This window comes from Caretta caretta, chromosome 1, assembly GCF_965140235.1.
Source record: "Caretta caretta isolate rCarCar2 chromosome 1, rCarCar1.hap1, whole genome shotgun sequence".
NCBI classification, from domain to species: domain Eukaryota; kingdom Metazoa; phylum Chordata; order Testudines; family Cheloniidae; genus Caretta; species Caretta caretta.
In genome coordinates this window covers 264,605,943-265,182,658 of record NC_134206.1, presented here as the reverse complement: position 1 = coordinate 265,182,658, position 576,716 = coordinate 264,605,943, and the positions used below count along the sequence as shown (strand labels likewise).

At 46.0% G+C, this 576,716-nt stretch overlaps 1 protein-coding gene and 1 long non-coding RNA gene across 7 annotated transcripts; one reads left to right on the top strand and one right to left on the bottom strand.

The window, feature by feature from the left end:
• Positions 1 to 143,325: 143,325 nt before the first annotated feature.
• GRIN2B (glutamate ionotropic receptor NMDA type subunit 2B) lies at positions 143,326 to 429,296 on the bottom strand. Of its 6 annotated transcripts, XM_075124250.1 has the most exons (15): positions 428,728 to 429,295; positions 427,501 to 427,911; positions 419,760 to 419,932; positions 377,840 to 378,268; positions 313,750 to 314,348; positions 260,177 to 260,291; positions 200,969 to 201,177; positions 200,475 to 200,646; positions 198,551 to 198,704; positions 196,701 to 196,826; positions 192,399 to 192,628; positions 167,372 to 167,532; positions 165,005 to 165,192; positions 160,656 to 160,894; positions 143,326 to 157,531 (listed from the first exon to the last, which is right to left on the bottom strand). In XM_075124250.1, exons 4-15 carry the CDS (start codon positions 378,248 to 378,250, stop codon positions 155,633 to 155,635), a joined length of 4,503 nt encoding a protein of 1,500 aa, XP_074980351.1. In that variant the 5' UTR covers positions 378,251 to 378,268; positions 419,760 to 419,932; positions 427,501 to 427,911; positions 428,728 to 429,295; the 3' UTR covers positions 143,326 to 155,632. The 6 variants fall into 6 exon arrangements, with proteins under 6 accessions (XP_074980351.1, XP_048691309.2, XP_048691311.2 ...); XM_048835352.2 differs by lacking the exon at positions 419,760 to 419,932; XM_048835354.2 differs by lacking the exons at positions 419,760 to 419,932; positions 428,728 to 429,295 and adding an exon at positions 428,284 to 428,343.
• Positions 429,297 to 481,198: 51,902 nt separating this feature from the next.
• Positions 481,199 to 487,451, top strand: LOC142070699 (uncharacterized). The gene is made up of 3 exons (XR_012666659.1): positions 481,199 to 481,229; positions 481,563 to 481,675; positions 487,177 to 487,451. It is a non-coding gene; the product is annotated as an uncharacterized LOC142070699 (long non-coding RNA).
• The last annotated feature ends 89,265 nt before the right edge of the window (positions 487,452 to 576,716 follow it).

The window sequence follows — 576,716 nt, the reverse complement described above, 5'->3', positions numbered from 1 at the left end:
TACATTTCCATCTCACTCTCACACCCCAAGGGACTCCTCCACCTATGTCTAAATCAGGGGTAGTCAATAGGCAGACCGTGGGCCAAATACAGACTGCCAGACACTTCTGAATGGACCCCGAAACCTTTTTATTTACTTCTTATTATCAGGGATGGTCTAAATAATACTTAGTCCTGCCATGAGTGCAGGGGACTGGACTAGAAGACCGCTCAAGGGCCCTTCCAGTCCTACGATTCTATGATTATTGTTATTTTTTTTATTATTTTCTCTGGAGTCTGGACCTTGACCAAGAAATTTGGACCTTGACAAAAAATATTGACTACCCTTGGTCTAAATCAGGGGTCCCCAACGCAGTGCCTGTGGGTGCCATGGCGCCCTCCAGAGCATTTTTGTGCGCCCGCAGGACACCCTGCCACCAAAATGCTGCCGTAGCACCTAGGTGCCCCAGCTATAGCGTTATGGACATTGTGCTAGGCACAGTACAAACATATAGCAAAAAGAAGTTCCTGTTCTTTTCTTTGGCTGATTAATCAAACCCAGGATGATTCTGAGTGCCTACACAGCTGGAACAGGAGAAAAAGGGGATTTTGTTCACTCTTGCTAAACTCCAAACCATGAAACTAATTTAGCTCATACTTGAATACAACAAGGGTGAGACCAAGCACATGAAGTTCTAGTGTATAATGGAAAACAGGGGCTTTCAAGGAAAGTGCCTCCTCCAAGCTGTAACCACATCATTTGTTATCAGTAAATGCTACAACTGAAGAGATGCTTTATTCAGTAGTGTACCTCTGGAATGAAATGCAATAGGTAACTGGAGTTCACAGTGACAGTAAACAATCATTTAGGTCAGGAAATGAAGAACAATGACATATCCAATAGGGGATTTAGGTCATCAGAATGTAAAACTCAAACTGGAATTTTGCCAAGGTTAAACTCCTTCCCGCTCTGCTTCTTGTGAAATGTGGTGCAAGATCTTTAATGACCACAGGCGGTCAGCACTTTGCTTTTACTTCTCTGAAAGATGGCATCTCCGTACAGTGCACTTTATTGGTGTTTTCCAGATGCTCATTCACCACAAGACTCAGTGGGAACAGCGCCACCCACTGACTCCATCAATTTTCCTCCATATACTGAGTTTTCCTTCGAGGTCTCCCAGCCAAGTACTGACCTAGCCCTATCCTACTTAGTTTTTGAGCGTTAATAAAACAGCCCAGAGGAATATGGCTTCAAGTTATCCACAGGATACTATAGATAACAGATAACAACAGATGACAGAGCATACACTGTGCCAGAGCAATCTTCATCTCCCCTTGAACACGCACCAAGATCTGCCAAAGTTCATGGCCATTAGAGTGAGAAGAAATTTCTATTTTCTTGACCTCTCTGATGGGACTATCAAAGATGGAGAGAAATTAGTGATGATTATTGGTGCCTGTTTTTATGGTGTGGGCACAGATCCCACAAGAGTGGAACAGACTAGGTTATAAGAACCGCTATGCCTGGTTTTTTTCCTGTTCCTATGTCAGACCCAAACATCTTTTGAGATCCTTTCCATCCCAATTTCTTACCTGTAGAAGCAAAATGCAGCTCAGTTTCTTACTCATCGGCTTGGAGGCCTGGTATCCTTTCACCTTCTCTAGTGCTGGGGTCTCTTTTATAGAGAATAATTGGGTGACCTACTTGCTTGTGCTAGTGGCCATTGCATTCAGGGAATGCCTTCTGTCCTGGCTTGGCATGAGGGTACCGAGTAACTCTTCTGCTGGATCCCATGGAGTTGCCCTTGTTTAAGTTTTAACAGCCCTCTGGATCTTACTCTTCAGATAATACTGCTAGAACTGCCCTCCTCTTTTCCTGTATCGTCACAATGGTAGAGGTTCTATCAGTGACTCGGAGACCCCGAATGTCTGTTAAAGTTTAATGGGCAGCTCAGTAGGATCAAGCAAAGAAATCACCCTGGTCACACTGAGTCACAGCAGGATGCTCACTGAAGAGGAGACCTTCATACTTGAAGGGAGTTAGCAAGCTGCCCTCAAAAGAGAACAAGAGATAATGGGAGCTAGGAGCCTTTTGATGGACAGGCATTGCTTCGGGAGGCATGTTAGGGGAATGGGTATTGTAAAGAGATGGGAAATTTTGTAGCAAAATAGGGACTGTCTCTATAAGTCAAGGTAATTTCAAAAAGCATTGGAACTTTGGACTACTTAATGGATCTGAACCTAAATATAGTCTGAGTTTCATCTATCACTGCTGTCCACTAAGAAGTAGACTGAGAGCACCAACTCAGGTTCCCACAAACCCCAATTAACTGCCACACGTTGGTTCCAGCAATGGGACAATTCAGTTCACAATTCAAATCACACAGCTAACCCAGGGATGCTTGGAAACCATGGCAAAGAATAACATTGCTGTGATATCACTGTTAATCATTTTCTCCTCTTAAGTGACAGGAAATACTTATGTCTCCCCTCGCCCCCAACCCGCAAAGATCACCTCCTCCCCTTCCCCATCTCATGGGGAGGACTAAGTAACCCTGTGTGAGCATGTCATATTGTATGGCTCAGCAAGCCTATTTGTAAGGGCATGTTTCCACTGTAGGAGGGTTTCTTGTTGATCTCTCTTTGGGGATTTTTTTTGGTAGGGGGCTTTGTGTCATGCTAAAAAAATTGCTTTCTTAATAAAACTAACATAAGAGCCAAGACCATCAGATGGCAGAGATGGGGGGGGAGTGCAAGGAGAAGGGACGGTTTGTGGGGGAGGAACAATTTTGTTTGTTTTTTTAAAATATAAAACGTTACATTTTGAGCATAAGAGATAGGGTGAATGCTGAAAAAGCCCAGTGGAGGCAAAAGGGAATAAAAACTCCTCCAAATCTTCAATGTACCATTAAAATAGACAAAGAAAGGGTTTGGTTTCCCTGGTAACAGGGTCTATGGTGCCTCAGCTTGAGAAATCTACCAAAGAAAAAGGCCTTTCCTGTTAGGGAAGCCAATGAATTGAGAGATAATTATACAGTCATCTGCCCCTCCTCCCCTCAATTGGATGCATTCATAAATACACCACACAATTTTTGTAAGTGCTCAGATTTTCTCTAGCCCTCAGAGAGGGGATTCTCCATAAAGGAAAGGGAGTGAGCTCCTGGGCATCTGTATGTGAATGTTTGGGGACAGGTTTGTACAGGTGTGGGCGAGTGATTGTGTGGAGGAAGTAGTCTCAATTTCCCTTTCACTCTACGACATAGAGGGAGGAAAGGCCAAAGATATCAACCAAAATATAAGATCTAAAACCTCTGGGCCCAAGGAATTTGGATCACAACAGTCCTGCTCTAGTCCCAGGATCATTTTGCTTCATTTCCACCTTTGACCTTCTCTTATTTCACACACACCCACACACTTACTTCATCCATGTCTGGGGTGCAGCTCAGGAGGCATTCTGCACCAGGAATACGCCATGACGCTGTTTAGAAGGGGAAGAGATGAATACTGTATCCATCTGAAACAGTAGGGGGAATATAGAGAGGCTGAAGGTACTCCCTCAAGATGGAGTTTGGACAGGACACCAGAGCAAACTCCTCTCCTCTTAAAAAGATTATCATGGGATCTTTAGTTGCTAAAAGTGATCAGGGGCATCAATCTTAAATCACTCCAGAACTACTTATTGTTTGTATTATGGTAATATCTAGAAGCCCCCAAGGGAGACTGAGGCCCCCCTGTGCTAGTCACTGTCCCAGGACAAGCAAGATAATCTCTGCCTCAAAGAACTAACAATTAAATAGGCAAGACAGACAAAGGGTGGGAGAAAGGAAATATCTGTATCCCCAGTTTGCATATGTGGAAGAGGTAAGAGTTTAAGTGTCTTGCCCAAGGTCACACAAGGCCACTTGTAACAGAGGAGGATTTGAACCCACTTTTTCAGAGCTCCAGCCCATGTGACCATCCTTCTTCTCTAAAAAAGCATCTCGAGTGGAAGAACACTCTCTAGTGGACTGCCTCCTTACGGACCCACTGATTCACCAACCGTTTTCTGAAGCCCCTTTCAAGTCTCCAGCTGAAGTACTGACCAAGCCCAACTCAGCTTAATTTATGAGATCTGACAAGATGACAGAGAGAGAATAAACACATGCCGCTGAACAATTTCATGGCCACATAGATCCATAAACCTGGAAATCCTGGGCGCCCCATCATCTCAGGCATTGGCACCCTGACAGCAGGATTGTCTGGCTATGTAGACTCCCTCCTCAGGCCCTACGCTACCAGCACTCCCAGCTACCTTCGAGACACCACTGACTTCCTGAGGAAACTTCAATCCATCGGTGATCTTCCTGATAACACCATCCTGGCTACTATGGATGTAGAAGCCCTCTACACCAACATTCCACACAAAGATGGACTACAGGCCGTCAGGAACACTATCCCCGATAATGTCACGGCTAACCTGGTGGCTGAACTTTGTGACTTTGTCCTTACCCATAACTATTTCACATTTGGGGACAATGTATACCTTCAGATCAGCGGCACTGCTATGGGTACCCGCATGGCCCCACAGTATGCCAACATTTTTATGGCTGATTTAGAACAACGCTTCCTCAGCTCTCGTCCCCTAAAGCCCCTACTCTACTTGCGCTATATTGATGACATCTTCATCATCTGGACCCATGGAAAAGAAGCCCTTGAGGAATTCCACCATGATTTCAACAATTTCCATCCCACCACCAACCTCAGCCTGGTCCAGTCCACACAAGAGATCCACTTCCTGGACACTACAGTGCTAATAAACAATGGCCACATAAACACCACCCTATACCGGAAACCTACTGACCGCTATTCCTACCTGCATGCCTCCAGCTTTCACCCTGACCACACCACACGATCCATCGTCTACAGCCAAGCTCTGCGATACAACCGCATTTGCTCCAACCCCTCAGACAGAGACAAACACCTACAAGATCTCTGTCAAGCTTTCTTACAACTACAATACCCACCTGCAGAAGTAAAGAAACAGATTGATAGAGCCAGAAGAGTTCCCAGAAGTTACCTACTACAGGACAGGCCTAACAAAGAAAATAACAGAACGCCACTAGCCGTCACCTTCAGCCCCCAACTAAAACCCCTCCAACGCATTATTAAGGATCTACAACCTATCCTAAAGGATGACCCAACACTCTCACAAGTCTTGGGAGACAGGCCAGTCCTTGCCTACAGACAGCCCCGCAACCTGAAGCAAATACTCACCAACAACCACATACCACACAACAGAACCACTAACCCAGGAACTTATCCTTGCAACAAAGCCCGTTGCCAATTGTGCCCACATATCTATTCAGGGGACACCATCACAGGGCCTAATAACATCAGCCACACTATCAGAGGCTCGTTCACCTGCACATCCACCAATGTGATATATGCCATCATGTGCCAGCAATGCCCCTCTGCCATGTACATTGGTCAAACTGGACAGTCTCTACATAAAAGAATAAATGGACACAAATCAGATGTCAAGAATTATAACATTCATAAACCAGTCGGAGAACACTTCAATCTCTCTGGTCATGCAATCACAGACATGAAGGTCGCTATCTTAAAACAAAAAAACTTCAAATCCAGACTCCAGCGAGAAACTGCTGAATTGGAATTCATTTGCAAATTGGATACTATTAATTTAGGCTTAAATAGAGACTGGGAGTGGCTAAGTCATTATGCAAGGTAGCCTGTTTCCTCTTGTTTTTTCCTACCCCCCCCCCCCCAGATATTCTGGTTTTACTTGGATTTAAACTTGGAGAGTGGTCAGTTTAGACCAGCAGGAGAGTGAGTTTGTGTGTGTATGGGGGTGGGGGGGAAGTGAGAAAACCTGGATCTATGCAGGAAATAGCCGGACTTGATTATGTAAAGAGTTGTCACTTTGGATGGGCTAGCACCAGCAGGAGAGTGAATTTGTGTGGGGGGGTGGAGGGTGAGAAAACCTGGATTTGTGCTGGAAATGGCCCACCTGCTGATCACTTTAGATAAGCTATTACCAGCAGGACAGTGGGGTGGGAGGAGGTATTGTTTCATATTCTCTGTGTGTATATAAAGTCTGCTGCAGTTTCCACGGTACACATCTGATGAAGTGAGCTGTGGCTCACGAAAGCTCATGCTCAAATAAATTGGTTAGTCTCTAAGGTGCCACAAGTACTCCTTTTCTTTTTGCGAATACAGACTAACACGGCTGTTCCTCTGAAACCTGTCATAGAATTTACAGTCCTCCATCAACTATTGTACATACTTGAATATCATAGTTTTCCACAAAGAACTTACGACCTTTTCTCCCAAACCACAAGCACTGTCACTTGAGCTAAAAGAGAGCAACACCATTGTCTTTATAAGAATGTGCCTCCTGTTCAGGAATAAGAAAAAAGAGAAATCACAGATAGCAGCTATTGTAATACTTACCAGCTAGATGGAAGATACCCCTACAACAGTCTGATGCAAAATGGCCACCTTAGGGCTGCTGCTGCATGTTTCTCCCATATTTAAAGGAACCGCTCCTGGAAGTGCATGCTGGGAAATATTTCTATCAGACGGAGCCCTGTGGTGTGCCTCCTCCTCCCAGCCATGTGATCTTTGGGAAAGGAACTGTGGGGAGGAACCAGCCAGAGAGTGAAGCTGGCCTAGCAGCTGTAGAAAGCAATTCAAGCAAGTACTGATGCACACAGTGAATGGAGTGTAAAATGGGGCCCAGCTGGGATCACCTCTCCCCCTCCACTATTGTACCCAGAATTGTCCAGGAGAGACCTCCTTCTGGAGGCACTAGGACCCCAGAGACACCCCGCTTTCTTTCCCTTGGGAAAGAAACTGAATGGAGGAGCCAGCCAGAAACTGATGGGCCCTGCCCTGCTGCAGAAAGCAGTACAAGCAGAGACTGCCAGATGCTGATGATGGCATCAGATTGCTTTCTGCAGCGTTCAGTCTGAACATTCCCTCCCCTGTGCTGACTGGCTATTGCTCTAACCCCTCCCACGCCCTTCCTCCCTTTCTCTTTTCAGCTAGCTAATCCTCCTAACATAACTCGAATGGAAGGATGTAAATAACAAAATAAAATCACAAAACTAACATTCGCAAAAAGAAAAGGAGTACTTGTGGCACCTTAGAGACTAACCAATTTATTTGAGCATAAGCTTTCGAAAGCTTATGCTCAAATAAATTGGTTAGTCTCTAAGGTGCCACAGGTACTCCTTTTCTTTTTGTGAATACAGACTAACACTGCTGCTACTCTGAAAACTAACATTGTATTTGCTGCTGTGGCATTGGTCGCTCTGCTTGTACATTCTGTCTTGTCTATTTAGACTGTAAGCTCTTCGGGATAGGGACTGTCTCTTATGCGGCTTGTACAGTGCATCTATGGCTGCACAACAGGACCCTGTTCTCCTCTGGCCCCTGCACACTGCTGTGGTAAACATGAAAACAAAATACATTTTAAAAATACAGTAGCCCCTAGGGAAGAGGTGGGTTGTTTGTTTTTTTCACCTTTCTCTCAGCCATCGGTGATTCTGGACAGACTGCTAGACATTGAAGGCCTGGTGCTTTTGATCAGGTTATATCCTTTTGTTTCCTAGTGGTATTCTCTTTTTTAATAAAGATGAGAATAAAAATCCAGATGTGTTTTAGACAGGCTTCTCTATAACCACTAGAAGGTGATAGGAGCACATGCACACATGAGCAGGTCTGACATTCCCCATGGTAGCAGGCGTGGCACACATAGGTCCGCAGCCAGTGCATTAGGGTGGAACTGCACTCAGGACATAGAGGGATCAAACAATAAGCTGGGACTGAATATTCGAAGAGCAATGATAGGTCCAAGACATAGAATGCCTTAAAGCTAGTATTAGACCTATTGCTTTAACAAAGTATCCGTGCATCATGGCCAGCAGCAGTTCTGCCTCTGAACTGGGAGTTCACGTCTTTGAGCTCCTCTCCAGGCAATGGAATGAGGATCAGCCAACAAAGAGCCAATGAATTACAGAGGTGATGCAGCAAACCATTCATACAGCTCCATTTGTAGGATAATTTACAGCATCCACTTCTCTGAGCTCAAATGAAAGCAAAGCTGCAGCCTCTAATTTGCTGCTCTGTGAAAACAGAACTATTCTCTCATTTCAGAGACTGAATGGCTTAGGGGGTTGTAGAACAGGCTGTAGTGCCTTTAACTTCTAGATCATTGGCACAAATCTAGCCCCAAGTTAGTAGTGACCAAAAAATCATTACCATCTGCTGACTGCTCAGCGGCCTATGTGAAATGTCTTAGGGGATCGCAGTCCAGTTACTAAAAGACAGATCTCCACATCACAAAAGAGCCTATAATTGGTCTCATTGCAAGCTCAGCAGAGGGCTAAAGGACTGAAACTGGGCTATGGAACCTGAATTCTGTTCTTATAATTGCTAGTGGTTCCTCCATAACCGTGTAAAAATGCACTGGGAGCACTAGGGGTCAGGTTTAAGTGGCATAGCAGAGTGCTGTAGATCCAGTCGCAGGACTAGAACAGGAGGAGTGCTGCAGGCTGCATTAACAGAACCAGGAAGAGTTGTTTCCTGTGTCATATTTACTGGGTAGTAAATTAAGCTTGTGCTCATACTTTCCATTGCTAGAGCACTGCTGGGGCATTTTTTTAAGAATATGGAAATCCTCAGCAAGCCTCACAGGTGTTGTTGGTTGGCTTGGGTTAGCGAGGGTTACCATATTTGAACATTAAAAAAAGAGGACATTCCAACGGGGGGGAGGGGGGAGGATTTTCTTGCGCCTCCCCACCCCAACTCCACCCCTTCCCTGCCACCATTCCAACCCCTTCCCCAAAGTCCCCGCCCCAACTCCACCCACTCCCTGCCCCATTGGACCCCTTCCCCAAATCCCCGCCCCAGCCCCACCTCCTCCTCTGAGCATGCCGCGGTCCCCCCCCCGCCGCACAAAACAGCTGTTTCGCGGCGCAAGCACTAGGAGCTGGGGGGAAAAGCAGGCACTCTTGCGAGTGATCAACATTCACTTTCTTTCTTGAATGATCAACTCTTCTTTGGGGAAAAATAATAATGGCAAAATCCCTGACGTTTTTAGATATTTAAAAATTCCTCCTGGACAGCGATTTAAGAACCAAAGAGCCGGACATGTCCAGGAAAATACGGACATAGGGTAACCCTAGGGTTAGCCCCACCCCTTCAGCTGAACTTGTTTGGGAGAGGCACAATTTAGTCTCTCCCTTTTGCAGGATGCATGTCAGTTTCCTACTGTTTCCATCAACTACCCCCTGGTGGCCTCATGTGATGAGTACATCCCCAACATCTGTCATGTGTCACCACTTCCAGTATCACAACTGCTGTCCTTCCGTCTGAGATGAGAGCCACTCCCTCTGCATGGCCTCATCCCCAGCCAGCTAGGGTATTGAGAGTCAGGGAGCAGGAATCAAATCCATATCTTTGCAAAGCCTTTAACCACTAGGCTACTGAATCCAGCCCCTTGTAGCATCCCTAACCAGCCCCGGGAGGAACAAGCAACCAAGACTGGGAATCAAACACTAGTCTCCTGCCTGGCTATGCAAAACACAAATCTGCTAAGTCACTGAGCCAGACTTCTCACAACACTTCCACCCCCTGTAGTAAGGGAACAAAAGACTTGAACCTGGGTTGAGGCACCTTTTAATAGGAGTCTGACAAGGGCTGGGATAATGGGGATGACCAAAAATGGGTGGGCTTGGGGACTGTTTCCCCAAGTGAGTCCTGACTCCAGTAAGTGAGGGATGGGACCAATCAGAGGGATGGTAGGTGGACCCCTGTACTTGTAGGGTAGTCTTCCTTGAGCTTCTGCTGTGACCCGTCTGTCCCAGTAGTCAGTCTCCACCTTTTCCCTGAAGCCCTCCTCCTGCCTGTCTCTAATGCTAGCCACACTTATGCAAAGCAGCTCATTAGTCCCATTACCACCATACTCTGTCTCTGATTGTTCATCAGTGATTCCCTTTGTCACCCTCCATCCTATGCTGTTGGGCCTCATTAGGGTCAGTAGGAAGCAGGGGATCTGTCAGGATGTTTATAGGAGGGGTGGAGTGTTCTTTACACACTATATTTTACAGCTAACTTCCATTGCACACCTGCTGCCTCCTGCCAGCCCTCCCCAAACACACACACACCACACACACACGTTATTTTCAGAGGCTATGTTGGTGCAGACTAGATGCAGACTCGTGTCCCTGAGTCAGGGAACGAACTTGAAACATAGGGGGAAGAGAAAGACAAGTGGGAGCACAAATCAGAGCTTCACTGGGCACCCTGGAGACTCTGAGTGCATGCCTGAGTGTGTGATCATGTGTCAGATTGCATGTCTGTCACTGTCAGTGAGTGACTATATCAGGGATGGGGAAGAATTCGCATGTATGCATGTGTGTGTCAGCACAGAAGCCTGTTGAGGTCAGGGCATGCATGTGAATGAATCATTAAGAGTATGTGTCTGTGTGTCAGGGTTTGCATGTCTTGCCTGCAAGTCCATGTCTGTATCAGGGTGTGTGTGTGAGTGTCTGTTGTCTGGCTGTACTTATTTATATGTGTGTGTTAGTGTGGGTCTGTATCATTTTCAGTGAATACATGGCTGCCTGTGTGTGTCTGCAGCATGACAGTCTTGTCAAGGTGTATGTGCACCTGTGCATCTGTAGACATGTGTAGAATTCTGCTCACAGTTTTTCTCAGAGATAGTGTTGGGGATGGCTCAGGGGGTTAGGAATGGGATACAGAGCATTTCGCCTCTAGGTCATTGCTTCTAATTTGGCCCCAAGCCATGGCAACAGAATGGCTTAGGTTAGGGGATTCAAATTCAGATTAGATTGCTAGACCCTTCTTGGCAGTGCACAGCATTAACCACTAGGCAAGGGAGCCCAGTCTCTGCAGTAGCCCCTGCTAGCCCTAGAGGGAAGGAACTTCTAGCTTACTTACAAGAACATTCATTCATGCCCTGTTTCACTATTGAAGCAACTAGATGGAGGTTAATCATTAATTCTAATTCTATGAATAAATTATAATAAGTCCTTTTGGAAGACAGCAAATATTTTGCTTCTCCTGTTGGCTAAGGATTTCTGTGGGTATGGGGAGGCAAGTGGGACCTTCAGGGCAAAGATGGGGGGAGTAAGGGAGGAATAAAATCCTAAATCAGTTATCTGGTAAATACATGTAATATGCATACTGTCAGCAACTTCTCCATAGCAGCACCATAAGGATACCTCTCCCCGATAAGAAACACAGCCCACTCTGATAATGCCAACAGTAAAACCAAGAGGAATTTTAATATTATCTTACAGTTCAATAATGCCTTTCCTGCAAAGGGTCCCAAAGAGTTTTTACAACAGTTTCATTGAGAGAATTAACTTCACTGAAATGCAGCCTCTCTTGGGGTGGGACGAGACAACTCTTTAACAGCAACACCATGTAAGAGTTTAGGACAGAAAATGAAGATAAATGTTCTCTCCAGCTGAAACCACAGGGGACTTTTAGGGCCGCAGAATGTAGTTACTGTTATATAGAAAGGAATCTGGCCAGAACACTGGGGCTAGCGCCCCACTAACACTAGGGTTAATACTTGGTACTGTAAGAAACGGCACTGATGATTCAGAATGTGGCAGTCTTCCCTCTGTGTCAGGAGTGAATCACTGCCCCAGCACGGTGTTCGGGGGCACCGTGCTGCTGGTGAGGTCATCTTTTGGAAGAGGCTTAAAACCAAGGTCCTGACCACTAGTGAGGATTCAAGATCTACTGGCACTCTTTGCAAAAGCAAGGGTGCTAATCCTAATGTCTTGGGCAAAATCCAACTCAGGGAGATTATTTTTTGTTAACCTTCCTCCCCCTTTGCGGTTTCGGCTGAATACAACATTCTTGATTTCCTGCCCCAAACTGGTGTTAAGCCTGGCTGTTAAAATACCTGCCTCTTTCAACCCCAGAGGGTTGAACATTCTTCTCCACTTCCTGTGTCAAACTGCTAGCATTTCAATGGCATTTCTCTGTGTATAATGCAGCAACTTCGAATGCTGCATCTAATCAATTCTAGAATTTCAGGAAATGTTCTCAACAGCAATGGGTGGAATCCTATTGAGTTTTCATGAAAACTGGAAAAGCCCAATTTCCATTAGCCATCCTATAGAGGGTGCTGCAAGCGGAGGAATTGGTCTGGTGCCCTCTGCTGCCGGGTACACATTTCATGGGCAGCAGGTTAGTATGCTGCTCTCTCTCCTTGAGTGTACAGCTCAGTCTACAGAAGCAACAAAGTGGTTTCTGTTGCAAATAGGGTGACCAGACAGCAAAATCGGGACAGGGGGTGGGGGGTAATACGAGGAGCCTATATAAGAAAGAGACCCCAAAGTCAGGACTGTCCCTATAAAATCAGGACATCTGGTCACCCTAGTTTCAAAGCACCAGAGATGTTGATACCAACAGTGCAGAATGGCACCAGGGAAGCTTTTGCTGGCACACAAGAAAATAGTCCCTACCCTAGGAAGCTTACAGTGCAGTCCAGACCCAGTCAGAACAGTTCAGACCCACAAAGCACACCAAGGGCTGGGTGCAGGGTGCTCACAAAGATCACCATGGGGAGGAGTGAGCTCTGGGGAGGGTTGTGAAGGAGGAAGCAGGAGGTCACATGACACACAAGAAGAGGGAGACACTGTCCCATGCAGGCAGGGGACAACCGGAAGGCAGTGGAAAGGTGGTGGGGAAAAGGATACAAGGGGATGCTTGGGCTGAGCCAGGTGGGAGTAGAAGGAAATGGAGGCAGGAGTAGAGCTGCGTAGGGACTCTCAGGTAAGAAGTCTGACCTTGATTCAGGAGGCATAGGGAGGGTGGTGCAGGGATCTGAAGAAGTGATTGACATGAGCAAAGTGGCAGGGGAGGAGGGAGGTTTTAGCAGCAGCACTTTGGCTGGGCTTAGGGGAAGGGAGGAGAGAGGCAGTAAGCCAAGAGAGGAGGCGGTTGCAGGAGCCCAGGAGAGAGATGACCAAGGTAGAGAGCAGGGTTTAGTGACGCCAGGGATGAGAATGGAGCACAGAGAGGATTCAATGGCAGCCTGGGTATATGGGGGATGGGGAGTGAGGGAGTAAAAGGCATCATGGAGGTTGCAAGCCTGGGTGATGGAGGGACGGAGGGGGAAGCAAGAGAGGATCGAGGCATCAGGAATTGATTGTAATGAATCTTATTTTCTTTTGTCTTCCTGTTGGCTTAGGGGGCAGGAAGGTAAATTCCCCTCAGGTCTGTAAAGTGCTTTGAGCTCTTCAGACAGGTGGTGCTTTAGGAGGGTAGAATATTTGGGTTCATGGGGAGAGACTACATTCCTGATCCTCCCACTCGAGTAACTCACATGGAACTTGGAGGGAAGAACACAGGTTAGAGGAGGGAACAGTGCAGGGGGGCACAAGGAAGTCAGTCTGTGTGCACATGACTGGAATGCTAGCTGCAGTTGCAGCATCTGTGTAAATAATTATGTTAGTAAAGAGACAATTTAGTTTTAGAAACATGGAGTCCTTTCCTATTATTACCCAGCATACACTACATGAAATACACAGGTCTCTCCTGCCCACTGCTGAGTGCCCTAACCACCAGGCTATGGGTATTCTGGGGTGGGTAATCTCTCAGTCTTTCCCATTAAAGCTGTTCCATTTTATATAAAATACAATAGTTATTAGGCCAGCAAGGAAAAGAGTGAGAATGCCTTTATAACCTTGTGTCTAGGTGCTAGGGCATTTACCTGGGAGGGAGGAGACCCACGTTCAAATCTCCGCTTTACATCAGGAGAATAGAGAGGAGAATAGAACCTAAGACTCCTGAATGCCACATGAGTGCCTTAGCCACTGGACTAAGGCTTACAAGAAAGGAAGCAACACTAACACTCACCTTCTCCTCCTCCAGTTGGTTTGTGAATCTACTCCCCCATCGCAAGGCTGAATCTATTTGACAAATTTGTGTCAAATTCACAAATAGTTTTGAGTTGACCAAAATGGCATTTTGCAGTGAATCAACTATTCATCTTGGAAATTTCACCCAGCTGTACTCATATGTAACCCCTCTAGGAGTTTGTCAGCTCCTGGACTGCCAGACTGAGCCTCTCAGGGATCCTACTCAAGGAACTACAATTGTAATAGTACCAGAGCCCTCTGACACCATTTCCCAGCATGCTTGGAGTCAGGGCTGGAGACAGAATGGACTAGAAACTCCTGCTGAGGGTGGCTTCTCCATAGAGGTGATACAGCGAAGCAGTTTATTGGGATGATGAGCCAGGGCTGCTCAGCCCCTCGATGGAAGGGGACAGCCTGACAAAAAGACTGGTTTTAGTTTAAGTTTTGGTTTTGGGAGCTGTAAGACAGAGAAGCAGAACAGCTCAGGGTGTCTCTGATTAATTCCCACTCCCAGTGGCGGATTAGCCACTGGGTCGGGGTTCCGGCCAACTGGAGGGGCCCGGAAAAAATCTGCCTCCCCAACCCTGCTCTGCGGCAGTTGGAAGACCCCATGCCCCTACCCCACTCTGCAGCAGCAGCGCCAGGTGGGTGGGGCGCCACAGGCGGAAGGGGTGGGCAGGGACCCCCACTTGCTCTGGCCCAGGGCCTCAGAAACCCTTGATCTGCCTCTGCTCACTCCCCAGAAAGGGAGTGTATGAGCTGCTGTGGTATCTTGTACAGGTCAGGTACCTCCATTCCTGCAGAGAGCAGCATCAGAAACATGAGAGATCTGACCCCTCACCAGCCACCAAGAGCCAGCTGAGCCCTCCACAGGACTCCAGACCATGGAACTACAAGAGGACATTGCCTATCCTAGGGTGAAGACGTTATAACTGTAAGAGAACCCTTTTTGTTTAAGTTAGTCAACAATGTTGACATCACTGCAGCACAGTCTCCGGCTCATTCTTAGCATTCACCATCAACCTGGGATTGGGAAGGTGCCACAGAGAGAACTGGGGACTGGGAAGAGTTTTGAGTTGAGAAATGGAGAAATGGTTGATTTGTTAATGTTAAGTACTTAGTGAACCCTAACCCTAACCCTTTCCTTCCCCAGCTCCTATTTTCCTGCTCCCAATAACATCTCCCTTTGTTATACTGTGATTTTGGGGTGTGTCATTCCTTTGCTAGGGCTTGTGTTGATGCACTTTATCATTTCTTGTGTACTGGGTGTTATAATCCTTGCCAGCCATGGTGGCATTACTCATTTTTCCGAGGGACATTCTCTCTCTTTTTCCATTGTGCCTTGGACACAGTGAGGAGTCACCTTCGGTGGAGGCACCAGGCATCACAAAAAGAACCCAGGACCCAACCCGTGGGAGGAGAGGGATGAAGCCACTCACAGTAATAAGCACCAGGGAAGATGTTTGAGGCACACCTGGGGGGGAAGGGGTCCATATGCTGTCCTTATTTTGCACCAACTTTGTGGTGGAGGTGTAATTTCCAACTTGAGGAGATGTATTTGCACTAGCTAGCATGCTAAAAATAGAGCACAGTCACAGCAGAAAGCGGAGCTTGGTGCCCTGAGTACATACCTAGCATCCTAGGATCCTACTTGGGGTGCTTAGCACCACCACGGCTACACTGTATTGTTAATTCACTAGGTCTATCAACACTATGGCAAGTATGTCCCCTCAAGCTGGGATCTACACACCTCAGCTCAGCATGCAGACATGTCTTTAGACACGGAGGGGCTGAAGCTGAGCTCAGTGCAGGGTCCATGGTGTGGTGGAGCAAAGATAGCTCTATGCCATCTTTGCCCCTTCCCTATCCCTGCGCCAGCTGGAGGCCACTTTGGCCCCTGGTGCAGGTCAGTGCAACCTGGATTTGCCCGAACTGTTGCCCATCAGCCTATGGTCTTGAGGGGGCCAGAGTGCAGCACTACTCCAGCCATGCCTCTGCAGTCCCAGAAATGTCCCTGATGTGAGCCCCTTTGGGGGCATAGCGAGCTCTACACCAGCTGGGGAAGCCCCCGGTACCAGGGGAATTTCCCAGTGGCTGCATTCACCAACTGCACAGCTCCTACTCATAGCACAGTCGGCAAACACAAGAGATGCAATGAGGAGGTGAGTTGGACACAGAGAGTTTAAGGAACTTGTTCAAAAGCCACACACCCACTCACTGCCAGGGCAGGGATAAGATCTCAGGACTTCCTGGATCCCAATCTTCTTCCCCCCTTTTTCTCTCTCTCTCTCTGACTTTTCCAAAGCATAAAATATGTGCAGTGAAATGTCAGCAATATGCATTAATTTTTTTTAGGATACTCTGGATACAAAACAACCCCCTCAATGTGGTGTATGGAGATAAGGGACAGCAGATGCCATTCTTTCTCCAGTGTGTTTCCCTTTAAATAGAGTGGAGCTTCCTTACCTGGTAGAGGGGCAGCTGCCATTTCATGTTTCAGTTCAGCTGTAGCCTATTACAGATTAAATCACTACTCTGTTTGCACAGTCTCTCATGGAAACTTTACATTTGTTCTTTCTGTGTTTGCTGTTTTCCTTACTCTGAATTAAAAGTAATCTAGTCTGAAAATGCTTTATACTTTGTCCATCCAAAAACATAGCACCACTCCCCAGGTACAGTGCTACAGCTCCTGATGCTCACAGTGCCTTTTTAAATATGTTTAGGCATTGAACCTTCTCCAACAATCTCTTCTTCCTTCCTTCCTTCCCTCATTCTCTCTCTTCTTTTTCATTCCCCTCCCAACCTGTTCATAACAGGCCCACAACCAAAACCGTCAGAAATACTGGGTACAGTGAGAACTAGGAACCAAGACAGCACAGGAAGCGAGCTGTGGAACATTCTTCTCTGTTCACCCCTGAGCCCTGGCCAAACTCTATCTTGGATAATTTCATTCTGCCTCCTTAAAATTCCCCCAGCAGTTTCCATCAGACATCATGTTCTTCACTTCCTGTGTGTGGTAGTGTAATTTAATAGCTGGCATGTTCCAACCTGGAGGTGGCTGCATTTCCATAGCAGGCAAAATGATTTCTGGGTGCATGATGCCCTGGACCTTCTGCATAAAGGACACTCTGTACCTGAAAGGCATTATTCTTATTTGATCCCACAGAGACTAGTATAAAAAGAGATTTAAGTGGTACATTCTCTGCTGCCCAACTTTGAAGCTATCTGAATTTTATATTTAACCCAGGGTCCAGCACACTCATCAGGTGATGTCGAGGTCTCTCTCTCTCCTAAACACACTTTGAAAGGTTTCCTGTCCAATGTCATGTTGACAAGGCTAAGACATGCTGAGGAAATGTCACAGCTGAATGGCCCCGGGGAGATGGTTTTGTCAAACACTAAGTATGTGTAGAAGGTTAGGGCAAAGGAAGCATTTGCTGAAGTTTAAGCCACCCAATTGCAGCCTGCTTGCAACAGAACTCTGCTGTATCAAGGTAGTGGCTTTGCTGCACTTCCAAGGGGAGCTCCCCTCCCTGCTCATGTCTTGTTACCACCCCGTTTTTCTCCATGCCCACAGTGAGTACAGGAGGAAGGGTGCTGTCACCTAGGGACCGACACACTCAGCCCTCTGGGAATATACTCCATACCACCTTTATCAAACAGATATCACCCTCCATCCTGAGAACAAGAGCCCATAGGCACAGGATACACATGGCATGCAGCCAGTGCGGACATTAGCAAAGGGGAATACAAACATACCTGATTACTTCTGTTATACCCCTCTCCAGCTGTCTTTGATGTGGCTGCTGCATTGATCAACTAAGGATCTGAGGGTAAAATCTGATTCAGGTAATTCCATATGAGTACATACCTGTGCACATACACACACCCGCACCAGTGAGATACACAACAGACAACAAACTACCACATGTGCCCATGACAGCAACCCACTTCCCAATGAGCTACACTCCACCACCCCCACGCCCAGTCACATGGACGCAGAGGTAACACAGCCGAAAAAGAGATACGTGCACATACAATCCCCTCCTCTGCTACACTCCATATGCACATGCACACAAAAGACGCCACACAGGTATATACCCAACACTCACACATCTATGCAAACGCAATATGCACCCCACATACATACACATACTGTACAACCTAAATACACAGTCAGACACCTCCACAAAACACTCAAGCTCAGACCCACAAGTGTCCACATTTATGAACATAACCACAGTCAGGCATACCCAAAACACACATAACCCAGATTCCCCTCACTGAGTAGGTACGAAGCACTATATTCATTCTCACATAAATAATCTCACACTCAAACACACAACACACATGTTTACACAACAGGGCTGAGTTTGAAATCAGGAGTGCAGTGAGTGTGTAGGACCAATGCGGTAGCTATTGTGCACTCAGATAGACAGTGTACGCACCCACACCACTTAGGACGCTGGAAACAGCGATGGTCTCAGCTAGGAGCAGGCAGTGAGAATGAATGGGGATCGCTCAGCTAGAGATATGTGTAGGCAGATTCTGTTTCTCTTTAGGACATGTAAGTACTGAAGGTGGAAGATTAAAGACACAGAAAGGAAAGATACTAATCACAGTCATTTCCAGCCTTCCTCAAAGGGTAAGTGCCGGCTCCAGCCAGGGCCGGCTCTAGGCACCAGCAGAACAAGCTAGTGCTTGGGGCGGGCCCCGCTCCCCTGAGCCCGCCGCCGCCACTCCGCTTCTCCCCCCTCCCGCCCAGGCTTGCTGCCCGAGAAACAGCTGTTTGGCGTGGCAAGCCTGGGGGGGAGGGAGGGAGGAGAAGCCAAGCAGCAGGGCGCTCAGGAGAGGCGGTGGTGCTGGAGCGACAGCGAGCTGGGGCGGGGAGCGGTTCCTCTATCCCCCCCCCCCATTACTTCCTGCGCTCCCCCACTCCCCTCTGCTCCGCCTGCTCCCCTGAAGGCGCTGCCTCTCCCTCACCTGAGAGGGAGGGGGGAGAAGCAGGGGGGCGGCGTGTTCAGGGGAGCAGGTGGAGCGGAGGTGAGCTAGGGTGGGAGGTTGCGGGGGGAGACGCAGGAAGCAATGGGCGGGGGGGAATGCGGCACTCCCGGGGGAGGAGGCAGGGCTGGGGATTTGGGGAAGGGGCAGAAATGGAGCGGAGCTGGGGGGGGGGCACGAAAAAAAGCGGGAGCAGACAAAAATTTTTTTGCTTGGGGTGGCAAAAATCCTAGAGCCAGCCCAAGCTCCAGCCAATTATCCAGGGCCTTTCCCACCTCTCATACCAGCTGGTGTGGAGGTCAAGGGGTTTTCTTCTACTCCAGTAGCCAAATCCTCAATTCCTGTCTGCATGTATGTAACAGGCAGTTCTGAATCTGACACTTCACAGGCAACTCGTCCATGAGTGAAAGGCAGAGAGTTATATGGAGAACTGTATATAGGGGCACTGGTTTCTTTTTCTCTGCTTATTTGTTAGTGTTCCTAATGCACCAGTGCCCAAGGACCTTAATCAGGGATCAAGACCTGTGAAACACACCACACAATAGTCTCTGCCCCACAGAGCTTACAGCTGTTCCCTACTTTCATGAGCGACACACATATATACATGGTGGGTAGGTGGAGAAAGAGAGACAGGGAAGGAGAGAAAACTTCCCAGGCATCTATTACATATGTGGAGGTGATATCTATGTGAAGAATTAATTTATTACACACCTTTGACCATTCATGCATCTCCCCCAGGACTCATAACAGGATTCAAAAAAGAACTAGATAAGTTCATGGAGGATAGGTCCATCAATGGCTATTAGCCAGGATGGGCAGGGATGGTGTCCCTAGCCTCTGCTTGCCAGAAGCTGGGAATGGGCAACAGGGGATGGATCCCTTGATGATTACCTGTTCTGTTCATTCCCTCTGGGGCACCTGGCATTGGCCACTGTGGGAAGACAGGATACTGGGCTAGATGGACCCTTGCTCTGACTGTATGGCCGTTCTTATGTTCATCCAAACTACTGAACAGCTTCAGGAAGATACCGATTTTTTTATTCTTATCTAAATAAGCTTGCCCAAGGAATGTTCCCTCCTTTCCCCTTCCCTCCCCCCAAAATACAGAAATTGCCCATCAAATTTGCACCTGTTCAAGGCCCTAGATGGGCAAGACTCAGTCCTGAGCCCATAACTGTTTTTCATGACATAAAACTTAATAATTCTGAAGTCCGATACACTGAGCCCCTACAGAGCTGGAATCAGGACCATTACACCACGAGGGAGGGGATATTTCCAGCTTCTCAATGGGACACTACATTCTTTCTATCCCTGCAAGATCCTGAGAGATGACACTTTGCATTAGTGACATTTTTAGCTTCAGAAAAGCTATTTCTGGCCATTCTTACAGGCTTTTGTGGCTCCTACTGAGCCAGGCACAGTTGGAGTCATGGGCTGGATCTTCAGCTGGCTTCAATGGAACTTTGCCAAATTACTCCAGCTGAAAATCTGTCCCCATGATAACTAAGGCACCTGGAATGAAATTCTAGCCCTGCTGAAGTAAATGACAAAACTTGCAGTGCCTTCAATGGGGCTAGAATTTCACTCCTGACTTTAGAAATAGGAGGATATAAAAAAACAGTGCTAATTAAAAATAAATAAATAACTTTATAAGGTATCTATATTTTTGTTGTCTGTCATGTAAAGATTACATAAGGGTGTGATATAATGAGTTCATTGGCCTGAATTTTGGATGGCCACATTATTCACAAGTGGAGTAGCCATAACTGAGTTTGGCTGGGCGTCCTAAGTGAATCTCAGTAAATCCTTTCCAGGAACATGAAATCAGATTTTGAAGTCATAACATAATTATATATGGAAAACCAATCGTCACTTGGCTAGGACTGAATATTGCCCATTCTGGGTCTCACACCAAGATTATTTGGGGAAAAAGTTCCATATTTGGGGAAAGAAAAAGGAAGCATTGTTTATAATATCTAGATATAGATATAATATTAAATGACAGCTATTTGAAGGTGCTCAGTGGTTTGGAAAGTTAGAGTAAATCCTGGCGGGGATGGATTAGTGAACAAAGGGGCAGATTAGACAGCCAAAGGTATATGATGAGTTCGTTTTTCGCAACGGCTCTGTAATTTATCACATGGTTCTGCCATTTGTCATCTGGATATCATCATTTCAGAGGGGGCCTACCGCTGCAGGGGGCTGATTGCCCTTGAATGGCTTAAATTGGGATGAAGCATGTCTAGCACTGCACAGGATCGCAGTCGTGGTAGGAACGTATCTGTATAGATACAAAAAGTGTTGTTAAAAACAGTTAATGTTGCTTAAGTGCCTTAATCATCAACAACCATAAGAAAAGGAAATCATTAGTTACGTCTTCACCCAATCCTTGCAACCTGCCACCATGATTCGATCTTCATAGGGGTCATGGATTTTAAGACCAGAAAGGACCATTAAAATCATCTAGTCTAATCTCTTGTACAACAATGTCCACAGAGCCTCACCGACCCAAGAATTATGGATCTCCACTGTGCAAATAGTTAACTGAGGGCCAGATTTACAAAGTGCTTTTGAAAATCTCACTAGGCACCTATCTACATCTTTAGGTGCCTAAATACCTTTGTAAATCTGGCCTGCGGGATTAAGTGACTTTGTCCAAGGTCACACAGCAATTCTTTAGCCCACCAGGAATGAGACCCAGATCCCCTGAGTCCCAATCCAGTGCCTTGGTCACAAGATCACAGTTCTGCTCTATATTACCTCACCCATATCCACCACTCACTGCACACATCCCTCCACACAGAACACACCACCTTTAACCCCAACCACATGGAGACATTACAAAGGAATGTTTCCTAATTGTTCACAACATTGAACTAGTGCTGAGCTGCAGTAAATGGCTAGTGTGTATGGCATAGATTTTTACTTGATGGTTATGTCTGAGTGTGTTGTGAGGATTGATTGTTAATAGAGGGGATTGTTTGTATTTTGGGTGGAAAGGAAGTGACCTTTTGTAACAGTGTTGTTTTGGTGATGCAATGAAGTCTCATGTTGTGCTTGGGTTTTCCTATAGCTGTTGTCTGTGGTGAGAGTTTACAGATTCTTAGATTCCAAACCCAGAAGGGATCATTGTAATTATCTAGTCAGACCTCCTGTATAAGCCAGAGAACTTCCCCATAATAATTCCTAGACCAGATCTTTTAGAAAAACAAACAATCTTGATTTAAAATTTGCCAGTGGTGGAAAATTCACCACAACCCTTGGTAAATTGTTCCAGTATCTAATTACACTGTTAAAAATTTACCTTATTTCTAGTCGTAATTTGTCTAGCTTCTATTTCCAGCCATTGGAATATGTTATACCTTTCTCTGATAGACTGAAGAGACTATTATTAAGTATTTGTTCGCCAGGCAAGTACTTATAGACTAATCAACTCATGCCTTAACCTTGTCTTTGTTAAGCTAAATAGATTGAGCTCCTTGAGTCTGTAACTAAGGCCTGGTCTACACTACCGGGTTAGCTTGAATTTAGCCACATTAGGTCGATTTAAAAATGACTGTGTCCACACAGCCAACCCCGTTCTATCGACCTAAAGGGCTCTTAAAATCGACTTCTGTACTGCTCCCCGACGAGGGGAGTAGCACTAAAACTGACCTTGCTGGGTCGAATTTTGGGTAGTGCGAACGCAAATCGATGGTATTGGCGTCCAGGAGCTATCCTAGAGTGTTCCATTGTGACTGGTCTGGACAGCACTTTGAACTCCGATGCACTAGCCAGGTACACAGGAAAAGCCCCAGGAACTTTTGAATTTCATTTCCTGTTTGGTCAACATGGCGAACTCAGCAGCACTCAGCAGCGCAGGTGACCATGCAGTCTCCCCAGAATCATAGAGCGTAGAATGTTTCCAAGCTCCCCCTATCATCTCTGTCCCTGAGGTTATCGCAGATTAGAAGGCGAAAAAAATGCACTCGCAATGACATGTTTTCCTAGTTCATGCAGTCCTCCCACACTGATAGGGCACAGCTTAATGCATGGAGGCATTCAGTGGCAGAGGCCAGGAAAAAATTGAGTGAGTGCGAAGAGCGGAGGCAGGATGCGAAGCTGAGGCTAATGGGGGAGCAAATGGACACGATGAAGTATCTTTTGCGGGGAACAAATGGACATGATGAAGCATCTGTTGGAGCTGCAGGAAAGCCAACAAGAGCAGAGACCCTCACTGCATCCATGGTATAACCGCCTACCCTCCTCCCCATGTTCCATAGCCTCCTCACCCAGACGCCCAAGAATGCGGGCGGGGGGGCTCCAGGCACCCAGCCACTCCACTCCAGAGGATGGCCCAAGCAACAGAAGGCTGTCATTCAAACAGTTTGATTTTTAGTGTGACTATAATAAGCAGCATGGCCTTGTCCTTCCCTCCTCCCTCACCTCACCCAGGCTACCTTGTCCATTATCTCTTTTTTTTTTAATCTATAGAGAAAGAATGCATGGTTTCAAAACAATAGTTACTTTATTTCGAAGGGGGGAGGGTGGTTGGCTTACAGGGAATTAAAATCAACAAAGGGGGCAGGTTTGCATCAAGGAGAAACACACACAACTATCACACCGAAGCCTGGCCAGTCATGAAACTGGTTTTCAAAGCCCCTCTGATGTGCAGCGCACCTTGCTGTGCTCTTCTAATCACCCTGGTGTCTGGCTGCTCAAAATCGGATGCCAGGTGATTTGCTTCAACCTCTCACCCCACCATAAACGTCTCCCCCTTACTCTCATAGATATTATGGAGCACACAGCAAGCAGCAATAACAATAGGAATGTTGGCTGTGCTGAGATCTGACCTAGTCAGCAAACAGCACCAGCGAGCTTTTAAACGTCCAAAGGCATATTCTACCACCATTCTGCACTTGCTCAGCTTATAGCTGAACTTCTCCTTACTACTGTCCAGGATTCATGAGCCATGGGAGCAAGGAGTAGGCTGGGGTGGGTGCGACCACACAGTGCTGCCAGCTGGGAGAGCAGCCTGAGGCAGAAGCCTCTAGCTCACATGATATTCCAGGCAGGACTGAATCTCCATGAGACGAAACTTAAAGAAGAGAATGACCTGGAGTCTCTGGCTCCCATTTGGTGCTCTAAGAGGAGAAGAGCCATGTCTGTCCAGGTGCCCTGATCGACCTCACCGAGGTCTGCCAGGAGCACCCAGGAGACATACGACGTCTATCAGTCCTACTGCACTGTCTGCCACGAAGGCAAGGAGCTGCTGCTGTGTAGTAATGCAGTAATGCGTCTGCCAGCAGCACCTAGGAGACGTACGCTGACCGTGAGCTGAGCAGGCTTCATGCTTGCCGTGGTATGTCATCTGCACGGGTAACCCAGGAAAAAAGGTGCGAAACAATTGTCTGCCTTTGCTTTCATGGAGGGAGGGAGGGAGGGGGGCCTGACGACATGTACCCAAAACCACCTGTGACAATGTTTTTGCCCCATCAGGCACTGGCAGCTTAACCCAAAATTCCAATGGGCAGCAGAGACTGCGGGAACTGTGGGATAGCTACCCACAGTGCACCGCTCTGTAAGTCGATGCTAGCCATAGTAGCGAGGACACACACTGCTGACTTAATGAGCTTAGTGTGGACATACGCAATCGACTGTATAAAATCAGTTTCTAAAAATCGACTTCTATAAAATCGACCTAATTTCGTAGTGTAGATATACCCTTAGGCATGTTTTCTAATCTTTTAATCATTCTCGTGGCTCTTTTCTGAACCCTCTCCAATTTTTCAGCATCCATCTTGAATTGTGGACACCTCAACTGGACACAATATTCTGGCAGTGGTCATAACACTGCCAAATACAGAGGCAAAATAACCTCTCTGCTCCTACTTGAGATTCCCCCATTTATGCCTCCGAGCACCATATTAGCTCTCTTGACCACAGCGTCACCAAATCTTTTTCAAAGTCACTGCTTCCCAGGACAGAGACCCCCATCCTGTAAGTATGGCCTACATTCTTGGTTCCCAGATATATACATCTACATTTAGCCATATTAAAGTGCATAGCATTTGGTTATACCCCATTAGGGTTGTACACTTTGTATGGAGCTGGAGGGAGGACATATGCTTGAAAATTTTGGCCCATAACTTTGTCATTGGAGGGGAGATTCCAGATTCTCTTGTGAAAAATACAACACTTGATTGCAGTCCTGAGTGGCCCCTGAAATACTAGATCTTAAAACTACTATGTTATTCTGTATGGAGACGGGTTTTTAGATACCTAAAAGATATTAGTTACAATTCTTTTCTCCCTGTAAGTCCTGTATAGTTGAACCCACATTATTAAAAGATCCTGGATTTACAGGTAGAGAGATGTAAAAAAAATAGTAAAAAACACACACACAGTATCACCCAAAAACATAAAAACTTTAAAACAATTTTAAAATAGTTTTTTTGTGACATATTGCCTAGGGACTCACAGGCATAACTCAGAAAAAGTGTAACAACTCATATGTAATGCTGTTTTCCCAGGCTTGTGCACTAAAACCTTCACACCAAATCAGACAATCACACATTCTCCTTCTTCCTCCAGCCACCAAAGCAAAAAACTTTGTTAAAATGGAGGGGCTACAGCTGTAAATGTAGTATGTGTATCAATAACCAAAGATGAGATCCTTTAGGATGTGATTTTAACAAAAATACAAACCTTGGGAGGTCAGGAAAGACACAGTTAAAATTAAACAAACTGGAAAATATAGAAATGAAGAACTAATGTACCCCAACAACCTTAACCCAGACCTCGTATCCTGGCCAGACAATGGATCCATGCAGATACAGTAGATATATGTATTTGACAAGTATCCCAGGATTGCAGCTAGCCATGAATACCTTGCCAGCAACCCAAGCAGCTAGGGACATTTTAAAAACTGTATCCTCTGTCATTTTGCCTGCAGCTGCAGGCATTTTAAATCATATCCACTGTGGTTTACAAAGCAGAATACACATAGCCTACCTGCAAAGACATACCACCTTTAAGATGTCCAAGGCTGCAGGGAGTCCAACCAGTTTCAGCCTGAAGTGAATTATAAATTATATGCTCTAAGCATCATGCAACTGCAGCAGCCTCTGGGGCAGGGGCCAGCAGTCAACCAGCTCACAGGGTGCTGCACAACCAGCATGGGGCAAGGACAGAAGCAAGGGAACAAGCCCCTCCTTATACAAAAAGAACTGTGGGTTCTTTAGCATCCACACACAGCAGGCAGGACTCCATTTTAAATGTCTTGCCTGAAAAATGCATCCACTAGCCTACACAAAACTCACTGTATCTAACCTGAGGATAAAAGCTGAGCCAGCCAGAGACCCCAGCAAGGCTCCTTTTTCCAACTGTATGTTTAGACTACAAAGTGAATCACCTTTTCACTTAGGCTAAAAGCTTGAATTTAAATATCCCAAGTTTTAGAAAAAACTTGACCACCATAAAAACACACAGAAATAAACACCACAGTTTTAGGTGCTGATTTTTAACCAGCTCTGTTTTTCCCTAGATATTCATCCAGCATCTAGCACAACAGGACCCTGGTTTCTCCTGTAAGACCCTGATACTGCAACTTTGAGGCACTGGCCCAATACCATAATAAATAACAAGAGTATCCAACTGAAACTTCAAAGGGAATTGTAGGTAAACAGGATGCAATGATATTCCATGGAAATGTCATTGAAATCAAACCATCTCTGATGAATGGAGAACATCAATGAAAAAATGTTTTGTCATAATTTTTCCAACCAGCTCAAAATGGGAGGCTTTCCATTGACTTCTACAGGCATCAGATCAGGCCTATAATGTATAAGTAGTCCTGCAGGTTTCAGTGGAGTGGAGCTACAGTATTTGTGGAGTACAGTCTATTGCTATTCAGTGTAAGAGTATCAGACTCTACCACATAGAAATTCATGAAAGAGAAGACCTTTTGGGTCATATAGTCAACCTTATCTTGGCTAGAGCTGAACTCTTCTCTAGTATGGTACAGAGAGTTTAGTCCAGTCCAGTTTGAAATGTCTCGAGCAATAGAACTTCCACTACTTCTCTGTACAAATGCCCCACTTTATAATAGCAGTGAGGCACTTCAGAAACAGCTGTAATGCTGGTTAATGGCCACCACACTCGCCCCTTCCACTGTGATGAGTACAGTATGAAATCCAAGATAGATTAAATTAGCTGAAGAATATGAGGCACAAATTAATTGGTGGTGTCATCAGGACTGGTACATCTTATTGCTTAATTAACCAGCAAGTCACCACATGCCACCGAGCTGTCCATTGTAATACTTGTAATAGATGGTGGGGAATTCGCCTGAGGGGCTGCTGTTGAGCGACAGCAAGTACTGCCACCACCTGTTTCGTCTCCTGCACAGCCAGGACAGAAAACTGTTCAGCAGGCCACAGAGCGAATGTATGGGGTCAGAAATCAAACCAAACCTGGTGGTGCACAGCCCTAACCTACGGACTATACAAGCAAAGAGACAACTACTGAGAATTAAACCTAGTGCACAGCAGTAACACCTATACCTTACAAAGATATGTGGACAGATCAGGCCTAGGAATCAAATCTAGGGCCTAATTTCATTGCTGGCATAAGCAGGTGCCACTCCATTATAACCAGTGGAGTTACATGCATGCCAGTGGTGAATTTGGCTCCAGGGCTGTATGCTAGTGCACAAAAAGCCAGACCACAGTAAGCCCTTGTGAGTAGCTATTGATAGCTTTCTTCAGTTGGCAGACTAGACAAGCCCCATTTAGGGGCTCTTGGCACCTAATTAATTAGTACTCAGGGCACAGATTTATGTAAATTTTATTTAAATCCCAATCAGCGCTCTTATTTCCGTACAGAGTTATTTTTACCATGGCATCAGCACTAAGGTGGGTAAGCAACAGAACCACCAGGGGAGCACAGACTGACGTGCACAGCCTGAGAAAGAGACCAGTCACACCAGGAGCATTGGCAAATCCACCAGGTGGAGTGGCAGCAGCTTCAGTCAAGCAGTACAAGGATACAAAGGGTAGTGAGGTATCAGCAGGGTCTGAATCCAGCTGGAAGGTTTCGAAGGGGTCTTTGTTACGGGGAGCGTTAGGTGTGGGTCTGGCTTGATTCTGGTGTGGATGGTAGGTGTCTGTGTTGTGGTGAGTATCAACTATGAATCTGGCAGGATGGTTTGGATAGTTTGTGTGCAATGTCCATCGGGGTTAAAAGTAGCCTCATGGTTACAGCTGTGCTCAGTGTTCACAGCAAACCTTGAAGTGAGCCTAGATTTGTGGTTCAATATATTTAGCAAACATGAGGAGAGGAAATTGTCACAGTAGGGAATTCCATGAACTTCTCAGCTGGTCTCACCTCCTCCTCCCCCAACAGGTGCCCCATCCAAGCCCCAGGAACCTGCTACTTACTGGAGGTGTCTTCAAAGGAGGTCCAGTAGTCTGCTACCTCTTCCTATGGACACCTGGGTAGCTCCACCTCAGGGTTTTTGGTAGGGCAATGGCTGGCACTCCTGCTCCTTCCAATGTTCTGTCTTCAGAGAAACTGCCAGGCATAACTATTGTCCCCTCTAAATCCCAAAGGTTATCAAGAAGCTAGCCAAACCTCCACCCCAGGAAGTGAGAGGGGAATCCTCCTCTCTCCTGCTGCAGGCTGTGCACTATACCAGGGGCAGCTGGAGCCCTCTGAGGCTTAGAGTGGTAGCTATGCAACCTTCAGGGGGTCCCCTAGCAATGACATGCTAGAAATTATGGGGCTTCACTTTCTAGTATGCAGGTGCTAGGGGACCCAAGAGAGATTCCTAGCTATTGTGCTAAGCCTTCTGGGATATCTGCCCTTCAGCACAGGGCAGAGTCATTTACACTGAGAGAAGGAGGGACTTCTCCTCTAACTGTGCTCTGTGGAGAGAGAAAGGCCTCTTCCTCCTTTCCCCCAAAAATCCTAGAATGGGGGCAGGGGTCCTGCCTACCTTCCCTCACCACAATGACAGAAAATAGTTGGACTGACCAGACACCAACCCTGAAGATGCCAGGACAGTAGCCAGACAAGGTGGGTGAGATAATATCCTTTATTGGACCAACTTCTGTTGTCTCTCTCACCAAGCTTTTGAGCTTACAAAGACCTGAAGAGGAGCTGTTTGTAAGTTCACAAGCTTCTCTCTCTCACCAACAGAAGTTAGTCCAGTGAAAGATATTACCTCATCCACTTTGTCTCTCCAATATCCCGGGCTACAACACTCATACAGGAATGTAGCCGGCCACATTGGAGGAGGACTCCAGAAGGACGTTCCAGGCCACTGGAGTCTGAGGAGTATGTTTCCTTGGCAGTTTGAGTTCATCTGATTCTCACCACTGCGTGAACCTGAAGGGTTTAGTTCACAGCCAAAACCTTGTGAACTTCACTGCAGGGCTCAGTGTTTGTTTGTAGGGAACAGGCTGCACCGATACAAACGCTGCAGGGGTCACCCAGCTCTAATGACATGTTTTAGAAATAACGAGGGACAGCGATTTTGAACTGCAGCCACATGGCTCTGAAGAGCTGTTCTGCCCACATAAATTAAAGGAGCAGTGCTATTAGTCCCCATTATGAGGCAGAGTGACCACCACTAGAGACGGACAAAACTCAGTTTAGAGGTTCAGTCCAGTCTGGTTCAGCTTAGTCAATAAGGTTCAGCTTAGTCAAATCTTGAGTCTGCCATCAGCCCTCTCCACATCATCTGTTACTGCTGCTTCCAGCAGGAGTAGACATGTGTGCTTGCAAGGGTGGGGTGGGGGGTATACCAGCAAAAGGAGGACACTCAGGCCTAAGAATAGTAAACTATGCTTTATTGAAAGAAGAAAGGAAGAACTTACGCTCCAACCTGCGTGGGGAGCCCTTAGGACGCACGGGGGGGCTGCACGGGACTCTGGCCATTTGGGACAGCTAACCAGGCAGGACTCCGCCGGGGGGGAGTCCTCTGCGGCACTATGTTCTCTGCACTTATCTCGGGGTTACATGGGGTCAACAGCTGGTTACATTCTCATATGTATGATTTATGCTCATTACATAAACTAACTTGTTTACAGGCAAAAATATGCTGAGCTATGCTACAATATCTTTTGACAGGGTCCGTCCGACAAAGTTCATTGAAACTGCCTGCATCCTCCACTTACATCCAGTCACGTACTCAGTCCACCACTTAGCTCCTCGCCAATCTTCCGCAACCTTGCCCCTACAACATGTCACAGGCAAAGCCTTTCTTGCATCATTTCAGCATGTTTAGATCCAGGCCTGGACCAAAGCAGGAGCTGCAGAAGCGGCTCATCAGTTCAAGGCAGCTGGACTCGCTTGACTATCAACACAGAACAATAGTCTTTCCCTGTTTCACATCTGTTGCCTTCTAGTAGCTGTCACTGACTTGTAAGTATGTCATGCTTTGGATCCTCATCTTGCTCAGGCAGCTCTAGTTAAGGTAGATTGCAAGGTAACAAAAGCCTGGACTGGACAGCAAGGCCCATTCAAGAATTAATTACTGGCTACACAGGAGACATGGGAAATCAGTAGCAATCTGGGACAGCGTAACACTACGATTTTTAACTGCACCTATTCTGAGAGACTCTCTCGTCACAGTTAGGAGATGATCTGAGTGAGTGCACACAGCCCGATTGCACATGAGCTGGCAATGAATGAATTAGTGTCAGTGACACCTACCTATTGAATAGAGCTGGTTGGGAATTTTTTGACTAAATGTTCTTTGCTCAGAAAAGGCCAATTCATCAAAACCAAAAATGTTCACAGAAACTGCTCAGTTTCAACTAAACTTTTGTTGGGAAGGTTTCTCAAGTCCATGACTGAGGAGGAGGGGGGGAGAGAGACCCCAGAACAGCCAATAGCAGTTAGGGCACTCACCCGGGAGTTGGGAGACTCAGGGTCAAGTACTTGTTATGAATCAGCAGGGGAGCTGAGGTCTCTGATTAGGGCACTCACTGGGCTAGGGGCTAATCTGGTGGGGGTGGGACACTTCCTGAAACAGCACCATGTTTCACAAAGAGAATTCTTGTTAACTCTCACAGCTGTAAATATATTACTCTTAGGAAAGCTTGATTTGCTAATCTTGATGTAAGGGAAAGTTATGCTGCCACTTGCTCAGGATTGCGCCAACTATATAAGGTTACAGAGTAGCAGCCGTGTTAGTCTGTATCCGCAAAAAGAAAAGGAGGACTTGTGGCACCTTAGAGACTAACAAATTTATTTGAGCATAAGCTTTTGTGAGCTACAGCTCACTTCATCGGATGCATTCAGTGTAAAATATGAGAGTGATCAAGTAAGGTGAGCTATTACCAGCAGGAGAGCGGGGGAACCTTTTGTAGTGATAATCAAGGTGGGCCATTTCCAGCAGTTGACAAGAACGTCTGAGGAACGTGGGGGGGGAGGGGCAAAATTAACATGGGGAAATAGTTTTACCTTGTGTAATGAACCATCTACTCCCAGCCTTTATTCAAGCCTAAATTAATTGTATCCAGTTTGCAAATTAATTCCAATTCAGCAATCTCTCGTTGGAGTCTATTTTTGAAGTCTTTTTGTTGTAATATTGTGACTTTTAGGTCTGTAATCGAGTGACCAGAGAGATTGAAGTGTTCTCCGACTGGTTTATAAATGTTATAATTCTTGACATCTGATTTGTGTCCATTTATTCTTTTACGTAGAGACTGTCCAGTTTGACCAATGTACATGGCAGAGGGGCATTGCTGGCACATGATGGCATATATCACATTGGTAGATGTGCAGGTGAACGAGCCTCTGACAGTGTGGCTGATGTGATTAGGCCCTGTGATGGTGTCCCCTGAATAGATATGTGGAAACAGTTGGCAACGGGCTTTGTTGCAAGGATAGGTTCCTGGGTTAGTGGTTCTGTTGTGTGGTATGTGGTTGCTGGTGAGTATTTGCTTCAGGTTGGGGGCTGTCTGTAAGCGAGGACTGGTCTGTCTCCCAAGATCTGTGAGAGTAATGGGTCATCCTTCAGGATAGGCTGTAGATCCTTGATGATGCGTTGGAGAGGTTTTAGTTGGGGGCTGAAGGTGTTGGCTAGTGGCGTTCTGTTATTTTCTTTGTTGGGCCTGTCCTGTAGTAGGTAATTTCTGGGTACTCTTCTGGTTCTGTCAATCTGTTTCTTCACTTCAGCAGGTGGGTATTGTAGTTGTAAGAATGCTTGATAGAGATCTTGTAGGTGTTTGTCTCTGTCTGAGGATTTGGAGCACATGCGGTTGTATTGTAGAGCTTGGCTGTAGACAATGGATCGTATGGATCATCCCACCATCAACCTCAGCCTGGACCAGTCCACACAAGAGATCCACTTCCTGGACACTACGGTGCTAATAAGCTATGGTCATATAAACACCACCCTATACTGGAAACCTACTGACCGCTATGCCTACCTACATGCCTCCAGCTTTCATCCAGACCACACCACACAATCCATTGTCTACGGCCAATAAAGACTGGGAGTGGATGGGTCATTACACAAAGTAAAACTATTTCCCCATGTTTATTCCCCCCTCCCTCTCCCCCGCTGTTCCTCAGACATTCTTGTCAACTGCTGGAAATGGCCCACATTGATTATCACTACAAAAGGTTTCCCGCCTCCCACCGCTCTCCTGCTGGTAATAGCTCACCTTACCTGATCACTCTCGTTACAGTGTGTATGGTACCACCCATTGTTTCATGTTTTCTGTGTATATAAATCTCCCCACTGTATTTTCCACTGAATGCATCCGATGAAGTGAGCTGTAGCTCACAAAAGCTTATGCTCAGATAAATTTGTTAGTCTCTAAGGTGCCAAAAGTCCTCCTTTTCTTTTTATATAAGGTTATACTTTCTACCCCTTGTTTGTTTTTGGTCCTCTCCCCCTCCCCACACAAACCTAAATAAACCCTCATCCCTCTGGTCTGCAGGGAGGGGTGTTTAAACCCTTGTCCTGACTGGTCTTTGCTTGACTCCTTGGGAGGAAGTGTGTTTTGTACTTGGGGTGGAGTTAACGTCCCCTAGCAGCAGAAAGCCTCTGGATGCTATTGGCAGGGAAGCCTCAGAGTGAAGGTACCACCCCACCAATCAAGGTCTCAGCTAAAGGAGATAATAACTGAATGTGCTACCAACTTCACATGCTACTAGACCTAGGTCAGCATCTGAGCTGAGGCCAGCCAATGGTTAAATAGTATTGGCAAAGTATTTGGGGGTCCTTGAGGTGAAGAAGGTGCTATATAAGAGGAAAATCCTTGTATTATTACCATTGTCTGTCAGTAGCTCTACCCAAAATTCTCAGTACCTGCAAGCCCAGTCTGTCCCAGCCCTTTGTGGTCATGCTCTACCCCAAACATGAAGAGATTCCAGGCAGTAGCTCCAAGGATATTGGAGGGGTTCCAAGGTGGTATTGTTGAGGGCTAATAGAGCTTAATAACCAATTAGCTTTATTAATTTTCCCTGCCACCCATGGTCTTTTGTGTGACAACAGACAGATGTTGCCCAGATGTTCCCCAGGCCAACTCAGCTAATGCCGCTCAGCTGTGAACCTGCAGATATATTTAAAGATTCTGACATGATGCCATTAATCCTGCAACTGAGGGCGTGAAGGGGTGGAGAAGAGAGGGAGGAAGAATGAATAAATAAATGTTGATAAAGGAAGGGAAAAAAAGACAAATCTGGGGGTGGGTTTCCCCTGGAACACACAGTCCATGCTCTGGCAGATAGCGCTTCCCATCTGTGCCAGTCTATGGGCAGGAGGGTGGTTCCTGCAGCCAGCCAAGTCATGCCAAAGCACCCTTCCTTCTCTGTTCCTGTTCCTTTGAAGTCCTGTGGCATACACCGCCATCTGGCAAGGAAGAATGTGTTTCATACACACAAACACACACCCCTTCAGATACCACGGTGATGAGGGCACTAAAGTTGCCTAGACAGAATAAGTATACCACAAATGTGTATCGACTAATATACAAAAAGGGCCCCTTTTGTATTAGCGCAGATCAGTCAATATGATTTCATGAGTAAAACATACGCTCCTTATACAGCATGTGTATATAATGAGACAGCATGATCTGCAGTGATACACACAGGGACCCAAGTCAGATAGTTTTTATTTCTAATCCAAAGTCTATTGTTGACTCATGACAAGGCCTCACAGGAATCATTTAAACTCTCTTTGCATATCTGTAAAATGGGGATAATACCAACGACGTTGTGAAGAACGTTTGAGCACACAATGTGGTGGGTGTGTGCCCCATGCTGCAGTTGACCATCACCTAGGGTGATCAGATGTCCCAATTTTATAGAGACAGTCCCAATATTTGGGCTTTGTCTGACATAGGCACTTATTACCCCTCACCCCATCCCGATTTTTCACACTTGCTATCTGGTCACCCTACCATCACCACTCTTCCTTTCTGAAGTATTGCAGAAAGTGGAGTATAAAGATAAGAAAAGAGAACTCCTCTATCTTTACCCCGAATTCTTATTCCTCTGAGGGGTTTGAAGTGGAGGAGGCTGGACAGGGCTGCAGCTTCTAAAAGAATTCTATGACTAAACTGTAAAGGGGTAGTTTTTCTCCACGGCATTTTTATGGCAGCATGTAACATACATAACACAGATCATGTTTTACAAATTAAACGGGTGAGATGTATTGATTTATTACAGATCCTGACTACAGTTCCCTTCAGATAAAGCAGTGGTTCCCAAACTTGTTCCGCCGCTTGTGCAGGGAAAGCCCCTGGCAGGCCGGGCCGGTTTGTTTACCTGCCGCATCCGCATGTTTGGCCGATCGCGGCTCCCAGTGGCTGTGGTTCACTGCTCCAGGCCAATGGGAGCTGCTGGAAGCGGCAGCCAGTACGTCCCTCGGCCCGCGCCGCTTCCAGCAGCTCCCATTGGCCTGGAGCAGCGAACCGCAGCCACTGGGAGCCGTGATCAGCTGAACCTGCGGACGTGGCAGGTAAACAAACCGGCCCAGCCCGCCAGGGACTTTCCCTGCACAAGCGGCGGAACAAGTTTGGGAACCACTGAGATAAATTATTACCATTCATGTACACACACTGTATCAAAGAGAGTGTCATCCCTCTGTGTGTGTGAGAGAGATGTCTCATTTCACCCTGTGTGCACCACATTAACATCTCCTCACACAGACACAGGCATTTTCAAACCATCTCTTCAGAGTAGTTGAAATCTTTACAGAAACTATAACTCCACCTTCCTTGTCCTGAAGAAGTCATTGCAAGCAGAACCAAGATGATGTCCCTCTCTCTCCCCCATATGCTCACACTTGGTGTTTTCCTTACACAAGAATGGAGGCTTGAACATTTTTCCTCGCTCCATGAAAAATGAAGTTGCCTTGGGTCATAACCATACACCTAAGGGTGGCCTAGAATTCCTCCTCACCTGTAAGGGGTTAAGAAGCTCAAATAACCTGGTTGGCACCTGACCAAAAGGACCAATGGGGAAAGATAAAACTTTCAAATCTTGTGGGGGGAAGGCTATATTTGTGTGTGTTCTCTTGGGAATCAGAGAAGCATCAGGTCAGAAAACTCCTTCTCCTGTAAACCATCCAAAAAGTCTCTCTTATTACAAAAATTGTAAGTAAAAGCCAGGCAAGGCGTGTTAGATTATCTTTTATTCTGCTTGTGAATTTTTCCTCTGCTGGAGGAAGGTTTATTCCTGTTTTTTGTAACTTTGAAACTAAACCTAGAGGAAATTCTGCTGTGTTTTTGAATCTTTTGTTATCCTGTAAAGTTATTTTCCATCCTGATTTTACAGAGGGGATTTTTACCTTTAAAAAAATAATCCTTCTTTTAAGAACCTGACTGATTTCTCTATTGTCCTAAGACCCAGGGGTTTGGGTCTATGCTCACTTTGTAACCAATTGGTTAGGATATTATTCTCAAGCCTCCCCAGGAAAGGGGGTGTAAGGGCTTGGGGGGATATTCTGGGGGAATAGGAACTCCAAGTGGTCCTTTCCCTGATTCTTTGTTAAATCACTTGGTGGTGGCCACGTACCCTCCAAGGGCAAAGAATTTGTGCCTCAGGGAAGTTTTAACCTAAGCTGGTAGAAATAAGCTTAGGGGGTCTTTCATGCGGGTCCCCACATCTGTACCTTAGAGTTCAGAGTGGGGAGGGAACCCTGACACCTTTTATATAAGCTACCACTATACTTCTACTTTCCACAGATTGTGGATTTGGTGTAGAGGGAGCAAGAGGGAGGATTATGGAGGGGTAGTTTAAGGTTGTATATGATTTATACATTGCTATATAGGAAATTACATTAGCTATATTCATAGATATTTAGGTCAGAAGGGACCATTATGATCATCTAGTCTGACCTCCTGCACAACGCAGGCCACAGAATTTCACCCACCACTCCTACAAAAAAAAAACCCTCACACCTATATCTGTGCTATTGAAGTCCTCAAATCGTAGTTTAAAGACTTCAAGGAGCAGAGAATCCTCCAGCAAGTGACCCGTGCCCCATGCTACAGAGGAAGGAGGAAAACCTCCAGGGCCTCTTCCAATCTGCCCTGGAGGAAAATTCCTTCCTGACCCCAAATATGGCGATCAGCTAAACCCTGAGCATATGGGCAAGATTCATCAGCCAGATACTACAGAAAATTCTTTCCTGGGTAACTCGGATCTCACCCCATCTAATAGCCCATCACAGGCCATTGGGCCTATTTATGAATATTTAATTACCAAAACCATGTTATCCCATCATACCATCTCCTCCATAAACTTATTGAGTTTAATCTTAAAGCCAGATAGATCTTTTGCCCCCACTGCTTCCCTTGGAAGGCTATTCCAAAACTTCACTCCTCTGATGGTTAAAAACCTTCGTCTAATTTCTAGTCTAAATTTCCTAGTGGCCAGTTTATATCCATTTGTTCTTGTGTCCACATTGGTACTGAGCTTAAATAATTCCTCTCCCTCTCTAGTATTTATCCCTCTGATATATTTATAGAGAGCAATCATATCTCCCCTCAACCTTCTTTTAGTTAGGCTAAACAAGCCAAGCTCCCTGAGTCTCCTTTCATAAGACAAGTTTTCCATTCCTCAGATCATCCTAGTAGCCCTTCTCTGTACCTGTTCCAGTTTGAATTCATCCTTCTTAAACATGGGAGACCAGAGCTGCACACAGTATTCCAGGTGAGGTCTCACCAGTGCCTTGTATAACGGTACTAAAACCTCCTTATCCCTACTGGAAATACCTCTCCTGATGCATCCCAAGACCGCATTAGCTTTTTTCACGGCCATATCACATTGGCGGCTCATAGTCATCCTATGATCAACCAATACTCCAAGGTCCTTTTCCTCCTCCGTTACTTCTAATTGATGTGTCCCTAGCTTATAACTAAAATTCTTGTTATTAATCCCTAAATGCATGACCTTACACTTCTCACTATCAAATTTCATCCTATTACTATTACTCCAGTTTACAAGGTCATCCAGATCCTCCTGTAGGGTATCCCTGTTCTTCTCTAAATTGGCAATACCTTCCAGCTTTGTATCATCCGCAAACTTTATTAGCACATTCCCACTTTTTGTGCCAAGGTCATTAATAAAAAGATTAAATAAGATTGGTCCCAAAACCAATCCTTGAGGAACTCCACTGGTAACCTCCCTCCAGCCTGACAGTTCACCTTTCAGTAGGACCTGTTGTAGTCTCCCCTTTAACCAATTCCTTATCGACCTTTCAATTTTCCTATTGATCATCTTATCCAATTTAACCAATAATTCCCCATGTGGCACGGTATCAAATGCCTTACTAAAATCTAGGTAAATTAGATCCACTGCATTTCCTTTGTCTAAAAAATCTGTTACTTTCTCAAAGAAGGAGATCAGGTTGGTTTGGCACGATCTACCTTTTCTAAAACCATGTTGTATTTTGTCCCATTTACCATTGACTTCAATGTCCTTAACTACCTTCTCCTTCAAAATTTTTTCCAAGACCTTGCATACTACAGATGTCAAACTAACAGGCCTATAATTACCCAGATCACGTTTTTCCCCTTTCTTAAAAATAGGAACTATGTTAGCAATTCTCCAATCATACGGTACAACCCCTGAGTTTACAGATTCATTAAAAATTCTTGCTAATGGGCTTGCAATTTCTTGTGCCAATTCCTTTAATATTCTTGGATGAAGATTATCTGGGCCCCCCGATTTAGTCCCATTAAGCTGTTTGAGTTTCACTTCTACCTCAAATATGGTGATGTCTACCTCCATATCCTCATTCCCATTTGCCATGCTACCATTATCCCTAAGATCCTCTTTAGTCTTATTAAAGACTGAGGCAAAGCATTTGTTTAGATATTGGGCCATGCCTAGATTATCCTTGACCTCCACTCCATCCTCAGTGTTTAGCGGTCCCACTTCTTCTTTCTTTGTTTTCTTCTTATTTATATGACTATAGAACCTTTTACTATTGGCTTTAATTCCCTTTGCAAGGTCCAACTCTACTTGACTTTTAGCCTGTCTCACTTTATCCCTACATGTTCTGACCTCAATAAGGTAGCTTTCCTTGCTAATCCCTCCCTTCTTCCACTCCCTATGTGCTTTCTGCTTTTTCTTAATCACCTCTCTGAGATGCTTGCTCATCCAGCTTGGTCTACAACTCCTGCCTATGATTTTTTTCCCCTTACTTGGGATGCAGGCTTCCGATAGCTTCTGCAGCTTTGATTTAAAATAATCCCAGGCCTCCTCTACCTTTAGATCCATAAATTCTTCAGTCCAATCCACTTCCCTAACTAATTTCCTTAATTTTTGAAAGTCAGCCCTTTTCAAATCAAAAACCCTAGCTGCAGATTTATTTTTATTAATCCTTCCGTTCAGTTTGAACTGAATTAGCTCATGATCACTTGAGCCAAGATTATCCCCTACAACCATTTCTTCTATGAGGTTCTCACTACTCACCAAAACCAAATCTAAAATGGCATCCCCTCTAGTCGGTTCAGCAACTACTTGCTGAAGGAATCCATCAGCTATCGCATCTAGGAAAATCTGAGCCCTATTATTATTACTAGCACTCGTCCTCCAGTCTATATCTGGGAAGTTAAAGTCTCCCATGATCACACAGTTTCCATTAGTATTTACTTTATTAAAAACATTAAAAAGGGCTCTATCCATATCCAAATTAGATCCCGGCGGTCTATAGCACACCCCAAGCACTATCCCAGGGGAGGCTCTAATAGTTTTCTTCCCCAATTTAAATTTTTGCTCAGACGGACTCAGTCATATCCATTTCATCGCTTCTTATTTCTTTACATTCTATCTCATCATTGATATAGAGTGCTACTCCACAACCTTTACCTTTATTTTGGTCTTTCCTAAACAGCACATACCCTTCAATACCTGTAGCCCAGTCATGACTACTATTTCACCATGTTTCTGTGATCCCTATAATATCTAGTTTCACTTCCTGCACCAGTAGCTCTAGTTCCTCCATTTTGTTACCTACGCTCCTCGCATTAGTGTACAAACATCTTAATTTTTGCTGTTTGGCCTCACTCACATTCTGTACCCTATTAGGCACGGTCATTTTACTACCAGCATAACCTATTAGACTTGTATCTACACTGCCCTTCCTCCTACCCACGGCTGTAATCACTTACTTCATTTTCTTTCCTCTCAATGCTAAATTCTGGCGTGGAGATTACCTGGACATCTCCCAACCATCTCCCCCTAATTCCTAGTTTAAAGCTCTCTTAATCAGTTGTGCCAGCCTCCATCCTAGAAGTCTATTTCCTTCCCTACTCAGATGAAGTCCATCCCGAGAGAACTGTCCTCTACCCATGAATGCCTCCCAGTGGCCATACGTTCCAAAGCCCTCCTTACAGCACCACTGCCTAAGCCATCTGTTGATAGTCATAATCTTGTCACACCTTTGTTGCCCTTCTCTAGGAACAGGCAGAATCCCACTAAAGATCACCTGAGCCTCAATTTCCTTAAGCGTTTTCCCCAACCTAGCATAGTCTCCCTTAATACTTTCCAGGGAGAATCTAGCCGTATCATTTGTTCTCACATGAAGGATAATTAGGGGATTCTTTCCCACTCCCTTTAGAATCCTTTTCAACCTCAGGTCTATATCCCATATCTTAGCACCTGGAAGACAGCACACCCTCCTATTCTTCGGATCAGCTCTGGTTACAGGGCTATCTATTCTTCTCAGTAAAGAGTCCCCAATCACATAGACCTGTCTTTTCCTAGTGACGGCGCTCCAGTCTATCCCCTGTTCCCTCTGGCTGTAAGTTCTTTCCATTCCTATTCTCCCTTGTAATCCTCTTTAACCCATCCTGTATGCTCCTGGGGCTCATATTTGGTGTAATCTCCATTAACTCTTCCCCTTTTCCTATAGGACTAGCTGCTCTTCTCTTCCTTGCCCTTCCACCTTCAGTGACTACCTGCTGAGCCCCTTCTTCATTTTCCAACTCTGCAAACCTGTTCTTGAGCTCTATTTCTTCACTAGCCCGTCTTTTCCTCTGCCTGGTTCTTTTAGTCACATGCTTCCACTGACCACTTTCCTCACCCAGTCCATCAGTCCTGCTTCCATCTGCAAGTCTGAGCTTTTCCCTTCAGATACCTCATGTCTTTGCTCCATAATCTGCTCAAACCGCTTCCTAAACTCAACCAGACTTTCCACCTGCATCTCCAAACCTCGGATCTTTTCCTCCATCAGCTCTATCAGACAGCATTTCATGCAGACAAAACTCTTACCAGGTACCCCCTCCAGGATCATGTACATACAACAGCTTCCACATCCAGTCATCTTCATTGTGTCTTCCACTATATGAGTCACTCCCACTGCTGCCTCTGTATCTGTCATAGCCTTCCCACCTAAATCCTGTTAATCTGGGAAACACAAACCACACCAAAACACCACCCCCCACAGCAAACACAAACCCCAAACAAGCACCACAAGACAAACTCCCCTTCCAAACTCCCACTCAAACTCCCCCGTTTACAGCTCTGTTTGCTGGCTCCTGTGCCGCTGCCTGACTGGCTGGCTGCCTTTTAGGACCCCTAGTCAGAGAAGCCCCGCCCCCTAATCAGGGCTCAGCTTCTCTCCCAGCACAAAGCCCCTACAAGCCTCTCCACATACAAATACTACCAATACAAAACCAAACACAAATACCTTCTCCTCCAACAGAGCTCCCACTCACACTCCCCTGTTCACAGCTCTGTTTGCTGGCTCCTGTGCCGCTGCAGCTGTCTGTGTGTGTATAAATATATATATATATATATATATATATATATATATATATATATACACACATATAGCTATTGCTATATAGGAAGTTACATTGTCAATAAAATTACTTTAGCTTGAATGTGTCTACATGCCTAATTTACTTTATACTAGAGCTGTGAGACGAGCTTTTATGAGTGGGATTTCTAGCCATTCAGGGCTCCCATCCCATGCAGGGTGCCTAGGTGAAAATTCCTGGCTCACAGCGCGAGGGAGAAAAGATTGTTTTTGACCCTAGCTTTCTCTGCCATGTTTTCGAAGGCTCCATTTGTCTGTTTTTTATCTTATCCCATCAGAAATCTGAGAATCAGGGCACACGGCTCTTAAGGCAGAAGATTATTGCAAATCAGAGGTAAAAGTGAGCGGGAGAAGAAACTTCTTCTTAGTGTGTGCACAACATGCCTCAGTAGGCACGTGATCAGGATTCATCACCAAATTTGGTCTGCTGGTTGGATCCTTAGCTTCCCCGGCCCGGGCAGGGTACTGATGGGGAGTGCGATGTGAACACTGATCCATGACCCCAGAAAGAAACTTGGATAGTAAGATACTCTATTTCGACGGGCCATGAATCCAAGCCCTGCCATCTCTAGCATTAATTAGCTCACAGCACCAACGCTAAATGGAAGAGAAAAATTAGGGGACTAGAAGATTATACAAAGGGGCAGGGCTGATTGGATGCCAATAAATCAGCAGCCCCACTCTTTCATTCTGGGGAATGTGGGGGGGGGGGGGAGGAGAGATACCTTTTCCTTGCATTCAGCCAATTCTGAGGCTTTACATTCATTAGGAGAGTAATTTTTATCTCAAAATGTGCATTGGGAATGTTTTGTTTTGAAAAACCTGCTCTGGTCACAGGAGGGGGCTGAGCTGGGTGGGACGGTGACATACAAACCTTCAGAGATATAGGGCAGCACAGTTGCTGTAAATTAAGGCTCTTGGTGCCAGCATTCCTCATGATATATTGTGTTGGATTGGCTTGTCTGGCACAGTGCAGAGGCTCCATTGCCTCGTGGCACAGTACACACTTATTTCCCTTTTATGCTACACCTGGCTCCTAGAAGGGGAGAACTGACCGTTCCTTTCTGGACTATGAAAGGCCTGGAGATAAAAATAGTGGTGTACACAGATTCAGAACATAATTACTCCTCTCCAAATGAGGGAATAAGCCCATGTTCTCTCTCCCACCCACTAGAAATGGGGGGACTGTCCACTTGATTATTAAAGTTACCTTCTCTCGATACAGCTCCATACATGAGTTACAGCTTCCCCTTCCTGAGGGAGTCAAATAGAGCAATCAGAGACATCCTCTGCTGTCATGAATTTATTATTAATGTATTATCTTGCAAGAAGTCCTGTACAGTTTAACAGGAAGAGCAAGCTCATGCTAGTTAGACTGACATTAAGCGTCTAGATGAAGATAGTTGAATCATACTCAAGACTTGAGAAGTGCACTTTACATTTTTTTTGTTTTATTTTTTTACCATGGGTTGTACTAGCTGATCAGCAGCAAGGGTAGAACGCAAATATTAGGGAAAGAGAACAATACACAGGAATGTGAGCATCTTGTTAACACCACGACTGAGAAAGGAAGTGCTGTTCTTTGTGATGAGTTCTAATCTTTGCAATTTCATCTGTAATCACATTGCAGAATGATTTAGGATGCAGTATTGAGTAGACAGCAACAGCTTCCTTAAGGCAGAGGGAAGTTCCAATAGATCTGGCTAAAGCTCAGGGCAACACCAGCTCTAGCAGACATAAGCAAATTTAAATACTTACATGGGGAACAAATATGTAATAATGGGCCCTTCAGTTTAGCAGAGAAATCTGTAATATGATCCAATGGCTAGAAGCTGAAGCTAAACAACTGCAGACTAGAAATAAGGTGTAACTTTTTAACGGTAAGTGTAATTAACCATTGAAACAACTTAACCAAGGGTTGTGGTGGATTCTCCATCCCTGACAATTTTTAAATCAAGGATTAGATGTTTTTCTAAAGATCTGCTCTCAGAATACCTTGGGGCAGTTCTCTGGCCTGCGTTATACAGAAGGTCAGAGTAGATGACCACAATTGTCTCTTTGGGCCTTGGAATCTGTGAATAATTGGGTGGCTGAGTTACAGAGGAGGCCCTTTGCCTCCAATCAGGCTGCCTAAAGCTACTCCCCATCTTTCTGCAAGGCTTTGGCATATTGACTTTGGTGTCTTTTTGGTGCAGATTAAGTGTCAGCCTTGGAGTACAGACTTTACTACTTCATGTTGTGTATTGTACAGAGTTTGTTAGTGGTAGGTACTGCAAGAGTTTCCTAGTGACAGCAATAGATTATGTGTGAGGCAAATCTACATAGATACACTGTTTAAAAAAAAAGATGTGAACAAGATGTTGGGAGGTTCTAGCCCATCCTCACCTGCCCAAAATCCCACCTCTCTTTACCTTCCCCTCTTCCCTGAGAAAAAGCAGCTTCCACTTCCTTTCCCAGGTTTGTTCGGCTTCTCCCTCTCCTCACCCCCAAGGAGCAGGTGGTAGCAAGTACTGTACAACGCTTCTGGCAACATATGTCTCTACCTCACTCCTTACTTGGACAGCTCTGACCCTGTGTTTTAGGCAAGTCAGGGAGGCATCATGTAACACATGCCATCATGAAGGTCCAAGATCTCACCCAAATAAGCAATTGAGGTGGTGTTATGGTAACACACATCTACTCAAACCCACAGGAGAAAGACTCAGTCTTTTCTCCAGCCTCCAATCACTACCATCACTCCTTGTAGATATAGGGAACCAGTGGTATCCCCTCAACAGCCGCCATTAGGATCATTTGTCATGAAGAATATCAAGGAAGCAGGTAAGGCCCTGCCCACCACTATTATCCTATAGGCAGAAGGAGCCTCTCCTTTCCCCAGTGCTGTATATTTTAATGTTTTAATAGACAGGAGACAAATTGGATTGTGGAAACTATTGAGGAATGGCCCTCTTTTCCATCTCTGGAAAGATTCTTGCCAGAATTCTCCTCAACTGGCTGCTCCCTTTGGCTGAAGAAGTCCTCCCAGAATCGCAATGAGGATTCAGGCCATCTTGAGGTACCATGAATATGATCTTCACTGCCCGCCAAGTTCCAGAACAGTGCTGTGTGAAACATTGACCTCTGTATATGGTCTTCATCAACCTCACAAAAGCATTCAACTCCATCAGTCATGAAGGTCTGTGGAGAATTCTCCTTCAATTTGGATGCCCACCACAATTTGTTGCTGTCCTCCAACTCCTCCACGACAACATGTCTGTGATGGTTGTCAGCAATGGATCCAAAACAAACCATTTCCTAGTCAAGACAGGAGTCAAGCAAGGCTATGTCATTGTGCCAACCCTTTTTCCATCTTCCTTGCTGTCATCCTCCTTCTCATTGCTGACAAGCTCCCCTCCAGACTTGACATCCAATATAGAATGAATGGCAAGCTTTTCAACCTCAATCACCTTCGATACAAGACAAAGACTATCACTAAATCGGTCACTGAACTCCAATATGCAGATGCCTGTGCCCTGTGTGCCCACTGGGAAGAAGATCTTAAAAATAACCGAACACTTTCTCTGAGGCTTACAACCAACTCGGCCTCACACTTAACACCAAGAAAATTAAAGTACTCCACCAACAGTCTCCGAATCATTAGGATCCTGCTCCTGTAATTCATAACAATAAAGAGACCCTGGAGAACATTGAGCACTTCTTTTACCTCCGCAGCTATCTGTTGCAGAAAGCTGACCATGACAAGGAAATTCAACACTGCTATCAATGCACGAGTGCAGCTTTCAGATGTTTTAAAAAACTTGTCTTTGAAGATCAGGAGATCAAGAATCAAACCAACCTTCTTGTATATAAGGCCATGGTTATTCCTGCTCTTTTGTATAGTGCTGAGACTCTGGGTTATGAACAGTAGACATTTCAATGATCTTGAAAGATGCCATCAACGGTGCTTCTGAAAGATCTTCCGAATCAAGTGGGACGACTGACACACCAACATCAGTGTTCTGTCCCAAGCCAAAACTTCCAGCATTGAATCTATGGTTATCCGTCACCAGCTCTGTTGGGCTGCTCATGTTCTTCAAATGCCAGAAAGTCAACTCCCAAAAGCAGGTCATGTTCTCACATCTGAGCCATGGCCAATGGTCAAGAGGCAGGCAAAAAAAGCACTTCACAGACACCCTCCAAGCCAACAGAAAGAAGTGCAATATTGACATAAACTCATGGGGAAACCCAAGCCCTCGATTGACCAAAATGGAGAAAAGGACTTTGTGGCAAGGATGCCAGTAATCTGAGATCCCCTGTAGACAACAGGAAATGGAGAAATGGGAAAGGAGGAAAGAACATGCCACACCCTGATTTAACAATCCAGATCCTCCCCTTCCATTGGGAAATGTTTTCCACAATTATGACAAGGTCTGTGGATCCCAAACAGGTCTCAGTCACCTGCAGATTCACCAGTGATAACTGGCTATCATTTTATTGGAAGACAATCATCCTCGAACTCTGAGGGATTGCCGATGATATTTTAATATCATACAGTACATTTAACAAGATCTTTGATCCCATAGGTCGGAGCCATCAATTTTCAAGTACCGTTCTCATTTTTACAGATATAGCTCCATTAATAAATTTTCAGTTCAACAACTCTGTCCCTTTTTTTGCTCCCCCCTTCAGGTAAATAACAAGTGCACTTATCTTAATAGAAGACATTTTCTCAATTATTTGCTCTAATTTAAAAGTGAATTTGTATCAGTCTTGCTGGTCCCTCTTCTGCATTTTTCCTGTGGAAAGCTGAGTAGTTATATTTTACTTGCACTCAGATTCCCAGAAAGCAAGTGTGAGGTTGCAGAGTGGCATTTTTTATGTTTGATAGGAAGACCACTTAACATCAGAGTTCACCAAACCCCTCACCAGGGCCGCTGCAGAGAGGTAATTCTACAAGCTATATCTGAAACACTCTTTGCAACTAGGGCTATATAAGCATATCATTACTTGTGAAACTGTGAGGAGAGAATTTTAAGTATGCAGCCAGCCATTAAGTCTTACAACAGCATAGTTTTTTCTAGAAATGTTGCCTTGGGCAAGGCCTGTTTAGCCCAAGAAGGAAAAGTTTTCTTAACTATGTTTCTGATACGTCTCCCTTAAGAATCCCAAAGGTTTCTCTAAACCTCATCCTGGATTATAACAGAAATGTCATGCAATTACTGTTGCTAAGGTAATAAATATTGAGAATCTAATACTTGCAAACTGTTGGTGATCAATCCTGTTAGGATATAGATATTCAGTCCTGTCTGCAAAGGCCTATATTCTAAGAATTTAGGCGTTTTCTTATCACTTAGCTAGTTATAGAGGTATAAAAGAAAGAATCAAAATCACTGTCTGCCGGTGTAAGGTCCTTCTTTTACTGTGACAGTCTGAGACCCTGTTCTGAGGCTAAGATCTTTGGCTAAGCAGCAGAGGCAGCCATAAGGTGGGAAGCAAATGGTCACATCCTCACATTCCAACCTAGTCACATGGAAATAAGGTGCTATTGGGCTGTTAGGAATACAATCCTGTCCTGATAATGCCTATCGCCTCCAGAGAAAGGGAAGTGCCTAGAAAATGTAAAAGGAAACTTAGTTTGATAGCATCCTGTCTGGCAAGAACTCACTTATCAATAGCTGGGATGTGAAATCCTCACTTCTGTATTGTTTTGTCATTATAGTTCCCACTTTGCTATTGTTTGTCTGTATAATCTCTATCTGGTTCTGTGATTGTTCCTGCCTGCTGTATAATTAATTTTGCTGTGTGTAAACTAATTAAGGTGGTGGGATATAATTGTTTAAATAATCATGTTACAATATGTTAGGACTGGTTAGTTAAATTTCAGTAAAATGATTGGTTAAGGTATAGCTAAGTAGAACTCAAGTTTTACTATATAGTTTGCAGTCAGTCAGGAAGTAGAGGGGAAATTGGAATCATGTTTTGCTAAGGGGTGGAACAGGAACAGGGACACAGGTAAGGCTCTGTGGTGTCAGAGATGGGAAGGGGGACACTAAGGAAGGAAACTGGAATCATGCTTGCTGGAAGTTCACCCCAATAAACATCGAATTGTTTGCACCTTTGGAATTCGGGTATTGTTGCTCTCTGTTCATGCGGGAAGGACCAGGGAAGTAAGCAGGTGAAGGAATAAGCCCCCTAACAAATCCTTAAGAGTAAAAACTTTGTACATTTTTCAGGTAAGTCCAGTCATGCCAGGGTCCTCTGAAAAATGAGGCTAAGTGAGTTTTCCTCCCACCATTCCCGCTCTGTGCTCACCTACCATTCATCAGGCACAAGCTGAAACTCAGCCTCTCTTTTGCAGACCATGCAGAGCTGAATGAAAACCATGTTGGTTTGAGGGCACTGCTGCTCAGATGATCTGTCTTAAAAGAGATATCTATAGCTAAATCCAGTCTCAGGAGGCTGAATGAGTGACAGATTGACTAGAGTGTCTGTGACTCACCTTGGATAATGACACTCAATAGGACTCACAGCTAGATTTGTTCTTAATATAGCTGGGTTGCTTGAAGGGGTTGGATTGGAGTACAGGTTTAGGCTGCAAACCAGGCAGTCTGCCATCATCTATCAAGGACAAGTAACTCAGTACTGTTACTCTTTTCTTTGGCTATGTACACACTACAGAGTACGTCGGTATAAATTATATCTCCCAGAGGCATGAATAAGCCCCCCCCTCCCCTCCCGAGTGATGTAAGTTACCTCGGCCTAAGCGCCGGTGTGGACAAGTGCTATGTCGGCAGGAGAGATTCTCCACCAACATAGCTATGTCCCCTCATGGGGGCTGGAGTAATTAAGTCATCGGGGAGAGCTCTCTCCCACTGGCGTCTGCTCTAGCGGCACTGCTGCATCCGTGCAGCTGTGAAGTCTGTAGTGTGGCCATCACCTTGAAAAGACAGGCCAACAGCTTTGATCAGTGTTGTACTGCCAAACATCTCCCAGGGCCCAGCAGTTGTTACCAAACTCACCTCTTGACATTTTACTATACCAGACAGTAGTGGTGACAGAAAGACAGAAGAGCACCCAGGAGAGACCACAGAGGATTGTCTCAGAAAGCTATTAGCTCGGCGCCTCTACCACCATTTTACAGAGTCACTCCTAACAAAATTCCAAAGATTAGAAAAATTTGCCTGGTCAACGACCAGGCAGAGATGCATAAACCCCAGTGTGACTCTCTGCCCTATTCTAATGGCTTTAATGCTATCCTGCCCAAGAGAGAGAAAAAATACTGTTCTGGTTGCCTTTAAACCTTGCCCCTTAAAGCCAGCTCACACCTGTCTTAGGTAATTAACATCCCCACCCCTTATTCTGCATGCAGGCAACAGCCAATCTTACCCATTCCCCAGGCTTCCAAGCAGAGTCTGAAAAAGAGAGAAACAATGAGGATTCCACTCGCCCGGGAATCAGTTCAGAGCTTGAGAAGCTCCTGAAGGGCTTTAAAGCAATAGCATGATTCAAGTGCCTTTCACTGGGAGGACAAATATCTTCTGTAGTTGCTGTTATGATACTAAAGAATCCCAGAAGGGTTTTTGTACGTTTTGTGGGTTGTGCAGTCAGTGTGGAAAAGTTAACAATATTAAATGTGATGGATAATTTGAGTATGAAATATTCTTAGTCATAGTCGTGAGAAGAGATGAGCAAAACATTTGCCGTGAAACAGGTTTTCAATAAAATTTGCCTGTTTGGGAATCTACAAAACTATAAAGTTTTGCATGAAGTAAGGGATGTTTATACATCCCTAAAGAGCAGAGATGGGTAGCGGGCTGATCACAAAGCTAGAAGGTAGGAGCTTCTGCGTTCTAGTCCCTAACAGTGATCAGCCTTGATAATATACTTTACTACTAGAGGAAGGTTGGTCCTATGGTTAGACTACCAGCTGGAGACCTGGGTTCAATTCCCAGATCTGCTAGGATATGTCTGCGTGGCAATTAAACACCCGCAGCTGGCTGTGCCAGCTGAGTCGGGCTTGGGCTGCAGGGCTGTAAAACTGCAGTAATACACATTCAGGCTTCGTTTGGAGCCTGGGCTCTGGGACCCCGAGCTTGGGGAGGGTCCCAGAGCCCAGGCTCCAGTCTGAGCCCAAATGGCTACACTGCAACTAAACAGCCCCACAGCCCAAGCCCATCAGCTGACACAGGCCAGCCATGGGTATTTAACTGCAGTGTAGACATGTCCCTATAGACTTCCTGTATTGTGTAAGTCACTTAGGCACCTATGTCCCAGTAATAGACACCACTGCAATTCACAAAACCCTCACTCAGCTGCTGCTGATCCTGTCGGTGCCTAAATTTATCTGTAAAAGTTCCCTAGGCACCTACACTTCTGTCTCTGGCCATGCACGCTGCTGCCTCATTCTAGGCATCCCGATGCCTATCTCTTGCCTGAGCCCTAGTGTGACCCATGCACCAAGGGAAAATAGGAGCTTCTCTGCCTATCTCACCTGCAGGAGCTGAGCTGGTAGGCATGCTTAGAAGCTGCCTACCAGATTAGGTCCCAATCAAAATCTGGCCTGCGGTGGTGCCCACCTTGTAACTTTTAGCCCAGTGGTTAGTGCACTCACCTGGGATGTCATATGGGAGCCCCAGGTTCAATCCCCCCCTCTGCCTGAGGGGGAGAAAGGATTTGAACAAGGGTGTCCCAGCTCACAGGAGAGTGCTCTAACCATTAGACTATGGGCTATTCTAACATGGGGCTCCCGCAGTCTCTCTTGTTGAAGCTGTTCCACTGTGGATAAATAATTAAAGAGTCACTGGTGTGGGGGATTGGACCCTGGTTCTCCTACCTAGGTGCCCTAACCCCCAGGCTAGAGAGTCACAATCATCTCTCGCCCAGTGACTCAGCATTTATCCAAGTGGAACAACTTAAACAAGAGAGATTGAGGGAGCCCCACTGCCCCTCTCGAATATCCCATAGCTCAGTGGTTAGGGAGCTCTCCTGAAAGATGGGAGACCCTGATCAAATCCTTTCTCCCCCAAGGCAGAGGGGGGAATTGAAGCTGAGCCTTCCCAACTCTGGGTGAATGGTCTAACCACTGGGCTAAAACTTATAAGACGGGCATCTCCTCCAGCCTTTTTGTATGGAGTGAGGCAGGCACCAAACACATTCTCGCAATGAATTTCTCAGGCACCTAAGCCACCTGACTGCAGGAGAGGGGCTCAGCTCATGGTTGTAGATCACAGAGTTAGGCACCCAACTCTGTGAGAGAGGCAGAGTTTAGGACACACTCCTCCCATCAGTATCTCCCATTGGCTAGGTTAGACAGCTCTCTGCCTCATGTGACGGCTTTTGGGGATAGCATTCTGAGGAGCCCATCTCTCCCCAGTCATTGTATAGGGCGCCTAACTCAGACTTTGTGGATCACGGTGTAGTTCCTTTGATTTTCTAGGTACCTAAAAGTTAGGTATTGCAACTCTCAGCATCATAATGCCTAAGTCCCTTTGTAGATCCAGGCCTTAATCACTGTGTATCGTACAGCCATGTATTTATTCCATTATACAGTGCACACCTTTAATAAGAATCACATCCATCCTGCATGATTTGATTCTTATAAGCGGTTGATTCTCACAAGCACCTTATAGGAATGATTTTGTCCCAGTGGTTTTGATCACTATCTTCAGTGTATTCTTATAAATGGAGTGCACTATATGGATTAAGAAATCATTCCAGAGAAGCAATAAAAGGGAAGGCAAAGGGAGTTACAATTTAAGGACCCAATCCAGTAAGACACTTACTCGCGGGCATATTGCCGTCTCCCAGGACTAGCCGAGAGCAGGGGATTACCCTTGGAGCTGACATTAGACCCAATAGTAAGTGGTTGTAAGGCTACATCTACACGAAGAGCTCCGGGTGGGATTCCCAGCTCATGTACACCTACTTCGTCTAGCTTGATGAGAGCTAGTGCAAATATAAATAGTGGTGTAGCTGTGATATCACAGGCAGCAGCAGCATATCTTAGATATGCCGAGTACATATCCATGGGGTTCACACAAGTTTGTACCCATGCCACTGTGGTGACACTGCTATTTGTACTCACACTAACTCTCAGAGTTATTACGCGTATGTGTATGTGAGCTGGGAATCACACTCCTAGCCCACAGTATAGGTACAGCCTAAGATCAGGCCCTATCTCCAAATTACATGCTATACGTAAGGCATGTAAAACATAATTTAGGAGCCTCATTCTTGCAGAGACTTACGCACATGCCTTACACATGTGAGTGGTCCCACTGCAGTCAGATTAGCTAAGTGTCCTGAAAAATCCAACAATACGCACTAGTGGAGAGGCAAGTCTCATATAAAGGGTACCAAGGGCAACTGTTGCTGCAGTTTGTCTTAGGTCATTTAGCAATCATATTAAACGTACCCAAAGGAATATCCTGTATGTAGTTTCCTGACAAAAAGGGGACCAGTTTTGTTTCTCTCTCTCTCTCTCTCTCTCTCCAGTTGATTTGCTTTTTCACAGTGCACAATCTACAAGGGTCCCTTTGTACTTGTCTAAGGTGATGTCCTCATTGCTATGCAAATGGAACAGCTTGAAGCAGAGGGATATCTTTCTTTGATTAATCAGGAACTTATTCTACAGATCACTATTTTCCTACCTGTGGCCAATACCAGGACATATGGACCAAGGCCCAGCTTCTCAGAGGTATTTAGGCACCTAATTCCCATTGAAATCAATGGGAGTTAGGTGCCTAAATACATTTGAAGCTCTAGCCCCAAAGTCCTTTCACTTGTTTGGCATCTCTAGCAAGACAGCACTGATACAATGCTTCTGTGCAATTCTATACCGTGTAAGAGAAAGGCATCCCAGCTCACCATGGGTGATACCATTTAAATTAACTCACACATATTGCAAAGAAGATGCTTGGTATGACCTATGTCTAAATGGTGGCTCTGCACACTTTCGCATCTACCCTGGTGTCTGCTTTCTACTGCAGGATGCTCTATGAGGTCTGCTTGGAGAGCTACCACATGTAGGAATCAGAACAAGCTGGTTTGCGATCAAATTGTTTAAAAATGTTGCTTCTTGTTTTATTGTACAAAACATAACTAAAGGGAATGACTCAGACCCTTGATTAGTTCTAGAAGGGCAACATCTGCTATAAAGATAATGGAGGGTCTGGTGAGCTAGGTACATTGGATCTAATTGCCCCCTATGTCTCTTCTACACCCATCACCTGGCAGTAGGTGAAACTTCAGAGAGAAGAGAATTTCCCTCTGGAAGTAATACCTGTACTTGACCAGGGAGTGGAAGGGCTCCCTTTCCCGTACCTTGAGAGCCCTGCTGTGGTCAGATGCGTCAGCAATTGATGTCATTTTCTGGAGTTGCTTGCCCAGAGCATGTTTAGTCCTACTGCCTGAGTCAATGGAGGGTTTTGTGTTACCGCTAAGTTGGAGCGGGTTATTTGTGGATACTGGTAGCCATTATTTCCCTTTTCTAGAATACACAAAATAGGGGAGCAGATCCCCCTCCAGGAACAAGAAGCTCAAGGAAAGAGAAAGCCAGATTGGAAAAACAAATTATCAGAGAAAGAAGCAGAGCAGATAACTACATACAGAAATCCTCCACTTTCCCCCTGTACAGACAGCAACAACAGCATTTTGTGAGGAGCGGGATGTGGGAAGAGTGATGTGACTAAAGCTTGCCATGGAGGGACCATCTGAGGGTCCCCCCCAGCAGTTCAGTCCCCCCCAGCAGTTCAGTCTCCATTGCCTCTTTAATCCTTGGCCCCACTTAAGATACTCCAACAAAGGAGTCAATCAGCCCCCATTGGGATGACGGGTTTTATTAGTGCTGTGCAGAAAACCAGGCCAGAAATCTAAGCCACGCTGAGCCTGAAAGTTCAGATTCTGAGTGAGCCAGATCTTCCTTTTTCCTGCCTTACCCACTCACGTCTACTGATTGAAAAATAAGACACGAATACCACATTTACCGTAATGATGTTCCCTGGTCTGGAGTCCTCTGCCTGTTACAGTTCAGGATAGTCTACCTCATCAGTCAAGACAAGGCTAAAGAATTACAGGGTTACTCTTGATTTTAACTCACTGTAAGCACTGGTAATGTTGTTACTGTTCGCTATAATATTTTGCGCTACACAGCATCATCTGTTTCAGGATCTAGGAAAGCTACATACATGCCAATGAGTTCAGGTTCCCAACAGCCGCTGTGAGGGAGATATGCTTTACTGTCCTCATTCAACAGCTGGGGAAACTGAGGCATAAAGAGTTTTCTGAAAGTGACTAAGTGTACACACAAGGGCTGTGGGAGAGCTGATGACAGAGCCTGCCTGCCCCACTTGTAAGCCCTGTGCTTTAAGCACAAGAGCATTCAGCCCACTTGAATGGAGCCCTGACAGTCTTTTGAAGGAGTATTTGTGGCACCTTAGAGACTAACCAATTTATTTGAGCATAAGCTTTTGTGAGCTACAGCTCACTTCATCGGATGCATACTGTGGAAAGTTTAGAAGATCTTATTATATACACACAAAGCATGAAAAAATACCTCCTCCCACCCCACTCTCCTGCTGGTAATCGCTTATCTAAAGTGACCACTCTCCTTACAATGTGTATGATAATCAAGGTGGGCCATTTCCAACACAAATCCAGGGTTTAACAAGAACGTCTGGGGGGAGGGGGTGTAGGAAAAAACAAGGGGAAATAGGCTACCTTGCATAATGACTAAGCCACTCCCAGTCTCTATTCAAGCCTAAGTTAATTGTATCCAATTTGCAAATGAATTCCAATTCAGCAGTTTCTCGCTGGAGTCTGGATTTGAAGTTTTTTTATTGTAAAATAGAGACTTTCATGTCTGTAATCGCATGACCAGAGAGATTGAAGTGTTCTCCGACTGGTTTATGAATGTTATAATTCTTGACATCTGATTTGTGTCCATTTACTCTTTTACATAGAGACTGTCCAGTTTGACCAATGTACATGGGAGAGGGGCATTGCTGGCACATGATGGCATATATCACATTGGTGGATGTGCAGGTGAAAGAGCCTCTGATAGTGTGGCTGATGTTATTAGGCCCTGTGATGGTGTCCCCTGAATAAATATGTGGGCACAGTTGGCAACGGGCTTTGTTGCAAGGATAGGTTCCTGGGTTAGTGGTTCTGTTGTGTGGTATGTGGTTGCTGGCGAGTATTTGCTTCAGGTTGGGGGGCTGTCTGTAGGCAAGGACTGGCCTGTCTCCCAAGATTTGTGAGAGTGTTGGGTCATCCTTCAGGATAGGTTGTAGATCCTTAATAATGCGTTGGAGGGGTTTTAGTTGGGGGCTGAAGGTGATGGCTAGTGGCGTTCTGTTATTTTCTTTGTTAGGCCTGTCCTGTAGTAGGTGACTTCTGGGAACTCTTCTGGCTCTATCAATCTGTTTCTTCACTTCCGCAGATGGGTATTGTAGTTGTAAGAATGCTTGATAGAGATCTTGTAGGTGTCTGAGGGGTTGGAGCAAATGCAGTTGTATCGCAGAGCTTGGCTGTAGACAATGGATCGTGTGGTGTGGTCAGGGTGAAAGCTGGAGGCATGTAGGTAGGAATAGCGGTCAGTAGGTTTCCAGTATAGGGTGGTGTTTATGTGACCACCGTTTATTAGCACTGTAGTGTCCAGGAAGTGGATCTCTTGTATGGACTGGACCAGGCTGAGGTTGATGGTGGGATGGAAATTGTTGAAATCATGGTGGAATTCCTCAAGGGCTTCTTTTCCATGGGTCCAGATGATGAAGATGTCATCAATATAGCGCAAGTAGAGTAGGGGCGTTAGGGGACGAGAGCTGAGGAAGCGTTGTTCTAAATCAGCCATAAAAATGTTGGCATACTGTGGGGCCATGCGGGTATCCATAGCAGTGCCGCTGATCTGAAGGTATACATTGTCCCCGAATGTAAAATAGTTATGGGTAAGGATTAAGTCACAAAGTTCAGCCACCAGGTTAGCCGTGACATTATCGGGGATAGTGTTCTTGATGGCTTGTAGTCCATCTTTGTGTGGAATGTTGGTGTAGAGGGCTTCTACATCCATAGTGGCCAGGATGGTGTTTTCAGGAAGATCACCGATGGATTGTAGTTTCCTCAGGAAGTCAGTGGTGTCTCAAAGGTAGCTGGGAGTGCTGGTAGCGTAGGGCCTGAGGAGGGAGTCTACATAGCCAGACAATCCTGCTGTCAGGGTGCCAATGCCTGAGATGATGGGGCGCCCAGGATTTGCAGGTTTATGGATCTTGGGTAGTAGATAGAATATCTCTATCAAGCATTCTTACAATTACAATACCCATCTGCGGAAGTGAAGAAACAGATTGGTAGAGCCAGAAGAGTTCCCAGAAGTCACCTACTACAGGACAGGCCTAACAAAGAAAATAACAGAACTCCACTAGCCGTCACCTTCAGCCCCCAACTAAAACCCCTCCAACGCATTATTAAGGATCTACAACCTATCCTGAAGGATGACCCAACACTCTCACAAATCTTGGGAGACAGGCCAGTCCTTGCCTACAGACAGCCCCCCAACCTGAAGCAAATACTCACCAGCAACCACATACCACACAACAGAACCACTAACTCAGGAACCTATCCTTGCAACAAAGCCTGTTGCCAACTGTGCCCACATATCTATTCAGGGGACACCATCACAGGGCCTAATAACATCAGCCACACTATCAGAGGCTCTTTCACCTGCACATCCACCAATGTGATATATGCCATCATGTGCCAGCAATGCCCCTCTCCCATGTACATTGGTCACACTGGACAGTCTCTACGTAAAAGAGTAAATGGACACAAATCAGATGTCAAGAATTATAACATTCATAAACCAGTCGGAGAACACTTCAATCTCTCTGGTCATGCGATTACAGACATGAAAGTCGCTATTTTACAACAAAAAAAACTTCAAATCCAGACTCCAGCGAGAAACTGCTGAATTGGAATTCATTTGCAAATTGGATACAGTTAACTTGGGCTTGAATAGAGACTGGGAGTGGCTTAGTCATTATGCAAGGTAGCCTATTTCCCCTTGTTTTTTCCTACCTCCCCCCCCCCCCCCCCCCCCGTTCTTGTTAAACCCTGGATTTGTGTTGGAAATGGCCCACCTTGATTATCATACACATTGTAAGGAGAGTGATCACTTTAGATAAGCTATTACCAGCAGGAGAGTAGGGTGGGAGTAGGTATTTTTTCATGCTTTGTGTGTATATAATAAGATCTTCTAAACTTTCCACAGTATGCATCCGATGAAGTGAGCTGTAGCTCATGAAAGCTTATGCTCAAATAAATTGGTTAGTCTCTAAGGTGCCACAAGTACTCCTTTTCTTTTTGTGAATACAGACTAACACGGCTGTTACTCTGAAACCAGTCTTTTGAAGGACACTATGTAAATGCAAGTCATAGCTGTTGATCTAGATCAGTGTAAATGGATAGCTCACATATAAAACAAATTCATTTTTAATGTGCAGGTGCCTTGTCCACCTGACAATGCTGGGAATCTGTTCTCTTGATGAATGCACTCACAACAGTCACTCTGAATGCCCCCAAAGGCAGAGACAGTCAGTGCTGCTCCGGTCCAGGAATCCCTGCATTCCAACTGCTCTCAGCCCCACTGCAGGGGAAAATCCTTTTCGATGCCACTCCTGTCTGTTCACCCACCAAAGCTGGTCTCAGGTCCACTGCAGGGTGAAGTCTTCCACCTGTCCATCCATCCAGATCCGTTTTCTCAGTCTTACTAGGGGAAGAATATCCTCAGTGCTGCTCCTTTCCGTCCATCCCCAAAAGGCCTTCATCTCATTGAGGGGCAAAGGCCTCTCCAGCGCTCCTCCCTTCATCCATCCAGTTTAGCCACTGTCCGTCCTATTATCCATTAATGAAGCTCAGCCATTCCCATACTTCCTTTAAGCTGAAGGATTCTTAGGCCTATCTACACTAGCAGTGAAAGAAGTGAACTAATATTACCATCACTAGCGTAGCCTCGGTAACACAGCCCAGATGCTACCAAATGCTGTTTTCAACACCGTAGTTCTGATCCAGAGCCCACTGAAGTCAATTAAAAGTTTCCACTGACTTCAATGGATGTTGGATCAGGCTCTTGTGTGTTAGACTTGTCCCCAGCAGGTGTAAATTACACAAGGGCTAAACTGAGAATCAGCAGCCAACAGTAGGGCTCCTCGCCTTGCTAACACTGGTTCAACTCAACCGGTGCTAGCAACAGTGGACATTTTTTCAACACCCCCACCCCCGGTATAGGCAAGGCCCTAAGCACTGTTCCTGCCCATCCATCCATGTGAGCAGCTCCCAGCATGATTCTGGGCAAAGGCCTCTTCAGTGTCACTCTTTTATACCCATCCCCTTCAGCCATTCTTCACCCTGCTGGAGAGCAAAGACCTCCTCAGTGCTGCGCTTCTCTATCTATCCATCTCAGCAATTCTCAGCCCACTGTGGGATGAAGGCGTCTCTGGATTGAATGCCTTACAAAAATAAATAAATACCACAGAATTGTACAGCAATTGTCCCAAACACTACGGCTTATGCAAGAGTGTTAATGCCGGATCTGGGGCCACCACAATAGAATACTGTACTCTGCAGTTTCATGGGGATGCAACTGGCTGCAGAACTGTTTCCCCAGAATTGAAGGGCTTGTCTAAATGGATATTTAGCTCATGGCAAGCTGGGGTGTGACTCTACCTCACACTAGCCAGCCATGCTCTGACCGGGCGTGCACCCTGCCAATGCACATTAACAGTTCTTTAATGTGCTTTGATCTAGTCCTGTTTCAAGACTAGATCAAAGCACATTAACAAACTGCTAGTGTACACCAGTACGGTGCACACAGACAGTCAGAGCATGGTGGCTAGTGTGGGGTAGAGTCACACCCCAGCTTGCCATGAGCTAAATATCCATTTAGACAAGCCCTAAGTTTTCATTATTATAAAAATCTTGTGTTTCCAGAACCTGGAAAATGTGAACTAAGCGTAACCCAGTGCTGTGATGTCTGCCAGCAACCTGAAATAAGAACCCAGAAAGGTATGCACTACTCATTTATCTCAATGGCAGGTTACCACTGAAGTCTATATGATACAAATTTCAACAGCCACATTTTTAACTATTTCTCTGCTGATCATTCTAGCACTCAACTAATGTGCTTATCCCACAAACCCAAACCACTACCAAGGGTCAAAACCCCCAGCTATCCTCTCCCCAACTATCAAAGCCTTCCTTTTCCCATTGACAACTTCCGTAATGCTGTGAAAAGAAAAGGAGGACTTGTGGCACCTTAGAGACTAACAAATTTATTTGAGTATAAGCTTTCGTGAGCTACAGCTCACTTCGAGGTTAAGGGGCCATTACAGTTGGTGAAGCAGCAATGGGAGGGGTTTACACCTTCTCCAGGAACTAACATTCTGGACTTTGTAACCAGCCTACAAAACACCCTCCAAACCTCTTTAGCCCTTGCTAAAGAAAACCAAAGGATGCTCAAAAAGAGCAAAAAGCCTGGTATGATAAACATGCCAGAGAGCATTCTTTCAAAGTAGGGGATCAGGTCATGGTCTTAAAGGGGCTCCAGGCCCATAAAATGGAAGCATTGTGGGAAGGGCCATTCACAGCTCAAGAGCACCTGGGAGCTGTTCATTATCTCATAGCATTCCACACCTCCAACCGAAAGCCTAAGGTATATCATATTAATTCTCTAAAGCCTTTTATTCCAGAGAATCAAAGGTTTGTCAGTTTACAGCCCAGGGAGGAGATGACGCTGAGTGGCCTGAAGGTGTCTACTACAAAGAGAAAAGTGATGGTGGTGTGGAAGGAGTGAACCTCTCCATGACCCTTGGGCATATGCAGCGACAGCAGATCCAGGAGCTGTGCACTAGCTACGCGCTGATGTTCTTAGCTACCCTAGGACTGACTGAACCGGCATACTACTCCATTGACACAGGTAATGCTCATCCAATTAGAGCCCAACCTTACCGGGTGTCTCCTCAAGCTAAAACTGCCATAGAACGGGAGATCCAGGATATGTTACAGATGGGTGTAATCCGCCCCTCTGGCGGCGCATCGGCTCCTCCAGTGGTTCTAGTTCCCAAACCAGATGGGAGATATGTTTTTGCATGGACTACCGTAAGCTAAATGCTGTAACTCGCCCAGACAACTATCCAATGCTATGCACAGATGAACTATTGGAGAAACTGGGACAGGCCCAGTTCATCTCTACCTTGGACTTAACCAAGGGGTACTGGCAGGTACTGCTAGATGAATCCGCCAAGGAAAGGTCAGCCTTCACCACATGTCGGGCTGTATGACTTTAATGTGCTCCCTTTCAGGCTGCGGAATGCACCCACCACCTTTCAAAGACTTGTAGATGGTCTCCTAGCAGGATTGGAAGAATATGCAGTTGCCTATGTAGCTCATGAAAGCTTATGATCAAATAAATTTGTTAGTCTCTAAGGTGCCACAAGTACTCCTGTTCTTTTTGCGGATACAGACTAACATGGCTGCTACTCTGAAACCTGTAATGCTGTGGCTCACGGTCAACACGGGATCCTGCAGTGCATTGAAAAAATAAAAATTTACGAGCAACATAAAACAAATTGAACTTAATAGTAGGACAGTAAATAACCCAAGGAATACTCTGACTGTCGCTCATGCCCATATTAAATTAAAACGTGGAGGAGGTTTTTAATGAATGTATCTGATGCTGCTGCAGAACCTCCAGCCCTGCTGCCCAGGAGTGCCACAGTGTGCAGAGATCTTGCTGCAGAAAAGGGGTCTTGGCTGTAGAGAGGCAGCATGGTGCAATGTAGAGGGTACTTCACTAGGACTGAGGAAACTGAGGTTGTCCACTCTGCCACTAAGCTGCTGGGTGACTATAACAGGGGACTCACCTCTTGAGCACCTCTGAGCAGCTGGACACTGAAGTCCTTTTCCTCACCCCTGTTACCCCATGCAGGCTGCCAGACAACTTTGACAGGTCTTGTTCCTCCAGCAAAACCACAAAGTCCAAATGAGCTTCTTCTAGGATGTTAAAGAGTCCAATAAACAAAGTCTATGTGCTCTTCTTAGGGTCCTCAGCCCCAGCTGTGGGCCCTTTAAATTCAGCCCTTGGTTCAGGCTTCCAAGTAAGCTCCATCCCCTTCTGGGATTTATGCCATTTTACCTGCAGTTGGTAAGGAAACTGCCCCTACCCACCACTCTGAGATTCAACCCAGGCACCTTCTAAACAGGAGCCCCACATACTGCCCAGTGCAATGCATTGCCACTTCTTCACTGGGCCTCTTCCTACCTGGCCCCTTTAGCTTTACCCTCATCTCAGGGTTAAGGGTCTTTGGTTCTTCTCGCTGCAATCCCAGCTATGCAAGTTCAGCCAGCCATAAACTCCATCAAACAGGTAGGCTTCTTTGGCCAGAGAGGAGCCCCATTCTTCACTCCTCTGGTCCCAGCCAGGAAACGACCTACTAAGGCCCTACAACTCCTTTTATCTGAGCCTACTGCGCTCTAATTGGCTCCTCCTATGAAGACTCTCTGGGCAGGCCTGGAGGACCCACCTTTGCTGCTCCTTTCCTGTCACTCTGCTGCTTCCTGGTGGCAGTGGTGGGGTAGTAGGATGGTAGGGCCTCCTGTAGGGAACTGCAAAGGTCAGCTACATCCCCATCATAGTGACCTTGGGCAAGTTACTGCCTCTCTCAGTACCTCTGTCCCTGCCCACCACACCCCTTTACCTGTCTTCTCTATGCAGCTGTCAAGCTCTTTGGGGCAGAGACTGTTTCTAACTCTGTGGATATACAGTACCAAGCACAATGGGGCCCTGATCTTACATGAGGCCTCTGGGTGCTGCTGTAATAAATATTCTAAATAACTGAATTTTTCGCAAATGGGCTCTGCATTGAGGAAGTGGGCCGATGTGCCGGAGCTCTGCCACAGTCAGGGTTTGGGGAGCTAGACCAGCTCTGTTTCTCTTGTTATTCAACGGCTATCCCCTTAGACTCGTAAAGGTGAACCTCTCAGACTAATAGGTTCGATATTTCAGCACAGATAATGGCAGCATTTTTGCAGCTCTAAGTAAAAGGTCACCTGGCTGGAGTGAAATCTCTCTCTCTCTCCGCTTCACTCCCTAACCCAGGGTAGCACACAAAGCCCATTCTTTGACGAGACACAAGGGATGGGGAGAGATAGGGTAAGGGGAGCATAAGCCTGTCAGAGAATACAGAACAAGCTCTCATGAAAGCCCTGGACAGCTAGGAAGAAGCCCTTTGCTGCATAAGCCAAATCAGGGCTCCTAGGGGCCACGCCAGTACAAGGGCGCCAGTGTGCTGTGGGGCTGTTTGTGAAATGGGCACTTGTTCACAAGATACTCGAGCGAGACTATTAATTCTTTTTGCCAAACAGGTGTAAGGTGATGCAGCTTTCAGGCCCTGACTCAGTAAACCACCTAAGCCTGTCTTAGCACTCACATGCATGCCTCTGGTGCTGTATGGATGATAATGCAAGAGCCCCCATCCTGGCTGAAACAGTGGGGGTTGAACGAGGGACCTCCATGCTCTGCAGCTGAGAGCTATGACAAAAGCCCATCCTGTCTGACGCAGGCACAGATAGGAACACATAACGCACACTGACCAATGGGAAACAACACTAAATCAGTCTAATAATCTTCATCAGTGATAATTAAAACAGGGGAACTCTCAGCTGGCCAGATAAACCAGTGGCACAAAGGGGCCATAGTGGGGGCCCTTCCCCCCCTGCACGCTCTCTCTCTCTCCTTTCTAGAGAATGGCAGTAGGAGCAGATTTTGGAGTGGAATGTGAAAGGAAGGCAGAGGATTGGAATTAGAATACATCCCCTTTCCGACATGCTCCCTCCAGCATTCTGTCTCATTTGCGTATGAATGGCCTGGTGTTCTTTATAAGCAAGAATTAAGAGAACAAAGGCAACAGGAAGCGAGGGGAAGAAGAAAAAGACAGAAACTGGAGGTGGTGACTGACACCTAGAAGCAAGGCTAGTGCTCCGAGCTATTCCCAGTTGTCTGGAGTCCCACTGACAGACTCCAGGGCTGTAATTTGGGAAAGAGATGCCTGCTCATGATTTCCCCCCTTCCTGCCTCTCTCCACAGAACAGAATCCCTGGTCCAACTCTATTCTAGTCTAGTTTCTGCTCCTTTCACACAGCACAGAGTCACAGACTGTCTTTTCACCGTAGATGTGGTTCAGTTTTTCCCCTCAAAAAGAAACTCCCCCTTACACCATGACTCTCCTCTCCCTGGGCTACATTCCCAATGGGCACTTAGGTGTTGCAAAGCTGAGCGTTGTAGCACCCAGCACCTACGTGCCCTGCTGCTCTGTGAAATTCACAGCCCCAGGTAGGGCAGCCAGGTTCCTCATACAGTGCACGGGAAGAGTTAGGCACCTAAGAAAGGGATCCACAGAAGCCAGCACCCTGAGTGGGGAGTCGCCTAATCTAGCCAGGAGCAAAATGCAGAGGAGAGGGGCAGGGCATAGGGCCCTAATCCACAAAGGGACGGAGGTGCCTAACTCCCTTTGGCATTTGACAGGCCAAAGGAAGGCTCCTATCTCCAATCAGTGTTTTCAACCATGACCGCTCTCTGGGAGTTAGGCACCTAAGCCAAGACAGCCTTTTCTCACGAAAAACCAGAGAGCAACATATCCCATCACAGCCAACAGTCCAGAGATCAGGACACTCATCCAGGCTGTGGGAAAGCAGGGTCCGAGTTCCTGCTCCAAATCAGGCAGAGCCTAAATTCAGACCTGGGTCTCCCAGATGAGTGCCCTAACCACTGGGCTCTTGGCTAGACTGGGACATGCCATCCGTTTGCCCCTAGCTGTCTTTTGTGTGGGGCCTGCACTGGTAGGCTTGCTGTAAAGCAGGGGAGGCCTGAACTGGTACACATGCTCTGAGCAGGCCGACTGGATTGGGCTGCTGGCTAGATGGGGGGGGAACGCCTCTTGCTGAGGCATAGGTGTGAGTGAGGGCTCCAAGAAGCTCAGAAGCATTAGGACTGAGGTGCCCATGCACATGCCCAGAGGTGGGAACCTAGGCAATTAAGACCCCTTAGCACCTCCAGAGTTAGCAAAGCAGCTGAGCAGTGGTCTTGTGAATGTCAGTGGTGCTGAAATGTTGGACTGAAGCACCTAAAGAGGCAGAGTCCCTGTGTGAATCTAGCCCCCTCTGACCATGCAACCCCTTTGCTTCCCACCTCATCTGGCCAGCTCCAGTTCTTCCTTGTGCACGATGCATCAGCAGAGCAGTGTGAGGCCTGGAACTGGAAGAGCAGGCTGTGGAGCTGACTTGTAAATATTCTTTCAAACTGTTTAACCACTTTGCTCCAACCGTGTCTGTGCCCCATTTCTGTTCATTTCCCACAAGCGTTCTAGGAAATGAGTTCAGGCTGGGTATGTTTGGGGAAGCATCCACATTTAAATGAATCTTGCAGAAGGTTTCAAATCATCATTGCGAGTACTTGCCCAGGAAATTCTATTTAGCAGTTACTTGCATCCAATCAGGGAACAGACACAAGCCAAGTGACCTACAAATCCAATCAAAACAGCTCAAATGTTGAAGGCTTACAAACTGTTTGGAATGAGCTACAGAGCAAGAATTATCTGTCGAAACTATCTGGCAAATCATTTTGAATAACAAATTCAAGAAAATCATATTCTGCTCATGGACAATTCACTTGCAGAAGAAAAGTCATGGCAATTATTCGCTACAATTAGATGCCCAGCTGTAGCCGGAAGTGCTGCCAGTCAGAAGTAGGGTATATTGGGGTCCATGGCTGGAATAGAAAGGCTGGAGGGATATATAGCTCTGCATGTTATTGGGCTGTACATTAGAGGTGCTTTACCTAGCTACCGGAAGGGTCTGGTGTAAGTATGAGGATTCCATGTGAACATCCCAACCTCGCCTGTCTTCTTCCCCTTGCCATCCAAGCAGATTCAGTTACCAGCCAGGCAGTGACAGGTTTTCCAGGAAAGTCATTCAGTCCCATAGCAGGCAACTACCAGTAAATAAAAGGGCCGCCCCCACTGCTGTCATAAACCATTGTGAAGAGTTTCCGTAATCCCTCCTTTGAACTCCGTCATTACTGCAATTTACAATGGGTTTATTAGACGCTTAATTGAATTGGTCCTGCTTGGAGGGGTGTTCCTCGCTCACACAGTGGCTGCTAATGAGGGGATCCAGAGGATTAGTGCATCACTTATCAGGTTTGGTTTGGGCTGTAGGGGCAGCCAGCAGCAGGCTCCTGTGAATTCAGCTGAGAAGTGTGATGTAGCGAGCTCAGTGGAGCTCATTCGCATCTTCTCAAAATGACACACATCAGCACATACCCACCTACAACACCTCCATGCACCAAAGACAGGACTGGGGCTAGCATCTTCCATCTAGTTGGAGGCAATGTAGTATAGAAAAGGAAATGCCCCACCCTCTTCTCTGTCTGCCCTGGGGAGTTTTGCAAAGGTGGAAGAACCTCCTGCTTGGCCTAAAGCCTTTTTAAGAGGACCATGCCCGGGGCAGGCGGAGAAGCAGAAAGGACATCAATTTACCCATCACAGTTCAAGGACTTTCCAGTGAAGGCCAGGGGTGTGACGATGCCCATTGCTGAGGGAAAGCAGAGCTCAGGGCGAAGGCCACCCCTGTGTATTCACTCACAGCACCGGAAGGAGGAGGGTAAAACCAGCCCAGTCCAGCCCAGAAACATTCATAGCCCACCGCTTCTGTGTGAGCTAAAGCATGTCTCCTTCCTCCTTGGCAAAGAAACAAACAATGCAGACTAGCGAAAGCAGGCTCAGCCTTACTCCCCACAGCAAGACACCTCTCGGACAAAAGGGCTGCTCTCAGGCATGTGATCTGTGGGGGTTCTGTGAGGCTGAGGGCAGATTTACTCCCACTGTGCAAAAAGAAAAGAAGTACTTGTGGCACCTTAGAGACTAACCAATTTATTTGAGCATGAGCTTTCGTGAGCTACAGCTCACTTCATCGGATGCATATCGTGGAAACTGCAGCAGACTTTATATACACACAGAGAATATGAAACAATACCTCCTCCCACCCCACTGTCCTGCTGGTAATAGCTTATCTAAAGTGATCATCAAGTTGGGCCATTTCCAGCACAAATCCAGGTTTTCTCATCCTCCACCATCCAACACACATTCACTCTGCTGCTGGTAATAGCCCATCGAAAGTGACAACTCTCTACACAATGTACATGATAATCAAGTTGGGCCATTTCCTGCACAAATCCAGATTCTCTCACCCCCTCACCCCCCTCCAAAAAACACACACACAAACTCACTATCCTGCTGGTAATAGCTCATCCAAAGTGACCACTCTCCCTACAATGTGCATGATAATCAAGGTGGGCCATTTCCAGCACAAATTCAGGTTTTCTCACCCCCCCACCCCCATACACACACAAACTCACTCTCCTGCTGGTAATAGCTATTATTATTATTATTAATAATAATAATAATATTTATTTATTATTGTATGGGGGTGGGGGGTGAGAAAACCTGAATTTGTGCTGGAAATGGCCCACCTTGATTATCATGCACATTGTAGGGAGAGTGGTCACTTTGGATGGGCTATTAGCAGCAGGAGAGTGAATTTGTGTGTTGGGGGGTGGAGGGTGAGAAAACCTGGATTTGTGCTGGAAATGGCCCAACTTGATGATCACTTTAGATAAGCTATTACCAGCAGGACAGTGGGGTGGGAGGAGGTATTGTTTCATATTCTCCGTGTGTATATAAAGTCTGCTGCAGTTTCCACGGTATGCATCCGATGAAGTGAGCTGTAGCTCACGAAAGCTCATGCTCAAATAAATTGGTTAGTCTCTAAGGTGCCACAAGTACTCCTTTTCTTTTTGCGAATACAGACTAACACGGCTGTTACTCTGAAACTCCCACTGTGGTAACCGAACGCTCGTAATACCATACCAGAAATCACAGATTCCCATGGGGTTACCCAGTCCGGAGCTTCACTAGTGGACTGATGGGCAGCCTGTCTCTTTAGAGCGCCAAGGCTGACATTACAAAGAGGGGTCTAAAGAGCAGAGAGTAGGGCAGTGGGAAGGGAGAAAAGGAAAGTGAAGGAGAACAAGGGAATGAGGAGGAGGATTGGGAGAATGAGCATAGGGAGAGCAGAGAGAGGGCAAGAGAAAGAAGAATGCAAGGAGGGAGAGGGTGATGTTATCTTTTTGATTATCCATCTTAGTACATGGCCCCATCCCTAAGTATCACAGTGTCTCCTATGCAGGAATGGATGTGTCCTCACCACAGCCCTGGGAGGTAGGGAAGTGCTATCCCACCAATCTACTAGCCCCGCGGGGTCTGCTCCTTTAAAGAGGGAAGGGGAAGAGCAGCCCTGCAGCAGCAAGAACACTTGTGCTGTCCGAGTGCCGGGGATGCAGTGAGCTGCCTGCGAGTAAATTGAGGACTTGCAGCTGCTGGGCTGCCAATCTGGCACCTTTCACCGGGGCTAAAAAAAAAAAAAATCACTTAAAAATAAAATCAAAGAGAGATTAGTTTGCTTTTTGCTGTCTCCCTTCCCGCTACTCATTTTTCTCCTGCGCCTCCAATAAGGGAGACCAGGCAACTTTAATTACGTTTTCTGTGTGAGATGAATATGAGCCAATTGCTTGTACACTGCAGACAGCAGCCGCTGCTGCCTTGTGGAGGGCATTTGTTTGTTGACGTTCGGCAGTAGAGGAGACAGCATAGTAACCCCATGGGCAGCATTCAGTGGTGCCTTATGCAGGTGGTCCCAGATCTCAGGAGGAGGCCCCACTTTCTCAACCCCATCTTCAGCTGGAGATTGCTGCAGTGGCTGGCCTGGAGAACCAGGTGGCTGATGCTCTATGCCGCCTCATGTGAGAGAATCCTGATCTGATTCTCAGGCCCTGGTCTCTTGCCCGTGGTACATGGGCAGCAGAGTCTTGCTGGGACCTCTACTGCTGGGAGTCTGGTTCCAATGATTAGTTCTCTGCAAAGCAATGCAGGAGACCCTGGATTGATTCCTGGTCTCACATTCCCTGGGCTGGGAACACTGTGGTGGCTCTGAATTGCTCTGGGAATGTGCCCTGGAATCTGATTCCTGAGCAACTCTGGTCTCTTTCTTCTCAGGGTTGGACTTACTGAGGTGACCAGGACGAGTGTCTTAGATGTTAGTGCTGTGCTCTGCCCTGCCCTATGCAAGAGACCTTGAATCTAATTCCTGATCTTGTATCTCTCTCTCCCTATGGGCCTTGGAATGCTGAAGAAGTCACGGCCCCTGGTCAGAAGGGTTAGTGACATATATTGTCCAGCCAAAAGATTATTCCCAAGCCTCAGTCCTCCCAGGTTGGAAGTGTGGCAGGAGCCAGGACAAGTGGCTCTGCACTGCCCCGTGTGATAGATCCTTGGTTTGACTGCTGGGCTTTGGCCGCTAAATCCCCAGGGCTGTGAATGCCGTGGAAGGTGGGTCCAGTGGAAGGAAACAGATACATAGTGAAGAAAAGGTTAGTAGTGATGTGGGTGGCAATGAGGGAGAAAGGAAGACAGCAGCAGTGTGGTGGGGAAAGAGCTGCAGAGAGAGCGTGCGAGGGGTGTCTCTGCAGAAGGACCGAGAGGAGCCGAGAAAGCCAAGGTCTTTTTCATGTTAAAAACATTTTCAATTTTTATTGTAATTAAAATGTTTTTAAAATGTTAATGGAATAAATTGAACTCTCCTTCCACGCTCTCTCCCTGTCCTGCAATTACAGCATGAGGCCCATCTTGAAAGGATGCCAAAGAGTGATAGATTAACTTAGAAATGAATCAAATTCCCCCTGCTCCAGAGTTAGTGAAATACAATCACTGGCCCATCCTGGCACCAGTGACTGCGGGGTGGCAGGGTCTGTGAAAGCTCAGTCTTAAAGGAGTAACAGTCAGAGAAATAAAGGATATTCATAAAGTGCTGCAAACCAAACTGCACCCACAGAGGGTGACCTCGGCTGCCATATTAGCCAGAAGGATCGTTATGACAAGGTTAATGAACTCTGGCCCAGTGACAAGCAAGGGGAAAGAACCCAAGGCTTGTGGGGCCCTGTGCAGAAGAGCCTCCAGCTGACTTCCCTATATGCCACAGCACTGTCTCAGGGAAGCTGGGGTGGGTTAGGGCAGGCACTTGTGAATTGACTCTTGGAGAGGGCAGTCTTTAGAAGAGTTTTGTCACTGGGAGGGGAACCAGTGCACTGGTCATTGGAGGGCCAGGAAGGGCCAAGTCCCCTAATTCATCTTCCCAAGTGCAAGGAGGGAGAGCAAAGTGGGGAGGGGGCTACAGCAATGTGCTGGAAGTATCAAGAAAGCAGGGCCTCCCAGAGTGTGGATGAATCCCTACGCACCCTCCCACTTGGCTCACAGTTAGGGCCAATGCTGAGTGGAGTCTCCTTATGGGGATTCATTGGGAACAAGGAGGAGAGGGGAATGGCATGGCACAAAGCTTTCTGTGCTGGCTTGGAATAGATCCTGGATGCAACACCTGGGAGGAGGAAAAGAACCTGCCCTGGATTTCAGTGAAGTCTGAGTGCAGCCATCAGGCAGATAAACAGAGCCTGTGTTGGAGTTATTGTGTGGACTCGGTGGTGTGGCATCTATGTGCACTGGATTCACCTGCCCACCTGGAATGGACAAGCTATGTGTACTCTATAAAATGTCCCCATCCAGACTGCCATACTCCAGCCCCTTTTGAATCCTCCCCTTCCCACACAAATCACTGTCCCAACCCCAAGTGGTCTATGCCCCCAAGTTACTGCTCCACTGACTAAACATTCCGCTTACTTTAACATCCTGGATAGGCAAGTGTCTAGCAGGGATGAGTGAAGTTCCAAGTCTCTTCCCCTTCTTATTTCCCTCTCTCCCCCTGTCTGAGAGCCAGAAACCCAGTAGGAAGGAGTAAGTGTGTGTGGCAGAAGTGCGGGGGGGATGCTAGAGCTAAATAAAGCCAAGGGGAGAGGCAGGGCAGGAGGGAAAGGAATAGGAGAAGAGTAAGGAGGGATCAAGTGAAAAGTGAAAGCTAACTGCCATCAGGACGAATAAGAAACTATCAACCATGGAGCAAAATTACACTAGGGAAAAGCAATCTTGCTGGGATAGCAGGAATGTGGGGTGGGCTGGGTGTTAGCTTTGCAGAGTGGCAAGGGTGGAGGGGTGCCTGTCAGGGAATTCTGGTGGGATGCCTACTGGGAGACCTGACAAACTGACAAATGCAGTTATTTCCATTTCAAATGGAAAGCTGAGATGAGATCAAACACATTTCACAGTAATGAATCGGAGTCTCTCCCTGCACGCTAAGCCACGCAAACACTCAGTGTAATTGAAGCCACATGCAGCCAAGACACAGACGAAGAAATCTGCTCAAGGGGGTTGAAAACCCCCCCAAAACAAATAAACCACCATAGCTAAATAAGGATTTGTTAGTGCATCCAGGAAAAATCCATACTCTAGAACCCAGGCCCATTCAGTCCTTGGCCTCCTGCTGAGACTGCCAACTGGTACCTTTTGCTTACTGGTATGATCTGTCCCACTAGGAACCAGACTGAGATCTACTAACTAGTTTCACTTGGACCATTGTACAGCTATCAGATGGGAGTGGCTTCCAGTCACTCACTACTGACCTGGGGCACTGGTGCCCAAAGATGTAGGGCTTTGTACACCATCCCCAGGCCCTATATCCTCAGCCCTGTCTATGCTACAAACAGTTACTGGCCAAGGTACATTCAAACAGGGCTTGAAAACAGTTTAAGGGATAGTGTAGACAGGACTAAGGCAAAACCACATTGCAGAAAGCATGACTTAGATCCAAATTTATTTAATGTAATTTATTTATTTATTCAACGGATTTAAATTTGGTTAAAATGCCTATCCCTGGCTATAAACAATTACACATTGCTTGTACTCAGCATCCATAAAATTATTTTGTATCAATATCCGCAACACTTCCCAACCCATCTCAAAGGAAAATCGCTTCCCGTTGTGCCTGCTGACACCCCAACTGACCTAATCCAGACTAAGCAGATAGGCCTTGCAGCTTGTCCTGGAGATCAACATATTCAGGATCTGTCACAAGGGAGAGGAATGAATTCCAGCAATGAGGGCCGTTCATGAAGAATGCCCTGCTGGCAACTCCCTCCATGTGAATCAGGGAGCTGCTAGCTTGAACGCTTCTGCTGATTTTAACTGCTGCAGAATTACAGAGAGCGAGAGAGGCGGTTTCTTAGGTAACCAAGACCCAAACCATTTCGGGCTTTGTAGGACAAAACCAACCCTTTGAACCAATTGGAAGGCAGTTCATATCCCGGCGCACAAATGCAATATGCACCCGGCAGGAAGTCCCATGTACTGATCAGGCAGCCACATTCTGCAACAGCTGAAATTTCAGAATGGTCTGAAGGTGTGGCACTGGTGTAGCCCTGTCCTGAGGCAACCAAGACATGAATCACTAAGGCAAAGGCCACATCTGAAAGAAAAGCATGCAACCTGCTCCCCAGTGCAGATGGGAAAAAATGTCCCTGCAAACTGGCAAGGTGAAGGCAGCCTTTCTGTAAATACCGGGAGGGTTTCTTCCCCTGGGATCCAGAAGCAGAGACAAAAGGTGGCTTATTACCACTGTTATCAGCATTATTCCCACAGCCACACACTGTGATACCTGTCCAGGAAGATTTTTCTTATTTGTACTGGTTTAAAAAAAGGGAACCCTTTGCAGCCATACCACCTTGGGTGATAGGCTGACCTTCATGACCTCATAACTCTGGGAGATATTCAGATACCATGGTGGAGGTGGCCATATTGGAACTCCCAAAGAACGAGCAATCACATCTCCCTCAAGCCTAGCATGATGGAGTCTGGCCAAAACCTGTCTGGGGATACGTCTAACCTGCAATTAAAAACCCACGGCTAGCCCATGCCAGCTGACTCAGGCTTGTGGGGCTTGAGCTAAGGGGCTGTTGAATTGTGGTGTAGGCGTTCAGGCTCGGGCTGCAGCCTGAGCTCTGGGACCCTCCCACCTTGCATGAGACCAGAGACCAGGCTCCAGCCTGAGCCTGAATGTCTATACAGCAATGAAACAGCCCCTTAGCCCAAGCCCCCCAAGACTGAGTCAGCTGGCATAGGCCAGCCATGGGTTTTTAATTGCAGTGTAGACATACCCTGAGAGACCTTCAGTTAAAACCAAGGGGCCTTAATTCTCTCACTGCATGATGTGAGCAATACGCAATAAAGCCAATGAGAGGTACAATCAAGTCCCAGAATGCTTCAGGAAGAGGGGAGCTGCCAGGGACTCAGATGGGGCATTCTTCCCTTTGAGTCACAACAAAACTATTGTTCGTAGAACGTCACCAGATGTGGGCAGTGCCAGCTGCTGTATCATCGAGGCTCTAACTCGGACTGGTCAGGCTGTGCAGATGGCCAAGTTAAGCCTCTGTTTAAAAACAGTGTTGAACACTAAGCTATGGCATCATCTCTTTGTTTGTACAGCACCTAGCACAATGGGGTTCCGCTCCATGGCTAGGGCTCCAAGGTGCTACGGTAACGCAGATAACAATCATGAATATACAATCTTAAAGTTGGAGTAATGAAGCAGTGAATGTGGCCCTAGGTATGACCCACGCTCTAACTCAAGATGAACACAGTCTGGCACCATCTACATTTAGGTGGGTCAAACTATTTTGTGAATCAGTTTTGCTGGAGCGGCGTTTGCTTTGTGTTTAAATATGGTTTTAGTCATGGTGTCATGGCAAAGGATTAGTCCACTCTTCTTTCTCTCAAAATCTCCACACAGTTTGGCCTAATTGGCTGTCAGCAACTCAAGCAAAACCCAGGATTGGAACAGCGGGTGATACTGCAGGTCAGGACTGAGGTGCATTGATAGGGCTGTGTGAAGACCCAGGACTGCAATACCAGCTAGTGCTGCAGGTGAATATTAAAGTGTACCAGCAGAACTGGAGGGAGCAGTCAGAGGAGGGCAACAGGGGATACCTTTGGCTAGGAGTTGCATTGATTGCCATTAAAATGTCAGTATTTGCCTTCAGTTACCACGTCTTTATCAAACAACCACTATCCAATTTTTAGAAGGGGAAATAAGGATAGAAACTGTGTAGTAAATATTGACTAAAATAAGAATAAATAATAGTAATAATTAATGGAGAGACAAAGTGGGGGACATAATATCTTTTATTGAACCAGCTTCTGTCGGTGAGAGAAAAGATGTGTATAGCTCGACAGATAAAAGGCAATTATCCAATAAAAGATATTACCTCCTTCACCTTGTCTTTAATATCCTGGGACCAACACAGCTACAACTACACTGCATACAATAATAATACTTAGCATTTATATGGTACTTCATATGTCCAAAATACCAATAAGTTAATGTGGATCTTTTAATGGTGAACACTGTGTGGAGGCTCTGAATTGGAAGAGTGTGATGTTGCAGGTCAGGAATGAGGCATAGCAGGAGAAGGGAGTTTCTTCACTATGGGATTACTATGGAACCAAGTAACTTCAAAGCCAACTTAGTGGGCTGGCCATGGATCCTCCTACTGTAGGGAAATCTCCCCTAACTGGCATAGGGCTGGGATAGCTGGCTGTATTCAACCTCCTTGCAGGCCTTGTAGAATGGAGGACATGGCCAGGAGGAAAGAGAATGATTAAGATCTCTAGCAACCCCTGACTACTGGGACAGACTTTTGGGGGCTGTTGTAGGTGAGTGCAAGCTAGCACAACCTCAGAGCTTTCGTAGCTTGTTCTGTGGGGTTGAACTGGGCTCCAGCCAGCCCCAGGATCAAGGGACATAAAGGTATCAGACCTTTCCTTAGCTCCTGGGCTGTCTGTCAGGCCTGACGGTTGAGCCCTATGCCTATGCTTTCCTCACATTTGTGAGCATTTACCCTCACCAAACTTACATTAAAATCCAGGGCTGGTTGTGCAGTGGGCAAGCCCACATCCAGCAGGGAATAGGACTCTGTGAGCAGAAGCTGACCCAGCAAGAGGAGCAGATGGGGGGAGGGTGTCAGTGTGCATAGGATGAGATGGGTGCATGTGCACTAGGTATCTCGATGCGTAGAGTGTGTACATGTGACAAGTGGTTGAGCAAAGGACGTGAGTCCAGTGATGGCCTTAGGGTTAAGGTGAACTACAGTAGGTGGATACACAGGGCACAGAGCTTTGAAAAGCCCCATATTGCATATCTAGGGTTGCCAACTTTCTAATCATAGAAAACCGAACACCCTTGCCCTGCTCCCTTCCCCACCCCTTCCATGAGGTTCGGCCCCCACTCAATCCATCCCCCTTCCTCCGTCGCTCGCTCTCCCACATCCCCACTCACTCGCTCATTTTCACTGGATTGGGGCAGGAGGTTGGAGTCTGGGGGGGGTGAGAGCTCTGGCTGGGGGTGCGGGCTCTGGGGTGGGGCTGGGGATGAGGGGTTTGGGGTGTAGGAGGGGGCTCTGGGCTGGGGAAGGGGGTTGGGGTGTGGAAGGGGGTGCAGGCTCCAGGTGGCACTTACCTCAGGCAGCTCCCAGGAAGCGGTCAGCATGTCCCTCTGGCTCCTAGGCACAGAGATGGCCGGGGGGGCACCGCGCGCTGCCCCCACCCCGAGCACCGCTCCCACCGCTCCCATTGGCCGTGGTTCCCAGCCAATGGGAGCTGCAGAACCAGTGGGGTGGGGGCATCACGCAGACCCCCTGTGGCCGCCCCTATGCCTAGGAGCCAGAGGAACATGCTGTCCACTTCTCGGGAGCCACGTGGAGCCAGGCACGGAGCCTACCAGCCCTGTGCCAACCGGACTTTTAACAACCTGGTCAGTGGTGCTGACTGGAGCTGCTAGAGTCCCTTTTTGAGCAGTTGTTCCGGCTGAAAACTGGATACCTGGCAACCCTATGCACATCTGACCTCCCATCACCTCACAACTCCCATCCGGGGCCCTTTTGGATGCCAGCACCAGGGGCGGCAGCAAAGATTTATTTCCCTAGCTTTCCTGGGTGGCAAGTCACACATTGCGTCCACTCCCTGTCGATTGTGTCTTTGCCCTCTACACAGTTTTAAGAAGATTAGAAAACCACCTGGACACAGCTGGGTTCCAAACAACCCTGTTCACTAACTGCATGCAAACAGACAAGGCCTGGCTACTTACATACACTGCTGCTCTTTTAGGGATAAGGTAGCTTTTGTCCTAGGACACAGGCCTATTGGGGGGGGGGGGGGGGGGGGAGATTCAAACTATTTAAAGGGATACTGTTCAATTCCTCTACACGACACTGTTCCTGAAAGGGACACCTGGAAGCTGAGCAGTCCCACAAAATGGTGAGGGGGGTGCCCCCACTTTGACCTGCCCGCTAACTGGCAATTGGAGACTCTTCTGATATTGCAGCCATGCTTTTCACCAGTCCCTGCCCTTGGAATGCCTCATCAGCCCCCAGAAGCTTGGAGCTAAAATTACACAACCGGATAATTATTCTGTGGCTTGGGAATGATCTCTTCCCCCCCCCCCCTTTTTGTTATATGTGTGTTTAATATCAAATTATTTATAACCCAGCCTCGCAGTCAGGCTTTTAATGAAAGAGCTGCCAGAGCCTTTTAAAAGCATTGTATTCACTTGACTGGCCATATTATGCTGAGTAAGGGCTGCAGGGGCTTTAGCGAAAAGACTATTGCTACTGAACCCCCTCCCCCAGTCCATGTGCGCACCCTTCCACCTCTTGTCCTCTTCATGTCGTTCACTTACTCTCTTTCTCCAGCTCTCTCTGCCGCTCCCAAATCTATTTGCTGTATTGACATGGCTGTAATACAGTTACTGCCACGGCTGAAGTATATAAATTAAATCATGATTAAACAGGGATTCTTCCACATTACATGGATTTTTCCTTCCACAGGAATATTTATATCCTGCGAGAGGTCAAATAAATTAAGGAATATTTCCCTCCTCCCACCCTCCCCCAGCCCTTTTCTCCCCTCCGCTTTATTTCCCCAGGTTTATCTGCTTCCATGCATGCCGATAACCTTTCTTTCTATAACTATGTAGACGTATACATATCTCCCCCCTCCCCTTTCGGTCTAAAATATTGATGAATTCTGCTCCAAAAGGAGGAGGAGGATGCAGCTGCAGTTCATCTCCAGAGCAGGCAGAATGTAAATTTGCTGAAATCCTGGGAAGAAGAATGGGACAGCGAAACACAGGGGCTGTGGTTGCTGCTGTCAGATCACATATGATTCTAAGCAGACATGGGCGTTTGCAGGGCCTGAGAGAGGGCCAAGCAGAGAGGACCTCCTCCCCTCCAAGGAAGAGCCATAAAGTCACCCCCAGGACTAGGAAGGGTGTCTGCTTGCACAAAAGAAATAGAGCAGGCATTACTTCAGTTATACAAGGCAGACTTTTCCTGTACACTGATGTAAATCTGGACTGACTCCATTAAAGTCAGAGTTACTCTGGATTTACCCCAGCACCACAGAGGACAGAATCTGGCCACATAGAATGTATTTATTTTAAAAACATTCTAGACAGGTCTTGACCACTTCCAATTTCTAGTCTTCTGTAATTGTCTGGTTACCATCATGGCTCTTTCTACCACCAGATGGCTAAATCCCATCCTCAGTACACATGTAGAACCCTGATTGGCTGCAGCAGGAGGAACATATGTATAACCAAGGGCATATACCAACCCCATGGTATCTGAGTACCTTTGGAGTAAAAAAAACACACACACAAACTATGATTTAGGTCCCCGATGGGGAGTCAGCTGATGTCTTTTTTCCCCATTATGCAACTACGTTATGAGTTGTTTAGGGGAAATTACAAGGTAAAAGGAGTGTTTTGTATTTGGACCTCAAAGAGGTGAGCTGTGTGGTCATTGGTTTGTACAGGAGTGAATTCAAGAGTCTCTGGTGAGCTAAAGCATGTCTCCTGCACGCACGCACACATCCCTTCCCTCAGGGAACAGAATCCCACTGGTCCTGAGGAGTGGAGCTGTACTACAGCCAAGGTCACAGAGGAAAAGGTGGCCTGTTATTTATCCTGGGCCCGTTAAGCTTCACCCAAGGCTCAGCAGGGAGCCAGTGGATAGCCCATGTGACTGAGGAGCCAAGCCAGGCCCTGACATGTAACCCTTCTGCCAGGTGGAGCCAGCAGCAGCAAGGGCCAGGTTCAGTATCTAGGGGTTCCTTTTCAACAATACAACACAAAACCGACTTGAGCCCCCACCCAGTGACCTGGGACAATTTCACAGCACTCCCTGGGTGCCTCTAAGAGTCAATACTTCTCCTCTTAAGAGCAGAGTCTGAGTGTAGCAAAACCTTTTAATAAAAGGAGGGAAGTAACTCAGCATTAATTTGGGAAAACACCGCAACTAGGTTTCTTAAACATAAACCATGAGCAAAAGACCCACTCCCAAGTAAGTTGGGCAGTGTCCTTTTCCTCTCAGGTTCTTAACTCCAGCAACCCCAAAGTCCTTTTAACATGCCCGTCCCTTCTCTGCACCCCACTCACAGTTGCTGTCCTTGGCTAGTGCAGCCCCAGAGTTCAGAGGTTCATCCACAGAGTGTTCACCTCCCACCCTGGTGGAAGAGTAAAGGAGGCACCTTACACGCTCCACTGCTCGAGCACTCGCTCGTCACCCCAACAGTCAATTGCTGTGCCTGGCCCTCTCCACCAGCCGCCCAGCTGACCACTCACCAAGATGTCTTCAGGCCCCCCCCCCAACTTAATACAGCTCTCAGAGATTTCAGCTGTCAGTGATTTCAGCTGTTAGTGGGGGAGCCTCACTGCTGGTGCACACTGGGCAGTCTCTTGCAATAGAGACACTGTCCCAAAGTAGGTCCAATACGTAGACCTAGGTGTCAGTGATTTCAGCTCTGCAGAGTGTAACCAGACTCTTGACTGGGCCAAAGCAGAATCAATAGCCTCAAGGTGAGTGCTAAGAATAATAGATATACTTAGCACTTCTAGTGTCAGACTCTGAGCTCCATTACCCTGGTGTAAAACTGAAGAAGCTCCCTTGAAGTCAGTGGAGTAGAGCAGTTGGGATCAGACTCTGTCCCATATAGCTGTTGTCACCTCTACTGACCTCAGAGTGACCTAGTAAAGAAATAAGTACCCTTAATCCCATTTTACAGATGAAGAAACTGAAGCACAGTGAGGTAAAGTGATTTCATATCCTCCATCCCCAGCCCTTTTGAGCAAGCCAGCCCCTGCACACAAGACTAGACTGGAACGTATGATGCAGGCTCTGTATCCCATTCCCATCCTCAATTGCCCTGAACTGTCCAGGCCCCCTCTGTTGCATAGCTGACAGACCTAAGACAGAGGAGCTGCCCATTCTCTCCTCCCCTCCAGAGCTCCCTGCTATACATTTTGAGTGAAAAGCATTATCTCTCCCTGGTACAGAAGCCAGCCCTGTGCTTCTCCCTGTGTGGCTTATCTTCTGCAATTAGCACTTCCCACCATATCTGATAGAAGAGAAGGGCTCAGCGGCTCCTGATTAATTGCAGAGTGTTTGCTTTCTTTTTCACTTCTGTGGCCCAGAATTAATTAGATTGTCCCTCTTATTCCTTTCATGGGCCAGAGAGTTCTTTCTGGTGCGATTATATATAATAGCAATGCTTGAAATCCTCTGGGGAATGGTTGAGAGATGCCCTCAATGGGGCAGAAAGAAAACTGAAAGCCTGGAGATTACTAAGAGGTCAAACTCCCAACTGCTTCCCTGGAGTCTTAAAATATATGCTATCATCTGACTGCAGCAGAAATCCATTCCCCTTTCCACCTGCAGTACTCACTTGTCCCAGACTTATTAGTGAGTAAATGGCCAAACAAAAGAAGACGCTTTTCAACCTAAACCCAGAGACTTAGTGTAGGCCCAAAGCAACACCCCATATCCAAACACCACCACACCTTCTGGAAAATTCAGAGCATGAGAATGAGGGGGGAAGAATGATCTCATAGTTAAGGTATTGGACCAAGACTTGGGACACCTGGGTTCTTTTTCCAGCTCTGCGTATCACTTAGTCTCTCTGTACCTAAGTTCTTCATCTCTAAAATGGGGCAATAATATTTCCTTACCTCACAGAAGTGCTGTGCAGAGAAATCCATAAATACTTGGAGGGCACTGAGATACTATGGGGACTGGGGCCATTTGTATGTACCTACATAGGGTGCTACAGTTCAGACTCATCTGCTGACATCTTCCCTCCCTCTGGCTGAGGACTACATGTACGGGCTCCTGTAAAGCCAGCCAGCACCATTCTGTTGATTGTGGAGGACTGGGGGTAGGTGGTTAGACAGCAAAGCAAAGTGTTTCCACCCCAAACCTAAAAACCCAGATAATAACAATTTGCAGTCAGAGTCATAGAATTTGAGGCCAGAAGGGACTACCCCACTATCTAGTCTGACCTCTGGTTTATCCCAGGCCACCAGCACTACCCAGCATGCACACGCTGAACCCAACCACTGAAGTTAGACCAAGTATTACAGCCCACAGGCAGAGAACAGGAGGGCCCAAATTGTACCAATTCCCTCGGCCCCTGTAATGGCAGGAAAATGATTTAGGGACATTGATCCATCCAGATGATCCTGGGAAGTGACCCGTAACCCACACTGCAGAGGAAGATGAAACCCCCACAAGGTCCCTGCCAATCTGAACTGGCAGAAAATTCCTTCCCCAACTCCATATATGGTGATCTGTTAGACCCTGAGCGTGTGAGCAAGAACCAGCCAGCCACGCACCTCCTCCCAGCCTGGTGGGTGCATTGGAACCAATGACACAGGGGCAGATTCTGATCTCGATGACAGTGATGTAACTAAGGAGTAATGTTTACATTACATACTAATGTAAAACCACTCTCAGCATGCTCAAAAATCAGACCCCTGATATGAAAAAAATCCTTCTCCAACTCTTGGTCTAATCAGTCCCCACAGGCAAGTGCTGGATTAGAACCACTAACCTAGGGAGGAAAGGTGCAGTAACCCAGGCCCAGTAACTGTTCCCGCCCACCACAAGAAAGAGAAGCAGCCCTGGGAGTTGGTGTGGGTAAGGATTCTTTGCATTTCCATAGCTAAGTTTACACAGGGTTTGTATATAGTTTTATTTGTTTAGATTTATAAACACACGGGGCATCTTACACTTTATGTCACACACACACACACACACATGCTATTTGATCTTTACAATCTAAAATCTTTTCACCACTTAACCCGCCCCACCCTTCCCAACTGGGAATGTGCAGGGGCCAGTGGGAGGGAGCTGAAGGCTACACAGCCAGACACCCTGCTCTCTGAAGGGACCCCTCGCTCCCATTTCACATCTCTACAATTGCCCCAGTCGTGCCGGCTTTATTCGGCCACCTTGAATATTAATGGTGTACAGGTGCCCGGAGACGTCTGTCATCATTCTGTATAAAAATAATAAATAAATAAATAAAATGAACCGTGCAGAAGGCAAAAGCTCCCTTTGGCTGGGGTGCAAATAAGCAGCCGCTGAGAACTGAATTCGCACACAGGAGTGGCAGCCCCTCCCCCCTGTCTCCTTGCTCTGCCCTCCTCCTCCTTCTCTCATGGCTTCCAGCTCTGTTTGTTTCGCATCATGGATTTCTCTGAACTTGTTATGCAGCCAGTGTGTGACCGGAGTGCAGCCATGCACCAGAAGTGTGTGTATGGATTGTGTGCGTGCTGCGGTGGAAGGGGTCAGGGTCTGGCCACATATAGAATAGACTCTGAAAAGTGAGTATATCAGATACCTCCTCTTCAGCTCTCTTCCCCCCTGCCACACACACACTTTATACTCCTTAAAAAAACCCGTTTAGATCCCTCTTGGCCCACACGGCAATATATTTTCATCTGGATCCAGGATGCTTTACCTGAATCATGGGCACTGAAGGAGGAAGGAAGCACAGGAGCCAGGTGAGAGAAACATTCACGGAATTACATATGTTCATCCAGAACATGTGCCAAGATGCGCTGCCCAGCAAGAGGAAAGCATTTCTTTGACTCTCGAACTCAGCGCCAGGGGTATTCCTGACTCAGCACAAGGGGAAGCCATTTCTCCAACCCTTCACCAAGATTAGAGGGCAGAATCATTGATTCAGCAAAGGCGCATTCCCCTCACCCATTTTCCTGGGAGATAGTGAGGGATTTTCCTGCCTAAACAGGATCATTTGCTTAATTTAGCACCAGGGAGGTGTTTCCCTGGCCGAGTATTGAGGAACGTGTGTCTGGAGGAGAACTGAAAGAGGGTGCAGAGCGTTACTGGTCTGGTACCAGGGGGAGGCCTCCCAGCAGAAGGGAGTGGCTTCTCTAAATTCAACCGTTGGTACTGTGCTACCCCCAGGGACGGGAGGAATGAAGAGAAGCTATAAGCTGTCGCCATTGAGCTGACTGGAGGGTGACAATTCTGCTTTGCGGCAAACTTCAAGGTTTCAAAATTTGTTTTTATGCCACAGAGAACAACAACAGAACCTTTCCACAGCAACAGAATTGTGTCAGAATGTCCATTTTTGGATCAAAACATGCACTTTCTAGTAAAGTGGTGGTCAGGGTCCTAGCCTGGCCTCTGGGAGCCCCATGTTCAAGTCTCTCATTTGGCACAGTGTTTTTCAGCTGTGACATGTTTCAGCCTCAACAAAATGTTCTGAATACCTCTAAGAACTAGTGATAGTGGAGGGAGGGTCCCATGGATGTAGCTTGGGGGGGAATCAGGGGCCACTGCTTCCCAAACTGCAATTCCCCCCCACACACGTGCTCCCTCCAAACATAGAAATAAAACTATCCATATGGAGCATCCCCTTTACCTCACAGAACAGTTTCCTTGTCTTCTTATGGCTGACGTGCATGAGTTCTGTACCCTGATGCAACATATTATCTGCTCCCTGTAGCACCTGCGTACCCAACAGTTGTAGATCACTGTACTAGGCCAGATCCTCAGCTGTGGTAAATCAGCAAAGCACCAGTGATTTTGATGGAGTCATGTTCACTTACACCCAATGAGGGGATGGCCCATTTTTCTTGTATAATTGGGGGGCAAGTTCATATGAGCAGCCCAGACATCAGGTGATAAGATTGTTAAATTGAGACGTCCTCTATCCGAGTGCCTAAAATAGGAACAACACAAACACACACACACACACATATATATATAAAAGGTCATCCAGGGGTTAACTTTGCAATAAGCCACAGATATACTAAAGGTGGCTTTCCAAGCGGTGACTTGAAATCTGAATAATACCAGAAGGGAAGACATATAACTTACTGGATTTGGATGAGATGTAAAGTCAGGGGTCTGCCCACACCTAATCATTCAAAGACAGATTTTCAGAATTTAAGACCTGAGATGCACCAGCTTTTGTATGCAATTGCAGAACTCCTTATGCAAATCAGGCATTTTGCACTTGCAAATAGGTATTCATTTAGCTTCATCTGTATGCACAACTGTAATCATTAGATGCATAAAGCAGGTGTGCAATTTTACACACACCAGAGCCAGGTGGACCTCAATCTTCAAATTCCTGAAAAATCAAACTTTAGATATTCTATGGTAGGTATTTTCCACCTAACTAAAATTCTCCCCAACAATTTCAATTAGAAGTGTTATTCTTCACTTCCTGTTTTATACAGCTGTACCATGTTTTCATGCATTTTTAGCCAGTGGTCATGACCTAACCCAGAGGTAGCTGCATTTTCAGCTGTGGTTGAATGATTGCTGTATACGCTGTCTGTGAAGCAGTTACAGATCCTTCAGGAAGACAGGTGGTAGAACTGTCAGTCATTTTTATTAACATAAATAAGATCTGTTTCATTTTAGTCACTTTAAAATCATTGAGTCATTTATTGATTTCTTGGTAATTTATGTGCTTTATGTCTTGGCTGGAAACCCATCAGCATGACTGTTTGCAGTAAGAAATGGGCATGGTACAGAGATAGATGGGTGCTACTATTATTGAGGCATCAATGTTTCTAGCTCTAATCACAGTGTAAAACAACAGTTCAGGGGCACAGGGGCATTAAAGCTACAAATTTTTCTAAAATTTTCAGTGCATGAACTGCATAGAATGTATTATCTTGTATTGCTAGTTACATGCTGTATGATCATAGGGCCAGACTGTGATGCCATGACTTGCACTAACTAGTACCTTACTCCACAAGCAGTTCTATCACCACCATACCTACACCTGCTTGTGGAGTAAGCATAAATAAGGGTATCAAAATATGGACCATAAAGCATGCACGTAACTGAGGAGGGTGACGGATAGGTGCAAAGGAGGCCCGGGCATGATCATAGAACGGACGATACAAACAGAACATGAAACTCACTGAGGCATGAGCTAGCAGCACCCCTTCAAATGGAAGGCCTCTTTGGGGTCAGTGGAAGAGACAGGGGCTTAGCATGGTATTTGCTATGCAAGGGGTATAGTATGAGTTTTAGAAAGTGGGGAACAGGCAGCTGCTGTGGGGAGGGAAAGGTTTTCTAATCCAACAGCACCTGGAGCTAAACTGACTCCTTCTGGTTTTTGTTGCACTGCTTGTCTGTGACACGCTCACACACGCATGCTGGTCCAAGTGTGGTCATGAATTTTTCATCAGTGAGGAGAAAGAGAGCAAGGAGCACACAGCACAGCACCAATGGAGCGTGCCCCCAAGCCTTCTGAGACCCCCACTGGCATTTTTCTTTCTTATAACCCTCATCTCCCTGGCAGCTCACCATCAGCAGTGAAGGACCCTTAAAGGGAGGATTTATAAAGAGCAGGAGAAAAAAAATCTAAAGCCAGAATGAGTCTTTCTTTGCCTCCCCCTTGTCCTCTTCACCACCCCCTATTCTTTCCTTCTCCTTTCTGTTTCTTTCTCCCATACTCTCCATCACTTCTCCCCTCTCTCTCTCTTTCTCTCCCTCCCACAATCTCTGGAACTCAGTTTCATCCAAACTCTCAGTCACCTCTTTCTTTCCCTTCCCCTCCCCCACATTTTTTAGCTTCTCCCTCCCAACTGCCTCTGCTCACATGCGGAGACTAGTCGCTTGTTGGACTAGGCAAGGATCTGGCTTCCTTACGTTCTGCTTCTAAACCGGCTGAGGTTTTAAGTGTCAGGTTTGAGGGATTTCAGCTCCATTGCTTTGCCATCCACTTTACATGTCACCAGAACCTCTTAAGGTGCAAAGGGGGAGCCAAGGAACAGCTCCCCACAACAGCACCAACATGGTGAGTCTGATTCTACTTTCTCACCAGTTTCATGCTAACGTAAGTCCACTGAGTTCAACAGTTACAGCTGGTTTACACCAGTCTTTGTGAGACCAGAATCAGGCCCTACATCTCCTAACATGGGAGAGATGGAGGGGAAAAAATCTGATTCGGCAATGAGATGACGACCACATGGGCCAGAACTGAATAGCCACGTTACCCTGCCGCGGTCCCTGTGTCACCAAAGGGAGTTAAAATAACAGCAGGGAAAATAAAATCTTGCACATTCTCTGTTATTTAAAAAAAATAAAATCAAGCTCTGCCAACTCTAGGCTACCATCCCTCACAGCCTCCAGCACAGGGAGCATACCAGGATTGTGGCTGGATCACCACTACTCTGCAGCTAGTCTCAGCTGCTGCAACAGTGTCTAGTGGCTGAGAGCAATCTGAATGCAAGTTAGAGCTGCCCTGAGGCTGATCTAACTTACACCAGGGGCTGACTAGGCCCCTGGACATCCACGGAATACGGAGAGGCACAAAGGAGGCATAAAGCCTCTTTTTGCACCTACTCTTGAGCTCAGTGTAACGTGGTTGAAATGACGCCTTTAGGCTGGAATTGTTGGCTGTCTGTTGCTGAAGTGGCAACCAGGGACATTAATGATCTCTGCTCAAGCCCTGCAGCATTCAAAGGTAAAATATCTTCATCTAGAACATTGTAACTTGGACTTTACTGACTAGAAGTATTAAAAATAAATCAAAGTTATTTTGACTGGCTCTTCATGTTTTATAAAAGGATTTTACAGGTACATACACAGGTAGATTCACGAATGTGTGCACAGACCAATTTGTATGTATGCAGAGAGGTGGGTATCCTGGTAAATGTTAAACAGGCAGGTTTTGGAAGACAGAAACCATCTGATATACTAACAATTGGTACAGGGTTCCTATTCAATTCAGGTAGGAAAAATGTTTTTGTACAATGTGATGATAAATTCCAAGACCACAAGGGATCATTGTGATGGGCAACAGAACTTCTCCAAAATTATTTCTAGAGCAGATCTTTCAGAAAAACATCCAATCTGGATTTAAATGTGGCTATATACATGAATATAACATCATCAGTTTACAGAGTTCCCGTATAAGGTGCTGCACTTCCTGTGGACATTTGCTTTATATTAACACAGGATATTTATGTGCTGTGTGAATAGCCTGTAACCAATTTCTTCTAGGTGTAAACTGGTGGCAGGGCGTCAGTATTGCAGTAAGGAAGCCATTTTACTAGGTACATCCAATCGTACTTGTGTTGCAAACAGTGTCTCTGACCAGCTTACAAATCACAGCTCTGCAGATACCAGGGCTGGATTAAAGTTATGAGGGGCCTAAGGCTAATGGGAGGGAAGGGCCTAAGTATGAATTATGTATTGCAAAAAACATTATGAAGTCATCAAACATTTATCTACATACATACAGTGAAACCCCGCTAGAACGCGATAATTGGGGTCCAAAAAATTCGATCGCGATAAGCCGGTCAGTTTAAGTCTTGTTAAAAAAAAAACAACGGTTATCCCAGCGTGTTTTAAACACAAAAGTAGTAATTTAATTACATGTACATGAAAGAAATATGTGAAATCGACTATACTAATCATTGCGCAGAGTGCAAAGTCAATCTGGTTGCATGACTCCATAATTTTAAGTTTCATCACTTCTTGAAAAAGCTATCTAGTGTGGTCTGCTTATTTGCCACAGAGTGTTGGCTTCTAGCAAAGTCAAGGCTTCTGAATTGGAGGATTTTGACGCTGTCCATGTCTTGAGTTTCCAGCCACCTCAAACTGGCTTCTAGGTGCTTTACTGCCTCAGACACTTTTGGTGGGGGAGTTGAGGTGCCATCATCGACATCGTCGTCATCATTAGCGCCACTGGTTTTGGGCTCTGGTGGTGCAGCTTCATTCTTCCTGCTGACATTTGCAACAATTTCATCATCTGAGATGTGTTCATATATGGGGCAGATGTCACCTGCTGAAAACCAGTTGAGGATATCATGATGACTGTGCTCATATTCTCGGAGAGCTTCTTCGGCTAAACGTATGTCATCTTCAATGAATCTTGTAAATTCAGGCTCGTCGTCATTACCATCATCATGTGTAGATGACGGAAAAGCTGGACCACGACCCTTTATCCAGCATCGTTCAATGCAACGTGCAGAGATAGCATCCCAGGCTTTCCCGCCGAGGTGACAGACCTCTTTCAAGTTGAGTGACGCCAGTGATGTGTCAATGGAGGAGTTGTGATCCGCTACCATCCGCTTGATCATTTTGAGACGATAGTTTTGCTTTAAGCAGATATGATGCCTTTAAGCAGATATGATGCCTTTAACCAATATGATGCCTTGGTCCAGTGGCTGGATTTCTGACATAGTGTTCTTTGGGAGATAAGAGGCTTTAATCTTGTTGTCACGACTGACAAGATTTTCCGCCCGGGGGTAGGCAGGGCAAATATCCAGCAGGAGGAGAGCTTTTTGCTCCTGTTTGAGTTTTCACAAATGAGCCCGAATGACTGGCACGAAAGTTTTATGGAACCAGACTTCAAATATGGAGCTATTCATCCATGCATTCTTGCTGTTGGTGTATTCAAAGGGAAGGGCCTTCATATTAACATGATGAAAACATCTGGGAGACTTGCTTTTCTGATCATCAAAGGTCTGACTTTGTGGATGCCAGACTTGTTGACGTAAAACAGGAGAGTGAGTCGGTTCTTCCTCTGCTTAAAGCTTTCTCATTTGTGACTATCAGTCCTGGTTGTGAGGGTTCGATCGGGTAACTTTTTAAAGCATAAACCAGTCTTGTCGCAGTTGTAAACTCGATCGACTGTGTAGCAACCTTCTGTTACCTCAATTTCCCTAGAAACCAACCCAGGGTTACACTTATATTGTTTTATTACGATGCCACTGTTGGGGAGATGGGGGGTCACACTCATACTCGCATACTCTCGCTCCCAGAACAGGCACAGCACTGGAGATGTCAGGATCCTTCAAGGTAAGTGTCCCACTGCGCAGCGATGGATGGTGCGATAAAGGTAAGTCTTCCCGAGGCACAATGGAATGCAACGCGGCGAACCACTGGTCAGGCGGTCCAGGCAAAGGGCCTTCACAGGAGGTACAAGCTTGTGAGTGCACTCCTGAGCACATGGCCACTTCCCCTTTTAAGGACCTGCTCCTCATGGCCTGCGACTAGAGATGACTTGGCCACGTCCGATTGGTCACACTCCACCTCAGGCAGTGTCCATGCAGTGTCCATGCACTGGGGGTGTGAGTGCTGCCTAATTAGAGTTCCAGAGACCTTGTCTACCTGGGAGCTCTTCTGATCTTCCAGCTGTTCAACCAGCCCATTCATCCCACAAGCATTCCAGGAGGGAGGGGGAGGGGGAAAGCCACTTCACAGGTATTCAAAGAGGGAGAGGAGACAAAGGCCGGGGGTGGGGAGGGGCTGGGAGTGTAACAGACCTTTTGAGCATACAGGTTATATAGAGCATAGTCATACAGAGCATACAGATCACTGCTGCTCCTACAACACCTTCCTCCAGCAACTTTTTAAGCTCAATTGGGTAGGAATCGGCAGCCTCTTTATCAGCTGAGGGGATTTCCCCAGATACAAGAACTTGGCTTATAGCGTGCCTTTTCTTGAATCTGTCCAGCCAGCTGTTACTCGCCTTACATTTGGATTCATTTCCATTGATAAGGTGATCAAATTTCTCTGCTTGACCTTTGAGAATAGGGCCAGAAATGGGAACTCCTTCTGAGCGAGCCTGGACAAACCATTGGTACAAGGCTGAATCTAGGCTTTCGTCATTAGCAAACTTGACCTTTTTATGTTGTAAACCAGTTTCCTCTTCAAGAATGCAAGGTAGACTACGGAGCTTTTCTTCTTTTTTCCACCCTGGCAGAGTGGATTTGCTAATTCCTTAATCTCTAGCAAGCTGAGTTTGTTGTTTGCCCTTCTTTAGTTGTTGCAGGGCGTACAATTCCTCTTGGGCAGAAAACGACTTGTGTTTGCGAACTGGCATATCCATAACAGTAAAATACTTTTTAAAATATAGGAAATTAATAATAAGTTCATAGGCAAACACCATACACATGTACAACCCGAGAACTAAGTGCAATGGGCCTGCAATGGCCATGAGTCACTTTATCCTATAAGACCGGAAGAACGCGGTTTATTTATAAATGTTGTAAAAAAAGTATTCCGGCAAAACGCAAACAGTATTACGGCGTTAAAGGGGAGCCAACTTATGATCGCATTATATCCGAATGTGTGTTATCGAGGAGTGTGTTATTGCGAGGTTTGACTGTACATACAAAGTCAGGAATGATGTAATCGTAATTCAAAGACCTGATGATTTCATTCTCAGTACATCCAAATAGATTTGCTTTCGTCATCTTTTCTCCATATACCTGAGAGTGATGTGAATTCAACAAACTGAAAAAATTCTTTAGTAAAATCTACTGGGAGATCATCTGGGTACTTCTGACACAGATGTCTGATACCTTCACTGACTTCGGAACTTGAAATGTTTGGTGAAAAATGTGTCAGTACTCTAAAGGTTTTGTCAATATTTTCGTAAGCCTCAATCCAATGTTCTAATGAACTCTTGAGTTTGTTGATGATTGTGATGAAGGTATTAACTCTGAAGGCCTCCTTGTCACTGAATGAGTGGGCATTGTTGCATGTCTTCTGTCTTTTGCAGCACTTGGCTGACTTATTCTCATGGTTAGCAGTCCTTACAGCCCCCTGAATTTCATACTCATCAAAACTATCCCGCATTTGTTGAAGAACAGTTCCAAGACTCCTCAATAGGTTTACAGCAGTGGAAAGGTCAATTTGAGCACTTTGCAAGCTTAGACTGCACCTGCTGAATGGCTGAAGTATATCATTCCAGACCTCACACAAAATACCAGTTTCCAAAGTGCACATTGCCTGACTCAGGATCTTTGCATCTTTTGTTGCTAATTTTTGAGATTCATCATCCTTGACGCTCTCTAGCACTTCAAGGATGTTGGGGTATTCCAGAACAACTGCATTCACAGCTTCAGTGTTGGCACTCCACCGTGTCCCTGAGAGTGATCTGGGCACTGGGCAGCCCTTTGGTAGTGAATCTCGAAGAATCATCCAACGACTGGTTGATGCAGAGAAAAATTGTACAATTCTTGGACAAATCCAAAAAAAGAATCTCCTTCAACACAACAATCCACGGCAGACTAGCCAACAAGGCTGAATGAGTGTGCAGCACATGGTATGTAGTCAACCAAAGCATTGAGCACTTTTTTCTTTGCCTGCATCCCTGAATATTTGCCATTCATATTACTTGCGTAGTGGTAGCTTTGGCCATGACAAAGGCTGATGTCAATGCTATTTTCAGTGAGGAAATCCAGTAGGTACTAGGCAAGTTTCTCCCCTGTGTGGGTAGTGATGTTTTCAAAGGTCATGAAATGCTCAACTGGTCCACTGGGTAGCATATAATGCAAGATGACAGTCAGCTGATCTACATGTGACACACTCGGTGTTGAGTCAGTGGACACTGAAAAATATCCCATAACTTTGATCTCATCTACGATGGCTGATAGCATCTTCTTTGCCAGCAGAGCAATGAATTCATCACAAATAATCTTTCATAGATATGATCTATGGCCTTTTCCATGATTTGCGTGTTCATTGATATGCTGAGCTAAGAAAGGGTCAAACTTAGCAATTAGCTCTAGAATGCTAAGGTAATTGTCATTGTGTTTTGATCCAACAGTCTCATCTGAGCCACGGAATGGCAGACCACACTCAGCAAGAAAAACGATGGTTTCAACTGCGCATCTGAGAACGTTCCTCCAATAAGCACACGCTTCCAAAAACTAGTTTTCCATTTGGGTATCAATTCTGCCACTAACTTTCTTTCGGGCATGGTAGCTGCTAACTGACAATGTATGCTGCTCACTCATTACATGACTGGTAATGTATGCAGTATTCTTCCAATCACTGAAACCTTCGCAGAACATTGGCCACTTTTTGGTGTCAGAAAACAGGTAGCAATAAAAACAGTACACTTTCTTCTTGGAAGGCAAATAAATGAGCCATTCTTGCTGGCCAATCTGTTTGCTAGGCATCACATAGTCAAACATTGATTTGGTCAGATAACGATTCTGATTGGTGTACTCTCGCTTTGGCAATGAAAAGTCAGCATCTAGATTCTGGTATTTCTGTGGGCCCTTCTCAGTCCAATATGCAGGGAAATCTTGAGAAGTCACGTCCCACGCACCTGGGTCGTTGGAGAAGGATATTTTTGTATTACTATCACTGGGGAAGTCTTCAGAGGGGTGGGGTGAGGCTGCGGCTAGAGAAGTCACAGGAGGCTGCTCCTTTTCATCAGGCACAGGCGCAGCAGGTTCACTTGGGCTGGTATTCGCCTGCACTTCCTCCCCACCAGACTGAGGAGGAGGAAAAACATTAGGAGCGAAGGAGAACCTTTCAGCACTACATCTTGTCTTTATCATCTCTCTTTGGCCTCCTTCAATTTCTGCCACCCTCCTTTCTTCAACATGGTTTCTATTGTCCAGTGTAGGCCTACTGTGTACAAACTTCAATATTGCTTGGGCCCACAAACACTTGCTTAGCCCACAAAGACAAAATCACAACCACCATAAATTGAATTCACAAGCTTGATGGATTCATTTGTACAAAGCAATATCTAATGAGACAAAAGAAATTCCGCTGGCCCCACTACCATTGCTCAGCTGTTACTTCAATATGAAATGGAGGGCCTATAGTAGGGCCTAAAAATAGGAGGGCCTAAAAATTAGGGCCTAAAGCAGGGCCTAAGGCTATAGCCTTATTAGCCTATGGGTGAATCTGGCCCTGGCAGATACCCATGCCAGTTAGTCACATCACGTGGCATCTGCAAGTGAATAGTTAAATTCATGATTATAAATGATATAACAGGCAGCTGCCGGACAAATTTTCCTTAGTAATTTAGATGCACAGTTGCAAGTGGAGCACATGCATGAAAATGCATTACTACATTGTTAATGAATGTATACACTACATATGGTCTGTAGATTTCTGTAACATAGCTTTGCTTGGTTGTTTTACACACACACACCTTCAAGACTTAGCTAAACAACTGTTCCTTGGTGAGCACTAGATAGGGGCCAAGTTGGAAGTTATAGATCTCAGCCATTTATCTCGGTATCTAAATACCAACTGACAAACATTTTCATACCTAAAACAGCAGTACTCTTCTTTTTAAAGCTGAAAATGTGCACCTCTGGCCTGACTATCAGAGTTATTAAGCATCCAGCATGTGCACTGACGACAACTGGGGTTGTGGGTGCTCAGCACCTCAGACTTTGTTTTTCACATTTCTCTAACGCAAAAGCTGCTGAACTGTTTCTGTCGAACTTTCCCAGAGATATTCATTGCCCTTTGGGCTGAGGCCAGGCAGGAGATAGGAATCCCTGTTGAGGTTACAGGGACAAACCATCCCGATGAGTCGAAAGAATAGTAAATATGGCAGGCGACCAGCTTGGCTTAATGGTGAAATCCTAGCGGATCTTAAACATAAAAAAGAAGCTTACAAGAAGTGGAAGGTTGGACATATGACCAGGGAAGAGTATAAAAATATTGCTCGGGCATGTAGGAATGATATCAGGAGGGCCAAATCGCACCTGGAGCTGCAGCTAGCAAGAGATGTCAAGAGTAACAAGAAGGGTTTCTTCAGGTATGTTGGCAACAAGAAGAAAGCCAAGGAAAGTGTGGGCCCCTTACTGAATGAGGGAGGCAACCTAGTGACAGAGGATGTGGAAAAAGCTAATGTACTCAATGCTTTTTTTGCCTCTGTCTTCACTAACAAGGTCAGCTCCCAGACTGCTGCGCTGGGCATCACAAAATGGGGAAAAGATGGCCAGCCCTCTGTGGAGATAGAGGTGGTTAGGGACTATTTAGAAAAGCTGGACGTGCACAAGTCCATGGGGCCGGACGAGTTGCATCCGAGAGTGCTGAAGGAATTGGCGGCTGTGATTGCAGAGCCATTGGCCATTATCTTTGAAAACTCGTGGCGAACGGGGGAAGTCCCGGATGACTGGAAAAAGGCTAATGTAGTGCCAATCTTTAAAAAAGGGAAGAAGGAGGATCCTGGGAACTACAGGCCAGTCAGCCTCACCTTAGTCCCTGGAAAAATCATGGAGCAGGTCCTCAAAGAATCAATCCTGAAGCACTTGCATGAGAGGAAAGTGATCAGGAACAGCCAGCATGGATTCACCAAGGGAAGGTCATGCCTGACTAATCTAATTGCCTTTTATGATGAGATTACTGGTTCTGTGGATGAAGGGAAAGCAGTGGATGTATTGTTTCTTGACTTTAGCAAAGCTTTTGACACGGTCTCCCACAGTATTCTTGTCAGCAAGTTAAGGAAGTATGGGCTGGATGAATGCACTATAAGGTGGGTAGAAAGCTGGCTAGATTGTCGGGCTCAACGGGTAGTGATCAATGGCTCCATGTCTAGTTGGCAGCCGGTATCAAGTGGAGTGCCCCAAGGGTCAGTCCTGGGGCCAGTTTTGTTCAATATCTTCATAAATGATCTGGAGGATGGTGTGGATTGCACTCTCAGCAAATTTGCGGCTGATACTAAACTGGGAGGAGTGGTAGATACGCTGGAGGGGAGGGATAGGATACAGAAAGACCTAGACAAATTGGAGGATTGGGCCAAAAGAAATCTGATGAGGTTCAATAAGGATAAGTGCAGGGTCCTGCACTTAGGATGGAAGAATCCAATGCACCGCTACAGACTAGGGACCGAATGGCTAGGCAGCAGTTCTGCGGAAAAGGACCTAGGGGTGACAGTGGACGAGAAGCTGGATATGAGTCAGCAGTGTGCCCTTGTTGCCAAGAAGGCCAATGGCATTTTGGGATGTATAAGTAGGGGCATAGCGAGCAGATCGAGGGACGTGATCGTTCCCCTCTATTCGACATTGGTGAGGCCTCATGTGGAGTACTGTGTCCAGTTTTGGGCCCCACACTACAAGAAGGATGTGGATAAATTGGAGAGAGTCCAGCGAAGGGCAACAAAAATGATTAGGGGTCTAGAACACATGACTTATGAGGAGAGGCTGAGGGAGCTGGGATTGTTTAGCCTGCAGAAGAGAAGAATGAGGGGGGATTTGATAGCTGCTTTCAACTACCTGAAAGGGGGTTCCAAAGAGGATGGCTCTAGACTGTTCTCAATGGTAGCAGATGACAGAACGAGGAGTAATGGTCTCAAGTTGCAGTGGGGGAGGTTTAGATTGGATATTAGTAAAAACTTTTTCACTAAGAGGGTGGTGAAACACTGGAATGCGTTACCTAGGGAGGTGGTAGAATCTCCTTCCTTAGAGGTTTTTAAGGTCAGGCTTGACAAAGCCCTGACTGGGATGATTTAACTGGGAATTGGTCCTGCTTCGAGAAGGGGGTTGGACTAGATGACCTTCAGGGGTCCCTTCCAACCCTGATATTCTATGATTCTATGATTCTATGATTTCAGCACAATAGGAAAATGTGTGTGAAAGTTCCAGAGACTGAAAAGAGGGGTTGAGAATGGAGAACCATCATCCTTAAAATTGCAGTACTGCTACCAGTAGAGTAACTGTAGAATCGTTTTCTCTAGAGATTTCATTTCTACAACACAGGGCTGTCAACAAGGTTCTCGACTCCGTGCCTCCCTCTTTGTAATTTTAAGGTACCACTGTTTTGAGGACCACCCTTTTTAGAGGACACTTAAGATGTTATTTTTAGCAGATGCTGTACATAATTTTCTACATTAAAATTCAAAAGCCCAAGGAGGCAGCTCAGGGCTAGATTCCAAGATGCAAAACCCATAAGTGTTCAGTGACACAAAAATGTGCAATGAACTATGAGAAAAATAAATAATTAAAATCCCCACCATAAACATGCATGCTGTGAAAAAACTGCCAGCCTCCAGGAAATTATTTAAAAAAAAAACAACTCACTAGACTCCCCCAGGAAAGCACAAGCCAAGGCTACGGAATCTGATGCCTCTGCCTGAGACTGGCCTTTCACATTGCTTGAATACAATGGAGCAGCCACCAATGGAGACACAGCTGTGATGTACGTCAAAGATTCTCAAACTGTGGTCCACGAGCTCTGTCCAGGTGGTCCGCGGATTGTTCCCTCTAAGGTGCACACCTGGGCAGCTGCACATGAGAGAATGAAGGGCCACCCACCGAATTAGTGGAGCCGCCCAGGCGTGGCTTCACTAATTTGGTGCCTGGACCCTGGAGAAGACGCACGTGTAACGTGAGGTGGTGGCCTTGGGGGAAATAGGGGGTAGGTGGGAAGGGGCAATGGGGCGAGAAGAGGGGGTGGGGGGAATTTGGGACGTGCAGGGCTCCGGCGGCCAGAGAAAGAGGCGACTTTCCCCAGCTCCAGGGCTGCGGCTGCCAGGGACAGACCCCCCCACTCCTTTCCAGCCCCAGCTTGGGGACTGCCGCGGTGGGGGAGAGAGGGCACATCCATCCCATTAGAAAGGTAAGACTACTGATATTAAAATATGAGGTGTGTGCTTTTATTTGTAGAACAAAAAATGTTAATTACTATTAAGTTTTTTTATATCTAGCGCTTTTATCCAAAGCGCTTTACAATAGTTAGCTAACGGTACAAGCAACTTTTGGAAAGATCATTAAGTGGTCCGCCAAGACCCGCAGCAATTTTCACGTGGTCCGTGGAAAAAAAAGTTTGAGAACCACCGATGTACATTATAGCTACACATCCAGGCTGCAGCAAAGGTAGAAGTGCTAACATATCCCTCCTGCTGCTCATAGCTACATTTGCACTGGTGTGGTTCAGACCGCGGGCGACCTGCGTTATCTATTGAGTCCATCCAGGGTGAGCATCCCTCTGAGTCTAATACCTCCGTGTGGCGCTACGAGGTGCTGTGCTGCAGGAAGTGCTGTCGGTGACTCCGGGAGGGGGGGTCCTTTTCTTTCTCAATCAGCACTAAACTACACCTCAGCCTGGTTCTCGGGGGCCCTGTGCTTCTGGAGTAGGGTGACTAGATGTCCAGCTTTTATAGGATGGTTCCTATATTCGGGGCTTTGTCTTAGGTAGGTGCCTATTCCCCCCTCCCCCAACTCCCTGTCCCAGTTTTTCACACTTGCTATCTGGTTACCCTGTTCTGGAGGTGCCCTCTTTCAGATGAGAGGTAAAACCAAGGTCCCGAATACATGGGCTCATTACAAATTGCATGGCATTTTTAACAAGGAAAGGGGGGGGTCAACCCCAGAGTCTTGGGGAGATTCCAGACTGGGTGATTACATTGGGCCAAGCTGAAGTTCTCTTACATTACAGCATTCTCATTTCTGTCATTGGCTGTTGTATTGCTATGCGCCATTCGAACAGCTATTGTGTTTCTGCCCCAGAGATGGCTACACTTCAGCAGCTGGTATGTATGGCTTCAGGTGCTCTGGGATCCTTTCGGATGAAGCACATGCAGGAGTGCTGGGACAATTTGTATAGTGGGGGTGTTGAGAGTCATTGAACCAAACTGTAAACCCTATATATGATGGAAACCACTTCAAGCCATGGGGTGCGGCAGCACCCGCAGCATCCCTAGTTCCATCACCTATGACCACATGAGACATTGTCACCTGTTAGCAAATGGTTAGCAGGGAGCCACAACAACAAAACACATGGCAGCTTTATTCCCGTGTGTCCAAGTTGTTCCATCCATCCCAGGTGTCTTGGGAAGAGGCAGCTTGATCTCCCACTGCCCATATTGAATCTCTCCCCTCCCCACACTCTTGAGGGGACTGGCAGGGAAGTGGGCTTATGTACTCCCCTCCCCAGCTTGGTCTGTTTCATTACCCATTCTGTTCTGGTCCATCAGCCTTGTTGAGAATTCATTCTGGCCCAGAGATTGTTCTCGCCTCACACAGGAAGGTCCCTGGGGGCCACTGCAGGGCTCATTGAGCATTCCACAGGCCTCTCTGCTGCCCACAACCTTGAGGCTGTCTCTTCTTCCTTTGCTAACTGCTCCTCTCCGCCCCCCCTGCCAAACACTCACATTCCCTCCGCAGTGCAGGCTGATTTCAAGGGATGGCCACCCCCATGCTGAAAAATAAAACCATGTGTCTCAGACAGTTGGGAAAGGCTCTGGTTTGGGCATAGGCTGTGATCACAGGAAGACAGGGGAGATGCCTGTCAGAGGTGCAGAGGGGAAAGTAAAGACCCCCAGAGCGAGTCCAAAATAATTTGTCCCTGACCGATCACCCTCCTAATTGTGCTCTGCACCACTCGGGAAGAAAGTACAGAGGGTGCGTTTTCAGGTGTAAGAGAGGTCTCTCCCTCAACCCAAGGGCAGACGGTCCCATCCACCCAGGGCAACCAGACAGCAAGTGTGAAAAATCAGGACAGGGAGTGGGGGGTAATAGGAACCAATAAGTAATATTTGTAATAAGACAAAGCCCCGAATATCAGGACTGTCCCTATAAAATCGGGACATCCGGTCATCCTACAACCCCACTTCCTCCCCCTGTGCATACCTGCTTATACCATTTGCTAACAGGCGACAGGGGATTTGCTGGGTACTGCCACTTGGCTTGTGCTATTTGCAACTCCCACTCTCCTTATAGGGCAGTTCTGTGTCTCTATTGGCCACGGCCCCCCACCCTCCATTTCCACGCTGTCAGTGCGTTTCGTAGGGAGCCACAGTGCATGTGCTGCCCCCTCCTTCCAGCCAAGGAAGGGTCTCTAGCCCAGTGGTGCTGTACTTTCTTCCCGAGTGGTGCAGAGCACAATTAGGAGGGTGATCGGTCAGGAACCGGCACTCTGACACCCATTAGTTCCCCTGAGAAAGCTAGTTGGGATAATTAAAGGTAATTAACTAAGCAGGGCACTGGCTGGTGGAGCTAATGAGCCAAGAGGCACAGGAAGGACGCTCTAGTGGGGAGAGGAACAGGGCTAGCTGAGCCCAGGGGCCTCAAGGAAGGGAGACCCCTGCTCCTAAGAAGAAGGGGGCTGAAAGCCCAGGGGATATTGCACTAGTAGTGTTGCATGTGGCTGTAAGGCTGCTGGTGGAGGGAACTCAAACAAATGGCATGGTGGCTATGCTACCGGTGGAGTTTGAGCCGGTTTCTGTGGTGCGAAAAGGCAGGAGCGGGGCATACTCTGTTACCCACTATTGTGAGACTGGTAGAGTGGCCATATTTCCCAAAGTGAAAACAGGACCCTGCCCGGGGCTGTCAGCCCCCCAACCTCGCCAAATGTTCCTCTGTGTCCCCTCGAAGAGGATGCCCAACTTTTTTTTGGCAAAACTGCACATTTGTCCCATTTGCTCTTGGAAAGGGGACAAATATCCAGTTTTGCCAAAAAAGTCAGGATGTCCGGGACAGGGCTTAAAAAGGGACTGTCCCGGCCAAAACAGGACATATGGTCACCCTAGAGTCATAGATTCATAGATATTTAGGTCAGAAGGGACCATTATGATCATCTAGTCTGACCTCCTGCACAACGCAGGCCACAGAATTTCACCCACCACTCCTACAAAAAAAAAAAAACCCTCACACCTATATCTGTGCTATTGAAGTCCTCAAATCGTAGTTTAAAGACTTCAAGGAGCAGAGAATCCTCCAGCAAGTGACCCGTGCCCCATGCTACAGAGGAAGGAGAAAAACCTTCAGGGCTTCTTCCAATCTGCCCTGGAGGAAAATTCCTTCCCGACCCCAAATATGGCGATCAGCTGAACCCTGAGCATATGGGCAAGATTCATCAGCCAGATACTACAGAAAATTCTTTCCTGGGTAACTCGGATCTCACCCCATCTAATAGCCCATCACAGGCCATTGGGCCTATTTATGAATATTTAATTACCAAAACCATGTTATCCCATCATACCATCTCCTCCATAAACTTATCGAGTTTAATCTTAAAGCCAGATAGATCTTTTACCCCCACTGCTTCCCTTGGAAGGCTATTCCAAATCTTCACTCCTCTGATGGTTAAAAACCTTCGTCTAATTTCTAGTCTAAATTTCCTAGTGGCCAGTTTATATCCATTTGTTCTTGTGTCCACATTGGTACTGAGCTTAAATAATTCCTCTCCCTCTAGTGAGTCTAGTGATATGTGACATTTTAAAGCCCCAGCTCCTGGAATCCTGGGATGATGTGAGAATCTCAGCTTTCATCTTTTTTAAACAGATAAGTTTCTAGCCGTCATGGTTATAGAGAACAGCTTGAAAACGTGAACCCCAAAGTCCCAACAACTGGATGCCAAATAAAGAACCTCATCACAGCATCCACTCACTGCTGGTAATCCTGGCCAGGCATTGCACCCTCCTCTAGTGGTGTCTCTGCCTCAGCCTGCTCTCTACTCCAGGTTCCAGTTCAGAGTCCTCTAGTCAGCAGCCAAGGTCTGTACTCCTATTCTTTGCTGCTTTTCCCTTGAGCCTTCTCCTTTCTTCCTCGCTCCCCCAGTCTGGATTCACCAGTCTTCCCCCTATCTCCTTTTAGGGAGTATTACCAGCCTGCCTTCCTGAACCCCCCCTTCTGCTTACAGCTCCTGGCCTTTATACAGTTGAGCCTCATTTGATTAACCCCTGCTCTCTGGCCCCTCCTCCAACTGCAGCCTGGGGAGTTAATTGCCTACCTGGCCACCTTAACCCCTTCAGGCCTCATGTGGGTGGACACAGGGCTGGCTCCAGGCACCAGCAAACCAAGCAGGTGCCTGGGGCAGCAAATGTAAAGGGGTGGCAGGACGTCGGGCTCTGGGGTGGCAATCTGCCCTCGGTGGCGGCGGAAATTCAGCGGCCGCACCATCACTCCGCCTCCATGTTCAGCAGGCAGGATTCCGCCTCCCCGTTCGGCGGGAAGGTTTTTTTTTTGCGCTGGGTGGACACCCCATCACAAACCCCAAATGTCTTTGTTTTTCTAAATCTCCCAATTGGTTGGGGCCTGCCATGATGATTGAGAATGGCAAAACCCCTGGACTTGTTCACCCCTGTTGCACAAAGAAAGCAAGATTTTGGGAGCCCACGGTGGGGCTGTTCTGACAGAGTCCAGCTCCTTGCAGGGGAAGAAACACTAGGGCTGTGGGAGATACTCCGGTCTTTAGGTGGATGTAGCTGCCCTACTGCTGTGCTGTGGCTGCTTCACAATCTGCCAAAGATAATTTCCTCTCCCCTGCCCCTTTCCTCCGGTGGCCCAGACTAACTACTCTGTCTGGGGGCTGGGCAGAGGAACCCAGCCTGTGCGTGCTATTTGGTAAGCACTTCCATTGATTCCATTTATTATGGCTTGGGCCCCTACTTCAATCCCTGTTGCCCTCTGTCTCTCTTTCCCTGCGTCTCAGTTCCTCTTTTATCCAGTGGGAACTTTACTTAAGATGGGTGAGGGTGGAGGACTGGGGGAAGGAAGCAGGAAACTCACAGGGGGAGCAGAGGCAGGTGGGAGTGACAGATGGCTGGGTGTGGACAGAGATAGCATGTGGGAGGGGCAAAGGCAGGCACAGATGGAGAAAGAGAAAAATGTTGAGGGGGAAAGAGATGGGGCAGAATAAACTGAATAAAAAAGAAGGCAGAAGTAGAGAGAAACACAGCCACCTGGATGGGCGTTGCGTGCCTCCCATTTAAAGTGGCAACCATTCTCTCCCTGGAATGGTTGGGCTGGTGCCTGGAAAGGGGAGAAAATGTGTGTATGTGATTTTTTCTTTGGTTAATAACAGCCATCTATTTATAGGCCCTAAATTATACACTGCGAATACTGCTTAGAGACAAGACATGTTATTTGGCTGCCAGCAGGGAATGGGGTGGTGGTGGGGAGAGAGCAGGGAATAAAAGCTTTTTAGCTTCCAACAACCCCTTCCTCTCATTTACACCAAAGTGCACATTGTGCGTTATAAGGACAACTCATCTGAGACAGGAGGTGAGAGAAGGGAAGGATGCAGTCAGGGTCAAACTGCAGAGCAGAAGCCCGGAATCTTTTTTTCTGCTAAGCAGGGAATTCAGTGTGGGTGGTTCTGAGCGGTACACTGAATTTTCTAAAGCTTTGCTATAGGTGGCAGAACTAAGGAACATACAAACTGCCACACCAGAGCAGACAAATAGTTCATGTCAGCCAGTATCCCACCATCTGCTGCATCGACACAAATAAATGGTCCATCTGGTTGGTTTTTCCTGTCTCCAGCAGCAGCCAATACTAAATTCTTTAGAGATAAGTTGAATCACTCCCCTACGCACACAGACACACACTTCCCACACCTACTGAAGACAATAGTTTTGCCATTGACTTCACTGTATGCAGCACTAAGCCCGTAAGATGTGATACTATACTATGGTGGAGTGGTGAAGATTTCTCTCTACCCCAGCTCTTGATCAATTTATCCCTGAAGTCTGAGGATCGATGGCCTTTGTCATAGAGAGACCTACTGCAGATGTATTTCTTATTCATAAAGGTGTTAATCTTTTGCTGAATCTTACTCAGCTATTTGTCCAGTCATGCCTCGGAGTTGTGAGAGCCACCAGTTCAGTGTTTGTTGCACAACAATCTTCCTGATTTCTCCTGGGCTAGAGTGTGTGAAGACCAGATGTTGTGATTTCCTAGCCCGACCAAAATATAAATAATGTGAGAGTGACCCAACACCAAACTTTTTTTAAAAAAAATGCTCAGTATAACCAACAAAAAAAAAAATTTCAGGTCAAATGAAACATTTCAGTTTCCTGGCTTTTTAAACTTAAAATAAATACATTTGAAGTAAATTTCAAAATGAAGTCTTCTCAAATTGAAAAATTGAAATGTTTCATTTCAAAAACGAAATATTTCAATTCCTTTTCCAACCAGAACAGTTCAGAAAATTCAGCATCAATTTTCTAATTTTTTCTGTCAACCTGAATTTACACTTCTTGGTAAAAAAAAGGTTTGACTTAAAAATGTTGCCCAACTCTACCCTGTACTTTATTATTCTTTTGTTGTGGGAGGACAAATAGGAGATCCTGACTGAACTTCCACATGCCATTTTAAATCCTGCTATCACACTGAATATTTTTCTTTTTAGAAACCTTATATCCAAAACACACATAAAACTTTAAGTGGGTGGCAGAATCCAAATCTGGATGTGAATGTCATACAACTGGTTGTTGCCTGACATCTTTACAGGTTGCATGTTGCAAGAGAGGGGGTAAAGGCTATTTAATTCAGTGATCCATAGGATAGGGCAAGAGATAAAATAAATTTGGATGTGTGTTTAGAGGGGCGAGGTGCAGGCAATGCTGAGCTGCATGTGCAGAGGGATCACACACAGATCACAAAGTGGTGCCATGTTCAGCTCTTGGCAATGGAAATTATTAAAGGACTGAAGGAACTGAGTGATGAGAAAAGACTGGAAAAAAAGAAAGATGCCTGGTTTAACTACCCAGCCTCAAAGAGAGAGAATTAATGGGTGGACATGATTCCTATCTCCAACGATCTGAAAGTGAGAACATCAAAGAACGAGGAGAATCGCTTTGGGTGGTGCAAGGGGTTATAACTTGGAGAAATGGGATAAAACTGATCAAAGGAGAAACAGGCTGAAATTCAGGAAATATTTCCTCCCTCAATGTGTTACTCCCGAAACTTAGCATATACCAGGCAGAGTGTTATGCCAAGCGTTGTAATACTGGAGCCTAAATCCTGTTTCTGGGGTTGAATATGGTAACAGAGTTCTGCTCCGCCTTGAGGAGGGAACAGTCAGACTGATGGATATACCTGGATAGCCCCTTGGCCATTCAGCTGCCTCTTGATAGGGAAAAAATATAGGCTGGTGATCCTGCCAGATGAGAGACTGAATCCTATTGGTCAAGTGAGAAGGGATGTTGGGTGTGAGGCTACTGTTATGCCTACCCACAGCATTTCCTGCAGATAACTAATATTGGCCCTAACCACTTCTACTGCTAAGTTCAGTGCTGTTGATTTCTTGGCCAATTCCCTAAATTTTCCGGAAGCGGCAGCAGAATCTCATATTAGCACCTCAGTCCTACTACTCCTGCACACTACAGTATAACAGGGAAATGCACTGCTTGTGCATTCACACAAGTCCCCCCCCCCTCCCCGCACCAGCTCCTGCCCTCTCTTCCATCCCCCATCTCTCCTAAAGCAGCTGGAGCCTCCTTGAAATGAGAGACCCGGGTAGCAGAGGCTCTTTGCAGAAGGCAAGCTGGTTTCTACGTGGGTGAGATTGTTGTTGCGAGGACTCAAGAGAGGGAGAAAATCTCCTGTTACTAAGCAGGGATCTGAGGGCCGTTGTTGGGGGAGAAGCAGAAGAATTCCATAAAAGGAAGAATTATTCTGCCTGCAGCCAAACCACCTCGGCTCAGATCCTGTCAGATCTCTCAACGGGAGCCTTGGCAGGTCTGGTCAGTATTTGGATGAGAGCTGCCCACGGTAAAACACAGGGTGCTGCGGGAAGTGGAGCAGCTGTGCCAAAGCACAGGGCACTCTACCCTCTGTATTAGCAATAAACACGTTTCCCCAGCATGTTTCTTAGGCCTCTATTTCTCAGCCAAAAGCAGAAAGCCCTTTGTGATCAGGAAGGCTTCCATTGGTAACCCTGGCATTCGAGTCTAATTCCAATGTGGGTAATTACACTGTGCCTACTTAAACTCCTTCCTCTATTTTCATTTGGCTACCGAGTTCTTCACTCCCTGTCCTAAGTTGCTCTGTGGCTGTCCACCACGGAAGTGGTGGTACATCTATACTGGGTGAGAGGGCCCTATGTTATAAAAATCATAAGGCACTTTGGGATCCTTTGGGAGTGAAAGGAACTGGTGCAACTGTAAATTATTAGCAGTATTCCTCTCTGCATTCTGAGCATGGAATAAGCACCTCAGAGGAGTGGGAGACATGAATATATTACATGATCTCCACCTGCCTGATCCAATGTGGAAGCCAAGAGTTTTCCCAGATTAAGAAATAAGTAAAAACTTCAGGGTCGAGGGAATATCAGAATAATCTTAATCAGCCAGTCACTGGGATATGGCAGCTGTGTAACTACACCCAGCAATGCTACAGAACAGCTTAAGAGAGGAGATGAACACTGTGTCTAGATTAAAACAGCTGGGGCAATTTTAGGAAGACAGTGAAATTGCGGAAATTGGAATTTGGCTAGAAAACCAAGACTAACCCCTCTGCTCTTGCAGTAAATGCTTAGAAATCTTAAAAGAGCATAAGTTTGAAGGACCCTCCATGTTTCTTTTCTTCTTTCTTCATGGTACCTCCAATAGAGCATGGTGCTAGGACACTGGGTCATTGCTGACTCAGAGGAAGCACACCAGCTCCAGAGTCAACAGCTCCCTGAGTTTATCCTTGGGAGTCTCCCACCCAAACACAGTCCAGGCCCAGGAGTGCTTCATTTTTGACTCTGACATCCAGAGTCAGTATAGCTGCAGACATGTCAAAATAACAAGATTGTTTCCTTGTACTCCCCCATCTATCAGTCTGGGTCCACCTGTTGCCCTTGTCTTATACACAGATTGGAAGCTCCTTAGGGCAGGCTCGGTCTTTTTTTTCTGTGTTTGTATGGTCCCTAGCACAATGGGATCCTCATCTATGACAGCTACTCCTAGGCACTACAGTAAAACAAATAATAGATAATAGAACGTGAGTTTCTACAACATGCTTGAACCTCCCCCGCCTCCCCAGGACAGAACAAACAATATATTTCACCAACAATGCACTTCACTTGGCCTAACTAGACCACTGTTGATTTTTCTCTATGTGCCGATCAGTTCAACTTGCTACAGGCAACTGGGCAGAAAAGACAGGGGGTGTGGAGAGAATAGCAAACTAAGGCCTTGCTGCTTTTTAGCTGGGGAAGCGATAACACAGGAGAGCGTGGAGTTTTTCTGCACTAAGAGGCCAGGAACCAAAGAGCAAATGAAGAGTGTATTGAAAGATAGCGCAAATCCTCAATAAAGCCTCTCCAAAATTTGATGAAAATTTCCAAATGTATCAGAAGGTGAAAGCCTGGGCATATTAAAGAATAAATCCACAAGGCAGGCAAAACTTGGAGGAGGAAGAGCCACGGGCAGCTGGTGTGTGGGTGCTCCTCCAATCAGGGGTGCTGTAGATAATGAGCTTTAACCCTTGGGAGACTGTCGATATACTTCTACAGCCATGCAATTAACCAGCGTGCATAGGTTCAAGGTATGTATTCTAGTCCATAAAGGGAGCACTCTGGTAGCACACTAGGACTACAGGGGGTGCTTAAGTGTAGCAGCAACTTAATGGAGGAGCCCCACATAGTCAGCAACTTCAGTTGCTGCAGCCCCTGGTTTTCTCCAGTGTAAGGGTAAACTAGACCTGACCCTGTTTAGATTGAGAGATCTGAGAGCATCATAGCCCCCTGCAAGGGGTAGAACTGCAGCCATCGGACCTCCAAAGATTTCTCCACCTTCCCTAGAAACGGTTTGTAATTAAGTCTGAAATTGTACTGGCGACTTTATCATCTCAGCAAACCCAGAATGTGCTGTTTGGAGACAGAAACTCTTTCAATCACAATTAATTCGGCATGGCGCCTGTCCCAGTCCCTCTGCTGGTGCAGGGAAGGTGGGAGCGCCCGCGGGAGGGGCACGCTCCGTCCCACAGATCGAGCCCAGCCCCATTTGTATGAAAATACCACAGTGGGGCTCTCCAGGGTACTGGTTCTTTTTCCAACTTTGTGGGTTTGTTATTTGTTTAGAAAAGAAAAGCAGCCTCCAGAGAGAGAAAGGACCAGCTGAGAGAAGCCGGGAGGAGCCCAGAAAGCGCACATTTATTTGTGTTACAATGAATAACAAATAGAAAAGGTTGAAGTCCCTGGGTACGTCCCCCTCCCGAAGGGGACAGGAGCCCGGATTTGTGTGGCTGATCCTTCCTCAGCTCAGTGAGACCCTGAAGGGGTTTGGTGAGGGATATGCAATCAGTCCACACCAGCTCCAGCCACGCAGCCCGGGCACCAGCTCTTTGGCCTTAAAAGTTTTTGCTCTTCAACGCTGAGCAGGCAGCAGCAAAGGGCGAGCCCACTGGGAGAGGGGAGCGCAAAGTCCAGAGGCCTTATTTGGAAAAACCCTGCACTGGGAGCAAAAGTGTGCTGCACTATATACACGGAAGGAAGTGTGCAAGCCGCCCCACCCGCGGAGCTTAATGTGCTCCACGGCAGCACGGGACAGATCCCAGCTAGGCACAGGAGCTGCAGTAGACAGAGTGGGGGGAGGGAAGCAAAGGGCTGTCACAAAAGTCAGGGTAGTAACAGCCAAGCAAAAACGTCTCTGGCCAGTCACAGAGAGTGCAATAAAGCAGGCAGCCAGGAGATGTGAAAATGTGGCTGTCCTGCAGTGACTCAAGAGTTCCAGCCTCAGGGCAGGCTGTTAAGAACCAGGGCACAAACCCCAGATTATGGATCTCACAAGTACTTAGCAAAAAGAAAAGGAGTACTTGTGGCACCTTAGAGACTAACCAATTTATTTGAGCATGAGCTTTCGTGAGCTACAGCTCACTTCATCAGATGTTTACCGTCTCACGAAAGCTCAGATGTTTACCACGGTAAACATCTGATGAAGTGAGCTGTAGCTCACGAAAGCTCATGCTCAAATAAATTGGTTAGTCTCTAAGGTGCCACAAGTACTCCTTTTCTTTTTGCGAATACAGACTAACACGGCTGTTCCTCTGAAACAAGTACTTAGGTATCACCAACAAATTATCAAGTGTGAATTCCTCAGCCACTGTAATAGCCTGAACATGGAGTCATAGACAGTCCCCTCGGGTAGGTAAGCCTGCCTTGGTCCCGTACACCACGAATCACAGCAATATTCAGGTTAATGGCAGTCCCAATGGACCAGTCTCCTACCCCAGGTCAATTACACCTTAGATCTCACACTAAACACAATGTTTGTAGCCAATCCTACAATAAACTATCTAGAGATTCATTATATAGGGAAAGGAAACGAGAAAGTTATTTACAAGGTTAAAGCAGATACACATATGTACACACAAATGAGTTCAAATCTTAAGTTTCAAAAAGTAATAGATGATTCCATAAAAAGCAAGCTCTATGTCCATTAGGGCTAACCCAGGCTAAGCAGCTGGGGGATCCCTTGCTTATCCTTAGAAAACCTTGCCCCTCCGGGTATGTCTACACAGCAACAAGACACCCATGGCTGGCCCATGCCAGCCGCCTTGTGCTCATAGGGCTCAGGCTGTGGGGCTGTTTTATTGCTGTGTACATTTCTAGGCTCGGGCTGGAGCCCAGGCTGTGGGAGGTGGAAAGGGCCCAGAATTCAGGCTCCAGCCCGAGCCCAGAAGTCTTCACAGGAATGAAACAGCCCCACAGCCTGAGCCCCACGAGCCCAAGTCACCTGGCATGGGCCAGCCAAAGGTTTTTCTTTGCTGTGTGGACATGCTCTCAGAGTCCAAGCAGCATAGAGATACAGTTCCTCCTTGTTAGGGGGTTTTATTCCCTTCCCCCTTTGTGCTTTGAGCTGCAAACTCAGCTGGTGGGAGGAATTCACTTGTATGACTCATCTTCACAGGGGAGAGTAAACAACAAAGACTTTTGTCCTCTTTAATGTTCCACACTAGCCCGTCTGGTGTTGATGGGCTTTCCTTGTGGGGGCAGGACATACCACCGTCTGCAGGCGATGAGGATTTCACACGAGTTAATGACTCTCTCCTGTCTGGTGATTTACAGTCACAGAGGCTTACAATGCAAATGCTCAGATATTACCTTATAATATGGGAGACAGAGGTTATGGGTGAGATTAGTGCAGGCAGCAACTCACAAGGATTTGATGAAGTCTAAACACATTTTTATAACTCGAATATCTATTTTAGAAATACTGACACACAAGTGAGCCAGACGCATTCCAGGTCTGTGATTGTCAGTGTTCGGTGAAGACATGAGGACCTTGGCATGAGCTGGCACCTGGTCTGCCAGTGTCACAGTGACAGTAAAGTGATGGGGAGCAGGCCCTTCTGGGAGTGAGACAGGCAGGGAAGCAGCAGGGAATGGGACGTCTTGATTATGACTAGTGACTAGAGTCAAACTGATGCTCCTGAGAAGACCATGCTAGGTTTAGCTGCTAGGCAGATGTGCCCCTGTCTCCCTGCTAATTGCTGAAATTTTCTTATGGGAGCCGTAGGGATTGCTGTGCAGTGTCTGCAGTGTCTGCTATAGCTCATGGCTCGGCCCACAGGCTGCGGCACAGCGATAACGAGCACCTGGAGCATCACCATGCTGGGGTGGAATCCCTGGCCAGTTTGCACGTGTCCCGGTAAGCCAGACACGCTGCCGGGCAAAGGACAATTGCAGTGCTGAGCTGGGAAAGTCATCTGGGATGCGCTGGGTTTGCCTACTGCCATTTGGGACCAACTGCACCCGACAACTGTAACACAACATCACAGATTTTGTTCACAGGATCACAAGCCACCCAAAATCCAGCCGCCTGTAGCTCCACTAGCATTTGTCCCTGATAGGAACACCTCCCCATCCCCATTGTGCTCCTTGCACTGTGGGGGTATGTTTTACAGCCGCCACTGTCTGATGAAGTGAGCTGTGGCTCACGAAAGCTCATGCTCAAATAAATTGGTTAGTCTCTAAGGTGCCACAAGTACTCCTTTTCTTTTTGCGAATACAGACTAACACGGCTGTTACTCTGAAACCTGTCTGGCTTCAGTTTACATTCCCTTTTCCATTGGTGGTGGGGGCATATTCCCAGAGGCAGAGGGCCAGGCTGTCCTTTCCCAAAGGTGACCACCTATGCTTTACTCTTTGCTAGGCCCCTTTTCTCTGTGTGTTTAATTCACCTCTGTGTGGAGGGCCAGCCCAAGGCCTATGTACCTCTTAAAACCTAGGGTGAAATCCTGGCCCCATTGAAGTCAATAGCAGAATTTTTGAGTTCAGCTGGTCCAGAATTTCACTCCTAAGGCTGAAGGATGCCTTAAGTAGTGCACAGGCCTGGTGCTTGGCCTCTGCACAGAGGTGAATTCTCTCTATCCCGCCACCCCCATGTTCTGTAGGAGCACACCCCTTGCCACACCTCTAGGTGACCATCAGGATCAAGGGACTGCTTGCAGCTTATCCCTTCTGGAGTTGAACTTGGGCTACGTGGCCCTATTTTACAAGTTTTACCTGCCAGACTACAAGGAAACAGGGGCCAATCTGGCCCCACATGGAGAGTCTGTGATCCTGGAGGAGGCATTCCGTAAATCAATCTAGATTCAGAGAGATTAATGCCAGAAGGAACCTTCATGATCATCTAATCTGACCTCCTGCATAAAACAGGACACAGAGAGCATCGTCCAGTTACTCCTGTACGGAGCCCAATGATGGGTGTAAAAATGTGTTTAAAATCACTATTTAAATATTTATTTGGTTTGATAAGCTGTTTGCTTAATAACAGTGCCGATACCTGCATTCCCAGTGACAAGTGCAGCTCCTGAGACATTTAATGGCACAGCCACAGGAAGATGGATTAGTGAGGGCTTGTCTACGCTTAAAATGCTTCAGTGAAGATGAAACTTACACCGACTGGAGGGGTTCTCCCATTGGCATAGGTAATCCACCTCCTTGTGAGGTGGTAGCTAGATCGACAGGAGAATTCTCCCACTGACCTAGTGCTGTCTATGCTGGGGCTTAGATTGGTATAACTACGTTGCTCAAGGGTGTGGATTTTTCACACCCCTGAGCGACACAGTTATACTGACCTAATTTCCTAGTGTAGACCAGGCCTTAATCTGGGAGGGTTGGGCTCTTCTGAATAATGTCAGGTCTCAGTGGGGAGACAGGTGGTTTCCAAGCAGTCTTCTTGCCGTACGTAGTGGAGCATGCTGGGGATGAAATCCTGGCAAAACTCCAATTGAATGAGGAAGAAAAAAGGAACAGTGAGAAGGAGAAGAAAGCCTTTGTTGCTGGATTTATTGGGAGGCGTGACGTGATGTAGGAGAGATTTAACCAGTGTTCTCAAGAACCAGCTGAGCCTGCCAAGTCCTTCAGAGCAGTTGAGCAGAGCCTGGCCGAGCACTGCAAATTCACACTGCTGCAGAAAGAGTTTATATGAGATAGGATCATTATGGGCCGAAGAGAGAAGAAGTTGTTAGGCTGCCTCCAACTCACCCCGAGACTGACACTGGTAAAAGCAAAACCATGAACAAAGCAAGACTCAGCAATAAGGAAAAAGCAGAAAGAATCACAGGGAAGTGGCTGGGCTGAGCCGCCAGCGGTAACCCTCATCAAGAGAAGAATCCTTGGGCCGGATTCACCAGTATGCGCCACTGACAAAAAGCAGCCGCAGAACTAGCTTCACCAGCTGGGTAAACTAAGTTTATGGCTGCCTTGCATCGCTGGAACAACATACAGTAGCCAGAGCATATCAGTGAGTTCATCCCACCCACCCCCTGTTTTCATCCCCTTAGCAAAGATACAGGATTCCAAATGAAAACGGGAGACCAAGAAAGGGCTTGCCTGACCAAGAGCCCAAATGAAGACTTGCCAAAGGAAAAGCTGCCGCTGATGGAAGAAATGATTGAATCTTGCCTGGCAGCAATGCCCAAGACACGAAAGTGATGATATGGTGGCATGTCAGTCAGCAAGAGCCAGGAGCATAATCTGGGAAGGCATAGAGACATTATGAGTGAATTCAGCATTGGAAAGCCCTTTTCCGCACACGTTCAAGATCCTGTACAAACATTAATGAATCCTCACAACGCACTTGCAAGCTAGGAGTGGTCGATAAATGCTATTAGATCCACTTTATAGATGGGAAATCAGAGACCGAGAGAGGTCAAAGACCCAGATCCTCAATGGTATTTAGATTCCTAACTTCTGGGCCAAAGTATTTTGCTCAGTGAGTCAATAGCAGAACTGGGATTAGAACTCAAGGCTGCCTCACTCCCAAACCCACGCTCAGTCCTCCAGAAAACACCTCTCTTGCACAGGATCTCAAAGCACATCCCAGACACTACTGAATTAAATCTCCCAGTCCCCCTGTGGCATAGGTAAATATGGGCATGTCTACACTATGAACTTAAGTCATATGTTACGTCATTTTACAGCCGCCACAATAATTACTGTGGTGGTTCATGTCCACACTACCCTTCTTTTGTCAGTGGGGTGCATCCTCACCACGAGTACTTCCACCAACTTAAGAAGGGCAGTGTGGGGAGCTGAGAGACAGGGCTCTCATCTCCATGCGCAACTCCCTGCCGGTAGTCCGGCTCCCTGCCAAGAACAGGGCAGCTGACTGGACACTGGCGTGGATCTCCCTGCTAGGAGCCCAGCAGCCCCCACCCCCCCAGGCTCTTGGTTCCCCTCTCCTCACTGGGAGCACAGCTGGAAGCTCTGGGCCCAGAGTCTGGTTGGCTGCCCTTCTCCCAGTGGGGAGCAGGAAGCTGAGAGCCCCAAGAGGGCAGCTGAGCTCCCAGCGGGGAGATCCATGCTGGTGTCCAGTTAACTGCCCCATTCCCAGCGGAGCCGTGAAATTGACAAGAATGACAGCCAATAGATGCAAGTAACACAGTGACTACACGGACACTGACTCGCCCTAACTACACCGACATAAACCCTACGCCTCCATGGAGGAGGAGTTATTTTGTCAGTGTAGTAGGGCACTTACATCGGCTGGAGCAGGAGAGTACACTGACTTAATTAGGCCGATGTAATCTGCCTTACGTCAACCTAATGCTGTAGTATAGACCAGGTCTTAGTATCCCTGTTTTACAGACAGGAAAATGGCCACAGAGAAGTTGAGGCTCAAATTTTCAGAAGTGGCCCTTGATTTTGGGTGCCACCTTGAGACACCTCAGGCTGTATTTGGAACTCAGATCTTGAAAAACTCAGGCTGTATCAGCTTAAATCCTTCCCTTCCCGATGAGCCATTCCCTCCACACAAAGTACCCCAAAGAAGACAAGTGTTGCACTTTCAACAAAAGAAAGGTGGGGACCCAGCTGGAGATGAGAGCAACAGCCATGGCAGGTCAGGAAAAAGAATGCATTGTTGGCTGGGCTGTGGAGACACAGTGGCCCGAGATGGATTTATAGGACTCCAGTAACCAACCTCTGCAGGGCCATTTCCAGTTTGCTGGGAAAGCATTAAGACACTAGGACAACTAATCAAGATAATAACACAAGGTCTGGCCTATTTGGGCTGCTGCCAGTGGCACAGGTACTGTGATAAGATGGGAAACCTCCAAGGAGTGAAAGAAGCTTTCTTTGACACCCACGAGTTTTAACAGGAACTGGGGAAATGGGCAGGCTGGCATTTCCTCTCTGCTTTGGTAGAGTTCATTTCTTCTCCACTCAGACAGTTCCCGAGCCAAGCGGGGCAGCTGCCTTCCCTCCCCTGCCAAACCCCATCTCTCTCAGTTCCATATTTCTCAGGGTCTGCTGGACTTGGCTCAAAAACACCTCAGCAGAATCTGTCTCTGGGGAAGAAGCAGCCCCTGAAAAAGGGCAATTAAAGGCAGCATTCATTTCCTCTGCTTAATTGGCAGCTGCATTCAGGCAGAGGCAGAGCTGTGCCACCATGCAGAGCCCACAAGATACTTCACAGCACAGCTGAAAAGATGCTCTTTAAAACGTATCCCTTTCTGGGCAGATATCGAGAGAGATCTTGATGCTGGTGAAAGGTGCCAATGGGACAGCCCTAAAGCCTGATTCCCTCTCCACAGCAAACAAATAATTCCTGTTGATTTCCAGGGGAGCGACCTGTGTCTGGCAGTGGGAGAATATAGGGCCCCTGGAGAACGAAGTCCTTTATTTATCCACAAAACAAGGATAGCACAGGCAATGTCAGTACCTGTTCCTCCCCCATTGCCCCACCAACATACCCGACCCATCTTCTGAAGGAATAACTTGGCCCATTCAGTCCAGGGCGTCTCATCAGAGACTGCCAAGAAGAATACAGTTAGTTCCAGTCACAGGGGGAGGGCTAGAAATAGTAACAGTTTTCAAGGCTGAAATGAAATAATTTTCTTCCCACATACATTTCCTCTCTCTGTAACGTGCAATGCTATTAGCCTGGGCTAGGGCCATGTCATATCTCCCTAGCAAAGGAGCGCAAGGCCTGGGGAGTACTTGGGAGGTCCCAAAAGAAAATTCTAGGTTGCTCCAGTTTGGTTCACCCAGGGTGTTGCAGAATGGGAATCATCAGCCCATCAAGGTACTGGGGGATATTGTGCTGCTGGATGTTCCAACTTTCCGAAGCAGGTGTACAACCAAGGCGTGTCCTTGTACCCTCATGGGCACTGAAGATCTGATGGGTCTTTTTGCAAGTGTAAGGGTGCTGCCAGCCAACCTCTGGCTTGGTTAGTTCCATGCTGCCTGTTTCAATTCCCCTGGCAGGCTAAGTGAATATGGTATGTTTTGTTTGCATGGGGAAGCGTGTGAGGAATCTATGTTGGGGGCTCACTGCATGCAGGGAGGAGTGTGTGCTGCCTATGGGGAGAGGTGAATATGTGGAGACCCATTTATGGGGAGAGGTGTGCAGGTTTGTGTGTGCTCTGCAGCTTTGCTTTGCACTGTCTCTAGTCTGATTGCATTGTCCCCAATACCTTCCTGCAACTATACTGTGCCCAGGTTTCCAGCCTTCCTCCTGCCTTCACCCCCACCCTGAACCAGAAGAAGCTACCCCCAGCTCAGCAGCTTCTGCTCCCCCCACTCCACTCCATCAATATGGAGCACAACAACTGCAGTGAGGTGGACTATAGAAATCCTCAGACCACTGCAGCCTTCCCCAAACCACCAGCTCCAGTTAGAGCTGAGAATGCAGAAGATAAATCAAGCCAGGGCCTTCCACTCTGGCTGTCCACCACCCACTCCAGCTTGCCCCAGAAGGCCAAGCTCAATAGTCTCCCCTCCCTCCTGGAAGAGGCCTGTCCAGCCTCCTGCCACACACCCAGCTCTGAAATTTGGGCTCTGGATTATTTCGCCCCCCCCCCCCCCGGCCCCCGCATCCTTTGTTGCAGCATCACCATTGGTTGTCCATCCCCCTTTGTCCTGCCCCTCTCCTGCCACTACAGCATTTCAAGTGCCCATCCCACCCTCCAGCCTGCTGTGCTCTTCCCCTGCTCCTCCTCCATATGGCTCTTAGCTAAGGCTGTAGAGCAGTCTTATCAATCTCTCTCTCTCTAAGTGGTCTCCGTGCCACTAGATGGGATAGAACACCACAGCCAGGAAGCGTGTGGGTTACACACCCACAATAGAACTAATAGCATCAATTGATTCCAGTGTCACAGGTCTGCTTCAGCAGCCACCGACAGGCTGCAGATGGCACTGGCTGCAACGTGGACGGTGACTCGTGTGACTTTATAGCCTTTTACCCTAGTTAACACAGATGCTTTCCTGCCACTTACGTCCCCCCCACAAGGTCCCATAGCTTTGGGTTCAGAGAAAAGGCATTAAAGAGGATTGTGCTGAAGCAAAGGAAAAGGACTCAGGACATGACTGCCTGAGGGATACCAAGTACATTCATCATCTCTGCAGATGAATGAAATGTTATCACTAAAGCCAGAGGATAATTGATCTTTTTGCTGCTCTCGCCATATCTCATGAAAAAAAAAATCTTCAGCCATTTTATCAATCAGCTTCAGTTTCCTTCTGTTCTCTGGGGCCCGAGGAAAAGGGATAAACAGAAGCCTGCACAGGATTGGGGCTCAGAATCCAGCAATGCTTGGGTGGGGAGGGAGAGATAGTGGCAGAATGAGGTATAGTGCATGGGGTGGGGAACATGAAGGTTTGCCAATGTCCCTTGAGAAGGCAGTTTCCAGAAACTGATCACTGCGGGAGGAAGGGGAATCTCAGTGCTTGCTGGGGCTTGTGGAAGGGGAGGTGAATCTTAAATGGACACTCCCCGACTCAGCGCTTCAGTATGTGGTGAGGAAAACCAGAGTCCTTACTACTGTGGGACTGGGATTCAGCCCTGCCAGGGCTCAAGCTTTCCCTCTTGTGCAAACAAGCTCACAGCGATGGAAATGCATCAGCCACTCCATAGAAAGCCCACATGCAGTTTGCCAGTGTTCAGACAGTTGTTCAGTGAAAAGCAAAGTGCCATTTAAAATGTATGCTCCTCAGGGCAGGGACCTTTTCTTTAGCTGTTTAGTATTGTTCATTTTTTTTTCCACTGGGGTCTTTTTAAACACTAGAAAATAATAAATACTACATGTGTAGGAGCCTGTTCATGGCAAATAAGAGTAAGGCCTGACGGGGGCACCCCATGCTGCCCTAGGGGGCCAGCCAATCCCCTTGCAGAGCCTCAGGGTGCCGCTGCCATGCTCTGGCATTCAAAACTTCACAGCTAGCGGAGCACCAATATCAGGCAGCGTTCTACAGACACCACCTCTTTCGCGACAAAGCCAGAGCTAAATCCCTGCACGTTGTCCGTGATCAGGAGCACTTCCCCTGCCCAAGGTAATTAGATGCCATGGGCATGTGAATTAAGGATTGGGCAGCAACGGCAAATGCTGAGGTGAAAAGTCCTTCCCCGGCTGGACCATGATGTGCAACTTAGACCAGCTCCAAGCAGGCTTCAACGGCACTACTTCTGCATGCCTGCACCATGCACTCTGCCTGGGGGAAGAAGCCATCTCCTGTGCAACTCGCCCCAGAGCCCCTGTGTGTATCAAATCCTTTCTCAGAACTCCCCACGTTCCACATCAGGGCAGGGTATACACATGACTCTGCTGCACAGGAGGTGCTGAGTCCTGGGCTACTCATTTGCCTCAGTTGCCACTAGCTACGCCACAATGTACACACTTCAGCATTGCTGTGCACTGCACAACAGTAGGGATCATCAGGCTCCTGGCTTCTCAGTCCACCGCTGCTGCTCATTCATCATGTGGCCTTGGCCAAGTCACTTAATATTAGTATGTCTCGGTTTGCCTTTCTGTAAAGTGGAGCTGATAAAAGGGGAAAACTTCACGGGGGTGCTGTGCAAGGCTTAATCCACTAATGTGTATGAAGTTCCTGGAGATCCTTACCGGGAAGGTGCTATAGAAATATGAGAAGCACCAAGAACAGCCCTTCTTTGCAGGGTCTGGCATAATCAAAGTCTGGGGCTTCCCTCATCCTAACCTGCCTGTTCAAATTTCAAAGACTCTTCCACTTGAACAAAATTGAAAAACAAACAAACACAAACCTCTTAAAAGTTTTATGGATCTAACAGAAGTTTCTTTTGGGCAGGGAAAGATATTGGGTTGGCTTAAAAAAATTAAAAACATGAATGTCTGTGAGGCGGAAAAGTGGGAAAACGTGTTCAGCAGGAATATTACAAGCTCAGTGGAAGTGCATCCCGGGGGCATTGTGGGGAAACCAAACCACCGGCCCTCTAATGCCACCTCCAACTGCCTGAGCTGCTTTTCCTCAAAAGAGCCTGATCTGTGCTCCGGAGTGAGTGTGTTACTGTGAGGGTGTGTGTGTGAGTCAGGGGCATCTGCAGGGGTGGTGGGTGGAAGGGTGTCTATGCATTAATGTGTGCATGGATGTTGGCTGAGCAGTCTAGTACTTTCCAGTGTCTGGGCTATGTTGGAGGATTAGGGTGGCAGCAGGGAGCGGTGTATGCAATGCTTGCTGTGACCATTCCAGGCCACTCTCAGTTTCCGTTTGCCTCAGACACACAGAGCGCTCAATGGTAGTTGCTATTTAAACAAGCCAGTTGTTAATAAATGGAGCCTTTTCACTCTAATTGGAGAAGAACCACTAGCCTGCAAACCTCCTGGAGCTCTTCAATTATAGATAGAGCCCCAGATCGGCAGGGAACGGCTGAGTGGTTTCCTGAGTAACCACAAAGCTGCTGCAGCCCATTGCTATGAACATAGCTTTACCATCACTCTAGAGTGCCAAGACCCTATGTAAGCAGGGGAATAGTCCCACTATTGTGGGGAACTTTCTTGGCTTCTGCACTACCCCGGTGAAGTGGGCTAGCGAAAGGATCTGAGTCCTCGCTCCCACTTCCTTTACCCAGCAGCCTCCCTGCCCTTGAGGACTCCCCTTCAACTCTCCTGTCTGGCAGAATCCTCGTAACCCCAACAAGGCTGGGCCCACAATTCCTGGGGGGCTCGACCCCCAACCTGCTGTGGTCACCTAGGACAGGGGCTAGGGTGTCCCCACTCCGGGGTACTCTCTCTGCACTGGGCACTTCTCTGACTCACTGACCATTACATACAAGTTAAAGCAAATGCAAGTTATTTAATCAACAATTAATTTTAAAAAGAATAAGGAAAAATGGGAAAGATTAAAGGGAACACATCACCCCGCTCTGTGGCAGGGAACACAAAACAAACAGTGTCTCTGGAATGTCCGGGCAGTTCACAGTCTGTCCTTGTAAGTCCCAGGCCTCCTTCTCAGGCCCTGGCTGTGCTGCAGGGATGCTGTGGGTTGGACACTTGCTCTGGTGGTGGCCACAGGCTCTAGGTGGCAGGGCCCTTCTTCCCAGCGTCGCCCCCCGCCCTGTCGGGGTTACTAATCCCCCTTTGAGTCTGGCCTGCAGAGCCTCCTGGCTGAGGCGTCTCCCTGTGCTGGGCCCACTGTCCAGGGTCCCCCTTGCTCTCCCCAGCTGCTCACCGCACCCAGCTCCGGACTGCTCCAGCCCCAGCTCCACCACTCTGTCTCTGCTGCTCTGCCTCCAGCTCCCTGGGCTGCTTCTCTGGCCCCTCTGGCTCTGGTTGCTGCAGCTCTGCTCCCAGGACAGGTCTGCTCTCTCTGGGCTGTGCCTCTGGCTTTGGGGCTGCAGCTCTGCTCCCAGGACAGGGTCTGCTCTCTCTGGATCTGGCCCAGCTCGGGCCCCTGCTTTCTCCTTAGCTCGGCCCCACTCTGTCTGACCCAGGCAATTCCAGCTCACACAGAGGACGGGACCTCCCTGGCCTCCTGACTCCCTGATTAGCCTGCCCACTGTGTCATTCAGGCTGACCTGGAGCATTGGCCTCTCCCCATTGTTCCTGGGGGGCAGTCAGTCTCAGGGTCCTGGTTTCCCATTGACCCTTCCCCCTTTGAGTACTGGGAGCTAGCAACTAAAACACCCCCACTGACTGTTAGTAAGGGGGCAACAGTCCCCTTACACCTAGATGACTGACAAGGGCTGGCATCTTATACGCTCCCCTCTCCTTTGCTATGCAGGAACTCCCAGGGCGAGGCAAAGGCTTTGGGCCTGTCATCCTCTCTAGCTTTAGCTTAGGGAGAAGGGACCATGGTACGTTTGCTGTCATCCATTTTGTCTCCATTCAGTTGCTAGCCACCTGCTGGTTTCTCCCTGCAGCATTACCACTTCAGCTTCTTCGGTGAACTACGGAGCAATCCACCTCTTGGGCTAGGTCCATCCTGGGCTCTGCTGTGTCACCGTGTAAACTGCCTTCCTTTCAGTAATCAGAAGCACCCAAGCTGAAACTGCACTTTCGTTCCCAGCCCCAGATGGTGCTCAGTCAGCGCCGCAGGCCACAAGGAGGACAATAAGAATACAAATATCACCACCGGAGAGGAACATGAAAGTGTTTGGACAATGGTCTCATTTCAAAGAGCCTTTCGCTTGCTCTGTCTTCCAGCCTCTCATTTCTAACATACTAGACACACAACATGTCCGCTGGCTCAGAAGATGTCTGACCAGACCTGGCATTCCCTCTCAGGGGAAAACTGAAATAAGGCAACAATGCGGGGGGGTGGAGGGAGGGATGTGTGGCCATGAGCAAAATAAGTCATATGAACACCAGGAGGGGACCATTTGAAGCTGGGCTCCTGCTGGTGAGTGGGTGAGGGAGCGAGGCAGAGCTGACTGGCAGGGATTAACTAGGTAAACAGCTTTGCTGATGCCTGGCCTCCCATTCATCTTAGACAGCCTCCTGTCTAACAAGGAGGGACAGGGATGAAAAATGGTTTGGGTAAGATAAGAACTTGAACTTTTTTTTTTTTTTTGGTAGTTTGAAAAAGTTAGGCCCACTCTTCTGAAATGATATTTCATTTCCCACAACAACTCACACTTGCTTACTGGCCAACTTTACAACATTTCCATTTATTCTTTTAAAAACATTGACACAATCCATACTAGGCAACGAGCAACCTCAGCCTCTTGTCTGGTGTCCCTCCTGAATACCTAAATACTTCTATGGCCCCCATCACCAGAGTACCTGAGTGCTTCACAAACACTAATAAATTTAACCCCCATTGCACCCCTATGGAAGGGAATTACCAGGCCCATTTTGCAGGTGGGGAACGGAGGCACAGGAAGGCTAAGTGACTTCCCACAGTCACACAGGAAGTCTGTGGCATAGCCTGGAACTGGATCTAGGTCTCCCAAGTCCCAGACACAGCACCTGATTCCCTGCTACCCAGCACCTTGTGAAGTCATTTACACTAATGCGAAGTAGAGTACTCATACGATTAAATGTTCTAAAATCGTGAGTCAGGCCCCAAGAAATTATGAGATACCTTTAAAAATCATAAGGGTTTTATTCAATAATACGTTGGGGTTCTTGTGTTGGTTTTTAAGCCTCCTGAATGCCCTCTAGTCACGTTTTCAAGTTTTTCTCCATAACCACAAGAGCTAGAACCATATATCTGTAAGTGAAGGCTGATTGTCACATGATCACTTGACTGCAGGACCCGGGGCTTTAAGAATACCAAATATCGCAAGAATTGGCAACAGTGGGGAACTGCAAACCACTCACTTTCTGATTTGGGAGCATTTTACACCTACATTGCCCTCAGTTTGCACGTCTTAAATTACTAGAGAAAGGGCACAACAGGGAACCTAGCCCAAATCCATCCTTCTCTCTTTGCCTGATGCCGTTGGCCTTTCATCTTGCCGTACCATATCTAGTCTAGACTGTGAGCTCTTCTGATCAGGAGCTGTATCATTACTGTCTCTATAAAGCACTATGCACTCCTAGGGTGGTAGATACAAATGTTAAATACCCAGCATCATTTATCTGGTTGCCTCTCAGCACGTCCTGGTTTGGGTGGGGAATAGAGGATCACTACTTCAATACTCAAAAAGAACAGGAATACTTGTGGCACCTTAGAGACTAACAAATTTATTTGAGCATAAGCTTTCGTGAGCTACAGCTCACTTCATAGGATGCATGCAGTGGCAAATACAGTGGGGAGATTTTATATACACAGAGAACATGAAACAATGGGTGTTACCAGACACACTGTAAGGAGCGTGATCAGGTAAGGTGAGCTATTACTTCAATACTGTCAGGGAAAAGACTGTTCTCGCTGGTATTTCCACTCCAACTGGAAGCCGAATGGACCAGCAATCCCACAAGCCGAAGCCCTTCCCTGCGTACAAGTAGTATTTCACCAGCAGTCACGGTGAAGGTGTGTGTGCAGGGAGGCCAGGGATAAAATGGCTAGAGATGCTGCAGCCAGCCAGCCAGCTCGCTCTCAGGTACACAGCGGAGCCCTATGTAGGGAAGAGGAGAAGTGAGGTAGGGTAAGGATTGAGTAGGACTGAGAGCTGTGTGGAGTCCTAAAGCTGGAATTACAGGCATGCTGCAGCTTGGGGCTCAGGAGCACTGGCAGAGCTGTGCAGGAGGGAAGAAGAGGTTTTACAGAGGCTGCCTGTACACAAATAGATGCAGTAATCTGAAAAAGAAAAGTGCTCCTTGATTCAGGGGATTCTGGGTATACAGAAGGGTGGTGTGGACTAAAGGCCATAAGGGCCAGGTTGGGACACAGCATTTAAAAAGGTTTGGGGGAAAATACTATAGTGATGAGGGCCATTTAAGTAGCTAGAGAGAAAATGTTATGCGTTATGTCAGTGCATAAAGTGGATTAGGAGGAATGGTGCCAGTAGGGGACTTGGTCTGGGGCAACAGGACAGCTTGCACAAACATAAGAAGACTGGGTCAGACCAGTGATCCATCTAGCCCAGTATCCTGTCTCTGACAGTGGCCAGTACCAGAGCTTTAGAGTGAGTGTACAGAACAAGGCAAATTTTGGAGAGGTCCACCCCATCTTACCCTTCTGGCTCCTGCCAGTCAGAGGTTTAGGGTCACGCCAAGCAAGGGTTTACATCCCTGACCATCTTGGCTAACAGCCATTGATGGACCTATCCTCCATGAACTTATCTAGTTCTTTTTTTAAACCAGTTATACTTTGGCCATCACAACATCCCATGACAATGAGTTCCACAGGTTAATTGTACATTGTGTGAAAAAATATTTTCTCTTTTTGTATTAAACCTGCTGCCTAGTCACTTCATCAGTTGACCCCCTATTTTTTGTACTGTGCAAAAGGGTAAATAACACTTCTCAATTCACTTTCTCCACACTGATCATGATTTTTTAGACCTCTATCATATCCCCCTCAGTTGGCTCTTTTCTAGGCTAAACAGCCCTAACCTTTTTAGTTTCTCCTCATATGGAAGCTGTTCCATACCCTTGATCATCTTTATTGTCCTTCTCTGAACCTTTTCCAGTTCCACTATATCTTTTTCAAGCTGGATGTCCAGATCTGCACACAGTATTCAAGGTGTGGGAGCACCATGCATTTATCTAGTGGCATTATGATATTTTCTAACAGTTTCCCAACAGTTCCTAACATTCTATTAGCCTTTCGAACCATTGCTGTGCATTGAGCGTCACTGCCTTTCCCTTACCAGTGACTTATCAATATGTCGCTGACCTCATTTCCCTTGCTTTACCCAGTCACAGTGCTGTCACCTGGGAAGAGTAAGGAAAGCAAGTCTTCAGTGGTACATGGAGCCAGAAGAGTCCATGGTCCAGTGGCTTAAACATAGGACTTGGCATTAGGAGGGCCATGTTCTTAATTTGTAATGAAAGAGGTGCTGGGGCTCAACCAATTTTTTTACTTTCACAAGTGACACAGCAAGGCCAGAGGTGCCGGGGCTCAGCTCTGGCAAGCCCCAGCACAAATTAAGCACTGGGAGGGCCAGAAGGCTAATGCCAGCTCTCACACTGGCTCCCTCCCAGCTTTGGGCAAGTCACGTCACCACTGACCTCTCTCACACAGCTGTTGACAGGATTAGATGCTGTAACGTTAGAAAAGAGCTCTGAGTATGAACTGGATTTCATACTAAGGATTATTGCGTTGTTACAGTATTACCTGGAATCACTCCTCCCCAGCCAGGCAGTTATTTTATATCCAGGCCTGTTTCCCCTGTCCCCAAGAAGAAAGGGTTTCCTGCCTTCTGAGGCAGGAATGCGCTTTCCCTTTAAGAAAAGGAGCTCACGAAAGCTTATGCTCAAATAAATTGGTTAGTCTCTAAGGTGCCACAAGTCCTCCTGTTCTTTTTGCGAATACAGACTAACACGGCTGTTCCTCTGAAACCTTTCCCTTTAAGCTGTCTCCGCAGTCACTCATTAAGATAGGAAGAGGAGGCTGGAGCTGAGAGCTGTTGCAGTTGGGTCTGGGGTGGGGGTTGGTTCTCTGCTAGCGGTCTGTCCTGCTCTTGGGAAAGACGAATGTCTCGCAAAGACCTTGACTGACCGTACCCGAAGGGACTCTAATGACTGGGGAACAGTGCAGGGGAGAGAGGAGAGCCACTTATTCATTGATGTATGTTTTAAACACAAAAGTGGGGGATGGATCAGTGTTCACATCACACTCTCTGTCAGTACTGTGCCCAGGGAAACTAATGATCCAACCAGCGGATCAAATTCAGTGATGAATCCCGGTCACGTGCCACCTGAGAACTAAGAAGAACACCACAAAAGGGAGCCAGGCTCTGTGTGTGAGCGAAGCTGCCTCTTTTATAGGGACCTGTGCACATAAACCACTTAACAGGCGGGGACATCTCCCACAGCATAGTGCTCTGGCGGGAGTCACCCTGGCAATGAATGTGGGGATCAGTTCACGCCAGAGGTTCCACTGGTTGGTGTGTGTGTGTGTGTGAGTGTGAGTGATTTATCTTGGAGGGGGGCTCGGAATCCTGTGCATGCCCTTTAGAAAGCAGGGAAAAGCCTTGGGGCCCCTCTGTTTGGTCTGTGGAGGGGAATGGGCCAAGTATCAGACACTGAGGTTTGGACTACCTTGTGGAAATGTGCTTGGGTGGACATGTGAACTGGAAGGATTGATGCCCTTGATCATAACCTAACCGCTCTCTGGCCCCATCATCCCCTAATCCCCCACTGACTCACTCCACTCCTCTGCTCTCCAGAAAACCTCCCTGGCCTCTTATCCAAGACAGGTTTCAGAGTAACAGCCGTGTTAGTCTGTATTCGCAAAAAGAAAAGGAGTACTTGTGGCACCTTAGAGACTAACCAATTTATTTGAGCATGAGTAGCTCACGAAAGCTCATGCTCAAATAAATTGGTTAGTCTCTAAGGTGCCACAAGTACTCCTTTTCTTTTTATCCAAGACACACACTCTCCAGCCCCTTGCTCATCAGTTCCCTCAGTCTCTACTGCTAACTCTTCAGAGTAGGGCCTTGCTCTTTCGTCTGTGCTGCCATCCCACATACAATAGCTGGTTCTCTTCCACCCTCCCTCTCACCTGCTGTGAACGTCCCTTTCCAGCTCACGAGCGACCCTCCCTCTCCGAGCCATGATGTGCAAGGCGCTGTAGAGGGCAGCTGCGTTAGAATAAAGAGGATTGCCTGAGGAATTGTGATTGAGAATAATACGCGGGGCCAGATTGCACAGCCTCTTGTGTATGCTCCACTTCCAGCAGTGATGCCGAGTTGAGCCCATGGCCTTTTCAGTCTATTCCAGCTGGGAGGAGCACACGATGGCATGCTGCTATTAGCACAGCGTGTGAACCTGTGAAGAGAATTCCACATAACTTACCTGTTGCCTCTGGATGTGCCACACGGCTATGCCTCTCATTTTATATATGGTTGGTGGAAATTCCTGGTGGAAGAGGCAAAGCTGTTTTCCTTCCCATCAGAAAGCTAAGCTGCATAACATTGTCCAACAGGCTGAACTTCTCCAGTTGTGCTTGGGAAACAACGGGTGCGCGTCAATGCACCTTCTGATGCAGATGAGAAGCCATAGAAAAAACCCTTTGCATCAAAGACTTGGCACTTAGTTTTAAAAAGATTTTAAGCCTCTTAAGACATTTTGAACCAGCAACGCCAGAGGCTCGTGTGCTGTAGCTGTCAGCCCTTGTGCTGTGACCTCATCAACTCACAGACTAACCAGGAGCTGCTGGGTCAGAATTTGGGTTGGAGACAGAGGAAAAAGACCTGAGGTACTGCAGGCAGTAGCGAGGTTGACTCAATGCAGGCTAGGGCTCAATTAAGGCAAGCTGGGGCCCTAAACCCTGTAAAAATGTGGGCCTGCCAAACCACACAGGGACCCCCTCAGCCCAGCACCGTTGTGACTCTCCCTACGCTCCCTGCTCCGAGGAGCAGGTAGGGGCAACAGCACCACAGACCCTATATGGTAGGTGGCATGGGGACAGCCCTACAGATTGGTCCATGGGTGGGGATGACAACAGCTCCAAGAGCCCAGTGCAGTGGGGAGGAGGGTGGTTGGCAGGCTACAGCCCTACTGAGCTTCCCATTCCAAGGAGGAGAGGTGTGGGAGGCAGCAACATAGCATAGTTAGTGCTCTGAGGTTTCTACCTCTACCATACAGTGGTAAAAATGCCTGAGCTCTGTCTAGGCTACAGACTCTACCATTGTTATTAACAGTTGAGCTGCTCCCTTGATTAATTATGGCTCTGAAGTACGCTAACTAGTTCTGCATCCTTGCTGTTCTTAAACATTATCTAAGGCCTTACCTCCATTAAGCCCTGCTTTCTTCTTCTCTGACTCTCTTTGCCAACCAGTGGGGCTGATGATGTATGAGAGACCTAGACCCCAGCTGTGAAGGGGATGGATATGTCCTAGTTGCCAAGTGAATAACTGAGCCTGGAAGTGGTTGCAAGGAGCAGGATGAAGTCGAGGTCAGGAGCAGGGAAACTAGCCAGCAATCAAATGAGCAGATTCAAAACTAGGGTGGGCGGATCACTTATTGGGAAGTTGCAAATTGATTGAGCAGCTGAGAAAGGCAGCTCTAGTGGTTGGTGTGGGGACTGTCCAATATTCTATAGCTGTGAGTCTATGTCTAGTATGGGGGTTGGCAGTGGGTTCTGCAGCTAAGAGAGAGGGGGATTTCTGTGCTTGTTTGGGGACCTGCAGATGCTTCCATGTGGAAGGGTGCTAGGTTGCAGTTCCCTTGCAATTGTGTGTGTGGGAGAAGGGATTGGGTTACAGGCGTATGCATCCATTTGCAGTGCGCTATGGGTTAAACAGCAACGCTTGGCTACTGATTGCTGAACTAGAAGGAGTGCAGGGTGGAAACTGATTTCCAGTCCCTTTTGTGTGCATGTTGGATTCAAGTGATCTGTATATTCATAAGAATGGCCATTCTGGGTGAGACCCAAAGGTACATCTAGCCCAATATCCTGTCTTCTGACAGTGGCCAGTGCCAGATGCTTGAAAGGGAAGGAACAGAAGAGGCCAATTTCAAGTAATCCATCCCATGTCATCCAGTCCCAGCTTCGTAATTGGAGGTTTATGGACACCTGGAGCATGGCATCGAGTCTGACCATCTTGGCTAATAGCCATTGATGGACCAATCCTCCATGAACTTTATCTAATTCTATTTTGAACCCAGTTATACTTTTTGGCCTTTATGACATCCCCTGGCAACGAGTTCCACAAGTTAATGGTGCACTGAGTGAAGAAATATTTCCTTTTGTTGATTTAAACCTGCTGATTATTAATTTCACCAGGTGACCCCTAGTTCTTGTTTTAAGTGAAAGGGTAAGTAACACATCCCTAATCACTTTCTCCACACCATTCATGACTTTATAGACTTTTATCATATCCTCCACATCAGCCATCTCTTTTCTAAGATGAACAGTAATAGTCTTTTTAATCTCTCCTCATATGGAAGCTTTTCCATACCCCTAATCATTTTTGTTGCCCTTCTCTGTACCTTACCCAATTCTAATAAATCTTTGAGACGGAGTGACCAGAACTACATGTTGTATTCACGGTGTGGACACACCCTGGATTTATAAAATGGTGTTATGATATTTTCAGTCTTATTAGCTAGCCCTTTCCTAATGGTTCCTAACATTGTTAGCTTTTTTGACTGCCACTGCACAATGAGTGGATGTTTTCAGAGAACTATCCACGATAACTCCAAGATCTCTTTATTAGGTGATAACAGCTACTTTATACCCCATAATTTTGTATGTGTAGTTGGGATTATGTTTTCCAAAGTGCATTACTTTGCACTTATCAACATTGAATTTCATCTACCATTTTGTTGCTCAGAGAGACAAGGTGGGTGAGGTAATATATTTTATTGGACCAACTTCTGTTGTTGGGAGAGACGTTTTAGAGCTTTTGTTGCTCTGTCACCCAGTTTTGTGAGATTCCTTTGTAATTCTTCACAGGCAGCTTTGGATTTAAGTATCCTGAGTAATTTTGTATCATCTGAAAATTTTGCCACCCCCTTTTCCAGATTATGCGTGAATATGCTGAACAGCACAGGTCTCAGTACAGATTCTTTGTGGGCCCCACTACTTACCTCTCTCCATTGTGAAAACTGATCATTTATTCTTTGTTTCTTATTTTTTAAGCAGTTACTGATCCATGAGAGGACCTTCCCTCTTCTCCCATGACTGCTTAGTTTGCCTAAGAGCCTTTGGTGAGGGACCTTGCCAAAAAATCTTTCTAAAAATCCAAGTACACTGTACCGAAAAGGTCACCCTTGTCCACATGCTTGTTGACACCCTCAAAGAATTCTAATCGATTGATGAAGCATGATTTCCCTTCACAAAAGCATTGTTAACTCTTCCACAGCATATTGTGTTCATCTGTATGTTTCATAATTCTGTTCTTTCCTATAATTTCAACCAATTTGACTGGTACTGAAGTTAGGCTTATCAGCGTGTACTTTTCAAGATCACTTCTGAAGCCTTTTTTAAAAATTGGTATTCCATTCTTAGACTTCAGAAAGCATGCGATATTCAAAACAATCACCACCCTGGGCAAAGGTTCAGTATGCCTCCCCCTCCTGCTGCCTAGAACACAGGTTCTCAACTGCAGGAGGCATGTTGGACTTTCGGGGGGAGGGGAGGGAGAGTACGGTTCAGTGATTATGATAGAAGTGGGAGGGCCAATCTCCAGATCACACCACTAGTCACTCAGGACTGGCTTGGCCACTCCTCTGTCAGAGTGGAGACCAGGCCAAATCTGAGTGTGTTGCATTGCGACCTGGTGTTGGAGGGGTTGGGGGGGGGGGGTGTCTCAGCACCACTCTTTTTTTTTCTTTCCTGGCGGTGAGGGGAATCCCTGAGATGGGGGCCTTGTGCAAATGCACCTAGTGCACATTGGTTACTTTGGGCCTGCCACCAATAGTTAAGGCTCTAATCCCATTCAAAATCTAAAAAACTCTCAGTTCTCAATAATTAACTATGTTTATTTAATCCTAGACACAAGGTGGGTGACATAATATCTTTTATTAGACCAACTTCTGCTGGTGAGAGAGACAAGCTTTTCACAGAGCTCTTCTTTGGGTCTGGGAAATGTACTCAGGGCATGTCTACACTACAAAATTAAGTCAACCAAAGTTATATCGATGTACAGCTGCCACAGTAATTAAATTGCTTTTGCATAACTACACTACGCGCCTGGTGCTGGCGGTATGTGTCCTCACTAACAGCACTTGCATCGATGCAGAGAGTAGTATACCGTAGTAGCCATCCCACCGTACAACTCGCCACCATCTGGTGCAGGGTGTTTTGGGAAAGGTTTGCAAAGCCTCATGGGGGCAAACGAGCCACGCAGGGGTGACTGGGAACATGGTTTCAACATCCCATGATGCAGTTTTCCCCATCCCATAATATTATCTGCATCCCACAATGTTTTGCACCTCTTTTTCAAAAGCCCCACAAACCTGTGTGTCCACTAGCTCTGTGAGAAACATGGATCCTGCACTGCTCTTCAGTACTGTGCTGACCGTGATGAACACAATGCACTGGTCCTTCAGTATTTTCAGAGCTGCCAGAGAAGCTGCGAGGGATATGTCGATGCCTTGCAGGCTGCCTTGCTGACAGACAGAGAGGGAAACAATTCAAGGTTGATGTTGGCATTCATGGAGCAGTTTCAGATGGTGGAGCGCCGGTTCTGGGCCCAAGAAACAGGCACTCCCTGGTGGGATCGCATTGTTATGCAGGTATGGGATGCCGAGCTGTGGCTGCAAAACTTTTGGATGCTCAAGGCCACATTCATGGTACTATGTGTGGAGTTCGCTCCAGCCCTCAGTGCAGCGACAACAAAATGAGAGCTGTGCTCCCGGTGGAGAAGCGAGTAGCGGCCACTGTGTGGAAGCTGGCCACGCCGGATTGCTACTGATCGGTCAGGAATCAATTTGGAGGTAGGAAATCCACCGGGGAGGGGTTGCTGTGAGGCAAGTAGGCAGGGCTATGAAGGACTGATTCTTTGCAACGAGCCAGGAGATTCCAAATGGTTTTGCAGCAATGGTGTTCCGAACTGGGGTGGGGCAATAGAAGGCACAGATATCCCTATTTTGGCACCAAATCACCTTGCCGAGCAGTATATCAACAGAAAGGACTACTTTTCTATGGCTTTATACTTTTCTCCCTCCTTTAGTGATGGGAAAGGGTGAATAGAAATGTCTCTTTGCCCTTCTCTTATTTCAAAGGCCTGTTTATTATCACCTCCCACACTTCTAATTTCCAAAGTTTTCTAATCGCTCCTTGCCTCAAATTCCTGGTCCTTCCCCTTTACCTCTAATAATTTTACTTGCCCTTCACTTGACTTCTGTGATTTTTTGCTATCCTTGTTAATTACGCCATTCCTGTTTTCCCCTGTTTACCCTTCTGTTTGTACCTGCACACCTCTGCTTGTTTTACAACCACCTAGAAACGCACAGTGACAGGGTGTTGAAACGGCTTAGCTGGTGAGAGCTAGATAGCCGTCAAAATGCCATGTTAGTTACACAGGTGCTGCTGACTGAGGAATTGGCTCGGACACCCAGTCACCTAGAACTACCCACGTTCCTTTACTGTACTGCCTCTGCTAACTGGGGCCCGAGAGCAAGGGAGCAGTGATTGGCTGAAGGAGATTACTTCCTTTCTGTGTGGATCTGAGCGAAGAGATGGAAACGTAGATTCATTGTGGCCTCTTTCTTAGAGTGAAATACCCAGAGCGGGGAAATAGTATTGGAAAATATATTTGGAAAAGGTGCTTAAAGGCATTTGTTCTCTGGATCAGCAGCTATATCATCTTGCAGGTATGAGCTCATCATCTCTCACAAGGTAAAGGCACTTCCCTCCAACTCTCACAAATAATCCAATGTGATAAGAGGAGTGGGGTTGCTGATTGGGTCCCTCTTCCCCTGAGTTGGTACTGAACAAATGCCCCTTGCGTGGCATTAGGGGGCTCATGTGCTTGTAAAATTAAGTGCATCCCCACCTGTGGTTACTAAAGATCTGTGAATCACTCCTCTGGTAACCACCCTTTTATCCTTGGAGGTGCCGTAAGCCTGCCAATCAGCACTGGTCAGCAGTGCGTGTGGTAACCCTTTGGTTGCCGGGCCAACATGGGGTACATAGATTCAAGCTCTGAAGGCAATTCTACAGAATCCTAAGGTGTTTAACAGTCTGTGTATGCAAATACCCGACCGTGAAATGCAGGCACCTCAGGGATGGCAGCTGTTTAACACCACTCAGCAATGGTGCCCCACGGTTAAGGAGTGGAATTCAGAGCAGGGTATAAAAACATAATGTAGTTATATTAGATGGAAGTGAAGGAGAATACCGAGTCTTAACATTTCTTAGAGTGTCACCCTCAGAATAGGCCACAAGGCTGTTTTCTGGATATTACGACATATTCTATTCAGTCTAAGTTTCCATTAAATAGAATACGCTTATCATTTTTGCTGAAGAAGATAACATTCTAAATTTAAACTGCTGCAGTAAATACGTAGCTGGAATATACGGCATGTTACTGCACAAACTTGCGGGGAGCAGGCGTTCCGCAACTGTACAGTTAAATGTATGTTATAATTATAAAATTGGCTGAAACAGACAATTTCCATGTAAATGTTTAACTATCAAATTCTTGAGGAAACCACAGTAGCTAACCTTCTGTCAATCCTTAACAAAAAATAATTGTGCAATCATTTTGCACAAAAGTGTTACACATATTTTGACTTTTGCACACTTTGGGCAGACTTTTTAAATAAATGTTAACTGAATATATACCAAATGTATGGCTACTTTTTCATCACATATTGTTTTATGGTTTGTAATTCCTGAATATCTATAATCATATCCAAATGCATATGCAGTACTGCATATCTTGCTGACTATAGAATATGTACTAAATTTTAAAATCTTTCTATTGCTATATTGGACAATATGCAACATTAAACACTCGGCACATTGGGGGTTGTACAGTTAATGGTATTTTCAAGACATGTGTAAATGACATTTTTATATGATTCTGAATGTGAAACTATTTAATTTATACTTTTACTCTGTATAGCACAATACCCTACTATGAATGAACAAATCAACTTGAATTACAGCTTTTGTTGCTGGAACAGTCCAAAGGGGAGAAAGAGGGCTCCATAAAGGGTTGTGGGATAAGGAGAGAAAAGGAAAAAAAAGTGCGTGGGTTGGGGTCACAGTTGGGAAAACGTGAAGAAACAGCTGTATCCATTTGAACAGCAGGTAGATAAACAGAAATTAATTATATGAGCTGGAATTTGCCTGGGACACTGGCCTTCTCCATACTACATAATGATTTCCTGTTGTGATCTACTGAGTTAGATGGCATGATGCTGACCACAGTTTAGCTGGCAGTGTAAATCAGGACAGCTTGTGTTCAGCACTCTGTCAGGTGAGTATGATTAAACCCACAGGTAAGGGACACAGGGCTAAGCACAATTTGTCTCGCTCCCCACTGCCCGCTAAATCATGATCAGGACTGTGTCATGAAACACGATGGGCTAGATCCTCAGCTGTAGTGCACTAGCATAGCTCCATGGACTTTAAGGCATCTCTGTCAGTTTACACCGGCAGAGCCCAGGGCCCAGCTACATGCTATAATGTGAACAAGCCCACAATGACTAATTAACACCACAGACAAATGCAAAGGGACTTATAGTGATCACAGGTGTGTAGTGCCTTTTTTGCATTTCCTATGGCAGACTCGTATGGCCTTTCATATTGCACATCTGCTAGCAGCCCAGTGCCTCGTAACCGCATTCTGCAAAGCCCTATTTCAGCACTGACTCAGAGCAAAGAGGGCCTCCTACACCAACACCACCCGACGGTATATCTACAACGTGTTTTGGAGTGAGCCTCACAGCCTGGAGCTTGGGCTCTGAAGCCTAGGAAACAGGGTGAGCTTCAGGGCCTGAGCCACAACTTCAAAGCACTGTCTACACAGCTATTTTTAGAGCACTGGGGCAAGTCCTGCTAGCTCGAGTCTATTGACCCAGGCTGGGAGGTTCGCTCCAAACTGCTGTGTGGACACACCCCACGTCTCCTGTCCCAGCAATGACTTTATCCCACGCAAGGCCCCATTCCAATCACTTATCTTCAGATTCATCTAAAAAACACTCCTTAATTTATTTGAGCATAAGCTTTCGTGAGCTACAGCTCACTTCACTGAATGCATCCGATGAAGTGGGCTGTAGCTCACGAAAGTTTGTGCTCAAATAAATTTGTTCGTCTCTAAGGTGCCACAAGTCCTCCTGTTCTTTTTGCGGATACAGACTAACACAGCTGCTACTCTGAAACTCCTTAATTTGTGACTAATGAAAGCAGAAGGGTTCACGTCCTGCAGGCCAGTAGAGAAGGAGCACAGCACAGCATGGTGGGGGAAGGTGGGGACACGAATACATTTTAATTGCTCTGTTAGCTCTCACTCATTCGCCGGGGACAGCACAGAGTCCCGGCTCTCAATTATTTCGGTTGAGGGCACACCAAGCATCCTGTGGCAGTCAAAGGAACGAATACCAAGTACGACCTTTCATAGAGCAAACTGCTTTCCATGTGCTTTTCACTTTTCTTTGGCAAAATTTGGAGTGACTCTAGTGCACATAAAAAGCAGAGAGCCCTGAGTGTAGCCATTGCAAGCATCGGTCATCCTGGGTAAACTTCCCATTCACAGCATGTGATGACTGAGGTCCATTTGCCAGAGCTTTCTGGGGGAAACCCACAAAAGGAAGAGCAGGAGATGGTGCAGAATGCGTAGGCAGAGGGGTGATGGTTCCCAGCACTGGAATAGTAGGACGGGCTACAGGTCAGAACTCGCTAGCACTGGCAGAACTGTATGTTGTTTCCAGAACTAGAGCAGTCGTGGGAGCTGCAAATGAGGTTCCTTTGTAAAGGTGTGTTGGGAGCCCCCTATTGTATTTACGAATGCAGAGATGGAAGCTGCTTCTATAATTACTTTTGGCCTCTGGCTACTTTTTTTCGCAGAATCTTTTCTGACTTGCTTTGACTGCGTATCGATGTGCCAGTGGGTGCATCTGCCAAGAGACGCCCAAAACAACAGCGCTCATTACATTCCCCTCTGCCTCCTAATTATGTCACTCTTCCCTATGCCTCTGATTGAGTCTAGTCGTGAAGATGTCAGCTCCTGCCTAGTGGAGAGAGCTTGTTTCTGAAGGAAACTCCAGTGCCATTCCTGCCCTTAGCTGTGCAGATGGCGGACAGCCTGGATGGTGTTCTTCTAAGGGCCAAGGCTGAGCTGGACAGACCACAGCAGCATCATGTCATGTTTTAAAAACGCTCTTTGAAATACTGCCCTTGGAGGTCAGAAATGAGGCTAACCAACCCTCCCCTCTGGTGAATTCCAACTGCCAACTCTTACCTCTGTGTTCTGTTCTCACCTGTTCATTTGTTGCTGGTTCCTCCCTTGTTGACTCCTCTGTGGTGATGCCCAAACCTGCCTGTCCAAGAAATCTTCAGCTCCTCTGACGCTATGCAAGGTTGATAGGTGTCCTTCGCGGTTTAGTAATGGAGTTCCCTCCCCTGACTAAAGTATCGGTTTACAGCAAAAAGAATTTACATGAGATGAAGTCCATGTTGGGACAGCGGACGCTTTGGGAAGCTTTATGTAGACCTCCAGCTCGAGTGGATGGGTTCAATAGCACTCCCGTTTCTTTAGATTAATTTGGTAGCATTGTCACAAACTTCTTGTGGTTTCCATGAGCACATCTACCAACCAGTGTCCAAACACTATAAAGTCAGACTTAACCCAGGGCCAGAGTACCTGCCCACTGGTCTGACTTACCATGTGTTTGCTCTTCCTGAACGTGACCATGGCTGACAAGTGAACTGGTTCCCCCCTCTGAGACTGCAGGAAGTGGCTGTCTCAGATGAGCCAAAAGTTGCATTCCCCCTCACACACACACGCACCATGAAAACAGAACAGGAACTTACATGCCAAGGCTGCAGAAAGGAAAATTCAGGCTAAGCATCAGGTGAAGGTTTCACAGTACAGATGACGGATGATGCTGCCAGGGGAGATGGTACATTCAGTGCACTCATGATCTCAGAAGAGACTGAGCACTGAGACTAGAGCCACTTAGTAGGGAATGCTGTGTGGAATAATAAAAGCTAGTCATGCAGCTAGAGAGGTCCCTTCCCATAGTAACGCATCAAGAATTTTGTATATCATGGAAAGGGGCAACACAAGAATCTGAGAACACACCTTTTCAGCCTTCTGAAGCCAGGCAGTTACACAGGGCCATGGAAGAAAAGTGAGAGCAATTTTACAGCTGGAAATTGGGATGAAGGCTTTTCCTTCTCAAATGTTCACTGGGATGTGGGTCAGCAAAAGCAAGATGACAATTACACATAAGGGAAGGATAGCTAGTTACCTCACATACCATCATATATTCTGCTTTCCATCTTCATCTGCTGGAGAATAGGAGGATAGATGTGAAGACCCCTTACTCATCCCTCCATTCTAAGGGATTTATGTATCAAAAAGTGAAATAGGGGAAATTAAAAGGAGCCCAAAATGCTCAGGAGCAGAATTAAACAATGGGGCCAATGGGGCCCAGGGACGAGTGAGCTAGAGATGAAAGAATTCTTCTCCTATTTTGGTTCTGGAGTGAAAGCTCTCCATGCCATCCCTCTGAGCCCTCCAGTCCAACCATCCAGAGTGGAGTCAATGACCTAAAGGAAAAAGTTTCCAAATTCCATTCCCTTATCCACTGTTACTAAGTAATACAGAGGCAGAAGGCCCAATATGACACTACAACCATGAGCCAGTCACTGGACCTTCATTTGAACTCCTCACAGTCTCCATGCTTTGAGGGGAACATCACAAATACATTACAAAAGCCACTCCCCAGGTCAAGTGCGAAAAGAACAAAGACAATCAAGAAAAAGTTCAGATTCTGGATTTGGTTTTGGTTTTGGTTTTGGTTTTTTTAACCCTGATATTTTGTGGTAGGATTCTTTATTTTTGAATATAAAGTGACAGAAATAATTTGCTGTTAGAAAAGAGAAAGCATCTTCGACTATTTACAGATTTTGTACATCACAAAGTTTTTCTTGTTTTGTGTTATTTTGTTGTTATTCATTTTTCTTTTCTTTTCTTTTTTTTCTTGTCTAAATTTTCTCTGCATCATTTGAACAATGCCAAACTGGAAATCTGTACATTTCACAAAAAACTCTCTGCCCAGAAAACAGCCTCCAATGAGAAACAAGACAAATCAAAGCGGGAAAAATCAACTCCTTTCTTTGTTTTCTGGGAAATCCATTTGCTTATATATATATATATTTATATGTATATATATTAGTTTTCAAGTTCAAACACCAAAATTCAAGAGAAAAAGAAAAAAATCCTAAAGCTGTCTTCCCCTCTCCCCCTCCAGTATCTGTCGATCCCTGCTTGTCTGAAATCAGAAATAGCTATGTACAGAAAAAAGAACCGGAGGGGGGGCTCAGTGGTGAGGAGGATTGGGAGAAAGAAGGGTGGTGATTGGTGGGGGGAGTGGGATTCGGGCCTCAGAGAGACGAGGCAAGCCTGAGTTCAAATGCGCTTTCCCTCAGGAAGACGCTGTGCTGGGAAAGTAACAACAATGTCTCCTTCCCCCCAAGTTAGTTGTGGGGGAATTGCCTTTATGGCTCTCTGCCTCGGCCCCACACTGAATGTATTTTCATGACTGCCCCCCCATCCTCTGCTTCTGTCATTGTTGCTGGCTATAACAGGGATTATGCCCACCGGGGGCACTGGGACTGCATTCAGAGTATATTGTTTCACCTCCCTACTCCCAACCAGAATAGGTAGCAGTCCCAATAAGCTTAAACACCACCTGCAGCTATTATACTGGGACCAGGGCCAAGATGGCCATTCAGTAACAACACTGTGATTGGTTTGTATCACAACACTGTGATAGGTTTCCCTTTCCTGACTCCCCCTTCCATCCCTCCAGCCCCCCATCCCATCCCATCCCCTGCCCTCAAGTAATTGTGCACACCAGACTAACTGGGACTGACTTAGAGCAGCCTAAGCCAAGAGCCAAAGAATGAAATTAGTTCTGCCTCCTCCCCTCAACCCCAACCCCAACCCCACCCATCCCCTGTATAACTTGATCCAGATTCACAGTTACAAGAATTCCACAGGCATCAGATGAGAAGCAAAGAAAACACTACAAGATACCATAAACAGCCATCAGTCATCTCTGTCCTTCCCTTTCTCTCTCCATCCTCTTGACCTCAGTCCCAACCCCATCTATTGAAAAATTTCTCTAAATTAGACAAGTCAGAAATCTCATTGCACAACAATGAAGCTTATAGGTGCCGATGTGAGATTGCGATTTACATGTAATTTTTGTGTATTATAATGCATTCATCAGGAAATGCTGTGTAAATGTGTGTAAATGCAAACCAAGATCTTAAAACAGTTTTACATAATACAAGTAAACAAACTAATCTCCCACTGCACTTGTGAATGCTAATATAAACTAGACATTAACCATTAAGTTTAGGTAATATTACTGGTTGGGAAAGCAGTGGCTTCCAAGGTTGTCCAAGTCATATGTGTCCTTGAAATGCAGTTGAGAAACATCCAAGACATGTGTTCATTAGACAATCAAATTGCTCCTTATTTTTGAAAGCTATGTAAATGTCATCTTTTTAGTCCGTGAATTCTTTTTAAAAAACAACCTAACCGCTATGGACTAATGTGCCAGAACTTAAATGTAAGAAACCTCTGAAGAGGGGCAGAGCCATAGTGGATCTGTAAATAACAGCATACAGAGTTGAAAGGACACCCTCAGGTCGTTTAGGACTAAAAATCAGATTTAGGCTACATCTACACTAGAGACCTTCCACAGGCACAGCTGTACCACGATCACCGTGCCGCTGTAAGGGCTCCCGTGTAGCTGCTCTATGCTGACAGGAGAGCGCGCTTCCGTCCGCATAATTAAACCACCCCCAATGAGCGGTGGTAGCTATATCAGCAGGAAAGCGTTTCCTGACGACATAGCACTGTCCATCTTGGTGCTGTTGTTGGTGAAACTGATGTCGGTAAGGGGGGTGGTTTTTTCACATTTCTGACCAACAAAAGTGCGAGTGTAGACATAACCTTAGTTTTGTTAAAAAGGGTTTGGGGCACTTAATAGCTCACAGAAATGTTTTCATGGTCCCTTTTTATAATTCAACACAATAGAGTTTTGTTTTGTTTTTTTGTGGAAGTGCAAGGAGTTTATTTGGGGTTTGTTTGTTTTTTGTTGTGGGGGGGATAAGTGTGGGGAGGGTGGTTTTGTTTAATTCAAAAGCATTCCTTGAAACTCAAGGTAGAGAAGCATTGGCCTAGTGTATGGAAACTAGAAAGTTAAACTGACTGTTGAAACAGACCAGCCTAGCTTCCATGGACCAAGCTGAGTGAAATGCCAGACTGATGAACAGCATCAGTGTTGTTAAGTAAATGAGAGATGTTCTTGATTAACTCTTTCCAAGATAATGCTCATAGGGTTACTATACATTAGTAACACAGACAAGGGAAATTATTTTAAATATAATACCTTGACAGCCTGCTTTTAAAAGCCAGATGTTTGTGACAGTTTGACAAAAAAGCAACAGACACACGCCTAGGGTGACCAGACAGCAAGGTGAAAAATTGGGACGGGGTAATATGAGCCTATATAAGAAAAAGACCCAAACATTGGGACTGTCCCTATAAAATTAGTCTCTAAGGTGCCACAAGTACTCCTTTTCTTTTTGCAAAGACAGACTAACACGGCTGTTACTCTGAAACCTATAAAATCAGGACATCTGGTCACCCTACGCACGCCGAAGAGCATTTGCAAATGGTAAAATAAAATCCTGTTGTGGGATTCTTCAGAGACCAGAACCACTCTGAATTTTCAGACTTAGTGTCGGCCTTCCTAACAGTCCTGATGCAACTCCCATTGAAGAAAACGGACAGAATCCCCTTGCGTTCAGTGGCACTTGGATCAGGTCCACAGAGAGGTGCTGCTGAGCATGCAGGCACCTAGCCCCTGCAGGGTTGTATCCCGTACACATTCACCTTCCTCCCCCCTCTGAAAGGAGAGCTAATTAACCACACGAGAAAAACATGGGCAGCCAGTGGAAAGTCTGTCAATGCAAGTTTGTGATGGGGTCAAAGGCTTTTTCCATTCCCTCAGATCTTAGGCTGGGGGAAGGAGGAATGAAAAGAAGCTGGGAAACCATCAGGCTACGTGACTGGTGTGATTTCTCTGTGACCACTCATGAAGCAGAGACTTGTAATTTTGAGCATGGCTTTGTGAATAATACCATTTCCCCTCAGTCACCCAGATCACAAGTACACACACACACACCACCGGCCAGTGAAGCAGTCTTTGAGAAACTTCCTTTTTAAGCTTTGCAGGCAAACAATACAAGCCAGTGACCAGGGAGAATTAAGACAGCACGTTGGGAGATTCCATTCAGAGGATGCACCCAAAAAAGTTTGGCTGCTGATCCAGAGATTATCTAAACCTCATGATGCTGGGCCTGCAAATCTCATGACAACACAGCTTCCTGGGTGAGATTTCCAGAGCTTACAAGATCTGGTTGAGTCAGAAACACCCGTGAGTCCAGGCTTTTCTCACAGTGATGTTGGTATTTCCACTTTTGTTCAGAGTCAGAAAGTGTGGGGGCAGCACGAGCCTGAGGAAATGACTAAAACTCCTAGTGTACAGCAATCATTTTCTTTGGGGCAGGTGTGGTTTAGATGAATGAGCGCAGGACCAGGAGTGAGGAGCACCTGAGTTCTGTCCCTGCCTCTGCTACTGGCTTCTGTACAAATCGTACAAGCTCTCTGCCTCAATTTTTCCACCTGTATAATGGGCATATTACTGCTTATGTAACTGCATCCCACTGTGTTGGGAGTCTTAGGGTGTGTCTACACTGCAGTGAAAAACCCACAGCTGGCCCATGCCAGCTGGCTCAGACTGCAAGGCTGTTTCACTGCAGTGTAGACTTCTGGGTTTGAGCTGGAGCCCGGGCTCTAGGACCCTGTGAGAAAGGAGGGTCCCACAATTCGAGCTCCAGCCCAAGCCCGGAAGTCTACACTGCAATTAAACAGCCCAGCAGCCTGAGCCCCGCAAACCTGTCAGCTGGCCCAAGCCAGCTGCTGGTGTCTAGTTGCAATGTAAATATACCCGTAGTCACACAAATTTTCCACAGTGCTTTGCAGATGTAAAGGGTCATATCAGTACTAATCATTGTCATTCATAGTAGTATTCTTTTCAAACCTCCAGACAAGTTCAGGCTGACCGTTCATGTTTCAGGTGACCATTAAAGCTGATTCCTAATTTATCTAAACCAGGTCTTCCCACTGTTCAAAACTAAACATCTGACTGAGAATCAATGCTGGGAGAGGTGATTTCTCACTACGTCTGGTTCTGCCCCAGACGCGATTCCGCCATCCGACACTGATTCCTGTCCTGCTGTCGCCAAAGTGTGGAGGCCATTGTTTGTGTTTTTTATTGGAAATGGTTGGATTTCCTGCCCCCTTCTGATTTACCCACAGATGACACCGCAAGTCACAAAAGTTCACCTACTTTACACTCTGTAAGGGAGCTGTGATTGCTTTCCTTATAATTTGTACATCTCATTTATCCGTAAGTACATGGTATGTAAATGTGTACAAAGTAAGATTTTAAAACATTTGCATAATGTATGTAAACTTATGGCATCTGTCAATTTACTTAACATAAATGCTAATATATGCATATTTATGCTTAACATCAAGATTGAGAGCTTTTTGAAGTAGGGACTTTGGATAATATTTTCAAAAGTGCCTAAGTCACTTTTGAAAATGGGAGTTAGGGTGCTTTTGAAAATTTTAGCCCTGTTTTTCACACCTGCTTAGAAAGCACCTAGCACACACCAGGCACATTCCTGATTAATAATTAAAAATGGTATTGATAATGACTTTATACCCATAAATAATTATAACAGCATGATTAGGAGGGATGGCAGCATTTTAAATAAAATAATATTTGATCTGAATCTTCAGCCACTGCTTGTCCAAAACATGAGCCTCAAATCTTTGCTGAAGTCTGATGACATTTGATTCCCCTGCTCCTCACTTCTTCCCATGCCTGAAGTTGCATCTATGTTTCCTCGTTTTGGCCAGTAATGGCAGGCCAACAATACTCTTGAGGGGTAGGCTGCTCTGTGAGTATTGCCAGCCTGATCAGAACAAGGGTATCCTGAAAATCTTCCAAGAAGGCTTGTTCTGTTGTGAGGTCCACGCCAACGTTGTAGTCTCTAGAGGGTTCAAATAGTTCAGATGATCTTGTTTGTCAAATGCCCAGCCACTGTGGTATCTAGGCACTTAATTAGCATTATAATACAAGTTATGGGAGACATTTTCTAAAAACTCTTAAGAGCCCATTGAAAGCCAATAGGTTTTTGTGCACCTAAATCCCACCAGTGCTTTTGAAAATCTCCTCCCCCCTACCTGTTCAAAACCCGGTGCAAACATTAAGTAATTGATCTTCACGACACTCCCCAGAAGCATGCTTTGGTTTCCTACCTGTAAAAGAGGACTAACAAGGCAAAGGAGTGAAATGACAGGAGCCAGATTAGACCCCAGACATGCCTGACTCTGAGTCCTAGGCATATTCTTCCAGCTCCTACTACCCTTGAGGCTGCAGCTACACTGAGCTTTCTTCTGAATATCTCCCACTGTCACCGAGCTACCAATGCAGCTCCCCTCATGCTAGCAACAGTGGGCTGGGGTAGACTGCTGGTAGCATTCTTACATGCCATTAACCCTGCCCAGAGATGGTCTAGGTGGTCAGAACACCACTGGCTCACCTGTACTAACCCTCCCATTGGTCTTAGCCTTGGGGAAGCTGCCTTGTTATTGCAGCAATGGGGGAAGATTTTTCAGAAAAAGCTCAGGCCTATTATGAGCATACAGATTTCTGGGTGCTGCTTAGCCAAACCTCTGCGGAGCCTTTGGAAGTCTGCCCGTCGTTAACACCTGCCACCGAACTGAGAGAGTAGTGACGTCCACAACACGGGTCCTTAAACTTGGGATTGGAACCATCGACACCTCCAAGCTGAGTGTGCCAGCCGAAGAGCTGCCTTGTGTTACCGCTGACAAGCAACTTCATTGTTCACACAGTGTGAGGAAAGTTTGCCTGAGTTTCAAGTGAGTGGCAGAAAACCTGGTCAAGAAATTTCTCTCTAAAAAAGCCCTGAAACAATTCAAAATTCCTCTGCATGCACACGCCCAGGCCGTGAGAGAGAGGCATTTGCCCAGAGAATGTTACTTAACATTCCAGAGCGTGTCCTCCTCTGCTAATTGAAAGACCGTGAGTTGCTGCTGAAGGGCAATCGCTTACCCAGTGCTTCACCTTGAGATGGCAGCTTTGGTAGCCAGGCCTGTCTCTCGCCTCTTCAGCAAGAACAACTAATCAGAGAGTAGCAGAGACAGTTTCCAAAAGCCTCTTGGTTTTTAATCTAACATCTTAGATAAGAAAGCAGCCCATGAAGCCCTTCCTTGTAGAATAGAAAGAAGGGGCGGGGGTGGGGGGGTGTGCGTACTTGACAGCCAAGATAGTGCATGGAAAGCCACAAGATGGCTGGAATGAGAGCATGGGTAATGAAGCTGAAAGGGTATTCCCCAAGCAGATGCTCTGATACGGTGGCTAGAAAGCAGAGAGAAGTGATCAGTCCACTATGGCAAGTACTCTTTGGTCCAGAATGGGATGCTGCTCTCTTTGTCTAGATATGACAAGGATGAGCTCAGGTAGCTGAAGAAGTCTTGAGCTTCTCTTATGAAATATCTTATACTCCGATCCATCTTCTGAAGGGAAATCAGACTACGTGGAAGAGTTCCAATAGTTCAAAAAAGAGCCCTCAGCCTTGGTAGTCCAAGGAGGAGTCCTGGAGCCATTCTCGGGGGGCAGGCAAGACTAAATTACAGAGCCCCAGCAGTCTAAGGAAGAATATCGTCTCACAGGCAGCTCTTCAGTAGCCACCTGTATATGTTTCTAATGCAAAGCCAAATTGAAAAGCCAGTCTCTGCTGGCTGAATCTCTGCTTTGTGATGGACTGCCCAGGTCATCCATTAGGAAAAATGAACCCATCAATAGTCTATATTAACAAATAAACAATAGATAGTCCACAAAGGATATCTAGGGGACAGGATGGTTCAAAACCCCATGACTCCTGGCTCCTCCATATGGGTATCCTGAAAAGGAATATGGCATCCCGCTAGCCTGGCTCAACTTCCTCCCTAAAAATTCTGGAGTCTGGACACTGGTGTGGGGAGACAAGGTGCATGAAAGGCTTTCTTAAGAAGTATGCTCCTCCCCGTCTAAGGTGAGAGCAAACGACTCCAGTTAATTGCTGCTGGCACAGCTGGTGCTTCTGTTAGCCAGCTCAACCAGTCTAGGGGAAGACTGGCCCAGTGGCTTGGAGGTTGTCTCAGCCCTGCGGGTGTCCTCTCCCATCCCCATGTTGCTATCCTTTCCAGTGATGCGAAAGCAAGAGGTGGCAGAGGCTGAACTCTGGACATGGCAAGTGTCTCTGTGTCAAACTTGCAGGCAGGCCTAGAGAATGGCCAAGGCCCCTCCCTCTGGGATCTGAAATGTCACCCGTGGAAGTCAAGATTTCAGCACCTTGCCCAAAGGGCTTCTCTAAGCTGATTCCCCTCTTTTTCCCCAGGGGCTGGATTCAAAATTCATTCCACGTAGACACAGGATTCCACTCAAGGTTTTACTCCTCCTGGCACCTAGTCACATTGGAGGTAGCTGTCCCTCCTTTGCACACACACTGGGCTACGTACTTGCCTGTGGAGAGAAGTGTTTCTCATTGCGCAGGATATGGACACATCAGTGAGAAACTTTACCACCTCCTCCTGGCAGCAGCCCTTTTGCTGGGAGGCCAACAGCCCCTGGGTATGAACCACAGAATGCCTTTTTGATACTGAAGAGCTCTCCGTGCACTTTCTTTATGCTCCTCTTCCTGCCTGTTCCTGCCATAGCCCTCTCTCTGGCCTCTCTCGACCCACAGGGCAGTCAGAGTCAACTGGCCCAAGGGGAAGAGGTGATCGCCTCTCAGACTCTATGGGATGGAAAGGTGGCAGGAGTCATAGAGCGCCAAGTCCTCATCTGCCATCAAGGGTGATCTGGGTAAGTGCTCCTCTCACCCTACACCATTCACTCTAACTGGGGACCACATGCAACATGCTTGCCCAGAATCCACCTAAAGTGGCATTAACATCTCGTTCTGATTCCCCTCTTGTTCCACAGCCCTGCCAAGGGAGGCCTATCAATGTATTAAGCTGGGAACCTTGTTAGAGTGCCAATCACAGGGAACCTTTGGTGGGAATTTTCCAAGCCAAGGATAATGTTTTGCATTTTTCCCCTCACCACCCTCAACTCCTAAGGTGTGGATGCAGCCCCTACATACACCCCAAGAACCAACCAGCATTTGTCACAAACATAGGATGCGAATCTCCTGGTAAGAAGGGGTGCAACCACACCAGGGGTTTTGGGGGCGTAGGGCCACATTCTGAAGCTCCAGGAAGGGCTAGTGAGGGTCGATCAGTATGAACTATTTTTATAAGCGTGTGAATGGTACCAGGTTCCCAGCATGAGAAGGCAGGAATAATCCCCTTCCCCTCACTCTCCTAGCAACAGTGAGACCCCAGAGGTACATCACTCCTCAGAGGGAGGCAGACCTGCCGGTAAAACTGACAGGGAGCAATTGGAGGTGAGGTACCAAGGGTAACTGTCCAGACACTTAAGAACGTAAAACATAAGAACAGCCGAAGTGCATGAGACCAATGGTCCAGCTAGCCCAGTAGCCTGTCTTCCCACAGTGGCCAATGCCAGATGCTTCAGCAGGAATGAACAGAACAGGCAACCATCAAGTGCTCCATCCCCTGTCGCCCAGTCCCAGCTTCTAGCAGTCAGACATTTAGGGAAACCCAGACAATGGGGTTGCGTCCCTGACCCTCTTGGCGAATAGCCATTGAAGGACTTGACCTCCGTGAACTTATTTAATTCTTTTTTGAACCCAGTTATACTCTTGGCCTTCACAACATCTTATAGCAACAAGTTCCACAGGTTAACTGTGCACTGTGTGGAGAAGACACATATTGGAGGAGCAGCCTCAAAGAAAAATGAATACTAGTAACTCGCTAAATGCCAACAACTGGAACTTCATCAGGAGAGAGTTTGACCCATGCTGTGTCTCTCTACAAGCAGCTGGGCCCAGATCCCAAGGATCCACTGTTATTCCAGCCAGGGGATCAGCTGCCTTTCAGAAGGTTTGTTGGGCAGGGAGGAGCCAGGCAGAGAATAGGACAGGTTGGTGGCAATGGAGGCTGGCTGACAGTTGGTGAGTCACTATTTCAGTGGGTGGAGTCTGGGAGCATGTATATGAGGATGGAAAGATGAAGTTAATAGGGCAGAAGGATACATTTATTCAGGCCCAAAAAAGTGAAAAATTGGGGTATATTTTCAATGTAGCAAGTGCTGTGCTTGCCCCCTAAGCCCAGTATCACCATTCCCCTGGGAGAAGGGGAGATGGCTACAGCTCTGCTGATGCACAATTAGCTTGGAAGGTAAGCTCAGGAGCAGCATCTGGAGTCTCTGATTTACACTCAGACTGCTGCAGGGGAACGAACATCATGTTCTTTGAGGAGATGATGGAAGGACGCAGCACCTCCTTTCCTCTCGAGATTCAAGGGGACACTATTCCCTTTTCTCATGAGGGTTCAGAGACTCAGCACCTCTTTCCCTTTAAGATGGCAGTGCTGTATTTGCTTTTGGGGTGCACATTTCTTCTGGGGAGGAGGGTCAGGAGTCTACAATTTCTGCATGATGTTTGGGGAATTATTGCCATATTTCCTAAAGGAGCTGAGGGCCCAACATCTAGTTTTCTCCAGGTTTTGGAGAGGAAGCATATTTCCTTTGGAAGGGAGGGAGAATTGGAAACAAATGTAAGGTTTCTTCAAAGGGGACCAGGGAGGCAGTCCCTATGTGTCCTCAGATGGATCTGTGCCCCATTTCTCAGTGGGTAGGGGTAGAAAAGAGGAGGTCAAGTTAATTACAGGGAGGCTCGTGCATCATATGACAAAATTAATGATGTATGTGTGAATACAATCCTCATACCCCAGCCTCCCTGCTCCCTACGTCCCTCACCAGGACTGCCAACTTCAGCTGCTCAAAAATCATAAATGTTGGGTATTTTATATTTCTTTTTTTGATTTCTGAGACTTTCTGGTCCATTCTTTTCTCTTCCACAAGGAAGGCTAAAAACTTACTATTTAAAAAAATGAAAGCAGAGATTCTCGCATAATCACAGGACTCCAGGAACTGGGGCTTTACGAAAAACATCAATATTGAAAAACGTGAGATAAAATCACAAGATTTGACAACACTGCCTCCCTCTCTCTTTCTCTCTCTCACTCTCTCTCTCTCTCACACACATGCACGACCCACTCCTCTCCTACCCCTTCATTTCCCTCCAAAACAACAACCACAAAAAACCTCTGCGCAACTTTTATTCTTGATCATTTTATTTTGGTGGTTTTCATGCTACATAAAAATTAGTTTTTATATCAAAAAAATTATTCACAATATTTCCAAAATAGGTCAAGATTTTTTTTTCTTTTTTCTTTTTTTCAATATTTTTAATGTGTTTTTTTTTTTTTTTTTACTGCAGCTAGGGTTACAAAACATCCCGTTTCCTCTCTGCCACCATCATCTTGCTGTCGGTTCCCTTTGCACAATTGCATATTTTAAAAAAACTTTTTTTTTTCATTTTCTTTTGAGAAATAAATAGTCATTTGGCACTCCTGCCTCTGTGGCTCTGGCTCTCATGAGTGGAGGGGCCGGGGGTTGAGCATGTGTTGTGAAAAAAAGGGAGGAGGAAGCGATATTTAGGTCCAGAAGTTCACGCAAGGAGGAGGGAAATGTTTGCTCTGAACGAAGGCCTGGTAGGTATCAGAGCCCACCCAGAGAAACCATCAGCTCAGGAGAAGTGAAGGAGGGACAGTGGGACAGTAGGGGAATTACACTGCAGGACAGTGGTTTTCACCCTTTTTTTCATTTGCGGACTCCTAAAAATTTTCAAATGGAGGTGCGGGCCCCTTTGGAAATTTAGACATGGGCTGCAGACCCCAGGTTGAAAACCACTGTTGTAGGTGAATATTTATTTCTCTTTTGATCTATAGACTGAGCTCATCAAACATTCTCTGGGCAAATGTACATTATTTAAAAGCAAAATACATAAGATGCTGACCAGTGTCAGCTCTAAATAATCTCCCTCCCCTAACCCCAGAAAAAAATAGAATTTTCCCCTTTACTACTCTCCTTCAGCCAAAAGCCTGGAAAGCATAAAGGAGCCTTACACCATCTCCTGAAAGTCAACACACTCGAGTTCCCACAAACCAATGAGGGCAGGATATCCCAAGCCAAGAACACCCCGCTGCTCCTGTGCCCCGGATGCTCACATCCACATGCTGCGATTTATCTCACATGTCACTATGGTGCATAGGGAGTGTGTTCGTCAGGCCCCATATTTCTCCCCAGTGGGCATTGCTAGATTCTGGTTGGCCCAGGAGGGGACTGTCTGAGTCAAAGGCCAGCCCTAGCCCCTCGTGAACAGCACAGAGCTGCAGGAGAAAGACAGAAGTGGGCATGGGAGTTATTAGTTCCCATTTCTGGATCTTATTCCTCAGAACCCAGGTCCAGTCCCTTTTGTTTCTATAAGTGGGGGGAGGGGGCAAGGGGGATTGTGCAAGGAAGGAGAGGAAGAATTACTGAAAAGATAGTTTAGGCTGTTCCAACCAGCCACTCTGGCTCACTCCACCTTGCTCAATCTCCCCTCATGTTTTCTAATATGCCCTCCACAGTTTAGTTAGTGTTGTTCCCACCCAAGAGCATGATCTAAAAGAATTATTGCTGCCAGCCCAAGAGAGAAACCTCCACCTCTTTTCCCTGCTACCCTTCCCCTCATCACCAAGGAGAAGTCACCCTTTTAGCATCCCTACAGTGAGATCAGTGGCGACGGAGGGCCGATCTGTGAGTAGAACCTCTATTGTATTGTTCCATTGTATTTCAACAGAGATTGCAACATACTTGTATCTGAGCTACAGAATCCCACGCACATGCCGGCCTCCCCTCCCCTACTGATCACCACCAACTCAGCTCTAACACACCATTTATTGCATATTGCCCAGGAAAACATCACAAAGACTCCTCCTGAAAGAGCCCCAGGAACGTCCATCGCTCCACGTCAGAGAGAACAGCAGGAGCGGTACCCCATGTAATCTGGATAGCTGGAACCTGGTCTGGTCTAGATCCTTACGATTCAGGGATTCCACGGAGAGGTCTGGTCTAAAAGTGTACACTGGCTGGGTGAGCTGTATCTAAATCATAGTCCGCACTTCCATTGCCAAGAATGAGTTATGCCCTGTGGGTGGGGACTGAGATAGCACGGAAACTAGTGAAAATATACAGTGGGGAGAGAGGGCTCTTACTACACAACACTGCAACCCACCCCGGGGTCATGACAGCATTTGGGGCCTCTGCTATAGAATTCTGTGGTAATACTTGTGCAACAATTAAACATTTCCCCTTCTGAGAATCCACGTAGAAGTTAGTTAGAAGTTACTGTCAGAGAGGCCTTTTCTCTGCAGCAGCCCCAATCTCCAAATTATAGATGGTGCTTCGCTCGCTGGCAAAGAGATGTCTCAAGATTGCCCTGGCACCAAAAGCATTTGCAAAGGAAAAAGCTCAAACACAGCTGACTGCATACACCGAACTGAGGTCTCAGAACGTCGTGGTATTGCTGAAGAAAGGCTCCCTCTCTCCCACCAAAATGACTTTACAAATTTCCCCCTCCCCCCTTAAAAATGTTGAAAACGGAGAGATAAAAAGAGCAGCTTGCTGTATTCTGAGCAGGCGTGAAAAGAGAGAGCCCACTCCAAGGATAAGAAAAGCCACCAGTGGCAACAGAACTCTAAAGCTAGCCACTTGCCCTTTGAATCCCTCTTACTGCCACATGTGTTGAGTGGCGAGGTCCGTTCCTACAGCATCTTGTGAGGATTCTGGCTGGTTTTAGGTACCCAGCCTTTCAAGAATTTAAAAAAAAAACCCACACAAACCTTTGCTCCTCCTTGAAAGCAAAACCTGGCAGTGCACAGGATAGTGCTGGAGAGGAACCAGTGAATGCATGCAGAAGGAAGCAGAGGATGTGGATGGGTATCCTTTGAAATAAGGAGTCATCTAAGGGCGATACATATACTCTCCATTGCCTCATAAATAGATAAAAATATATCGAAGTGGCCAAGAGACTGGAACACAATGGGTCAGTTTAATGGAAGCAGGTGGCATAAATGACAAGAGGCAACAGCCAGAGGGTGTTGTTCCTTCCTCAGCTGTCTGATTGCTGTGGCTGCTTATCAGGTCCTGGGGTTCTTTCCCAACTATTGGCAGAAGAGATCTTTGTGTTGTTCAACATAGCCAGTTAAAATGCAGAACTGGCTGGTACCAGAGGGCACTCCCAACTGATCCCCCTCTGCTGGGATGCCACCAGTTTATTGATATCTCCTTGGGATGGGAAGGAGAAGATGCAGAAAGGTCACCTGCTGCCGCCCCATAGAGCTCGCTGTCTCCTCTTCTCCCCCACAATGCTGCAGAGCTTGGGGAAGGTGAACTCAATTCCCAACTCAGGTCACCAGGTGCGCTGCTTTTCCAGGCCCTTCAATGAACATTTACACTTGCAAAACGAAGACAGGGAGACAGAAGACCTGAGATCAAATCTATCGCAGCTTAGCTCTCCCCTCCATATTCATCCAAGAATGAAAACAGGTTTAGTGCTTCTATGCTGAAAGTGCACTGAGGCAGCAAGAAAGCAAGGTTGCATCCCGCCCCAGTCATGGGACAAGTGCATCCCCCTTCCACTTTACCAGGCATCTCCTGAAACACTCTACTGTGCTGCGAGGGGATGTCTTCCTTCTCCATCTGCCAGTTAAGGCCTAAGGATGCAATGCATGTGGCACGCTGGTGTGGAAACATGGCATGTGGAATGGGTTTCTGTTGCTATATTCCAATCACCACAAAGAGAAATCTGCTTTCTAACCTGATCTGTGATGCAGAGCAGGTCCTCCAGGGTCCTCGCCAAGGAAGTCAGACCTGGGGCATAGCAGGACAGCAAGAGCAGCACCATGGCTGCCAGACATGGGTGAATTTACCAGGACACACATCAGCGCTAAAAGAAAAAGAGGAAAGGCTGCCAGCCTGCAGATACTTATCAAATGGCTTTGCTTTAGCACAGCTCCAACTGGACTCCCTCTGCTCAAGCACACGCGCACACACACACATCATCTACATACACAGACTGTACACGCACACACAATATATATATATACACACACACACACATAACAACAGGCATGCAACATACACATGGTACTCTGAGGCAGCAGGAGCCCCTAGAAGCTGACAGTGCTCAGAGGAAATGACAGCTCATGGGAGCTGAATCCCAGCAAAAGGCTCAGGAAGGGGAGAAGTCCACAGAAGCCAAGAGCCTGCCCAGCATTCAGAGGAAGAAAGTTCAACTGCAGAACTTCCATTACCTACCTCACTAATCTCATTTATTCTGAAGCACGTCTGAGTCTCACAAAGGTGACATGGGACTCATCTGCAAGCCCCTCTGGGCCCACACAGATGTCTCATTTGACAAGTGCCTTCTCACTAGACCGCCAGCTGGGTAAGTCACAATTGGGGCACACCGAGTAAGCAGAATGAGCAACAGGGGTGGACTGACTGGCACTGCACCTAAAGCTATATCCAGGGTGACTAGAATGTGAAATCTCACCAATATACTTGCACACAAACTGCCCAATGTTCACACGCACTTACTCCATGCTCACCTGCAGCCCGTGCTCGGATACGACGCTGACACAGCTTCACCACACACTGCATTGGCACACCAGCTCACACAAACACACACTTGGACATATGTCCACCCACACACTGACACACATTCCCATTTACAGATTGACACACTCTCACAGACTGCAACCACACTCAGTCACTCTATTCACTCACGGAAACCCCAGCACAGTCAACCAAAGTCATCCCTCCAGCCACTCCTTCTCATACTGACTTGCCAGGCCAAGGGGGAGCCAGTCCTCAGTGCCATTCTTTCCCATCTGCACAGCGTGGCAGATAATCATGCGATCAGTGAACAAATCGATGGGTCCCGCGAACTATGCAGGGTAGTAAATGCTGTTCAAACACAGCACCACCTCTCAAAAGTCCCTGCTCGGTTCACATCAAGTAAAGAGGTGTGGTAGAGAGACTCACGTTTGAAGTGGGTCAACCTGAAACGCATTATTTGGTATATCTCCACCCTCCTGTGCACTTAACAATCAGCTGTCAAAGAAGGGAATTTTACAGACTACCACGCACGACTTTCCAAGGAAAAAAATTGTTTCATCAGGTTTCTTGCACTGGCAAATTTACCAGACTGCTCATGTTTTCCTTCAGGGGTGTTCAAGGGCAGAACACAAGATTGGTGAAAGTGAAAAGCTGATATAGCTGCTAAATATCATCTTCTAAAAAAGAAGTGACTTGGCGAGGGCTAGAGAGTTTCAGGGAGACAGGGCAGCAATACAAGAGATAGAGTGGCCTGCTCAAGCACCGCCTCTCTCCAACTGTAGGATCACATGAAGACAACAGAGCAGTAAGATGGTAACCAGAGGAGCACAGGGAGCAAACAGTGAGGGTGAGTGGTTGTGAGGGAAGAAACACAGAGATAGGATTGGAGGAGTGGGATGAGTATTGGGAAATAGGTGGACATGAGGGCAGAAAGATGAGGCAGTGAAGCACTGGAAAGGTTTGAACACCTGGGTAGGAGGTGGATTTGGAGGTGGATAGAGAGATTCTATAGGGAATAATGTAAAGTAGCTAGGAACTGCACAAAGATAGCAGAGGACACAGAACGATGCAGTCCCTGGTCCTCTAGGGATTTGGGAGGACAATACAAAGAGAGGACTGTGGAGAAAGTGGGTAAGGAGGAAATGAAGGCCCAGAGAAAGATTCCAGCAGAGGCAAGGTCATAACAACAATGGATTCTACTAACACTCCAGAGGGACGACAACAACAGTGACCAGAGAAGAGAAAGCAACCAGATAAAAGCAGCAAGTCACCTAGAGGAGGAAACAGCCCTGTGCCTCAGACAAACAGTCCCTAACAATCAACAAATCTTCTAATACAAGAAACTATTAAACCCCTCTCCTACCCCTCCCCCAACCCCAAATCTCCCCTACCTTGGGTCCCTTTCTTAACACGTACATATAACATCCAGATAAACTTTCCGAACCAGCAAAAGCAGCCACTGAAACAACTTCAAACACCACATACCAAGAAAAAACACAATTTAGAAGTCAGCTTCCTCACCCCGCCCCCAGCCCATCATGCCATTGTTTAAGAAGGAAATACTGTACATATATAAAAATCGCCCTCTTCCCCAACCTGAATGTAGTTGCTTGAATTAGCTTCTGTATATATATACATATATACATATATTTATACACAATACTGCAGTCAAGGAAGCAGATGATATAAAAGTCACAAAATGAATACATTAAGTAAATAACTACCAGTAGAACATTAGGAAAGGTCACATTGTTCCTACTTTGAGAAGATGCATCTTGGGACAGAAAGAGTCACAAAGCATACTGCAGTGTACTGGCTCTTGTGTGTGCACACGCACCACTGCCTCCTGCTAATGTCAGATCTGCTCACATGCATATTATTTTGTGTGTGTGTGTGTGTCCCTGTCCCTATGGGATGGAATGTCAGACTTGCTCAAGTGTTAATCAGCATTAGCTGTTTCAACTTTGAATGGTGGGAAACCTGAAAATACAGATTAAAAGCCCCATAACTACTAATAGCTAATACAGATTCTTCTTTACCTCAGTGGGTAGAGAACTGTGCTCTTGGAGTTTAAGGTCATGAGGTCTGTTTCCCATGATACACAGTGATGGTTTCACTTTTCTATTTATTGGGCATTACTAATAAACCCAATTTTTTTCCGTGTTCACATTGCTGTCGGTAACCACCAAAAAGTGTGAGAATTCACCCAAACATTGTGGTTAAGAGAGGAAGTTGAGGATGCTGGAGAGATGGAGAGGGGACTCCAAGCCCATTAAAAAGTGATCTTGTTTTTCTGAGAGATGCCCCTGTTCGTCTGTGACTAGCCCTGATGAGTTCCAGACAGCCTGTGATGAAGATGACACAATAATTTTGGGGTTGCTGCTGAGCCAGTCATAATCCCAACCTTTCCTTGGGGGAGGGTTTCTTGTGTGTGAGTGAATGGGTGAGGTGGGGCTATATGGCTTGGAAGTCTATTTGGTTGCAAAGTGGAAATAAGCCCTTGTGGGGACACAGCTTGGGTCCCTCTAGTTACTTTCTTGATGTGCCCTGCAGCATTCAGCAGCATGGTATGTGTGGTCCACTTGGACATACCAGGTTTGATCAGCAGCAGGGAACCATTTATGGCAGATGGTGGGGGGAGGGCATGGCTTTGAGTCCTTCCCCATTTGCTGTCAGCAAGCCAGGAGCCTGACCATGCCATAAGTTTGATGCACAAAACTCCCAGGGACTTCAATATGAGTCATGCATGTGCCAAAAATCATCTAATCAGGTCCTACGCTTTTCCATGCCTCTAGCTTGGGTAGAGCAGGAAAGTTCATGTGTACATCCTTAGGCCAACAGTGTGGATGGTCAGCACAACGTTCCCTCATCAGCACTGTCCCCACGCTTTCCCCTCTTCTGGCAACGAAATATATGTGGGGAAATGTAAATCCCGCCCGATGGTTCCTTGACTGGAGTGAAGGGTGTGTGACAGGCCTCAGTCTGATCATTGGCCATGTTCTCAGGCTTGCTTACATCTATTAATAAACAATGCAGGTTGGAAGGCATGCCACATTTTATAGAAAGCTCTAAAGCAAAGACTTGCCTGCAAGATCCCTGAGGTACCATGTCAACCTGTCACCAGTATCACATCCTTACTCTCTCTTGCTAGTACCATCACTACAAGGAACAACCCTAGGATAACAGGGACTCTATTCAGAATGGGTGTGGGCATCTCCTTGCTATTAGGAGGTCAACTTTTGTGTGCATGCTGGACAGCTCTGAAGCAAAATGACCCATCCTGGCAACTATAACTTCACCATCAAACCCTATAATCTTTTAGGACATCATGGAAGAATCTTCCTCACTACATATAGGGAGAATCAAAATAACTCCCTAATGGAGTTTATACTAGAGAATTGCTGAGCAATCTGAAGCCACTTGGGGAGTCCAGTGCCAAAAATATGGGGGATATGTTTGTGTCAGAGATGGTGATACATTTGTTTGAGGTGGGTAGGATGTACCACATTGTCTTGACTGACAGTGAGTGCTGACTGAAGCTTGTCTTTATATTTTTGAATTGATGTGTTATGTTCTGATATCAGGATCATGGCGTGTTGTGTTATGCCAGAATGTAGAATGTGATGGACTATTGTTATATCAACATATATTATGTTATATTATTTTAGAAAACCAGTGTGACTGCTCCAACAGGGCATCATGCAAAGCTCCACAGCTTGGAAAGTCTGACTGCCAGATACCCTGAAATTTGTATGGGATAGTCCTGATATTTTAGGGACATTTGCTCCCCTCCCATTCTCCTTCAGTGCCATACATACATGCTGGCACTGCTCCAGAAGAAGAGGGATGATGAGAACATTAGAACATCTCAAAGGGAACCATGCCTGGGGTTCAAATGAAGAGGAATGTGGCAAATACATGGCCGGAGGTGCCAGATTCTTCCAGGTAGACTGAAAACATACAGTACAGCTCATTGTAACATCCATGATACAATGACTTCTGCCCTTCAACCCGAACCTCACTATTTTAGTAGCTAGAGCCTTTGAGGTGTGAAATGATCCCATAAAACGTCCCAGAAAATATTGTCTTTTACTAAGGGGAAGAAAAAGAGAGAGGGAGATGGCGGAAAGGGGAATGGAAAACATTTGTTGGGCTTTGGTATGAAAACCACTGCTTTTTTGGAAGGTAATAAGCATCACATGGGCTCTGTTCTAGCCGAAAGAGCACCTGATGCTAACATTACCTGTGTGCATCACTTGATTAATTACAATGAAATAACACTGAATCTAAAATCCTAAACTCACAACAGTGTTAATCACATCAGTTTCTTTGCTGGATTATGATCTCCCGCAAACAACCCTCACCCCACCTCCTGCCCCAAACACTCTCACCCATGGAACTCAAGTAAAAATAAGCAACCAGAAAAGGCCATTTGCAGGAGAAAGGGTTAACTAGATGGACTAATGGTCTGACCTGATATGGCAGAAGGCAAGATACCAGACTTCTGTAGGTTGACCAATAGTCCAACCTGGTGCTGCCAGTCCTACATTTCCAGTTGTCCTCAGAGGAGGTATTCATGTGGCTCATGGCACGATTAATGTTTGCAAAGTGCTTTGAACATGAGAAGCGCTATACAGTGTAAATGCTAAATCTAATTATCATGGCAAACCATTATCTGCCAATCACGGGAACTAGGGATGGAGCAAACTAGTTCTGAGAAAATGAGAACCATACCAAAACATTGCCCAAAACCCAAACCCTGAACCCTTTAGAGAGGTTTGAAATAGTCCTGTTGACTTCTTTTTGGTTTGTTTTCAGTTTAATTCCCTCCCAGCACCATCTTTGAGCTTCCTGGTTCCAGCTGCAAACAAGGTGAGGGGAAAGTACTGAAATAACAATCAGAGGCATGCTGTTCTTGCCAGCTGTCAAAAAACCCTTGGGAGGTGCCAGAAATTTTGCAAGCTTTCCCAGCGCCAAGATTTCTAAGCCAAAGCAGTATTGGAGAAGTCTCTATAGCATCGGGTGATGACCCAAACTGAACACCCAAATCAATGGCTCACCCCATCACTGGCAAAACAGCGCAATGTCTTGAGGCCCAAATTCCACAGACAGATGCGGAACAGAGTTTATAATCAAATGGGGAAGATGGGGTACTTCCACCATGGCATGAAAACTCTGCTGGCAAGGGATCGAGGTGACATGCCAGCATCTTCAATTCATGAAGATAAAAGCAAAAGGGGGGAATCATAGAATCATAGATTCTCTGGATTGGACGGGGCCTCAGGAGGTCATCTAGTCCAACCCCCCTGCTCAGAGCAGGACCAATCCCCAGCTAAATGGTACTGGGGGGGGAGGGAACATAGTGCACATGATTTTCTCTTGCTCTCCCATTTGCACGGCCTCGACCTGCGTAAACCGCTTCCACATACACAGCCTGAAAGTCATAGAAAACAAACAAAACAAACCAACCTCTCCCCACCCTCCCTCCCACCCTGGTCGCCCCACAACCTGAATTTTCACGAGAAGAAAAACATCAATTTATACAAAATGCAATAGAAAAAAAAATATTTACAAATGAAATGAATGCCTTCTTGGTGGCCACTGTCAGAGGGCTCTGACCAGTTGCCTCGTGTTCTGGATTGCAGATTGCTAGGTTAGTTCATTTGGCTTTTCTTTTAAAGGGAGGAGAGGGAAGGAATAAGCTGGTCCCTTCCCCTGATACCATGGGTGAAAATTCAAAGACCCTTCAACTCCTTCCCCTATAATTTCCTCAGTGAAATCTAAACAAACCTCCCACCCTGCCCACCCTCTCCTCACACCATGAGACTTTTCAGCCCCCCAGCCCCAGCTTAAAAAAAAACTGAGGTCTTCTGTTGGCTTAAAAAAGGAAAGGTAGTAAGATAAAATCACCCGGGGCGCATTGAGGAGTGTGAGGGAGGGAGGGGTCTCAGCTCCAGGAATTGTTGCTTGAAAAAAATGGCTACCTTCCTCTGTTTAGGGTCAATTCTATGCGCCACCCCAGTCAAATGTGGGATTTTTTTTAACCATCCCTCATGCGAATGAAGGCTGGCAGGACAATGGGACAGATCAATTTAAAAAGTCAGGGTCTGTACCACAAATTTCAGGGTGGGAGGTGCTGACCCGGGGTTCCACCTCAGTTCCTCCTGTTAAAGGGGAGGTGGACATCTCACGCCCACCATCACTCCCTTTAGTTTAGTTTAATTTGCATCTAAAATGATACAGTGGAAAGAAAACCACTTTTACCGATACCACGTGTGCTGGGAAAGCTGAGTACAGCGTGAGGCTACTCCAGCTTAGCACCTGTGCTAGTATTTCTCTCTCTCCCACGTGCACGCTCATACACACTCTTTCTCTCTCTCCCCCACCCTTCCACCTGTGGTCTTCAGACCTCCTCATAGCTGCCGGGAGTGTTGCCATTTATTTATGTCTTTCCCGCCTGCCCTCTGGAAGACAAGCCATGTGTTTCCACAGCACATTCAATAGCAAACGTAAGCTCGTATTCAGCAAGTGTGCACATACGTGCCGCACGTAGGCAGTTAAGCAGTCCCTGCTACTGCTACGCTCACACGTTTTCCTCACACCTCCTTTTCCCTCAAAGCCAGACTCAGAACACTGTACCACCATCAGGAGGGAGAGCCCTGTGCCATTTTGTGACATATTTCTCTCTGCCCGGCAGGGGGAGGGGAAGGAGGAGGGATCAGGTCCCTTCCTGACCTGCCCCTCTACTTTTACATTGGCCAAAACAAGGCTGATATCTCCTGAAGTGGCAGGATGACAGATCTCCACTTCTGTCTCTCCCATATGCTCACGCTCTCTGCCTTTTCCCCAGCTTCTCAACCTTTGTCCTGCTGGGTTTGTTAGCTGTACACCCACTCCGTTTGTGGTATTGTTTCATTTTCCCACAGACATTGCAAGTGTAGAATGATCGTGTATACCCACCTATAACCCAACTCACCTTATAAACTGCTCCAATGATTTAATTATGCCCAAAATTAACAATGAGTTAATTGCTAATGAACAAGCCAAGCCTTTCCTCCCACCCCCAAGCTTCTCTCATTTTAGTGAACGCAAGGTCATCTCCCAGGCTTCCTGACCTCTGTGTTGCTTCCCCACCCCAGACCCAATAGCCTCCCCCACCTCTCCTGCTAGTCTGGCACAGATGTGCTGGCTGCGTTACCATAATGGAACCACCAGCCAGTCCTGCGTACAAATCACCCTTCCCGCCTCCAGAACATGATTCCAAATTTCAGTGTAAATCTCTCAGTGTATATGCAAATACATATTTCAGCCCTAAACCCCCATAGTCTTCATGAAAAAAAAATTAAAGAGAACCTCAATATAACCAGTATGTAAGTGCATCAAGTCAATCCCATGTTATGTCTCCTTCATTTTATCCATGTATTCAATATTTTTTTTTCTAAACAGTTTTAGGAAGAATTGCCTGATAGAGCATTTTCCTGTGTGTCCATTCCACCTCTTCTGCTCTCTCCTCCTGTCGCGCATGCGCTTGCGTATCCCTTCGCTGTTTGGAGTTAAAAAAAACCCGAAACAATATGGTCACGGTTCCTGCCCACACACCTTCCCCTGCCTCAGCCCAAACACACACCTTCTTCTCCACCTGGGACACCCTAAGCGAGGATACCCAATTCCTACGTCAACGGAAGTGTGATGACCAGGAATGGAGGAGGAAGGAGGGAGTAGGAAAATGGAAAGCGATAAAGGGGGTGGGGAAAGAAAGAGGTGGCACTTGTCACCAGTGCTGCCCTAGAGAGAACTCAGAACTCCAGTGTTCCACAAAGAACCAAGAGAGTAGCAAATGGGCACCAGGTCTGACCCCATCCTGCCCTCCCACACTCCACATTCTCCGCTGCTCCCCACATGCTTCCCCTCACTCAGACATCAGACTCAATACTGGAGAGTTTCTCATAAACATGCCCGTTGCTGGAGCCGTTGAAAGCCCTGGGGGTTTTGTTGTTAGGCACACAGGGGTTGGACTGGTTCCCTATACAGATGTCCTTCTGGAAACGGGCTGGCACAGCCCCGTGAAGGGCTGAGACCACTGGCTTGTTGGTGGTGACAATGGCTCGGAAGTCCGGCCTGGCTTTGGGCCCACCTGCCACCACAGGCTGCCTGAAGAAATAGGATTTGCTGCCATGGAGCAAGCATTGGTCATCCCCAAAAGTGGGGATGAAAGGGTTTTGCGTGACCCGGTCAGGGTAGAGTGACTTGCTGAGCATGTAGCTGCTGCTGCCGGGGTTGTTGTGGTGGTGGTGGCTGGTGGCGGGCACTGAGGACTTGTTGTTGGCAAAAGCGGTCTCGCTGGATGACATGTCAAACATGTGGGCATAGGGGCTCCCCTCCAAAAAGCGGCCCTTGTCCTTCAGGCTCACGCTGCGGGGAGCCAGGGCTGACTCATCCTTCTGCAGGTCCACGAAGGTGTCATAGGAGTGCTGCCGGCGGAGCTTGTTGCGGTTCTTCTTCTGCACCTTGGAGGCAGAGTTAGATGGGCTCTGAGGATACTTGGAGGAGGTGGCGCTGGTCGTCACTGGCACCGGGGCAGATGGCTGGTCCAGCTCTTGGAGAGAGTTGTCCTCGCTGATGTCATAGAGGTTGCCTGCCTTCTTGCAGGCCTCACACCGGATACAGGGCTGGCGAGTGGAGTTTTGCCCCACCACTGCCGGGGTATAGTTGTGCAATTTAGAGGGGCAACTGCGGCAGAAATTAGCCCCTGGCCGGTCTTCCCAGTCTAGGTTGGTCAGGTTCTTCTCCCATGGTGCTGGCACTCCACTTACAACACCATGCTTGTGGTCATTGGCTCCTCCAAAGTCCGCTGACCCATGCTTGTGGTGGGCCCTGTTGGTGCAGGACCCTCCTCCCCCTACAGCATCGCGCTTGAACTCATCTCCCCGCTCTTTGTAGATATCCGTCAGGTCCACATGCTCCCAATGCGGTGAGTTCTCCTTGGTCCGGAACTGGTCCAGGTAGAAGTCCCGTAGCCCTTCCTTGTCCCTAAAATAGCGCTTGTGGTCTGGGGAGCGGGGTGGGCGCCTGCGGTAGGCCAGCTCGATCTCATCAAACTCCCGCCGCGATTTGGCTGAAGCCGGACGTTTCTTCAGGCTGTCCTTATACTGCTGTTTCCGCCGCTTGGCGGCATTGCCTTCGATGTTGCCATAGGTCACCGTATGGGTGGAAATGTCGGAGACATCTGAGCGGATCAAGTCGTCATGGCCCCCTCCGCCGCTGTAGCGATCATTCTTGAAGGAGAACTTGCCATAGAGGTCACCCAACTGACTGTGCTTGGAAGGTGGCAAACCAATGTCCAGTGGCTTCTTAGCAATGGACCTGGGCTGAGCGGAGAAGGGTGGGTTGTCACAGTCATACAGTCCATCGATGGAGCTGGCACTACCAATGCTGTGGGGCCGATGGTGGTGGTGGTAGTGGTCCTGATACACATTGCTGTCCTTCAGTTGCAGGTTGCCAAAGGTCCGTTCTACTTCGCTAATGTAGTCGCTGAAGAGGTTCTCCTCGCAGGGCGGGTTGTTATAAGATTTGCAGTCAGAGTGGGTGAAGCTGCGGCGGTGCTCAGAGATATCGTAGACTGAGGATTCGCGGCGGATGAAATCCAGGGCACTCTGCGGTGAGCCATTGACACCTGACAGGTTGGCCATGTTCTTTGCTGTGCGGAGCAGGCGCAAGATGTTGGAATGGGTGTTGTTCATGGTGGCTGTGGGGGAGTTCATCGCTGACTGGTGCTCCTCAATGGCTACTCCATGGATGCAGCTGTAGATACCCTGAAATGAAATGGAGGAGACAGAGGTGAGTGCTTCTGCAGGTGGGCAGAAAGGAGAAGACACAGGGCTGGGAGAACTGAGTCAGGGAAACAGAGAAAACAGTTTGTTCTAGCATGGGACCCTAGAGTTTGCCAGTCTTGCATCAGTATGAAATGAGGTCAAACCTGCATGTATCAACACTGAGTATTCTTTCTCTCTGTATCCTGCCCCCCACCTTTCTGTTTTTTCCTTCCTCTCCATCTCTCTTCCTCTGCTTTGCTCCCTCTCGTTTCCTCTCCCTCTCTTCTTTTCTCCCATTCACCTCCTTTCACCAGCAGAACAGTCAAGAGAGGAAGGACAGCCTTGTGTGAAGGTACTGAACAGGGACTCAAAAATCTGGGTTCTGTTTCCAGCTGTAGCACAGACTGCCTGTGGGACCATAGGCAAGTCACTTAGCCTCTCTCTGGCTCCAGCTGTCGAAGGGGAATAACAACACTTCCTTTGACTGTCTTTTCTAGTTAGATTACAGTATGAGCTCTTTGGGGGCAGGGACTGTCTCTGACTAAGTGTCTGGACAGTGCCTAGCACAATAAGGCTCTCATGTCAATTGGGACCTCTAGGGATTATCCTAGTATAAATAAATTAATTAAATATTAAATGAGAATAATGATCGTTTCCATTTGGGAAGACGTTCATTTATTTGGGGTAGAAGGAATCAATACCTCACAAGATAAGGGTCCTCTTCAAAAGCCATTAATTCCAAGGACAAAACTATCTCCCCTGCAGTATACAAGCAAAGCTCTCTGATGTCAGTGGGAGTTATTCGAACCCAGCAGCTGGCACTTTGGATTCCAAGATGGGCATCAGCACCACAGATAATGTCTGTGAGAACAGCCGCCTCAGAATTGGGCAAACACTAAATTTCTGCGTGGATGCAAGGAGTTCAGGATAGTCTTGTTTTGCCCTGAAATTCATTCTCAGACTTCATTGAATCAAGCTGGCCAGGGACTGGTTAAAAAGGAGAAAGCTTCTCTTGTCATCTACTTGGATACCTTAGTCATCTTCACAGATTAGAAAAGGAAATGAGGAGAAAGAGCAGGACCGATGAATGGGTATTTAGCTCTTTAGCGTTTAGCTGAGTATGGCACAACAGATTTTTTTAATTACTTTCAAGTTAAATCTAACATTGATAACATAAAACATAAGAACTGCCACACTGGGTCAGACCAAAGGTCCATCTAGCCCAGTATCCTGTCTTCTGACAGTGGCCAATGCCAGGTGCCTCAGAGGGAATGAACAGAACACGTAAATCATCAGGTGATCCATCCCCTGTCACCCATTCCCAACTTCTGGCAAACAGAGGCTAGGGACACCATCCCTGCCCGTCCTGGCTAATAGCCATTGATGGACCTATCCTCCATGAATTTATCTAGTTCTTTTTTAAACCCTATTATAGTCTTGGCCTTTACAACATCCTCTAGCAAAGAGTTCCACAGGTTGACTGTGTGTTGTGTGAAGAAATACTTCCTTTTGTTTGTTTTATACCCACTGCCTATTAATTTCATTTGGTGACCCCTAGTTCAGGAATCAGATTGACATCCTTGGAAAGTGAAATCCTCAATTCAACTGCAAAACAGACAGCAGCAGTACAAGATTTCTCCATGTTTCCCCAACCAGTGTATCTCAGCCATAACACAGAAGGGCCACTTTTGTGGGTAAGAGAGGTGTTCAGATTCCATGACTCATTCCTCATTTGCCTCCTTAGTGAGGCTACCAATCTGGGGTCCAATTAATGTCAAATGTGAAGTGAACACCAGTGTATTATAAAGTGGACTGACCACCAAGTCATTTCACATAGTGACATAGGTCACCCAACAACTAGCAGAAGGTTAATGACTTTCAGTCATCACCAACCAGGCCCAGATTTATACAGATAACCAAGAGATAAAAGGATCCGCATTCTGTTAATAATCTCCTGACATATGCAGTTCCCCCATCTGATCTCCAACCTGGGATAAGATTGGGACTGGTGATATAAGAAGGACTTTCTACCCCTATTGCCCATTCAACTAAGCCATCTAATTCCCCCAAACAGTGTAGCACTCTTCATACGACCACTTTATTGTCACAGGGATGGTGATATCAAAAACACAGACTTATAACCTCACTGCAGAATGGAGCAGAAGGAGATGCCAGAAGCAGGAAGAAGAGGAAGAAAGCTCTAAATGGAGCACAAATATTATGTACAAGAGAAGAAGAAGGATCACACAGAAATGACTAGCTGGAGAAGCTCATTTAGAGATAAAGGAGACTCTTGAAAGGGGAATGTTTTTGGTAGGTTTTGCACTGAGTGAGTGCTGAGGGCAAGTGGCTATCCTTTTTTCCAGGGGCTTGTGTGTTGGTCACAGTATGAATTTAGGTTAGGGACCTCCTGCTGCTCAAAACAATCACAAGACAGTGCTGATTTCTCACAGAATTATCTGCATCGCTCCAACACACAGGACAATTTAAGTTTGGTGTTCTAACTAAGGCCAGAGGAGAATTGGTTGATGGAGAAAACTGCCACAACCTTTCCTCCAAGAATTCAGTGTCCTTTCAAACAATTTTGGAGGGATATAAAAGTTACAAAAAGAAAAGGAGTACTTGTGGCACCTTAGAGACTAACCAATTTATTTGAGCATAAGCATCAAATGATCAAATAATGCATCCGATGAAGTGAGTTGTAGCTCACGAAAGCTTATGCTCAAATAAATTGGTTAGTCTCTAAGGTGCCACAAGTCCTCCTTTTCTTTTTGCGAATACAGACTAACATGGCTGCTACTCTGAAACCTGTCATAAAAGTTACATTAACTTTTCTATATAGTTTCCCATTTTCACGACTGCCTCACCATTACCCAATTTCAACAGAGAGCAGAAATTATGAAACACTGTGAGGAAAAGGCAGTTCTCCCAAGGAAAGTGGTGGCAACCCTTGTAACATTGAAAACCAGAGTGGTCAAAACGCTGGACAATATAGTGGAGGCAACAGCCTTTCGCTGGCTGTGTGTAAGAGGGATGGCCAAGAGAATCTAGTAGGACTATCCCATTTCTATGACTATATGACTTCACCTCCGCACTGTTCCTTCCATTTTCTGAAGACACTCACCCTGCTGATGGAGAAGACCATGCCAGGCTTGCCAGAGCAGACGCCTATGAAGCAGTGGCGGAATTGCCAGTAGAAGAGATGCTCACAGATGAAAGTGATAAGGCTGAGGGCCATGGCTGCCCCCAGCATATAGAAGACACCTGCCATGTTATCTATGTCCAGCTGGCTGCTCATTACCTCATTCTTTTCATTGTGACAAATTCCAGTAAGCCACAGAGCTTCCAGCTCCTCCATCTCCCCTGGAAAGAGACAGACAGATAGAAGGAGATAAAGTTGAGTCAATCCCGCATTGGCTGAAAGACTGGAGTAGAAGTGGACTGGGGTAGGAGAAGCTGACTGGATAGGTCTTTTCCAATGGCTGAGCCCTGTTTGCACACCAGCTGTCTGGTCATGGTGGAACTCTGTCCATATAACATTGTGACTAGCACTTTTGGTAGGATGCAGCATTTCAAAGCAGTAAAAAAACATTGCATCAGTCAGAGGAGAGTTAACAGGGCAACATTCTGCCATAACCAGACATTGGTGACAAAAAGCTGTATCACAGGACACCTGCCATGCGACCAAAAGTCCTCTATATTGAGGAAGTTCCACACCAGTTCACTCACTGAGATATCAAGTCATAGCAAGGTTTTCTGGCAAGACACTGTTCAAATTTGCACATGGCGCTTGGTTATGGACCTTTCAACCAGTGGTGAGCTGGAGCCGGTTCGCACCGGTTCACTGGAACCGGTTGTTAAATTTAGAAACCCTTTTAGAACCGGTTGTCGGGACAACAACTTCTAAAAGGGCTTCTAAATTTAACAACCAGCCAAAAGTGGCACCTTTGGCACCGACTCTGTGGGGGCTCCGGGGCTGGAGCATCCACGGGGAAAATTTGGTGGGTGCAGAGCACCCACTGGCAGCTCCCCGCCCGGTCCCAGCTCACCTCACCTCCGCTCCACCTCCGCCTCCTCCCCTGAATGTGCCACCCCGCTCTGCTTCTCCGCCCCCGCCCTCCCACCGGCTTCCCGCGAATCAGCTGTTCACGCGGGAAGCCTGGGAGGGCTGAGAAGCAAGCAGCGGCTTCGCGCTCAGGCCCAGGGAGGCGGAGGTGGAGCGGAGGTGAGCTGGGGAGGGGGGGAGCAAGGAGGCCCGCCCGCGCCGCAGCAGGTAACCCGGGGGGCACGCAGGGGAACCGCTCCCCACCCCACCTCACCTCCGCCTCCCTGGGCCTGAGCACAAAGCCACCTGCTTCTCAGCCCTCCCTGGCTTCCCGCATGAACAGCTGATTCGCGGGAAACCTGGGGTGCGGAGAAGCAGAGCGGGGCGGCGTGTTCAGAGGAGGAGGCGGAGTGGAGGTGAGGTGAGCTGGGGCTGGGGCTGGGCGTGGGTGGGGAGCTGCTGGTGGGTGCTCTGCACCCACCAAATTTTCCCCGTGGGTGCTCCAGCCCTGGAGCACCCAGGAAGTCGGTGCCTAAGGTGCCACTTTTGATGTGATCGGTGTGGGGAGCGGCCACTCCCCCTGCCCCCCCCCAGCTACACTCCCATGCCCCTAGAAGCCAGAGGGACCTGCCGAATGCTTCCTGGGAGCTGCCCCAGGTAAGCACCGCCGGGACTCCCCACCTCGCCCCCTGGCAGGTGGCTCCTAGGGGCGGAGCGCAGTGGGCACCCACTACGGTGGCCCACGAGACCCTCCTGCCTGGTTCTGGGGGAAGTCAGGGGACAGGGGTGGATGGGGCAGGGGTCCTGGGGGGGGGACGTCAAGGAACGCGGGGGGTTGGATGGGGCAGGAGTCCCGGGGGCGGGGGTGGGCCACGAGCCCCTCGTGGGGTGAGGAGGGAACTGGTTGTTAAGATTTTGGCAGCTCATCACTGCTTTCAACCCCCAGCACTGCACACACTGGGGGCTAGATGAACCAGATCACTTGATGGTTGATGGGGGAAGTTTTGACTGGTTGGATGAGCTGAGCCAGTTTCTCATTGACTGGGTGAACTAGGCAAGTTGCCAGCTCTGCAATATTTCCAGCCAGTAGGGTATATAGCAGATTAATAAACTACATTCCTTTAAGAGGTTTACTTATTCTCTAACTTTTGACATAGCATTTATTTAACCTTAGGAAGATTCAGTTTTTATTTTCTGTGAATTTTGAGGGATAACTTCAAGTGTTTAGTTCCAAACACTTTCCTGAAACTTTTAGCAATTTAAATTTTTGCACTAGCAGGAAATAAAGCCTGAGATACCAAATGCAAATACTTAAACATTTACTTATAGGAGAAGTAAAGATTCTTAACAGATTCAGAAATGAAATTATAATATATAAGATTTATAACATTTCATAATATTATGTTTTTGTTAACAGGCTGTAAAGCAGGATTGAGAGTAAAAGATGACACCAATTATCTCCAAGTCCAGTAATACATGGTTTTTAACTTTCCCTTTCAGTAAATTTCAATGAAATGGGGAAAAAAATATATGTTTTTGGGTAGGAGAGAGAAAACAGTTACTACTAGCACAGGTCAACAAATGAGCCAAAATGTTTATGAAAATCTTTTAGGCTGAAATTCAAAATGTTGATGAAATTTTCCATTGAAATTTCTTATTTTAAAATTTTTCAATCAACTCTATAACTGGTCAAAAATAGACTGACATTTTCACAAAAATGTTTTCAGTGTTTTTAATTTATTTTTTCCAATTTTGTCAAAATTTCAAATGTCTAACCAGCATAAATTATTGCCAATTTATGCCAAGTAACAATAAATATTTCCTGTCTTAGATTTATTGCACACTCAACCCTGGCCCAGGATTTTCAGGATCTATAAAGAGATTCAAAAACAGAGAGAGACTCTGTCTTGGGAATGCTTTTCATGCTTCTGGGGAAGATCACACTTTTCAGGATCAGACACAGACAGGGAGAAATTCCCCACATTTATATGGTGTCATATTGCAGTGTGAGGTATTATGGGATTTTTATGCCTTCCTCTGAAGTATTCAGTATTAGCCACTATTGGAGAAAGAATACTCTACCACAATGATGTGCAAACAGTCACGCCACTCCCCGCAACCAATTAATGGAATCTGTCTGCACCCAACCTCCATTACTTCACAGCCAAGACTTCCTCAGCAGCAGGCTGCTTCTGCCTTGCAGGCAGGCTGCACCACTAAGGCAGGACCAACACCTGCCCCTCTGCCCCGCCCCCCTTGGGTTTTCAGGGTGGGGCAAGGCACGTGCGACAGTCTCTGGGGGTGGAGCCAGCGCTGGGCGTGGAGGCTGCCAGGAGTGGAAACCAGTGCAGCACACTGACCCACAGGCTGGGTGGCCCACAGAGGTGAGTCAGAGGATGGAGGTGGCACTCCCTCCCCAGCCCCTGTGGGGGCTGGCCCATGCCCCACTATGCAGGGCTGGCACAAGCCGCCTGGTGTTGCCGCTCAGCCCCCTGAATGTTCCTCCACACACCCCCTGGGGGGGGGGGCGTGCCCCACAGTTTGCGAACCACTGCACTACCAGACTGATGGCCCACTGTTCTGTTAACCTACATCAATTCTTGTGTTCTTCCTGTATTTACTATACCAGACTTTTTTTTCTGATTTTAGACTTCCTATTCATTTACAAAATAAGATCAACATTTTTAATTTTCTAAAAAGAATATCCAGAAAGGAGTGAGGTGAAAGAGAGAGAAAAAGCACAAGAAGAGTCTAACAAAAAGGAAGCTCCAATCCCATCAACAATCCACCATATCTTTAAAGTGGCAGTATTTTATTCACTAAGGATTGGGGAAAACCAGCTTGTATACAGTAAACACTGATCAAATCTTTCACTACAAAATTTATCCCTGAATCCCCAACTTGCTTATTTTTTTATTTATTTATTTTTAGGTTTAAGAAAGTTTCGTATTCTCTTTCCTCCAGTCATGTTTAATTATTGATCACATGGGTGTTGCACAGCTTGGTACAGTCTGGAAAACACAGGCATGCCGGAAATAAGTACTGAAAGCTCCATTCTCACTTGGATTTCTGATTATGGCTAAAACCAATAACTACCAAAAATCTGACAAGGAAAAGCCTGTTCTCACATGATTTCCAGAGTGAAGACGTTCAGATAAACTTCAAATACACGTCTGAACTTTTGGGGGCTTAATTCTCATTAAACCTTTGTAAATTGTGATATTACCCCTGAAGATGTTATTAACTTGCATAAAGCATACCCAACTGTGTGTGTCTCGCCCCATCCCTCTCCCAACACGCTTTTTCACTACTCTTGCACCGTTTACCAAGTCTAAGATGTCAGGGTCAGGGAGGGAACCCCATTTCCATACAGCCAGGATCTGGAAATTTGAGAGGAAGCCCCATATCTCTTTGCACAGACCACTTACCATCACCAAAAAGCTGTAGAATGGCAAGATCTACCTGACGCTTCCAGCCCGAGTCCTTTTGGATGGCAATGCCATAGCCAGTAGAGGCAAAAACCTTCCCACTACCAATCGTTACCAGCTTGCACCCTTCGTCTCTGCCAGCCATGTAGTTTAGCACTGCTGCGTCATAAATGAATGCATCCAATTTCCTGCCGGGGTGCAAGAAAAAGGGAGAATACAGTAAAGAAAAGATCTGTGTGAGTTCAGATCATTGCACATAACTGAAAGGAACTGCTGATACCAAGAACAGTGTTAACTAAGTAAGGATGGGAGGAACTCGTCCAGATAGAATACTGTAAATTGACTCCTGAACCTTCAACAGGAACTGAAATCTGAGACGAGAATCTTTTTTGAATTTGAGTTAGATTAGATAAGGACTCATCTCTCTCTCCCTGACATCCAGCATGGTCTCCAAAGAGGCAGTGTGAAGGAACATTAGAACAGAAGTCTATTACAGGGTCAAGGCTGAATGAAGAGGAAGCTGAAGGGACGTTTATGTTCAAAATAATATCTTGAATTTATATAGTGCCTTTCACCCCAAAGGATCCTAAAGTACTTTACTGAATACATAAATACCGCACAACAAATTAGGACTTGAAGTAAGGAAGAAAGCCATTTCCACTGATGATGTGATTTAGCTAAGCAGAATGTAATTATTCAGATTATATTTGGTCAGGACCCTGAATTTAACTCCTATGTTACTGTGAAAAATCCCATAGGATCTTTAACTGTGACAAGTGGTTAGGAAAGCAGTCTTACGTCTCACCATGAAGACAGTAGCTTTAGCGTTACAGTGCCTTGCTAGCAGAACACGGCGAAAAACGAGTTCAGTACAGACTCAGAGGAATCACCAACGCTGACGCTATATAATGACATGCTAGGGTGGATACACTCGAGAGATGGCAGGTAGCAGAGCAGTCTGTTGGGAGCCCCTCTCTGCATCCCAGTAAAATAATCTTTCTTTTTTTCTTTTTTCTTTTTTTGTCATGTACAAGGGGGAGCAACTAGGGAAAATACCTGAACAGGAATTTGGATCTTCCAAATAATCAGATAGCTGAGGAGTAAATCCTACCACTAAATATGAACTGAACCACTTTTAACAGAGGACAAAAGACCTTCCATTTCCCACATACGTTCACAGCCACCTCATCGTTCTAATCCACTGTAAGTAGATTTCCAGGATGGCCAGTATCCCAGTACATGTGCCTATCTAGAGTGAAGTCTGTCTCAGGGCATTTATGTGTCAGGGATGACATCTCTTCTGAACGGAGTACATTTCTAGGATGACATCTATCTCAGGGCATATATATTTCCTGGATGATGCCTATCCTGACATGTATATTTCTAGGGATGGCATCCAGAAACAGTATAGTCATTTGTAATGGGCTACGCTCCCCTGAGCCTAGCAAATAGGTTAGAAATGTTCAGTCAATCTAAAAATTAAATTGGCTGAACATCCCTTAGTGCTTCAGAATAAACCTTATCAGTGGGTGCTGAGCCTTGCAAGCCAGAGTGAGGCTCAAGGATCTTTTTTGCACCGGGTGGGGCCCTGAAAACTAGAGGGAAGTTTAACAAGGCGGAGGGGCTTTATTCATACAGAGACCTGTAAACTAGATAGGGCTTCTACCTAGCTCTCGGAGGGGAGCATAGTGACTGGTACACCTAAACAAGTTGTTCAGAGCACATACTTTTTCCAATGAATGTTTCCCTCTCTGTTTTCCAAATTATCTATGAAGAGACTCTGATTTTCACAGATCTGTTCAGGATTCAAAAGATTTTGACAGGCACTTTATGCAAGATTTTCTACCCTATGGGTCATTCGCAAACTATTTGCTTCGACTATATGCCTTCCACTATACAATATTCATTACTGCCATACTGGCGTGTGACTTATCAATCAAGTCACATGGTATTGCTTCTGCTCCCTGGTTGACTTCATCTTTTATGAAACAGAGGAGGGAAATCAAAGAAATTTCAAGATGATTGTACAAACACTTCTGGAGCAAACTTTGGCCCCACCCTGCAAGCTGCTCTGCATAAGGCTCTGCTTGCATGGAGCAGCTTGAGGCTCTGGGTACTAACAAGTATTCACAAGATTTTCTCCTTCCGCAAATATTCTTACAAGCAAACAAAAATCACTTGTACAAATGTTAGAGGAAAACTGACAAAAACAGTTGCAAATAGCATCAAGGCCAAATCACTCTGGCAGTTGTCATGGTGGATGTCACCTTTGCAATAAATCATGGAGAATGATCCTCAAAGCACCAGACACACAGGAAAAGAAGCCAAGCTCATGGTATGGACAAGTTTGGAAGGAGAAGGCCTCACCCAGTCTTCAGCGAGAATAGGGCATCGTCCACCCCCCTCTGGTTGAACTTCACCATGTAGCTATGCATTTCAGGGTAGTTGTTGCGAATGTTCCTCTCTGTGCTGCCATTGGGAACCGTCCCAAAGCGGAAAGGGGGCGAGAAGTCGTTAGGTTTCTGGAACTAGAAAGGCACAGAAAGAAAATTCCTCAGAATCTTTCAGCTATAAGCAGTAGTTTGCATAAAAAAACCCACTTTACTGAGATAGAAAACATCCGTAGTGATGTCGAAGTTAGCCCCAATCTTCTTTTAAGGTTGAGTGGATATTTTTTTAAAAGAAATTAAATACTCCCCTACTTCCAAACATAACAGCGTCTGGCTGGTGCCTAAGTACCAGGAAGCAAAACTTATCCATCTAGTTTCACTTTCCAACCTGAAAGAAGTGCAAAAAATAACCGACCATCATGAAGGAAAAAGGTAAGTTAGATTTTTTTAAATCCTTTATTTAAAAAAAAAAAATACCCTAGTGCATGGGTTAGGAACAAAGGTCAGAAAGGATTTTCAGTAAATACAATATATCATTTTTATCCTGACTGTATCACTTCATTTCCAAAAATATATATATTTTTCAACTTCTGTGCTTCCTGGGGCAGGAAGAACTGCAATAATAATGAGGAAAGGCTCTTCTCACAACATTTCCACCTCCAGTTTGGCAAACTATGAGTTTGCTTTCTGCTTTTGGGCATGTCTCCCGACTCAACAGCCCACTTCTGCTGAAGGTATGCCCCTCACTAATAACAACTGATGGCTGAGACAGGGATGGTGGAAGTAAACCTCCAAACCTTTTACTGCTTACAAGAAATACACTCACCGTAAAACTCCCCCATGACTGCAAGGCAATAAGACTTTATATGCCACTTGCTTAACTCAAGTCACAATCAATGCTCTCTGGAGTTTTATGAGCAGTAAAATTTACCACTGCCAATTATCAAGACTCCTTAAAATCCATACAACAGGGAGACAGGAAGAAGCACAGAAAATTGCAAGCGAGGAACCTAATAAAAGTAGTAAAGAAAAAATAAATCATGCATTTATTAGTCAAGTCCTTGGTGCTGCAGAAAGGTATTTTGCATGGCACTCCCCGTTTAGTACCATCTTTTGATCGTCCATTTTGGGGGTCATGAGAGGCAAGTTCAGATCTTGGTGTAATGACCAAACCTGACCAGATATTGTTGAGAAAACAGACTGGCTGGTGTGTGAGTATACATGTGTGTGTGTACCACTGCCCTCTACTGCATGGAATATGTCAGATACAGGATGTGTGTGCAACACTGCACTCTACTGCACAGAATACATTCTATACACTGGTTGTGCTAGCAGAACTTTTCTTTTAGGTTGCAACCGGCCAGCATTTGTGTTTGTGTGCACCTGCATGTGCCATTCCCCTTAGTGGCAGGAATACATCACACCTATTTATACGTATGCATCGGACCCCTCTGCTGTCTAAGCTAGGGAATCTTTTCCCTTTAGTTATGATGAGATGGACTGGCTGCTGTGTGTGAGAGAGAGAGAAAGATAATGAATGCATCCACCATTGCTCCTCAGCGGATGGGAAATGTCAGATCTGGTTCCCAAAACACAGGCTGACACTTAAGAAAAAATGCATCTCAGAACCTGGAGTCCCTCCCAATGGGAGCAGACAAACTTGGAACGATCAAAAATTGTAATAAGAGCAAACCTTGGTAGGAAAAAAATCACTGCAGTGTGTTCAAGTTATTATTATTAAACCTCATCTTGGTTACAGTGGTGACCCAGGGCCAACCAAGCATGGGGCTCCATTGTGTTAAGTGCTGTACAAACACTGAGTAGCAGACAGTCCCTGTCCCAAAGAACTTACCATTTAAATAGACCAGACAGACACCGTGTAGGGGAGAAGGGGTCTAGCACACACAGGCTGAGAGAACAGTGTCATGGCAGCAGACAGGCTAGTGCCACCATTTATTTTTGTGGGGTGGAGTTAGTTAAGAGAGGATCAGCTAAATGAAAAGAGAAGAGAGGGGGAGGGGACATTGAAGGGAAGGGAGTGATGGTGGACAGGGCAAGGGAGAAGAAGGGCAGGTGTGGAGTGAAGAGGTTAGGAGGGAGAGGGAAAGGGTTGGAGCAAACAGCCAATCAAAACAGGGCAGAGAAAGTCCAGTCAAAACTGTAGCAAGTTCTCCAAATGTCTGAAGGTCCCTGGTCTGGCTGCTTCCACGGCTGTTCCTCCTACCAGCTGGAGTCTGGCTGGTTCCTCTCTGCAGTTTTCCCACAAGGCCACATAGCAGTAGGGAAGGGAGTCACCACCTGGGTCTTAGTGCCCCCCTAGAATGTGTGTGTGGGGGGGGGGTCTCCCTTGCACAGTTTTGTGTGCAGGGGGAGGAGTGCTGGGGGAAGGGGTAGCTCTGGCGGGGCCCCATTTTACCCACTCCCCAAAGTGCAGCAATCCTTGCGCCTGGGCTGTTTCTGCAGCTGCTCCTACCGGCTGGAGTTAAAAGGAATACAGTCAGATTTCATTACCATGTAAAGTGGTGTAGAATAAAAACATGATCCCTGAGCCACCTAGTGCTCCCCACCACTGATCAGGGACCAGATTAAGACCAGCCACCATACCTCATTCTCAATCTCCTAAGCCAAAAATGCTCCTAGTGAAGGAAACTATCTTTCCCTACAAATGGAAAAGATTGGCCCTAGAAACTGTAGCTGGTAAGAATGGCTGTTATGAAATCTATGCCCAGGTATTTCACTACCATCCCTTTAAAAAGAACAACAAACCCATTCTCATTGTTCAATGGAAGGCAAATATGCAGATGCACCTTAGAATATACACCCCCCACCACTATGCACACTGCAGCCCTGCGAAGAGTGAGATTAGAAATTATATGCAAGGATCCATAACAGTACCCAGACCCAGAGATCCTTGGCTCTAAAGCTTGACAGGAACACACATAAATATTCATCCCCAGACTCCTGGCTTTATGTTCATAACACTGACAAGAACCGATGCCCAGCTGCCACTCAACAGTCCATGGGCCCCAAGAGAGAAGGAAGAGGCTGGGGAAAGGAGAAAATTCCTTACCCTCTGAGAAATGGTCATATAGTTTCATTTTTCAAGGGAAGATAGCCCTGAAAGAACCCCATTTCTGTCCTTTTCACTAGGGATTGGAGAACACCCTGGCTCACTACGGGAGTACAATGCCCACTGTGCTTTAAGTTTGAAAGAGCCTGGAGCAGCAGGATCAAGCAGAGCATTTCTGCTTGCTTCTATTGCTCCCAAAATGCAACAATTAGTGGAAGAGCAGGATGACCACTTACTCCCCCAGAAAATGCCAGCACTGCGTATTGGGGGAAGGAATGTGCCTCCTGCTGGTCCATCAAAGATGCAGAACTGGGGATCTAGGCTGTCAGCCTTCACTGGGAGAGCCAAAAGAGGGACGCAGGATGCCAGCTGCTGCTACAGTTTTTAACAAGGGGAGCAGGCTTCCTAGCTGCCACTGAAAGAACCAAAGGTGGGGAGTGGGCTTCCCTCCCCAGCTGCCCAGAAGATGCCAACCCAGGGAAGGCAAAGCGGGCTACTGGGCCTCCCCAGGAGAAGACAAGAAAGGATGGGTACTGGCTGAGACTTGCTGGAGGAGCATTATGTGGAGAGGGTCACTGCTGGGGGTGAGGGGGGGTTACGGGAGAGGGGACGCTCATTAGATATGGATTCAGAAATTAAATGTGGATGCTTGTGTAAAGCATCAGGATCTAAATCCCACATCCCTAAGCTGCTCCCTCTTCACACATTTTAAATACCCCTTCTACAAACACCCAGGGGCACAGCTACTCTGCCCGGGCTCCCAGGCACCCACAAACAACGTCCACATGTGGGCTACAGAGTGACAGTAACTCCTCTCCCTTCCTTACAGGGAAGGGGATGAGGGACAGGTGGAGTAACAACACAAGTCGAGGAACAATTTCCCTATGTGGTGAGTTACAGGGGAGCGGACAAAGGGAATGCACATATGGAGTGTGTGTGTGTGGTGGAGGTGTCGGGGGGAGGCACTGTATTGGTCTATCTGGATAGAGTAGCATATGAGTGCTTTTGTCCAAAAGTGTTTCACTGTGGTTCTGGCTGAATCTGTGTGTGCATTTCTGTGGCAATGTACATTAGAAGCCGAACAGCCACTCCTCATTCATATTCCTCTTCCTCCCATTGAAAGTGAGAAGTAGTAAATCAAAACCTTGCCGTGACTTCGGGAAGGCATGATCCCCTCAGGGACTGAGATCTTATCAGTGCTCAGGGGGGTTAAACAAACACTATGCCCAGGGCTGGCAGTCAACCACAGCTGAGAGTCTCACTCCCTGCTCCCCCCACACTCCTCCATGAAAGCTTTCAGCAGCAGTGCATTAAGCAACGTGTCTGGCAGTGGAATCTTATGAGCAATTTGGAGCCATGCCACACAAAAGACTAGGCTATGCTGTTTTCAGCTGTTTGGATATCAGTTTGCATAATGAAACAGGTGATAGTTTCCCCCCCATTCAGACAGCTGGGATTGGCAGGGATAAGGGGGAAAGAGGGTAGCTAATTGGCCACAATTAACTTGAGATTAAAATATATATATATTGTCCATCGCCAAACGGTTCCCAGAGAAAAGTGCATCTGCACATGGTTGTCTGTACGTTACAGGCATTGTCTACACCAGAAATAGCTACACTGGCCAACACCCCTAATGGAGAGGCAGCGCAAACCAGAAACAGAGTTCTGTTGCTGGTACAGCTTAAATTTGTTCCCTGAATTGAATAAACTATGCCAGCAAAAAGACCTTTTTTTTGCTGCTGTAAGTGCATCTACTCTGGAGATTTTGCCAGCATAGCTATGTCAGTCAGAGGTGGTAAAAAAAAAATCACACCCACGACCAACCTCACTACGCCAACGAAACATTGAAGTGTACACCAGGCCACAGTGTGTCCAATGCCATGTGCTGTACGTGGGGATGTGTTATGGCACCTGTGAGAGAGACTGAGGCAAGGCATGTGTGTATGCGTGACAGAGAACAAAAGACTGTGTGAGATGCTGTGTGTGTGCGGCATGTGATGTGTATGTGCATGAACCTGTGCTCGGGTATGTATGTGTAAGAATGAGAAAGAGAGAGAGATTTCATTTTCCACATGTTGCCCAAGATAATTCATCTTAGAATCATAGAATAACAGAGTTGGAAGGGACCTCTGGAGGTCATCTAGTCCAACCCCTGCCCAGAGCAAGACCAATCCCAACTAAATCATCCCAGCCAGGGCTTTGTCAAGCCTGACCTTAAAAACTTCTAAGGAAGGGGATTCCACCACCTCCCTAGGTAACGCATTCTTCACCACCCTCCTAGTGAAAAAGTTTTTCCTAATATCCAACCTAAATCTACCCCACTGCAACTTGAGACCATTACTCCTTGTCCTGTCATCTGCTATCACTGAGAATAGTCTAGATCCATCCTCTTTGGATCCACCTTTCAGGTACTTAAAAGCAGCTATCAAATCCCTCCTCATTCTTCTCTTCTGTAGACTAAACAATCCCAGTTCCCTCAGCCTCTCCTCATAAGTCATGTGTTCCAGACCCCTAATCATTTTTGTTGCCCTTCACTGGACTCTCTCCAATTTCTCCACATCCTTCTTGTAGTGTGGGGCCCAAAACTGGACACAGTACTCCAGATGAGGCCTCACCAGTGTCGAATGGAGGGGAATGATCACGTCCCTCGACCTGCTGGCAATGCCCCTACTTATACACCCCAAAATGCCATTGGCCTTCTTGGCAACAAGGGCACACTGTTGACTCATATCCAGATTCTCGTCCACTGTCACCCCTAGGTCCTTCTCTGCAGAACTGCTGCCCAGCCATTCGGTCCCTAGTCTGTAGCGGTGCATTAGATTCTTCCGTCCTAAGTGCAGGACTCTGCACTTCTCCTTCTTGAACCTCATCAGATTTTTTTGGTCCAATCCTCCAATTTGTCTAGGTCCCTATGTATCCTATCCCTACCCTCCAGCATATCTACCACGCCTCCCAGTTTAGTATCATCCGCAAACTTGCTGAGGGTGCAATCCACACCATCCTCCAGATCATTAATGAAGATATTGAACAAAACCGACCCCAGGACCGACCCTTGGGGCACTCCGCTAGATACCGGCTAGACATAGATACTAGACATAGAGCCATTGATCACTACCCGTTGAGCCCGACAATCTAGCCAACTTTCTACCCACCTTGTAGTGCATCCATCCAGCCCATACTTCTTTAACTTGCTGACAAGAATACTGTGGGAGAACGTGTCAAAAGCTTTGCTACAGTCGAGGAATAACACGTCCACTGCTTTCCCTTCATCCACAGAACCAGTTATCTCATCATAGAAGGCAATTAGATTAGTCAGGCATGACTTTCCCTTGGTGAATCCATGCTGACTGTTCCTGATCACTTTCCTCTCCTCTAAGTGCTTCAGAATTGAGTCCTTGAGGACATGCTCCATGATTTTTCCGGGGACTGAGGTGTGGCTGACTGGTCTGTAGTTCCCAGGATCCTCCTTCTTCCCTTTTTTAAAGATGGGCACTACATTAGCCTTTTTCCAGTCTTCCGGGACGTCCCCCGATCGCCATGATTTTTCAAAGACAATGGCCAATGGCTCTGCAATCACATCCGCCAATTCCTTTAGCACTCTCGGATGCAATGCATCTGGCCCCAAGGACTTGTGCACGTCCAGTTTTTCTAAATAGTCCCGAACCACTTCTTCCTTCACAGAGGGCTGGCCACCTCCTTCCCATGCTGTGCTGCCCAGTGCAGTAGTCTGGGAGCTGACCTTGTTCGTGGAGACAGAGGCAAAAAAAGCATTGAGTACATTAGCTTTTTCCACATCCTCTGTCACGAGGTTGCCTCCCTCATTCAGTAAGGGGCCCACACTTTCTTTGGCTTTCTTCTTATTGCCAACATACCTGAAGAAACCCTTCTTGTTACTCTTAACATCCCTCGCTAGCTGCAACTCCAGGTGTGATTTAGCCTTCCTGATTTCATTCTTACATGCCTGAGCAATATTTATATACTCATCCCTGGTCATTTGTCCAATCTTCCCCTTCTTGTAAGCCGCTTTTTTGTGTTTAAGATCAGCAAGGATTTCACTGTTAAGCCAAGCTGGTCGCCTGCCATATTTACTATTCTTTCTACACATCGGGATGGTTTGTCCCTGTAACCTCAATAAGGATTCTTTAAAATACAGCCAGCTCTCCTGGACTCCTTTCCCCCTCATGTTATTCTCCCAGGGGATCTTACCCATCAGTTCCCTGAGGGAGTCAAAGTCTGCTTTTCTGAAGTCCAGGGTCCGTATTCTGCTGCTTTCCTTTCTTCCTTGTGTCAGGATCCTGAACTCGACCATCTCATGGTGACTGCCTCCCAGGTTCCCATCCACTTTTGCTTCCCCTACTAATTCTTCCCGGTTTCTGAGCAGCAGGTCAAGAAGAGCTCTGCCCCTAGTTGGTTCCTCCAGCACTTGCACCAGGAAATTGTCCCCTACAGTTTCCAAAAACTTCCTGGATTGTCTGTGCACCGCTGTATTGCTCTCCCAGCAGATATCAGGATGATTGAAGTCGCCCCTGAGAACCAGGGTGTGCGATCTAGTAGCTTCTGCGAGTTGCCGGAAGAAAGCCTCGTCCACCTCATCCCCCTGGTCCGGTGGTCTATAGCAGACTCCCACCATAACATCACCCTTGTTGCTCACGCTTCTAAACTTAATCCAGAGACTCTCAGGTTTTTCTGCAGTTTCATACTTGAGCTCTGAGCAGTCATACTGCTCCCTTACATACAGTGCAACTCCCCCACCTTTTCTGGCCTCCCTGTCCTTCCTGAACAGTTTATACCCATCCATGACAGTACTCCAGTCATGCGAGTTATCCCACCAAGTCTCTGTTATTCCAATCACATCATAATTCCCTGACTTTGCCAGGACCCCCAGTTCTCCCTGCTTGTTTCACAGGCTTTGTGCATTTGTATATAGGCACGTGAGATAACCCGCTGATCGCCCCTCGTTCTCAGTATGAGGCAGGAGCCCTCCCCTCTCACATGCTCCTGCTCGTGCTTCCTCCCGGTATCCCGCTTTCCCACTTACCTCAGGGCTTTGGTCTCCTTCCCCCGGTGAACCTAGTTTAAAGCCCTCCTCACTAGGTTAGCCAGCCTGCTCGCGAAGATGCTCTTCCCTCTCTTCGTTAAGTGGAGCCCGTCTCTGCCTAGCACTCCTTCTTGGAACACCATCCCATGGTCAAAGAATCCAAAGCCTTCTCTCCGACACCACCTGCGTAGCCATTCATTGACTTCCACGATTCGACGATCCCTACCCCGGCCTTTTCCTTCCACGGGGAGGATGGACGAGAACACCACTTGTGCCTCATACTCCTTTATCCTCCTTCCCAGAGCCACGTAGTCTGCAGTGATCCGCTCAAGGTCATTCTTGGCAGTATCATTGGTGCCCACGTGGAAAAGCAGGAAGGGGTAGTGGTCCGAGGGCTTGATGAGTCTCGGCAGACTCTCCATCACATCGCGAATCTTAGCCCCTGGCAAGCAACAGACTTCTCTGTTTTCCTGGTCAGGGCGGCAGATAGATGACTCAGTCCCCCTGAGGAGAGAGTCCCCGACCACCACCACCCGCCTCCTTCTCTTGGGAGTGGTGGTCATGGAACCCCCAACCTTAAGACAGTGCATCTCATGCCTTTCAACTGGTGGAGTCTCCTTCTGCTCCCTTCCCCCAGATGTATCATCTGGGCCACTCCCCGCAATGGTACCTGTGGAGAGAACATGAAAACGGTTACTTACCTGTATCTGCATTGCTGGTACATGGACGTTTCCCCTTCTTTTTCTGGAGGTCACATGTTGCCAAATTAAGTGTCTGAAGGTATCCAGCCACGTGCTCAGTGAACCAGAAGTTGCTGTGTGGCTTTTCCCCAGCATTGAGCTTCTCCTAGAAATTAGAGCTCGAAAAGACCCACTCGGTGATCTAGTCCATCCGCTGGCCTGGGCAGGGCTGTTCCTGACAGTACGTTTTCGAGTGCTTTGTCCAGTCTAGTTTTACATGTCCCACAGGACAGGACTTCCATCACTTATCTTGGAAAATGGCTTCACAGCTTAACAGAGCTCAGTCTTAGGAAATCGTTCCTAATAATCAGCCTACATTTTTCCTTTCTGAATCTCATCTCGTTACTCCTGCCTATATCACTGTTTCCCACGCGAGGTGAGCCCCCACGTGGCTTATGTTTGGTTGATTCACATGATGCACTAGGTCTCCGCATCATCCCCACCTGGGACCAATCTGACTGTGACCCCTTTTCAAAGGCGTCACATTAAAAAACAAACAAATCAAAACCAAAAGATACACCATTGTTTCTGTTGAGATGTATGCTTATAATCACCCTGGTCGCTTTGCTTCTGGACAGTATCCCTTTGCCCCCTCCTTCATCTTTGTCTTTTTTTAGATTCAGAGGAGAGACCGTGCCTTGATCCACAGCCGCCGACTTTCCAATGTGCCAGGGGGGTGGGTGCTGGACCCCCAGTTCTACCCCAGTCCCCACCCCCACTCCACCCCTTCCCCAAAGGCCCAACCCCCACCCCGCCTCTTCCGGCCCCGTTCTGGTCCCTCTCCCAAGCGCGCCGCACCCTTGCTCCTCCCCCCTGCCCCCCAGAGCCGCCTGCACGCGGCAAAAAGGCTGATCGCAGACGGTGAGAGGCGTGAGGAGGGAAGGGGAGGTGCTGATCAGCGGGGCCCACTGGCAGGTGGGAGGCGCTGGGCAGGGAGCTGAAAAGGGGGCTGCCAGTGGGTGCTCAGCACCCACCATTTTTTACCCCTGGTTGTTCAGTCCTGGAGCAGCCACGGAGTTGGAACCTATGCCTTGATCTGTAATTGGAAAGTGCCTAATACATTTTTAGTGCTACTGGAATCTATATCATCATTATCATCAGAGGCTGTGTCTGTATTCCTTTCCTTCTAATGGCTTGTCTACACACAAAACTTGTACCACCCCAGGGGGACACAGTTATATTTGTATAAAGGTGCCTCACACCTGCACAGCTCATTTCCATAAACTGTATTGGTATAAGGCACCTAAAGAGTTACATAGGCACAAAATCTGTGTGTAGAGCAGGCTTAAGAGACAGCGCTGCTCATTCCTTAGTTAATAAGAGTTCCCTCATACAGGCACTTCTGAAGCTTCAGTCCCAGCTTGTCCCCCTCACCCCCACTCAGACACCAGACTTTTCCATTTCAGACACTTTTTCTTCCCAAGACTGAACCCAGAGTCCCTTCCAGGTGGCTGCAAACATGTAGTTCCTCCCTTTCTCCCATCCCCACATTTCCTCTCCCACCACGGTATTCCCCCATCAGCCCTTCCATATACCCCATGACAGGATTCAAACCCAGGACTCCAGTGGTGAAGCATTGGTCCCTTGACTTCTCCTACCATTTACAATGAAAAAATACACTGCCTTGATTCTAAAGTGTGAGGGGACAATGCCATATCTAACATACAGGGTCGGGAGGTCCTGAAAATGCATTCAATTCCCTCAGGTCTTCCTCTTGTGATTTATCATATTCACAAATACCTTTTGGTGTTCCAAATCCCCGGGCCTTCTTGGGCACAGTGCCTTGCTCTGTGCACTGCTTAGATGAGTCTCAAGGGGGGTATCAGTGTTAATGCTGCTGACTGTGCTGCTGACTGTAACAACACTGGCAAAGAATTAGATTAAACTCCCCCACAAAGGTGCTGGGAGGAGGTCAGGTTCTACTTAGCAAATGCGCAAGATGCAAGAATGTCAGCGGGTGAAATAGTGACACCACTGGGTCAGGCAAAGGAACAGAGCAAACTGGGAACAATTCAGAGGTGAAAAAAAAAGAAAGGAAGTTCAAAAATAGCAAGTTTAAAAATAGTTGTCCTTGTAAAATGGCTGAGATGAAAGCAGCGATCCAATTGGTGGAAGCAGCTTCCGTCACATGTAATTATTGCCAAAGAAATGCTCACAGTGGGACTATACAGTCTCTTCAATGACTGGATCGCTATGCACATGTCAGGTCCGAGCAGTCTCTGTACTAAATGGATCGCTACCAACCTCAAGGCTGCATAGCCTCTTCTCTGACCAAACTGCATCTCAGGGTTATTTATCACCCACATCACCATGCCCTCGCTGGGGCTAGATATCCCCTTCTCTGACTCAGTCGCTACACACACATCACAGCTCTGCAGCCTCTTCATGACCAGGCCTTTGCACACACACTCACCACAAAAACACCATATACGCATCAGGACTAGATCACTATGTGTACAGTCCATGCAGCCTCTTCGCCACAGGGTTAACATGCTTCATCAGTGCACACCCATTGGACTATAAAGCCCCACCTCAGTCAGATCTCTAGATGCGCCACAAGCCTCTTCACCAAAAGAAATCCATGCTCCCACTGGGATCACTTAGCTTCTCAATCAAGCAGAACACAAAGGCCACTTCACACACTAACCCATGATACGATAAGCACAGACATAGGGCTTGTCCACATTTAAACTGCTTCAGTGGCACAGCTGTGCCCCTGTAGCACTATCTATGCCGATGGGAAGGATGCTCTTGTCAGCACAGGTGGTAGCGAGGTCAACAGAAGAATTCTTCCATCTACCTAGCGCTGTCTACACAGGGACTTAGGTCAGCTTAACAACACTGCTCAGGGATGTGGATGTTTCACACCCCTGAGCGACATAGTTATGCTGTCCTAATTTTCCTGTGTAGAACAGGCCATAGGTGTTACAGTTCAGTGGGTTACCAGATATGAGTTAAACTAGGGTATCCGTAGCTTTTATTTGTGCACATGCATGTGTAGAGGGTGTGGGTCATTCATTCTATGGGCCACTCCTCCCAACATGAAATCCTACCATACATTCTCTATTATGCAGTCAACCTCCCATTAAAATACAATGGGGGAAAAAGCCGTGTAATAAACTCCCAGGCAAACAGTGAGAAGGAAATAAAGTGAGATTCCACTTGGAAAAATGCACACGCATATGTTAGGGGAAATATAATCAGAAGCATAAATATTCAATGGAAGGGAGAAGCCTGGGGTTCAATAATAGTGAAAAAGATCCAGGGGTGACAGTGGACAGCACATTACACAGGAGTTTGAAAAACAATCTGACTGTAATGAATAGAGCTGATCAAAAATATTAAGTTTTCTGACACATCAAGGAGACACATTTTTTACCCATATTTTTGTAAAAAATGCAATTTCTGACCAGCTTTACTAAAGAAGGCCAATGAAGTTCTGGGATTTATATTCAAAGGTATGTGATGATGGAACAGCGTGCTAGTAGTGGCTAACCTGCCCCTGCTGCAAGCTGATCTGCACATGGGCATGGAGTACTGGACTCTGAGATGAAAGCCTGGCCCCATTGACTTCAGGGGAACCCAGATTTTACCCTGAGTAATTGTAAACAGTAGAATTCTCTTCAGAGTAACTTTAAAAATGACCATTACTTATACTGCAGTATCATCCAAAGGTCCCGGTAAGAATCAGGGCTACCTTTCACTAGGCTTTGTATAAATACATAGTAAAACAGAGTCCCTGCCCCATACAGCTTGCAATCTACATTATTGAAAAGATAAATGTAGCATCAGGTTGTGCCCATTGCTAACCCAAGCAACCCAATGGTCTCTTTTCATGTCACCCACGTCCTCTCTTTCTCGGATCATGGAGCTTCAGAGTTAAAAGCCCATTGAGATGCATGAAGCAGTTCACAGCTCACAGACTGTAAACTCTCCTAAGGCAGCAGAGCCATTGTCTTTCATTTGGCTGCAAAGTGCCATGCACATTTTATTGATTAGTTATGTTGTTCCAAAACGACATAACTAATCAATAAAAATAATCTTTGTTTCTTCCTCTGCTGGCTTATTTGGAAGCAGGAAACAGAACGAATCATCGTTCCTTTTTATTACAACTCTCAGAAGGCTGGCATTTCCCAGGCTGCCAGCCAAATGAACAGGTAGGTGGCCAAATAAAGCTGCAATCCCCAAAGGGTTAATACCGAATGAAGATTACAAGAGAAAAAGGGTCAGAAAATAGTTAGTGATGCCAGTGATGTGCCAAGTGCAGTAAGGGTAGATTCACAGATTCCAAGGCCAGATGGGACCACTGTGAACATCTAGTCTGCCATCCTACCTAACACAGAGGAAGTTAGGGACAGAGTGAATCCCGTCATTCTGCCATGAGCGCAGCAAAGCCCAAGAAGTTGCATCTCCCTTTGCTTGAAGGGATGAATCAAACCCAGAGACTTACTCAGCACATTTGCTCCTCCTGTGTCTCATCTGCTGAAATTCCTGACAGAACCACATTTGTACTGCCGTTAATTCTGAAGAGCCGCATTAGAAGTTTTTACTGCCATTAGCCCCTGCAGAGCCATGGAAGAGAGAGGATCCTGTGAGTCAAAGCTAAAGCACATCATAGCCTCACCATGTCCCAAACCATTCTTGTTTGAGCGGAGGTTTAAAAAAAGAGGGAAATGAAAGAAGAAAGGGGATAGGGAGAAAGAGAATGTTTCAAACCCTGCCGATTTTAAACATCCATAGCTTCAAAACCAATTTTCTTCAAGCACAGTGGCTTGTTTTGAGGATCTCACTGAAACCTGAAAATCAAGCCCAGCGTGAAGACTGTACAATTTGTGCTGTAACTCACTGTATGTATAAGGGGAAATAAGAATTTCCAGTTTGACGGTTATTATACATCTTAGTAACTGACAATTTATAATGATGTGCAGAGAGATCATCAGATGGCATAGAAGTCAAGAAATTCAGAGTTAAAAGTGAACCTTGACTCTAAATCTTGTGTTGTACAGTTCATACACATATACTATATTATGCAGTGATAGAAAGCTCTGCAGATGTGCATCTAATGTTAACTAGAAAGGCTACTTTTACACAGAACACAGCACACAATTCAACTTGTGTATGACAAACAGTCTTGCTGGAGAAGCAGTGGAGAAAGAAGTACAATCCTATTCCATTACAGAATTCTGGTTTCCAAATAGGATGTGGCATAAGCCAGGATTCTATGAGCATGTGAGATAAACCCTGCTTTACATGCAACACTATAGAGTTAAAGTTGCTGTGTGATCTTTAACTATGAATTGCCTGACTTTTGTCCAGCTAACTCATAACCTCAGCTGAGGTCGCTTGAACAGCACAATTGTGCTGCCACGGAACCAGCTGCACAATTTCTACCTGTTCAAGTTGCTGCACACAAGCCTCTTTTTGTCACATAAATCCACACAAATAGCACACAAAAAAAAGTGTGTTAGTGTTAAGTGCCCTCCTACAAGTTCCACTGCTACCTCCAAGCCACATGGCCAGAAGTTTCCCCTCCTGCAGGTCTTTTAAGGTGCAAAGAAGATGAGCCCTACTGCTGCGCTCCTTAGGAGATCTGTCAACATAGAAGGTTCCCACCTGGCATTCTTCCTAGCCTCCTCCCGAGCAGAGACCTGCTATATATGACCACACAGCCCAGCAATACACTTGGGCATGTGCTTAGCTTTAATCATGTGAGTTGCAGTCCATTGACTTTAATGTGGCTAGTCACATGCTCAAAGTTAAGCACATGCTTAAGTGCTTTGCATATCTGAGGGCCTGGTCGTATAATTCAGATTTAATGTGCTGCATAGCCCATGGGGCCTTCACCTTAACATTTCATTAACTTCTTAAAAAATTGTAAACACATGTGAAACCTAGACAAGCTACATTAATTTACCAGGAGCTAGATGGCCATTTCTGTGCACTTTATGTCAATTATGAGATGATCGTTTTGGTGCTTTGCTTTGCTAGGTTCTTAGGCATTTTCAACCAAAGTATAAACGCTATTTATTTTCTTGAATTTATTTTTAATTAATTTATCTCATCTCTACGGGCATTATTTGTATGCACTGCTGACCGTTCACATTTGCTTTTCTTCTATTACTACGGTATATGAATGGAAATGTGTTTGTAGCTAGCGGATTATTTCAAATATTATTTCATTTATGTTCCGATTTCTGTATTTATTGCCTTCAGAAACCTGAACTACGCAGCCACTTCTTTCTCCAAGCCCGTCTGAAACACTTATTACCAGAAACCAGGTTATGACCCCTGATTAAAGCCAGGAAAAACCCAGGCCCAGGAACTGGATGCAGAACTCTGAAGCAGGGACATTTGGCAAGAAGGCAAACAGCTACAAGAGGGGTAGACCCTATCGGGACACTAGGAACTGGAACGCATGGACTCCTGTGAGGTGATTTACCTCCCTGGAAGAGGAGAGCCCGCAGAGCGGTTAGGTTTCTATTGACCTCGCTAAAGCAGAAGCTTGGACTTTGAGCACTTCCTGGCAGTTCAAGCAGGCCACAATTGCTGAGTTGTCTGTCCAGACTAGGACTTCCTGGCCTGCATGAAAGAAAGCAGAGCCAGCTCTATGTTTTTTGCCGCCCCGAGCAGCAAAAAAACCCAAAACCCCTGCCGAATATGCCGCTGCCGGAGAGAACAGGAACATCGGAGGGAGCTGCCGCCAAATTGCCGCGGGGGCTGCTGCCAGAGTGCCTCCCCTTCAGCAGCGCCGCCCCAGGCACCAGCTTGCTTAGCTGGTGACTAGAGTCGGCCCTGAAAGAAAGACTCCGTGACGGCAAACAGGGCCTTCCCAGTGGCTCCTAAATTGAGAGCAATGATTGCCAGCCTTGAGTATGAATCAGAGGGCAAGATTCACTGCTGCTGTTCTGACCCCTTTGTGCTGCTCAGATCGTATCACAAAGGAGCCAGAATCTGACCATAGCTGCCAAGCTGAACATCCCCAGACAGAGGGGAATTTTCAGCTGGGATAAAGCCCTCAGAGTTGGCTCTGACACCAACTGCCCCAACAGTCAGAGGATGGAGGGGCATGGCAGGTGGGCATGCCGGATTATGTGGACAAATGGAGAAAGGTATAAGATGTGCTCCACAATGCCAATTTACAGCTGGAATATGGTCCCATAGGGACCAAATGCTGCCTCTCACCATGATAGCAGCAGCCCCTAGGCTTCATTCATTTACACTGCAGCCACCACCACTGGAGAATCCGGGAGCTGTAGCCAGATCCCAACTCCCCTGTGTAGCATCAAGCAGATCTTAGCTCAGGAGAGACTCTAGCTCAGTGCACCTGCCAGGTGTCCTGGTCTCACAGGCCGAGCTGGTCTTTTAAGAAGGTTGTGGACTCGGCGGCACCGGGGCCAATTTTGGCTTGCCTCCCTGGTGGCCAAGAGCCAGGACTGCTGTGGGGCACAAAAAGAGGAGTCCTGGGAGAGGAAAGAGGCTGGTTGCTGGAAGCTGCCTGTTCCTACTCCTGCAAGCAGGGCTGTAACAGGGAGGGATGGTGTTGCTGCTGAAGACACCCAAGAAGGGTGTGAGGTTGAAGAAGTGCTGTTGCTGAGGGAGTGCTGTGGCAAGGAGAGGAGACAATACCCTGGAAGGGATGGACTTTGGGGTTTGGCCAGAGGGCCCAGCCACCCTAGCAACCTGAGAGAAGACTGAGAGAACATAGTTCATGTGCAACCCGCAGCTGGAAGGCCAGTGGAGTGTAATACCCCAGGAACAGCCAGGAAGGAGGGTGCTGCAAGGAAAAGGTTGTTAATAAATTGTGCCCAGAGCCAAGGAGCTGATCATAACTCAGGAAAACATCCACTGAACTTTCTATGTGATGGTGAGAGTCTACTGTCTCACAGCTGGCCTCAGCCTCTCCTCAGTGAGCCCTGAAGAGTAAGCATTTATGGCTTGCACCGAGTTTTGTGCTACGATGCTCCTCTAGCGCGACTTCACGTCACCAGGAAGACAGCCTGGGTTCCACCGGCTGAATGAACCAGAAGGGCAGAGAATTTCCTCTCTAAGGGTATGAGCTAACTTGGACTCTTACTCGGATGTTGCCCTTAATTCCTTTCTCATCCACACACACAAAACAATCTCACCTGAGTTTAATGGTGCTGTCCACCCAAGCTAGCTGGTGCATCGGGGGCTGTAGGCTAGAATTAGAGTGGAGGCTTTCACTCAGGGAAAAATCCACCCACTTTGCAGTGAGGACACAGGCTAAATCACTTGCGTGATGACAGTTCTCCATTCCCTTCCCACAACTGCCCTCTAAGGGACAGAGACGTTCTCCTGCAATTGACACAATTGACTGGGGAAAAAACCTAGCCTGTCTCAGCACAAAGAACCATAGGATATACCCAATGACACATTAGGGCAAGTGCAGAAATAGTGAAGGTCCAGTAGTGTGGATCAGGCTTTACTGTGGGGATGTGCACACCTAGGCCAGGCTGACCCGGATGGTCAGACCAAGGTAACAATCACCTGGGTTAACGGCAATGTCGACAGTTCAGTGTAGTTCAGTGAGTCACTCACAGCCCTCTCTGAGTAGAGTGGGTGAATGGAAAGGGTTAAATGGCAATAGGAGACTTCTTGGGACCTTTTTAAAAGATCATCCACACATTTGCTTAGGGGATTCTCGGAGCCAACATTTCTTTCAATGGATAGTGGATTTCCCTCCCCCAAATTGGCTACAACTGAATCTACTTTAGGGACCACAACACAGAACATGATTTTATAAGCAGGAAGCCTTATCATCTGGAGGAATTAACAGATGAAGTACAGTGAGCAGCCCATGTCTTAATTTTTGGATAGCAGGCTACAAAAGAGTAGAACTGTCAAGCTTATTCACCTCAGAGACAGCAGGGAGCAAATCAGCATCAGGCAGAGGAGAAAGGGGGGTGAACTTTAGAAGTTTGGTAAGATCCTTGCATAGCACTAGCAGGGCCTCTGAAGAAAAACGTTAGGAGAGGTCCTGAAGAAGACAGTCTCTACAAGACTGGGTCATTTAGAATCATAGAATCATAGAATATCAGAGTTGGAAGGGACCTCTGGAGGTCATCTAGTCCAACCCCTGCCCAGAGCAGGACCAATCCCCAACTAAATCATCCCAGCCAGGGCTTTGTCAAGCCTAACCTTAAAAACTTCTAAGGAAGGGGATTCCACCACCTCCCTAGGTAACGCATTCCAGTGCTTCACCACCCTCTTAGTGAAAAAGTTTTTTCCTAATATCCAACCTAAATCTACCCCACTGCAACTTGAGACCATTACTCCTTGTCCTGTCACCTGCTATCACTGAGAATAGTCTAGATCCATCCTCTTTGGATCCACCTTTCAGGTACTTAAAAGCAGCTATCAAATCTCCCTTCATTCTTCTCTTCCATAGACTAAACAATCCCAGTTCCCTCAGCCTCTCCTCATAAGTCACGTGTTCCAGACCCCTAATCATTTTTGTTGCCCTTTGCTGGACTCTCTCCAATTTCTCCACATCCTTCTTGTAATGTGGGGCCCAAAACTGGACACAGTACTCCAGATGAGTCCTCACCAATGTCGAATAGAGGGGGACGATCACGTCCCTCGATCTGCTCGCTATGCCCCTACTTATACACCCCAAAATGCCATTGGCCTTCTTGGCAACAAGGGCACACTGTTGATTCATATCCAGCTTCTCATCCACTATCACCCCTAGGTCCTTCTCTGCAGAACTGCTGCCTAGCCATTCGGTCCCTAGTCTGTAGCAGTGCATTGGATTCTTCCGTCCTAAGTGCAGGACTCTGCACTTCTCCTTCTTGAACCTCATCAGATTTCTTTTGGTCCAATCCTCCAATTTGTCTAGGTCCCTCTGTATCCTATCCCTACCCTCCAGCATATCTACCACGCCTCCCAGTTTAGTGTCATCCGCAAACTTGCTGAGGGTGCAATCCACACCATCCTCCAGATCATTAATGAAGATATTGAACAAAACCGACCCCAGGACCGACCCTTGGGGCACTCCACTAGATACTGGCTAGACATAGATACTAGACATAGAGCCATTGATCACTACCCGTTGAGCCCGACAATCTAGCCAACTTTCTACCCACCTTGTAGTGCATCCATCCAGCCCATACTTCTTTAACTTGCTGACAAGAATACTGTGGGAGAACGTGTCAAAAGCTTTGCTACAGTCGAGGAATAACACGTCCACTGCTTTCCCTTCATCCACAGAACCAGTTATCTCATCATAGAAGGCAATTAGATTAGTCAGGCATGACTTTCCCTTGGTGAATCCATGCTGACTGTTCCTGATCACTTTCCTCTCCTCTAAGTGCTTCAGAATTGAGTCCTTGAGGACATGCTCCATGATTTTTCCGGGGACTGAGGTGAGGCTGACTGGTCTGTAGTTCCCAGGATCCTCCTTCTTCTCTTTTTTAAAGATGGGCACTACATTAGCCTTTTTCCAGTCTTCCGGGACTTCCCCCGATCGCTATGATTTTTCAAAGATAATGGCCAATGGCTCTGCAATCACATCCGCCAATTCCTTTAGCAGTCTCGGATGCAACGCATCCGGCCCCATAGACTTGTGCACGTCCAGCTTTTCTAAATAGTCCCGAATCACTTCTTTCTCCACAGAGGGCTGGCCACCTCCTTCCCATGCTGTGCTGCCCAGTGCAGTAGTCTGGGAGCTGACCTTGTTCGTGAAGACAGAGGCAAAAAAAGCATTGAGTACATTAGCTTTTTCCACATCCTCTGTCACTAGGTTGCCTCCCTCATTCAGTAAGGGGCCCACACTTTCCTTGGCTTTTTTCTTGTTGCCAGAAGAAACCCTTCTTGTTACTCTTAATATCTCTTGCTAGCTGCAACTCCAGGTGTGATTTAGCCTTCCTGATTTCATTCCTACATGCCCGAGCAATATTTTTATACTCATCCCTCGTCATTTGTCCAATCTTCCACTTCTTGTAAGCCTCTTTTTTGTGTTTAAGATCAGCAAGGATTTCACTGTTAAGCCAAGCTGGTCGCCTGCCATATTTACTATTCTTTCTACACATCGGGATAGTTTGTCCCTGTAACCACAATAAGGATTCTTTAAAATACAGCCAGCTCTCCTGGACTCCTTTCCCCCTCATGTTATTCTCCCAGGGGATCCTGCCCATCAGTTCCCAGAGGGAGTCAAAGTCTGCTTTTCTGAAGTCCAGGGTCCGTATTCTGCTGCTTTCCTTTCTTCCTTGTGTCAGGATCCTGAACTCGACCATCTCATGGTGACTGCCTCCCAGGTTCCCATCCACTTTTGCTTCCCCTACTAATTCTTCCCGGTTTCTGAGCAGCAGGTCAAGAAGAACTCCGCCCCTAGTTGGTTCCTCCAGCACTTGCACCAGGAAATTGTCCCCTACAGTTTCCAAAAACTTCCTGGATTGTCTGTGCACCGCTGTATTGCTCTCCAGCAGATATCAGGGTGATTGAAGTCTCCCATGAGAACCAGGGCGTGCGATCTAGTAGCTTCTGTGAGTTGCTGGAAGAGAGCCTCGTCCACCTCATCCCCCTGGTCCGGTGGTCTATAGCAGACTCCCACCATGACATCACCCTTGTTGCTCACGCTTCTAAACTTAATCCAGAGACTCTCAGGTTTTTCTGCAGTTTCATACTTGAGCTCTGAGCAGTCATACTGCTCCCTTACATACAGTGCAACGCCCCCACCTTTTCTGGCCTCCCTGTCCTTCCTGAACAGTTTATTTAAATTGATATTATTAGGGGCTGCTGGAGAGAGAGGTCTGGAGAAGACAAAACTGAGAGTATAGCATGGGGGTTGGCAAACTTTTTGGCCCAGGGACACATCTGGGAATAGAAATTGTATGGCGGGCCATGAATGCTCACAAAATTGGGGTTGGGGTGAGGGAGGAGGTGAGGGCTCTGGTTGGGGGTGCGGGCTCCAGGGTGGGGCCAGAAATGAGGAGTTCAGGGTCCAGGAGGGGGCTTCAGGCTGGGCGAATGGAAGGTGGAGGGGTGAGGGCTCTGGTTGTGGGTGCGAGCTCTGGGGTGGGGCTTGGGATGAGGAGTTTGGGGTGTAGGAGGGTGCTCTAGGCTGGAACTGAGGCAGAGCACCCTCCTACACCCCAAACTCCTCATCCCCAGCCCCACCCCAGAGCCCGCACCCCCAGCCAGAGCCTTCACCCACCATTCCCTCACCCCAGCCCGAAGCCCCCTCCTGCACGGGCAGGAGGGGGATCAGGGCTGGGGCAGAGGGTTGGGGTGTGGGGAGAGGCTCAGGGGTGCAGGCTCCAGGTGGCCCTTACCTCAAGCGGCTTCTGGAAGCAGCGGCATGTCCCTTCTCCAGCTTCTACACTGAGGGGCAGCCAGGCGGCTCTGCACGCTGCCCTGTCTGCAGGCACTGCCCCTACAGCTTCCATTGGAGCACTGGAGGGGGACATTGGAACGGGGCTATTGGAGCGCACAGGAGCCGGAGGGGGGCCATGCCGTGGCTTCCGGGAGCTGCATGGAGTGGCCCCCAACCCTGCTCACCGGCTGGACCACCAGAGCAGGGCCATGTGGCTGCTTCCGGGAGCCGTGTGGAGCGGACCCTGAGCTTGCTCCCCGGCTAGAGCGGGGTAAGCCCTAGACCCTGTTCCTCAGCAGGAGCTCAAGGGCCAGCTTAAAATGGCTGGCGATCCAGCCCATGGGCCGTAGTTTGCCCACCCCTGGTCTAGCACTTTTTCTAGAGCAGATCCTTACATCCAAGGAGACACTATCAGTGGAAATGTACTCAACAGTAGTTGCCTTGAACTTGACTGATGATAGAAAGCCACAGCTGGTGATAGTCTCTTTTTCCTTCTTATTACATCTGGCATGTTGGACTCCTCCACAGTTAAGGTGCTGGGATCCTCAACCTACGATCTTCATGCTATTAAAGGCTTTTGCTAGCAGGTTCAAGAAGTCTCCGAGAGGAAGGCCAATATCCCTTACAGTGACCAGACCCTCAGCATTAACTTGGGCTATTTTGTCCCCTGACCTATGTCTTGCTAGAGGCGCCTGTCCCTCTCCAGAAAATGTGACCGGCTGGGAGGTTTTTGCTGCCCCAGTGACTGCCAAGGGCAAGATTTCCATGATTTAGCATGTTGGGGAAAGAGACTCCCAGGAAGCCTAGGTGCCCTTGACTCCTTGCAAGGATTTACATTTGTTCTCTTCTTGGCTTTCTTTGGTTTGTCAGCTATTGTCTCCTCACAGTATCCCTTCTGCCTAACCAACTGGGACAATGCAGCATTCAAGTTCTATTTAAACCCTGTATTGAGAGTGTAAGTGGGTCATAAGTGATATATGAACTTTGTGGGGGGCCCTCTGCACAGGGGTGAATTTCAACCAGATAGACTAGGGCATTTAACAACTGCTCAAGGACATATGGATTGCTGCTTGAAAATTCTGTCATTGCTTCTTTGTGCCTCTTCAGGTGTGAAGTGAGTGAAAATCTATTAAGATGTAGTCCTAGCTTATTTACTTAGAGGGCTTTTGGCTGAAGTAGAGCTTTCCTGGCCTCCCCCTCACTTGGCATTGGCAGGGTACATTGCAGAGTAAAGCTTGGGCCTGAGATGATATGAAACCCCTGAATTGTTGCTAGGCCAGTTGCACCTGGTTCCAGATTTTGTTGCAAAACTTTGCAATTCTAACCCCAATGCACCATCGGCACTGAAAGCCATTTTTGTGTGACACACTGATTAGCTGAGCATGTTCTGTCTATCTTCTCTGTTCTGATAAACTTGGGTTGTTGTGTAGAAAATATCCAAAACAATTATAAATGTATAAACAAAGTGGGAGAAAGAGTACCCAGACCCACTTCATTCCAGCAACCCTACAATAACATCCTCAACAATATGGCCAAAGTCCAGTGCCCTCCATGAATCTGAAGCTGTGTAATTTGCCTCAGAATCAACTTCATATTTTATATACACCTCCTCATGGGTGTGAAGAATACCTTAAAAATACGCATAGAGTGCAAACAGATGAGTAGTTGTCTTCCTGAGTCTGCAGGCACCCTGAAACAAGACTTGGAGGTGCACTCAGTTCAATGGGTTGTTAATGGTGAAACCTAATAACAATACATTAATGGCAACACTTCACTGTTTTAGTGATGATCATTTTAGTAGAAACTTCCAGCTAGCATGTTTATCCCACAATCCCGTACAATGCCCAGCCTTTCTCTGGTGTCAAAAGCCCCAATTATCCCTTACCCAGCTGCCAAAACTTCCAGCTTTCTGCCTGACTGCTTCTAGCCTGCAGTAACATGTTGTCAATACAAAAAGCTGAAATGTGAGAATGTGGAGACAGCATGAAACAAAGTGAAAATATTATCAAAACAAACACCACAAGGGCTACTGTATGGATTGGGGTTATTCATCGACGTATTTCATTCCTTTAAAAATGCTATTTTAAAAAAATGTACATGAATCTGTCACAGAACTTCCAGGCTGCTGCACAGAAGTATTGCCTACACTAGGGGACCTGGCCCCAGAACTGAGTCTATCTTGTCATGGAATAGATGGGGCCTTGACAATAACAAACCAGGTTTGCAATAGCAAGCCAGTGTGTAGAGTCAAGTTCTCACTAGTCATCATATGATAACAAAAGGGTTTGCAGCCTCATGTTTAGAGGCCACCCTACAGCAATAAATCATAAGAACGGCCATACTGGGTCAGACCAAAGGTCCATCAAGCCCAGTATCCCGTCCTCTGACAGTGGCCAATGGCAGGTGCCCCAAAGGGAATGAACGGACAGGTTATCATCAAGTGATCCCTGCCCTGTCACCCAATCCCAGCTTCTGGCAAACAGGGGCTAGGGACAGCATTCCTGCCCATCCTAGCTAATAGCCATTGCTGGACCTATCATCTATGAATCTATCTAGCTCCCTTTTGAAACCTGTTATAATATTGGCCTTCACAATACTCGGGCAAGGAGTTTCAGAGGTTGACTGTCCGTTGCATGAAAAAATACTTTCTTGTGTTTGTTTTAAACCTGCTACCTATTAATTTCATTTGGTGGCCCCTTGTTCTTGTATTATGCGAAGGAATAAATAACACTTCCTTATTTACTTCTCTATACCATTCATGATTTTATTGACCTCTATCATATCCCCCCTTAGTTGCCTCTTTTCCAAGCTGAAATGTCCCAGTCTTATTAATCTCTCCTCATATGGAAGCCGTTCTATACCCCTAATCATTTTTTTTGCCCTTTTCTGAACCTTTTCCAATTCCAATATATCCTTTTTGAGATGGGGCAACCATATCTGCATGCAGTATTCAAGGTGTGGGCATACCATGGATTTATACAGAGGCAATATGATATTTTCTGTTTTATTATCTATCCCTTTCTTGATCATTCCCAACTTTCTGTTCACTTTTTTGACTGCCGCTGCACATTGAGGGGATGATTTCAGAGAACTATTCACAATGACTCCAAGATCTCTTTCTTGAGTGGTAACAGCTAATTTAGACCCCATCATTGTATATGTATAGTTAGGATTACGTTTTCCAATGTGCATTACTTTGTAGTTATCAACATTAACAGTTTGAGCAGCCCTTGGTTGAATAACAAACTCCAGGCTAACAAACAAGAACCTACAGCAGCATACTCATGAGTACCCATATAATAAAAATAAACCATGGTGCACGGCCTAGTGCTCATAAACAACCCTACCCTAACAAACCAGTGAGCGCTGTCCTGCACACATCAGAGCAAACCAACGTGTACCACCCAGCATAAGTGATTAGTCTGAGATAACAAAAACTAGTGTGTGTAAACAAGGGATAGAAAACTGTTCAGAAAAGCAAAGCATTTCTGTTTTGAGTTTTTAAGTGTCTATTCATAACAGTGAGCATTAAAATACAGGACCAGACCCTCCACTGGTGTAAATCAGTGTATGGACTAACGTCAATAGATCTCTACTCATTTATACAAGCAGAGGATCTGGCCCACAGATTTTATAACATGATATCCGGTACTGTTACCCCATCCTTCTTTGCACAGTGCTTTGAACATGTAAAGTGCAACTATGTTTCAGTGATCAGTCTTAGCACTGTTTATCCCAGACACTGCACCAATGCATTGGTTGCCAATTAGAATGGGTTAGAGAGGCTGAAAGATGCTTTCAAGTTTGGAATGGATCGGTTACCTTTTTGTCGCTCAGTCCAGACACTTGGTCCACGTACTCCTCTTGGATCATGAAGGCAGCCAGGTTGGCAGTATAACTGGCCAGGAAGATGACAGCAAAGAAGGCCCACACAGACACCATGATCTTGCTAGTGGTACCTTTGGGATTCTGCACTGGCACCGAGTTGTTAAACACCAGACCCCACAGCAACCAGATAGCTTTGCCAATGGTGAAAGAGGGTCCACCTGGCTCTGGAGTGACCAAGGAATAAAACACAGGCAGTGAAAACCTCAGGATAAACAATCTTCAGTTCTACTTACTCATGCAACTTGATCACTGGATTAATATTTCTGTCTGTTCCCACAGCTGTAATGCACTCACATGTGTCCCTGCAGTGGCACTAAAGTGCAGCCTTACTCTGAAAAGTGACTTTGTAATAAATGGCAACGTGGACTTCCATGTTTATCATGTCTCCAGGATTTTGTTGACAAATTAGTACAGTTTACAAGGAAAAAAGATGCTTTTTTCTAACTCCTAACTGGCCCTGGAATCTGAAAGTCAAACTGTTCCTTTCTGCTTTGGGCATCATCACTAGCAATAAAGATTCTGCCAGATGAATTCTGCCCTCTCTTACAGCTGTTCAACACCACTGCCCGCCAATTACTCCCTCAGGGATGCGCATGCAAACTAGCACCCTTAGTGGGTTGGCCCAGGCATAAGTAAGTGCCCAACCTGAAGACCACAGGGTTGCACAAGTAGCCCTACAAATGGATCTCCCTTTGCCATTATGTTGATGATGCAGAGCCCAGCTCTATCTCCCTGAGCTGTGTTGGCTCTGAGGGGCAGACAGTAGTAAAAAAACAGACAGATCTTACTTTTTCAGAAAGTCAGCAGCTCTGACTCTGAATCTGACATGCAAGGAACAGATCTGCCATGCAAGAAGGGGCTATTTTTACATAGTCACTTTTCAGAGTAGAACCTCACGCTAACTATAACAAACACATCTGGGAATGGAGCACTCAGCTTATCATTTTGAAAACTCAGAATATGAAAACTGTAAGGTTCTTATGGCAACCTTATCTCTTCCACACTGCATATACTAGACACAGTGCTAGAGATCTCTGAGAGACAGACTGGAGTTTGCCCCCATAAGGTTGGGAGAGAGATTATAATTGGAATTATTCCAAGAGTTCTTCTCAGGAAGCAACTGTCCAAGTGGGAGCTCCACTGCACATGTGACCCTCTGGTGTCAGCTCAGCTCAGCGAACTGGTACAGTAACAATATCTAGCTCCTATATAGCACTTTACAGGGAGGTCCAGATCATTATCCCCATTTTACAGATAGCTAAACTGAGGCACAAGGGGGGAACTGACTTGCCCAAGGTCACCTAGCAAAGTCCAGTGGCCAAGTCAGGAATAGCACCCAGGTCTCCTGAGTCCCAGCCCCGTGCACTATCCACCAGGCCCCACAGTGCGGTATTGAAAAGGTAGGGCCATACTCCCACCTGCCACATCGGTGGAGCGTCTAGTGCCAGCGGTGGTGCTACACTTAGATATAGTCTTTGTGCTGTTTATGGTGACTAGGGCTGACCTCTACAGAGGAGCACAAGGGAGGGAAGATTTCTTGCACCTTCTCTTCCACCCATGTCAGGCTAGCTACACCTTAGCCCTTCGAGATAACTAACTGTTTTATTTAAAATATAACTTTAAGTGCAAGTGGCCCACTTCTACCCTTGGAGGTGCACACACAACTCCAGCTGACTCCAGTGGGGATGTCTCAGCTGTCAAAATTGGATCCTCCATATGAAATGGAGACAAGTTAGCTATTGTGAGAAATATACTTTTTTGAACTTCCTGGCTTTCTGAGTGCTTATAACTGTAATGCTAATATGACATTAGCATGGTTTTGTGCATTGCATTAATTTATTATTAAGAAAAAAGAGGAGAGAGAGGCTAAGAATGGGATTTTCAAAATGCCCTCATAATTTAGGGGCGCAATTCCCACTGATTATCAGTGCCTAGGTCACTAAGGGTATAGCTACATTGTAATTAAACACCTGCCGCTGACTTGTGCCAGCTGACTCCAGCTAAGGGGCTTGAGCTAAGGGGCTGTTTAATTGCCGAGCAGACTTTTGGGCTTGGGCTGAAGCCCAAGCTCTGGGACCCTCCCACCTTGCAGCCCGAGTCCGAACGTCTACACTGCAATTAAACAGCCTCTAAGCCTGAGCCCCACAAGCTTGAATCAGCTGGCACAGGCAAGCTGCCTGTTTTTAATTGCAGTGTAGACATACCCGTAAGTGCATTTGAAAATTCCACCCTAAAACACTAATCTCTCAACTGATTTCACTGCATATTTTCACAACTGCATTGTCAACCACAGAACCACACAGTGATGGGAGTATCAAAGTAACCTTAACTAGAGCATTAGTGACCAAGCAATGCCCCTCTGCCATGTACATTGGCCAAACTGGACAGACTCTACGTAAAAGAATAAATGGACACAAGTCAGACGTCAAGAATTATAACATTCAAAAACCAGTCGGAGAACACTTCAATCTCTCTGGTCACTCGATTACAGACCTAAAAGTCTCAATTCTTTAACAAAAAAACTTCAAAAACAGACTCCAACGAGAGACTGCTGAATTGGAATTAATTTCCAAACTGGACACCATTACGTTAGGCCTGGAGTGGATGTGTCATTACACAAAGTAAAACTATCTCCCTCCCACCCCCCACTGTTCCTCATAGTTCTTGTCAACTGATGGAAATGGCTCACCTTGATTATCACTACAAAAGGTTTTTTTTCTCTCCTGCTGGTAATAGCTCACCTGACCTGATCACTCTTGTTACAGTGTGTATGGTAACACCCATTATTTCATGTTCTCTGTGTATATAAATCTCCCCACTGTATTTTCCACTGACTGCATCCGATGAAGGGAGCTGTAGCTCACAAAAGCTTATGCTCAAATAAATTGGTTAGTCTCTAAGGTGCCACAAGTCCTCCTTTTCTTTTTGCGAATACAGACTAACACGGCTGCTTCTCTGAAACCAAGCAAACACTGTAACATATGCACCTGCCATCCACATCTGCACTATTACACACATCTGTAGTAACAAAAACATCTGTCCGAACATGTAATATTTACAACTATTCAGACATACTATTAATTGCATCTGCCCATACAGCTAGTTTAATATCTGCATCTGGCTGCACAGCTGTATTAATATCAGCAGCTGATTGCACATCTGTATTAGTCTCTCCCTTTAACCTCAAAGCTATTTTCATCTGCTCATACATCTGTTTAGATATGTGCATCTGCCCATACATGCTGTCCACAGTTCAGTGTTATTAGAGAAGTCCCCACTGGCACAGTTATACTTAAGTCTCTGTAATGTTCCATTACACATTCTTTTTTTTTTTTGGTCAGTGCTGTCTAACTTGGTAGTATAAATCAGCTGGAGGCAATGGCTTGGCAGGCAAGTGAACATATTTTCAAACAAACATCTGAGTTCAGCTGTTGTTAAGTGACCAGTGTGCTGACAAAATAGAAGGCCTTAGGTTGAGGACCAATTCATAATGGAGTGAGATTAAGGAGAGAGTAGCAACCTTAACTGCTGAGCATTCCATCTCTGCTAATGCAAAAATCCCTCTCTGTCCTCTTCTCTGACTCATCTCTTCTTCTCCCAGGGAAGAAGGCTTTTGAGCATCACAGAGAGAGATCAGACTTGCCCCCTCCATTCTCCCATGCCCTGCAAAATAACTCCTCATTCAGCCCCAGGAAAACCAATGTCTCACTTTCCCAGTCCTCTCACAACGTTTGGTCAACAAAAGAGCTTTAAAACTAAATGGGGTGGGGACACGCCCAGGTAATGGATTTCAAGTCTGGGGCATAGAAGAATATAATAGGGGAGAGTTTCTCTCTCTGGGCTTTTAAGTTTTAAAGTGAAACGTAGCACTGACGAAAGGTGGACTGGCAGTGCAGGACCCTCTAATTATTCCAAAAAGGCTTTTACAGCAGGGGCAGTGCTAGATAACCGCATCCACTTCCCCTCCCCACCAGCTAGAAATAGTTTGGAGTTAGCACTCTATAGATGAAAGGCTCTACATAACAGTCTCCTGAGCCAACTTGATTATCCATTATCCATACCCATTATTACCTTAAGAGTCATCTTCCCACCTCCCTCCCTTCCCTTCTTAGACAGCACATGGAGATCCAAGCGGGCTGGATCCATGAGCATGTGTAGGGGGAAAAGGAACTCCCACTGACTAAGGAGCCGGGATGAGGAGGGCGAGAAACTTACAATCGAAAAGGGTCCTCTTACCTCTGCCATCAGCAAGGCACCGATTGTAACCCACAGGGCTGAAGTACTCAAAGACGAAGACAGCCACTGCAGAGATTATGAGCAGCATTACAAACATCATCACCCATACGTCAGCACTGAATGGTTCTGGGCAGGAGAGGAGAAAAACAGGGCACAGGGTGAAATGCCAGACACACCACAGGCAGCGTACTATCCCACTCAGAGGGCTCCATGTCGAGGTTGGGGATCGGGGGGGACTGGTTTGCACAGAACAGGAAATAGCTCCAAAACCTTCACTCCCCCACCTCAAATCAAGCCTCAAAGCTTCTGAGCCTGGAAAAAGTTAGTTCATTTTTTATTCCATTTTCATCGCAGGGCCAGATGTTATCAAATGCAATGATGAAATGCTCGTCCCATTAAGTCCTTCAGCTCATTTCTGGGGAACAAACAGGTTTGGATATGATTCAGCTACGCAGTTTAATTTTGGGGTGCCTGCCTGAACCAAACTGTATCCCTGAAGTTTTTGCAGTTCAGCCAGAATTATGGGAGTTCTACCAATGTTCCACCCTGCCGCTTGGCAATTGAGACCCGCAGGCTGCACTAGAAATGCTACAGTTCATGTCCTGTGAGTGTTTGACCGAAGCTGCCTTCTGCCCTGCTCCAAGCTTAAGGGGCAGTGATGGGGCTGAGTGAGTTCAGATCAAATATGACCCTGCTACAACCTTCAGTCAAAGTTTGAACCCAAACCTATTTGAAGTTCAAAAACATTGTGTTGATTTTGTTGCTGCTGCTGTTTTAAATTTCCTAGTGATATTTCAGGACCTGGCCAAAGCCAGAACACTGGAAAGCTTATAAGAAAAGCATTATCTCCTGAGATTCCCAGCCCAAAGAGGTTTAGATAATCTTCCTTAGGTACATGAGTAACTTCATATGGATAAGTGTTTGCAGAATCAGGGTCAGAGAGCAGACTGATCCTATAGCTCATCTTTTATTCTCTGTTATATCTCAACGTATTTTATAAAGCAAAGCGGTAAATATTAGGAATGTAGTAACTGCTTGAGGAAACACAGCAGCAACTCTGCACTCAGTGATCACTCTCAACCTTGGGACACTAAAACTGGGGAGTGGAATCTTGACCTACCACAGGGATTGTGCCCCATTCTTTTTCAGAAATGCTGGTAGATATTTATCTTCCACTGGATACTGTGCCAAAGAGAGCTTAGGTTAATGTGTCCTTGTAGGGTGACATGTCTAAAGCCATGTCTTACCACCCTCATTGGGTTATCACTAAGGACAAGCACACGTTCTGGTAGGAGGACCTGTACCACTTTTCTTCTGGCTCAAACTCACTGGGAGTGATACTAGCTGAGCCAACGACAGCAATGTAGACATACCCAAGCTAGCTTTGATCTAGCTAGCTCCCATAACAATAGAAATGAAACCACGGCAGCATGGGCTAGTCATTCAAGTAGGCACCCAGGGTGGGCTTAACCTCACTGCTATTGTTATTGGAGTTAGCTAAATTAAAGCTAGGTCAGGTATGCCCCACGTGTTGCAGTTAACCTCTGACAGCAGTGTAGACAGACCCACAGTGATACTGTGTACTGTAGGCTGAGAGCTGTAAGTGAGTCATCTCCTTGCTAATACTGTGCCTAAAGGTGACTGACAAATATTCTGGAGCTCCTGGACCTTGAGTATTTGAATTTGCCTGGATTTTGCTTGTTTGGGATTTTGAAATAAAACAACTTGAAGAAAAAAAATCCTTCCCTGAAACTCCTTCCTCGGGACTGTCCAGAGACTCACGAGGACTCTTTGGTTGCTTTTTCATTACACTAGTTCCCCCTCACCATCACCTCAGGAGAAGAGCTTACCTAGGAAGGCAGAAGGTGAGACAGTCCCGTTGCTACGTGATACCATGACACTAATTCCTGTCTCGATGAAGGGCACAGAGAAGTCCACCACCTCTGAACGCTCCTCATTTATGGTGAGGGATCCCACCGCCATGTAGGCCCGCTTGGTGACCACCTCAGGTAAGGAAAAAGACGGACAGTTACTGAGGCTGGTTCCACTCATGCCTCATAGTTAAGGACCCCACCCCCATCAGTATCTTCTCCCACTCCTATCTTTTCATACATTCCTTTAGGCCTGGAATTCTGTCCCTGTCCTTACTTCCATCGTTTCCTCTTTCTTATCTCTCTTCGAGACATACTTTTTCCAAGACACTTATAAATATTAATTTTCTACTCAAAGAATGTTGTGTGTATTAAAAAAATGATATTTAAAGTATACCTGTGCAGCTCTCAGGATAAACACATCATCTGTCTAGAAGGAAAGTTATCTTATTTCTGTTGTTCTTGTCTTCTCTTCCTTCTATGAATGTCTGTCATTATCCCTTATATGTCTTGCCTTAATTTAGATCATAAACTCTTTGGTGCAGGGACACGTGACAGTCAGCAACCTTATGTTCATCCTTTTTACAAGACCATGATCAATTTTGTACAAAGTGTGCCTTGTGAGGTATCATTTGAAAACTCATAATTTGCTGAACATTAGTGCCCTGGTAAAATATGTGTGGCAACATTGTATGTGAAATTATAAAATTCTACTGTATAAGATATGTTCCAAATTTAGAAAACCCAGCACAAACCTTAGAGACAAAAGGCAAACTGATGCTTAGGCCAGGTGTCAACATAATTAAACGGACTATCACCCGATTAAGCAGCCATTCTTTGGCAGTAAGAAGGGTGTGAGCAAGAGATTTACATCTTGGCAATGGAACAGCTGGAGGTTCCTATGCAAACAGATTGGCTGCCATCTGAACCCCAGCTGGAGATGATTCTCAAAGAGGAGGAAGAGATATAAAAAAGAGGAACAGAGTTCCCAAATCACCTCTCTCCCTTCATCTCTGCTCATGGCATCAAGCACACATGAAAGACAAAAGAAGCATCACCCACTGAACTGTGGGAGTGGTCCTGCCTGAAGGAAGCCAGCTAGACTGCTGTAAGCATGTGGTGTGAGAAATCTTTTTGCTTTAAATTCACTTAGCTTCCTAAATTAGGTATTAGTTTGGTTTTATCTTTTATTTCTTTGTAACCAATTCTGTTTTTATGACTTATTACTTGTAATCACTTAAAATCTTTCTGTCATTAATAAACTTGTTGTATTGTTTTATCTAAGCCAGTGTGTTTGGATTGAAGTGTTTGGGGGACGACATTTGAGGTAACAAGATGAGTGCATATCATTTTCTATTAATGAAACGATGGACTTTCTATGAGCGTGCATTGTCCAGGACGGTACTGGGCAGTACAAGACACACATTTCTGGGGGAAAGTCTGGGACTGGGAATTTGCTGGTGTTACTCTGAAGTATAATTCCAGGGTGGAAGGCCGTCTGTCTGAAGCACTCTTGCACTATAGCTTGGGGTAATTTACATGCTGAAGGCTGTGTGTGAGCAAGCCAGGAGTGGCTGCTCTCACAGTGAAGCAGTGTGAAAGGCTGGAGAACTGAGGGGACACAGCTGTCCAACAGTCCAGGTTGTACCTTGGGCGATATCACAGGACATCTCCTTTTATTTGAATGTAAAGTGCCAAACACATGTGGCACAGTAAAAAATAATAAATAATAACTGAGAGGGATTATAGCTATTGTTCAGCAGTGAGCATGCCACAATGGATTCATTTTTATGAGGTCTCATCTGCCCCTTCCCAGGAAGGGGAGCTAATCAGAACTTGGACTAGACTCTGACTCCAGAGCCCAGCCTCTGGGTAAAGTTCAGCCCCACCCTTCATTGCTTACCTCCCCAATCATTCCATTCCACGTCCCATTGATCTTCTTCCCATGCTTGCCATTGGTCACCAGGTAGAGGTCATAGGTGAATTTGACAGACTTGGAGATTTTCTTGAGGATGTCAATGCAGAACCCCTTGCAGCATTTCTTGACGTAATCAGGCTCCTCGTCCGTCTTGTTCCTGACCAGTCACAATAATAAGGGATTAAGTTTGAGGAGAACTCACTCTGCTAACCCCCCTCTATTCCCAGAACACCTACCCTCACTCCCTGAACACACTCCTCATGAAGACCCTAGCTTGTGGTACCACTGCTGAGGGGCAAAACAAGCCAAGCTTGCAGGGCTTGGCTGGCTGGCTGTACCAGTGACAAGAGGCAGCATGGGCCAGGTTGAGAGAGCCCAGATGGCTTAGCTGGAGCAGAGTATCAGGGCAAGCCCAGAAGGCTCCACCTGCTTTGTGGAGAACAGTGAGCCAGAAGGAGAAAGATCATGTGAGTGCCTACTCGGTCACGATGCGCTTTTGGCAGGGGACCGTATTCCTCATGCAGGTGCCACTTAGTGGGTCCACACTCTCCACAATAACGAACGGCGCCTCCTCTAGGGTCACAATACTCAGATGGTCATCCTCACGCTCCTCAGAATCAGGGTACAGCTCAAAGCGGGGCCACACATAATACTTCATCTGGAGGCTCTTGTCCTTCCATTTCCCCACCTGCGGAGACACAAACAAGACAGAAACACGTGACTGCCCAATCCCTCTCCAAGTTACCCTGTGGCGTATTGTCTGGAGACAAGAGGCCCCCAGAGTGCCTGAGCCCACTCACATGTGTAAGAACTTTCTTGAGAGGCAGACCCTGGGGAAATGGGTTCAACAATAGAGAAGATCACACAGGAAATGAGTTTGGAGAGTCCCTTTGGCATAATAATCAGACTCTGTTCTCAGATAGGCTAAAACTGAAATAAGAGGAGAGCTGCATGTCAGGATTGAGTTTCCCTGGGTGGAGGGGACCATTGCTGGAATAGCTGGGGATGCTATAAGTCAGGATTGACCATACATAAGCAGAGCTTTGAAGGAAAAGCTCATTTAACAGTTTCCAACATGATCCAGCTCAAATCTTTCCAGTGTTATCACTCCTGCACTTTCACAATCACTAAATGGCATAGCTGTACAGATTAGATGCAGATAAAGAATTGGTGCTCTGTCTTCCTGATACATGAGAAGATATTTCAGGGAGATTCTATTACTTTTATTTATGCTACTTTTGCTTAAGGAAATACTACAATCTTACCCCTTCAGCCACTACTCTCATTTCTTGGGTAAACATGGACTTCCTTGTTGCAGGGGGTTCCTTTGTTCAGCTGTTGCTATGTACACCCCACAGACAGGAGTTATTCTTTTGAAGCCATTGCAATCTCCCACCAGGTGATGTACTTAGAACACACACTACCCGGGGTAAGATATTCCTTACAGAAATTCCAGAAAAACCCACCTATGATGCTTTCAAACATCAAAGTCTCACCTCTGCTCACATTTTCGCCCATCCCATCACAATTGACACTAATAAGCATCTTGCTTGGCAGCTTCAGCTGAGTGGGACAGGTCTGAATGGGCCTTGAGAACAAACTCCCCACTCATTTCTAGAAGCAATGCCTCCAGGTCAGAGTTGAGGTACATTGATGGTGGGGGCGGCGTGTGTGTGTAGGAAGCATGACCTGCTGCTGCTCATGGTGTACCTGCTCTGTGGGTAAATAGAGGGCTGGAGTCTCCAGCAGCTGTCAACCTTTCACTGAATTTCATTTTAAAATTACAGGGGGAAAAGCACTTATTAGAGCCTTTTTAGGTGTCAAAGGTTATTCGATAAAAATCAAAGCTGTTCTGGTGTTTTGCATTTGATGGCATCTAGAACCAGCATAAAACATTTATTGCTTTTTAAAAACCTTCATCTGACTTAAAAAAGAGCAAATACCCAGAGTGGGTTTATTCAGTAAATTGTTCAAAGGAACAAAAAAGTCACTCCGGGGCAGCAGTGACCCCGTAACCCTCTCCCAGTGCCAACACAGTCCTGTAGTGGGGTGGCACCAGTGTGCTGTCAGAAGGTTGAGCAGCTGGTGGAGCTGGGTCAGCCCATGGGAACCTGAAGATCAGAAGCTGGCAGCAGATGCCAGGAGTGGGCTACATCTGACATTCTTGTGATCCTGGGGGATCGCCATATTCAAAACAGGAAACATATTCAGCCATTTTTTCCCTTCTTTTTTTTAAAGTACATTTTCATGCCAGATTAATACCCCAGGGGACTGATGGCCTCTGTTTATCCTCAGAACAGGTACAACATTGGCAACAAAAGAGAAAATTCTCTCCCCAATCTCATACTTCAGCCCTAATCAAGACGGCCCATTTCTGAGGGGCAGAGGACAGTTTTCTCTACGGTCCATTTGGTCTCTTTGGCCTCTCTGCGGAGAATGACAACACGGAGCCCAAAGAGAGCCATTTGTGCTGGTGGCTTCTGCCGTTTGGACTTATTCTCATGAGGAACTGGGCTCAGATCAGAAGGTCATTTCACTCAGGCCACCAAAAAAGCTGGCAGATAGGAACAACTTTCATTTAAATGACAGACTTGGGGCTGGATTGGCACTAGTGATCTACAGGCAAAAGGGCATCCCCAGCACACATCCATCCCAGACACACATTCAGGAACATTTGTTAACATTATCAATAAGTGGTCAGTGAAAGAGACATCTCTCCATAACATAGTAGCACATAGAAACCACAGCAATATATAAACCCCTAAAGCATAGACTAGACCAGATAGACAGAGGAGTCAGGCCTGACTCATAACTTCCCAAGGTTCCCAATGAAAGAGATGGGGAGCTCATAGAGTGGTAGGCCAGGAACATTTTTTCGTATTGTATTATATGGGGTAAATTTATGTGGCTTAAGATGGGAATGGCAACCCAGCAACACCACAGTGTGAGCGCTGAAGTACCCAAACTGCAAACACAGCAATACACAACCTGTTCACCTGCCCATCAGAGGGTAATGAAATAACAGCACAACTTAAAAACCACTCCATTCCAATAAGCTTTTATAAATTGCCCAAAGAGGAGGAAAAAGAGAGGTGGGCTGGCCTAAATTTTCAAGTGTACGATAAGTGCCTCAATAACATGTCCAAAGCCTACATTTCAGTGCTCAAATGAACACTTGGGCACATAAAACAGGCATTTCCATGTCTATAGGTAAGTACTTGATTTGAGAGTACAAAGGCAGGAGATGTATAGCCTGCTGACCTAGGAAAACCGGGGGGATGGGGCAATGTCTTTAAGTGTTTGTGATAGACAATGTGTATTTGGGAGAGTTAATGTGTACAAGTGTGAATATGGGAGAGTTAATGGGTATGAGTGTGTATTCAAGAAAGTGTGTGCATAAGGCAGTGTGAGTGTAAGGAGAAGAGCGAGAGAAATTGTGTGTGTGCGCACATCTGTGTAAAAGAGAGAGAGGGAGAGAGAAAATGCAAGCAAAGGAAGATCTGAGTGTATTTTTATATGGTATATATCTATGCGAGAGGGAAGGAGCAATGTGTTGTGAGGACAGAGGTTAGACTCAACAAAATAAAATGTCACAGATTTGTCTTGGCCAAGTCATTAAAGGTGATGCCTGCAGTTGAAGAATATAACCTGCCAGCCAGCGCAAAGCAGAGTGAGGCATTTCTGACAGCTCAGTGTGTTTCGGGGCAGCTTGTAAATTCTTATTATTCCAGTGTTTACTCAATTCCTGCATAAGCCAGAGATGCTCAGGGTTCTTGCACCACACATCCCATTTATTTACTCGTTATGCAGTTCTGAGAACCCACCCACTTGTAACACCAAAACCTTATCCAATCAGACATCAGCCACCAAAATTCCCCACAGAAAGTCTCAAGGAAAGGAGAATACATTCTCCTATCTCCCCTTACTTCTTTTTCTTAGTGTTACCAAGTCAGTAAGATATTTATAAAACAGAAAGGAGCCAATGGACTGATCTAATTAATATCTTGTACAGTACGCGGTCAAAAGCAGGAGGTTAACCAATCCCAAGCTAACAAAACCCAAATAAATATTATCCCTTTGTAAATAATATGGAACCGCAGATTGGATAGATATCATTGTCAATCACGTCACTCTTTTTCCCTACAGGCCACTCCCTTGAATAATTATTAAGGAGGAAATTTAATTATAAGGGAGGAAAAATAACAATTGGGACGCATAACCGGCACAGATCTTTGTCCCCAAATCTCACTCCCTGAAGACCACTCAAACCTTCTCTGAGACCTAAAAAAGCTTGAAAAAGCTTCCATAGTTTAGAAACCTCTCTGAGTAATTCTGCACCTACCATGTCTTGGAACTGTGATCAAAGAGTGCGCAAAGGTCAGCATGGCTGGCTCTAAACATGGTTTGTGCTCATACATCATTGCTCAAACTTGATTAGTAACAAAGGCTAACGAGCAGCATTCTGCTCCTGCCAAATGCTTGGACTGGCACACAGCTGTCTTCCTGTCACCCGCCAGGACACGCTGGTTTTTTGTTTGTTTTTTACAGGGTTGATATGATACACTAATCACGTTTGTGTAACTGATTTGGATGGTCTTGCTTATTCCCAGCTAGCCGGATGGTAGGACAGCCCAGAGCGCCACATGCTGAGTGCCACTTTGCACATGTCACCAGCGCACTTTGTTCTCGGTTGAGGCACTATAGGATACCTGCTCAGAGTTTCCAGAGTGCAATTAGGCAAACAAGGCGAGGCAGTATACCAGGTATGGACACACAAACACAGCTGCTGTGTGTGACACAAACTGAACTTTGTAACCTGTGACCAGTTAAGATGACCATTCCTCATCTAACCATTACAAAAACCCTGGTCAAAAGTGTCATGTGGACATAGCCAAAAATATGTCACTCCAGTGAGATTTCCAAGACTTTCTCCTTTCAGCTGGGTCAGAGAACTGCCATCCCTTGTGTTTTTCTTAATATTTCATTTTTATCTGGCCTGGAGAATACAAAGGCCACTTGGGGAACTCTTTAATTGAAAGTTAAAAGGATGTGACCATTCAAAGGTTTGGGTTTTACATTCTGGGCAAGGCTCCTTCCAGATACTGTTTTGGGTGAAGGGTCCAGAGGTGCAGGTTCAAGTTTGGGACAAAAAAATTCAGGAGGCTCAGCTCCTTGTTTGGGTGAAGATTAAAGGGGACTGGACAATGTTGTGGTTAACATTTTGCATGAAGCTTCAGGAAGCTCAAGTTTTAGCACAGCTTCTTTCTGGTTCTTATTTTATCCAGGCTTGATCGCCTCCTTGCATTGTCTTATACCACCTCTACCCCCATCCCTACAGTTCATAAGAGGTCGCAAATAGGAATGAAGGTATTTCAGTTGCATTTAAAAAGTGACCAAAAAGGTCACCCAAAACTCATTTGGGAATCCAAACCCTTCCCGAGGTTCAATAAAACTCAGATAATATTACCCCCCTATCATTTTTCATGTTCGCAGTTGCCTTTGTGCTTCCTAATTCCAGTGCTGAAATACCAAAAGGAAGGAGAAGAGGGGTGGTGCAGCCTAAGACTCAGGAGAACTGGATTTAATTCTCCGCTCTGCCACAAAACTTCCTAAGTGACCTGGACTAGGGACTTCCTTCAGTTCCCCATCTGTAAAATGGGGATAATAATACTTTCCTATCTCAATGGGGTATTGTGAGAATAAACACAAAATGCCTTAAGTGTGATACTGGCAGACCAGGTGCCAGCTCATGCCAAGGTCCCCATGTCTCATTTGAACAAAGACAAACACATAGTTGGAATCCATCTGGCTCACTGTGTGTTAGTATTGTTAAAATAAGTATTAAAATCACATGAATGTGTTTAGTATTTAGACTTTATGGAATGCTTGAAAGTTGCTGCATGCACTGATCTCACTTATAACATCTGTATCTCATACTGTAAGGAAGTGTTTGAGCTGTTGTATTGTGAGCATCTGTCCCTGTGGAAGTCACCAGACAGGACAGAGACATTAAGCAGTGTGAAGGGCTGATCTTCAACAGGTGTTACACCCTTCCCAAAAGGAAAGGTCAGGACTATTGTGGGAAATTGGGAGTGGAATTTTCCTATGTACCCTCAACAAGAGGACAAAGGACTTTTGTTGTCCTGGCTCACGAAAGCTCATGCTCAAATAAATTGGTTAGTCTCTAAGGTGCTGCAAGTACTCCTTTTCTTTTTGCGAATACAGACTAACACGGCTGTTACTCTGAAACCTCCCAGTGAAGATGAGTCATGCAAGTGGATTCCTCCAATCCACTGAGTTTGCAGCTGAGAATTCATGGCAAGAGGGGGATAAAAGCCCCAAACAAAAGGAACTTGACAGGTTTCAGAGTAGCAGCAGTGTTAGTCTGTATTCGCAAAAAGAAAAGGAGTACTTGTGGCACCTTAGAGACTAACAAATTTATCTGAGCATAAGCTTTCGTGAGCTACAGCTCACTTCATCGGATGCATTCAGTGGAAAATACAGCGGGGAGATTTATACACACAGAGAACATGAAACAATGGATGTTACCATACACACTGTAATGAGAGTGATCACTTAAGGTGAGCTATTAAGCAGGAGAGCGGGGTTGTGGGGGGGGAGGAAAACCTTTTGTAGTGATAATCAAGGTGGGCCATTTCCAGCAGTTGCATAAGAATGTCTGAGGAACAGTGCAGGGTGGGGGGGGGGGGGGGGGGGGAGGAACAAACATGGGGAAATAGTTTTACTTTGTGTAATGACACATCCACTCCCAGTCTTTATTCAAGCCTAAGTTAATTGTATCCAGTTTGCAAATTAATTCCAATTCAGCAGTCTCTCCTTGGAGTCTGTTTTTTTTGTTTTTTTAAGTGATCACTCTCGTTACAGTGTGTATGGTAACACCCATTGTTTCATGTTCTCTATGTATATAAATCTCCCCACTGTATTTTCCACTGAATGCATCCGATGAAGTGAGCTGTAGCTCATGAAAGCTTATGCTCAAATAAATTTGTTAGTCTCTAAGGTGCCACAAGTCCTCCTTTTCTTTTTAAAATGAACTTGGTATCTCTATGCTGCTTGGTCTCTGGGGGGGCAAAGTGTTTCTAGACATAAGCAAGAGATTCCCCAGCTGCTTAGACTGGGTTAGCCCTAAAGGACATATAGAGCTTGCTGATTATAGAAGCTTCTATTCTTTTGAAATTTAAAATTGGAACTCATTTGTGTATCTGTGTTTACCTGCCTTAACCTTGTGAATAACTCAGGTTTCCTTTTCCTATTTAATAAACCTTCAGATAGTTTAGAATAGGATTGGTTCAAGTGTTGTCTTTGGTGTGAGATCTAAAGTGCAATTGACCTGGGGTAAGTGACTGTCCTTTGGGACTGGAAGTAACTTGATTCTTGGGGTAAGGACCATCTATCACAGAGGTGAGCTCACCCGTGTGGTGACTTAGATTGAAGTCCCCAAGCAGGCTGCCTGTGACTCTATATTTAGGCTGTCATGGCACCTGAGAAGTTTACACTTGATAATTGGTTGGTGAAATCGAAGTGTAGAACTCGCAGCCTATCTGGGGTTTGTACCCTGGTTCATCAGTCTGCCCTGAGGGCGGTATTCATGCTCTTGATTCACTGCAGGCAGCATTACATTGAGGGGCTCAGATACTATGGCAACGGGGGCCATATAAGTGCATACGATAGAAAGACAAGGAAACATTTATGTTCCTAATTTAGAATTAGAAGTAGGAAGATGAAATCTTGTGAGACGAACCTGTTCTCGGGGGGAGGTTCAGTCTGGAGTTCTCCAGGCATTGGCTGGTAAGCATCATTAGTCTCATTGCACACGTGGGGGAACGATACCTAAGGCTAGGTCTACACAGCAAAGACAAACCTGTGGCTGGCCTGTGCCAGCTGACTCAGGTCCTCGGGGCTCAGGTTGCAGGGTTGTTTCATTGCTGTGTAGACTTTCTGGCTCAGGCTGGAGCCTGAGCTCTGGGACCCTCCCACCTTTTAAGGTCCTAGAGCCCAGGGCCCCTAGCTGAGCCCTGATGGCTACACTGCAATGAAAGAACCCTGCAGCCCGAGCCCCACAAGCCTGTGTCAGCTGAAGGTGTCTAGTGCTGTGTAGACATACCCTGAGGCAGACAGCTGTCAAGTGACTTGCTCTGCATCCCACAACTAATGGATGTTAAAGAAGAGACTATAACTCCGGTCTCCTGCCTCCCAGTCTTGTGCCTCAACCACTAGACAGACAGTGATGCCTCCCATGCAGCCACTTGAACAGACTTTCAGTCTTAACCTTTATTGAGGCTTGTCAGTCACTAGTTGTAAGCTTCCACGGGTGACATCACAGCTATTTCCCTCTGGAACACCTCTGATGTAACAAAAGCACATCACCAGAGGCGTTGGCATGCAACTGAACAAGCAGGGAGGGGAGAAATACCACTGAGAGCGAAAATCTCCTGTTTACAAACACTTGGGCTCATTAATTAGCCACATCAGCCAAAGAAAAAAAAGAATATTTGTGAATGTTCCATATGCAAATTTATTAACATGAAAACAATGTCCCTTCTCGAGCATCAAGTGTCTTCCACAACCACCTGGTGAAGTCTGATGCCCTTACTACATCTGCACAACAGGGAATTGTTTCTAATGGGCTTTCGCTTCAGCAAGAACGATCACGGCAGGGCTGGAGGGACTGCTCCTTCTTCTGTTTGTACAGCTCCTAGCACTCTGTGGGCACTACACAGCATAAAGTAACTGCTTTTGCTTTCCATCTCTCAATCCTATGGCTCTCCAAATAAAATAATTTCCCAGGAATGCAGTCCTCTGCTCACTTCAAATTGGCATTTACACTGCTCTTGCCATTCGTTGAGATGCCACCAATTGGTTGTTTCTTTACTGGTATCTTTGCTTGCTTTTTTGTCGGTGTTTAAGTCCTATCCTCTGCCCTAATTAGCCCAAGAATGTTAAAGAGGTGTACTCTAAAAGTGCCTCTGTTTTGTAAAGTCATGAAATACAGTGTTCTCTGGTATCACAGGGGGAGAGCTACATAAATGATGAGGTGACCACCTCTGTAAATTACTCCTTATGCCAGAACTGATGTGAGAACTGTGAAATGTTGCTGATGTCAGAACTCGTGGCTTACTGGAGTGGAAGGCCTGGCTTCTGGTAGTGAAGCTCACACTAGATGGTGATAGGGAGTCCTTTTTTTTTTTTTGGCACGGAAGGTTGTGGCTCATAGTACCAGTGGCAGAGGGCTTACATGGCTTCCGGTAGCTGAAGGCATGGTTAGTGTTGGTGACTGGTATGAATAGCTTCCAGATGTAGAGCTCATGGATTACAACAGCGGCAGCCATGGCTTATGGTAATGGAGGGTGCGATGAACATATCTTACGGAGGTGGAGGTCACAGCTTAATATGGTGGCAGAGGGTGTCATTTATGGTTGGGGAGGCCATGTTTTATTTAGTGTGCTGGAGATGTGGTCTACTGTGGTGAACAGTGTGTGGCTTATCCTGCAGCAAATAGTTCTCTGGATTTATACAAATGCAAAGGAACAGCTCTTCCATACGTGCTAGGCTCCCTTTACATAAAACTTAAACATAGCTCAGAAATAATACCCCACCATAACTAAAGTGCAGCCATACTGTTCAATATAACCATCTACAGCCAATCAGGCAACACAAACCCTAGGCTCAGCCTTCTTCTGCAACAATTCTGCACCCTGGCAAGCCCCCACCCCCTCTGAAATGCCTGGGGGAAGAAAGATGAGCATTTCACCATCTCTTAAGGGTCATCAGATTCAGCTTATTTTGGACTAAGGTCAGGACAAGCAAACTCCAAAGGCATGATGCCCCTACAGAGAATACCAAACCAGTAGGGCTTCATCTTGAGCTCCTCTGCTTTTCTCTACTGTGGTAGTGTGGCCCAGGGGGGAAAGGTGGCAGATTTTTTGAGGACAAGGTGGTCGGAGGCATGTTTCATGTGATGGAAGTGTCTATCTGTTCCAATGGTTTATTGTGGTGGAGATGTATTGTTTTTTAAATGGCCTTATAAAAAAATACTCCCTCTCGTTCGTACATGCGCACGTGTGTGTGTGTGTGTCCACATTGTGCAGGTGGGTGCCTGCACTCAGTACATGTCCATGCATGTAATGCCCTGACTAACGATTTTTTTCCCCTTGGTTTTTCTTGTTGAGCAATATTTTTTACTGAGCTTTCTTTTCTCTCAATTAATTTTTTTAACATATTACAGGGAAGGAGGAGCTCACCCATTTATGCCACAGCCTGAGAGACAGTTTAACCCTTTTACTGATTGGGGGAAGTAATGAATCTGGGCACTGGACTGGGGTGTACAAAACCCAATGAACGCTCAGGTAAGGCATTGGCAGTGACTGTTTTGCTCTGAGTGAATTTCTGTTCTGGGCTCCCCTGCAATCCAGCACTGATGGGAGGTTTAAAAATGCAGACCTAGAGGCGGTTGAAAGAGTCTCTTTGGATTAAGACAAGCAGGGTGTTGAAAGCAAGCCGGCCACAGTGAGGATGGGAGAGTAAGCAATGGAAAGGGAGGGGCTTGCTTGCATTTTTTATTGTTTGTCAGAAGTAGCAAGGCAGAGCGAAGAAGCCACTTTGTGAGGTGCCTCTGGGGAACGGGAGGAGATCGGAATATTGAACATGGGAATTTGACCTGCTGTGGTGCCCCCATTGCCAAATACCATCCTGCCTTCTGCAAGACAGGCAAAAAACAACAGCCCTGCCCTCCAGCACCACCCAAAACCCTTTGGTCCCCTAAGTCTATAGTTTTTTACATGGAACTGGCTGACCCACACACTGGGGCACCCTTAACAAGAGGCACCCACTCTCCATGAAATAGGCATGCATAGATACGCTCCTGCACAAAGATGCAAAGGGCCCGCCTCTTACCTCAGCAGTGAAAACGGGAGAACCACCATTAGACGTCAGTGGAATTACTGTGGATTTACACTAGTGTAGCTGAGATCAGACTCTAGGCCACAGACACATGCAGGCAGAGAAATTCACCCAGGCACTGACATACAGTGCACTCAGGCAGGAGCATAGCTACAGGTTATTCATGCAATGGCTGCTCAGAGGCAGGGGGCCCCAGCACATTCACTGACAGATTCAAGAGACCCACACAGCATGGCTCTGCCTTTGTGGATCTGGGGGATACATTCCCATAGATCCCTTGGATCAGTGGGGTTGGCGGACCTTGGCCCCTGACTCCATGGGCAGCTCTAGCCCCTTAAGGGGATGTTTTTCAGCAGATTGAGTTTTCCTGCCTCTCTGGCCATCTCGGGTTCCTCCAGGGCGGGTGAGGGATGTGGCCCGTAGTTATTAAATAACTCAGAGGGTTTTGAGCTTCAATAAGCCTATTGGCCTAGCCATCAGTTAGCTCCTCTGGAAGTAAGTCAGGTTGAATGTCCCACTTCTGGTCAGGAGGGTGTCACCTCTAAGTGCACTCACGCATGCAAGTGACCAAGGGCAGTCAAAGGTGACAGATTGGGCCACTGATTCAGACTGTAAATAGGTATTACTTCTATGTTGGAGAAGTGATTACAAGAGCAAGAGGAACAATGTCTAGGGGCCCCTACTCATCCCACGCCTACTCCCTTATACACTTGGCTTCATTTTAGAGTAAGCAGGGCTGGAGCACAATGTTACCATAACACTCCATAGCATTCAGTCAGGGCCAGCTGCGTCCGCCACTGGTGGCCACATGCCATAAACTAGATTTCACCATTGGGCATAGTCCACCAATCAGACAGCCAGACTTTCTACATGTTTGCACATTACTGTGGCTCAGACTTTAGCCAGAACCATTACTGTGGTCAGCAAGTAGTGATTCTGCCAGAGGAGATTAAAAGTATCCCCTTGGCCCGACCCACACTAAAACAGCACAAGTGTAGTGAGCTGGTCTTGTCTGGGACTCCCCTTCCTCTTGGCAGAACCAGTAGGGACCAAGCTGAACAGGGAGTGGCTGGAAACCACCCTTGGCATCTTTTGCTGCTTTCTCACCAACTGGAGAGCACTAGCAAACTGTGAGCACCTCAGGCACTGCTGCAGAGAGCGAAAAGTTTCAAAGCAAAGTTATGGAGGGGAGGAAGGGCTGTGTACTTGCCAACCCCAGCTGGAGAAAAGGAAGGGAAAAGCTGTGGACTGCTTTCCTGGGGGCCTGAGCTTTCTAGAGCCAAAGCCAGCTGACTCTCTCTCAGTATTGATGGATCTCTGGAGCTCACATCTTCCATAGACTCATCAGCTATTCAGAATCTCAACTGGGGAATGACGGGTCTGAAGCATGTCAGTGCAAAGCTCACATTATCTACGGCATGCTTAGCGTTGCAAGAGGTCTCAGCTGATGCCATGCAGTGGAAGGGCAAGAATAATAGGAAGGGTCCTGCCAACGTAAGATGAAGCTGAGGCTCTTGGAAGGTTGTGAGAGAGGGCCTGAGGGTCATGTGGCAAATAGAAATATATATGGGGAATTACTTTACACAGTCTAATTTATCTAGGTGACTTCGTACATGTGTTTAAATCTGTGTGTATGTTTATGTGTGTGTGAGGGGGGTGCCTGTGTGTACTGCATAGTTACTACGACTATGGGGGAGTTGGTAGTAAGCCCTATATTTAGGTTGCCTCACACTTTTCATTATATAAGATTCTCTCTCTGGACCTTTTTTTGAGAAAATCTAACACCTCCATTCTTTGCAGCAAGCCTTTGAAATTGAGCAGGGAAAAAACCCTCATACTAGAGAAGTGTTTTTTCTTTGGTCCATGAAATTCCATTCAGGTTCAGCTGTGTTATAGACAGTTAAATAATTGCCATTTCCCTTCTGGCAGTTGCATTGCTCAGGAAAATTTCTGGCAACCTGCCAAAATAATAACTGAACACAAATGCTCTAAAGAGCCAGGCCCACAGTGCCATCAATGCAGCAGCAGCACCAACACCACAAACCACACAAGGAACACACCTGGGAGCTGCCAGAGCAGTGGTAACAGCAGGGTGGGGGAGAAAGCCAGACCAAACGCCTTATATAATACCCTCCTGGACCCAGTACATGCCCCCAGCAGCCCAGCCCCTCTCTCTCATGACCCCATCATCGACAGGAGCCCCCTATCTCCCAGGTGGGGAAGAGAGAAAATCAAGCCAGGCTGGGCTCCCATGACTACCCCATGGACCTAGGACATGGTATCAATTGCCCACTACCCCTCTAGAATAGTATCTGCCTTCTGGTGCCAGCAGGAGAGGCTGCTGGTAGCTCGTCCTGTAAGTTAAGTGGTACAAGTCTGTGCTGGGATGCTGAAAGTTCCTGATTCAATCCCTGCTGATAATGCATTATGAGGGTTTGTTACAGTTGTACATAATAGGATTTGTGTTTACCTTTTTCCTTTTAAAAAGCCTAGGAGGTTACACATCAAAAACTATATTAAAATAACATTATTTAGGTTGCAAGGTTAAGCACTCAAAAGTTAAGAAATGCCAGGTTTATAGTTGCTCATGCAACCTTAATTCAGCCCCCTTGTGCATGTCCATTATGATAGGTCTTCAAAATACAGGACCACATACTTTTTTTCCCACAGCACCCCTCCTCATTCTATGGATAAGATGGATGCGCACAGAGGCAGAAATAAGGTAGCAGGGGCAACCACAAATATTTGACTTTGAAACCCAAATAACTTTCTTTTAACTTAGGTTTTTTTATGTAGTTACTAATATAATTCCACAAATGTGCATAAGCCTTTGCAAAACAAATAAGCAGAATGAGAAAGCAACATAGAAGTTGCTGAAGGAACTTTCAGTGAGGTAGTAGGAGAACCAGGAAACAGACTCACGGAGCTCAGGGAGAAGAGGGAGTAAAGAAAGAGTGACTGACGGAACAGATAAAGGCAGCAGACCAATCAAATAAGGGAAAGACAGAGGTTTGCTCCCATCTGATTTCAATCTTGGTGAGGGGTCTGCATGGTGCAAAGAGGACAGATTCCTAACTGGAAGGTGCAGTGTTAGTTGTGAATGTTCAGAGCAGCCCTAAGGGGCATAGAGCAAGGAGGTAACCATCTTCTTAAACAGAAATAAAGGCAGTCTTTCATTCACTCCAACCAAGGTGTGTTGGGTCCCTCTTATCACTAGAGAAGAGAGTTGGAGGAGAGGAAACCAATACAGTGGGATGAAGGTAGTACTATAATGACTCTTCGAGACAAAAAGGTAACAGGAAGACAGGGCAGTAATTAGGCAAATGGGGTTGACAGAAGGTTTTTCGGCACTGAAGATGCTCGAGCACGCTTGTAACAGACAGAAGGGAGCAAGTGGTTGCAGCAACGAGAGAGAAGAAAGATAATCTTGCAGCAAAGCCCTAGGAGTCAAGGGACCCAAGTTCTGGTTCTGTCACAGACTTCTGTGATCCAGAGCAGGTCATTTAACCTTGCTGAGGCTCCACTCCTTCTCTGTAAAATGGGAATAACTACACTTCCTCTTTTGCAGTTAGTTCATCTAAAGGGGATCCTAAAATGGGAAACAAATATGTCTGCATCATAATTAACTGCATCAACACCTCAACTGCACCTCAGCTAGACAGAGCAGCTGGTTTAAAACCAACGGCATAGCACATGGGTGCTCACTGACTAATCAGAAGACTTACCTTAGAGAAAAGAGAATTTATCATATACAAAGTCTACAACATTGGAGCTATGACAATGAAAATCGCATTAGTAAACAAAAATGAATAATATGACAGAATGCTATTCATTTGTAGCTATAGCTGTGGGAAAAGAAGGCATGATTTTATATTATATTAACTAAGAAGTAGTTTGGGAATGGGTAATTAATTAAAGCCTTGGGGCCTGATTCTCAGGTCTCCACCAGCTGCTCTGAACTGGAGTGGCACAAAGCAGTTGAAAAGCTGGCTTAACTGGCACCTTGAAGATTCCTCTCTTGTAAGGGGAATCCCTGCGTGCCACAGATCAGCTAGCACCTCTAGACCACTTCCCTCCTGGCCCTCAGCATAGGGAATAATCTTGTGGAAAAGAAGGGGCATGGCTGGGGCATCCGAACACACAATGATCCTCAGCTGACAAAACAGCCCCTGGGGCTGTGGGCAACAGTCCTGATGCCAGCCCCAGGCCTGCGGAAACGTAAAGATGGTTTGCAGCCACCTCTGCCCTCTGCCCAATTGTGCCAAGCATATCTAGACTGCAGCTGAAGATCTAGAGCTATGTTATTATTATTCATGAAGCAGAAGAGGGCAGAGTTAAGGTTGAATATTTGTCATTTCCTGGCTTTTGACTGTTTAACTATGCAAATTTAATGTTCTCTCAACATAGGTCTTTGTTGAAATAAATACATCTACTAAACACACACATGAATATAGATAGATAAACATCAATCTATCTAGTGGAGAATTCAGCTGTGTGAATAAGTTACATGTGACTAATTAATTAATTCAGCTAGTTGAGTTTACCCCTGTCTATTATTAAAATTCAAGCAAATCAACAACAGAAAATCATATTTACCTGTATACTGCCTACATAGAGATCATTAACATTGCGGTCACTGGTCAAATCCAAACTCTTAATTACTTTCCCAATGACATATGGCATGACCTTCAACACCTAATAGCATAAGAGGAATTTATGAACTGTTCATACAGTCAGAATGCCCAAACCACACCCACTGTGTGATATATGCAGCACAGCGTCCTAATCGTTTATTTGGCTGGCAGATCTGAAAAATGCCAGTGTCCTAAGGGTTAAAAGAAAACAAAGTCCATGACTGAACATAGCTGACTTTCTAATCACTTGGCTGACACAAACATTTCCTTCCCCTCATCTTCAGTTGCCAGTGTGTTCTGGTGTATGTGTGTGTGTGCACGGTTTCTTCTTTGTATGCTAATCTTATGCTTTAAGACAAGGAGTTTTTATTCCTTTACTTCCCCTTAGCAAGAGATAATATTGAGCCTTTTGGGGGGAAGAACTGCTCCCTCCCTTCCTCCCTCCCAACACAACTCTTTGCCTCCAGGAGCTGCTCCCTTGGGGAACGGTCTACATAAATAAATGTTTAAGTAGCCACTAAGCCACAAAAGATGCAAAAAGCCGGAGACGTGGCTGCAGAAGGCAGAGTGCAGGGGGAATGAATGATGGCATCTCAGAAGAGAAGAGAGAGAAAGAAAGAAATAAATCTTGATGCGTTCTGCTTCGGAAACTCAAACGTCCCCCCATCCATCCAGCACAGCAGACTGTTTTAAGTTAGCTGGGGCTAACTGATGGAAGAGGGGACAAGTCTACATGAGGAGCTGTACAAATCCCAAACCAAGAACATGTCTGACTGGTGAAAGACAAGAGCCTTTAACTAGGACACAAAATACACATTTAAAAACTGTACGTCCAATGACAAGTTTATTTACAGGCTACTCTGTCTTTTCACTGCTGTCCTTGTAGAATCTTCCTACCTGTCCCTCATTCACCACATATTTTTTCATGTTATCAATCTATACATTCAGTTTACTTACCACTTACATATATTGTTCTCTGCTAGATTATATTCATCCTCCTTAACTGGTATGTAGTGGGTATCTATCTGTAAGCTATTAGGGCTCCATAAAGCCCAGTGCACACAGTACAAGGCCTGCTGCTTAGGAGAACCTGTTGTAATCAAGAGCTGGATGTGTTCGTCCTGTTGGGATCCAGGAAGCCCGCCTACTGCTAAAGGACCTCCCCCCAGCTGAAGCGGGGGATCCACAGGTCCAGGATTCCAAATGATTGTGGGGGACAACTAAAGATACAACAGGAACGGGAGTGAGGTCACAGGGCTATACGAAGGGAACCTGATGGGACACTGAGCAGAGAACCCCAGACATTGCCCACTGCTCCTCAAAGGTGTCAAGGGAGCCAACGGAAGACGCCCAGAGGAACTCTGCCCGGATGCATAAACGGACTGAAGAGTGGAAATAGGCCCCACAGTCGCAGGAAACCCCATCAGCCAACCTCCTCTCCCTGGTTTTGTAGATGGCCATTTCAGCCAGGGCTAGGAGGAGGTTGACAAGGAGGCCCCGTGACTTTGTGGGACCACAGATAGGGAGTGCATAGATGAGAAGGTGAGGGGAAAAGTGCAACCAAAAATGTAATAATATATCTAGGAGGAGCCGGAATAGGGGCTGCAACCTGGCGCACTCCAGATGTACGTGGCCATGGTCTCCCTCATGCCGCAAAAGGGGCAGGTGTCTGGGAGGGGAGTGAACCGTGCCCAGTACACGCCCGTGCTCATGGCTCCATGAAGGAGCTGCCAGCTGATGTCCCTGGCGGGCCTCAGTACCAGAGTGGAATATAGGCTTACCCACCGGGGCTCCTCACCCTCCAGAGGTGGCAGGAGGTCCAGCCACTTCATGTCAGGGCGGGACGCAAGGGAAAGGACGTGAAGAGTGTGGAGCATGAACATGTACAGATGTTTTCTTGGTGCGGTCCAGAAACGAACCAGCTGCAATTTGTGAAGCTGGCTTGCAGTAAAGGGGTGGGATGGCCAGGTAGGTCCATGGGGCAGGAGCCTGATGAAAAGGTCCAGAAGGCCTGGGGTGTAGGGTGGGCGGGGCATGCCCCTGGATGTGTTCGGGGCACTGCAGTTTGGACTGAGTCAGCTCTGCTTCTGTTTGAGTTGGGGCTGGAATTGCTGTGGTTCCATTTGCTAGGTGTCATTGGTTTTGTAATTTGATCAGTTCTGCTAGGTTGGTCTAGGTTTTATAGAATGAGATCACACTGCTTTTATGCTGGTAGAAACTGAGTTTAATATCATCAAATTGGCTTGAGTTTAATGGACGAGGATTGCCCCAGTTTAACATGTATTAGCTTTGTTTCACTTTGGTTGCTATGCTTGTACCCAGTCAGAATGAGCTTGGTTCTTATTTATTTGGGTTCAGTTCCATGGACTGGGATTGCACTGTCTTAATGTGGCTTGGCTTGGCTTTGTTTTGATGGGATTGTGTGAAATTTCATTTAGTTCCTTGAGGTTGCCTTGGTTTACCTAAACCAGGATTGTCTTGGTTAGGCTTTGGTTCATTTTGATTGCATTGAGTTGGACTGCAGTGATTTTGATACAGACCGAGTAACAGTTACAAACAAAAAGAAAAGGAGTACTTGTGGCACCTTAGAGACTAACAAATTTATTTGATCATAAGTTTTCGTGAGCTACAGCCCACTTCATCAGATGCATGTAGTGGAAAATACAGTGGGGAGATTTATATACACAGAGAACATGAAACAATGGGTGTTACCATACCCACTGTAACGAGAGTGATCAGGTAAGGTGAGCTATTAGCAGCTGGAAAGCAGGGGGAGCGGGGGGGGGGAGGGGGAAACTTTTGTAGTGATAATCAAGGTGGGCCATTTCCAGCAGTTGACAAGAATGTGTGAGGAACCATGGGGGGGTGGGGGGGGGAATAAAGATGGGGAAATAGTTTTACTTTGTGTAATGACACATCTACTCTCAGTCTTTATTCAAGCCTAAGTTAATTGTATCCAGTTTTCAAATTAATTCCAATTCAGCAATCTCTCGTTGGAGTCGGTTTTTGAAGTCTTTTTGTTGTAATATTGCGACCTTAGGTCTGTAATTGAGTGACCAGAGAGACTGAAGTGTTCTCCGACTGGTTTATGAATGTTATAATTCTTGACATCTGATTTGTGTCCATTTATTCTTTTACGTAGAGACTGTCCAGTTTGACCAATGTACATGGCAGAGGGGCATTGCTGACATATATCACATTGGTGGATGTGCAGTGAACGAGCCTCTGATAGTGTGGCTGATGTGATTAGGCCCTATGATGGTGTCCCCTGAATAGATATGTGGACACAGTTGTCAACGGGCTTTGTTGCAAGGATAGGTTCCTGGGTTAGTGGTTCTGTTGTGTGGTTGCTGGTGAGTATTTGCTTCAGGCTGGGGGATTGTCTGAAGGCAAGGACTGGCCTGTGTCCCAAGATTTGTGAGAGTGATGGGTCATCCTTCAGGATAGGCTGTAGAATCACATCAGCCACACTATCAGAGGCTCGTTCACCTGCACATCTACCAATGTGATACCCCAGTGAGAGACTGCTGAATTGGAATTAATTTGCAAACTGGATACAAGCAAACTTAGGCTTGAATAAAGACTAGGAGTAGATGTGTCACAAAGTAAAACTATTTCCCCATCTTTATTCCCCCCCCACCCCCGTTCCTCACACATTCTTGTCAACTGCTGGAAATGTCCCACCTTGATTATCACTACAAAAGTTTTCCCCTTCCCCCCCCACTCTCCAGCTGGTAATAGCTCACCTTACCTGATCACTCTTGTTACAGTGTGTATGGTAACACCCATTGTTTCATGTTCTCTGTGTATATAAATCTCCCCACTGTGTTTTCCACTGAATGCATCTGATGAAGTGAGCTGTAGCTCACGAAAGCTTATGCTCAAATAAATTTGTTAGTCTCTAAGTGCCACAAGTACTCCTTTTCTTTTTGCGGATACAGACTAACACGGCTGCTACTCTGAAACCAGTTACAAACAAGTCGTTTACAGAATGGGGGGAGCAATCACAGTAGTGAACTGTCATGTGTTTCATGATTTTATCATCATGATTCATGCGTACGTGCACGTTTGTGAGGGATCACATGTCAAAATTCTTACTTGTGAAGCCACCATGCCAGGAAACTGACCCCACCTCCCATAAATGGTACCATCATCTTGAAGATCCCATACCTAGTCATGCTAGAACCATTGCATTTGAGGCTGAGTTGGGCCTCTTAACAAGCCCTGCTTCCAAAACCCTACAGACTTCCCATGAGTCTCTTTGGAGAGACCACAATAGATAGTTGTTGGAAAGGTAAGAATTAGCCAAGTCCATTCCATCCAAGACACACTGGTTTGAAAGTGTGTACCACAGCTCTCTAGAAAAATTCCACTATTGTATGGGGGATACATAATATTGACCCAATACTAATTCCATTAAAATGTCCTCCACACTAGGTGCATTTCATGGAGATGGTGGTTGGAAGGAACTCTCAGAGACAGGATGAACACAAGAGAAATCATTGTATGTTCTGCTCTACCAGTTGGTGTGTCACAACAATGGTAAATCTGGTATGGCAACTCCTATTTTCCAGTTTTATGGACGATTTATGAAACTGAAATACTTGTGCACTTCCTGATTGCATCAGGAAAATAAGCCTATAAAGCCCTCAGGAAAGCCAGTTTTGCACTACATTCTTTTGAAGAGGTTGCAATTCCAAGACATTTTTACAACGGTCCAACGGTCAATCTTTCTATGTGCATTGGCATGCAGCTCTCAAACAGTGAAGCCTTCAAAGAGATTTGAAGATCTTTCCTTCATGATGCTGTCCCAGACTTTTGTATGTTTCCCTGAGAGCTGAAAAGGTCAGTAAGGGTCCCCTTTCAGGTTCTCTAGTGTTATTGTCTATTCTAGGTACAAATATTCTGGCTGCTGTTTGTTGTCACATGAGGTGACGTCAACAGGAGCTTAAGGTCTGAATGAGGGCAGCCAGCCAAAGCCATCTTTTTCAATCTGTTTCAGCTGTTTTCTGCAGCTTTTCATCCACCTCAGCAGGGTGTTTTTGTCACCATTTCCCCATGCTTCACAACAACCCCCCCTTTTGTGGGTCACTTTGGGGAAAGAGTTTCTCACCAAAAATGAGGCAATAATGTGTCCATTCTGCAGATGGGCATGGGCTTGTTTGCTTATGCAAAATACCCACCATACATGTGGAAACAAGCAAGCACTAGGAAATATACAGAGAGGGAGGCTCCCTACCTGAGCTCTGTGAAGCAAGGAACATAAAGAAATGCACCTCCTTCCCCTGAGCAACATATAGGGAGTGGGTTAGAGGGAGAAACAGCCCTTTCCTAAGCAGCTTGAACAGTATGGAGAAAGAGTCCCCTTACTCAGCAGTGTGCACTGGGGGACATAAAAAGAGGCCCCTTCCTTAATAGGGTGGCCAGGTGTCCAATTTTCAACTGGAACACCCAGTCAAAAGGGGACCCTGGCGTCTCCTGTCAGCACCGCCAATCGGGCCGTTAAAAGTCCGGTCGGCAGTGCTGCAGAGCTAAGGAGGTTAGTCCCTATCTGTCCTGGGGCACCACGCTGCGCACCCCCCGGACACTACCAGCAGTTCCAGGTCATAGGCAGGGGGTCCACGGGGCTCCATGCACTGCCCCCGCCCCTGAGCACCCACTCTGCACTTCCATTGGCTGGCAACCAGCCAACGGGAGCTGGAGGGGGGGATTTGCCTGCGGGCGAGAGCAGCATGTGGACCCTTCTGGCCCTAGACCTGGTGGCTGCTTCAGGGGGGCGCGCAGCATGGTGCCAGGACAGGCAGGTAGCCTGCCTTTGTCCTGCTGCACCACTGACCGGGAGCTACCTGAGGTAAGCCTGCACCCCAATCTCGTGCCCCAACCCCCTGCCCCAGCCCTGAGCCCCCCCAAACCCAGAGCCCTTTCCTGCACCCCAAAACCCTCATCCCTGGCTCCACCCCAGAGCCTACACCCCCAGCCCAAAGCCCTCACCCCCTTGTACCCCAACCCCCTGCCCCAGCCCATAGCCCCCTCCTGCACCATGAACCCCTCATTTCTGGCCTCACCCTGGAGCCTGCACCCCCAGTTAGAGCCCTCACCTCCTGCCGCACCTCAACCCCCTGCCCCAGCCCAGAGAAAGTGAGTGAGGGTGGGAGAGAGTGAGTCACTGAGGGAGGGGGAATGTAGTGAGCGGGAGGTGGAACCTCGGAGAAAGGGCGGGGAAGGGGCATGGCCTCAGGGCAGGGCGGGGCTGGGGTGTTCGGTTTTGAGCAACTAGAAAGTTGTCAAGCCTACTCCCTGAGCAAGATGTCCTATGGAATATGAAGAACCAGCCCCTATCCCACCCCAGCCCCTGCCTCCAGGAGTGGCATGTATTGGGGGAAAGAGAATGAAATCAACATGTCCAGCTTTGAGAGTGTGATGGTATTTTAAGTTTCTGCAGAAGCCCCTGGGACTCCCACTCCATACAACTGTCAGCGGACAATTCCCCAAAGTGGCTGTTGAACCATCATGCTCCTTGCAGCCTGGTTTGTCCAGGTCTGTGGTGTCAACCTCATGTCATCCCTCTCCCTATCTGTCAGTGTGACCCACACACCTTCTGGGTATGGTGTTCTGTCCCATCTAGTGGCTCCGAGACCACTTAGAGAGAGAGATTAATGAGACTGCTCTACAGCCTTACTAAGAGCCAGTTGGCTTTTAGATCATGCAGTAGAGGCTCATGCACTAAGCTTCAGAGGTCCCCGGTTCGATCCTGCATGCCGATGACCGGGGTCTGTCAGTGTTACATCAGCTCTACAGCAAACGTTCCCTTCTAGCTTTACAGACCTCCCCACTTCCACATTCTCTCATTTTTAACATTTGTCCTTACGGGAATCTCCCCAGACTCCGGCTCCCTTTGCTATTCTTGAAGTTCTCAGCATTGACGTAAGAACCTTCTCTCAGCCTCTGCTGGAAACCATGATGCAGTTATCCTGCTACAACTGTGATAGCATAAACCTGTTGCCTTGGGTGTCTGTGATCTCATCAGCTCTCGCAAGCCAAGAAGTGGTCAGGTCTTGTCAGTATTAATGATAGGAAACCTCCAAAGGAGCTGCAGGAAGCCATGTTTAGCGATTCATGGAGTGCTCTTCCCTGAGGCTATATCTACCCTGCAGCTGGAAGCAAGCCTCCACGCCTGAGTAGACAGACTTGCACTAGCTGGGCTTGGGCTAGTGCACTAAAATATAGCAGTGTAGACGTTGCGGCTTGGGCTTTCAAGCCCACCCCACCCCTCGGGTCTGAACTCAGGTGGCTAGCCTGAGTCTCCACCCAAGCCACAACATCCACACTGCTGTTTTTAGCAGGCTAGCTTCGGGAAGCTAGCGTGCGTCTGTCTTCCTGGGCTGGGATGCCTGCTCCCAGCTGCAGTGTAGGCACAGCTTAAGAGGCCACACCCCAGCATGGGGTAGAGGGCCCTGTGCTGCTGGAACTTCTGTCTTTCAGAGAAGATATAAAACCAGGTTCCTGACCTGTCCTAGTCTCTAAAGATCCAGTATTGTTATTGGTATTATTTATATATTTGTATTACAGTAGCATGGAGAAGCCCCAACCAAGCTCAGGGCCCCATTGTGCCAGGACCTGCACAGACATAGAAACAGTCCCTACCTTGAAGAACTTGTTTATTTCAATTGTGAGGATAAGTGTAGGAAGGAGAACAGATGTGAAGTGACTCGCCCAAGGTCACACAGCAGGTCAGTGGCAGAGATGGGATTAGAACCCAGGTCTCCTGGTCTGGATAATTTATGTATTAAACCACACAAGCAGTGGCGCTTTTTGCAAGAACAGGGATGTTAGCCCTATTCCAACACAAGTACCAGTCATTAAATGCCTCTACCATGGAATGACCCCTCCACTTTCAGTTCATGTCTTAAATGGTGGTGTGGCACTCCTGTGCACTGATAAGCAGCGGCCACGTTTCGTTCCAAAGAGAGGTGGCTACATTTCAATGGAGAGCAAAGTGATGCTTGTGTACAGAGCTTGTCCAAAGAGCTTTGGGACCCTTTAGGATAAAATGAACACTAGAAATAGAAGGCTCGCAGTTGTCGTTGTCTGACATCACTGAAGGATTGGATTGGAGGAGCAGGGATAAATGAAAAGACAGCTCTTGGTTGAAGAAGCAGATATACTGTTAAATGGCAAAGGCGGATATTGGAGCAACGCAAGAAAGGAAAATGGATTTATGTTTGCCTTCACTTATATACCTCAAAGGCTTCTCCAGCATGAAACATGCTCTTTAAGACGCTAGCTGCTCACTCCATACATTTGACAGTCTCTGATTAAACTCCCCAATAATAACCTTGCAAGACAGAGCCAAACTCACAGAAGTACAGGGTGTTCTCATCATTGGCTCCCAAAAATAGTTCTTTGCCAATAACAGTCAATCGGTTGAGCCTCCGCCAACCTGCACTTGCACTGTCCCCACATTCAACAACTGATGACGCTGTTTGTCCACTATGCCACAGGACTGCAAGGCACGGAAAGAGACAACAGCTAAGGCTTGGATACACTTTGCTGAAAATACCCCTGAATTGCAACACTGGAGTAACCAGGCTTTCACATAGCCCAGCTCTTCCGTCACTCCATGTGACACCTGCTAATAAGAGAAGCCAGGACTGGAAGAGTGGTGAGCCAGCATTCCTGTACTGTTTCCTGCAGTGCCTTCTACTGGCAGAAGCTAGGACTGTATTAGTGTTGAGCTTCTCAAGGTCAGCTCTCCTAGCTTAGTCCCTACAATGCTTGCTGCTAAGAAAGGCTGGTACTGTAGTTGTTATGTGCTCAGCACAGCATGTGCTCCTAGGAAAAGTCTGGAACCCAGGGGAATGAGACTGCAAAGGGGTACCAGGACATGGGGTAAACTGAGCTTGGGGGAGTGGCAGGATAGCAGGGAAATGGAACTAAGGGGGCTGGGACATGGGGAAATGGAGTGGAGCTGGGATGGGAAGACATAGATATGGTGATGAAGAGGTGCCAGAATGCAAAGAAATGGAGGACATCAAACAATCAAGCTAAGCCAGTGGATGGGTCCTTTTAAGGACAGAAACTACTCCATTATTCTCTAGCTCTATTCATCTTGATAGCCAAGGTTTAAAGTTTACCAATGACGTAAAAGAATGAACCTATACTGAACTCAGTAGAGATGCATCCACTTATGAATTTGGCCCCAGAGGACTTTTTCAAGCGACGAGTTAGATGATGACTGCCCAAGCAAATGCAGCAGCCACAGTGTGATACTGGTGCCAAAACCAGGCCAGAACAGATGAGCCATCTGTCAAACTCAAGCATGGTACTCAACTAGCCCAGGAGGGTACAAAACGGGCAGAAAATAGCAGAAGGCACTGAAAATGCTCTCATTCGAACAGTGAAATACAATACAGTTGTGTTTTATACAGCATCTTTCGTCCCACACGGCTTTACAAAGTTAAATACATGACAGCAAATGCTATATGGAATAAAGAAGATCTGGTGCATAAGCCATTATGAGGCAATATAATTGGCTACATAATTTTCCCTGCTTGAAGCTGCTGCATAAAAGCTCATTAATCCACAAAAATGCTGTGTTACTGTTCTGTGCCTTCTTAGGAGCCGTCTCTGCTGCTCCCTTTATAACCAGCCACAGTGTACAGACCTTCTCAAAGGAGCCAAGAAGCAACACATCACTCCCCAACCCCAAACATTTCCTACACACCTTAGGGAAAGTGACTGCTCTATGGAGCTCATAAGTTTTGCCATACCAGGTCCTGACCACACAAATTCAGGGCCCTTGATGCATAATGTAGGTTAAATGTGCTACACGGTACACAGGGCCTTGAATATACATTACAGAAAAGAGTGGTGCAAACACATTGCATAGCAAACATATTGGAGACCAGTTTAGGACTAGACCATGAAACAAATGGGAGACAGTGATTCTGTGTGAGGAGGGGGACAACATATTTGCTTCTGGGCCCCCTTGAGAAGGCAGGCAGAAGACTTCTGCCTCTTTAGGGCCAGGACAAAAATCAATCTAGCCACCATCTTAGCCTCCTTGAAATGCCTCCTTAAAATCCACCTCTGCCATGACATCTGCAATACACTGTCAGCCCAGCTGACAATGTCTAGTCAGATCGCAAGCCATAACTAACACTCATTAAGCTAAGATATGTATATTAAACTGCTTCCTTGGCCTCCACTCCACATCCCCACACTTTGTTTCATCCACCATGTGTATTCTGCTGTATCCTTCACTCCGAGGCAGGGACTGTCTTCTTAATGTGTTTTTACAGTGCCTAGCACAATGGAACCTTATTACTACTAACCCTATAAGAAATGAAGAGCTGGGACTTGGAAGCCATAGGGAGTTACAATAGCCCAGATGACTGGACATGAAGGAACGATGGGAACGTCAGCAGAAGGGGAGCTGGGGCAGTGGGACAGGTGGACAATGATTTAATTGGTAATTTGGTGAGGGGCAGATGTAGAGACATAGGAGATGTGGGAGGAAGAAGAACTCAGGGTTAAGGAGGACACCAAGGCACACAGTGGAGGCCAAAGGGAGGTCTGAGTTAAAGGAGAAAATGGAAAACATGGCATATGGGGCAGCAGACTGGCCACTGTGAAGGGGGCTTTATGTCACATAGTTCTCATAGGGGGTGGGGAGCTCAGGGCTTCTGCTCTGCATCGGGGTGGTGGGGGTAGGGACTTCAGCCAGAGATGACTGTTGCCTGCTGAGAGTTGCGGGCACAATTTAAAGTTTCCACCCTCTCCAACAGCTTGAGTCGTCCCCCCCACCCCAGGCACACTCCCCTCTTACCCTCAGCAGCCTCTCCCTGCAGCTCCCAGCTGTTTGCCACTGCCTCTCCCCATGGCCCACAGCTCCCAGACAGCTCCAGCTGCGGCTGTGCAGGGAGGGAGTCCAGCTGCACCATGTGACCAAGCAGGGCCTGCAAACCCTGGCAAAAATCGGGGGGGGGGGGGGCGGAGGTGCCCCCCCATGTGTTGCCTCTAGCTTCTGCCCAGTGGGGAGGTCGGTCTCGAGGCTTCAGTGGGAGCAAGGCTGATGTCTGAAGCAGGTGCCTCCCACGGGGTTGAAGACCTGAAACCCCCATTCCCGCAGGGCTGAAGCCCCGAGACCTCGCAGGTGCCTCCTGAGGGGCTGAAGCCCCAAGCCCCATCAGATACCGAGCACATACAGTCCTTCCCAACCCCATCCCACCCACCCACACAAGGCTTTGTCCATGCATTTCAGTCTTGGCCTGAAGCATCCGTTGCTATTGCAGCCTCCCCCCTCTTCCCCTCACAGCTCTGTGCAGCCTTTGAGCCCCGTCTTGTAACACCTCCTGCAACTGCAATACAGGGCAGCCCCCTAGCTACGTCACCGCACCTCAGTATGGTCAGCAACACCCCTGCTGTTCTTACACTGGGCACTACTCAGACAAAATTGTGTGGTATTTTTTGCAAGGTGGGAAAGTGGCGGTGAGGGGGCAATCTGACACCCACTACACTCGTTTGACTTGTGATTAAAGGTAGGTTCTCCAGCAGTGCATGAGAGATGCTGCTTCTAGCACAAAGGAGAAATGGAAGCTGGCAGCGCAGGAGCTGAATTCCTATCTGCTGAGTGGGGCTAACACAGATGCACTGAGAGCAGACACCAGCCTCTAGGCGGGAAGAAGGAGCAATGCCAGCAAGTAGTCGAGCAACCAAGACCACTGAGGCAAACAAAAAACCACTGGGTTTCATGGAGAGAACAATTAAATGGTATCCTGGGGAAATAGCGTTGTTCCTGGGATGAGCTCTGATGAGCCAAATGGCATTTTCATGTTCTAAACACTGTGTGCGCTCGCTCACGCGGCGCAGGGCCTGGGTGCTCATCAATTATTGAGATTGTTTAAAAAGGCATTTAGGAAAGTGCGCAGGAGGCGGGTTTGCATCTCCACCTCAGTCCCAGCTGAACTGCTCTTAGAAAGGGAAGCAGAGCTCATAGCCAGTGAGAAGGTAAGAGAGAAAGAGAAGGGGGGAGATGGGGATGGGAAGAGAGAAAGAGGAAATACTGAGATTCCTCTACCCTCACAGGAAGAGGTTATGTAGAGCACAGGAAAGGACCTCATGGTGCTGATATGCCAGTGTGGTAACTGCATTCCGTGCCCCTCCTGCTTTCCAGACAGAGGGCAAAGTCCATCCTGACTTTCCCGGGTCTGATCCACATCCCTTGAGGCTAGCTCTATAGGCTATTAAACACTCTCTGCTCTGAATCAGGGTGAAATGCTGCATGAGGATACATGGAAGTTGCACGCAACACTTGTGCAGTGCAAACAGTTGTGTCACAGTGATTCTGCTGTCCAGGGAAATTATGTCAGCAAGCAGCAGGTCATTTTTAGGCAGTGCCTGTGCAGATTTTACTGACCCCTTTCTAAGCACTGCTGTATTTAGCTGGTTCAACAGGATTGTGAAGCATCTTAAGGGAGAAGCTATCACAGCATGAGAACAGAGGGTTGATCTGCCCCTTTTTGTCTCCCCTCAGTTAAGGGAAAGGAGATATATCCTCCCGCTCCCTGCCTCTAACTAGCTCCCTGATTCTTTCCAGTTCCCATATGCAGATAATTGTCTTCATATCAGCTCTCCCAGACAGAGCAATCACACCCCTCTCCTGCACTTCCAGTCTCCCCTAAACTCAGTCTCCTTGGAACTTGGTCATAGCTCAGTACTTTATCTTCATTACTGTTCTGGAGACTATGCTGAATACAGATCTCCAGAAAGCCACACATCCAGGTGCTGCTCTCTCTGGAGATCTGCACTCAATACACATTCCAAAACAGTAATGAAAACAAATCTCTAGGCATGCCAGAATGACATTTACAATTGCTTAGAACCTTTTAATTTGCTACCCAAATTTCTTCAAACATATCAGAGGGTCTTGTTCCCATTAAATAAGTCTAAAGTTTAAAAAACGATCCCACTGTGCAGTTATCTAAGCTCTAAAAAGCATCAGCTCCTCCCCCCCCCCCCCCAGGGGATGCATTTTTTGAAGGGATGCTCATATCACGTGAAAACTACTGAATAGATTTTGTTCAAACTGGTTGGGTTTCTTAAATCACTTCTGGGCCAAGAACATCTGAAAAGGAGAAACTTTGACCATCATGAGGGAGCAAAGTCAGGGGCCCTTGAACATAGGGCTCTTTCAACTATAAGACTATGGAAGATCTGATACCATTGTGGCAGAGAAACCAAGATGTCTGCAGATCAGATTACTCAGGATTCAGGGATGGTAATGAGTGACTCACCTTTGGAAACCAGAGCCTGCCTACTTCACCTTTAAGCAGCAGCTACAGATTTATTCTTCTTGGTTGTCTTCTTCTAGGATCTCATACACAAGTTTTGGGGATCTTGGAAATACTTGCCCACACAATGCATAATTATCCTGTGGAACTCACTGCCACAGTATATGACTGAAGGCCATAGCTTAGCATGATTCAGAAAAGGATTGTGCATTTATATAGGTAACAGGAATGTCCAGAATTACAATAGCCAGGATTAAAATCAAATAAAAAAATCTAGAGTTTTGGAAAAGACATAACCCTATTGTTTCAGGGTAGAAGTCAACCTCAAACTAATGGGGTCTAGGACAAAACATTCCTTGGAAGTAGGTCATTGCATAACAGCCTTCCGCAAGGTTTTGTGCACCTTTCTCTGAAGCATCTCGTACTGCCCAGCATCAGAGACAGGATACTGGACTAGACAGATCTGAGACATCATGGCAATTTTTACATTCCTGTGTACTTTGAAAGGCTGGTGTTTTCTGTGAAGCTACCTAGAATGCCTGCGGTTGCTGTAAAATAATAAAAAGAAAAGGAGTACTTGTGGCACCTTAGAGACTAACCAATTTATTTGAGCATGAGCTTTCGTGAGCTACAGCTCATGCTCAAATAAATTGGTTAGTCTCTAAGGTGCCACAAGTACTCCTTTTCTTTTTGCGAATACAGACTAACACGGCTGTTACTCTGAAACCTGTAAAATAATAATACACACTGAACCAGCCATATTCAGACACACAGGCACACGCTTTATAGGTTCTCTGACACTTTTACCCACCCCAGCATAAACACAAACACTCCTACTGCCTACTCTGACTATTCACAAAACACTGTTCATCTTTGTCTCTCTCATAATACATTATGTAAAGAGTTTTGCCTGTCCTCCTCCTACTTCATCTCAGCTTGTATCTCTTGGGAACCAAATGCCACACATCAGGGAGGCAGGCCCAGCTTCTCAGCAGGCTGCTGTCAAAGCATCTTTGTGGCTGCTCTGAGTGTCTGTTCGTTTCAAATTTGTTTTACAAGAGTGCAAACGGCAGGCAAGAATCACTGCCAGGCCACAACCAAGACTGCAGTGTAAGATATGTCATACAGGACATGGGATTTCAACTTCATACACATGCACCTGTTATTTGTCCATGAATGAGCCAGGAAGGAAACTCCAACACTAATGGAGGAGTTGTGAGGAAGGAGAGAATCATCACATATGAATAACGGAAAGGTGAAACTTAGAGATTCTGGTTGATCGGGGAAACTAGCCTGAGGAGCTAAATGTTCCACAAAAAGCAGCCAGTGAGCCAATCATCCAGAAGTGCAAAGCTCCCTTTCTCTTCTAGAGTGTCTAGATCCTCTTCCAAACAGGGGAGCAATCTGTCTGGAATTTCCAAGGGAAAAGTCCCACATCCTATGAGCCTAACCCACAGGACAAGTACATAACTCCAAGTGTATCTTCTTCAGTGCAGTCAGTGTTGGTGATCGCATGGGCAATGGAAGAACAAGTTTCCCCTGACATTTTCTATTATAACAACATTGCTTGTTTGATTTTTATTAGTGCTTGGCTACAAAGACCGCATTCTCCATCCCTTCATTATAAACACAACTGGGGCAAGCTTAAAACTTCTTTCCTTCCCTTTTTCGTGCTTCTGTATTCAGAGATGAGAACTGGAGTCATTCTTCAAGTGTTATTGAGGTAAAGCTATTGCAAAGAGATCACTCTGACGTCTGGTGGAAGGGAGTTCTAAATCTGGAGGTCCGCTGTCAAGAAAGCCCAGTCTCCTATTGCCACATCTTTTAGCTCCATTATCCCATTTGAACACTGCTGTCACAGCCAGTCCTGGTTGCAGAGGGAGAAGTAGCATTGGAGACAGCAAGTGTTTGGCCACTAAGGGCCTTGAAGATTTGGTTTAATGTTTTAAGCTAGGCATGGTATTTGACAGGGAAACACTGCAGCATGCGTAGCATCGGGGCCATGGGCTCTTCTCAACCTGTGCTACTCAGAAGACGGGCCAATGCATCTTCAGTCATCTGGGGTTTCTTCAAGTCAGGTACTGCCATAGTTAGGTAGAGTGCTTTAGAAACCTAGCCTGGAGGGGACACACTAATAGCATGGACACATCCATCCCCTACAGGGAGCATGGCCTTCTAAGCAACTGTAAATGAAAAGCTATTTCTGACCACTAATGCACTTTGAGCAGCAAACAGACCTGAAAGACCCCAAGACCATGTTTCACATTCAGAATTAGAGGGCAGATGTCCTAGACAGGGGACATGTTATGGCTCTGACCTGATTCTTCGAACTGTTTTCCTCATTCCACCAGCATCACTTCTATCTTGCCAGTGTTTAGTTTTAGCCAGCTGCTCTTCATCCCAGGCACGTCTCTCTCTCGCTCAGACAGCAGGAAAGCTGGTTTCTGTGTCTCGTATGAAGGAGATATAGGACTGAGTGTCATTTGTGCATGGCTGGCACTGAACTCCATGTCCTCTCACAGTTTGCCCCAGGAGTTTTATATGTATGCTGAAGAAAATGGAGGATAGAACTGAGTTCTTCAGGATTCCACAGGTGAGATCATGCATGGTAGAGAAGCAGCTGTGCACCAAAACCATCTGGGAGATAGTTCAATGGGATGTCACTCACTCCAGGTGTCTCAGGAGAAGCAACTTCACCTCATGACCAGCAGAGTCAAATACTGCTGATAGACCTAGCCATACAGGCATTGATACTTGCTCCTTGTCCTGGCTAGAAGGTTAGCCATCAGCACAACTCAAAATGGTCAACATTTTTCAATGAATTTTTCTCTGAAAATTTTCGAATTTTTTTCTGATAAAGCTTCACTGTCTTTCAACCAGCTGTAACTTAATGCTGTCTCAGGGCACAGCTACAGTAGAGAGTTTATAGCAGCACAGCTGCACCAGTGCAGCTGCGCCACTGTAAACTTTCTAATGTAGCCACTCTAAGCCGACAGGAGAGAGCTCCCTCATCAGCTTAACTCCTCCAGCCCCCACAAGCAGCAGTAGCTGTGGTGGCAGGAAGGTCTCTTCTGCCAACAGAGCGCTGTCCACACCAGTGCTTACGTCAGTGTAACTTCTGTCACTCGGGTAGCGGGTGATTTATTCACCCCACAAAGTGACATAAGTTATGCTGACACAAGCTGTACTGTAGACATAGCCTCAGTAGCATGCCCAAGCCTAAAGCCCCTCTGTGGGCATTTAAGATCTGAGTAAAGACAGGTGCTGTTAGAGATAGCTCAGTCACCTTTCTCAGGACAATGGGCTGAGAACTTTCACAGCAAATGATGGCTTTCTGAGTACACAGTGGCCTGCTATTTGCTTCAGGATGAGTGGAAGATTAGTGCTTCCTTTAATCAGGCCAGTGAGTTGTCAAAGGAGGGCCTCAGGCCCCCTCACAGAATTTCACGGACCACAAGGAGCCACAGACAGAGTTGCAGATGATTGTATGGACTCTCTTTCCTGTGCTCGGATATCATGTTGATGGTTACAATATAAGAACTAGAATAGAATAAAGTACCTACATGGGGAACAAATATTTAATAATGGGCTCTTCAGTCTAGCACAGAGATGTCAAAACAACTTGTGGCCAACAACATCAAATAGAACTAAAACACAGACCTTGAAGAATCAGCATTGACCCTGAGACCAAACTCTGCCCTCAATTACATCCTGGCAATTCCACTGAAACCAGGTGGGAGACAGGAGATGACATGTATAATAGAGGATGGTATTTGACTCCTGATCATTGTCTACTGTCAACAGGAGACCATCAGAACCTCTGTGCTAATCTCAGTCTTAAACCCAGACTGAAACAGGCCAAGGAATTGAGGATGACTCTGGATACTGCCAGAACTGCTTTTCACAAACTTCTCAACAATAATCTTCCCCAAAGAGGAAGCTTGATTGTAGACAGGATGATAAATGGTGAGATCATCCATCTAAAAAACATGGTTCATTGAGTTACAGGTCTAAGAGTCACTCATTTGTGAGAGGCTAGCAGCCTTACCTCCACAGCGTAGCGCACTAAATTTCTACCTATGAGGGTCTCAATTTGTCAATGTTTTATTAGCCAAAAAGGATATGGGTCCAAATTGCAATATCATAGAATCATAAAATATCAGGGTTGGAAGGGACCTCAGGAGGTCATCTAGTCCAACCCCCTGCTCAAAGCAGGACCAATCCCCAATTAAATCATCCCAGCCAGGGCTTTGTCAAGCCTGACCTTAAAAACTTCTAAGGAAGGAGATTCCACCACCTCCTTAGGTAACGCATTCCAGTGCTTCACCACCCTCCTAGTGAAAAAGTTTTTCCTAATATCCAACCTAACCTCCCCCACTGCAACTTGAGACCATTACTCCTTGTTCTGTCATCTGCTACCACTGAGAACAGTCTAGATCCATCCTCTTTGGAACCCCCTTTCAGATAGTTGAAAGCAGCTATCAAATCCCACCTCATTCTTCTCTTCTGCAGATTAAACAATCCCAGTTCCCTCAGCCTCTCCTCATAAATCATGTGTTCCAGTCCCCTAATCATTTTTGTTGCCCTCCGCCGGACGTTTTCCAATTTTTCCACATCCTTCTTGTAATGTGGGGCCCAAAACTGGACACAGTACTCCAGATGAGGCCTTACCAATGTCGAATAGAGGGAAACGATCATGTCCCTCGATCTGCTGGCAATGCCCCTACTTATACACCCCAAATGCCATTGGCCTTCTTGGCAACAAGGGCACACTGTTGACTCATATCCAGCTTCTCGTCCATTGTAACCCCTAGGTCCTTTTCTGCAGAACTGCTGCCTAGCCATTCGGTCCCTAGTCTGTAGCGGTGCATGGGATTCTTCCGTCCTAAGTGCAGGACTCTGCACTTGTCCTTGTTGAACCTCATCAGATTTCTTTTGGGCCAATCCTCTAATTTGTCTAGGTCCCTCTGTATCCTATCCCTACCCTCCAGCGTATCTACCTCTCCTCCCAGTTTAGTGTCATCTGCACTAAATATGCAGCTCACTGCTTCCAAAGCACCTCCAGAAATGTATGTGAATGACAATGGCCAAAACCCAGGCAAAGAGGATCATGTGTGTGTAGCCCGGACTCTCATAACACACATCTGCCATCATGGAAGCAACTAATCAATTTTCTGCACCACTGTCATTATATTTTATTTGTTTTAATCCTCATCCTTCCTTTGTCTAGCTTCATGTTCTAGTTTTGTTTGATTTAGGACCACATTCTGCCTGGCCTTAAACAGAGGTAAAATGGTGGGAGAGGACATAAAGAGTTCTCCACCTCGCACAGTTCACGCTAAGGGCAAGGCAAGAATTGCAACCCCTGCACTCAGCAGGGCATAAGGACTGCTCTATCACTAACCCCCAGTAGATCCCAATGAGAGTGGCAAAAGGTGACTAAGTAAATATGGAAGCGTTATTTACTCCTTCTCATAACACAAGGACTAGAGTCACCAAATGAAATTAATAGGCAGCAGGTTTAAAACAAACAAAAGGAAGTATTTCTTCACACAACACGTGGTCAATCTATGGAACTCCTTGCCAGAGGATGTTGTGAAGGCCAAGACTATAACAGGGTTCAAAAAAGAACTAGATGCATTCATGGAGGATAGGTCCATCACTGGCTATTAGCCAGGATGGGCAGGGATGATGTCCCTAGCCTCTGTTTGCCAGAAGCTGGGAATGAGCGACTGACGATGGATCACTTGATGATTACCTGTTCTATTCTTTCCCTCTGAAGCACCTGGCATTGACCACTGTCAGAAGACAGGACACTGGGCTAGATGGACCTTTGGTCTGACTCAGTATGGCCATTCTTACGGACCATGTATTATTTTCCTCTAATTACTGTAAAATATTGTGCAAAGATATGATACTATATAAATATCTATTATTATACTCTTCTACAACCATTTCTAGTACTTTTCAGTTCATTCAGCTGTCCCAGTGCTCACCATGCCCCACATCAGCCCTTCGGTTACACGCTTTGGGGAAAGAGATTGCAGCCTCAGTTTCATCCAAGACCTTGTGCCTGAGCCATTACCTGCGCTGATTTCCGTCTCCTCAGAGACCAAGGTTCAGTTAATCTCTCCAAGGCATCCATCAGCGCCTGCCCAGCTAGACATATGGCAGTGTAGAGTCTTCCAATGAGACCAAGATGGTAATTTCCTTTGAGGGAAGCTAGTTTGACCTTTAATACCAGAATCAGCTGACATGTTTCTTCCTTTTCTCAAACTTACAGAAATAGAATCATAGAATATCAGAGTTGGAAGGGACCTCTGGAGGTCATCTAGTCCAACCCCCTGCCCAGAGCAGGACCAATCCCCAACTAAATCATCCCAGCCAGGGCTTTGTGAAGCCTGATCTTAAAAACTTCTATGGAAGGGGATTCCACCACCTCCCTAGATAACGCATTCCAGTGTTTCACCACCCTCCTAGTGAAAAAGTTTTTCCTAATATCCAACCTAAATCACCCCCAATGCAACTTGAGACCATTACTCCTTGTCCCGTCATCTGCAAATACCTATGGACATACTATTAAGTAGAGCTGGTTGCAATTTTTTTTTTGTTTTTTCCTGCAAAATATTTTGATTTTTTTTCAAGAAATACAAAAACTTAAAAGTTGCTAGTGTTCAGCACTTTGCCTGCAAATGTTTCAACAGAAAATGTTTGACTAGCCCTATTATTAAGGAGCCATTTTCAGACAGATGCTCTCAGACATGTATATGTCCCCACATGTACGTGTTGTTGGTCTGCTCTTCAGTACATAGTAATGTGTCAGCATTAACAAGACTCCAGATATGCTCCCCAAGGCCAACCTTTGTGAACATAATAGAGAGGTGGTTCCTCCCCCATGTATTTCCCAGACACACTTTCTTAATATGAATATTTTAATTATACCTCTTCTAGTGCTTCTTTCCAGACAAAAACCATACTAAGGGCTCATCTAGGTGGAAATATTTACCAGAAGAACTATACTTGGATTATTATGCCACAATAGTTTTATCTCTATAATTCCCCACGTGGACACTCTAATTCCAGAATGAGTGCCTTTGTCCAGTTAACTTATGACACTTTGGAAGTGGTATAAAATAAATCAGAACAAGGCGCACTAATTCCAGAATAAGTGTGTCCCCAAGGGGAGTTAAACCAGTATAACTGTACCAGCATAATTGTACCAGCATTACAGCCACCCCGATTACCACTACAAAAGTGGTTTTTCATCCTGCTGATAATAGCCCACTTTAATTGAATTGTCTCGACCCCCCACTTGGTAAAGCAACTCCCATCTTCTCATGTACTGTTATATATATCTTCCTACTGTATTTTCAACTCCATGCATCTGATGAAGTGGGTTTTAGCCCACAAAAGCTTATGCCCAAATAAATTAGTTAGTCTAAGGTGCCACTAGTACTCCTCGTTGTTTTTGTTTTTGCTGATAAAGACTAACATGGCTACCACTCTGAAACCTGTACCAGAATGGTTCTGCTGGTAAATTTCCCCATGTAGACTAAGCCCTCGGTTTCTAATATTTTGCTATGCTGTATAGATCTTCTATAATACCTCTAACAAACCTTCATCACGTTTCTCTTCACCTTTGAATCGCAGTTTATCATTCTTGAGTTGAGGCAACCAAACTGAATTAAATATTACGGAACAGGAGTATCTGTTTAAAATATGAGGTTATATTAATGCAATCCAGGACCCTGAGTAAGGGCCTAATTTCTACAGGAGGCCCCTGCAGCCCCCACCCCTTCAAGCCCTATCTATAGTCATGGATCAGAAGAGCAGCAACCAGCCCCACAGAGCCCTCTGCTGTTGTGGCTCTAACTCACTCCAGTAACACACACTCCAAATCACCCCCTAACTTACTACCCTTTATTACTACACCCAGAAACTCCAAATGTTGAATCACCATCCAGTCTTTGAAGACTCCTCCCAACCTGAATTCTGACACCTCCAGGGCTTCTCCCTAACCCACACCTGGCCCTCTGAGGCTCACTCAATCTCCTATTCAGGACCCCTCCCAGGTCCCCTTTCCTGGCCAACCCCCATTTCCCCATTAGAGAACTTGTTTACTTTAAAGGGCGTTGCCTAGCAGGGGGCAAGGCTATTGCCCTCAGGGTGCTGATGCCTCACTTCAGGAGTCTCTGCCACCTGCTCATGCAGCAGAGACACAGCATAACCAGTACCTTCACTCTGCAGAGCCAGCCCAGCAACAGCACCATGTACAGCAGAGAGGAGATGCTGCGACTGGCCAAGCAAGGCTCTCTGGCTCCTATCTAAGGGCTGACTGTTGCAGGGGGATAGTTGCCAGGAGCACAGCCAATTCAGCTGCAGATGAGGCCTCATGCTAAATCAGGTCTTAAGCACAATAAAGTGGCCCTGGTGATGGTGTTTCCTGTGTTATTTTTCACTCCATTCTAGCACCTCAATTGCTTTTAAATGCTGTTCCAAACAGAGCAGACACCTTCAATAAGCTTGCTTCAAAACTGCCCCTCTTGCTTTTAGACCTCTCTGTGGAGTGGCTCGAGTCCACCCCTTCAGACTTACCTTGCTCCACTTCCCTCCTCACTCATTTCACACTGTCCTTCCCTCTCTCTTTACCCAGTCTTGTCAGGTCTAGTGCAAGAACCCTCTTCTCTGCAGCTCCTACTCTCAGGTTTACTGTGTCTCTGCTCCCCATCCACGTTCCATTTCATTTCATCTCTCAACAAAAACATGTTTTCTCTGCCTTACCTACACCTCTCATTTATTATTTGCCCTCTAACTGTATTATTTAGCTCCCTGAAGAATTTGAGGGTACAGTCTGTAAGAAAAACACTGTACAAAATTAAATTGTAGTGCTCTGTACCCAAGATTACCCCAAAGTTATTTTCTGACAGTGAAGCAATTTCAAATCCTTCCAGATATTTTAGATACTTTGTTTTGAATCCAGGTGTTGACCATGTCAGCGGTGCACTAAGAATGCATCTTCATGAGTTGCTTTTCTTAAATTTTTTAATGGCGGGGGGGGTGGGAAGAAGTCGCTGGAAAATTCCATTAGCATAAGCCGAGCATGGATAGCTGGATCTGAGGCCGGCTGTGCTCTTCAGCACTCAAACTTTCTTGTTATCTAGCTGTAAGAGGACACATACCAGGAGTCAAGTTTAAATAGAGAGCGAGAGAACTTTAAACACGGGCTCTGATGAGGAGCCGGAGAGGTGCACTGGCAGGAAGGGCATTACTGAAAGGAAAAGTTTTCTCCAGGGGTTGTCTACACATGGAGTTATTCAGGAACAGCAACTGCACTTTAAATTCACACCCTACGTTAATCTGAATTAACTTTCAAGAGTAGGCAAGCCCTGAGCACTCACACACAGAACAACAAAATAACAGAACTTATCCACTGAAAATACAAGTTAGATCATCCTTCCCCACACCCTCTCCCGACCTCTGCCCCACTGTGTTTGTCCAGTCACATTTTAAATTATTCAAATGATGGAACTTTCACCACTTTCCCTGGAAAATGATTTCATGTTCTAACAGAGCTCATTATTCGGAAATGTTTTCTGATATTCAGTCTTAATTTACCTCTGCTCTAATTTCATCCCATCCAATTACTCTTCATTATACTCACTTGGATCATCCTAAAGAAGGCCTTTCCTTCCTTGCTGTTTACAAATACTTGCAGACAATTATCATATTTCCCCTTAGTCCCTCTTCGACAATACTGTAGAGAGAGTGAAACGTCTCTTTGTCAACCAGTCTAGGGTGCAGTAAAACCCTGGTTTTGGCTACCGTTCAAATAAAATTGCACTGAAAACTTTCAGGACTATTTTAAAGCGGTTATTTGAGATGGGACTTTCTAATGGAGTTGGGCCTTCATACAGTTTTCATCACTGGGCTTTTTTAAATCTTTCCTCACTATTCCCAAGCTGGAGCAAGGTGCCCGGACAATGGACAGATCCCTGTGCCAGGAAAGTTCACACATGCACAGAAGTTATTCCAAAGCCAACACACAGAAGAAGAGGCAAGGGGTAGGTCAACTGTTCAAATATGGGTACGCACTCTGCACAGGACAACAGGCCGCAGTTCAGTCATCCGTGATGCCTTTGTCTGCAGCATCAATACACCCATAAGAAGAGGGACAGGGGTATGTGTAAGTACATAGATAAAGACCAGTCTAGCTCCAAGATCAATCACAAGGAAAGCAGCAGGCTACAGATTAACCTCAGTTCTAGGCAGAGGGCCTATAGACTTTAGACACGGCTATAATCCAAGCAGTCTTTACAGAGCAAACATAATTAAATGCAGTGTTACAAAGAAGCCCAGGCTTAGTGAAAATGAACAAGCATTTAAGCAGGAAAGCAAATATTTCCCACTTTAACAAAGAAGGAAATAAAACTTCAGTCTGAAGTAAGTGGCCAGGCCAGGCTTAGAAAGACATCTGACTCAGTAAAGCAACAGAGCTCAGGCTCAGGGCACACAGAATAAAGGTAAGTCAACTGTAGAATATTTCAGATAGCGGGCAACTGGAGAACTGAATCCACTGCTTGGCTTCCAGTTTACACCATTGTGTTCTATGATCTTGTCAGCTCTCACAAGCTAAGCAGCATCAGTTCTGGTCATCTCTTGGGTGGGAAATCTTCAAGGAAACCTCAGGTACTGCCAGAAGTAGTGCTGGTGATTCAATAAGTGGCAATCTTCCCTCTGTCAGCATCATTGCTGAAGCAATGCCCCAGCATGGTGCCAAAGGGTGTTCTGATGCTGCAGCTACTATCTATTGGATGAGAGATAAAGACAACCTCTTGACTGCTCATGGTCGTTAAAAAAAACCCATGTCACTTTCCCCACAAGCAAGGGTGTTACGAGACATCTGTGGGGAAAAGTGCAATTTAGCTAAATCTATGCTGTCTACTTAAAATTCTTCTCTCACATTCAACTAGATACTATATTCTTCTTTCCTTCTTGTCGTAGACTGTAGTGTTGTGTTGTTCTGTATCATTAAATGGCCAGCACATTTCACACCAAAGGTGGCTGAACGTTAGTAATGGTGAAATGATGCCTGGATGTAAATTTTCTAAAGCACTTAGGAGCCTTCTGGATGAAAGGCACAATAGAAATGTAAGTCATTATCATCTACAGTTGTGAGGAAATAAACCCAAAAGAAACAAGCATCAGAAACTCACACAAAATGCAGACCAAGCGGACAGCTAAACAAGAACAAGGAAAAAGCCTGTCAAACAATATGCCAGACTTAGTGTGGCAAGAGATGCCGCAGAATACAATCAGCCCACCAGAAGAAAATTAAGTAGACTGGACAAATTCCTGACTCAGCAAAAGACAGCACAGTCCCCTAGCATGTTTGAGTGAGAAACAGGTCAGTCAGCACCTGACACCTTCAAACAGAAGAGAGTCCAAAGAGCAGCTACAGACACTCCAGCAGAACTCTACAGCAATGAAAGAGTGAACCCCAGGGTCTAATGTTAGCAAAGGCAGGCTGAAAAAAATTACTTATTCAGGGAAAATACAATTCAGACAGAAGGAAAACAAACAGCACTGAACATATTGCACACTCAGACTGAGGAGGCCAAGTGCATGACAGAGTTCACAAGCAATAAGAGTAACTCAAGTACACAGGAGCTATGGTGACAACCAGTTTTAACACTGTGAAACCCACCCTGAGAAATGTTGGGTAGACAAACATGATGTGAGCATTGAAAAAAAAAAAAAATCACACCAAGAAACACCAGACAGGATGACAAGCGTTTCCAACATGGTGACAACCAGAGAGAGAAACACAGTCCCAGTCTGGTAAAAAATGACTGTCCAGAGACACACCAAGATAAAACTGTTTGACAATGGAACAGTCACCACCACCACAAACAGGGTGAATGGTGTAAAAACCAATCAGGAAACCCCCAGACAGTGTGACAGATGTAGCCCTAGTGCAGAGAAACAAAGTCAGCAGTGTGGTGACGAACATAGCTCATCTTTGCAAAAACAATTTAATTCAACCCATGCCAGCATGAGGGAAACTTATTTTAAATGCATCCGAAAGCAATCTTGGCCAAATATATTTAAACCCCAGTGAAAGCAAACGCTGGTCACCAAATTCAGGTTGTTAAAAAATAAGGAGGAGGAAAACAAATCCAGGGCCCTTTGAATATGAAAGTGAGAGCAACAGCATCCCCACCCCCTTCCCCAAATCCAAAGGACGAAACCACCACCCCCAGTTAATAAAACTCAGCAAATATAAAAATAGAAAAGGCAGAGAATTCATGGGCCAAGCAAAGACGTCGACATGAGATGCTGTCTCAAGCAAATGCAATAGAACAGATGAAAACACATCCTCGGGGTGTGGGAGCACTTTCATTCTCTGTGAGTCTTCTTAAGCAAAAGCTAAGCCCGCATTTTCAGCTGCTCTGGGCTCAGTTTGTTGGTTGTTTCCCCCCAACCCCGTCTTTCAAATGTTAAAGCAGGCAAAGTTCCCTTGTTTCTTCCCCCACTGCCTTTTGCATATTCTGCCCAACAAATGTCATTAGAAAATTAAAAAAATAACCACCTCCTCCAATGCAGCTGTTTTGAATTTGAAGTGAATTTGGCTTTGGGTTAATTTCTGGCCCTTCTAATGATTTCAAACGCAGGGCTATGTATTTGGGGCAAGGGGGGGGGAACATGAGTTTTGCTGTACAGTGTGCTAATCCTAGCTATGTTAGATTGTCATCTGTTTGCATTGTTCATATGTGGAGAGGGGCAGGGGAAGAGATCATGACATGCTGTGGCTGTTTGATGTTGGGTTGTGATGTCAACAACTTCCTGTTAGTGTGCAAAGACACCCTCACAGTGATGCAACTCCATCACTTGTGACTGCCATGGAGGTTTGATGTTGTCACCACATTTTGACATCTAGAATAAGATTGGCTCTCTATGTTCTCTGGCTCTCAGTAAAGATCATTAAAGTTGGGGCTGTTCCATCAATTTTAAGAAGCGTGGTGATCCTACAATAATAAATAATACTGATCACTGTGACACCTTTTATCAAAGGATGTTAAAGCAAACACGCAAGAGATAATAGTGTTTATAAATATTTGTTTACAGATTAGCCATAGATAATGGCGATGGCCCACAGTTTAAAGTATATAAGTGGTGAGGGAGATGGGCTTCTTATCAGAATATGTATTAAGACTATAGAGGACAAGTACAGGTTTGAGTCTAGACAGTACAATTTCAACAGTCCATCTAACACAATTCTGGGCTGATCACAGTGTCAGCCTGACCAAGGAGACAAGCAGGCAACTAAATTGTAATAGACATGTTAAGTGTGGACACTTGTTAATTAAGATCTTCAGATTTTCCAGTATCTGACTTGCAGTAACGGCAAGGTCCCTTCCAGAAAGTTGTCATTGTTTCAATGTAAGAATCCCTCTAGTAGCCAGGGAGTAAGCAGGGCCTAGCAAAGAGGAGCCATAATATTTTTCTACAGGCTCCTGAATCATAAAATATATGCTCCACAGTAGAAATGAATGAAACTGGAAGCCCCTTCTGCAAGATGCAAAGGAAAGAACAAACAGCTTACACCCGCACACTGCAGTGGTTATGAGGAGAAATCCAGCTTGTCCCCTCTCTGGTTAAAGAGAGGAACTGGCTCATTACAGTAGGATGGGAAAATCTAATCTAAAGATTTCAAGGGATTTTTTTCCATTCATCCACTGATGAAAAAAAGCCTTGAGTGTGTTTTTTGCTGACTGGTTACAGCTGGCCTCAAAGTAGTGCCTTGTCTGGAGAAGTGAGCATCGATGTAGAACTATGATCCTGTTTTCTGACTGAATCAGAATAATCAGCAGAGGCACCATATTTTAAATAGATCAAGTGTCTATGGGACCTTCACTTGTGTGTGAAGTACCCACAAAATGTGTATTCTGTGATGCAAGTCTACTGCCTGATGAGAAACAAGGGATTGAGTGAATTACCGTCTCTTAGGGTTTGTCTAAGCAGTTTTTAGTAACAAAAGCACTCCTACCAACAAAGCTGCATTCACACTGCCACTTGCCTCGGCAAAACTTTTGTCTTTCACGCAGGGGCAGGGTCTTTTTTAAGTACCCGTGAAAGACAACGTCGCAGTGTAGACAAGCCCTTAGATTAAGGTCCACAAAAGATACTCTGCAAAAATAAAATATATATAGGTCCAAATTCTGATCTCAGCTACACCTGTTTAAATCCAGAGTAATCCATCTGCTTTTAGTGAAGATACACCAGTGTAAATATTGATTTAAATCAGAAGAGAATCACTCACTATAGCCAAGAGGGTGTAAAACAAATACATGTGTCACATCTCCCCAGGGACAGCGAGTCATAAATCCCCATGTACACATGGAAATTAGCAAAACAAGGATGATTGGCAATGGCAATCCAATCTTTCATTGCCATAAAAGGACTGTATGTAGGTGTGATGCTGGCAGGGCAGGTGCCAGCTCTTGCCAAGGCTGCAGGCATTAGCTAAATACTGACAAATTCATAGCTGGATACCAGACTAGTTCACTTATGTATTAGTGTTGCTCAAAATAGGTATTAGTCTTATAAGAACATATTCAGTGTTTAGACTCTGTAGAATGTTTGTAAATTGCTGCACGCATTAATCTTATCTGTAATGTCTCTATTCCAGGCGGTAAGGAAATATGTACGTTTTGCTTAATAACTTTGAAAATGTTTGCTCTAAACTTGAGAACTCAGATGGGATGAGCCTGTCCAGAAGAACTATCAAAATCACATGGGCCATCAAAGAACATCACAATACAAATGACTGGTGAATGGCCCTGTCACATCTTGGAAATGCTACATGCAAGGAAGCTCATCCTAGGGTCTTGGAGGCTGAATGAAGGAAATAAAACAAAGTTGCATGAAAATTTTCCATCACTTTTCTGTTTGAACTCTCACAGGGCCAGAGACACCAAACTGAAGCCAGAGATCCCCAAGGGTTGCCTCTTGGGTCCACCCTGAAAGACATTTTGAATTCACAGATCACTACAACTCTGTCACTCTTAGAATTTAAATTGCAACACAGTTGTGTGTATATGTTTTCTTACTTTAATCTGTAAATAAATCTCTTATTTCTTTTTCCAAGTTAATAAAACTTTAAGTTAGTTTATTACAGGATTGGCTACAGGTGTTGTTCGGTGTGAGATTTCAGATACAAATTGATCTGGTGTAAGTGACTGCTCTCTTGGGACTGGCAGCAACCTGAATATTTGTGATATTTTGTGTAAGTGACCATTTATCACTAAGTCCAGCTTGCCTGGGTGGCAAGATAGACTGGGGAGTCTAAGGCAGGGGTTCTGACAGCAGTTTTTTTGGTGGCCTCAGAATACGGCCAACAACTCTTGCTGGCGGCTGCTCTGACAAACCTATCTCTCTGTCACTGCCTCCCATGGCCCTTCAGCAAAAGTCCGACCCGGAGACGGTGGGTTGGGAACTCACCGGCCACCTGCAGGGTTCCAGGCTCCCTGTGCCCCTGCTGGGTGGGAGCAGAGGAGCTGTCCAGGGAAGCGCCCCAACGTCTGAACGCCATAGCTGCCCCCACTGACAAGAGCCACCTCCTGTGCCGCGCATGCCAACCCCACGTGTCTCCAGAGGCGCTGCCCAGAGCCTCCAAGGAGGCTGAGCAGTGCAGGGATCCGATCTCTGCTGGCAGTACCAGTGCAAAACAACATGGCAGCACACCTCACTGCCCTTGGTAACAGCTATTTGGGAGCAACAGTTGGGTGTTGCAGGGGAGGGCGGCTGCTTTGCCCCACCCCCAATCTCCCCCCATGCTTTGGAGGCTGTCATGGCTGCAAAAAAACCCTCTGGTGGCTGCATGCCGACATGGCAGCCGCATTTGAGAAATGCTGGTCTAAGGAAACTGTCTGTGACTCCATGGTGAGATTGTTACAGTGATCCAGGCATTCAGGTTTGTCACCGGCTGGGTGAAATCTAATTATAGAACCTACTGCCAGTTTGGGGTGTCTGCCTTGTTTTTGACAGTCTGCCCTGAGACAGGCACTCATGGTCGTGAGCCACTCTAGACAGGGTGACATTCACCACTTGGGACGCAGAAACAGCTTGGCAAGAAGCAGCTCAGCATCCAAGACAGAGTTATCACTCTCCCCCCAGGGCCCACCCTAAGGAAGCCATTGGCTGAATTGTCTAAGCATACAGATGAGGTGTGTAAACAGATGAAGATTTTGACCAGTGATCTGATGCAAACTTGGCAGTGAAGGGAAAGCCCTGGGAGGAGGCTCTCTGTCCAGTTTGACAAGAAGGGCCAACCCATCTGCTGGCAGTGTGGGGAAGCTAGCCACATTGTGAGGAGGGGCTCACAAAAGGCAGTGCCTTAAAAGAGGGAGTCCTCAGGGCGTGGGCTCTAACCCTGAAGGGAGAACTACTAGATCCTATACCAGACTGGGAGTGGTCTAAATTCGCTGGCAAGTGCCCAGTCATTGTTGTCTTCAGTGATGTGCAGATGGATGCATTATTGGACACTGGATCCTTGGTGACTACTATCCAGAAGGGAAACTTTCTCCAGTACTGGTGGCCAGAGATCTTATCAAGCCCCCTCCCCCCAAAATTGGATATCGTTAGCTGCTGGGAATGAGCTCAGCATCCCCTCTGTGGGATACATACTTCCAAAATGCTTCACCAACAGGGGATCATTGTGAGTGATGCAAACAACTATGAGTTACCCTCTGTTGGTCTAGGCGTAAATCTGCTCCGGCACGGCTATGACAAACTGAGTAGCCCTGGGGGCTTGTGACCCTCCGCTGCCTCTGCAAGGTGCAGCAGAACACCACTAAACAAATACATGATTACCAGCACTTCACCAAGAAGTAGGGCAAAACTGGAAAGGCCAGGCTTGACACTGACAGACCGGATGCCAGCTCAGGCCAAGACCCCTGGGCCTCACTGACCATTGACAAATGCATAGCTGGAAACCAGTCTGACTCACCTGTGTGTTAAAATAGATATTAGAGTTATAAGAATATGTTCAGTGCTTGGACTTTATGAAATGCTTGTAGGATGCTGCATGTATTAATATTACGATAATATCTGTATCCCATGTCATAAAGGTAATAAGTGTTTGCTCTGTAACTATAAAAAATGTTTGCTAAAACAGTAAATCTCCTCAGGCAGGGGAGAAGCATTACCAAGTGTGAAAAACTAGTTTACCACAAGAGGTGTCATCGCCTGCCCAACAAAGGATGGTCTATAGACAGCTGACAAGCCATTGAGGAACATGAGTGCACAAAAAAAGACTTTGTTGATGGCTTCCCCCACACGCATGAAGAGGGGATGTGCGCAAGCCCTCATCCCATCACAGCTTGAACACTGGGGGGGGGGGGGGGAGTTTATAGAAATCCCTGTCAAAGAAGAATTGTTATCACTATGTTGCTTGAAATTTGGAGAGGACAATATCTCGAAGCATAAGCAAGGGATCCCCAAGCTGCTTGGCTGTGGTTCGTCCTAAAGAACATATAGAGCTTGCACATTATAGCAGGTACTATTATCTTTTGGACTCTAAGACAATCTCATTTATGTATGTATGTTTACCTGATCTAACCTTGTAAATCGTTCTCATTTCTTTTTCCTAGTTAATAAATCTTTAGTTAGTTTATTACAGGATTGGCTACAAATGTTGTCTTTGGTTTGAGATAAGTGACTCGTCCTTTGGGACTAGGAGTAACCTGACTATTGGTGTGATTTAGGTGTAAGGGGCCATTTATCACAAAGGCAGGTTTGCCTACGTGGCAAAATAGACCGGAGTGCCCAATGGGACTGTCTGTGACTCCATGTTAAGGCTGTTACAGCACTTTAGGAGTTCACACCTGTTACTTGGTTAGTGAAATCTAATTATAGAACATGCCACCAGCCCTGTTCCTTGATAGTCTGCCCTGAGGTTGGCTCCCATGATCATGAGCTACTCTGGACAGCCTGACACCAGGATTTGGGACATCCACCCTCTATAGACAGAACCGAACATAAAAACTCTCCTCCTAAGCAAGACAAAGACTGGCTTTGGGGCAAATATTATACCACCCAGCTGGACCTGTACCCTGGCACAGAGGCAAACTCAATTTTGATGACTCACAGTTTGCTCCCTGTCGGAAAAGGGAAGATGCCAACTGGGAGTCCTGCATCAAGTTGTTCCTCAGTCAAACCATTTTACAAGTCCTCTGACTAGACTGGGAGGATGCAGTGATGTCTGAGAGACCAGATGCTGGAATTTCCCCCATTGCCTTACAGACAGCATTAGCAAAAGCCCCAAGGAGGCCTGGCTACAAGAGACAGACATAGGTAATGCACAGATTATGAAAGAACAGAGAGAACTGATCTAGCTGATTCAGAAACACTCCGCTGCCATCTCCAAGCACCTGGCCAATTTTGGATGTGTAATTCACATATAGCACTGGATTGTTACAGACCACGCCCTGATCCAGGAGAGATTCCAACCTGTCCCGCCTGCCTTGTACCAATCAATGAAAGAGAAGGTTAATGAGGTGAAAGAAGCAGATGTGATCAGAGTAAGCTACACTCCCCAGGCAGCTCCCAGTCAAGGTTGACAGGAAACTATAATTCTGTCCGGGCTATTGGAAAAGTGCTTGCACCAAAGCTGTCTGGAGAGTTGTGCCAAGCAGCAGAGATGTATCATGAAATGTTAGCACAGATAGCACACAGAGCCATGGTCCCAAATACTCATATGGGGCCAGTCTCCATCAGGAGCTCTTAATGACCTGAAAATCAAAAAGGAATCCTACAAAAAATAGAAACAGACAAATTGCTAAGGGTGAATACAAAAGGATAGCACAAGCATGCAGGAACAAAATCAGAAAGGCTAAGGTACAAAATTAGTTACACTTAGCAAGGGACATAAAAGGCAGTAAGAAGAGGTTCCATAAAAAACGTTCAGAGCAAGAGAAAGAGGAAGAACAGTGTAGGTCCACTAATTTGTGGAGAAGGAGAGCAAACAATGGATGACATCAAGAAGTCTGAGGTGTTTAATGCCTTCACTAAAACGCTTAGTGGTGATCAGATATTTAACAATTAATATTAACAACAAGGGGGAAGGAATCCAAGCCAAAATAGGGAAAGAACAGGTTAAAGAATATTTAGATAAGTTAGATGTATTCAAATCAGCAGGGCCTGATTAAATTCATCCTAGGGTACTTAAGGAATTAGTGGAAGCAATCTCTAAATCATTAGCAATTATCTTTGAGAATTTATGGAGGACAGGTGAGGTCCCAGATAACCAGAGAAGAGGATATATCTAGTGGGTTCTGCAGCGGTCTGCCCTGGGTCTGGTACTATTTAATAATTTTCATTAATGACTTTAATAATGGAGTAGAGAGAATGCTTATAAAATGTGCAGATGACACCAAGCTGGGATGGGTTGCAAGCACTTTGGAGCACAGACTTAGAATTCAAAATGACCTTGAGAAATTGGAGAATTGGTCTGAAATCAACAAGATGAAATTAAATAAAGACAAGTGCGAAGTTCTTTTTAGGAAGAAAAAAAACGAAATGCACAACTACAAAATGGGGAATACCCAGCTAGGCAGTAGTACTGCTGAAAAAGGATTGGGGATTATAGTGAATCACAAACTGAATATGAGCCAACAATGCGATGCAGTTGTGAAGAAGGCTAATATTCTGGGATGTATGAACAGAAGTGTTGTGTGTAAGACAAGGGAGGTAGCTGTCCTTGTCTGCTTGGCACTGATGAGGCCTCACCTGGAGTATGGCGGCCAGTTCTGGGTACCACACTTTAGGAAAGATGTGGACAAATGGGAGAGGAGAAGTCCAGGGGAGAGCAACAAAAATTATAAAAGTTTTAGAAAACAAGACCTATGACGAAAGGTTAAAAAAATTGGGCATGTTTAGTCTTGAGAAAAGAAGACTGAAGGGGAGGAACTGATAACAGTCCTCAAATCTGTTAAGGGCTGTTATAAAGAGGATGGTGATTGACTGTTCTCCCTGCCCAGTGAAGGTAGGAAAAATAGTAATGGACTTAATGTGCAACAAGGGAGATTTAGAAACTTTTTCCAGTATCTAACCTAACTATAAGGGTAGTTAAGCTCTGGACTAGGCTTCTTGGGGAAGCTTTGGAAGCCCAGTCACTGGAAGTTTTTAAGAACAGGTTAGGCAAACTCTTGTCAGGGATGATCTAGGTTTACTTGGTCCTCACTCAGTGCAGGGGGCTGGATAAGATGACCTTATTCAGGTCCTTTCCATCCCTATATTTCTATGATTCTATGAAACAACAGCCAAGTTACGGATTAGGAGCTACTAATCCATATGATGTGCCACAAGCACTCACCTTGAACTTGATTGAAGAGGTGTGGACCCAACCATGCACCAGGAAGCGCCAGTCCTGATTCCACACTTGGCTGTGCTAGTCATGATGATGTTCTGGGCAGCATTGCCCCAGAACTGGTTTCAGAAGATCTAGGCCTCATTGCACTGGGAGATGCCAGCTTCGCCCTTGCCTCAAAAAGCCCAGGCCCAGATGTGCACCAGGAAGAATGGGTCTGTAATTTGTGCCAGGATGTGGCACCTCCATCCCCTATAAAAACTATATAATATTCTTCAGTAACTGCCCATGCTGCAGTTAGAATACTACAGTGCTCTTTTATAAGGAGCACCAGCTTTTGCCTGCTGGAGAATACACAAAGTGACTTCCAGCAGATACAACTCAGCTTAGAGTCTAATGGCTCAGCCCAGTACAGGACGTTCCTTTTTGGATTCACAATAGAGACCGTGGCCCCAGTTTACCTCACACTGGTGCACAGCCCTGCATAGGGACAGAGTGGTGGACTTGCTTCCCACCATTCTTGGTGCTCAACTATCCATTGTCAATATTGACCTTGCAGCAGCTGGCAACTAGCCAGGATATAGAAGCACCTGGAGTACTCTTTCTCTGGAATCCCCAGCCACCTATCCCCCAACATGCCCCGGAGCGCATCTTGTGCCAGACAAGGCCATTGAAGAACAAACAAGATGACTGTGAATTAGCCCCTCTCTTAGTAAACAATATAGGGTCCCGTTTGAGTCCTGGTTGTGGAGCACATGAACTTAAACACATACAGAGTGAGCCTGGCCAGTGCAGAGGGAGCTCTACTAATTGACTAATTAAGAAGTAGAGAGAGAGCACATGCCCCATTAGCGTGTGAACTTTTGCCCTTAACAAAAGCTGTGTACAAAGAAGTGAGTCAAATGAATGAATGCGGAACATTTACTTATAACAGTAAATACCGCCTGTGAGTACATCAGCTGAAGAACTCAGGGATACAGATCTGTTCCAGAAAATGGTTGCTATGGTTGTTCTGTCATGACTGCCAGCCCTCTGTAGCATCAGTCTGTCTAAAAGACACAGGAGGAGATTCATCAATGTGACAGCATTAGGGTCACAGGGGAGGGAACGTCTGCCTCTTCTATTCAGGCACTGCAAAATCCAGTTTGGCCCCCAGAACAAGCTAGCCTAAGGGCTGCCCCAAGTTGCACTCACCATTGACATAGCCCCTATAGAGCTTGCAACAGCAGGGAATTGACAGGGTGCAGGACCATTCTGGACATGACTCTTCCTCTCTCCACCCCTGCTCAGAACACCCCTAGAACTGGTGGGGGACAACTACTGGCGCACCACAAGGTTGTTTGTATTTTGTTGATGGGATCTATCCCTTTAAGAACAAGGTGGAGCACTGGACTATAGAATATGGCTGTATGTGACAGAGTTGTATGTCGGAAAAATCACCCTATATATTCAGGGAATGGAAGAGCCTGCCTCTGTAAGCTCTAAAAAGGTCACGATTTTATATAATACATTTATCTTTTCAGGAAGCAAGACTTATTCTTGAAGGCGTAACATTAGGATGTATTGCATACTGGATGCCTTAGGGTTAGATGTTTAAATCAGCAGGTCTGGATAATTTGAATCCAAGAGTTTAAAAAGAGCTGGCTGAGGAGATCACTGGATTGATAATGTTGATTTTCAATAAGTCTTGGAACAGCGGGGGAGTACCAGAAGACTGGAAGAAAGCTAATGTTGTGCCAAGGTAAACAGGATGACTCTTGTGATTACAGGCCCGACATTGATCCCAGGCCATTATAACCTGCAGGGCTGGAACCATGGGGGTTCTGGGCTGCTGACACCTCTGCATTTCAATAGGAAGCTTAGGCTAGATTCCATTGGGAGGACTCTTGAGGCTGGGCTTGGCGGGAAGTACCACCCAGCAGGACCCGAGTGGTGGACCATTGCAGCCCACTCGTTAGCCAGTGCCAATATTTAAACCAGAAAGCCACTAAGGGGAGCTATCTGAGCAACAACACAGAGTGCCTGCCCATCTGTGCGCCGCACCCTGCTTGCAATAGACCCTAGACTCCAGCTTCCAGACCTTGTTCGTCCTTGACTTCACTATTCGATCGCTGTCTATAACCTGGCACCCAACCCCATTCTTCTGATAACCTGATCCTACCTGACACCACTCTCTCAGTTCACCCTCTGGCCTGTCTCAGAATCTGACCTACCGATAACCTGACCCTGCCTTCCTCCTGACACCTGATTCTTGGTCTGCCCACTGGCTTGTTTTAGACTCTGACCTCAAGGTACCTGATTCGGCCTGATTCCCAATTCCTGCTCCAACCACTAGGTCTGACCGCCCAGGTCTCAGATATGACAGATTGCTCAGACCACCTTCACCCTCCCCCCCAACCCCAATCCATCCATCCCCTCCACTGATGATGGAAGAGACAGGCTGCCCTCCCACCAGCAGCTCCCTGAGAGCCCAGGATCTGCAGGACCAAGTCATCTCTCTGCAGAAGGAGAACCTCACACTACAGAGCCATGCTATGCAGTATGCACTCAAAGTAAAGACCCTGCACAAGCAACTAGTTTGGTCACAGATTCAGGTGGCACAGCTCACTGCTGAGGCACAGACCCTACGTGAGCAGCTTGCAGGCTCACAGGGAGAAGCAGCGACACTATGAGCCTGAACAGACCGCCCATTGCCTCAACCAGTCCTTGCGGTGTCACTGCCCAAACACTTCAATGGCAATCACGGGAAATTCTGGGGTTACCTGTATGCCGGCTGCTCTTCCTGCTCTGCCCCTGAGTGTACCCCCACAGACCAGACTAAGGTGGGGCTAGTAGTCAGCCTGCTGTCTGGTGAAGCACTTGACTGGGCATCCTCCCTGTTGGAGCAGAACAGCCCAGTGCTCTCTGACTGGGATGCTTTCCTGCAAGCCTTTGCAACCATCTTCAATAGCCTGTATCACATCCACTCTGCAGAAGCTCTGGAAGCTTCACCGGGGCAAAGGCCAGCCACCTCCTATGCCACCTATTTCTGACAGCTTGTGGCTGGTGCTGAACAGAATGAGGCAGCCCAACTTTACCAGCTTTGATGGGAGCACAATGATGAGGTAAAGAACGAGCTAGCTCGCACTGAAAACCCCACCCACCTAGACATCTTGATTGATCTTACCCTGTGCATGGACTCCTGACTGTGCAAATGGAAGGAGGAAGGGAGGGGTGGCCAACACCTCCATGCCCTCCCTCTACACCAAGGCCTGCAGAACCGAGTCCTGAACCAATCGAGTTGACCTGGGTCACCAACGTCTGACCCTGGAGGAGACAGAACCTCGACAACAGCTGAACCTGTTTTTAGTGTGAGAGAGCAGGACGTGCCCTTGCCTCCTGCCCAACTTGGAAGAACTTGGGAAACAGACCAGCCCAGACCCAGTAGGGGGATACAGTCTGGGCATCACCAGACCTCCTTGCTCTAGAACCACCCCACCGTCATCAAGTAGAATCTGACCTGCATGGGCGGCGGGTTGCCTAGGCTGGGGGAGGCTCTGCCTCCCCAAACTGCCAGGCGTGGCCCCGCCCCCTGCTGTGACCACTCCCTTCATGCGGCTCTAGTCCTCCAGCAGCTCCAGCCCCCAGAGCTCCAGCTGGGGCTGTGGAGGCTGGGGCCACGTGCCACCTGCCCTCCCGTGCTCCGGGGCTGGGGCCGCACACCCTCTGGGTGCTCCTTTGGGACTGGGGGGCTAGCCATGGGACTAGGCCAGTGGCCACGGTGGGAGGGGCTTTGGGCTCCAGAAAGTGGGGAAGGGGCGGGGCTGGAGGTTACCCCCAGCCAACAGTTCACGCATCACCCATGCTGACCTGGGAACCCCGCATTTCCAGTTGCTACTTCAGTTCCAGGTCTTGGGGCAGGTGCAGCAGATTCCTCAACAGTGAGCAATGATAAACCCCTAGGCTGCTGCGAACTTTATAGATGCTGAGGCAGCCAAAACCCTCCAGATCCCCCTCCAGCTGAAACATACACCAGACCTGCTGGAGCCAATTGATGGGTCATCCCATAATCTTAATGGTTGTGGAGTGCCTGACCAAAATGGCCCAATTCATGCCCTGCAATCAGCTTCCCTTTGCTGAGACTACTGCCCAACTCCTACTGAACAACGTGGTCCAGCTCCACAGACTCCCAGACCACATAGTTCCCCAGCAGAGGCTCACAGTTCACCTCTCACTTCTGGTGCAAAGCGTTCAGGCTGCTGGGTATCTGCATATCCACCCCCACTGCATACCAACCTCCCAGAGAGGGACAAACAGAATGGGTGAACGAAGTACTGGAGCAGTACATGAGATACATTGTAAATTATCATCAAGATAACTGGTCTATGCTCCTGCCATATGTCAAACATATGCCATATGTTTTCTTACAATAATGCTGACCATCCCTCTACGGGTCAGAGCCCCTGCTTCACTAATTACTAGTTCCACCCTGGTTTCCACCCGGTGTTACCAGCAGCCTCCCCAAACCCTGCTGCCAACATCTGCGTCCAACAGATGCATCTTATTCAGGAAGAACTCAAGAACCACTTAGAGGCAAAGGAGGCCTACAAGAAATATGCAGACCATCGGCGACTAGAAGCTCCAGTATTTACAGTTGGCCAGAAGGTATGGCTCACTGCCAGACACCTCCAGACCAGGCAACTCTCCCATAAATTGAGCCATCCATTCCTGGGACCCTTCCTGAATATGCCAGCGGATTAATCCGGTTATCTTCAAACTCCGTTTTCCCCAGTCTCTCAAAATACACCCAGTTTTCCATGTTTCCCTTCTGAATTCCTGTACTGAGAATTCCTTCCGACTGAACCACACTGCCACCTCCACCAGTCAAAATCCAGGATCACAAGGAATACAAAGTGTGTGCCAGCCTCAATTCCCAAGAGCTGCCTGTACTGCCTGGTGAACTGGGAAGACTATGACCCAAAAGAATGCACTTGTGAGCCTGCCTCCTACATCTACACCCCTGACCTGCTGGAAGAATTCCACCAGGCTCACCCAGACAAGGTTGGGCCAGCACCACCATGAAGGGAGGCCTGAAAGAGGGCATGATGTTACAGTCTGCAGGGCTGGAACCTGGGACCATGGGGATTCTGGGCTATTGATGCCGCTGCATCACCACAGGAGGCTTAGACTGGGCTCCCATGGGAAGACCTTGTCAGCAGGAAGTACTGCCCAGCAGGACCTGAGTGGCAGCCCCTTATATCCCACTGATTGGCTGGTGCCAGTACTTAAACCAGGAAGTCATAACGGGGTGTCTGAGGAATACCACAGCCTGCTTGTCTCTGCACTAGACCCTGCTTGCGATCGACCCTAGACTCCAACTTCCAACCCTGTTTTTTTTCTCAACTTTACTATTCGATTGCCATCTGTAACCTGGTACCCGACCCTGATCTTCTGGTAATCTAATCGTACCTGACGCCTGACTCTCAGTTCATCCTCTGGCCTGTCTTGGACTCTGTTCTCACAGTAACCTAATCCTCCCTGCCTCCTGATGGGTGACTCTTGTTCTGCCCACTAGCCCATCTCGGACTCTGACTTCCTGGTAGCTGACTCAGCCTGACTCCCAACTCCTGCTCTGACCATTAGGTCTCACCGCCCACGTCTTGCTCATGACATGGGAAAGATAATTGAGAAGCTGATACAGGATTCGATTAAAACTTAAAGGAGGGTGATGTAATTAATGCAAATCAATATGGGTTTATGGAAAATAGATCCTATCAAACTAACTCAATATCTATTTTTGATGAGATTACAAGTTTCGTTGATAAAGGTAATAGTGTTGATGTAATATACTTAGAATTCTATGAGGCATTTGACTTGGTACTGCATGACATTTTGATTAAAAAACTAGAAAGATACAAAATTAAGACAGCACACCTTAAATGGATTAAAAACTGGATAACTGATAGATCTCCAAATTTAATTGTAAATAGGGAATCATCATCAAAGAGGTGTGTTTCAAGAGGTGTCTGTGGGGATCAGTTCTTGGCCCTACACTATTTAACATTTGTATTAATGAACTGCAAGAAACCATAAAATCATCACTCAAAGTTTGCGGCTGACAGAAAAATCGAGGGTGTGATAAATAATAAAGAGGAGATGTCACTGAAACAGAGCAATCTAGACTGTTTGGTAAGCTGGGCACAAGCAAAAAATATGTATTTTAATAGGGCTAACTGTAAATGTACACATCTAGGAATAAAGAACGTAGGCCATTCTTTCAGGATGGGGGACTCTATCCTGGGAAACAGTAACTGAAAAAGATTTGGGGGGCATGGTGGATAATCAGCTGAACATGAGCTCCCAATGATACACTGTGGCCAAAACAGCTAATGCAATCCTTGGATGCATAAACAGGAGAATCTCCAGTAGGAGTAGAAAGGTTATTTTACTTCTGTATTTGGCACTGCTGCAACCCCTGCTGGAACAGTGTGTCCAGTTCTGGTGTCCACAATTCAAGAGAGTGTTGATAGTTTGGAGAGGGCTCAGAAAAGAGCAGTGAAGATGATTAAAGAATTAGAAAACATGCCTTAGACTCAAGGAGCTCAATCACTCTATCTATTTAGCTTAACAAAGAAAAGGTTAAGGAGCGACTTGATTACAGCCTATAAGTACCTACATGGGGAACAAATGTTTAATAATGGGCTCTTCAATCTAGCAGAGAAAGGTATATAACACAGTCCAGTGGCTGGAAGCTGAAGTTAGACAAATTCAGACTAGAAATAAGGCATACATTTTTAACAGTGAGCGAGTAACCGTTGGAACAATTTATCAGTTCTCCATCACTAGTAATATTTTAAATCAAGATTGGATTTTTTCTAAAAGACATGTTCTGGGAATTATTTTGTGGAAATTCTCTGACCTGTGTTATACAATGGTCCTTTCTGGCCTTCGAACCTATGAATCTAGGGTGCTGCTAATGAGTTACAAAGCTTTTCACGCGAGGGTCACCAGTCTGAATCCAGCTCCGCTCAGCCAGGGTTAAAAGGTATTCCAGCATAATAGATGTATAGTGGCCCCTATGTATCAGACTGTCCCACAAAGTCTCCCCATGGACTTCCTTATGGTACTGGTCAAGCTGACCACTTAGAAGCAGAAGAAGAAAGATCACTCATAAAAATGCCCTTTGTGACTGTGGTGCTATTTTCCTGGGCCTTGCACATGCACGCATCCAGTTTTAGATTCATCGATTCTAAGGTCAGAAGGGACCATTTTGATCATGTAATCTGACCTCTTGTACAACACAGGGTACAGAACTTCCCAGAAATAATTCCCATTTGAACTAAAGCAGATCTTTTAGAAAAACATCAATTCTTGATTTTTAAAATTGCCAGTGGTTAATTACCCTCGCTGTTAAAATGTACAGTGCTCCTCTGGGCAGCATCCACTGACTCCCCACTTCAAAGCTTCTTGCATCAGTGGACACTGTGTGTGGTTCTCTGCTCGGTGTGTCCCCAACTCCATTTTACTGCACCTTTTACCTCACTCCTGTTCCAAGCCCTCTTGAGTTGTCCCCCTGTTCTCAGCTGACCCCAGTTCCTTTTTTGATCCCTCCTTTACTTTAGGGTTAGATGCAAATTTTTTAGAAATATCATAGAATCATAGAAATGTAGGACTGGAAGGGATCCCGATAGGTCATCTAGTCCAGTCCCTTGCACTGAGGTAGGACTAATGATCTAGACCATCCCTGACAGGTGTTTGTTTCTAACCTGTTCTTAAGAATCTCCAGTGATGGAGATTCTGCAGCCTCACTTGGTAATTTATTCCAGTGCTTAATTATCCTGAAAGTTAGGAAGTTTTTCCTAATGGCTAACCTAAATCTCTCTTGCTTCAAGTTAAGACCACTACTTCTTGTCCTGTCCTCAGTGGTTAAGGGAAACAGTTTATCACCCTCCTCTTTATAACCACCTTTTATGTACTTTGAAGACTTATCATGTGCCCCCTCAGTCTTCTCTTCTCCAGATTAAACAAAATGCAATTTTTTCAATCTTTTCTTGTAGGTCATGTTTTCTAGATCTTTAATCATTTTTATTGCTTTCCTCTGAATCTTCTCTAATTTGTCCACACCTTTCCTAAAGTGTGGTGCCCAGAATTGGATACAATACTCCAGCTAAAAGAAAAGGAGGACTTGTGGCACCTTAGAGACTAACAAATTTATTTGAGCATAAGCTATCAGTGCTGAATAGAATGGAAGAATTACAACACTTCAGAATGACGTTCACTTTTTTTGCAACAGTATTACATTGTTGACTCTCATTTAGTTTGTGATCCACTATAAACCCCAGATCTTTTTCTGCAGTACTCCTTCCTAGGCAGTCATTTCCCATTTTGTATTTTACAATTGATTATTCCTTTCTAAGTGTAGTACTTTGCATTTGACTTTATTGAATTTCATCATATTTATTGCAGACCATTTCTCCAGTTTGTGCTGATCATTTTGAATTCTAATCCTGTCCTCCAAATCACTTGCAACCCTCCTCAGCCTGGTGTTGTCTGCAAATTTTAAAAATGTACTCTCTCTGCCATTTTCCAAATCATTTATGAAGATATTCAACAGAACCAGACCCAAGACAGACCCCTCTGGGTCCCTACTCGATATGCTCTTCCAGCTTGATTGTGAACCATTGATAACTACTCTCGGAGTATGTTTTTCCAACCAGTTATGCACTCACCTTATAGTAGGTTAATTTAAGCTATATTTCCCTAGTTTGTTTCTGATATAGTATCAAAAGCCTTATTAAAGTTGAAAATACATGATATCTATTGCTTCCCCATTATCAAAAATGCTTGTTACCCTATCAAAGTATATTATATTGGTTTGACATGACATGTTCTTGACAAACCCATGATGACTGTTACTTATCTATTATCTTCCAGGTGTTTACAAATTGATTGTTTGTTTGATTATTTGCTCCCTTATCTTTCCGGGTACTGAAGTTAGACTGACTGGTCTTTATTCCCCTTTCTATAAATAGGTACTGTATTTGCCCTTTTCCAGTCCTGTGGGATCTCGCCCATCCTCCACAACTTCTGAAAGAGAATGCCTAACGGCTCAGAGATCTCTTCAGACAATTCCTTAAGCATACTAGAATGTATTTCATCAGGCCCTGCTGACTTGAAGACCTCTAACTTGTTTAAGTAAGTCTTAACTTTTTCCTTCCCTAGATTAGCCTTGGATCCTACCCCATTTATACTGATGTTCGCTATTGTTAGTCGTCCAATCGGTGCTAACCTTTTTGGTGAAAAGTGAAACAAAAAAGACATTTAATACTGTGGCCATTGCTGCATTTTTGTTATATTCTCTCCTACTCAGAGAGTGATGGCCTATTCTGTATTTGTAGAATGTATTATTGTTACCCTTTATGTCCCTACCTAGTTTAATCTCATTTTGTGCCTTGGCCTTTCTAATTTTGTCCGTACATGTTAATGGGGATTTTTTATATTCATCCTTCATAATTTGACCTAGTTTTCACATTTTGTCTTACTCTTTTAGGAGTTCCAGTTTATTGAAGATCTCCTGGTTAAGCCAGGATGGTCTTTCACCAGACTTCCCATCTTTCCTATGCTTTGAGATCATTTGCTCTTATGCCTTTCATAATGTCTCTTTAAAAAACTGCCAACTCTCCTGAACATTTTTCCCTTAGACTTGCTACCCAGGGGACATTATCTACCTATTCTCTGAGTTTCTTAACGTCTGCATTTTTGAAGTCCATTCTCTTCATTCTGCTTTTTTCCTTCCAACTATTCCTTAGAATTATGAACTCGATCATTTCATGATTACTTTCACCCAAGCTGCCTTCTATCTTGAAATTCCATCTTCCAAGATGCAAATGAACTCATTAAATAATTTACCTAAAATGTCATACATGGAGCTGCACCTAACACCCCATCCCATTGAAAATTGTATGCGTCTCTCTCTAGTGGCTGAAGTCCTAAACCTTGATACAAAGGATAGCTAATGTTGTATCTCTTTTAGTTAGTAAAGGCCTGCGATTTTGATGCTGAAGTTCCCGAGTTCTAGTCCTCATGTCATATATAAGGCGAAGCTGGTAACTGCAGTGTCTACAGCCAGGGGTCCATTCGACTGACTGTCCCCATTCAAGGCTGTCCTTAAATCTGTCAGTGGTTCTGCTGTAGGGAGCTGAACTCTATTACGTAAAACAGGAAAGTGGATGCTGAAGGGAACCATGAGTGAATCTATGAACGTTTTATGCAAACTAATATGATAATGTATTGGTGGCCTACATTTGAGAAGAGATGGTGTCCTTGTATTATTGGAGACACCCAAATCCAGCTCCCACAGATCCTCAGAGGAAGTAAGGAGCTGGTCACCCTTTGGTACAAGGAAGTCCTGAAGAGAGAGGGGTTAATTTGATGAGCACCTTCACCACCCTCCTCCTTCCCAGTTTAGTCCAAGAGTCTCCAAACATATCCTACCCTCTCCCATTTCCTCTCCTTGGTTAGAAGGATGATCACCAGCTTGGGATGCATCTGGTAGCCGTCCTCACTGAAGGACAAATTCCTCCCTTCAAAGGTGACATTAATCAGGTACCTAGAAGAGAGAGAAAAGATAGAAGATTTTAAACACACAACAACCAGACCCAGAACAGAGACCTACCTCCCTGACCGCAGTTTAAATGAGGGTTGTAGTGACAGTGCAACGGACTTGGAACAGCAGGGAGGGAATCAGAGAGGGAATGGGGGAAGAAGCAGTGGCAGAGGGGTAACAGGAGAGCTGTTATGTAAGGAGTTGAGAGAGACAGACCAAGGCAATCTCCCATATGTCACTACTGGCCGCTGTGATAGGACGATCACTTTTCTCTCTGGCTCTTGCTGAATTGCTTTGTGAGTAGTACCCATCGCAACCACATTAGTGCAAGCATGCTCACAGTACTTAATTTCCCCTTCCATAAAGGGCATGAATATTCTGCATGTGCTCCAGACCCTCATCCTCACTCTCTCTCAGAGAGGCATCTCCTTCACATATCATTGAAAGATGGTCATGGGATGGGGATACAGAGGTGGAGATACTGCTCTCATCAGGTGACCAGCTAATGTGGCAGGGTGCTGCAGGGAGTGGAGTAAGGAAAGTGAGATGCGCCCTATTCAACTGCCATTGACATCAATGCACTTTTTGGCATTGACTTCAATGGCAGCAGAACAGGGCCCAAAGCAGCTCTTTGAGGCATAGGATTAATTCACAGATTAAAGGCTCTGGTAGCCAGTTAAAAGAGCCTTTTTGTAAGGATGGAATAGTTCATTGTATGTAGTGGGATCAAACAATAAAAGTCACAAAGATGAACAGCCAACCAAATCACTGGAGCACCTTCTCAAGATCTCATTTGGTCTATAGCGGGTGCCTCACTGCTGAGCAGCCCAGTCCAGTCTTGGGCCATCCCATAATAAAAATTAAAATGGTCTATTAAACAGACTGGGCCTCGTACTCATTTACAACAAGGCCACTTTGCACCACTCTGTCAGTGAAAAGGGCTTTCATGGAGACATAGTTTGCTGTTCTACTCACTTTAAGGCTCCTTGACACTGCCAAAGCATTTTAAAGAGGCCTGGCTGTACATGAGAATCAGGTCTATTGTTTTTAACTATCCAAATGACATGTTTTATTTTAAAATTACATTGTGGGCGTGAGGGAGAGGAAATAGATAGATAGATTCATAGATATTAAGGTCAGAAGGGACCATTATCATCATCTAGTCTGACCTCCTGCACAACGCAGGCCACAGAATTTCACCCACCCACTCGTGTGATAAGCCTCTCACCTATATCTGAGCTATTTAAGTCCTCAAATCATGGTTTAAAGACTTCAAGGAGCAGAGAGAGAATCCTTCAGCAAGTGAACCGTGCCCCATGCTACAGAGGAAGGTGAAAAATAGATGTTTCATAGTTCAATGGCTTATAAGAAACCTTTGGCAGTCTCCCCCGTTTGTATATTTCACTTCAACTCACTATCCTGTTCTCGCAAAACTAGAATTTTTCATTACACACCTGCTATATCACAAGTAGAGTCACATAATGGTAAGAGCTAGAGGTGACCATCTTATCAGCAGGGTTGGCCCCAATAACAATTTCTTCAGTGTTTTGTCCAGTCCCATTTAAAAACTACTCAAGCAGTGTTTCTACCACCTACATCAAAAGACTCTTCAACTCTACTACACCACTGTGACTCTGACAGACCAGATGCCAGCTCATGCCAAGCATCCCCGGCCTCAATGGAACACTGATAAATACACAGCTAAAATTGGCCTGGCTCACTTGTGTGTTAGTATGGTTTAAATAAGTATTAGAATTATAAACATGTGCTTAGAATTTAGACTTTATGGAATGCTTGCAATCTCACTTGTAACATCTGTATCCAATACTGTAAGATAATTTTTAAATGTTTGTATTATAAGCCTCTATGACTGCGTAAATCACGGATAAAGTACTGAGCTCCAAGCTCCAACTGACAGTGTTATATCCTGGCTAACAAGGAAGGCCCATCAACGCCAGATGAACTATTGTGGAACATTAAAAAGGACAAAAGACTTGGTTGATTGCTTTCCCTACCACCACCCCCATGAAGATGAGATATGCAAGTGAATTTCTCCCGTCAGCTGAGTTTGCAGCTGAAAGCACAAGGGAGGAAGAGAATAAAATACCCTAACAAGAAGGAACTGTATCTTATGCCTGATTGGACTCTGGGGGCAAGATTTCTAGGCATAAGCAAAGGATCCTAAGCTGCTTTGCCTGGGTTAGCCCTAAAAGATATAGAGCTTGCTGATTATAGAAACTTCTATTATCTTTTGAAACTTAACATTGGAACTCACTTGTGTATGTATGCTTGCCTGCTTTAACCTTACAAATTACTCTCTGGCTTCCTTTTCCTATTTAATAAATCTTTACATAGTTTATTATAGGATTGGCTACAAGCACCTCTGGTGTGAGATCTAAAGTGCAATTGACTTGGGGTAAATTACTGGTCTGTTGGGACTGGGAGTAACCTGAATATTGCTGTGATTCGCAGTAGAATGGACCATCTATCACAAAGGTCAGCTTGCCTGGCTGGCAAGTGCCCAAAGGGACTGTCTGTGACTCCATGTTAAGGCCGTTATAGTGCCTGAGGAGATTACACCTGATCATTGGTTGGCAAAATCTAAGTACAGAACTCACAACCAGCTTGGGGTTTGTGCCCTGTCTCTTAAAAGTCTGCCCTGAAGTGGGTACTCACTCTTGAGCTACTGCAGGACAGCTTAACAAACACATTTTGTTAGGAAATGTTTCCTCATACTCAAACTAAATTTCCCTTTAATTGCACTTGAACAATCCTAAAAAATCCCTCTTCCTTTGAGCTATTTAAACCCTCTGAACATTTGTGGATGATTACCATTACTAACCCCATCATAATTTAACCAAATGACTGTATACACAATCAGTCAAGTTTTTATAAAGCAACTAATAATTTTAGGTGCCTCCCTTTATGGGTGCCCAATCTGAGTCCAAAGGGTCTGATTTTCAGAGAGTGGGTGCTTATCACTTTCTAAAATTCAGGCCTCTTTTACAGAGAGTTCTGTTAGGCACCCAAAATCACTAGTCATTTTTTAAAATCTTGGCCATGTAATGTCTGGAACATTTCCTCAAGCTAGATAAGTCCTCCAGTCTGAGAACCACTTTTTTGCTTTTCCCTGAATTCCCTCCAATTATTTTGCATCATTCTTGTTCTGATGTGTCCGGAACAGCAAATGATATTCCAGGTGAAAGGCTCCCTCAGAGCACCAGAAAAATTGATAAGATCCCTTCAGCGTGAGGCCATCATGAGAACTATTTCAGTGTGGGTTAGGAGGCAGCTTTATTTCAGTGTTTAGAAAACAGCGGCAAAAAAGAAGAGATTAACTATGCATCAATATACAATATTTCTCACAACCTTCCAAGAGCAATAACATTGGGGGAATCTCCATCACCACAGCGTGGAGACAGCAAGAAAGTTCATAGAAATCAGCAAGAGCTATTTGACAACAGGGTTTCTTTTCTTTTTGTTTTTCATTGCAAAGATCAGAACCATAATAATAATTAGAGAGGAGTCAGGAGTTGCATTGAGATTTGCACCTAAAGCAGTACTAAAATCCCTCTGTTTCACACTTTAAGGACTGAATTTAGTCTCTAAAATTGGTACAAGAACTCTTCAGGGAGTTCTCTTTCTAGTTCTGTAGTAGCATATTTACCAACTTTTACAGTGGGAATACTTAAACATGCTCCCTTCTGAACGTTGCCCTGCTTTCCTTACATTTCTTAAGATACTTGTATCCAAACAACTACTACCAGCACCCATGATCTCCAGACCTTGGACACATAGACTTGCACACTCTAATGGTATCTCTGACATAGGCCACTTTTGAAATGTTAAAATTAAACCCATAGTCTTTCCCCTTCGTTGGGATAATGGACATGCACTACACCAAGATTAGCCAAATGGATTTGCTCAGATCTGTCAGCTACTTCCATTTTCCGTCACTGACGGTCTGTCTCCCTGACTCAAGAGCTCTGCTCAGCACAGAGATCCTCAGGACCCAGGGAAACAGGCTGGGCAGACGAGGGTATGGTAGGTGGACAGTGATGGAGAGATGGGCCTCTGGGTGTGGGTACTGGTTAACAAGGGATGGATTGGGGGAGGGGGGGGGGGATGAGAGGCTGAGCAGGGATGTGTGATGGACCTGAGGGAGAAGCAGCTTGTGTGAAAGGCAGATGGGGGCCTCCAGCGGTGTAGAGGGCCTGGGGTGATGGAAGCCCAGTGCTTCTGTGCCAATGTATTAGTGTTTGAAAGGCTCCCTGGCACAGCAAGCCAACAGTGTACAAGACAGCAACACCCACGCAGCTGACTGACTGTGCACACCACCCTTGGCACACTAAGGGCCCACACACGGCATTGCTGCCTTGGTACGTGTCCCAAACAGCCCTTATCTGCTCCAACCAGCTGCTCCCAAGTAAGACCTACATTCTGCCAGAACCCCCCATAACACCACCTCCCCCGAGCAAGGAGCTGAGTGGGAATGGGGGTGAGCAGGGAGACTGCTCAGCATCTCTGCACTGAGGCATTAGCTATGGAGGGAGGAGACATGTGTGCAGTGGGTGGTGGATGGGGGGGTGAGGTAATTCAGAGGAGATGAAATCATGGTTGTAGGTTGGGTGAGTAGTTAACTAGTGATATTCTGGGGTTTTTTATGCTTTAGCTGATGATACAGGCACTTGAGCAATCTTAATTGCCTTTTAACAAAGCTTTCTGTTTGCGGAATAATCATAATATAAGCATTTCTCTAGCACCTAATTTCAAACATTAAAGGGTCAAAAATCCTGCCTTCATTTACACTTTGTGCTGCCCCTTTGGGTTCAGTGGAGCTGCCAAGAGTGCAAAGGCAGAATCTGCCCTTAGAGAATTAAGATGCACACAATATTATCCTCATTTTACAGATGAGCAAACAGGAACAAAAAAGGTAAGTGACTTGACCCTAGTCACATAGAAAGTCAGTGGAAGACCCCATAATAGAACCCAGGAGACCTGACGCCCACTCCTGGGCTTGAACCACTAAGCTACATTCACTTTCCTAGATTTGAGATCCTCAGCACTTCTGGTTAGTGATGAGTAGTTCAAAAGCCACATGGAACAGGAAATAGAGCATTAAAATCATACAGAATGGCCATTTGGGACTCAATGGTTGCAGACAAGTTACTAGGACAACTTAAAAGGAAAGGAGTACTTGTGGCACCTTAGAGACTAACCAATTTATTTGAGCATGAGCTTTCATGAGCTACAGCTCACTTCATCGGATGCATACCGTGGAAACTGCAGCAGACTTTATATATACACAGAGAATATGAAACAATACCTCCTCCCACCCCACTGTCCTGCTGGTAATAGCTTATCTAAAGTGATCATCAGGTGGGCCATTTCCTGCACAAATACAGGTTTTCTCACATCCCCCCCACCCCCATACACACACAAATTCACTCTGCTGCTGGTGCTAGCCCATCCAAAGTGACAACTCTTTACATAATCAAGTCGGGCTATTTCCTGCACAAATCCAGGTTTTCTCACATCCCCCCCACCCCCATACACACACAAACTCACTCTCCTGCTGGTAATAGCTCATCCAAACTGACCACTCTCCAAGTTTAAATCCAAGTTAAACCAGAACATCGGGGGGGGGGGGTAGGAAAAAACAAGAGGAAACAGGCTACCTTGCTTAAATAGCTTCAGCTAGTGTTGGAGAAAACATGGGGAAATTAATGTTTTTAAAGAAAAAAGTTAACTGAACTTCTCTGAACCTCAGATACAGGTTTGAAGGGGATGAGTTTGAATACTGAGCTAACCAGTTCTGCCTCTTGTCTCCAGTTTCTTGACTGCGGATTCTTTATTCCTGGAGCTACAGGCAAGATGAGCTGAACTGGAAAATGACAGCCAGTAGAGGTCTCTCTCCAACACACCACATGCCCACACACACATGCACCCCTGTGTCCTGTCATTCTGTGTTACAGTCAGAAGCGACAAACAGCCAGTCTGAAAACAGCACTATCATCCCAATATCTGCTGCTTTCCCTAATTAGGCACCTCATAAAAATAAGACCACCACTCCGCTGGCAGCACCTTCTCTCTCTGGAGTGGCAGGGTATGAAAGAGAAATAAAGGAAGCAATGGGAGGACAGTTGGAGAGGGTGGGGAAGAGAAATGCAGAGAAATTTATCTCTTGGCGAGAATTTGCTCAGCATAACAGAGGAATAAGGCATTTGGTGGGGGGATGTGATAGGAGGGGACTGGAAACTAACATCAACCCCTCTGTGGTGACTTGCTGTCAAATGAGTTAATCAGCAGGGGCCAGCAGGACTGGGTGGCAAAGCGGAGGAAAGAGGCATCCATGTGCATGCTCTTTGCCTGCTGAGATCTGCATGCTAGAGGACTCAGTTTCTTCTGTGAGGAGAAATACCACAACCCCTGGCAGAAGATATCATAAGTTGGAAATTCAGTCAGTTGAATCACCCAGAGTTGATTCACCTCCCCACTATGTGAGTTACACCTGTGTAAAACAGAATGGGACCCAGGATTTCTAAAGCTCTGGCATCATTCCAGTTTTGCAATAATCTCTGCTAAACCAGTCCTGAGCTCCACATAGTTCTAACCAATGCCTTTCAATCCAGAGTTTGGCACTCCATACTATTCAGTCCTGGGCTGCCACATGCAACTTTGTCAACGCACCTCATTCCTAGTCTGCAGCACCTACTGCTACTCCATTCCTGGGCTTCTCCTGAAGAGACCACCAGTGTGTTTGGTGCATTTACAGGACAAACAAAAGGGACAATCACATTCATTTTCACATGTGAATTTTGGTCGTCAAAGGCAAGAGATGTAAGGATGATGGACTAACCCAACATTGCACCACTCAACAGTCCCACCTTTCTTCATTCAGCCCTTCCCTCATCCCTGGGACAGTTAGTCCTCAAATCCCCTTACAATGTCACCAGCATTTCCGTCCACACTCAAGATGAGAGTCAAATCATGTAGTTAACAAAAGAAAACAACCCACCTTCCCCCTCACTACCGAATCAAACCTGAATTCCCCAAACCTTTTTGAAGGTTCAAAGTCATTTTGAATAACGTCCTTTCCACACCACCTTTTTACTAACTTCTAACAACCACCTCTCTGATTCTGGATTTTGGTGAGGGCTCAACATGTTCAAATATTGCAAAAGTGTTCTCATATGCATCCCAGGCCCAGCTGGAGACACCTGAAATCTCTTGAGACAGGCTGTGATAATGAGACATCAAGTTCAATTACACCGACCGATGGTCTAGATAAGCCTCCGGAGCAGAGCTAGGCAGGGGATGGTTTTCCTGTCCTCCAAAAATATTTGAGATATCAACATTTTTAACATCTTAAATTGGGATGAAAAACAGAAGTCTCAAACATTTTCACAAGCCAAAAAATAAAAATAATAATTACAAATTGGTTTGCGTCACTCAAAATGTTTCATTTCAATTGCAGATGGGACACTGGATAGGATGGGCCAGGGCTCTGAGGTGACACTGAGCATTCTGTCTCTCAGGTGCCGGGCTGGCTGGTTCTTACTCACATCCTCAGGGTCTGACTGGTTACTATATGTGGGGTCAGGAAGAAATTTCCCCCCAGTTCAGATTGGCAGGGTCCTTGTGGGGGGTTCGCCTGCCTCTGCAGAAGTGTGGGCTGCTTGCCAGGATTATCTGGGTAGATCTCACTTAATCATTTCCCTGCCATTGCAGGGGCCCTGAGCACTGCTGTACCAGGTGCCCTCCTACTCTCTGCTTGTGGAATGTAATAGTCTAGTCTCATGTGGGCCTTACTACTTTGGTCTCATTTCCATTGTTGGTTTTAGTGGGTGGGTGTTGGTGGACTGTGTATCCAGGAGGCCAGACTATATGATCTAGTGATCCCTTCCGGCCTTAAACTCTGACTCAAACATTTTTTTTTTAAACAAAATAATTTTTTTGTCTAAATTCACTCAAATGTTGATGTGTTTTCAGTTGAACAACTGATTTGTTCCCAGTATTTCTTTTGAGTCAAGCGATTTGTCAAAAATTGCCTTGGTTCACAAAAAGTTTCAGTTTTGACAAATCAGCATTTTTTGGCAACAAAAAAACAAAAAAAGTTTATCAAAAAATTCCTGACCAGCTCTACTCCTGCACTTTTGGTGCTTAACACAACTGATCTGCCAGACCTTTTGGAAGTTCACCCATCTTTCATTCACCCCATGCTCCACCTGCATTCTGTGCCATATCGGCTGTTGCAATGCTGATGGCTTGTATTGTTGAGAAATGCAGATACGTCTGGCTGTTTTTATGGAGCATCTGGATGTTGTCAGGTGCAATTTATGGCAAAATAATTCCATGTAGAAAGCCCAATCAGTGCTTATTTAACATGGTACAGGGCCTGGACTCTGCTCCTTCTACTGCAAGAGGAAATGAAACAGCAGAAGCCATTTAATTATCAAATTAAAATTTAAAGGAACCGTCTTTCAGTCTGTCTCTCTTCCACTCCTTTCCATCTCTCTTTCAAATTTTCCACTGAATTTGATGAGATGTATTTTAAGGATAGAGAAAAACGAGGCAGCAAAGGGATTGGCTGAAGCATGGCATAGTGCAGGTATCCTGAGCAAAGGCAGCCAGAAAAGCTGTCCAAGTTACAGCCACTTGGTGACTAGTGAAACAAACCTTCACCACTAGTTTAAGTGAGCCATTCAGAGCTAAGGGCAACCTTGTACAATTCTCCTTGCCTATTCATGCAGTCATCTCTATTTATTTATTTTAATGGGTGAGTATAACATCATTTTTTCAATCTCATCAATCATCATGAAAAAGGGTAGATGGGCAGATTTTGTGCCTGGGCTGGTAAAGCTCTTAGGCTCCTTCAAGCTAAATGGCGATATAGAAATGTAAGACATTAGTTTAGTTTATATGTGCCATCAACTTCTATGTAAAATACATGGAGCTGGTGTAAATGGATGTAGCCCCTCCCCACTGTTTTCAATGGAGCTACACCAGTTTAGGCCAGCTGAGGATCTGGCCCATCGTTTTGATAAAGTCTGGTTTTCCTGATGCTTTATCCTGACTCGTAAAATGTTCATTTCTACCAGAAGGGACATTATCACTTATGTTTTATTGCTATTTCTCCATTACCTCCTGGAAGACATTTTTTTAAAATGTGTGCTAATACTTCCATACTCTTGCAACTGCTATGTGTACTTTCAGGGCAAATAGATTCAAGTATAAGCATTTTCCATCATTCCTGCAATAGAAATAAATGCAAAAATAGAAGTTAACATCACTGTATTGCATTTTTCTTCTATTTATTTATTTTCAGTGAATGTAGCACTTGGGAAAGATACTGAGATGACAGCACCTGGAGATGGTGTTCGTATTTATCCCCAGAATCCATACATAATGGACAATGGCAAGGCAAGTTCCCCCCCCCCCCCACACACACACACACACAGCGCAATCCTAACTAAAGGAGACTATCACTGGGAATGAAAGAGAAGTTCCGTTTCCATGGCCCATGCAGTCCTCTGCCCCTCCATTGAGAGCACGAACAAAAAGGCCTATCACTGGCAATTGTAATGGCCGTTTCTGCAACATGGACACCTGTCTATTAGGAACTGTACTGATACGGGACTCATTTTGCAAAGGCTGCTGAATGGCCATCAATTAATACCAGCTTTCAGGCACTACCAGCCTGGGGAAGGATTGATGCCAATGACCTGAAGATGAAAGGCCATATCATCCCACAATCCCCCTGAGCCATCCAGTCTCCTCAGTAACTTTCTTTCACCCACCAAAGAACATCCCAGGGCTGATTCTTCAGTGTCTGGCACCCTGTGCAGTCATTTACACCTAGGAAGGAACAGCTGAAAGACACTGCCTGCCATGCTGGCAGACCAGGTGCCAAAGTCTCCAGGCCAAAGTCCCCTGTCTCAGCTGAACACTGACAAACACAGAGCTGTAATCAGTCTGGCTCTCCTGCGTGTTAGCATTGCTAACGTAAGTATTAGAATTATAAGAATGTTTAGTGTTTATGGAATGCATGTAAGTTGCTGCCTGCATTAATCTCACTTATAACATCTGTCTCCCATACTGTAAGGGAATATTTGAGCATTTGCATGTAAGCCTCCAACCATGTAAATCACCAGACAGGAGAGAGACATTAACTAGTGTGAAATGCTGGTCTACAACAGTCAGTGTTATGGCCTGCCCAACAAGGAAGGCCCATCAACACCAGATGAACTAGTGTAGAACATTAAAGAGGAAAAAAGATTTTTTTGTTTACTCTCCCCCCCCCCCATGAATATGAGTCATGGAAGTGAATTCCTCCCATCAGCTGAGTTTGCAGGTCAAAGCACAAGGGAGGAAGGGAATAAAAACTCCTACCATGGAGGAACTGTATCGATATGCTCCGTGGACTCTGCAGAGCAAGGATTACTAGGTGTAAGCAAAATGCCTAGCCTGGGTTAGCCCTAACGGACATACAGAGCTTGCTGATTATATAAGCTTCTATTACCTTTTGAAACTTAATACTGGAACTCATTTGTGTGGGGGTGTACCCAGTGGTGAGCTGGAGCTGGTTCGCACCGGTTCACTGGAACCGGTTGTTAAACGGGACAACTGGTTCTAAAAGGGCTTCTAAATTTATAAACTGGCCAAAAGTTGCGCCTTAGGTGCCGACTCCGTGGGTGCTCTGGGGCTGAGAAGCAGAGCGGGGCGGCGGGTTCAGGGGAGGAGGCGGAGGCGACCTAGGGTCAGGTGCGGGGCAGGAAGCTGCCGGTGGGTGCTCTGCACCCACCAAATTTTCCCCATGGGTGCTCCAGCCCCAGAGCACCCACGGAGTTGGTGCCTAAAGCGCCACTTTTGATGTGATCAGTGGGGGGAGCAGCCGTTCCCCCTCCTCCCCCCCAGCTACCCTCCCCTGCCCCTAGGAGCCAGAGGGACCTGCCAGATGCTTCCTGTGAGCCGCCCCAGGTAAGCACCGCCGGGACTCCCCACCTCGCCCTCCAGCAGGTCCCTCTGGCTCTTAGGGGCCGGGCGGGGTGGGGTAGGCACCCACTACAGTGGCCCACAAGACCCTCCTGCCTAGTTCCAGGGGCAGTCAGGGGACAGGGGTGGATGGGGCAGGGGTGGGCCACGACCCCCTCGTGGGATGAGGAGGGAACCGGCTGTTAAGATTTTGGCAGTTCATCACTGGGTGTACTGGCTTTAACTTTGTAAATAACTCTCTGATTTCCTTTTCCCATGTAATAAATCTTTAGATAGTTTATTATAGGATTGGCTACAAGTGTTGTCTTTGGTGTGAGATCTAACGTACAATTAACCTGGGCTAAGTGATTAGCCCATTGGGACTGGGAGTAACCAGAATATTGCTGTGATTTGTTATGTAAAGGACCATCTAGCACAAAGATAGGCTTCCCTGGGTGGCAAGACAGGAGTCAGAGCACCCAAGGGGACTGTCTGTGACTCCATGTTCCTGCTTCGTTATAGTGCTCAAGGAGCTTACACCTGATCATTGGTTGGTGAAATCACTCACAACCAATTTGGGGTTTGAGCCCTGGTTCTTAACAGTTTACCCTGAGGTTAGTACTCGCTCTTGAGTCACTGCAGGACAGCTTGAAGCAGCCACCCTGATCTGGTGGTATTTTATACTCCTAAATGACAAGGGCCAAGCAGTGGAAAACGAGGCCCTTGGTAATAAAAGTAGGCACAGTTTGGGATGGGATGATCTGATCTGAAATAAACAGCAGGCTCAAATCTTCACTTCCCTCCTCATCCCACCAAAAATATTCCTGAAACCCAGACCAACCTCCCCCCACCCACCCCGCAAAAACACTTTGGTCTTTGCATTTGATTAACTTGTTTTTACAAATACTGTCCACACCAAAGCTGACCAAAAATTGTCTTTCAAAATTGTTCTCAGTGGAAAAACGGGGTTTGTACTCAAACAACCTTTTGTGAAAAGTGTCTGCTTTCCATGGAAAATGTCGGCTTTACATCAAAAAACCCGAACATCTGAAAATTGAAAAGATTTTGGCCAAAATACAGAAACTTTTAATTTGGAAATGCTACCACAGTGACATATAGAGGCTGTGGTTTGGGTGCCTCTTCCCCCCATTATCCTCTATGGGCCAGGTCACCAACCAGATTTCATGTCCATGATGCAGGGTGGCTGGCAGCAACCCCCATGACTCACTGCCACAGCTCAGCAACAGGGGCATTTAGCAACTAGGAGATTTAGTCCATCCAGGGAGCCCTAGCCAATGAGCAGCATGTGGGCATGAAGTACAAACTACAACTTCCATGAGGCACTGTGATGAGATTTCCAAATCCAACTCTTCAATTTTTACCCAAAAGTTTTCAGCTGAAAATTTTCAGTTTTCAATTTTTTGCTAAAACATTGAAATGTTCTGCAGGAAAAAAAAAATGTTTTTGACCAGCTCTAGAGCACCTTTCTGCACTTCCTGGGTCCTCTGGGACTGGAAGTGAAAATCCCACGAGAGGAAACCAGTTCTGACCATATTTCAGATCTGGCTGAAGCTGGAAAGTCCTATAAATCTCATGGGAAATAAGCCCATTCTCCTAAACTTGCCTAGCTCCAGAAGTTTAGACTAACTGAACATCCAACCCTTGAGGGTTCACCCCATTGCTCGTATGAAAGAGGAGCCTATAGACAAGGGGTGATGAAGCTGGTTAGATGAAATATGAACAAAACAAAACCTTCAGCCAAAGTATGGCTCAAGCCACACGCCTTTGAGGTTTAAAAAAAAAATCTGGCTAACTAATTTTTGGTTTTAAGTGTTATTTTTCATTTCCACAGCTGCCCCTCCTTGCTCAGTCAGTAGGAATAGATGTGCTAATACCTCACTGTTCTCCTGGGCATTTCTATCCAAACTGGAAGCTGGACCACTGGAAATCTATTTCTTTTAGGCTTCACAGGGCAGCAAGAGTATGGAAAATCACATTTGTCAGAAGGCCTGTCACAGTAGGCAATAATTACTCCTTGGCACTCACCTAACAGGTTCCTGACATAAGACAAATACAGAAAGGTCAAGAGATGCACTTCAGATCTATTTATCTATTTTAGGTCTTCTCTGCAATACACAGTTTTGTCAACAGAACAGCAGAGGTGTACACCCAATAACGCACCTCCCGACGATTTAACTCTCCTGCTACACCAACATCAGAAAACCACCTCGATGAGCGGCATAGAGTTTTTTGCAACAAAGTTACACACAGTGTCAGCATAGACACTGCTCTTGCTTATGTTGCCCTATGTGGCCTCCAGGAGGTGTCCCATAATGCCCATCATGACCAGTCTGGTAAGCAGTTTCCACTCTGCTGCCCTGCAGCCAGGAACACAGGCATGCTCCCCTCCCCATTTAAAGCCCAGAGAATTTTTTGAAATTCCACTTCCTGTTTGCTCGGCGTGGACAGCTCACATCACATCTTCCCAGCTGACCAGGCCGGCTTCTCACATGGCTTGTCAGAGCTGTTTTGTTTCTTTCCCCGTTGTAGGAAACTTCGCCGCACCAATCAACAACTACTTCTGCAGGAACCAAAGCAGCACACAGGCAACCAACATACGGACACGGTCTGAAACCGCATACATGCAGGAGCTGCATCCCTGCATCTTTGGTAACCCTCAGTCATGTGATTTCAGCTTCAATCACCACTGCCTGTGGAAAACGGTGCCAGTATTCAGAATAGTGTCCCTAGGTGCTTGAATTGATCCCCTTTTGAAACCATCCAGACTCTTTGGCCTGGGGTGGTGCAAGATGGGACAAACTCACCATGCTTAGTGTTGTGCCCATGCTTTGTGCTTGCCAAGGAAAAATGAGAAAGAGGTATAGGCAACTTTTATGATCCAAGACTGTGAATATAGTCACAATACTGACTCAGTGTATTGTTTCTTTTGTGTATGCAGATGTGCCCTTGAGGGCCAGCTCCTACACACTGGTGGATTGCCTCCGTCAGATAATGAGGTGAATGAGGAAGAGTAAGGAGGACATGTTTCATGAAGTGCTGCAATTGTCAAATCAGGCCGATAGCAAGCACAGAGCATGGAGAGAGCCAGTAATTGAAAAACTAGAAATGGGATAGCCAGGAGAGGAGACAGACAGTAAAGCTCATGGAAGACCAAACAGACATGCTGAGATCCCTGATTGTGGTGCAAGTGGAACACATGCATCCTCGACTCCCCCTGCAGACCATACAGAACTGCCTTCCTTGCCCCTCCCAAACTCCCCCCACATATTCCTCTCGTGTTCCCGTCCCATTACAGTACTCCTTGCACACCACCCTTAGGGACATTTTCCATAATGACAGCTGGACTTATATGCAGATGTGAGATCCTCACTTCAGCGAGTGCTACTCACTGTCGTGTCCCTTGTAAGAAATGTAAATCTGTGTATTGCTGTTTAATAACAATTTAGGCTTACAAAGACAGTGATTATTTGTGACCCATACATTACTGGGGCTCGTCAAAATGCAGATTCAAAGCCTCCCTGATTCGAATAGCGCCCTCCCCCCACCCAACCCCCGGTTCAGCCCCTCTAAAAGCCCAAGTGTCTGGCTGCTCAAAAATAGCTGCCAGGTGATCGGCCTCAATGCTCCACTCCTAAGAAAACTTTTCCCCCTAGACTTCGCAAATGTTATGCAGAGCACAGCAGGCTGCTATGACCATGGAAATATTTTCCTCACTGAGGTCTAATCTGCCACAAAGGCAGCACCAGTGACCCGTTAATGTGCCAAACGAACATTCTACGGTCATTCTACACCTGCTGAGCCTGTTGTTGAAGCACTCCTTGTTGTTATCAAGATTTCTGGTGTAAGGCTTCATAAGCCACGGGAGTAAGGGGTCGGCTGGGTCCCCCATGATCACTGTGGGCATTTCCGCATCCCCTATTGGCATCTTCTGGTCTGGAAAGAAAGTCCATGCTTGCAGCTTTCTATATAGGCCAGTTTTCCTGAAGATGCATGCATCATGCACCTTTCCTGACCATCCCGCATTGATGTCAGTGAAACAACCCCAGTGATCCACCAGCTCCTGCAATACCATCGAGAAGTAGCCCTTTCTGTTGATGTACTCCATTGCAAGATGGTCTGGGGCCAAAACTGGGATATGTTTGCCACCTATCACTTCACCACGGTTAGGGAATCCCATTGTCGCAAAGCCATCCACTATTTCCTGCACACTGCCCAGAGTCACAGTCCTTCGTAGCAGGAGGTGATTAATGGCCCTGCACACTTGTATCACCACAACCCCCACGGTAGATTTCCCCATTCCAAACTGATTCATGACTGACCAATAGCAGTCTGGAGTGCCAGCTTCCACACAGCTGTCGCCACTCACTTCTCCACCATTAGGGCAGCTCTCATTCTGGTGTCCTTGCACCACAGGGCAGGGATGAGCTCCACACAGAATTCAAGGAAGGTGGCTTCTCACATACAAAAGTTCTGCAGCCACTGCTCATCCTGCATCACAATCTGATCCCACCACTCAGTGCTTGTTTCCCGAGCCCAATAGCAATGGTCCACCATGTACAGCTGCTCCATGAATGCCAATATCAATCCTGAATTGTTTCTTTTCATGGCACACAGCAGGGCAGGCAGCATGGATTCCTGCTCAGATTTAGAGCTCATGAAATACTGCAGGATCAGCCGCATTGTGTTCATAACTCTTGTCACAAGTCTGGTGAGAAGCGCAGGGTCCATGCTTTCAGGCAGGGATGGCGGGCGGAAAGTTTGCAGGGGCAGTTGAAAAACGGCATGAAATGCAGTCAGAAGCCATTGGAATTATGGGATGGAGAAAACAGCATCATGGGGTGCTGATCCTGTCCCCATGATGTACTGCGATCAATTCCCAGAACTCCAAGTGGGAGAAGGTGGTGATTTGCACCATGGGATAGCTACCCACAGTACACTGCTCTCTCTGTCGGTGCTGGAGCACCAACTGAGGACACACTTTGCCCACACAAGGAGCATTGCGTGAACATGCACCAGTGATGTAATTACAGTGGTTTATATCGTCGACATAACTTAAGTCGACTTAACTCAGTAGTATAGACATGACCTTAGAGACCAATTATGCAAACACTACCAGGAATAACACCAAGAGAAGCCACTTTGAAGTCCCTGGGACTATTCATGGCAGTATTACATCTAGTAGTGTCTGCAGGATCAGGACCATTGGTATGTCCTAGGTGCCTACCACCGGGTATGTCGTTATGTTTATCTGGAACTCATTCCAACTTCTGAGCTGGAAACCAGTGCCAGAAATTTTGTGAGCAGAACAGATTTTCCTCCAGAGATTTCAGGTCCTTCTTCTTTCCAGTTGGGCTATTAAAATCTGCCAGAAGACATTTCCTTCCAGCATTTTGGTGCTGTCTGAAACTGAGCAATGCTGAGGTAGTTCAGGAAACTGAAATAAAACATTTATTTATTTTTTAAAAAATCAGCAAATTAAATGAACTTTTTCAACCCACCAAAAAACGTTTGGGGGCTTTGGGTTATTAATCATTTACCTAGCACCAAAAACATACACTGCACTTTAAAGGACATAGAATTTGGTGCAGTCACCACCCTAAAGGGGTCACCACCAAAGAAGTCTTGACTCAACATTACTTTGTCTGAAGTGGTGTATCCCCTTTCTATACACACAAGGTAGCATGGCAGTGGTTTAAATCCCTCCAACATTTTCATTGGGGAGTTGATTAGAAGGAACAGATAATCGCTTCTGTCAGTACTGTGTGGGGGTTAGAACTCTACTGTTCCTCTTTTGTCAGAGGACCAGTTCTCTCTACTCTCGCTCATCTCTCCCTCTGTGGGTTGACGTTTCTATGGAAACGTGTTCTTTAATGCCTCTGAAATTACACTGCAGTTAAAGCATTAACCCTTTCCTGGCTAAGGCAGGCTGCAAAGATTCCCCCCCCCCCCACCTCCCTTTTAAAACTTCCTTGAGATTGTTTTGTTAAAGCACTAGGAAAGCCTCATTCTTAGTCCTAAGAAGACAACACATCCAGTATTCACCTTACAGTGGATGTGGAGTGGTGTGTGCTGGGCGTGGGGGGGAGGAGGAGGTGTCTACAGAATGGTCTGATTTAAGATTTTAATTATACAACTCACTGATTTTATTTTTCTTTTTATGTAAAGCCACTATTGAAATGTCTCTCCACACCCAAACAGGAAAAATTCTTGTAGCAAAAGAAGCTGAGTGGGAGAGCTAGGAAGAAACAAAGCTGTGAGCCCTCACGCAGTGAGGGGACAGCTTGGGGAAATATCAGAGCCGAAACACTAAAATCAGTTGTAACAGTGAGCAGCAGCCTCTTCATTGCAAACTGTCATAGTCACAGCCATCTCCACTCTTTCTCCAGCCAGCCTCCTCTTCCTTCTCATAATCATGTCAGTAATTAGCCACTATCTTCTTCATTGCCACTCCAACTGCCATCGTTATGCTCAGGGCAATCAATGCTCTCATCACCACCCTCATCTCTGCTACTGCTCCTATTAACATTATCTTCACCACCAAATCTCTGCTATTGTCATCACTAGCATCCTTATTCTACCACTGTAATACCAGCTGTCACACTCACCATCAGCTCCAGCACAGCCACAACCCTCTACCCCTTGCCTTCATCACAGCCAGCCTCGTTGTGTCATCATTATAACCCTCTGCTCCTGCAGGCTCACGACTGCATAACCCTCTTTGGGGGTCTCTGGTGCTCTGTGGCCACCACATTTGGCCCTGAATCAGTCCCTGCTGGCATGCCAGGTGTACCATGGCTCAGCCAAGCACTTGAACTGCTAGGGCTCTAGCAGCTGGTGGGTCCCGTTATGTGTTTCTCCCACCACGAAATTCCTCCCAGGCCCCACACCCTCTCCGCCTGCCACAGAACCTTCCCCTCCTGGCAATTTATGTCCTTCCCCAACGGAGGGACAGGGGCAGCAGCAGATTCACCCTCAGCAGACTCATCACCGTGTTCTGCTGACCTCAGCAGATTTATCACAGCTGTAATCTCTATGGCAACTATACCCGCTGCCATCCTCCCCATGATCTCTACCACCACTGTAAACATTAGCAAAGTCTATAAGAAAGAGGATCAGCCGTGGAATCTGTGGCCTTAACTCCCCTTTCCAGACTTTCAATCCATTTCCTGATTTCACGTACTCCTTCTGCCTACCCACAAAGTCACCCGGCCTGACAACTCTCCCAGCCGCACCTTTCCAACTACATCACCCACATCCTCAACAGACCTCTCTCTTGCAGCATCAGTATCTCATCCCAGTTGTTTTTGTTTTGTTTTTCCCACACTAAGTGTCAAGTGCGGCTCCGTTGATGGCACTCACACCTCTAGATCAGCAGGTCAGAGTCTGAACTCTCTCACCAGGGATCAGGCTTGTATGCTGTGCTCCCAGCATAGCACTAGAATGAAAGCGAGGACTACTCTCAAGTGAAGAGCTATCCTTTGGATGATCAATTCAAGCAAAGTCTTTTTGCCTGCCTCTGGCAGACTCTCAAAATGAGAGTTAGAAGTAGTTAGAAATTTTTCCCATCAGAAAATGCTGATTCATCAAAACCAAAGCTTTTCAAGATAGAATTTCTGGTCAAACCACAGAGAGCAAATACCCCAGGGGTTAATGCACTCATCCGGGATGTGAGAGACCCAGGTCCCGCTACTTGCTCTCCTTGATTTGGAGCAGGGAATGGATCCTGGATCTCCCACATCCCAGGTGAGTGCTCTAGCCCCCCAGCTAGAGAGCCAGCCTCTCTCTCTGGCCCAATGACTATTTCATTCTTTATACAAAGTGGAACAGCTCCAACAGGAGAGACTGAGATGGACTCTACAGCCCAGTGAATGTGGGCTTCCTCTATCCCAGGTGAATTCCTAATCACTGGGCTATTTGCTGTACTGCGGTAGGGATGTCCGTTTCTCATTTTTTCATTAAAAATTTCAGATGGTCTCATTTCCCCCCAGTGCAGAATTATAACAAATTTAAAACCTTTTGTGAAACATAATTCTTATTTTTGGGACAATCTTAGTTATAGGTATACTTGGTCCATTTTGAAAAGAGCTGGGGACAACACCAATGTCCTACCCGGGGTTCATGTGTTTAAATCATTTATACCACTTCCTGGCAGCTGACTGGTATTATTAAACTCTGTAACATGTGTGGTGGTTTGTAGGAAAGACACTATGCTAAACAAAGTTGCCTTCCCTCTCTCAGTAAAAGAGACTCCAATGTCTGAGGCTGTGTGAGCTTCTGCTGAGTGCAGAATGGCTATCATTTGCCTACACAGTCATTGCACTCTCAGTTTTTCACTCATTGCTCTTTAGGACACATTGGGATCAATCCCTGGAGTATGAAAGGTGCTAGAGGAAAGAAAATATTCACTTCTAGGTGACCAGTTCAACTCCGGGCCCAGATTGGTAGTGACTTCAGTGTTTCTCTTATGGTTGATGTTCAGCAGCCTCTGTGAAACACATTGACTGTCTCTGTTTGACAGCTGTCCACAACAGCACCCTAACTAACTGGGCCTCTTTTTTGTCAGTGTCAGCAAAGAACCAAGAGCTGGTCCATTTCAGTGGTTCTCAAACTTTTGTACTGGTGACCCCTTTCACATAGCAAGCCCCTGAGTGCGACACACACCCCCCTTATAAATTAAAAACACTTGTTTAGATATTTAACATTATAAATGCTGGAGGCAAAGCAGGGTTTGGGGTGGAGGTTGAGCTGACAGCTCGTGACCCCCCATGTAATAACCTCACAACTCCCTGAAGGGTCCCGACCCCCAGTTTGAGAACCCATGTTGTACAGAGTCAAGGCACATTGACAGGCTAAGGGGGAAATGGGAGGGAGCCTGCACTCTTGCTACGTCATGCTTTACCTCATCTACAGATAAAGAACTTCAGTCTGCAGGGGCTGCCAGTCCATTACCTTTCACACGCAGTGAATTAATTCAGTAAAAAAAGAGGCAAGAGGGTGCAGCACTGTGATATTACGATTTTGTAGGAAAACATTTTTTAAAAATTCTAATATTACTAATGATTACTGTACACAAAAATCTTCTCCTGTATCCCCACTGCTTCATGAGGAAGAGACATACATGTCAGAGAAGTGGAGAGAGAAAGAGAGAGAGAGAGACAGAGAGCGCCAAATTCAGCCTCAAAATAAGGGGTGCAACTTCACTGAAACCACTGGGAGCGGTTCCCACTTATTCTTGGACTAAATTTGGCCCCAAATTACTTCTCTGCTCACTCCCTGGGAAGAAGTCAGTCCTAATAGGTCTGGACTATGATAGTGGATTCCTCATTAGAATCTCAAACTGTGGAGATTTGATTTAGGTAAACAGACAAAATTTGGAAAGATTTGCATGGATCTCTTCACTCTTCCCTCCCTGGTAGTAAGACTTGAAAACTGCCCCAGAATATATCTTTCCTCAGAAGATTTCCAGGCTTCCTGGGCCTGGCTGAGCAGGGAATGCCACAATTAAAGTCTTTCCACGGTATTTTGGTATTTCTGATTTCCAGCTCCCAAATCCGGAAGTGTGACCACATTACAGGTAGAAACAGGGGAAGAATGGGGAATATGAACTGAACATTCAGAGATTTAGAAATAGCACTAAGATTTGGTCTGAAACAGGCAAAGGTTTGAGACTAGTTCTGATTTGTCTCAGGACCAATATCTTGTTATATTTCATCCCTATAAAGCACACTTTAAACACCTATACTGCAGTAAATAATAATGAATAATCTGTACCAATTTCATTCTGCAACACTCAATTTAACATTTCATAAAAGCAGACACTGGGGTAGAATTTTCAGGAACACTTATGCAACTTTGGAGCCTAAATCCTATTGGCTTTCAATAAGACAGAATTCTAAATGCCAAAGACGCTTTTGAAAATGGGACTTTAATCTCCTAAATCACTTAGGTCCTTTTGAAAATTAACCTCACATCATGACTGAACATCCCTAATTCCTGAACTCCCCTACCCAGCCTCCCACTACTTTCTTTGAAGAGGGCTTTAGAGTCCAGGACAAAAAACCTTCCCGCACTCCAATGGGCAAGGCTTTAAAGAGGCAGATGGAACTTCCACCCCCTGCTCTGATGTTAAAAGAAAAAGCAAACTATGAACTAAAAGAAAAACATGTCTGGAATTTGTGGTGAATAATAAGTTTTCCATGGCAACGGGCATCAGAAAGGGAAGAAGGAAAGGGAAAGAAAGACAGACAGACAGAGAGAGAACTGAGAGATAGAGCACACTGTGCTGGGTAAAGTTCCTATGGCAACTCTATTACATATGCAGCCTACTGCCAAAGTAAGTCAAGATCCTAGTAAGGGTGTAGGAAGGAGTTGGGGGGTGGGAGGGGACGGGAACTGAGTACCAGTTATCTGGGTAAAAGAAGCCACCTTTGTGAGCATGCATCCCCCTTCTCCCATTCTATAGTGAAAGCATCTCATCCTTTGTGGATGCTAAGAAATCCACATAGACCTCCTTTCCGCAGCTCTAAAAAGACTGGTACAGTTACCTCTGCCAGACTGAGCCAAATTTGGTGGAGCTGTGGAGTGTGGGAGGAGGGAAGTAAGGACCTGAAAATGAAACAAACAAGAAAAAGAAAGATTGAATAATTTTCCCATAGCCGTCAGTTGCTTTCCACCTTTCTGGATCAATTTGGACCACGCAGATGTATTTGCTTTCACACCCCAGATGGTCGAGGAAAGATTATGTCATTTGTAATCTCTGAAATTGAGATGGAAATGTTACCTCTCTGTGAAGTTAGCTACAGAAACAAAGAAATAGGTTTTCATCTGATTCAGAGTTCCCTGAGCCATCCCAACTTTCATAGGACTCTCCCAATTTTGACTGTCTATCCCACAGAATACTGCAAATGTCCCAAAATATCACTGAGGTCTGATACAAATGTCACCACGTTGTGGAAAAGACAAGAATTAGAAGGCACTCAACAGATGGAATTGAAGCACATAATGAAAAGTGATTAATGCATCCTCTAACCCTGTCCTACAGTACAGGAAGGAAGGACAACGCTGTGAAATTTTCCTTTATGCAGTGTATTATCAATGCCTGCAATTTTCTGCCATAGTAAGTCATTGAGAAAAGAACTTAAAGGAGACGGAAAATTTTCATGTATAGTTGTGCCTACAAAGATAAAGACAATCAGCTCCATGCTTCAGGATGTAAGCAGGTTGCTACATAAGTCAGGACGGAATCCACTGCCACTCAACTGGCTAAGCGGATTGTGGAGGAAGGTTGTCTTCTCCTGCAGTATCTGTTAGCACCCACATCACTGCACTGTGAATCAGTGACATGAGGATATTTTGCCATGTAAAAGGAAAAATACAGAAAGGCAGCAACCCAGAGAGTCATACAATACTGACTGAGTACTTGATTATTCGGTTTGATGGCCAAACCAAAAAATCAGGGGGAAAATTCATCTCGGGTCTATACGACACAGACATTTTTTGGTTTTTCTCACCAAAATGGAAAACTAAAAAAAACTGTCTGACCCAAAAACAATATATTTTGGGGGATGGGATTTTTTACCTTTAAAAATAATTAAATCTAACAATTTCAAAATGAAAAGTCATTTTAAAACAAAAAAGATGAAATGTTTTGTTTAAAAAATGTTGAAATAAAATGTTTTTCAAAAGAAAAATTTTTCCATTTTTTTCTGCCAAATTCACAAATAGTTTTGGTCATCCTAAAACTGCATTTGTGGTGAATAAACTATTTGTCTGAAAAATCTGCCCTGCTCTATACCTCACTTCCCACTGTTCAGGATGCAAGAACTTCAGCTAGGAGCCACGCCCCTAATAAACCAATGTGAAGGGTCTAATTTTCATTCTTTTAGACAGTTCATAATGCTGCTATTGATTACATAGTACAGATGAAACAGATTGATTCTGAATGTAATACTATTATATTTCATTAGTGTCTTTCATTCAAGAGAATCCCAAAGTGGTTTTCATACTATGTATACTGGAATCATTCATCTGACTAAGTCACCTCCTGAGTTAAACAGGACAGCCATACTGCATTAGCTGCACTACACAACTATTTAATGGCAGCCAAGTCCTAATCCTTGTGCTCCAGGGACATGGAGTCTGACCACAGCTCCACTGCTCAGCGAATGCACACAGCTGCACTGCTCCACTGGAACCCTAGGGATGGAACTTCTGACTACCAAGCCCTGCCCCTCTTCCAAAGGAAGTCATTGACTCCACCCCCATCACCTTATAGGGCAGTGGCTGTACAAGAGGCTGACACTGGTAGAAATGGTGCTGGGTAAATTCTACCCCCAGCTGACTGATAGCTGGAGTGACAGGATACCTTGAGTGTTCATATACACACACACACACACCCCAAGAGATACTCGAGCTGCCAGCTGGGATCCAGTAAAGACAAGTGTCTCCTCCCAGGGGCTATCAGGGAAGGTGGAGTAGACCACCCGTCCAATCCTACCACATACACCAGCTAACTTTTGTTGGGTGGCTACCAGTTGCGTGGACTAAGGTTAGCACTGGGATTTGTTTAGCCTAGAGGTAAGGTTGTCAGTCTTGGACCAGGACAAGGATTGAAGCCAGTCTCAGGGTCCTGGCTCGGCAAAGGACTGGGTCTGGCTTTTAGGCTTGAGCTAACATTAACACTGTGTCTGGATGCAGGAATTGCTGGGAGAGGTTCTACAGCCTATGATCTGCAGAAGGCCAGACTAGACCAGTGATTCTCAAACTTTTGTACTGGTGACCCCTTTCACATAGCAAGCCTCTGAGTGTGACCCCCCCCCCTTATAAATTAAAAACACGTTTTTACATATTTAACACAATTATAAATGCTGGAGGCAAAGTGGGTTGGGGTGGAGGCTGACAGCTCGCAACTGCCCATGTAATAACCTCGCGACCCCCCAGTTTGAGAACCCCTGGACTAGATGATCATAATGGTCACTTCATAATGGTTCCTTCTGTGAATCTATGGAAGTGTCTGTTGCTATGTGGTAAAGTTAGCAGAGGACAAGATTTTATGCACAGGGTAAAGTTCAGGTTGGGGACAATCTGTGGGGCCCAACAAGGACTGGGGTCTGGCCCAACTTCCAGATTTGTACTAAAAAAGGGTTTGAATCCAGTTCAGTTGAAGTTAGGACCAGTTTTGGGGGCTACCTAATTTGTGTTGGGATCAGTTTTTGAGCCCAGTTTAATGGCTTCAAATATGGTTAAGGTTGGTGCCACTTTATAGGCCCAAATTCGGTTTGGCACTGGGCTAGTTTGTGGGCCCAGGCTAGGGTTACTGTGGACTGGATTTTGAGCTCAAAGTAAGGGTAACCTCGCTGTTGTTTCATGGGTTGGGATAAGCGTCTGAGCCCCAGTTAGGAGTGGGGCTGGGACCAGTTCCCTGACCTAGGCTCAAAATCCAGTACCAACTCTAAACCTAGCTCAGTCCCAGAAACTGGCTCGGAACTCTTCCCAACCCAAACTCTTCTTCAAAAGGGATAATCCCCTTCCCCAACCAAGAGTACTTGAAGAGAGTTTTGCATCCACAGACAAGATTGCTTCTTCAAGAGCTCTCTAATTCAAGTTCCAAACGGGCACCATTCTTGTTCTGCCAGGAAAATTCTCAGCTGGGAGCACTTCATTGAGCAGGGAGCAAACTAACAGGATAGCACCCAGCAAAGGAGACAGCCCTGAACTTTTGCCCCTCAGTCCCACAGTCATAATTACTTTTCAGGTGAACAATCTGCCAGACCTAGAGATGCTCCTCTGCTGGTTCAAACACTGACTCTGATTGTACTTCCCAGTCTGGGCGTGCAGGAAAGGGAAACTGGAAACACAAGAGCCTTCTTTTGGCTGGGAGTCTGGACTCAAACACCTTCCACCTCTGAACTCCTGAGTTTTTCCCCATGCCCTGGCTAGTCAGTACTAAATGCAGGGCTGCCAAGCTACCAGACTGAAGAACAACACATTCTAGGCTCTGATCATCAGCACTTGACACTAGGGTTTTATTGGTCATATGTAGTACCAAAGGGGAAAATCTCTCTGAAAGACCAATTCCTATTGGCTACTTCTGACTAAAGGATTTACAATTTACAACTCATGTTGAACGTTTTCATATGTGTATTTTTCTTCCCCCTACAGTACATCACAGAAATTGGGTAACTATCTAAATATGGACCTGTATTGCTTACAGGAACTCCACTGGCACATCCGTGGCATCACTCCCTGTCTCTAAGGCAGACATCCCCCCTTGCCCCATTCTCTGTTGACGAATTGGGTCTGTCAGCTTGTCAGCTCTCATTGGGCTCTGCCTGACATAAGTCCACATTGGGGCAGTGAAAATCTGTTTGCAGTCAGCTCTTCCAATAGCTCGAGATGAAGAAGGGAAGCTGACCCACTCCAAAAAATGCTGCCTTTGCTGGCTACAAAAAGTTCACAGATGATGCTGGTCTCAGAGAATGGTTTATGTGAGGGTCACATTTCTTTTTTATGCCTAGGAAAGGGACCTCCCAGTTGAGCCCCTGAAATTCTCTGAAGTGCAAAGCCAAATGTAATGTTGGAACTGCCATCAAGACCAAGAGTGAGGGAAGGAGGCTGAAGGAGGGGAGGTTATAAAGTAGTGGTTCGATGGGGTGTGGCTCAGTAATGTGTCCAGGGAATAATGTTGCAAGTATCCCTGGCCCCCTAAAGTTGGAAATGTCATCTGTCAAGCCCACGCTCACTCCATCCAGACCAGTTCTGACAAGGAATAGCAGGGAAGGGACATATGATGACTAGCTATCCTCAAGTGGCTCGAAGCGGTAAATTTTCAGGGTTCATCAAAAAGCCAATCATTTAAAATAGGATTCTTTGGCCCATTTTTTTAATGTGTCTTAAAAAATTAAATTGTCTGATATTACTAAAAATCCCTTTCAGAGTCTTCTCAGAAAACCAAACTTCAGGATATAGCAGCGTAACCAAACTTCAGGAAAATAGCTTTCAGTGGAGAAAAACGTGAGGGGATTAAGTCTACTATAGACTCAGACTGCCATAAGACTACCACCCCTCTCCCCAACAGATTATTCTGCCATGAAAAAACGTGATGTCACACCTGTGTTTCTGTGACAGCATTGAGATACTATGATGAAGGGGGACACGTGGGCAGCTGAGTAGATGGGAGAAAGACAAGACACAATTGAGTGCACCCCTTCGAAGGTGATCCTGAATTTTATTTTCATGCTCAGCTAGAAAGCAATATTTGTTCAGGCCCTGAGGGGAGTGTAGCGGAGCGGTCACCCGCTCCTGCCCTGAAGGGCTTGAAATCAGCCCTGGGAGAGGGCTGAGGCTGGAAGAGGGCTGCTGCTAGGGAAAGCCGCAAGCCTCGGCTGATTGAGGAAACAGCCATAGCTGTGGCCATGCCCCAATCAGGGCCCAGCTGGCCTTTATAAGAGGGCAGTGGGCCAGGAGGAAAAAGACTCTCTCTCTAGATGTTGAGAGGGAGGGGCCTGACTGCTGGGAGCTGAGCAGAGTACCGAAAGTGGAGCAGGGCTGGGGAAAGGCCAGAGGAGCTGGGGAGCTCCGGTCTGAGAAACCCTCAGGCTGCAGGCCTTGATGAAGGCCTAGGAAAAGGGTGCTGGGGTTGCAGAGGGCAGCCCAAAGGTAGGCAGAAGCAGCAGGTCAAGACCCTCCTTGCCAATGATGAGTGGCAAGTATACTGTAGTCTGCCCCAGGGAGTGGGGGATAGACGGTGACTGGCAGTAGCCAAAGACTGAGGCGAGGTGGGGATAGATGGTGGGGATTCCCTAGGGGGAGACCCTGATCTGTGGGGGTACTGCCAGGGGGCAGCACCCCAGCATGAAAGGGGCACCGGAGTCCAGTGGCAAGTGGAACACCAGCCTGCAGAGGCTGGAAATGTTAATTCCCTGGACGACCAGCAGGAGGCGCTGCAGGGGAGAGTCCCGCCCCATCACAGGGAGAAAAAAGTGGATTTCTGTGCCCAAGGGAAATGAATGCTGGGTACTGTTTGTTTCCACTAGAATGCCTGGCCGATGCCACATTGTAAGGTGAGTAGAAGGTCACCTCTCATGACTGATGTCACTAGAACATATGTGATGTTTCAGACCAACTTCCAAATCAGCCAACCAATAGGACTGCAATATGCAACTGAACTGACTTGTCATCAACTCTGATGATTGGCTCAGCTGTTTCACATGTCACAATCACCTCACCCATCCCTCCCCACAAAAAATGAGTTGTTTAGAACCATCCTGAAATCAAACCCATTGATGTGAACAGCTGCTATGAAGTTTTCAAATTACTCTGAAAAGCAGAATGTTAAAAATAAACCTAATAATAGCGATGAAAGGGGGGGGGGAAGGATAGGAGGGGGCTGGGACCAATAGAGGAAAGAAGTGGAGAGAGTGAGGGGGTCAGGGAAAGGGAGAAGGAACTACCAGGGCTAGGGGACTTTTGTATCTGGTTTTAATAAAATCAGAACAGTTACAAGAAGTACCTGAAATCTCACGAGAAAAGACTGATTCTGTGAGATTTCCAGCTCCACTTTACAAGTCCAACAGGAGTTAATACTTCAGCTAAGCATTCATATATTGGGTACTGAACTGAACTTCTGATCTTTTTGAGATCCACTCTGAAGAGTTGTCAGTTCCTCATTCCTGTCCCTCAGTGTAGAGCCCCACTGACCAGGACATCATTCTACCCTGGTTTGGGAGGTAGTGCAGAACAAGTCCACCATGAGCGGATAGCCACAGCACAGAGAGGAGGGTAAAGTCCAGTTTGAAAACAGCACAGCCACCAGGTGAGTTCTGGGATACAGCAGAAAAGCAGAGGGATGCATGACTCCTGCTCCCACAATCCCCCTGGACGCCTACAGATATCCTACAATGTGCCACAAAAAATTGATCAGAATGCTGTGAGCCTGGAGGCTGCACAAGGGACGCCGGGATACCTTCCCACCCCACAGTGCTCTGCAATGAGTGCAGTGTGGTGTTCTGTGGATGCAAGCCTTGAAATGCAATGTTGCTTGCACCAGTGGAAGTCCAACAGTGTGAGTGCACACAATTGAAATAGTTCTATCAATTTCACTAAATCACTAGAAGTTAAAGCAGTGCAGCTTTTGTGTGTACACAAGCTATGAGTAGGGTGACCAGATGTCCTGACTTTACAGGGACAGTCCCGATTTTGGGTTTTTTTTTCCTTATATAGGCACCTATTACCCCCACCCCGTGCCGATTTTTCACATTTGCTGTCTGGTCACTCTAGCCATGAGCATGTGTGCAGAATGAGTCAGTTAAAAAGACTGGCCTGTTATTAGTCTAGCTACTATTCTCTATTCCAAAAGGCTCCATCTCTCTTGCCGGGCAAAGCTTTTACACCCCTCTGCTGCTTCTCATTATTGATAACAGTCCATAGAGATTGCCACACTGGCACAGACCAGCGGTCCATCTAATATAGTATCTTGTCTCTGGCTGTGCCCAATGCCTGCAATTCCCTCTCACCATCCCCATCACCACCATCCTGTGCCTTATTTTGCAACACTGATGGTAATCAACTTGGTCTGAAGCATGGGGGCTGATAGCTCTTATCGTTTCTATCTAGCCTAGCGTAACTACTGAGGTTAGTCCTATTCAGAGAAACGGCTAATCCTTTTTGGAATCTTGCTAAGCTATTTGCTGCAATATCCTCTTACAGCAGCAATTTCCACAGTCTAATTAGACATTGAAAAAAAATGTAGTTTTTCCTTTTAACTGTTTTACATTTGCTGCCTTTTTACTCCACTGAGTACTTTTTGTTCTTGGGTTATTGAACAGGATGTGACGGGGCAGGGATGGAACATGCCAATAATTTACACGGACACGGGGAAAGCACATGCAACCTCCCCCAGAAAGAGGGATGGAATCAGCAGGGGAAATGGGAAACATTCATGAAGGAAGCTTGGCCCCGGTAGGAGATGGGGAAAGAGCACCCCTCCAGCGTGCATCAGAAATAACTAAATGTCAGAGAAGTGGTGATTACACAGGGATAGGTGTCACAGGAATAAGGTAGAGATAGATAATAATTAGCCAAGATTAGATGGATTTGGGGTCCGATATTCAGAGGTGCTGAGCACCCACAGCTACAACTGGAATTGTGGGTGTTTAGCATGTTGGAAAAATCAGGCCCATGGTTTTCCAAGGGAGAAGGCCCTGCAGTGAAAGACCCAGGATAGGCTAAAGGTTGAAAACAGCGCATCTGGAATCAGAGGCGATTGATGCTAGGCCCAGTAACAGTCCCATGCCCCTGGGACAGAGGGGAGATTTTGGAGGGAGAATGCCATGCAATGAGATGTAGACCAACCAATAATTAATAAATGGGGGGGATAGTATCAGCAACCGTCCATGTGTCCATAGCCTCCAATGAAGCTATTGCCGACAAGTCCTACCTGGGGTGCTCTTTCCACACCCACACACTCACCCTCAATCTGCCAAGGTCAAAGTGGAGCAGAGATCTAAAAGGTGGGAAAGGAAGAACCGAGCAGAGCATTGATGAGAGATGCTTAAAACAAGGTGGGATTCGTCCCGTTCACATGAATTACAATTTCCTCCCCCTCCAACTCTGGAGGCAGCTTTCCTGATGCCAACTATTTGCAGTCAAAGAATGAGAACACAGCAAGTCCGTGTGGAATAGAGAGGAATGGGGGTCCCAACAAGAGAGACAACTGGGAAACAGCACCCTCCCCTACCCCTATATTTCTGCCTCCTCTTCACAGCTTTCTAGCTACCGCCCCCCTCTCTCCCAGTGCTCAACAATCTCCCTGTAGAACAAATTTTCTCCTCAAAGCTCATGTCAATGCATCCTCCAGCCCCCACCCATTGGTAGTTTTTTTACTCCAACTCTCTGCACTTCTCCAGGGCAGTATGGCCCTTCCCCCATTCTCCTTTCCTCCTTGCTTTTCCCCTTCTCAAAGTGGCAATGCAATCTCTTTACAATACTGATCGGTCCGAGAGCAAAAGCACGGCTAACTAGGTTTAAAAGCAGAATCAGTGCTGTAACAAGAAAGTCCATTCTAGCTCAAAGTGACAGAGGGAAAGGGCTAACAGTGAGCGTGGCAGAGAGAGTGAGATGGACCGAGAGAGAGACGATGGCGCAATATTTATAGTTTGTATTACCCAGATGTAAATGGGTTCATTGCCCTGCCGCAACAGACAACTGCTGGAAGCTTCTCCAGAAAACCCTAGTGAGAATCAGGAGGCTGTAATATCCTGCATAGCTGAAGAGTTAATCCAGTTCCCAGGTACTGCTGTCTAGGAATCCCTGATGGATTTACAACATAAATCTAAGCATAAATTTCAGGGTCCATGTTCTTCACACCGTGACCAGGAGGAAAGGAGAGAACCCCCATACTGATACAGCCATATGTGCAACAATTTGCAAAAAGAAAAGGAGTACTTGTGGCACCTTAGAGACTAACCAATTTATCTGAGCATAAGCTTTTGTGAGCTACAGCTCACTTCATCGGATGCATACTGTGGAAAGTATAGAAGATCTTTTTATACACACAAAGCATGAAAAAATGGGTGTTTACCACTACAAAAGGTTCTCTCTCCCCCCACCCCACTCTCCTGCTGGTAATAGAGCTTATCTAAAGTGATCGCTCTCCTTACAATGTGTATGAGAGGGATCACTTTAGATAAGCTATTACCAGCAGGAGAGTGGGGTGTGGGGAGAGAAAACCTTTTGTAGTGGTAAACACCCATTTTTTCATGCTTTGTGTGTATAAAAAGATCTTCTATACTTTCCACAGTATGCATCCGATGAAGTGAGCTGTAGCTCACAAAAGCTTATGCTCAAATAAATTGGTTAGTCTCTAAGATGCCACAAGTACTCCTTTTCTTTTTGTGAATACAGACTAACACGGCTGTTACTCTGAAACCTGCAATAATTTGATAATTCTCTCGTGCATGTTTGCCCATCCACTCACACATACTGTCATACATGCCCATTCACCCACTGCCACATCACACACCCACCACTACCAAAATTCATTCACGCACCCACCCACAGACACCCAGTTTCATTCACACCCACTCACAATTCACACCTGCTCTCTCACCATTCACAAATCCGCTATTGCATGCTTAGCCCTGTTCCCATCAAAACACCTCCTCAGATTCACTCACATAAACTCCCTCAAGTCACTCATCAACTCACTCTTGCACACTCCTCCAAATATATGTCCTGGGCAAAATTCTCCACTGATTGTGATAGAGTTGTGCCAGCAGAGAATTTGGCTCCCTAAGTCACAAATATAGTTGAACACTCAGAAATTCTCATATTATTTACACATTGGGCAGCACCTAGGGCCAGAGTTTCAAAACAGCTTGACTTCGACTTATTCTGGTGCCTAAGTGGCCAGGTTTTCCAAAGAGAGGAATCTGATGGGTTCTGAACTCTTTTGAAAATCTGACCTCAAGTGTCATAATGGGAGGGGCAGGATGCTGAGCACTTCTGAAAATCTGACCCTTATTTAGGGGCTTTAATGGGAGCAGAGTTCTTTTGAAAATCTGCCCCTTAGAGGCTCAAGCAAATCAGGGCCCCATTGCACCAGACACCATACAAATAGATGGTGAATGGCAGCTCCTACCCAAAAAAGGTTAAAGACTACAGATGGACAAAAATGTTTGGTCTAATAGTAAATTCTCCAAAAAATGCCATTCTGGGGCAACAAAAACTATTTGCAAATTCAAGTCAAATTCAGCAAGTAGTTTCAGCTCAATAAAAAAAATTAGGAAAATTTTTGAAAAAACTGAAACTGTTCATTTTGACATTTTCTAAACAAACCATTTCGGCCACTGAACCGAAAAATCAATTATTTGCTCAGCTCTATCAAAGGCAAGACATAACAGATGGAGGAGACAAACAAGTGGAGGGAGGAAGGACGAAGGAACAACAGGATGTTTCAGTATAGACTAGCTACGTGCACAATTTGCAGCTGTAGCAAGCTCATGCTTCTCAACAGAGTTGGGCGGAGAAAAGTCATTCCACTTTGCAGAGAATTTTAATATCTTGAAATTTGGTTTTGTTCCAATCTGGAATGGAAACCAAACATTTTTAAATTCTGCACAAAAGGGAATGGCACCTGGGCTCCTGGTGGGCAGCCCTAGATTCACAGACTCTGGAAGCCCTGGGAGCTTTGACTCCTGAAGAGCTGTGGGCCAGGACTCCCAGGGCTTCTAGGCTCTCAGTACCCTATCAACCTGCCAAGAGTGCTGCCGAGGAGCTGGACAGGTGAGCTGGCAGAAAACCAGGCAGGTTTCTGATGGAACCTTGCTTGGGCTCTGTCGGACTACGTCAAAATCAAAACATCTCTGGGGAAGGTTTCGATTGCGAGGATTTGTCAAATTCCAACAAAAAAATGTTGCATCAGAATTTTTCCAACCAGCTTTAGTTGTCAATCAAGTGAGGAGCTTTCATTCTTTTCCACACCAGGACCAGCCTGCAACCTCCCCTCACATCTACTTGAGATCTAGCGTGGACCTCTTCCCATTTAGCAATACCAGAAGGGAAGGCTACTCACCACTCTCCCTTGACACCTGTTTGCTGCCCCCCAGGATGAGAACGCATCCAGTAAGCCAGTCAGTAGAACAAATCACAAGAAGCACATTCCTGCATTCAGCTAGCTCACCCGTTTCTCCTTCCACTGTTAGTGCCTCAGAACCAGATTTGTTATCTCAGTCACATAGGGGTAAATCTGGAATAACTCCACTTAACTCTATCTGTTTATGTACTTATGTGGCACTTATCTCTGTAGTGTCACAGGTGTTCTGGATTCATATCAATGTAAATTAAGTCAGAATTTAACTCTGTCTCCAGAGAAGGGTTTTCTGCGAAAGTGTACAAACAATAGTACCTCACAGAATTGTTAGCAAGCAAATAAATTCCATGTCACAAAGGGATCACACCAGAGAAAGGAACCATGCTTCCAGCTCATCTGATCGTTATAGCTAGGAGTTCATGCCACTTGATAGCCTGCATCTAAATTAATCGGGCCACCTCCAGTCATGAGATAGTAGTTCAGTATTATTGCCCGTTCAAGTCCTTGGCCTTTCTGATGACAGAGGACTATGGTGATCTTATTTCCCAAAGGGAAAATGGGACATGGCCTGGGGCAAGACCGAGCCCCCATCCCACCCCCAACCCTGGGCTGCCCAAACCTCTTGCCCGAGCCCTGCTCCCCACGTGGGGTTGGCCCAAGCCGTGCCTACTCCCCGCACAAGGTCAGGGCTGGCATCGCTGCTCGCCTGGGGCTGGCCTGCCCCCCTACATATTCCACTGCACCCCACTTTTTTGACAAAAGTGGGAATTTGTCCCATTTGGTCTTGCCAACTGATCAGTCCCTGGAAGTTGTGTGTTAAGAGTCTCATTGAGCGATCTGTGAATAAAGATTCTGACAAACATGCCTATGGGTGGCAGGAGTTGCCCTGTCCACATGGGGGTAGCATAACTCCTATCTGCCAAGAGCTGGCATAGAATAAAGTCCCATATTTTAATCTGTAGCCCTGACCTCAGGACATTAGCACACTAATGACCCTTTGGAAAGTTATACCACAGTCATCCTGCAGAGGACTTGGGAGTCCCTGCCTTGATCACCCTGAAGAAAAATACTGAAGCATTAGCCCTTTCTGTGCTCCCACCTCGACCAACTAACCGGGTTAGAGAGGATTCCACCTCAGCCCCTATGATCCATTCTGGGGCTGCAACCTTGCCATGCTGCTGAGCTCCTGGAATCTCTATACAGTAAGTGAAAAGAAAAATCCCATTGTTGTTTCTCTACAGATGAGAGAAACAACCATGTAAGGTGTTTGCCTCGGGCCAAATATTTCTTCAATATTTGAGCAAAAACAGTTGAGCAAGATGACTTTCCCTGAAATTGCAGCTCTGGTCTACCGTGGGATGGACCAGTGCCAGGTCTGGGTATGGGCACCAGAACTGACGACAAGACGACTCTCTCTCTCTCATGCTGTCAATGCCCCTCCCTGCACTTGGCCCAGGTAGCGTGAATGAGGAAGCTACCCGATTCAAATCCAGGGAGGGCAAGATCTGGACCTGGGAGGGGTTAGGAAATAAACTGGGATAAGGAGCCTTGGGAGAGCGGGAGACAGACTGGGACTGGAGGCGGGGGGTGGAGATGGAAACTGGGAGAGTGAGTTGCGGCAGTGGGAGACTGGAAATGGCTGGGCAAGCCAACTTGGACTGGGATGAGAAGCTTGAGGGATGGAGACTGGTGTAGTAGGAAGAGAGCCTGAGACATAAGCCTTGGTCCAGACTTATGTCTGGGGCTCTCTTCCTACTACAACTGGGACGGGCTAGGTAAGGAGAATGGGACTGGACGAGGAGCTAAGGTGGGGAAGAGACAGGACTGGGACAAGGACAGGTTGGAGAAGACGAGGTAGAAGAGCCTGTGCCTCCTAGGGCACACTCCCCTCCAGAGCCTGGAGTGGAATCTAAGATTCCCAATCTCATTGTTCCTCTGCTGTCAGCAAATACCTGTGAAACCCAAATGTGTCATCCTCCTCAAGTGCTGATCTACATAGAAGATGACAAGCTACTATTGCTATTAATTATTCCATTTGCTCAAGGAGCAGAGGTATGAGAAGTTGACCTAAAGGGTTCCAACCCTGCTGATGTACCATGTAGGTGTCAATATGATGGTACATGATGGAATTTCTGTTTTCTCAGTTTGCTTTTTTAAAACCATAGGAAATTACACACAAATTATGTTAAAAGAACATTATTAAAGTTGCAAAGTCAAGCACTCAGAAGTTAGGAAATGCCAGAATTAAATCTGCCTATGCAACCTTAATTTGCCCCTCTTGTACATATGCATTATGAGACAGGCTTTAATTACATGATCACACACTGTTTTTTCCCCCAAAGGATCTCTGCCTCAGTCAGTACACAAGTCCTGCTCTGGGGATGAGTCAGGGTTGTATAGTTACCTGTTGTTGCTGGTACCCCTGCTTCATTTGTTGCAAAAGCTGGAAGGCATGTAGTGAAAGAGGCAGGAGATTACAAAAGAGAAAGGGCCGTCTCATGGTTAAGGTTAAGTGTTATTGAATGCTCAGTACGGTGAAAAATCAGGTTCGAGGACTTTCAAACTGGACACCCAAAGTTAATGAACACTTTTCATCTCTCTGTGTCTCGGTTTCCCAGCTGTAAAATGGGAGTAACACCCCTTCGCCTTACAGGGGGGTTGTGAACATAAATTCAGTCATGTTTGTGAAGCCCTCAGATACTGTAGTGCTGAGCGCCATAGAAAAGCCCATGAGGACATTAATAATCTGGTCTTCAAAGCAGGTTGGACTAGTGTACAGTAAATAGGGCCAAGGCCACATACTAAACAACTAGGAGAAAACAAAATATTGAGCACTATCCACCCTGTGTACTGAATGAGGCGGGAGTCCCGTCAATAGAACAGTAGGCGATTGTGTGTGTGCGCAATTAAAGACAGTATCATAATGCATACAGACCTGTTTGGAAGCATAGTGAGAGTTCCTCTGCTCTCCCATCTTTCATCCACCCACCCCTACACTTTGTTCCCCAACACAGACCTTCCCTGCTATCTTATTAATTAATTATCATAATCTATTTGGGTGTCTATTTGGAGCCCCAGTCATGGACCAGGAGCCCACTGTGCTAGGTGCTGTATGAACCCAGAACAAAATACAGAAGTTCTCCCCATTTGCCCGTATCCTCCAGCTTAGACCTGCATTGCAGTCAATAAACCTTACCTTTCTTTGTCCTTCCAACTCTGGTCTGTGCTGCACCATTACTGGAGTTTCCCTGCCTCCCTAATCTGCTCCCAGCTCCCACCTGCTCTGCAGAATCACAGAGGCAGTAACTGGGGCCAGAAGCATTCCTTTGGCTCATCCCTTTGACTTCTCCACTTCTGTTTGCATTTTGCAACACGAATCCAATTAATATCTTTTGTAACCTGCTCTTCAGTTTCTGCAGGGATGGAATCTTGATCAACCTATATTACTAGGGACAGGGGCTGAGCTAACCTGAACCTTTCACCTGAAGCAGATAAAAGATCTGAATATGTAGATAATTTCTGACAGGAAAACATAGGTTAGTGTTTGCTTTTGATTTGTTTTTAACTCTTTTTTCACATTGCGGGCTTTGAGCCAGAAGCAAAAAATACCAAAACCCTGCAGTCACCACTCCTGGCCCAGGCTGGGCACAGGGCAGCTGTTTTAATTTTAGAAAGTATTTGCTTTTGAGGGTTATTGATTCAAGAGTGCTTGGTTGTTTCCATATTCAAAAGAGAATTAATAAAGTTGATATTCTTAGTTAAATAATTTTTTTTGACGATAGTGATATTGTGCAATAGAGGGAAATTGTTAAACGCTTACTGTTTCCAGTCCATTTTTACATTTTGTAAGCCAATCTATATTTTTTAAGACAGGTGTATGTGTGTTGGGGGGAGGAGGGAGGGACTTGGACCCATTCTGGGCACCACCAAAAATTATACAAACCTGATGCCCCTTTGAGGAGCAAAACTTATCATTCATAACAAAAGAAGTACAGAGAACAGCCCTGTGCTGTGCTTATCAACCCCTGCCCACCCTTGCAACCTATCAATGAAATGGGAAAAACCTTCTATGAGCAGGTACTTTTCCCAATCTGCTCTGTAAACACAGTGCATACAACTTTTGCGGATTTGGCTTTATTAATAAAGAAAATAACTAAGATAAACAGCTGCTCAAAACCTCCCTCACATTCCTGTCTCCAGAGTCCCCCTCTCAGGACTGCTCAGCCCACACCTTAGCTCCTCTCCCACCTCCCTTGTATCCACATGCTCAGTGAATCAGCAGAACCCCCTTTACTCTTTCCCAGCAGGGTTAACAACTACTAGCCGGCCAGGGCATTTCAGGTAACACTGCCATCATGTTATACCAATTACACAGAGCTGGTCACAAATGATCCAATAAAACATTTTTGGTCAGGAAATGTCAATTTGTCAAAACCTAAACGGTTGAAAGGAAAGGGTTGGTTTAGACTAAATGTCTCAATTCAAAAAGTTTGTGGAAAAAGGTTCAAAATTGCCTCAATGTCCTATCTCAACATTTTCTAAAGAAAAAGATTTTTGTTTTTCAATTCCAAACAACTCGTTTTGAAATTGTAGTTACATTTTTAAAAAGTATGGTCAAAATTGAAACAGTTTTGAAAAGTATTGACACAAAATATTTTGATTGACACAATCTGAAATTTGTTTCCAGATTATTGGTTCATGAAAGTTTTCAAGATTTCAACATTTTGTCTTATTTTGTGATGGGAAAAGATTTTGACATCTCTAGTACTCTCATGGGACAGGAAAATCTTTTCTCACCCAGCTCTACTGTTAAGTCATTGAATCCAGCCTCATCTCCATAGATTTTCTCTCATCACCCCCAGCAAATGCAAGATTTTCCCCTACATTATATCCTTTGTCCAGTTGTAAATTACGCTCCATCTATTCCCCCTCCCTCCTCCTCTACTCTCCCTGGCGAACAGCTCCAGCTGCAAGAAGCAACCCTGGGTTAGGAATTAACATATTAATTAAGAAAGTGCCTTGAAGAAGGGATGAGAGATAGAGAGAAACAGAGAAATGAGGCAGATGGGGGGAGAATAACAAAGGGAGATATAATGAAGAGGATGCAGAAGCAAAGCTCAAAGGGGAAAAATGCCTTTCTCAGGAATTTTTGCTACTTCAAACAGTTCAATGGGAAGGAGAGATGAAAGAGAAGAAAGACAGGAGGTGGGAGAAATGAGATGTTTCTTCTGTTTTAAAACAAGATTTATTTTCCTGTAAAGAAGAAATCACCTATGGAAAGAGAGAGGTGGGAGGCAGAGAGAGAGATGGAAGTAAGACAGACAGACAAGGTTGGTGGGGAACAGTCAGCAAGAAAGAGCACAATATCCAGTGGACACACTCTTGGATGCATAAGACCCGCCCCCAGAGCTGAAATGCCAGCATTTCAGTACACAATTCAGAGTCTTTGCTCTGTGAATATTCACTTGGGAACAAAAAGTCACATGTCTGCAGGTCTGTCTCCAGAATGTTCTCCTTGTTTTCACACAGGTGGTTAGTGAATTGCAGTGCTGGATTGACAGCTTTGGAGAAGCCCTGCAATTATCCACAAAACAGGGACAGCTGGGGCAGCAGTAACCCAAGCTTCCTCATCATATCAAGCCTTGGCAATCAATGGGCCTCAGCCCTCACCTGGAGAGACCACCTCTGAGAGCAAGACAAAAGTTCATTTTCCATGCTCCACCTCTCTTCTGAGACTATCAACAATCAGAGAGCCCATTAGCACCAAATGTGATGGAGGAAAGTTGCATCATTGCCAGTGACTCCACCCATCTCAGAATTAATTCTATTATTTAGCTCCCTAACCACTGATGAACTCAGTTATGTTTGTCCCAAAACCCTTTTTAAACTAAGTCCCTTCCACCCACTCACCTGCACAAATTAGCCAGCCCCCCATGTGCTTGGCAGCAGCATGGAAAAATTTGAGCACATGTTGCTTATCTTAAGTCCATAGGCACAGGAACTAGGAGTGTGGGGGTGCTGCAGAACCCCCAGCCAACTCCCAGGGTCCCAGATGCTGGCAGCAGTTCCTAGCCCCACACCCAGGCTCTGCTCTCGGCCCTGTCTGCCGGACCTAGCTCCCAGCCCTGTGCCCAGGGCTCTGCTCTCAGCCCTGGCTGCTGGCTCCGCGCCCGGGACTCCCCACCCAGACCCGGCTCCTTGGTCCCGACTGACAGCTCCACGCACACTCCGAGCTGTGGCCCCAGCCTCAGCCCTCTTACCCCTGTCCATGTCCCCCAATCCCGGAGCCAAGACTCTGAGGAACGGGGGACATGGACAGGGGTAAGGGGGGGGGGGAATGAAGTAAAAAAGTTTGGAGACCACTGCTTTGCAGTTTCCTTAGCTGGCTTTCAGCAGCCGCACTATAAAAAGTGTTCCAGCACCACTGCCTAAGTCCATGTGTTTTGCCCAGGTAGCCTTGAGGCGTGCATACTTACTGACAAACACCATTCCCCCACCCCACTCCACAGTGGGGCATTGGTTCACTTAAAAGCCGTAGCCCCACCTGCATACTGAGTCACCTCCTCCTCTTCCTGTAGCCTCTGGATTGCCCTCAGTGGTCTCCCATCCAAATATCACAGCCCAAAGCACTGTGACTGAAGGCTACGTGAATTTTATAGCTTTCCCAGTTGATTTTGGCTCCTAAACCAGTCACACATCCCAGTTCCTCTCAGATTTAGATAGTAACCTCTTTGGGGCAAGGACTGTTTCTCGATATAGGTTTGTACAGGGCACCAATACGGCCCAATTGGGGCTCTTAGGTGCTACTATAATACAAAAAATAACTAATAATAGCACTTCTCTTTGTAATGCTTTGTGAAGCATCCAGAAGGAGCTTCTATCAGAAACACGGTACATTTCCGCTGCTGAGTTTTCCCCTCTTCTCAGCTGGCAGTAACAAAAGGCTTTAGGAATTCTACAGTGGCACTCTACCCCCAGCACCCAATTTTATCATAATGTTTATAGGCCAGATCCTCAGCTTTACTGATCCCAATGAAGATACACCAATTTACACCAGCAGAAAAGCTGGGCTCTGAATTGAAGCCATCGTATTAGCACAACATCGTGGCACAAAGATGCAATGCTGTCCATAGCCATCACCATATAAGGAATGGGGCATCTGCAGAGACCCCTATTATCTCAGCATTCCCTTTGTGGGGCGTGCCATAAGCCTGCACCAATGGTGATTTAGTTCTTCTAAATGCTCCTCCTTCAGCAACTCATCCCCATTCTTCCTTTTTTACTTTCTCTTCTGTCAGGGCCTTTTCCCAGAGACACACTTCCGCTCTGCGGATTAAAGGGTGGGGCAACTGTTTCAGCAGCTGGTGCAGCTGAGTGTGGAGATGCAACATCCTTCCCTGAGCTCATGAGGCATGGAAGACTCAGAAGGAAAAAACACACACAATTAGACACATGAGTCATAGTGAAAACCATCTAGATTCAAAACGGATACCAGCACGTACTTCTGTCTTAGGCACTGAGATCACTTCCAAGTCAAAGCCCTGCACCCCGCCCTTGTGCTCCTTCACCACCTTTGCTCTAAAACCCCCCTCTTTAAAAAAAAAAAGAAAAAGAAAAAGAAAGAAAGAAAAGCAGCCTTCACAGCATTATCTTTATTACTAAACTCACAACTTAATGAGTTACACGGCACCTCCAGTGCCACCCACTGGTGACAACACAAATATGGCACTGCCAGCACGGCACCCTCTCCTCAGTCAGTTACCTAGCTCTGCCAAAACTTCGTTAATCAATTTCATGGCATTATCATAAACTTTCCCTAATCAGTTCCACAGCCTCACTACACTTACTCCTTAACCAATTCAAACTTGAGCTTTCAGTGAAAATCACTTACAGAAATAAATATAAATCTGTAAATAAACATTTCTCCCTAACCAATCAAAAATGTAGCATTTCTCGTAATTCGCCAACATCTTTTTAAAATACCAGGTAACATTCAACTCTGTTCTGTCGATATTACACTCACTCAGTCCAATAAACTTGCATGTCCAAAAGGCAAGAAGCCCCCTCACAGCAAGAATTACACCTTGATATATATATTTGCAAATACAGGCCCAAAATAATCTCATCCATTACACCACATGTAAGGGAAGGGATGCAATAAATTGAGTGGAGTGGTGTAAAGAGCACAAAAAGCCAGCACTCCTGTGCTTTCTTTAACTCAGTGGAAACAGGATGGGGTTGCATGTCCACAGAACTCAGTGAACACAGGGGTAATGGTCTCAGGCAAAGAGGGAATGGTCGGGGGAAACCCTAGCACCATATGCTCCCTCAACAGCGGATATCTGGAAAAGGTGCAAGCAGTGCATAATGCAGAGCAGCCTCTAGGTGTTCTGACCTATGCAAAGAACACCTTTGGCTGTGATCTCCTTGGCATCTATAGAGCCACTGCAGTGGCTCTGTGGTCCCCCAGAACAGCTGTATTGCTGGTGAGCATATTTATTCCTGGCCTAACCAGCAACTTGGTGATTCACCACCATGTGTTTGCCTGAGCTCTCCCCATCCCCTATCTCTCCTATTGGCTGCATCAGGGCACAGTGGTTATCCATGCGAATCACATGGAGGGCATTTCTTGTGGTTATACATGCCTCCGGTGCATGTTTGCCTCAAGTTTTTTACAGGACATTACCTTTGCATATGACATTTCTTGGAGGTGAGTGGACAGTGTTTGGTGATTGCATGTGTATCCCTAACACACACACATCCCTGGTGTTTGTGGGGTGCAGATAGAGCTGGTCCAAAAAAAAAAAAAAGGCAAAAAAGGGATCATTTTTAGCAAAAATTCTGTGAAAAACATGTTCCTTTTTTTACCTTTATCCTGTCATAGGATAGATATTGCACAAGTGTCATGAGTTTTGTTGCCTGCAAATAAACCCTTCCCCTGATACTCATGGCTGTAGTTATCTGTGGTCATATCCACTGATATACCTGTACTGTTCCATTGCAGTTCTCTCTCTCTCTCCCCATGTATCAGCTGCTTTTTCCGTACCTGCAGAACAACCACGCTTCCTATACATCTCCTCTTGCAGGTGCTACTGTGATATGCCACGGTGATTCAACCCCTGCACCTCCTTCATCAAAAGTCAGGTACTAATAAAACCAACTCCTTTTCTGTCCCTCACTTCACAGTACTTGGAAAACTATACCAGCTCCTCTCGGAGACCATTTCTAGAACTGCTTGTGGTCTGCTGTGTACAGTCATACCAGAAGTATGAGTGGCATAATTTCCTGCCACTAATCTCACGTGGTTGTTAAAGATCCCCGATGCCGTGGCCAAAGACCACCTCTGGCAATTACACTCTGCCAATCTAAATTCTCTCTGAACTTTCTATGGGATGTGGTATTTGTCTTTGCTTCCTTTGGTGTATTGTTAAACAGCTGCAATATTTCACCCCAACGGTGGCTGAATTTCAGTGGTAAATTAAGTCATCCCTTTGTAGTTTGTAAAGTGCTTTGGAATTACAGATAAAAGATGTAGAAATAAAATACTATTGTCTATCATAAATAAACGTAAGGCACTGATACTCCTGCAAGGGGCAACCATCTTTCATTTATGACATTAGCAATACCATGAAGAACCCAGGGACAGACACTAGAAACTTGTTTCTCTCTCATTTTAATACTGCTTTAGAAACCATACAGAAAACAGTAACATTTTAATATAAAATGAATATATTAAAACATTCGGCATTCATGTGTTTTTAATAATTGCTAATCCGCCATTAACACAGATAGGAAGTTGGGTTTCAGTCTGGCAGCGGTTTCCAGTCTTCACCCAGACCGCCTATCTCATCAATTATGAACCTCTTCAACTTGGCAGCCACCTTCCAGAGGCCCAGAAATGCCAACTGTAATTTACAAAAACTTTACCTTTCAAACATTTTCTATAGCATATTTCTGCAGAGATGAGCTTCCCTCACCTTGTGATCTTTGCTCAGTTGACCGAGACAGGTGCAGGGGCTTTTAAGTGTGATGCAACATGCTAAGGAATGTCTTAATAGGAGAAGAAAGGAGCTTTTTTGTAGGTGGTTGGCAGGAAGAGTTCTGCCTGAATGATTCTTTAATGCTGCTAGGGTTACATTTTAATATTCATTACATGTTAGGGCACCTGCAGCCTTGTCTAGGCACAGGTTTATTATTTAAATTCCAATAGATATTATACGATAGGTGAGAGGACGGTGGACTAAATGATTAAATGGAGCTCTCTTAATGCTCATTTTTATTTTACAATTTTATCCACATTGTAGAGAACAAATAATATCAGACTTCAATAGCATTGTTCAAGCAAATGTTTTTTAAAATGTACCACACAGTGCATGTATCGTGCAAAATTTAAAAACCTTATGGTAAGGCAAGGTACATTGTTTTCAAATGGTAATAGCTATTTCCAAAAGCAATTTTTGCCACCCTTAGCTTGAGCATTACATACACACTAAGGTTGAAGTTTGAAAGGGAAGCCATTTTTGAGTTATTTATGCTGAAATAATTATTTGAAAGCAGAACAAATGCATTTATTTCATGCTCTCATAACTCAAAATTGGGGAACTTTTTTGCTCAGATTTTCCAAAACATTCCCCTTTGGGCTGAGAATGTACATGAGAAGTTGCAGCCTGAAACAAAATGTATTGAGAAAGCTCTAGCTACTTGAAAATAGGCCAGTAGAGATGGATGTGAACTACAGACTCTGGACTGTGGAATTTCCCAAAGTTGAGGGGGCGTTTAAATCCATAGTTCAGTTCAGCCCATTAGAGAGAAAATTCAGCCATTACATTTGGATCTTGGTCCTTAAACTGGTCCACATACTTCCAAAGTTTGGGGATGTTTGGATCCCGGGTTTTGGTTCAAACCCACCCATAAAGCAGGGATTTGGAAGGGAATGGCCTTCAGAAGGTTATCTGCAGCTTCTACACTTTGTTGCTATAATCCTTGATTCAGCAAAGACCTTAAGCGCATGCTTAATTTTAAGCCTGTGCATAAGTGCTTTGTTGAACTGGGGCCATAAAGCAGAAATCGTTTCACACGCTCATATCCCACTGAATTGCAGCTGCCTCTGAAGAGGAATATGCCAGCTGTTTAACAGGGCCCAGCAACATTACACAACTGTGTAGGATAGGAACTGAAAAAGAATGATGTATCCCAACTGAAACTGCAGGGGGGAAATTTAGGATGGCATAATGTAATTAATCAAATGAAAATTTGGCCAGGACACTTCAGGGTTAACACCTCAATTCTTTGCAAGAAGTGCCACAGGATCTTTTAATGATCATGAATATCATCAGGGCCTCCCCTCAGGACTTAGCCACTAGGGGACGCACTGAGCTGGTGTCTTGTCAAACCACATTTTGAAGTGAAATTGCATCAAAGGGAAGGGAAAGCTGCTTCAGAGTTGCATGGGGAGCCATGGCAACCCGGCAGTTCCTATTTTTAAAACTTGAAAGATAGTAAGAACATTAAGTCTAGGGGAAAAATATTTCATTTAAAAAAACCAGAAAGTGCGTATGTTCTTTAATTAATCTAATTATGAGTCTGTAAATAGCTAATCATTTGTATGTAGGTACCTGATGCATAGAGCCCAGATATCGTAAGATAATAAGCAGACTGTCACTCAACTGAAGGAAAGGTGTTCCCCACCTCACCTCCAATGTTTTGCTATCTCCAAGCACTGACTTGTCATCACAATGCTTTAACACTCATTGGATTCCAAAGACATTTTGCCTGTGATCACTGGGGATTCCTCTGTTCCTTGTTTGTGTATTCTGCTCCCTCCAATTTCTCCCTGGACACTTTGGAGGAAAGGTTTAGGCTGACTTCACATTGCAAGAAAAAAGAACTGGAACTCATATATTAAAAGCATATTACCAGCAGCAAATTAAGTTCCAGGGTATTAGCGCTAAAAGGACTTGGTTCTGGAGCACTGGGTGGCTCAGGGGGCTGGATACGGAAATTTTACCAGTCTGACTACTGTTGGTAGAGACCAAAATTCATTCCTTCTTGGGTGGCTTATGGGAAATGACTTGAGTGGGTCTCAGTCTGGTTCCGAATGGAGAGATATCCACAGCACAAACCCCAATATCACAATTGATAGTATTTTCCTCTCTTTCAAGCAGTGTTAGCAGAAAGACCAAGAAACGAATGGTCCAGACACACTGAAGTCATCCTCTCTCCCCTAGCGATAATCCCTCCAGTGCAAAGTTAAGGCCCATTGCTAAAAAGTGGTAGATGGGCAGAAAGCTTGTACTGCTGCTGCCCAGGTTGTAAACTTCCTGAGCGTAAATAGAGGGCTTCAGCCCCCAGGGGCTGCCCTAACTCATTTTCATGTAAAAAATTCACATGGTGTCCCCAGACAGCATAACAGGAGAAAGGAAGGAGGGCAGCTTGTGCCAGATCATTCTACAGTGATGTTTTTAAGTCAGGTGGCTATGGTGGGAGAGGGAAGGGATGCTGTGGCTTTGCATGTGTGTTTGGTACTGTTATAAAGCATTCTTCAGCATCCTCCAAAACCTGAAAACGTAACCTAGCAACCATCCAAATGGAAGGCCTGAGAGAGGGGCAGGAAGGATATGCCTTAGCAATGGGATAGAGGGCTGAAGAAGCCGACTCCGCTCTGACCATCCATCGGAATGATTTTCTCCCATGCTGCACCTGCTCTGTGCATAAAAAAGGGACTTTAGGCCCCATGGCTGATAATCCAGCACCTTTGACCAGAAGTGAACTCCCTCTGAGAAATAAACAAATAAGGCAGGGGCAAAGGAAACCTGTACAGTTATGGACAGGGAAAATAAAATAAAAAAGGAAGGAAGCAAATCATTTCCTAAGGCTCTATAGAAACAGAAAGAGAGTGCAAGTAAGAAAGGACAGAGGGAGACAATGACAAAGAAAGGGAGAGAGCCCATGAGTGACATGGAAGGCACTGGGCAGCCCCCAGCCAGCTGCTGCGGCTGCTGCTGGAAACAGGACAGGAGTGAACAGATTTCAGCAGCACGGATCGCTAATCTGTCAGCAGCAGTCACTCCACGTGCAACCAGTCAGCATGGCACAGGAATCTGGTGCCAGCCTGAGGGCAGCCGGAGTTGCCAACAGCCAGGAACATAATGAATTGCTAACGAGATCCCAGCTCAGAGGCTCTGAAAGGTCAAGTGATAATCATGCTGCAGTACCCTCCCCTTCCCCCCAAAAAATCCATTTCCCTTTAATTTAAACATCACATCCTCCTTCATTCCAGCAGCTAAGGATGGAGTCCGAAGCTCGGTGCCTCCATGTGGCCCATCCTCAGTCACCCTCTCCCACATGGTGAGCAGTGCTGCTCTCTACGGACTTTACTGTGTAACCCTCCATGGCATTAGTGAGCAGTTATTCACGTGAGTAGCCCCACTGACTTGAATGGGACTATTTGTGTGAGTAAGCATGCACATTTGGGAACAAGGGGTCATAAGCTAGCCCTACAAAACAACAAGTCCCAGACACCACTTCTTCATCTCAACTCCTCCGCCAGCATCCACCCCAGACCCTTCTCTGAATTCCTGAAAGACATGGGGCCAAATTCAGCCCTGGGACAAGCTGTCATGACTCCCATTAAAGTTAAAGAAAGCGATTGTTCCTGGGTTGAATCTGGCACAGAGTATCTGTTCTAATTTTGGGAGGATGGGGTAAGAGAAGGGCTGGCAATCCAGCGTGTATAGTTACATAGGAGAGCACCACAGGGGCTGTATAAGAGAAGCCCAAAGTAGAGCCAACATGGTGATGTGTATAGGAAAGCACCACAGTCGGAGTGGGGAAGTGGGCAGATATCATTTGGTTTATCCAGGACTGGGTTAAAAAGAGAAGTGAAGCCGCCAGTAAGAACTGACTAAATGAGTGGTCTCTCCTAGCCGTGGGCATCCCTCTGACCATTTGAGAATGAATGGGCCAAATTCATCCCTAGTGTAAAACAACTGACTTCCTTGGATTTCCACCGAAGATTAATTTGGCCCAGTGTTTTTAGCCACGAAAGTCTAAGGGAAGAAATGGTATGAATGTGATGCCCTCCATTTCGCCACAAGTGGCATGATATACATGTCAGGAGCCCGTGGGTCTATCATAAACTGGGAGCAGCAGCTTTAAAAGGCAGTGCTGACGTGCTCCCTCGGAGACACAGCTAGGGTTTTATTTTATTTTACTTTATTTTATTTTTATTTATTGTGAAAAAGTCTCTGATCCCTTTCAATCCCCCCCCCCCGACACATTTTGAGCACTGTCAATACTCTCAAGAAACATCCAGCTGCTACTCTCCTGCCTACACTTAGCCACAATGCAGTCTCTAGCAATGAGAATGAATTCTAGTCAATTCAGGGCATCTGCCATAAATCCTGCTACCACAAGACCTCTCCAGGCCTGAATCAAACTGTCTGGTCCAGGAAGGTTATGGCCAGTTCTCTGCTTCCAGCCAACAGGGTTGAAACAAGATCCCAAAGGACACAGGTCACTAAGTCACATACCCTAAGGGAGAGACATCTGGATCTGACTATATTCTCATCCAGTGAAGAAATACATGATTATTTCAAGTATTCCCTCTGATCACTGATTCTTAAGATCTGTATCTAACCAACTATTCCCAACCTGTTCCTAATTGCCAACAGGGAAATATGACTCTGCAAGAATTGAGTTCTGTTCAGGTTGTTTCAGCCAGAATTTCCAAACTGTTTACTTAGGTTGCCAATAAATTTCTGAACTATTTGGCACGGGAGGTTCCAGAGACAAGAGTTAAAGTTACCCACAGAGTAGAGATATCAAAGGTACACCCCATACACACCAATCCAGTTTACCAACTGTTTTTAAAGAGTGAGAAATTGAATCTACCTTCCCCCTCTTTTTGCCCAGTCAGTGTAATCCCATGTTCGGGTTTCATTCCAAAGCAAATGCTTCAGTACTCTCTTTATTAAAATGGAAAGTTATATGCACAGACTGGTGCTAAATGAGAGACTATTAAAACCAGTCAATCTAGAACTCATTAGTAACCCTACAACAACAAACTAGTAGTAATGGACCAACATTCACAAGCAGCCTTGACAGCAACTAATCAGTAGAAACAGCCCAGGTTTCATGGAAGTCTCTATAATAAGAGTGTATACTGCCCAGTGATCATGAGCAACCATACAAAAAGAACAGGCTTCTGCTTGTGAAACCATGTGTCCCAGAAATAATATTTCTTTCCCATGACTCATCCCCAAGCTTCAGTCTCAAGAATGCCTGTGTTATTTATTTATTTCTTCACATTTCCAAAATCTAACTATAGGCATCCTTCCTGGGCAACTCTCTCATACGTTAAAGACACAAGAAACAAAGTCCACTCCCCCCCCAGCAGCCTTAGAGAAGGGAGAGAATAGGCAAGCTTTGCAGCATGCCTGGAAGGTTAACAAATCTGGCTCTGGCAGACAAAATGGGGAGTGAGTTCCAAAACTGAGGCCTTTCACAGAATATGCCCTTCAGGAAGCTCCCTCTCCTCACTTGTGGTGATCTTAGCTGGCGTAGTATGGCATGGGGACAGAGGTGATCTCTCAGATAACTTGATCCCATCCCATTTAGGGCCTTATGTCGTCAGATGTAACCTTGCTAGACTGACAGCTCTGGATCTCCAGACCCATGCCCAGATACCCTCTCCATGATGCTAAGAGAGAAACTGAACGGGCCCTTGGCACTAATAGGAATGAATGGGGGAAGAGGTTGATATTTGGATTTGGAGGTCCTAATGTTCAGTTTATATTTGGACCCTGAATCTAAATATCACATAATCCAAATATCAACCAGTTCATTGGGCCCAGTCCCTTCAAGCAAAACCTAGAATGTGTACATGTTGGTGGTACAGTTGGCTACTTCACCAGGTGGACTGATGTTCCCACTACATAATTCACTTGCACCACCCATACAAGACACGTTCGTGCATTTTGGTGTACTAGACTCATTTGCTGATAGAAGAGCTCATTTCACTAGTGTGGCATTCCAGCAGGAAGCGAAGCACCTGATGCTATCTCGAGAACAACCTCTCAGAGAGGAACAAAAAGATCCATAGGAGCAAAATCTCCCCACATGTAGAAAATGACCACTATAATACATGGGACGAGTATGTCTCAGAGTCCCATTTCCCTGTTTAACTAGTAGAGCTATTTCACCAGTAGACTTATTTTTAGGAAGAAATCTGCAAGATCCACTAATCAGGATCAAAGACCCACATCCCTAACCTACCTCAAAGAAGCATCAGTTTCAAGGTAGACAGGAAACTACAGTTTCTACACGAGACTACTACTACTATTAGCACCATACAAGGTGAAAGAAAGAGTCCGGATGAGAGCCCATTCTTTTTATAATGCCCTCTGCATATGGACATTCATTCACACAAAATTTTGCTTGCACAAATGTGTGCAACAATGAATTTAAAGGGGATGAGAGAACATGAACCACCAAAATACTGTTTCTAATTTTCTAAACTGCTCAGATAACTTTTCCCCATTATTTGCCCCATTCTGCTGACCACTGATGGAGCCAACAGAAACAGAGATTATTTAATTTTGGCTGCATCCTGAGCTACATGTACTGCCCACAAATAGATTGGCTAGCAGCGGTCAGGATTCAAACACAGACCATGGGAAATCACTAATTCACAGCCTTAATTCATAATGTGCTTAAGATAAACTAAATTAAACTTTTCTTTAGCTTGACGCGTCATTCTTTCTAGGATAGAATGGAAAAATTCCTGCACCTTGTTATCTCCCACCTATGGATTTGAAGCAATTGAGACCTACTTTGGATTAGACAGCAGTTTCTGAAATACTAACTACATGGCTATCAGTTGATCCCTGGTGTATTAGCAGATCATGCACAGTTTGTAGATAACCCCCACCCATCATGCTCATGTATATATATTTCTCCACTCTGCGTAGGCGTATTGGGGGGTAACTGCAAGCTGTAAATGGCTTCATATAGTACTGCAGGGGTCCACTGACACCCTGCAGTTAGTGTTCTAGAAACTGCAGTCCAATTCCAAGCATTTCTGACCTTTTAAATCCACTCATATATTACTCCTATATATTGCATTGTATATAGTGTACAACTAATATACACTATGTACAACTTTGAGATGAAAGCAACTAGAAAATATACATTTTTATTTACTATCTGGTACCCATGAAAAATGAACCGGTTGGTAGACTTTAGGGACCCAGTTAAACAAAGCTATTAAGTATGTGCTTAAAGTTTTGTGCCCGGTAAGTCGGGTTGAAGGCAGTGAAACTTTAAAGGCCTGAACCAAAGCCCATTGAAGTAATGGGAAGACTTCCACTGACTTCAATGTACTTTGGATCAAGCCCCAAGTGTGTAAGAATTGGGGGGCATAAGAGGTCTCAAGCCTCCTTTTTTCACACGTTCACATCATTTTTGAGTTGAGGCAACAAAGGCACATGGTACCTTCAGATATTTATAGTCAAGATTTTAAAAAGTGACTTCAAGGTCTTAGGTTCCTTAACTTAAGACACCGTAGAGGGGCCCAATTTGAAGGAAAGGCTGAGCATGCACCCTCCCTCTGAAAATCAGGCCTTTCTACAGTTTCTCAAAGAGGGCACCAAAATATTGAAGCATAAAACAGAGTCTGAAGATGATTGTGGGAGAAATGGAAGAATGGGACATCAAGATTAGCAGAGTATGTGTCAGCTATAAGAGAACACTAGACAAAAACAGCGACAGCTAAAATCACTAATCACACTGAAGGCCAGAAGAAGAGGTCTGCATTTTCATCTGTGACTAGTGATTTTAGCTGCTGCCGTTTTTGGGTGTCCAACTTGATACATATTAAAGATCATTGATTTTCCAAAGACTGGGGCTCAGCAATTTCTGAAAATCAGGCCTCTTTAAGGTGAATCCAGTCGGGAACCCAAAATCACTAGAAAATGTAGACCAAGAAGCTTTACCTTAATGCTGTGGCTGATAACTTTGTATGCATTAGATTTAAAACTTTCCCTACTGCATCACTCAGAAGAAGAATAGAGAAGAAATACAGAAGAATGGGGAAGACTGAGCTAGGGAGGAGGAGGCTGCTAATGAGGTAGTTTTCAGGGGAGCAGAGAGGAAGAAGCCAGACTGGAAGAGATTAAGAAGAGGAAGTCTAGCCAATGTGAACTGGCAGCATGGTCAAGGAGTGTACAGACAAAGAGAAATTAGGAAATGGAATAATAGTTTAAAAAAATGGGGGGATAGAGAGAAGGCTTTTTTCCTTAAGATCCCATTACTTGGCAATAGAAAAGTGCACTGGGCAAGGAGTGAAGGAAACAAATCTATGTTGACACAAAGGATGGCTGAAGGGGTGGTCAGCATATGATGGGAGATCTTTTCTCTCTTGATTTTTTTTTTTATGATTCAATGATACTGTCCAGTAAGGAAACTTCCTCACTTATCCTTCTACCTAAACTAACTGGAAAAGACCCTCCACTCCTACTTACACATGAACAAGGGGCCTCCAGTCCTATTTGCATTTGATCCCATTATGATCCAAATGCAGGGGCTTAAGGGATGTCAGTAAGTGGTTCTTTACCAGTGTGAACTAGGAATTGTGGCACAACCCAAAGGCTTTGGGTAAGTGGCATGCAATTTGATCAACAATTACAATGAAGTACCTGCCATAGTCATTAAGGGCCAGATTTTTCAGAAGCATACACTACAGCTGAAGTCAATGGGATCTGCAAGTGTTCATCACCTCGGAAAAATCAAGCCCTGATTAAACACTACACTACAGACCTGCTCTATACAGACTTTGACATCTGGTACAAATTGTACCTGATGAATCAGAGCGTGCAGACCACCCAAGGACATCACTTGATTGACCTACCATATTTGCACTGTGCCATGATATTTATATCAAGGCAAATGACAAAAATGCATGTGCTGTGTGGAGTCCCCCTTTGGAGAGTGTAAGATGGATTTTCCCCCCACCCTTGTCCACCAGTAGTAATAGGATCAACCTACCCAAGGATGTCTATATGCACAGACTGAGTAGCAAGTCACTAGAGCATGACAACCCAACCCCACAGGACCCATTAAGCCAGATGAGGATTTTGTATCCCTTCCCAATTCAGGTCTCCTTCCCTGGATTGGTATAACATACTGATGCTCTGGGGGGCAGAGATGGGAAGAGGAAAAAAATCCAGTGCTTAGGGTACTAGCCTGGGGATTCAGGAAACTGAGATTCAACTCCCTGCTCCACCACAGACATCCTGAGTGACCTGGGGCAAGTCACATAGCCCCTCTCTGTGCCCTTCCCATTTGTAAATGGGGATAATAGATTCATAGATACAAAGGTCAGAAGGGACCATTATGATCATCTAGTCTGACCTCCTGCACAACGCAGGCCACAGAATTTCACCTACCCGCTCCTGCGAAAGACCTCTCACCTATGTCTGAGCTATTGAAGTCCTCAAATCGTGGTTTAAAGACTTCAAGGAGCAGAGAATCCTCCAGCAAGTGACCCGTGCCCATGCTACAGAGGAAGGCGAAAAACCTCCAGGGCCTCTTCCAATCTGCCCTGGAGGAAAATTCCTTCCCGACCCCAAATATGGCGATCAGCTAAACCCTGAGCATATGGGCAAGATTCACCAGCCAGATACTACAGAAAATTCTTTCCTGGGTAACTCAGATCCCACCCCATCTAACATCCCATCACAGGCCATTAGGCCTATTTACCATGAATATTTAAAGATCAATTAATTACCAAAATCATGTTATCCCATCATACCATCTCTTCCATAAACTTATCGAGTTTAATCTTAAAATACTTCCCTACCTCACAGGGGTATGGTTAGGATTAATACATTCAAGATTGTGAGGCGCTCAGAAACTACAGTAATGGGGGCCATATAAATACCTAATAAAAATATTCCTGTTACCCACAAACCAGACCACTGTGTGCATTGTTGGCAGTGGGGAGAGGGGGTGTCAAACCCAGGACCTTCTGGGTCTAAATACATGAGCCTCCAGAGGTTGGCCTAGAAGACCCAAGTCTGTTAGGCAAGGTTTTATCAGCCTTTATGCATGCCACGGCCATTATTAGAAGGGGACAGAGCAGCACCCTGCGTGGGTGTGAGATATATACTCTTTTATGCAAAGACACGCTGTTAAGAACCATAGGATCCATTCTTGTCACACACACATGAAATCGTTCCTCCTTGGAAATGTGCACACAGACTTTTGCACTATGCAGTCACTGTTCATCCCCCTCCTGGGTAGGGTGACCAGATGCTAAATCCAAAATATCGGGACCGCCACAGGGGGAGCGCCTTTTCAATTGTTACACTCACCTGGCACGTTCGGCGCCAGGAAATAAATCTTCCCAACGAAGAGAGAAGTACGTGCCGACGACGACCCGCATGTGCCGGGTGAGTGTAACAATTGAAAAGGCGCTCCCCCCACCTGTCACCGCCGCCTAAGTGACAAAAAAGGCTGCCGCGCCTGAAACAAAATATCGGGACAAATGGCCTCCTGACCGTACTTCTGTCGGGATGCGGGACAAACTGCTCAATATTGGGACAGTCCCAATTTTATCGGGATGTCTGGTCACCCTACTCCTGGGTGCTCTGGCTCCTATTCTTTCATACCAGCACCACCGAGAGCTGTTGAAGTGGCAGCATAAAAGGACATGGACCACCTCAGAACTGGCCTGACCATTAAAAGCCTTCCATTTGCTCAGCCTCCAATTAGTACAAGCTTGGGTTGCTCTCCCTACTGGTCCCCTAAATGCCACAAACTTCAGAAGGTTTTTCAGATGCTGCTTGTGACCCCCCACCTCCCATCCATTCGCCTTACCTGTTCAGCATGTTGGACTGGTAGATCCGTTTCTCCTGGGTGTTGTAACAGCTGCTCTTGGGCTCCGGGATGAAGCTGTGCTCAGACAACATGTCAGAAGCAGCTGTGGTGATTATGGCTATCCCATCCCTCACCCTGGCAGGAAGGCCATAGTCCCATTCATCATAAGACACAGAGATGAGGCCAGTGGGGAACTCAGATGGCACTGTGTCTGTATCCCCTGCCACCAGGCTGGGCACGATCCATGTGTAAGCATAGCCTGTCAGACCCACAGAGTTGGCCACCTCAAAGATGTAGGTGGCCTCTTCCTTGGTGCAGTAGAGGAGTATGACAGGGCTCTGGAGCTTCTTGAGCTGGTTCTGGATCTTTGAGTCTCCATCATCTAGGGACATGTCCAGCAAGAGGACCTCCTCCAGCTCCCAGCCTACAAAGCTGTTCTCGATGGTGCTGCGGATCTTGTTGACAAAGTCCTGGTAGCCAGGGAAGTAGGTAGTGACAATGGAGAATATGTACCAGTCATATTCTTCCATGATGTTGAGCATGACAGAGGCTTGCTGTTCTATTGATGGGCCAAACTGGAAGAACATGGATGACTCATCCTAGAACAGAATGAAAGAGAGAGAGAAAAAAAACAAGAAGGGGTCAAAGGAAATGAAAAAAACAAGTTCATGGCCAACTCTAATGAGTGGGGGAAGAGGGGAGATAGGCTTCACCTCTTTTCTTTGTGTTTTGGGCAGATGTGACAGTTCTCAGGACACCAAGGACTGTGAGCCACCTTGTTATCTCCTGCCTCCAGCAAGAGGGAGGCTTTCTTGTGGAAGCTGGATGTCAGCTCTCTGGCATCACCTGCCTTTCAGCCACCCAAGCACCCTTTCCTCTGGGTTATGCCAGCCCTAACTTTGCCTTGCAGGGTAACAACAGATGCACTCAAATCCCCAGTCCTTGTACATTATTCCCCTGTGATATCCAGTCCCTGAAAATGGCTGCCCAAAGAAATTTCAGGTCACCCCAATTTACCAGTTTTAACTTAAAGCACCACTCCTGTAACCACACAGCACTTGTGAGCGCTTACAATAAAATGAAAGTAATTTTATTTAAGAAAAAGTAAATACTTAACTGGAAGAGAGAGAAAGTGATGGAAGCAAATGGTTACAACACCAAACAATTCAAAAAATGTGAACCTGGGTCGACACTTATCAACAGTTACCTTTCCCCACAAAGTTCAGTCTGTTGCAGAGCCAGAATCCAAATGTTCATGAAAACCCCCTGGCTTCTTAAGGGGTTTCCTCAGTGAATTAATACAGATGGCATTTCCCTGCACTCTGTTATCCTGAAACAATCTTTTGTATTTATTCATAGCCAGGGCAATCTCCTGCCTGCGATAATGATCCATTTCACCTCCGAGTGGTTTTGGTCATTTGAAATAGTCTTTGATGATTTCTGGGATGTCGCAAGGGTATACAAGTGTCCCTTGCATTACCTTGCCAGCTGACTAAGGAGGGGTAATGTCCTCATGCTTGAATGGGTCATCACATTACACGTGGTGACTAATTTTTACTCTGAGTTCATAAAGTATACTTTCAATATAAATAAATTATTCCTTAAATACTACCTGTACATACATCTCACAATGATTATGAATATCAACAAGTTACAAGCTTTCTGTAGATACATTACATGTTACTCTTTATGGATAAATATCCTGTAAAGACATGTGTTTGGTGTAGTGAGTTTGTCAGGTTCAGGGTGAGAGATTTTGCTAAGAACAGGGTACCCTTTGCCAAAGAACCTCTGTGTTACAGTAAGGTTCAAGGATTATTAATTATTATTATTATTATTATCATCAACAGAGCTGAGCAAATACCAAGGGTGGGAAACATTTTATGGTGGTTGTTCTTGTTTTCTTTTTGATGGTGGCTATTTGAAGCTGCTTAGGGGTCTGGAATATTAGAAGTAATCCTGGAAGAGAAGGATGAATGGATTCAGTGTAGATGAGGTCACAAGGACAGAATAAATGCTATTTCTATTGGTGGTGTTTTTCTTATCCCTCCACCTGTATCAGATTGCCTTTCATGCAAAAGGCTGAGCATGATAAGAAAGAAAAATTAAAAGGAATCAATTTTAAAACCTCAAAAAGTGATCTTTAGAAAGAGCTTTTCTACAAATCCCTGTTAGCCCACGGCACAGTGAAAGTGTTTCCCATTCGGGTAGTTCACAATAGAATAATAGAATTAGAATCATAGAATATTAGGGTTGGAAGAGACCTCAGAAGGTCTCAGAAGAAGCAGACTTAGAATTTGTCAACAGTCCAGTGTAATTTTACATCCCTGCTTTTCCCCAATCCATGTTGGAAAGGAATGAAGGGAACATTTCCACGTGATTTTCATTTATGGACTGATCTTATGCCCTTTAAAAATCAAGGTAAAACTCCCATTGACTTCAATGGCATAGGATTGAGCCCCTAAAAAATATGGTAGAATTAAATTTTGGAGTTCAGCAGAGATTCATATGACAATAAGGTGGACCATCCACAGCCAGTTTTAGGAATGAAATACTGGCCTTGCCTCTTCCCAGCAAGCCTGAAGAATTGAAACAGAGGTCCTAAAGGAGACAAACAGGTGTTTTAGGTCAGAGGAAATCCATTGCACACAGTAAGCCGATAAGTGCCCTAAAACTGTACCTCAGGACATACACAAATTTAGAATAGAGTGAAGAGCAGATCTCCACCGAAACCATCCTCCTACTGTCGGCAGGCAAAGCTGCTTTTCAGCAGAGGTCCCAGCTAAATTGTCCATCCATCCTTTCCTTAAGGATGTTTTTGATTATCTGCTTCCACTGTCTCTCCTTTAGCAGAATATTTCATAGCTGAGCAACTCTGGAAAGAAAAAGCCTATCCCAGTAGTCAGCCATAACCCGCTGACTCACTGTCTAGCGAGATCTAATCTTGTGTTGTCCCTAAACCCTCTGTAAGCTATGGCAGTGGTTCTCAACTAGGGGTTTGCATACCCCTGGGGGTATGCAGAGGTCTTCCAGGGTATGGTACATCAACTCATCTAGATATTTGCCTAGTTTTACAACAAGCTACATAAAAAGCACTAGTGAAGCCAGTATAAATTAAAATTTTACACAGACAATGACTTGTTTATACCCCTCTATAAACTATACACTGAGCTGTAAGTACAATATTTATATTCCAATTGATTTATTTTATAATTATATGGTAAAAATGAGAAAGTCAGCAAATTTTCAGTAATAGTGTGGCTGTAAGCAAGTAGTTTTTAGGTGAAACTTGGGGGTATGCAAGACAAAAATCAGACTCCTGAAAGAGGTACAGTAGTCTGGAAATTAGTTGAGAGCCACTGAGCTATGGCATTTAAACAACAATGAGGTGAGTTGTCACCAAATTCTCTCTCCATTTTTAAAACTAGTGTTAACACCACTCCTAGAACACTGCATACAGCTCTGAGAATCTCAAAAAAGCAGAAAAATAATAGCAACTTGAAAGCAAGTCAGAGAACAACCAAAAATAATCAAAGTCCTTATTTGTGTCCCATGTATTCTGTGGCTGGAACTAGTCATAGAATTCACTCTTTGCCATAAAAATCTCATCCTTCTTTAAAAGATATATTTCTAGCCTTGATGGTTATGGGGGAAAAAACATGAAAATGTGACCCAAAAGTAAACTAATGCAGTGACATCTGAGTTTGAAGACAGCCTGAACAAATAGCTGAGACATTTCATTGTAATGGACTGTTAACTCTGAAACCTGAAGATGACAATGTATTGCATACTGAACACTGAAACTGGAGAGAGATCTTAAAATAAATTTAATATAAAACCAACACAGGGAACTCTTTTGATCATATTATTCATCTTCATATTAAATTCAATAAAATCCTCCTTTTCATAAATTTATCTAAAGCTTCTACAGAATTTCCATAATTGCTACCAAAGACTCACAGAACTGAGGGACTTAGCCATAGATAGGGCCCTTCCAAATTCATGGCCGTCAAAAACGTGTCACGGACCATGAAATCTGATCTGCCTCATGAAATCTGGCTATTTAAGGGGAGACCAGATTTCACAGAGTTGTGTGGCCGGAAAGTGGCGGCTGCTGGCCGGGAGCCCAGTTTTGAATGCAGCATCGCCACCAGCTACAGCACAGAAGTGAGGGTGGCATGGTATAGGGGGTCATCAATATTTGGGGGGGCAGAGCTGGCCTTACAAGTGGCAAGTGGGTGACCACCCAGGGCCCCATGTCACCTCCCCCACTCACCCACACAGCCAGCCCAAAGCCCCTTTAACTCCCAAGCATTGGGTCTGGAGCCAGGGAGGGACAGGGCTGAGGGCGTCCCAACCAGGAGCTCCTATTGTGAGTGGGGCTCCAGCTGCTAGTCCCAGATGGGTTGGGGTGGGTCAGGACTTCTTCTTCCTCTGCATGGGCTGCTCCTGAGGCCAGGTCAGACCCATCTCTGGGAATCTCCCCCAGCTTCAGGAAGCTCCATGGCTGCTGGCTGGGAGTCCAGTTCTGAAGGCAGAGTTGCTGTCAGCAGCAACGCAGAAGTGAGGGTGGCACAGTATGGTATTTCCATCCTTACTTCTGCACTGCTGCTGGCAATGGTGCTGCCTTCAGAGCTGGGCACTCGGCTGGCAGCTGCTCTCTGGCTGCCAAGCTGTAAAGAAGGCAGCAGCACAGAAGTATGGGTGGCAATACCATGACCCCCCTACTCATAATGTTGTGACCCCTCCCCATGACCCCATTTTGGGTCGAGACCCCTACAGCTACAATACTGTGAAATTTCAGATTTAAATATCTGAAACCATGAATTTTATGATTTTTAAAATCCTATGACTATGAAATTGACCAAAACGGACTGTGAATTTGGTAGGGCCCTCGCCATAGAGTACACTGACCCTCACCCTCACTTGAGAAAATATTGAAAGAGCTAAAAAAATGTATCTCTTGGCTAAATGACTCCTAAGAGATGGAAGATAATAAATCTGCTAGCATTCAAAGGGTGTGCATATCAAGGAGGAAAAGGACTTGTTCAGGTATGTCACCCCTCCCATGTGTCAACACAATCCTAAACAAGTCCTTGCCATCCTAACCTTAATGATTTGAAACATATTCAGATATTACAATTAGAGGATGTGGGTCAGACATCTTGAACTACAGGACTATACAGCCAAACGTCCCCCAGGTTGTTCTACCCCAATGTCTTAGATAGGAAATTTCCATTTCCACTGGGGTGAAGCTACGACATACACACCATCCAAAGCATTAGTGCATTATGTAAATATGAACAGACTAAAATAAGATTGGTTTTAAAAAGTCTCAATCTCAGTTTCAATCTCAATTAACAATGCCTCCACACACACACACACACACACACACACCCTCAAATCAAACAGCAGAGGCTAGTTGTCTGTGCAGGTAAAATAATTACCCTTGAGCAATTTCATGCATTTTTATTATTCAGCAGTAGGAGGAGGGGGCAACCTCTCCTCAAAACGAGAGGGCTACAATTGTTCAAGCCAGTCCAGCTTTCTGCCTGGCACAATGCTCCTTAGTGCTTAATCAACCCAGCATTTCAATTGGCCAAATGCTCGAGTGCTTCACCAGCTCAGCACTCAGAGAAGAGGGGGGATGGTGGAGGAAGGAGAGGACAATAACATATAGAGGGACATTTTCTCCTACGATAAATCTGATTTGAGTTGCTGCTAGAGGTGGATGGAAAATTTCACTGAAAACGTATCTGACAAAAAACAAAAGGAATATTTTCAAAGTGTCATGATTTTTCTCCTTCTCCCCCTTTCCTGACCACCTGTAGCTGCTGATCAGGGAGAGAGAGGAGACTGTAAAAAAGCAAGAGGGTTATGGTTCCGGAAAAGGGAGGGGGCTAGTTATCACCCCTATAAGTAAGTTTCCGGGCAAGGTGACAGAAAAACAATGGTTCTGCTGTGAGGACACCACACTGCTCAGAAAGATTAAAAATACAAACTTGAAATTGCCATATTCCTTTCTAAAGTGCCCAAGAATAAAGCATTTTCCCATCTAGAGTTCAAAAGTTTCCACAGAGGAACACAGCCACCAAGATTCCCAGCAGTATTTGGCTTACACTGCCCCCACCTAAAATTTTAAATTAGAGCCACTGGTGACTAGAGATATGGCTAGAGAGCAAGCATTGGTATTAGCACCAGGGGGCTAATTAAGGGATTGGGTTACAGATGAAGACGTCATCATTGCAATCTCTGACTTCAAGCCCGTCCTTGCAGTTGCTTCTCATCCATCTCTCCCAGCTGTGGGCCAAATGTTACCCATTGCTAAATGCTGTATAAGAAATGAAAATGTGGCACAAAATCCCCTCAAACAAGGGGATCCCCATTGTAGCTCTACAGGGTCAGGGATCTGCAGTTTTGTAGAACTGAGCTGAGGGTGGAGCGGCTGAGTGGACACAGCAGGCTCTCCGACTGACAGATGGCTTCCCACAGAAAATCTGCTCTGAAGTCATTGCTGCTGGAACAAGCAGTAGTGTCATAATGTTAACCCCCTCAAATGGGATGTTGTATCACAAGTGCGTATGTTGCAAGCAGAGGTAATTGCCAATTGCATCCTAACTCCTTTAGGAGCCATGCTTTGGGGTTGAGGGAGGTCTGAAGTGTCTCGGTGGAGGGAGAGCCTTATACAGAGATGGCTCAAGATCCAAAGTGAGTTACCATGTATCCACTTCCCTCAAAGGCAGCGTCACTTATCCCCTTTGTGATCCCCTAAACACCTTCCCTCTCAGGGGAGAGCCAGGCAGAAATTGCATTAGGTTAAGCTGGGAGTTTTCCTCTTCCTCCTGGGAGGGATCCCTGGGAACGTAGCATGTCTCTCTTTTTGTGGAGAGGTGCTCCAGCAGCTCAGGCCTCAGCGGCTGGATCAATTGGAGCTGATCACTATAGTTTAACAAGCCATTTGCCTCAAACATGGTAGGAAAGGCCCTGGGGATTGGGGGGGGATATTCACAAGCTCAATTCTCTCAGCTTCTCTGGATTCCCTAAGCAGGCGGAAGCGATGGCTCCCTCACAGACAACAGCATCTCAGTGCCGTAGCCTGGAGTTGACACCGCTTCAATTTCAGGCTCTTTGTGTGGTGGAGACTGGGGATCAACCCTAAAACAGACAGAAAAGCTTCAAGGGAGCCAGGAATTAATGCAGTTGCAGCAGATCAATTGTCTTCCCGGCCTACAGAACCCCATAGTAAGCAATATAGCCTCTGACTTAGTGAAGGGAGGAGATCAATTTTCTGTTTGGGGGTTTTCTTTATGTAACACTCACTCACTTACACAGCATGGCTGCCTGTCCCCCTCTAGTGGTGGGAACTCACTGATGTTTATGATTTTGCTACTGGCTTCAAGCTAAGAGATAGGACTTTTAGTTCAGGCAGTAGAGGCCCATACTTTTAGCTGTCATAGTCAACCCCTGTTGCAGGCATCCTGGCTGGGGGTGTCATTAATATAATTCACACAAGGAGCATGTAGATTTCACATATTCACTTTACAGGCAAGGAGGCATTAGTCAAACTTCTGGAAGACACTTAGGGCCAGAGTCATCCCTGCACTGGTGCAGGTGCCAGCCCAGGGAGAGTGGAAAGGTGGCTTGTGCCACTCCTATTCTGGGGCTGCTGGAGGCCAGTTTGACTCTCTACATTGGCTAGGGCAGCCCTCAGCCCTCTTTCAATGGCCCCACCATAGCCATGCCTCCTCCTGCATCAGGAGCTCTTACAGTGGCCATGTAGAGTTGGCTCTTTGCACAGCATACAGGCCCCTTTCTTCAGGAGGAGGCTTACACCTGCCCTACAGTCACTTTGCCGCAGCCTGAATAGCCATAGGGCAGTGATGAATCAGGCTCCCACTCTTAATCTCGCTCCCATTTCCAGTACCACCCATTTTCCTCACCTCGGCTGTTGGGCTTAATGCGTGGTTGTTGAGGGTATTGGTGGCCTGTAATATCCAGGAGGTCAGATTAGATTCGATTCTAACCTTAACTCTGTGACTCCTAGAGAATAAAGTAGGTATTGTAGTTTAAGTACAGTAGTGGGAGTTAGGAGCCTAGGCTCCTTTTATATCTGGCCCCACCACAAAACTCCTGTGTGACCTGGGGCAAGTCTCTCAGGGCTATATTTTTAGGCAAGCCTCAGCCCAAATTACCACAGATGCTGTGGGTGCACAAAAGCACCATCAAAAGAGAGGCCACCGCGCCTTTTCGGTCTTTAAAAAGGAGACCTCGCCATGTACCTATTCATCACAGTCATGGTAGGATGTTTATTGTTCCTGATGGAAAATTGCCATAGAAATTCAAAGTCTTATCATTAATTTTTCTATATTTCTCAGGCCTGTTTGCTACAGCAGAGCTGTTTGTTTAAGTGTTCATTTACTCCTGCTTATCCCTACCACAAACTTATCAAGGCCTCAGGCTATCCTGGAGACAAAGGCTTCCGCTTGTTTTTCCTCTCTGCATTTAATTATTATATTTAGTTTTGAAATATACAATAATTCCTGTACATAGAACTATATGCTGTATCACAGAATTGTGAACCCTTTACTTGGGACATCCTGTTGGTTGCTATGTGGTATGACAGACAAGAGTATTGTGACTCCTTACAGGGAATAAGATGTGGGACAGAGGCTTTCTTACTCAATCTCTGTCTCACACAACAAGGTGGGTGAGGTAATAGCTTTTATTGGATCAATTTCTGTTGGTGAGAGAGACAAGCTTTCGAGCTTACTCAGAGCTCTTCTTCAGACACGCACAAAGGAATGTTGGGATGCCTGGACTTGTGGCATTTCCTAATGACACTTTTCCCCGTTGATCTTAGCAGCGATTCCAACTTCTTCCCAACGCATTTGATGACAGAACAGTTCCCAATAGAAAGCCTCAAACTGTAGGGTTTGGAATCTTTAGTGAATGAGATGTTCTGAGTGGCTGAATGTTCTTATTATTGTCATAGCAAAGCTAGAGTCCAGAATGCTCAGTAATCAGGAGGTTCTGATAGGTTGTATACTGTCATGTATTGAGCAGTACCACATCAGCGTGGGGCAGGGTGATGAATTTGCTGCTGCTCTTCTGGTCCCTGGAGGTGATAGGATAGCCAGGAAGGGATGGTCTGTGACAATTGGGAGGATATCAGCAATGGTGGCAGCTGTACTTGCTGGCTGTTCAGAGTGACTGAGCTGGGGAACCAGAGTTGCCTTTGTGCACAGTTGTCTCTCTCTCAGTTTAAGAGCAATAGGACTCACATGCATCATGTTGATTTGAATACGCACATGGTATAAAACAGATTACACCAGACCTGACTCCATGACATCAATTTCTCTGCAACAACAGAAACTGACCTGCTGCAAGACCCCAAAAATCAACCACTGCCCAGCTGATTGGGATCACTATAAGCACTTGTACACCAAGGAGTCCCTCTGGAGCTCGACCAAAGCAGGTTCATATTGAAGCCAATGCAGGAGACTGAAAATTGTAAGTAATTTTCAATTCCTGTTTTAAGGGGTTTGCAAGGAATCACTCCAGACATACTGCAACAGAGGAGACACAAGACACCCTATAATCCCCAATACCTGTCTTGGGGTAGGATAATGATATTTTCTCCCTTGCAGGTATGCCTTGCTCCATAGAACACACAGTATTAAACCTTAGGGAAATGAATAATCCTTTGATTAGTCACAGAGTTTAAGAGTAGAAGGGACCACCAGATCATCTAGTCTGACCTCCGGTATATCACAGGCCACCAGTATTATCCAGCATGTACATGCTGAACCCAGCAATTGAAATTAGACCAAAGTATTACAGCCCTCAGGAGTCTATGATACGATATGCCACAGGCAGAGAATAGGAGGGACCCAGGTGCACCAGTGCCCAAGACCCTGGCAATGGCAGGGAAATGATTAAGTGAGAGCTACCCAGATGATCCTGGCAAGTGGTCTGCACCCACACACCATAGAGGAAGGCAAAACACCACAAGGTTCCTGCCAATCTGAGCTGAGGAAAATTCCTTCCCAACCCAAATATGGTTATCAGTTAAACCCTGAGCATGTGAACAAGAACCAGCCAGCCACGTACCTAATAGACAGAATGCTCAGTGCCACCTGAGATCACTGATATACCCCATCCAGTGTCCCATCTCCAGCTGTGGGCATCTCTCATGCTTCAGAGGAAGGAGAACAGAAAAAAAATAGAATACATAGCTAGAGCTATAATTCATCAGAAGTGGCTACTGTCCAGTCTATAAAGTTTGGACCAAATCACAAGGGTTGTTATGCTACAGGTGTAAATATATACGTGACTACCTGGATTAGACCTCTGGTCCATTTAGTCAGGTATCCTGTCTACACCATATCATACTACCAGTCCAGAATCCTACCTCCTTGTCACAGGGCATGGCTCCTCTCTTGCCTTCTTCCTGCAAACATTGCACTGACTCCCATGGTTGTGCCGTCACCATGTCCTTTTATTATGTGTTTCCTCCACCCCTCCAATACAACAATCCTTGTGCAACAGTCTATTTGCAATGTTAAGGTAGCTTTTGGCCCTCTCACCACTTCCTGAGGGGAACAGAGGTCTCTCTGCTCTGAGCCTCTGTGTAGCTAGGGTTAGCTAGGCCTAGGGGGGTTTCTCCCCCACTTCCTTCCTGTACCTCTTCTTATCTGCCCTGGGCTGATAGGATAATTGGCTTAGACAGCCATCCTGATTGACTAATTAGCCTCATCTGATTTCTCAAAGGGAATTAATTAATATCAGAATGATCAGAGTGCAGGTTCACCTGTTTGCACCTTGCACTCTGTCATACTCCTACCATACCAGATCAGACCAGTAGTCCATTCTGTCAAGTATCCTGACACGACCAGTCTCCAATGGTTTAAAGAAAGGCAAAAATGCCCCATAATCTACTCAGCAAGTTATATTATGCTGTTTGTGTGGGGGATTTTTTTTCTGGCCCTCAGAGGTGACCAGCTTGTACCCTGAAACATGAAATCTGACTACATACTGATTGGTATGTCAGCTGGCAAAGCAACCTCTTATCGTTAGTGGTTATAACATTATCCAGCACTTAAAAATCCAGTCCCAGTACTTGGCAGGAGGGCATAGAGGAAATTCCACAAATCAACTACATCCTGTGTGAAGTTGTATTTCTTTTTATCATTTCTAAATTAACTGCTCTTTCATTTCATCAAGAGGGCCCTTGCTCTCTTCTGAGCAGTGGGGAGGAAACCTCAAAAAAGTACAGTGATTCCATTTAGATAAGCATTCAGTGTTCATCAACTTCTCCAAATCCATCTGAACCTCTTTGGAGTGGGAAATCTTCTCTCACAAAATTTCCACTGCTGCCCAGATGTGAACAGGTTCCCAGATATTCATAAGAGCAGCCCATCCATTCGTTATTTTGGTATTTCTAGTTTTGGGCTACTACAGGGAAGCAGTAGGGCAGTACAGGGTAAAGAAAGGGGGAACAAAGAGAAGTTAAAAAGGCTCTGGGCACACATGGGGTTTTACGAGAGTGTTCAGGCCAGCACTGCATCCACACTTGAGGAAGGATGATCTTCTGGTATTGGCACTGGATTTGGACTAAGGAGATGTGGGGTCAAGTGTTAGCTCTGCTACTGACTCCCTGGGGGACCCTGAGTAGAGGCTTCTCTACATGAACACTTAGCTTGCAGCAAGCTGAGAAGTACACCGATCCCCCACGAGCAGGCTGCACATGAAGGCCGTGTCTACATTTGGAGCTAGAGGTGCAATTCCCAGGTGTCATAGACACTCTCACACTAGCCGTCTTTGGGCTAGCATGCTAAAAATAGTAGCATGGGCTGGGGCAAGTGGCAGCGTGGACTTCCCATTCCCAGGAGAAATCAGCCCTGAGCCCAGGGTGGTTAGCCCATGCTACCATTCACCGTTGCCCACGCTACTGCGGCTACACTGGTTTGATGAAAGCTAGTGCAAGCACATGTATATGAGCAGGGAACTCACACCTCAAGCTAGTAGCGTAAACATAGCCTCAGGCTACATCTACACCTGGAGCTAGGGGTGTTTCCCAGTTCACACAAGCTTTCATTGAATTCATCTTCTAAAACCAGCAGCATAGGTAGTGCCAGCAGAAGTGTGGCTGAGCTGTGCCAAAGACAAACCCACCTCAGACGGGTAGGTACGTACACAGCACAGCTCAGCCATGCCTCTGCTGCCCCCCGGGTGCAACCACAGCTACACTGCTATTTACACTCTCACTACCTCTCCTCAAGCTAGCACAAGCAGATGGACGTGAGCTGGGAATCACCCCCCTAGCCTGTAGCACAGATGCAGCCTAAATGTCTGTGTGGACCCTACTGTTGTGCATTAAAAGTTCTCTCGCGTACTTTAATCTACTCCCATTTCAAAGCAAGGTGGATCAAAGTGCATTAGGGAACTTTTAGTGAGCAGCAGCAGGGCCCACACGACAGCTGGTGTGTGGTAGGCTAGTGGGGATAGATTGACACCCCATCTTGCTGCAAAGTGTTTGTTTAGACAAGCCTAAGTCACTTAATCTGCCTGTGCCTCTGTTCCCCATCCATCAAACATTCTTTTCACCCTCTGTCATGTCGATTTTCACTGTAAGCTTTTGGGGCAGGGGCAGTCTCTTACCATGTGTCTGTCCCATGCCTAGCACAATGGGGCCTGAATCTTGCTTGCGGCCTCTAGGTGCTACTTTAATACAAACGATGACAAGCTTCAGCCTTGTTGAGGCTGGCCTAGCAACAAGATCACTGTGTTCGCTGACACAGCATGAGGGTGTTTTCTAGAGGTGGGATAAAACCAGCACATCAGATCCAATCACCCACTTCTGCCTGACACTTCCTGTCCATCTAGATGGCATGGGGTTCCCGGCCATCGCTGTAGGATCCGTGCACATCTCTGAGAGGACTGGATTTAAGGCTCCAAATACAAAATGGTCCCTGCAGTTTTGGTTCCAGTTCCGAACATGTGGTTTCCTTAGCAACCACTCACAAGTAATGTGTCTGCGGCCACCAGCTCATTAGAGTCAGTATTGGCAGCAGCAGGCAACAGTTCTGCATTGCTCCTTGCAGTTCCTACCACCATCCAATGCCCATTCTGGACCAAGGATGACAGTGGCTTTGATTTTCCACCCTCACCACAACAGGTGAAAGGGGATGGAGTGGCTAGCTGGCATCTCCTCTAGCCAGTGGAGCCTTAAGGGGGACCTGTCCTGCAGAAAAAGAGGAGAGGAACTGACTGAGAGGCCACCTGTCAGAGCCACTTGTGTAGAGGGGCTAGGAGGACTGCAGATGGGTGGCTGCTTGTGAGTGGATTGGGTAGGGGGAAAGCAGGCATTTTGGATGGTGGAAGTCCCAGGGTCTATCAGGCAATCTCGGGAGGCTCTTTCTCAGATTCCCAGGGTATGAAGGGCCCCTGAGCTCTGGGGAGAAATGCCAATAATGCTCCCGGCCCAGCTCTTAGAAGATTTCAGCAGAAGGAGCGGCTGGGGCACCCCTTCAGTGTGAATGGGAGTCAGTCATCAGGCTTCCTCACACTCCCATAAGACAGAGGGAAGTGGACGGAGTGTGAGGGTTATGGGGACCATGGGCATTGTGTGGAGAAGGCAAGATACTGAATCCAAAAACAGAATCAAAAAGCACAAGCCAAGATTCTCCATTGTCCTTTGGCAAACCCAATCCCCCAGGGGCACCTGCACCAAATGACCCTGTCCCTGCGGCTTTCGGGCTGTCGCTTTTTTGCATTTGTTTAGCAGGATGAAATAGTTATGCAGCACTGTTTGTTTCTTCATGTCAGTGCCATGACATCGCATCCTCACAAAAAGAAAAGGAGGCCTTGTGGCACCTTAGAGACTAACCAATTTATTTGAGCATGAGCTTTCGTGAGCTACAGCTCACTTCATCGGATGCATATCGTGTGAGGCAGCGCCACATACAGTGAAACCTCTACCTGAGACTAGCCTAAACAGCCAGCTCTGAATCCACTACCTCTAAAAATATGGGGCCAGATCCTCAGTTGTTCCTTCCCTACATTTAGGACAGTAGGAAGCTTTAAGCTACCTTTGCAGTCCCTTTTTCGAGCGGCAGCCAGGAGCTTACCCAGGCCCCACTGTAAGTCAGAGATGCCTCAGAAACATGCCAACTGTGGGAAGCAGAGAACAGCCATAGTGCAGTTTACTCTGGCCACACCTCCTTCCTGCCCTGAACATCCCCACCTCCCGCCTATTCCAACACAGGCTTTACAGCAGGGGCTGGGAACAGGGCTGGCACAGAGCCATTACATCAGCTCTGTGCCAGCCAGGGAGGCCACCAACACATGAGGTATTCTCCTAGGCCTTTCCTACACCATTTATGCTGCCAGGAGGAGCCTTAGTGTAAATGAGAGTCCATCCTGTGGAGTACAATTCTGCTCCACCTTTTTAGAACACACCTCTATCCAGTGACTGACTCATCAGTCCTTTGAGTGGTCACTTGAGAGTTCACTGTACTGAAACATTATGAGAAGGACCAGAGTGCATGTGTGGGCATGAGCGCTGGATTCAACCCCTGCTTTAAAGCAGATATATTTTTGCTGGCTGTAGCAAGAATTATTGGTCGGACTTGGTAAGGGTGTTCCATCATGCAGCTTCAATCATCATGCTTCAAGAAATCCATTTCCTCACCAGAGCAGCCACTGGTAATTATCTCTAACGTTCCAAGATGGTTGAACTCATAGAAACTCCACCCTCCCTCCCGTCTAGCTCTCCTTTTGAGTAAATCCGCAAACTCTGGCTCTGTCCAAAAGCTGCTATCACACCTGCATTGCACAGCTAATTGATCTGCAAAGTTTTAAATGATTATTGATTCTCTTCCTCCCCACTGAGGAGAGTGTGAGGCCAATAAAGGACATGGAGTTATTTACAAGGATATTAGAGAAGACAAGAAGCTTCCTTACTCTCCCTTCTCTGCTTCCACCTATTAAATGTTTCACATACTCAATGGAAGGCTTCCTGCAGCCTCGAAGACAGAAAATACTCGCAGATGCACAAACTCTCCTACATGTACACACACACATCTAGGCACTTAAGAGGAGCTATGCCAAGTTACGACTGCTGAGGCTCTGGTCCAATTATTTTAATCTTAACAATCTCTCTCTAATTCCTTCTCCATGCCCTGGTGATTGTTAGCCTTTCCACACCCCCTCATTGTACTAGAGAGGCATTAGTGGCAGATCTGCTATTCTCCCTTACGGCAAAAGAGGTTGTTGAACCGTAAGGAGATGAAAGGTGTTCTGTGTAGGTCAAGGATGGCGTGTGCTATGGGCTTCTGCTGTGGGAGGATCTTAAATGGGCTCTCAGAAGCTTGTGTTCCCCCTGGCCTCCTACTATCTTCTCAAGGGTCCCAACCTCCAAAAATACATGAGCCATCCTATGAATTGGAGCTACAGTGATTTACATCATCAAGAATCTGGCCCATTAGACTCATATTGAAAATGTACACACATTGACAAATACCACGCAATTTATTGGAAAAAAAAATTTTAATCCAATTAACTGTTCCCCCTGGGTGCTATCTGTTGCGGTTTTCCACTTCTTTTGGCTTGGATAATGAAAGCACACTAGTCTTTTGCTAGTCAGTTTTGCTTTCTACCCCAGCCCACTGCAGTTAGTTGTGTTCACCTATTTAGATATGTTAAAGAAGGTGCTTATCATGTGCTTTAAGTGCCCATCACATGACTTAATACAACCTAAATGCAGCAGTATAGTTTATCTTAAGTCATCTCCCACTAAACAAACTGAAATAATTCCATACCCCAACCTCATTTTCAAACGCCTGGTGAAAAATATGAGCTTTGTCAGGTTTCTCATGCTGCATGGAAAGCCAACTTTTTCATTTTAATTCAAATATTTCTACCTACATTAGGTACTGTCATTTAAAAAAAAAAACAAAAAACAAACCCTAAGTTGAGCTGAAACTGCAGCATTCTTTGCAAGATCACACAAGCACACGAGCCAACAAGATTTATGTTCAAGCTGGACATGGCAGAGAAAGGGACTGGTGGAGCAGCAGGTGGATTTGCCTTTGTCTGCCCGTTGAAGGAGTAATAATAATAATAATAAAAGGACCTGCAAGAATAAAAGCCAGGGAGAGACATGTAAGGCGTTGAAACAGTTCTTTGACAGACTCAAACAGAAGCCAGTGCGTCTTGTTTTTCTCCATCTCCCGTTGTCTGTCCTCTTCCTTAACCACGCACTCTGGCACAATGAGGAAGTAGGGCGTAGATGGAAGCAGCAGCGGGAGATACAGCAAGTAAGGGAGAAAGGAGCTATTCAGTCAAGATGCCTGCCCAGTTAGAGCGCTCGACAAAGGAAGAACAAATAAGGATATGAAAGGGGAAGGGAAACAAAAAGCTGTGTCCAGCATTTCACCTGCTCCAAGGGAGGAGATGTTGGCTTTGATATGTTTTCTCTTCCCTTTCATTACATCTCATTCTCCACTCGTTAGCAGCCTCTAGCCTCGTGCATCTCTTTGTGTGTGCTTAAACAATTGTATATGCAGCCTGGATCAAGGGATACAAATCTTCTCACCTCTAGGTCGCCAGTTTCAATCCAATTCAAGCTGGCAGTGGCTGAAATTTATTAACATCTGACAACTATTCAGGGGCCTATATGGGATGAAGGGATTAATTCAGTCCATCTGCCTAGAAAGTTAGCACTCACATAGCCACACACACACACACCCCCACCCACCCCCTTGGAACTAACTGGGCCTCTGGTTAGCACCTCAGAGAAGAACCAAAGGTTAAATAGGCTTTATCGCTGTACAATCCTGTAAAAGGGGTTGCTCATCCTACAAACGAGAGGGGCCTGGGGAGAATACAGATGTATCTTACATAAACAAGACCTTTTCCCCTTTAGGGCAGTGGTTTTCAACCTGTAATCTGCAGGCCATTGAGGATCCACAGACTATATCTAAGATTTCCAAAGGGGCCTGCACCTCCATTCGACATTTTTTAGGGGTCCGCAAATGAAAAAAAAGGTGGAAAACCACTGCTTTAAGGAAAGAAACTATTCATTAAGGCTCCCTCTCTGGGAAAAAATGTAGCTTGTGTATTATCATCTAGCGCAGGGGCCAAATAATCACAGTCATTTTCTTAAGCCACGGCAAAAAAGAAACAATCTTTGTGGATGGGGAAATAACTATAGAAGGTTCCCTTCTTAGCAGGGTTTGGTTAAGCCATTCAAATTGTCCCTTGCAGCTGGGAGAGTGATGAGAGAATAGTAGTCCTGCCCGGTTGGATTCAGAGCACATGTTCCTTGCCACACAAGGTGGGAGGAAGCCCTTTTCTACCTTTCTGCTCAATAGTCCCTCAATCTCCTTACAGATGTCTCTTAAGCCCAAGCTGAAGGCCCATCCTTTCAATCCTGGTAGCTAATGCAGCTCCAATGGCCAGGAAGGATCTCTTCTCCAGGGGAAGGGATTTAATCCCTTCATTATCCAGGTTAATGTGGGAGTATAGACATCCCTGTCACATACCTCCCCATTGGAGTATGGTTTGGGGGCACACTCAGCAGAAGCCATGTTCCCTTCTTCTTGGAAGTGGGCATCAACCCTGAGTGATCCTTCCCTGCTCACTGCTGAAGCTGAAAGGAATAGGGTTTCAGAACTAGGTACTACTGTATCACTCTGGCACCAGTATCCTTCAAAATATGTAGTCTTTGATCGGACGCACGCTCCGTGAACAGAGCATTAAAAGTTATCCAGGGAGTAGTAATGTTGTGTCTCTACAGGTCATTTAATGGCAAAGGACTCTTAACATTACCACGAAGTTTCCAAGGAAAGAGTTTGAGCCTCATTCTCCTCCTACTTTCATCAGTTTTGCACCATTGTAACTATTGATTTCGAAACAGTCTGATTAACCCATATGTAACAAAGCAGCATCACAGCCTTTATGTCTTTCTGTGAGTAGAGTACTGAATTGTCCTCTCTATTCACCAAGGGGAAACATGGCCCCTAAACCCATCACTCAGTCTGTGTGCCCCATGGCTCAAGCTTCAAGTTCAAGATCCCTAGTATACTCCTGGTCCTCTGGCCACCTTCCTGGGAGAGGGAAAGTTATGAAGAGTCCTTAAAAGCCCATTAAATTAATCCTGACCACAGCCCAAAAATCACAACATAGGAGAAACCTCAGCTACTCCAATCTATAAAATTCTTCAACAGTCAGGATACAACTTGAATTCCCCATAGGCCCATTCTGTATGCTCAGGCTCATGGGGCTAGGCCATGGGTAACATTTTCAAGAATGCCTAAGTGACAGAGTCTAAATTCCATTTTCAAAAGTGACTTGGGAGTCTTCCATTGGGACTAGGACTCCTAAATCACTTGGGCACGTGTGAAAAATTTCACCCATGGTCTAGTTCCGCAAAGTGATGTTAAACCAGAGAGTTTGTCTACTCCTGGATTCCAGCAGGGCTTGGGCCACAATCCCTTCTCAGTACAGGGATGGTTATATTTATCAGGGGCGCAAGCAACAGTTTGGTTGTCTACCCTACAGGATCGTGTTTTGCCGTATTACATATACAGCAAGCAACACTGATTATGTCTCCAATAACTGCATTAGATGTAGATGCAGAGATAACTCTTTAGGAGTAGTTGACGTTACTCCATATTTCCTAGCATTTATGTTTCAGCAGGGATTACTGATACAGCCCCCTCCTCCCACAGCCTTGGCCTCAACCCTTTTCTGGGGTCCACTAGACAAGGCAGTTTACTTCCTTATCTAGGGTCAATGATCTGTCTTTAACTTTTGCCGAGGAAGTCCTCTGCCCCCTAGACATTTGATAGCAGCAGTTTAACAGTGCACAGCAACCCTAAACAACATTTTACAATATAAATGGAAGATGGAATAGCGTATCCAATTGAAGCTGCAGGATGAATTTAGGCAGGCTAGACATAATTACCCATGTTGGAAACTGGGCAGAACACCAGGTCTAGCCCCCATTCTCTCATGAGCAGAGCTAAGCAAATAACTGATTTTTTGGTTCAGTAGCAGTTCCACAAAAATTAAAAAAAAAAAATACAAAATTCAGTTCAGGTCAAACCAAGTTTTTCAGTGAATTGAAAAGGTCTATTTTCAGGTCTGTTCCAGAGCAGAGATTCAAACCTGCCTCTCCCATCTCCACGCTCTAACTGCTGGGCTAAAAGTTATAGGGAAGGTCAGGAGGAGAAGCAGCATCACCACAATCTCCTCCTGCTCTGGCTGTTTTATAAATAGTTGAAAAATTTTGTTTCAAATTCATGACTAGTTGCAGTTGACCAAAACTGCATTTTTCAATCAAATAAACTATTTGTGCAAAAATTTTCACACAGCCCTACTTGTGAGCACCGTCAGGGACTTTTTAGTGACCACAAGTGATCAGAACCTCAGTTCTACATCACACTGACAAAATGCACCCCCAAGTTTAACACTATGCTGGGGCCTTAGTACCATACTAACTCTGAAAGAAGAGTATCCTCTACTGAATTGCCAACAGGCTTTACTCCAGCATCTGGGTTTTCCTTGGCATTCTACCCTCCACCTATGAACAGGCCTGACCTTAGCTTTGCAAACTCTCTCCTACACAGATCTAAGCAATACAGAGGGTACAAATTAGGTATGATTTCTTCACTCAGCCAAGTCTGTTTAAGACTGCCCAGATTAAAACAAAGGGATTCTGGAAGAGACCTATCCAACTCCCCAGCAGCTGACCCTACACACACTTCTAAAGGCACTAAAATTCTAGCTGCTAATTTCATCAGGTGACCCCTCTGCCTCTCCTCATCTAGAATGAAAAAGATCAACACACCTCCCAATCCTGTTTTAACCAGTCTAGTCAACCAACCCATCCTGCTCTTATTTGGATGCCTTTCTGGATTAGGCCCAATCCAACATACTTCATTTCCTATGACACCCTCTCTGACTAACCCTCCCACCCTGGTCACAATTAGACCTTCCCTGGCTAGCCAATCCCATTTAAGACATCACTGGCCCTCTTTGTACTCCACCTCATCCCCTGGGATCATTCTCTGCTCCAGGGAACATCTAGACCTCTTTCTGTCCTGCACTGTTTGGACCCCTTTCCTTTCCTCTAATCCCCATTTGGATCCCTGTCCTCGCACAATGTCCTGAAACTTCTCTCTCTATCCACTGGGCTTTGTTCAGTAATTTACCCAGGGTGGAGCATAGAAAGGAGGATGGCAGAATGTGTGTGAATGTGCCTCCTGATTAAGGACCCGGCTTTGTTACTATGACAACAGTGATGCAGCAACCGCAGCAGCCCTTTCCAGTGCAGCTGTGAAGGCCTCTCTATGCATCCTTAAATCCTTTAACCGCTATCAGCCATTGTCAAGATGCACCGGCAGTGACCCATTATGTGTGCATCCCTCGACTAATTCCACTCATGTGCTTTCCAAAGCCCAGGAGATTAGGACACACAGATTTTCCATTTGTGAAGTGGCATCCGGCAATATAAAATAAATATATACTGAATAATAATAGTAACACCACTAATAATGCCAAAAATGTAAATCTCTTATAACTGCATTACAAAGAAATACATTTTCTTTCCTGGAAGTTGTAATAATTGAGTAAGCAGTTGAGATCAGCACTGGGGATAATTTTTTTTTTTTTTTTTTTTTTAAACACAGGTTAGGAAGAGTGCAAGCAGCTGCTCAATACACAGTCAACCAGCTAATGCTTCCCTTTACCCAAGCCCATGCCAAACAGGGGCTGCAACCAGAGACAATTCCCTACACTACATGTTTCACTACATGTTGTTCTCATCTACTCCTCCTCCCACCGGCTGTACTAATGTCCTTTCTAGATATAGGGATTTAGTGTTAAATTCTTCCACTCTGTGCTCAGCACTAGTTAGGTAGCACATAAAAGGAAAATAAAGGAGCCCAGTCTGGATTTCACCCCCAACCTGTGTGGATTTCTCTGTGTCCATCAAAGAAACAGTGGGAAGGAAATTAGGCATGATTTTGGAAATATTTATGCATATGCTTAACTCTAAGCACATGAATAATCCTGCTGAAATGAGACTACTCACCCATTTAGAGTTAAGAATGTAAATGTTTGCAGTTACATCTTTTTTAAAAAGACAGTTAACCCATTTTGGAGGCACCCCAAAAAAAAATCAGTGGCCATTTTTGAAATTTTGAGCCCAACTGCCCTATACTGCTTAATATAGGTTTTTCATCTCATTTCTGATACCCATATGGGGTTTGGGAGGAAGGTTAGAAAAGGATTATTAAAGGAAATGGGGCCAGTCAGATTTCCTCTGTCAAACAAATGCTATACTGGTTTCATGATGTGAGCATTCTGATAGTTTGGGAGTCATATGACTATGGCTGGTAAATTTAGAACAAGCAAAAAGAAATTCTTCTTCAAACAGCATGTAGTCAACCTGTGGAATGTACCACTATAGGAGACCACCTAGTCAAATAGTAGTGCAGGGTAAATACAGCATAAACAATTTGGTCCTGACTCTCCACTGCATTACTCCATGCATCTTATACAAGCCAGATACACATATGTAAAACTGGGGTAAAATGGTGAATCAAGCTCTTTGAGAATATTCATTCACATTTTTCCATGAATTCACTTTGACCATTTTTTCATCCTTTCTAAGTTCTCTGTCCACAAAGTTTTGTGCATTTGAGTTTTACCAGCAAGTTCATTCATGGAAATGCACAAGGTACTTGTAGAAATTCATTTTATTATTTGTACATGGAAGTATTCAAGCCAGAAGTACTTGTGTGCTCATCCAATAAGGGAATAGACACCATACCATGTGTCTTAACTGACCAACCATAACCAAGCAATTCAGATTGAATTCCAGATCTTGACAATTATAAAAAAAAAATCAGAGATATTCATTAAATACATTCAAACAAATTATGATCTCCACAATAGATATTCCATATACAGAGAGGCTACATTCGTTTAACAAATTTGTTGTAAATTATTCCCTCAGCTCTAATCAACTACTGTGGCTGGATTTTTAAAAAGGTTGGATAATTTACAATCGGTAACAATATTTGTAGTTCTGGATGCTAAGATAATAATACTTAGCTCTTACATAGCACTGCTCAACGAACTTTACAAAGGAAGGGAATCATCTTTATCTCCATTTTAGAGACAGGAAAGCTAAGGCATAGAAGGTGAAACAATTCACCCAAGGTCACACAGCAAGCCAGTGGGAGAAAGGGGATTAGAGGCCAGGTCCCCTAATTCACAGTCTACTGCTTGGTGCCATGGACCATGCTGCCTGCTGGCCATAGGCAGGCAGGAAGAGCTTCCCAGCTTTATACAATTGGCCAGACAGATTATGTGTGGTTTCACATTCCTCTGAAGCAACAGGTGGTAGTAACTGCTGAAAGCAGCATACCATACTTGATGGACCATTGATCTGTTCCTAAAGGGCAAATCCTAAATTCCTTTGGGGAAATGCACTGTTTACAGCCTCTTCCATAGTTTCACTTAACTGTATGGTTCAACTCATTGTATCCCAGTCTAAGGGAAGAATGAATTGCTTGAGGGTTGGAAATGGGATACCGACCCTGTGAAATGAGTTGCTGGATCTCAGTCCTCTTCCTTACCAACATGTGTCCATATCACAAAAAACATCACAGTTGACTCTACTTAGCCATGCTGTTGACAGTGTCATCTGAGGCAAAGAACTGAAAGGGTCTGAATACTACTCTGATCTCAGAGGTGTCCCTTCCTGGGGCAGGGTTCAGAGACATTGTCCTGTGGAGAGATGGAGCAAGGGGGCGGGTTATGGGGATTTTTCACCGCCTCTGTCCATGCTGTACCTGTTTTGAGGATTAATAGGAGATTTCAGTCTCTGAGGTCTGTCAATCTGGCACCTTTCACCAGTCCCAAATCCATTTATGTTTAGACAAAGCAGCACACAAGGCAATTTCTTACTGATTACAGATCAGAGGGCACCAGAAGACAGCTGTGAATATGTACCTCTCCAGGTCCTCATGTAGACCCCAGATTTGGGTCTTGCCCATCACTTCCTCCTCCAGGGGCTGCTGCAGCCGCCACATACGAGATTAACAAGGGGGTCATATTTACACTTCCAAGAGGAGCTGCTGTATGATTATGGGTCTATTTAAAATCCTCCAGGCAGCTGCAGTACATAATAACAAATCAGCAGGAGGGAGAGAGGGAAGGGAAGGAGGAGAGAGTCAGGAACTTCATGGGATTGTCACTGAAAAATTGACTGCCAAAAAGGGCAGGGGTGCAGTCAAGTTAAAGATGCCGCCTGCAGAGACAGACACACACAGAGTGAGAGACAGAGAGTGAGAGAGATCCAGACACTGGAGGAACACACTGAAGAGGGGGATTTAAGAGCTTGAAAAGGAAAACTGCCAGACCCAAAACCTCTCTGCCTATGGGGACAACATCAAACCCTCAAACCCACTCATTCCAGAGGGCTCAGTCACATGCCATTGCACACCTGTCCTAACTTCATGAAATCATAGACATTACAATTAGACAATATCTATTATTAGAGCTTCCAGTCCAATCTGCGTATGTGCGCGCATGCCCACACACACACACACCCCACAACCACACACACACACAAAGATTACTCCCTACAATATACACCCCCAGGTCTTGTTCAGTCCAGTTTTGAAGGCGACATAAGCAATGGGGCCACCACGACTTTCCTAGGGAGACCGTTCCACCTAGGAAATTTGAAACACGAAGAAATCCTTCCTCATGCAGTGTAAAGTCAAACTTTGGGTCTCCCCACTCAATAAAAATCACAGAGCACCAGTTCCCTCATCACCTTTCCCAGGCTTTTTCTTGAGGTGCCTCCAGCACCAGAAAAAGGGTGTCACCACATGCAGGTGACAAGGGGAACATCTTTCTAGTTACAGTCCCTGCCTGGGCTCCCTGGACCTTCACAGCCTTGGCAGGCTGGTAAAAGGAGCTGTACCATCAGATCGCCTCAGCTGGTGACTGCTAAGCAACATTGGGTCTGGCCACGGCTTTAGGTGGGTGACCTCTAAAGAAACAACAGTTGATGCAGGCAGCAGTCGTGCCCAAGATTCAATAGATTGAATTCTTCCCTCTGAATCTGTGCTAGATTCAAGTCCCAGAATGGTAGTGGGGGCTCCTGCACTGCTGGAGGTGTCATCTTTCAGATGAGTGAGAAACCAAGATCCTGGCCATCTGTTGTCATTAAAGATTGCAGGTCAACTTTTAATACCAGGATCAGGAACATTCATTCTCCTTTGTGTTCCAGACAAATTCCAGTTTGGGCAATAACACTCTCCCTACCTAATCGTCCTTCAGTTTGAACTAGCTATCTTATTTGTCTTGCTGCAATTCTGGACACACCAAGAAGCGTTTCCTTGTCCTTTCATCAGCTGCTGCATTCCAGACAAAGTGATTGCATTTCACTGGTGGCTGGGGTCATTCCTGTACACGCTTCTAAAATGCTCTAGGATCCTTCCAGGTGAAAGGTGCTAAGGCAATGTCAGTCATAGCAGTCCACATTCCTTCTCCAAGATCATCCTGTGTGACCCCTTCTTGTCCCTATTCTCCCTTCCGAACAATCACCGTGCTCCCTTTTCCAATACCAGAAACGGAGTGTAACCAGGCAGGGAAGGAGTTTCTCACTAGGATGAGAATCACCTCAATTTCCATCAGTGAACGAGAGAGGGAAAAAAAATGTCCAAATTAAGCTGCTTGATTACTGAAATTAATCTTGTCACTTAGTCTCCCTGTTCCACGGAACGGGGCCTTTGATTAGCCTCCTTGTTTCAGAATATTACAAGCAGACATTTATTAAGCAGAAGGCAATTCCTCCAGACAAGGAAGGGAGGGGGGAAAGGGACAGGGACAGCTGATTCCTGAGGAAAGACTGCTCATTAAAGACAGGACCCCAGCTTTGCCTCCATCACAGGGAGATGGGCAGGGGAGGAAGGCTGTTCTGAGAAGACAGCCAGATGCCCCTGAGGATTTTCCCAGTTTTCTCCTCACATTTCCCCTCTCCCCCACTCCCTCAAGGTATAACCAAGTCCCATCCTGCTATTAGGGACATGGGCTTCATGTTTATAAGGTGGCAATTCTTACAGTTGGTTATCACTATTACTACTACAAACATCAAATACTAGGTGCATGGTCCTTTCTCCATGGCCTCAGTTGAGCTCCAACCTGTAGGTAAGGCTAAGACTGGAGAGGGGAGCAAGACCAGTAAAGAAAACCACAGCCTTAACGGGGGAGCCGCTAGTTACAGCAGAGGACTGGGGGTAGGTACATTGCTGTGCCTAGAAAACAATCCTCAAAAGGACTGGGGGGAAAGGGAACCAAGTGGTGTTCAGGCAGAGTTAATTTGTAGTCAGGCCAGGTTTGCCTTCATCCCCAAATCTGACCCCAGGCTCTAAAACCCTAGGCTACGTTCTAGCTCATGGCATGACTTCAGAGAGGCAGGTAGTGGGGATTGAGTCAATGTATTCATGTCTTAGACAAAAGTAAGCTAAGAGAGAAGGTGCAAAATGCAGGAACCCTCACCAGTGGAACACAGTGCTCTATCTCAGCTGAATCTCCCTTGGGAAGTTCATCACTATAACTAGAGAATCATGAAGGCACAAGAAAGTGTGAGTGGCACTATTGGGGGAATCCTGTACTATCTATTGAGGGTTGGACACAGAGGAGGTAGGGAGCTGGAATCAGCTGCTGGAGAGGGAGCGTGGAGTGGAGGGGCCTCAGGGGTAGGTCTGGGAGAGAGAAGCAAGGTGGGCAGAGAAGAGGAAGGATGAATAAGACCCCCCAATATTCAGATAAGTTTATCTGAACTGAACTCCTGGTCCTTTTGAGGTTCTCCCCTCACTAATTTCAGGTCACTCACCATTTTTATAAAGCTGTCTGCATTGTAGCACCTTCTGTCACACGCTCCAGCTCCCAGACGCTTCTCCCAGTCCCTCCACCTGAGGCTTGAATTGAACGTGGCACAAAAGAGGGCAGCCAGGAACATACAGGCTTTCATACACCAAGCAGAGAGTAGGAAAAAGATTACTATGAGGACACAGGACTGAAGTATGTCATGTTTCCAGGGATGCAAGGAAACTGGGTACAACAAAACTGTTGGAGAAGGTAACAGGCTCAGATATGCTGTCACTAAGGCTCTGGGCAAGCAGGAGGCAACAGACTCTCTTAAGCACCCGCTCTAGGAACCTGATCCAGCACCTGTTGAAGTCAGTGGAAAGACTCCCACTGCCTTCAGTGGGCTTTGGATCAGGCCCTAAGGGCAGCCATATGCAATGTCTCAGAATTGTCTCTCTGTTCCTTACTGCCTGTTAAAATACCTTGACTGAACAGTGTCAGAGAGGAATCGCCAAGCTCCCTAACAGGCCACATGCTGCTATATAATGTCATCTTCTCCCAGCTTCTATCCCTGTATAATTATAACAAAGCTCTCATTAAAACCACCTCCTGTTTCTCAGCCTTACAATGGCCTTCCCCTAGACTGACATTATACAGTTGGCACAATAGTTGTAAGCTAGCCCAAGTGTGTTGAGTGTATGTGTATCACTGACCCCTTCTGGATTACAATGGACCTGCTAAAATATCATAATTCTTTCTTCTAGCTGAGATCAGAGTTCAAAATTTAGAGTCGCTGCTTCAAAATCTTTATGAGGACAGTACTTGAGAAGTATGGGGGCATGAGTAGCCTGACTGAAAATTCACAACAAATCATTTGTCATAAGACTTTCTGCTTACAGACATTCCATGAGCAGATCACCAATTCCCCGGGTTTGAAAAGCATTTTTTAGGAACTTTCATGCCAGTAAAACTTGTTTGCAGATGTTTGCAGAAAGGGAATGCACAGTGTTTATAAGCATGACACAATGAATTCATCTGGAAGCTGGAGTTTCTTGCCACATTCACCCACTTCTAATTCTGACAGTGAACTGTAATGATTTCCAATAGATGGAGAACAAGACAGCCAGGTAAGCACAATACCATGGCTGTTAAGTAAGCCAAATCTAGAGTGATCACTGTGTCTGTCTCTCTCTCACCCTCCCCACACCTCACTATAATTTATCTTCAGCCCCTTTACAGAATAAACACTAAATCCAGTGCCTCTTATCTTCACTTCTGTACTGTGTCACTTATGATCTCGTATGTTTATGTGCATGAGTGTTCATATATGTTTATGTGCCTTCAGATTAAATGTCCTGCACAAACTGGAGATTAAACATAGGCACCGAACCAAAAGGTCACACTGACAAGTCCGCCCCACTCACCAGGGCAGGTAAAGGGAGATCTCCAAGGAGTAGATGGGAGACACTCAGGATGTAGACAGGTCCTAGGGGATTTTAGAGTTTACTTTGTTTTAAGTAAATGTGAAAGGTGCCTGACTGGCAGGTCTGTAGTCCAATGTCTTCTCTTTATCCCCAGGACTGGTACAGCATGAAAAGCAGTAGGGCAAGTGGGTATGGGAGGTCATTTCCCCGTGACCCATTCAATCCATGGCCTCCCCTGTCAGAATGCCAGCAAGAAGGTGATTAGACACTGTTGTGATGTGCTTTTTATGATGAGGACACTTTCTCACTATACTCTTAACTAGACCATCAACTAATTTCACACAGGCCAACTAACTCCCCAGTGGTTATGGTGTTGACTAGACTGGGACAAATGAGCTACAGCTGAAAGGACTTTGTGTCTGTTATGGAACCTTGACCCATTTTCCTCCTCCTCCCTGCAATAGGGATTTTAGCAAGTCTGCCCTGTATTCTGCAGCCCCAGTGCTCGCAGCACAGTTAGAGACATGCATTTGTTTTGGTCCCTGCAATACAATGTTATTGCTTCACAGTCCCACTGTTTCGTCCTGCAAGAGAAATACAGATAAGAGAAAGTCAAGTGTTAGGCTTGGGCCATCATACAGTACAAATGTTCACAAGCTTTTATCTAAACTCATCCATACCTACCCAGTCTATAACACTTTGCATTTTATGGCACTTATCAGAGGGCCTCAAAGCACTTTCCAAACATTACTGAATTAAGCTTTATAGTGGGCCCAGTCCTGCAAGATCTCGATCATGCTTACAAATAAAGTCAGGCATGCTCAGCACCTCAGAGAGACATTCAACACCTTGAAGGATTAGGCTTTGCATTCTTGGACAGGAGGGATCTTATTATCATCACCATTGTACAGGTGAGGAGACTAATGGCTGGAGAACTCAAGAGTTTGCACAGGGTCCCACAGAAAGACAGTGGCAGAACTGGAAAGAGAAGAACCCAGGTCTCCTCATTCCCAATGCCTTGCTTTACCCACTAGGCCTCATTTCCTACCCAGCTAGCACACAGAGATGCTTTTCTTGTGAGATTTCCATTGCTTCCTGGTCACAGCAATGATAATGCAATGATTTCAGCACTTCAGCTTCTGAATCCAGACTGAACTCTGCAGCATGGATACAACAAAAAACTAGACTCCGGAGCCACCCACATTTTCTTGAACCTCCAAAATTATTCAGAGGGGCCCAGCTGGGTTTTTGCCCCCTAGTTTGGGGTAAATTGCAACTGTATCAGAACTTCTTTGCCACTGATGTCCCTACTCAAGAGACAAACAGAGTGACTGCGGGAAATGGGTGGAATGAGGCAGTCTGTTCTGATGAGGAGTCAACAGGATTGGATTTTTTCTTCTTTGTACCAAAGCTGTATGAAGCATTGAAATTCCATTCTGAGAAGCAGCAAGCAGCAGAACCTGGTTTCCATAGCACTGCCATGGAAACGGCTCTCTGTGAATCTGTGCCTTCAGGCCCCTTTGCAACTGAAGCATCTCTCTCTCTCCCCCCCAACTCCCACCTCCACATCACGTCCCCCCCTCCTTCAAACGATTAAAGGGTACAATACACTGGAAAAGTGGGGGCCTATTTGGTTCATTCCTGGATACTAGTACACAACAGTGTCTTCAAAAGACAGGAAAAGAATTAGCATGATTGATTTTTCCCTAATATTAAAGAAAAATCTAAGGTTAAAAATCCCTTCTTGAAAGTGCACAAATGAAATCTTGCCTAGTAATATATTAAGGCGCAAACCCAGTAATCTCATGCACTGGGTTCTTTTTATCTTCCTTTGTCTGCCTGGAACACTAGTTTCCGAAAGTGAAGGATTTAATTAACTGTTAGAATGCAGAACAGGCTCCCCCTTAATCTTCTCTTTTGTTTTTGGTTTCCATCCCATGGCTCAGGTTAAAAAAAAAAATCTTGACATGAATCTCCATGAAATGGATGGAAAAGTCACATAAGAGTGGTGTGCACTGTTGCTGCAAGATTCACCCCATTTCCTCCATATGCCCCCTCTGACCACTTTGGGGAGTTAATTAACACACCAGATGTACAGGGGACAGGCATTCTAGCACTACTAAAGATACACCCACTGCTGATGAACTTGTCAGCTCCACTGGTCAGTGAGCCAGAGACTGCCCAGCAATTTCATAGGCAGTCCATAATGGCCTCTGTCTTGCCATGGACTTTTACTTGTGGCTCTCAAATTCCATGTCTTCCACCTAGCAGTGTGGTGCACTGATTGCAGGACCACCAGACAATCCCGTTGCACACTTTTTTCCGTTCCTAATGCCCTGACTTTTGCACTTAGTATCATAAAAGCTACCACTAAACCTGCTACCTCAACACCTTATCTCTTGGTAAGAACTACCATCTTTATGCAGGCAACTCACAGATTTATCTGAGTGCTCCAGACCTGTCTCCTTCTGTCCATACGAAAATCTCCGCTTGTCTCTCTGACATCTTGTAGATGTTAGCCGTTAGCTTAAGCTCAATATAGCTGAAACAGAGCTCTTAGTTTTCCCTTCAAAGCCCTTCCAACACCACCATCTCACCAATCACTCACGCCCATAACTTGGCCATCATCTTCCACTCGGACCTCTCTCTAGGTCCTCACATGCAGGCTAAGTCTAAATCTTACAGACAATTTCTGCATAACATCTCTAAGACGCAGCTTTTCCTATCTATCCACATGGCTAAAACTCTCATCCAGGCTCCCATCATCTCGCATCTTGATTACTGCAACATCCTTCTTTTGGCCTTGACAAATGCAATCTTGCCCCACTCACAGTCATTCCGAATGCAGCTGCAAAGATAATTTTCCTAGCCCATCACTTTGAACATGTTACTTCTCTTTTTCCAGCACTCTAACACCCCCTTCTTTATAGCATTAAACATAAGCTGTTTGTCTTCACTTCTAAGAATTTGAAGGACTATCCCCACCTGACCTATTATAGCGTATTGAAAACTGTGACAATTACAAGCTGTCACTTTAAATCCTGGCCCAGCTTGCAGAGCTGGGGGTTCGGTAGGGAAGTGTGCAGGCCTAGCAGCAATCAGTTTGCAGACAGCCATCGAGTGTAAGGTGGGGTATGCTGCACCTCTGTTTTAGGGAGCAGCCTGTTTTGTTCTCTCTGTTTTGGGGTTCTTGTGTGTTCTGAATTCTAAGACCTAAAGTAATGTTACAACTTTCTCGCAAGAATTTTATGTTTTTATCTAATTTCGCTGATTGTTTGCTGTGAAACCTAACACCTATTATCTCTCATTCAGTAACAAGAGCTTGACTCCTGCCTCTGATCGGCCCATGGCGCCAGCCTCCATTGCCCACTTGTTACATTTTCAAACAAGCCTTCGTGCTTTCAGCCAGGCTGCCTCTCACGCATCAACTTCCTCAAAACTAACTCATTATCCTCTTTAGAGCTCTCCTTTGCTGTGATGCCTGCAAAAAGCCTGACAATGGTTAGGCTGCTGGTGAGCTGAAACCACTGCCTGGCAGTGATACACTCTCATTGTTTCCTTGTACTCCCCCGTCTATCTGTATCCGGCTGTTGTCTCCAGTCTTATACTTAGATTAGAAACTCTTTGAGTCAAGGACCATCATTCTATTCTGTTTTTGTACAGCTCCTACCACCACGGGGTCCTGGCCCATAACTAGAGCACCTACGTGTTATAAAATAATGAAATACACAAACGCAGCATCATCACTAATCCAGTCCACTTTGTGGACATAAATCCAGTTCCCCACACACATCCTTGCTGTGACCATCACAAGTCTCTCCTCTTTAAGAGGCTTTGGTGCTGGTGAGAGACAATGGATTGACAGCCTGGCTGACAGAAGTCCTCTACTTGTCCTCTGAAAAGGTACAGCACAGACAGTAGCAGTGCAGATTTCCTGCACACACACACCACTATCTGCCTATGTACCTCAGCTCAGTTCTGGAGGGACCATGTCTAGAGGTAAAGAGCAGTTCAGTTTCCCCAGAGCCCACTTGCTGAGGCAGGCAAAAAGGGGATGTTACTCCACCAGCAGAACGTGTTCCTAATCTCTGGAGATTCAGCCCCCAGGAGATCTCCTCTCTGTAAAGCAGTGGTCCCCAACCTTTCTTGTGGGAATAGCATATTGCTATTCCCAGAAGACTGTGGCGGGCGCCAGACACCCCGCCACCGAAATGCCGCCATCGACAAGCAGCAGCGGCAAGAAGCGTCACTGCCGAAATGCTGCCGAGAAATGGCAACGCTTCTCAACGGCATTTCAGCAGTGGGATGTCCTGCGGGTGCACAAAAATGCCCCGGCAGGCACCATGGTGCCCACGGGCACCGCTTTGGGGACCCCTGCTGTAAAGGAGTCTTCAGTAGAATAGACACATTGTAACAGCTCATACACCACCAACCACTCCCTGCAGCTGGCATGGCGGAGGGCCCAACTGGGAAGGAGGAGGCCTTACCCAGGCTCCTGTATCCTCCAGCTATCCCCTGCTGCCCTAACAGCTCCCTGGGGCTGCTGTTAGATGGCACAGTTTAGAGCAGTCTTTGGGCTGCTCTGAATAGTTCAGTGGACTAGTCCAGCATAAAGTGGCCATAGGATCAAGGAAGTGCAAAGGACCCTTTGTGTCCCCCAACTGCACCAAATGATACTTGATTCTTCGGCTCTGGGACAACGCATAGGAGTGACCTCTTCAGGGCCACATTCTCAATACCAGCATGCTGCAACGTTCCAGGTCTACAGCCACGTCAGTAGATGTCAGCAACTAATGGCCTTGTTGAGGAGCTAACTCCAGATACACCTAGAAGGTTGGATGCCGATAGTATATGGTTCCACATTGCTGTCAGACACACTGAGGCCAGATATGACTAACACTAAAAAAGTCTTATGTGGCAAACTTCACAAGATATCTGCAGGATCTTGATCATTTCAAGGTTGTGGGGAATTCCCCAAAGCAGAAGATTACCTTTGGCAACTGGAGATTAGTCCTACATTCCTTACAGGATGATCAATTGGAAAGGATACCAACACCTCATGCAATACCAGGAACAATCCCAGTGTCAGTATGATAACCTAGCATAGGACTTGCAGGACGACAAGATGCTAAACAAATTCCCACAACGTTATCCACTAGACCTTGGGAAAGAGTAGCAGTAGGCCATTGTGAGGAAAAGAAACACCTATACAGTTGTCATTGACAATTTTTCTAGATTTCTATACATTCTACTTCTCACTAGACTTACAAGCATATAGGTCACAGCTAAGCTACAAGGCATCTTTTCTCACTTGGGCATTCCAGAAGAAACAGTCACTGACAACAGAACACAGTGGGTGAAATCCTGCCCCTAATGGAATTGAGGCAAGGCACCCATTCACTGCAGTGGGGACAAGATTTCACCCAGGGAGTCGGCACTGAGTTCCAACATAGCCCCTCTCTGACACATGTTGTTCCTCAGAATGGAGATCCTTCCCCCTTCACCTCTCCTCCCCGCCCCCCCATTACCTACCACCATCAACCTTCTCCAGACCCTTTGAGCGCTCAAACCCCTCTTCTCACCCATCCTCATCAAGCAAAGTACGAACTTCCATACAACCCCACCACACACACAGCCACGTCACCTGCTATAGTTATTATAGCCCACAACACCCCAATGTCTCCCTGCTGCCAAATGACTCCCCCAGAAATGTCCTACTTGCCCATTGTCCCTTACCTCCCTATGCTCCTGGTCCTACATATGCTCTCATGGTAGAGAGAGAAGATGTGTGCACTAGGTGGTGTGCATGTGTGAGAATGCGGAGAAGATGAAAATCATAGCTGTATTTGGGTGAGGACTTAATCCTAAAATAAATTGTGAGTTATGTTGCTGATACAGTTAAACAACTGTAACTGATATTTAACAAAGACTTTTGTTTTAGAGGACATACACACAAATGTGTGTGCGCGCACACGCGCAAACACTTCATAGAAGTGGCCAGGAAATGGCATTTCTGTCACATTAAAAATGTCATGTCCTGAATTGGGACAGAAAGTCAAACAAAAAAAATTTTAAAAATTCCATTTCAGGGGAACCAACATGGAATTTTTCCGCTTGCTGGCTGCCCACCTGGACAGCCTGGGGAACAGCTAGCTGGCTGGTGGGCAGGAAACCAGGCAGGTAGGTATGTTGGCTTGCCTGCTTTCTACCAAAAGTTTTAACAGAATTGATGCCAAATCAACATTTTCCAGTGGAAAACTGTTCCATCAGAAAATCTGTCACCAGCTCTAGTACATCTAAACACATTTCACCAACATCCATAAGTTTAGTGTAGCTTCAGGGTCATACTCAGCTTCACATTCTATAGCCCCTAGATAGCTTACACATCTGTCCCTAGTTTATTTGCAGGTAAGCCACAAAGCCATATCTGTAGCTACACATCGTTAAAATATTGAGCAAATGAAATACAGCAAATGTTCGCAGTTATGCCCTTTTGATTTCTAACAGAATGGGATCCTATAAGGAGAATTGTAATTTTTACTCCTGCAATTCTTCTCCCTCAGACGATTCTGATTAACTTTTCTCCTTGATTTCAGTTAACAGTATTTGGCTGATTTGGGCTTTGATCTTACAGTAGATAGCACACCAGTCGACTGCTGTCCCTGAGCAGAGCCCCACTGAAATCCACAAGACTCTGACTGGGAGCAGCAGTCCACCCACATGCTATCAGATGAAGGATGGAATCCCTGTATGTTTTACTCCATATAAAATATTGTGCACTTTGCAGGATGTAGAATTGCTGCTTCAACATTTTTTCTTGGAAAGCTCTCCTCATCCCCACTATCTCACTCCTGTGGGACTATGTGGCTGGGCTTTGAGCTGGGAAAATTAAAATTTTCTTTCCTTCAAATGTTAAGTCTCTCTTTTTCCTGAGGGCTGCCAAGATTCTGTGTCTCTGATCTGAAATTGTAGCAATAATTGTATTTCCTATTCTGTTCACCATAGTTGACTGTTTGGCAGGAATCCTAGAGTATTAATTCACATAAAGATTCATCCTGCATTTCAAAATCTAATTTAAAGTGAATCATTTTCATCAGGAAAGCTATGGGATGAGCATTTCCCCTTCCCACTGGAACTCCAAATATTTGGATAGTTTTTTAAAGGATTTCATTTTCTATCATTGTATTCACCTACTTTATCCTGCACTATATTTTACAAATGCTGATTTAAATTCTTACCACTCAGTGGTAAGACCTGACTGTTTCTTCCTGTTACTTTCTGCTTTGTCCAGCCACCACTTCTCACAGCCAGCCAGAGAATGTACAGTGGTTGCAGCTTTTCAGTGGTAATACTCAATGCACTTTGGTTTCCTATTTTGCTCTTATTTGTTATAGAGCTTTGTGTTTACTTTAGGCTGGGTAAACGGTGAAGACATTAACTTTGGTTATGTTATCAGCTCATGCTTTTGATTTCATTTGCTCGGGTTGCCCTAAAGCAGTTTTCCTTCTAACTATTTTTGTTGACATGGCCAGAAGTTTTCAAGGATAGGTACCTAAACATTTCAATATATCATCAATAAAAACTTTTCAAAATCCCTTTGAATCTCCGAGGCCAAAATCCACCCACAACAAATTCCTCTCAACACTTTCTTCCCCGCCCTCTCCCCCACAGAGGTTTCCCCACCCCCCATTCTTTCTCTATTCCCCTCCTATCCATTCTCAGCCTAATTGTTCTCTTACATGTGAATTAAGGAGAGGTAGACTGCACAATGAAGTAGCTAGGGCAGAAAGCAGCTTGGGAAGGGGCTGATTCACTTTGGAAAAAGAAAAAAAGACTGGAAATTCAAACTTGACTTCTTATGCAATTTCTTTTTGTGGCTGTGTCTGGATTCCAGCTGGAACAGAAAGCAGAAGGGACAATATATCAGAAAGAAAAACCATTTTCAGGATACCTCAAGTCCAGCTAGAAGAAAAAAGCACTGGAAGTCTTGCAGCGAATGTCTGTTTGGGTGATATCCTGCCCTAGTCTCCAGCTCAGAAAGGTTTGGGTAAGCATCTTTTGGATTAATGACCAAATCTTTGAAGATTTGCCTATCACCTGAACAAGCAGTTGAAGCATTCTGGATGTTGTTTGCTTTTTTTTTTTTTTTTGGGGGGGGGGGTAATTCTTTGTTTTGCTGAGGTTGGGGATTGGTTGTGGGTTTTTTTGATTGGTTGGTTTTAGTTTTCAGCAGAGGAGGGTTAGTCGGCTCATCTCTTTTCTTTTCATGCTACTCTGCACAGGGAGATCAGGAAGCGACTGGGGCAGCAGTTGATTCTCAGGCTTTCTTCTGTGACACAGCTGCTCCTCCTGCAGATTAATGAAGTGTGCTCCAAGCAATGTCATGTGCCTTCCCCACCCCCCAGCAGGGAGTCAGTGTAAGTGGTCCAGTGCAGCTGAGTGAGCACCATTGGCGTGCCATCGGGAAGAGGGCCATTAAAGAAAGACACTGGTGACGTCAAGATACAGCTAAGTCAGGAAGTCCATGAATATACCTGGGATAGGACCCCTTTCCCCTCCTGGAGAAACAGAAGTACAAGCAAATGAGGCCAGTGTTGCAGGTCAGATATTGCTAAGCTCCAACCTGCTTAGTGACACCGTCCAAAAGTTTATTTGTGTAATATGTCTGAAGGGTGTCTAAGTGCACTAATTCTTTAGCGGCTGAAGAGAGACCGAGCCAAGCAATCCAAGAATTTGAAGGAGAGGAAGCAGCAAAAAGAGGAAAACCTCTAAGGAATCAATTGTGGCTGTACGCCTCAGATATGGCTTTTGGGAGCTCAGAGGAAGCACAACCACCTAAACAGCTTTGAATAGGGTACAGCATGTGCTCTCTCCATATGGGACCAGCTCCATTAGCCAGTACAGATGGGAGTAGTGGGTTATGGGCCTTCCCTCCTTCCTCTAGCGAGTCTGGCACTAAAAATGTTGCTAGGCTTACTTATGGCTTGTCCATACACAGCGCTGGCCTTAGGGAGTAGCAAGTAGGGTAATTGCCCAGGGCCCCGTGAAGCTAAGTTACATGATCGGTCTTCAGCTCCTCAGTTTCTGCCCTGGGCCCCAGTGAGTCTAACACCAGCCCTGCCCATACACACACTTGCAACACTTTAATTAAACTGGTGCAAACCTCTGTGTGAACACATTTATATCAGTTTAAAACTGGGTTTACGAGCCAGGTTTAAATCAATTTACAAGAGTCCACACACAGAGTTGCACTACCTTAGGTTAAAATCACCCCTTTCTTTTAAAAGATGCAATTTTTAGGCCTTAGTTCTTGCACTTTCCTGAGCACAGGGGGCCTAATTTATCACTGTGTCATGCCAGTTTGACATCAGTGCAGCTCCACTGAAGTCAGCGGAGTAGTGCAATGGAGAATCAGGCTCATGGACTTCAGTCAGGCCCTTCAGATACTTTTCACTTCTACACACACAGCAATGAGCTTTTTACGAGGGATGGGGAGAACCCGTTTGGCAAAAATAAAAATAAGCCCAATGATCTCCTCAGCCAAACCCCACAACTTTACCTCAGCTCCAAAAAAAAAAAAAATCTTTGATTCCTTCTTTTAAGTTTCCCCAGGTTTCCTGCTTTCAGCCAGAAGTCAAAGTACCAAAATACTGCGAGAGAAAGGCCATTCCTGTGGTTATTTCTACCCTGACCAGAATAGAAACGGGCTGTGACCTATTAGCTACACCTTTTATCTATAAGCTGACAGATAAAAATAATCCCACTGCAATACCATGCTGCTGCCTCACAGCATGTCATCCCATGACCCCACACTCCAACACAATGGCATTTCTCTGGAGCACTAGCCCAGCTTTGTGCTACTGCAGGGGTGTCAAACTGCTGGCCACCTGAGCTTACCCCCAGCCTAGGACAATTCTCATTGCCCTAGAACTGTAGCAGCACCTATGTCACCACCCTCCCAGGCCCCCAACTCCCTTTGTAGAACTTGTAACAGAGGTAAAAGGGCTGGAGCACTCCTATGTCTGGCTAGTTCGCAGCTGCCAAAATGGCCCCTCAGGGGCATCAGAAGCCAGTACAAATTCAGGGGTCCTTGAATCAGTGACCAACTAGAACCAAAGCCCAGACAAGTAAGGGAACACATAGACACAGAGCTGGCTTAAAAATCGTTTCACCACCCAGACCTGTACTGTGCACAGCTCAGCTGATTCAGAGAATCTGGCCCAATGTCAAAAGGCCCTAGACAAGTTAAAAATTCTTATTGTCCTGCAGGTGAAGGCTTACAGAATGGAAGACTAGACCCTCGAAAATCAGGGCCATCTTACAAATTTCAAGTAGGGTGACACTGCTACACTCTCACCCACCGCCCCAAATCTCCTCCACTAGCTTCCCTTCAGGATGATTTTCAGTTCTAGGTGCAGGAGCTAGAAGTGGAAGACACATTTGAACCTGAGCTCCTATCACCTAAGCCCCCACTTCCACAATGCTATGGTAGTATCCTACAAGTTGCGGTAATCAGTTTATAAAGAAAGGCCTGGGCATGACACAGGCACTCTCTGCTCCAATACCACCACTGCCATTTCTTCCCCTTTCCCCCACCTGCCCTAGCTAGTGGCTCTGAGTTTACGGCACTTCCATGTGGGAGCATGAAGTTCACCCTCCCAAGGCTGGAACAGCTACCCTCCGTTGGCACACCCTTCATAGGAATCAATCTGGACTGGTAAAGTATGATCCCTTTCAGAGAGGGAGAAAGAGGGAGGCAGCGTTCAGCGCTTCAGAGGTCAAGAAAGAAAGAGAGATGAGAGGAGAGGAGAGAGAAAACCACATAGAAAAGGCAGTGGGAAAGTGTCCTAATTTGGAAAGACAGGCCTCATTGCCATGGCAACCCTGAATCGTCCCACAGTGGGCGGACCTGACTTTATATGTAGCGTTAAACAGTTCAACCATTAAAAAGAAAGGGGGAAAAACGCAGGAAAGGTATTTGGTGACAAGGTGCTTGTCTTCTGGGGGGCACTCTGGTAGGTGACACGAACACTCTGGTAGGTCTTGAGTTGTGTTCCCCCACCCACCTCTGTAAATACAGACACACATTTGTACACTTGGCTCCCTTCTGAAGAGTAAGTCATTCCCTTCCTGCTGACTGGCCTCCTCCCCCAAGCCTGTAGGGCATGAGCAGTGGGGCTAAATCACATCTCTTGACACTCTTGTGAAGGGAAAAAACAGGAGTAATAGGGAAAGAGAAAGAGGAATTAACCCCTTCTTTCTCTTTATATGCACTACCATAAAAATCACACACACCACATGACCAGGGCAAGAGGGAAACCAATAACCAATGAAGCAGCAGGTAGGGACAGTAGAGAATAGCCATGTGTATAAAATAGGAGACTTTACCATTGTGTGACTGTGCCCTCTTCTACACAAACACTACTAATCTCTAACATCATGGACTCCTCCAGTCGCACACCAGACAAATATGAGTGCTGAAAGCAAGCAGAGTGGGTGTTAAGATCAGTCAGGGAGGGAGACAGTGAGTGGGGGAGAGGTATTGGGAGAGTGACACAGGGAGGAACAGTTCACTAAAACTCATGCAATACATATTTTACTTGCTCTGAGAGAAAGTCATCCCTCTGGTTATTAATTAATTAATTAATTAATTATTCAAATCTTGCCTAAAACCTTTGTTTGCTTTAGCTGATGAACGACTCTAAACACTACTCACCTTCATATGACTGCCTCCTTCCATTCTAACGCTCGTCCACTCAATTCGCTCCTCCCCCGTTACTTCTGCCTTCCATTCCTCCTTCAGTGTAACGCTCATCCCCACGCAGCATTCTCCCCAGCCCCGTTACTATCTCTGGGCACAATCCCTAAGCCCTTCCTCACACTAGGTTGCACTTTTTCCCATAAGAAGCCCCACTGACTCGGGAGGCACTACCTGTCTAAGTCCCACTTAAGGGTTGCAGAACCAGGCCTACTCCCTAGAGGTGGATCCCTGGGGTCAGAGCAGAGTGAGACCAGGACCACGACCATGATCCTCAAAGGTACTTAGGCATCTGTCTATATACCTTTAAAGATCTAGGCCCAGGTGAGCAGACAAGTAGGGAACTCAGAAGGGAGTAAATAACTTCCTTACAGGTACCGACCTGCGGCATCCAAAACGAACTGAAAATCATGTGTTCCCAGAAGGCCGGGGAGTATCCTTCCCTACAGATTTCTAGGTACAAACTGGTAAAAGGATTGTCACACCCAGGTCCCTAGCAGGGAGTACTCACTCACAGCAGATTAGTTCTCTTCCAGGCCCATCACCTCCTCTTGCAGTCTCTCAACCCATGGCCTTCGCTCTTGGTCTGCAGCCCCTCTTTCATTCCAGGGACTGTAACTTCCTTTTTGTAACTCAGCCCCCCGGCCAAGTCACAGTGTGGTTTCCCCTTCCAGGGTATAGAGTCTGACTGGACCTTCTGTCCAGGCAATGCCACTCTTGTCACTGACTGGTAAAGGAACCCAGACCCACCCACTACTCCAGCCTCCGGGCACAAGCGCAGAGACCCTGCAACAGGCAGCCAAGGTCTGCTCACTCCCCAACCTTGCTGCTCTTTTTCTATCCACCTCCCAGGCTTTCTGGGTACACCCTTCCCTCAGGGCTACTCTTTCCCTAGGCTCCCTCCTTTCTGCTCTAATGCACAGAGTGTAGCTGCAGGCTTCATCACTAGCACCTTCTATTGCCAGCTTCCTGGCTTTGTACTAGCCCAGCCCTCAATTGCTCAGCTGAGCTCTGTCTTCCATTTGGGGGTTGCTTCTCCAGCCTAAGCCCCTCATGTATGGCCTATATCACTAACTGGCCCTTTCTCAGTTTCCTTAACCTTTTCAGGGCTGGTGTGGAGTGAACACCCCCTCACAGTCCCCTTCACCTTGCTGTCGTGTAGTCTAGTTATATTTGCATTTACATTTTGTTTTCAAACTAAAACACCAGCTCACTTCTCCATTCAATTTATTTATCAAATGGAAGCAGACCTGTGGGTCATTTGAAGAGTCCATGATTAGAGCTGTGTGGTGGGGGAGAGAATACACCCACACAATGGTACAGCTACACAGTGCCGCCCAGAGGATTCAGGGGGCCTGGGGCAAAGCAATTTCGGGGGCCCCTTCCATAAAAAAAAGTTGCAATACTTTAGTATTCTGTGGGGCCCAGGGGCCTGGGGAAAACTGCCCCAATTGCCCCCCTCTTCCCCTCGGGTGGCCCTGCAGCTACACATCTTCCACATACTGTTACCCTTCACTGTACACACCCACTTCTACATTGGTTATGGGAAAAAAAAGATCTCGTAAGGCAAGAGAACCTTCCCCCATTACCATGGTCTAGAACTGAAGAGAAAACAGAATAACTAACTAAAGCTCACTCCACTGCTAGTTAATAAAAGAAGCCAATGTATAATTCAAGAGACTTCTATATTTTATGGCTGCTGCATGGAGGGAGCTGCCGGCTTGCTTCTGGCATTCTGGTAGCGCAAGGTATATTGCAACAGCCTGTTTCCTCCCTCTATTGTTATCACAGACATCCATACAGATGGGCAAATACGGACATAACTGGACACACGCGGACAATAGACACTGCTCTCTGACAAACCTGTAGCCCAAACCAGAGGAGGAGAAAAAAAATGGCTAGCAATCTTCAGAACTTTTCCCAATAGGCAGCATCTGTGAGGAGGTCCCAGCACCTATTCTGTCTCCCACCAGTGCTTATGCCAGCTCATTTTGCCTGTGGCTAGAATGCTGCCAGCCAAAACTTCAGTTTATAACAATTTAGAAGATCAAACTTAAAATTAGCATATATTCACCAATCCTTCCCAGGGGAATAGGGCAAGGGCTGCAGGATCAGAGGGAGGGATCTCCTGTTTTAATAGCTCAGTAAAGAGGATTTGCGCAGTGGATTCATTCCAAGATATCAAGAGCTGATCATCATGGCTCATCAATGATGAGGTGGACCCAGGGTCATGGTGAGTGGCACCAGCCATTCTTTGACTGAAGCAGTTCCACAGTCCGCAGTCGAGCACTTGGTATTAAGCACTCTGCACAAAGGCTTAATTAATGGACCATAAAGTCACGTATTAAATCTAAATTAAGACACCAATTGACTATTGAAAATTCACATTTCTCGCTGGGTAATGACTGTGTCAGAGATCTGAATCTATTCAAAGACCAGCAAAGCTCACCCATCAGACATTTAATAATCAATTGGTTATTCAATTAACCACAGACATTTTTTTCTTGAGAGAGAGGGAAAGGGTTGAGGCTGTCATCAAATTACAGAAACCAGAGATAAGGAAGACTTGATGGATCAGGCTTTGTCCATCTCCATTTCCACTCCTGTGCAAGACTGTTTCCCGCAGCATTGCACATACTCCCAAACTTTGTCAAGTCCAGTTATAAATTACTCAAGTGATGAAACTTCTACCACTTCCCTTGGGAGGCTAATCTGTGGAGTCTAATAGATCTTACTGTTAGGAAATGTTTCCAATAGCCATCCTAAGTTCCCCTTCGCTCAACTTTCTCTCATTACACCCCTCAGATCATCTTGAACAATCCCCCTCCCTCCCTGGGCATTAGGCCTTTCAAAAGTTTACAGACAAATGTTTGCCTCACTTGCCGAGTTACACATATTTTCCTCTTTTAAGCTTTATGTCATTCCACCTTGGGTTTTTTAATTATTTTTGGTTCCCTCCCTGAATTATTTCTGGTTCCTTCATAGGGAACCAAAGAGGCACAGCTCACGACAGTATTTTAACGTTGCCACCAGAGCAGCCTGGACTGGACCAAATGGGAATCCCTGTCTCACCTGAACAGCTGCATGAGCAATGACAAGAGACTGAGGAGAGGAAATTGGAGCAGAAAATAACACACCTGCTCTTTAATTATTAAGGCCTCTTAGGTGTATTGAATTTAAGTAATTTTTAAAAAATCTGCATTGAAAATATAATTAAAGGACCCCAACCACCCCATTCCATGGAGACGAAAAATGGAATAATTCAGCTACTGCTGCGGTCACTAACACAAATTCTTTTCTAAAGGGGCTGCTTTACTGGGAGAAACTTTCAAATTCATCTAGTGCAGTACTATGTGGTCCGTCATAATTGCTCCTAACACATTTGCTGATTTCCAAAGCGAATGGCTGGAAGCATGAGCCACTGGGCATATGTCTGTGTGGGACTGTGTTTCACCTGCTCTTACTGCATGTGTGTCGTTGTGTGTGTGTCGGTAGTCATGATGTATGTCAGTGTGAGTCACAGTGCGCGTGTGTGTTAGAGAGCCAATGTGAATCACTAGGTTTGATTGTGAGAGCCAGTGTGAATCACAGCATATGATTGTGAGTGTCAGTCTGAGTCACAGCTGATGACTGCCTGTGTGAGTCCATGAGTCACTGTGTCTGTGTGAGTGTTAATGTAAGTCACAGTGTATGAGTGTGTGTCAGTGCATTAGTATGAGTGTGTTTGTGCAGAAATCATGGTTCGTGAGCGTTTGAGAAACTCACAAGTTCAATGTTTCGTGTCACCAGTAGAGCTGGGCAAAATTTTTCAGACTATTAGACAAAAAGTGTAGTTTCAGATGACCTGAAACTATGGCACATTTGACACAAACAGTTCTGGCCCTTCACAAAACAGCTAGGGGAGGAGGTTATAGTTCTTCTGCTGCTGCCACTATCGCCTTAATCCTTGTGATCCGTGCCCTCGCAGAAGCCGAAAACTGACTCCTTCAATTTACCAAACATTCCGATTCAGTGTGATCCCGACCAATCTCTTTGAGACCTGCCACCAAACCATAACATCCGATATTCACCCAGCTCGAGGCTCTTGATCCCCTTCTGCTCACATTTTTCTGTTCTCTCTACAGCCTCTCCTTTCTCTCGCCAGGCTATTTCAGTCTCAGGTCACACATGAAATGTAGCCAGACCCTCTATTACGCATTCCAGCTAGGGGGAAAAGGGTCATTATCATCAAGATTTTCAGAGTGAATAATGATTGGGAGGGCCAATTTAAGCTACAGTTTAAAAGGGGACTGATTTTCAGTTGATGGATGCCAAGCATTTTTTTTAAAATCCAGGCCCCCCTAAGATGTCTCAAGTTGGCATCCAAAATGGAGGTACCTACAATCTATAGTCCCTTTGGAAAATCTTGGCCTGTTTCCCTGAATTGCATCACTTCCTGTGATGGTGGGTGGGGCATGTTCAGTTGCCTGGTACAAGATGTCTGGCAGCTTCGCATGTAGTGCCAGGTGCTAACGGATCTCCACTCCATCAGCCCTAATGCCATGTGCTTTCTACCCACCTCACCTTGACACAGAGAAGAGCTTGCGAATCTTGCAGAGAGCCCAGCTTGTGAAGGAGTCCAAAGTGAACCAACCCTTCAGGTTCACTTTGAGACCTGAATCAGTGAACTTCCAAGAGCTGCCCCATCCCCCCTCTTTATCCAACACAGGTTCCTCACTACTTCCTAAGCAGCTGCCTCCACCCTTAAGAATCTTCTGCTGCCCACTTCTTACATTCAGTGTCCTCACAAGACAGGTTTCAGAGTAACAGCCGTGTTAGTCTGTATTTGCAAAAAGAAAAGGAGTACTTGTGGCACCTTAGAGACTAACCAATTTATTTGAGCATAAGCTTTCGTGAGCTACGCTCAAATAAATTGGTTAGTCTCTAAGGTGCCACAAGTACTCCTTTTCTGTCCTCACAAGAGGAGCACTTATCCTGGCCACCTTTCCTTCCTTTTCTCCTGAGCCCTACTGGCCCCTTCTGCTACATCCCATAGGTGTCTGGGTGACAACAGGCATTGGCTACTGCCTCCTCAAACCCCTGAAGTGTCTTTCTCCACCCCCACCCCCAATAGTTCAACAACACTGAGGAAATCCTCTGCTGCCAATGCCAGCTGGCTGCACTGAGCTGGATGAGAGAAACCCCATAATTCTAGCACAGGATCATTTAGAAGTGGAAGGAGGGTCTATAGACAATCCATTAGGAGAGATGTGTTTGCCATTACTTGGGAACCCCCAAGGTCCTCCTGTCTCTGCCATGGTGCACAATGCCTACACTAGTCAACGATGAGAGGATCATCAGCCAGCCAAGCCTGTGATGTGAAGAACTGTGTTAACTGAGTAATTAAATCATCTCTGTAATTACTGTCATGCACTTATAAATAATTTAGACCTGCACATTCTTTCTGTAAGTGGCACACAAGAGTGAATACATAGAAAAGAAGGCAGAGGAAAGAGAAAAGCAGGGGGAAATAAATAATAATAAAAGCATTTATTTATATGGCACTTTACATTTTTAAAGCACTGTACAAACAATAATTAAGAAAAAGACAGAGTGGCAAACAAAAAGAGGATGAGATAGAGAGAGACAAAAGAGACTGGAGGCCGAAAGTGGGCAGGGAGCGGTATCTGAATACACACGCACGCAGTGGCCACCTGGTGCAGCTAAAACTGTGCTTTGCTGTCTGCAAAGGTACTATAGCACGGCTCTCTAACTCTAATTTCACTGCCACTGCTGAATGCCTGTGAGTTTGGAAGTGCAGTAGGGGAGCCAGTTACACAGAAAGTGAGCGCCAAAATAAAGTTGGGGGACATGACGGAAAACTGAGCTGAGGGTAACAAACATACACCTGGAGGGGCCAACACCTCCATTTCAGAACCTCGGTGCTATTTTCTTCAATCCTCTCTGGCTCAGAAGCTTGGCACTGATTGTACTGCCAGCTTCCTGGAATCTGACCAATTAGCCCGGCATGGGGACTGGATGAGTCTAACCTGCTTGTGGCTGCAATTCTCTCTTCTCTGCCTATCCCGTCCTAAAACCCATGAAATGAGCATTGGACCCGGGTGGTGCAGCACCACGGACAGCCAACGATAATTGCTGACGTTTTCAAAAGTGACTGGTGATTCTGGGTCCCTTGATTTTTGAGAGCCTAACTTGAAATACCCTAAAGCAGCCTGATTTTCAGAAAGAGCTGGGCACTCACCCTCTGATAATCAGCCCTCTTTACAAAGACCTAAAATTGCTAGTCTTTTGAAAAGGTTGGGTGATGGTAATAAGTTATTAATAAAATAAAATAAATAATAATAAAAACACTTTTAGTAAATAGATTTCTCTCCCTCTCCATTCCTTTCTTCCCTGTGGGTATAGCGATATATCACACACACACAACACTAGGAGAACACACTTCAGCACCCCCTTCAGGGTCACAGGTGGTACAGCAGCCACTCCTTAACAGACTGCGAAGTCTGGCCATCTGCTTGCAGCTGAGTAGCTTGTGCTGTAAGCTTGGCATCAGTCTCTAAACAGTCCATTAGCAAAACAGCAACTCAGGATTCAGCTGTCTGTGCCTTCAGACAGAGAGAGAGAAAAACCCTTCAAAAATGTAAGTGCTCAATTGCAGTGCTTAGGGCCAGGCCTTGGTCTGGGTTAGCCCTGGGTTGCTCCTCTTCTGTCCCAGTATCGCCCAGCTCTACCCCTGAGCAAACCCAGCAGGCCAGTTAAGAAGGCTTGCCTGTTCCTGACTGGTCAGTATTTCCTCCTGGCCCTTCTAGGCCTCTGGAAAACTATCGTGTTGGTGGCCCAGTCCAAGTGGATTTTCCTTGGGTGGGGAACATCAGGGTGCTGATGCCTCCAGCAGGGAGCGGAGAAAACCAGATAGACCCTGTCACACACCTCCAGCCACAGAATGGTCCCAGGGACCCAATTTCTCCCCCTCCACAATAATGCCACTATCCCAGAGAAAGAAGTCTGTATTCTGGTGCTGTGAATCAGACCAGTGTCATACATGACAGCGTAGGGTTGCCACGCCAGATAGCACTAACGACTAGTGTCCTTCAGTGCCTGTCACCATTTAAGGGGTGCATAGTCTGTTACTAAATCGAAGCGAGCCCCCAAAAGATAGTAGTGTAATGCCCCATAGCACAGTTGACGGCCAGGCACTCTTTCCCAATGGTGGAGTATCAGGTCTCTTGTGCTGCAGCTTCTTGATTAAGTATAGTATTGGCTGTTCCACCCCCTGTAGTTTTTGCAACAGCACTGCTCCTAATCCATCTGTGGAGGCTTCAGTATGTAATTTAAATAAGAACGAGACGTCCAGGTGTTGATCAAGGATATCCTTTATTTTGCTAAAGGCCTTGTTATATTCAGTTGTCCGTTGGCCTGGTTGGTGTGCATCGACCTTCACAACGTGCTGCAACTGTCACACAGTGGGGCACAAACCTTTGGTAGCTGCTGGCTAGACCCAGGAAAGCCACATCTGTTTCTTGGTGGCAGGAACCAAGATCTTCCTTGGGGCCTCTGTTTTATCTTGCAGGGGTTAAACCCAGCCATTCCCTACCAGATGCCGAGTCTGGCCCTTTCAGTAATTGCAACACAGAGGCCACATGTACCTGATGTGACTGACAAGTTGTACTAAAAATACCTCCACTGTAACTACCAAATAGGCTGCTACAAACTGGGTATGGTGGCACAGGACTTGGTCCATAAGCCTCTGGAATGTGGCTGCAGCCCCATGCTGTCCAAAGGGCATGGTCACAATTGACAAAGCCCAAGATATGTGGCAAATGCTGTCTTTTTTTTTTTTGGAATCTGAGGCCAGAGGTATTTGCCAGTACCCTTTTGTTAAATCAAGTGTGGTTATGTATTTAGCCTTCCCAAGGCAGTTGAGGAGTTTGTCAAAACATAGCATCAGGTAGGCATCAGACTGTGATACTGAATTAAACCTCGAGAAGTCCATGCAAAAAAAATGGTGTGGTCCAGTTGGGTTTGGGAACCAGAACCACCGGGCTATTCTTGGACTCCTCAGTGACACCAAGGTCTAACAGGGCCTGTACCTCCTGTTCCATGGTTTTGCAGAGCTACTCAGGAATATAATAAGTCACATGCTCCTGCTTTGCCTCTGGGCTGGTTTGGATTCAGCATTCCATAAGACATGTACACTCTGGCTGGGTGGAGAACTGTGTGTCATAGTAGGTCAATAATTTCCTGTCTTGCCAACGTAAGTGAGGAGGAAGAATTTCTGCTATTGGCACATCTTCAGCACTTCTTGGCTCTTGTATCTGGTGGCCCAGATCCCAAGAAGATCCCCGGGATCTATGAACAAGCTTTCTTTAGCCCACCAGGATTTTAACATATTTAGGTGGAAGTTCTGGTGTTGCTTCTTTTTGCCCAGACAGAGAATTTCATAATAAACTTTTCCAATTCACTGGACAACTTTATAGGGCCCTTGCCATTTGACCAGAAGCTTGCTCTCCAAGCTGGAAAGGAGCAGCGGCACACAGTCCCCTGACTGAAAAATATTCTCCTGAGTCCTTTTATTATAGTATTGGGCTTGGATTCACTGAGCCCACAGGAGATTCTCCTTCACAAACTGTCCTAATCATTTGAGACACTCATGCACCTCCAGGACTTGCTGTAACATGTTTTGAGAATATAGTGGCTGCTCTTCCCAGACCTCTTTAAGGAGGTCCAGGATCCTCAAGGCTGTCAGCAATATAACCGTTCAAATGGCAAGAAGCCTTCTGAGGTCTGAGATACCTCTCATATGGCAAACAGGAGATAGAGAAGTAGCTGATACCAATCCTTGGGAGGGCGCGGTCATCATAAAATTTATTCAGCTTTTACTTAAGAGTCTGGTTAAACCCTTCTACCAGGCCTTTGGCCTGGGGATGGGGAACAGAAGTGCAGAGGGGGTCTAACCTTAACAGCTGGCATTCTTCTTGCATTAGGCAGGAGATGAAGTTACTCCCTTGATCTGTGAGGACTTTGGTAGACAAGCCTACTCAGGCAAAAAGCAGGATTAACACCCTGCCTATGGTCTTGGCAGTTATGGAGCAGAAGGAACTGTCTCCAAGAAATGGATTGCATAATCCACTTCTACCAAGATATACTGGTGCCGCCTTGCAGTTTGTTCTAATGCCCTCACTATGTCCATCCCTACCCACTCAAAGAGGATGCTTATGAGCAGTAAGGGGCCCGAGGGAGCCTGCAGATGTCCCTTAGGTGCTACTTTTTGGCATTCTGGGCAGGTTGCACAAAAGTTTGCCACCTTCTTGTAGACCCCTGGCCAAAAGAATCTGGCAAGCACCCTTTCTAGGATTTCATCTCTGCCCAGGTGACCAGCGAAGGGGATGAAGCATGCTAGTCATAATACTTCCTTTTGAATGCTTCGGGGCACCAGGAGCTAGTGACCTATCTCATCAAAAGTAAATCATTCTGTCATTCAAAGGAGAAAATTGGGAAGCGTGAGCATCCTACACAACGCTTCCATTAACCACCATGAGCTGAGTATACACTTCTCTAAGGGTGTCATCTCTTCATTGTTCCTGAACCAAAGCAAATGTCCTAGACAGTACCATTTGGTCAACATCGAAAAGAGTTGTCCCGAGGTGATTCTGATCACTCTCCCATTGAGCTGCCAGCTGGCTCATCAGCTGCCAAAGCAGTTTGCAACCAGGACTTCCTGGCTAATTATTGCTGTTTCTGAGTCTTCTTGGGTCATGATGGGCCATCAGAAAGGTCAGATATAGCAGTTGGAAAGATGTCAGACGATAGGACCAGAACAGCATCTGGGGGTCTCCACGTGAGGCGGTGGAAGGAGGAGTGTTGCCAGTCCCTTTCAATGATCACTTCTCATGACAAGCTGGGGGTTATACCCACTCAAAGTATTCTGGCTGGTTCCCTATATTCAAATGCACCCAAACCATGGGTTGGGAATGAATGTTTCCATGGACAGAGGTCACATGCACCAGCTCATTTTCTTGCCACCCTTCCAGATCCAGTAGGGTCTCCCAGACCAAGGACTGGGAGCACCTGGAGTCTATTAGTCCAGTCACCATTCAGTCCCTGAGTACTACTAGAGTTACAAGTGCCTGGCAACAGCTTTCATCTGTTTGGCCAGAGACACCCCACCATTCTACAAAGACCTACTCCATAAGGGAGCAAGTGCAGCTGACATGCCCCGGCTTCCCACTGCAGAAACAAATGATTGGCTGACTAGCGGAGGCTCCATGGCTTGCCCCCAGGTGAGCCTCTGTGTACTTCCCACTGATGGTTCTTGAAGTGGGGTTGTGGGGCATCTTCTGGGTTCCACTGGGAGTCCACAGCCCTCTGGCCCTTTTCTGGTACCCCAGGTTGACTCCTCAGGAAGTTGGGGCCAACCTTCACCAGACCTGGGCCGTTCACTCTGGCCAGACCAAACCTGCTTCCATAAAGTCCCCAGTGAGTTGGACGGCAACTCTCAGTGTGCTGGGATTGTATCTGCATACCCAGGTTTGGATGGTAGTTGGCAAGGTACCACCGACTCCAGAATCTTGGCCGGAGAGCAGCATGCCAACTGGAGTTAGCAGATGGCCCAGTCCTTTAGCCACTAAGGGTATGTCTACGCTTACCAGGGATTGACGCTGCAGTGATCAATGCACCGGGGGTCGAAGACCTGCTAAATCGACTGCCGATCACCCTCCCATTGACATGGTACTCCACCGGAATGAGAAGCATAAGGTAAGTTGACTGGAGAGTTTCTCACATCGAGCCAGTGCGGAGTAGACAGTGCAGTAAGTCAACCTAAGCTATGTCGATTGCAGCTCCGTTATTCATGTAACTGGAGTTGCATAACTTAGCTTGACTTACCCCCGTAGTGTAGACCAGGTCTGAGTGACAGCCCAGGGTTGTGCCCGCAGTGGGAGTGGTTCTGTGGAATCAGTGCTGGTGCATCTCAGGCAATGCTCTTAGTTGGTCTAGAACAGCAGCTTTCAGGGTATCATAATCCTCACAGCTTCATCATCTTGGGCCCAGTAGGCCTCCTGGGCTTCCCCGGGCAGAAAGGGGCCTAGTTTAGGGTGACCAGATGTCCCGATTTTATAGGGACAGTCCCAATTTGGGGGGCTCTTTCTTATATAGGCACCTATTACCCCCCACCCCCGTCCTGATTTTTTACACTTGCTGTCTGGTCACCCGAGGCTAGTTACACAGTCCATCCACATGGTCTTCTCCAGTTGAGAGCATGGACTACCCACTCAAATATAACAAGATATGCCTCAGTGTCATCAGCGGATTCCCAATTTGAAAAGGGCAATTCCAGTGAGCCATTCCAGTATCACCTTCTGAAACTGCCGCTCTAGTTAAAGGAGCACAGCCTCCTGCTGCCCTTCCAGGAAAAGCCACTGGGTCTCTGCCTGGTCCTGCTGGTGCTGAGCTAGGATCTCCTCCATAGTTCCCCTTTATGGAAAAGGAGGAGTCAATCCCACTTCTGTTACCAAGCTATGACAGGTACTGCTGCTCTGCAACGCCCCCTTCAGGGCACGTGTGATATTGCATCTGGACTCCACCTTTCACAGAGGGAGGGAGGGTTGACTGACAACATTTACCCATAACCACCCGCGACAAATTTTTGGCCCCATCAGGCATTGGAAGCTCAGCCCAGAATTCCAATGGGCAGCGGGGACTGTGGGATAGCTACCCACAGTGCACCGCTTGGAATGTCAATGCTTGCCACGGTAGTGGGAACGCACACCCCTGAATTAATGTGCTTAGTGTGGACACATGCACTCGACTTTATATAATCTGTTCCCCAAAATCAACTTCTGTAAAATCAGAGTACTTTCGTAGTGTAGACATGGCCTTAGTCTGCAAAATGTGGCCACCCGTTTGGGGCAGGGTAGCTTATGCCATAAGCTTGGCATCAGTCTCTAAACAGTCAAGTGGCAAAATAGCAACTCAGGATTCAGCTGTCTGTCTTTAAACAAAAAAGAAAAAAACCCTTCAAAATCCAAGTGCTTTAGTTGCAGTGCTTAGGGCAGGGCAGAGCACGGCAGGGCACGACCAGCCCTGGCCCTAAGGTGCTTCTCCTCACCCAGCCTTTCCCCTGAGCAAAAGGCGGCAAGCCTTCTTAACTGGCCTGCTGGTTCCTGATTGGTCAGTATTTCTAACTGGCCCATCTAGATGACAGTTTTGTTGGCCATGGGGTATGAGTGAATTTTTCTTGGGCGGAAGTGTCGGGGGCTGATCCCTCCAGCAAGGGACAGAGAAGGCCTAATAGAGCCTGTCACACCCTGCCTCATTCTGTGCACACAATGAGCAGCTATTCATTATTGTGTTTTCTCCTCATTGGTCAGTGTGTGGCCCTAGGCCTTAGTTCCTGCGCACTACTCAAACCCTGCTCTGCAGCATTATTATTTTCCTCGTTGTTTTTCTATGACGCTTTTCACAACAGACAGTTGGTCTGATGCTTAGGGCACTGGTCTGGAAGCTGGGAGACCTGGGTGTGCTTCCCATGGGGCCTTGGGTAGGTCATGTGGCCTCTCTGTGCCTCAGTTCTCCACCTCTATAATGGGGATAAGAGCACTTCCTTACCTCAGTGGGGTGTTGTGAGGATAAACATACTAAAAATGATGTGACACTCAGTACTTAAGTACTTAAGACGATATTTGAGTGCTTCACAATCATTAATGATTTTTATCTTCACAACACACCTGTGAGAGGAGGAGTTACTGTTATCCCCATTTTACAGATGAGACACTGAGGCACAAAGATTAAGGTCAAAAGTATCCACTCACTTTGGGTGCCCCATTTGAGACACGCAGGACCGCATTTTTCAGTGAACTGCACATTATATAGCATTTCATATGTTCAAAGCAGAGCTCCCATTGACTTCAGCTGTAGCTGGGAGCACTCAGCACTTCTGAAAAACGGGCCCCAGGGTATCAAGCCAGGCACCCGGACAACATGGAACACACAATGAGTGACCATGTGTGAAAAGTCTGGTTTCAGTGACCTGCCCAGCAATACACAGGAGCTCTGTGGCAGAGGCAGGGATAGAATCCCATTCTCCAGAGCAGCATTCACTTGCCTTAACCATGTGACCATCCTTTCTCTTCCCACACCCCCCTGCCTCTTTCACTACACACCTTCCAACTTCTCCGACAAATGAGGAAGGGATCCTACAAACAACAGCCTCCTTTACTAGACAACCCTGATTCTCCCCCAGAACAACTCCATCCACCCGGTGCACTGAATGAGGCAGGGGTCCTGTGGAAAAAATGGTATGTCATCATGCAATGAAAGTCTGTCTCATCATGCATATGCATAAGGGGAGCAAATTAAGGTTGCTCGAGTCAACCTTACCTCTGGCATTTCCCAACTTCTGAGTGCGTGACTTTGCAACTTTAATAACATTCTTTTAGTATCATTTGTTGTGGGTAGTTTCCTAATTTTTTTAAAAAGCAAACTGAACAAACAGAAGTTCCATCCTGTGGCAATAGAGTGACCCCCACATGGGCCATCAGCAGTGTTGGAACTTCTAGATCCAGAGTCAAACCTTTGCCATTTCAGCTAATGCGGGAACTGATAGACAACGACAACCTACTCTATGTGGACTGGCACTGGAGGGGGATGAAACACTTGGCCAGTGGGTTACGTAGATATTTGCTGACAGCAGAGGAATGGTGAGACTCGAGAATCCTGGGTTCCATTCCAGGTTCTGGTGGCGAGTATGTTATAGTGGGCACAGACTCTGCTGCCCATATCCCCAAGCATGACCCCTTTGTCCCATCCCCTCCAACCTGCCCCAGTCCTATCTCTTCTCTACCCTGCCTCCTCATCCCAGTCCCATTCTTCTCACCTAGCCTCTCCTCAGACTTCTCATCCCAATCCCTAGGTCTCACTCCCCAAGGCTCAAGCCCCCGGGACCCTTGCCCACCCATTCCCAGCTCTTTCCATCCTGCCTCCTTGCCCAGCCAGTCCCAGTTCCCCCACACCCAGCTCTTCATCTGTTGTGTGTGTGTGCGCGTCTCTTTCTCTTCCCCACTCCCCACACATTCTCCTTTCCCACTGATTCCCAGCCCCAATCTCTTTACCCAGGCTTCTCATCCAATCTCAGTGTCCATCCTCCCCAGCCCCAGCATCTTTACCCAGCCCAGACCAGTTGTCCCCCTGTACCCTGGCACCCCATCAATCTCCCCTCCCCGCTCACCAGTTCTCAGCCCCCATCTTCCTGCCTGGCCAGTCCTAGTCTCTCCCCCGCCCCCAACTCCTCATCTGATCTCAGTCTCACAACCACCACCTACTTGCCTCCCAGTTCCCCAGCCTATTTCCCTCCCTGAATCCTAGGCCCTAGCTTCTTGCCCAGACAATCCCAATCTCCCAAGCCATATTCCCAGTCTCCGTTTCTCTCCTCCCCCAACTAGCCATCAGTCCTAGTTCCTGCTTTGGACTTCCTGGAAGTTGGGGTAGCTGGGGCTGCACCTTCCCGAAGCAGAATTCAGATCATGCCCATCCTATGAGTGCAGAAAACTCCCACCCTCCTGGGGTCGGTAATAGCAGAAGCTTTAACCTTGGTGCTGTTATCACAGTCTGTCATGGCTGGTTGTCTCCTCTTGACTGGGAAGATGAAGAGGGGTTTCATTTTTAGGGACACCATCCCCATTCCCAGGGACTCTTCTGCTGGTGCAGGGGGGTCAAGTACCAGGGACAACACTGACAAAGTCATCTATCTTGGCTTTAAACAGAGTTTAAACAGTCACAGGAAACCGCATGTGCTTCGGCAAATAGGCCTTGCCACCTCCTGCAAGAAGTCCATTCTTGCTTATGGATGCAAAAACATCCTTGCACTGAAACAAAGTCCAGAATCTATCAAACCTGTACTGTACCTGTATTACTGTATGGGTCAGAAACCTAGAGCCTCTTACAGGGCAGACCTGGAGCAGTTAGAAGCATTCCATAGGCACTGTCAGCACCACATCCTGAGCATAAAGTGGTTTGACTTTGTGTGAAATGTCAATTTCGCAGAGATCTGGCCTTCCTTCGCTCACTCATTATATTCAAAAGCAGCACTGTATGCTCTTTGGCCAGGTGGCCCGGATGGACAAAAACACCCTTGCACACCGTGCTCTCAAGCGCTCCATCAGTGTGTGAAGGGGTGCATGCCCTCACCCTAGCTGGTGCCGTCCACAGTGCCACTCCAGAGATTTGTGGATTTGCAGGATTGAGGCAGATCTGGGAACTTCACTACACTACATCAACCGTGGTCACTCTGGCTGGCACAATGGTCGTCAGTAGACTGCATGTTTGATCACAATGCTGATGGGCGATGACCAGGAGAGGTCCTGGAAGACTGGAGAAAGGCTAATGTAGTGTCCATCTTTAAAAAGGGGGGAAAGGAGGAGTCGGGGATCTATCGACAGGTCAGCTTGACTTCGATACCTGGGAAGCTACTAGAGTAATGTACAAAACATTCAATTTGCAAATACCTGGACACGGAAGATGTGAGCACTAGCAGCCAGCATGGATTTACCAAGAACAAATTGTGCCAACCAGCTTGATTTCCTTCTTTGACAGGGTAACTGATTTTCTGGATGGGGGAATGCAGTGGACATAATATACCTGGACGTCAGCAAGGCTTTTGACACAGTCCCACATGGCATTCTGATAAGTGAGCTGGAGAAATGTGGGCTTGGCAGAACTACCATTAAATGGATACATAATTGGTTAAACAACCACAAACAAAGAGTAACTATTAATGGAATGATGTCGGATTGGAGGAAGAACTCAAGTGGGGTTCCACAGGGATCTGTTCTGGGTCCAGTGTTGTTTAATATCTTTATTAATGACCTGGATGTAGGAGTAAAGAGCATCCTGATCATGTCTGCAGATGACACAAAGATGGGGGATTGCCAATACTTTGGAGGATAGAGCTAAAATTCAGAGGGATCTTGATACATTGGAGAACTGAGCTATACACAACAAAATGAAATTCAAAGACCAATGTAAGGTGCTACACTTAGGGAAGAAAAACCAAACGTACAGATACAGAATGGGGGGAAACTGGCCTGGCAGCAGCACTGCTCAGAAGGATGTGGGAGTTGTAGTGGATCACAACCTCAACATGAATCAGCAATGCGATGCTGTTGCAAAAAAAGCAAATGCAATTTTAGATTGCATTAACAGAGGCATAGTATGCAAGCCACAGGAGGTGATAGTACCACTCTCCTCGGCACTGGTTAGGCCTCAGATGGAGTATTGTGTCCAATTTTGGTCAACAATGTAAAGAAAGGATGTAGAGAAACTGCAAAGGACCCAGAGGCGAGTAACAAAGATTATCCAAGGGATGGAATGCAAGCCATATGAGCAAAGACTGAATGAACTGGGTATGTTTAGTTTGGAAAAGAGGAGATTAAGAGACATGATAGCAGTCTTCAAATACTTGAAAGGCTGTCATAAAAAAAGTTGGAGAAAAGTTGTTCTCTCTTGCCAGAGAGGGCAGGACAAGAGGCAATGCGTTCAAACTACAGCATCGCAGATTTAGATTAAATCTCAGGGAAAACTTCCTAACTTTAAGAACAGTAGCACAATGGAACAGATGGCCTAGGGAGGTTGTGGAAGTTCCTTCACTGGAGATTTTCAGACAGTCATTTGTTTTGGATGGCTAAGAAACAACAAATCCTGCATCTTGGCAGGGCATCAGACTAGATAACCCTTGTGGTCCCTTCTAAACCTATGATTCTATGACCAGCCCCTCCTATAATAATCTTTCGTGCACACCAGAGATATTCAACTACCCATTATTAGAGGCTACAGCTTCTTCTCCTGAATTTTAGAATTTTATATAAAGCATCACATTGACTGCAACTAGAATAATTCATTAATCAATACATAGCAGTTAGAGCTTTGCCTTTGTAGATCCCAAAGCAGTTTTAAAAAGTACCATTATCTCCATTTTGTGAATGGAGAAACAGCAGTAGAGACTTACCCAATGTCATATAGCAAGCCATTTATAGAGTATAACTCTGGTCTCTGGACTCTCAGACCTGTGCCCTATGCACTGGCCACAATGCCTCCTTGGGATGAATATGACTGGTTTTACAATGCCTTCCTTTTCTCTCCTAACTTTACATTCTCCACCCAACTCCGCTGCCCTTATTTCTTCCCTCCTGCTTTCTTCTGGAACTTTATGTTTCTAATTAGCATAAGGAACCTTGCAGATACCTTGCACTGCAGCACCGAAAGGAAAATAATCATTTCAGGGTTTGTTTGTTTTTATTGTCTCACAGGTTGTATTTTAATGAAACTTGTTTTCTTTGATCATGTGAGGTTCAGGAGAAGGACCACCCCCCCCCCCTTTGTAGCTCTCCCTCCCCCATTTGTGTCTCTCTGGCCTGCTCTTCTCTCTCAGCTTGTTCATTTTTTCTTCACACTCATCCTAGCTAAGGCAGGATTTTTCCCTTGCAGTGCATTTTCCAGAGTTTTATCCACTCCAAATCTGAAATAGTTTAAGTGATGGGGTTTCCATCTTTCCCTGAGGAGATTACTCCACATCTAATAGAGATTGCCATTTGGAAAATTCTCTTGATATTCTGTTTAATGATCCCTTTGCTCAATTTCTTCCCATTGCTCCTAGTTACACCGCGTTTAGACCAACCTAAACTGTTTCTCTCTCTCCTTGGTATATATCTAGGCACAACACATTAGTTACATTTACCTGTAGTCATTATTTAGTCAAGCTACAATATACATATTTAGCTCTTTTAATCTATCCTCATGTATCAATTCCTTAAGGCCCTTAAAAGAGTTATATACTACAATCTTATCTCTTCCTGTACCCTCTGTTTTTTCAGGCTGTGTGTATTTAATTCCCTTAACTTCCCTCATAGTCCTTTCCCTCTAAATGTGGTTAATGAAGCAAAGAAAAGGCAAACAGAATAAGAGATTCCCTGGAAAGAGTTGTTTCTCTATGTCCCGTGGTTACTGAGGAATGACATGAGGATCTAAGGCAGCAGCGCTGGTCAATTTCACACTCCAGGTTTTCAATTTCATTTTGAGGCCTGTTTGGGGCAGGGAGAAATTTGAGTGTAATTAATTCAAATTTTGTGAGACAAGTATCTGCTCTGGATTGTAATAAAGGTCTTGCGTGCTCCAGAACCAAGAAACTAATCTTCTCATCTGGCTGGGGATGGCACAAATTGATTTAATACTTCTGGGGGGCTTTATGAGTAATAGCAACTATTACAATAAAAATAGTTTTTCATTGTTAATTACTAGAGCTGGTCAGAAAAACTTTGATGGAACAATTTTCCATCAGAGAACATAGTTCCAGCATAACTGAAACACTTTGCAAAATCATGTCAATTACACTGAAATTTCATTGGGGGGGGGGGGGGGAGAGGAAAGTAGTTCTGAGAATGTTGAAACATGCCATTTCAATATTTTCTGAATGAAATGGTTTGATTTTTCCTTTCAAAATGATTTTTCATTTCTTTTCTTTTTTATTTTGTATTATATTATTTATAATATTATATTGGAATTAAGTGTGTTAGCATCAGGAAAAGCAAACAACAAAACAGTGTGCAAGAAACTATATATGTCACACACACACACACACACACACACCACTCACACAAAATGGACAAAATGCAGAGAAATCCAGTAAAAATAAATATTACATACAAAATCGAAATTAATGCAATATTAATTATGTGAATTTGAACAAAAGCAGTCAGGTAATACAAAAGTTAAGGTTCCAACAGAATAATTAATTCTGCCATGTTACATTTAGTGTTTATCATATATGCAGGAGTGCAAGTAGGGCAGTACCCTCCAGTACACAGTACTGGCAAGAGATTTTTAGCAGGTACAAAAAGAAAAGGAGTACTTGTGGCACCTTAGAGACTAACCAATTTATTTGAGCATGAGCTTTCGTGAGCTACAGCTCACTTCATCGGATGCATACCATGGAAACTGCAGTAGACATTATATACACACAGAGACCATGAAACAATACGCCCTCCCACCCCACTGTCCTGCTGGTAATAGCTTATCTAAAGTGATCGTCAAGTTGGGCCATTTCCAGCACAAATCCAGGTTTTCTCACCCTCCGCCCCCCCCCCCCCACACACACAAACTCACTCTCCTGCTGGTAATAGCTCATCCAAAGTGACCACTCTCCCTACAATGTGCATGGTAATCAAGGTGGGTCATTTCCAGCACAGATCCAGGCTTTCTCACCCCCCCCCCCCACCCCCCGGGAACATACACACACACATAAACTCTTGTGTGTGTGTGTATGTTCCCGGGGGGCGGGGGGGTGAGAAAGCCTGGATCTGTGCTGGAAATGACCCACCTTGATTACCATGCACATTGTAGGGAGAGTGGTCACTTTGGATGAGCTATTACCAGCAGGAGAGTGAGTTTGTGTGTGTATGGGGGTGGGGGGGTGAGAAAACCTGGATTTATGCTGGAAATGGCCCACCTTGATTATCATGCACATTGTAGGGAGAGTGGTCACTTTGGATAAGCTATTACCAGCAGGAGATTGAGTTTGTGTGTGTGGTTTTTGGAGGGGGATGAGGGGGTGAGAGAATCTGGATTTGTGCAGGAAATGGCCCACCTTGATTATCATACACATTGTGAAGAGAGTGGTCACTTTGGATGGGCTATTACCAGCAGGAGAGTGAGTTTGGGGGGGGGGGGGGAGAGCGAGGGTGAGAGAACCTGGATTTGTGCTGGAAATGGCCCAACTTGATGATCACTTTAGATAAGCTATTACCAGCAGGACAGTGGGGTGGGAGGGGGTATTGTTTCATGGTCTCTGTGTGTATATAATGTCTACTGCAGTTTCCACGGTATGCATCCGATGAAGTGAGCTGTAGCTCACGAAAGCTCATGCTCAAATAAATTGGTTAGTCTCTAAGGTGCCACAAGTACTCCTTTTCTTTTTGCAAAGACAGACTAACATGGCTGTTACTCTGAAACCTTAGCAGATACAGAGTACCCGAAAGACTTGGGGCTAGCCGCCCCCCACCCCCACCCCCGGGGCCGGGGCGGGGGGGCGGGGGCTGCGCTCTGCTCCTCAAAGGAGCAGAACACAGCTAGGGAGGGGCATTCATTCTTTAAATGACTTTAACAGCACAATACATATGCTAACAAATTTAAACAAAGACTTTGTTTAAGTTTGTTAGCATATGTATGGTGCTCTTTGCTCAGGAGTCCTCAAGAGGGGAGGGGTGGGAGGATGGAAGGTGTTTAAATAGTGTTTCTGATTCTGTTTCTCCCCATTGGTCTGAATTATCCATGACATCCATACTGCATCACATCAAGTCCAAATCATTAGAGGAATGCCTCTGCTTGCACTGACCAGAGGATGTTTGGATTCTGATGTCAGCCCAGTTCTGCAGCCTGACGGGAATCAGGTGTTGTCCCCAGCATACATAGAATTCTTCCTTTTGCAGCCAAACTAGACTAATATGCATTTTGTTAACTGGAATTGGAGCAGCAAAATAAAGAAAACAAATGCCTCATTTTCCATCTTTGTGGGTGAGAGAACTATAAGTGAAGATTATAATGCTGGACACTGACAGCCTTAAACCAGCTGCCTCAGGAATCTGCCAAGAACTTTGCTGAAAATAAGTTCCTCATCTTAGCAACGGAGCTAAGACTTATCACACATCTATCCGCCTTTATTCGAAAGAAGCTCCTTCTGATCTGACAGCTCAGGCATTGTCAATTTCATCCAGAACAATTTACAAACTTGGAACCTAATCCTGTAAACCGTTAATCATTTGATCAATCCCATTGAAGACAATGGGACTATTTGCATGAGTATAGACCACTTTTGTGAACTGGTAAGAGTCTCAGGAGTCTGTTCTGTTCGTATAAATGAAGTTGAATCTCTCATTGAAATGCAATGTTTGGGTACAATACCATAAAGCAGTTTAGGATACAGTTCTCCTTAAAATTTTTTTTTTAATAAGTCATACATATGTTGAAATGGCTCCTCACCCAACTCCCATATTAAGAGACTGAATACTACATATTTGAGGGAAAATGACTAGTTAAGCATGTTGATGTTTGTATATACAAAGGGGGGTGTCGGAGGGGATGGGGAAAGCATGGGGGCCCCGAATTGGGGGCGGGGAGGAGTCATATGGAGGGTCACGTGCAGAGGTCACGTGCCCCCCTTTGTGTCCATCCCATGAGTGCAGTACCAGCAAGAAATGATTTCTACTTGCACCACTGCATATACGTATCAGTCTAACCTGTAATAGATATAGGTATAGATATGCACAATGTAGCAGAGCCACTCTTATGTTTGGAAACTTATTTTTTTATTTCCTGCCTTTTTGGGTTCAAATTTTCCAATTTAATGTTGCACTAACATAGGTTTTTGTACTTGGACACAGATTTGCTCTCCGAGAGGCGACACAGCAGGGGGGCATGCAGGTTTACCCCAGCAGCCGGCCTGAGCGGGAAGTGGAAGGGATGGGGACATAGCTTCTTCTGGCCGCGCTGGGACACTGCCTGGTGCAACACAACAGCTGCCTGGGAGAGCGCCTGCTGCAGCAGCAGGGGGGCTGCCTACTGCCCAGGATCAACTTCAGGGGACAGCAGCCAAGTGAGCCAGAGTCCCCGCCTCTGGCATGCTCAGCCCCTGTCCCCAGAAGCCGAGCCTGAGCAGGGACAGGGCTGCCGCCCCCCACCCGCAGCCAGGCTCTCTCCCAGGAAGGTGGCTACTCTGCACAGAGCAGTGACTGGAACTGGCTCCATCCCATTCCCTGCCTGGGCCTGGCTGCCAGGGACAGAAGCCAAACATGCCAGAGGGGAGCCGGTGCAGCAGGAGGACAGAGCCTGCCTCCATGCCCCCCCCACCACACACACACAGGTAATGTGGGGCCGGGAGAGTGTGGGGGCCCCAGGCTGGGGATGGAATGGGGAGGAGACATGTGGGGAGGTCACGTGTCCTCCCCTTTAGCTTGTACTCCCCCCGCAGTATGGGGAGGCACCAGTTGTCTAGTCTCGATTGAAGTGAATCAAAAGTTAACAGGCACAGCATGCAACAGGGTTAGATTTGGCCAAGTGTTTTTTAAAAAAATAGAATCTTGCCTGTCACACTAAGGAATTGCACAACTCTGTTTTGTGCAGTTCCATAGGTTTTGATCCGTACCACTCCACAGATAGATACGAAACCAAGCACAGGATTATGGAGTTGAAATAAGGGTCTGAAGCTGCAAAATGGTGAACAACCTCAGCCAGAACTGACTCTTGTCAAAGATAAGGATGCTCAGCACTTCACAGGTAGTACACAGCACCTTGCAGGATCAAACCATAATTATACAACTCATTTCCAGTACTGAGACTAAAAACCAACCCGTATTTATTGAGGCTGTGTGGAAATGGATCATTAAGCACTTACCAGTATAACTTCATTATTGTAAAGAAATATAACAGATATTTCATATATAACATATTTTATTCAATTTGCCAAATAAATATTATCCATTAGCCACATGAGAAGTCAGAAGCTTTAATGGTCAGCCATTTTAAATAGTGTGTAAAGAAAATGTTTATACAATTTTTCTAAAACTGGAATCTCTTTATTTGATTTGCTTACCCTGTTCAAAAGCTGCACATGGGAAGCTTGGTAAAAGCGATTTTTATATTCACTGGGCCCCATCTTCATGCCCCCTCATGGTCCTACCAGAATTTCCCATAGAAGTCAATGGGCAACATACAATAATAGGACTAATGTTACTCTGCCAAGGAAAGACCTATGGAAGGGTAAAAGCTCTTCAAACAACTCCATGGTCCAAATTCTGCTCTAAGTTACACCAGTGTAAATCTGATCTGATTGCACCACGACCAGTGGAGTTACTCTGGATTTCTACTGGTATAATCTTAAATTGGAATTTGCCCCTTCAAGTTTAAACTCACAATTTTTCAATGCTTTGGGCCTGGTGGTGTCATTTGTACTTATGCAAAGTGACTGTATAATGCCACCCTTCCACTCTGTTAATGTTTTACACCCGTTCTGCACAGGTGTAGATGACTTCACGAGGTGCAAGGCAGTGGATAATCAAGGCCACAGAATTGTTGCCTGAATTACATAGAGCTGGGCAAAAAGGGGGGGGGGGGATTATTTGAGAGTCATTTATTCAGCGATTATTTTGTATTAACTCAATTACTTCCTGAATATCACTTATCCATTTTTTCATAGAATATCAGGGTTGGAAGGGACCTCAGGAGGTCATCTAGTCCAACCTCCTACTCAAAACAGGGCCAATCTCCAATTTTGCCCCAGATCCCTAAATGGCCCCCTCAAGGACTGAACTCACAACCCTGGGTTTAGCAGGCCAATGCTCAAACCACTGAGCTATCCCTATTTCTAAAGCTGATTAAAGACTGAGAAATATATTTGTGATTAATTTAGTCCCAAAAATGAAAAAAAAATGGAAAAAAATTATTCACAACAAAAAATTCAGCCCACCCAAATTCCACAGTCTAATAGAACTCACTCCAAGGAAATGTTTCCTTACTATCCAATTTAAGTCCCACCCCCCCACCACATTCAATTACATCAGATTATGTCTTGCTGTCTCTCAGATCCCCTGAAAGGTGACCTGCAAAGGAATAAAATGGCTTGTATTCTTGTTTGCTTTGTGATGTATAAAAGAAGACCAGAAAAGATTTTGCCAAAGAAGAGTTGTTGGCCCAGATTCTTCCCTGCACCCAAGATGTAGGCCCAGCTACACTGACTTTATACCAGGTAGAAGATCGCTCAAGCTGGGGGAATTCTCAGCTGAGCAGAACAGGCTGGTGAGAGCAGAGTCAAACCTGAGGCAGGGAATAGCAGAGGAGTTTGTAGTCAAGTTGCAGGATGGGGTCAATATCAAGGATCGGAGCCCAAGTCAGGTTTCAGGATCCAGATCAGGAGGCAAGATCCAAATCAGCCAAGGTCAAAACCAGGAGTTCCAGAACAGGAGTGGTTGTGGAAGCCACAGGAGACCCATACTATTGCCTGGACCATTCCTAGAATGCCTCTTGGGTGGATAAGGGGCAGGGAGTCAATCAGGAGCCATGATTCTGCCATCTGTCAGACCCCATGAGGTGGGACTTCCCCTGGTCTGTTGCCAGAGCAGATCATGAGTGGCAGCATGGAGGTGTCCCCTACCTAGCAACTCTACAGGGACAAGTTTGAGACCTGCCTTGCAGTTCAAAGGAAATCAGGCCTGCTGTTTTTTCACATTCAAAATTCAGGACTTGTCTGCACTGGTATACTATGGTGACTGAAGAATTAGCGAAATTATGACAATACAATACAAGAGAATGAAAGATGCACAGTTGAAATTAGAAAGGGTTGTTAGCCAAACTGGTTGGGTTTTTGGATGTTTTTTTTTGGAAGGGGGAGAGGGGTTGGTTTTGTGTTTTGACACTTTGGTTAACACCTATTTAACCCAATAACTAATTTAATATGTGAGAGTTCACAGTAAGCATCCTGAGACCCCCAAGTGATTCTCCAGCTAAACCAGTGAAGGCAAAAAGTAAAAAATACAGTGGTTATAAATGGTCACAAAACATCATAAAAAAGAATAAAATATTTAAATCCTTTGCAGATCCCTTTTAGCAACTCCCTTCTCTCCTTGATCTTTGTATGCTTCATATAATTCCTGAAGAATGAGCTGAAGAAGAGCTATGTGGGGTTCAAGAGCTTGTCTCTTTCACCAACAGAAGTTGCTCCAATTAACAAATATTATCTCACCCAGCTTGTCTCTCTCATATAATTCTACACAGTTCGCATCTTTTCTATAGATGTAATTCAGCCACACTATACACACCTAGCTTTTTTTTAATCTCTCCTTGAAAGTGACTCTCTCCAAGCACATAATCATTTGGCCAAGTGAGATTCCATCTGCAGACCACTGGTTATGTTATTTCTCAGGATATCAAACCCCACTTTCCTGATCTATAACGGAAGAAAGCCAATGTCTACCTTGTCTGCCATGATCATGGAGGAGCCTCCGTGGATGCCAAGGATGGGCGTGAGAGTCTGGGCAGAAATGAAGTCCAGGATCTGAGCAATGGCTTCCTGGTCTGTGTCATCAGCAAACACCACACCTTGAACCTTCCGGTCTGACATGAGGTCGCAGATGCGGGTGATGATGCTCTTGGGATCTGTCTCATTCATGGCCACCAGTTCCACTCGGGGCACCACTGAGAGGTGGTGGAAGTCATCTTTCTCGTGGGCGTCCTTGATGGCCACTTCGTCTGAGGTCCCCACCAGGATGACAGCAACGCCGATACTGGGGTGGGTCTTCTGGGCACGGGCCCCACCACCCGTCGTTGCTAGGACTGCCAGCACCAGCCAAAACTTTGGAGAATAACACTCCGCCCTGGGCCTCATCTTCAGCTCTTACACTCCCTGAGAAGAAAAGAGAGAGAGAGAGAGAGAGAGAGAGAAAAGGAAGAGATTAAATGAGAAGTCAGTATAGCACTCAGCCTCTAATGTATGTCATTGGTGCATCTAATCCATTAAACCAGTCTTTCTCATTGGGGCTACACAGAGGTCTTCCAGGGGGTACCATCAACTCATCTAGATATTTGCCTAATTTTACAACAGGCTACACAAAAAGCACTAGCAAAGTCAGTATAAACTAAAATTTCATACAGACAATAACGTGTTTATACTGCTTTGTATACTATACACTGAAATGTAAGTACAAAATTTATATTCCAATTGATTTATTTTATAATTATATGGTAAAAAATGAGAAAGTTAGCAATTTTTCAGTAATGGTGTGCTGTGACACTTTTGTATTTTTTATCTGGTTTTGTAAGCAACTAGTTTTTAAATGAGGTGAAACTTGGGGTACACAAGACAAATCAGACTCCTGAAAGGGGTACAGTAGTCTGGAAAGGTTGACAAGCATTGCATTAGATCACCTCCTGTTGGATCAAACCGTTGGTCCATCTTGTCTGATATCCACTCCCTGAGCCTGATCCAAAGCCCAATCAACAGGAGTCTCTCCATTAACTTCAGTTGGTTTTGAATCAGGCCATCTGAGAGCAACCTTTACTTGACAATTAAGAGGAGGGGAGGAAGTGGCGGGGAGGGAATTGGATGGCTTAAGGGACTGGCCAGAAAATACAAAGCACATTATCTCTAAGCCTGCATTTCATCTCAGGCCCAAGTCAACAGTGATTGAAAGTTGTTATCCTCTAATTGACGTCCAGTTACCTACATGAAATGAGCTGGAGATGTCAGTCCTATGTCTCAATGTGTGTCCCCAGCACAAAAGCAATTATCACATAATTGGCACCAGTTTGCCCACATTTAGGTACTATAAGCAAAGAGTCAAAGCCTACTTAGGTCATGGATTCAGAACTCCTTTCTCAGCTCTCAGTATAATCCTTCCAGGTCAAGGCTGGGATGTATTGGCAGGGGCTGCCATGGCCCATAATCCACTTACCTTGGGGATAAATACAGGACTTCAATCTGTGAGACTGTCATTTGGGCCCCTTTCACCAATGCTAAATTCACTTATTTAAAAAAAAGGGGTTGAAGTGGGGCCAAATGTTGATAGTGCGCATGGCCAATTACAGATTGTTATAGTATGGGGGAGATTTTCCTTTCTACACCAGATGGTGACCCTCTTTGCTCTGAAGCACAAGAATAAATAAATCTCATACATTTTCATTTCTAGTGTATCCACAGATGTTACTATGATTCATAACCTGCAAATGTCTATTCTTTTTTTAAAAACCATGGAAGTTAGAAATGGAAGAGTCCTATTCCATCATCAGTCCATCCCTATGCAGGACCGTTCCCTACAGTATAGTTTATAGGTTATATCCAGTCTCTTTGTAATAATCCTTAGCATTTATTTAGCACGTTACAAACCTTAACTAATTAATCCTCCCAGCACCTCTCTGAGGTAAATAGTATTATCATCACTTTACAGATCTGCAAACCACCACAGAGAGCTTTGTTCCAGACTAGCCGGTGGCCATAGAGGAAGTCAGGAGCAGCCAGAATTAGAATACAGGAGTTCCTGGTTCTCCGTTCCACGCTCAGACCAAACACCCACATCACTTTCTCAAGCAGTTGTATGTATTTCAGGTTATGGAAGACTGTTCTTCAACCCTATCAAGCTCATTAAGCTATTCACCTCAAGATTCCATTCTGCAATGGTTAAACAAACATGGCGTACACCAGGATGTCTTCTAAACTGCACCAGCTGCTCTCTTGCCCTGGTATTGTGAGAGCGTAAATAGGAGGATCCAACTGGACCTGTCTATACCATTCATTATTTTGCTTACCTCTATCAAAATCTCCTCCCCTCGCCAGTTACACAGATAGATATTCATAACAGCTGTAATGAGACTGGTAGGACCTTAGAGAACAACCCGCCCTCCTTTATATGTTCTGTTGTCCTAAACAGAGCCAGAGGCTAACAGGACAATATTGCTTGCATGGTCACCTAAAGGCTAGTTTTCTGCCCTGATATGGAGGAGACCTAAATTCAGTTTTCTGGTCTCTCTTGCCCAGGGCAGGCAGAGAGTGCACACACTGCATTAATATTACTAAATTAATAAACAGATAATAAATATTCACAGAGGGAACCAAATCCACTTAGAGGCTGAACAGACCAGGGGGAGGGATAGCTCAGTGGTTTGAGCATTGGCCTGCTTAAACCCAGGGTTGTGAGTTCAATCCTTGAGTGGGGCTATTTAGGGATCTGGGGCAAAAATTGGGGATTGGCCCTGCTTTGAGCAGGCAGTTGAACTAGATGACCTCCTGAGATCCTGTGCATGTGAAACATCAATCAGCTCCAGCCTTTTTACTGGATTCTCCTTCTGAGAACAAGCTCACAAGAAGGAGTGAGACACTTCAAGAGTTCAGCAAAATGAATAGCTAACTTCATTCCAGCAGGACTGTTATCCTCCAATTACAAGTTGCTAAATTAGATTCCTTCACAGTGAAACGTGGTCCTCACAACTACAATGCTTTATTAACTTTAATGCACTCTATTCTCGCTCACTCGCCTTAATGTTATATTTGTTCTCTTTAAAATACGTCTCCTGTGATTTCTCTACTTATTTTCACACATTATAATGCACTTGGTTATGCAATGGCTAGTTGTGATGCCCAGAGAATAGAATCTGGTTTTACAGCACACCCCTTTCATACTGATTATTTTGAAATGCTTTACAAAGCACTGAGATGGAGACTAGCAATGCAGGAGGTAGGCAGACAAACATGGCAGCTGTTCTGTATTTGCACTCAGACTTGTTTTCTTGAAGGAGGAAATGTTGGGCAACACACCACAGTTACCTCCATTTTTCTTCCCATCAAAGCCATGGAATCTTTAATTTCTTCCTGGATCGGATGGGCAGAAAGGAACTCAGCAATTTACAGGTTACTCCAGAGAGGTTTTAGGACTGATAATGCCTCAAAATGCCATGGGATCTTCACTTTACACTGTTTTTTTATACAGATTACATCTGAGACAAATATTAATAGAAAATTATATGGAGGTGTGGACAAAGTACAGCTCAGTGATTGCAGATACTTCTATACAATATTTCGAAATACGTCAAGTACACAAAACAGCTTATCCTTCAACTAACAAATGTAACTATGAATAGGCTGTCATTAGAACAGTACACAAGGTAACTAGCTAAGGCTGGAAAACAGTTACCCAGACGGAACTGAGGACAGAGTGAGGCCTGCTAACTGGAATTCCGTTAGCCATTCTTGTTGGTAACGTAGGGGGAGCTATACAATCCAGCTCATTTCCCCATAGCTGTGTCAGCTGCTGAGGCAGCAACAGGCAGAAGGGGAACTCCAATGAGCTCTACCCACCCCCCAGCCAGAGGCAGCAGCAGGAAGGGAAGTCCCAACATCCCCTTGCTTCATCCAGAGAGAGACACAGGAGGAAAAACCGTGGAGACCTCTCTCCGGGCTAGGAGGAAGATTCTTACTGGTGCAGGAAGCCTCCCCTGCTCTGCACACATAGCTGAGTGCACAGTGCTTGCTATCAGGATACCATCTTAGGGGGAACCTTGCTAGGAAATTAGTTCATTGCTGACTCAGGAAGAAGCACATCACCTATTCAACTGCCAACATCACTTCCTACAGCACCTCAGAAGTATTGCATCCAAATGCTTTCTAGGCCCTTCCCTGCTTAGCCTGTGAGATGGGGTGGGATCTGAGTTACCCAGGAAAGAATTTTCTGTAGTATCTGGCAGGTGAATCTTGCCCATATGCTCAGGGTTTAGCTGATCGCCATATTTGGGGTCAGGAAGGAATTTTCCTCCAGGGCAGATTGGAAGAGGCCCTGGAGGTTTTTCGCCTTCTACTGTAGCATGGGGCACGGATCACTTGCTGGAGGATTCTCTGCTCCTTGAAGTCTTTAAACCACGATTTGAGGACTTCAATAGCTCAGACATAAGTGAGAGGTTTTTCGCAGGAGTGGGTGGGTGAAATTCTATGGCCTACGTTGTGCAGGAGGTCAGACTAGATGATCATAATGGTCCCTTCTGACCTTAGTATCTATGAATCTATGATTGAGGTCACAGTCCCAGGTAGCATGTCTTCAAATTCCATATTCCTAATCATAACCCTAATTCCATTGCTAACCTCACTTCTGAATCAAATCTAGCCCTGACCCATCCCTAATCATAAGCCTGATTTTGGTGCTAACCATAACCTAATGCCCCACTACAGTGTTTTCCAAACTTGGGATGCCACTTGTTCAGGGAAAGCCCCTGGTGGGCCGGGCTGGTTTATTTACCTGCTGCGTCCGCAGGTTCAGCTGATCGCGGCTCCCACTGGCCGCGGTTCACCGCTGCAGGCCAATGGGGGCTGCGGGAAGTGGCGGCCGGTACGTCCCTCAGCCCGTGCCACTTCCTGCAGCCCCATTGGCCTACAGCGGTGAACCGCGGCCAGTGGGAGCCGCAATCGGCCGAACCTGCAGACACGGCAGGTAAACAAACCGGCCCGGCCTGCCAGGGGCTTTCCAAGCCAACAAGCGGCGTCCCAAGTTTGGGAAACACTGCCCTACTACAACACTAACTATAGTCACCCTCCTGAGCACTATGCTAAGCATAAACTTAACTCTAATATTAACCCTTTGCTAATCCTGAATATAACCTTAACTGAACCATGCTTAACTTCTTAACTTAGTCTGTACTATGGCAGACAATGAATACAAAGACAACACTCATGCTTCAGGGCATAAGCAGATCACCAGTGGGATCAGGAAGAAATTCACCTCACCACTGGTATAGTACAGTACAGTTAGATGCATTATAGGTGTTTACACCCGCCTTTGAAGTATCTGGCATTACATATAACAGGTGAGAGGATGCTGGATTAGCTGGGCCATTGGTTTGTTCAAATAGGGTAAAAGGTGGGATACCATACTAGACAAGCCACTGAGCTGTTTTGGAAAGGGAACTCCTATATTCTTACACCAAAGAAGAGTTTTATTTCTATGTTTACATGGTGGAGAAAAATACTTCAGTATATTTAATCTTTTACACTAGCTGTTCCCTAAATGAACTGTGAGAGTGGAGGAGAACTCTGGGAAGGAAGGGGTGGGACTAATGGGAGCCTTATCTCAACACACTAACTTGTCAGTTCTGAGAACTGAAGTTCAGATCTGGTTTAAGTCATATGTCATGTTAGGTGGCTTTAAGCAGACACCCAGGATTGAAATAGTAGGGGGATGCAAGTCAGGATTGTGATCCATTCGCAAAGTTGTGTGACAGTCCTGTGACCAAAGAATCCCTTAATACCAACTGACAATGGGGTTACAGGAATGTCTTGATTCTGGTATGTACATTCTGGTTCAATAAAGAATGTCATGTGAGGACTTAAATGAAAGCCAGGGTAACACTTGTTACTAATATTGTTGTGAAATGTATGTAGAGATACAATGTAATACTCCGGGGGAGACTCTGCACATGCAGAATTCATGTCCCCTGCAGATTTTTTTTCCCTGCAGAAAATACATTATGCTGGATGCAGTTACATCTTTTGCCCACAAGGGGATGGTTTGGCACCAGAAGAGAGGGCAGCCAGTTCAGGGGCTGGAGCAGCCAGCTGTGGATAGGGAGGGGGCAGAGACTGCATTCCTCACAGCACCCTATCCACAGGGCCAGGTGAGGAGGCAGAGGATGGTGGGGGGACAGAGCAGGGCACATGGGGCTGCTGGGGGCTCACACAGATGGGTTCGAAGGGCTAGTGGGGGGGACAGACTGGGATGGGGGCACAGGAGCCAGTGGGATAACAGCATTGAGCCAGGGGCTGAATGGGAGGGGAGTGCAGGCCACATGAGGACAGGGGCAGATGGGCCTGACTGAATGGGAGCGGCTAGAGGTCAGTCACGATCTGCATGGGGGAGGCTCCCCAACTCCCTAAAAATCCCTCCCCCACAAAAAAACTGTTCCATACTTCTCCCACCCACACCCAACAAACGTCCTGGTTCACTCCCAGGCTCCTTCTCAGCTATTACGTTCCTCTCCCTCAGCTGCTCCATTACCCCCAACTCCCCCAAGACTTTCCACTGCTTCTGAGGGGTGCAGGAAATACAGTTCTGTATTGTAATTTAAATGAATTATTACTCACAGTTCTGTGTTAATATGCCTAATAAGGAATCTATTTGTCAGAAACATTTCCTGAATCTTTTTTGTTATCTGTATTGTTACAGACATACTTGCTGAGAGGTATTTTGAAATAAATTACCAACATAATGGAAAATGGCAAGATTATATTGTGTTATTTTTGACAATAAAATATGCAGTATTTTGCAGAATTCTAAAATGTTGTGTAGCAAATATTTAATTTTTTGGTGCAAAATTTTTAATTTTTTGGCACAAAATTCCCCCAGAAGTAATGTAAGGAGTTATGTGTGTATGATGAAAATGCATTCTCAGATTCTGTATCAAGGTATGAATGACCTGCTGAGGGGGAAAAACGAGTCCTGTCAGACCAGATGTTAATTCACCTATCTCTGTCAAGATGTAAATTAATCATTGTAAGGTAACACAGTGGACACAATTTACATACAAAGCCAAAGAAGAGATGTGAAGTCAACAGTGAAGTAGCACACAGGAAAAATAAGCCACAGGTGGTTACCCTGTATCTGAGAACAGACAAGGAACTTTTGGGGAGAGTATAAATAGAAGGCAACCCCCCCCCCCTCCCCATCCTGCATCTAGGAAGTAAATAGGCAGTGTATTTACATTCATGAAAACGGGATCTCAACCAACCTTGGTTGAAATTGTTGCACAAGAAACTTCTTTAGACAGGAAGTTAACCTGTTAATTAACATTCGTCTCTAGAAAGTATGTTATGATTTTGTTTTATATGGAGCCTTTTGTTTCCAATATCCTGACTTACTATCACTTGAACCTTTGGTAATATATAGAGAAAACAAAAATAAGTTTATTGAAATGCTATTATATTAAGCAAAGTGCTGGATCAGAGCTGAATCTTACAAGCTGCTGTGTATATTGTTCCTTTCGGGACAGAACAGCATACCTGATATTTCATAGAGTAGCCAGTGACAGGGGCTGGACATTACAGGGGGACACTTGAAAGGGGATTGTGGATCAGGGTGCACCTGTTGTTAACCTGCAAGGCACAGTAAGGGCTAGCATAGCCCAGAGAAGAGTACTTGGGTGGCTAGAAGACTGGCGGTGTCAGGGAGCTGGCACCTAGCTAAGCACAGGCAAGACTCCCTCATGCTGGAGGAAGGAGGTGACAAGATAATTTTCAGCCTGAAGTACCCTGACAACTGTCACAGGCCCAAACCCAGAGTAGCAGGAGGTGTAGGTCAGGATTAGCAGGACAGCGTGGGTTCCAGTTCTGGCCATGCTGTGGGTAAGGACTGAAATAGCAGGGTTACTATCAGGAGATCTCTGCTCAGATGCTTTCTCCCCCTCTGTCAGAAAGGGCGGGGGGCGGGGGGGAGGGATTGATGCTGGGTCTCCTACATTTCAGATGAGCGCTGTAACCACTGAACTAAGAGATATAAAGTGGGCAACACCTCCTCCTCCTTCTCCTCCAGCTGCTTTGTGTGTAGCAAGGCAGACACCTAACTGATTCTTAGAAGAAAAGCCATAGGCCCCTAAGCTGCCAGATTCCAGGAGAGGGGTTCCCAGCAATGGACTGCTAGCCCAGACTTAGGTACCTCTCTCTGCGAGAGAGGCAGGGCTTAGGACACACCCCTCTCGTCTGCATCGCCCTTTGGCTAGTTAAGATGGTTCTCTGCCTAACATGTTGATTTTGTGGATGACGTTTGTAGGCACTTCCCTTCCACATTCATTGTGTAGGGAGCCTGGGCCTCTAAATTGGCTTTGTGGATCGCAGTGTTGTTCCAGTGATTTTCTAGGTGCCTAGAAGTTTGGGACGGTGATGCTGAGCATTGCAATATCTAAGTCTCTCCATAGAGCTGGGCTTCTGTGCTTTTTGTCAGGCTGGCCCCGCTGCCTGGAACATCCTTCCATACCCCTGTACCACACATCTCTCTTCACACCTCCTTTAAATCTCTCCTCTGCTCTCTTTATTCACCCAGCCCCTGCTTTGCAGACCTCCACCCCAGACTTCACTCTCGGCACTGCCCTGGAAATTTGTAAGTATTAAAAACCTGCACGCTGTATGTAACAAAAAGCACATCCCGTGCATTTTCACAGCTCAAGCCCTTGTCCTCCCCTATCCTGGCCCCAACTCCTTTGTTCACTGTCATCCCTTATGGTGTTATTATTAATTATTTTTATTACAGTAGTGCCCAGTAGCCTCAATCGGAATTAGAACCCCATTGTGCTGGGCACTTTCCAAGCAAGGATGAAGAGACAGTCCCAGCCCCAGAAAGTGCTGTGTTTCATTTAGATAATAAGCTATTCAGAGCAAGCCCTGGACATTTATTATTTGTTTGTACACTTTGGATGTTGATAAATGAAATTAATAATGATAAAGAGTAATATTAATACATTCAGAAAGTGAAGGCCCAGAGGCTACTGATATCTGAGGGTGAATAAACAAACCTGCCACCCCGTGATTTGTGCAAGATCCATTCAGGACAGGAACGAAAATAATTCACTCTGGAAAGTCCGAAGGGAGAAAATTGCTGCAATTTAGATTATTTTAACCATATTTGAAACCCAGTTACATTCTGACCGTGTTACACAAATTTCTCTCTGCAATAATAATAAAACATTTCTACATGTCCTATGAGTTTAGTTCTTCTCTTCCCCTCCATCACTCTTTCTTTCTCAGTCTTTTTCCCACCAATTAATTTTTCTAACATTCAACTTTTCTGAATTTCCCCTCTCTATTTCTCTCCCCCAAGTCTGGCTTTCTCTTTAGCTTTCAGTTTTGTTTCCCTTAGTATTTTCTCTTTTACTGTGGAATGTATTATGGACCTGAGCCAAAGCCCACTGAGGTCAACTGGAGTCTTTTCACTAACTTAAATTATTTTTGATTTGGGCCCTATAGTCACTTTTTTGTTCCTTTTCTTTCAGCCATTTCCTTCCCCATTAAGTTACATACAGCCTTGAGCCACAACGTTTGGATCCAGATCCAAATGTCCTCATAGTCTGAAGGAGGTCCAGAGCCATCTGTAGTAAACAGCGTTCCCTTCTCCCCCATCTTTAAAGGCCATACTGCCTGTGACCTTTGGACAGGTGTGTAGTGTGGGGGTGGGAAGAGTGCCAGGAGCATTTTCATGCCCTGCTGAGAAGATCTCCCATGGTGAACCCCATGTGGGGACTTCTGTTTCACACACAGTCTCATATTGATAGTAGACCATTGTAACAGCCAAATCTACCTCTCCTCTCCCCAAATATATATATTTTGTGCATAGGTAAATGGATGCTATCTGATCTGGCTATAGTATCTATGGTTCTGGAGAGACCAGCACTGTATACTTCATCGCAATTAGAAATGAAAATTCTCTATTTAATGATCCTGACCTCCTTCTGGCCCTTTCAGAATTGTTCTATGCCAAATATTCTTCAGCAAGCTGTACAGTTTGGAATGACTCAAGCAATGGGGTTTCCACCATTTGGAGACAGTTCCACAGTCTAGCAGAGATCACTCTTAGGAAATGTTTCCTGACATTCAGCCTTTGCTCAGTGTTATCCAGTGACTTTAATTATACCCCTGTGGTCCAGCCTAAATAATTCCTCCCTCTGCTCCTTGCTGTTTCCACCCTTACAGTATTTGTAGGTGGTTAATCAGATCACCTCCTTAGTCATCATCTGGTCACAGTATGTGCTTAGTTCTTTGAATCGTTCCTTTGGCCCGTCGCAGGACAAACCAGAGACAGTCAAGGTAAGAACCAAACTACTGAGAGTGGGGGTATTGGTGACTTTGTTCTATGAGCTGGCACATGTAAGCTGAGCTGCCAGAGTGAGCTTAACACACACATATGCCATTACGTGAGACAGCAGGTCAGTATGGCACTGGCCAGTGCCAACATGTAAATGCCAAGACACAGAGGCTTGGCAGAGTCTTCAGTTCTGACCTGCAGAGCCAGACTGGAGCCCTCACTATGTGCCAGGATCTATCCTGTTGGACAGATTTGCAGCTATGAGACAGCTCCTCATTGCCAAAGAGATTGAATGATCCTCCCCACCTGGAGGGCTCAGTTACAGCAGCTGTCACTCCATGTATGTGCCATTTGAAACAAGGTGTTCAGAGCTCGCAAGATGGAAATGGGTTTTCATACACTGATTCCTGGATCTCCCAAACCGCAGAAGTCAGACCCTCATCCTCCACCAATCTCAGAGTGGAAATCAGATTTAGGGCTAGATGCTCTGAGCCAACTGAGCAATTGTGTGCATGTGTGAACACTCTCGATAGGCTTGAACCTGGGTTACGTCAATTTAGATTAATGAAGAGGAAAAACAATGTAAGCCAGGTTTAACACAATGCAAGAGTGTCAGCACGCATAATTACACCAGTCTGCTAACCAGTGTAACATCACACCTTTACTTAAACTGGTGCAATTTCTGTGTGGAGTCCAGGCCTCACTCTTTCAGTTTTCATTCCACACAGATAAATAATGTGTCAGCTGAAGAACATTTATATAAAGAAACTCATCTTCTTAAAAAAAAGTATTTACATTCTGGTTTTAGCCCTAATCAAAGACACAATTTGAACCAAACTGAAAGTTAATCTGAAATTTTCAAAGTGACCTTTGGGATTTAGACACACCATTTCAATTAATAGCAATGGGGGCTGTGCATCTAAATCCCTTAGGTGGCATTGAATACCTCTGACCAAGTGTTTCTCTTTGTATTTTCCATCCACGTTTGTTTTCCTGTATTGAGTGAAGTTTTTTGATGTAGTCTTTGCCCATTCTGCTCTTTCTGTGCTTTGGTAGATTGTTGTAAGTTTATGAAAAAATAAACTAAATGTCCTTATAAAAAAAAGTTAGAGATTGGAAGGAATGTCCCCAGTCACTGAATCTCTCCCACTCTGTACCTAGTACTTCTTCATTCCCTGCACAATGCCCCTGAGGGGGAATATAGAGAAGTCAATCTTCAGGTAGCATTATTTTCTCTAGTCACTTGGAGAACCAGCTGTCATCAGTCACCACAGTGCTGAAATCCCAAGGGCTGATGTAGAAAAAGCCACATAAAGGGACACTGCCAAGCTATATAGACCCAAAATATACATCTTGTAAAAGAAAAAGAAAAAAGGGTTCATAGAATATAATATGAACAGGAAAGTTTTTGTAATTTTTCTTGTAATGGAAACAGTCAGAATGTTGCCCCCCATGCAGCGTTGTGAACCCAGAAAGGAACCAACCCCTGGGAAGGGTCCTCGGGGAAGAGGTTATTTGCCTATACCCCCTTCAACGACAGCAGGCAATGGAAAAGTCTCTGCACTAAGGCTGCTGCCTGTGACCCCAGTTCAGAAAAGCACTTAAGCACACACTTAACCTTAAGCATTTACTTCAGTGGGTCTTAGCCATGTGCTTCAAGGTTGTGGAATCTCTGTTACCAGAGGGTTTTAAGAACAGGTTAGACAAACACTTGTCAGAGATGATCTAGGTATATTTATGATTCTAAGATAAGCACATGCTTAGGTGCTTTGATGAATAACGGATGGACCACTGAATCCCAGCCTGCATGAACAGTCCTTGCCCAGTGTGTGTGTCAGAGATATCAAGGAAGGATGTTACAGATGGCAGGCACTGTAAAGGAGAAGGTTCTTGTGCCAGCAGTGCCAAGACTGTGGGGAAGCACAAAGAAACAGCAAAGTAGCAGAAGTGGGAAGGGAAATACCGAGAGGTCAAGTCCATGAGATAGGCCAGGGCAGAGCCATTGACTTCTGTACAAACAAGGGGACAAGATTAAAGTAGGGGCAAAATATTCAAGAGTGCCCATGTGACCTGGGAATCTACATCCCACTGAAAGTCACTGGGACTTAGGCACCTAAGGGTATGTCTACAGTGCAATTAAAAACCCATGGCTCGCCCATGCCAGCTATTTCAGGCTCCCATGGCTTGGGCTGTCAGGCTGTGTAGTTGCAGTGTAGACTTCCTGATTTGGTTCTGCAGCCTGAGCTCTGGATCTCAAACTGATTTCTATAGACAAGGCAGCAGACAGCAGCATTTTACACATACTGGAGTCCAAAGCAATGTGGCTCAGACGGATCATTTGGGAAGGATGGATGACTATTCAGCAGAGGCTTGCCGTCAGTACCCTACTTTAAAATTGCCTGCCCTTGTCAACAACGGCCCTTTTTCCTTTCTTTGTCCCTGTTTCACTTCACTCTGATCTCTCGTAAAGTACGCCTTTGAATTATTACTGTCATTGCTTTAAGAACAAAAAACAAGCTGCCCAATAGTGACTAGTGATTGGGGGAGGCCAATCTGAGATGCCTTACAGGGGGCTGATTGAAGATGCCTCAAGTTGGGCACCCTAAGAACAGAAGCATCCAAATCCCTCATCCCTTTGGAAAACCTTGGCTCTTCTGATAAATATCAAAGCCATGGGGGATACTAATGCAGAAGGGGGTGGGGGGGTTGTAAATAAAAAAATCATAAAATAAAATAAAAAAAATTCCCAGATACTATACACTAGAGTCCCACTCCATCTCCCACTAAAGTTAATAGAGTCTTCCCTTGACTACCCTGGGATTTGGATCAGCCCTAGATTGGAAGGAATTAGGAAAAGGAAGCTCAGAGAACAGGGGCTTCTAGCTTCAGGAGCATCACTTATCCCTTCTCTCCCTCGCCCCTCTTCTCTCTGCTATTGTCTCTCTGTTTCTTCCTCTCCATCTCCCTTTCCCCCATTTGTCTCTCCCTCTGTCTCTCTTCCCTCCTTCTTTTGGTTCACTCTTGCCCACTGGCTTTTTCTTCTCCCTCTTGCAACTCTCCCCTTCCCTCTCTGCCCCCCTCCCCCCAACCCAGTTTCTCTTTCAGTTTAATGACCAGTAAGGAGTCAGTCATCAAGCCATTGGATTCAATATGTTTTCACAGTACATTAGTGCTGTGCACCAGACCATGCTGTGCCTGTGATTGTAGGACAAGTCAGGGCCAATTCATCTTACTGAGACTTTCCATCGGTGACGGCCAGAAAGCTTTGCCAGCTTTAGGAACAAGGCACGGCATCTCCTGACCTCTCACATGGCTCAGCACTAGATCATATTCATTAGCAGTAGAGATGGAGACTTAAGACACGCACAGCCAGTTGTGACCAGCTTTAGTCATTGGCTACAAACGCTTCAAAGGCAACAATGGAAGGAGCCAACCTGGCTCAAAATGATGGGCCAGATTTGGCTGCGCTTAATGCCACCTTCATCCGTTTTCACCAGACTTTCTCACACTCTCCTTTCCCCACAGCAAAACTGAGGTGCCTGACAAACTCAGTCACCGCCTCCACTTCAATCATCTTCCCCAGCAATTTACCGAGCAGCTCCTTCCCTTCCAACACATACGAAGATGTGCAACCACATCAGCTCTCTCCCTCAGGCTCTGCCCCTGGCGTCCCCACTCAATACAGTTCAAACTTCTTGGGCCTGATTCCCATTTACACCATGGCCGCTTTACTTTGTGTTAGCAGCATAAGAGCCTTAAAAGTAAGAGTAAAAGAGAACAAATAAAAGTAAAAATAAATACTATTTACTCCCATTTTAAGGGGCTTTTACACTGCCAGAACAGTGTAAAGGGAACCTTAGTGTAGATGAGAATCATGAGCCTTGTTTTCAAAGCCCTCCAGAACGTGCCTCAGCCTGCCACATGGCCTTCTCTCTCCTTGGTGACCAGGTGTCCAGCTTTTGACCGGAACACCTGATCGAAAAGGGATCCTGGCGGCTCCAGTCAGCACTGTTGACCGGGCCATTGACTTTCCAGTTGATGACGGTGCCGCACAGTGGGGCTGGCAGGCTCACCATGCAGCTCCCGGGAAGCAGTTGGCATGTCCATCTCCTAGACTTAGGGCCAGGTGACAAGAGGGGTCCACGTGCCGCCCCAGCCTCCACCCACAGGTGCAGCTCCCATTGGCCAGGCAGAGCAGGGGACGAACTAGTGGCTGTTGGGGGTTGTGGCATGCACTTCTCCCGCTGCTGCTGGCCCTCTTCTCCTCCTCATGCTCTTCCTGTGGCTGGGCTTGTGCGGCAGCACATGTCCTGTGGTGGACCGCAGTCTGTTGCCCCATCACCGTCACCCAGGAATTTGAGATATGTATCCTCGTCTCTGAGTGCTGGGAATGGGGCTGCAACCCCATACCCCTCACTGCATCCCTCCCTGTCCCAACCCCCCCATACCTCCAACCCCCTCACTGCATCCCTCCCCGTCCCATCCCGCCCTGTCTCCCACACCTACCCATCCCAGTCCTGTACCACTTACAGTGCTCTCCCACTCATCCTCTCCACCTCCCAGACCCACCAGCCCCCTGTCCCTCACCCCCCACAGCCCTGCACCCCATTCACCTCCATGCACTGCTGCACTCCCATTATGTCCCTATACACCCCTGTGCCCCCCACATCCTCATGCACCTATAGCCTTCTGCTTCCTCCTGCATCCCCATCCACCCCACATACCCCCCCACCTTCTCTCTCCTTCACTGCCCCCTTCCACCCCGACCCTGCTCTTGTCCTCTTTCCCTCCCAGTCCTCTCTTGTCCACGCCCCCTCCCCCCCAATCTATTTCCCTCCAGCCCACTCTCCTCCCTTCCTGGCTGGGTGTCTCTGTATAGGCAAGTGTGTGCATGCATGCATTGTATGCGTGTAAGAGACTGTGTCTTTGTGTAGGGAGGTGCATGTGTGTATACCTGTGTGAATAAAATTTGCAGCCTAACTCTGATTTTTATTCCTTTTGCTGGCTTGCGCACAAAAAAATTGACGACATCAAATATATGTGTATTCATTTCATAACAAGTTTTTAAAAGAGACGGGAACTCTAAAAGAAACGTATTATTTCTTAAAAAGTGAATGTTGTTGATTAGTAATTGCAGAAGAGCCAAAGTATCAGACATTTCTCCCCACCTTTGTCTAGCTTTATTATAAACTTTGTTGCAGACTCTTTTTATGTTTATGTCCAGTACCTGCCACTCTGGAGCTCTGACCTTAGTTGGGGTCTCTAGGCACAAAACAACAATTATAATCATAAATAATGTGGAAGTATGTGTGTTAATGCATGCTAGATGTGTACACATGAATACATGTGTGTATCTGCATGTAGGTGTGGGAATCAGATGGATTTGTATTTGGGCTTCAGGAGTGTGCCTTTAATGGACCCATTGCAGCTGTGATAATGTGTGGCCCTAATTCTTCACATAAAATTACAATAACTTTAGTGAACAAAAAACATGGAGCTGGTTACAAAAAATGGGAAGAGGGGAGGGAAAGAATCATGAAAACCTTTGTGAAATTTCTTTTATTTTTTTTATTACCCTTTTTGACTATTTTGCTGCCAGCTCTAGCATCCTGTAACAATTAAAACTGAAATTAGCATAATACATCTGTCAAAACAATAAATATGCCTGTTTGGGCCTTGCATTGAAAATAAGCACGTGAGCAAGGGTGGGGGAGAGCAAGCAATGGAGGGAGGGGGGATGGAGTGAGCGGGGGACAGGACCTCAGGAAGGGGCGGGGCAAGGGTGTTTGGGTTTCTGGAATTAGAAAGTTGGCAACCCTAATCTCTCCCTTCTCCACTACCCACAGCCACCACTTAGCTAACCTTGGCATCCTTTTTGTCTGTCCATTCTCTGCCTCAGAGACTCCTCATCCCATTTGAAATCTCGGCTGAATTACGAATTTTCCTTCCTACTTTCATTGTGTTGGCTTTGTGGTTTTGTTTTTAGTTTTGTTTTTTTAAATGCTTGAAAGCATTTTGAGTACAGTTTGGCTAGAAGGGACCATATCAAATGTAACCCCAACTTCAGCACCCAGAATTAGTGGATACTATTTGAAAGCCAAAGTGGTGCCCCTTCTGAGCATTTTCCAAATCTGTAAAAAAGAGATAAAACTGCACTGCTTCATAGATTTGGGAGGCTTAATCATTTATTGTTAGTGAAGCATTTTTTTGATCATCAGATTATAAAAGCTGTAGAAGTTCATGGTATATTATCTATTGTCTTCCATTGCACTTTCCCCAAGCCAATAATATTCTTCCTGTGAGATAACACCCAGTATTACACACAGTATCCTAGATAGGATCAAACAAGATCTTTTTTATATATAAAGTCTCCAGAGCAGTAAATCCTAGTTTAATTGGGGGTAGGGAGAAAGGTGTTGATTTAATTCCACAAATGGTTATTGGTTTCAAAGGAAAATCCCCTCATAACCAATACTGACACAGCCATACCTGTTTGGACTGTGATACGGTCATACCTCACAGGCTAAACAGTGTGATGACTGGTCTGTACTTGAATGGGAGACCGCCAAAGAAACCCAAGGTGCTTCAAGGAGTGATGGCAATAGAGTAGTTAGTATTGAATCACTGCTCTGATGTGGTGTTAAGAGTTGCTCTGCTTCAAGGATTCCACGTTCTGATACCCTGGCCATAAAAGTCAGAGATCCAATTACAATTATTGTCAAGAAAAAGGTAATTTCCTCCCAGATTTCCCTTGCAGTTTCAATTAGAGATTATATTCACTTCCTGGACCAAATTATCATATAGCGTGTGTGTGTCCTGTTAAAAAGCTGGTATGTTCCCGTCCAGAAGTAGACACATTTTATACATACTCACACACACCCCTCCAGAAGCAAATGCATTTCACTGGTAGATGCATTTTATACATACACACACTTCGGACCAGATCAGCAGCTGGTGTGGATGAACATAGCTCCATCTACTTCCATGAAGCTTTGTTGATTTACATAAGCTGAGGATCTGGCCCATGATATTTCAAGTGCTTTAGGACCCTGTGGAACAAAAAGTTCTATAGAAATTAAATTAATAGCATTGTTGTTGAACGTAAGGAATTTCTGTCAAGGCTGATCGGTCCCCACCCAAGGCAAACCGCACAATTTTCTGGTTTAAAACGTTTCCTGGCTAAAGAAAGATGCTTCAACCCTTTCAAAATGAGGGTTGAAGTGGAGCTACCACTACCATACTGTGAGTCTCCAAGAGTTTGGCGGTTCCATTTAGATAAGCAACCAAACCCTCTTGAGATTGCAAACCTGAAATCACGTGAGAATAGGATTTCCCTGTGATGTTTCCAGTGCTTCCCGCTTCCAATGGGACCACAAATGCAATGGTTTCCTGGCAGTGTGTCAGGCCTCCTAGGCCTAATGAACTGAAAAGCACAGCGGTAGACATTGTATAAACACATGGGAGGAAGGGAAATGAAATGTTTGACGCCTCAACCAAATATGAGTGCTTGAAGTTTGGAGAGAATGCTCAGGACTCTTTCTATTTCTGTCCAAATTGGATTGCTCCATTCTTATCTAGAAATCCAACTCTGCAGCCAGACACCAACCTTCCTCCCATGCCAGCATAGAGCCCAGTGTGCTGGGTTGTTGCTCCTGCTCGCCAGGGTTATTGTTGAGGTGAAGGGAGCAACAACATCCAGCCGGAAGCTAAATTTTAACTAAGGGTGGTGCCAAAGTGGTTCCCCATCCATTGCATTGTCAGTTCTGTTCTTGTGAAGGGATAGGTGAGCACTGAGATACTAGTCCTGTCTTCTGAAATACTTTCATAATGTCCTCCTGTTAAAGTGGGAGTCCAGCTGGTGACAGGCTGCACTCTGCGGGCAGCTCCTGTCCTTATTTTCACATGGCAGTTCCTATCTTAGTGTTCTGAATAGCGAAAGATTACATTGCTATAAAATATCTTCAGGGCCCTATAATGGAGTAGGGATGAGTGGGTGAAACAAGGCAGTTCAGATATATTAACCAGCCCTCCAACCTTTGCTCCCAAACATACGCCTGAACCACCCACTGACCCTTCAACATTTCCAGAGGCTCAGAACATTCAGTTTGCTTTTGTTTCATGGTATTTTTCATTTTCACAGCGGCTTCCCCTCTTCCCACTTCCAGCCTAGGGGCCTGATCCAAAGCCCAGTGAAGTCAATGGAAACACTCTCACTGACTTCAGTGGAATATGGATCAGGCCCCAAATGCACTGAAATTATCACAATAATTATTATCATCATCAATTATTGCATGCTTTTCCAGCTCAACTGTAAGCAGGGAATTTTGAAGATCAACCAAAGTTACAGTTAGGTACAGACAGTCCTCTGCCCTCTACCTTACTCACACTACACCCCCTTTCTGGCCCAATGTCCTGAACACCTTCTCCATTGCTCTGAAGCACAAATTATGGGTCCCATTTTCAAGGGCATAGTTTTACACCCACAAGGAACTGCATAGAAAGAAACAGAGAACTATGTTTTTAAAATGTCCGTAAGAAGCCTGACTCCCCAATGCCCTACACTCTGTGTAATCAATTACACCAGTGAAAAATGGGTGTAAAACATCACCCTGCTGATCTGGCAGCATTTCACCCCTACTTTGCATGGGTGTAAATGGCTGCACAAGGTGCAGGGCAATAAGAAATCAGGCTCAGTGTCTATAAATATGGTACATATTTTGCTCTCTCACTCCTCATATGTAATCGGTCTAGGGAGGTGGGGGGTAGGGAGAAGCTAGAACAACAAGCCATGTGCCTGTCATTACCCTGATTCCTTTGCTTGTGTGTTGTATTCTGATCCCTCTCCTTTTGTCTGTATTTTACCTTCTTAGCTTGTAAGCTCTTTGAGGCAGAGACCCTCTTCCTATGTGTCTGAAGTACAATAGGGCCATAGTCTTAACAGAGGCCTGTGGGCACTGATCCTGTACAAAAGAAACAGAATAATTACTGATATAATGAATTGATTCCTTCTCCCCTTCTTGAAAAGATCAAGGACTGAATCAGACAGCGGCTGACCTCCCTTCTGATCCTAGCAGCCGGGATGACACACGCTGGTAGCCTGTGTGTTGGGAAGCTCGCACCCATGCCTGCCCTGTGGAGAAAGAACTTCTCCAGGGCTGTCAGTCCTGTGGCTTCACCCCTGCTAAAATTCACTTTAAAAAAAATGGAAAAGGAGCAATAGCCTAAAGGTAGAAATGAAAAATTTCAGGTGGCAAGACATTACGGGGGAAAATGAGCAATTAGGCAGTGGCACAGACTCCCCAAGGGAGGTGCTTTAGAGCTAGTAACTGTAGGTAAAACATCTGCAGGGAAATAATCTGCCTGATGCAGGGGAATGGACTAGATGGGCCCAGAGGTCTTTTCCAGCCATATAAACCATGAAAAATGAACCAAACAACTTCACCCTTCACTAGTTATTACTCTTTACAAAACTCACTGCTGTTTGTCACTCCTCTCCTGGATCGTATCCGAGCTAGCTGTACCTTCTGGCTGCTGAGTTGCGTCTCTATTCTGATTGAATTCTTATGATTGCTCTGCTCAGCCCGGCCCCTGACCCCAGCCAAGGGGTTCAATGGCATCTGCCACAGAGTGAACAGAACAGCCTCCTCCAGTCTCTCTGGCAAGATGGTTCTGGTCTCCTCTCATTCCTCTGCTGTGAACTGCAGTGCCCTGCTCTTCATAAGAGGAAAGCAATCTACACACATTTCTCTGAGCTAGATCATTCCCTTCTATATGAGGTGGGGGAAGGTGTGCACCCCCTCCCATCAGTGATAACAATGTGGAGTTACTGTCGCCCTTGTGCATCCCCAAGAGCCACCCTCAGGTGCAGTAGCAGCTGTGGTGATGATGAATGGCAATCACCATACCAATAAAAGTACAGAGTGATAATAACGATGCATCACCAGATAGCTTGACAGTGCAGGGAGATGGCCACAGCAGCAAGATATGTCCTCCTACGCAACCAATCTAGGCATTGCTCAAGATAGAACAGACAGTGGAGGGATTGCGGGAGCAGCCAGGGCCAGGATGAAGGAGAAGGATGTGGGGCAATGGCCACTTAGAGCAACACAACAGCCGGGGTGAATGTGAGCAACTAGCACCATGTGTTTGCCCATGTGGAGTTATTAAGAGTACAAGCAAACCTTTTAACATGAAGACATGTCCACAGAGGAACACATCATAGGTAGCTGGCATGGGAAAGGATGCACATCCCAAGTGAAGTGTGTAGATGACACATTGCCTCTCTCCTGGAGATCAATGAACTGGCTGAGCTCGCCGGCCAAAGCAGCACAAAAATACTGAAAGCCACAGACAAAAGGAGACCAGGCTGGGACAAAGCCCAAAAGAGGCACACCAGCAATGATGGGTGCATAACACCAGCCATGAATAAAGCCTACAAACTCAAAGTACGTGGCATCCCAAACACAGCCATAGAATCTGAAAAAGGCAGCCTCTGCTTGTTGTGAATGTATCCGTGCTCCACTTTTCCCATGCGGGCCACTTTTCCATTCTACGTTTGAAGAATGCTCTTCTACAGTGTACTGGGGGCTGGGGGAGGAGAGGAAGAGGGATGAGCAGCACTGGTTATTTTCCCCTTTGCCATGCACGTTTTTTCCCCCAAGTGACACTCCCTTTCTAGCTGCCGCACATTCCGTGCATGGAGCACTCGCATGGAGATGCCCCCTTTTTTGTGTACATTGTGCTTTCTTTTCCTGTCCCAATTTAAAGCTGCGCCTTTTCATGTTCCTGATCATGCCAATCAATTGCATAGATACTACTCACATTAAAGTTCATGGGAGCTGTGAACCCACGGCTAATGGGGTACTGGGCTGAGTAGTGTCATTCTCTCTCTCTCCTTAAGAAGGTTTTAACCTTAAAGGGACCGACCTTTCGCTGCCCCCTCCATCACAGCAGAGCAGCTGGCATATCATGTGAAGAACAAGCTGAGCAGTGCCCAGGTAGAGGGGATGTGTGATGGAGAGAGAGAGGAATGAAAGGAGTTCAAGAGTTTTCTTGCCCTCTCCTCAGTGTGCATTGCCTGGACTGAGGGCTGCCCGCATGAAAAGCAAAGTGTCAGCATAGACATACAGTGCTTGTTTCTGGTTGTTTGTCCCCAGGAAGGCTGGAGTACTCATTAAGATGGAGCCAGTGCTGCCACTCCTCCATCACATGTTGACATCTACTCCAGGTGCAATTTACACAAACACACACTGGTGAATAATAATCAAGCTACACTGCTTGCCACTCACATGAAAAAGAGAGAGGGGAGAGGAGGAAGCAAAAGAAGAGCGAGATGGAATGAAAATGGGACAGACTAAAGGTGAAAGACAGAAAGGGACAAAGGAAAGGGGGGGGAAGGGACAGATACAATGAAAAGATTTCAGCAAACATCTGGAAAGTAAATCTCCCAACATTTAAAGCAAATGATGCATGAAACACACTGTCAGGAATATGGTGCCCAGAATCTATCACTGATAAATATTTAATCTGATTGGCAGGGAGCTGTTAGAGGCTGCTGGAGAGCTTCAGGTAAACTAAATATGTCAGCACACAGTGATAGACCCTGGCACCCAATCATCCCATCCAGTTCACAGCACCCACCTGAAAAAGATATGCAAGGGTACCAAAAAGTAAGGGAAAACAGTATAGGAAATCCCACACACATGCTCCCCTGCTCCCACTATGAACTGGTAAAGGGCAGATCAGCTTGTGTGGGATGTGCTGTTGGAAAAGTCTCATGAAAAGCATCCTGCCCTTCACAAGCATTGCAGACACATACAAAGTGTGTAAATTAAGGCAGTCTCCAAGAGCTTTAATTTGATCATATTTCCCTGCATGAAACTGTTCACAAACCAGAGGCCAGTCTCTAGGTAGGCCAGGGGCACCCTCCCCTAAGATTAGCTAACAGTCTGCCATGGATTTAGCAAGTTATGTCTCCATACACGTTTGCCTTCTAATGCAAAGGAGTGGGAGCACTGCATGGCCATAGAAGAACTGACAGATGTGCACACATTGTATTAGTAGCCCCTTGGAATGGGAATTGCATATTAGCCAACAAAGTGAGCGGAGGACAGGAGGACCTGCTAGCAGCTGGTCATGTAGATGTGTACATTTGCCTATCAGCTGAGACTCCCACTTCACTGCCTGCATCCATAGATTGGCTGAGGTCAGTGTTTGTTCTTGTGTCCTGGCATCTGGGAGGTGACAATATTTATGAGCAGTCCTTAGCATACACACTAATTATTAGAACTGGGCAAAGGACAGAAATTCTATTTCATGAAGCATTTTGAGATTTCAAAATTTAGCTTTGTTCCAAATCTGAACAAAACCTGATCATTCTGAAATTCTCCCCAAAGTTGCAAAAAAATTGTTTTGGGTCAGTCAAAATGACTTGTTTTGATTTTGGCTTTTTTGTTTGTTTGTATGTTTTGTATTATATTATTTAAAAAACTTCAAAACAAAGTCATTTAAAAACAAAAAAAATTGAAATCTTTTATTCTGACAGTATTGAAATGCCCCATTTCAACATTATGGGAGCCTCCCCCCACACCCATTTTCTTCTAAACCAAAATTCCAACTAAACAGATCCAATTTGCAAAGCATTCCTATTTCAGCGGGATGCATTCTCTGATGGAATGTGGTTCTGTCAAAGTTTCTCCAACCAGCTCAACTATCTTCTCCACCAGCACTGAAGCCTAGATTGCTTGTTGTAGCAGCTTTTCTCTCTGATGCAGACCATTGTTGTTCCTGAACAATGCTGCCAGTTCTGGGCAACTGAACTATTCTCACGCTTAGCAACACAGGGGAGAAATGCTGCCTGCAACCAAACAGCAGTGCATTTTCTGGCAGCCTCATCATTTTGTCTCCTTATTTGGTCACAGTGTGCTTTTGAACATCACTGCCATATGCCCTAGTTGGCAGAGAGCAGGGGGTGGCAGAACACCAGGGTATTCTTAGTCCTCCAGTTCTACTGCATATTTTTCCTTTGTGCATGTTTGTGCTCAATAAGACAATGGGGCAGTAGTGTGCGGGAATGGGAAGAGGCTGCCAGTGTCTGAACTGAGGGTTCATTGGAGTCCCTTTGAAGTTCTGCTGCTGATTTCACTGTCCACTCCCCAGGTCAGAAGAGAATGGGAGCACTTAGGCTGCTGGGCCAGAACCCTAGCGGTCATTCCTCTCCTTTGCCATGAAGGGGCCCATGTTCAATTCCTAACTATTGGCTGATTATGGCAAAGACCAGGGGCCTAATCCTGCAAGTATTCCATGCACACAGAGGTCTCTCTGTGCAAAACTCTTGCAGGATTGGGGCCCTGAAGTGATGTCTGATAGTATAAGTCACCTACCGTATGCCCTCTTCTTCATTTCTGGCTGCTTCCCTGGCCTGCTGCAGCTCTTCAGTGAGTTGATCTCATCTGAACGTAGTTAGTAAAGTGTTTTTCTGCTCTGTACGATGCTCTTTTTAATATTTAACTTTTTAATAAGTGCCATGCTGGTGAAGGCAGTGGAATTACAGCTCTGGAAGTCAAAATCCTTTATCCAGAGAAGAGATAAAGAGCTTTTGTTTTTATTTTTTTCCATTTCTATAGCACCTTCAGTCCAAGAATCTCAAAGCACTTTTGTCACTTTGGCCCCCGTAAGAGGAAGTGGGGTCCAGTGCACCTGTGACTGATTGCCTTCTGCCCAATTGGGCTTAAGGGAGAGAACCTGGACTTCATAATGGAGGCCCTTGACAGGAAACAAGGAGGCAAAAAGAAAGCTAGTAAATCTGGTAAAAGGGCATCCAAAATCCTGGGCTAGAGAAGAAGCTTGCCTCCAGGGAGCAAGCCCTGAGAAGACATCCATCTGGGGAAAGGTGGCAGGATACATAATATGCATACAACTAAACTTCCTCTCCAGAGGGAGAGCCTGGACAGATATCACCTGCTGAGAAGGCAGCAAGGTGTTCAATTATTGAGCACTGTGGTTTAAGAGGAAGAGAAGCCCAAGAAAAGATGCACTAGAAGAACAGTAAGGAGAAAGAGAGACTGTTATTGTCTCTGGACATTAGGGTTTAGAATAAGGTGAAGTCTCCTGTTTGTGGGAAAAAGAAAGTGGCATTGTGCCAATAAAGAATCCCTGCCTGGGCATAAACACAGGAAATCCTGGCATAATACTTACATGGAAGCCCTAAAATCTGGGGAAACTGAGGCAATCAGGGCCCTGCATAGCCATGCTTGGCCAAGTTGGGGCACAACAGGAAAAACAAACCCTTTGACAACTTTACAAATATTAATGTTTAGCTTCATAACACATCTGTGCAGTAGGGGTATAGCATCCCTATTTACAGATGAGATATCTGAAGCACAGATAAGTTAGGCAACTAGCTTAAGATCACAGACTGAGTCAGTGGCAAAGCCAGGTATAGAGCCCCGATCTCGATACCCAGTCCCATGTCTTTATTATAAGGCCCAGCTTTTTCCCTATAGCATAGGAAATGGCAACACAATTTTCCCCATGTACATTGCCCCTCACCAAGATGCCTCTGCTCTGATTGTAAAACAATTACTTCTTGGATAAAAGTGAAGTTCAGTCTCCTTGGTCTTGGACTCCCTCATAAAACTACTAAGGAACTAATAGTTGTTGTGCCACTGTGATAGTGAACCTGTGATACACAGACACCTGCTCACCAGAAACTGGGCTAAAGCCACTAGTTTGTCACACCGACCTCTAAACAATTATCAGATGACAACAATTTTTGGTTACTATTTATATGGGTCTATTACCTATACAGTTCCAATCAGCTGAGATGCTCTAGAGACAAAAAGTTTTATTCTTTATCCTTATCTCCCCATTTCACTTTCAGTTACCCCCCACCTTAATAGTTTCAGGAAGTTAATGCAAATATACCCCAGGACCATGCAGTCTTAGTCTCTGAGAATGGGCTTTCCTTGAGAGATTGCCAGGACTTCCTGAACTTGACTCAGTCAGAAATTCTCCAGGGACAGCTTTTCTTTATGGCACTTCCCCTGTCCTCGTCAAACTCAGGACATTAAGTGGCACACAGGGATTTTTTTTTTTTAAAACGTTAATTGAACCATTTCATATCTCAAAAAAGAATCAAGTTCAGGGTTAAAAGTCCAAGCTCATTCTTGCTCCATGGGAACTGGTTCACCCTTGCATTTCTTATAACAAGGGCAAATTAAATCTAAAGGAGCCATTTGCACAGATTCACAGTCCGGGGTGGGGGTGGGGGGAGATATCCCCAGTATATATTAAAACAGAAGCCTTAACAAACATGTCCTAAAAAAATAACCTTCACTCAGAAAGCATCGAGTACCGCATGATCTGCAAGTTCAAGAGCCATTACAAAGACAATGAAAGCATATGGGTCAGGGTGGGAAGGGACCTCTGTGTGGAGCAACTGATTCATTTCTTCATTGTGACAGGACTGATTTCTATATCCCAAAATCATGCCTGATACGTGGGTGTCTAATCTCAACCATGAGTATCTCCAACCATTGCAATTCCTCCACAGCCTCTTACTGGCTTCTTCAGTCACCCAACACTTAGAAGGTTTTCCCTCATACTGAACCTGACTTTCCCTGCCTCAGCTAAGGGCCCATTTACTTCCTGATCTGTCCTTAGTGAGTAAAGAGAATAATTAGCCCCTGTCCTCTTTCTATAATAACCCTTTACACATTTGTACAGTTAAGTCTCCACCCACAGTTGTCTTTTCTCTTGACTGAACACAGCTGCCTCTCTTAACCTTTCTTTAGAGGACTTACTGCGTAAAACCTTCAGTGGTTTTCATTGCTCACTCCTCCCAACTCCCTCTAGTCTACAACTGTCTTTTTAAAATGTGGCACTTCTGAGATGAACCTCATCCTCTGCATGAGGCTTAACCAGGACCAAGGAGAGTAAATAATCCATAGGGTCACAAAAATCAGTGCGGAGGGGGGAATAGAGAAGGGGGGAAATCCTAGCAAGACATCTTGTCCTCTCCCTCTCCTCTATTCCTGTACTGGCCAACATGGGTAGAGCCCTGCAAATCTGCCGATATCCACGGACAATGTTTGTGGACGGCGGATTGGCTGCAGATACAAATTGTATATCCACACAGAGCTCTAAACCTGGGATTGTTCTCTATATAGCACGTGCTCCAGTGTTTTGTTGATGGAGCTTCCACCACTTCCCTTAGAAATTCTCCTACAGCTTAATACACCTCACCATTAGGAATTGTTTTCTGGAATTCAGACAACATTCTCTCGTTGTTCTATTTCACTTCATTGCTTTGTGATAGCCAGTTTCCGTTCAATTCTATTTAGATTCTTATACCACTCCCATTCCAATGGTATCTGGGCATCTAACCAACAACTGCCTGAACCACACTCAAGGATTCCTCTCGTTGTGGTGTTTACATTCTTAAACACACAGTTTTAGGCAGTTATCATGTCTCCCTTTTAATTGTGATTTGGCCAAGCTAAATGTAATTAGTTATTTTAATCTTTCCCCTTAGATCAATCCCTCCAGCCTCTTAATCCTTTTTATTGCTCCACTGAATTCATTCTAATTTGCTGCCATTTGTGTGGCACTGAGTTGTCCAGAAATGAAAGCAATGGTCTAGGCACAGTCTTACCAGTGATATGTAGAAAATTAGACTGTCTACCTGCGCTGTGATAGTCCTGTTTATGCAACTCAAAATTGCATTGCTTTCTTTGTTACCATTTTGTATTGCAAGCTCATATCTCATTTACTGTTCATAATCACGCTGTTTTTTTTTTTCCATTACTGCTTTTTTCCCTGACATTACTGCTTTCTACCTCCCATGGAATATCTGTGTTTACTTTCTACATGACTGCCTCCTGTTTTTAAATGCCTGTTATTCACTTTATTATCTACTCTCTCAATCTCCAAATCCTGTCCTAGGTAGGGCTGTTCAGCGAGTTCTCACTCTCGCTCAAATCTTTGATTTCAAGGGGAATATTATCATAAAGCAAAAAAAAAGCACAGGTTTGGCTTCAAAGTCAGACCAGGGCACAGCTCCACATTCACAAGACCATACGTATTTTTCCACAGGCCCGGCCCAAGAGCTGACAACCCCTCACTGAGACCCGGACGTTTATCTGAAATGCTAGAGATTTGTAATGTTCATACCCTTTACATTCACCTCAAACAAACAGGGCCATGTCATAGGGTGTTTCTGAAGCAAAGGCTTTTTTTACCACAGGTCTTTTCCTGAAATTTCCCATCCGTGCGAGGTGGGGACCAGACGAACCTGCGGTCTGCCCCCCCCCCCCCCCGGGAAAGGCGGCGCGGGGCAGTCACGGCAGCGGGACAGGCGAGCGACCCCGCGTTTTAGCTTAAGGGAAACCTCCCTGCCCCAGCTTTTCTCCTCTGCGGGGGTGACGTGTCCCGGTGGCTCTGCCTGGGGAAGGCGCGTGGCCCTGCTAGAGCAGGGTCAGCCTGAGCCAGAGCCCGGGCTCATCGCGCGGGGTGCCCGGCTGGTAACCGCGCGGGGTGCAGGCATGGCCCCTGCTGCAGCGGGGCTGGCCCGCGAGCGGAGCCCGGAGCGGCTGCGGCCCGCCTGCACGGCGGGGCTCGGTGGGAGCAAGGCCGGGCCGCGGGCCGCGTCCCCCACGGTTACCCGCCGCCCCAGCCTTCGCGCCGCCCAGCCGGAGCTCAGCGGAGAGGAGCGGCCGGGACAGCGCAAACACGCCCCCCACCCCCGGCTGAGGAGGAGCGGGGCCAGCGCCAGGTCCCTTCCCAGGCTCCCGGCGAGCTGCGGAGGGTCCCCCGGGGGCGGGAAGGGGCCGCGGCGGCCCCCGGGAGCGTTTCACTCCCTCTGCGGCGGGAGGGGCCCGTTCCCGCCCGGGAGCGCTGAGGCGACCACAGCCCGCGGCGGGGTGCGGGTGGGGGATTCCCCCGCCAGCCAGGGGCCGCCGCCCCGCCGCTGAGCCCCGAGCGGCGGCGGGAAACCCGGGGCCCCAAGAAACTCCGTTCCGCGGCTCCTACAAACGCGGCCCGCGTGGGAGAGAGAGGCTGCCGGTGTGACGGCACAGCCGCCCCGCCCCAGGGCTGGCAGGCGGGAGGGCTCCGGGCTCGCAGGCCGCACTGGCAGCCGTGGGGAGTCTCCGCAGGTGCTGGCTCGAGGGTGGGATTTACAAAATAGGGTTTTACCTGCGGTGCCCAAGACAGTCGCGCTAGGCTCATTGATAGATATCAAGGTCAGAAGGGACCATTATGATCATCTAGTCTGACCTCCTGCACAAGGCAGGCCACAGAATCTCTCTCACCCACCCACTCCTGCCATTCTGCCCAGCCTAAATCCTCTCTGCCGTGTCAGCTGGATACGCTGTCCAGCATTTATCCTCCTAAACACTGCTCTGTAGCGTTGCTGCACCTGTTAATCTGCACTGTGTGCTACCCCGGAAGGAGCTGCATTTCAGTGGTGAGATGATTCCACTGTGTGCATAGGGTCTGATTGTGCAATCCTTACTCCTGTGGAGTATTTCCTTATGCCAAAAATAGTCCAGGTGATTTCAGGGGGACTACTTACAGAGTAAGGTGTTACTTCACATGAGGGAGTGGCTCAATCTGGCCCTGGCTTGTAGATCACCTTGGGATAAGATGGAAATATAATATATTGTTATAGTGTGGAGCATTGTGTGTCTATTCCCTTCCACCCCTTGTACTTGCTCCCAGGGGCACAATGGGGCTTGGGTCATATGTGAAAATGTAGACAGATGGTATAACTATACAGTTGTTCTCTCTCATGCAGCCCCTTTAGTGGAAGTCTAACTGCTGCACTACAATGAAACAGTGGCTGATTTCTGCCTCTTCTGATTGCTAAATTATAGCTGCTGAGCTGTCTTCTAAATTAAGTGGTAAGAGAGCTGCCACCCACTGGTACCTCTGTTTCAATTTTGAATGAAAATAAAATGGCTGGATGGGCTTTCCTCTCCAGTCTACATTCCCATGTTGTATCACTACAGGGAGTGGGAATGCAGGGGAGACTTCTATGAAGATGCAGCAGACTCCATCATAATTCTTCCCTACCTCCCCAGCAGGCAATTATGTTGACTTCCTTGTCCCCTCATCCCATGCAGCTCTGCTGCTTGTGTTTGACGACTTATGGGCCAGTTTCCTCACTCCATCATGATCTAGGATTCCCCAGGATATCAGTGGAATTTACAGCCTGTGAGCATCCCCTGAGCTGTGTAAATCTTCACCACCTATTCTAGTGACCCATGTCAGCCCATTTCCCCTCAACCAGCAGCAAGAGAAGGTCAACTGCTTTAAATTTCCCATTCTTGCGTGCAAAAAAAAAAACAAAACAAGAAAAGCATTTATGTGACCCCAGTTAAGAAGCTGAATGTGGGCTTGCTCACTGAACAAGGAATTGTTTACAGAAATCTCAAAGGGCTGAACTAAAGTAAAGTGATCGGTTTGAGCAAAGAAAAAAGTGTAAGGAGGACTGGATGAATCACAGAAGAATACAATTTAAGGAGCATCCCTACATTGGCCAGAGGCAAAGAGAATGGGGGAAGGGAACAGGTGTATACAAATACATCTTTTCCATCTCTAACATCTGTGCTTCCTGGAAAATCATGGGTCTTCCATGAAGCAACAGACCAGAACCTTTATAGATGCTTGTAAAGTCTGAAAAGAATCACTTCCCACTGATACCACATATATGCACCCCCCAGGGGATATTAATTCCAGTCAACTAACTGATCACATCTACTGGCTCAGCCCACAGATAGGCTACTCTTTGCCAAAAGCAGATCAGCATAGACCTGCCCACTCAACCAGAGTGAGACAACTTCCAGCAGAGACACATCAGCCTGGCTTTTATGGTTCAGTCAAGAGGAAGTTGATTCCCAGCTGAGAAAAAAAAATAAGGATGAGGCAACTCCCAGTTCTGCATCTTTTCTAAATCCTCAGGTTCTGCAGCAGGAAACTTGGTTCCATTCACTACTTTCTTCTATAACTGCTGAATTGTTGTCCAGTGTAAAATTCCTGCTCCTCAGCAAACTCTCCCACTGGATCTTGAAGTCTGGTTATATGAAAAGCACGAATCATTTTGGTGCTTCCAAGTCAGTTCTCTCTTCTTTCTCTAAACTGCTATCCTGGTTTTATTGAATGGGTTTTATCTACTAGTTTCTTCCCAACTTGGACACTTCTCTAGTTGCTTCAAAATCTGCCACTTTTGTAGGCTAGTGTTAAGTCTTCTGTATTTTGCAACAAGCAGTCTCTAAGCTCCAGATTTCGAACACCACAGATGAATTTATCACACAAACACTTCATGTAGGCATGGCCACAAACATGTTCCTGCCATTGTCTTTAGATTACTGGGTAATTGGAATGCATTTCCTCTCCTAGTTGATTTCACAAAGTTTAGTTTGTGATATCCAACAATACAATGGTTCTGGGAACACAGAATGTATCTCCCTAAAATCCCATTATCTCGATTAAGTCTTTAATTTTTTCCCCCACTAGGTTTCTGGAGTGAAGTTAAGTGCTTTGGTTTTCTCCCCTTAATTTAAAATATTATTTTATTTTCTTCTCGTGAAGTAATTTTATTAGTAAAGAGATACCACTCAAAGCACTTGGCACATGATTCAAAACTCTCCATTTCCAGTACAGTGCATATCCTCTGCTGTACCATATACAGCCATTTTAAACTATTCCTACTAGATACTCATTTTGTCTCCTACAGGCACAACCCATGAAGAGCCCTTTGGTAAAGAAGCCAGAACCTTAATGTGGCCCAAACCTAATCCTGACTAGATCCCATTCTCATCACCAAATATTCCTTACTTTTTCCTGAAGAAGAGCATGTACTTGGCAATCCTTAACAAATAGTTAATATAAACCAAAAGCGTATTTCCAAGGAATTGATGCAGTAGGTGCCATTAAAATCTTGACATTTACTGCTTCAGATATAGCAAAAGCAGTAAAGACAAAGGTAAAAACCACTGTGCTCAGTGATCATCAAAATGTAAGTAGCACTCACTATAGCAATCAAAACAGCAGGCTAACCAGTTTCCAGACAACTCTTCAAACTGATCTCTAGAAGACAAAACCTGATTATTTCGTAGAGGACGCTTCCAAATGAAACAGATTTCAACCTTCGTACTGAGCACTTGTAGCTGCTAAGAGTAAAGCAAGCATTTGGGGTTTGATCCAACACCTAGTGAAATCAACAGAAGGGCTCACACTGACTTCAGAGAGCATTTGATCAGGTGCAAGGCCAGCCGCTTAACTCATGTACATACATGTCAGAATTCATTAATCCTTTAGCTGCTGAGTTACAATATTGTGCAAGCACATATCTAACACCCTTCTCTCTCATTCTTCTTGTGTGCTCTGAATTTCAAAAGCCATTCCTTTCTGGTGGTGAAATCCTTCCTCAATTGAATTCAATAGGAGTTTTGCCACTGACTTCAGTGAGGCCAGGATTTCACTTTTGGAGTTCAAGGGGTTTCTAATAGTTCATAATTGGATCACAAGAGACCTTCTCCTCCCCAGTTAAACATGCATCACTCCCACTGAACTAGTAGGCGTTACTAATACCCTGCAGGGGGATTTTGGCCCCAAATGGCTAAACCCTTGGCCTGCCAGGGGCATTCTCTCACAGTTCAGAAGTAGTAGAGATACCACCTTTCTCACTGTTCAGAAGTAATAGACACACCAAATAGCATATCATCCCATCTTTTCTACAGACTTGTGTCTCTCTCAAAACACTCAGCAAGAGCCCAGTGAGATACTCAAATCGGCATTGGGTCAGCCTGAATGAGCTGTGACTCCTCAAGAGCAACCACCTCATTCACTGAGCATCAGGTATACAGTAGATAAATGACTTTTAGGGATTCAGTCATACACAGCAGTGCACTGCTCTACAAGAGGAGACTCGTGTATTTGAGGCTGTACAAAAATTTTACATTATTCTGTGTTATTTCAGAAATGATACATGTATACTTGTATCATAATGCATACATCCCAAATGACACATTTCAACTCATATGGGCAACCTATTCTTCAGTTTCCTAACTTTCAAATGTTTAATCAGGAAAGCTTAACATTCTTAGAGTGTAACTATTTTCATGGAATACAGCAACATGTAAATTCATACACGCATTGTTATAGTTATAGGTATGTATATTATTCTGCACCAACTCCCTTTTGGAACATGAGTTACCAGAGATACAGAAAGAGCAATCTCCGTAATCTTCCCAAACCATTCTGAAGGACAGGTTCTCCATGGAGCGCCTGAGACAGGCACTGAAATATCTGTTTATATCAAGGGGATTCATGCTGCCAAATTGCCACCCATTAGCTTGAAATGTTGGAGTCCAGAGAATGGGAATGTGCTATTTGGACTAGAGCTTTGTAAACTCTTCCAAATGGCATTCAAAATAGGTTTGAGAATCCTTTTACGCCACAACCGGATCACAAAGTCCACAAACTGAGAGGTTCAGAGGAATCTGGCTGTAAGGAAGCCAGTTTTGTCATGGGAGAAGAATGATCTTTTCGTTGAGGCACAGCCCTAGGAGTCAGGAGATCTGGGTTCTCTTCCTGGCTCTGACACACACTCATCCCCATGTTCAGAGCTGAGTCTAAGTAAACCAAGAAGGTGTCTAATTTAATTTAATTTAACTCCTGCCTTTTCGAGCCCTCATCCTAACATATAATTAATGTTCATGCTACTAGAATCTAAGGTGAATTTTGAACACTTTTGTGGCTGAAGTCAAACATATCTCACACTTCTCATATAAGCAAGCCTATGATCAACAATGATATATGGGCACAAACAGATTAAGACTTCAGTTGCTCCAGCTAGTATCAGTGTTGTTTTCAGGTGGCTTGGGGGGAGGGGGCAGAGAGGAGTTTAAGATAATTTTAGGGAGCCACTTGCATATCATAGAAAAGCATTCCATTTAAGCAGCAGTTCCATTTTGCTGTTGCAGATTCTATCTAACTTCTATCCCTCATTCTTTGAATAAGAACATATGCTTTAAGATAGTTTCTGTTCTCTGGGAATTCACTTCTTCCTGTGGCTTATTATCCCACCTGGAATGAGGACCCTCTGTTGGTTACATGACAATCCTCCATAACAATCTTTATTATCAAACAGAGGATTCTGATCTTTATAGAGAACAATCAACAGGAGGACGTGAACTCCCAAGGGACCAGAGTCCCAACTGCATATTACTTGTCCCTGATAGTGGTGAATGTGGAAAGACAGAGAAGTTAGAACTGAACTATTGTTGATTCATGGCAGTTTTGTCAGTTATGTTTTTAAGCCAGCTTCTTCCCCAGTGTAGCTTCCCTAACTTCAGGTTTATAGAGCTTCCTCTCACAGACATCCAGTTTCTAGGATTACCTCCTCCTTATGGTTCAGAGTCTTTCACCACAGTCCTTCTACTCCTCAGTAGCATGATTACAACTTGAGGCTTGGTAACCATGGTATTTATAACCATTACAATTTGCAGCTTCTCCAACTTGAGGGTTCAAAGAGCCTTCTCTCATAGCCACCACATTCTTCAGGGCAACCATACCCTATTAGGGGTCAGGGAGAGCTTTCTTTCACAGCCACATGTTAACTGTTTGGTTTCGGTCTTCACCATCCCCTTGCAGCAAAACTAAGCATCAGTAAATCTGCCTCAGTGTCCTTCCTCTGATTGACCCCCTTACTGTCTAGCCCACTTAGTGGTCCTTGTCCTAACCTCAAACCTCCATCTGGGTACTAAAGAGTTCAGTGATTCCGGAGGCCAGTTACCCCAGCTGAGGGGCTTACCAATCCTGTTCTCTTTCAGTGAGACCCACTTGCTCAAGGCCATAACAAAGTTCTCTTCTGGAGTTTAGTGGGGGAACCCAAGCCCATCCAATCTGTGGGTTCCAGACTATGGCTCCGTACAAGACAGCTAGTGCCAATCTCTCCCCAACTCCTTAGTGTTTCTCTGGCCTGCTTCTGCTATGCTCACCTTGTGGAATGTTCCTGTGGTTCAGTCCCATAGTCTTCTCCCTTGGGGTCCTGGTTCCATGAGCAGCTTCTCAGTCTGTTACTGAGAGCACCTGCTCTTGGGGGCTCATCAACTTCTCTGGCACACACCAGACTCTATTCCAAACTATCTTTATGGTTTCCCTCCTTGAGGGAAAAGTTCACAGCCCTCCTCGTGGAGCTGAGGATGTGGTTCAAGCTTGCAGTATCCCTTCAGGTCTCCCTTGTGGAGCTAGAGCTGTGATTCAGATAGTTACTTTGTTCCTCAGAACAAGAGTTTCCCACACAACTGTCCTCTACGGAGTTGTGGTTCAGGCCAGCTGCAGTGCTTTAGCCAGCTTTACCTTCAGCTGGACCCTTTTCCCCAATTAGTCCTCCAGCTCAGAAAGACCAGCAAACTACCCCTCTACTCAGTGATGAGCTGCCAAAATCTTAACAACCGGTTCCGTATAAAAAGTTCTGATTTAAGGGATGTGCCCCAGTACGTATTTTTTGTACCAAGAGGGTTACCATACGTCCATATTGTCCCAATTTAAGAACCAAAAAGCCTGACCTGTCTGGGAAAATATGGATGTATGTTAACCCTGCCTAAAGTTCTTTTTTAAAAAGATGGGCCTGAACTAGAAATGAGCTCCGTTTCACATGTGTGGGTCCCCGCCACTCCCTGGGGGTGTACTAGGGTGACCAGATGTCCCGATTTTATAGGGACAGTCCCAATTTTGGGGTCTTTTTCTTATATAGGCTCCTATTACCCTCCACCCCCTGTCCTGATTTTTCACACTTGCTGTCTGGTCACCCTAGGGTGTGCACATGTGTGGGTCCCAGCTGTTCCCTGCCCCCCTCATTGAAGCAGGCGTGCAGGATTACTGCCCTGGGAACGGCAGGGCACCAGTGGACATGGGGCCAGCTGCAGACAGGGGCGTGGGGCAGGGCTAGCTGGAGGCAAGGGGATGCGGCGCTGGCTGCGGGCAGGGCAGGGGTGCGGGGGTGGCTGGAGACAGGGGCTGGCTGCTGATGGAGACAGGGTGGCTGGCTGGAGACAGGGGCTGTCTGGAGGCAGGGCAAGGGGTGGCTGGAGACGGGGGCTGGCTGCGGGCAGGGGGCTGGCTGGAGGGCGAGGGGCTGGCTGCAGGTAGTGGGTGCGGAAGTGGCTGGAGGCAGGGCAGGGGGTGGCTGGAGACGGGGGCTGGCTGGAGGGCAGGGGATGCGGCAGGGGCTGGCTGCAGGTAGTGGGTGCAGGGGTGGCTGGAGGCAGGGCAGGGGGTGGCTGGAGGCAGGGGCTGGCTGCAGGCAGGGGTGGCTGGAGGCAGGGAAGGGGGTGGCTGCAGGCAGGGGGTGCGGGGCTGGCTGGAGGCAGGGGCTGGCTGCGGGCAGGGTGGTGGGTGCTCACGGGGAGAGCAGCAGGACGCAGCCCAGGCCCAGCAGAGCAGCCGGGGACCCACCAGGCACCAGCGGGAGCCCCAGGGCCAAGGGAGCAACATCAGCAACAGGGCTTGGGCTCAGGGCCAGGCGGCAGCCCACATGGCTCCCACAGCACCCCCAGCAGCCAGAGGAAGAATTACATCAGATGGCACTTCCAGGCCAGAGCCCATCTAAGCCTCAGCTCCCCCTGCAGGGAAGCAGATTAACAACCGGTTCTAAAACTGCTTCAAAACCAGCTCCAGCTCACCACTGCCTCTACTGATACCTACCTTACTGTGAGAGAATGGAGGCAGTATATAAACTGGTCCCCTCCCCAAGCTCATCCCAATTGGCTGGAACAGGGGAGCCTTGCCCCACCCACTCTGCTCCTGAGCCCAGGTCCTTAAAGATACAGTCACAAGACTTATTCAGGGGACCATTTCCTCTCTCTCCACCTTTATACATCAGACCACCCCAACTCTTAAAGGGGCCATGTCATCTGACAAGGATGAAATGATTAGTAGGCACCACTGTCCATAAAGGGGCAAGTCACCTGTTACACTGCCCAATCTGTATTTTCTCCAACTTGGGTACAGGACCTCCAATCCTATAATTAAATGTTATGTCCCTTCTGATAGTCATGGAAAACTCCAAATTTATATTTCACACACAGCTTTTGTCACTGTTGAGTTTGCTACCCCACTATTTCTAAATGTAGACTGCAAACATTTCTTCTGTGGCTGTGTAGTGCCTGATCTCTGCACTGTACTGACCTGCTTTTTACATTGGATTTCAGAATTTCAGGACTCTACATTTGCATTTTTTGCAATCATGAGTTAGAGATTAATTTCAACTTCAAGTTGTACAAAAATGTGAACAAGTGAAGAGAGAGACCGAGAAAACAGATATGTCATTCTGTCGCTCTCATTAGACTCTCCCTAGGGGATTGTCATCCTCAGATGTTTCATCTTGATACTGCTGAAACACATCTGACACTGGGGAATCTCCCCTGAGATTCTTAGCCCATTGAATACAGTAGCCAGTGATACTAGGCAATTAGCGACCGAGCTAGATACAGACACACACAGGGATGCATGGATACCTCCTGTGTGCGTATGTGTAAGTAATAGTGTGCATTACTGTGTGTTTCCTCTGCCACAGTGCATTTCAAAGGCATTTCTCAGAGGAGTTCATTGACAGAAACCCCACAGGAATCCAGTCATGTGCAGTTAATTAACCCACTGTATTACCAAGCAGAAAGAGACTCATGGCAGAAAAGCAGCAATCCCTTCTGTATCCTTCTCTAGAAACAGTTCACAAGTTGGAAGTTCCTTAGTAGACAGAGTTTCTACCCGGTTTCATACAGTACCTTCTGAGCCAGACTGGCCCTGAAGCAGCTGTGAGTTCCCCCACAGCTAGTACAGCTACAGCACCTCCTGCTGGGATCAGCTCAGATGGCAGTGTCTGACCTGGCTCAGAACCAATCCCCAGGATATTTTTCTCATAGTGCCTCCTTGTTTGGAGAGGCTCAGATTGCGGTAGCTGGGGGTTCCTGTACTGCCCAGTTCTCCCACACCATTCAATACAGTGCCTCCTTCTGGAGACAGAGGTGATGTGGCTGTAAGCGCCAAACATCCAGTACACCTGTAAGACCTTCTTCCCTGCTGGGATTGGCTACTAAATTCACAGCAATGAAAAACGCATCACAGACTATGAAATCTGGTCACCCCTGTGAAATCTGGTCTTTTGTGTGCTTTTACCCTATACTATACAGATTTCACGGGGGAGACCGGCGTTTCTCAAATTGGGGGTTCTGGCCTAAAAGGGAGTTGCAGGGGGGTCACAGGGTTATTTTAGGAGGTCACGGTATTGCCACCTTTACTTCTGCGCTGCTTTCAAAGCTGGGAGACCGCAAAGCGGCAGCTGTTGGCTGGGTGCCCAGCTCTGAAGGCAGCAGCACAGAAGTCAGGGTGGCAATATCATACCATGCTACCCTTACTTCTGCTCTGCTGCCTTCAGAGCTGGGTGGCCGGAGAGGAGAGGCTGCTGACTGAGGGCCCAGCTCTGCAGACAGCAGCGCAGAAACAAAGATGGCATTACCATACCATGCCATCCTTACTTCTGCACTGCTGGTGGTGGCAGGTCTGCCTTCAGAGCTGGGGACCAGCCAGCAGCCGCTGCTCTCCAGCTGCCCAGCTCCGAAGGCAGCACTGCCGCCAGCAGCAGTGCAGAAGTAAGGGTAGCAGTACCACAACCCCTCACCCCCCAAAACAATAACCAATAGCCCCACCCTCATACAACTCCTTTTTGGGTCAGGATCCCTACAATTACAACAACGTGAAATTTCAGATTTAAATAGCTGAAATCATGCAATTTACAATTTTTAAAATCCTATGACTGTGAAATTGACCAAAATGGACCATAAATTTGGTAGGGCCCTAGCTATTGTGTATGGGAGTTTCCCTCAACCTTTTTGATACCATGATCCCCTTTTACAACAACCACAAAAAAGACTTTGGGACACCCTTCCATCTAGCCATTAAACAGAGGATGGCCATGTCCCTGCAGAGCTTGTTCAAGACCAACAGGTTGAGAATCCATGCTATAACAGATTCCTCTTGCTTTCTTCCAATCCCATAACGCAGCCTAATCAAGTAAATGGCTAGGACAGAAAACAAGAATTCCAGTTTGTGGAAAAATGTCAAGGTTTTGACCTTTCTTTTCATTTAGCATCAGGACGAAAATGAAACCTAATTTTTTTGTGAAAAAAATGAGAGACACCCAGAATTGCCAGGTGGTTAACATCTCCCACATCCCAAACAACGTAGTCTCCCCATCAGGCTGTAGAGTCAGTCTCCCAAGCTCTCCTGTTGAAGCTGTTTCACTTTGCATAAATCTTTGACTATTCATTGGACCAGAGAGAGATTGATTCTAAACCCCAATGGTTAGGGTATTCACCCGGGTCTTCCTGATCCCAGGCAAGTGTGTAACGCCAACAGACCACGGTCGATGGTGGGCAGGATCAAATCTGGGACCTCTGGAGCTTAAAGCATAAGCCTCTACTGCATGAGCTAAAAGCCAACTGGCTGTTAGCTAAGGCTGTAGAGCAGACTCATTTAACTAAGTGGTCTCGGTGCCACTAGATGGGACAAAACACCACACCCAGAAGGCGTGTGGGTTACAAGTGCACGAACTACAGGGCTATTCTGGGAGGTGTCTTTCTGGTTTCAGCCAGAAAGCTTCCTCCAAATTGAAAATTTTTCCCCAAAGAGTTTTGGTTTGGACAAATTGACATTTTTTGACAAAGAAAACCTTTTGTCAAATAATTCCGTACTTACAGGTGTTTACAGCTAGACTTGAACAATTAAGAGACAAAAAATACAGCCCATGTCTACCTATGGAACCACCCCTGTCCTCAGGTAATATCAGAGTTGTAAAGCCAGTTACCAGAAAGCAAATCCTCCATGTATTAGGCTGCAGAATGGGATGAGGGACATGGTATTTGCACTGGTATATTCACTGCAAGTTCAGGACACGAAATCATATCCTTTTCACCTGGTTCCCAGTAACCCTCTCCCGTTTTGAGCTACCCAAGCTTTGAAACAGTAATTTTGCAAGTCTATAATTTATTTTATCTTAAAGAATCCCAAACCTCTTTACAGACCACCGTGCCCATAAGAAGCACTTCAACCACTGTTGAAATGCGTGCACGCCTAGAATGAATATGACAGCTCTTTACCAATGAACAGCAACATTACAAAACAGCTTAGGGGAGAAGGTGAAAGGAAAATACCATATTCACATGAAATTACAGAGTGAATTTTAGGAACTCATAACATTTCCACGATGCAATTAGATCAGGACACCAGTACTAAAACCCCATATTCTTGTGAAAAATGCCAGAGTTCCAGACTCCATTTTATATCTATCACCTAAATGATGGTGTAACGCCCTGCTGAGTGTGTGTAACAGGTCCCCGCTCTGGGCAAGTTCACAGAGAATACAAGTTGTCACTACACCCTGCTCTAGCAGCTTGGCTCTTGAGCTCAAGCTGTAGCAATTCATGCTTTTAGCTCTGGAGATTCTTGGTTCACTCCCTGGTGTTTCATCCAAGAGAGTGGCTATCACAGTAGCACCTCTAGCTGCACAGCACTCTCCACCACCACGTTGGGGCACTGTGATCAGTACTGACGCAAGAGTGTCTCTACTGAACCAGGTTTCAGAGTAGCAGCCGTGTTAGCCTGTATCCGCAAAAAGAACAGGAGTACTTGTGGCACCTTAGAGACTAACAAATTTATTAGAGCATAAGCTTTCATGAGCTACAGCTCACTTCATCAGATGCATTCAGTGAACCATTAACCCCCACTTGATGCAAGTTTTCCTTGGATGCCTCCCATCTGACCAAGCCCAAACCTACATGGCTTGTGAGATCTGATGAGAACACCGTTCCTCCAAATTAATCAGACCAGAGACTGAAGCTACTATCGAGGGTGGCAGGAAGACGACTTAGAAACTGCTGTGTTGCCTGTCCCCTCAAATCTTATTTTAATTATGATACTGCTGGTGGGAGGGACAAAGGGAAGGAAAGAGGAGGAGGCTTTAACCTAGGATATATCTAACTTTTTTGCTTGTCTTGCCTGAGAAAACAACCATACCGTGACATGGCAAAACATGTGTTTTCATACTGTGACATTGAGTTAATGTGTGGCTACATACACTAATGTCACATCACCTTGCACCATCAATTCTGGATGTTCAGATAGGATGATGATGGGAGCCAGTTCAAAACCTTAAGATAAAAGGAGATAGAGAGAAACATACTGAGGACAAGGGGCAATGGTCATGAGGTAGTGAGGCCAAAAATACATTCATGATTATTTAACTTCCCTGCCAATGCTAATGATGTAAGACAGACTTGTGAAAACTGAGATTCTCCTGTAAACATTTAGACTAATGTTCACCAAGGTAGGTAATTCTATCACAAAACATTAGATAACATTTAGCAGTTCACCAAGGTAGATAATTATATCACAAAATCCCAGAGGTTTTGAAAATATAAAGACCTTTGAGAAGCCCCTGACTCACCTTCTGGGGGGAGTTCAAACTATAGCGGCATTCAGCAACACCATGTTCGCTTCTACATACATAACATGATGTTGAGTGTCATATGTTCAGTGTCAGAGCTCTAGACTCGTTTTGGTGGGAAGAGACCTCACAAATTAGACATATAGTCCTCAGCGTAGTGACAAGACTGATCTTGTTGTTTCCTTCCTAAAGTTGCTTTATTTGCACCTTGAAACCAAGGTGAATGGCTCACTGAAGAAAGATTAGATTAGATATAATCTTGATAGTTAAGCATCTAGGTTTTAGATTTTAATATCTCTAAATATAGCAATTCCACCACCTCTATCAGCATCTTCTGTCACCCAGACTGTTCTTGCAATAAACTTTTAATTTGATGTTTAATCAAAAATTTTGCTGCTGCTTCTTCAACTCATTTACTTCCTGATCTGTCCTTGGTGACTAATGAGGATAATTGGCCCCTGTCTTCTTTCAGAAACAGTCCTTTACACATTTGCAGACAGTTATGTCTCCACCCACTGTAGTCTTTTCTCTCAACCTTTCTTTAATGTTGACAATAGTAGGTATTGTTTTCTAAGAACTTTGATCATTTTCGTTGCTCAGTCCTGCAAACTCTCTCCAATCTTTCTCTGTCTTTTAAATATATAGTGTCCAAACTGGAACATCATGCTTTAGAAGAGACTTAACCAAGGCTGCAAAGAGAATAATTACTTTCCTATTTTACGCAAACCAGTATCCTGTATAAAGCTACCTTGCTTGTGTGTTGGCTGTGTCAGAGGACTAACACTAATCTATCCAGTCATTTATATCTTGCTGATTCAAATCCAGCCTAGGTCAATAAAGACTGCAAATGGTTTCCATCTGATGGCTGTTTAGTGGCTATAGATAAAATTTTCAAAAGTGCCTCAGTGATTTAGGAGCCTGAGTCCTAATTTCAAAAATTACTTAGGCACTTAGGAGCCTAAGTCTCATCAAAAGTCAATAGGACTGAAGTTCCTAAGTGCCTACGCCACTTTTGAAAATAGGAATAAGGTCCTAAATCATCGAGGCACCTTTGAAAAATTTACCTTGTGTCAAGTGAGCTGATGGTCTCCCTCCAGTTCCTGACAGGCAAACAGTCATATTCCAATTGGCATAGACACCAAGGACTGAACACACCATGAAGACTTGATTCTCTTTTTCTCCACGTAAACAGTATGGCACAGCAGTACACAACAAGGTTAAGGAAGCTGTACCTGTGCTGGGGATAGAGGAAGTAAATCTTCAGTTCTCAAGGCTGTCAGTCTAACACATTTAACAGCAACATCCACTGACTCCTTTGATATTTCCACAGAGTGGTGAGCCTTGTCCATGGTTCTCTGTGTGCTGTTCCCATTCCGTTCACTCATTTTATAGCTTTGACCCTCATTCCATTCCTGTTTTTTCATTTGTTATCCCCCATATTCACTGGATTTCTGAGCTCTATGGCCTCTCCTTCATTTGGTCCAGGCGATTTAGGCCATCCCTCTCCAGAATTCAACCAGAGACATTCACTGACTCCCTTGACACTTTCTTAAATGGAGGGAGGGGTGTTGTCCAGGGGTCTCAGTTTGACGTGTCCCTCTGCATCCTTCATGCTGAACCTGTCACCACACTCCTGTCCCTATTTCTCATCATTTGCTCCCAGCTGATTAACTGTTGTTTGTTTTTTGTAAATCCTTTTTGTACAAGGGAGGCCATTGTTGTTTTTGTGGGAGGAGATCCCTTTTAGGGAGCCCCCCAACTTACAAAGATAAAATCAGCTGACACCTTTTAGCAGCACTAAATTCATTCAGTGTATGTTTAAAACAAAAATCCTCTCCATCTGCCCAGGACTAGTACCTAAGGCACTCCTGCCTCACCGGGTACCAAAGAACTACATGAAAAAGCAATTTTAGCTCAGAGGCAAATTACCTATGGTTTGGGTTTGCTTACTTACAGTGTACTGTGTCTACTACCGAGTCACACACCTTTTCTTCTCCACATAGAAACCTCAATGGCATGAAAATTAGCTTGCATCCACTGAGCCCTCTTCCTGCCTCTGACAGGGTGTGCACACTGTTTATTGTGGACTTGCTCATAAGCACAGAGCTGCACACATTCATTTGATATTGTAGGGTTGTTCACTGGCTCAGGGTTTACATACACTGATTTATTTTTGCATGGTTGTTCATGAGTGCTGGGCTACTCAACAGCTGTTTGTTATTATCAGGCGGTTGTGAGTGGTGGGGCTGCTGTGCTGGCCTAGATTGTGTTTTTCAGAAGACAAAAATTAAGCTTTAATATTTAATCTTATTGAGCCAAACCCTCTGCTGGTGTAAATCAGCATAGTTCCATTCATTTCCGTAGCACTACACCAATTGACTACAGTTGAGGATCTGGCCTAATAACTGCAAACAGATAAAAGAAAAATAAAAGTAGGTCAAAGAGGAACTGGAGTCACTTTCATGACCAGTAGGAATTACACTCATGACCAGTAATGGCATCCCTTTAATTTCTGCAATGAAATACTTGTAAAATTTAGCAAATAATGGGTTCAGGCTAGAGGGCATTAGGCAATTGGTAGGAGGACATCATGCTTTAATTTTAATCTTATCACTCCTGGACCCCGCTTCTACAAATCCCAAAACTGCAATTTTCAAATGGCCATTTCCTCTTAGTCCCTGAGGCACCCAGGTCAGTTGCAGGTATATTTTGCTGCATTGAAGCAATTAAATTAATCAGCTGATTCATTGTGGGTGAGAGGATTCTTGTGGATGGGTGGGTGAAGGAGGGATCATTGTAATGGAAGATTTATCAGTCATGTTTCTCCCAGTCACTCACTGCTTTTCTTTTAAGTGTAAACATTTCCACCAGATGGGAGGCACAGAAGATTCAGGCAATTTTGGAACCTCATCATAGGGTGCTCAGATGCTACAGGAACCATACAGTAGTTCTGATAGATACATAAAACTTTTCCATTTGTATCTATTAAATCATCCAGTCTGTCTCTCTGATTAACCAGTCTATTTCCTCATGTATATGTTAGGACATACAAATTCTCTCCCCCCCCCCATTTCCTCCTGCTACTGAGGCTGTGTCCCTGCTGACCACCACATCCCCTACATTCCAGGTGCCAAGAGGTTTAGATGAAGCGACTTGAAGCAGCAGACTCACAGTGCTACCCACATTTCTCTCACGGTAGTGTAGACCATTAACAACCAAGGGATCAGCCCCAGGTTTTGCTTACTCCTAAACTCTTCAAGCCTCAGAAGTAAAAGACCAGAACATGGAATCAAACCTGTTGCAGAGACACTAATCCCTAGAGCTCTGTGTAGGCTGTGCAACAAGCCCATCCTGTGCCAGCTTGAGGGGAGCGGTGAGAGAACAGAACTGGGTCTGGGAGTCAAACCCAGGCATCCCACGTGGCACTGCAGAGACACTAAACCTTAGATCTCTGAGCTCTGATACCAACCCAAGCACTGAGAGTCCAGGACTTGGAACCAAAATACAATTCCATAGGGCAGCACAGAATACTAACTACTGGACTCCAGAGTCAGCTGGCCTCTTTTGCAACAAAACACAGGAGAAACAGGTTTGGTTTAACTCCAACTGGTATTTAAAATGCATAAATAAATAAAACCACCTTTTCCCCTACAGACAAGATTTTTAAGGGCTGTTAATATTCCAACATTAGGATAAAACGAACCAAACAATAAATGATTAAAAAGGCTGTCGAGGGAAAGAGAGATCTTGGTGAATTTTTTTTCTCCTGCTGTCTCTTAATGTTCTTTCATGGATGTATGGATATGTGCGAGAGGGTGATGTAGCAAAAGTTACGATCAGCGCAGGTGTCCTGAGATAATTGCACTGATCAGAGAGTCCTTCACCAGCCACTTAGATCTTTATTGCATCCAACTTATTGTATAACCAGCTTACCACATATGTATCTATGTGTAGCACACTGTCTACTGTGCTTCTGTATGCAGGCGCACACACAGAGGCTTGACATCGGTGTAACGCTATTTACCTCAGTGGTGCACCTCCTGTTCTACCCCTGGTGTGCAATAAGAATGAGACCCACAAAGCAGGCTCGTGTGTGTGGATGGGGGGAGGCGGGGCAGCAGAGGTGGCGGATGGCGGGGACAGAATTAACACAGCTGACAGTTCAATTTTTTCTCCTTTTAGGTCCCTGCTTTGCACCTTCTCCCTGTGCTGCTGTTCCCTGAGGGAAAGATGGTTTGAAAGTTGAAGCAGTTCCAAAGTAAGTTCGTGTTTTCCCGAGCCATAAATTCTGCCTTTGGTTATGAAGCCCCTGCATACTCTTTCCTTTGGCTTCTCCCAAACGTGGAGAAACTCACCCCTGTCCCTGGATGCAGCGAGGAGAACCTACGCTATAGGGAGAGCGGGAAGAAGAGGGTAGGAAGGCAGAGACGGGATACAATCAAAAGATTGGGTGACCATTTAACACACCCCCTAAAGAGCAAGTATTCCCCAACCCTGGATCCTCAGCTGCTCCCAGGAATGTTTTTCCCAGACTCCTGACCGGGTGAAGGTTCGATCCCCCAGAAATTGGGGCGGGGTGTGGCCGCCAAGCCAGCCCCTCTGCCCCCACAGATGTGGTGTTCCTTCTCCGGCCAGCGAGAAGGATCGGACTGCAGATCCCTGGGCCGTCACTGCTCCAACCGCGCGCCAGCCCCAGCTCCTCTGCTTTCATTCCCAGAGCGACGGCCTGGGCCAGTGGCCAGCTCTCTCCCTGCGCTCAAATCGGCCGGCGGCTGGCTGGCTCCCTCCTTATATCGGCTATAAACAAAGTTAGCTGCAACCCAGGGGCGTAGGTCGGAGCTATATCTCTCCCTCATTTCACAGCAGCAGGCACAAGAGACAAGGGTCGGGGCTGGTCAATTTCACAGCACCCAGAGCAGGGGCCCTCCCTTCTGTGTGCGGACCGGCCTGGTGGTGCCCTGTGCGATCAGACCGGTCAGGGAGTGCGCTTGAGATTAAAATCAGTCTCCAGAGGGAGAGCGCAGAGATGGAAGGGATGGAGGAAGAAGAAGGAGAGGGAACGGAGGGAAGCGGAGACAGGGAGACTAGAAGAGAGGAGGGTGGGGAAAGGAAGAGAGAGAACTGAGTGGAAGAAGGAGGGACAGCGAGGGATAGAAACAGAGACTGGGAGGGTGAGATGCCGAGGGGCGACAGGGCTGGAGGGAGTGGGAGGAAGAGGCTTGTAAAGAGAGAAGGAGAGAGCGCAGGAGACACAGACACAAAGGGAGAAGGAAACTGAGCGGGGGGCGAGGGAGGAAAGAGGGGAGCAGGGAGAGCAGGCGGGGAGAGGTGGCAGCAGGTCCGTGAGGATCGCGGGAGGGGCTGGGAATGGGCAAGGAAACCGAGGCGGGGAACCGAGGTGGGAGTGGTGGCCCCGGAATAACGTGTAGGGAGAGGCACCGGGTCCTGCAGCCCCTGGGCTGAGAATGGGCAGAGCTTCGCCTCTGTCTCCAGCCGCAGAGCCCAGGCCGCGGGTGCCAGAAGCGTCAGGTGTGGGGTGAGGTGATTCCCCGCCCCTACCCCCCCGCACCGGGGGCCCGCCCCATGCTCCCAGCCCCCCTCAGCACCTGGGTCTGAACCCTCCCGGGCGCGGCCCCTCCTTCCACGCCGCGCGTCCCGCGCCGCTCGCTCCTTCTGGAGAGCAAGAAACCCCCGAGTTTCTCCTCGAATGAAAGGGCCTCTGGACCCGCTCGCCCGGGGGCAGAGCGGTACGTTACAATGGGTCTGAAGTCTGCTCTCTGCCAGCCCCACAGCTAACCCCCGGGGGCGCGTCCACGTGGGCTTGGGATTGTGTGTCCGGGGCCTTGTGCTGCAGCAGCGCGGAGGCCCCGATCACCGCCCGCCGTCAGCCCCCCGCTGCCTCCCCTCTCGCGCCGCTCCCCTGCCCCTCCGGGCGGCCAGTGCGGATCCCGAGCCCCCTCCCGGGGAGCTGCCGCTGCCTGTGGCTCCAGCCTCCGGCGCTTTCCGCTGCGGGCTCCGGGAGCGCGCACAAGAGAAGTGACCCCCCGAGCCCCCCTGCGCTGGTCTCCGGGTGCGGGGGGGGGGTTGCAGAGCCAGCCTGCTCCTCCCAGCCTCCCCGGGGCCCCAGGCAGTCACCCTTGCCAAGCTCTGCGTCCTCCAGGGGGTTATGCGGTCGGTGGGGACAGCCGGAGGGAGCGCAGCGCAGGAGGGGGGCGCGGGGCTGTGGACAGAGGGGGCGGGGGCTGGCCCCGCTGTGCTGGCAACGCTTGGTACGCGGTGCTGGCGAATACCGAGCTATCACCCCCAGCCGGAGAGATCTGCAGCCAGGGCCGAGCATCAGCTGCAGAGACCCTCCCGAGAGAGCCCTGCCCGGCCTCAGCAGAGCAAGGCGGAGGCTGGTGCCGGGCCGGTGTGACCGTGAGGAGCGGGTCCCCGCCGGGCTGTGTGAGCGGCGCAGCCTGTGCCTCTGCACACACACGCCCCCACCCGCCCCCACGCTGCGTCTGCCCGCAGGCACCCGGGGGCCAGCAGCCTTCCAGGGCCGCGCTACAGCTGCGGGCGCACACCCAGCTGCTTGGTCGGTATCCGGGCGGGGCATGTATTGCGTGGGCCCCGGGAGCTGGGGTGGTGTCTCCCGCCGGTGCCCTGCGGAGCGGGCAGAGCACACCGTTGGCTTTTCACAAACACTAAATAAAATAAAGCACAAGGATGAATAGTAGGACCGGCTAAAGGACCTGGGCCCCGGTCCCTCGGCCAGATCTCCTGCTCCCCGGCCAGCCCCAGCTCCGTGGGGAGAAGAGAACGGCTGAGAATGTATCCCCCAGCCCCCCTCCTTGCACACAGTGTGGGGAGGGTGGGGTGCCCGCACGGAGCCCTTCGGGCACTGCCTCTGGGCCATGGTGCCGTTACAAAGGGATCGGGAAGGCGCAGCCCGAGGCTCAGTCCCAGCCTGGAGCCGCCCGCGCTGGGGTCTCTGACATGCCTTGGGGAAAGGGTGACCCCTCCGGGCGAGCTCCCCACGCACCCCCGCCAGCACACCCACTCCGTGCGCAGGTAAACTTTCGGCTCCCGCCTGCTGAGAGAGGCGGCCGGAGTCAGCTGGCTGTTTCTAGAGCCTGGGAGAACGTGGCTACAAACAGCTGCCCCTCGCCAGGACGGGTCGCCTTTGGTTTTAGCAACACAAGAGTCAGACACATTAACGAGGGGAAAGACCCGTTAGCAATATTAGGAGAGACTCGGGGGGGAGAGGACCTTGGACGCGCGCCCCCTCTCACCCCTGCAGAATCCTTCCCCTCCGCATCCCGGGGCTTTATCCGATTTTAAATGACTCAAACGAGGGGACTTCTGCCACTTCTGCTGGGGTTTCCACCCAAGACACTCGCCGTCCCACCTCTCTCCCTTGTATTGTCCCGCATCATGGGCAGCAGACGTGCAGTACGGTGAAGCTAAGGGGGTGTGGTAGGAATAAATCCCACACCAGCCTAGCTCCTCTGCACGTTGATTTCCTTCCAGCCTCCTTCCTTCTGCGGGCTACTGCTCTACAGTGTCTCCCAGCCTTCGGAGACCCCTTCGGGTCTAGAGTCGCAGGGAGCGAGGGGCCGTTTTCTTATCACGCTCCTTGACTAGCATCTAACAAGCTCCAGAGGTTACCCTGGATTTCAGTCCTCTCTGACATTAGCCATGGGCCAAGGAGAGCCTGGTAGAGTGACAGCACTTTCGTGTGTGTGTGTGTGTCCCTCCGACCAGGGATCCGATCAGCACAGCAGGTTGGAGAATGGATGTTGGTTAAAAAAACCCAGCACTTGCTAGTTTTCCGTATAGAGCAAACCCGAGACACGTATAAATGAACACGCCCCCAAGAGCACGTCTCCCTTTGTCTTGCCACCATCTTACAGAAAGACTCACATGGCAAATTACAGCCGTGCATGTACCGGTATCTCTCGCCTCGGCACAGTCAAACGGCAAGATAGCCATTTTGCATGAGTGCAAGTAGCGGCGTGCGGAGGAGGGCGTGTGTGAGCGGAGACGGAGAAAGGGACTGTGTGGCTGCGGGGGGTGGGGTAAGAAAGGGGAAGGGAGGGAAGAGCACTGCTGAACACAGCCGCCACGCCAGCACCCGGGGGGAGGGGGGGAGAGAATAAATTAAAACTATGGACTTGTCTGAATCAAGCGACCAGTAGGTTTATTTTAAAGTCCCTTGACGTGCTTGGACTTAAAATAGCCCCTCACCTGCACTCAAGCACACACAGCAGCCTGGCTCGTTTCAGCCGCTGTTCCTGGGACAGCCTCGGTCCCCGTTTACATCAGTTTCACTGCATTAGGCCTCCAATGATGCCCAGGCCCCTGGTTCTAGGTTATGCACCATCCTTTTAGGCAACATGCAGGTTTGCATTTATCCTTCTTAATAATAGACTGCGGGGAGGGAATCGAAGCATAGAATGAATGAGGGAACCCAGGGGGCAGTGAAGGGAGAGGGAGTCGATTTGCCCTGGGTTGGGTTTTAATTGTCTTAATTCCCCTTCCCTTATAGCCCCCTCCACCCCCCAAAACCCAGGGAACTTTCCCCTCCATTCACTGAAATAGTAACTCAAACATTCCTATTCCCCTCTCTGCCCATCCTATCTGATGAGACAAGGGGAAGAGGAATCAACATGTCTGAGGACTATTTCTTCCTTTAGCGAGATCTACTCCTAAAACAGCATCACTGGATTCTCCGTTCTATCGCCTGTGGTTTCCCTTTACAAATGGGCGAGCAACGATGAGCTGTCAGCCTTGAGAGAAAAACAAAAAGAGGAATTTCCCTACCTTGGTTTGTAGAAGCAGAACCTCTAGACGGACAGATTAGAGGAGCGAGCATGTTGGGACTATCCAGACTTCTCTTCTTGCTTGCATATCCACATAAGAAGAATAGGGGTCGGGGGAGCAAACGGGGGAAATGATTTTAAAAAATCCGATTTGGCTATAAAAATATGGTGTGTGTCAATCTTGGGTCCTGAAGCGGTGCAAATTCAAAGAGACGAGATTCACTTCAGAGAGTGCGGGGAAGATGGTAAAGCGCAAAATCCAAAGCAATCATTCTTTTTTGCTTTTTCACGAGTACGATTCTTATAATTATTGTTTTTTCCTGGAGCCCTAGCGGATGAGGTTGTGTTTAGAGCAACTGGAGATCGGTGCTGTTCTTCTGTGAAGCATGATTATTCCCACAGCGTTCCCCACCTGAAGGGGGGGAAAGGATCGATATTTGTATTAGTGGGGTTTGAGGGAGATGAAAAATGCTCCCCAATAAAGACATGGATTTATCTCGAAGAAAGAGAGGAAAAACGCATTTCCCAATAGTGCATGCAGCCAGGAGGAATCGAAAACAGCTGGCACGAGTCTATAAATAATTCAGATACGGTCTGGTTGTACCATTCCTGGGATAGGCATGGATACGAGATCGGAAAACAAGCGAGCTGTGAACCGTGGAGAGAAAGAAAGACCTCTACTCCCTCCACCACTCTGCCCCCTCCTCCCCACACACACACCCAACACACACACGTACAAAATAAAACACACCGCTTGGAACAAACACTTAGCAAATGCAGTTACCATCCCCATCTGCATTGCTGCTGACACGTCTGTCCGTCTCTTCCCACCCCATCTCTTCCCACCCCGCTCTGGGATTGAACAGGAACTTGATTGTGCACTGAGTGTACATTTTGTATTTCTGGAGAGGTGGGGACACACACACACACGCGCAGGCAGGGAAGCTGGTGTGCTGATGTGCATCACAGGGCTGTTGGTTTCACCTGCAACGTGTCTCGTTCAGAGTAATTGCAACGCCCGGCCACACAGTCACCCTCCGAACACATCCATTTGCTCTCTGGGATTTGTTTGTTTAACTCTCTAATATATTTATAAAGGCAGGGGGGTTATATTTATACCGACGTTTCTTTAGTGAACTCATGGGTATTATTTCCCCTCCCATCACTGCTCTCGCGCAAAAACAATTAAACCTCAAAGCGATGGTAAAATATAGACACATGTACCTACCAGCAAATCCTGTTTCAACAATTTTGAATTCTCTGGGGTGGCTATTTTCCCTTTTTTCCCCCCTGCAAAGCAGTATTAACAATCCATCTCAGGCATTGTGAACTTCTTCAGGTTCACTCAAGATCTTCTTTGACACAGCCAAGGTGGGAGGCGAGCGCGAACTGTTCAGAGCAAATTTAAAAAAAAAATCCTCTGCAATATAAAATCCCAGAGAAGATTTCCTGGGGGGCGGGGAAGCAAAGGACGGTGAATCAAAAAGCACCCGGCTAAAATAGCGAGCAAGTGAGAGCAGAAGGAAAAGCAAAGAACCCAGATCCCAATTGGTGGTTATGGGGTGCGGGGGGGTGGGGGGAGCTTTGCAAGTCAACAGGACGGAAAACGGGGGAAGAGGAGGAGGGAGCGCAAGGAAAATGGGTATTAATCACCCAGTAGTGCGGGTGGGGAGATGCAGGTTGTCCAGCTCTGGAAAAGGGTTTGAATCTCACACACGCGCAGACGCACAGAGACACACACATACAGAACGGGCTCTGGGTACAAAAAAGAGAGAAATTTCTTCTCCTGCTGTCTCCCTGGATCTTTTCCCCCTAGTGCAGAGACACTGGCTGAGGCAGCTTCCAGCGTCACGGAACCAGAGGGGAGAAATGCAGGCTTATCCCGGACCCATGGTGCCTCCTTCTGGTGAAAGAATAGAACAGCATCTAGCCCTGGCTCCTGGCAAGAAGGAACCCGGAGAGGGAAGGAATCAAAGGGGGGAGGATTTTTTTTTAACCTTCCCTTACCTCCACCTTAAATCCCTAGTACATTTCTGGGGAGTTGCATCTCAGGGACCCTGTCTGCACAGTTAAGGAGATTCACGTTTGCCCGGAAAGACTCGCTGACGGCTGGCAGGCACCGAGCCGGAGCTCCGCACAGGGAGGGGACTATAATTCTTATTCTATGAAGCAATAGGAAGACAACATAAAAGGAAATTGGATCTGAACTAAACGAAAGGGGTCAGAGCAGAGATAACATTAATAATCCAATTGGATACTCCATAATTAAGCCCAGTGGTTTAATTGCCGTGCTCAAATCCCCCTGGAAGCTGAGTAACGTGAAATCAACCCGAACAGAAAGGAAAACACAATTTCACTTGGCAGCCGGTTTGCAGCGTCCCCATCCCCCGGGTCGCTCTGTGAGCACACGCCCATTTCCCGGGGCAGTCCACAGCTTGAGGGGCTCCCCAGCTGATTAACATTAAAGTTTAAACAGTCCGGTATTTAACCCCCCACTTGGGCAGCTTTTTAGCTGAGACTCTTGGGACAAGCTGTCCGGATGGCGGAGAGAGATGTCGGGCCTGGGGGCCTGGCTGGGGACAGGCCTATGCAGCAGGTCTAGTCTGGCAGCTCCCCAGCCCAAGGCGAAGGAGAGCAGGGAGAGGCAAGGCAGGCTGGATCCTATGTGGCACCCCTAGATCTGGAGCATGTCCTTGCCCCCTCCGAAAGCCCGGGCCTGCTTCTAACCCACACCCCCACCTGTGGGGGGAACAGGAAGCCTGCCCTGCCCTGGCAAGTGTTTGGAACTAGACTGCCTGGCGTCTTTGGGACAACTGGACTCTGCTGCTTGGAGCACCCGGGACCACCCCACCAGAGCCCCGTGCCTCCTCCTGCTCACCAGCCCCTGAGGCTGGGCCGTGTCAATGCCTCTGGCTAAGGAACAGATGTGGATTCAGTGAGGCCCTGCTGGGACTAGACACATGTAACGTTATTGTCTTGGGTGCTTCTCTGGGGGCTCACGGGCCAGTGGCCCAGCCCCCGCGTTCTTTCCCAGGGCTATTGGCCCTGGGGCGGTAAAGTGGGTATTGTCTACATGTGCAATTCTTTACAAACCAAACCCCTGGCCCCGGCAACCACGCTCCCTGCTGAGCCGGGGTGGGGCGAGAGCGGGAAGCCGTCCACCAGGCCCCACTAGCCAGGCACAGGAGCACAGTGCCCAATGTGACAGAGGGAGTTGGATTTCAACTGAGCCATTTGGGGTGGCACTCACCTCCCACAAGGATCCTCTCTGAATCCATGCTGTGAAAGAGCCCAAGGCCTTGTTTGCACTACACAAAAGGCAGCTTTTGCCACTAAACAGTGCAGGTATACACACTACAATGCTCCTGATGTTTCTCGGTGATAAAGGACCTATGAAAACATTGTATCTGAGCCACATGCAAAAATCTCCAGGAGCTTCAGTATTGCTCTAGAGCTGTGATTTTTGTCTAATTGTTTGTGTAGGTGTGGGTGGGTGGGTGGCATTTTGTAATGCACACATCACAGTAGCAGCAGGCACACACTGCAGAGCCATTTGGGGCCTGAGTTTTTTTTAGTATCCTACATGCCTTGTGTGTGCAATTGTATGTCCAATTTATATGTACAGTTACCACTACTGTGTACGTGTAGTGGAGTGTAGGTGAAGATGCAAATCTACAAGACTAGTGTGCTGTTGTCCCTTCATTATGGTTCAAAAACATGGACTACATATGCTAGGCACATCAGGAGACTGAATAGTTTCCATATGAGATGCCTGCATAAGATTCTGTGCTGGAGCTGGAGCGCATTGAAACACTTTTAGAAACCACTGTCAAGAAGAGGAGATTGCAATGGCTCGGTCATGTCAGAGAATGGGAGGAGACCATCTCCCCAAAAATATTTTATATAGCGAGATTCAGGATGGCACTAGGAAGAGGGATCGCCCTTTATGACAGTATCAAAACATGCAAAAATGACATGAAGTCATTCAACATCAACGTAGAAAGCTGGGAGAATCCCGTCCAATTTGGAGGGAATATGTAGCACTGGGTGCAACTCAACATGAAGTGGCTTTGATCCAGAGGATGGAAGCAAAGTGAGAAAGAAGAAAAGCAGCATGTTGTAATCTTGGATTCTAACTCAGACAACACATGGATCTGTGAAATTTGTAACAAGCTGCATTGCTCTCTAATTGGGCTTGTCAACCATAAGCAGATTCATCAGGCAGCTGTTTAGACTTCATACGCATATACCATGAGCCCGTTTGGATCAACGGTTGTCAATGAACCTTTATCTAATATCTTTGTGCATGATGGATCACTAGGCATTCAAGTTTGACCCTCAGGAGCTTTAAAAACAAACTTACATGTGTGGAAGTTGGTGATAGGAGCGGGTGTCGGTTTCCTAGCATTTCTGTGTGTACAAAGAAAAGAAAGATATCATGCCAGTTCACTTTTAAGTCTAATTCCAGTAAAAGGAGGTCATTCTAGGCTTGGCCAGTGTCTGAAGGCACCTCAGGAGAGGTCCAGAGCAAGTCAATGAAAATGATTGGAGGAAAGAAAGGGGTTATTAGATAGATTAGGGTACAAATCCTGCTCATTTTATTCATGCAAATAATCCATCCAATTCACTGGGATTAGTAGCATGAGATACGCAGGGAGGATTTGGCCCTGGAATAATACAGTATGGAAAGGAAAATAAGAGGCAATAGTGAAATAAAAGAATAAGAGCAGTTGGCTGCTCTTTATTTATTCTTTTACAAAAGAAGGCATGCAGTGAAATTGAACGGCAAAGGGCTACAATGAAATGCTTTTTATGCAACATATAATTTGCCCATGTAACCAGGGACACAGAATGGTTGGTTAAGGAAAATAGTTTTGTAAATGTCCCAGAAAAGGGTTATATGGATCAGAATAACATCAGCAATGATACTAGGCAGGATAAAGTTATCAGTCCTCAGGATTCAAGGCATAAGTAGCTCACTAGCTCAGGTCAGTGGTGTTCTCCCCATAGTTTAATACTGCATGATTAGATGCAGTATGGGATCCTCTGGCAATGGCCACTCTTAGAGATAGGAATAGACCACTGGTCTACTGCCTATCTCACAGTTTTTGTCCTTACATTTCAGCATAGTTTGATCCCCATCATCCCTGCACTTTGTTTCCCAGTGATCTTGGAGTTGACAAATAATCCCATTGCTACTTAGTCACAAGCTAAACCCATCAATTTTCTACAGTACAAATCCCATGTCAAAAATGAGATACCCTCCTTTTAGGTCATCCCAAAGTGCACTAAAGCTCCCTGAGATACAGATGACTTTTCCATTTCCTCTGTGTTGGTACTATGATAAGAATTCTATGAGTATTAACTCATGTGTGGGGTTAATTAGCCCAGCAGAAGAAAATTGGAAATTCCATTTTGTTGTAATTTCTAATATCACCCCCTGCCCCCCTTTTCAAAAAAAATTCTCTCTGTTACTTAACTAAATCATTAAGGCCAAGAGATATCACTCGTTGATATCAAAACAACTAGTGATTTTGGGTGGCTAGTTTGAGCCATCTTAAAGAGGCCTGCTTTTCAGAGGGCAGGTACTCAGCACTTTCTGAAAAATCAGGGCCTCTAAGGTGACTCAAGTTGGGCACCCACAAATTGAGGCACCCGGAAGCACTTGCGATGTTTGAAAAGCTTGACCTGTAATTTTAAAAAAAATAATGAACTTATATGAAAACCCAACCACAGAAGCATTGTGCCAGGGCATGAGAAATAAAGTGACATTGACCACTTTTGTTTCATTGGCCAAGATGAATGAACTGTATAAAAATAAAAGTTATCAATGATGAAAAATAAAATAATTATTTTAAAAGTTTCTTTTGTTCAAAAGCATTCAAAGGGATTATTCATAACACAGGAAGGTGGTTTTTGGGTTTTTTTTTAGGAATCCATATTTAGAACAGAATTTAGGGCCATATCAATCCTGTCCTGCCTATGGTAACATGTGCAAAAGTTAATCACATCCCTAGCTTTCTGGCTTCAGAGGCCAGTTCCACTATAACATCCTCCTGGAGACAATGGGCCTGTAGCAATGGGGAAAGGGTCATGCTTTAATCCTCATAAACCTTAATGGAAAAATATATTAGAAATCCTGGGGAGTTCAGAACCTACTTGGATAACAAAATTGCTTCTGCCCAGAGCCTCCTTGTGCATCCTCTCTCCCATCCCCAGTGACACCAAGGCTGAATACATAGTCATGATGCCATTAGCTCACCACACCACCAAGACCATGTGGTTCACAGAAATGTACCAAACTGAGTGAGATGTCTGGGCTGCTGAAAGCTGCCTTGGAGAAACTGAATTATTAGGTGAGAAATTAACTTTACCTGGTCTCTTGCAGTGGATGGGACTTTATATAAGGTGACCATACTTTGAAAATTAAACACCAGAACCTTTTGTGGCAACATTTTTTAGGGTTGTGAAATAGATATGCAGAGGATACCTCCTATCTTAGTCACTGTGGACAACACCACCATCCTCCTTTTCACTCAGGCTCATAAACAGGGCCCCACCTTCAACTCAGACCTCTCTCTAGGTCCTCACATCCAGTCTATGTCTAAATCTTGCCAATTCTTTCTACATAACATCTCCAAGACAGCTTTCCCTACCTATCCACACAGCTAAAACTCCTCCAGGCTCTCATCTTCTCCAGTCTCAATTACTGCAACATCCTTTTCTCCAATCTTGACAAATGCCATCTTGTCCCCATTCATATCCATTCAGAATGCTGTAGCAATGATCATTTTCCTAGGCCATCACTTGGACCAATGCACCCTTCTCTTTGCACCCCCCCACCCCAGCTCCCTCTTCTTTATTACATCAAACATACACTACTTGTCTTCATTCTTATGGCCCTTCATGGCCTATCCCCACCCAAACTATCATCCCTCCTTCCCTGTCAGAATGTCAACTCCCACTGCTGACTGGCCCATGATACCAGCCTCTGTCGCTCACTTGTTAAATTTTCAAACAAGCCACTTCATGCCACTTTTTCCCCATGCTGCCCCTCACACTTAGGAGGTGCTCCCCATAAACAGCCACAAAGTTAACTCATTAGCCTCCTTCAAAACCCTCTTTGACACTCTCCTTTTCAGTGATGTCTACAAAAAAACTTAACAGTTAGGCTGGTAAGGAGCTAAATCCACGACCCATCATGCTGATCAATATTGTTTCATGTACTTCCTGGTCCGTATGTATCCATCTTGTTTTACACTTAGACCTGGTCTTCACAAGTTTTACTGCTAAAACTTGCCTACTATCAATACAGAGGCTGCATGAGTCTACACTCAATTTTGAGTTGAGCCCACAAAACCCTGAGCTTCTGCCGGTCAGGTTATACCACCTCCCCAAGTGACATAAGCACTCTACCAGCCCTTTTCCACTAGTACAATATCTGTATGGGTGCTGCATTACCTGTATTGTACAAACAGTCCTCCAGCAACAATCCCACAATGCCACTGTCTCTGTGGCAGTGACCACTCTGGTCAAATTTTTGAACTGTTCTGCCTGGGGTCACTGTGGCTTGAAGTCCTTTAAAATCCACAGCATGTTTTGGAAATGCTTGTCTTCCTGCTAGCCCATCTTTGTGGGCCACAGCTATGGCTTCACGTAAAAGTATGTCTAGAACTTAGGGTGACCAGGTGTCTGTTTTTCGACCGGAACACCTGGTTCAAAAGGGTCCCTGGCGGCTCCGGTCAGCACCACTGACGGGGCCATTAAAAGCCTGGTCGGCAGTGCTGTGGGGCTAAGGAAGGCTAGTCCCTACCTGTCCTAGCTCCATACTGAACCCTGGAAGCAGCTAGCAGGTCCAGCTCCTAGGCAGGGGGAGGGCCACAGGGCTCCATGCGCTGCCCCCGCCCCAAGCACTGGCTCTGCACTCCCATTGGCTGGGATCCACAGCCAATGGGAGCTGCAGGGCCAGTCCCTGAGGGCGAGAGCAGCATACAGAGCCGCCTGCTGCACCTCCACCCAGGAGCCAGATCTGCTGGCCGCTTCTGGGGTGCAGCGCAGAGTCAGCACAGGTAGGAAGCCTGCCTAAGACCCCCACTGCGCTGCTGACTGGGAGCTGCCAGAGGTAAGCCTGTGCCCCAACCCCGAGCCCCAACCTCCTGTCCCACCCTGAGCCCCCCCAAGCCCAGAGACCCCTCCTGCACTGTAAACCCCTCATCCCCAGCCCCACCCCAGAGCCTGCACCCCCAGACAGAGCCCTCACCCCCCAGCATCCCAATCCCCTGCCCCAGCCCAGAGCACCTTCCCACACGCTGAATCCCTCTGCCCCACCTCCCAGGCTGGAGCCCCCTCCTGCACCTTAAACCCCTCATCCCCAGCCCCACCCCAGAGCCTGCACCCCCAGATGGAGCCCTCAGCCCCCCTGAACCCCAATCCCCTGCCCCAGCCCAGTGAAAGTGAGTGAGGGTGGGGGAGAGTGAGCCACCCAGAGAGGGGGAATGTAGTGAGCAGGGGGCAGGGCCTCACAGAAGGGGCGGGGAAAGGGGCAGGGTCTCAAGGAAGGGGCGGGGCTAGGGTGTTTGGTTTTGTGCAATTAGGAAGTTGGCAACCCTACTAAAAATCTCACTAAACCAAGCACTGCTCCCTGGTCCAGGAAAGAAGTCCTGGATTTCGTCAGGCTGTGGCAGGAAGGAGAAGTGCAACCCCAGCTGTGGAAACCTCAGAGGACTAAAGATGTTTATTTGGATGTTTCAAAGGAGACATGGAAACTGGGGTGTGACAGGGATGAGTTCCAATGCCCTGGCAGGAGGAGCTGCAGCAGGCATACCAGAAGACGAAAAGGGCCAATAACATATCCTGCAAGTGACAGACAACACCTCGTAACACCCAGAGGAGGGGCTCCCAGAACTGCACACTGACAACAAGCTCAGAGAAGGGTGATGTGGAGGACAAGAGCCCACGGATAGCCAGGAGCTTTTCCAGATCCAGCCAAACCCAGAGACAGAACCCGCTGAGCAACGGGAAGGGAACTCAGGCGGATGTAATTTACTTCCCCCATTAATTTATGCCTTCTTGTAATTTTCTTCACAGCTCCTGACACTGCACATCTCCTCCCCTTCTCAAAATGGCAGCCGACCATGTGACGGCAAGGAACAAAGAAATTCTGTTTTAAAGTGGCCGGTTTAAGAGTATGCACTGACAGTACTTGGCAAAAAATAACAGCTAGAATACTTTAAACAACCAAAAAGCATTCCCAAATACATACTTTAGCAGGAGCCTTTGATGCAGTCAAGGGAAAAATGTTTGTTGGCAGAAAAAAAAAACCTAGTAAAATAAAAACAATACCACTGTAATTCTGTGCATTCAAAACTACAAACCAATACCTGAGCACTGACATTCAAATGAAATACATCCAAAAATGCTCGCAAACAATCCAGCAACTGGGCATTCAGACTATATGCTTTTGCAGATAAACCACTGTAAACCTACTGGGTGCAGATTTTCTGGTCCAACACACAATATTTTGATTCTGAAGTCTGAAGGTCCAAGTACAAAACACATCATCTGCATTCTAGGCTTCTATTCAGAAAAAAGACAGAAACTGTTACTGGCTTGGGGGACGGGGCTTGGACTGGTTCACAGAACTAGCCAGCAACAACAACTCTTCTTTGCTTGAAGAGTTTCTGGTTCTTCTTGGCCCAGACATCCTTTTTGCCCTCTGGCACAATTTTGCTGAATTTTTCAAAGCAAGTACCGTTTGATTATTGCCTGTACATATCCAGGAAGAGAAGCCTTGTTTCTCCCACTGGAATTAATTTACTTCCCATACCACTCTGCACTGAGCTCCAGGGGCACCACTGTTGTGAAGAGGACACCAGCATATGGGCCTGGATGACTGCAAACCACCTCAAGCTGCTGCCTTCTCTGGGCCTTTGGCATGCTCATGATGAGCGATATGTGCACTAAGATCACCACCAAGGGCATCTGCTCCTTAGGAAATACTTGCCTCTCCCAGATTTTTCAGAGGTCTATATCAGTGGTCCCCAAACTTTTCAGGTTCTTGCCCCCCCCTTTACCCTGTCTGTGTGCCAGCCCTTGCTCCCCCGCCCTCCCCCTCCCCCGAGCCAGGGCCAGCAGTGGGGCCACAGCTCCCAGGAGGGGAACATGGACGGGGTAAGGGAGACGAGGCGGGAGCCACAGCTGGGGGTGGGTCTGGGAATGAATGCGATAGCACCCCCAGGCTTGAAGTGGTTTCCATCACATTCAGGGTTTACAGTTTGGTTCAATGACTCTCAGCACCTCCACTACATAAATTGTCCCAGCCCCCCTGGAATGGTGCTGTGGGCAGGGACGGGGCTGGGGCCAGGGACGGGCGTGGAGCCACACCCGCACTCCAGTCAGGGGCTGAGGCTGGGGGCAGGGCCAGAGCAGAGCTGGGGGCGGAGCAGGGCTGGGTGGCGCTCCCTCCCTGCCTCCATGTGGGCTGGAGGCCCAGGCCCTGCCATGCCCCCCAGAACATTCTTCTGCGCCCCCCTAGAGGGGCACACCCTCTGGTCCATATGCTCCATTATGTCTTCCATTTTTCCTTCCCTTCATTCCCTCCTCCAAAAAAAAGACTTTGCGGGATATAATACAACCACATATAATGTACTAAATAATGGCACAACTTTAACCCCCCCCTCCTGAATTTTTTCTGAAATGACACCCCTGATCACCACTGTCTGTCAAGTGTAACAGTTTTAGTACAGTATCCCTTCACCTTCCAAGGAGCCCCACACCCAGTCCCCAAACTCGTGACTAGAGGGTTTGAAAAGTACCCCCATCTACTCACCATGGTGTGTGCTGTTGTGAGTGTGACCCTTATCTTTTGATGTCCACTAATGCCTACGCTCAGACAACCAGACAGAGAGCCATTGTTAATCACTGACCTCCGCGGGGGTGTCCGTGAGGGCTATCCTGCCACACCTAGTTAAGGCTGATCATGATAATGAGGAACAAGGATGCACAGAATTCTGAGTCTCGGGCCTGTGAGCCCAGGGAATGAAGGGAACACATGCTGGAGGAAAGGCAGAAGGATTGATAGGAGCACTGCGATGTGCCCCAAGACACCAGGCAGCTCCTCTGACAACAAGCACACCCGCATGCCTTGCAACATCCCTTCTGCTTAATCCCAGTGGACAATAATGAGAACTACTCTGAGTACATGTACACTGACACAGCCCAGAGCAGCCAGCACCTTGCCATTGCCTTTTTAGTACTGCAGTGTGTTGTTTATTACAGCACAACAAAATTCTATTTTGTGAAAAACATGATTTATTTTCTTGATCTTACAATACACAGAGGTAAACCCCCTTAATCAATTACCCCTCTGTGGCAAGGTCTATCAGGCCATCCGACCCTTTTCACAAGGCTCTGACACCCTCTGCTTAAGGAAAACCCACTTGGCTGGGCTACCAGAGGGATTTCATCTTCTGAAGGCCAAGAAGGCCCAGGAACTGACACGCACCAACAGAGAGCCAGCAGACCAGTTAAGAAGCTCTTCTGAGGGTAGTGCTGGGTGAAACTGGGACAGAGGAGGAGCTCCTCAGTGCTAACCCAGAACCCCAGGGCCCGGTCATGTCCCAGCCTTAAAGTGCTGCAACCAACCGCTTGCCTTTTACATTGGCCTGTTTGTTTCAAGGTGTGGACAGCCAGATTCCGAGCTGGTTATTATTTAACCATTTAAAGACTGTCCACCAACCTTATGTCATGGGCCACCCTGCTCCGGGCTAGCTGCCACACCTTGTAGATTGAGGCGGGGAATGCAAGAAGGTGCAACAGCAGTAAATGGAACCACTTACACCCTTTTAAGAGTCATTAAAGTTCATAACATTTCATAGCCTGGTCATGTACTCTATATTCACACAAACTAACACAAATCAGTACACTATTAGGCTACGGGAAACTGCTGAAGTGCGCTCGTATGACATCCCTCGGCCATACAGTGCCTTGATGAGCTCTAGCAATTGCCCTGTGTCAGGATGCTCAGTCAGCAGACAGTCTTTTCACTTTCCCTCTCCACCCTGCTGGAAACATTTCCCTCTTGGCCTTGCAAATATGATGTAAAATGCAACATGCAGCAATAACAGAAATATTTGGCTTACTGAGATCCTGCCCAGTCACAGGATCTCTCCAGGGTCCTTTTAATATGTCAGATGCATACTCCATGGTCATTTTGTATCCGCTCAGGCAATAGTTACATCTCTCCTTGCTGCTGTCCAGATGCCAGGTGTATGGCTTCATGAGCCAGGAAAGCAAAGCATAAGTTGGGTCCCAGTGACTCACAGTTGGCATCACAACCTCCCCATCTCCCTAATATGAATATGTCTGTCTGGGGAAAATGTCCTTGATGACAGCTTTTCAAAAAGTCCTGTATTCCTAAAGGTGAGAGAATTGTGAATCTTCCCTAACCAGCCAAAGTAAATGTCAGTGACATGTCCCTAGGGGCTGACCATCACTTGCATAACCATGCAAAAGTAGATTATGTACTCAGAAGCAAGGTGAGGGGAACAGAATGAGGTTATATGACCCATCTATTGTCCCACGACAGTTAGAGAAGCCCACTAGCCTGTAGTGCCTAATACAATGGTGTCCTAGTCCATGAGTAGGGCATCAAGGCACTACAGTAATACAAATTATTAATTATTATTAATAATAATAAACAAAAGCTTTTTTTAGCTGTGTGCTGTTGTCACTACTACCAGACTCTGACTCAACAGTGACACATACTTATTTCTTAGGGTGGAGGATTTTTTCTAGTAATGTAATGTTCTGAATGAGTTTCTCATGAAAGAATGATTAAGTGTAGTTAAAATTCACTTTGAGAGAAAGAACAACATTGATAGGGTCTATATTCCTTTGACTTTTCTCTTTGCTCGAGACCGTGAGCATCACACTAAATTCTTGTCCCATGACACTGTATGTTCCTGGTAAACACAAAGCAAATCCTTTTCAGTGTAACAATACAGCCTGGTCTACACTTAAAAGTTAGGTTGACATAGCATCAGCATGCAGGGGTGTGAAAAATTGAAGTCTCTGAACACCATTGTTAAGCCAACCTAACCCCTAGTGTAAACAGAATTCTTTCGTCAACCTAGTTATTGCCAATCAGGATGGTGGATTATCTACGTCGATGGAAAACCCCCTTCCATCGCTGTAGGAAGCATCTATGCTACAATGTAGATTTAACCTACTATGTCCTGATCAAAAATGCTGGAGCTATTTACAAAAATTTTTGATTGATGAAATGAAAAACCATGAGTCCCAAAAGAGGATCCTGGACATTAGGACATAATATGAAGAACCATGATTGTTAGGTAAAACTGAGGCATATGGTTGTGATGCTGGCAGACTAGGCACCAGCTCATGCCAAGGTCCCCATGTCTCAGTTGAACACTGACAGAGCACATGGCAGGAGGGGGATAAAACCCCCAAACAAAAGGAATAAGGAATCTCTAGGCTACTTGGATTGGGGGTGGGGAGGTTGCAAGGTATTTCTAGGCATAAATCCCAAGAGAGCCCCAACTGTTTAGCCTGGGTTATCCCTAAAGAACAAATAAAGCTTGCTGATTATAGAAGCATATATTACCTTTTGAAACATAAGATTGTAACTCATTCATGTGACTACATTTGCTTGTATTAACCTTGTAAATAACTTTCTATTTTTCTTTTCCTATTTAATTAGTCTTAATACAGTTTACTATAGGATTGGTTACCAGCATTGTCTTTGTTGCAAGACCTAAAGCACAATTGACCTGGGCTAAGTGATTGGTCCTTTGGGATCAAGCGTAACCTGAATGTTGCTGTGATTCTTGGTGTAAGGGGCCATCTATCACAGAGATGCGCTCACGTGCATGGCAAGACAGGCTGCAGTACCCAACGGGACTGTCTGTGACTCTGTGTTAAGGCTGTTAACTGGCCTGAGGAGTTTGCACTTGGCACAGTTGGTTGGTGGAATCTAAGTTTAGAACTCGCAACCAACTAGGCGTTTGTGCCATGTTTTTAACAGTCTGCCCTGATGTTGGTACTCATGCTCTCCATTGGGAGCATTACAATGATCTTTTCTTTTCATAGTGGTACCTCCTAAGAGGATACCAACAGCTTAAAAATTAAAACTTCTCTGTGATTTAGTTAACCAAAAATTGTCATAACTAAAACCTAAGGTTTCTATGGTCGAAACAGATTGCCTTACTCAGCTCCAAAAGAGAAGCATCTCTTCTCTCAGTAGAGGTTGCAAAGATCACCCTAGAGGAGTGTGATTTTGTCCCAGTCCTGGAAGGCACCACTTTAATCTTAACAAGGTAAACTTCCTCAATGCACTCCTTCAACTGGCAGGAAACTAACCCTGCAGGCAGACAGTAATTCCCTTTTTGTTCCGCTCTAACAGGACAAACAAATGATCTAATTTTCTAAAACCAAGTTTCCGTTTGATGAAAACCTTATCAGCTCTCTCCATATCTAGGCTATGGCACCCTTTCTTCTCCTCACTTGGGGGGTGGGTGGGACATCTTGACAAGGTGGGATGATTTCATGGTTTAAATTAAAGTGCTTTCAGTAAGAAGTGAGATACAGCTTTGATGACCACTGTATCCTGATGGAAGGCTAAACAGGAGTCTCCTCATAAAAGTGCCTGTATGTCACCTATTCTCCTCGCAGGATATACAGCAACCAGGAATGCTGCCCTTAGGTCAGAAAACTGACTGAAATATTCCAACAGAGGATCCATTTGAGCGTTCAAAACTAAATTAGAATCCCAGGGAGGAACAGGGGAGTTAATTCTAGGATTAGGCTTTGAAGTTGCTCTGAGGAAATACATTATTATTGGATGAGAACCAACACACCAATTAGCTAGTTTATTGCTCATGCTACTGAAGTCTGCGGCACACACCCCAAGGGACCTGATACCATGGCTCTTACCTAGCCAGTCTTATTTAAAAAAAAAACAAAAAAACCCACCAAATTTCTGCTACTTGCATTCCAAAAGCCTTTAGTTTCCCCATTGCAAACTGTTAAAGAAAAACTGCCCAGAACCTAAAAGAAGATACTGAGGCTGGCTTGTTTTGAGATCGCAGAAGGACCAAAGTCACCTTATCTTGGAATCCCTGGCTTTTTAGTTACTAGTTTTTTATTATAGACAAACAGAATAGTTAGTAGCACACCATTGTTTTGTTCTATGTTTATACAGGACCTAGCACAGGGGGGTCCTGGTCGATTACTGGGGCTCCTAGGTGCTATGGCAATACAAATAATAACATTACGTAAGCATAGTGGGTAGGAATTCTTTTACCCTTATGCAGAAGGCCAGAAAAAGGCCTATGCACCATTCAAGCCAATTAAGTCCCATTCAAGCCCAGGAACTTTTTCAGGACACCCAGAGTGTCCTGCTCTTTCATTTCATCTATCAAACCACTAGTTGTTTTTATTTAAAAGTTTGTTCAAGAGGTATTGTTAACACTTAAATGAGTGAGTTTAGCATGAAATACTGATTAAGAAAAAGCAGAAAGCCTACAAGGCATGGTAGATGGGAGGAATCAGCAAGGAAAACTACCTCTTGGAGGTCAGAAAGTGCAGGGGAAAAGTGAGAAAGGCCAAAAGCCAAGCAGAGCTGGACCTTGCAAAGGGAATTAAAATGAAAAGTAAAAGGTTCTATAGCCATATAAATAAGAAGAAAACAAGGAAAGAAGAAGTGGCACCTCTAAGCACTGAAGTTGGGGTGGAAATTAAAGATAATGTAGGCATGGCCCAACACCTAAACAATACTTTTCCGAAGTTTTTCATGAGGCCAATGAAGAGTTTAGGGGTAGTGGCAGGGTGGCAAATGGCAATGAGGAAATGGAAATACAAATTACCATATCCAACGTGGAAACCAAACTCGAAAAGTTTAATGGGACTAAATGTGGGGGCTCAGATAATCTCCATCCAAGAATATTAAAGGAACTGGCACATGAAATTGCAAGCTCAATAGCAAGGATTTTAACAAATCTGTAATCTCAGGCATCATACCCTCTGACTGGAGAATTGCTAATATAGTTCATATTTCTAAGAAAGGGAAAAAAGTGATCCAGGAACCTACAGGCCTATTAGTCTAACCTCAACTGTATGCAAGGTCTTGGCGCAAACTTTGAAAGAGAAAGTAGTTAAGGACACAGACGTGAACAGTAATTGGGATAAAATATAACATGGTTTTATAAAAGGTAGATTATGCCAGATCAACCTGATCTCCTTCTTTAAGAAGATAACTGAATTTTTAGACAAAGGAAATGCAGTAGATCTAATCTACTTGGATTTCAGTAAGGCATTTGATACAGTTCCACATGGAAAGTTATTAGCTAAATTGGAGAAGATGGGGATTAATATGATAATTGAAAAGTGGATAAGGAACTGGTTAAAAGGTCGACTACAACAGGTCATACTGAAAGGTGACTGTCAGGCTGGAGAGAGGTTACTAGTGGAGTTCCTCAGGGATCAGTCTTGGGACCAATCTTATTTAACATTTTTATTACTGACTTGGCACAAAAAGTGGGAGCATGTTAATAAAATTTGCAGATGACACAAAGTTGGGAGGTATTGCCAATACAGAGAAGGACTGGAAAGTCACACAAGAAGACCTGGATGAGCTTGTAAACTGGAGTAATAGAAATGGGATGAAATTTAATAGTGCAAAGTGCAAGGTCATGCATTTAGGGACTAACAAAAAGAATTTTTGCTATAAGCTGGGAACGAATCAATTGGAAGTGACAGAGGAGGTGAAAGACCTGGGTGCACTGGTTGATCACAGGATGACTATGAGCCCTCAATGCGATGCGGCCATGAAAAAGGCTAGTGCAATCCTAGGATGTATCAGGAAAGGTATTTCCAGTAGAGACAGGGAATAGAGACAGTACTATTATACAAGGCACTGGTGAGACTTCATCTGGAATACTGTGTGCAATTCTGGTCTCCCATGTTTAAGAAAGACAAATTCAAACTGGAACAAGTATAGAGAAGGTCTACTAGGATGATTCAAGGAATGGAAAACCTACCTTATGAGAGATGACTCAAGGAGCTTGGGTTTTTTAGCCTAACCAAAAGAAGGCTGAGAATTGCTCTCTATAAATACATCAGAGGGATAAGCACCAGGGAGGGAAAGGAGTTATTTAAGATAAGCATCAATGTGGACACAAGAACAAATTGATATAAATTGGCCATTAACAAGTTTAGGCTCAAAATTAGGCAAAGTTTCCTAGCCATCAGAGCAGTGAAGTTCTGGAACAGCCTTCGAAGTGGAGCACTGGGGGCAAAAAACCTAACTAGCTTCAAGACTGAGGCCTGGTGTACACTACGGGGTTAGGTCGAATTTAGCCGCGTTAGGTCAATTTAAAAATGACTGCATCCATACAACCAACCCCATTCCATCAACCTAAAGGGCTCTTAAAATCGACTTCTGTACTCCTCCTCGATGAGGAGAGTAGTGCTAAAGTCGACCTTGCGGGGTCAAATTCGGGGTAGTGTGGATGCAGATCAATGGTATTGGCCTGCATGAGCTATTCCAGAGTGCTCCATTGTGGCCACTCTGAACAGCACTTTGAACTCCGATGCACTAGCCAGGTACACAGGAAAAGCCCCGGGAACTTTTGAATTTCATTTCCTGTTTGGTCAGCATAGCAAACTCAGCAGCATTCAGCAGCACAGGTGACCATGCAGTCCCCCCAGAATCGTAAAGCATAGAATGTTTCTACGCTCCCCCTATCATCTCCGTCCCTGAGGTTATCACAGATTAGAAGGCGAAAAAAACCGCACTCACGATGGCATGTTTTCTGAGCTCATGCAGTCCTCCTGCACTGATAGGGCACAGCTTAATGCATGGAGGCATTCAGTGGCAGAGGCCAGGAAAGAATTAAGCGAGCGCAAAGAGCGGAGACAGGGGATGCTGAGGCTAATGGGGGAGCAAACAGACATGATGAGGCATCTGTTGGAGCTGCAGGAAAGCCAACAAAAGCACAGACTCCCTGCTGCATCCACTGTATAACCACCTACCCTCCTCACCACGTTCCATAGCCTCCTCACCCAGACTCCCAAGAAAGCAGGGGGAGGTTCCGGGCACCCAGCCACTCCACTCCAGAGAATGGCCCACGCAACAGAAGGCTGTCATTCAAACAGTTTGATTTTTAGTGTGGCTACAATAAGCAATGTGGCCTCGTCCTTCTCTCCTCCCCCGCCCCACCCGGGCTACCTTGTCCGCTATCTCTCTTTTTTTTTTAATTAATTAATAAAGAAAGAATACATGGTTTCAAAACAATAGTTACTTTATTTCAAAGGGCGGAAATAAATAGTTACTTTATTTCGAAAGGTGATTGGCTTACAGGGAATTAAAATCAACAAAGGGGGTGGGTTTGCATCAAGGAGAAACACACACAACTATCACACCGAAGCCTGGCCAGTCATGAAACTGGTTTTCAAAGACTCTCTGATGTGCAGCACCCCTTGCTGTGCTCTTGTAATCGCCATGATGTCTGGCTGCCCAAAATTGGACGCCAGGTGATTTGCCTCAACCTCCCACCCCGCCATAAATGTCTCCCCCTTACTCTCACAGATATTATGGAGCACACAGCAAGCAGCAATAACAATGAGAATGTTGGCTGTGCTGAGATCTGACCTAGTCAGCAAACAGTGCCAGCGAGCTTTTAAACGTCCAAAGGCATATTCTACCACCATTCTGCACTTGCTCAGCCTATAGTTGAACTGCTCCTTACTACTATCCAGGCTTCATGAGCTATGGGAGCAAGGGGTAGGCTGGGGTAGGTGGGACCATGTGGTGCCACCGGCTGGGAGAGCAGCATGAGGCAGAAGCCTCCAGCTCGCATGATATTCCAGGCAGGACTGAATCTCCATGAGAAGAAACTTAAAGAAAAGAATGACCTGGAGTCTCTGGCTCCCATTTGGTGCTCTAAGAGGAGGATAGCCATGTCTGTCCAGGCGCCCCTGATCGACCTCACTGAGGTCTGCCAGGAGCACCCAGGAGACGTACGACGACTATCAGCCCTACTGCACTGTCTGCAGCGAAGGCAAGGAGCTGCTGCTGTGTAGCAATGCACTACAGCGTCTGCCAGCAGCACCCAGGAGACGTATGGTGACGGTGAGCTGAGCGGGCTCCATGCTTGCCGTGGTATGGCATCTGCACGGGTAACCCAGGAAAAAAGGCGCAAAACGATTGTCTGCCGTTGCTTTCATGGAGGGAGGGGGGCCTGAAGACATGTTCCCAAAACCACCTGTGACAATGTTTCTGCCCCATCAAGCATTGGGAGCTTAACCCAGAATTCCAATGGGCAGCGGAGACTGCGGGAACTGTGGGATAGCTACCCCCAGTGCACCGCTCTGTAAGTCGATGCTAGCCACGGTAATGAGGATGCACTCCGCCCACTTAATGCGCTTAGTGTGGACATACGCAATCGGCTGTATAAAATCAGTTTCTAAAAATTGACTTCTATAAAATCGACCTAATTTTGCAGTGTAGACAAGGCCTGAGCTTGATAAGTTTATGGAGGGGATGGTGTGATGAGACTGTCTACAATGGCATATGGCCCTTTGGCAACTGCCAGCAGCAAAAATCCCCAACGGCTGGAGACTGGACACTAGATGGGGGGAGCTTTGAGTTACTACAGAGAGCATTCTTTCCCAGATATCTGCCTGGCAGGTCTTGCCCACATGCTCAGGGTCTAACTGATCACTGTATTTGGGGTCAGGAAGGAATTTTCCCCTGGGTCAGATTGGCTGAGACCCTGGAGTTCTTTTGTCTTCCTCTGCAGAATGGGGCACAGGTCACTTGCAGGTTTAAACTAGTGAAAATGGATTCTCTGTAACTTGGAGTCTTTAAACCATGATTTGAGGACTTCAGTAACTCAGCCAGAGGTTATGGGTCTATTACAGGGGTGGGTGAGGTTCTGTGGCCTGCAACGTGCAGGAGATCAGATAATCACAATGGTTCCTTCTGACACTAAGTTACTGGTGTGGGGGAAATCCTCCACTCTGAGAAATGGGGTTTCAAAAGTTGGCAGTAGTTGTCTAGTAGTAATTTAGATGGAATAAATGGGCTAAAGGTGTTAATATAACCCAGTCACTGTCCTACATTAAACAATGTTAAACAAGGTTTCGGGTGTGGTATACAGACACCTCAGCTTGCTTTGTACCATGGCAAACACACCATTACAAATCCTTTTAACCTTTCCTAAAGATAAGGAAAAACAGTTAAAGCATTTGCAATGTAAAGTATTAAACACAGCTTTCATTTTAACAGCATCCTTTGTTCCCTTTCCCTTTAGTTGGAGAAAGTTTTTAGAAGGAAAAAACCTTTGTCTGACAGGCTCTTAGATGGCATCAAAGATGGTAATAACTCTCCTTTAGGGGGAAGAAGTGTTGTAGTTAAAGTCCAATCTGGTTTCATCCCAGGTGATGTTTGGAGCCAGCGGAGATGACAATGTCAGCTGGCTCCCTCTCTCTGGCCTGGTCTGGTCAGGATCTCTCTCAGACTCAGGATGAAGGCTGCCCAGGGCTCCACCAGAAGATGGTGGGGGTGGGAGCCATAATGGTGAATCTCACTCCTATAGACAATTTTTCTCTCCAAAGTATCTTTCTTTAAAGACCCACAAAGGGAGTGGTGGGTAGAATAGCTTATCCCCTCTTTATTTTGTCCACCAATTAGGCCTAATTTCTAACACACCAATTTTGGTTCACTGATTTCTGGTTCCCTCTTTTCTTGCCTATCAAACATGACCTTAACACAGTAGTTATACCAGCAGGCCTTTTTGTTTGGACTAACTGTCTCCCTTTCATACCTCCCCTATTCCATCAACTTTTGTTGATATAGGTTATTGTGTCATCTTATGAACTTACACTTACTTTTTACAGAAGAACTCACAATGAGGGTACATTTATAGGCCCAGTATCACAACAGTGACATTGGCATAGAATTTTTTAAAGTGTATTTTTGCCTTTTGTAGAAATATTTTGTGACCCTAAGAAATATCTCCACAAAAGTTTCTTTTTTTATTTCAAAATATGGTCACTTTATGCATAGACCTTGTGCAGGACCTCTGTATAGGTGTGGCTTTCACCCTAAAGACAAGTGAAATTCACTTCTAGTGTGGAGCGCCAGTACAATACTTATAGCACAAGTTAACACTCCCCTTCCTTCCTGAGATTGTACCCAGAGTCAATGCTGAAGCAGACATGCAGGGGTGTCTGCATGCCCCCTACATGGTGAATGAACGGTCCTCACCCCAGCTCTGCAGAAAAATCCACAAAGAATTTAGGACCATTAGATCTGCATCAGCACCAAGGGGCTGGCCACATGATGGATTAGCAGTTGCAAAGGACCTGCACACAGTTCTATGATCTAGTGTTGAGTTGGAGGAAAATGAATTTCACCTCACCAACCACTCTTCTAGCAGAGAGCCCAGTTGCTTATGCTTTACGCCAATGCTGTTGATTTCATCTTAAGAGAATATGGCAGAGTTGAGGCACAGGTTAATGATTATATCTTCTACTGTAATAGAAGTTATACCAATGATTGTTTTTAATCATTACATCCTACTTGGTCCAACTTTCCACAGAAAGTTCAGCTGTTATATATATAAGCAGTATAGTTTTCTATACTCCTAATCCCTTTATTCTTGTGAACCACATTTCTATTGTAACTCTTTTAGGGTGAGTGGGCAACAACTGTAGTGGTTAGATGCATTTATTATGTGCAATGACAAGGATTCTAAACAAGTGTATGTATTTGGTTAATTTCAGTAAAATCAGGGCCATTTTCCTAACTCCTATTAATACCAATTTGAATACATCCTTGTGTAATGAGGTGGTGTGTCTCCCCACCACCTTGGAGAGGGACGAGCCCATCCGGGTGCTGGAGTGGGCGGAGCCAGGGAGCTCTGAGCCTGCCCCTCAGAGGGTCAGGCAGCGACCCGGAAGTATAAAGTCTCACCCTCCGAGCTCATTGAGGGCCCAGCTGCTGGGAAGACCAGATGCCTCCAGCCTGGCATGCTAGTGGGAAGCCCCCGCCGCCTAAGGTGCATGCCAGGAGTTGCCAGACCTGCCCTGCGGCCGCTACGCAGAGGAGTTGCCAGACCTGCCACTTGCCCGCTACCCTGAGGAACCCATGGTGCTGGATGCCCTGGAGGACACCACCTGGACCCAGGTACCCCAAGAGGGGGGATTAGGAAGTAACCCGGGGGCAGCCGACCCTAGTCTGGCTGTAACACCGCCAGAGCCTATGTCAGTGTGTTGCGGCCAGGATCCCCACTTGACACAGCAGAGGGCCTCCTGCCACTGCTAGGGCCCTGGGCTGGGATGCAGTAGAGTGGGAGGGGCTGTGTCCCTCCTGCCACCCAACTCATGGGTGGTAGTCTCCCCCTCTCCCTGGCCCTTTAGAGGCCTGGGCCTGCTAACATTAAACTATTTGCTCAGCCTCTGCCTGAGGGCCTGAGCTACTGACTTGGTTGCCCTGCCCTGACCCTGGCCTATTTCTATATACTGTTTGCTACTGCTCAGCCCCTGCCAGATGGCCTGAGCACCTGACTTATTGTTGCCCCGCCCTGACCTAGGGCCCGGGCTTACGGTGCTTGTTTCAGTTGCCGCAAGGGCCACTGAGGGAGACTCCTGCGGCCGGACTAATTTCCCCAAATACTATCTGTGTGTCGTGAGCCGGTGTGGCTCCCTGCCACCCCGGAGAGGGTCGAGCCCCGGCTAGCCGCATTACACTTAAAATAATTCTTGTCAGTTCTAATATCAGACCAGAAGTTTCTCAGTCTGGGACGTTCCTAGAAGGTATGGAGATATGGTGCTCCCTCCAGTATTCTATTATGCACTTTGTACTGACTCTGTACTTCATAAAATGTTTCCTCTCAATAGTTGTGCTGCTAAGCCCTGGTCTACACTAGGACTTTAGGTCGAATTTAGCAGCATTAAATCGATGTAAACCTGCACCCGTCCACACAATGAAGCCCATTATTTCGACTTAAAGGGCTCTTAAAATCGATTTCCTTACTCCCTTGTGATCCACCAGAGCTTGCAGCACTATCGAAAAGTACCCCTTGCGGTTTATGTACTTGGCGGCTTGGTGCTCCGGTGCCAAGATAGGGATATGGGTTCCGTCTATGGCCCCACCACAGTTAGGGAATCCTATTGCAGCAAAGCCATCCACTATGACCTGCACATTTCCCAGGGTCACTACCCTTGATATCAGCAGATCTTTGATTGCGTGGGCTACTTGCATCACAGCAGCCCCCACAGTAGATTTGCCCACTCCAAATTGATTCCCAACTGACCGGTAGCTGTCTGGCGTTGCAAGCTTCCACAGGGCTATCGCCACTCGCTTCTCAACTGTGAGGGCTGCTCTCATCTTGGTATTCATGCGCCTCAGGGCAGGGGAAAGCAAGTCACAAAGTTCCATGAAAGTGCCCTTACGCATGCGAAAGTTTCGCAGCCACTGGGAATCGTCCCAGACCTGCAACACTATGCGGTCCCACCAGTCTGTGCTTGTTTCCCGAGCCCAGAATCGGCGTTCCACAGCATGAACCTGCCCCATTAGCACCATGATGCATGCATTGGCAGGGCCCATGCTTTGAGAGAAATCTGTGTCCATGTCCTGATCACTCACGTGACCGCACTGATGTCGCCTCCTCGCCCGGTATCGCTTTGCCAGGTTCTGGTGCTGCATATACTGCTGGATAATGCGTGTGGTGTTTAATGTGCTCCTAATTGCCAAAGTGAGCTGAGCGGCCTCCATGCTTGCCTTGGTATGGCGTCCGCATAGAAAAAAGGCGCGGAATGATTGTCTGCCATTGCTCTGACGGAGGGAGGGGCGACTGACGACACGGCTTACAGGGTTGGCTTCAGGGAGCTAAAATCAACAAAGGGGGTGTCTTTACATCAAGGAGTATTTCAGGCAGGACTTCACGGAGGGTTCCAATAAGAAATGGTGCACCTAAGTTATTGTTCTTATTGGAACAAGGAGGTTAGCCTGGCCTCTGATTGATACATGGCTAGATTTACCTCGCTGCACCTTCTCTGTGAGTGACTGCAGTGTGACCTAGAAGAATGAGTCCCCTAGATGGGGGAGGGGGGGAAGCAAATGAATACAGAACAAATCTGGTCTATTTCTTGTTTTGATCCACTCCATCTATCTTTTACATCTTTGGCTGGCAGCAGACGGTGCAGAAGGACTGCATGCCATCCACATCTCATGGCTGCTCGGCAGAAGATGGTACAGTACGACTGCTAGCCATCCTCATCTCTTGCCTGCACAGCAGATGATGGTACAGTACGACTGCTGGCAATCCGTATCACCTGCCTGCTCACCATAAGACGGTTCAATAAGACTGACTGCAGGACTAAAAAGAATGACTTGGTCAAGTCACTCCAAATTTATTCCCTGCGCCCATGTCTGTCCAGGCGCTCCCAGCCGACGTGGCCAGGAGCACCTCGGACATGACTATGACGGCTACCAGTCGTACTGTACCGTCTGCTGCCACAAGGCAAGGGGTTGCTGCTACTGTGTAGCAAAGCCGTACCGCGTCTGCCAGCACCCAGGAGACATAGGGTGACGGTTACCTGAGCAGGCTCCATGCTTGCCGTGGTATGGCGTCTGCACAGGTAACTCAGGAAAAAAGGCGCAAAACGATTGTCTGCCCTTGCTTTCACGGAGGGAGGGAGGGAACGGGGGCCTGACGATATGTACCCAGAACCACCCGCGACAATGTTTTAGCCCCATCAGGCATTGGGATCTCAACCCAGAATTCCAATGGGCAGCGGAGACTGCGGGAACTGTGGGATAGCTATCCACAGTGCAACGCTCCGGAAGTCGACTCCAGCCTCGGTACTGTGGAAGCGCTCCGCCGAGTTAATGCACTTAATGCACTTAGAGCATTTTCTGTGGGGACACACACACTCGAATATATAAAACCAATTTCTAAAAAAACGACTTCTATAAATTCAACTTTATTCCGTAGTGTAGACATACCCTAAGAAAGGAATTATTTGGGTCATCAGGCAGCCCTGGTTACTGACACAAAAGGGTCCTCTTCAGAGGGGAATGAAATAGAGAAATCAATATTCCTAGGACTAGCTCTGGAAACCAAGGTCACCGTGGCCAATTGGGAACCATTATTATCAGGGTTACCTGCTCCTGAGCTAATTTTTCTCCAACCTCTTCTCGTTAAAGGAACACAAGGAAAAGAATACACCAAAACTGAATGCCCACCAAAGGGGAATGCATATCTGGTCCCAGCAACTGAGGTTACTGTGCAGCCTGGTTGCCATCAGTCTTCCTGCAGATAGCCGACTCTTGGCTAATTCCTTGAAAGAAATGGATTTCCCTTGTATGATCAGTTTCCACATACAACCAGTTGACTCTACAATTCTCCCCTCTGGCTGTATGAAACATTGAGATTTCTATTGTATTACACTCCACCATAAAGAGATCTCCCCACCTCCCCTGCCATTCCCTGGCTGGGAATACCTACCTAGTTGCCTAAGTACACAATGGCAGAAGTGTTGTCTGTGTGGATTTGAACAGCTTTTCTTACTACCAACCTTCTGAAATGGAGGCAAGCTAGCCAAACTGCTTTGGTTTCTAGGAGTCTAACTGAAAGTTTATTTTCCTGGGCACTCCATAACCTTGGGCTGCTTGGCTTCCCAGATAAGCCCCACTGTCTGCCTGTCTCCATCCACAAAATGCAGACCCCCATGCAAACAGCTTCTGAAGATTGCTGGTTTTTGTAATCTGAGTCCTGTGGGGAAAGAGTAAAAGACCCTCCCCTGGTCCAGAAGCCACAACTCCAAAGACTTCTCTCTGAAGAAAGAATTAGCTGGACCATATACACATGTGATTACAGGGACCACTGTTTGAAAGGACTGCATAGGGAATAGAGCTCATGGCATTAGACCAAACAAGCTGGCAAGGTCAGCAAGAGCTGGAGGCAGGACAGGCTGTGTCTGTCACTGCCCATTGTGAGTACTATACCTGAATCTGCCACTTCAGCACTCTGAGATGACAGGAGCACTTTCCCCAGGTTGTTTTTTGAAACAGGCCCACAGATATACTAGTGATGGATACTATTGCCTGGTGGCTGGAGACCAACTGACTCCATTATAATGCACTAAGTGACCTATATAAACTGTTATGCTGGGTGATGTTAATGGCTGCCTTTGTGTGCCTTTAATCTATAGGCAATCAGAAACCACGTGGGCATGCTGCCACCCTTCACCTAGGCTAAATAGAAGCAATAAAACTCCTTTATGGAGCAAGATAGCTAGAGACAATGGAAGACACTACCTGAGCCACTAAGCCATGTGAAAGGCCAATCGGAAGCTCAAGCTAAGCCAGGCAGGGCAGGGGTTTCCTTGGGAACAGATTGTAAATATAGGGACTGGGGCACTGATTGGCTGCAACTGTGTGTGCCAGATGCAAACAGCAGCCAGAAAGCCAAGAGCAAGCACCCAGAAAGTGAGTAGAAAGCCAGAAGACAGTGAGACGTGAGGGAGCAGAGAGCTCCTTGGGGCACAGGAACAGCTGGAAAGGTAGGCTTGGAAATGTGAGCAAGGAAACTGCTTACTACTGTTTGTTCTTACTGCATTCAGGGTAAGAAGACTTTGTATACATTCTTTACAAATAAACAGGATTGTACCAAAGATATATCCAACTGTGACAGGGTGGACTCACCACTTCAGCACCCCCTGCTGGATATCCCAGGGATCAGCTCTACAAACCAATGCACCCTCTTCCAGTGGCATCTCACCACCATCACTTCTGCTCCAGGACCCATGACTAGGGCCCTACCAATTTCACAGCAATTTCTGCAGCTGGAGAAGGCTTGTGGATGTGGGTCCGATCTTCCCAGTGCTGCTGGGAGGGACCCAGCAAAGGAGGCTCCTAGCTGCTAGTCCGGGCAGGGCTGGGGCAGGACAGGACTTGCTCTTTCCCTGCAAGGCTGCTCTTTGGTATCTCTCCCGGCTGCAGATATCTCCGCACCCCCTCCTCCCCACTCTGTCCAGCTCAGAAGGCAGCACAGAAGTGAGGGTGGCAATCCTATGATCCCCCTACAACAGGTTTGCAAACCCCCCTCCCCACCACCAGCATTAAATTTCAGATTTAAACATCTGAAAACATGAAATTTACCAATTTTCAAATCCTACAGCTGTGAAATTCTCCATAATGGACTGTGAATTGGGTAGGGTCCCTACCAATGTCATTCCCAGGACTGCAACATCCTCTGAATGACACAGCCCTCTGGCTGTGCACATGCTGTGCTCCTCCCTTCCAGGGGATGGTATCGCAGTCCCTCAGTCCAGCCACTTCCTCAGTGGCAAGTAGGGGCAGGGACCCAGACCCACCCACTACTCTGGGTCCTGACCCAGGGACTCTGTAGAAGGCCGCTGCTTGTGGCACCCCCTCTGACTCCTCAGTAGATTCCCCTAGACCCCTTCCCCATCACTTCAGCACCCTTTTTGCCCTTGCCTCAGACTGCCAGGAGCTGCCTTTAGCTCCCTGAGTCTCTGCCTGCAGCACTGCTGAGTCCAGGGTGCTTGCTGCCTTCAGTCTGCAAGGCAGCCAGCCATCCTCCCTCCTTTAGCTCCAGGGCATGACTGAAGCTGCAACCCTTCTTATGTGGGGCAGCCCGTCCCTGATTGGCTGCTCCTCACAGCCCCTCACTGATTGGCTGCCTCCTGCACAGCCTCCTAAGGGCTCTATTAACCTCTTAGTGTCCAGTGTGGGGCAGGCCCCCCACCACATACCCTTCCCCCTTAAGACCAACTGCCCTGGGGGAGGAAGGGCCACTTTCCTTGCTTCCCCCACAGCTGTGCTCACACGGTGTCCCTCTCCTGTCTCAGGCTCTCCACTAAGAGGAGCAACCTGTCATTCTCCTTCCTGGTGTCTCTGAGTTTCCCTGTCTGCCTCTGCACCATCTTGTGCTATTAGCAAGGCCCACTCAGTAGGTTTCAGCCTCTCCCATAGTCCTGGTCCTTGCTCTGCCAACTCTCCCAGTACTCTTTCTCCACGGGAGTGAGTTCCCAGTTCCCTTCGATTTGTCTCCATGTAAGTCCCCACGTCCTTCTGCTGGATGTCTAAGGGACTCTTCCTTCTCTCCTGCTTCTCCTTTCTCTCTTGCTTGGCCCCTTTGGCCTTCTCCACCATCTTGGTGCACCCTGTCTGGGTCTCTGGCACCTCCTTCGGTTCCTTCCTGTCTCCCTTACCCTTCTCCTGGCTCTGGTCCCCTTTTTCATCCCCAGTTGAGACACTGCCCTTCCCTGGGCTCCTGTTCTATCTGTGAGGGCACTGCCTAGTCACATGCCCTGGTTCCCCATGCTCTGACCAGGGTGTTTGCTATCTTCAGCCTGCAAGGCAGCCAATCCTCCTCAAACTCCAGGGGGTGAATAACTAAAGCAGCTCTGCTCTGCAGCCCTTCTTATATGGGCCTACCAGGCCCTGATTGGCTGCTCCTCGCAGCCCCTCACTGATTGGTTGCCTCCTGCACTGCCTCCCAAGGGCTCTATTAACCCCTTAGAACCCAGTGTGTGCCCCATCACACTGACTCATATAATCAATTTCTCCTCCTAAAAGAAAAGGCTGGCAAGGCTCCCAAAACTGGCTGACTGTTTGGGCCAAGGGGCAACCGTACTGTCACAGGTCCTGATGTGCAGCTGTGGCCAGGAACAGTGTTGCCTTGGTCTACATGCATGAAGCTGTAGCTAGGCTGAATGGCAATGGCAGAAATAATTAATCACATGATCTCAGCAGCTGCTCATAGAATAGGCTTATTACTATAAGCATCTTCCATATGTATGGATGATAAATACTCCCTGGCTTTACCACTTCAATTACTGATTTCAGAGTCTACATCTGAAAGGACAATAGATATATTAGAAAGCTGTTCATTTCCTTGGGTCCAACAAAGGTCAAATCTCAGGTCTCTTAGCACAATGCAATGAAAAGAGTACACTCTCTGCCTCACCCCTATAGGATGGACAGGAATGACTGTTTCCACTGCAATTAAAAATCTGAATGCTTCCCTTTTAAAAAGAATGAGAAAATAAAAATCATGTGTTTTTCATGTTCTTCAATGCAGAGACTGTCCCTTGCTATGTGATACTGTTTACACAGTGCCTCAAACCATGGAGCTGGATTTTGACTGGGGCCTTTAGGTGTTACTCTAATACAAATACAAGTCGAACTTCTGTAGTCCGGCACGCTCGGGACCTCACCGGTGCTGAACCAGAGAATTTGCCGAACCACGAGAGGTCAATATTGTAGCGAGGGGGGGGGTCTCTTTTTTTTTTATTTTATTTTTATCTTGCCGAAGCGAATAAACGGAACGCTTGCAACCCCGCCTAGCCAAGGCTTACCGGCTCTCTTCATAACAAAGTGTTCATGTTGTTATACAAATTTACTGTATTGGCACAAGGAAATAAGTAGATAAAGCATAAAAAACATAAAATAAAATCATGCCGGTGCCAATTAGCAGTGCTGGGGGGATAAATGTCCCCCTCCTCCCACAATTTTTGCACTTGCTCAAAGTTCCATCATCCATGAAGCTGGGGTGACCATAACCTGACACTTTTAAGAAGTGGCCCCATACTAAATCAGTGTGGCTGCTGTCAGAGCATGGCTGCAGGGTTGCAACACCAATTAAGTTTGAGCTAGCTGCCTCACTCTTTGGATGGAGGGGTGGCTGGGCCAAAGGCACTGGGAGCAGATTCCCTGGCCTCTGCTCAGCCAGAGGTAGGGGCATTGCCCGCGCCTCCCCTGCTAAGGTGTCTTCAAGCTGTTTATTGTTTCTTTAGCTTTTGAAAATATGCCCTTGAGGAACACCTCCTACACACCAGCAGAGCACCTCCATCAGATAACAAGGCGAACCAGGAGGAATAAGCAGGACATGTTTAAATGAGTTCTGCAGTAATCTGATGCTGCAGATAGTGAACACAGAGCATGGAGGGAGACAATAAATGGAAAAACTCCGAATGGGCAGCCAGGAGAGAAGTCAGGGGCAGCAGCGGATGTTAGAGGGGCAAGAGTGGATGATTAAACTCATGGAGGACCAAACAAAGATGCTGAGGTCCCTTATTGTGCTGGAGGCTGAACACATCTGTGCTCAACTTCTCCTGCAGCCCATACACAACACTGTTCCATGCCCTCGCCAAACTCCCCACACACAGTACTCGCATGTTCCTGGCCCATCACAGTACCCCTTCCACTCCACCCTCGGGACTTGTTTCATAATGACAGCTAGATTTACACACAGCTGTGAGAGCCTTGTTTGAGAAAGTGTTCCCCAGTGTCCTGTCCCTACCAGGAAGTGGAAATCTGTATATCGCTCTTTAATAAAAATGTTGTCTTAGAAATAAAATGAATCTTTGTGTCCTACATGGGGTGGTTGCTGCAGAAATTCATACACCGTAGCAAGTGACACATTTGCAGACCACAGTTAACACTCAGGCAGCAATCATTACAAGGGTCATTCAAGGCAGCAAGGAAACAATGCCTGGCTGAATGCATTACAGAGAGACACATTACTGGGGCTCATTGTCAAAATGCTGCTTCAGAGCCTCTCTGATTCAAATAGCCCTCCATTGAGCCCCTTTAATAGCCCTGGTATCTGGCTGCTCAAAGTCAGCCACCAGGTGATCAAGCTCAATATTCCACCCCGGGGAAACTTTCCACCCTTAGCTTCACAGATGTTATGCAGAGCACAGCAGGCTGCTATGGCCATGGGAATATTTTCCTCATTGAGGTCTAACCTGCCAAAAAGGCAGCACCAGCAATCCTTTAATCTGCCAACCACACATTCATTGGTCATTCTGCACCTGCTGAGCCTGTTGTTGAAGCACTCCTTGCTGTTGTCAAAGTTTCCCATGTAAGGCTTCATGAGACATTGGAGTAAGGGGTAGGCTGGGTCCCCCATGACCACTATGGGCATTTCCACATCCCCTACTGGAATCTTCTGGTCTGGAAAGAAAGCTCTGGCTTTCTGTACAGGCCAGTGTTCCTGAAGATGCATGCATTATGCACCTTCAGTGACTCTCCCATGCTGATGTCAGTAACATGACCCAGGTCATCCACCAGTGCCTGCAATACTATAGAAAAGTAGCCCTTTCTGTTGATGTACTACATTGCAAGATGGTCTCAGGCCAAAATTGGGATATGTGAGCTATATATCGCCCCGCCACAGTTAGTGAATCCCATTGTCACAAAGCGACCCGCTATTCCCCCCCTCATGCATTGCCCAGAGCCACAGTCCTTCATAGCAAGAGGCAGTTAACGACCCTGCACACTTGCATCACCACACCACACCACACACACACACACCCCCGGTGGACTTCCCAACTCCAAACTGATTCATGACTGAGCGGTAGCAATCTGGAGTTGCCAGCTTCCGCAACAGCGATCGCCACTCATTTCTCCTCCATTAGGGCAGCTCTCATTTTGGTGTCCTTGTGCAGGAAGGCAGGGGCAAGCTCTGCACACAGTTCCAAGAAGGTGGCTTTGCACATCCAAAAGTTCTGCTGTCACTGCTCATCATCCCATACCTGCAAAATGATGGGATCCCACCACTCAGTGCTTGTTTCCTGAGTGCCGTAGTGACAGTCCACCATGTGTAGCTGCTCCATGAATGCCAAAATCAACCTTGAATTGTTTCTTTCCATGGCACACAGCAGGGCAGCCACCCACAGATTCCTGTTCAGATTTGCAGCTCATGAAATACTGCAGGATCAGCAATGTTGTGTTCATAATGCTTATCACAAGACTGGTGAGCAGTACAGGATCCATGCTTTCAGGCAGAGAGAGCAGGCACACTGTTTACAGGAGCTGTTGAAAAATGGCATGAAACATTGTCGGAAGCCCATGAAATAATGTGGGACGCTGAGCCCGCCCCCATGATGCACTGTGATCCATTCCTAGAATTCCTAGTGGCAGAAGGTGGTGAGTTGCACAGTGGGATAGTTACCTATGGTGCACTGCTCTCTATCTCAGTGCCAGAGCACCAACTGTGGATGCACTCCGCCAACACAAGGAGCATTGTGTGAACATGCACAAGCGATGTAATTACACCGGTTTGTTATCATCAATGTAACCTAAGACTTTATAGTGTAGAAATGGCCTTATATTGATTTGATTTAAATGGAGTTGGTTTAAGGAACTCAGCCTAAATTGGTAAAAAGGTATGGTCAAAGTGATTCACTCCCAAAAGAGAGTTGCACAGATCTGATTTAATTTAATTGGTTTCTGAACCAATTTAGTCAAATCCGTGCAACTCTTGAGTGTAGACACTTTTTAAAGAAAATGTAAGTTTTGATAGACATAACCACATGATTTTATAAACTAGAGCCCTAGGCCCAGGTTCATAGGGCCTATATCTTTATCTCGGACCGACTAAGGTACATGAAACAACTTCATAAATTCCAGATTGTGCCTTGTCAGAAGCTTATTTAGGGCAGCTTATATGACTGTCTTGAGCCTCATAGGATTCAAGGAGGCAGTAGCTCCTTCCACAAGAATAGTTTTCTGGGAACTCCATCAAGCCAACCATTACCTCAGGGAGATGACAGCAGCACTAAGGTGTTACCATTACAGGGTAGGTGTAAGGTCTGGAAACCATAGCTGTACCAGGATTGTCCTGTTCCAGAACCTCCTGGGTAGCACCATGCACAAAGAGCACTGCATTATCCAGTTTTTAACTCTAGTTATTTTTTCTCCCCTTCTTGAGTCAATTTCTATTTTAAATCACCCCTATCAAGAGAGCCGTTTAATACTGATACATTCTCTTTCTTTAAAAGACAGAGGAGCCAGACTCCTCATCTGATTTATTGCCCCCATCCCTGCCACAGAATCAGTAGATCTTGCAGAAGAAAGATCTAAGGGGTCTGTAGTCAGCTAGCTAGACTCCTGATCACTAAGCTGTCCCCGTCTTGTATTTGCTCTGTGCCATTAAGGTGCTGGTAGCTCAGAAGATTTCTCTCTACAGAAGAGCACAGGTCTCAGCCAAAAAAGGCTCGGAGGCAGAATTCAGCATAACAATGAGACTTTGGGCCCCACGCCATAGGAGGACAGAAGGGTGGGGTGGTTCTATGCTCTACCTACAGCGCCTTTCTCCAGGGCCTTTCCAGTCCTGTCAGAGACAGTTTGAGATGAGCATTTTCTAATGACTTCTGGAAGCTAAAATGCCTAGAGCTAAAATACCCTCTAGGGGGGTCCGAGCTCTCTGAAGAACAGGTGGGGCAGAAGGACCCTGACATTGTCTCTCTGCCCCCTGTCTCTTCTGGCAGAAAAGTAAAACCCCAGGCACAGGTTGTGGCCTCCCAACTCTTGCAACAAGATCTATCACCTTCAGTTAATTAACAGGCAGCTAAAGGGAAAACCCCACACAGCCCAGCCCTCCTCTCCGGCCTCAGGCAAAAGGCGCATTACAGAAAAAGAGCTGGCAGCCCCGTCTGGCATGGAATCTGGGCCCTTTGTGCACATAGAGGTAGGAGCAGTGGGAGGTCACCCAGCCCAGAGTGAGAGAAGCTGCTGACTAATGAGCCAGCTGCTCCGCTGGGAGTTAAGGGGTTGAAAGCAGATTAACCCCCCCTTTCTTTGCTAGAGCCCTCACTGGGAACAAAAACAAAAGAAAAAACAAGTTCAGGCAAGAAACCCAACTGCATCAGAGAGCCCTGGCCTGGCTGCCCTGACAATGGGCCCCCAGGAGGTTCCCCACTGCAGGTGCTGAGCCTTCTACTGGAGAGCACCAGGGCGTGTCATTACAAAGGGGCCCCCCATGGGGAGACCCCCTGGCTCTGTTCACTGAGTGGAGCTTAGGAAGTGGCCATGGGTCTCTCTCCAAAGGGGGTTGACATTTCCATTCTCCACACAGATGAGAGCCAGGCACAGAGAATTCATCCAGTACAGGAAATTCTGCCGTTAGTCCCCAAAGGCATAATTGGACAAAAAACTTTTTGCAGTATTCATCCATCTTTAACCTACAACCCTCACCCCACAGGCACAGGCCCTTGGCCTGCACATGTGAGTAACTTTCCTCACCTGTGTGCTTGTAGGATTGGGACCTTGGGCTCCACACCGGCAATATGCCAGTCTGGAGTCTCATTGACTGTCATGGGGTCTGCTGGTGCTCAGCACATTTAAAAATGAGGTCACTTATTTAGATGCCTAAGGAGGGACTAGGAGCATTGATATAGGATATTAAAAAAATCTTAGTCTACAAATATTTCTCTCTGTGTGATCTTGTCACTGTGCAGATTCAGTACTAGGGACAGTTTCATTACCCCTGAGAGAATCACCTGGCTTTTAGTCAAACAGAGGGACATTTCATTCTCTTTGCTTAGACCAGTGGTTTTCAACCTTTTTTCATTTGCGGATCCGTACAAAATTTCAAATGGAGGTGCGAACCCCTTTGGAAATCTTATACACAGTCTGCGGACCCTCAGGGGTCCACAGACCACACGTTGAAAACCACTGGCTTAGAACAATCCTAAATATCATGGATAATTACATTGGCTTCCACCCACTGCTTACCCAAAGTGATATGTCTTAAACAATTTATATAAATGCAGACAAAATTATTCAGAAGCAGTTTGCTTTCAATCCTTCTCACAGTGTTCCTCTAATATTCAGCTCCACTTTGGGGTTTGGGAGTGAATCAGATTTTTAAAAAACACATTGTAAACCTGAGGGGAAAGGAAATTCTGGACTATTGTTTTCTGTCTTATCATCACAGTGGGTCATATCAGTCAGGTCACATTATGACAAGAGAATTATGATAATAAATAAAATAGGGTAAATCATACAAAGATTTCACAACAATGTGCTGCTCAAAAAATCATAGCTGTTAAAAGATAAAATAATAAGAAGGGGGAAGTTTCCTCCTTCACTTTCTGTAAACTTAAACCAAAGAATTTTTAAATGCATGTTTGCTTCTACCAAAGCCTTTTTGGCAGGAAACTAATTGCTAAGGTTTGAAAATATCGACCAGGCCTTGGGGTGAGGGAAGAGAACAAGACAGGTGCTAAAATGTTCCTAGGTACCTATATTTCCAGGTAACTGCTAAGCGGATGCTCACTGAGGAGAAAATCAGCAGCAATAAGCTGGCACGGATACAGATCCAAATAGCTGGAACTGCCATAGAGATGAGATTCCATCAAGAGAGACATATTTTTCATTTACATTTTCTTTCAATAAAAGCTATTGAGACATTAAAAATATCTAACATTTCAAACACTGCACTAAACCCAGAAATGACCAAATACGTAATAAAAAGGACAGAAGCTCAGTTTTAATCATGTAAAAATTTGAACACACAGTTGCTAGCTTCAAAAAGCCGGCTTGTCACAAGCCTTGACTTATCTTACATTGATACCAACTCACTCTCCTATACTATGCCTAGACCGTACGGCAGAGCAAAGCTAAAGTCTTGCCAGGGGCCAAATCCTGTTCTCATCTACATCTACATAACCCTAATAAAGTCAGTGAGGTTTGCACAGGTGTAAATGAGGACAGAATTTGGTCCTAGCTCTTTAATCAGTGTGATAGGTGAAACTGCTCCATCCTTAATGTTCTTCTGTTCCCCTCTTTTGGCCACAGCATCATGAAGTAGCCTCTGAAGAGGACTGTTCAGTAACTGGGTGGTTAATTGCAGAACCAAAATGAAATAGGCAAATTTAAAAAACTTGGTTTTGCCTCTCATCAGCCCCAAGGCAGTCCAGCAACATACCCTACCAGACTGAGCTGCCTCCCACTCAGGCCTTTGTTCCTCCTCTCCAAGTTAGTAGGTTTGTAAAGAATACAGGCTTTTTGTACCCTTACTAAAGCTGAAAACAGAAGGAAGAACAGAGGACTACGATGCCCCCGACATCACAGACCCTGACAGAGTGTGTGGGAGGCTGAGTGTGGGATTTGCCCACATGATGCAAAACAGTGATTGTCACTCAGTGATCCAGAGGAAGGTGAAACTTCTCTAATCTCCAGCAGCCCAAGTCCCTTCCAATACGTACTGTTGAGGAAAACTGTCACACTACCCACATCTGTGATCAGTTAAACCTTACACTTGACAAGAATCACCCTGGATACTGCAAAGCATCCCATAATTTCAGCTCATAATAATGTGAAGGTTTCTTTAGCCTTCATTTTCTTTGGCCACTTCCCTGCCTCACGTTACACATACATATCCAAAGTGCTTTGTGGTCTGCACTGCTACATAAGGGGTCGTCAGTCATTTCCCTGAGTCCTGCCTCTTGTTTTCCCCTGGGGCTCTCAGCCACAAGGAGAGTGGGAGATCCTTGTACCACTTTGCAGTGGTTTGAGAGCAACAGCCAAAGACTAACTCCATCTAGTTCTTGTCATACAGAGTGAAGGTTGCCATAGTGTCAGATCTTGAGGGAGAAGTATAAACAGAAGAAATTAGGGGAGACCCTCAACAGTGCCAAAAGAGGAACAGAAGGCCCTCAAACTACCTGCAGATGTATCATCTTAGTCTGTGACCTCCTAACACAACTCAGCTACCTATTCCTTGCAGCCACAACAGCCTGACATATGAACACAAGCTAGGCAAGGTTAGAGTTGCTCAGCACTTAGATAGGAGACCTCTAAGGAAAACCTCAGTAGTGCAGGAAGAGAGATTTGTGAGGTAGTAACTGGTATAAGGCCAGTGGTTCTCCAATCCTGCCCCAGGGAGCACAAATCAATGGACACACAGTATTGCCTCTTGTTTGTAGTTATTCTTCTACATGTCCAGGTTCATTATGACACAAAAGAGCTTGGTGACCTTGGAGTAGGACACAAACTAAGTGCCTTTATTAGCAGTTGCTACTGAAAGGAGCATAGGAGTTGCCCTCAGGAATTGGAGCTACCAGTCAAGTAGAGAATTATCCCAGTCTCTTTACCTAGAGCATTTCTTCCTATCTAGATATTCTGCATAATTACACCACCTTCCACCTATTGTCTAACCAGAGTGGTGTTGCTTGTCTAAACTCAGAGGAAACTATATAAAAGTACTTTGCTTTCAATCTTCTGGGAGAGGAATGTCCAAGGAAGGAGAGAGTGAGGTAACAAGGTCAAACATACAGGAGCAGGGGGAGGAGAGGACCACAGGTACCAGGTAGAGTGTCCAGGGGAGAAGGGTACCAAGCAGAAGATAATTATGCAGAGTAGAGAGGAAGACCAGTCAACAGGGAGGCATGGTCAGGGAAGGAGACAGAGCAAGGCGAACATAACAAATGTGAAGGAGAGATGAAATGAAGAGCAAAAGGAGCCACTGAGATAAACTATTTTTTTTAAATAAAACTTCTTTCATTAAAGACAATTAAACATGCATGGAAAAGCAATGTTACAAAAATGTTTAATGTAGGTGTTTATTGTAGTTGCCACAGAGATGTTATGTGATCACTAAAGGGAGGGAAGGTGATCTGTACAATCACGAATGGAAGAGGAGGTGGGATTTTTGCCCATGTGCACATATTTGTGTTTTTAAAGAAATGTATGGGGTGAGGGGTCCCTTCTTCCTCTGTGAATTTTGGCTAGGACGAGTTCCCTTCCTCTTCCCCTTCTGTGACTGCCATCAATTGCCATCAACTTTAAATGCATGCTCCTGTCTGAGAAGTAAACGCTGATTTTGTTACAAGTAGTATCTAAGATGACTATAATTGAATTAGAGAAAAATTGTATATTATAGTCTATTTTTTTAGTTGTGTTTCCTTTGTGCATTTGACAGCACTCTGTGTGCGGTAAGTTTCCCTGTTTCCCTGAGACAATGAGTCAGCTCCCTTTGTTGTTTAGGTCAGTCTTTCATATAACGGGGGAGAGTGGGGGACAAAGGAAAATGTGACTGTAAAAAACATTGGCAGGGGTATTTTGGGACTGGTGTACTCAAAGCTACTTTGATATTTTAAACTGACTAAGTTTCAAGTTAGCAAAGTCCCTTTAATACTTTAGCCTCCCTGTGAAAACAAAGATTCATATTGCAGGGGACACTGGATGAGAAAAAGGTTTGGTGGTGGGTTATATAGTCTTTCACCTTTAAGTCAAGAGTTTCAATCCAATCTCAGGTCAGTAGTGACCGAAAGTCACTGCCATGTCCTAGCTCAGTGAGGTATGAGTTCATAATAATATTTTGCCTTTCTACAGAGTCTTTCATCCATGGAGCTCAAAGCACTTTTACAACAAGTAAGTATTAATTAAGCCTCTTAATTAACAACACACTTCTGAGAGATAACAAGTAAGCATTATTATAACTATGTGACAGACAAGTAAACTGAGGCATACTAGGTCAGTGAGAGAAATGACAAATGATTCCCTGTGAGCTGCTCTAACCATCAGACCATACTGCCTCAGCTGATGTTTCTCTCCATTCAGATCCTCAGAGTGTAGCTGCCCACATCAAAATTTCCACCACACTGGCAGTAATTGGCAGGAGAGGGACTGAGGAAGGAAGAGATACCTGGAATCTGAGCTCCTCCCACCCGGTCTCCAGAGGATGTTGTCTCTCCGAGGTTCAAGCTTAAGGTACATTGGTGCGTACAGCATGAATGAAGCTTGCACCACTCCTACCTATGCTGTACCTGCTCTGGGGCTAAACAGAGAACTCAGTTCTCCAGAGTTTCATTCCAGCACTTTTCACCAATGCTAAATTCACTCTTTACAAAACAAAACAAAAGAGAGAGAGAGAGATAACATTATCTCCAGGGAAACAGACTCCATACTACCTCATCCTTTGCTCTCAAAGAGTCAGCCAGTTTTCCTCTCTGCCTGCAAGATGGTCACATCATAATGAGGTGGGTTGGATTCTCAAGGATAATGAATGCAAAAGTAAGCAGTGATGGAAATGCCAAGCCAGGCTCCATCAGTCATTCCTGAGCTCTGGAATCCATTAAGTGGGGCATCAAGGGACTAGAGACAGAGTCAGCATGCAAATATCTGTTTGTGGATGCTAGAAATTATTAGGAATGCAGGATATTCAAAGGTAACATTTATTGGCTCCCAAGAAGCACACCCATTGCCTTCCGATGAGAAGCCTATCTCTGGGACATCACAATGCCTCTCTTATCCCTTCAGCCTCCGTGTTTCTGCTTAGTAGTATTAAGAGAGTTTAAGCATTTTTAATCATCTGCTCATTCCCAAGGTTGATTCATGCTTCAACTCATTTTTTTAAATCCATCCAAAAAAGCTTTGTGTTCTGCAAACACGCTTTCCGTACACGCTCACCTCCCTCCTACCCTCCCTTCACAGAGCGAGAGAAAGAGACATATCCCATTCATTCCATCATCCTCAGGCACTCATAAATGCAAATGATCCCACCCATGCTTAAGGCATGGTCACTGCACATCCCCATTCACACAGGCACACACACAGCAGAATGGCATTCACTCTTGCATTTTACTTCTGCCAAAGATTGTTTATTTTCTGCTGCAATGGTTTGTGCCTTATTGCTGAGTTAATAAAGTAGACAAGACATACTCATGCAAATACGAAATGGCAAAATTAAAGCGTGGGCTCTCTATTAGACACAATGTTAAAATCTCTAAAAAGGTAAATGCAAAGAGTCAGATTTTCAGTCCCCCTTCAGCAGTTTTGCACCAGGGACAATTATATTTTCTATCCCTTCATGGTTGAACCTTGTGGTTTGAAAAGTGAATGGGGACACAATGTAAAGGAAGATTTCTTCGAGGAATTTTGCAAATGGCTCTCAGTGCCAGCATTTGGAATACTTTTTACAAATCATTGTTCTTAAAGGAATATCTGTACTTCTTTCTGTACTGTGTAGCAAGTCTTTTATTTCAGTTTTAAGGATGCAAATGACAGCTGTCCCAGCTAGTCACAACCCCATGAATATTATTTTTCAGGATTCTTTGTTACTAAAAACTAAAATTTAGGCTTGTTAATCCTTAGAGGCAAGCCACAATTTAAGCCCAAGGGAGACATATCCCAGCAATTTCTTTTGGTTGCAATTTCTTCCATGCATCAGATAGACAAGTTGAGCCTCCCCAGCTAGCAAGCTTCCATATTTACACTGTTTTTCCTGATAAGATTCTGTTTTATATATTTCAGGAGTCTGTTGATAAAATTATTACTGAAATTCATGTTCACCAGGCATTTTGTTTACCAGCTGTTTGTTTTTCTGAGTCTGAATCACCCAAACACAGAAGGCTACATATGTTATATGTTATAGAAGGACTGCACAATTGCACATGAACTGCACCAAGTCCTTCAGAAAGACTAAGAACATGTCCCTGTGCTGTTAGGGCCCAAAGGAGAACATGGAAAGCTTTCAAGACCACAGCCTCATGTTGGGTCAAGGATTATGCAAATTTGATTTAATAACAAAATCAACACCTCTCTTTTATGTGACTGGTCCATTAGATGCATTTTCTATCATGGGCATTCATTCACTCCCTATTACCCTCTTAACCTACAATCCTGGTTGGGGGAGGATCTAAGCCCTAATCTCTCATCATCATCTGAACAGACTTTGGCTGACAAGTCCTACATGCTGCTATTTTAAGTAAACCAATTTGTATTTGTTCTGCTTGCTACATTCACCACTTGTTCTGAGTTTTGTTTGTATCGGAGGGGAAGAGGAAATGTACAAGAAAAAATTATATACTGTTACATTTTTGTTCTCACCCTTTCTCTTCCCATTACTGCTTCCCACTCTTCCCCTTCTCATTTTCTTTTTTGTTTTCTGCTTTTTATGTATTCTTAGCTTTGGAATAATCTTGACTGAAGAAAATTTGAATCTAATGGGAGGGACTAATTACACTACCTCTGAGAACTAATTACACCATCTGTGACTGACAGCTTTTCTTGCCTCCTCGCTTCCTGGTAGATGGGGCTATAATATCAGCTGTTTCTGAATTTCCAGTTCATAAAGGAGGGGAGGGGGCATGCAAGGGGTCAGAAACTCATACAATTTTCTTAATCAATCTGGGTAGCTGAAGGGTGCACTTTAAGCACTGTTTTACCCACATTGGTGTTCCCAGATTATGATAGACCTCACATACTTTTTTCAGACCACTTTAATCAATGGATGTGAAAGAGGAAGTACACCAGAAAACACACTTAACACTACATTCATTTTTTTTAGTAAGTTTCTTTCAGATGATACTGTCCCCCTAGCCTGACTAGCTGAGTCAGTAATGAAGCTCATCTGCTTTCCTTCAGTGCCTAACAATCTGGAAATGGAGAAATTTCCACCCATTCTTCTAGAATTCTACTCCCAGGGACCCACAGGGCCCAGATAAAATATGGAACAAGATTCACTAAAAACCCTAATTCCCTAGAAGCAGGAGTAGTAGGTTGTTTCCTGAGCTATCACCAAGAGTCTGAATAAATCACAACACTTTTTGAAAAATACCATGACGTTTGGCTCTGGTGGAAGGCTTCAAGCCCACAAAGGCTCTCCTGTCAAGTCCTAAAAGGCTTGTGGTGTGTCTGAGATAGACTCAGGGTGCAAGCCTTGGGAGAACACAAGCCTGACTTTGACCTTTGTAACCACCTGAGATAGAAACTAGTTACAGCTCCAAGGAGGAGGAGAGCCTTACTGCTTTCCTGTACCTGCCTCCGGTGCCCCATGGCTGCTACTCATCTGGGTAGTGTTCTGTCTCTGGCACATTGAATACTGACAGTCGTTTTGCTGGAGTGCTTGTTCAGACATATTTCAGAGTAGACGCTGTGTTAGTCTGTGTTCGCAAAAAGAAAAGGAGGACTTGTGCCACCTTCGAGTCATTTTTTTAAATCCATCCAGAGAAGCTTTGTGTTCTGCAGCACTAACTTTTCCGTACACGCTCACCTCCCTCCATTTGAGCATAAGCTTCCGCGAGCTACAGCTCACTTCCTCCGATGTTAGTCTCTAAGGTGCCACAAGTACTCTTTTTTTTTTTTTTTTTTGTTCAGACATAGTGTCCCTGATGATGTGTCTTGAGAGAGGAGAGGGAAGACGCAGCCTCATACAGAGCAGGTCATGCTTTAAAATGGCTGTAGTTTTTCCTCTTTGCCTCCAATACTGCTGCAATTTTTTTTCTCCTCTTCCTTTCTCCCCTGCAGCTTGTGCAGGATCTTGTTTTAGTTGCAGTTTTGGCTGTAAGCCCCCCCGCTGCAGAAAAGGAACACTTTCTAAAACACAGGACTTAGAAATCAGAGTTGTTTTCCAGGGTGCTGGGCATTGCTTCTCTTTGTGGGGCTGTTTTGGTGTTGAAGTGTATTGTATGCACTGATGAACGGTGTTGGACTCTATAGCTCTTGATCCTCGCAGACTCTCAAGTGTAGAGCCAGTGCCATCAGTAATGCCATCAGTTATTCTCCTCTGACAGCTGTTGAGTGATCTACTGCAGTGATTCTCACATTGAGGTCTGCAGTCTCCCCATGAAGACTTAATGATATCTCTTAAGGCCTGACTTTTGCCCTATACAATTTGTGGCCCAGATCTGGGGCTGTGTCCAGGCTGTACTTTGGTGAAGCTTTTGGAAGAGGCCAAAGGTGATGCCAAGCCACATTTAAACGACTCCTAACCAATCCTGGGTCTGGTCCGCTACCAGGAAGTGTCCTGGAATAAAAGTAGAGTGGCCCCAGCCTCTTCCGAAAAAAGGTTCAGCCTCGTAGCTTTGGCAGTTCTCGAGGCACCCAGGGCTGTGAGTCACCTTGTTAACCCTTGGCCTCCAGCAAGAGGGAGAATCGCTGGTGCTTAATTAGGTGCCAGCTCCTTGACTCCGCCAGCTTGTTACCCACCCAAACACTCTCCTCTGGGCTACACCAGCCCTTACTGTGCCTTGCAGGTTAGCCATAGGCATACTCCAGTCCCCAAACTCCTTTGAAGTGTTCCCCTGTAGTGTACAGCCCCTTATCCACTATACACTCTCAGACACACCAGCTCTGCTATCTCGAAGGGAACATGTACAGACCAGCTAATATGATTCAATTCAGGATCAGGTCCTTGTATAACACCGAAGCACTGAGATATATTTACAGCAAAAACAATACATTTATTATCAAAGGTTCAAGATTCACGAGATAGTGAGAAAGGATAATGGAAACACAAGGGCTACACATAAAACAAAACCATAACATGATTTCTAGAGACTAAACTTAAGTTAACAGGCTAACCTTCTGTCTAAAGAAGTTTATCTCACTCCAAATGTCCTTTGCAGCATTGCAACCAATCCTGATTTAGATCCCATTTTCATTAACGTAATTGCAATGCCTGATTACTTCCTAGGTACAGGATAAAGAGGTATTTCCTTGCCTTCTTCTTATATCCCCAAAGGTCATTGTCTGTCTTCAGGGACAGTAACACCCCCATTGCTTGTTTTTTGGAGTCCTGCTTCTTCCTTGTTGATTTCACATCCCCTGTTGACTTTGTATGTTGATGGAGCTTCCATTGTGTTGGCTTGTAATGCTTAATTTACATGCTGACGGAGAGAGAGGTGAAAAAATACTTTTGTCTGGCAGAAAACCTGTGTGTCAGTTCAGCCTTGTAACAGACTTTAGGAATATATTTTCAGCATCCATACATAACTCCTTACATAGTATCTGTACATCCATCTCATAAGGATATTAAAAACCCTGGCTTTGTTTAAAGCCTCCCGTGACATTCCTTGGTGAATCAGAATGTACATCCAGGGTCAGGATATACTTGTAACCCCATGGCCAGTTGGCACTGAGGGGTTGGTGTGTCACAGTAGCAAGGGACTGGCAGCGCTTAGAGATGTGTCCATGTCCCCTTTCTCCTGGGCATGCCTTCTGTGCAGGGTGCTGGGACAAGGGTGGCACAGGTACTGCTTCAACAGTTTTACGCAACTGCAGGATTCCCACACACCTAAAAAAATCTTCAGGGGGCAGATCTTCCAGCTGCTTTGCACTGCCAGAGTAGGGGCCATGGTCTGACCCAGAGTTCTTGCACAAAGCCCTTTGACAGGGGATATTATACTAATTTTTTCCACAAAAAAATAGAAAAGGGGCCCTCTGCTTCAGAGGGCTTGAGAATCACATTCTTATTCTATGAGAAATAAGTTGATGGTCTTGATCCAATTACTTATATACAGGTTTTATAGCATAAAAAACCACTAGCACAAGCTGGACTAGCTGGTCCCTACTGTTGGTGGTCTCTGCAGAGAGACCAAGGACTGAACAGACCAGGGGATTGTACTCTCCTCTCCCTCTGGAAACCAGTCCTTCCAGGCAGGACTGAGCCATTCGGGAAAGTATCCATGTGCATGGTAAGTTTATAGTGCTACTTTCCATTCTGTAACTGGGATGTGAAGAAATAGATACCAGCACAGAGAAGGGAGGGTGTCTTCCAGGCTGCTCCCACCACCTTGTACTGTTTGCTACTATGCCTCTTTCTCCCAGGTCTGTGCAACACTAGGCAGTAGGATGAAGACTGAGGGAGGGGGGAAAAGAGATGGACTGTGAAAGCAAAAAAATCCAGCAGCTTTTTACTAAGCAATCTTTGTGCCTCTCTTGCGGTTGGGTTCCTCCCCCGCCCTTCACCTCATTTTTAATAAGTGCTTTTCACGTTGTCCCGTATTCACTCCCAACTCGGAGGACACACCAGCTGTTCCATCTGGAATTATCCTTTTTTTTTTTTTTTTTTTTTGCAATTCTGCCAGGTTCTGTAAATGCTGGTTATGGGATGAGGAAGAGGAAAGAGAAGGATGGAGGAGGGGTGGAAGTAGGAAAGGATGGAAGATAGTGAAGGGAGGCAGAAGCAGGAAGATGGGTATATGAAGCGGTTTGAAAGGAGAACAAAAGTGGAGGAGTGTTACAAGGGAGAGAGAAAGGACATAAGAGGATGAAGGGGACATAGGAGAGGGGGTGGAAAGGAAAAGGACCAGTAGGAGATGGAGGCAATGAGGAAAAGATGGGAAAGATAGGAGGTAGCAAAAAGGTGATGGTGGAGGAAGAGGCAAGGAGGAAGGTCTGAAAAGGGAGAAAAAGAGGCATAGATGGGTGGAAGTAGGAGGGAGAGCTGCCAGGCTGCTGTTTGCATTGCAGGACATTGTCGCTGAGGGAAGGATTTGGGGCAGGAGGACAGAGCAGGGAACCGAGATGCAGAATTCCTAGATAATATTCCTGTTGTATTCCACTGAGCTAATTGTGTGACCTCAAGCAAACCACTTCACTTCTCTGTGCCTTAGCTTTTATACCTGTAAAATGGGGGTGGAATATTAATATCTCTGAGAACTCAGGTAGAAGGTGCCAGAGAAGTGCTAAGTCTTGTCTGATTTTTGTATTATCAAAGATATGTATAATTTCATTTATTTATTCTGGTCAGGCAGAAACTTGATGGTTGCTTAGTTACCACAGAACAATAATGGAGAAGCTGTTTAGTCTACATTGCATGGAAGAAGGGGGCTGTGGTTTGACATCATGTCATACACCAGCCACCTGCTAACCAGAGCTGGAGTCAGAGATTAGATTAACCCTGTTTGTGTAACACATGTTACAACATGAGGGGGGTGGGAGGAATAGGCCTGTCTGTTCATATAGAGTCTAGAAGAAACACACACAATATGCAGAGACGGGTAACTGAACTATGGGGTTAAGTGGATATGGTTCGAGGTGTTCTAATGACACCTCTAACCAAAAATCAAAGCTCAAATCAGAGAGGTATGTATACCTTGTGTTACACATTCCTTAGGCTACATTTAATAGAAGAGCAAAATTTCCCTGCTTTAGGCCTTGATCACTCCTCTCCTAATACAGTAACAGCTTCCAGCACCGCACTGGCATGCACTAGCAGAAATGAGCACCCGTGCCAACTGGGGTGGGGGTGTATGTGGTATGAACAAATTATTCCAGAGATGAAAAGCTAGAGAGAAGCAAGCTCTCTCATTCTTTTGCTCTGAAAATTTACCAGCACCTTGGTCTCAGCCTTGTTAAATTTCTTTAGCCTGGTTTATGCTGAGGAAGCTTCTCCCAAAATTCTAACCAGTTTTAAAACCAGTTCAGCTCAACTGACTTTATAGCCAGTTGAAGCCATAGTGTACATCAGATTCCAGGTGGCCTGATCTGTTTTTATTACACTGTTTTAAAAAACTACTGAATGTAATCCTAAAACCAGCTCAGTAATAGTGCTCCAGACTGCCTGACGTAAACTTTGGCTCCAAGAAGTTTTAAAACTGGCTTGAATTTCAGAGGCAATTTCCCCAATGTAGTCCAGACCTAAGCCTTAGCTCCTTCTCTCTTCCACCTTCACTCTTGTTGGGTTCTAGCAACGGTGGGATTTTGCTACTTCCCCCCCCCCAAGAGGTGGGGTTTTATCTCATCAACTCACTTCTAGGTTGTTTCCCACAGGCTGGGGTGTCCCAGCGCAAATGGTCCAAAGAGCAAAGTGTACCATTCCAGAGCGGAGTGAACCAAATCTTACTAGCCAGGTGTAAGAACTGAAGAAACCAGCTCCTTGTAGGCAATGAGAGAGAGACTATGATCAAAGCTCCCACCATTACAATACTACAAAATTTCACTCTGTATACCATACTTTAGTTTTGCCATAGTAAGTCACATCTATCCAAAGGATGCATTGCCAGAACTGACTGCATTTAAGTGGTGGGTGAAGTCATGATCCCTGAATATACCTATATCCATATGTGACGTTCCTCTCTGGTGTTATCTGGACCAGTGATCTGCTAGGTCACTCCAATCCTTGATTCTGGGAGCCAACTTTACCCTGCTCTGCTGTGAGACCCCCCACACCTGGGCTGTTCACACACAGCCTCTGGCATGTAAGCTGTTCCTAGGATTGTACAACCGAATGACACTAGTCAATATCTCCAGTCCCAGACACAACCCTAGGAAATTCTGTCTTGTAGTGCCCGCTGGATGCTGCAAGCTTATATGAGTTTGTCAATTTAACAAAGAAATTGATATGTACCAGGCTTGTTATCCCAAGTGGAGTCTCTGACACATTTCAAGCGAAACGCACAGCTTCAGGTAGAATAAACAAACAGATTTATTAAACTACAAAGATAAATTTTAAGTGATTATAAGTCAAAGCATAACAAGTCAGAGTGGTTACCAAAATAAAATAAAATATAAGTATGCAGTCTAAACTCTCAGCTCTATTAGACTGGACAGTAACTAGATTAAGCAGTTTCTCACTCCACTGGATATTGCAGTCCTTAATATACAGGTTTGTTCCTTAAACCTGGGCCAATCTCCTCTGCTGGAGTCTTGTCTTCTTCTCAGTGTCTTGGTTGCTTAGAGCATAGGTGGGGGCAGGAGAAGGGCCCAACATGTGTCCACTCTGTCTGTTTTATATTCTCAGTCCATGTGTTTGTAGAACACAAGTCCAGACATGTCTGGGAGCATTGCTGAGTCTCTCCAAGCAGGGTTGAGCAATTCCCCTGGTGTGGCCTCATGCCGGTGAGTCATTGCATTGTAGCTCCTTTTCTGGACAATGGATGTTGATGGGTTGTTTGACAACCTGCCTGGGTGTTGGTTACTTTCCTTGCTGTAGCCTCTGGGGAGCTAATATCTGGCTGATTCCCCAACTTACAGCATGTTTTAGTGACCACCATACAACACAATTTTCATAACTTCATATGCATTAATGATACACATATGTGGATAGAGAAAGGACTCTCAGCAGATCATAGCCTTTCCTCTGATACCTTAGAAGGCATGCTTTATATGTGAGATCACAATTATATGAAAATGAGGAATGTGGGGGTTACAGTACGTTCCCCCCCAAGGTATAGAATGTCACACCATACTTACAACTTATTTACCGGTTTCAGAGGAACAGCCATGTTAGTCTGTATTCGCAAAAAGAAAAGGAGTACTTGTGGCACCTTAGAGACTAACCAATTTATTTGAGCATGAGCTTTCGTGAGCTACAGCTCACTTCAACAGATGTATACCGTGGAAACTGCAGCAGACTTTATATACACACACAGAGAATATGAAACAATACCTCCTCCCACCCCACTGTCCTGCTGGTAATAGCTTATCTAAAGTGATCAACAGGTGGGCCATTTCCAGCACAAATCCAGGTTTTCTCACCCTCCACCCCCCCACACAAATTCACTCTCCTGCTGGTGCTAGCCCATCCAAAGTGACAACTCTTTACATAATCAAGTCGGGCTATTTCCTGCATAGATCCAGGTTTTCTCACATCCCCCCCCACCCCCATACACACACAAACTCACTCTCCTGCTGGTAATAGCTCATCTAAACTGACCACTCTCCAAGTTTAAATCCAAGTTAAACCAGAACATCTGGGGGGGGGGGTAGGAAAAAACAAGAGGAAACAGGCTACCTTGCATAATGACTTAGCCACTCCCAGTCTCTATTTAAGCCTAAATTAATAGTATCCAATTTGCAAATGAATTCCAATTCAGCAGTTTCTCGCTGGAGTCTGGATTTGAAGTTTTTTTGTTTTAAGATAGCGACCTTCATGTCTGTGATTGCGTGACCAGAGAGATTGAAGTGTTCTCCGACTGGTTTATGAATGTTATAATTCTTGACATCTGATTTGTGTCCATTTATTCTTTTACGTAGAGACTGTCCAGTTTGACCAATGTACATGGCAGAGGCGCATTGCTGGCACATGATGGCATATATCACATTGGTGGATGTGCAGGTGAACGAGCCTCTGATAGTGTGGCTGATGTTATTAGGCCCTGTGATGGTGTCCCCTGAATAGATATGTGGGCACAATTGGCAACGGGCTTTGTTGCAAGGATAAGTTCCTGGGTTAGTGGTTCTGTTGTGTGGTATGTGGTTGTTGGTGAGTATTTGCTTCAGGTTGCGGGGCTGTCTGTAGGCAAGGACTGGCCTGTCTCCCAAGACTTGTGAGAGTGTTGGGTCATCCTTCAGGATAGGTTGTAGATCCTTAATAATGCGTTGGAGGGGTTTTAGTTGGGGGCTGAAGGTGACCGCTAGTGGCGTTCTGTTATTTTCTTTGTTAGGCCTGTCCTGTAGTAGGTAACTTCTGGGAACTCTTCTGGCTCTATCAATCTGTTTCTTTACTTCTGCAGGTGGGTATTGTAGTTGTAAGAAAGCTTGACAGAGATCTTGTAGGTGTTTGTCTCTGTCTGAGGGGTTGGAGCAAATGCGGTTGTATCGCAGAGCTTGGCTGTAGACGATGGATCGTGTGGTGTGGTCAGGGTGAAAGCTGGAGGCATGCAGGTAGGAATAGCGGTCAGTAGGTTTCCGGTATAGGGTGGTGTTTATGTGGCCATTGTTTATTAGCACTGTAGTGTCCAGGAAGTGGATCTCTTGTGTGGACTGGACCAGGCTGAGGTTGGTGGTGGGATGGAAATTGTTGAAATCATGGTGGAATTCCTCAAGGGCTTCTTTTCCATGGGTCCAGATGATGAAGATGTCATCAATATAGCGCAAGTAGAGTAGGGGCTTTAGGGGACGAGAGCTGAGGAAGCGTTGTTCTAAATCAGCCATAAAAATGTTGGCATACTGTGGGGCCATGCGGGTACCCATAGCAGTGCCGCTGATCTGAAGGTATACATTGTCCCCAAATGTGAAATAGTTATGGGTAAGGACAAAGTCACAAAGTTCAGCCACCAGGTTAGCCGTGACATTATCGGGGATAGTGTTCTTGACGGCTTGTAGTCCATCTTTGTGTGGAATGTTGGTGTAGAGGGCTTCTACATCCATAGTGGCCAGGATGGTGTTATCAGGAAGATCACCGATGGATTGAAGTTTCCTCAGGAAGTCAGTGGTGTCTCGAAGGTAGCTGGGAGTGCTGGTAGCGTAGGGCCTGAGGAGGGAGTCTACATAGCCAGACAATCCTGCTGTCAGGGTGCCAATGCCTGAGATGATGGGGCGCCCAGGATTTCCAGGTTTATGGATCTTGGGTAGTAGATAGAATATCCCAGGTCGGGGTTCCAGGGGTGTGTCTGTGCGGATTTGATCTTGTGCTTTTTCAGGAAGTTTCTTGAGCAAATGCTGTAGTTGCTTTTGGTAACTCTCAGTGGGATCATAGGGTAATGGCTTGTAGAAACTCGTGTTGGAGAGCTGCCAAGCAGCCTCTTGTTCATATTCCGACCTATTCATGATGACAACAGCACCTCCTTTGTCAGCCTTTTTGATTATGATGTCAGAGTTGTTTCTGAGGCTGTGGATGGCATTGCGTTCCGCATGGCTGAGGTTATGGGGCAAGTGATGCTGCTTTTCCACAATTTCAGCCCGTGCACGTCGGCGGAAGCACTCTATGTAGAAGTCCAGTCTGCTGTTTCGACCTTCAGGAGGAGTCCATCTAGAATCCCTCGTTCTGTAGTGTTGGCAGGGAGACCTCTGTGGATTAGTATGTTGTTCAGAGGTATTTTGGAAATATTCCTTGAGACGGAGACATCAAAAATAGGATTCTAGGTCACCACAGAACTGTATCATGTTCGTGGGGGTGGAGGGGCAGAAGGAGAGGCCCCGAGATAGAACAGCTGCTTCTGCTGGGCTGAGAGTATAGTTGGATAGGTTAACAATATTGCTAGGTGGGGTGAGGGAACCATTGCTGTGGCCCCTTGTAGCATGTAGTAGTTTAGAAAGTTTAGTGTCCTTTTTCTTTTGTAGAGAAGCAAAGTGTGCGTTGTAAATGGCTATCTTAAAACAAAAAAACTTCAAATCCAGACTCCAGCGAGAAACTGCTGAATTGGAATTCGTTTGCAAATTGGATACTATTAATTTAGGCTTAAATAGAGACTGGGAGTGGCTAAGTCATTATGCAAGGTAGCCTGTTTCCTCTTGTTTTTTCCTACCCCCCCCCCCAGATGTTCTGGTTTAACTTGGATTTAAACTTGGAGAGTGGTCAGTTTAGATGAGCTATTACCAGCAGGAGAGTGAGTTTGTGTGTGTATGGGGGTGGGGGGGATGTGAGAAAACCTGGATCTATGCAGGAAATAGCCCGACTTGATTATGTAAAGAGTTGTCACTTTGGATGGGCTAGCACCAGCAGGAGAGTGAATTTGTGTGGGGGGGTGGAGGGTGAGAAAACCTGGATTTGTGCTGGAAACGGCCCACCTGTTGATCACTTTAGATAAGCTATTACCAGCAGGACAGTGGGGTGGGAGGAGGTATTGTTTCATATTCTCTGTGTGTATATAAAGTCTGCTGCAGTTTCCACGGTATACATCTGATGAAGTGAGCTGTAGCTCACGAAAGCTCATGCTCAAATAAATTGGTTAGTCTCTAAGGTGCCACAAGTACTCCTTTTCTTTTTGCGAACTTATTTACCTGATCTCATAATACAGTTTGAAATCTTCCAATAATAGCCACTCTAGAAATGAAAAGGTGGCTTTTTATTTTAAATGTACATGCTGTACCTATTCCCCCTATCACCTCCACTTTTTAGGGATTAATAATAGACAAGGAAGAGAGAAATTCAGAGGTGTAGAAAAAGGAGGAAGATACATTGTCAGCTGAGATATTAACAAAAATGAATAGCCAAGGCAGAGATACGGGCAAGCTGTTTTATGTGGTTGAAGTGGCATAGGAACAGGATCGCACACTAACTGTGGCTAGATAGTTTTTAAGAACATAGAGGAGATGCTCTATTGGGGAAGGGAGTAACATGAGACAAGATAGCATGGCCTAGAACCTGGATCATGGCATTAGGAGCAAGGAACGTGAAGTGTAATCCTTGTTCTGATACCGATTCAACGTATAGCTTTGGGCAAGTCCCTAAATCTCCTGTGTATTTCAGCATCACTATTCGTACAGTGGGGATAATAATATAAATGGGGTATTGTGAGGACTGAGGTGTACAGAGCACTTTGGAAAAATATAGTTCAGAATTGACAGTTGACACAGAAGTTTAAAAAGCATGAAGTAGACTCTAAAAACTCATGTGACAGACCCAAAAATCATGAGTTTTTTCCCCAAAGATTATGCTGCGGTTTTTGGTCTGTCTTTTGATTTTTGAACTCCTGCCCATCCTGTGTGCACCTGTGTGGTAGGATGTGTGTGTTACACTGTTGCATACTCCCCCATATTTATTGAATAAGGTGGTTTTGCCTCTCAGTGCCGGAGATCTTGCTGGCTGCCTGATGCCGTGGAGCTTCCAGCATTTCCCAAACACAAAATTATAATTAATTAATTCTGTGCCCCACATTGGCCAGACCCCCCACCCCAGTAATGAATTATGCACCCCAAGCCTCCACATCAGTTCTGCGTCCCCAGCCCACATCTGCCCCTTCCCATCCCCCTTCAGTGCACCTCAGCTCCTCCTGGAGCTCCAGGAGTTTTTCCACCCCCTCTCTCCATTTCCAGGCCTGCTGCTGCAGGAGTAAAAGGGGGAGAGGATTTCCACTGAATCATGCCCATTTGGTGCTGTAGGCAGAGGAAACTCTCTGGCTTCCTAGCCCTCACCTTAAGCCTGAGGTCACTGCCTCCCCCATGTATACCGAGGGACAAACTGGGGGGTTCAGTGAAAATCAAGTGTTTCCATTTTTTTTTTATTTTCACCAAAAACAAGAGGGTTCTACCCACTGATGCCTAGAACATTTTGGAATTGATCAGATGCATATTTCAAAAGTTATCATGCTACATTCAGACAAACAGACATTCCATTGAGTTTAGCATAGGGTGTCACTTCACTCGGCCAACTAGGCCTGTTAGGTAGGTAGGCTGGGGGAAGTCCAAAAAAGATTTTAAAAACAAGGAGGGTTGAATCTTGAAATGAAGGGGGAATAGTTGCAAGAGTTTGAGAAGGGGGCGATGTGGTCATAGCATCACATATAGATTGTGAGAGAAGGCAGTTACAAGAGACAAAGTGAGAGGAACTGAAGAGTGAATAAGGATTCCTGCAGAGGTTGAGCTGAGGCAATGATCTATGTGGCTGACACCCAGGTCACCCTATTTGCAGTGTCCCATCTACGGCTGTGTGTTCCTCAGCAACCACAAACTAAGGCTGGTTGGACTTGGTCAGCACTTCAATGGGAGCCATAAAAAAAAAAAAACACACACACACACACACACACAACAGGAGATGGTGTTAGTGATTCAGTCAGTAGTTTCTGCCCTTTGAGAGGACAATGAAAAAGTGCCTCTGCCAAGGAAAACCGTAATGCTGAAGATGTTGTCTGACAAAGGAGCAATACACCATGCCCAGAGTTTGGGTGTTTGAGTTTCTTGCGATTTCCTGATTTGCCCTTATCCAAAATGGCCTACAATCTCCCACTCCTGTCAATAGAACGGAACTTACAGACTGCCCTCAACCAAACTGGCTGCCATGTCTCAGCAGCCTTTGCAGGTGAAACTAATGTTGCTGTCAGCAAAGATGGCCTCTATACCCCATTGCTTCCAATAGGGCTAAAGCCATGCTGCCCTCAGGAAATATGGTGGCCCTTTAGTCACCCTGTGAGGGACAGACAGGCCAGGAAAATGCAGAACTACAAGAAATGAGTCTGTGGAAAGCAGGGAGGGGGAATGGGTTAGGGACACTGTAAGCAGTCAGAGGGATATGTGAAGCAGGCAGCAAGGATGTGGGGGTATGCAGGGGAATAGGGGTGCCAAAAGGAAGAATTAGGGTAGAAGATGGTAAAAAGAAGGGAGGAAAATATGGGGGGCAAGGTAATGTAGGAGGCGGGGGGGGAAACAGGAAACTGCTGGGGAAGGAGAACGTGAGTTGTGCATCTGCTAATCTAGCCTCCTCCTTAGTCAGCTAGGGGAAATAGAGAAGGGATACAGAGGGGTAGAACAACAGCTCCCCACTCACCAGACAATAGGTGAGGAAAAGTGGAATCCCTTCCAGTGTGGGTGACCTGCTTTTTAGATGTGCATTTAAGGTCAAGTTTTGAATTTGTGATACGTACAAGTTAGAGGTGGGTGGCTTCCCCAAAAAAGTTTTTAAAAGCAGAAGGCAGAAAAGAAACCACATGACTTTTTAAAAGTAATTAATCTTAAGCCAATTTCATGATTTTGGGGGTTAGTACTGCTGTACCTCTCATCATTAAAAGAATCCTCTGGCACTTTTTGCAAATGTAGGAATGCTGGCCTCAGTGTGCAGGTCAGATTCCAACTTGGACAATTATATTCTGCCTCTCAAATTCTCTTTGCAGTTTCAGGTAGAGAAGTTATTTTTCGCTCCCCTCCTAAGGAGCTGTTTAGCTGCATTGCTGGTGCAGAATGGCTGCCGTGTTCCTCATCTTTGGCAGCTGCGTTTCAGTGATGGGTGAGTGATCCCTATATTTATAGAGCCAAATTCTGCATGCAGTTACACTTCATGTAACCCCGCTGACTGCGTTGGATTGCCCAGGGTATAACAGAGAGCAAAATCTGGCCTACTGTTTGTAAAGTGCTTTGGATTCCTAAAGTGTTCTAAAAACCCAATTCATTATTATGAAAATAAAGAAATAATCCTGGTTTTGCTCCATCATCTATCTGCTTGGTGGAAAGATGTCAGGTTGTTGCAGTGGGGGAGGAAAGGCTGACATCAGATGACCTCCATTTGTAAAATTGTATCTGTCACTTTTCAGGCATCTGTGATCTCCAGTTCACATCTGGAGAGAATCAGGGAGATAGAAACAGGGGTATTGTGGGTGTGGGAAAGCTAGTTTAAATTCTCCCAAGCAGCACTGGGCACTTGATAACAAATAGACTCAGTCATTAGCTCACACACGCACTCTGTCTAGTAATGGACTCCTCTCTCATTAGCAAATACAATTGACAATAGAGATAACACACTGGCACCGTCCCCCTCTTGGGTTGCTGACATAGAGTCCTGATTGATGGATCTCACAAATATCTCAGTGAAAGGAGAGAGAGAGAGAGAGAGAGAGAGAGAGAGAGATGGCAGCTACTGCTATCAGCCAGCTCAAACACAGGGCAGAGCTAATAATATCTTTCATTTACAGTGTCTTGTGTCAGGATCCCAAAGCACAAAAGACTTTGGTTTTTGCTAGTGTGGAACTGTACAGTAGGTAAAGTTGAGAATGTACTTTCATTCTAACCCCTCTGTTCAGTTGCTCATGGACATAAACTTTAAAATACTATTTATTATTAGTTTAGCACTGAATGCACAGTACACAAATAAAGACAGTCCCTGTCCTAAAGAGTTTACAGTCTAGAAGATAGTAGGCTCTGTTTGAGAAATTGTTAACAACAAACTCTAAAGTATTTTCTTTGATCCTGAAGCATTATGGGCTTGGCCTCAGCCCAAGGGTGAATTATTTTGGCAAGTTTGAGCCAAATTGGCTAAGTTGTTCTGGAGTTATCCAAGGATGAGGGAATCAGAATATTTTTCTTAAAAAAAACCAAACACTTTTTTGCACTTCCCAGTGAAATAGCTGAGGTTTAAAACTTCAATGAGCAATAGTCATTATGTTAAGATTGGACTGCAGAAAAAGTCTTTATAATTTTAGAATTATGTGTTTGTGCATGGATACATAAAATATAGCAATACCAGTGTATTATGCAAAGGTCAACATGATGCGCATGCCCAACTGTCTGTGATAGCAGATGTAATTGTGTAAAAGCATAGCTTCTGCCTCCCATCATAGATCTGTGCAGTACAAAAACTTAAACGTACTCTTCTGCACATATACTACAGTCTATGCCTGAAGACACTATTTTGAGCAAGAGCAGAATGCAAGTCTTCCAGCACAAAGTGTTCTGCATGCATTATCCCACTTTAAGTTATTTACTGCACATGTCCTATTGCCTGCACTGTCAGATGTTGTTATCTTACCCTAACGGGCAACTGGAGTTTAACCCATTGCCCAGGTGTCTAATACTTAAGAGACTGGCCAGTTTCTTAGGGTTAATTTTCTACCAGGAAGTGGAAGTTTCTGGTAAGGCCCCATAAATTCCATGGCTGTGGAATTTGCCATGGAATGCTTCTTGTGCCACTGAATTGTGTTCTAGAATCCCAGATTTCATTTATCGGGGGGGGGAGGGGGAGAATAACATTCTAGCCCTTATGGTCACAAAGAAAACCATAAAAACATGGCCCAGCTGTACACCAACACAATGTTGTTTAAAGCTGTCTGCAGACTCAGGAAGACAATAGTTTTTTTACATTCTATTCTGGTTAGGTTCTTATGCTGCGTTCATCACTGTGGTATCTGAGCACATCTAAAAGCTTTCAACTCTCCCCAGTTTCTCAGTGGGATGCTAACTGAAATTCATGTTAAGTTAAATTTTAGCTTTGTCAAGCATTTCACAGATAATCAATTTTGTAGGGAAATTAATCTATAAGCCTGTTCCACAACCCCCCCCCCCATCCTCCTCCCCACACACAATCTGAACTGCCAAAAAAACCAAGTGTCTCATACCCAGATGCCAAAACTTCCCTTGTTTCCCACCCCTGACAACTTATACAGCATTGTTATGTGCTGTCAATACAAAAATCTGTGGCACATTGAAAATGGAAGAATATCAAAACAATTAGCACAAGGGATACAATACAAGGAGGGGGTGTTGGTTTTCATATTTACCTAACCTAATGGTTTTAATTCACCTACACTTTTAGATGCTGAATTTAGATGCTGCAGAAAGGAGGAATTCTTGCAGCAGAACCAAGGTCCGACCAACAATGAAGCAAATGGGGCTGTTGTTTCTGGCCACTGGTGGGGTATGTCTACACTGAAGCTGGGAGGTGTGATTCCCAGTGAGGGCAGACAGACTCATGTTTGCTCAGTTTAAGCTAGCACGCTAAAAATAGCTGCGTGGACGCTGCGGGCACTGGCGGTTGCTCAGACTAGCAGACTGAATCCTAACCAACCCAACCCCTGGGCCCACACTTGGGTGGCTAGCTCAAGCCACCATCCATGCTGCAATATCCACACGGCTGTTTTTAGCACACTAGCTTGAGCAAGTCTGTCTACCCACATTGGGCATCCCAGCTGCAGTGTAGACGTACCTGGGAAGCAAGGCTCTCTGGCTTTTTATGAGCAATGAATCCTGTGTGGCTGCTCCATCCAAAAACACCCCTCCTCCCAGAAGCACTCCTGGCATACCCCATCTAGCCCACTGTCTGTTCTTGGTTACAGCTTTCAGACAGGAACCAGCATGGGGGAGATTGCCCATACAGACCAGGGACAGAAAGAAACTGGCATTAAGGGAAAGTGATTTGGGGACTGAGGCTAGACATAGCTGGCAGCAGGTCAATCTTCTTGGGGGTAGTTCTCTTGGGACAGTGGAAGGATAGGGACAAGAATAGGTCTCATTAGAGAGTATGGAGGAAGGCAGAACTCCTGCTGACTGAGAGGAAGAAAAATTGCCAATTCCCATGTCTCAGCTTAGAATGCCAAGGACACACATGTTCATTGTGGGTTGTCCCGTGGGTTGCTCAGAAATGGAAACTCATTTTATTTCTTACCACTCTAACTGTAATCCCATTTGTTGTTGTAAATCCCATTTGTTGTTGATGTGCAATGTGCTCAGCAGCTCTGTCTCCCACAGCCACAAGCTATTGCTGCAGAGTTCAGTAATTCCCTTACCAAATCTTGCAGGCAGGTCAACATGCCGGAGCAATGAATGACCCTGGAAGGCAATCACAGAAGACATCTTCTGCTCCTGTTGATGGCAATGTTTTCTTTCTGTCCTTCAATTCTCTCTGTAAAGTATTTTGGGATATCTTATATTAACCATCACTTTATAAAAAATGAACTCTATACCATACACACTGGCCCTGAACCATTGCACCGGCTGAGTTGAGCTCAGCACAGATCCAGAGTGGGAGGGGCAAAGGCCGCTAAAGTAGCTAAGGATTGGGTAGATGTAATAGCTTCTGCATCCACAAAGGTTTAAGTCACTCAGAACTAGTTTAGCTTCACCAGCAGAAGTTCAGGGTTTGTTGGCAGGACCCAAAATTGAGTGTGGGTGCATGCAAGGCTGTGCCACCAGAAGGCAAGTTTTGCTGGCAAAAACTTTGTGGTGTAAACCAGGTGGAAATCATTAGAAGGTGCGAGAGCTTAGAACTAGAACTGGCTGCAGAAGGACACTTCCATTTCATGACAACTTTTGAGGTTTCTAAATTTGTTTTCAGTGCACACTGGAACAAAAACAAAAACCTTTCACTTGTTTTCACAAAACGGGATTGTCAAAATGGCCATTTTTGGATCAAAAATATCAAATTTTCATTTCAGTGCATGCTCTCTCTCTAAGGGTGTGTCTACACTTCCAGGTGAGGGTGTGATTCGCAGCTCGAAGAGACATACTCACGCTTGCTCTGGTTGAGCTAACATGCTAAAAATAGAATGCAGCCACAGAAGCATGAGCAGTGCGAGAGGTTAGCTACCCCAAGTACATATCTATGAGGTGTACACTCAGGGTGGCCTGCCCCTCCCACCATTGTAGCTACATTCTATTTTGAGCATGGTAGCTCGATCATATCTAGCATGAGCATGTCTCCTCAAGCTGGAAATCACACCCCCAGTGTGAAGTGTAGATATGCCATAAGGACCAGATAGTCTACCCTGGAATTTAGAGAACCTTCCCGTAGAAAATTTCATTGAAATCAATACACTTCCATGAAACGTTTTGCCTGGGATGAAAAAACATTTTGTTGAAAATGTTCTGACCAGCTCTAGTCAGAACCTTTGAAAATGAGAGATGCATGCACGTAGTCACTGGCTAGAGTTGGTCATAAAACAGGCATCCAAATTCAGAAACCATTCTTTGAAAATTTAGTTCCCAGTCTCCTCTTCTTGAGGAGTGAGGTGTCGCTGCCAATCTGTCACCCAGGGCAAATATCAAAAAGGTTTTTTTAGGTTTGGTGCAGAAAAGTATCTGAAAATTTCAGGTCTGCAAAATCTGACTAGAAATCCAATAAGCGGAGATCCCAGTTTTCCATGATTAAAAAAACAAAAATCCACATTTTTCTGCTATTAAAATGAAACACTGAACTTTAGTTTCCCTAGCCATAACATATAGAGGTATCAGTTGAACACAATTTTTAAGAAAGTTCAAAGCCTATCAGTGCCATCAATCATTAAAATAAAATTAATAGAATTTCAATTCAGCTGAAGCCCGAGCCCTGCCACCCAGGGCTGTCAGCCCCAGTTCAGTTAATACAGAAAGCTGGATAATGGAGGCTCAGATAAATGGGATTCTGCTTCTGCCTCTAGGTGTACTACTGGTGAGGCCACATCTGGAGTACTGCGTCCAGTTTTGGGCCCCCCACTACAGAAAGGATGTGGGCAAATTGGAGAAAGTCCAGCAGAGGGCAACGAAAATGATTGGGGGGCTGGGGCACATGACTTATGAGGAGAGGCTGAGAGAACTGGGCTTATTTAGTCTGCAGAAGAGACGGGTGAGGGGGGATTTGATAGCAGCCTTCAGAGACCTGAAGGGAGGGTTCCAAAGAGGATGGAGCTAGGCTGTTAGTGGTGGCAGATGACAGAACAAGGAGCAATGGTCTCAAGTTGCAGTGGGGGAGATCTAGGTTGGATATTAGCAAACACTATTTCATTAGGAGGGTGGTGAAGCAGTGGAATGGGATACCTAGGGAGGTAGTGGAATCTCCGTCCTAAGAGGTTTTTAAGGCTTGGCTTGACAGAGCCCTGGCTGGGATGATTTAGTTGGGGTTGGTTCTGCTTTGAGCAGGGGGTTAGACTAGATGACCTGCTGAGGTCTCTTACAACTCTATGATTCTACTGTATATGGATTTTTTTTCCACAAAACATACAAACTAAAGATTCTCTGTAAAAATGCAAATTCTGTGTTTTTTAGTGGCAAATGGATTTCAAGGATCCCTGCTGATAAGTACTGAATTTCCTCATGAGATTTCTGATGCTTCCATTCAGGCTAGTGGGAAAAATGACAAAAACCAACTGTTCACTATAATATTATAGTCTTTCAACATCCACTCTCTACAAGAAGCAGCCAAGAAAATCAAAGATTTGTTTTAAAAAGTGAATCAACCTTTTTATCAACCCTTTAAATAAAAAGGGCTGGAGACATTTGAGTCTGAAGACAGTGTTTGGTTCTTTAGCCCATCTGATTTGCACTCATATCACTCAATGAGCAAATAAAATGGAGGTCAAATAACATTGACTGAGAGGATGTTTTGTTTGCTTTGTAATTATTCATCAGATTTAAGTAGTGCTTATAATAAGAAGAAGCTTGCAGCTGGATGTATATGGAGGTGTAGCAAGGCGACAACTCACTGGCCCAGCGCCTCCTGCTGGTCATCCTGGGAATTAGCTCTCCAGCCTCCAGAGCGTCCTCTGCAGGCCAGTGTCCTGTTTGCCTCAGGCCCCCCCATGTCCTTCCCAGACCCCAGTGCCCCTTACCTCGGGGTTCTGCCCTCTACAGTATGCCCACAGTCTCTGGGTCTTCCATCCCCAGGGAACTCCCAACCCTCTATTCCCACCTCACCTCAGTCTATGGTGACTGCCAGTCACCATCTAGCCCCCAGTCACTGGAGCAGATTGCAGTGTAAAAGCCATTCATCATTGGAGGGTTTGGACCTGCTGCTTTTGTCTAACCCCTGGGCTGCAGCCTCTGCAACCCCAGTACCTGGTTTGGCCTTTGACAAGGCCTGCAGCCTTGGGAGTTGCCAGGCAGGAGCTCCCCTACTCCTCTCACCTTTCCCCAGCACTGCTTGGCTGCCTGCACCCTCAGCTCCCAGGCAGCTAAGTCCTTCTCTCTCTGAAGCTAGTAAAAGAGTCCTACCTAAGGTGCCTACCTAGCAGCCCTTTTATAGGGCCAGCTGTGGCCTGATTGGGGCATGGCCCCAGCTGTGGCTGCCTCCCCAATCAGCCTAGCGTCTTGGCTCCCTGGGGCAGTCCTTTCCCAGGGCTGTTTTAACCACTTCAGGGCCAGAGCGGATAATCACCCTACTACAGGAGGGAGGATCAGTCTGTTCAGGCTGCCCTGCTGGCTAGAGCTCTCTCCCTTCCTGGGCTGCTGCTGTTTGGAGCTCCCTCCCTCGGCTGTTGCTGCTGGCTAGAGCTCTCTGCCTCCCTCCCTCCCTCCCTGGAAGACCACTGCTGACTGGGACCCTGTCAGGGAGTATGTCTACACTACGGAATAAGGTCGAATTTATAGAAGTTGGTTTTTTAGAAATCGGTTTTATATATTCGACTGTGTGTGTCCCCACAGAAAATGCTCTAAGTGCATTAAGTGCATTAACTTGGCGGAGTGCTTCCACAGTACCGAGGCTAGAGTCGACTTCCGGAGCATTGCACTGTGGATAGCTATCCCACAGTTCCCGCAGTCTCCACTGCCCATTGGAATTCTGGGTTGAGATCCCAATGCCTGATGGGGCTAAAACATTGTCACGGGTGGTTCTGGGTACATATCGTCAGGCCCCCGTTCCCTCCCTCCCTCCGTGAAAGCAAGGGCAGACAATCATTTCGCACCTTTTTTCCTGAGTTACCTGTGCAGACGCCATACCACGGCAAGCATGGAGCCCGCTCAGGTAACCGTCACCCTATATCTCCTGGGTGCTGGCAGACGCGGTACGGCTTTGCTACACAGTAGCAGCAACCCCTTGCCTTGTGGCAGCAGACGGTACAGTACAACTGGTAGCCGTCATCGTCATGTCCGAGGTGCTCCTGGCCACGTCGGCTGGGAGCGCCTGGACAGACATGGGCGCAGGGACTAAATCTGGAGTGACTTGACCAGGTCATTCTCTTTAGTCCTGCAGTCAGTCCTATTGAACCGTCTTATGGTGAGCAGGCAGGCGATACGGATTGCTAGCAGTCGTACTGTACCATCTTCTGCCAGGCAGGCAAGAGATGAGGATTGCTAGCAGTCGTATTGTACCATCTTCTGCCGGGCAGGCAAGAGATGAGGATTGCTAGCAGTCGTATTGTACCATCTTCTGCCGGGCAGGCAAGAGATGAGGATTGCTAGCAGTCGTATTGTACCATCTTCTGCCGGGCAGCCATGAGATGTGGATGGCATGCAGTCCTTGTGCACCGTCTGCTGCCAGCCAAAGATGTAAAAGATAGATGGAGTGGATCAAAACAAGAAATAGACCAGATTTGTTTTGTACTCATTTGCCTCCTCCCATGTCTAGGGGACTCATTCCTCTAGGTCACACTGAAGTCACTCACAGAGAAGGTGCAGCGAGGTAAATCTAGCCATGTATCAATCAGAGGCCAGGCTAACCTCCTTGTTCCAATAAGAACAATAACTTAGGTGCACCATTTCTTATTGGAACCCTCCGTGAAGTCCTGCCTGAAATACTCCTTGATGTAAAGACACCCCCTTTGTTGATTTTAGCTCCCTGAAGCCAACTCTGTAAGCCGTGTCGTCAGTCGCCCCTCCCTCCGTCAGAGCAACGGCAGACAATCATTCCGCGCCTTTTTTCTGTGCAGACACCATACCAAGGCAAGCATGGAGGCCTCTCAGCTCACTTTGGCAATTAGGAGCACATTAAACACCACACGCATTATCCAGCAGTATATGCAGCACCAGAACCTGGCAAAGCGATACCGGGCGAGGAGGCGACATCAGTGCGGTCACGTGAGTGATCAGGACATGGACACAGATTTCTCTGAAAGCATGGGCCCTGCCAATGCATGCATCATGGTGCTAATGGGGCTGGTTCATGTGGTGGAATGCCGATTCTGGGCTCGGGAAACAAGCACAGACTGGTGGGACCGCATAGTGTTGCAGGTCTGGGACGATTCCCAGTGGCTGCGAAACTTTCGCATGCGTAAGGGCACTTTCATGGAACTTTGTGACTTGCTTTCCCCTGCTCTGAGGCGCATGAATACCAAGATGAGAGCAGTCCTCACAGTTGAGAAGCGAGTGGCGATAGCCCTGTGGAAGCTTGCAACGCCAGACAGCTACCGGTCAGTTGGGAATCAATTTGGAGTGGGCAAATCTACTGTGGGGGCTGCTGTGATGCAAGTAGCCCACGCAATCAAAGATCTGCTGATATCAAGGGTAGTGACCCTGGGAAATGTGCAGGTCATAGTGGATGGCTTTGCTGCAATGGGATTCCCTAACTGTGGTGGGGCCATAGACGGAACCCATATCCCTATCTTGGCACCGGAGCACCAAGCCGCCGAGTACATAAACCGCAAGGGGTACTTTTCGATAGTGCTGCAAGCTCTCGTGGATCACAAGGGACGTTTCACCAACATCAACGTGGGATGGCCGGGAAAGGTACATGACGCTCGCATCTTCAGGAACTCTGGTCTGTTTCAAAAGCTGCAGGAAGGGACTTTATTCCCAGACCAGAAAATAACTGTTGGGGATGTTGAAATGCCTATATGTATCCTTGGGGACCCAGCCTACCCCTTAATGCCATGGCTCATGAAGCCGTACACAGGCAGCCTGGACAGTAGACAGGAGCTGTTCAACTACAGGCTGAGCAAGTGCAGAATGGTGGTAGAATGTGCATTTGGACGTTTAAAGGCGTGCTGGCGCAGTTTACTGACTCGCTTAGACCTCAGCGAAACCAATATTCCCACTGTTATTACTGCTTGCTGTGTGCTCCACAATATCTGTGAGAGTAAGGGGGAGACGTTTATGGCGGGGTGGGAGGTTGAGGCAAATCGCCTGGCTGCTGGTTACGCACAGCCAGACACCAGGGCGGTTAGAAGAGCACAGGAGGGTGCGGTGCGCATCAGGGAAGCTTTGAAAACCAGTTTCATGACTGGCCAGGCTACGGTGTGAAAGTTCTGTTTGTTTCTCCTTGATGAAACCCCCCGCCCCTTGGTTCACTCTACTTCCCTGTAAGCTAACCACCCTCCCCTCCCTTCGATCACCGCTTGCAGAGACAATAAAGTCATTGTTGCTTCGCATTCATGCATTCTTTATTCATTCATCACACAAATAAGGGGATGACTACCAAGGTTGCCCAGGAGGGGTGGTGGAGGAGGGCAGGAAAATGCCACACAGCACTTTAAGCACAGCACTTTAAAAGTTTACAACTTTAAAATTTATTGAATGACAGCCTTCTTTTTTGGGGGCAATCCTCTGTGGTGGAGTGGCTGGTTGGCCGGAGGCCCCCAAACTGCGTTCTTGGGCGTCTGGGTGTGGAGGCTATGGAACTTGGGGAGGAGGGCGGTTGGTTACACAGGGGCTGTAGTGGCAGTCTGTGCTTCAGCTGCCTTTGCTGCAGCTCAACCATACACTGGAGCATACTGGTTTGGTCCTCCAGCAGCCTCAGCATTGAATCCTGCCTCCTCTCATCACGCTGCCACCACATTTGAGCTTCAGCCCTGTCTTCAGCCCGCCACTTACTCTCTTCAGCCCGCCACCTCTCCTTCGGTCATTTTGTGCTTTCCTGCACTCTGACATTATTTGCCTCCACGCGTTCGTCTGTGCTCTGTCAGTGTGGGAGGACAGCATGAGCTCGGAGAACATTTCATCGCGAGTGCGTTTTTTTTTCTTTCTAAGCTTCACTAGCCTCTGGGAAGGAGAAGATCCTGTGATCATTGAAACACATGCAGCTGGTGGAGGAAAAAAAAAGGGACAGCAGTATTTAAAAAGACACATTTTATAAAACAGTGGCTACACTCTTTCAGGGTAAACCTTGCTGTTAACATTACATACATAGCACATGTGCTTACGTTACAAGGTCGCATTTTGCCTCCCCCCACCGCGTGGCTACCCCCTCAACCTTCCCCCCTCCCTGTGGCTAACAGTGGGGAACATTTCTGTTTAGCCACAGGCAAACAGCCCAGCAGGAATGGGCTCCTCTGAGTGTCCCCTGAAGAAAAGCACTTTATTTCAACCAGGTGACCATGAATTATATCTCACTCTCCTGAGGATAACACAGAGAGATAAAGAACGGATGTTGTCTGAATGCCAGCAAACATACACTGCAATGCTTTGTTGTACAATGATTCCCGAATACGTGCTACTGGCCTGGAGTGGTAAAGTGTCCTACCATGAAGGACGCAATAAGGCTACCCTCCCCAGAAACCTTTTGCAAAGGCTTTGGGAGTACATCTAGGAGAACCGCGAATGCCAGGGCAAAGTAATCCTTTCACATGCTTGCTTTTAAACCATGTATAGTATTTTAAAAGGTACACTCACCAGAGGTCTCTTCTCCGCCTGCTGGGTCCAGGAGGCAGCCTTGGGTGGGTTCGGGGGGTACTGGCTCCAGGTCCAGGGTGAGAAACAATTCCTGGCTGTCGGGAAAACCGGTTTCTCCGCTTGCTTGCTGTGAGCTATCTACAACCTCAACATCATCATCATCTTCTTCGTCCCCAAAACCTGCTTCCGTATTGCCTCCATCTCCATTGAAGGAGTCAAATAACACGGCTGGGGTAGTGGTGGCTGAACCCCCTAAAATGGCATGCAGCTCATCATAGAAGCGGCATGTTTGGAGCTCTGACCTGGAGCGGCCGTTTGCCTCTCTAGTTTTCTGATAGGCTTGCCTCAGCTCCTTCAGTTTCACGCAGCACTGCTTCGGGTCCCTGTTATGGCCTCTGTCCTTCATGCCCTGGGAGATTTTGACAAAGGTTTTGGCATTTCGAAAACTGGAACGGAGTTCTGATAGCACGGATTCCTCTCCCCAAACAGCGATCAGATCCCGTACCTCCCGTTCGGTCCATGCTGGAGCTCTTTTGCGATTCTGGGACTCCATCATGGTCACCTGTGCTGATGAGCTCTGCATGGTCACCTGCAGCTTGCCACGCTGGCCAAACAGGAAATGAGATTCAAAAGTTCGCGGTTCTTTTCCTGTCTACCTGGCCAGTGCATCTGAGTTGAGATGGTCTGAGAGGTCACAATGGAGCACTCTGGGATAGCTCCCGGAGGCCAATACCGTAGAATTGTGTCCACAGTACCCCAAATTCAAGCCGGCAAGGCTGATTTAAGCGCTAATCCACTTGTCAGGGGTGGAGTAAGGAAATTGATTTTAAGAGCCCTTTAAGTCGAAATAAAGGGCTTCATCATGTGGACGGGTGCAGGTTTACATCGATTTAATGCTGCTAAATTCGACCTAAAGTCCTAGTGTAGACCAGGGCTGGGAGCCACTGCTGTTGCTGCTACTGCTGTGGGGAAGGGGGGGCCATGCCAGCCTGCCCCCCTCATCCCCACCCCTCTGGAGGGAGGAGGAGTGAGGACCCCACCACCACCACTACCGTTGTCACCCCTTCTGCCTGGGTCCTCACCTGGCTGGCCGCCACCAGCTTGCTGCTGCTGCTCCTGAGCTGGCTGCCTCGTGGAGGAGGAGGAAGACCGCTGCGAGGAATTGTGGAGGGGGTTGGTTCTTGGACTGAGTGACTTTAACAGCTGTGCTCCTGGGGTGGTGGTAGCTTTTTGCTGCTGTGGGGGGCCTGGGGAGAGGTGTGGAGCCCTCCCTCAGTCCTGTTGCCCCCCCGCCTATCTTCCTTCACCACCACCACCCCTTTTTGCCACCGCCCCCTCCACCAACCCAGTTGACCATCAACACCTGCAGCTCGCCCCTCGATGGGGCTGCTTGCTTCCTCGCCCATCACCATCCAGGACTGTTTCCAGCAGCGAGCGCGGACTGGAGTGAGCCCCACAAGCGCTCTTGGGTGCACTCTCCCCCGTCCTTTCTTTGGACTTGGCCCCCCTCCCTCAGTTGCATTTGGGTGGGGGGGTCTCCCCACTACCTCCCAGCTCAGTTTTTTTTTTCCCTCCCTTCCTCCCATAGCTCCCCGGAAGAATTTTCCTTGGTTGTTTGCCTGTCCCACCCTGGCCCCATCCTAGGATCCTGGGTCTGTTAGTGTGCCTACCCCGCCCTAACCCTTCCAAGTTTGTCACTCCACCCGCCCCGCCCTGCCCTGGAGTTTGGTTCCCCCCGCCTTTGTGCTCTACTTGCCCGCCCTCAGTTGTTTGCTGTTCCCCCTGACCCCCCTGCCCCGCCCAACCCACAGTTTGGTGTGCCCATGTCCCTTTTCAGAGCACTTGTGCCCCATTTCCCCCTTTTAAGTTATCTATCCTGATCACTGCACCTCCCCTGATGTAATTATAGTCCTTCCCCTTCCGAGTGCAGCCGGAGGAGCCGGCGCCCTGCCCTGCGCCCGTGATTGTCCCCCTCTCCTTTGTTGTCCCCGTGTCCTCCTGTGGTTAGCACCCTCCTCCCCTGCCTGCAGCCTAGTGGGGAGGAGTGGTTGCTTCTTCCCTTCCCCCGGTGTCCCCCTCCAGTTCTATTGCCGGCCTATTGGCATTTTAATAACAGCTTGCTGGAGGACATGGGCTTCGTGGCATCCTCCCGGGAGTTCTGGCTGGCCTGGTGGGGGCAGCGGTGTGCCTTTCCCTCAGCGAGGCAGTGGTGGGATGTGGGGAAGGTGCGTGCACAGCTCTTCTGCCGTGACTACACCTGGGGCGCCACCCGGCGGAGGGATGTGGTGATAGGGCAGTTGGAGCGGGAGGTTTTAGAGCTAGAGAGGCGTCTCGCCTCCAGCCCCGAGGATCCACCCCTCCGCGCAGCATACTGGGAGAAGCGGGAGGAGCTCCAGGCCCTGGAGGACCATCGAGCCCGGGGCGCTTTTGTTCAATCCTGCATCCGCCTCCTTTGGGAGATGGATCGCGGCTCCCACTTCTTCTACGCCCTGGAGAAAAGGAGGGGGGCCAAAAAGCACGTCACCTGCCTCCTGGCGGAGGACGGGACCTCCCTCACAGATCCGGAGGAGATGCGTGGAAGGGCCAGGGCTTTCTACCTCTTGTTGAGGTTCTGGCTGCACTTTTCCCCACACTTGTTCCTCTTTGCACACCCTATCCGTGGCCCCACAAAGTCGCGAGACCTCCTCGTCAACCTCCTCCTGGCTCTGGCCAAAGTCTCCATCTACAAAACCAGGAGGACGTTGGATGAGGGGGTGCTCTGCGACTGCGGGGCCTATTTCCGTTCCTCCCTAATTTCACGCATCCGGGCAGAGTTCCACTGGGCAGCGTCCACTGGCTCCCTCGACAGCTTTGAGGAGTAGTGGGCGCTGTCCGGGGTTCTCTGCTCAGTGTCCTCATCCGGTATCCTCATTTGGAACCTCTGACCCTCACTCTGGTCCCTGTTTTTCATTAATTGTCCCCCGTAATCAGTTGGTCCCTGGGTCCAGTGGTGCCTCCCATTAGGCTGGGGGAGGGGCCTTTAGCAGTGGGTGGGCTTGCGCCCACCCACTTCCCGGTTTTTCCAATAAGACCCCACTACAGGAGGACTACCTCAGTGGGGATGGGACAAAGCCTTTCACCTCCAGGTTCACTCATTCCAATTCTTCCCAGCTTCTAGCAACTGACATTTTCTTTCTTTTCTTTTTTTGGCTGATGACTAACTTGTGGTCTATATGCAGTGTTGTTGTAGCCATGTTGGTCTGAGGATATTAGAGAGACAACGTGGGTGGGGCAATCGCTTTTATTTTACATGGTCCAACAAAAGACATTACCTCACTTACCTCATCTCTCTAATATCCTGGGACCAATATGGCTGCAACGGCCCTGCATACAGCAATGGAAGATATCGAATTTTGCCATCTGAAGTGGAAACTCCACAACATGAAGACAAAGGAAGCAAAACTTAACAGCGGCATCTACTTCCTGAGCAAATTCAAGAAACAAAACATGGTCCAATAAAAGATATTACCTCCCCCACCTTGTCTCTCTGGTGGTCTATATGAAATGCATTGGTGGATCTCGGTGCAAGGGCCTACATCACAAAACCACCACCTCAGCTGGCACTAATTGACATCCTCATTTGCAGTCTTAACTAAGAACTGTCTGAGCTGAATGGGCCGTGGAACGTGAGGTCCTATTTTACCTATAGTGGTGGCAGCTCGAGCTACAGATGAGCACATGGATGCGGAGCAGGGAGGGGATGCTGCGGCTGCTGCTGCCTCTACATGTACGCGACCTGTTTTAGGGAGGAATAGAAGACTTCTCTCTCCAAGGAGCTGTAGTCTGGGACGCTTTCACCAGGCATAATTTTTTCCAAGTTTAAAAATAAGTCTGTGTGTGTTTCTTAAGTACACCTGCCTCACCTCTCAAAAAAAAAAAAAAAAAAAAGCATAGTGAAAAGTGAGCACTCGAGCACCAATATCAGGCATATCCAAATTACAGCTTAGAGCAAAAGAGTTCAGGTATCCCCACTTAGAGCTTCAAATCTGTCAAGGAATTAGGCTTCTCCCACTGAGAAATTAAATGCAATGAAGATAAAACTACCGTAGCCCCACATGAACCACAAATAGGCTGGCTATCCATTTTAAATAGTCACGCAAATGTTCATTTTTCCTGATTATAGCAAGGCTTGGGAGGAGCCTTGTGTTAACCTGCAGGCTATTGTCTGACTCCCAAGGTCTGCGGGATCAGGGACAGGAGGAATCCTTGTATGCCACATACCACATCTTCCTGGGAAACTATAGTTTGTTTACCAAATAAAAGAAAAAACTCATTGGCCATCTGATACAATGACAAATTGTCATTGTGCAAAGTGTGAAAGAGGGGTGAGATGCTAGGGAGGGCGTTGGACAGCATGGGCACATACATACGCACCCATACACCCCTCTTTTCTCACACACGCTCACTCTTCCTCGCCACTCCTACTCAGGACCACCTACCAAGGGAAGAAGAGCAGCGCTCTTCTGAGGCAATGGCTGATTTGGCACGTTCTTCCAAGAGGAACTAGACACTTACTGTGTATTCCAGCCTTGCCCCCTTCAGCCCCTGCCCCCCAGACACTAAACCCCCCACCCTGCATCCAACACACAAAAGGAAAAAACCCAGCAACCACAGAACCAAAGCAAGTACTGCTAAATGGCTCATGGGTTACTATGGCAACCAGCTCCACTCTGCTCCAGCTGCTTATCCCACGGTCCCTCTGTCACCCTATTTTTAACTTGAAATGAAAGAATGGGCAAAGTGGGTGGCTTTTTTTTTCTTAAGACATACGCAACCATATTTTTAAAATAACAAATGAAGGCTCACTGGTGAGGCCACCGGTGGGATTCCTCAGACCTGACGCAAGGCTTGACTCCTGCTTTGCCAGTGACACGCCCGGTGGAGCGAGCAAGTCGCTGCTTCTCCCACAGCTGATGGAAGTAATCAGGAGGAGTGCCTGAACAGAGCGCTAAATCCAGAAAATGTCCTGATTTTTTAGGAAAGGCTTGCAAAAAAACAAACAAACCACTACTGCAGCCCAAAGCACTGAGGTGATTGTTGTAGCTGCTGTGATATTTTTCTAACTCTGCTATAGATGATTTTAGTTGGCTTTTTTTTAATAAGGGGGACAGGGAGCTCTCGGAAACATCCTTTTTCCCTTCAAGTGCATAGTTTGGACTTTCCTACTGTGCCCTGTATTAAAGAAATTCAAGGCATCCACCTATATAACTGGAACAAATTGCTTATCTTTCTTTAGATACAGAACAGAGAATCCAAAGAATTGATTTATTTTAAAAGGCAATCTTTAAAAAAAAGACAGTCTAACCAGCTTTTAGACAGCGCTCGTTTTAATATGCTCTAATGCAGAGCTTGTCTCCAGCCTTAATTAGACAGAAGTGCAAATCAGAACATTAGCAATAACAAAGTAACATCTTTTGCCCATACTTTTAACCAGTAGGACACCTGGAACCAAATTCTGGAGGTGCCAGAAGTAGTTTAGCTAATGGACTTCAGTTTAGCTCCTGTATACATTCTGTCAACCAAATTAGCAGTTGCTGGATTTTCAATCTAACACTAGGGAAATTCTATACCTAACATACTGTTGCATGCATCCGACAAAGTGGGTATTCAACCACGAAAGCTTATGCTCCAATACATCTGTTAGTCTATAAGGTGCCACAGGACTCTTTGCCGCTTATACTGTAACGGGTTTGGTTAAAGCTCATTAAAACAAGTGGGAGTAAGAGCTGCCTTTCATTCAGGGTAAATGTCAAAAGTAATTGAGTTCTTTATGGGATAGCTGAAACAATAGGGCCCTCCACCCAAAACACAGGCCACATGCAGGACTGGAATAAAAGTTAATCATGCAGCCCAAGAGAGGGTTCCACTGTCATCTGATAAATTTATGGGTGGGGGATTCATAGAATCAAAGAATTATAGAAATGTAGAACTGGACGGAACCTCAATAGGTCATCTAGCCCAGTGCCCTGCACTGAGGCAGGATTGAGTATTAAATAAGCCAGCCCTAACAGGTGTTTGTCTAACCTGTTCTTAAAACCGTCCAATGACGCAGTTCCACAACCTCCCTAAGTAACTTGTTCCAGTGTTTAACTACCCTTACAGTTAGGAAGTTTTTCCTCATGTCTAATCTAAATCTCCCTTGCTGCAATTTAAGCCCATTACTTCTTATTCTGTCTTCAGTGGTTAAGGAGAACAATGTATCACCCTCCTCTTTATAACAACCTTTTACGGACTTGAACACTGTTATCCTGTCCCCCCTCAGTCTTCTCTTCTTCAGATTAAATAACCCATTTTTAAAAAAATCTTTCCTCAAATGTCATGTTTTCTAGACCTTTAATCATATTTGTTGTACTCCTCTTGACTTTCTCCAATTTGTCCACATCTTTCCTGCAATGTAGCACCAGGAACTGGACACAATACTCCAGATGAGACCTTATCAATGCTGATTAGAGTGGAAGAATTACTTCTCCTGTCTTGATTATAACACTCCTCTAATACATCCCAGAACAATGTTCCTTTTTTTTGCAACAGTATTACATTGTTGACTCATATTTAGTTTGTTATCAACTATAACCCCAGATCCTTTTCTGCAGTACTGCTTCCTAGGTAATCATTTCCCATTTTGCACTTGATTACTCCTTCCTTAGTGTGGTACTTTGCATTTGTCCTTACTGAACTTTATCCTATTTATTTCAGACCATTTCTCCAGTTTTTCTAGATCATTTTGATCTGTCCTCCAAAGCGTTTGCCACCTCTCCCAGCTTGGTATTATCTGCAAACTTTATCAGTGTACTCTGTATGCTATTATCAAAATAATTTATGAAGATAATGAATAGAACAGGACCCAGGATAGAACCCTGCAGGACCCCACTCAATATGCCCTTCCAGCTTGACTGTGAACCATTGATAACTACTCTCTGAGTATGGTTTTCCAAGCAGTTGTTCACTCACCTTATAGTAGATTCATTGATTGATCGTACTACAGTGGTGTGTCTGTGTGTGAGAGAGAAATAGTGACACACTCCACAGACACAGAGGGAGCAGAAAGCTAAGGAGACAATAGAACAAGCACTGGGAATGTGGTTCTGAGCAAAGCCCAGAGATGGAGCTTTTGGGGCTGAGTGATGGCTGAAAGAGCCTTGAATCTTTGAGCAAAGAAAATATCTCCTGTTGATTCCTCCTGTGTTCAGGGAATCAGGAATTTATACACTGTTTGTAAATAAACAGGATTGTATCAGCAAAATACCTGGCTACATCATCAATTTCTCTTCCTATCTGAAGCAACTCACAGGACCTGGCTAGCTGCTGAGGTAGAAAAAGGATAATATTATAAAGTGCAGCAAAAGAGCTTTCATGCGAACATCTCTGGAATTTATATTTGCAAAGGCAGTAGTGGTCTCCTTTAGCCTCTTCAGAGTGAGTAGCCTGAGACCATAGTGGCCTCCCTTAGTTCTGTCCTTCTGAAGTTTGTATATCAAAATATTGCGTGAAAAAGCTATTTTGGGGAGAATTTCCAGTCCAACCAAATCCATAACGTTCTAGAAACCTTGCAAGGAATCTTGTTCTACTCAAATTTCCTTTCTTAAACCCCAGACCAAAGAGATTCATCTAAACTCATATAAACATCTACATTTGTAATGCCTATTCAGAATGAACCACCTAAATGTTTGATGTTTGCCCTCACTACTACTGCTAACAGGGAAGTGGAGGTCTGCCTTTGTTCCATTCATTTTCAATTGCTACCAATAGAAGGAATATTAATCTGTGTACCTCTACTTACAAAGTTAGGCTTCCCATTTTGGAACTGCCATCTGGTTGGGGTAGGAGGACAAGGAATACATCAATGAACTCTAACAATGATGATTCATGACAGAGGCAGCACTGGTGGAGTGAGATGATTTACTCGTCTAAGAATCATATTTGCAGTCTCTGAGCAGGCTCTGAAACTACAGGTTTGAATCCTGGCAAGGATTTACTCTTCTGCTATATATAAATGGAGTTCTACATGCTATGCTGTGTGGGAGACTTCGGAAAAATGTATAACATCTAGATAGATTTTATCGGTTCTACGCCACTTTGTGTAGCAGAATTAACAGAATTACCGTACTGGATCAGACCCAGGGTCCATGTATTGTGACAAAACACTGACTAACACCAGATGCTTCAGAGGAAGGTGCAAGAAACCTCTGAGCACCGAGTAGTCTAGATATTGGCTTAAACCCTGAAGGGTAAGGTTTAATATCACTTCCAAAATTGTTAGCATTAACTTTTATAATTCTGGATTTTTTCATTAGCCATATAAATGTCCAATCCCTTTTTGAATCTTCGAAGTCTTTGGTCTTAATGACATCCTGGAGCAATGAGTTCCACAGTTTAATTACACCTTGTGTGAAGATTTCCTTTTATCAGTTTTGAATTTGCCACCTTTTAACTCCATAGAATTTCCCCTTGTTCTTGTGTTATGAGACAGGGAGAACAGGAGCTCCTGCTCCAGCTTCTGTAAACCATTCATTATTTTACATAGTTTCACCATGTCCCTTCTTATTAAATGTGGTTGCTTACAGCACTTACCTTGCACAGTGCACTAGGGGGCCTTTTAAGCCCACTATAAAACACCTGCATTGGCAGGAAACAAAGCATTCATCTTATTACCTCATCCTGGTAGCCTGAACTCTGTGCACGCAAAAATGGTATCAGAGTGAAAACCCTACAGCAGAAAACAATAGAAAAGGAACTCAAAAATCTTCTCCTTAGGCCTGGTCTACACTACGAGTTTATGTTGGATTTAGCAGCGTTAAATCAAATTAACCCTGCACCCTTCCACACAACAAAGTCATTTTTTTCAACATAAAGGGCTCTTAAAACCAATTTCTGTACTCCTCCCCAACGAGGGGATTAGCGCTGAAATCGACATTGCCATCGCCGTTTTGAATTAGGGTTAGTGTGGACGCAATTTGAAGGTATTGGCCTCTGGGAGCTATCCCTCAGTGCACCATTGTGACCGCTCTGGACAGAACTCTGAACTCAGATGCATTGACCAGGTGTATGGGAAAAGCCCCAGGAACTTTTGAATCTCATTTCCTGTTTGGCCAGGCAAGCTCATCAGCACAGGTGACCATGCAGTCCCAGAATTGAAAAAGAGCTCCAGCATGGACCAAACGGGAGGTACTGGATCTGATCGCTGTATGGGGAGAGGAATCCATGCTATCAGAACTCCATTCGAAAAGACGAAATGCCAAAACATTTCAAAAAATCTCCGAGGCCATGAGGGACAGAGGGTACAGCAGGGATGCAACACAGTGCCACGTGAAACTTAAGGAGCTCAGACAAGCCTACCAGAAAACCAAAGAATCAAACAGACGCTCCGGGACAGAGCCCCAGACATGCCAATTCTACGCTGAGCTGCATGTAATTCTAGGGAGGGCCACCACCACTACCCCACACCTGTCCATGGACTCCGATGATGGGGTACTCTCCGCCATGCCTGAGGACTTTGCAGACAGGGAAGATGAGGAGGAGGAGGACGAGCTTGAGGAGAGCACACAGCTCAGAGTTCTCCCCGTCAGCCAGGATCTTTTTATCACCCTGACTGAAATACCCTCCCAACCCAACGAAGCCAGAGAAGGGACCTCTGGTGAGTTTACCTTTTTAAATATAATACATGTTATAAAAGCAAGTGTTCTTTAATGATTAAGTAGTCCTGAGGACTTGGGATGCATTCGTGGCCAGTACTGCTACTGGAAAAGTCTGTTAACGTGTCTGGGGATGGAGCGGAAATCCTCCAGAGACATCTCCATGAAGCTCTCCTGGAGGTACTCTAAAAGCCTTTGAAGAAGGTTTCTGGGGAAAGCAGCCTTATTCCATCCTCCATGGTAGGACACTTTACCACGCCATGCTGGTATCATTGCATGACAAAGCCTGGCAGCGTATGGTCCTGGTGTTTGCTGGCATTCAAGCAACATCCGTTCTTTATCTCTCTGTGTTATCCTCAGGAGAGTGATATCATTCATGGTAACCTGGTTGAAATAGAGGAATTTAATTAAGGGGACATTCAGAGTTCCTACTGTGCTGTTTGCCTGTGGCCGAAAAGAAATCCTCCCTACAGTTAACCACGCGGTGGGGGGGAGGGGGGCATTGGCGCTGAGCTGTTTGCGTTTGGCTAGCAGGGATCTTCCCTTGTACCAGCCACACGGTGGGGTGAGGGATAAAGCGATCATCCCAGAAAATTGGATGGGGAGGTGGGTAGTTTGGTTTCTGCTGCTGCATGTTAACAGGAAAACCGCAGCACTAAATGGCCAACTCAACATGCTTTGCTTGGTATGGGAGAGGAGGGTGCTGCTGTTATGAAGGTTGCAGAAGCCAAAAGACTGTGGCTTACCATGGCCGCCTGCAAGCTGAATTCTGTTGCCCAGCATTGCATGTGTGATCTCTAACACCAAAGCCGCAGGCACTCAATATAAGATGCAAAATGCGACCTTGTACCAAAATCACATGTGCTATGTAATGTGAATAGTGTTGTTCACTGTGAAAGGGTATAGCCATTGTTCTGTAAAATGTATCTTTTTAAATACTTCACTCCCTTTTTTCCTCCAGCAGCTGCAGATGTTTCAAGCCTCCCTCCTCCATCCCAAAGACTATCTCAGATAAGGCAGTGAAAAAAACGCACGCGCAATGAAATGTTCTCTGAGCTCATGCAGTCATCTGGCACTGACAGAGCTCAGCAGAATGTGTGGAGGGACACAATAGCAGAGTACAGAAAAGTGGGCGATGAACGTGAGGAGAGGTGGTGGCAGGAAGATCAGAGGTGGCATGAGGCAACGCTGGGGCTACTGCGGGATCAAACGGACATGCTCCAGCGTCTGATGGAGGTTCATGAACGGCAGCAGGATCACAGACTGCTGCTTCAACCCCTGTTTAACCGCTCTCCTTCCTCCCCAAGTTCCATAGCCTCCTCACCCAAATGCCCAAGAACATGGGGGGGGGGCCCCTCCGGACACCCAACCACTCCACCCCAGTGGACAGCACAAGCAACAGAAGGCTGTCATTCAAGAAGTTTTAAAGTGGCCTTTTCCTTTCCTCCTACCTTCCTCCCACACCCCACCCGGGCTACCTTGTGAGTTATCTCCCTATTTTTATAATCAATTAATAAAGAATACATGTTTTTAAAGGATAGTAACTTTATTTCCTTTGCAAGCAAGCTGTGATCGAAGGGGGGAGGGTGGGTGGCTTACAGGGAATTTAGAGGCAACAAGGGGGGTGGGTTTTCATCAAGGAGAAACAAACAGAAGTGTCACACAGTACCCTGGCCAGTCATGAAACTGGTTTTCAAAGCTTCTCTGATGCACAGCACTTCCTGCTGTGCTCTTCTAACGGCCCTGGTGTCTGGCTGCACGTATTCAGTGGCCACGTGATTTGCCTCAACCTCCCACCCTGCCATAAATGTCTCCCCCTTACTCTCACAGAGATTGTGGAGCAAGCAGCAATAACAATGGGAATATTGGTTTCGCTGAGGTCTGAGTGAGTCAGTAAACTGCACCAGTGACCATTTAAACATCCAAATGCACATTCTACCACCATTCTGCACTTGCTCAGCCTGCAGTTGAACAGCTCCTTACTACTGTCCAGGCTGCCTGTGTACGGCTTCATGAGCCAGGGCATTAAGGGGTAGGCTGCGTCCCCAAGGGTAACTATAGGCATTTCAGCATCCCCAACAGTTATTTTCTGGTCTGGGAAGTAAATCCCTTCCTGCAGCCATTTAAACAAACCAGAGTTCCTGAAGACGCGAGCATCATGAACCTTTCCCAGCCATCCCACGTTGATGTTGGTGAAACGTCCCTTGTGATCCACCAGTGCTTGCAGCACCATTGAAAAGTACCTCTTGCGGTTTATATACTGGCTGCCCTGGTGGTCTGGTGCCAAGATAGGGATATGCATTCCATCTGTAGCCCCACCACAGGGAATCCCATTGCAGCAAAGCCATCTAGTATGACCTGCACATTTCCCAGAGTCACTACCTTTGATAGCAGCAGTTCAATGATTGCGTTGGCTACTTAGTCATAGAATATCAAGGTTGGAAGGGACCTCAGGAGGTCATCTAGTCCAACCCCCTGCTCAAAGCAGGACCAATCCCCAATTTTTGCCCCAGATCCCTAAATGGCCCCCTCAAGGATTGAACTCCCAACCCTGGGTTTAGCAGACTAATGCTCAAATCACTGAGCTATCCCTCCCCCAAAGGGATACTTGCATCACAGCAACCCCCACAACAGATTTGCCCACTCCAAATTGATTACCGACTGACCGGTAGCTGTCTGGCATTGTAAGCTTCCAGAGGGCTATTGCCACTCGCTTGTGAACTGTGAGGGCTGCTCTCATCTTGGTATTCTTGTGCTTCAGGGCAGGGGAAAGCAAGTCACAAAGTTCCATGAAAGTGCCCTTACACATGCAAAAGTTTCTGAGCCACTGGGAATCATCCCAAACCTGTAACACTGTGCAGTCCCACCACTCTGTGCTTGTTTCCTGGGCCTAGAATCAGCATTCCACAGCATAAGCCTGCCCCAGTAACATCATGATCTCCAAATTGCTGGGGACCGTGATTTTAGAGAAATCTGTGTTCATGTCCTCATCACTGCGCTGCCGTCACCTCCTCGCCTGGTTTTTCAGGTGCTGGTTCTGCATAAACTGCACGATAATGCGCAAGGTGTTTACAATGGTTGTAACTGCTGCGGTGAGCTGAACGGGCTCCATGATTGCCATGCTATGGTGTCTGCTCGGGCAATCCAGGGAAAAGGGCACGAAATGATTGTCTGCTGTTGTTTTCACGGAAAGAGGGAGGGTTGACTGATGACATTTACCCATAACCACCCACAACAAATATTTGGCCCCATCAGGCATTGGGAGCTCAGCCCAGAATTCCAATGGGCAGCGGGGACTGTGGGAACTGTGGGATAGCTACCCACAGTGCACCGCTTGGAATATCGATGCTTGCCACAGTACTGTGGACGCACACCGCCGAATTAATGTGCTTAGTGTGGGCGCATGCATTCGACTTTATACAGTCTGTTCCCAAAAATCGACTTCTGTAAAACTGGAGTACTTTCGAGTATAGACGTAGAGTCCTAGTGGAACAGAGAGCTCTCACAAAAGAAAAAGAAAGGAGGGGGAAGGTAGAGAGAGCCAGTGGGGAGATGTACAGTAAGTCTGAGCCCAGAGGAGGGCCTTTCCTGAGGGAACACTTGGAGAACATGGCCTCCAACCCATGAAAAAGAGATGTGGGGGAGAGGAGATAGCCAGGAATCAGGAGTCCCAAAAGCAGAGGTGCCCTGGAGGACAACATCAGGGTGAGTCCATGGTACAGAGAGAGAGAGAAACAGGCCAGGACATAAGCTGAGGAAGAAGCTCTTGAGTAGCAGCAATTTATTTTTAAGTGGGTAATAGATGTCTGAAGAGGAAATAAGCACACACACTCTCACCTGCTTTTGTAGACAGGCAACCAGCCTGGTTCAAAGTATACAAGAAAGTCAGTAATCTGATCTCACCACAGTGACCAGGTACAGAGGCTATTATCCAAGTCAGAGGCCTCATAATGGCACCAATAAAACCATTGGTGAATATTCAAAATTTGATCTGTGGGACTTAGGTGTGATTGGTCAGATAAGTTACATGGTGATGTTTCTATTCCCTGAGCGCACCAAACTAAAAATATTTGTGTGTGTAAATTTAAAATTCCATTTTTGCAATTACGCATGTGCCACTTTGATGTTTGCTTTCTGTGACCTTGTGGGCCAGTAAAACTTAGTCCCTTGAATACTAAGGGAACCTAAGCCATGGCTGAAGCAAACTGATTTTTAAAAACTCAAATGAATATTTTCACAACTTTTTGCAATACTTACCCAACCCTACTCAAACTTTCAGAAAACTGCCTTCAAGGCATCAGAGTAAAACAAGAGACTGCCAGTCAAGTTGTGCCACTGTACAGATGGCTAGCTAGCAGAGGCAAAGTCTGAGACCTCTATGAAATGATACTGAGAGGTTGTAAGAGATCTCACTGTAGCACAAGCTCTGATAATAAAGGAGTCCAGACTAGCCATCTTTAAGTCAGCAATAAGAGATCCATGACAAAGTGGTGGCTTGAATTCTGTTAACTATTACAAGAATTTTGCAGGGTATGACTGCCCTGTAGCACCCCCTTATGACCTAGTGTGACACTACAAGCACTCACTGCCTCAGTTTCCTTTCTCTCAAGGGCCTCTTAAGAACTCCACACAGTCCAAATGGGTTCAAGACAAAATTCCCTTGCTGGGGTTCTACTTTATTAAATACAAATAAACTTGATATAAAGTCTCTTCCCTTGGGCTCAGAGGATTGCACAGCCCCTTCTCCTTGGGGCCTGTGGTCTCTAGGAGTTCCTCTCCCTTAGGAGAGTTTCTCCCTGAGAGAGCACCTCCATGCAACTGAGCCCTAAGGGCCTTTTTCCAGGCTCACCTGTTCATTATTCAATTAACTGCCTAGATAGGCTCATTGCCCTTAAAATAGCGCCTCACAAGTAGCTTGAGCTCAGACATCTGTTAAAGTGGCCAGCAACCACATGACATACTTTTCCCCAGGTGGGTTTCACAATGACTAATGCTTCGTTATGTTGAGCAGCAACCAGGAAATCTACTAAATCCTGGGGAATGTTCTTGTTCTCAGTAAACTATGGCATGACCAGGACTTGGGTTCAACTAGGTTGTAAGTGGTTTTAGTCTCCAGCTCCTTTTCCATCTTGATAACCTGCAACTTTCTGTTTCAGCAGGGCCACACAGAGGTCTTTGTTTTTTTCAACAGGGCCTCACAAGGCAAAATCTGAAACCGTGGGGCCCCGCACCCTTCCAAAAAAAAGCCCCAAGGATGAAAAAACACTGAGTGGGGGCCCCATGAGAGACAGGAGGGGGTTGGAGAGCAAGCCCATCACACACTCACCCCAGAGCAGCAGCTCCAGTTCTGTAGGGTTGGGCCCAGCTCCTGGCTCCCCTCTCCAGGCATCACAACCTGACACAAGGGGTCACAGGGCCAGACTTGAGTGGTGCTGCAACCCTATGCACCAGGTCACACCACCACTCAGTTTGGGGATCCTCTCAAATGGGGAACTCAGGGCAACCTGCCCCTTCTGCCCTTCCCCCACCCCAGGCAGTCCTGTGTTGCAGACCTTCCTCTGTTGCTCTGCTCAAAGCCAGGGTCTCTCTCTCCTGCTCCTGTATTTCTACTTCAGTAGGTTCCCACTTGTCCTTGGAGTAGGAAGAGCGTTTTCTCTCTGGAACAAGCAGATATTCCAATTCCTTCTGTCTATCTGTTAGGTTGGAAACCTCTTTCTCGGAGTTTTGGTTTAACTTGACTCCTTCACACATCTGCTCCTCGAAGCAATTCTTCTCATCCGCCATCTTTTGCACTTTGGTAATGAGGATCAGTTTCTGGCACATTTCTTCCTTCAGTAACTCCTGTGACATCTACAGTTGGGCTCCCAGGTCCGCCAGTTTATCCACTGGTTTATATGACTTACATTCCAATGGGCTCAGCTGTCCTGAGGCACTCTACAAGCTCACTTACCATTCTGTCTCTTCCTTCCCTGTGTCTCTTCTTTCCTTTGCCAGCCAGAGGCATAGTAATCTCATTGGCCAGGCTCACACATTTGCCTGCTTTGCCCTTTCAAAGTCAACTTTTATTTGCCTGGTTTGTGCCTACTGTGCAGTCAGCCCCTTCACAGCCTGGGAGTATTTCCATCTCATTTCTTGGATCTGGGTCTCCTGAATCTTTTTCTGGCCATCCAGCTGCTGGTAGAAAGCCTCCTCCTGGCCAGGCAGTTTATTGTTTGACAGGCACAGTACAGCTCTTGTTACCAGTATTTGCCCGGCCCTCCAGATCTCTTGAATCAAGTTCCATCTTTTTTCTGGCCTGCTCAATCCCAGAATCCTGTTGTCCCTCAGGAAAGTTGGTTGAACTCTTCTTGAGTGGAACTCCTTCTGGTCCCTGGGTCTGTCCTGGTCCCTTTACCAAATTATTCAAGTCCCACAAGCTATCACCCCCTAGGACTGAAAGTGGTGTCAGGGTGCCTCCCCTCCCAAAGGGAATTTGGAATCCATGGCCGTCATCCTACCTTTAATTTTACATCCCCAGGCTTATTCCTGGATTACTGCATATTCACCTATTCTTGCAGGCTCGCACTTCCTCATAATTATAGTTCATCCTCCCAAAGTAGAAATTTCTAGCAGGACAACACCATTCTATGTGTCCATTCTCCCCGCAGGCAAAATAGACTGGCCCTACAGCATCTCTCTTCCTTGCCCCAAACTGGGTCCCCACAGTCTTTTGTTCAGATGACACAATAGCTAGGGCCCCAGGAGTTTGTAGCAGAGTGTTTCTGATAGCCTGATTCTCCCTGGTTCCTTTGGTGCTCAATGCAACCAGGCCAGGCTTACAATCATTGTTCACATAGGGACAAACCAATCCTGCGTGTCCCATTTCTTCACAGTCAATACATACTGCTGCTGGTCAGGCCCTGCGCCTTCTTTCCTTTCAGTGGCAATGACGATCAACACTTTCCCATTACAGAACTTCCTCAACAGGCCTCTGCTGCTGCTTTGGCACTCCCTAGACTTGGAGTTGGAACTTCCACAGCCACGGCTGCCCCTCCATATACTGACATGGGCGGGTAAATATCACCCAGCTGAGGAAGATCTCTATGTCATGCTGCTCCATCACTTCTCCTTGATGGGAGGGGACATCTCAGAATCCCACTGCTGGAACCAGTTGTGCTGTAGCACCCCCTGCTGGCCTAGTGTGGTGCTGCAGGCACTCCCTGCCCCAGTTTCCTTTCTCTCAGGCCCCCGAAGAACTCAACACAGTCCAAAAGGGTGCAAGACCAAAATTTCCCTGCTAGGGTTCTACTTTGTTAAAGCCAAATAGCCTTGAAATAAAGTCTCTCCCCTTGGGTTCAGGGGGTGCATAACCCTCCTCTTTGGGGCCTCATCTTGACCTCTCTAGCCTGTAGTCTCTCCCCATGGCTTAGGGTGGAGGGGTACACAACCATTCTCCTCATTGGGGCCTGTGGTCTCTAGGATCTCTGCTCCCTTAGAAGACATCTCTCTTTGTGAGCACCTCCCTGCAGTTGAGCCCTGATGGCTTTTTATCAGGTTCAGACATAGGCGCTGACTCTGTGGGTGCATCAGCAGCCTCTCTCCATCAGCTCCTCCTCCAGAGCCAGCCTCCCACCTGCCTACCAGTGGGCCCTGCCAATCAGCTCCTCCCCTTCCCCGCCAGCGCCTCCTGCCCGCTAGCTGTTCTGTGGTGTGCAGGACGCACTAGGGAAAGGGGAGGAGTGAGAGTGGCATGTGCTCGGGGGAGGAACGGGGCAGGAAGAGCCAGGGTGGGGTGGGAAGAGGCAGAGCGGGGGTGGGGACTTGGGGGAAGGGATGGAGTGGTTGCGGGGCCTGGAGTGGAGCAGGGGGTCAAGCATCCCCCACATCTCAGAAAGATAGCGCCTCTGGGCTCACATGCTCATTATTCAATTAACTGCCTAGATAGGCTTATTGCCCTTAAATTAGCTCCTCATGGGTAGTCTGGACCCAGGCACCCGTTAAAGGAGCCAACAACTGTGTGAGAAAGAGCAAGCTGAAAAATCTGTTATCTATTTTCAAATAGGTGGCAGAAAGCTGGTACAGATCTTTCCAGTCTGGAGGATGCCACCTAAAACTAATGATTGACTGCTTCATTGAAGGAGCCAGGTTGTCAAAACACATAAGCAGTGTAGTCACAGATAGGGGAACATCTGCTTGCTCACCGGAATTCTAGTATAAGTCCTTTCTGATAATGGTGCGGAGGAGAGATGTTTAAAGTTTGCAGATAGCAGTGGATTTTTTCAGTGCATGTAATGACCATTCCAATCAATGCTCGATCCCTGATGGCCTGACTTCCCCCATTCCCCCATTCTCAAGAGAAAGGAAGATCAATCCAAAACTCAGATGGAAAGGAGCAGAATGGCCCCTCAGAATTAAGCCCTTAGGAATTTTATATCCAGACGATCATGTTCAAGGGAAAGACGCTCAAGAAAAAGCGAGAATAGCACAGACTGAAGTAAATACCTCTTGCTCCTACTTTGTTAGAGAGGTTGGGTTACTTTTCATTGGAATGAATTTTAATTTTGTCAGATGATTCTCCAGAGCTGTCAGATCCCTTTGCAGCGAGTGAACCCACAGAGATAATTCCATCTGTTGTTTTAGGCCATCTTCTAGAGCTGATTCCTGAATACTCGGTAAGAGAATATGATGGGGTGTCTACCCCACACAAGACCTGAAGGCGTGGCTTAGGCCAATTAACCTACAGGCTGCACCTGGAGGACAGCCAGGGAGTGCTAAGGCCTAATTTGCTGATGATGTACAACTGGGGAAGGAGCTGGGCTGGGCTTATAAAGCCAGGAAGCTGGCAACAGAGGGGGGCTTCAGGGAAGTAGTCTGCAGTTGTTCCCTGGAAGTAGTGTTTGAGGCTATGGAGCTCAGTAGTATAGAGGACAGGCCTGGGTTTCCTACTGGCCATTGGGGAAGTGGAACCATCAGGGCAATGCCAGGGAAGACTGCCTGAGACCAATTGTGTGGAAGGACTTTGGTACAGCAGAAGGGGAATACATGCCAAGTGACCTTACTGGAGGTCTGAGTCACAAAGAGAGAGAGCAGCAGCTCCTGGAGCAAGAGAGGGGCTGTGGACTGAGAGTGAGAGAAAGAGGAGCAGTGTGACAACCCCAGGAAGGGGCATTGGCCTCCCAAAGCTAATCCCCAGAATGGCCAGGAGGAGGTGTCATTCCAGCAGTGTGTAGTGCGCCCTGTCACAGGGAGATATTCTATCTAGCTATGATTTTAAGTCATGTCTCTCAGTGTAGTATCTAGGCATCCTGGAGGCTGCTCAAAGGACTGCATTAGACACTGAACAGAATCTTGAAACAAATGGTTTACTGAGGCTGAATAATTCCCTTACACAGTCCTGAAGTTATGGGCACTATTAGCCTGCCCTTCACAGGTTTATTTACCTGATCATAATTAGGGGTAGTGATTTTGAAAAGACTGGTCTAGTTTATCACGTTACACTGTTTAGAAAGAGGGATGCAGTGTTAGTGTTCGCACTGAGCGCTCCCACCTTAAACTGGCCACCAGAAAGACCCCTGGTAATCCAGTGTAAAAAATCCACAAAAAGAGCATTCATTTCCATACCCCTTGCCCTGGTGTTGTGAGCCTCTGTCAACATGACCTGGAAAGAGGTTTCCTGATTTAAAATGTCCCACGCACACTGGCATACAGAGGTACTGCCTGTCCTCCATGGCAGAGGCGGCTGTATTTATGAGGTACTATGATGTGTGCCCTTGTGAGGCATTCTGGGATCTTTCAGGAAGAAGAGCATTACAATAAATAAAAGATTGCAGTCCACACACAGAGAATTTTTGTAGGCCTCCAACAGGAGAGGGGGGAAATTGGAGTCACTCTCCACCACCACTGCTCCTAGCCTGTTCAGGCTAATACAGTGATTTTATCGCCATGGTCACACCGATGTTTTGGTGAACTGGGCTGGGTCAGACGCTCTTACTTCTTCCTGACAGGAAATCTAGTCTGTGAGGCCTTTGTCAGGTACCCCACCCCTACCTCTGCTATACAAAATTTTACGTGACTGCCACACTAAGTTAGTGACAACTTCAGCTCCTATAAGCAAACACCTATGACCAATGTGGTGATGACAATAGTAAGTTCCAAAATCCCATCCAGTGTTCTTGCATATTGAAAATAGTCTATATTGAAAAACATGGAAGGAGGGGAGGGTATTAAATAATATGAGCAAGCAGAAAGAGGATATAAGGGGGACAGGAAGCACACCACAGTGTAGTTACATTAGGAGCAGTCAGTGCTCCAGAGACTGGCAGCATACTACAGTTTGGTTACACTGACTGGTACTTGTGCTCCAAACCCTGGAGATATCACTAGGCTGGGAAATACCCTGCAGGATGCTGATGCTATAAGGCAGAGAACTGTAAGGACTGTGGATGCCAGGGGAGGTGGGCAGCACGCTGCAAGGTCATTACACTATGATGGGTCAGAGCTTCAGACACTGGGTATATTAGAGGTCATAGGCCCTTGGGGATGCATTGTAGAGGTTTATTCTGTAAGGTGCAGAGCTCCAGCAACTGAGCCTATAAATGGTCTAGCAGCGCCATGTTGAGATCTATACTGTGCCAAAGACGGGGAGTATAGAAGCATCTGCCACGCCAAGGATACTGCAGTGTATTGTTGCTATGCAACTTGAGTTGTTTATGAGGAAACTGAAGAAACCTTTGCAGTTGCTTCTTGTTTATTAGTTGAATTTTCAGTGATAGTGTCTGGTGACCTCCCCTCCACATCTCTTAACTCAAAGAAGTAGGTGATTGCACGGCAGATGCTCAGCAGTTTCCGATCCCTGGATGCCAGCTTGCAGCCGCCAGTCACTAAACAACTCAAACACTGATTCCAACTTCTCCCAGTTCCCTTTGTATCTGACCCCTTTATATCTTATACATACCCCTTCATGCCACTTATTTGTTCTAGATCTTCCTAGCTTTCTCTCCTCCAGCCTGAACACATTCATGCTAAGAAAGGAGAACACTAGTTTCTTTCAATTTTTCACTCCCCCATCGCAGTTCTGCTCTAATGCTAACTCATGCACAAGCCCCACCATCAGACGCCAGTGCCCTCCCTCCACTCTTTGTCACAGAATCACAGAAAATGGGGGTAGATACATATCTTTGGTTACATCTTGTCTATTCTCCCATCCTGCCACCATATGACTGTTTTCTGGGGTATATTTCTAATGCTTTGTCCAGTTTAAAATGACTGAAGCAGTGGAGTGTCCACCACTTCCTGGGGGAATCTATTCCATTGTCTAATAAAAAGAACAGGAGGACTTGTGGCACCTTAGAGACTAACAAATTTATTTGAGCATAAGCTTTCATGAGCTACAGCTCACTTCATCAGATGCACTGTAGCTCACGAAAGCTTATGCTCAAATAAAGTTGTTAGTCTCTAAGGTGGCACAAGTCCTCCTTTTCTTTTTATTAGGCCATGGAATAGATAAACTCACCATTTAGGAAATTTTTCCTGCTGTTCTCCCTAAATGTAAATGTTATATTTCTACCATCCTCAACAATTCCTCCCCCTCCATGGAATTTATACCTTTCAACTATTAGTAGAAAGTTATCCTACACCCCTAATAGCCATGCTATACATTCTTTATATTTGGGGTGTGCTGTCTATGTATGCAATGCATGCCCGACTGGCTGTGCATTGTTCAACTGGATCTGGGATGATTCCATCCAGCCCCTGATCACACATATAGAACAAAATGGTGTCCTCTACACAGCATGACCTTGCATGCAGGGTCACGGCTGACATGCAAAAAAATTGTTGCATGCCTTACAAAGAACATCACAGCAAGCCCTATATCTTTAATATTTCATCACAAGTCAGTTCTTATGGCCCTTTACTCATTCTTATTGCTTTTCTGTGAATTTACTACCGTCTTTGTGACGTTGCTGTGTTTCAACTCAAAGCTGCCTGCATCTCAGTGGTAGCAAGGGAGACATAGTGGACTGTAAACTGAAACTCCATGTGACGTTGCTACCATCAAGAACAAGTAAAGGAGGCTGTAACATGCATCCTGTCTCTAGAAGCCAGCCTTGCAAAGGCATGTCTGTCTGTGCAGGCATTGTGGAGCTCCAGATTACGTATGCGGAGGGGAAAGGGAGATGACTGACAGAAGAGATTTACAATTCACATTGATGTCTCACAATTGTGCATCTATCTGCAGAACTGCTATGGAGCACTTTAAGTTATTGCGCTTAGAAAGAGGAAAAATAATCTAATAACCTCCCTGAACCCTCTTCCCTGCATTGGGGATGCGTGAGGAGAGTGTAATGATAGCTAGAGCTGGTTGGAAAATTTTCATCAAAACAGTTTTCTGTTGGAAAATGCCATTTTGACAACATTGATTTTTTTCACAAAAACCATATCCATTTTGGTTTTTGGTATTTCCCATGAAAACAATTCCAAGTGAATTTATTTTCATTTTAGAAAATTTTGTGTAGGAAAAAAATTAAATTTCATTTTACAACAAAATGTTCATTTCAAAAATATTATGTTAATTTTTATGTTATTTCATGACACGTCAGTATTAGTAGGACATAATATGACATGTCATGCACTACTTCTAGTGACATATTATACAACATATTAGAAAATCATAGAAATGGAGGACTGGAAAGGATCTCCAAAGTCAAATAGTCCAGCCCCCTGCACTGAGGCAGACAAAGTATATCTAAACCATCCCTGGAAAGTGTTTGTCCAACCTCCTCCTAAAAACCTCCAATGATAGGGGAGTTGTGGAATCCCTAGGTAACCTGTTTCAATGCTTAAGTATCCTTATAGTTAGAAAGTTTTTCCTAATATTCAATACCTTGCTGCAAACTAAGCCAATTAATAGAAACTAATGACAAAAAATAAAATATTTTGACTTATGTCATAAAAGGCAACTGCTATTTAGTATTGATTGAAATATCTTAACTTATTTTCTAGATCAAAGTGTTGCCTTTGTGTGTAGTAATGAAACAGTCTGACACTTTGAACAAGAAAAGAAAATAAGCATTAGAGGAGCTGCTGTTTTCAATATTTTTAAATCAGCCAGGAATCATTTTTCTAGGATACTGAAAACATGACATGTCATACTATGCACTACTGCTACTGAGATATCATGAAATAATGTAAAAATAAAGAGTAATTTCAAAATATTTTTGGACTTTTAAAATAAATTCCAATTCCAAAAGTCAAGGGGCTGACTTCCCTGAAGGAAAAGCATTTCTATTGTTTTATTAGATACTTGAGATGCTGTAGTGAAATGGCAGCCCAATAGCTCCACCTATTGACTGCTGTCCATCACAGCACCCAGCCCAGCTGCCTAGAGGAATTTCCAGATGGAAAAGTGGGATGCCAGTGAGTGTCTGGAAGCTTAAATGCAAGGAATAGTGGCCTGTTTTATTTTTGAAATGAGGAAAATCTGTTCATATGGGGCATACTACATATAAAAGCGACTTGTAATTGTGAATCCACCTAGCACCTGTATTTATCACCTTGCAGACAAATATATTTCTGGGTTCCAACTCTGAAGAATAAGAGAACTTTTTTATTCCAGGGCATGGTGCAAACCAAAGTCTAAGGAGGGGGTAGCATATGACACCAAGAGAAGGGGAAGCCTGCTGAATCAGAAAAAACTGCTTCCCATTAGAGAACTCTTCAGCATTGCCACCCTTCTCAACTCTCTTCCCTAGGACTGATTTTGGGTCACATCATGAAGTCACATAAGTCCCCAAAGCAAACTTTTGGACCTTCTAATATCCCACAAGCCTATCTTGTGGAATAGACCCTTCAAAACCATGACTGCCCTGTGAAAAAAAGGTGTGGTGATCCCTTGGAGTGATCATCTTATTTGCATTTGAGTCCTTCATTCATCTTCATTTCTTGCCCCTGGAGGGACGTCAGGCAACAAGAAGACTCAAGGATCCAGTGTCGTCTTGTGCTTCTGCCCATCTCTTTTCTGTACCTCCTTTTTTAAACAGAGGAGAGTCTGTTTACCCTTGGCTTCCATTTTCTCAAGGGTTGCTGAAGCAATGTGTAGGCAGCAACTGTCTAAGGCAGGAGAAATTTATTTAATTCACCACAGAAACTAGAAACAAAAGCTTGTGGTGGGTCACATCTTGTTCATTTTCACCTCCACACCCCAGCCAATACAGGGCTGTTCCCAGTGCTCTAGTCAGTCTGGTTTCATAATCTGGAGTAAAGGGGTTTCCACTCCTTCCTTTGGGAGACTATGCCACAGTCTAATAGATCTCAGCATTAGGAAATGTCTCCTGATAACCTAAATATTCCCTTTCTTTGTTACACCCCCTGCACAATCCTTCCTGCACAAAACTCCTTGTCCTCTTCAGAGTTACACCTTTTAAATACTTGTCACAAGTTGCCATGTTCCCCCTCCAACACCCCTGACTTATCATTTGGCCAACTAAATGACTATATAGATATATATATTCACTAGCAAAACACATTGTTAAAGGTGAGTTAAGATTTCTTAGCAGTACCTCATACTCTTCCAGAAATGTGGAAGTTGGCAGCCAAAAACTACAACCGCTGAGAGCCAGGAAATGTCCCTCCATCCCCAAAAATCTGACTCAACACCTTCAGTCAGCCTCCCACTGTCCGTCCCCCTTCCCCCCCAGCCCAACCAGCTCCCATCAGCTTCCTAGCCACCTTATCTTCCCAGTTTCTGACACCCACCTGAAAATTAAGAAGTATATTAAGCGGTTTAAAATGCAGTATAAATGAATCAATTTGGAGGAGTAGTTAAAGGGAGGAGACATTGGGGGAAGGAATGATTGGTGAAGTTGAACACAACCTACACACTCACCTTTGGAGGGGGGCATTAAGGCATTATATGTAGAAGAAACTCTGGTTACACTTCAGAGCCTTGCTTACACTGGCAAAAACTGGGCTAGTAATTTACGTGTGGGCTCCATTGTACTGCACAATGGTGGAAGCTGTAGGGTAAATAGGGTGTGTATGTTTTTATCTAGCACTACTCAGAACAGGGTTAAGCAACATGGTGGATAAAAATGCCCGCAACTTATGACATTAATGTTCCCACCAGTGCTACCCCTGGGAAACCTGCTCCTCTGGTGAACTGCTGGTCCTGTTTTCGCCAGCATAGATACAGACCAAAGGAAGAGGAGTTTAGATTGTTTGACAGCATTACCAAATCTTTGATACTATGAGAGCAGCAGAGGGGGTGGGGTGTACAAATGGCAAGGGACCTGCATCAGGACTGGCATTCAGCGACTAGCAAGACATGTGAAGGTATTTTATCCCAATATAGAGAGGAATGCGTCTCCCTCTGCGTTGCTGGTGGTAACTTTGCCAGTCCAAGGAACAATGGTAATTGCTTGTTACTGTGGAAACTAGACCTCCAGAAATAACACTTATGAGCCAGCAGGGTTGTGGGAGAAACACAAGCTTACAGCCTGCTGAAAACACATATGATTTGGCTTCATAGATGAGATGGGGTTCAAAGAAAAGAACTAAGTAGTTTGAATGTAACAGGAGCCCAGCAGAACCTTTGTTCCTCCCTTCAGCTTGAACCCCAAATCTTTTAGGTGGCTCAAAAAAAGTTAGGTGACTTTTTAACTTAGCGTTCTTCATTTCCATGGCTGCCACTGCACTTTCTGGTTTCAAGGGCCCCCAAGATAACACAGAGAGGCTGTTCTTGTGATATTTGCAGCCTACCTGGAAGTGGGGCATCCGTTCCCCTGAGTTTTCCTGCCTGTGGTAAAGTGACTCACCAGCTGCTACAACATCATGTGGCTAGAAGCAGCATTGCAAGGTTTTGTTCTTTAGTCCTGCCACCCAGGTCCTCAAGTGGTCCCCTTTTGCTCTGTGATTCAGACCTTTGGCCAGGCCACCTTTGGTCTCACCCCTTTCAGAGTAAACCAGGGTTTTCAGCAATAGCCCCAGGCCCTTGCATCAGGTTGAAACCCAATAATTGTTTTGACCCCTTGTGTTTGGGGTCTTCTGGCTAGTCCTCCCACTGGGGCTGTAAGGGAATCCAGTCTCTCCCTCTACCCTGGATTCCAGCCCAGGGATCCTTTGTGGCAAATGGTTAAGGTCTGTCTGGTCACACAACTCTTACTTCTTCCCTGGGCTACTTCCTATAACATATTCACCTTCTCCCCAGGGATTCATACTCTCAACAGGAGTCTGACCCAGGGCCTGGCCCGAGTCTCAGTCCTCAAGGTAACAAAGGAAAAGAAACAAAATTAACAGAAATGAAGAGCAATTCCAGCATTTCAGTCATACCCAGAACCTCCAGCCATCTGCTTTGTGTGCACACCCAACCTGAGGTAGCTTGGCTCTCTGCCATAGACTATCAGAGTTGGAAGGGACCTCAAGAGATCATTTAGTCCAACCCCCTGCTCAAAGAAGGTACAATCACCAATTTTTTTTGCCCCAGATTCCTAAATGGCCCTCTCGGATTAAACTCACAACCCTGGGTTTAGCGGGACAATGCTCAAACCACTGAGCTATCCCCCCACCCCTTATGCTCCTCTCCAGGAGCTGAGGAGAAGCCTGTCTTCCTGCTGAGGCTGGGGCCTCTGGAATTTAGCTTCTTCCTTTTAAAGTCTTCTCTACCAAGACTGACATGCTTCGGAGGTGTGAGGGGGCAGGGGTGCTGCTTGAACCCAAAGCTGCTCTTTAACCCCTTCTTGCCTGGTATAGGCTGTGTATGCTCCATCACACTGCCCAATCCTACAAACCCAAGAGGCAGGGACAATTTGGGTAAAGTCTGAACTTTGGGGAACTTTTCCTAACCAAACCCCATTTGCGGGTCACCCGTTACCATTAAGAACAAGTCACTGTGGGAGGAGAAAGCTTGCAGGCAGAAAGGGAGAAAGGCAGTGAAAGCTGCAAAAGTGCTGGCTGCCCACACCTCTGTGTGTGCTGAGCCTTCTCCCTTTGCATGCGATTTTGCCCTTAAAGGGAGGGGGAGTGGATGGGGAAAAAGAGGTCAGATGGTGGATGCAGAAGGCTGTGACCACAGCTATTTTGTGACTCCCTTCCCTCACACTCCCAGGCTTCCAAAGAACTCTACCATAGTAGGCAAGCCCTCAGTGGCATAGTGCAGTGATGGCAGCTGCATACTATATATACATGGAAGCCAGCTTCATCCCATGCATGAGGCAATGGAGAACAGAGCTCCCACACTTTGGCTCCGGAACACTGTCCTAAAGGAAGATTTCCTCCAGCTGCCATTAGCTATAGAGCTTATAACCTCCTTGCAGATACCAGAAAGAAAGATCTTTAAAATGATGCATGCTTGGAAAGGCCGATCATACGTGGCAGAGGGCAGTGATGTGCATACATAAATAAGTGTACCCCATAATTTTGCAACCCTTACTTGCATTTACTATTGCTGTGGTAGCTTTGTGTTTCCCACCCCCCTCCCCCAGTGTTCATTGAATAGTTCCAGACACCTGCAGACCAAGTGGCTGTTAGCCAAGACAGTCTCCTCACTCACCTTATTGAATAGTTACTTTGAAAATGTCAGAGAGCAAAGGTTCATGGGGCAAAAAGTTAACCAAGAAAGGTCTGGGATCCTGTCTGCCCTGGGCTTCTACCCTATTAGAAAACCATGCTTGAACACATTTCCAGCATGTTTAAATAGGATTCTCTAAGGATATGCAGCTGGGGGTGTGAATGGAGCTCATTAGGTGTATCAGCACTCTAGCTAGCTCATTAAAAATATCAGTGTGGACCTCATAGTGCAGGCTTCAGCACCAGCTGCACAAGGGAAAACTGACCCCTGGGGTTCATGCAGGCTTGTGTAGCCTGAACTGTGACATCCTCACTTCTATTTTTAGCAAGCTAGGTAGAGTACAGCAGTGCAGGTACGTCTACACGAGTGCCAAAACAAATGAAAGCTGAGGCCAGCTTCTTGTTTCCTCCACACCAGTCGCTCGTCATTTAGTCTGGATGAGCGAAAGAAAAGAAGGGTCTGAGTGTTTGCATCAGTACAAGTATAGGTGTGGATATATAGCTATGGAAAGTAGTCTAGTGTTTGTAATTGCACCCACAATGTGCTAGGAGCTTCCCCAATGAAAAAGAAGATATTGTCCTTGCCCTGCAATACTCGCTATTGTCATTGTTTATTAGTAATACAGTCACTCATGCAGAGGCCCAACTGACATCAGCGTGCCCCTCCGCTTGGCACTGTACAAATACTTAGTCTCTGTCCCAAAATACTTGTGATGTAAATGGACAAGACAGACCAACGGTGGAAAAAAAGTAGTATTAGTATTCCCATTTTACAGACTGGGAGTTGAAGCATAGAGGGATTGAATGATTTGTCCAAGGTCACACAGGGAGGCTGTGGCAAAGTCAACATGTCACAGCCAGGTCATGGGCAGCCAAAGCTTGTAGTCAGAGCCAGAGTCCACAGTCGTGACACAGGAGTTGAGTTGGCTGGGTCAGGATATCGGGAGGACAGAAGCAGGATAGAAACTGGAGATCAAAACAATGAGTCAGGAACTGGAGTCAAGCCAGATCAGGGTACCATAGTGTCAGCGGCAGGAGCCAAACTGGAGGTCAGGAATCAAAGGTCAGATGCCAGGAGTCAAGCCAGGCCAGGAAATCAAGGAGCAGGAGGCATGCAGTCCAGAGCCCAGTTGTTCAGACAGGTTCCTGTTGCTGGTTTAAGCAGAGCCAGCAGGTCAATCAGTTGTTCTGGGACTCCACCAATCAGACCCCAGGGGCAGATCCTCACACTGGGGCTGGGCTTTATGGGTCCCAGGTAAGCAGCTGTCAGCTGGCTGTCAAGTGGAGGGTTGGTGCATGGCTGCTCCCATATACTCTGCAGGCCTGGATTTGGATCTGTGGGTCATGACAGAATAGCTGAGCCTAAATCTCCTGAGTCCTAGTCCAGTGCCTTAACCTCAAGGCTATCCTTCTTCTCACAATCTAAAGAGACTGACGGTAGCAGGAAGGAGTGCAATACAATATAAATTAACAACATATTGTGGTCAGTGTGGTGATTGTCAATACAATTTTTATTACTGAGATGTGGCTAGTGTTTTGGGGAAGGTTGCTTGTTTAATATTTTTAGTTTTTTAAAAGCTGAACAACAAATTTCATACACACACACACACAGAGGGAGAGAGAAACCTGTTTAAGACCCCAAATCAGTCAGAGAATTATATGGTGACTGAAACGTGATAAAGACATTTTAATATTAAAACTGATAACTGAAAAACATTTCCTCCAAGGCTCAGCTGCTGGGACCCAAGTTCAAGATTCTATGTTTCCCTGACAACAGGTGGTGACATCACAAGAACCTAAGCGAAACATAGTCCTGCAATGCCCTCTGGGCTGCTGTCATGTTATCAGTGGTTGCTGAAGACACATGGAGATAGACAACTAAAGGAGGAAGTTACCCAAAATTTAAAACACCTTTTCTTTAAAAGAAAGAAAGAAAAAAAGGGGGGGAAAAAAGAGGTTAATTCTAAGGCCTCACACTGGTCCATTTATGGAGATCACTGTCCAATGCTTTAGAACCACACAGCAGTTCAAAAAGTAGAAGAAAAAAACAACTTGGATAAAAAAAAATCCTGAAGCAGCAACCACATCATCTTTGCCTGCAGAACCCTACCCCTCCAAATTCAAAACATTACCATGGTGACAAATTTCTGCTGTAGGTATGAAAAACTATTTCTTTGTGAAAGTCATTTTTGTAGAAACATGAAAAACTATAATTAACCCCCACTTTGCAGTTTACCAGCATTGTCGCCAAATATTCAGAACTAGATTGGCTTCTCTTTTTAGGAATGGGTAACATGAGTTTAAATAAACTGATTTTTTTTAAAAAAATCATGGATTCTACTAACTGAATTCACCCCTGTAAATTAATAGAATACTCTGAGATCTACAAAAAATATTGTATTGTGAGTTCATTTGCTCACAAATTACTTAGAGGGAATATTAATACCTCATGACTTAGAGAACAGATCTGACCTGAGACCTGATTGGAAATTTGAAAACATTATTTTCAGCCACATTCTCAACTGATTTACACTAGAGTTAACCTGGAGAGTTTCCGCTGCAGTCAGTGGAGTTACTCCAAATTTACAACCCTTGCACAGACGCCAACTCCCAATAATCTAGGAGGAGCTAGATTGTGCCCAACTGTTCATGCATTCACATGGCCCAAATTATATACCAGCTAATGAAAGACACCATAGCAAAGGCTCTCAGCTCCCATCCTGGGTTTCACAGGTAATCAGTGTGAATTAAACTAGCATTTTCTTGTTTGTGCACACTCTGAGTTCTGCATTAATACAGCTCTGCATGAAGTCCTCCCACTAATCTAATTCCCCTCAGACTCACAAAAGCACAGCTGTGTCCGCCAGTAACCCGCACAGCCATGGAGTGTACTGCACAGTGCCAGGGATAGATGGGCCAAATCCTCAGCAGCTGTAAATTCAGGTAACTCTATTGAAGTCAATAGAGCTGAGAGGCTACCCCCATGAAGACTGTCAGTTTCTCTTCTCCTGCTCAATCTCATGCTGAAGTCCTAAACCTGCGTTTGTAAGATCATAACTCATTGCCATAGAGATAGTGGTGGTGTCCGATTCAGCATTATGGCTTCTCTGGGATTGAACAAGAAGTGAGGATGGGCTCATGGGTGGGAAGAAAGTCCATGCTTTAAAAGCAACACATTTCTTATACGGAGATAGAAAAGGGGAAATATCATCCTAACTCCCTGCTGTGTGTAAATGACATGGCAAACCAAGCGCTTGCTCCCGGCTTTGTCTCATTGTGTCAGAACAGCATGGAAATTAATCTTTAATCTCATCTCCCCAGAAACCCCACATTGCCACACAGTTATGCACCACTCTCCAGTGCAGGTGTATATAGTAGCACTCTATATGGTGTTGGTGACATGTTCTATGAAGTCCTCTCACAGTAGCTACTCCATGGAACAGATATTTTTGCCTCAGATTCCATTAATAAGACACGTGCCCCACACTCAAATCATAATATTCTGTTTTATTTCCCCTTTAAAATGCCCTTCAGTAGCCATTAAAAACTAGTGATTACAATTCATTAATCATGTAAGGGCTTACAGGAAACTGTGTCACAACCCAGCTATTGTCCACATAGCTCCCCAAATCCACACAACCAAAGTTCAGACATTTTACTGCTAACAGAGGAGTTCCCTGGATACTTGCTGAGAAAAATCAGCAAAGTCAGCAGCCTTTTTTAATCTTCATCAAGCAGAGGCACATTTGTCCTTGAGATACTGCATGGGGTGAAGGTCCTTACTTTGAATGTCTCTTTCTTAAGACTGTCACACTGCCTTAGGCAGTGTTTGCACTGGGACTCAATGTTAAGCAGAGGCCAGGACTAGGCAGAATTTGGATAGACACTCTCCAAGGAAAAACCCACAATACTGTGGGAAAAGCAGGGGCATTTCCCTCTGAGCCAATGCCTCATTATAGTGCTTGGGAAAGGGGATCATATTTTTTGATTAAAATGTAAAACCTTACAGCTTGTGGTCATTAAAGGGGGTTGGGGCACGGAAGAGGGTTCGGGGTATGGGCTCTGGGTAGTGCTTACCTCAGGCGGCTCTCAGGAGCAGGCAGCACGTCCCTCAGGCTCCTAAGTGTAGAGGCAGCCAGAGGGCTCTGCTGCACACTGCCCCTGCCCACACCCCCTCCTGCACCCAAACTCCCTCCCAGAGCCCGCACCCCCTCCCACACTCTGAACTCCTTGACCCCAGCCCAGAGCCCCCTCCTGCACCCCAAACTCCTCACCTCTGGCCCCACACCTGAGCCAGAGCCCTCACCACCTCCTGTACCCCAACCCCCTGCCCCAACCTGGAGCCCCTTCCCACACCCTGAACCCCTCATTTCTGACCCCACCTTGGAGCCCTCACCCCAACCCCCTGTCCCAGCCTGGTGAAAATAAGTGAGTGAGGGTGGGGCAGAGTGAGCGACAGAGGGAGGAAGTGAGAGACAGGGCAGGGGTGGGGCCTCAGGGAACGGGTGGGGCAGGGCAAGGGTGTTTGATTTTCTACAATTAGAAAGTTGGCAACCCTACCCAGAAACCATATATGTAAAGGGGCTCCTTGCCTTAGGTATCATGTAATTTAGGGATGCAAATACCACCAAGCTATTTTCAATAGGCTAAGCCCCTAACCCAGACCATCTACTTGTATTAAGATTATGAAGTAGGATGGAGAGATTCATAACCACGTGAGGTGGGAGGCTGCTCTCCAGCCCTGGGGCTCAGTGCGCTTGGCAGTGCTAGGTAGATTTTCTACAAGGCCTGGTTCTGCAGATAGTAGTCAGAAGCTGCTATTAGCACTGCTCTTTCACTTACAGGCCAGATGAAGGGGCAGGAAGGCCACCTAGAGATTAATCCAGATGACCTTTTATTTAGTTGTAATACCATTATTTAACTGAGCTCAATTAATTACAGAACAGTAAACACATTTCACGATATTATGTTTTCCAGGTGCAGTGTTCCCAAACCATAACCAGACAAACAAAAGTGTTTGTGGGGAATTGTAAAGGAGCACATGACTTGTAGCCTTTGCCCTACTACTTTGCAAGGATTAAGGACCTAAGGTTTGTTCATCTTGTACAACCAGAAATCTGAAAGCAACATGTGGTTTTATCTGACATATTAAAAGATGCATGCAGATATTTTCTGTTTAAAAATGCATTGGGGTGTAAAAGTGGCACTTTGCCTCCTCAAGTGACCTTGCATCTGGCAATGTTCACCAGTTTTTGCACTGAGCCATTCATTTCTCTTCATGCCTGCACCAAGGCCTTTACTCCACAGAATCAGGGAAGCAGCACCCTTTCCTTCCTCCTCCCTCTGCCACGAAGTTGTCATCCGGGGAATCATCCCTATGTTTTGAACCTACTTAGAAACTGTCAGACCTGGAGCAGTACAATTGCCACTTGATAGCCAGTAAATGCAAGAGCAGGGTGGTGGTAATGGACAGGGTACAGTGAGCATGTCCTCCCTGCATTGACAGCCCTGAACATTCCTGAAGCACCAGACCAAGTAAGTATATTTAAACTCATCCTATCCTATCAAAGGGGTGGGGTATATAACACTGATTCTGTTTACACATGTGTTTTGTTCACAGCATACACACAGAAGTTAGATTAAAAACAAATATTCTTGATGGAAGGTTGTAACCTGACACTACTTTATTTCTTAGAATTCATAGTAGCACAACCCCAAAATAGAAAGAGAAAGCAGGGTGCTCCCCACCCCTCCTTATTCTAGGCTGTCTGTTTGCTGAATGACTGCTTCTAGGACCTGATTGCATACTTCCTTTCAGAGCCCCTAGCTTGCAGGCAGGACCCGGAAAACCACTGAGGATTTAAAGGCACAGATAACAATTTTAACACAGTTTTCAATACATCACAATGTACACATACAGTGCCATTCCCCAGGAGACTGAAAGTGCTCTTAGAGAAGTGCCAGGATCAACAACGGAATGTGGTTATTCAAAACATCTTAGAGCTGAGACAGCTTGTATGAATACATTTATAATGCTCTTGATTCCTGTGAGGTGGACAGGAACCTGATTCTTAATACTGGACAACAGAATCAGAGTGGGGTAGTCTTCACTTGCCAGTCAGGGGGTACTGTGTGACTGAATCTGCTCAGTTAGAAGCTAATTGGAGGTGGATGCAGTGCAGAGCAGTGATGAAGCAGAGAATGAATTACATGTTGCCCTCTGGCTGGCAAAAGGCCTGTTACCAAACTCAGAAGTTCAAAACTCAGAAGACAAACCAGAACAGTTTGACTCATTCTCAACGTGAAATGCAAAGTTAAATCCTGTCCACTCACCCCAGGCCACAGATGTATTTTGTGGCACTACTGCTAGTAGCATCATGTCCCAAAAAGAGCAGGCAACGTACAGGAGAACACACCAGGGGCAGGGATAGCCAAGCCTGCCCAGCCTGTTTCCCAGTCATGGAGCACGATTTCAGACTAAGATGTGTTACTCTCCGCTTGCCAGCGGCCAATTGGCCTTAGACCTACCTTGTAGGTCTGCAACCCCAGGTGACCCAGCCTACTTAAGACTTTGTGTCCCTGGGCATACCCAAATATATACATCCTAATCCAAACACTCAAGTCCACATTCCCAAACACACTTAGGTGTGTATATCTCACCCACTTACACAATACAAACCATAAACATGCACACAACCTAGATCCACTATTACCAATTCTCATGATATCTGGTGTCTGTGTTAGAGTTCCAACAGCTTAGACTCTCCGCTTTCATTTGTTTAAAAAAAGTGTCTAGCCCGGATGACTGAAGAGAAAAGCTTGAAAATGCAACCCTAAACATTTCAACACCATAAGACAAATAAAAAGAACCCAAAATGTATATTTTTAATCTCACAATTTTAAGCCAGTCTCCTGTTTTGTGGAGATATGACATGATTTTTGAACACTTGTGGTTGGCAAGACTCTTATCCTTACACAGACTCTCTCCCACACGCACCAAAAATACCCATGTTCAGACACAGAGTCACATTCCTGTATTAAACTCCCTGAGAGAAAGGCATTCATTTAGCTTCCTGTGCTCCTGATTGGTTCTGAAGGGTGAATACAGGTAAATAACATCTCAGTTTATGGAGAGGAGGTGTAAGACCTGAACACCCACTTGTTTTGTGTTTCTTTTTATTCTGTTTACTTCAGGCTCCCCCTAAGTCAGCAGCCAAAAGAAGAGTGCCCCTTCTCCCTGCTCCTCAAGATTTACAGTCCCCCAAGAAGTTGACTTGATGACAATTTGAAGATTAAAAATCATATTTTTTTTTAAAGAAAATAGTATTTGCCTATGTCACTAGTAACACTCCAGGTTATTAAAAATGAAGAAATTATTTAAAGTCTCTTGTACTTGATGGTATTTGTTTACTCTGGCACTTTACTATGCTAGAGCAGTGAAATGACACTCATAAGTTTCACGTCCTGGTTCCCCTGCGCTAACTCAGTGCTGTTGTGACTGGATTGCAACATGGCACAAATTTATAGTGTGTGTGTGTAATATTTTAAATACATTTGTAGTTGAGTGTTTTGTTATTTAATGCATGCAAGCACTTTTATTGTTCAGTTTGATGCCTTTTCCGTTTTTTTAAGCACTAAACCTAAATTTGGATCCTAAACAATTTGAAAGTCATGCCATCAAATGACTGGTTAATGTACTGCTGAGATCAAAGCTAGGCAGGTTTCAGCTGGTGATAGAAGAGTGAGTAATAACATCGTAACCATCAGGATTTCAAATGAGACAAAAGAAACCAAGTGAATGAAATACAGGCCAGATAAAAAGCCTTAAAACGGAGAAGATAAGACTCCACTATGGTCAGAAAGGGAGGAAAGGAGGAATACATACACTGGAGAAGGGAGTATGTTAATTGACCCTTAGAAAGCTGTCTAGTTTCCAAGTGGTGGATCCTGAAACCTAGGTTTCGTATATTCTGCTCTCAGGGCTTGTCTACACATGAACCGTTACAGCAGCACCAGTGCACCGGGGGTTGCTCTAGCACCTCACTGAAGAGGCTACTTAAGTTTCTCCTGTCGGCATCTGCAATCCACCTCCCCAAGAGGTGGATTCTCCCATTGACCTAGCACTATCTACACCAGGGGTTAGGTCAGTTTAACTGCATTGCTCAGGCGTGAGGATTTTTCACACCCCCCGAGTGACATAGTTACACTCATTTCCTAGTGTCAACCAGGCCTGAGTTACTTTAGTATACATGTGGAGTAACTCCACCAATGTCAAAGGAGTTTCTTCACATTCATATAGATTCTGATCTCAGCTACAACTGTATCTTGGTGTCTTCTGGAACGTTCCAAAACTTGGAAGAGAATTAAACACGTGAGAATAGCAAGAGAATTTGATGCCTGGGCTGGGAAATTGGCACTTTCTGGTAATCCCCTATGTCAGACAAGCACAGCAGCTCAGTGGAGGGGAGTCAGAATGACTTTTGAGGGAAAGAACAGAGGGGGTTTGGCAGTTTCAGGGATGTCTGGACCAAATATTTGTTGGGGCTGGTTGACAGAAGGAGATCTGCTCTTGGTGCTTATCAAGAGCGAAGAAGGCCCCAGGATAGATTCACAGCTGAAACAGAGTTAGGTTATAGGAAAAAGTAGCTAATGAGGTCAAGATAAAAAGTGGAAAATTTTAATGGGAAGGAATTTGCAGAAACATTCCATTTTGGGAGAACTGAAACAGAATTTATTGGCTTCCCAGATGCCCACCTGGAAGACACTTGTCTTTCACTTTCTGCCACAGGCCAGGGAGTCGTCATTTCAGTTTCTCTAATGGAAAATCAAAAATGTTCAGCAAAATTGAAACTTTCCCACTGAAAGTTTTGATTTTGCAAAATGGGCAAATCATTCCAGCAAGAATTCCTGACCTCCTGTCGTATCCTGCTTACAGCACTAATACCTGTTGACAAAAAACACCCTGTCGCCTGTAGGCAAACACATTTCATTAAGTGATCACTCCATACTAATCCTCTCAGTCCTCGTCCTCAGAGGAAACATGCACAACTTTGTACGTGGGATGAGCATGGGAACTTAAATTCATAACCCTGCTAGACACTAAAAACCATGGACTCAATAGAGAGGCTGGTTTACAGCTCATTACAACAATTTGTAAGACACCCTGAGGAGTTCTGCAAAGCTCAAAAGCTGAAGTTTGTCCAATAAGAGACCTTGTCTCTCCCAGTACCTCTGGGGGAAGTTAACCCATCCCCCTCCACCATGCTTCTCTCCACTTGTGCTTACCCACCTAGGGAAAGAGGGAGAGGCCCTTTCCAATAGTCTAACAGCTTACACACTTAAGGTCTTTAAGAGACAACAACAGAGCAAGTATCTTTAATGACTCTAGCCCCTGCTTCTTGGGAGCATCAAAACCAGTTTGAATTGAGTAGGTCACACTGAGAGTTCCAGAGAGTCACACAGATACTCATGCAGAACTGAGCTTGCTAAGAGAATGCAGGTATGTCTATGCTGCAGCTTCAGGAGTCTGCCTCCCAGCCCAGGTAGACAGATGCATGCTAGCTCTGCTCAAACCAGCAGGCTAAAAACAGAAGTGTGAATATTGCTGCATGGGCAGCAGCTCAGGCTAGCCACCCAAGCTTGGACCCATGGGCTTATCCTCAGGTAACTAGACCATGCTGCTGGCCCTGCTGCAATGTCAACACTGCTATGGAGTTAGCACAAATCTGTCTACCTGGGCTGGGAGGAATGCTCTCAGCTGCAGTGTAGACATACCCTGTAAGGCCTGGTCTACACAGTTTTTATACTGGTGTAACTATGTCAGTTAGGGCTGTGATATTATTTACCAAAATAATTATGCTGGTATAAGCCCTAGCCTGGTTAAAGGTTCTTTAGAATGGTAGGGCTTATTGCCCTTCCTATATGGGAATATACTGTATCATTATAAAGCACACCTATACCAGTATAACTGTGTGTACGCTAGGACTGTGTCTGCACTACAGCTTCCTGTCAGCATAGCAATGTCAGTCAGGAGTGTGCAGAGGTATGATCCCTGACCGACAGCTGTGCCACTGCTGGCTGAAGTCCCTAGAGTAGATGCAGCTTAATCTTCCAGTTCTGTTCCTGTAAGTTAAGAGGAGAGCCCGTCTAGTTTATACTCTAGCAAAGCATAAGACTAGATGACACGTGCATAGGTTGGCGGTTTTAACATTTTTTTTCCTCTGCTTTTTTCCAAATCCTGAATAAAAAGACTTTGTTTTTAAAAAACTGTTGAGCTATATTACCAGTCTCAGGTTCCTAACAGAAGGAAATGCAGGTGCCCCACACCCAGTCAGACCTATAGAGTTGGTATATAAAGGGTAGTGTGCCCAGGAACTTGTGAAAGAGTTGCATGATTCCACCCTGAGACAGGTAAAGGCAAGAAGAGGTCCAAGTGGGTGCATTCAGAGAGCCCAGAAAGTGGGTGAGGTGCAGCTAGCCCCCTAACCATGACACCCTTGTAGCATTAACTTAGCTGCATAGCTATACGTGTTAACAATGGCCACAAAGTTATACTCGTAAAATTCCCCGAAGTATTTTGAAATGCTTCTTTTGTCCAAATCACAGCTTGGCCATACAGGTGACACATTTCTCACTTATGCTCAGACAAGCTCCATCTTTTCAAGAGAATTGTCTCCCTGTTTCTAGGGCTTTGCCTTTCACTTATGTTCATAAACATACCCCATGTCCCCTCCACTACTCCTTCTTTCATTCCATAATAAGTTTGAAAAACGGTAGGCCTTCTCCTGGAAGGGAAAAAAAAGAGAGAGAGAAAAGCAATTTCAAAGAAAACATCTTTAAAAAGCTTGTTGGTTCTCTGATTTCCTTCTCTCTGGCAACCAGCACAGTTGTTAAAGGCTGTGAAATTGGACAGTAAACAACTAGCAGGAGTCCAAGGCCATGTCTACACAGTGGGGTAATGCACACTATAAGGTATGGTTTCTAAAGTGCACTAATGTGTTTCATGTTAATTGGACCATGTATATCCTGTTGGTGTGCACTAAAAATTCCCTAGTGCGCTTTAATGTAGTGTTGTTTCAAACAGCACTATGTTAAAGCACATTAGGGAACTTTTAGTGTGCATCAGCAGGGCCAGTTAGTTCACTTTACAAATCACATCCTCATTGTGCATATTACCCTACATGTAGACAAGATCCAAGAAAATTTAAACAAAATGGAGAAGGGAGGAATAATTTTTCCCCAGTCCAAAAAAGGCTTGAATATCAAGAAGGTATGGGAGGGCGTTATATTGGAGAGCTTAGGGGATGGTAAATTGGGATATAGAGACTTTTATCTTGAACTAATTCAAATTCTGATCAGATTTACTAAAAAATGTATCCACAGATATCTGTAGAAAATGAGATGGGCTTCTCAGCCCAGTTTTTAGTGAAACAGGCGTCCTCAGTGGCCCCCTTGATCTTGCAGTATAAGAACTAGAAGAAACTCAGCAAGAAGCTGACAGACCTTTTGTATCCTTTTCATTTATTTTAATTTTAAAATGAACGTAGCGCTGGTGAAAGAGCCAGATTGAAGAATGAAGTCCTCTATTTTTACCAGACGCAACAGGTGGAATATGGGCTACAAGAGTGCAAGTTTTATAAGCCACTGCGAAGGTGCTCCATGCCTATCCCAGGGGGACCGTGTGTCCCTGATCTGTCTCCTGAGATTGTCAGTTTTGACGGTGGGTCTTTTGGGCTATTGTATCTCTGTCAGGAGTGAGAATCAGCAGCTTGTTTTATGCAACCCACCAAACAACTGTCAGATGCTGGTAAATGAAAGTCACTCCCAACCTTTAGCTAGCCTGAAACCAAAGCCCTTGTGGTAATAAACCCCATTGCATTCCCAATCCCCTAACCTGCATATTCCCCTGAAGAGCCTCTCTTAAAAGAGCATGAAGTTTAACACATTATTGGACAGATATGAGTTTACTCTTCTACTTTCCCTGCCTGATTTTCAGTTTTGCTTTTTCGCTCTTAGCCGGGACAACTCAGTGCAACCTCAATGACTGTTGAAGATATAAAATATGTGAAAAGGAGAGAGACGGAAGACATCCAGGTAAATTCAAACATTAATTTAAAATTTCTCAATAGAAAATTTGAAAGGATTTTTTTTTAAATGTGATGCTTTTTTTTAGTCTAACTGATTTTTCCTGGAAATTTGTGTTATAGCACAATACCGACAAATATCCAAGAGAGGGCAGCATTGGTAAAGTATCTAATGGTTTGGACTCAGTCACTCAATTTCAAGTAGTGGCACTAGGTTTGTTCTATGCTGCCTAAGTCATTGTTGCAAATAGGCAAGACAGTTTGTCTCTAGAATATCCTGATAAAATACTTTGAGTCTATGTAATTAAATGCAGCTTGTTTGTGGAGAGCAAAGTATGGATGTTGAGTGTGGCACTGGCAGAAGGGAAAGTGTTAAAAACGCACATGGAGCAGTTTAGGTCAGGTACTGTTCTTTGTGGAATCCCAGCTGATTACTGAATGTTTGAGGTTTTCCAGTCAAATAATCTGTTTAGCTATCCTTGATCATTATTAACAATATGTGTTTATTTGTGTTGTAGTAGCTCCCACAAGACCCAACCAGGACTGGATTCCCACTGTGGTGGTTGCTGTACAAACACATATTAAAAGACAGCTCCTCCCACAAAGCATTTACAATCCAAATTAGGTAAAGGCACGTAGAGTAGACTTATAAGCAATTGGAGGAGACTGAAGTACAATGGTGATAAGAACACACTTCTACATACTATTCTTATACACTAGCCATGTGGCAACTGACAGGTTTAGAGCAAAAACAACAACAAAGACATCAGTGATACTAGCTATCCCAACTAGCCGCTAAGTACTGATATTAGGGACCATGGGTCCCAAACCCTAGGCTGTTCAGGAACTAGTAAATTCCAACCTTCCATGTAGTGACCTGCTAACAGCTGTCAGAAAAGAAGCTGATTTCTGACAGAGGATTCCGGTCCTGGGATCTGGTTGGTGGAATGCTGGCAGTTCTGATTGGTTCCGAGCTTTTATTTAAACCAAGTGCAGGCACGGGAAGTTGTCCATGTATCTGGGTTCTTCCTACTTAGGACTGCTTCTGCTGCAATACCTGCTCCTAATCTCCTGGTAACCTGACCCTGCCTGCCAGACACTTAACTTTGGGTTTCCCCTCTGGCTTGTCTTGGACTTGACCTCCTGGTATCTGACCTGTCAGAAAAGGAGTCAGGACCACCCATGTCCCAGTTGTGACAGCTGAGCATATTCAATGCTTCTTAAATTCTGGCCACTTAAGCGTTGCTTAGGTCTATCCCTATTCAGGACAGTAGTTAAGCAAGTGCTTAAATCCCATTAGTTTCAATAGGATTTAAGCATATTCTTACATTTAAACACCTCCTTAATTGCTTTGTTGACTTGCACCTTGGACAGGATCACTGGAGTCTAATCTTATGTGTGGTGCCTATGTCATTAGTAATTATGACTTGTAATAAATAATTAGTAATTCATTAATAAAATAAAAGACACATAGCAGTCCAACTCCAGATTGTGTGAAAAACTCTTCTTTTTGCATGATTTGTGCTGTAAGTTTTACAGCATTCCTTGTAGGCTTTCTGCTTTCTCTTAATAGCCTGCATGGGCAGGTTGCGGGAGGCTGTGCCTCCCTAAACAGCTAGGCATGGCCCTGCCCACGCTCTGCGCCCAGACCCCACTCTGCAGCTCCCACTGTGTGGTGGCCCCAGTTCTCCGGGAAGGCTGGGGCCACACAGCCCACCCTCCCAGTGCTCCGGGGAAGGGGGAAGATAGCCTGGGGCAGGGGCTGGCGGCAGCACTGGGGGGGCTATAGGCTCCAGTGGGGTGGCAGAAGGGGTGGGGTCTGGGGGGTGGGGCATAGGCCAGAAGGATCAGGGCTGGGGGCTAGCCTCCCCCAACTGGCAGTTCGTGCACTGCCCATGAGAGCCTGTGTCAAGATGCTTATTCATCCAGTTTGACCTGCAACCCTTCCCTATGAATCTTTTCCCCTTGTTTGGGATGCAGGCTTCAGATAGTGCTGCAATTTTGACTTAAAGTATTTGTAAGCCTTCTTCACATTCAGATCATTGAGTTCTTGAGTCCAGTCCACTTCCCTAACTACTTCCCTTAATTTTTTTAAGTTTGCCCTTTTGAAATCAAGGACCCGAGTTGCAAACTTTTTTTTAAATCCTTCCATTTAGTTTAAACTGAATTAGCTGACCAAGCATGTCCTCTACAACCAGATCTTCCATGAGGTCCTCGCCATTTTAGTATTGGTAAGTAGTATCACCTCTTATTGGTTTGGTGATTCAAAAATATCCCTGTTTTTCACTTCATGGACACTTTCCTAACTTATTTTTGGCTCATGATATTTCCAAAATGACTTGGACCTACAAATTCCAAGTTTGTTTTGTTGATTGACTTGGTAGCATGGAGGTACAGATATCTTAGAGCCTAGAGTAGGGGCTTGGAAGGGGGACAGGAGCCTGGGAACGAGTGCTGGCCAAAACTTTAATCAAAAACAACTGTTTTAATCAAAAGTTTTTCAACAGAAACTCCTATTTTGACTAAGCCAAATTTTTTGTGAAATTGTACGAATTTTGACACTTCATTTACAGAAAAGGGAAAAAAGCAGTTTTGAAAATGTCAAAATACCACATTTCAACACTTTTTAATTAAAATTTTCAATTTTTCATATGGAAATGACTTCTTGTTTTGAAATTTACTTTATATAAAACTTTTTTTAAAAAGTCAATCAAAACAAAATATTTCAATTGACCGAAAATGATTTTTTTAATTATTATTTTTTTTACTTTTTCCAAGTTCAGGATTTGAAAAAAGTCTGAATCCTAAAATTCAAAAGGCAGAAAATCTATTTTATGACCAGTGCTACTGGGGGCATGGAAGGGGTGTCAGAGGACTGAGATAGGCATGAGTGGTTCAAGCACTTTACCTTTATGCCTAGCTTTTCACCTGTAAGTCTTAAAGTCTTTTATTTTATTACCCCAGCACTTAATTTGATCTGTGGCAGTCAGACTATTAACTCTTCTGCAATTAGCTCAAGGTCACTTAAGTATGATGCATATTTTTATATGCAGAAGGGACTGCCATTAATGAGTGCAAGTAGAGCATACAGTTCACCCAATTTCGCCAGGTGAAACATTAGTCATTAGTAGCAGTGGAATGATGAGCTACCCTCATATTATGATAAGGTTCTGGTTTCAAATTCAGCAGAGAATATACAGTGTAATTATATAATGGTATTTTGGATAATAGACAATGTCCTCCCTTCTTAGAGATAGTACATATTATATTAATAATTAAAAAAAATCCCTGAGTACATGTATAGTAGAGACCATTTTTGCTACTAAATGCAAATTTAAAATACCAATACAATTTTAACCAATTCCACTAAAGCTGTTTTAACCCAAATATGTCACACAGATCAAATTGTATTTATTCCTGAAGTGTGTTTTCTCCTGAAAGCATTTAGATACCATTGATTGTCTTCTCTTCTGTAGTCCTGTTTTACCTGGAAACATGCACAGCCTCTTTGTATGCTGAAAAAGCTTTTGACTGAGTGGAGTGGGCCTACATGATGGAAATCCTGATGAGAGATGACTCTTTGGAAAAACATTTTAAAACTGCCTGGACTCCATTTATGATAAGCCCTAGTGATGCAAATTTTAGTCAGCTGTTAGAGACCCTTGTACTTCAGAAGAGACTTAGAGAACAACCTCCTCTATTGCCTTTAATATTTGTCCTGACATTATAAGTGTTAACCATTGCTGTAAGGAAGATTGAATAATGAAGAGATTAAGTTAGCCTTTATGTAGGTGTTGTCCTGGACACAGAAAATTTAGAGGCATTCCTTCCTGAAACTATTAAAATCAAAGCTGTGTTCCCTTTCCAGGATACAAGATTAACTTTGCAGACTAGACTTATAGTAAGCACTACTATTGGCCAAAAGAATGTGTTTTCCCCCCTTCAGTGGTTCTCCACAAGTTTTACAAAAGTTAGTAATTGAGACTATTGTTAACATTCATCAAATACAACTGAATCTTTTATTTTTTAAGAAAATTTAAGATATACAAATGTGGGCTCTCCTTTCATTATCTTGGATACTACATAAGTTATGCATAAAATGTATATTACACAGTGTAACAGGGTTCACTCACCACTGTGGCACCTCCTGCTGGCTGTCTTGGGAATTAGCTCTGCATGTTAGTGCACCCTCTTCAGGTGGTGCCTCACCACCATCACTCCTGCTCTAGGACCCACATCTCTCCAAGGACAGCAGCATCCTCTTCAGTAACACATCCCTCCAGCCATGCCACACACTGTCCTTCCCCTTCCAGGGGACCTGCAGTCCACTGTTCAGCCACTTCCCTTAGTGGCTACTACAGCAAATTATCTGGCCACTTCCTCATGGCCCCAGCATCCTCTTTGCCTTTGCCTCAGTCTGCAAACCCCAGCAGCCAGCCAGGAGCTATCTTTCACTCCCCCGGTCCCTGCTAGCACCACTGCTCTGTCCAGGGTACTGATAGTTCTCTCAGTCCTCCAGAGACACAGTCCTTCCTCTCTGGGCTCCAAGCAGAGAACTGCCCTCTTCTCCCTGCAGATCCCTTTTTATTTGGGCCTGCTTGGCCCTGATTGGCTGTTCCCTTCAGCCCTTCTCTGATTGGCTGCCTCCTGCGCAGGCTCCCTAGGGCTCTATTAACCCCTTAGAGCCCAGCGTGAGCCAGGTTGTTAGGGGGCTTATTCCTTCACCCACTTACTTCCCTGGTCCTTCTCGCATGAACAGAGAGCAACAATACCCGAAGTCCAAAGGTGCAAACAATTTGATGTTTATTGGGATGAACTTCCAGCAAGCATGATTCCAGTTTCCTTCCTTAGTATCCTCCTTCCCAGCTCTGACACCACAGAGCCTTACACCTGTGTCCCTGTTCCCATTCCTGCCCTTAGCCAAACATTATTCCAACTTCCTTACTCCCATTCCCTGTTCCCATTTCCCCCTTTAGCAAAACATGATTCCAATTTTCTTACCCCCATTCCCTGTTCCCATCTCCCGCACCCACCCCATCCCACCCACACCCACTCACTTCCTCATTGACTATGGATTATATAGTAAAACTTGAGTTCTGCTTAGCTATACCTTAACCAATCATTTTCCTGAAATTTAACGAAGTAATCCTAACATATTGTAACATGATTATGTAACCAATTATATCCCACTACCTTAATTAGTTTACACCCAGCAAAATTAATTATACAGCAGACAGGAACAATCACAGAACCAGACAGAGATTATACAGACAAACAATAGCAAAGTGGGAACTATAATGACAAGACAATACAGAAGTGAGGATTTCACATCCCAGCTATTGATAAGTGAGTTCTTGCCAGACAGGATGCTATCAAACTAAGTTTCCTTTTACATTTTCTAGGCACTTCCCTTTCTCTGGAGGTGATAGGAATACAATCCTGTCCTTATAGTGCCTAACAGCCCAATAGCACCTTATTTCAATGTGACTAGTTTGGAATGTGAGGATGTGACTGTTCGCTTCCTAGCTTATGGCTGCCTCTGCTGCTTAGCCAAAGGCCTTAGCCTAAGAACAGGGCCTCAGACTGTCACAGTAAGAGAAGGCCCTTACACCAGCAGACAGTGATTTTGAGTCTCTCTTTTATACTTCTAGAACTAGCCAAGTGATAAGAATACACCTAAATTCTTAAAGTACAGGCCTTTGCAGACAGGCCTGAATATCTTTATCCTAACACAGGTGCCCCATCACACACAAATTTTCTTTTTGTCTTCTAAGCAAAATTATGTAACTTTGAGAAATATTTTGCCATCTTTGTCTGGAAAAGGAAAAGACTAAAGTAAAATAAAACTTCCCAGCAAAAAAGAATGGGGGAATATAGTGCTGCCTGATATTATGGCTGTGTGATTTAAGATATCTATATTAAAAATATTAAGAGGAAATTCATGTTTAAGCATTCAAAAGTCAGAAAATGCTAAAGCTAAAATTATGCACAATCTTAATTTTGCCCTTTGTGCATGTATATTGGAATATAAATTTTAATTATGTGATCTTGTGCTATTCATTCAATAATCCAACATGATAGAATACGTTTTCTAATGTTTTATGTGCATATTCAGCATCTTAAGTAACTTTTAATACATCCGTTTTATTGCCATAGTAATTTAATATGTCATTGGTCTTTTATATTAATAGAAAAGTGAAATGTGACTGGATCACAACCTCAAACAGTGATCCCCAAACTTTGGGGCACAACCCTGTAGGGAAGCAGGGAGGAACATTGGGGGGGCACACTGGGGCCAGGGCCAGCCCCCATGGGGGGCGGGGGGGCGGGGAGGGAATACCACACAGTCCCACTCTGCCCCCAAACCAGCTCCAGCTCCCAGCCGCAGTTCCACTCCACCCCCAGCCCAGCTCCGCCTCTAGCCTCAGTGCATCCCCTATTCCTAGTTCTGCCCCCCAGCTCCGCCTTCAGCCTGAGGTGCTCTGCTGAGGAAGCCTTGGCTGTGTAGTAATGGAGGAGGGCACAGACAGATTCCATTACTGGTAAGGGGAGGCATGACAGGAAAAGTCTGGGCACCACTGACCTAGAAGTACCTACATGGATAGATTATTTCTGATCAGAGGGCTCTTTAGTCTAGCAGACAAAAGACATAACAAGATCTGATGACTGGAAGATGAAACTAGACAAATTCAAACTGGAAACAAAATACTAGAAGTCATGGGTGGCAGGTGAACCGCTGCTTTGGGGAGGCTAGCCTGCTGGCCCCACTCCTTCCGCCCAAAGCCCCAGCCCCCACAGGCTGGAGCCCTTAAGCTCCCCGTAAAAGGAAAATCCCTAGGGCCCCCCCGACCGGAGAAGCCCCGGCCCTCCCACCCCAGCCACATTGGGGCAAGCCACTGCCACCGGCCCCCCCGATTCACACTGCCCCACAGCACCAGACCGAGCCGCCAGCCCTTCCCGAGCGCCGGTCCAGCCACAGCGCAGGGCCTCCCCGCCCCAATCCCCCCCACAGATTCAGGCTGGGCTGAGCCACCGGCAGCCTCCCTAAATGTCAGCTTCTCCCGCCTCTGAAGACCCCGCTCCCCACGCCGAGGTGCCAGCCCCAGCACCACCCAACCGAGCCTCCTCAGTCCACCAGCTGCTGGCTCTCTGCGTCGCTCCTCGCTCCCCCGTCCCGAGGAGGAGGGACGCAGAAAGCAGGGGGGACCTTCAGGGGTGGGGGGTGGAATGGAGGAGGCAGTGAGGATCTCGGGGAAAGGAAAGGGTGCCACCCCGGCCCAGTTGTCCAGCGGCAGGTCAGCCACTACGCCCTTCCCTGGCCTATTATACCCGCTGCCCATGCTAACAGTGCTGGTAATTAATCACTGGAACAACTTACCTAGGCACGTGGTAAAATCTCCTTCAGTTGAAGTCTTCAACTTCAGTTGATGACTTTTTGAAATACATGGTCTACTTCAATCAAAAGTTGTTTGCCTTGATACAGAAATTACCGTGTGAAAGTCTATGGCCTGTGTTATACAGAAGGTCAGACTACATGATCACAGTGTTCTGGCCTTAAAAATCTATCAGTATAAATACTATTCTCTGAATTGTGTATGTTAATTTCTTAATTTAATAATTCTATCAGTACACATGTATTTTGCTTTTTTTTTTTTTTTTTTTTTGCAATCAGGAGCACAGCCTTCTTTACTTGCAATTTAGGGAATGAAGCAGTTAACTGTTAAGCTAATTTAGCTGCATATATAGATAGTGAGAATTTGCTGGGGTATGTAGGCTATTACACTGTTATATAGAATGGCTAAATTTTCAGAAGTTTTGTGGCACTAATTTCTGCAATAATACGTACAAGTGGCATTTAAATGTAATGAGCATTTTTCAAAAGTGCACAATTAGCGCTTAAGTGTGTTGTGCCAAGCCAAAATTGCACCAAGCAGGAGAACACCTGGCCTGGAAAATACACCTGCTGTGATATTTCCGAAGGGGATTATGGGTGCATCAGATGCACCTGCAGCCCCAACAGTTTGTGTTAATCAGTAATCCTTCCTACACAAGCTGCCCTTCTTTGACTTATAAGACCAATTACATTACATGAAGTGTAGCTGCTGTTGGACCTATTGAGGGGCTTCTGCATTGTAGGATATCTTCTTATGCAGGAATTTACTGACTATTTGGCTGGCCTGCCTGCTGCTTCTTGAGATACTTATTTCTCCTCTCAGCTATTGAGCACAGAATAGAGGCATTTTCCTTCTCTCTCTTTCCCAGAGCACCCCATATCTTGCACTGTACTCAGACTCATTGACATTTCCCTCCTTCCTTTTCATTGTGAAAAGAATTGCTCCTTGTTCAATCCAAGTATAGCCCAGCGCTCCATATTAGGTTAAGGTGGGGAGCCTCCTATACCTTCCTGGCCTTTCTTCTCTATATTAGAGTCCCTAATATTACATGCTTTACACAATCTCATTTTCCCGGGGGTGTTTTTGAAAATGACACTGCTGCCATCAGATGTGCATGGAAGAAACAGCTGCACAGTCCTCACTACCTTAGCTTTTGTACCTACCCGTGTTTTCAGAAGGGCACAACTCCTTATTTGCAAATATTTGCAACTTTATTTTTAATTATGGGGATGCTCATGCACAAGCAGAATCTAATCTCTGTACATGACTAAATAAACTCTTATGTTTTCCCTCATGTTCCAGATGCAAAAGTGAACCTTAGCCCTTGTGCTCCTTATTGGCTTTACCCTTGATTATATGGGCAAAAGGAATTTTAAAAGATGTGCTATGAAACAATAAGGTATAAAGTGGCCATATTGGGGGGTCAGAATGTGACCCTAGGTCTGCTGGCCACAGACACATTATTCTTCCTGAGTCTGTTTCAAAAGAAAGTTGGGAACCAACTTTTCAACAAACTTTATTCCCTTTGGATGCTCAAACCTTGAATCCTGATGATTCTATTATACTGTATTGCCAACCCCAACTCTTCAAAAATCATAATTCAGGCCCCAAAACAATAATCATAATGGCTAAAAAAATGGATTTTTTTTAAAATTAATGTTTGATTCTCTTTCTTTGCCTTCTGCTTCCTGAGCTGTAGGGTGAACTCACTTCACATTTTCAAGCTTTTTCTCTGTAACAATGAGGGCTCAAAACTTACTTTTTTTAAATGAAAGTTGAAATTCTCCTGCAATCTCTCTATTCTGACAGCTGAAACACCAAATATCATGAGACTTGTGATAAAATCTCAGGAATCAGCAACACTAATTACACCATCAGCTATTGTTCTTTACATTTTGTAGTTAATCTTTCAGGAATAACAACCTCCTTTCTATATCATGTATTTCTTCTAATTTTTAGTTTTTATGAATTGATCATATTACTGACAAGTACAATGGACCTTATTCACCATCTGTGACTCCAGTTTTATTTTGATGTAACTCTGTTGGAATCAGTGGAGTTACAGAAGCATAAAACTGGAGTAATGCAGTAATGAATCAGACCCTATACATATACTAAACACACATGATTCTCAGAGACAAAGAATACATTCCATAACAGACATCTGTTAACAGTACACTAGTTGGTTTAATTTCTTTAAATGATTTCATAAGAAAAACAAGTTTTATATTGTATGTTCCATGAATACACTCTATCTGCTGGATAATAAACATGGGCAAGGAGCAAATGAGGAAATAGCAATATAAAGACTGTATATTAGCCCCAAAATTATATTTTAATGTAACATTTATCTAGCCCTAGCTGTGCACAGGGTGCGGCCAGCAAAGACACTTCACTGCACCAAGCAGTTTAAAGTCTAGGTAGATATTTGTTCATACATACAAGAGAAGGAATGGAAAAATGACACGATCAAGAGACTTAACTAGTGATATTCCTTTACTAACCCTTGTATCGGAGTGCCTACACACATCTTGTTTCCCTGGTGTGTTTTGCTTAATTATCTTGGAGGGAAGGGTGAGTGCTCATAGACCTCATTGAAGAAGTATGTGTTGAGGAGCAATTTAAAGAAGAGCAGGGTAGCGATACCGAAAAGTGGCAGGAAGCGAGGCTTCAGGAGTAGGATGGCTGCATAGAAGAAGGTGTGAGAAGGAAAAACTATATAATGTTCATACTTCTCATCAAAAATGGGGAGCGGGAGGAATCCATCTTGCTTCATTGTGTCATTCAGATCAGCATAACCAAATATTAAGCTACCAAAAGGAAGGACGGTAGAGTTCACCACGACAGAAGGAAGGACGGTGTAGAAGCTTGCGTGCTAGTGGCGCGGTTGAGCACTCTGGGTTCAGTTCCCTGCTCCACCACAACTCTGTGAGTTGGGCAAATCAATTAGTCCCTCAGTTCCATCTGTAAAATGGAAATATCACCTACCTCACAGGGTTGTTATGAGAATAGATATACTAAAGATTGTGAGGCTCTCAGATGCTATGGGGAAGGGGGGACCATTTGACTGAGATACCTTCTTTGAGAGCTAGAATGAATGAACACAAGAATTTTGAAAAGATTGTCTTTCTTCTAGAGCTGTAAAATAACCGCAGTTAACTCAAGTGATTAATGCAAACTAACTAGATTAAAAAAAATTAGTTGTGAATGGTGATCGAAGCATGCATATGAATGTTTAGCATATCTGGCACATAAATACCTTGCAACGCCAGCTACAATAGTGCCATGCGAACATCTGTTCTCACTTTCAGGTGACATTGTAAATAAGAAGAGGGCAGTATTATCTTCTGTAAATGTAAACAAACGTGTTTGTCTTAGGGATTGGCTGAACAAAAAGTAGGACTGAGTGGACTTGTAAGCTCTAAAGTTTTACAGTGTTTTATTTTTGAGTGCAGTTATGTAAAAAAAATAATTCTACATTTGTAAGTTGTACCTTCATGATAAAGAGATTGCACTACAGTAGTTGCATAGGTGAATTGAAAAATACTATTTATTTTGTTTATCCTTTTTACAATGCAAATATTTGTAATCACATATAATAACATAAAGTGAGCACTGTACACTTCTGTGTTATAATTGAAATCAATATATTTGTAAATGTAGAAAACATTCAAAATATTTAAATAAGTAGTATTCTATTATTGTTTAAACAGTTAAATTAAAACTGTTATTAATCATAATTATTTTTTTATTCGTTTGACAGCCCTTCTTTCCTTCTGTGTAGATCAGTCACTCATTGCTGTAGTGTGTCTTTTCCAGAAGTTATTGTATGTGATTTTTGCACCAGGTGGTGCTAATGCATCCAGCTTTCCCTTTTGAAAGAAGATGCATGTGTAAAGCACAAGCATGCATCTCGGCTGCTTGTCATTCTTCTCTAGGAATTGAAGGAATGGGAAAGTGACAAGATCACTTGAGAATTGTGGAATCAACAAGACATCCTTCGGTATTCAGGTACCATGATGAGGGGCACATTAGAGGAACATCACTGCTAAGCCTTTTGATCCTGGCACTTTTCCATTCCTTCTCTTCCTACAGAACAGTGACAGTCCTGCACAGTTGTACCTTCCACATACATTTCTTGTGTTGACTACACTAGCAGAATAAAGCAGCAGAATAATAAGTTCAATCACACTTCAGTTGAATTTTTGGAAGACCTGTTTTTGTGTAATGTTCTGGGGAAACATGTTCTCAGTTTGCCTCCCACCAGTACCAATGAAAAAGGGATAGCACTACACTGAAACTCAGGTCTGCAGCCTTCTTCAGGACCTGCTTGAGAATTCATGGACTCTCTCTTCCTCTTATTAGTGGCTGGCAGAATAGAGGGTGCAAGATGGGAGGATCCATTTTCAATATAAATATTTTGATTGGCATGAAAAGGCAGGCAGGTTTTATACAAAATATCATGGGCACTTTATCTATCAGGGATATGAGTGTCTTTAAAACACAATTTTTTACAGAAAACTGAAAACAGAAACCATTTTTTGACCTTGAGATACATTCTGGTATATTGACAAGCATCTATATTGTTGTATCTTGCCTACAACAGACAGCCCCCCAGTTAGTGGCAGGCAAAAGAAACTGAAAAAACCCCTCAAGTTTATAATAACAAAGCACCATGAGGTTAAATCCCACACGAGAATTTTTTTTCCACTTTTGCTTTGGAGGCTAAGAACCCGTACAAACAGGAAACGGTATCTGTCCTGTGAATTAAAACACTGAATACAAGTATTGTAATACAAGTAGAACTTCATTATACAGAAAAACTGTTGTCACAATTTAAAAATACTGCAGTTATTCTGCACCAAATTGAGACTTGGCTAAGCAGGTGTAATTCCACTGACATGAATAACACAAGTAGGTGCAACAGCAGGGGCTTAGTTCTTAGCTGCATCAAGCTCATGAAAAGGAGTCAAAAATTAAAGCAAAGATGGCTGTAAAGCACCTTTTATGCTTCCCAGGATCCTAGGCTGGCCTGGGGGCTGAACTGGTCCCCAACACAAGTTAGAACAGCCACAGGGCAATGGAAATTGGTAGGGTTTCCCTTGACTTCTCTAGCCACAGAGTAAACAGTAGAGCTCTCTCCACCCCAGTCCACTGTTAGGCCATCGCCAGCTTGGTTGCTTTGTTCTCCTCCCTGACATTCTGCTGATAGTCTTGCTGATACACTGGCTACAAATTGCTAAGAACAGCTAGTCTGACTTTTACTGTAGATTTTATTATTTTAGTATTACAAACCTCAGCATTTGAAAAGCATATATCAGACATCACCCCTTCCCCATCCCCATCCATAAGATTGACTTAAAGATCAGGAGAGGCTTTTAAACTCAGTCGGTAGTCTGCCTGCTGATATTTCAGCCTTGAGCAGGAAGTGCCCAGCACTACCGTGTGATATCATTTAACGTTCGCATTGAACCTTAAACACACAAAGATGGTGGCTTCCTCTTGGCTGCTCTAAAGAGAACTTTGTTTACTCTCTCCTAGCCCCTGGGGTGCAGTGATTCCATTCTCTCCCTCTTCACTTTTCACTCCCTCCTGCTGCTCCTCATAGGCTGCTGCCCCACTGTTCTTCAATGCTCACTATAGCTCTTTGTTACACACCTTTCTCCTTACATTCACCTGCTCTCTGTATCTTCTCTTCTTTTCCCCCTCAGTCCCTTTTTCTGCTGCCACTCCTGCACTCCTATATTTCCCTGCCCCCCAGCCTGTCTTCTGGATCCTGAATATTCTGCTTCGTGATAAGGGCCACAGATGGGTCACAATGGGTTATTGCAGCTTGGGGGCAGAACTAGCCCTGTCAGTCACTGGCTGCAGGGCAATGCCCAATCCCCTGAAGTTCCCTTCAGTTTATCATGCCCCCCTGCCCGCTGGTGGCTGGCAGCTCAGAAAGGCCTCCCGGCTGCAGGGCTTTTTGCAGGGAAATTCCAAACAGTCCCTAACCATGGGGATCAATAATGTGTCCATCTGATTCCCAACCGTGTCCCAGTGCTGTGTTTGCCCTTGGGGGAGCTTGTCGCCTCAGCTCCACTTCTCCTTCTAAGGCATTTGCGGCAGCTGGTGCCCCTGCAGGCTTCAGGGAGCGAGCGAGATTGAGAAAGCTGAGGCACAAAGAAGGTCCTCAAAAAGAAAAGGAGTACTTGTGGCACCTTAGAGACTAACCAATTTATTTGAGCATAAGCTTTCATGAGCTACAGCTCACTTCATCGGGTCCTGTGTTTCCTGCTTCCGTGCCTTATCGAGCAGAGTGCAGTTCTCCCCATCACAGCCCAGGCTGGGTGGTGTTTTCTCCACTCCCTCTCCCACCAGGCACCAGGCAGAATAGGAAAAAAATGGCTCCAGGAAAGCAGCTCCCTCTCCCCCATCTCTACGAGGGGAGTGACTCCAGAAGGGCAGCGCTCCAGATAGATCACACCTGAGTCCCTGTAGCCTGCATCAGTTTCTGACAGCAGAGCTCAGCTTCGTCCTCTGCCTCCACCTCCCCTCAGACCACAGATGGAGGTTACTGGGCAAAGCAAAGACACTGCCAGTGATGGAAAATGTGGTAAGGGGCCTCTGAGCACTGCTCTCTCCCCCTGCTGCCACCTTTGTGGAATCATAGAAATGTAGGGCTAGAAAGGATCTCAAGAGGTCATCCAGTCCAGCGCCCTGTGCTGAGGCAGAGCCAACTACACCTAGACTACCCCTGACAGGTGTCTGTCCAACCTGTTCTTAAAAGCCTCCAAAGATGGGGATTCCTCAACATCCCTTGGAAGCCTGTTCCAGTGCTTAACTACCCTTAGAGTTAGAAAATTTTTCCTAATATTTAACATAAATCTCCCTTGCTGCAGACTAAGACTGTTACTTCTTGTCCTTCCTTCAGTGGACACAGAGAACAACTGATCACTGTCCTCTTTATGGCAGCCCTTAACATATTGGAAGACTGTTAGCGCCCCCCCCCCCCGCCCCCCCGCCACCAGTCTTCTTTCCTCCAGGCTAAACATGCCCAGTTTAAAAAAAAAAATTATAACAACTCACTCTCCCATCCCAGAATCTTTACTCAGCTCCCAGGCTGAGACCTCCAGAGGAAGCACAAATCACGCAACAGAAAGAAGTAGAGCTTCTATTGAGCCCATTCTTGAGCCCCCAGCTAGCTCCTTCCTTGAGAGACCCAGAAGGGGCCCACAAGGGGGAGGGGAGACAAGTAATCCCAGTCTCTTTGAGGATAGGGCAGTGTGTACTTGAAAATAATTTGCATCAAGCTCTGAGATCAATTTTGCATCTTCCTCCTTCCCTCCCCCAAAGCAGAATTAGGGGGAGAAACTGCCAAAGGGGAAATAAATGAATAAATAAAATCAGCACTGTTTCCCCTGCTCACTTTCACAGAGTGCAGCAGGGCAGATCAATTTGGAAAAGGTCAAACCACAGACGTGCTAATTCCTAGAGGCATTCATGCACCTGCGCACACACAAAGGGAATTCTTCCTCTTAGGGGAGGAAGGCTACCTGTCTAAATTAAGAGTTAGAGGATCAAATAGTAAGCTATGCCAAAAAGATAAAAACAAGTAAAACCCAGGAGGATAAACTCTTTCAGGCAGCGTGCAATAGTGTATTGTAAAACTATGCTTAGGAAGTTTGCAGCTGCCCTAGATAAGATACAGCTATATATCCCCCCTTGTGCACCCTGATAAAATGTAATAAAGGAATGGAGATTTCCTGCCACTCCTAAAAGGCGGGGACAGTATCAGGCTGTCATCACCAGCAGTCACCAAGACCTACCTATTGGGCTGTCATTTTTCCCAGCTGCTGCTGGGGTCACCACACCCTAATGCCCAGGTTATTGTTCCCAGCTTCTGTTGCAGATTGCTATGCCTCACCACCACCTCTTTCCTCCAGCAGATACCTATAAAGTGATGAGAAGAGCAGCAACCCAGATGTGGAAGAACGGACAGACAGTAATGGGCCTCTTGGCCCACCATTTTTTCATTCTAGCCCCTCCGCGCAATTCCCTACCTCCATATTCCAAGGCCATAAGATTCCTCAGCATGCACCAATTCAAATTCAGCCTAGTGTCACTACCAAAGGTAGATATAGCTATTTCCCTTGTGGTCAGGGATTCGGTTTTTCTAACTGGGAGATATTTTTTGCATGAAAGAGTGGCCTCCTCACTATACAGGCCCTTCACAAGCAGCCAAATCCACTCAACAATCACCTCAGCAAATAATTGTACATGAAAACTTTCAGGTGGCATTAGGCCAACAAAAATAAATAAATATGGAGTATCATATGTATCCCAAGCGTCTTTGTATGACATCATAAACAATGCTAATATAGTTGAACAGTATGGCAGGTATAGTCCCTCTTAACCTAAAATTCTGATAGTCTAAGGGCTTCTCCCTGAAAAATATACAGGGATACAAATCTCTTTCATGCAGGTATATGGAGTTTTGGTCCTTGAGATCAGATGCTCAAACAAATCAGTTCCCAGCTATGCTAGTGATACCAGAAGAAACTTGATGGGAAGCTGAAGCTAGTCAGAGTCACTGAAAAAGTCGACTTACAAACCTGGCTCCTGTCAGGCACTAAAGGAAGAAAAGAGGTCATATGGCAAGTTGAAGCAGTTTGTACGAGCAGAAAACCCCTCCTTCCAAGTAGGAGCTAGAACAAGGGCAGGGTACTGAGGCAAGCTCAAAAGCTGCCCCCTATCACCTCAGATCTAGACTCCCAACCAGCCCTAGCTGGAGCCCTGGCTCTTCCCTTTTGGTAGCAAAAGGGCTACTTACAGCTTTGATCAAATTAGGTCACTGGACATTGTCCAGAAGGGATACCCTATGGAGCTGTGAAAGAATTACATAAACAGCTCTGTCTGATTCCTAGTCTCAGCAACTTGTGGAAATACCACAACATAAATGAAATAATCCATCTATTTCAGACTAGAGTACTACAACCCATTCCCCAACCTATTTCTAGCCTCATAAATCTGGGACAAACAGAGCAGGACCCTGTCTGAAACCTCTAACTAAATAAGTTCCTTAAGGAGACTTGTCTTCAAAGCATTCCATTTTACTATCCTGAGACAATGTATTTAAGTTCTGCAGATGGTTGACAGCCTCTCTTTTTACAACTTTGATAATTACAATTTGATTTGCGTGTGCTCCCCAGGTCTCTCTCTCTCTCTCTCTCTCTCGGATCCTGGTAGCAATAATATTGGCTTTGGAAAACAGGGAAATTACTTTTTTATATCTTTGCAGGCTATTTTTCTGATGGGGGTAAGAGAGAAAGCTGAAGCAAACACAGAGTGATATGGGTTCCTAAAGAATCTTGGCCTGAGCTGAGGATGAATGCTATTAGGTACAAGGTCTCATCTCACAAGTATATTAATGGAAGATGAAGATGGTCATGATAGAAAAATCATGTCACTGGGGAATTCTGATCTCCTACAGAGGCATGCTTCAATGTTACAGAATTCATAGGATACCGATCCAGGAATTCCACATATTCCCTCCATATCTCGCCCTATCTCATCCATCAGCAGAGATCTAACTTCAGTTGTATATTCTTTGCTCCCATAGCTAATGAATGGAGAGAATCCGATCTGTTGATTTATTTATTTGGTTGGTTGGTTTTCTTTATTGAAGGGGTCTTTCTGATTCAATTCAGGGAATGGTTATCAGAAAGGGAAAGCACAGCATCCATCAGCTGGAATACAATGATTCGCTGTGGTCTCAGAGCACTGTTCCATCCATTGATGATAGACCTAGTCTGGCTATGACAACTAATGTCTGATGGGGTTTTCATAAATAACTAGAAATAACATGATCATCCCCACAACAGAGAGAAATTCTGCTGTCATAGGCAGAGCAAAGTTTTCTATATCTGTAGGCACTGCCCATTATGGGAGAGATGAACACCAAGACTGACATGGCAAAAGTTGGATTAACAGAGTGGCTCCTGCACCCAGAAATATACCCTCCTTCATCATAAGTCAGTTTGGTGGTCTGGTAATCGACCTCTTTGCACCTGGAGACAGTAGATATGGTTCCCCCTGGCCTCTCCATGTATCAGGACTCAGAATGTGAGGAGGTAAATTGCTGGCAAAGCTGCACAATGTCATAGATTTTAAGGTCAGAAGGGTCCATCATGATCATCTAGTCTGACCTCCTGCACATTGCAGGCCACAGAACCTCGCCCACCCACTCCTTTAATAGACCCCTAACCTCTGGCTGAGTTACTGAAGTCTTTAAATCATGATTTAAAGACTTCAGCTTACAGAGAATCCATCATTTACACTAGTTTAAACTTGCAAGTGATCCATGCCCCATGCTGCTGAGGAAGGCAAAAACCCCCCAGGGTCTTTGTCAATCTGACCCTGGGGAAAATTCCTTCCCAACCCCAAATATGGTGATCAGTTAGACAATGAGAATGTGGGCAAGACCCGCCAGCCAGACACCTGGGAAAGAATTCTCTGTAGTAACGAAGAGCCCTCCCTATCTAGTGTCTTATCACCAATCATTGGAGGTATTTGCTGCTAGCAAATACTTGTTATATGTCTTCCCACCTTTTCCACTCCTCCCCAAGACAATCCAAAATATAGGAAGGAGAGATCAGCAGTGATACTGTATATGCCTTTCTGGTCAAAGAGATTGTGGCTCTCAGGCTTAATTAATCTAGCATTGGATTTTTGCATATCTGTATCCCACTTCTCACTACTGCAAAACCAGTCCTCCATACCACACCAGACAGGTTTTAAAAGAATAGTTGGAAGAAGTAATTGTTGCTCTCAGACCCTAAAAAAAATAAGTCTACAAATAGAACAAAAGTCAACAAGTGGTACAAAGTTCATAGTCTAACTCAGGGGTTCTCAAACTTCATTGCACTGTGACCCCCTTCTGACAACAAAAATTACTACACGACCCTAGGAGGGGGGAACTGTGACAGGTTCGGTCACAGAGACCCCCTTGGGACTGTCACCTGATGTGCTGAAATTACCTATGAGCTAGTTTTCCCTGCCAGGTTGGGACTCCAGAACCCTACCATTTTGAGCCAGACACACTAGCCTGCTGCAACACAGACTCAGGGTCTGGGCCATGCCCCCAAAGCTGAAGACTTTAACCAAAAACAGCTCAGTAGGTTACCTCTCCAGCACCCAGACACCCAGTTCCCAATGGGATCCAAACCCCAAATAAATCCGTTTTATTCTGTATAAAGCTTATACAGGGTAAACTCATAAATTGTTTGCTCTCTATAACACTGATAGACAGATATGCACAGCTATTTGCTCCCCCAGGTATTAATCACTTACTCTGGGTTTATTAATAAACAAAAGTGATTTTATTAAGTATAAAAAGTAGGGTTTAAGTGGTTTCAAGTAATAACAGACAGAACAAAGTAAGTCACAAAGCAAAATAAAACAAAAACATGCAAGTCTAAGCCTAATACATTAAGAAAATGATTACAGGTAAAATCTCAACCTCAGAGATGTTCCAATAAGCTTTTTTCACAGACTAGACTCCTTCCTAGTCTGAGCCCAATCCTTTCCCCTGATACAGTCCTTGTTAGTTCCAGCAGACATCTCACATGATAAGCAGGGGCTTTCTCATGACTGGCAGCCTCTTTTATCCTGCTCCACCCCCTTTTATAGCTTTGGCACAAGGCGGGAGTCTTTTGTCTCTCTGGGTCCCCACCCCTCCTTCTAAATGTAAAAGTACCAGATTTAAGATGAATTTCATTTTCAGGTGACATGGTCACATGTCGCTGTAAGACCCCTAGTCTCCATTCTCCATGGGCTGGCCCACACGTACACAGGAAGGCTTTCAAGTAACTAAGGCCATTTACAACTGATTGTTTCTGGAGCACCCTTAATGGCCTCCACTTAATATGTTTACATCAGTGATACAAGTTTATATCTTATTCTCCTAACTCCACATATAGAAATAATACATGCAAACAAACAGGATGAACACACTTAGTAGATTACAAACTTTCTAATGACACCATACAAGGGGTATTTAGCGTAAAGCATATCCCAGTTATGTCATATTCATAAGCATATTTCCATAAAGCATATGGAGTGCAATGTCACAGGAATGAACTCTGAGCCCGCCTGATTACTGCAGCCCCGGGAGGGGGCGGGGGAGGGCAAAGCCCGAGCCTCACCACCTCAGGCAGGGGGACCAAAGCCAAAGCCCGAGGGCTTCAGCCCCAGGAAGGGGGCCTCTAACCTGAGTCCTGACACCCAGGGCTGAAGCCCTTGGGCTTCAGCTTTGGCCCCAGGTGACGGGGCTCAGACTTCAGCTTCAGCCCTGGGCGCCAGCAAGTCTAAGCCAGCCCTGGTAATCCCATTAAAATGAGGTCGCAACCGACTTTGGGATCCTGACCCACAGTTTAAGAACCACTAACCCTATGTTAAACAAGTGAAACATAGCCCATGAGTTCTTCCATGTGGGCTTTATTGTGGGTGTATGACTGTCCAAGCAAAAAGGTCAAGTCTTTGTAGTATATTGTTCTCAATATGTTCAAGAAAAGGAAGTTTTGTACAAATCCCACAATTAAATGCTTACTTAAGGCTTTGACCTTGTTCCAACCCTGCAGGGTCATAGATCACAACTTTGGAACTTCATTCTGGTCCTTATAACTCTACCCTCATTGAACCCCTGGAGGAGTTGTACAACCATTAGAGTAAACCCCCTGATGGGTACTTTATCCAATCAGAGGAGCATCTTATTTGACGTTTGGAGCTTTCCCTAATGAGACCCAGCATTATACTTCTAATTCAGACCGGTAGTCCTCACAACTCTCATAGCATTCATTTCCTAAGTAAATTCAATAAATATTCCTCCTTTGGTTAAGCATTAAAGCCCAGTCCTTTAAAAACAGTCTCAGGGATGAGAAGTCATGTCCCCTGTACTGAGGTGTCTTAGACAGCCACATGGCAATCAACACACAAACTCAACTAAATTCTATATGGTGGTCATCCAATCTTAGCCAACCCCCACTTTTTTTTCCAGAAGTCTTCTCTATATCTTGGTGCCCACCAAAAGGTGGAAGATATGTGTGATGGGTTGGGACGAGCCCCCCCACCACCACCATCCGGGATGCCACCTGATACGCTGGGGATGCCACTGCATCCACCTGTTCCACCAGCCTGGGTTTCCTCACCCTGTTCCACTGTGCCAGGCCCTCGAGACTTCTCCAGCACACACACACACAGGTAGGGACACACCCAGCTGCCAATGGACACAGAGACACTGAGATCAGCTCCATGTGGGAGGAATCAGCTCGGAGACTGCCCAGCACTCGTGTGCACACCTCCTTTGGCGTATAAACCCAAAATAATATTGTCTTGCACTGTATAGAAAGATCTTCACAGCACAAGCTCATAAAAATTCACTCTTTCCCTCAATGTGGAGACAGATATGCATAGCTTCCCCCCCCCACTCCTTGCTCCCCACATTCCCTTAGCCTCCTTTCTGCCTCCACACATTCCCCTGTCCTTCCTAATCCGTCTCTTGACCTCCCACATTGTCCTGCTGCTTCCCAGGTCTCCTTATTGCAGCCCACATTCCCCTGTCCTCTCACGGTTTCCAGTTTCCCAGAGCCCAACAAGTGCCCATCTTCCTTAGGAGCACACTGGTTTTAGTCCAGTGGAAATAGTGACCATTTACATTTGGTGAGACTCACTTCCACATGCAAGGGCTGTAGGGGAAGGCTGTCATTATACTCAAGGACAGCTTGGTTTCAGTTTTACTGAGACAAATGGCAGAGGGTGGCCATTTCATTTAAAGGCAAAAGTCCATAAGAATTCTGCCAGACATGAGGAAATAATAAAAAGCAGTTAAGAATATAACTATGTACAATTCATGATGATACCACCTGTGATTTTCAAGGTGGTTCTCAGCAGTAGATAGCTAATCCTATTGACAAGCTCATACAAAAAGCTTGTGTTGATTTGTGACCCACATGTCATCAGTGGATTCCTGTATGAATGTCTTGTATGCTTTATAATCTTGTTGGGTCCTCTCTGATACCTACTTTATCTCTCCTGAAATATAACTATATGATGCAGGATCAAGGAGCCTTCATCTCTGTGTGAATCCAATCAAGATTCAAGTGCCATTCCTCATGGTTTCTTCCCTGCAAATGGGAGTTCACTGGATTGTCTGTGTCTGCTCCCATGCTGCTAACCTTAAAAGGTGGCAGAGTAGGCAGCAACAAGAGGGAAATCCCTTCGGAATTAGGACTGCACACAGCAGCAAGAAAAAGAGCAATTACCCATCTATCCAGACCATCTCTCAGGCCTTTTCTACACTAAAGGACTTTTCTCAGAACACAATATATTATGTTTCAGTTGGTGCAAGACAAGCACTTGTGTCTCCACTAATCATATTACATCATTCTAAGAACATGTGCCTTTTTACCTTGAGCCCACAGAAGCACTCTCCTAAATTGACTGAGCTGCAATGAGCACTGGGTATGTATCCCACAGTTCCTAGAACAGCTCTCCAGCCTACTACACTCTGAAAGGTTTTCAGTGAGCATCGCATGATACCTCCAGAAGCCCAGGCAAATTGTGGGAGAAAGGGGTTCAAACTCATACTGTCCCCCCCCAAACACCTGATATTCCCTTGTGGATTTATCCCAGAATCCCTTTTGTGCAGTCTTTCTCAAACCTCCAAAAGGTGTGTGTGGAACTCCCTGTCCTCCTCACACAGGTTCATTTCACAGAGCTGTAACTAGGCATTTTAGCAGCTGGGGCGACCAAGAATATTTGCGCCCCTCTACCTTTTTTTTTCATCATTTTTCTGCCCTATTTTTCCATCCCTGCAGCTTTGCGCCTGAGCGGCTGCTCCCCACCCCAGTTACGGCCCTGTCATTTAATGCAGCATGTCATTTGCCATGTGGACTGCTTGTCCTCTTGCCTATAACTTTCCTTTCTCTCTTTGGTCTTTTATTTCTGTAACCTCCACTTGGATTTTGCTAGATCCTGGAACTCTGGGCTGAGCCACTTGGGGGTCCTACCCAAGCAACTACAACAATAATAGCTACCAGAGGTCGGGGTGGAGAGAGAATGGACTAGAAACTCCTGATGAGGCTCAAATGGAGGCTTTTGAATGTGGGTGATATGGAGAAGCAGTTTGTTGGATCAGTGATGAGCCAGGGCTGCTCCGCCCCCTCAGTGTGCGGGGAAAGCTCACTAAGAGACTGGTTTTAGTTTCCATTTTGAGGTTTGAGAGCTGTGGGAAGAGAATCAGAACAGCTCAGGGAGTCTCTGATTAACTCCCAGTCCCCACAAAGGGAATCTATGAGCAGCTGTGGGATCTAGTGCATGGGTCAGACACTTCCATCCCTGTGGAGAGCAGCATAGCAGGGATCTGACACAGCACCAGCTACCAAGAGCCAACTGAGTCCTACACTGGACTCCAGACCAGGGAGCCAGAAGAGGACGCTGCCCCACCCCGGGGTGAAGAAGACATTATAAGAGGACTCTTTCTTTTGTTTAAGTTTTCCGACATTCACATCACTGCAGTGTTTGTCTCTGGACTCATCCTTAGGGTACCACCTGCCTGGGAAGGTGCCAGAAAAGGCCCTGAGGGCTGAGAAGAGTGAGTGTTGGGAGGTGAAAACTGTGTTGATTTGTTTATATGTTAGTACTTACTAGTTAACCCAAACCCAAACCTTCCCCAGATCCTATTTTCCTGTTCCTAGTAAAGTCCACCTTTGTTATATTGTTATGTTTAGGTGCATCACTCTTTTGATGGGGTTTGTATTGATGTACTTTATTGTTTGTTGTGTACTGGGTTTTATACATTTTCCCAAGGGACAGCACCCCTTGTGTCTCAGGCACAGTGAGGAGTCACCTTGGGTGGAGGCACCAGGTGTCACAGAAAAGAACCCAGGACCCATCTCATGTGAGAAGAGGAAAGACCCCCTCCAAGTAGCAAACACCAAGGAGGAGGCTTGAGCCAAACCGTGAAAGAGGAGCTACATTTCTTCTTGAATCTATAGGCTCTCTCAGATTCTTCTTTGGATCATCCTTGCTCTTTTTCTGTTTGGTCTGTATGTTGAGCAACATATTTACTAGTAACGTGGACCTTTGTCTGTCTGCTTGCATGCCTTCTTCTGGAAGGAGATGATGCAGCTAGATGTCATAGTGCAGACACACCCCAGGCTAAGCAAAGCAAAAGGATTTGTTAAAAGTATCAATTTTCATATTTTGAATTCTACAGCTGCTTTTATAGCCTTTTGTCCAGAGTGATATATTAGACACAATGACTTTTGGTACTCTGCAGGGGGCTGCTGCTCAGCGTTTGTCCATTTCAGAGAACCAAAGGGTAGAGAGCTGCTTGGAAATTTTTTGATGAAACAGAGTTTTGTCAGAAAATGCCAGCTTTGTTGTACCTGAAATGTCTCACAAAAGCAAGCCAGGTTTGATGAACTTTAATTGAATCACAGGCATGGTTCTAATGGCACACAGGTCCCATGCTAGCCCTGCAGCAATCTCACCATGCAGACTGTCCTGGGTCAGCTGACTCAACATGGTCCCAATTCCCAAACCAGCCTAAGAGTCTGGAAGCCCTGGTGTGTGTCCCTGGCCCTGGGGCCCAGATAGTGAGACTGCCCCAGAATCACTGACCCTGGGAGCCCCAGAGCCTAATGCTGACTAATACACCCTAGCATAATCAGAACAAATTTAGGGCTCATCTACACTACAAAATTAAGTCAACCTAAGTTAAGTTGACGTACAACCACTGCAGTGATTGAATCAGTTTTACACATTATACATCCCGGGCTCCTTGTGTTGGCAGTGTGCATCCTCACAAGGAGCGCTTGCACTGATTTAACTGCCAGTGTGGGGCATTATGGGATGGTTTCTGAAAGGCAGCAACAGTTGACATAAGCAACGCAGTGTCGACACAGACAATGTGTCGACTTAAATACATCAATTTAACTGCTATGCGTCTCACAGAGTAGAGTTATTAAGTCAGTGTAGTGGGCAAGTTATATCAATGGGAACTATATTTTAGTGTAGATGCTTACAGTGTTAAGGTTGATGTAAGACGTAGATTTAACTCTGTAGTGTAGACCAGGCCTAATATGAGGAGTCCGACTTTTTGAATATTAAATCTTGCAGAATATCCCTTTCAGGGAGAGAAAGGAATTGTTCCAGGGTGGCAAACCTGCAAAATATCCTGTAACATTTTTTTCCAAAGTGGTTGCCGTGGACCTGCTCAGCAATTTGAAGGACTTTATTTGTTGGCTACCATTGGGGTTGTGAGAAATATGATTTGCAGGAGAAGTTAATAGAAATAATAGAGAATGATGATTTTTGTGAAATTGTTGTTCACAATTGGGCTAAACTCGTTAAAAAAATAAACATTGTGCTAGGCACCTTCCTGAGCTGCCATTCCATCAGGTTGTCACAACTCTGACCGTTAAACTTATAAATGAATTGCCTTGCAAGGGCTTGCATGCTGTTTGAAATGCATGGCATAGAAACTTTAACTCACACTCATGCTGCTGTTATCTTGCATTTAAACGAAAGACATATTATATTATGCAGTGATTGCCTTTGCATGTTTTGTAGATGCTGCTAGACAGCACCAGGGCCAGCAGTTGTAATATAACAGTAAGTTTGGACATGGTTCATATATGCCAGTGGTTCATATTTTATTTTAAAATTCTCCTATTTGTTTAAAATGGACTGTGGTGGGGCGGTGCCAGATTGGGCTACAGCAGGTCAGAGCGGCTGCGCAGACAGGCAGCCAATCAGAGAGGGCCTGCAGGGAGCTAGTCAGGGCTGAGCAAGAGGCAGCCAATCAGGGCCAGGCTAGGCCCTATATAAAGGTTGCCCAGGTGAGAGGCAGTCAGTCTCTCTCAGGCCTTCAGAGGGTGAAAGTCTGTCTGTTGTGTTAGGAGACTGGCAGGGCAGGGCAGGGCAGGGCGGGGAGGGGAGGGGAGGGGAGGGGAGGGGCGGGGCGGGGGAGCCCTGGGGGAGCAGAAGGGAACTCCAGCCCAGTACCTGACAGGCTGCAGGCCCTGAGGAAAGGGCCTAGCCAGTGCAAAGGGGAAATGGCCCAGGGAGAGAAATGGACAAAGGGAGAGAAGGAGGGCAGGCAGGAAGGCTGCCACCAAAGGGTCCCTGGTTCGGGACCCAGAGTAGAGGGAGGGCCTGGTATTTACACCTGGCTGTTAGGCATGGCCATCACGACCAGACCCCTGCCAGACCGCTGCCAAAAGGGGTTAGACTTTGGGGTGTGGTTGGCCATTGCGGCTGGGGCAAAGAGAAGAACTGCTGATCACACACACACACACATACACACACACACCTGAAGGGGGTGAGGACAGACTAAAGGGCACTGCTGGAGGGCAGTGACCAAAAGTGGATGTTGCCGAGCAGGGAGCAACACAGGTCCGGACGCCAACAGATAGCTAGAGACGGACGGGACACCACTGGCAGAGGGCACTCTGCAACAGACAGATAATTCCCAGACGTGCCAGCAGGAGACACAGTGGTGGTGAGTCCCAACCCCATCACATGGACCCACTCTTTTTGTCTATAAAACTTTGTTACATTTTTCTCCATTTTTTTTCCAGAACATAATTGAACACTTTATTCAAATTTTGTTGCCCAAAAAAAGTTATGCAAATGAAAAGTTTTGATAACCATTTTTCAATAATCAATTTATTTTCAATACAAATACCTTAAGGCACAATTTTTTGCAAAAATAATTTATTTATTTTTTTACAATGTCAACTTTTTTTTGCAAAGAATTTAATTGTTGAAAAAAGGCCATTTTTAATCTTTTTTTTTTTTAATTCAAAATGTATTGACTAGCTCTGTGTGTGATGTCTACAATATCCTTCCTCACACTACTCTTGGTTTGGGTCAAGTTATATGATGATGCTGTGCATGCCAAGACATTCTCTTCTGCCTTGACTGGGAACAGGGGCCCATGAATTAAATGCTCAGAGGAAAGGTAGGGAGAAGGGGAGTAGGAATAATTGGGAAACTGAAATGTGGTAGTTTGCAGAGCTATAGTATTACATTTGCCACAGAGCTGTAGGAAGGGAGATGGTAGGGTGAAGGTGGCTGGCAATGGTAAACCAGGAAGAGAAGTGGACACTTTTGCTTTCATATGAAGCTACATCTGCCCTTTTATAAGCACTAATGGTGGTAGCCTACGCCGTGAGAATCTGGAAGTCTCTTCCCCAAACCTGTATAAAAGTGCTACAATAGCTACATTTTGCAATAAAAAGGGAAGTGGTTCCACAGTCCCCCAGATCTTACCATATGCCTTGGCCATTATTGTCGCTGATGTCTCTGCACTCAAGATTGGCCCAAACAGGTTTTCCAAACCTGCAGGTACCCAGCATGTATCCTTCCCCGATCCTCATGATTGGAAGAGTCCACTTTCACCTTCACCCACAGAATCTTCACCCACCCACTTTTGCCTTCATCCAGCAGTAGTCTGGTTTGGAGAGATCTTATGAAAAGAAAGATTTGATTTGCAGAGCACATTTTAAGAGATTCAGCAGGTGATGAATGTTTAGACACTGGAAGGGAAAAGTTGATGGCAGAAGATTACAACACAGAAAAAAGATGATCTTGGATGGAAGATGTTGTATCCTGGGAGGACCAAAAGGATCCACAAAGATTAGCAGAGGATTGTACAGAATAGGCTACCCTGGTTGCAAATCTCCAATAATGGAGATGCCACGTAAGAAGAAGACTGAATAATCATTCAATATCTTGTCTACTCATCATAAAATAAACAGTTGTGCACACCAGATCCAAATATATTGTTAGCCTTTCTAGTCAGTTTGGGGCTATGTCAGTTGTTCCAGTTGGGAAAAGAAGTTGAAGATGTAGATTGGTACGATTTATGCAGGCTTGTTTATTTACAAAGATAGTATAAAATCCTGTTTCCCTGAACACAGGAGGAACCAAACAATAAGAGAGTTTACTTGCTTACAGCCCCAAACCTCTTTAACCAGTTTTCCAGATCCAGAAGACTCCTTTCTTGGCTTCTCCCACAGTCGGAACCTCACACCATGCTTGTCCAAGCTATATCTGTCTCTGTGCTCTCTTGCTCTCTTTTGTGTGCATACATGTGTAATCTTTGGATGGGCTAGAGTTCACTTCATTGCCCTTCTCCATTGCCTAAATAAACCCCAACTCCCACAGAAAAGCAATTGGAAACCCAGAATTCAGTCTCTAAGGGTTTTCGGTAAGGATTGCACAGTGTCAACCTCACCACATCAAGTCCCAAAAGGAATTAATGTAATAAAGTAACAACTTTATAAAATCTTATGCTAAAGAAACAAATAATAATTTAACTTTTACAACATAACATGGCTATTTTATAATCCACATACATTATCTTCACAGTTATACATAAACCTAAATAAAGAACACAAATGAAATCTAAACAGGTCAGTCGTTACAGAAACACAGTGAGAAAACTGAGTTCCCAAAAGCTTAGCTTCAGTTCACCTGAGTCTCAGTTAGTCTTTGATCACCATATTTATACAGTCTGCTGAATCAAAACCAGCTTTCCTCCACTTTCTCTGCTGAAATCACTGTTAGCCAGTCAGCTACAGATTAACAGTCAGATTACAGTCAGCTACAGATTACAGTCAGATTATCCAACCATTCAGATAAGTATTTAGATTTTTTTTAAATATGTTACAAGAAAATACAAAGCTGAGAATAGCAAAATATATGACTCTTTCCCCATTTTCACATTTAAAGAAAAGTTGGTGAATTACACTAGATGAGACAGTTTAACTAAAACAGCTTGGCTAAAATCAAACAGCATTAAAAGTATACAATTACAAGAGAAGAAATTATTTTTCCCTCCCAATTTCCCCTTGCTATAATTAGCATTGCTCATGCTTCCCTGTTGGAGAGTTAACAATACTACTAACCTGCGGCAAAATGCTTCAGTGAGGGAAAAGCAGCCTACTTTCTGCTCCTGGCCTAGGGTGATCCAGTGTCCAGTTTTTGACTGGAACACATGGTCAAAAAGGGACCTTGACAGCTCTGGTCAGCACTGCTGACCAGGCTGTTAAAAGTCCGATAGGTGGTGCTGTGGCGCTAAGACAAGCTAGTCCCCACCTGTCCTGGCACCACACTGCACCCGGAAGCAGCCAGCAGGTCCAGCTCCTAGGCGGGGAGGCCACAAGGCTCTGTGTGCTGCCCGCGCCCTGAGCATCAGAGTCGGAATAGGGGCAGGGAGGGGGCAGAGTTGGGGCAGGGACTTTGGGGAAGGGGTTGGAATGGGGGCAGGTGGGGGCAGGGGGAAGAGTGGGGTCGAGCACCCACCAGCACCAGTAGAAGTCAGCGCCTATGGGTAAGGGAACAGGCAAAAGACGGGAGCTGGGTAGTACAGCGGGCTATTTAACTGTTAAACTTTGAAATAGACAACAGATACAAATTCTTGCCTAGGTCATAAGTCAAATGAGCTTGGAATGTCTTTCTTCTAGTCCTCATTAATAATTTTCACCTTAAAAACCATCTCATAATTTGGCAAAACTAGCAGCATTTGTCCATGAAAAGTACATGGCTGGAATATCAAGATCATGGATGTCAGGACTGTGGTGCGCTGACAGAGCTCTGTAGAACTCCGGCCTTGAATAGCAAGTGTTCCCCAGATAACAGCTGAGGTACACTGGCAGAGCTGGGTAGGGCTGCCCAGGAAAGGAATACCATCGCGCTCTACAGGTTATGAGTGCAGTGCACAGCTAAGGATGGGCAGAAACCAGAAATAAAATAGCAGGGGGTGCTGCAGGTCAGGAAGTGGGACTGAGCTGAATTGCCAGTAAGTGGGAAGAATTGGAATAGTAGGAGATACTGCAGGTCAGGAATAAAGGGCAGTGCCAGAGCTGGGCTAGGAATCTCTCAAACTATCTGCCCAGCCAGGGTGGAAGGGAGCCTCTCTGGGGACACAGCCTCTCTCATACATGAGCACTAAATTCATTCTGAAATTATTAAAAACGTATGTATTATTTATACGACTCACTAAAGCATAAAGTAAAAGTTGGCAGTTCTGCAGCATCTTATGTCACGTGGTGGGTGATCACTCTCCTGGGTAGCTCAGTACCAAGTTTGCCAAACTGGCTCTACATGACTTTATCCAGTATTCCCCCAACCGACTCTCAGCCTCTTAAAACAATGAATATATCCACCTCTCGCCTCTGCTATATCTGGCATCACTCCACTGTGTTGTGCTTGACTGAAACAGAACACTCCAGTTACAATTTTCCCCTGGCTGGTTTTCTGAGGTATGGTAAGTTTTATGTTTCTAATTCAGGATTCCGGAAGGGAATTTTAAATAGTTAATATTTAATTAACCTGTGGCATGCACAGACAACACACGCACATATGGAAACACAAACAGACAAATTTACATATGCTCAGGAACATATACAGAGCTACATGTGCACAGACACCGATACAAAACTCAGCGAGATGCGCCCACATGTACACACAAAAGTCCATAAACCATTTATGTTTGCGGAGAAAATAGCTGCTTTTGACCAGCAGAGGGAGACAAATGAAAATATCAAAGACCTAGATGGGTCCTGCTTCGCCCTAACTGCAGCACAATGTTTCATATTCTTCATGCAGGATCTTTTCAGGCCCTTTTCAGATCACTCAGACAGGAGATGCCAGATACAAAGCAATGTGTATCCAGTTGCAACATAACATGTTCTTCTAATTCCCCACATTTCTGAGGTTTTTGTTTCTTTCCCTACTCCCTGTAGTTACAAGCAAATATCCCAGTCCTTCCCTAGTTTATATCAGAGGAGATCTGACCACAGAGTGAGAAAGATTTTCTGTCTACACTACAGTTTATATCAGCATAATTTATGTCACGACATAAATTACACCCACATAAGCATTGGTGTGGACAGCACTATGTTGGCGGGAGAGCTTCTCCCGCTGACATAGCTACTGTCATTTGCAGGGCCTGGAGTGGTTAAGCTGATGGGAAAGCCCTCTCCCGTCAGCTTAGACCAGCTACGTTAGAGAGCTTACAGCAGTGCAGTGGTACCTCTGTAAACTCTCTAATGTAGCTGTGTCCTTAGAGATTGGGCTCTAAGTAGGGTGACCATCCATCCCGTTTTTAAAGGGACAGTACCATTTTTTGGGACTTTTTCTTATATAGGCGCCTGTTACCCCCCACCCCCGTCCCATTTTTTCACAGTTGCTATCTGGTAACCCTAGCTCTAAGAATCTGAGCCAGACCAGCCAATATTTTGAAAGCTATAAATAGGAAAGTGGTGAGACTGTGAAAATGGGAGAAATTAGAGACACACTTTTTTAACTCCACTGAAAAACATTAGAGTGGGAAAACTTTATGCTGGGGGAAGGGAAATATTTTGACTTAAAAGGGACTGTCCCCCGCAGAGACAGTTGGCTTATATAAGCCCTGTTGTGAAGTTAAAGTGACACATTTCTCCTTATCTTACTAAATCATCTCTGTTTAAGGGTTGAGCCAGACCTATCTAGTTTGCAGAGGAGCACTGTACTCCTCCCATTTTATAAAATGGCTCTAACATACTCCTAAAACAGATGCTAGTAAAATTAGTTTGATTCCCTCTCCCCACAATTAAATAAAACTGTCTAAGTCCATAACTTTGTTCAACTGAATTCATGCATTCAAGGCCAAATTTTGCCTTTGTACATGTCCATTGCTCCCCTGTGGTTGGTGGGAGTGAAATCTGCACATGAATTCACTAGACTTGGTCAGAAGTTTTCTGACCGAAGTTTGGTCAGAAAATGCTGGTCTGTCAAAACTGAAATGTCTCACAAAAACAGTTCGGATTTGACAAACTTTTGTCAAATCACAAGCAGGGTCCACAGTTCTGGAGCAACCCCACCATGCAGACTACTAGGTCCAGAGCAGCCCTGCCATGCCAATTTCCTGGGTCTGCAAATCCAGAGTTCTAGGGTCTATGGGTCCAGATGGTCCCAGCATGCTAGGGCTTCCACACTGCCTGCCTTGGAGCTGGAAGTCTAAAAGGCCTCTTTGTCCTGACTCTGTGGCAGGGAGCCTGGAAGCCCTGAGAATCCCTGTTGTGGAGCTAAAAGAAACTGAAAAAATTGCTTTTGTTCCAATTCAAAACCAAAACAAAATTTGAAATATCAAAACATCCTGCAAAGCAGAAACTGTGTTTTGGCCAGCTCTAGTATTCACACTCTGAGGTCAGGGGGACTAGCTCATGCATGCCCATTCACACCCCTGAGGCTGGTGGGAGTGGCACACGCAAGTTTACTCGCACCTCTTTCCCTGCTAACATCAGGGGAGTGCTGCACCTACATGTATTTACCACGAAGGTCAGTGGGGGTGGTCCATGTTCTCACACCCTTCTCCCACTCAGAGGATGTGAGAGTGCCATGCACACACACATGCTCCATTTTTAAGATCTGTGGACGTCAGATATGGGTGCATATTCCCCTGAAGTTGGTAATTGTGACACACAAGCCTCCCGCTAAAGTTAGTGGAAATAGTATAGCTTCATTGAGGACTAAGGCATATTTAGCGCCACACCCCACCACAGCCATAGTAACTCTGTCTTGGCAGCTAGCCATAATCCCAACAATCTGGCAGCCCACAGGGTCCCACTGGGCTAGTTGCAGTGTTTCCTCTTTTCTCTGGATGCTGCTGCTGCAGGAGCAGGTCTGCAGAGTGAAGTCCATCCTCCAACCTCCCCAAAGCAGCAGTTTCTGTGGGGCTGCAGCCCCCCAAATATATACTCCCCATCCCCATCTCCCCACTCAGTACACTAAGCTCTCTGCAGGTGCTTTCCCCGTATATCTCCTTTTTGGCCATGACAAGGGGAGGGCCTACAAGAGGGGGGTGCACTGTATCACTTGTGATTGGGGGGGGGTACAGAAAAGATGTGGGGATACAGAGGGGGCAGGATGCACTGTGTGTCTGTGATTATGAGGGTACAGGGTGGGGAAGAATGCACTCTGTGTGATTGGGGAGTACTGGGGTGGGGGGCAGGGTGCAAAGTTTCTGTCATGGGGGAAGGAGGCAGGGTACTGTGATTGGTGAATACTGGGAAGCAGGGTGTGTGCTGTTTCAGAGGAACAGCCGTGTTAGTCTGTATTCGCAAAAAGAAAAGGAGTACTTGTGGCACCTTAGAGACTAACCAATTTATTTGAGCATGAGCTTTCGGCTCACGAAAGCTCATGCTCAAATAAATTGGTTAGTCTCTAAGGTGCCACAAGTACTCCTTTTCTTTTTGGTGTGTGCTGTGTGTCTCTATGGTTGGGGGACAGGGGCGCTGTGTGTCCGTGGTTTGAGGTACAAGTGGCAGGGAGTACTGTGTCTGGTTGGGGTGTACAGGGAGCAGAGTACAGTGTATGTCTCTGGTTGCAGAGTGCAGGGGCACAGGGTGCAGTGTGTCTGTGGTTTAGGACAAGGGATGGGGCACTGTGTGCCTCTGTGGTAGAGGGCAGGTATGTTGTGTGTCTGTAGTTGAGGGCAGAGTGCAGTGACTGTCTCTGGTTGGGAGGGACAGGGTGCACTGCGTAGTTGGGAAGTATAGAGGGAAGAGGGCGCTGTGTGTCTCTGTGGTGGGGATACAGGGGCGCTGTGTGTCTTGGGGGTACAGGGGTGCTGTCTCTGTAGGGGTGTACAGAGGCACTGTGTGTCTCTGTGGGGGAGTACAGGGGCACCATATGTCTCTGTAGGGGTGTACAGGGGTGCTGTGTGTATCTTGCGGTTCCAGGGGCTCTGTGTGTCTCTGTAGGGGTGTATGGGGGGCTGTGTGTGTATCTGGGGGGTACAGGGGTGCTGTGTGTATCTGGGGGGTAGAGGGGTGCTGTGTATTGGGGCTACAGGGGCGCTGTGTGTGTATCTGGGGAGGGGTACAGGGGTGCTGTGTATCGGGGTTACAGGGGCGCTGTGTGTGTACCTGGGGAGGGGTACAGGGGTGCTGTGTATCGGGGATTACAGGGGCGCTGTGTGTACCTGGGGAGGGGTACAGGGGTGCTGTGTATCGGGGATTACAGGGGCGCTGTGTGTACCTGGGGAGGGGTACAGGGGTGCTGTGTATCGGGGATTACAGGGGCGCTGTGTGTGTATCTGGGGAGGGGTACAGGGGTGCTGTGTATCGGGGTTACAGGGGCGCTGTGTGTGTACCTGGGGAGGGGTACAGGGGTGCTGTGTATCGGGGTTACAGGGGCGCTGTGTGTGTACCTGGGGAGGGGTACAGGGGTGCTGTGTATCGGGGTTACAGGGGCGCTGTGTGTGTATCTGGGGAGGAGTACAGGGGTGCTGTGTATCGGGGATTACAGGGGCGCTGTGTGTACCTGGGGAGGGGTACAGGGGTGCTGTGTATCGGGGATTACAGGGGCGCTGTGTGTACCTGGGGAGGGGTACAGGGGTGCTGTGTATCGGGGATTACGGGGGCGCTGTGTGTGTATCTGGGGAGGGGTACAGGGGTGCTGTGTATCGGGGTTACAGGGGCGCTGTGTGTGTATCTGGGGAGGGGTACAGGGGTGCTGTGTATCGGGGTTACAGGGGCGCTGTGTGTGTACCTGGGGAGGGGTACAGGGGTGCTGTGTATCGGGGTTACAGGGGCGCTGTGTGTGTACCTGGGGAGGGGTACAGGGGTGCTGTGTATCGGGGTTACAGGGGCGCTGTGTGTGTATCTGGGGAGGGGTACAGGGGTGCTGTGTATCGGGGTTACAGGGGCGCTGTGTGTGTATCTGGGGAGGGGTACAGGGGTGCTGTGTATCGGGGTTACAGGGGCGCTGTGTGTGTGTCTGGGGAGGGGTACAGGGGTGCTGTGTATCGGGGATTACAGGGGCGCTGTGTGTGTGTCTGGGGAGGGGTACAGGGGTGCTGTGTATCGGGGTTACAGGGGCTCTGTGTATCTGGGGAGGGGTACAGGGGTGCTGTGTATCGGGGTTACAGGGGCGCTGTGTGTGTATCTGGGGAGGGGTACAGGGGTGCTGTGTATCGGGGATTACAGGGGCGCTGTGTGTGTATCTGGGGAGGGGTACAGGGGTGCTGTGTATCGGGGATTACAGGGGCGCTGTGTGTACCTGGGGAGGGGTACAGGGGTGCTGTGTATCGGGGTTACAGGGGCGCTGTGTGTGTACCTGGGGAGGGGTACAGGGGTGCTGTGTATCGGGGTTACAGGGGCGCTGTGTGTGTACCTGGGGAGGGGTACAGGGGTGCTGTGTATCGGGATTACAGGGGCGCTGTGTGTGTACCTGGGGAGGGGTACAGGGGTGCTGTGTATCGGGGTTACGGGGGCGCTGTGTGTGTATCTGGGGAGGGGTACAGGGGTGCTGTGTATCGGGGTTACGGGGGCGCTGTGTGTGTATCTGGGGAGGGGTACGAGGTGCTGTGTATCGGGATTACGGGGGTGCTGTGTGTGTACCTGGGGAGGGGTACAGGGGTGCTGTGTATCGGGGATTACGGGGGCGCTGTGTGTGTATCTGGGGAGGGGTACAGGGGTGCTGTGTATCGGGGATTACAGGGGCGCTGTGTGTGTATCTGGGGAGGGGTACAGGGGTGCTGTGTATCGGGGTTACAGGGGCGCTGTGTGTGTACCTGGGGAGGGGTACAGGGGTGCTGTGTATCGGGGTTACAGGGGCGCTGTGTGTGTACCTGGGGAGGGGTACAGGGGTGCTGTGTATCGGGATTACAGGGGCGCTGTGTGTGTACCTGGGGAGGGGTACAGGGGTGCTGTGTATCGGGGTTATGGGGGCGCTGTGTGTGTATCTGGGGAGGGGTACGAGGTGCTGTGTATCGGGATTACGGGGGTGCTGTGTGTGTACCTGGGGAGGGGTACAGGGGTGCTGTGTATCGGGGATTACGGGGGCGCTGTGTGTGTATCTGGGGAGGGGTACAGGGGTGCTGTGTATCGGGGATTACAGGGGCGCTGTGTGTGTATCTGGGGAGGGGTACAGGGGTGCTGTGTATCGGGGTTACAGGGGCGCTGTGTGTGTACCTGGGGAGGGGTACAGGGGTGCTGTGTATCGGGGTTACAGGGGCGCTGTGTGTGTACCTGGGGAGGGGTACAGGGGTGCTGTGTATCGGGATTACAGGGGCGCTGTGTGTGTACCTGGGGAGGGGTACAGGGGTGCTGTGTATCGGGGTTACGGGGGCGCTGTGTGTGTATCTGGGGAGGGGTACAGGGGTGCTGTGTATCGGGGTTACGGGGGCGCTGTGTGTGTATCTGGGGAGGGGTACGAGGTGCTGTGTATCGGGATTACGGGGGTGCTGTGTGTGTACCTGGGGAGGGGTACAGGGGTGCTGTGTATCGGGGATTACAGGGGCGCTGTGTGTGTATCTGGGGAGGGGTACAGGGGTGCTGTGTATCGGGGTTACAGGGGCGCTGTGTGTGTACCTGGGGAGGGGTACAGGGGTGCTGTGTATCGGGGTTACGGGGGCGCTGTGTGTGTATCTGGGGAGGGGTACAGGGGTGCTGTGTATCGGGGTTACGGGGGCGCTGTGTGTGTATCTGGGGAGGGGTACGAGGTGCTGTGTATCGGGATTACGGGGGTGCTGTGTGTGTACCTGGGGAGGGGTACAGGGGTGCTGTGTATCGGGGATTACAGGGGCGCTGTGTGTGTATCTGGGGAGGGGTACAGGGGTGCTGTGTATCGGGGTTACAGGGGCGCTGTGTGTGTATCTGGGGAGGGGTACAGGGGTGCTGTGTATCGGGGTTACAGGGGCGCTGTGTGTGTACCTGGGGAGGGGTACAGGGGTGCTGTGTATCGGGGTTACAGGGGCGCTGTGTGTGTACCTGGGGAGGGGTACAGGGGTGCTGTGTATCGGGGTTACAGGGGCGCTGTGTGTGTACCTGGGGAGGGGTACAGGGGTGCTGTGTATCGGGGTTACAGGGGCGCTGTGTGTGTACCTGGGGAGGGGTACAGGGGTGCTGTGTATCGGGGTTACAGGGGCGCTGTGTGTGTACCTGGGGAGGGGTACAGGGGTGCTGTGTATCGGGGTTACAGGGGCGCTGTGTGTGTACCTGGGGAGGGGTACAGGGGTGCTGTGTATCGGGGTTACAGGGGCTCTGTGTATCTGGAGGGGCACAGGAGGTTCAGGGGCTGCTGTTTGGGGGGGGGGGGGGACGAGGCTCTATCATGAGGTGAGAGGGGACAGCCTGGGACTCCTGGGAGGCGGGGGCGGGGCTGGCTCCTCGGCCCATGAATCCGGCCTGGGCCAGCCTGAGCCGGTCTGGACTGGATTGTTGAGCTGGCTGAGACAGCAGCTGCTGCTGAGGTGGCGACTGCCGCACCGGGGCTGGCTGGAAGCGCCGCACTGGATTCCAAGCAGAGGTCCTGGACCTGGAGCCTGCCTGCGTTTTGGCAGCCGAGGCAAAACCCGGAGCCGCGGTCAATCGCCGCTGAGCAGCATGGAATCTGCGAAGCCGGCCGCTCCCTGGAGCGGGGCGGTAGATCCGCCTTCAGTCAGAGATCCGGTCCGGGTGTTGTGTCCCGCCGCCTCCTACTGGAACTGGTTTGGGGAAAGGAGGCCTCAGGCGTCGCGTTTCAGGGAGAGCAGCTGGTGTTCTGCTGCAGTGTGGGGGGAGGGGAGTCCCGTTCCCGCCCCCCCCCCATGGGTGTGGGGGGAGGGCAGGCAGGCAGGGAGGCCTGGCCTCTGGCTCTGCACATGATAGCATCATGCAGGAACACCATAAACACAGCTGTGTACATACACCGCCCTTTGCAGCCCTTACACCGTGCACACGGCACTGATGACAGCCATCTATACCACGTGCAGTCAGGACGTGCTACCCCATGGGTGTAGTTACATGCCACACATGCAAACCCCACACACTATACAAAGCCTCGTGTGCACACGCTATACACGCACATATGCTGCGCACAATACCCTGCTCAGCGAGCAATGTGCACTTGCCAGTATATTTCAACAGCTGGAAGCTATTAAGTTTAAAGACATTGGGAGGTGTATGTCTCTGTCTGTGTGGTGTAACAGGGTGGAAATGTTACTGTTCATTCACTAAGCAAAGAGATTTGTTCTTTTCTGTAATCTTTTGTGTGTATGTTTGTTTTTTGTCTTACATTGCATGTTAGAAAAGTGATTATAATTAGAGTCTATTAGCCACACTTCTGTTTTCTTTGCACTATGAAAGATTATTGTAAATGTAAACATTAAATTTGATGTATCATAGAATAATATAAAATAAAAAGAGAAAAGTCATCTGAATCCATTCCTCTAAGAAATGCAAGTGTCTTCACTGAAATAAAGGCTCTGGTTTTGGTGATGGTTTGTTTTTTGGTTTGCTTTTGTGTTTTGTCGAGATGCCAATATAATCTCTCTTCCCAAGTGCCTGGCACTATCATCTAGGAATTAAAATAAATGATGTGTGCGTTAATGCTCCTCTTATTCTCCTTTGCAGAGGATTCCATATGCTGATAGACCTCATCAGTTAGTAAATGTTTCCTGATTCATTGCATTACTTTGTTATATTTTCTGGACAAACCCAGAACTGACTATAACCTGGAAAAATAATACAATTTTAGCAGTTAGTATATTTGTTTGCCTATATATTATTTGCATGGAGATCAATAATATCTTTGCAACATTACAGTCATATATTTACACTAAAGTCTTGGATTCTGACCGAACAAAAATGATATTGCCAATGATGTACAACAAAGCCTGCATCACAGAAAAGTCTAGTTTCAGAGGAACAGCCGTGTTAGTCTGTATTCGCAAAAAGAAAAGGAGTACTTGTGGCACCTTAGAGACTAACCAATTTATTTGAGCATGAGCTTTCGTGAGCTACAGCTCACTTCATCAGATGTTATACCGTGGAAACTGCAGCAGACTTTATATACACACAGAGAATATGAAACAATACCTCCTCCCACCCCACTGTCCTGCTGGTAATAGCTTATCTAAAGTGATCAACAGGTGGGCCATTTCCAGCACAAATCCAGGTTTTCTCACCCTCCACCCCCCCACACAAATTCACTCTCCTGCTGGTGCTAGCCCATCCAAAGTGACAACTCTTTACATAATCAAGTCGGGCTATTTCCTGCATAGATCCAGGTTTTCTCACATCCCCCCCACCCCCATACACACACAAACTCACTCTCCTGCTGGTAATAAGAAAAGGAGTACTTGTGGCACCTTAGAGACTAACCAATTTATTTGAGCATGAGCTTTCATGAGCTACAGCTCACTTCATCAGATGTAGTGATGATACATCTGATGAAGTGAGCTGTAGCTCACGAAAGCTCATGCTCAAATAAATTGGTTAGTCTCTAAGGTGCCACAAGTACTCCTTTTCTTTTTGCGAATACAGACTAACACGGCTGTTCCTCTGAAACCTGCTGGTAATAGCTCATCTAAACTGACCACTCTCCAAGTTTAAATCCAAGTTAAACCAGAACATCTGGGGGGAGGGGGGGTAGGAAAAAACAAGAGGAAATAGGCTACCTTGCATAATGACTTAGCCACTCCCAGTCTCTATTTAAGCCTAAATTAATAGTATCCAATTTGCAAATGAATTCCAATTCAGCAGTTTCTCGCTGGAGTCTGGATTTGAAGTTTTTTTGTTTTAAGATAGCGACCTTCATGTCTGTGATTGCGTGACCAGAGAGATTGAAGTGTTCTCCGACTGGTTTATGAATGTTATAATTCTTGACATCTGATTTGTGTCCATTTATTCTTTTACGTAGAGACTGAACAGTTCTAGATATGCAGAAATTGTAGTATACAATATCTGTACGTACACAATATCTGTGATCTGTACATATACTTTCTCCGGGTTTGAATGTTTGAAGTAATCAATGTGATAAATTAACTCCTTGCTTAACGTTGTAGTTATATACCTGAAAAATGCTACTTTAAGCAAAACGATGTTCAGTGAATCCAATTTCCCCATGAGAATTAATGTAAATGGGCGGGGTTAAGTTCTAGGGAAATTTTTTTCACAAAAAGACATTATATAAATATACACTAAGTTTTAAATAATTTTAAACAATACTGTACTCACCAATGATGATTTTTAAGCTTAGCTGAGGCAGGGTCAGGGTGTAGGGGCTTGCCCTGCTCCACCTGGCCCTCCTGCCAGAATTAGGATGTAAGGGCTTGCCCCACTCCACCCGCCTGGTACTCCTGCCGAGGAGTAGGGTCAGGGTGTGGCGGCTGAAGCAATAGGCCAAGCACCCGCACCCTGACCCCACTTCCCGGCAGGAGTGCCAGGCAGGCAGAGTGGGCGAGCCAAACAACCTTATAATGGAACATTGCACAACTTTAAACGAGTATGGTCTCTAATAGATCAGCAACCTAATAACGAAACAATGTTAACCGGGACGACTTTAAGTGAGGAGTTACCATATTATGTGCAATTATGAGGGGGTAGCCGTGTTAGTCTATATCCATAAAAACAACAAGGAGTCTGGTGGCACCTTAAGACTAACAGATTTATTTGGGCATAAGTTTTCGTGGTTAAAAACCACTTCTTCAGATGCATGCTTGCATGCTTTGGTGGTTTTTAACCACGAAAGCTTATGCCCAAACAAATCTGTTAGTCTTTAAGGTGCCACCGGACTTCTTGTTGTTTGTATTATGTGCCTTAATCTCATTTACATCGATGCATCCGATGAAGTGAGCTGTAGCTCATGAAAGCTTATGCTCAAATAAATTTGTTAGTCTCTAAGGTGCCACAAGTACTCCTTTTCTTTTTGCGGATACAGACTAACACGGCTGCTACTCTGAAATTTACATCAAGGTCATTTATACCCTCTGAAAGTATAAAGGTGTCTCAGAGTGATGTAAAGTGACCCTTGGTGTAAATGAGAATAAAGCCTGACATCTTTTTATACATTGTTCCATATTTTTTTTCCATTTTTGTTTCTGAGCAGATGTGACTTCTGTTACTGATGTTCTTTTGTTCCTCTTATTGTATCAGGCTGGAAAAGGAACATAAACTCCCCAGCAACATTTCAGCCTGATAGCTAATTCACTCATCTCATAGTAATGCTGAGCTGCAGGAGAACAGTCTTTCTTTCTCTTTATTATGTTATCTGTCCCCTTTTTTCCTTTAATCTCTCCATCTGTCTTTGATCTCTTCCAGCCTGTCTTTAATCTCTGTTTCTTTCATTTCATTACCTCCCCTCCCCCCTGATAACACAGATAGGCTGAGGACACACCCCATCAATCACTCAATGGCTTGGTTATTTTGTTCCCCTACCCTCTAGGGGGTATGAGTGTGCCTATAGAAGGTTGTTTTGGGAAATTTCAAACCATCCTACTACCACCAGTGCAGCTCAATGAGTGGGAGCAGTGGTGAGTGCTAGTTGAGGCAGGGCATTTTGTTGCTGTGTTGTCTAATGGTATGTCTGGATCCTGTGCCACTATAGCCTCCTAATGTAGATGCAACCTACACAGAAAGGAGGAGTGTTTTTGTTGGTGTAGGAATACCACCTCTCCAAACATTAGTTATGTTGACAGAAGCCCTCTTCTGTCAACATAGCTGCATTTACATTGGGTGTTTTATTGGCGTAACTGTGTCTGTCAGGAGAGTGTTTTTTTCCTCACCCCTGACTAGGGTTTCCAAATCTATTTGGACGAATTCCTGGAGATTTCATCACATGACATAATCTTTAAGTAAAAGATTAATCTTTAATTCCTGGAGATTCCTGGACAATCCTGGAGGGTTGGCAACCCTACTAGCTATGCCAACATAACTTTTATGTGTAGACCAAGTCTAATTCTGCATAGAGCAGGACCCAACAGAACAGTGATTAAAAATTCCAGAGACTGTCTGAAACATGTCTACAATAGTGCTACCATAGGTGGAACATCCCTAGTAATAGTACAATGGTGGACATTTCTTTCTTTTCTATCTAGTGTAGACAAGCCCTAGGGAAGGGAACACAATCAGTGCATATACTGTCTTGTTCTCCACAAATTCAAGGAACCAGACATTCCTGGGCATGAAAAAATAGACTTTTGTAGTCATCAAAACTAGATGAAGGCTGTTGGAGGTCCTAAGCACACCATGACATGGGGTCCCCTGTGTTTTTCATCACACACACACAGACACATACTATTATGGCCATGCTTGCCACTTGGAATGGCAGTGGTGGTCAACAATGGCACAGGGCCCACTTCATTCACCAGAGTAGGTGCAAAGCCCCCTATCCCTCCCTAGCAGCATGGATGGCCACTTCCTCCCTCCCCCAAGAGACAAGGAGGCTCCTTAGTACTCCAGCATCTGGGGTACATTTGCTTGGTTATGTGGGCCAGTTTTGCTGTACTCTTCTGCTGTACTCTGTCTTCTGATGGGTGGTGCTGACAGGGAATGAGAACAGTGAATCTTGGCACTAACACCTCATTGAGATGCATAGGACAGTTCAGCCTTCCCCGAGCTACTATTTCAAGCTCTCTGCAGACTCATGCAGACAACTCTGCAGCAGTTACACTTGGTTAATGTTTTGAAGCTTTTCTTTACAGCCATGAAGGCTAGGAACTTACAGTTTGTCTACATGGCAAGTTACTATGTGGCAAGCCAGGGTTTGAAGCTACAGCAAACCATCTGGCCGTGCAGTAAAGTCTTCACTCTAGGGCTTTTAGTGGGCTGTAGCAGTGTCCACACAGAACATTACTGTGCAGCAAGTTGGTGTGTGGCAGAGTCACACCCTGGCTTGCAGCACAGTAACTTGCCATTTTAACAAGCCTTTTGCTTTCATTTGTTTTCTAAATGTTAGATTCTGGTGTAATCACCTGACTCCAGGAACCAGGGCCCTAAGCGTGAGCATGCAGCACTTATGCCTTCATCTTGTCCTGGTAGTTATATAGTTTGGAAAGCTTGTGAGGAACACAGATGAATTAGATCCATGAAAGCCTCTAGTCCTGAATCAAGAGCCCCAGTTTCCCTGGTGCAAGGCAGAGTTTCCAGAGCTGAGGCTCACACCACACAGCTCTAAGAAATCAGTAAACATAAAATGGAAAGAGTTAGGAAAATCAAGAAATTTACTTGGGAATAAACAGAAGTTATAAGACTTACCAGAAAAAATGTATTAAATGGTGTGGTTCTGCCCAATTTGTTACGGGAGGGGGAGGACCATCTCTGCCTCCTTTATCTTATGATTATGATGCCTTGATGAAATATTTATTATAACTGATAAAGTCAGCATTCCTGGTAGATATGACCAATGTACAAGAACTGGATATGGAGAGAATTCTGTGGATACAGAGAGAATTCTACTATGCACAAGCACCTCAAGGGATTTAGATAACCTTCTGGTAAAGCATGGGTCATTCAAAGCCGGGGGGGGGGGGGGGGGGGGGGGGGGGGGGGGGAGAGGGGGAGGGGTGTGTGTGTACACTGCTTCAATCATAGTTTACTTTGTCTTGGATTTGTTAGATTTGAAGGAGATCACCACATTTTTACAAGAAAAACAAGTTCTTAAAATCAAAACTAGCATCTCCCTCTTGCCTTGAGCCTCTTCTTCCACACACCCCTTTCCAGAATGTATTTTTTGTAATATTTGGGGGGAGGGGGAAGGGGAGGAAGGTTGGTGATGTTGTTGTGTTTTTGTTGAGAACAGATATAAATAGCTCAATTTTCACACATACTGTGGAAAAAATAGTATCTTGTGGGTATTGCCACAGCTGTAAACTATAAGCCTTTGATATCATAAATGTGCGATGACTTGTTTTTATTAGCATGAGAACAGGCGGTTAACTGACTTGCTGAAGGTCACATTGTAAGTCATTGCCATTCTTAGTCAGGAGGAGAACACTGATCGCTTGACTCCTAACCACCAGACCATGGTGCTTTTCTAAGATTACAATATATTTTGCATTTTAAGATCAAACTAAAAGTCCATTCTTTTTTCACTTATCTGCAAAGACTAAAGAGTTTAGGATTTCATATCTCCCTAGCCAGAATTGAGAATACTACAAGCACCTGAATCAATGACTCAGTCAAATATTCTGACTGTGCCTCTAGTGTTATCAGCTGTTACCTAGGAAACAAGAGCCTTGAATCTGGGTCCTGACAGGTAAATGAAAGAGCAGTATTGTCCTTTTAACATGCACATGTATTTGTAATTTTCAAGTATGTGTAAACATTCTGTAAATGACAGGTTTCAGAGTAACAGCTGTGTTAGTCTGTATTCGCAAAAAGAAAAGGAGTACTTGTGGCACCTTAGAGACTAACCAATTTATTTGAGCATAAGCTGTCGTGAGCTACAGCTCACTTCATCGGATGCATACTGTGGAAAGTGTAGAAGATCTTATTATATACACATAAAGCATGAAAAAATACCTCCTCCCACCCCACTCTCCTGCTGGTAATAGCTTATCTAAAGTGACCACTCTCCTTACAATGTGTATGATAATCAACGTGGGCCATTTCCAGCACAAATCCAGGTTTTCTCACCACCACCACCCCACACACAAACTCACTCTCCTGCTGGAGTGAGAGGAGGAGGAGAGGAGAGTGAGTTTGTGGTGTGGGGTGGTGGTGGTGAGAAAACCTGGATTTGTGCTGGAAATGGCCCACCTTGAGAGGCTCGTTCGCCTGCACATCCACCAATGTGATATATGCCGTCATGTGCCAGCAATGCCCCTCTGCCATTTACAATGGTCAAACTGGACAGTCTCTGCGTAAAAGAATAAATGGACACAAATCAGATGTCAAGAATTATAACATTCATAAACCAGTCGGAGAACACTTCAATCTCTCTGGTCACGCAATCACAGAAAATGAAGGTCACTATCTTACAACAAAAAAACTTCAAATCCAGACTCCAGCGAGAAACTGCTGAATTGAAATTCATTTGCAAATTGGATACTATTAATTTAGGCTTAAATAGAGACTGGGAGTGGCTAAGTCATTATGCAAGGTAGCCTATTTCCCCTTGTTTTTTCCTAGCCCCCGCAGACGTTCTGGTTAAACTTGGATTTAAACTTGGAGAGTGGTCAGTTTGGATGAGCTATTGCCAGCAGGAGAGTGAGTTTGTGTGTGTGTGTGTGTGTGTGTTCCGGGGGGGGGAAGGGTTAGAAAGCCTGGATTTGTGCTGGAAATGGCCCACCTTGATTACCATGCACATTGTAGGGAGAGTGGTCACTTTGGATGAGCTATTACCAGCAGGAGAGTGAGTTTGTGTGTGTATGGGGGTGAGGGGGTGAGAGAACCTGGATTTGTGCAGGAAATGGCCCACCTTGATTATCATACACATTGTGAAGAGAGTGGTCACTTTGGACGGGCTATTACCAGCAGGAGAGTGAGTTGGGGGGGGGGGGCGGAGGGTGAGAAAACCTGGATTTGTGCTGGAAATGGCCCAACTTGATGATCACTTTAGATAAGCTATTACCAGCAGGACAGTGGGGTGGGAGGGCGTATTGTTTCATGGTCTCTGTGTGTATATAATGTCTTCTGCAGTTTCCACGGTATGCATCCAATGAAGTGAGCTGTAGCTCACGAAAGCTCATGCTCAAATAAATTGGTTAGTCTCTAAGGTGCCACAAGTACTCCTTTTCTTTTTGCGAATACAGACTAACACGGCTGTTACTCTGA

Bases quoted from the DNA above. Each gene is read 5' to 3' on its own strand.
- GRIN2B (XM_075124250.1), bottom strand. From the start codon at position 378,250: ATGAGGCCCAGGGCGGAGTGTTATTCTCCAAAGTTTTGGCTGGTGCTG. The intron at 201,178-260,176 runs GTAGGATATGTT...GTGTCTCCGCAG, and splicing joins AGGAGAGGAAATGGGAGAGG to GTGGGGAAATGGAAGGACAA. The intron at 167,533-192,398 runs GTAACCGATCCA...GTGCCTTTCTAG, and splicing joins CTGGACTGAGCGACAAAAAG to TTCCAGAAACCTAACGACTT.